Source organism: Bufo gargarizans, chromosome 3, assembly GCF_014858855.1.
Source record: "Bufo gargarizans isolate SCDJY-AF-19 chromosome 3, ASM1485885v1, whole genome shotgun sequence".
NCBI lineage: Eukaryota > Metazoa > Chordata > Amphibia > Anura > Bufonidae > Bufo > Bufo gargarizans.
In genome coordinates, this window is record NC_058082.1 from 384,834,306 (window position 1) to 385,327,688 (window position 493,383).

General features: G+C 44.5%; 1 protein-coding gene across 1 annotated transcript; it reads right to left on the minus strand.

Annotated features, from left to right (window-relative positions):
* Positions 1 to 12,729: 12,729 nt before the first annotated feature.
* Positions 12,730 to 342,916, minus strand: LOC122933028 (kinesin-like protein KIF21B). The gene is made up of 7 exons (XM_044287762.1): positions 342,856 to 342,916; positions 304,230 to 304,410; positions 256,996 to 257,157; positions 169,726 to 169,843; positions 45,315 to 45,485; positions 22,651 to 22,850; positions 12,730 to 13,051 (listed from the first exon to the last, which is right to left on the minus strand). Coding segments are annotated over exons 2-7 (753 nt in total). The 5' UTR covers positions 304,232 to 304,410; positions 342,856 to 342,916; the 3' UTR covers positions 12,730 to 12,951.
* Between the last annotated feature and the right edge of the window lie 150,467 nt (positions 342,917 to 493,383).

Genomic DNA, 493,383 nt, shown 5'->3' on the forward strand with positions numbered 1-493,383 from the left:
ACCTATATTGACTCCCTGATCACCCCCCTGTCATTGATCACCCCCCTGTCATTGATCACCCCCCTGTAAGGCTCCATTCAGACGTCTGTATGATTTTTACGGATCCACGGATACATGGATCGGATCCGCAAAACACATACGGACGTCTGAATGGAGCCTTACAGGGGGGTGATCAATTTCAGGGGGGTGATCACCCATATAGACTCCCTGATCACCCCCCTGTCATTGATCACCCCCCTGTAAGGCTCCATTCAGACATCCGTATGATTTTTACGGATCCACGGATACATGGATCGGATCCGCAAAACCCATATGGACGTCTGAATAGAGCCTTACAGGGGGGTGATCAATGACAGGGGGGTGATCACCCATATAGACTCCCTGATCACCCCCCTGTCATTGATCACCCCCCTGTCATTGATCACCTCTCTGTAAGGCTCCATTCAGACGTCCGTATGATTTTTACGGATCCACGGATACATGGATCGGATCCGCAAAACACATACGGACGTCTGAATGGAGCCTTACAGGGGGGTGATCACCCATATAGACTCCCTGATCACCCCCCTGTCATTGATCACCCCCCTGTCATTGATCACCCCCTGTAAGACTCCATTCAGATGTCCGTATGATTTTTACGGATCCACGGATACATGGATCGGATCCACAAAACACATACGGACGTCTGAATGGAGCCTTACAGGGGGGTGATCAATTTCAGGGGGGTGATCACCCATATAGACTCCCTGATCACCTCCCTGTCATTGATCACCTCCCTGTCATTGATCACCCCCCTGTCATTGATCACCCCCCTGTAAGGCTCAATTCAGACGTCCGTATGATTTTTACGGATCCACGGATACATGGATCGGATCCGCAAAACACATACGGACGTCTGAATGGAGCCTTACAGGGGGGTGATCAATTTCAGGGGGGTGATCACCCATATAGACTCCCTGATCACCCCCCTGTCATTGATCACCCCCTGTAAGGCTCCATTCAGACATTATTTTGGCCCAAGTTAGCGAAAAAATTATTTTTTTTCTTACAAAGTCTCATATTCCACTAACTTGTGTCAAAAAATAAAATCTTACATGAACTCACCATACCCCTCACGGAATCCAAATGCGTAAAAATTTTTAGACATTTATATTCCAGACTTCTTCTCACGCTTTAGGGCCCCTAAAATGCCAGGGCAGTATAAATACCCCACATGTGACCCCATTTCGGAAAGAAGACACCTCAAGGTATATTGAGTCCATGAAAGATTTACATTTTTCATTTATCTCACCCAGCATGGGTATATACCCATGCTGGGTGAGATAAATATTTTGGTCAAATGCCAACTTTGTATAAAAAAATTGGAAATGTTGTCTTTTGCCAAGATACTTCTCTCACCCAGCATGGGTATATGTAAAATGACACCTCAAAACACATTCCCCAACTTCTCCTGAGTACGGCGATATCAGATGTGTGACACTTTTTTGCAGCCTAGGTGGGCAAAGGGGCACACATTCCAAAGAGCACCTTTCGGATTTCACCGGTCATTTTTTACAGATTTTGATTTCAAACTACTTCTCACGCATCTGGGCCCTTAAAATGCCAGGGCAGTATAACTACCCCACAAGTGACCCCATTTTGGAAAGAAGACACCCCAAGGTATTTCGTGATGGGCATAGTGAGTTCATGGAAGTTTTTATTTTTTGTCACAAGTTAGTGGAATATGAGACTTTGTAGGAAAAAATAAATAAATAAATCATCATTTTCCGCTAACTTGGGACAAAAAATAAATAGTTCTATGAACTCACTATGCCCATCAGCAAATACCTTAGGGTGTCTGCTTTCTGAAATGGGGTCATTTGTGGGGTGTTTGTACTGTCTGGGCATTGTAGAACCTCAGGAAACCTGACAGGTGCTCAATAAATTTAGCGAAAAATTAATATATGGATGTCGTTTTTTTTTTTGTGCAAAATTTTACAACTGAAAGTGAAAAATGTCATTTTTTTGCACAAAAATCATTAAATTTCGATTAAGAACAAAACAAGTAAAAATTTCAGCAGCAATGAAATACCACCAAATGAAAGCTCTATTAGTGAGAAGAAAAGGAGGTAAAATTCATTTGGGTGGTAAGTTGCATGACCGAGCAATAAACAGTGAAAGTAGTGTTGTGCAGAAGTGTAAAAAGTGGCCTGGTCATTAAGGGGGTTTCAGCTAGGGGGGTTGAAGTGGTTAAAGAGGTTTTCTTTTATGTTATAATTGGTTTATTTGTATCACACAATTGCTTCTGTATATAATGTATTTTCTCTTTTTTTTCAATATACACTTTGTTGGTGTGCTTTCTTTGCTGACCGTCCCCTAGAACTTACATAGGAATATTCTCATTGCTCAATATTATCATCTCATTTATTATTAATATTTTGGAAAATCATATTTCTTACGCACGCATAAGCAGAATGTTTCAAAATCTTTGTTAATTTATTGTAAAGGAAAAACTCAAATACTGCATTGACATAAGTATTCAGACCTTTTACTCAGTACTTAGTTGAAGCACCTTGGCCAGCAATTACAGCCTCCGGTCTTCTTGGATATTATGTCAAAAGGTTTACACATCTGGATTTAGGGATTTCATCTGAATATTCTCTTAAGCTATATTAGGTTTTATGGGGACCACAGGAGGACAGCCATTTTCAGGTCTGTCCCTAAGCTACTCTTTTGTTATTTTGGCTATGTGATTAGGGTCAGTGTTTTTTTTAAAAGGTCTAGAGCACCCTGGATCAGATTTTCGTTAACAATATCTCTGTACTTTGGTCAAAGTTGAGGGAAAGTTGAATGGAGCAGTCTCCCTGTCCCAACTGCTAAAACACCCCTACAGTATGATGCCACCACCATGCTTCACAGGGACGGTATTGTGAAGGTGACAAATAGTGCCAGGTTTCCTCCAGACATGACACTTAGAATTGAGGCCAACAATGACAATCTTCATTTCATCAGACCAGAAACTCTTGTTTCTCACAGTCTGAGAGTCCTTTAGGTGTTTGTCTTTTTCTGCCCACTCTGCCAAAGCCTAGATTGGTGGCATGCTGCAGTGATGGTTGACCATCTGGAAGTTTTTCCTATCTGCACATAGGATCTTTGGAGCTCAGCCAGAGTGACCATTGGGTTCTTGTCATCTCTCCTATGAAGGCCCTTTTCCTCTGATTGTTTAGTTTTGGGGGTCAGACAGCTATAGGAAGTCCTGGTTCTTCCATTTAAGAATTATGGAGGCCCCTGTGCTCTTCTGAACTTTCACTGGTGCAGAAAGTGTTTATACCCTTCCCCAGGTCTCCACACAGTCTGTCTTTGAGCTTAATAGGCAGTGCATTTCTCCTCATGGCTTGTTTTTCTTTTTTTTTTCTTTGATATGCATTGTCAGCTGTGAGACCTTATATAGACAGGGGTGTAATTTTCTAAATGATGTCCAATCACCTGAATTTAACACAAGTGGACTCCAATCAAGGTGTAGAAACATGTTAAAGATAATAAAGAGGAATAGAAGATCCCCAGTGCGAAATTTCAGGTGTTATAGTCAAGGGTCTTAAATCTGAATACTTATGTAAGTTTTTCCTTAATAAATTAGCAAATATTTCTAAAATTCTATTGTCACTTTCTCATTAAGAAGGTCTGAGTGCAGATTATTGGGGAGAAACTTGATTTATTTTTTATTTTTTTAACACAAGGCTGCAACATAAAATGTGTGAAGACTTTCCAAAGGCAGTATAGGTACATTAAGTCAGATTTAAGGCTGAGACCCCAAGTGAAACAATCAATAGTTAATATACAAAAGGCCATTTGTATGAGACGCTATTGCCCCAATTCCCACCTCTAGCAGTGGCGGATTACAATTGGGGCGTTTGGGTCAGTTGCCCCGGGCCCGGCATCGCTGGGGGGCCCAACGCCAACCTAAACGCCCACAAACTACATCGGGGCACGGGAGTGCATAGTTCCCTGCCCCGCCGCTGTCCAGCGATCACCGCCATAGGCTTCAAGCCTAGTAGGCCTGAAGCCTATGCCGTAGTAAAATCCCGCCACAGTCGGGTGTGATGACGTTATCGCGCCACGCCTGTGCCCAGACACAGCACACTGACGTGTGTGCGGAGCGCGCCTGTACCATCGACAAGTGAGCGCCAACTGGGACACAGGTAAATATTAGGGTACTTTCACACAGTACATAGAGTTCATAGAGTTCCATCACAGGGGCTCTATACGGTAAAAAAGAACTGATCAGGCATATCCACATGCATTCTGAATGGAGAGTAATCCGTTCAGGATGCATTAGGATGTCTTCAGTTCAGTCATTTTGACTGATCAGGCAAAAGAGAAAACCGCAGCATGCTACGGTTTTATCTCCGGCGAAAAAACTGAAGACTTGCCTGAATGCCGGATCCGGCATTTTTTCCCATAGGAATGTATTAGTGCCGGATCGGGCATTTAAAATACCGGAATGCTGGATCTGTCCTTCAGGTCTGTGCATGCGCAGACCGAAAAAATGGTGAAAAAGTAAATGCTGGATCCGTTTTGCCAGATGACACCGGAAAGACGGATCCGGCATTATAATGCATTTTTTTGACTGATCAGGCATTTTTAAGACTGATCATGATCCTGATCAGTTTTACTAATGCCATCAGTTGGCATACATTTTGCCGAATCCGGCAGGTGTGAAAGTAGCCTTATCTTTTTCTTTTGTGTGTGCCAACTTTGGGGGCACAGGAGAATATCACTGAAGGGAAAGTGGGGGGCAAACTACTACGTGGAGGCAAATTACTATCATGGGGGGAATTAATACTGTGGGTGCAGTGTGGAGAAATTAATACTGTGGGGGAAAATTACTTAATGGATGGCAGTGTCTGGGAAAATTATCTAATGGGGACAGTGTGGGGGGTTATTACTTGATGGGGCAATGTGGGGGTCAATTACTTAATGAAGGGCAGTGTGGGGGCAAATTACTTTATGGATGGCAGTGTGGAGGCAACTTACTATATACAGTAATTGGCAGTGTCGGGGCAAATTACTTAATGAAGGGCAGTGTGGGGGCAAATTAATGGATGGCAGTGTGGGGGCAAATTAATGGATAGCAGTGTGGGGGCAAATTATTTAATGGATGGCAGTGTCAGGGCAAATTATCTAATGGGGGCAGTATGTGGGGTTGATACTTGATGGTGGCAGTGTGTGAGGTAAATTACTACATGGGAGGCAGTGTGGGAGAAATTACTGTATGGGGGCAGTGCGGGGGAAATTACTATGTGGGGGCAGTGTGAGGGAAATTACTATATGGGGCAGTGTGGGGTAAATTATTATGTGGGGGCAGTGTGAGGGAAATTACTATATGTGGCACTGTGGGGGAAATTACTATATGGGGCAGTGTGGGGGGGAATTACTATATGGGGAAAGTGTGGGGGAAATTACTATATGGGGCAGTGTGGGGGAAATTACTATATGGGGACAGTGTGGGGGAAAATACTATATGGGGCAGTGTGGGGGAAATTACTATATGGGGCAGTGTGGGGGAAATTACTATATGGGGCAGTGTGTGGGAAATTACTATATGGGGGCAGTGTGGGGGAAATTACTATATGGAGCAGTGTGGGGGCGTTTATATTAGGGGACATTATTTTTCAGGGACACTATACAGGCATTATTATTACACTATACAGGAGCACAATATAGGGTATTATTATTACTGGGGGAACTCTAGGGGACATTATAATTGCTGTAGACATTATAGGGACATTTGGGGTAATTTATCAAACTGGTGTAAAGTAGAACTGGGTTAGTTACCCATTGCAACAGATTTCACCTTTCATTTTTGACAGCCCCTTTGGAAAATGAAAGGTGGAATCTGATTGATTTCTATGGGCACCTAAGCCAGTTGTACTTTACACCAGTTTGATAAATGACCCTAATTATGAGAAATCTAATGTGTAAATCTACGTAACAAACTCTACAGAAACGAGATGCGGCTGAAATAATTTGTCATGGTGTTCTGGGTCAATCGAAAGAGAAGCTCTACATGACAGGAGATGTCACTGGATGTAACAGGTATGTGATGTTGTATTCCCTTATATGTAGAGCTGGCTCACTACTGTGACCTGTGTCTCATCTTCTCCTCCAAGTCTTCTTTTATCATAATCATATGTATTTTAAATTTGGCAACTAAAATTAAAATTTGTCACCTGCAGTTCTATGTAACAGCCCACATCACAGTGCTAACTTTCTGTGTACAGATAATGTAGTAGATGTTACATGCAGTCCTATGTAACACCCCACATAACACAATAGTTCACTGTGTTATGTGGGGTGTTACATAGGACTGCAGGTAACATCTATCAAATCTGTACTCAGAGAGTTATGAAATGGTGGGGGTCCGACTCCTGGCACCCCGCCAATCAGCTGTTTGAGGAGACCGTGATGTTCCAGTGAGCGCCGCAGCCTCTTTGCTCCTTACCAAACACAGCGCTGTCCATTTGATAGCACCGTGCTTGTTATTGCAGCTCAGCCCCAATCATTAACATGGGACAGAGCTGCACCAAGACCATGTGAACTATGTCATATGGCCTAGGAAGAGACATACAGAAAAAATAGTTGGGTAGACAGCCCCGGACCTATCATGCGCTTAATCTGCCCCTGACCTCTAGAGGGACTATGTACCTTTTCTATACCTTTCAATGTGATTAGTTTTATGCTTCATGCATGACATTCTCTGAAAGTTTTTGAAACTGTGGAGAGATTTTTGTTTAAGACATTATTTTTAAATTTATATCCTGTATATATTCTCCTATCCTATGCTATAGTTTGGGGGGTTCAACCATTATATTATAAGTTACAGTTTTTGCAACTCACCATGTATACAAGTTATGTGGTTTGTATGTTATATGAGATTTTATTGGATAAATTACAATATATTGTTAAAATATAAAGCCCTTGATTCATCACGATAAGTGTGTGCTATACTGGTCTCGATAGCCCCTGGGTTGCTGGAGGAGACATTTACCTTACTATTCAGACTATAGGACACCATTTTTAGCAAGAAGAAATCTTGAAAAAATGTCCCTGAGATCATGGGGATAGTTCGCAGTCAGTGTGGTCCAGCAGTGCCAGACCCCCTGACAGGGTTCTTAAATGATCCAGCAGAGTGCTCATACAGTCAGTGTGGTCCAGCAGTGCCAAACCCCCTGACTGCTTTCTTAAATGATCCTGCACAGTGCTCATACAGCGCTCTGCTGGATCGATGAGAGAGGTGTGTGTCTGCCCACTTCTCTGTTTTCCTGTGTGAGATCAGTACAGGCCGGATTGGAGGCTGAACTATGGTTCAGCACATGTAGCAAAGAAGAGGACTGTCAGAATATAAAAAAATATACATCAGGCTGAAGGTCTCTAAGCTGCAGTTACTAAGATGAAAGCTCCAAACTGCAGCTTAAAGGGAACCTGTCATGTGGATATTTGATTATAATCTAACCAATTATATACAATCATTAACTACTAAAAAGTACCTTAGATGTATTCACTTACTAAAATGCTTCAAATAACTTCTTTATTAACTTCAACTTTTCTTCATATATAACACTGCTGCCTCCGTACAAAACACGTGTTGAAAAGATATCACAAAATGGCAGTATGCATAAGATGGTGGGTGGTTCAGTTCAATCTTGTCATTCAACATAAAATGGTGGATATATTTCTCTTTTGAGTATTTGTACTGTCACTTTAAGTTATTTAAGCACCTTATGATCTCTCTGAGAGGTATATCTAAGATATGACCGATAGTTCTACTCATCTGTATACAATTTGTTGGATTGCTATTTGAATGCTATTTGTAGTTTGCAATTGGCGGAACTGGAATAGTCAATATGGTTGAAAAAAGGAATACATCCATCAAGTTCAACCAAGGGATAGGTGGGAATGCAAATCCCAGAAGGAAGTGAGATTCAGATTTCTACACGTTTTCATAAGCATTAATGTTTTTTTACTTTTAAGAATTCGTCTAAACCCTTTTTGATACTATCCACTGTTCCTACTGTGACCACATCCTGAGGAAGTCTATTCCATAGATTGACAGTTCTCAAAGTAAAGAAGCTTTGACGCTTCTGGAGACTGAACTTTTTCTTCTTCAGTCGGGGCAGTGCCCCCTTGTCTTTTGAGCACATTTTACATGGAACAGCTTTTCAACGTATTTTTTGTATGGCCCATTTATATACTTGTATATGTTAATCATGTCCCCCCCTTTGCGGTTGAGACAGAACGATGACCCCAGTCAATGTCTGGGAAGTTAAATTCTTCCATTATGACCACTGTACCAGCCTGTGCCACTCGCTCTATTTGGTTATACAGTTGCGTTTCCAAATCCTCTGTGATGTTAGAGGCTCTATAGATTACACCAAGTATTATTTTTTCAGTGTTTATATCCCCTTTAGCTTCCACCCATAAGGTTTCCACATCCTCACGCACAATTGCCTCTTTCACACTTGTCTTCAGTTCACTCCTCACGTACAGGCACACACCACCACCTTTTCTATTGACCTGGTCTTTCCTAAATAGTCTAAAACCCTCAATATTTACAGCCCACTCATGCGAAGAGTCCAACCATGTCTCAGCCACACCAACTACATCTATTTGTTCTTCTAGTACCATAGCCTCCAGCTCCCCCATTTTGCTAGCTAGACTTCTGGCATTTTTGAAAATACATTTTAAATTACTATTACCTGTAAAGTGATTATCTGGGATTTTTGTTATCACCTTGGTTAATTTTTGTATGTAACAGCAGTTCTATTTTTCATAAATGTATAGTTATGCCCAGTCTTCTCCCTATTTTCCTCACTAACCCCAGCCCCCACTAAATCCCCACTGTCCCCTTCTATAACCCACTCGCTATCTACACTATCTACCTCCTTATTAGTATGACACCTCCCCCTAAGATCCTAGTTTAAAAGCTCCTCCAGCCGTCTAACCATTTTTCCCCCAGGCCAGTTGCACCCTCCCCATTGAGGTGCAGCCCGTCCCTACTGTAGGGCCTGTAACTGACCACAAAGTCGGCCCAGTTCTCCGTGAACCCAAACCCTTCCTTGCTGCACCAGCTTCTGAGCCACTTATTTAACTCCCTAAGCTCCCGTTGTCTCTCTAGTGATGCTCGTGGCACTGGTAGTATTTCTGAAAACACTACCTTGGAGGTCTTGGACTTGAGCTTCTCACCTAATTCCCTAAAATCATTTTTAAGGACCTTCCATCTCCCACTGACTTTGTCATTGGTGCCAATGTGTATCATGACCTCCGGATCTTCCCCAGCCCAACCCAGCAATCTGTCAATCTGATCCGCAATATGCCGAACCCGAGCACCCGGCATACAACACACTGTTCGGCATTCACGTTCTCAGTGATAGATGACCCTGTCTGTCCATCTAATAATATTAGCTCTAATCACACTTTTAACAATAGGAACACATCCTAACTGTATTAAATACCTATTTTGGCCTCTTTGCTTCCATAAAAACACAGCTCTCAGTGAAGTGACTGTCTCTTCAGCTCCTGTCTGTGGTGAATAGGGAAATTCCCAGACAGGCTGTGTATGAGGCTGACTGTGATTGGTGAAAACTCTAGCTGTGTGAGAAGCTGGGTGTGATTGGTCTAGACTTCTGCCCAGAAACAACAGATTAACACTATGCTTTCTTAAAGGCATATTATCTTTTTCTGCTTCTGTGAACACAAAATATAACAGTTATATGAAATTCAAAACATGATGTCACAGTAAATAACTCTGCTTTTGTCTTTAACAGAAGTCTGGGGACCGAGGAGACCAGTTTCTCAAGTTTAGAAATAGGAATGCTCTCCCATTCTTGTCTAATACAGGCCTCTAACTGTTCAATCGTCTTGGGCCTTCTTTGTTGCACCTTCCTCTTTATGATGCGCCAAATGTTCTCTATAGGTGAAAGATCTGGACTGCAGACTGGCCATTTCAGTACCCGAATCCTTCTCCTACGCAGCCATGATGTTGTGATTGATGCAGAATGTGGTCTGGCATTATCTTGTTGAAAAATGCAGGGTCTTCCCTGAAAGAGATGACGTCTGGATGGGAGCATATGTTGTTCTAGAATCTGAATATATTTTTCTGCATTTATGGTGCCTTTCCAGACATGCAAGCTGCCCATGCCACACGCACTCATGCAACCCCATACCATCAGAGATGCAGGCTTCTGAACTGAGTGTTGATAACAACATGGGTTGTCCTTGTCCTCTTTGGTCCGGATGACATGGCGTCCCAGATTTCCAAAAGATCTTCGAATCGTGACTCGTTTGACCACAGTCCATTTTGCCACACTCCATTTTAAATGATCCCTGGCCCAGTGAAAACGCCTGAGCTTGTGGATCTTGCTTAGAAATAGCTTCTTCTTTGCACTGTAGAGTATCAGCTGGCAACGGCGGATGGCACAGTGGATTGTGTTCACTGACAATGGTTTCTGGAAGTATTCCTGAGCCCATTCTGTGATTTCCTTTACAGTAGCATTCCTGTTTGTGGTGCAGTGTCGTTTAAGGGCCCGGAGATCACGGGCATCCAGTATGGTTTTACGGCCTTGACCCTTACGCACAGAGATTGTTCCAGATTCTCTGAATCTTCGGATGATGCTATGCACAGTTGATGATGATAGATGCAAAGTCTTAGCAATTTTTCGCTGGATAACACCTTTCTGATATTGCTCCACTATCTTTCTGTGCAACATTGTAGGAATTGGTGATCCTCTACCCATCTTGGCTTCTGAGAGACACTGCCACTCTGAGAAGCTCTTTTTATACCCAATCATGTTGCCAATTGACCTAATTAGTGTAAATTGGTCTTCCAGCTCTCCGTTATGCTCAAATTTACTTTTTCCAGCCTCTTATTGCTACTTGTCCCAACTTTTTGGGGATTTGTTGACACCGTGAAAATTTGAATCAACGTATTTTTCCTTTAAAATGATAAATTTACTCGGATTAAATGTTTGATCTGTCATCTACGTTCTATTACAAATAAAATATTGACATTTGCCATCTCCACATCATTGCATTCAGTTTTTATTCACATTTTGTTTAGTGTCCCAACTTTTTTGGAATCCGGTTTGTAGAATTTTTCAATTCAGTTACATTCAGACCTCTTGAAGCATGATCTGCTGGGTTATGCTTTGTGCCAATGTGATGCCAATGTTCCGGATTTGTTATTTACTAAATTTTCTCAACTCTGTTGGCGATAAAGATATGGAATCTCAGAGCTTTATTGTTTATGTATCCTAGGACAACTTGTGAGTCTGTCCAAAAATATTCTTCATCCATTTTCAATTCCAATTCTTCTCTCAGAAACTTGCTTACTGATGCTGAAACTACGGCTGCTGTCAGTTCAAGACTTGGTATTGTCTGAATACTGGTAGGTGCAACTCTGGCCTTCCCCATAACCAGGGCACAGTGTATATTTTCTTCTCCTATTACTATGATGTAGGAGTAATGACCATAACTACTGGCATCTGAAAAATGATGAAGTTCTATTTTCTTGTACTTTTCAAAATCATGAGGTACAAAACATCTGGGTATCAGAACTTCTCTCAAGTTTTGCAAGTCTCTTATCCAACTCTCCCACCTTCTCCTCAAATTTTCAGGTATGGGCTCATCCCATCCCAATTTCTGTCTGCATAATTCTTGAAGTATTTATTTTGCTCTGAGGATTACTGGGGCCAAGAATCCCAATGGATCAAATATAGAAGCCACTGAGGAAAGAATGGCTTGTCTAGTTGCAACTTTCTCTTCAATAGATACTTCAAAGAAGAACTTGTTATTCTCTACATTCCATCTCAATCCAAGTACTTTCTGAACTGGAAGATGATCATAATTGAGATTGACATTCTTCATTGTTGCTGCACATTCAGAGTCACTGATGGATTCCAGTACCTCTCTGTTGTTAGAGATGAATTTGTGAAGGCGCCTGTTTCCTCTTGCACATAACTCTTGGCTTTCTTTTACTAGTTTGATTGCAGATTCTGTGGACTCTAGACTTATGAGGCCACTATCTACATAAAAGTTTTTCTTCAGAAAATTTGCTGCTGATAGGAAATCCTTTTCATTCTGATTAGCTAGGTACTTCATACCATAATTGGAGATGATGCTACTCCAAATAAGTGTACTTTCATTCTGTATTCTGCTGGCTCTGTATCTGTATGCCCATCCTTCCACCATAGAAACCTCAGGAAGTCTCTATCTTCATTCTTCACATGAAAATGGTGGAACATCTTTTCATCGTCACACATGACCGCTACGGCATACTCCCTAATTCTACAGAGTACTTCAGGCAGAGTTTGTAAGATCTGGTCCTTTTAGTAGATGATCATTCAACACAACACCATTGTACTTTGCTGAGCAATCAAATACTACTCTAATCTTATCTGGTTACTTTATGTCTTCATATTTAATAAAGAAAGTTCCCAACTAGGAAAACTTTAATGACAGCATGGTCCAAGAAACTTGACATACATGATGTGATTATTTCAACCCAATATTTGGTTTGGGATGCTCATTAATCTATTTTTATCTTTATTTTCCTTTTCAACAGTTATTTCAAGCAAAAATGGTTTATGCAAAGATTATTGTACAACAGTGAGCGTAAGACACACGAAACAGAAAACTCAACTATAAAGGTCTTTATTAGTTCTGTTTTAGCCAGGACTAGTCTGATCAGAAAATAGCCTCTTCCACTCACCATCTTCGCTTCAATGTCCACTCAATATTTAAAATTTACATAATAAATAATTATAAAATTAGTTGTAAACATAATGAGAAAACTCATCAATTAATATTCTTTTTAATTATGAGTACCCCACAGATGGGATAAAAGGGGGCAGGAACTTAATTGGTAATAGAGGGTTAGTTGGAAGACAGATGAGTAAGTGACAGATGGTGGACATATTAGGGAAGGCTTGTTGCTCGGCCCTTGATTGCTAAAACACGTCGTGGGAGACACGGAGTAAGACCAGGAACATAAACCCAAAGCTTGACACGGCAGTCACTAAAAGAGAAAGGGAAAATATAAACAGCGAATATACCAAACTTTAGATGTAACTTTAGAATAAAAAAACACTGTTAGGCTATATTCAGATGAACAATGTAAACCGCTTCTGTGTTCTGGGAACTAAAAATGGATGCTTTCGCATGCTGTTAATATTTCTCCTGGACCCCTTCACTTAAATGCGCAAGCCTTACTAGAAAATCAGACCAGTGTAGTACAAGCTAGAATTTTCTCTAAATTGGTCTGTTAACTATAAGGTCAGTGTTTAGTTGGTGTGCTGTTTTACACTTGGATGGCACATGAACATGAACATTACATACAGAATGGAAATACTAAAAATCCTTGCAGAACTGGTAGAAAATCAGTGGAAAGAAATATACTAGTAATAAAGACAGGGCTTGGCTACTTTATAACTCCCATACACTTCAATTAAGAGGGCCATGTACATGCTTAGTGTCACGAGTTAGAGATCCAGCGATAGACCTCTGCGTCGTCAAGCAATAAACAAACGGAAATCAGGTACAGACACACCAGAGTTTTTTTGCACAAACAAAAACCAGGGAAGGCAGCACAGACAAAACATGAACTCTGTGTACCGTCAGCACAGTGGGAGAAAAACCCCACCGCGCCACTGTATAGTAATACTCCAGAGGGGTATGACTAAGGAACTCCTGGTATTCACTACGGCTATAGCTGGTAGGATTAGGCTTTGCAGCAGGAAGTTGCCAGGGTCCACTTCAGAGCATGAACTAGACAGTGACAGCAGGAACGACCGGACAACAGGTACCGGCGGTACATAGGCAAACATAACATAGACAGGCACATATAAACAAGACAACTAATACAAGCAGGAGTATATCGCAAGGAACCAGGAGTGGCAGTGAGCGGAGAAGGACTTCCTCCACCAGTAATAAACTGCATGGCCTTGCCCATGGCAAAGAAAGCTGCAGCAAGGGCTTGCTGAACAGAAAAACCCCTAACGCAGAGACAGAACCCTTCTTATGGAGGAACGAATATGAAATAGGGGAAGACCGGTACGAAACAAGACAGACAAGACAAATCAGGGCAGAGGAATAAAGAAAAAATAGGAAAAAAGGTATCTGGAGACAATGGAGGTCCTCTTAGCTCTTCTCTATTATTCACCAAACCGACACAGTCACTGGATCCACGGCATGGTCACTGACGCGTTTCGGGTATGTACCCTTAGTCGTAGCACCAAGCTACGTGTGACCCCACATTATAAAGGATTAGGAATGCACCTCGTCAGAAAATCCTGGGAGGAGCATCCAATCTCATAGGCTGCCACAACAGAGGCACACCTCTTGATTAGGTTCATCGATTACACATGCAATTCGAAACACACTGTGAGGATATACCTGGGTCAATTTAACCCCACAATCGCCAGATTGTATGCTTTGCAATGGTAAAACCGCACAGTGTGAATACTTACTAATAAAAATTAATAATATAAACAACCAAAATAACGGTCTTACAACCTGAAATGTGATACAATCAAATAAGATTTGGCAAATAGTATAGAAATTTCATAGTAAATCTATATGATAGAAATGAAGCAAGCTTGTGTGTTTGCATTTTGTTGCAGAGATACATTGGTCTTAAAGTGTTCATTGCAGACTAGCATATCCTGTGTTGCAAAGCTAATATATGTGTAAAGGCCGATTTATTGGCCTGCATTTGTGGGAGGGGTGTAGCTGCCTTTATACCCGGCATACACCCCTCCCTCAATGAACGTCTCGTCTTGTTTCCACCTACCACACATGCAGGCAGGTGTCGGCAGCGTTCCTGGGCTCACGAGTCTGCGGTCAAAGATGAGTATGCTGCCTCATCCAGCAGCCATGTCCACGTAGTCCGGCCAGCGGTGTTTCGGCTCCCCAAGGTGAGGGGGAGCACCACCGCACCAGAACGATCGGCAAGGGAGCTACGTGCGGCTCCCCACGCGGCCATTCATCGTAGGGTTTCAGGGGACAGCATGTTCCCAACTTCGGCGCAGCCGTAAAGTCCTGCACGGGCCGCCGTGCAGTTAGATAGGAAGGTAGAGAGCCTGAGCTGGAGCAGGCTCGGTGGTCTATTAGTCAGGTCTGCCTGCTCCAGCTCAGTGCACAGGTCAGAACCCTGCTTGCTGGTGAAGATTAACCTCTTAGTGACCAAGTGTTTTTTCACCAATGTACTTGTATGGGGTCTTGTTTTTTGCAGGACAAGTTATAGTTTTTAATGCACCATTTTAAGTACATGTACTGATTGATTAAGCAAGCTGTTTTAGCTAAACCCTCCGTTGTTTAAGTCAGTAAAAGGCGTATTAATGGTCACTAAGGAGTTAAAATAAAATATTTAGTATATATAAGGGGGGGGGGTTCATATGTGGTTTAGGCAATATTGTTAAGCACCCCTTTTGTAGTTTCTCAGCAGGCTTCTCTTTAAGTTGCAGCACTTTGTGTCATATAAAAAAAAAAGGCTGAGGCTGTTTGTGTAGGTTAATCAGGATTTATTCTCAGTTTGGTACTATATTATAGTACTGCTACACAGCATGGTCTTACGCCGTATGATTCTTTGCACTAGGCTCAGTCGTACATGCAGCGCGTTTGTTCCACTCAGTTTACCGTAGTTACTTTTGGTTTCCGCATTACTATTGTTTCGTTTTAATTCCTGTTTACGCTTGTACACTGGTGTTTCATAATTTGATGTTTCTTTTCTAGGTCCGTGCTCTCCTTTTCTCGAGTATCGCCAGAGTTTTTCTTAAAAAAAGGAAAAAAAATAAAAATAAATAGAAGAAAAAAATAAATAAAAAATCATTGATTTGTCAGCCCCGCATGGGTCCCATGTAGCTAGTCTCGACTCCCTCATCCCATCGGAGGAGGTTAGCATGAAGTATTCCTCCATTGACCAAGCCATAGCTATCATCACTTAGGTCCTGGAGCAGCGTTGTCTAAGGCGGATATATCCGACGCCTTTAAGCTTCTCCCGATCATGCCGGCCCTCTGGCAGTGGCATGGCATTAAGTGGAGAGACCAGTATTACTTCTCTTCGAAGCTCATGTTTGGCTCTAAAAGCAGCCCGTGGTTATTCGATCAGTTGGCACAGGCCCTCCACTGGGTGTTAGAGAACAAGGTACAGTGTGAGCGTGTCATCCATTATTTAGACGACTTCTTGCTGATAGAGAGGCCAGGAGTTGCCCCAGTAGGTCTCAAGAAGCTTCTGAATTGTTTCTCTCGGTTAGACGTCCCAGTGTCCCCTAAGAAGGTTGAGGGTCCGTCCACTGTCATCACTTTCCTGGGCATTGTTTTAGACTCGCAAAACATGCTAGCGAAGTTACCCACAGATAAACTGGTCAGGATCAGGGAAGTGATACACAGGTCCACGGTTACTACTGTGACCACTAAGGCGAGTTCCAATCACCGTTGGGCATGCTGACCTTCGCCATGCGTATAATCCCACAAGGCCGGTCCTTCATTTCTCGTCTGTTGACACTCCTCCCCTCAGCACCTTGTCAGCACAGCCCGGTGCACTTAGACAGTCTGGCTCTAGCGGATCTTCACATGTGGGATCACTTTCTCCACCAGTGGAATGGAATTTCCCTTTTTCATTCCCGCAATATGTAGTAGTTCTCCTGTAATTTTTTTTCTGTCGCAGCTGCAAGTTCAGGGTTTGCAGCCATTTTTGGCACCCATTGGTTGGCAGGCGAGTGGCCAGTTGGAGTCAGACGAATCCCGGGTTTCTTGCAGACCTCAGCACTATTTGAGTTGTATCCCATGGTCGCGGCCGCCCGTGTTTGGGGTAGCAATTGGTCTAATTGCTCAGTTTTGTTTGTAACAGATAACGTCTAGTACAACTTTCATTAATGCATCATTTCTATTTCAGTTGTGCGCACTTGCCTGGTACACAAAACATGGCAGCGGATGCCTTGTCACGAGCTAATACCTCCCTTTTCTTTCAGATCATGCCAGAAGCGGACATCACAGGTGCCATGATTCCTCCGCACGAGTCACTAGTCCTGGTCTAACCGAACACTTAGCTACTGCGCACATGTCGCTTGCTAAATCTCTCTCACCTAATACGGCCAGAGCTTACCACACAGGGTGGAACACATTTTGTAGGTTCCAGGAGCGGTTCCCTCAGGGCCAGTCCAGCTTTATAGAATATGTTCTTGCTTTCATAGGGTTTTGTCACTCCGAGTCGAAGTTATCCCATAATACGGTTAGGTCCTACCTAGCAGGGGTTCAGCACTTTCTGGCTGTGAGCTACCCGGATCGGGGTTCCTTATTCTCTGTCCACGCTGTTAAGGCCGCTTTGAGGGGTCTGGGTAAATGTAGCGTGAAAGGACAGGCTATTTCAGGTCAGGTTTTCCGTGATCTCTCTGACGCCTTAGACAAGGGTCCTTATGGTTTCCTCCTTAGCCTAGTGCTCAAAGCTGCTATTTATTTAGCCTTTTATGTGTTTTGAGACCTGGTGAGTTCACGAGCTCCTCCAACAGCAGTAAGTTCGTAGCGATTAGCCAACTGGTTCCGAGTGTTGAGAGTTTCTCTTTTCTGTTGCCAGCGTCGAAACGTCACAGGTGGGTCCTCCGGCTCAGGTGTCATTCTTCCCCACAGAACACCGTTGGTGCCCCGTCCGTGTACTCAATCAGTTACTGGCAGCATTAGATGGCCTTGGGCCGAGTAGTCCATTATTGCCTTTTGGCCAATCGCCTCTCACAACCCACCAATTTGTGTCCCATATACGCCCTCTGTTGGCCAGCTTAGGTGTGGATCCAGCTTCGGTGTCGGGTCATTCATTCCGCATCGGGGCTGCATCCGCAGCTTCAAAAAATCAGGTGCCGACGCACGTCATCCAAAAGTTAGGTCGCTGGCGGTCATCGTGTTTTAGCAGGTATATTCCTCATCCTAAGGTCGAAATGTCGCTTGCTTTTCAGAATCTGGTTCTGTAATTTTGTGTTGTAATAAAGGAAAATCCTGCCTTTTAAGTTTGCTGTTTTTGCCCTCTATTCAGGCGTCCCTACATCGCCGCGGTTACGGCATAATTCTAGCCGCTTTAGAGTTGAGGGGGCCGCAGATGGGGTCAGTTCCTTCTCGCCATCATTAACCCCGACCACAACTATATATAAAAGGTATGAAAGAGAAACTAAATGAGTATGTATAAATACTGTCTCTCTGGCACAACTTTCATCTGAACAAATTGGTATTAAATTTAATAATGATGAATACTGTTGCGCATGACCAAACCGCACCGTGCAATCCCTCTCCTAAGCAGAATTCGGCTGGTACGCACAAACCCATCCCGCATTATACATTTCACACCTTATCTCTCGGGAAGGGAGAGGATTTTTGTGCGCATGAGTCGGACCCTCGTATTGAACTGCTGGCAAATACCTGTATCCTCTTTATATGCATAATCCATAGTTCAATTGTAAATATACATCAGTTCTTTTCGCAAATTGAGGCCTGCCGGAATCCTGGACCCAAGTCTAAAGATCCAGTAGGCCTCACGGAGAAGAATCTTTTTACGGTGGTCACCTCCCCTTTTGGGTGCCAAAACTTTTTCTATGGCAAAAGCTTGGAAGAACGTCACTCTACGGGCATGTTTTTGGATGAAGTGCCTCGCTATATTTGAGATGTTGAGACTATTAGGGTTGCCAATATAGTTCAAATGTTCGAGGATCCGACTCTTAAATTTACGGGCTGTGCTGCCTATGTACATCAGATCACAATCAGTGCATCTGATGGCATAGACTACACCCTCCGTATTACAGTTGATATAACTGCGGATAGGAAATTTGTCAGTATGTGTTACATTGTCAAATGTCTGAGTAGGTACAACGTAATTGCATGTCTTGCAGCGGTTGGCTCCACACTTAGTGAAGCCCTGGTAGCATAACCACCTGGATTTGACATCTTGTCTAATGCTACTGGCAGTATAAAGAGACGGTGATAATGAGCAGGACAGAGTAGCTGCTCTTCTAGAGACAATTCTGCAACCAGATTTCAATGCTTGATATAAGATGTTGTCCTCAAACAATATTGGTAAACATTTTTTAATAGATGAACTGATTGCATTGAATTCTCTACTATAAGACAGGGATAAGGTAGGAATACTGTCCTGCTCACCATCCACGCTGACTCCTACACCGCCAGGAGAGGCCCTCCTAATCCTCTTATGCTTGGACTTGCCAAATAGCATTTCCTCTCTATCTTTGAGTGAAGCAATTGTTCTCCCCCTCTTAATCATCCAGGTTGGATAATTTCTTTCTTTTAGTCTTTGAGCTACCTTATCAAACTCATCATCTAATTTATCCCCATCACTACAGTTTCTTGCTGCACGCATAAATTCCCCCACGGGGATTGCTCTAATGGTATGCATTGGATGGTGGCTTTTTGCATTTAGAATTGAGTTACCGGACACTTCTTTTCTGTATGTGATGGTGTGCACTATTTCCCCCGGACATCCGTGGAGCGTCAAATCCAGAAAACTAGTATGGGACTCATGTGCGGAACAAATGAATCGCAAGTTGTAATCATTATTGTTTAGGTATGCCTGGAGGTCCGGGACGGCAGACACATCGCCCGCCCACACCATAAGTATGTCGTCGATGTATCTTCCGTACCAGACTATACCAGGCCCAAACGGGTTGCTCAGACCGTAAATGTACCTCTCTTCCCAATATGACATGGTCAGATTGGCCAAAGACGGTGAGAACTTGGCCCCCATTGAGACTCCGCGGATCTGCAGGTAGTGCACACCATCAAACACAAAGTAATTGTGGGTCAGCAAAAATTTGGTGACTTCACAAATAAAATCAATATAACCCGAGCTAATAGGGAATAGAGGGATAGAGAGAGACCACATCTGCTGTGATCCACCTATAATTGTCAGTCCACACAAATTTGTACATGGCTCGCAATACATCTGAAGTATCCTTCAAGAACCCTGGAGTGCGCCTGACCAGTGGCAGGAGAATGTTATCCAGCACAGCCCGTAAATTTAAGAGTCGGATCCTCGAACATTTGAACTATATTGGCAACCCTAATATTCTCAACATCTCAAATATAGCGAGGCACTTCATCCAAAAACATGCCCGTAGAGTGACGTTTTTCCAAGCTTTTGCCATAGAAAAAGTTTTGGCACCCAAAAGGGGAGGTGACCACCGTAAAAAGATTCTTCTCCGTGAGGCCTACTGGATCTTTAGACTTGGGTCCAGGATTCCGGCAGGCCTCAATTTGCGAAAAGAACTGATGTATATTTACAATTGAACTATGGATTATGCATATAAAGAGGATACAGGTATTTGCCAGCAGTTCAATACGAGGGTCCGACTCATGCGCACAAAAATCCTCTCCCTTCCCGAGAGATAAGGTGTGAAATGTATAATGCGGGATGGGTTTGTGCGTACCAGCCGAATTCTGCTTAGGAGAGGGATTGCACGGTGCGGTTTGGTCATGCGCAACAGTATTCATCATTATTAAATTTAATACCAATTTGTTCAGATGAAAGTTGTGCCAGAGAGACAGTATTTATACATACTCATTTAGTTTCTCTTTCATACCTTTTATATATAGATATATTAGCCTTGCAACACAGGATATGCTAGTCTGCAATGAACACTTTAAGACCAATGTATCTCTGCAACAAAATGCAAACACACAAGCTTGCTTCATTTCTATCATATAGATTTACTATGAAATTTCTATACTATTTGCCGAATCTTATTTGATTGCATCACATTTCAGGTTGTAAGACCGTTATTTTGGTTGTTTATATTATTAATTTTTATTAGTAAGTATTCACACTGTGCGGTTTTACCATTGCAAAGCACACAATCTGGCGATTGTGGGGTTAATTTGACCCAGGTATATCCTCACAGTGTGTTTCGAATTGCATGTATAATCGATGAACCTAATCAAGAGGTGTGCCTCTGTTGTGGCAGCCTATGAGATTGGATGCTCCTCCCAGGATTTTCTGACGAGGTGCATTCCTAATCCTTTATAATGTGGGGTCACACATAGCATGGTGCTACGACTAAGGGTTCATACCCGAAACGTGTCAGTGACCATGCCGTGGATCCAGTGACTGTGTCGGTTTTGTGAATTAATGGAGAAGAGCTAAGAGGACCTCCATTGTCTCCAGATACCTTTTTTCCTATTTTTGTTTGCTGCCTGCTACGGGAACACTCCCCCAGGGCCTCTGGAGCCGGGTTTGTGCACCACGCCGGGAAGGTGAGCTGGATACAAAGTTTTCTCTATTTATTCAGAGGAATAAAGACATAATAATACACACAGGGGAACTCAAACATAACTGGCAACCCTGATAACAGAAACAAAAGAGAAAGGACGACAATGAGCAAGAAGGCGAACTCACAGAACATAGACAGACACGGATTCCATGGGTTAGCAGCATGGGAGACAAAGTACAAACCGAGAGAAGGACAAGACAAACACATACTAGAGGAGCTGACCCACATCTAAGGGCCGTTTCACACGAGCGGATGCCGTGCGTGGCATCCGCTCCGTGAAAGAGTGCCAAGACCCGCTGCAGACTGCAGAGGCACGGAGCAGTAACATGACTGTTAATGCTCTGTGCCTGTCTGTGATCTCTTTCCTACAAAATCACAGTTGTCACTGTGATTTCGTAGGAAAGAGATCACAGACAGGCACGGAGCATTAACAGTCATGTTACTGCTCCGTGCCTCTGCAGTCTGCAGCGGGTCTTGGCACTCTTTCACGGAGCGGATGCCACGCACGGCATCCGCTCGTGTGAAACGGCCCTAAGGGAAACTCAATATACAGATTCTGTCAGTGCAGCAGAGAGGCCACACCCATGGAGCAGACAGAGAGGATTAACTCCTAATAAGCACACAGGGGAGTTAACCCACAAAGAACCACAAACAACACACAGGAACAGAACTGCAGAGAGAGCAAAGACAGAAGGTCACAGCCAGAAGTAACGGTTGTGACACTTAGCTAACTCTCTTATATGAGGGAAAGTCAGAAATGATCTGTGAGGGGGGTACCTGACAACCCCAATCCAAGTGGAAATAGAGAAACAAATTAGATACAGATGGATAGAATAAAGATAATATATTTCAGAAAATCAAATAAAAATACTATAAAGCAATAAGGGTACTTTCACACTTGCGTTTTTCTTTTCCGGCATAGAGTTCCGTCACAGGGGCTCTATACTGGAAAAGAACTGATCAGTTTATCCCCATGCATTCTGAATGGAGAGCAATCCGTTCAGTTTGCATCAGGATGTCTTCAGTTCAGTCGTTTTGACTTATCAGGCAAAAGAGAAAACCGCAGCATGCTACGGCTTTCTCTCTGGCAAAAAAAACGGAAGACTTGCCTGAATGCCGGATCCAGCATTTTTTCCCATAGGAATGTATTAGCGCCGTACAAGACGCATGACAAGCGGAGAGACGGAGCCGTCCTTGCAATGAATTTGTGAGACGGATCCGCATCCGTATCACACTGAACTGATCACGGAACTGCCCGCCGGATCACACTCCCGCAAGTGTGAAAGTAGCCTTACTATTTAAAATAATTTGAAAATGTATTAATACTGTTCATTAATTTAAATATGTTCCTTCTCACCTGGATGCCGTGAATACATGACGGCTATTGTTACACATTGCACTGATAGGACTGTCATGACCTTTAACTTCTCCAATAGTTGTGAAATTCTCCATGTTCCAAACTTTGAGAATTCCACCTCGGCAACCACTAAGCATCACAGGGCGTCCTGTTACAAAACCCAAAGCACAGACCCAATCTCTATGTGCATTAGGAACTTGCTGTATGTGAAAAAAACAAAAAAAAACATAATTATCATACAGGTTAGATCATGTGCCATTTTATAGAGCAAGTTGTTACGGATGCGACAATATCAAACATGTCTACTTTTTTCTTGTTTGTTTCAGTTTTACATAATAAAGCATTTTTGAAAACAAATTATGTTTTTGTGTCTCCATTTTCTGAAAGCCAGATTTTGTTGGTTGATTTTGCTGATTGTCTTGTGTATGGGCTCATTTTTTTGCTGGAAGAGTTGAAGTTTGTATTGGTACCATTTTTGGGAACATATGATTTTTTGATCACTCAATAATACACTTTATGGGGCAAGATGACAAAGTAATTGGTTGTTTTGGCATAGTTTCATTTTATTTTTTGACATCATGATCATGTGACATTTTTAGAGAGCAGGTTGTTATACCTAATGTGTATTTTTTTTATTTCCATTTTACACAATAAAAGCATTTATGAAAAAAAATCATGTTTTAGTGTCTGCATTTTTATTTATTGTCTTCATATTTTTGTAAGGCCTCATGCACACGACCGTTGTGTGCATCCGTGGCCGTTGTGCCGTTTTCCGTTTTTTTTCGCGGACCCATTGACTTTCAATGGGTCCGTGGAAAAATCGGAAAATGCACCGTTTTGCAGCCGAGGCCGTGATCCGTGTATCCTGTCCGTCAAAAAAATATGACCTGTCCTATTTTTTTGACGGACAACGGTTCACGGACCCATTCAAGTCAATGGGTCCGTGAAAGAACACTGATGCACACAAGATTGGCATCCGTGTCCGTGATCCATGGCCGTAGGTTGCTTTCATACAGACGGATCCGAAGATCCGTCTGCATAAAAGCTTTTTCTGATCTAAGTTTTCACTCCGTGAAAACTCATTTCCGACAGTATATTCTAACACAGAAGCGTTCCCATGGTGATGGGGACGCTTCTAGTTAGAATACACTGCAAACTTTGTACAAGACTGCCCCCTGCTGCCTGGCAGCACCCGATCTCTTACAGGGGGATATGATAGCACAATTAACCCCTTCAGGTGCGGCACCTAAAGGGGTTAATTGTACTATCATATTCCCCTGTAAGAGATCAGGGCTGCCAGGCAGCAGGGGGCAGACCCCCCCCCCTCCCCAGTTTGAATATCGTTGGTGGCACAGTGTGCCCCCACCATCGCCCCCCCTCCCTCCCTCTATTGTATTAAATCGTTGGTGGCACAGTGTGCCAACCACCATCGGCCCCCCTCCCTCCCTCTATTGTATTAAAACGTTGGTGGCACAGTGTGCCAACCACCATCGGCCCCCCTCCCTCCCTCCCTCTATTGTATTAAATCGTTGGTGGCACAGTGTGCCAACCACCATCGGCTCCCTCCCTCTATTGTATTAAATCGTTGGTGGCACAGTGTGCCAACCACCATCGGCCCCCCTCCCTCCCTCTATTGTATTAAAACGTTGGTGGCACAGTGTGCCAACCACCATCGGCCCCCCTCCCTCCCTCCCTCTATTGTATTAAATCGTTGGTGGCACAGTGTGCCAACCACCATCGGCTCCCTCCCTCTATTGTATTAAATCGTTGGTGGCACGGTGTGCCAACCACCATCGGCCCCCCTCCCTCTATTGTATTAAATCGTTGGTGGCACAGTGTGCCAACCACCATCGGCCCCCCTCCCTCCCTCTATTGTATTAAATCGTTGGTGGCACAGTGTGCCAACCACCATCGCCCCCCCCCTCCCTCTATAGCAGTAACATTGGTGGCAGTGTGCGGTCTCAACAGTAGAAGATTCATACTTACCTGCTTCTTGCTGCTGCGATGTCTGTGTCCGGCTTGAGCTCCTCCTACTGGTAAGTGACAGTTCTTTAGCAATGCGCCGCACAGACCTTTCACTTACCAGTAGGAGGAGCTCCCGGCCGGACACAGACGTCGCAGCAGCAAGAAGCAGGTAAGTATGAATCTTCTACTGTTGAGACCGCGCACTGCCACCAATGTTACTGCTATAGAGGGAGGGAGGGGGGGCGATGGTGGTTGGCACACTGTGCCACCAACGATTTAATACAATAGAGGGAGGGAGGGGGGCCGATGGTGGTTGGCACACTGTGCCACCAACGATTTAATACAATAGAGGGAGGGGGGCCGATGGTGGTTGGCACACTGTGCCACCAACGATTTAATACAATAGAGGGAGGGAGGGGGCCGATGGTGGTTGGCACCCTGTGCCACCAACGATTTGATACAATAGAGGGAGGGAGGGGGGCCGATGGTGGTTGGCACACTGTGCCACCAACAATTTAATACAATAGAGGGAGGGAGGGGGGGCGATGGTGGGGGCACACTGTGCCACCAACGATATTCAAACTGGGGAGGGGGGGGGGGGCTGCCCCCTGCTGCCTGGCAGCCCTGATCTCTTACAGGGGGATATGATAGTACAATTAACCCCTTTAGGTGCCGCACCTAAAGGGGTTAATTGTGCTATCATATCCCCCAGTAAGAGATCGGGTGCTGCCAGGCAGCAGGGGGCAGTCTTGTACAAAGTTTGTAGTGTATTCTAACCTGAAGCGTCCCCATCACCATGGGAACGCCTCTGTGTTAGAATATACTGTCGGATTTGAGGTTCACGAAGTAGCTCATATCCGACAGTATATTCTAACATAGAGGCGTTCCCATGGTGATGGGGACGCTTCAAGTTAAAATATACCATCGGATTGGAGAAAACTCCAATCCGATGGTATAAAAGAACTCCAGACTTTACATTGAAAGTCAATGGGGACGGATCCGTTTGAAATGGCACCATATTGTGTCAACATCAAACGGATCCGTCCCCATTGACTTGCATTGTAATTCAGGACGGATCCGTTTGGCTCCGCACGGCCAGGCGGACACCAAAACGACTTTTTTTTTCATGTCCGTGGATCCTCCAAAAATCAAGAAAGACCCACGGACGAAAAAACGGTCACGGATCACGGACCCACGGACCCCGTTTTTGCGGGCCGTGAAAAAAAACTGTCGTGTGCATGAAGTCTAAAATGTTTGGGCGATTGTCTTGTAGGGGCTAATTTTTTCCGCAATGAGGTGATGGTTTGGTACTATTTTGGGTTATATATGGCTTTTTGATCGCTTGGCATTACACTTTTTGTGATGTAAGGTGACAAAAAAAAGGCTTTTTTGGCACTTTTTTAAAAAATTTTATGGCTTTTATCTGACAGGTTAGGTTATGTGATATTTTTATAAAGCGGGTCGTTGCGGACGTGTCTTTTTTTTTTCTATTTTATTACAGCTTTATATGTGTATGTTAAGGGAAAGGGGAGTTTTATTTTTTTTTACTTGAAACTTTATTTTGTTATTCTTAAACTTTTTTTCACTTTTTTTGTCCCACTCTGGGACTTCAACTTTTGGGGGTCTGATCCCCTCTGCAATGCATTGCAATACATCTATATTGTAATACATTGCCTGTCAGTGTATTACTAGTGTAAGTTGGGGGCTGCATTTCCTAGACCTCAGTAGAAGGCAAGCCCCGATGCTTGTGTAAGGCATCGGGCTGCCTTCTCACCTATCGAGTCCCTGTCTCCGCAGCGCGGGGACCTGATGGAGACCTCTTAGACACCACAAACACTTTCTATGCCGTGGTCAGCGGTGACATAGTAGGGATTAATTTACCAGCATCGTTTTAAAAAAAAATGCCGGCAGATACAACAGGGGCCCAGCTGTCAGTGACTGCTGGGCCCCTGCACTGATCGGGCACGCACCGCTCTGTTGCCCGTCAGATCAGCATGACGCACTAGTGCGTCAAATAGCATGAAGTCACTTCCAACTGTGACGTACTAGTACATGATATATCGGGATGGGGTTAAAAACGAAACCACTTAATATATACAAAACTGATTTTTAGAAAGTTTGTTAACCCTTTAGGTGTTTCACAGGAATTAAAACAACATGGAGGTGACATTTAATAATTACATTTTTTTTCATATTTTTTTCCATTTCAATAAAAAAAAAATCTGTAACAGAGCAATGGTTAACAGCAAAACAAACCTCAATATTTATTACCCTAATTCTGCAGTTTACAGAAGCACCCCACCTGTATGGGCACACTGCAGGGCTCAAAAGCGAAGGAGTGTCATATGGTTTTTGAAGGGCAGATTTTGCTAGTTTTTGGGTGCCATGTCACATTGAAGAGATCCTGAGGTACACCACAGTGGAAACACCCAAAAGTGACACCATTTTCAAAAGTACACCCCACCAGGAATTTAATAATAGTTGCCCACTAGATTTTCATACCTGCACGATTTGTTAACCTCTAATATAACCTCTGCTACGGTAGGCAAAACAATTTGTTTCCAATAACGTGTGATGATCAATTTAGCGCTGAGCAGAATGTGTCCCACTAGGTTCCTGTGTTCCAGTGGAATATTATGGATACCCAAAAACAAGAGGGCCAGTTCAGGGCAAGGGTCCACAACCCGGGAGGTGAACCCAGTGATCAGGTCAAAAACACTGCGCCAGAATTGAGAGATTACAGGGCATGTCCATAAGATATGGAGTAAAGAACCTCTGGCCCCGCATTCCCTCCAACAGTTGGGGGAAGAGGAAGGGTAGATTCTGCTCAGTCTCTGTGGAGTGAAGTACCAATGCAGGAGGGTCTTCAGCCCTGCTTCATAGTGGGAGACACATTTGAAATTGGAGACTAGAAATCTGATAGCTTGAACCCACTGCTCATCTAGAAAAGTTTTCCCCAGTTCTGTTTCCCATTTCCTGATGGGCAATGTTTTTGCAAAAGTTGCTTTTTCCCCCAAAACGTCATACACATATCGCGTAGTATGTTTTTTTTTTTAAAAAGGAATGGGTACTGGAACAGTCTCCACATATCTGAGTTAATTGAGGGTGGACTTTGTTGAATCTTAGCAATGAAATGTCTGATTCTAAGAAAATTGTAAAATTCTGTATGCAGCAATGCAAACAAGCAATGGAGAGAATCAAAGGGGAGGAGACTGTCATCTAACATAATCTGGGAGATCAAGGTGATCCCTCTCTCACGCCAGACCATCAAATTAATGTCAGGAATGGTTAGCTCCAGTTTTCCTAAAGTGGCTTGTGTATGAAGGGTGGCTACCGTATCCTTCTGCATCTTGCGGATAGAAGACCACAGGCTACTAACTAGTCTTATCGTCAGTAAGTCTCCACGTGGCTGGGATGGGTTCCACAACAGATGGATCAGGTAGTCCTTCAATGAGGCGCGTTTCATAGTGTGTTGCTCAATCTGGATCCAGACCTTCGTGTCATCTGGAGTCCACCATTCCCGGGCAAAAGAGAGTGCTATTGCTTGAAAATAATCCCTAATGTCTGGAAGGCCTAATCCGCCAACTTGCTTTTTCTTGGATAATATTGTACGTGCTACTCTAGGTTTGGTCAGACCCCAAATGTATTTACCCAGGGTGGTCTGTGCTTTTTTTTAAAAAGTCATAGGGACTGGGGTTTGGAGGGCTCAAAAAATGTATATGAACTTGGGTAGGGTCATCATTTGGAATGACGCCACTCTACCCACCCAGGATAAAGCTTTCATAGAGAAGCTGTTAAGGTCTCTCTGCATAGTATCTAGAAGGGGGAGGTAGTTTCTACTATAAAGCAAGGAGCAAGGAGAGGTAATCTTGACACCTAAATAAGGGATCTCCAAAGTTTGCCAGTCTAAGTCATGGGAGGATTTCAATGAGGCAATTTCAGCTAGTGGGATATTGATAGGTAAAGCTTGAGATTTGGCACTATTTATTTTATAGTAAGAAAGAGACCCATATTGTGAAATAATAGAAAGGGCGGCATCCAGCGAATTACCGGGATTGGTTAACGTAAGTATAATATCATCCGCATAGAGTGTGATCTTATGGGATCTACTCCCTACTTCCATTCCAGTTATTGAAGGCGAGTTTCTTATGGACTGTGCCAGGGGTTCCAACGCCAGGATAAACAATAGGGGAGATAAGGGGCAGCCCTGCCTGGATCCATTGGTGATGGCAAAAGGATCCGACACCACACCATTAACCCATACCCTCGCGGATGGAGAGGAATATAAGCTATGGATAGTCTGCAATATCTGCCCCGAAAAGCCCATCTGGCGGAGAGCAGAGAACGTGTAATCCCAATGCAGGCGGTCGAATGCTTTTTCCGCATCTAGTGTGATCGCAATAATTGGGAGGTTACGTAATTCGGCATAATTAAACAAGTCAACAATCCGTCTAGTATTATCAGACGCTAGCCGGACGGTCACAAACCCTGTTTGGTCGGGATGGATCAGGGAGTGGAGGAGTGGGGCTAATCTGTTGGCAATAAGTTTGACAAAGATTTTTATGTCGGAGTTAAGCAGCGAGATAGGGCGGAAATTCTGAGACACATCAGGGGCTTAGCCAGGTTTCGTGATGGTGACTATGAGAGCTTCCAACATATCCGGGGGAAAAAGATGACCATCCTGTACTAACTGAAACATATCAAGCATGTAAGGAGCAATAATACCCTGGAAGTGTCGGAAATACTCATTAGAGAGTCCATCAGGACCTGGGGACTTACCCATCTGGAGAGATCCGATAACCTTACTAATTTCAACAAGCGAGAATGGAGCTGTAGCGGATTGTATTTAGCCTGGCCTGTTTGGATCATGTAGGACGACATTCAGTTGATTGTATGGCTATGTATTGTAAACTGTAATGTTTACTGTGTTTGATGCATTGCTTTTCTGTGCCTCCTCCCCTCCCCCTTTTTTTTTCCTGTCCCATTCCAGGGTGTGGTCTCAGGGACACTGGGAGACCAGTAATCTAGCTGTTCTGTCCCTCCTCCATCTCCCATCAGCCCTTGCTATTGTCTGTCCCCACCCTTCCTTGTACCATGGTCATCTATGTGCCCCATTGTATGTAAATAAGGCTGTTGGGGGGTTTAAAGTGTGTGCCATGTCCAAATAAAGTTAGTTCTGCTCCTGATGCTGTGTGTCGTCCAGTCATTGGGATTGCTGTTGGGATATTGTTGGATTGTTTTGCCTGCTGGAATTACTACTCTATGGATTTATGATACTTGTTCCTGAGCCTCACTGGGATCTTAGGTGGAGATTGGCTGTGGAATATCAGCTCTCCGCTACAGGAGCGTTAAGGGATTGCAGTTGTGACTGAGAGAGAGCAGGGAGAGACGCTTGAGTGAGGAAGCTCTCCACCGAGGTAGAGTAATCACCAGGGAGAGGGACAGTCTCCTTCAAGTTGTAAAGCGACTGATAATACAATTTAAATTGGTTGGCGATTTCCCGGGGATCCGTCAGTTTTGCTTTATTCCCGGAGTGGGGGGATGGGGGATTTTAGATTTTGACTGCTGGGATTTTAGTTGTTGAGCTAAGAGTCTGCCAGCTTTGTTGCTCTGAGAATAGTATTTAGAACGAAGCCGTAGGAGGGACTTGTGATAGTTTTAGAGGAGTAAGCTGCTAAGCTTGTTTCGTGCTTCCCTAAGCTTGGTGGAGCATTGATAGGTTGGAGCTGACTTATTGGTTTCTTCCAATCTAGCAATGTCTTCCAATGTCTGAGTAATGTCATGTTCTCTGAGCCTCCTCACAACAGAGTTCAGTTTGATTAGGGAGCCTCGCATACACGCTTTGTGGGCCTGCCACAAGATAAATTTATCAGAAACTGAACCATTGTTGAACTGGAAGTTTTCAGTCAACTGTGCAGAAAGCTCAGATACATGCTTTGGGTTGTTAAAAAGAAATGTATTATTCCTCCAGATAGGGGGCCTAGTGGACTGAAACTGCTCCTCTAAGACAATAGTAATAGGGGCATGGTCGGACCATTTAATTAGGCCAATGTCAGTGGAAAGAGTATGGAGTAAAGCTGCGTGATCCACCATGAACTTGTCAATTCGTGAGTAGGACAGATGTATCGGGGAGAAAAAGGTGTAATCTCTCTCAAGGCTGTGCTGTGCTCTCCACACATCTGTGAGGCCCTCAGAGTGCAGGAAGGCAGCAACTCCCGCATCCGAGCGCCTGGCAGATGATGAGGAGTCAATTGTAGGGCGTAGAACAGAATATAAGTCCCCGCATACAACCACTTTCCCTTGTTTAAGCTTGTTTACATTGCGCATAAGTTTGTGTAGGAAAGCTAACTGGCGTGAGTTAGGGGCGTATAGGTTCACCAGCGTGTATACAATGCTGTTGATAGAGCAGACTAGAATGATATATCGACCTTGTGGGTCAATTTTGGATGTAATATGGGTATAGGCGACAGTGTTTTTAACCGCAATCAGGGTACCTCTCTTTTTCTTGTCACAATGCGACTGCAGGATAACAGGAAATAAACAGTGGCGCACTCTGTCGGCATCTGCTGGCAGTAGATGGGTCTCCTGACATACATAAAACATCAATATTAGCTGTCAGTGCTTCGTTCCACATATAAGACCTCTTCTGAGGGCAGTTCAGGCTCTTAACATTAAGGGACATGATCTTAAGGCCCATAATGTCAAGAGGGAACCACTGTATGCAACCCTGGAATCAAATGAAGAAGCACAATGTCAGGGTCTGATATCGATGAGACAGAGATAGCAGGCACTTATGGTTCTACAATAGGGAAGAGAGGGAGGAGAGAGGGAGGGAGGGAAGAATAACAAACAAATAAGACTTAAATATCTGTCTACAATTCAGTAGGTATTAAACACGACGGGAATAACCGTCTAGGTGAAGACAGGGCGAAAGTCCAATGCTAGATTGGAATAAACCAAAACAGGTAATAGTGACAGAGGGACCTGCACCTAAGCAGAAACTTCGCTAAGTCAGTGCTCGAATATAGAACATGGGAAATCCCAATGCGGTAGACAGGGCTATTGAGCTCCGCAGCAAAAGTCCCTGCACGCTAGCCATCACTAAGGGATCAATCCTCCGGCACAAGCGGGGTATCAGGAACAGCGGTGGTTGGATCCACACCCACTTTGCTGGAAGACAAAGGGATCTGCCAGAGTTGAAGTAACTGCTCCCCTTCCTCCAGGGGCTTAATGGCGTGCGTTTGTCCATTTTTCCAGACAAGGATCTTTAGAGGATAGCCCCATTTGTACGGGAAGTCATTATGCCTAAGGGCAGTTGTAATAGGCTGTAATGCTCTGCGCCGTCGGAGGGTGACCATGGAGAGGTCTGTGAAGAGTTTAACCTTCTGGTATGGAGCAGGTAGCGCAGTCTTATTCCTCGCTGCAGCCATAATTGCCTCCTTGGTGTGAAAAAAATGTATGCGTGCTAAAGTGTCACGCGGAATATTAGGGCCCAAGTGTGGGGGTTTGGGAAGCCTGTGAGCTCTATCGATGATCATATCAGGCGATCTGGAGATCCCAGTTTTATTGGTACTATTTTTGGGTACATATGATTTTTTGATCATTCATTATAACACTTTTGTAACGGGGTGCCGAAGGCGCACTCGGTCTCCCATCAGCCGCAGACTTGCTGCTTAGCTTCGGGAGCGAGGATCTGTGTTTGACCTCGTTCCCAGGGCAGCTTTGCTAGCTGGGAGTCTCCCTGCTCCTAGGTCTGCCTTGAGCGCCGAGCTGATCACTCGGTGCTCGACTGGTCGGTCATGTGACGCTGGCCACGTCACATGATCCTCACTCCCCACTATAAATGCAGGCAGGCTGCCGGCCACAGGTTGCCTGTTAATTTAGGTTCCTGGAAGTTGTTGGATACCTGTGTACTTACCTGATCCTGTTCCCTGACGATCCTTTGCCTGCTCCTCCTGTACTGCGCATCCTTCCTGGTATATTGACCTCAGCTTCCACCTGACTATTCTTTGCGGACTCCTTTGGTACTTCTCGACTCTCCTGGTATTTATGACCCCGGCTTCTCCTGACCTTTCTTTCTTATCCCTCTGTGCTGTGTTGTCCTCTTTGGTTTTGACCCGGTCCATTCACTATCTGTTATTTGTCTTGTCTGTCCTTCCTGCACGTTAGTTAGAGACTGCCGTCCAGTTGTCCCCTGTCATCAGGACTCGTGAGGCAAGTAGGCAGGGCCAGGGGTGAGGGTGGAGCGCAGTGGTCACTATCCTCCCCCCTGTGTGTGTGTGTACGTGACCGTTAAATTTATTTCACTTTAACACAACAATAACATTTTTGAAACCAAAAAAAGTATGTTTTAGTGTCTCCATGTTCTGAAAGCTATATATTTTTTTTTCTTATGTAGGGGCTAATTTTTTGTGGAATGAGGTGACTGTTTTATTGGTCCCATTTTTTTTATGGTGTTTATCAGACTGGGTCGATCATGTGATATATTTATAGATCCGACCGTCACGGACGCAGCAATACCAAATATGTCTATTTTATTTACTTTTTTCTATTTTTAACATGTGAATTTTATTTTTTTTACTTTTTATTATTTTATTTTACACTTTACGTCCCCCATAAGGTCATACAAGACCTCTGGGGGACATTTAACCTAAATATATACTTTTTTTTTTCACTGTTGATTTCTCCTGTAACTGGGGCTGGCATAGTAGCCCCAGTTACAGGGGAAATACACCACCCACAGAGGCTGTACAGCGGTATATAGCGCTGTACAGCCTCAGTGCAGGGCTGATCGAGGTCTGTGAAAGACCCGACAGCTCCTGCACTCACCCGGCTCCGGCAGTCACATGACCGCCGGGCCGGAACAGGAAGGGAACAGGAAGCGCATAGCGCTTCCTGCACTGTATACACAGCGCTCGGTGAGCAGGCAAACCCGATCTGCGCCTGCACGATTAGCATGCAGCTGCAGTTTCTGAATGGACGTTCAGGAAAGTCCATTCAGAAATATAGAACCACCTCCCGGATGTTTTTAGGCTATGGGCGGGCGGGAGGTGGTTAAGCAATAAGCTAAATGTGGAGCACTCACTGCCCAGTGGTTGTGATGTGTATTGCAGCTTTTTAGAGTTTAGTTACAGTCTCACGATATGATGTTGTTTTGCTGTCAGGACAAAATTCGCACCACTTCCAGTTTGGAGATCAGGTAAGAGAGGACGCATCTGTATGCACACAGCTGAGGAAACTAGAGGGGTTTTCCAGGATTTTTCTATTGACTGCTTATCCTTAGGATAGGCCAATAATACCCAATATATATAAATATCTACATTAAATAGTAGATGGAGCTGTGTAGTTCTGATGCAGAGTGTTGGGATTTGCTATGGTAGACAGGCTTGCGGACGCAGTACAGAGGCCATGACAATGTCTTTAACTTAAATAGTGCGGTGTTTTATTCACATAGACATAAAGTGACAAAATAACAATTTCAAGAAAAAACCGTCACCTTGAGTCTGGTGTTTGTTCACACCAGGTTGCAGCACATAGGTCCTTGAAGGAAGCAGTAGTCCAAGTGATTTTGTCCACAATGTAGCAGGCCTAGTCCAGGCCCAAACACTCAAGCTCCAGCACCCAGAATGCCAGCACTCCACTAGCAGATGGAGGATAATCCACACAGATGAACGTGCTGGCTGGGTTTTTATATCCCAGCCAAAACCCGGCCTGGAACTGCGGGGAACAGCCACCCACCCTGCCCTTTGGCTGCTCCCAATAAGAAACGGCCCGGATTGGCTTTAAAGCCATTCTGACAGCTGAGGTGTCAGACTGCACTACAGAACTGACACTTCAGAAAAAAAATCCGGTTCTTACCTCACTGAGGCCAGGAACCTTGGTGACACGTATCTTCTGTCAATGACTGCTCCTTGTTCCTTCTTGCATACCTCCCCCCCTTTGTTTAACCCTGAGGGGGTGAACACTTGCCAGACAGTGTACGCGGGACAGGGCATCCGCGTTTCCCTGTAACCTGCCTGCCATGTGTTCCACAGAAAACTTAAAATTTTGCAAAGATAAGAACCACCTGGTGACCCGAGCGTTCCTCTGTTTGGCCTGGCTCATCAGAAGGGAGTGGTCGGTCACCAGACAGAACCTTCTCCCCAAAAGGTAGTAGCGGAGAGACTCGAGTGCCCACTTGATGGCCAGGCACTCCACTACACTGTACCTCGTCTCGGCTTGGGTAAGCTTCCGGATGAGGAAGACAACGGGATGCTCCTCCCTGTCAATATCTTGAGATAATACAGCACCGAGACCTACCTCGGAGGTATCTGTCTGCACTATAAACTCCCTTTTGAAGTCGGGCGTCACCAAACCGGGGACCCACACAGGCCGACTTCAAAGCGGAGAAACCCTTTTCTGCCTGCTCATTCCAGTGGACAGTCACTGACTTGCGTCCCTTCAAAAGGCCTGTCAATGGTGCGGCGACTGTAGCAAAATTGGGGACAAACCTCATATAGTACTCCACCATGTCCAGGAACGACTTTACTTGCTGAGTAGTGACAGGTCGGGGCCAATTCCTAATTGCCTCAATTTTGTTCACCTGAGGTTTGATCATTCCGCGCCCAATGACATACCCCAGGTACTTGGTCTCTTCTAACCCCATTGAGCACTTTTTGGGGTTAGCGGTTAAGCCAGCCTTCCTAAGGGAGTCCACGACAGCCTATACTTTAGGTAAGTGACTTTCCCAGTCGGTGCTATGGACAACGATATCGACCAGGTATGCCGAAGCGTATCGACGATGTGGATGGAGTACAATATCCATTAACCTTTGAAACGGGAGCGCCATGTAGACCAAAGGGTAATACCTTGTACTGATACAGCCCCTCTGGCGTGACGAAAGCCATTTTTTCTTTGGCAGCCTCCATCAAGGGTACCTGCCAGTAACCTTTGGTGAGGTCCAACACAGAAAAATACCCGGCTTGGCCCAACTTTTCAATAAGCTCATCCACTCGGGGTATGGGATACGCGTCAAACTTGGACACCTCATTAAGTTTGCGGAAGTCATTACAGAACCGCAATGTCCGGCTTGGGTATTAATACTATCGGACTGGCCCACTCACTTTTTGACTCCTCAATGACACCCAGCTGGAGCATTAGCTGCACTTCCTCCGTGATGGCTTGTCGCCGAGCCTCGAGTACCCGGTATGGTTTTAACCGGACTTTCGCCTGAGGCTCAGTGACAATGTCATGCCAGATTATGGACGTGTGTCCAGGGAGGTCTGAGAACACATCCATATTCGGACTAATGAACTCCCTGGCTTTCTGAGCCTGTTTAGGGAAGAGGCTGTCAGCAATTTTCACTGTGACAGCCGCTTTCCCTGCTTCAGACTGAGGGGCAGAAACCGCTTCCCCTAGGAACCCTAGTCGTAGGCTGTCTTCCGTACAGGTTTCCCTTTTCTTCCACAGCTTGAGCAGATTCACATGGTACACCTGCTGCGGCTTTCGCCTCCCTGGCTGGTGTACTTTGTAATCTACCGGTCCAATTTCTTCTAGTACCTCGTAGGGCCCCTGCCACCTAGCTAGGAACTTACTATCTACAGTCAGTACCAGAACCAATTCCCGATCACCCGGGTTAAAGTTTCAGACCCGAGCCTGCTGATTATAACCCCACTCTGGGCTCGCTGCGCTGCCTCCATATGCTCCCTAACCAGAGGTAACACTGTTTCCATCAGTCCCTACATCTGGGTGACATACTCCTCTACACTTTTGTGCGGTGTGGTTTGTTGTTCTCACACCTCTTTGGCGACGTCCAATAAACCATGAGGGTGTCTGCCGTATAGCAGCCCGAAGGGTGAGAGCCCGGTAGAGGCCTGGGGCACTTCTCGCACTACAAACATGACATAGGGCAGAAGAAGGTCCTAGTCCCTTCCATTCTTAGACACCACTCTTTTCAACAAGTTTTTTTACGTCTGGTTAAACCTCTCTACCAAGCCATCCGTTTGTGGATGATACACGGATGTCTGTAACTGTTTTATGTGGAGCAACTTACAGAGTTCCCTCATGACATTGGACATAAATGGGGTCCCTTAGTCAGTTAGAACCTCCTTAGGCAGATTCACACTAGAAAACATTTCCACTAACTCCTTAGCTATGAGTTTGGCTGACGTATGACGCAGTGGCACTGCCTCCGGGTACCACGTGGCATAGTCGAGGATGACCAGGATGTGCTGGTGCCCTCTAGCTGACTTCGGTACTGGACCTATGAGATCCATAGCGATCCGCTCGAAGGGAACCTCAATAATCGCGAGAGGGACCAGAGGACTACGGAAATGTGGCTGGGGGCTGGTTATCTGGCAGGTTGGGCAAGACTTGCAAAACTCTTCTACCTCTCTGAACACACTGGGCCAGTAGAACCGCTGTAAAATACGGTCCTGCTTTTCTGCTGGCCCAGGTGTCCCCCCCAAGAACATGTTGGTGGGCTAATTCCAACACGCGCTTGCGATATGCCTTGGGCACCACCAGCTGTTCAATATGCTCACCCTGTAGTTTATTTACCCGGTACAGCATCTCCTGTTGAACCACAAAATGGGGGAACATGGATTCAGCCCCCGGTTGTTTCAGCTCACCCTCAACTACTACCACATCTTCCCAGGCTCGAGATAGAGTCGGATCCTGCTGTTGTGCTGTACCAAAATTATCCCCAGAGACATTGAGGTCTGCCAGCTCAGGACCCGGCGGCAAATCCTCTACGTCTCCCACCATCACACTTAACGGGGTTGTCTCCCCCTCTTTCACTGAAGTGGCAGTCACCCCTACTGCTGATACTTCTGACTCAGGTTCCCAAGGTTCTGGCCTCCCTCCTGAGTCACGTCACTCTGTTATGGTTACATCTGTCTCCCGGGTATCGGTAACTTTCGCTCCAAATTATCAATTCATATGGTAACTTTGTGGCGATGGCCACCTCATGCATCCACCTGCCAGCCACCATTGACAGAGACCAGGGCGTCGGGATACTCATTTAAGTCCCCATGTATGCAGACAACGCCGACTCTTCGGCCAGTATACTTAGCCGGCCGCACCAGGGCAGCTCTTACCAGGGACACCAGGCTCCCTGAATCCAGCAGTGCCTCCGCCAGAGTGCCCCCCCACTTCCACCTGGCATAGGTGGCTGTTGTCCATAGTCTCAGAAGTTCCTGTGGCACACAAACCTCTGGCATATAATGAGTGGCGGTAGCTATAGTTGGTGTCCATGGGTTCCCCCCATGGGGACAGTCGGCACTTATGTGTCCAGGATCCTGACAACTCCAGCAGACCACCAGGTTTGGGTCTGCAGGGGGTACATCCTGGGCGGGTCTAGCTGGCACCGGCCGCCGGGTCTGGGGTGGAGTTTTCCGGGATTTGACTGGCCCCCTCCCAAAAGAACCCCCCGGTAGATTTCTGGTGGACTTGTAGCGCTCCACCAGGTTGACCATCTCCAGGGCATTATTCGGAGACACCTGGCCGATCCAGTGCTGGAGAGGGTACGGCAAAGCCCTCCAAAACACATCCACCAACAGCCCATCCAACATAGCAGTGGGAGTCAACATGTCAGGCTGCATCCATTTTTGCAAACGGTGCAGCAGATCATAATATTGTGGTCTGGCGGGTTCAGCTGGGTTCAATTCCCACTGATGTACCCTCTGGGCCCGGACCAACACATTCACCCCGAGTCTCACCAGGATCTCACCTTTTACTGTTGGGTAGTCGGCCGCCTGATCATCGGGGAGATCAAACAATACTTGCTGGGGACCAGACGCTAGGAACTGAGCAACGACCTCAGCCCACTGGTCTTGGTAACTTTTCCCTCACTGCCACTTTTTCGAAGACCGCCAGATAGGTCTCGACGTCATCCGAGGGGGTCATCTTCAGAATTCGAAACTGTCACCTTGAGTCTGGTGTTAGTCCTTGAAGGAAGCAGTAGTCCATGTGCTTTTGTCCACAAACAATGTAGCAGGCCTAGTCCAGGCCCAAACACTCAAGCTCCAACACCCAGAATGCCAGCACTCCACTAGCAGATGGAGGATAATCCACACAGCTGAACGTGCTGGCTGGGTTTTTATATCCCAGCCAAAACCCGGCCTGGAACCGTGGGGAACAGCCACCCACCCTGCTCTTTGGCTGCTCCCAATAAGAACAGGCCCAGATTGGCTTTAAAGCCATTTTGACAGCTGAAGTGTCAGACTGCACTACAGAACTGACACTTCAGGAAAAAATCAGGTTCTTACCTCACCGAGGCCAGGAACCTCGGTGACACGTATCTTCCGTCAATGACGGCTCCTTGTTCCTTCTTACAAGAGTTACAGTGTGGAAGCGACAGCAGAACAGCTGATCAGTAGGATGACTGATGTTGGACCCCCACCAATTAGATAGTGATGGCCTATACTGAAGATATAAAAAAAATTAAAAATAGAAATGTCAGATTTCTGGAAAACTCGGTATGCAGTTATTTCTCAGGCTATTTTGGGGTAGTGAACCTCTTGGTGAGAGATCATTGACTCCTGGATATGCCTCTACAATGCACTTGAAGACATTTTTGCCAATTGACAGAGTTTTTTTACAAATTGCACCTGTCTCTGCCCCAACAATTTCCAAGTGCTCTGCAGAAGAAAATTTCGTATCACAGCGCTCCACTGTTTGCAGTGGTGTCCAGAAACCTATACTGCTACATCGTTTTTAGCGATGAATCAAGGTTCTATTTGGGATCCAAAAACCGTTGAGTTCAAGTATGGAGGCCTCATTGTGAGCACTTCAATCCTGGCTTTTTGTGGAGTGACACACTGCCTCAACTGCTGGTGTGATGATTTGGGGAGCCATCACATATGAAGGTCACTCAGGGCAGTACTGCCGATACTGCAGTCTGGGGCCCAGAGCAGCTGGGAAGCTCCGGCCAGCCAGTTCAGGTCTCTGACATCTGCACCCTCTTTCATTTTCACTTCACTGCAGTAAATATTAATGAAGCTATATGGCTCGATACGGGTTGATAAAGGAGTCCCAGCACATAGATGTATCCTAAGAAAACTAATTAACAAGCCTCTGTTAGAATTTGAATCCAAAACTTTCTGTATGGCAGGCAGAAGATTTTCCACTACAATATAGACTTGTCATGTTGAAACGATAGGAATTTCTGAAGGCCCAGACTGAACATCTGCCATACATGGCAAATGTCTGGTAGGCCGTGTATTCTCACGCTTAAGTGGGCCAGAAAATCACGGGTAATCCTTTAAATTATGTTATTGATAATGTGTGGATTGTCAGGAAGCACATTTGCATGGCTCTTGCTGCTGTTTCCAGCAGCCTCCTCGCTTTAGCTCTCACTCCAGCTCCTGCAGTATCTATTTGCCACTCGACCACCAAGGCTGCACATGACTACCTCAATAAGGATGGAGCTCCAGCTTCTTCTCTCCTGACACTGGCCAGTAGTGCTGTGCAGGCAGACAGGCAGGAGTACCTAACAGGCCATTAGCTTACCTGTGCCGCCAGAACCCTGGGAATCAGAGCCCGCTCAACCCACTGCACAACCTTCTGTTACCCAGATCTGACCACTGGTCCCACTAGCAGGACCAAGTGTCTCCCTGTCCACGGCTTCAGTGAGCACACCCCACTACAGTAATTTACTACATATCACCACAATGCAATTGACTAATATATCTTTCTGTATGGAATTACTAGAATTAGTTACACCAAACATGTCTCCTCTTTCTATCTGTATTGATGGAAGGGCTCATAGTTGCCAGCACCCACCTGGACCGCCTCCCCCTTACGCCACTGAGGGGTTGTCTAGTTTCCAATATTGATAACCTATCATTAGGATAGATCATCAATATCAGATCAGTGCGTGTTTGACTCCTAGCATCCCCACCAATCAGCTGTTTGAAGAGACCGCAGCATTCTCTTCACTGTTTACCTGTACGCCATGCACAATGGAGTGGTGAGCAATGTAATTACAGCTCCTCCTTCTCATCCTTGAATGGGAGAGAATGTAAATGAATTGCTCCTTCCCATTCAAGTGAATGGAACGGAGGAGCTATAATTACAATGCTCACTACTGCAATGTTGACGGCAAGCATAGAAACATAGAAACATAGAATGTGTCGGCAGATAAGAACCATTTGGCCCATCTAGTCTGCCCAATATATCTGAATCCTATGAATAGTCCCTGGCCCTATCTTATATGAAGGCCTTATGCCTATCCCATGCATGCTTAAACTCCTTCACTGTATTTGCAGCTACCACTTCTGCAGGAAGGCTATTCCATGCTTCCACTACTCTCTCAGTAAAGTAATACTTCCTGATATTACTTTTAAACCTTTGCCCCTCTAATTTAAAGGGGCAGGTAAACATAGGGGTAAACATAGGGGAGTGATAATGAGCATTACCAAATAAAGCAACATTTTCTCCATTGTATGTCACCATTGAGGGGGCTGGTGTCAGGATAGGAGTGCAGTAGCACTGGATAGAAAGCGCTTCCTATCCAGTGCTACTGCACTCCTATCCTAACGCCCCCATCCTGGACATTCATTTAAATAAGCGGCACAAGTCTGAAGGCCAATGTGTGGCCGAAACGTCACATTGTACACAGCCGCATAGCCAATTAACCTCGTCAGGACCGCCGCACGCAGGATTGCGTCCTGGCGGCGGCCCTGTTGTTCCTCCTGGACGCGCTGATGCGTCTTCTCGCGAGACGCGAGATTTCGAGCAGAGCCGGCCCGCACATGCGCAGTGCAGGCCTGGAATCGTTACATCAGAAGTTCGTAACCAGCCAATGATCATCGCTGGCAGGTTGGTGACTTTTAAAAAATCAAATCAGAAGCCATTTAATACCTTATATATTAAATGGCTTCTGAGCTCCTCTGCTGGTCCTTTTTCATCGGTTGGTCCCAGCAGAGGAGCACACATCACTGTGAGTACACCAAACACTACACTTAGCCCTAGATCACCCCCATCACCCCCAATTAACCCCTTGATCACCCCTGTCAATCATTAGTGAAAGGAAAAAAAGTGATCAGTGTAAACTGTCACTTTTTTTCCACTAGTATTGACGGTTAGGTTTTAGGTTAGTTTAGGCCCCTTTATTAGGTAGTTAGCGTCGGTTAGCACCCAGCCCACCGCACCGCAGTCACTGATTCGCTGATTAGCGTATCGCTAATCAGCATTGGTACTTTTAAAGTATCTGTAAGTGATCAGAACTGATCACAGTCAAATCTATAATAGTATTAGTGTCACCTTAGTTCGCCGTCCACCCAAAACGCAGTGTTTGCCCGATCAGGCTTGATTGGTCGCCCACACGTGCGTTCACCCACGCCCGCCCTGCCGCAGTGACAATTTTTTGAAAAAAATTTAGCACTGCACAATCACTTCACAAGCGCTGTCGTGATAAAAAAAAATCAGTTTTGATATTTATCATCAATCGCAGTGGCTTCCTGTACTTCGCTAGCCTCCCATTTGCAAGACAGGCTTGCTTTTTTGTCTTGGGTAGTCTCAGGGAATACCCCCTAAATTTAGTTGACCAAATGGCAAGTAAGGGGTATTCTTCTGAAGAGGCCTACAGGCTTCTGACCCAGTCGGATGAGGAATGGGAACCCTCATCTGACGAATCCAGCGGGTCAGAATACGAACCTGTAGAAAGCAGTATCAGTCTGACCCAAAGTTCGGACGATGAGGTCCCTAATACCAGCAGGTGTACCCGGCCCTGTGTTGCTAGACCACAGGTTGCGCAGGATCCGCTTCAGGGGCAGCAGAGTGGGGCTGGCGCTGTCGGATTACGTGGTGAGGCATACACCAGCAGCGCAGCCCATCCTGGACCTAGTACCAGCACTGCCGTAGAATGTGGTGAAGTGGCGAGCACCAGAAGGGCAGTTGAAGCTGGTACAGTGGCACGTGCATTAGTTCCCCTGCCGCAGCTACCGCCCAGACAGGCCCATAGAGCCCTTAGAGTCCCTGAGGTGCTGGCAAACCCTGATTGGCAGCCCCCAACTTCAGCCGCACCAGTAGTTCTCCCTTTCACCGCCCAGTCTGGAGTTTGGGTTGAGACAGCTCAGATCAGATCGGCACTGGGGTTTTTTGAGCTGTTCTTGACTGCGGAGCTCTTTGACTTAGTCGTGGCAAAAACAAACTGGTATGCCACACAATTTAGAGCCGCCAACCCGGGAAGCTTTTATGCCCAGTCTTTCCGGTGGAAACCCGTCCAAGTTTCCGAATTTAAAACTTTTCTGGGCCTTCTCCTCAACATGGGCCTGACAAAATAGCATGAATTGCGGTCATATTGGTCCACGAACCCAATTCATCACATGCCCATGTTCTCTGCTGCCATGTCCAGGACACGATTTGAGACCATCCTGCGTTTCCTGCACTTTAGTGACAACATCACCTCTCATCCCAGAGGCCACCCAGCTTTTGACCGGCTCCACAAGATTTGGCTCCTCATAGACCACTTTAACACCAAATTTGTATACCCCTGAGCAAAACATCTGCATATCCAAGTCCCTAATACATTTTACCAGGCGCCTTGGCTTCAAACAATACATTCCAAGCAAGCACGCCCAGTATGGGGTCAAATTGTATAAGCTCTGTGAAACGGCCACAGGCTATACGCACAAATTTCGAGGCTATGAGGGTAAAGATCAGACCCTGGAGCCGGTCTGTTGCCCTGACTACCTGGGGAGCAGTGGAAAGACAGTCTGAGACTTGGTGTCACCCTTATTTGGCAAGGGGTACCATCTTTATGTGGACAATTTTTACACAAGTGTGCCCCTCTTCAGGCATTTGTTTTTAGAACAGATTGGCTGCTGTGGAACCGCGTGACCTAGTCGCCGGGGCTTCCCCCAACGGCTCGTTACCACCTCTCTTGCAAGGGGGGAGAGGACTGCCTTGTGTAACGAATAACTGCTCGCGGTGAAATGAAGAGACAAGCGTGACATTCACATGCTCTCCTCCATTCACGCAGACACGACAATCGAAATTGAACGAGCAACTGGAGTAATTGAAAAGCTCCTCTGTGTCCACAACTATAAGTCGCTCATGGGAGGGGTGGACTTCAATTACCAGATTTTGGCTCCTTATTTACTTTCCCGCAGGACCAGACGCTGGTATAAGAAGGTGTTTGTATATCTAATTCAATTGGCACTGTACAATAGTTTTGTTCTCTACAGTAAGGCTGGGAGAACAAGATCCTTCCTCAAATTTCAGGAAGAGATCATCGAGAACCTCCTGTATCCAGGAGGTTCCATGGCCCCAACCACCAGTGTAGTGAGCTGTCTACACAAGCGACATTTCCCCAATGTCGTTGCTGGTACCTCAAACCAAGCGCCACCCCGAAAAAAATGCTGTGTCTGTAGCAGGAGTGGAATAAGGCGTGACACCCGCTATTTCTGTCCTGACTGCCCTGACCACCCTGCCCTATGCTTAGGGGATATACCACACACAGGTACACTATTAGTATAGGGATTGCGTCACACAGGAAAGGCACACAGGGCCCTTAGGGCCCTTTCACTCACAGCTGCTGCAAACCTCTCCTTTCACCTGGGACAAAGTGCATAATGTACTTCGCCACATCTCTGGGCGCTTTGCGCTTTGCACATTTTCCCATGGGGAAGGAGAGGTTTGTCCTATAAAGTAAAAAAATAAATAAAATAATCACAGGTAAGCAAAAAAGTTAATGTGCCAAAAGTTCAATAAAGTATTTTAAAGTTCATTTTCTGTTTCAAATGTTATCTAAAGTTAATGTTAATAAATTTATAGCGTTGTGGCCTTTTTTTTTTACCTTCTAGTTGGAACAACTGATCGACCAGCTGCAGCACTGATGTGCATTCTGACAGAAGCATTGCGCTGCTATCAGATTACACAAAAGTCGGTGTGTGCAGATTTCTCCTCTGCAGTAAAAAAGATACGTTTGCCGATGCTTATGAGCTGAGGGGTGGTGTTCATATGCTTTTGCAAACACTTTGTATATAAAAAATATAAATAAAAAAATTCCGGCAATGATTTATTCATCCACATCGACATAATGTCCTGGCAGACGATTTTCCCCTCTTTTTATATTTTGCACATTTTTTGGCAGAGATTTTTTCATCCACATTGATCGATGCGAATGAAGAAATCTGTGCCGTTCATTTTTTCTTTCAGCCCGGAGGCTGAACGGAAAAAAAAAATCTCATTACCCGTATGCTCAATATAAGGAGAATAGCAGAAACTCCTAATGCTGGCCATACATGTAATGATTGCGGAGACCCTCAAATGCCAGTGCAGTACAAACACCCCACAAATGACCCCGTGAAAGATTGAACTTTTTGGCCCAAGTTAGCGGAAAGGGAGACTTTGTGAGAAAAAACAAACAAAAATCAATTTCCGCTAACTTGTGCCCAAAAAAAATCTTCTATCAACTCGCCATGCCGCTCACGGAATACCTTGGGGTGTCTTCTTTCCAAAATGGGGTCACATGTGGGGTATTTATACTGCCCTGGCAAAAAAATAGGAAATGTACTATTGTCCATTTTTATTGACTGACAGCCCCTATACAGTTGAAGGTGGCTGTTTTTAATGGCTGTTTCTCAGAGAAAAAATTGCTATTATAAGGAACCCATTTGGGCATTTTTTTACATGTCGTGTAAATGTAGCCTAAAACTGATGTGCTGGTTTGTAGTGCAGCATATACTAGAATTTTAGTTGATTCAAAAACATACCTGTATGAGCTCATGGCGTAGAATATCCCATTTCTTAACACCATTGTCTCTGGAACCACTGCATAACATGTTATCCTGCACCGCTAAGCACTCAATGCCATCATAATGGGGAGGTTCCAGGTTATAGGTAGGCGATATGCTACCTCCCCACCCAGATGGTAAGACAAACATCTGAAAAAAATGTATCATCAAAGCCAATTAGAACAGGAAGAATTGAAGATGCATATAAGTAATCTTGGAATGATCAACCCTATTAAACTAAGCATACTGCCTGGTAGGGTTGATCATGCTGAGTGAACCAATACCTTTTTTGTTCTCTATGTCAAATAGCTGCAGAGAGATTTGTGTTTTAGTTATATGCAAATGAGCATGTTGGAGCATCTGGGCCAGGGCTGAATCCTTGGATCACTGCTTTTGCAATACCCCTATGGTCTGCACACTCCCCCATCCCCTGATTGACAGTGCTAGACATCAGCATGCTGAGGGAAGAGCTGTGTCCTATGCTGTGTCATATCATATACATTACTTACTGTAGCCTTACCATGTTGGGAATGGAGGTTTTCTATACTTAGAAAGCTAATACTGTACATGTTATTGGTTGATTCACAGGCACAATACAGTGCCTCGAAAATGTATTCATACCCCTTGAACTTTTCCACATTTTTTTAATTTACACCCACAAACTTAAATGTATTTTTATTCATATTCAAGTGATAGACCAACAGAAAGCAGCAATTATGAGTAAATAAAGCGAAAATAAAATGATACATGGTTTTCAAAAAATACAAATCTGAAAAGTGTGGTGTGGGTTTGTATTCAGCTTTCTGTACTCTGATATCCCTAAATGAAATGGTAAATATAGTCCACCTGTGTGTTATTTATCCTGAGTATAACTACAGCTGTTCTGTGAAGGCCTCAGATGTTTGCTAGAGAACATTAGTTGAAAAGCAGGGCACTGAACATCTCACAGAGCACTGTTCAATCCATCATCCAAAAATGGAAAGAGTATGGCACATGTGCAAACCTACCAAAACTGACAGCCCAGGCAAACAGAGCACTAATTAGAGAGGAAGCCAAGAGGCCCATGGTCACTCTGGAGGAGCTGCAGAGATCCACAGATCAGGTGGGAGAACCTGTCCACAGGACAACTATCAGTCATGTACAAACCGGATTCCCAAAAAAATGGGACACTAAACAAATTGTGAATAAAAACTGAATGCAATGATGTGGAGATGGCAAATGTCAATATTTTATTTGTAATAGAACGTAGATGACAGATCAAACGTTTAATCCGAGTAAATGTATCATTTTAAAGGAAAAATACATTGATTCAAATTTTCATGGTGTCAACAAATCCCCAAAAAGTTGGGACAAGTAGCAATAAGAGGCTGGAAAAAGTAAACTTCAGCATAACGAAGAGCTGGAAGACCAATTAACACTAATTAGGTCAATTGGCAACATGATTGGGTATAAAAAGAGCTTCTCAGAGTGGCAGTGTCTCTCAGAAGCCAAGATGGGTAGAGGATCACCAATTCCCACCATGTTGCGCAGAAAGATAGTGGAGCAATATCAGAAAGGTGTTACCCAGCGAAAAATTGCAAAGACTTTGCATCTATCATCATCAACTGTGCATAACATCATCCGAAGATTCTGAGAATCTGGAACAATCTCTCTGCGTAAGGGTCAAGGCCATAAAACCATACTGGATGCCCGTGATCTCCGGGCCCTTAAACGACAATGCGCCACAAACAGGAATGCTACTGTAAAGGAAATCACAGAATGGGCTCAGGAATACTTCCAGAAACCATTGTCAGTGAACATAATCCACTGTGCCATCCGCCGTTGCCAGCTAAAATTCTACAGTGCAAAGAAGAAGCCATTTCTAAGCAAGATCCACAAGCTCAGGCGTTTTCACTGGGCCAGGGATCATTTAAAATGGAGTGTGGCAAAATGGAAGACTCTTCTGTGGTCAGACGAGTCACGATTCAAAGTTCTTTTTGGAAATCTGGGACGCCATGTCATCCGGACCAAAGAGGACAAGGACAACCCAAGTTGTTATCAACGCTCAGTTCAGAAGCCTGCATCTCTGATGGTATGGGGTTGCATGAGTGCGTGTGGCATGGGCAGCTTGCATGTCTGGAAAGGCACCATCAATGCAGAAAAATATATTCAGGTTCTAGAACAACATATGCTCCCATCCAGACGTCATCTCTTTCAAGGAAGACTCAGCATTTTTCAACAAGATAATGCCAGACCACATTCTGCATCAATCACAACATCATGGCTGCGTAGGAGAAGGATCCAGGCACTGAAATGGCCAGTCTGCAGTCCAGATCTTTCACCTATAGAGAACATTTGGTGCATCATAAAGAGGAAGGTGCAACAAAGAAGGCCCAAGACAATTGAACAGTTAGAGGCCTGTATTAGACAAGAATGGGAGAGCATTCCTACTTCTAAACTTGAGAAACTTGTCTCCTCGGTCCCCAGACGTCTGTTGAGTGTTGTAAGAAAAAGGGGAGATGCCACACAGTGGTGAAAATGGCCCTGTCCCAACTTTTTGGGGATTTGTTGACACCATGAAATTCTGATTCAACATATTTTTCCCTTAAAATTGTACATTTTCTCAGTTTAAACTTTTGTCCCGTGATTTATGTTCTATTCTGAATAAAATATTAGAAGTTGGCACCTCCATATAATTGCATTCAGTTTTTATTTCCGATTTGTATAGTGTCCCAACTTTTTTGGGAAAGCAAGCCATAAGAAGTCCCATTTGTAGTATGTAGGGGACACAACAAACATGTGGAAGGTGTTCTGGTCAGACCAAAGTGGAACTTTTTGAACTTAAATGCAAAACACTATGTGAGGCGGAAAACTGTGTACATAACCCTAAACACACCATTCTGACCATGAAAAATGGGGTTGGCAGCATCATGCTGTGGGGATGCCTTTCTTCAGGAGGGACATGAAAGCTGGTCAGTTGATGGGAAGATGGATGGAGATAAATACAGAGAAATCTTGGAGGAAAACCTGTGAGAGGCTGTAAGACTTGAGACTGGGGTGGTGGTTCATCTTCCAGCAGGACAATGACCCTAAACATACAGCCAGAGCCACAATGGAATGGTTTAGATCAAAGCATATTCATGTGTTAGACTGGTTCAGTGAAAGTTCAGACCTAAATCCCATTGAGAATCTGTGGCAAGACTTGAAAATTGCTATTAACAGACACTCCCCATCCAATCTGACTGAACTTGAGCTATTTTGAAAAGAAGAATGTAAAAAACCCCCGTGCCATATTTGTGAGAGTGAAATATAATCTCAGTTAAATCCATCAGTTTCATTTAGGGTTGAAAAAAAAAAACTCTTTGGGGGGAGCAATAAAGTACCCTTTTGCCCTGTGCTGCATTTCTGGTAGTTAAAGAAATAAAGTTAAATCCATCTGGTTCATTGTGTATGAGAAAAAATTTTTTTTGGGGCAATAAAGTACCTTTGCTGCCTGCACTGCAATAAGTTTAAAAAACTCATCAGTTCCATTATTGGGTGACATTAAACCATTTTGACCATCAAAAAACCCCCGCTCTGCATTGTTCACAAGGAACTTAATTTAGTGAAAACGTCTGTTACTTCGGTGGGTTACCGCAAAAAATTAGGATAGCGTCAAACTAGGGACGTGGCCCTGGTCGTGGTGCTGCTAGTGTTGGTGGAGCTCCTGTTGCAGAGAGAGGATGTGGTCGATCTGTGCCAGCTACACGCCCAAGTGAAACACCTTCCTCAGGTGCGAGTAGGTGACAGAAACTTCAGCGTTTTTTGGTAGGGCCGAATGCAGCTCTATGAATGGTGAGGCCAGAACAAGTACAGGCGATGGTAGATTGGGTGGCTGGCAGTGCCTCCAGTTCATTCACATTGTTTCCCACCCAGTCCCCTGCTGAAAGATCAGAGTTGGCACCTGCAGCCCATGGCCATCAGTCTTTCACCTCACCCCCTTGCAAATCAGCCAAGCAGTCTGAGCCCCAAGTAAGTCAAGCAGCAGTCTCTTCTGCTTTTTAATGACTCTGCTGGCAGGGTTTCTCAGGGCCATCCACATAGCCTTGCCCCAGAAGTAGAAGAGATTGAGTGCACCGATGCCCAACCACTTATGTTTCAGAATGACTACATGTGAGGACCACCGCAGCACGTCTCGGATGATGACGAAAAACAGGTGCCAACCGCTGCGGCTTTCTGCAGTCTGCTGACCGACCAGGAGGGCAGGGGTGAAGACTGGGTGGAAGATGATGTAGGGGAGGATGAGGTCCTCAACCCAACATGGAATCAAGGTCATGTGAGTGACCTGTGTAGTTCGGAGGAAGACGCGGTGGTCGCACAGAGCCACCAGCACAGCAAAAGAGGGAGCAGGGAGCAAAAGCGGAGTGGCCATCCCCTAGACAGTACGCCTGCTACTATCCACCGCACCAAGGGACCGAGCACACCAAAGCCAGCTCCAAGGAGTTCCCTGGCGTGGCAGTTCTTCAGATAATGTGCTGATGACAAGACATGTGAGTGGTGTGCACACTGTGCAATCAGAGCCTGAAGCGAGGCATAAATGTTCTAAACTTGAGCACAACCTGCATGACCAGGCATCTAAGTGCAAAGCACGAGTTGCAGTAGAGTAGATACCTCAAAAAACAGACTCTTGCTGCAGTCTCGGCCTCTTCATCCCCCTCTAGACTGACAGTGGCACCTGCCACTCCGCAAACAGAGGATATGCCAGCAACGCCACCACTTCGGTCATCAAGCATCTCCACAATGTCCCATGGAAGCGTTCAGCTGTCTATCTCCCAAACACTGGAGCGAAAGAGGAAGTACCCCCCTACCCACCCGCGATCCCTGGCCGAAATGCCAGCATTTTCAAATTCCTGGCCTTTGAAATGCTGTCATTCCATCTGGTGTATCCACTGGACTCTGGGGTCTAGTGGAGGGTGGACCATAGGCGCAAACATAACCAGAGTTTGTTTCAAACTAATATTTTTTTTATTTTTTTGTTATCGTGACAACGTGTTTCGGGGTTCTGTGGACCCCTTTTTCAAGTCTAAAAAACATGTACATACAATCATACAAATTATATAAATAGGGATAATAGTAATAATAATATGGCCGTCAAGCTTAGATTTGGATGTAGATATAAATAGATGAATGGATACATATATACGTGAATACCATGATGTCATAAAAAAAATATATAATATGATAATAAAAAATAATAGTAATAAAAATATAAACAACTATCAATTGTAAAATATGAAAATAAAAATGTAACTATATAAATATATATCTATATAAGAGAGGTGCTAGTTGGTTTCTGTATTATATCTGGTGGACATGGACAGTTTTAAGAATCTGATTGTGGTGGCTGTCCCACAGTTAGATTGTGCCCAGCCGCCACTACTTTTCCAGGCGAACCATCCCTTCCCTGCACAACCAAGTGGGGGAAAAAATCAGATGTGCACTGTGCAACGCCATCTGTGGCAAGGTCCACATAGCTATGGATATGTCGACCAGTAAGCACGGTCAGGGAAGTTATATCTCTCTAACACCACACTGCGTAAATGCAGTGGCGGCTGGGCCTGAGGTCGGATAGCAGTTTGGCGTCCTTCCGTGAGCCTCAAGTCCGGCCTGGTGGTGTGCGATAATGGGCGAAATCTCGTAGCAGCTCTGGGCCTAGCTGGTTTGACGCACATCCCTTGCCTGGTGCATGTGCTGAATTTTGTGATGCAGAAATTCCAGAAAAATTACCCCAATATGTCAGAGCTGCTGCAGAAAGTGCGGGCCGTCTGTGCGCGCTTTCGGCATTCTCACCCTGCTGCTGCTCGCCTGTTTGCGCTGCAGCGTAACTTCGGCATTCCCGCTCACCGCCTCATATGCGACGTGCCCACAAGGTGGAACTCCACCTTGCACATGCTGGCCAGACTGTGCGAGCAGCAGCAGACAATAGTGGAGTTTCAGCTGCAGAACGCACAGGTGAGTCGCTCTGTGGAACAGCACCACTTCACCATCAATAGGTGGGCCTCCATGCGAGACCTGTGTGCCTTGTTGCGCTGTTTCGAGTACTCCATCCACATGGCCAGTGCTGATGACGCCGTTCTCAGCGTTACTATCCCACTTCTATGTCTGCTTGAAAAAATGCTTTAGGCGATGATGGAAGAGGATTTGGCACAGGAGGAGAAAGAAGAGGGAACATTTACAAGGGTTTCAGGCCAGTCATTTACAAGTGGGTGGGTTCCTGCACCAACATACGCCAGGTACACAATTGTCCAGCCAGGGCACAGTTCTGGAGGATGATGAGGTGGAGGATGAGAAGGAGGAGATAGAGGAGGAGGAACCATGTTCACAGCAGGCTGGCACCCAAACCAGCTCATGGGCATCACTGGTGCATAGGTGGGGGGATACAGAGGACACCTGCCTCTGGGCAGCCTGGCACACATGAGCGATTACAGGGTCAGCTCACCTGCAGGCCCACAACTCATGCTGCCTACACATACTGACTGATGGGTCTGCCCCCTTCAACTTCTGGGTCTCCAAATTGGGCACATGGCCTGAGCTTGCCCTTTACGCCTTGGAGGTGCTGGCCTGCCCTGCAGCCAGTGTATTGTCTTAACGTTTGTTTAGCACGGCAGGAGAGGGTTATCACAGACAAGCGCAGCCGCCTGTCCACAGCCAATGTGGTCGAGCTTGCATTCATTAAAATGAACCAGGCAGGGATCCTACAGGACTTGTCCGGACCTTGTGCAGAATAGAGATGTATACCGGCCTCACCCAGCCATTGTTGTACTCCAGCGCACTTTCTATTTGTTTTATTTTTTATATTTCCCAATGTTTTGGGGTCTACCTAAATATAAACAAAAAAATAAATAATAAAATAAAAAACAAAAACAAAACCCAGTGTTGGCTACCTCCTCCTCCACCGCCACTTCCACCTACACCGCCACATCCACCGCCTCCTCAACCACCTACTCCATATGGACATCACCCTTCTAGATCAAGATTTTTTTTTTTTTTTTTACATATTTTATGTTATTTTAAGTCATTTCCCTATCCACATTTGTTTTCAGAGCACTTGCCATGCTCTCAACCACATGTTGCTGCCTTTTGCAGCCCTCTAGCCCTTTCCATATCTTTTTTAGAGCCATTTTAGTGCTCCAAAGTTCGGGTCCAAATTGACTTCAATGGGGTTTGGGTTCGGGGTCAACCCCTCGAACCCGAACTTCCAGGTGTCTGCTCAACTCTAATTATAAATAACCCATACATATTACTGGTGTCTTTATAATCATACAGGGAGTGCAGAATTATTAGGCAAGTTGTATTTTTGAGGATTAATTTTATTATTGAACAACAACCATGTTCTCAATGAACCCCAAAAACTCATTAATATCAAAGCTGAATATTTTTGGAAGTAGTTTTTAGTTTGTTTTTAATTTTAGCTATGTTAGGGGGATATCTGTGTGTGCAGGTGACTATTACTGTACATAATTATTAGGCAACTTAACAAAAAACAAATATATACCCATTTCAATTATTTATTTTTACCAGTGAAACCAATATAACATCTCAACATTCACAAATATACATTTCTGACATTCAAAAACAAAACAAAAACAAATCAGTGACCAATATAGCCACCTTTCTTTGCAAGGACACTCAAAAGCCTGCCATCCATGGATTCTGTCAGTGTTTTGATCTGTTCACCATCAACATTGCGTGCAGCAGCAACCACAGCCTCCCAGACACTGTTCAGAGAGGTGTACTGTTTTCCCTCCTTGTAAATCTCACATTTGATGATGGACCACAGGTTCTCAATGGGGTTCAGATCAGGTGAACAAGGAGGCCATGTCATTAGATTTTCTTCTTTTATACTCTTTCTTGCCAGCCACGCTGTGGAGTACTTGGACGCGTGTGATGGAGCATTGTCCTGCATGAAAATCATGTTTTTCTTACCTTGCAGACTTCTTCCTGTACCACTGCTTGAAGAAGGTGTCTTCCAGAAACTGGCAGTAGGACTGGGAGTTGAGCTTGACTCCATCCTCAACCCAAAAAGGCCCCACAAGCTCATCTTTGATGATACCAGCCCAAACCAGTACTCCACCTCCACCTTGCTGGCGTCTGAGTCGGACTGGAGCTCTCTGCCCTTTACCAATCCAGCCATCTGGCCCATCAAGACTCACTCTCATTTCATCAGTCCATAAAACCTTAGAAAAATCAGTCTTGAGATATTTATTGGCCCAGTCTTGACTTTTTAGCTTGTGTGTCGTCTTTCAGCCTTTCTTACCTTGGCCATGTCTCTGAGTATTGCACACCTTGTGCTTTTGGGCACTCCAGTGATGTTGCAGCTCTGAAATATGGCCAAACTGGTGGCAAGTGGCATCTTGGCAGCTGCACGCTTGACTTTTCTCAGTTCATGGGCAGTTATTTTCCGCCTTGGTTTTTCCACACTCTTCTTGCGACCCTGTTGACTATTTTGAATGAAACGCTTGATTGTTCGATGATCACGCTTCAGAAGCTTTGCAATTTTAAGAGTGCTGCATCCCTCTGCAAGATATCTCACTATTTTTGACTTTTCTGAGCCTGTCAAGTCCTTCTTTTGACCCATTTTGCCAAAGGAAAGGAAGTTGCCTAATAATTATGCACACCTGATATAGGGTGTTGATGTCATTAGACCACACCCCTTCTCATTACAGAGATGCACATCACCTAATATGCTTAATTGGTAGTAGGCTTTCGAGCCTATACAGCTTGGAGTAAGACAACATGCATAAAGAGGATGATGTGGTCAAAATACTCATTTGCCTAATAATTCTGCACATAGTGTATATTGTGATTATGAGTAAACCAGCAATATGTATTAGCTTTCTAAGCATATAAAACCTTTGACGTGAACAAGGGACTCATCCACTGAAATAAATTAAGAAGTATATACTGGACAAATTTGTAATCAAACTGATCAATAAGTGTCCTAAAATTATACCAGTGATCAAAGATGGGTGATCTTTTGGTGGACATTGCGCATTATCTCTATAATATAAACATTTTAATGCAGCCTCAAATTGTGCCCTGATTAAAGCTGTACGGAACATTGTTGTGTGATATAGGTTGTTTGCACCAATAGTTCCAAAGTCTTGGCTTCTTGACTAATTCCATATATCATACAATGACCTAAATGTTTGTCATTTCTGATCTATCGCCAGTGATCTCTTTCTGGGGTCTAGCATAAAAGGAGTTGAGATTTAGCACAAAAAAAACTGCTAAGTGCTCAAACTGGTCCTGGCAACTACTAAATCAATTAAACAATCAGCTTAAAAATCTAATTTACAGAGTCCAGTAGGGTCAATGACATATCTGGGCTCCCAGAGAATTCAGGGATTTGGGGAACATACGTCTCAGCTATGTATGTCTCAGTTATGCATATTATCTCAGTTATGCATGTGGGGTCATCAGGAGCAGCTGCGGTGTCAATCCTGGGACACCTTTTGTGGCTTGTTTAGAGTCACTAGTGGACGACAAGAAGGACAATAGGAATGGTGGGTCATCCTTGCTAGTGGACTGATGTGTCGGAAGTGACAATAGCAGAGGCCTCTTCCTTTGTATACTTTCTCTTGGACATTTAGTGCCAAGTACTAAAATTGTGTAGAAATAAGGCTTTGGAGAGTGTTGCCCTGCCTCTGTTGGAACTGCTGTGTGTTCCCCTTGTCTCCCCTCCTCGGTTGGCCAAGGAACTACGGATTCTGCCGTCAGCATTGTCAGATGGAAATTTTGGGAGCAATTTTTCAACAAGGATCTTCTGGTATTGCACTGTTTTGCTCGTCCTCTCCACCAGAGGAATGAGAGATGAGAAGTTCTCTATGTAGTGGAGGTCGAGAAGGGTGAACAACCAGTAATCCGTGTTGTCTAAAATGCGTATAACGCGTGGGTCGCTGGTAAGGCAGTCTAACATGAATTCAGCCATGTGTGCCAGAGTACCAACAGGCAAGACTTCGCTGTCGTCATCAGGAGGATAACTTTCAATCTCATCCTCCTCTTCATCGTCTGTGTAATATCTTCCCCCATTTCCACCTCTTCCACATGCAAATGGTTGTCCTTAATTGTGAGCAGCGAGCTTTTGAGTAGACACAGAAGTGGAATGGTAACGTTGATAATAGTGTTATCACAGCTCACCATCTGTGTTGATTCCTCAAAGTTTCTTAAAACCTCACAGAGGTCAGACATCCATGCCCACTCCTCGCTAGCTTACTGGAAAGGAGACAACCATGTTGCAGCTGGTATTCCACTACTGCCCTCTGCTGCTCACAAAGCCTGTCCAACATGTGGAATGTTTTGAGAATGACACAAATATTAGTTTTCACAAAGTTTGCTGCTAAACTGCTTTTAGATCTTTGTTTCAGTTGTTTCTGTGATGTAGTGAAATATAATTACACGCACTTCATATGTTTCAAAGGCTTTTATTGACAATTGCATGACATTTATGCAAAGAGTCAGTATTTGCAGTGTTGGCCCTTCTTTTTCAGGACCTCTGCAATTCGACTGGGCATGCTCTCAATCAACTTCTGGGCCAATTCCTTACTGATAGCAACCCATTCTTTCATAATCATTTCTTGGAGTTTGTCAGAATTAGTGGGTTTTTGTTTGTCTACCCGCCTCTTGAGGATTGACCACAAGTTCTCAATGGGATTAAGTTCTGGGGAGTTTCCAGGCCATGTACCCAAAATGTCAACGTTTTGGTCTCCGAGCCACTTAGTTATCACTTTTTCCTTATGGCACGGTGCTCCATCGTGCAGGAAAATGCATTGTTCTTCACCAAACTGTTGTTGGATTGTTGGAAGAAGTTGCTGTTGGAGGGTGATTTGGTACCATTCTTTATTCATGGCTGTGTTTTTGGGCAAAATTGTGAGTGAGCCCACTCCCTTGGATGAGAAGCAACCCCACACATGAATGGTCTCAGGATGCTTTACTGTTGGCATGACACAGGACTGATGGTGGGGCTCACCTTTTCTTCTCTGGACAAGCCTTTTTCCAGATGCCCCAAACAATCGGAAAGAGGCTTCATCGGAGAATATGACTTTGCCCCAGTCCTCAGCAGTCCATTCACCAAACTTTCTGCACAAGATCAATCTGCCTCTGATGTTTTTTGGGGAGAGAAGTGACTTCTTTGCTGCCCTTCTTGACACCAGGCCATCTTCCAAAAGTCTTCGCCTCACTGTGCATGCAGATGCGCTCAAACCAGTCTGCTGCCATTCCTGAGCAAGCTCTGCACTGGTGGCCCTCCGATCCCGTAGCTGAATCCTCTTTAGGAGGTGATCCTGGCTTTTGCTGGACTTTCTTGGATACCCTGAAGCCTTCTTAACAAGAATTGAACCTTTTTCCTTGAAGTTCTTAATGATCCTATAAATTGTTGATTGAGGTGCAATCTTAGTAGCCACAATATCCTTGCCTGTGAAGCCATTTTTATGCAATGCAAAGATGGCTGCACGCGTTTCTTTGCAGGTCACCATGGTTAACAATGGAAGAACAGTGATTTCAAGCATCACCCTCCTTTTAACATGTCAAGTCTGCCATTTTAACCCAATCAGCCTGACATAATGATCTAAAGCCTTGTGCTCGTCAACATTCTCACCTGAGTTAACAAGACGATTACTAAATGATCTGAGCAGGTCCTTTAATGACAGCAATGATTAAGTTAATTTTCATGGCAAAGAAGGACTATGCAATTCATCTGATCACTCTTCATAACATTCTGGAGTATATGCAAATTTCTATTATAAAAACTTAAGCAGCAACTTTTCCAATTTCCAATATTTATGTAATTCTCAAAACTTTTGGCCACGACTGTACTATTCTTTTGTCGTCCACGCTTTCCTCAAAAAAGCGCCATACTGCGGAACATCTACTCCCTGGCAAGGGAGATTTCCGCAAGGGGTTGCTCTGTTGAACAGTTGCAGGTCTGTGTGGTGTGGCCCGCCTTCTCCCTTTTGCCACCCCACTGCCTATTCCAGCTTGTTGCGGTTCTGCAGATCCCCCCCCCTCTGTACTGCTGTACTGCTTTCCACCTTCCCAGGTTGGGTCAGTGACCTCATCGTTCAACACCTTTTCCACTTCCTCACTCTGCTCATCCTCCTGATTTGTTGACCTAAGTGATTGACAACTATGTCTCATCCTCTAAATCAACCTCTTTAGACAGTAATTGCGGTTGAATCATTGGCAACTGTGTCTCATCATCATCCACCTCATTAAACACTAATTGTCGTTCCCCACCGTCATGTTCTTGTGACTGTGGATGTTCAAGAGATTAGGAATCAGACCACAAGAGCTCATATCTAGAGTTGAGCGGACACCTGGATGTTCGTGTTCAAGAAGTTCGGCCGAACCCGAACCCCATTTAAGTCAATGGGGACCCGAACTTTTCGGCACTAAAAAGGCTGTAAAACAGCCCAGGAAAGGGCTAGAGGGCTGCAAAAGGCAGCAACATGTAGGTAAATCCTCAGCAAACAAATGTGGATAGGGAAATGAATAAAAATAAAAATTAAATAAATAAAAATTAACCAAAATCAATTGGAGAGAGGTCCCATAGCAGAGAATCTGGCTTCACGTCACCCACCACTGGAACAGTCCATTCTCAGATATTTAGGCCCCGGCACCCAAGCAGAGGAGAGAGGTCCCGTAACAGAGAATCTGTCTTCATGTCAGCAGAGAATCAGTCTGCATGTCATAGCAGAGAATCAGGCTTCACGTCAGCCACCACTGCAACAGTTTATTTTCATAAATTTAGGCCCAGCACCCAGGCAGAGGAGAGAGGTTCCGTAACACAGAATCTGGCTTCATGTCAGCAGAGAATCAGTCTTCATATCATAGCAGAGAATCAGGCTTCACGTCACCCACCACTGCAACAGTCCATTTTCATAAATTTAGGCCCAACACCCAGACAGAGGAGAGAGGTCCCGTAACAGACAATCTGGCTTCATGTCAGCAGAGAATCAGTCTTCATATCATAGCAGAGAATCAGGCTTCACGTCAGCCACCAATGCAACAGTCCATTGTCAGATATTTAGGCCCAGCACCCAGACAGAGGAGAGAGGTCCCGTAACAGACAATCTGGCTTCATGTCAGCAGAGAATCAGTCTTCATATCATAGCAGAGAATCAGGCTTCACGTCAGCCACCAATGCAACAGTCCATTGTCAGATATTTAGGCCCAGCACCCAGGCAGAGGAAAGAGGTCCCGTAACAGACAATCTGGCTTCATGTCAGCAGAGAATCAGTCTTCATATCATAGCAGAGAATCAGGCTTCACGTCAGCCACCAATGCAACAGTCCATTGTCAGATATTTAGGCCCAGCACCCAGGCAGAGGAGAGAGGTCCCGTAACAGAGGATCTGGCTTCATGTCAGCAGAGAATTAGTCTTCATATCATAGCAGAGAATCAGGCTTCACGTCACCCACCACTGCAACAGTCCATTTTCATAAATTTAGGCCCAGCACCCAGGCAGAGGAGAGAGGTCCTGTAACAGACAATCTGTCTTCATGTCAGCAGAGAATCGGTCTGCATGTCATAGCAGAGAATCAGGCTTCACGTCAGCCACCACTGCAACAGTCCATTTTCATAAATTTAGGCCCAGCACCCAGGCAGAGGAGAGAGGTTCCGTAACACAGAATCTGGCTTCATGTCAGCAGAGAATCAGTCTTCATATCATAGCAGAGAATCAGGCTTCACGTCACCCACCACTGCAACAGTCCATTTTCATAAATTTAGGCCCAACACCCAGGCAGAGGAGAGAGGTCCCGTAACAGACAATCTGGCTTCATGTCAGCAGAGAATCAGTCTTCATATCATAGCAGAGAATCAGGCTTCACGTCAGCCACCAATGCAACAGTCCATTGTCAGATATTTAGGCCCAGCACCCAGGCAGAGGAGAGAGGTCCCGTAACAGACAATCTGGCTTCATGTCAGCAGATAATCAGTCTTCATATCATAGCAGAGAATCAGGCTTCACGTCACCCACCACTGCAACATTCCATTTTCATAAATTTAGGCCCAGCACCCAGGCAGAGGAGAGAGGTCCCGTAACAAACAATCTGGCTTCATGTCAGCAGAGAATCAGTCTTCATATCATAGCAGAGAATCAGGCTTCACGTCACCCACCACTGCAACAGTCCATTTTCATAAATTTAGGCCCAGCACCCAGGCAGAGGAGAGAGGTCCCGTAACAGAGGATCTGGCTTCATGTCAGCAGAGAATTAGTCTGCATGTCATAGCAGAGAATCAGGCTTCACGTCAGCTACCAGTGCAACAGTCCATTGGCATATATTTAGGCCCAGCACCCAGGCAGAGGAGAGAGGTCCCGTAACAGAGGATCTGGCTTCATGTCTGCAGAGAATTAGTCTGCATGTCATAGCAGAAAATCAGGCTTCACGTCAGCCACCACTGCAACAATCCATTGTCAGATATTTAGGCCCAGCACCCAGGAAGAGGAGAGAGGTCCCGTAACAGAGAATCTGGCTTCATGTCAGCAGAGAATTAGTCTGCATGTCATAGCAGAGAATCAGGCTTCACGTCACCCAACATTGGAAAGGTCCATTGGCATATATTTAGGCCCCGGCACCCAGACAGAGGAGAGGTTCATTCAACTTTGGGTAGCCTCACAAAATAATGGTAAAATGAAAATAAAAATAGGATTGAATGAGGAAGTGCCCTGGAGTACAATAATATATGGTTAAGGGGAGGTAGTTAATGTCTAATCTGGACAAGGGACGGACAGGTCCTGTGGGATCCATGCCTGGTTCATTTTTATGAACGTCAGCTTGTCCACACTGGCTGTAGACAGGCGGCTGCGTTTGTCTGTAATGACGCCCCCTGCCGTGCTGAATACACGTTCAGACAAAACGCTGGCCGCCGGGCAGGCCAGCACCTCCAAGGCATAAAAGGCTAGCTCTGGCCACGTGGACAATTTAGAGACCCAGAAGTTGAATGGGGCCGAACCATCAGTCAGTACGTGGAGGGGTGTGCACACGTACTGTTCCACCATGTTAGTGAAATGTTGCCTCCTGCTAACACGTTGCGTATCAGGTGGTGGTGCAGTTAGCTGTGGCGTGTTGACAAAACTTTTCCACATCTCTGCCATGCTAACCCTGCCCTCAGAGGAGCTGGCAGTGACACAGCTTCCTTGGCGACCTCTTGCTCCTCCTCTGCCTTGGCCTTGGGCTTCCACTTGTTCCCCTGTGACATTTGGGAATGCTCTAAGTAGCGCGTCTACCAACGTGCGCTTGTACTCGTGCATCTTCCTATCTTGCTCCAGTGCAGGAAGTAAGGTGGGCACATTGTCTTTGTAGGGTGGATCCAGCAGGGTGGCAACCCAGTAGTCCGCACACGTTAAAATGTGGGCAACTCTGCTGTCATTGCGCAGGCACTGCAGCATGTAGTCGCTCATGTGTGCCAGGCTGCCCAGGGGTAAGGACAAGCTGTCCTCTGTAGGAGGCCTATCGTCATCGTCCTGCCTTTCCCCCCAGCCACGCACCAGTGATGGGCCCAAGCTGCGTTGGGTGCCACCCCGCTGTGACCATGCTTCATCCTCATCCTCCTCCACGTCCTCCTCGTCCTCCAGTAGTGGGCCCTGGCTGGCCACATTTGTACCTGGCCTCTGCTGTTGCAAAAAACCTCCCTCTGAGTCACTTCGAAGAGACTGGCCTGAAAGTGCTAAAAATGACCTCCTCCTCCTGGGCCACCTCCTCTTCCATCATCGCCCTAAGTGTTTTCTCAAGGAGACATAGAAGTGGTATTGTAACGCTGATAACGGCGTCATCGCCACTGGCCATGTTGGTGGAGTAATCGAAACAGCGCAACAGGGCACACAGGTCTCGCATGGAGGCCCAGTCATTGGTGGTGAAGTGGTGCTGTTCCGCAGTGCGACTGACCCGTGCGTGCTGCAGCTGAAACTATGGCCTGCTGCTGCTCGCACAGTCTGTCCAGCATGTGCAAGGTGGAGTTCCACCTGGTGGGCACGTCGCATATGAGGCGGTGAGCGGGAAGGCTGAAGTTACGCTGTAGCGCAGACAGGCGAGCAGCGGCAGGATGTGAACGCCGGAAGCGCGAACAGACGGCCCGCACTTTATGCAGCAGGTCTGACATGTCGGGGTAGTTGTGAATGAACTTCTGCACCACCAAATTCAGCACATGCGCCAGGCAAGGGATGTGCGTCAAACCGGCTTGTCCCAGAGCTGCAACGAGATTTCGCCCATTATCGCACACCACCAGGCTAGGCTTTAGGCTCACCGGCAGCAACCACTCGTCGGTCTGTTGTTCTATACCCCGCCACAACTCCCGTGCGGTGTGGGGCCTGTCCCCCAAACATATGAGTTTCAGAATGGCCTGCTGACGTTTACCCCGGGCTGTGCTGAAGTTGGTGGTGAAGGTGTGTGGCTGACTGGATGAGCAGGTGGAAGAAGAGGAGGAGGAAGCCGAGAAGGAAGAGGTGGCAACAGGAGGCAAAGAATGTTGCCCTGCGATCCTTGGCGGCGGAAGGACGTGCGCCAAACAGCTCTCCGCCTGGGGCCCAGCTGCCACTACATTTACCCAGTGTGCAGTTAGGGAGATATAGCGTCCCTGGCCGTGCTTACTGGTCCACGTATCTGTGGTTAGGTGGACCTTGCTACAGGTGGCGTTGCGCAGTGCACACTTGATTTTATCGGATACTTGGTTGTGCAGGGAAGGCACGGCTCTCTTGGAGAAGTAGTGGCGGCTGGGAACAACATACTGTGGGACAGCAAGCGACATGAGCTGTTTGAAGCTGTCTGTGTCCACCAGCCTAAATGACAATGACAGCATTTCATAGGCCAGTAGTTTAGAAATGCTGGCATTCAAGGCCAGGGATCGAGGGTGGCTAGGTGGGAATTTATGCTTTCTCTCAAATGTTTGTGAGATGGAGAGCTGAACGCTGCCGTGTGACATGGTTGAGCCGCTTGGTGACGGAGGTGGTGGTGTTGTTGGTGGTACATCCCCTGTTTGCTGTGCGGCAGGTGCCAACGTTCCTCCAGAAGCGGAGGAAGAGGCCGAGGCGGCAGCAGCAGAAGAGGCCGAGGCGGCAGCAGCAGAAGAGGTAGCAGGGGGAGCCTGAGCGACTTCCTTGTTTTTAAGGTGTTTACTCCACTGCAGTTCATGCTTTGCATGCAGGTGCCTGGTCATGCAGGTTGTGCTAAGGTTCAGAACGTTAATGCCTCGCTTCAGGCTCTGATGGCACAGTGTGCAAACCACTCGGGTCTTGTCGTCAGCACATTGTTTGAAGAAGTGCCATGCCAGGCAACTCCTTGAAGCTGCCTTTGGGGTGCTCGGTCCAAGATGGCGGCGGTCAGTAGCAGGCGGATTCTCTTGGCGGCGGGTGTTCTGCTTTTGCCCACTGCTCCCTCTTTTGCTACGCTGTTGGTTCGGTCTCACCACTGCCTCTTCCTCCGAACTGTGAAAGTCAGTGGCACGACCTTAATTCCATGTGGGGTCTAAGACCTCATTGTCCCCTGCATCGTCTTCCACCCAGTCTTGATCCCTGACCTCCTGTTCAGTCTGCACACTGCAGAAAGACGCAGCAGTTGGCACCTGTGTTTCGTCATCATCAGAGACTTGCTGAGGTGGTATTCCCATGTCCTCATCATCAGGAAACATAAGTGGTTGTGCGTCAGTGCATTCTATCTCTTCCACCGCTGGGGAAGGGCTAGGTGGATGCCCTTGGGAAACCCTGCCAGCAGAGTCTTCAAACAGCATGAGAGACTGCTGCATAACTTGAGGCTCAGACAGTTTCCCTGATATGCATGGGGGTGATGTGACAGACTGATGGGGTTGGTTTTCAGGCGCCATCTGTGCGCTTTCTGCAGAAGACTGGGTGGGAGATAATGTGAACGTGCTGGATCCACTGTCGGCCACCCAATTGACTAATGCCTGTATCTGCTCAGGCCTTACCATCCTTAGAACGGCATTGGGCCCCACCATATATCGCTGTAAATTCTGGCAGCTACTGGGACCTGAGGTAGTTGGTACACTAGGACGTGTGGATGTGGCAGAACGTCCACGTCCTCTCCCAGCACCAGAGGGTCCACTAACACCACCACGACCATGTCCACGTCCGCGTCCCTTACTAGATGTTTTCCTCATTGTTATCGTTCACCACAACAACAAAAATATTATTTGGTCCAATGTATTGTATTCAAATTCAGCTGAATATAAATTTGAGGCCTAGTATTTAGGCGCTGGGTGACAGGTATGGGTTTAATGACAGAATTAGACTTGGAAATGCACAGTAACGTGTGTGTGAAGTTATTCTGAATGATCCTATCAGCACCTTGATTCTGATATACCCTTTTAGGGATGTATTTAAAGTAGGCCTGATACAGCAGAAACCACTAAATTAGGAAATTGCTAAATTGGGAATTGTATTTCAACCCAGAACAAAAAATGTGCTTTGACGGACACTAAATAACTTGCCCAGCCACAACAGTACAGCAGTAACGACAGATTTAGCTGGATATAAATTTGAGGCCTAGTATTTAGGCGCTGGGTGACAGGTATAGATTTACTGACAGAATTCGACTTGGAAATGCACAGTAGCGTGTGTGTGAAGTTATTCTGAATGACCCTATGTGCACCTTGAATATTTTATACCCCTTTTAGGGATGTATTTAAAGTAGGCCTGATACAGCAGAAACCACTAAATTAGGAAATTGCTAAATTGGGAATTGTATTTCAACCCAGAACAAAAAATGTGCTTTGACGGACACTAAATAACTTGCCCAGCCACAACAGTACAGCAGTAACGACAGATTTAGCTGGATATAAATTTGAGGCCTAGTATTTAGGCGCTGGGTGACAGGTATAGATTTACTGACAGAATTAGACTTGGAAATGCACAGTAGCGTGTGTGTGAAGTTATTCTGAATGACCCTATGTGCACCTTGAATATTTTATACCCCTTTTAGGGATGTATTTAAAGTAGGCCTGATACAGCAGAAACCACTAAATTAGGAAATTGCTAAATTGGGAATTGTATTTCAACCCAGAACAAAAAAAGTGCTTTGACGGACACTAAATAACTTGCCCAGCCACAACAGTACAGCAGTAACGACAGATTTAGCTGGATATAAATTTGAGGCCTAGTATTTAGGCGCTGGGTGACAGGTATAGATTTACTGACAGAATTAGACTTGGAAATGCACAGTAGCGTGTGTGTGAAGTTATTCTGAATGACCCTATGTGCACCTTGAATATTATATACCCTTTTAGGGATAGATTTCAAATAGCTCTGATACAGCAGAAACCACTAAATTAGGAAATTGCTAAATTGGGAATTGTATTTCAACCCAGAATAAAAAATGTGCTTTGACGGACACTAAATAACTTGCCCAGCCACAACAGTACAGCAGTAACGACAGATTTAGCTGGATATAAACTTGAGGCCTAGTATTTAAGCGCTGGGTGACAGGTATACGTTTACTGACAGAATTAGACTGGGATATGGCCAAAAAATAACCACACTATTGCTGGTTAAATGCACTTGGTGTGACAGCTTGACCAACCACACTACTGAGGGTTAAATGCACTTGGTGACAGGCGCAGCTTGCCCCTGATGTAGTATATGGCCAAAAAATAAACAGACTATTGCTGGTTAAATGCACTTGGTGTGACAGCTTGACCAACCACACTACTGAGGGTTAAATGCACTTGGTGACAGGCGCAGCTTGCCCCTGATGTAGTATATAGCCAAAAAATAAACAGACTATAGCTGGTTAAATGCACTTGGTGTGACAGCTTCACCCTGATGTAGGCTTTAGCCAAAAAACAACCACACCATTGAGGGTTAAATGCACTTGGTGACAGGCGCAGCTTGCCCCTGATGTAGTATATGGCCAGAAAATAAACAGACTATTGCTGGTTAAATGCACTTGGTGTGACAGCTTCACCCTGATGTAGGCTTTAGCCAAAAAACAACCACACCATTGAGGGTTAAATGCACTTGGTCGCAGCAAGGGCTGGCGCACCACAAGACACAAAATGGCGGCCGATCACCCCAGAAAAAAGTGACTGACAAACGGTCTGGGCAGCCTAAAAACAGTGAGCAATTGAGTATCAGCAGCTCAATGATCCACAGCTGCAGATCGATCACTGGATGGAGTATTTTGGAGGAGTTAATCAGCCTAACCTCGCCCTACTGTCGCAGCTGCAACCTCTCCCTACGCTAATCAGAGCAGAGTGACGGGCGGCGCTATGTGACTCCAGCTTAAATAGAGGCTGGGTCACATGGTGCTCTGGCCAATCACAGCCATGCCAATAGTAGGTATGGCTGTGACGGCCTCTTGGGGCAAGTAGTATGACGCTTGTTGATTGGCTGCTTTGCAGCCTTTCAAAAAGCGCCAAGAAAGCGACGAACACCGAACCCGGACTTTTACGAAAATGTCCGGGTTCGGGTCCGTGTCACGGACACCCCAAAATTCGGTACGAACCCGAACTATACAGTTCGGGTTCGCTCATCCCTACTCATATCCCTCTTGTTGTGGTAATGTTATTAGGATGTGCATTTAATATATTGTGTATTGTCATCATGTCTCTCAGTGTAAACCATTGGAGTGGATATCTTCCCGTGTATGTCCTGTCACATCTGCTGGGCGCAGGGATCTCCGACAGCGAATGGTCCATGTGCTAAGCACTGAGCTGTAAGGAGGGGAGGCTGATGTGTTCAGCAGAGCAGTGGTTTGTTGGCTGATGTATGGACTTGGCTTGGCGTGGATGCATTTGTTAAGAGAACAATATAACAAAAGGAACGTGCGTTTGTTGTCTCTAGTGCGCTTGATCAGCCGCTGGAGATAATGACGTTGTACTGTAAATAAACATGCATGAGAATCATAGAAACTTTATCTGGCATTGATCACTGAGCAAGGATGGATAAAGTTCACTCCAGTGGTAATGGTAGATTATTATATACATGTGTTTGTTGGCTAGGTTATTCTAAAAGATAGTGTGTCTTGTCTTTTTATGAAATCACTTCCTGCTCCCTTGTTTTGGGACAGCCCCTTTTACACCTTTTGTAAGTAAATAAAAGTAAACAGACTGAGCAGGGCGGGGCAGATGCTCAGTAGAACTTAACATGAGAACACCTTTGGCTGACTGCGGTTGAGATTTTTAGCTTTCCTTACACAAAGATATTGGGGAGCAGATTACAACTATTTATATTTCTACTTCACTCTTTAACTGTGCTTGGCGAGAGGGCCAAATCAAGTAATGGCAATGAAAAGAGGTCCTCGGAATATACAAATGTGGGATCACTACTGAGACTGGACTTGGTGGAAGACAGGGTGGTGCTTAACCGAATGGAAGCATTATCTGCTGCAATCCTTTGGTTTGGGTAAAAGTTTTAGTAGCATTTACAAACTATGGTACAAAAATGTGAATTTCCGCTTTTTGAAGCAGCTCTGACTTTCTGAGCACCTGTCATGTTTCCTGAGGTTCTACAATGCCCAGACAGTGGAAAAACCCCACAAATGACCCCATTTCAGAAAGTAGACACCCTAAGGTATTTGCTGATGGGCATAGTGAGTTCATAGAACTTTTTATTTTTTGTCACAAGTTAGCGGAAAATGATGATTTTTTTTTCCTTACAAAGTCTCATATTCCACTAACTTGTGACAAAAAATAAAAACTTCCATGAACTCACTATGCCCATCATGAAATACCTTGGGGTGTCTTCTTTCCAAAATGGGGTCACTTGTGGGGTAGTTATACTGCCCTGGCATTTTAGGGGCCCAAATGCGTGTGAAGTAGTTTGAAATCAAAATCTGTAAAAAATGGCAGGTGAAATCCAAAAGGTGCTCTTTGGAATGTGGGCCCCTTTGCCCACCTAGGGGGCAAAAAAGTGTCACACATGTGGTATCACCGTACTCAGGAGAAGTTGGGGAATGTGTTTTGGGGTGTCATTTACATATACCCATGCTGGGTGAGATAAATATCTTGGTCAAGTGCCAACTTTGGATTAAAAAAATGGGAAAAGTTGTCTTTTGCCGAGATATTTCTCTCACCCAGCATGGGTATATGTAAAATGACACCACAAAACACATTCCCCAACTTCTCCTGAGTACGGCGATACCACGTGTGACAATTTTTTGCCGCCTAGGTGGGCAAAGGGGCCCACATTCTAAAGAGCACCTTTCGGATTTCACAGGGCATTTTTTACAAATTTTGATTGCAAACTACTTCTCACGCATTTGGGCCCCTAAAATGCCAGGGCAGTATAACTACCCCACAAGTGACCCCATTTTGGAAAGAAGACACCCCAAGGTATTCCGTGAGGGGCATGCCGAGTTCCTCAAATTTTTTATTTTTTGTCACAAGTTAGTGGAATATGAGACTTTGTAATAAAAAAAATGAATAAAAAAATCATCATTTTCCGCTAACTTGTGACAAAAAATTTAAAATTCTAGGAACTTGCCATGCCCCTCACGGAATACCTTGGGGTGTCTTCTTTCCAAAATGGGGTAACTTGTCGGGTAGTTAAACTGCCCTGGCATTTTAGGGGCCCATATGCGTGAGAAGTAGTTTGAAATCAAAATCTGTAAAAAATGCCCTGTGAAATCCGAAAGGTGCTCTTTGGAATGTGGGCCCATTTGCCCACCTAGGCTGCAAAAAAGTGTCACACATGTGGTATCGCCGTTCTCAGGAGAAGTTGTGGAATGTGTTTTGGGGTGTCATTTTACATATACCCATGCTGGGTGAGAGAAATATCTTGGCAAATACAACTTTTTCCATTTTTTTTCTACAAAGGTGGCATTTGACCAAGATATTTATCTCACCCAGCATGGGTATATGTAAAATGACACCCCAAAACACATTCCCCAACTTCTCCTGAGTACGGCGATACCACATGTGTGAAACTTTTTTTCAGCCTAGATGCGCAAAGGTGCCCAAATTCCTTTTAGGAGGGCATTTTTAGACATTTGGATCCCAGACTTCTTCTCACGCTTTAGGGCCCCTAAAAAGCCAGGGCAGTATAAATACCCCACATGTGACCTCATTTTGGAAAGAAGACACCCCAAGGTATTCAATGAGGGGCCTGGCGAGTTCAAATAATTTTTTTATTTTTGGCATAAGTTAGCGGAAATTTTTTATTTTTATTTTTTTCTCACAAAGTCTCACTTTCCGCTAACTTGGGACAAAAATTTCAATCTTTCATGGACTCAATATGCCCCTCATCGAATACCTTGGGGTGTCTTCTTTCCAAAATGGGGTCATTTGTGGGGTGTTTGTACTGCCCTGGCATTTGACGGTCTCCGCAATCATTACATGTATGGCCAGCATTAGGAGTTTCTGCTATTCTCCTTATATTGAGCATACAGGTAATGAGATTTTTGTTTTTCGTTCAGCCTCTGGGCTGAAAGAAAAAAATGAATGGCACAGATTTCTTCATTCACATCGATCAATGTGGATGAAAAAATCTCTGCCCAAAAAAAAAAAGGAGGGGAAAGGCATCTGCCCGGACACAGGAGCTCCGCCCAACATCCATAGCTCGTATGCCCTGGCAAACCAGATTTCTCCATTCACATCAATCGATGTGGATGAATAAATCATTGCCGGAATATTTTTTTTTATATATATACAAAGTGTATGTAATATGCTTTATATGAACACCGCCACCTCCTCAGCTCATATGCCTCGGCAAACGTATCTTTTACTGCAGAGGAGTCTCTGCAGCACCGCATACACCGACTTTTGTGTAATCTGACAGCAGCGCAATGCTTCTGTCAAAATGCAAATCAGTGCTGCAGCTAGTCGATCGGTTGGTCCACCTGGAAGGTAAAAAAAAAAAAAAAACAGGCCGATACGCAATAAATTTTATTAACTTTATAATAACCTTTAAACAGAACACATAAACTTTATTTAACTTTTGGAACTGAACGTTAACTTTTTTGCTTACTGTTGTTTTTTTTTTTTGCTTGTTTTTTTTTTACCTTTATAGGACAAACCTCTCCTTCCCCGCAAAGCGCAAATCGCCCAAAGATGTGGCGAAGTCCATTATGCACTTTGTCCCAGGTGAAAGGAGAGGTTTGCAGCAGCTCTGTGTGTGAATGGGCCCTAATAGCCCTGTGTGCCTGTCCTGGTGAGATGTGATCCCTATGCTAGGTGTACCTGTGTGTGATACTTCCGGAAACACTCCCCTAAGCATAGGGCAGGGTGGTCAGGGAAGTCAGGACAGAAATAGCAGGTGTCACGCCTTATTCCACTCCTGCTACAGACACGACATCTTTTTTCGGGGTGACTGTTGGTTTGAGGTACCAGCAACGACATTGGGGAAATGTCGCTCGTGTCGACGGCTAACTACACTGGTGGATGGGGCCGCGGATGATGATCTCTTCCTGAAATTTGAGGAAGGATCGTGTTCTCCCAGCCTTACTGTAGAGAACAAAACTATTATACAGAGCCAATTGAATTAAATATACAGACACATTTTTATACCAGCGTCTGGTGCGTCGTGAAACTAAATACGGAGCCAACATCTGGTCCCTGGACATTGAAGTCCGTCCCATGTGAAGGTTATAGTCGTGGACTGAGAGGGGCTTTTCAATGACACTGGTTGCTCGCTCAATTTGGATTATCGTGTCTGCGTGAATGGAGGAGAGCATGTAAATGTCACGCTTGTCTCTCCATTTCACCGCGAGCAGTTCTTGGTTACATAAGTCAGCCCTCTGCCCCCTTGCAAGACGGGTGGTAACGAGCCGTTGGGGGAAGCCCGCACGACTAGTTCGCGCGGTGCCACAGCAGCCAATCTGTTCTAGAAACAAATGCCTGAAGAGGGCCACACTTGTGTAGAAATTGTCCACATAAAGATGGTACCCCTTGCCAAATAAGGGTGACACCAAGTCCCAGACTGTCTTCCCACTGCTCACCAGGTAGTCAGGGCAACCGACCGGCTCCAGGGTCTGATCTTTTCCCTCATAGATCCGAAATTTGTGGGTATAGACTGTGGCCCTTTCACAGAGCTTATACAATTTGACCCCATACCAGGCGCGCTTGCTTGGGATGTATTGTTTGAAGCCAAGGCGCCCGGTAAAATGTATTAGGGACTCGTCTACGCAGATGTTTTGCTCAGGGGTATACAAATCTGCAAATTTCTGGTTAAAGTGGTCTATGAGGGGCTGAATTTTGTGGAGCCGGTCAAAAGCTGGGTGGCCTCTGGGACGGGAGGTGGTGTTGTCGCTAAAGTGCAGGAAACGCAGGATGGTCTCAAATCGTGTCTTGGACATAGCAGCAGAGAACATGGGCATGTGATGAATTGGGTTTGTGGACCAATATGACCGCAATTCATGCTTTTTGGTTAGACCCATGTTGAGGAGAAGGCCCAGAAAAATTTTAATTTCGGAAACTTGGACTGGTTTCCACCGGAAAGGCTGGGCATAAAAGCTTCCCGGGTTGGCGGTTATAAATTGTGTGGCATACCGATTTGTTTCTGCCACAACTAAGTCCAAGAAGCTCCGCAGTCAAGAACAGCTCAAAAAAAATCACAGGGCCGAACTGATCTGAGCTGTCTCAACCCGAACTCCAGACTGGGCGGTGAAAGGGGGAACTACAGGTGCGGCTGAAGTTGGGGACTGCCAATCAGGGTTTGCCAGCACCTCAGTGTAATGACCGGCAACACGCACAGGGAGGAAAACAGGGAAAGCCCTGCCCAAGGGAGAGGGAAAGGTGGTGACCCCTAACTCACCTTGCAGCTGGCACCTGCCTGCCCTGACGTCCCTAGACGGGTTCCTCACCCGTGCGGCGATCACGTGCCTAAACCCTGGCTTTCCCTGAAATGAGCCCTAGATAATGAACGGGCCGGTGGGATCGCTAGTCCTCACCACTGCACTAAGAGGGAAACACCAGGGAGAGGACAGACAAACACAGACAAACACAAACACCCAGGTGGACGGCAACAATTGTCCACAAAGGTCCAACAGGGATCCGGAGGGTAGCGTTCTAAGGCAACACTCAGAGAACGCAGCAACACAGCTCCAGTGGGTCAGAATAGATGTTCAGGCAGGAAGCTCTATATCTGGCAACCAGAGAAGTGTGAGAGGGGAATATAAGGAGGATTGGGAGTGCTGGACAAGGAACAGCTGAGAGAAGGAGCTACGGATCCCTGAGTGAGCCAAAAGGGTTTGTAAAGCAAACCCAGAAAGCTACAATAAGGAAACTTCCCTATCTGACATAGAGCGTGCAGCCAACCGCTGCGACCTCCTGACCCCGGGTACAACGGAGTCAGGCGTGGCTCTTGACACCCTCGTGACACTCAGGGATTCTAGGGGCTTTACGGGCCTGTCTGTGCAGTGGCTGCAACGGGGTAACTACTGCACGTGCCACTGTACCAGCTTCAACTGCCCTTCTGGTGCTCGCCACTTCACCATGTTGTACGGCAGTGGTGGTACTAGGTCCAGGATGGGCTGCGCTGCTGGTGTATGCCTCACCACGTAATCCGACAGCGCCAGCCCCTCTCTGCTGCCCTTGAAGCGGATCCTGCGCAACCTGTAGTCTAGCGACACGGGGCCGGGTACGCCTGGTGCTATCAGGGACCTCAACCTTCTCGTCCGAACTTTGAGTCAGACTGCCACTGCTTTTTACAGGTTCATATTCTGACCCGCTAGATTCATCAGATGAGGGTTCCCATTCCTCATCCGACTGGGTCAGAAGCCTGTAGGCCTCTTCAGAAGAATACCCCCTGTTTGACATTTGGGCTACTAAATTTAGGGGTATTCCCTGAGACTATCCAAGAAAAAAAGCAAGTCTGTCTTACAAATGGGAGGCTAGCAAAGTACCGGAGGCCGCTGCGGTTGATAAAAAAATTTCAAAACTGATTTTTTTTTTATCGCCGCAGCGCTTGTAAAGTGATTGTGCAGTGATAAAAAAAATAAAAAAAATTTGTCACTGCGGCGGGCCGGGCGTGGGTGAACGCACGTGTGGGCGACCGATCAGGCCTGATCGGGCAAACACTGCGTTTTGGGTGGAGGGCGAGCTAAGGTGACACTAATACTATTATAGATCTGACTGTGATCAGTTTTGATCACTTAGGCCCCTTTCACACGGGTGAGTTTTCCGTGCGGGTGCGATCCGTGCGGCGAACGTATGGCACCCGCACTAAATCCTGACCCATTCATTTCTATGGGGCTGTGCACATGAGCGATGTTTTTAACGCATCACTTGTGCGTTCAGTTGAAATCGCAGCATGCTCTATATTTTCAGATTTTGACGTGACGCAGGCCTCATAGAAGTGAATGGGGTGTGTGAAAATCGGATGGCATCCGCAAGCAAGCACGGATGCCGTGCGATTTGCACGCATGGTTGCTAGGAGACCATCGAGATGGAGACCCGATCATTATTATTTTCCCTTATAACATGGTTATAAGGGAAAATAATAGCATTCTAAATACAGAATGCATAGTAAACCAGCGCTAGAGGGGTTAAAAAAAAGAAAAAATAATTTAACTCACCTTAGTCCACTTGCTCGCGAAGCTGGCATCTCCTTGTGTCTCCGCTGCTGATGAACAGGACCTGGGGTGAGCTACTCCCTTAAATAGAGCTTAAGGACCTTTGATGACGTCACTCCGATCATCACATGATCTTTTACCATGGTGAATCACCATGGTAAAAGATCATGTGACGTACCATGTGATGACCGGAGTGATGTCATCGAAGGTCCTTAACCTGTATTTAATGGAGCAGCTCACCCCAGGTCCTGTTCATCAGCAGCGGAGACAGAAGGAGATGCCGGGCTTCGCGAGCAAGTGGACTAAGGTGAGTTAAAAAAATTTTTTTTTTTTTTAACCCCTCTAGTGCTGGTTTACTATGCATTCTGTATTCAGAATGCTATTATTTTCCCTTATAACCATGTTATAAGGGAAAATAATACAATCTTCAGAACATCAATCCCAAGCCCGAACTTCTATGAAGAAGTTCGGGTTTGGGCACCAAACATGCGCGATTTTTCTCACGCGAGTGCAACGCATGACAATGTTTTGCACTTGCGCAGAAAAAATCGCGCATTTTCCCGCAACGCACCCGGCTCTTATCCGGGCAAAAAAACTCACGCCCGTGTGAAAGAGGCCTTACAGATACTATAAAAGTACAAAATCTGATTAGCGATACGCTAATCAACGAATAAGTGACTGCGGTGTGGTGGGCTGGGCGCTAAACGATCGCTAAACTACCTAACAGTCAATACCAGTGAAAAAATAAAAGTGACAGTTTACACTGATCACTTTTTTCCCTTTCACTAGTGATTGACAGTGGCAATTAATTGGGGTGCAGGGGGGTGATCTGGGGCTATGTGTGGTGTTTGGTGCTACTCACTGTGATGCCTGCTCCTCTGCTGGAACCAACCAACCAAAAGGACCAGCAGAGGAGCAGGGAAGCCATTTAACACATTATATTTACACTGGCCACCAATTAATTTAATACTGGGGAGGGAGGAAGGGGGGGCCGCACTGGCACCTGAGGGGTTAATTGTGCTGATCGCTGCCCCCTGTAAGAGATCGGGTGCTGCCAGGCAGCAGTAGGCAGTCATGTACACAGTTCTTAGTATATTCTAACTTGAAGCTGTGTTAGAATATACTGTCGGATCTGAGTTTTTACGATGTGAAAACTCAGATCTAAAAAAGCTGTTATGCAGACGGATCCGTTCTGAACGGAAGCAAGCGTTTGCATTATAGTTGCGGATCCGTTTGTTCAGATACCAGACGGATCCGCACCGAACGCAAGTGTGAAAGTAGCCTTAAAAGGACTTTTGGGTCTCTGAAAAGTTTTTTGTATACAAATCTTCCGATTACACTTCCTGCACTGTCTGTCCCTTCCTATGCACAGCTCTCCCTAACACTAAGCAATTTAGCGCAGGTTGCGCTACAAACATACAGCCAGGTCCATAAATATTGGGACATCGACACAATTCTAAAATGTTTGGCTCTATACACCACCACAATGGATTTGAAATAAAACGAACAAGATGTGCTTTAACTGAAGACTGTCAGCTTAAGGCTACATGCACACGACCATGGTGTGTTTTGCGGATCCGCAAAACACGAATAGCATCCGTGCGCGTTCTGCAATTTGCAGAACGGCACGGACAGCTTTTAATATAACTGCCTATTCTTGTCAGCAAAGCGCAGACAAAAATAGGACATGTTGTTATATTTTTTTTTCGGGGCCACGGAACCGGAGTGCTGTCGCATCTTTTGCGGCCCCATTGAAGTAAATGGGTCCACATCCAAGCCGCCAAAACTGCGGCTCGGATGCGGACCAAAACAATGGCCGTGTGCATGAGGCCTTAATTTGAGGGTATTTACATCCAAATCAGGTGAACAGTGTAGGAATTACAACAGTTTGCATATGTGCTTCCCACTTGTTAAGAGACCAAAAGTAATGGGACAGAATAATAATCATAAATCAAACTTTCACTTTTTAATACTTGGTCGCAAATCCTTTGCAGTCAATTGCACTCTGAAGTCTGGAACACATAGACATCACCAGATGCTGGGTTTCATCCCTGGTGATGCTATGCCAGACCTCTACTGCAACTGTCTTCAGTTCCTGCTTGTTATTGGGGCATTTTCCCTTCAGTTTTGTCTTCAGCAAGTGAAATGCATGCTTAATCTGATTCAGGTCAGGTGATTGATTGACTTGGCCATTGCATAACATTTCACTTCTTTCACTTAAAAAACTCTTTGGTTGCTTTTGCAGTATGCTTTGGGTCAATGTCCATCTGCACTGTGAAGAGCGTCCAATGAGTTCTGAAGCATTTGGCTGAATATGAGCAGATAATATTGCCCGAAACACTTCAGAATTCATCCTGCTGCTTTTGTCAGCAGTCACATAATCAATAAATACAAGAGAACCAGTTCCATTGGCAGCCATACATGCCCACGCCATGGCACTACCACCACCATGTGTCACTGATGAGGTGGTATGCTTAGGATCATGAGCAGTTTCTTTCCTTCTCCATACTCTTCTCTTCCGATCGCTCAGGTACAAGTCGATCTTGGTCTCATCTGTCCATAGGATGCTGTCCCAGAACTGTGAAGGCTTTTTTAGATGTCGTTTGGCAAACTCTAATCTGGCCTTCCTGTTTTTGAGGCTCACCAATGGTTTACATCTTGTGGTGAAAAGTCTGTATTCACTCTGGTGAAGTCTTCTCTTGATTGTTGACTTTGACACACATACACCTACCTCCTGGAGAGTGTTCTTGATCTGGCCAACTGTTGTGAAGGGTGTTTTCTTCACCAGGGAAAGAATTCTTCGGTCATCCACCACAGATGTTTTCCATGGTCTTCCGGGTCTTTTGCTGTTGCTTTAAGAATATTCCAAACAGTTGTTTTGGCCACGCCTAATGTTTTTGCTATCTCTCTGATGGGTTTGTTTTGTTTTTTCAGCCTAATGATGGCTTGCTTCACTGATAGTGACAGCTCTTTGGATCTCATCTTGAGAGCTGACAGTAACAGATTCCAAATGCAAATAGCACACTTGAAATGAACTCTGGACCTTTTATCTGCTCATTGTAATTGGGATAATGAGGGAATAACACACAGCTGGCCATGGAACAGCTGAGAAGCCAATTGTCCCATTACTTTTGGTCCCTTAACAAGTGGGAGGCACATATGCAAACTGTTGTAATTCCTACACCTGATTGGGATGTATATACCCTCAAATTAAAGCTGACAGTCTGCAGTTAAAGCACATCTTGTTCGTTTAATTTCAAATCCATTGTGGTGAGGCAAAAATGTTAGAATTGTGTCGATGTCCCAATATTTATGGACATGACTGTATATTGCTGCTGTCACACACAATAGTCCTTACAAGGACTTTTGGGTCTATGAAACGTTTTTGTAGAAAAATTAAATTCAATTACACTCACTACACTCTCTGTATTTTCCTATGCTCAGCTCTCCCTGACTTAGAATGAGCCGAACATGTGTCATCGGCTGGCCGGAACGGCCAGCCAATTACTGTAATGCCAGTAGCCAACATGGCTACTGGCATTACAGTGAGGGCAGTACTTACCTGCACGTTTATTGGCTGCTTAGCAGCCGCGAAACGTGCAGGGAGGAGACTCGAGCATTGTGCTCGAGCACATGCGGTTCCCCTCATCGGTAGCCCTAAACCTCTCCCATAAATGCAATGTGATGAACTGCTTGCTTAGTTATACACAATAGAAAAAGTGCAGCAGTTTTTTTTCCAGAAATTAAAAAGGCACAATTTATACACTGTAGCAAATTTTAAACATTTTTTTTTTTTTTTAAGATGCAATTGTGCTGTGTTTGCAGCAAAATATATGCTGCTAGTGCTGGATGTGCTGACAATAAAATACTTATGAACAGGGCTGCCATCAGGTCAGTACTGGTGGTACTCCAGTGAAGGCCCTGGACAGCCTCATTAGTATTCAGTGGGTGTCTGAGATGCTGCAAGATCCTGTGCCATACATTTGGCACATGATCACAGCCTGCAGCTCATGTGTGAGTGTGAATCTCTTGCTAAAGTGCTATAGCCAGAGACTTGCACGTGTACTGTGGGTTCTAATCCCAGGCTAGGATCACTTGCAAAATGTATGGCTTGTTATCCTGGAAGTGCTGGCCACACAGGATCATGCAGAATCTTGGATAAGCTGTGTTGACCTAAGCTGGCTGTGTTGTGCCGGGAGCCAGGAGCGAGGGTAAGCCAAGCAGTGGGCAAAAATAGACGAGGAGATCAGAGTAGTGTCCAAAAACATTTAATTCCTCTTAGAGAACAAGTTTACAGAAAGCCTGGGAAAGCTCTACATTCGGGTTCGGGATGTACCTCGTGGAGCAAGAAGAAAGCCAGCGACCCATGCATTTGATCACATGCGCCGGGACCCCATATTTTGATGCTGAAGACGTGGCCCCGATTCGGAGCGAGTGCCCAGTGATGGCCAACGGGTTGTAACCGAGACCTGAAGCCACGAACTGGCTTGAAGTCAGGAACTTCCCGTGCCAAGGTAGCAGCGGGCCATCTAGGGGGGTATCTTGTAGCATTGGCTGCCAATTGACGGAGGACCTAGACCGGGTACCAATCGTTAGCAGTTTTGAAGAACCTGACCTCCGAGGGAGGCCCATGCTGATTGGATTTCGTGGATGGGAGCCAGAGGACAAAATGGTCATGGACCCAGGCCAATTGCTGCACCTGCAATCCCTGACGTTTAGGAGAGGTGCTGGTGAACTCACCTGGCCTAAGGAACCCATAAAACCCGAGGTCCATGGCAGCCTTAATAACCAAACTAGGAGAGTGCCCAAAAGGATGTCCATCCAGCGCGGCCGACAATCTCCTAAACATCTCGCCGGAGACAGGCTGTCTACAGGCGGGAGGGGTGTCCCCGCACCTCTGGACTCCCCTAAGGGCCGCCTTGACTGCCTGCACTGAAAAAATGGAACCTCCATTTGGATTATGAAGCATGGTGCCATGCTGTATCCCGGCTAAGTACAGCTTGATGGTGTTGAATGACAGCCTGAGATCGCGGTGACAGTGGGCTATGAATGCCAGGGTGTAGGAGACATCGTCCACGCCTCCTTGTGGGTGGGACCTGGAAAACACTTCAAAAGCCTTGAAGCAGGCTTGGTAGTTCCTGATGGTATTGGAGGAGAGGGAATGCTGAACCAGGTTCCTGGCGTGGGAAAGGAGGGACTCTAGTCCATCACCAGAGAATGGAAGACCGGAAGAGTGGGGTCCGCTCCTGGCAGCACCTGAAAAAAAAGAGGGAAATTAAATCGAGACAGGGCATCTGCCGCCACATTCACGACCCCTGGAATGGGCAGAACACATGGAAATTATGGGTGAGAGAGAGCCAAACCAGTGTGCGCAGGAGGGACATTATCCTGGAAGATTTTGCCCGCCCTTTTGTGATAATGTCCACCAATGCCTGGTTATCGGTGATGAACATCACCGGTGTATTCGCCCACCGATGACCCCACACCTGAGCCGCCGCCACAATGGGGTAAAGCTCCAGGAGGGAAGACGAGCTCAGACTTTCAGAGACTGACCAGATCTCTACGGGCCATTGGCCAGCCATCCAATGGGACCCCAAAAATAGCGGCATACCCCCGGGATGCTGCAGCTTCCAAGAAAATGGTGGGGTATGACGCTGCCCATGACGGTACAAAAAGAGAGATACCGTTCCAGGAGGAAAGATATAGGGACCACATGGCCAAGTCCGCCCTGGCATGGCTGTCCAAGTGGATGGTTCTGCTCTGGTCAGGAGCCGAAGGCAACAACTGGAGCAGCCTGGAGGTGAATGCCCTGCCCTGGGGCATGATTCTGGAGGCAAAGTTGAATCACCCCAGCAGGGATTGGAGCTCCACCCTGGATAGATAGCCCACGGACATTGCGTGAGAAATTGCCGCACGGCAACTTGCCAGTTTTTCCTCCGGGAGGCTGGCCTCCATCCGAACGGAATCCAGGGTGACTGTCACAACCAGACAGCTGAGAAGCTCTGACAGAAGCCATTCAGAACCTCCTCCTTGAGTTTTCTTTGTTTTTAATTTCAGTTCCTCATCTCGTTAGCCTCTCTCAGCTGTCATGTAGTTGGACTGATTGCATCCCTTTAAATTCCTCCCCATAATGCATTAGTGTGCGGCTTATACAACTTCCTGGAGTGTGTGTGCATGCTGATCCCATTTTCCAGTCTTCTACAAGTAAGTGCTGTACATTTATTTGCGATTTTCTGTTTGCTGACTCCTGACTCCCTCCGTGTCTAGTGTAGGGAGCCGGTGGTCATGTCCCCTTACTATTGTAGGGTGTTCAGGTGGTATATAGTCTAGTAACGATGATATGCGATCATCCACCATTGGGATTTTCGCATAGGCTGAGCAGTCAGGGAGAGTGCCAGGTCTTATGCAGGGGTCTCCCTTTTGTTCCTTAGTTTTGGATCCAGTGAGTCATATATTCATTTTGCATTGTCTTGTTTCCTGTACACCTTCCGTGACAGTGACGCTGAGGAACGTCACCCTATTGGCGGGGCCCTCTGTTTTGGCGTGGGCTATCGGGACCTGCAGGCTAGAAAAAATTTGGAGAAGAGTAGCCAGGTTGCCCGACCTGCCGTGTGGACCCTCGATGATCAAGAAGTCATCGAGATTACCGTAGGTAGTCCACCATGATGGACGAGAATCCAGTGCAGGGCCTTGGCAAATTGGTCGAACAACCATGGGCTACTCTTCGAACCAAACGTGAGCCTGTTTGCGAAATAATAGTGATCGGCCCATCAAAGCCCGTAGTAACCCCATAGATGTGGTTTAACGGGGAGGAGCTTTAAGGCATCCTAGATGTCCACCTTTGCCAACCAGGAACCCCTGCCAGAGTTCACGATGTCCTTAATTGCCTCGTCTCTGGAGGAGTACTGCATGGAGAACTCCTCTGATGGAATAAGTGAGTTGAGGCTGGGAACGGCAGAGGCATGAGGCGCGGACAGTTCGTAGATTAACCATTTTTTATTAGAATTTTTTTTGGACACCAGTCCAATGGGGTTAATGCGCCAGGAAGGGAATGGTATTGACTCGAGCGGGCCGATGATGAAACCCTTGTCGACTTCGCGAAGCCGGTCAGCAAAAACTGCACGAACACCCGGTCGGGGTGGTCTTGCAGAAGGATGCCAAGGAGATCGAGGTCAATGTCGGCTAGTCATAGTTGTTTCGCAGCCCTCTTGGGACAGGCGGGATGAGGGTGAGCCCTGAAACAAAGCGAGCAAATGTGGAGTGCCCTGCAACTGTTGAAGCCGCATCCGTTTGCGTTAAAATTGTTGCAGACCTGGCTCTTCCCCAGGTATACTATGGGCCGGCCCAGTTTGTCAACCCCGGGGGCGCCCAGTTGGAGTGGAAACCTGAGGGGCCAGGCAAAGACCTATCCTGGACGGGATTAACCGAGTTCGGACACCAGTCCGAAGAATGGAAAATCGACTGGCACCCTGAACAAGACGGGGCCCTGAGACCCGCGAAGTGGCGGCAAAACAGCTCCATACCGATATTTGCCCAGTTGGTGATGAACTGGAATTGCACCAGGGCAGCAGCAGCCTTAGCCGAGAAGGAGCGGTGATAGTCATAAAATGACGAGCCACCGTATTTATGCCTCAGGTCAGTGACCAGGTAGTGGTATGAATCTAGTTCCTCCCTCCTTCTCGGCTGGGCTGAGCACACAATGTCCCTGAACAGGCTAAACGCCAAAACAAATTCCGGGATGGTGAGCTTTCTGTTGAGCCTTGCGTCCTTGGCCCTCAGGACGAGGGAGACGTCACCACAGTTGATAACCCGGTTCTCGGGGAGATCGTGTGAAGCGATAAGGATGGATGCCAGGTTCACGTCCTTTCCGGCCAGGATATCCTTTTTAATACCGTCCGGGATGAAATGGGCCGGGGCCACCCGGGGAGTGAAAATGGAAGTACCTATCGCGGCCGTCTTCGGCACAACGGACTCAGCCGGAGGGGGGGACGTCTGGGGGAGGGTCGGGGCCCGTGAATCCAGTACCGACACCCTGGACTGAGCGTCAGCCACCATGCCGACCAGGGAGTCAATGGGTGTGAGCCTGGGCGATCCAGGAGACAGAGGTAGGTGTGAGCCTGGGCGATCCAGGCTACAGAGGTAGGTATGAGCCTGGGCGATCCAGCAGAGCAGGAAGACAACAGCATATAACGTGAAATCACATACATATATCACGTGGCCCTGCCACCACCACGGATCAGAACAGACAATTGCAGTGAACGTTTAGTGAAAAGCTGAATGCGTACGGGGTGCGATAATGACCTAACCTACACCTGGTGAGGCTCCCTGCTCTCTTTGACCTCAGAACTGAAACTAGTGCCCTTCCCGCCTAGCGGGGACCCAGGAGCCCTCGCCCAATGAGTGGGGACAGAGCATGACTTTTTCTTAATCCCACCTGGTAATGTGTGGTACGGTGAGTGTGCGTTTGTGACCGTTTTGGTGTCCCTGCCGAGTTTTAGCGACCCCCTCAATTTTTTTTTTTTTATGGCCGTTTATACACATTGCCATTGTTGCTCGGGGGCTAGACCCCTGCCTACTTCGCATATCGGTTTGTTATACGTGCGTTCCACCCTGGAAAGCACGCCCCTGTACCCCCGGAAGCAGGGAAACAAGGGTAGAATTCCTGGTGGGGGGTGACCATGTGGACGGGTGGACTGGGGGACGGGGCCCCCTGTCCCGAGTAGCAAGTTGAGCGGGAGACCTAGATGTGGGAGCAGGTATCGGTTTGCGTTCCACGATGGAACGCACACTGATCCGACCACCAGAAGCCCGGAACATGGGGGCCCGGACCGAATGCTTCTGTAATGAGGGACCCAGTGGGGACAGAGCTTACCTGCCCTGCAGCCGCTGCCCTGGAGTCGTCTGTCCTGAGTGAGGGATCCGGCGTGCGCTCCACGCTGGAACGCACGCCGAGCATGTGACCATGGGCTCAGGCCTGGCCGGATTCCGGCGTGCGCTCCACGCTGGAACGCACGCCGAGCATGTGACCAGCCTGGCCGGATTCCGGCGTGCGCTCCATCCTGGAACGCACGCCGATCACGTGACCAAAAGCCCAGGCCTGGCCGAGGAGTTCCGGAATGCACACCGGCCTGTGACAGTGCCCAAGCCGGAGGACGGGTGAGACCCTGTGGAGGGGGGTAACCTGCAGGCCGGACCCTACCCGTCCTGCCGCCGCATGAGGGAGGCGGAGCGCTCGGGTCTGGAGTGCATATCGAGCCGGGAGTAGGTGACCGCCACTCAGAGGAGCCCTGTGGAGCAGGGCAAACATCACACACAAATTACCTATCCCGCAGACGGGAATTGGCGGTGTACGGGTGGCGAAAAAACGAAGCAGTTGAAGCAGCTCACGACGTGTAAGGGTGCAGTACCAGAGCAAAGCGACTCCTTATCCAGCGTATGAACAGAAGCGCACTGAGGAGCTGGGGGCCGCAGCTTAAGAAGTTAAGGTGCCCCTCCCACAAATTCAGGCTGACTTTTCAGCCTTCCACGTGTTCGTAGCAGGGCACATTTAATTGTGCCTCTAATAGTTACCAAAAACTATTTAAATGTTTTCACCATTTGTAATTGGCCATTTCAGCACATCAATATATTACTTTCATTCAACACATTCTAGTGCATAAATAGATACTTTGTAGTTTTGATTAACTCATTTTGCCTTTTTTAATTTCAAAAAAAAAAAAGGCTGCACTTTTTCAATTGTGTATAAGTAAGCAAGCAGTTCATCACATTGCACGTGTTCATAGAAGGGCACATTTAATTGTACCTCTATTAGTTACCAAAAACTATTTCAATGTTTTCACCATTTGTAATTGGCCATTTCAGCGCATCAATATATCACTTTCATTCAACACATTCTAGTGCATAAATAGATACTTTGTAGTTTTGATCAACTCATTTTACTGGCAGTTTTACTCTACAGTGTAATATCTGCAGGATCAGCTGTGAGCATTCAAAACCAAATGTAGACACTATGGCTCTATTGCAGCACAAGGTGGCATCACCAGATCTTGTGGGAAAATAGAACTGGCTACCAGTTATCAGAACGTGTCTTCTGCCTTCTCTTGGTCTCCTTTGTGGCAGCCAGAACACATCCATGCAGTACAGTTTCCTTCTCGTCATCATCATCCCTTACTGCATCTTCTGCTTAGACTCCTTCTACTCACCCATCCATAATGAACTGTGGGGCCAAAAAACAACTCTACATGCCTATCAATCCAATGGTGTCCAAGCTTAAATTCCACCTGGCCAGTTCTGGTTGTGTAGTCTTTGCCGTACCACTTAATGGATTCTGCTGTCTTTAGCGAACCAATGACATGCCCTGAGCCTTGCTGGAAGATACCAAGGAGCAATTATTCCTCCAAAAAAAGCCATCCATGCCTCGTGCTGCCAGTTGGTGGAGTACATGGGCCACTCCTTGCAGTTCTTACTGTGCGGAAAGGTACATGCCACCATAGACACCTGGAGCAGCTGTTATGGGTAGGGACAGTACTTATCTTTCACAGACCACCGGGTCAATGTTTTTCGCAGCAGTGGCAAAGCAGCACTGCAGAAACAATGCCAGATCTTATACTGACACCTAAATATTTGTGTCAGTCTGGTTCCCACACCAGGCACTTATCTGCCTCCTCCACATACTCCTCAATGGACATCCTCTCATCCCCAACAGTGACAGGACAGAGCATTGCTTTCGCTCCACCTCACCTCTATCGTATATGTAAAGTGAAGCGTTGTCATGCTATGCTAGAGCTGAAGTGCATCAAGCAGCAAGCATCCCATTGTCTGTCTCCCTACCAACCCAACTGGTCTAGGTGGTCAGCGACAATGGCAGGAACAACGTGGCTGTGCTGCATTTGGGGGGAATAACACAAAATTTGAAAAAGTACTGTGACTTGCAGAAGGTGCTGGTCATATCCAGGAGACTGTATTCACATTTCAGCCATTCATATATGGCAAGGAACTCCCTCCTGGACTTGCAGTGACAAAACAGTCTGCCATTGCACTGGTTGATCTGCAACATTCCAACTCGTGGGAATTCTACCTTGCACATGCTGGAACTGAAAACTGTATGAGCAGCATAAAGCAGTCAATGATTTCATCATGCACAAGACAACCACAACAGGAAACGTGTTGTTTTGAGGTCAGGCGGCTCTTTCGAAATGCATGTCATCCCCCTGATATTGGTGGAAGACCAGCTTCTGTGTCTTGCTAGCAATTGAGTAGCTGTTGGAGACCTACACAGACAAGTCCCATAGAGGAGGAAGAGGATGATGAGAAGATACTGTACCACTAAATGAGTTAGTGGTGGAGCAACACCAAGTTGATGATGATAATAAGTATGACACCTTGCCCATGACCACTAATCATGGCAGTTTCATTACATACTGACAGGTGTATCATTAGCATCAAGCAGTCTGCCATGTTTTTAGACCTTTACTAAGAAAGCAAAATGGGGGAATGTTTTTCTGTTGCTGAAAGGGAGGTCAAATTGTTGTGTTAGCATTACACACTGGTTATACAGCTTGCTGTAACTTTCAGCAAGCATCCACCTGCCACCCACGTGTCTGATCAGGAGGCCCGTCTCCCTCCATCTCTGCTACCACAAGTAGCAGTAGCAGCCAGTTGAGTATCATGAACATGATGAAACACTTTTTTCATGTGCCAGGCTGACTCAAATCAGCCATTGGAGATGTACCACTTGAACAACTACATTCAGTCCTACCCGGACTGTGGCCTTTTGTCCAGCACATATTGTGTTCCATGACCCCATGGACTTGAAACAGTGTCTGGAACTGACCCAGTTTGATCTAGCTGTACTTTCTTATCCAGCCCCGTGTCATCTCAGAGAGGGTTTTTAGCATAGCAGGTAGCGTCTTCACACCCAAATGGATAAAGTTGTCCTCCACAAGTGTACTAAACATCAATTTGTCAAAATGAATGAGGCATTGATCCATTTTTTACATACCTCCAGCTAAGACCGTTGAATTAATCTTCCATTGCTGACGGTGGCTATTTATTTCTGGCCCCATTATGCCATTGCCTCTGTCTACCATCATATACTGTACTGTATGAATGATGCTGCTGCCACCACTGTCGCAACTGCTACCCCCCCACTGTCATTACTATTACCTCTAGCCAGCTACAGCTACTATTAACCTTACACAGCTGCATACTCAGCCACTGCCTTGTCTGTTCCATTCTGTGCTGCTACTATTGCGGCCACATGCTACTATAGCCTTACCCTTTCCACATCCACACTGCACTGCTACTGCTTCCTTTTAAAAGGAAGACTAAAGAAAGAGAAATATAAGAGGAAAAAAGTTCTAGGAGACTTCAGAGTGTCATTTACCAATTTTCAATTGAGCACTATTTATTCAGATAGAATCAATTTGGTCACAAATTGAACTTTTTGAAAGATTCACCAAATTGGACACAAAGGAAATTCACTAATCTCTAACTGGGAATTGTAGTTTCAAAGACTAACCTGACTATACAAATGGTATCTGCATTGAATTTTTTTGAGCTGGAGCTTTATAAATGTACTCTGCTTGGCTCTTGTCACGTACCGGCAGGACAGGTAGTGGATCCTCTGGACCAGAGAGGCGATGGCGCGGGTTGTACTAAAGGACCGGTTCTAAGCAGTTACTGGTCTTCACCAGAGCCCGCCGCAAAGCGGGATGGATTTGCTGCGGCGGTAACTACCGCGTCGTGTCCCCTAGTAACAACTCGACCTCTCTGGCAGCTGATAAGGCGTGGTACACAGGGAGAAGGCAAGAGCGTAGTCGGACGTAGCAGAGGTCAGGGCAGGCGGAAAAGGTTCAAAGGCGAGTAGACGGTAGCAACGGGTTCGGCAACAGGAAAGGCAAACTAACACAGTAGGGAACGCTTTCTCTGAGGCACAAGGCACAAAGATCCGGCAGAAAGCTGTGGGAGGAGAAGGTATAAATGGGCAGTGCACAGGTGCAGCCTAATTAAGTCAGCACTGCCTCTCACAAACCTTAACCCTTAATAACCCCTTTGGACCAGGCACCAATCACTGGTGCACTGGCCCTTTGAATCTAAGAGTCCCGGCGCGCGCCCTAGAGAGCGAGGACGCACGCGCTGAGACGCTGGAGTGCTGCCTGGGGGCCTACGCCGTGAGCGCTCCGAGGCCAGCAGGGGACCCGGAGCGCTCAGCGTAACAGCTCTGGTACTATATTTATGTACCGTGCTTGGTTTTGGTGCTATATTTATGTACAGATCCTGATTCTGGTGCTGTACAGGGAGTGCAGAATTATTAGGCAAATGAGTATTTTGACCACATCATCCTCTTTATGCATGTTGTCTTACTCCAAGCTGTATAGGCTCGAAAGCCTACTACCAATTAAGCATATTAGGTGATGTGCATCTCTGTAATGAGAAGGGGTGTGGTCTAATGACATCAACACCCTATATCAGGTGTGCATAATTATTAGGCAACTTCCTTTCCTTTGGCAAAATGGGTCAAAAGAAGGACTTGACAGGCTCAGAAAAGGCAAAAATAGTGAGATATCTTGCAGAGGGATGCAGCACTCTTAAAATTGCAAAGCTTCTGAAGCGTGATCATCGAACAATCAAGCGTTTCATTCAAAATAGTCAACAGGGTCACAAGAAGCGTGTGGAAAAACCAAGGCGCAAAATAACTGCCCATGAACTGAGAAAAGTCAAGCGTGCAGCTGCCAAGATGCCACTTGCCACCAGTTTGGCCATATTTCAGAGCTGCAACATCACTGGAGTGCCCAAAAGCACAAGGTGTGCAATACTCAGAGACATGGCCAAGGTAAGAAAGGCTGAAAGACGACCACCACTGAACAAGACACACAAGCTGAAACGTCAAGACTGGGCCAAGAAATATCTCAAGACTGATTTTTCTAAGGTTTTATGGACTGATGAAATGAGAGTGAGTCTTGATGGGCCAGATGGATGGGCCCGTGGCTGGATTGGTAAAGGGCAGAGAGCTCCAGTCCGACTCAGACGCCAGCAAGGTGGAGGTGGAGTACTGGTTTGGGCTGGTATCATCAAAGATGAGCTTGTGGGGCCTTTTCGGGTTGAGGATGGAGTCAAGCTCAACTCCCAGTCCTACTGCCAGTTTCTGGAAGACACTTTCTTCAAGCAGTGGTACAGGAAGAAGTCTGCATCCTTCAAGAAAAACATGATTTTCATGCAGGACAATGCTCCATCACACGCGTCCAAGTACTCCACAGCGTGGCTGGCAAGAAAGGGTATAAAAGAAGAAAAACTAATGACATGGCCTCCTTGTTCACCTGATCTGAACCCCATTGAGAACCTGTGGTCCATCATCAAATGTGAGATTTACAAGGAGGGAAAACAGTACACCTCTCTGAACAGTGTCTGGGAGGCTGTGGTTGCTGCTGCAAGCAATGTTGACGGTGAACAGATCAAAACACTGACAGAATCCATGGATGGCAGGCTTTTGAGTGTCCTTGCAAAGAAAGGTAGATATATTGGTCACTGATTTGTTTTTGTTTTGTTTTTGAATGTCACAAATGTATATTTGTGAATGTTGAGATGTTATATTGGTTTCACTGGTAAAAATAAATAATTGAAATGGGTATATATTTGTTTTTTGTTAAGTTGCCTAATAATTATGCAAAGTAATAGTCACCTGCACACACAGATATCCCCCTAAAATAGCTAAAACTAAAAACAAACTAGAAACTACTTCCAAAATTATTCAGCTTTGATATTAATTAGTTTTTTGGGTTCATTGAGAACATGGTTGCTGTTCAATAATAAAATGAATCCTCAAAAATACAACTTGCCTAATAATTCTGCACTCCCTGTATTTATGTAATCAGCTTGGTTTTGATGATGCATTTTTGTTAGGAGCTTGGTTCTGGTGCTGTATTCATGTACCATGTTTGGTTCTAGTGCTGTATATATGTGCTAAGCTTAGTTCTGGTGCTGTATTCATGTACCATGTTTGGTTCTGGCACCGTATCCATGCCACTACTGTATCTTAAATAATAGACCACATCCTATAATTAGAGTTGAGCGGACACCTGGATGTTTGGGTTCGGCAGAACTTAAAAAAAAAAAAAACGAACTTGACCCCGAACCCGAACCCCATTGAAGTCAATGGGGACTCGAACTTTTGGCCACTAAAATTGCTCTAAAATAGCCCTGGAAACAGCTAGAGGACAGCACAATGTGCTTAAAAGCATGGCAAATGCTCTGCAAACAAATGTGGATAGGGAAATGAATAAAAAAAAAACCATAAAAGACCTTAAAAAAAATTTTTTGGAGGAGGTTGAGGCAGTGAATGGGTGGATGTGGCCGTGTAGGCTCACGTGGCGGTCTAGGTGGAAGTGGCAGCAAAGGAGGAATAGGTAGCCAACACAGATGTGTGTTATTTTGCATTTTTACAAAGGGGTATCCCCTAAAATATTGGGACATATAAAAAAAAAAAAAAAAAAGGATTCTACCTCACAGTTTTTTTTTTGCCTTCCTCTGGATCAACTTGAAGGATGACAGGCCGAACTGGATGGACAAATGTATTTTTTCAGCCTTACGTACTACGCTACTATAAAAAAATTGAATAAGTGCAGTTGAATACAAGGATGGATGGTTGAGGCTGTTAGAACTGTCTATTCTGCACAAGGTACAGACAAGTCCTGAGGGATCCAAGCCTGGTTCATTTTAATGAACATGAGCTTGTCCACATTGGATGTGCACAGACGGCTGCATCTGTCTGTAATGACGCCTTCTGCCTTGCTAAATACACGTTCAGAGAGTACACTGGCTGCAGGGCAGGCCAGAACCTCCAAGGCATACAGTGCAAGCTCTGGCCATGTGGACAATTTGGAGACCCAGAAGTTGAATGGGGCAGAACCATCAGTCAGTACGTGTAGGCGTGTGCACAGGTACTGTTCCACCATGTTGTTTAAATGCTACCTCCTGCTAACACGCTCCATAGCAGCAGTTCGGGCTGGTTGTTGCGGCGAGGTGACAAAGCTTTTCCACATGTCGGCCATGCAAACCCTGCCTTCTGAGGTGCTGGCGCTGAAACAGCTGCGTTGGAGACCTCTTCCTCCTCCCCTGCCTTCGCCTTGTACTTCCACTTGTCCCCCAGCGTCAGTCAGGAATGCTCTCAGGAGCGCGTCTACCAGCGTGCGCCTGTAGTCGCGCATCTTCCGATCACGCTCCAGTGAGGGAATTAAGGATAGCACATTTTGTAACGGGGATCCAGCAGGGTGGCCACCCAGTAGTCAGCACACGTTAAAATGTGGGCAACTCTGCTGTCATTGCGCAGGCACTGCAGCATATAGTCGCTCATGTGTGCCAGGCTGCCCAGAGTTAAGAACAAGCTGTCTTCTGTAGGAGGCGTATCGTCTGCGTCCTCCGTATCCCCCCAGCCACGCACCAGTGATGGGCCCAAGCTGCGTTGGATTCTACCCCGCTGTGAACATGCTTCATCCCCATCCTCCTCGTCCTCCAGTAGTGGGCCCTGGCTTGCCAAATTTGTACCTGACCTCTGCTATTGCAAAAATCCTCTTTCTGAGCCAGTTCAAAAAAAAAAAAAAGACTGGCCTGAAAGTGTTAGAGATGACCCCTCTTCCTCCTCGTCCTGGGCCACATCCTCTTCTATCAACACCATAAGTGTTTTCTCAAGGAGACATAGAAGTGGTATTGTAACACTGATAATGGCGTCATCGCCACTGGCCATGTTGGTGGAGTAATCGAAACAGCGCAACAGGGCACACAGGTCTCGCATGGAGGCCCAGTCATTGGTGGTGAAGTGGTGCTGTTCCGCAGTGTGACTCACCCGTGCATGCTGCAGCTGAAACTTCACTATGGCCTGCTGCTGCTCGCACAGTCTCTCCTGCATGTGCAAGGTGGAGTTTATGCAGCAGCTCTGACATGTCGGGGTAGTTGTGAATGAATTTCTGCACCACCAAATTCAGCACATGCGCCAGGCAAGCAACCACTCGTCGGCAGCAACCACTCGTCAGTCTGTTGTTCAAGGCCCGTCCACAGCTCCTGCGCGGTGTGGGGCCTGTCCCAAAAAATACATCAGTTTCAAAACGGCCTGCTGACGTTTACCCCTGGCTATGCTGAAGTTGGTGGTGAAGGTCTGTCGCTGACCGGATGAGGAGGTGGTAGAAGAGGAGGAGGAAGCCGAGTAGGAAGAGGAGGCAACAGCAGGCAAAGAATGATGCTCTGTGATCCTTGGCGGCGGAAGGATTTGAGCCAAACAGCTCTCCGCCTCGTGGCCCAGCTGCCACTACATTTACCTAGTGTGCAGTTAAGGAGATATAGCGTCCCTGGCCGTGCTTACTGGTCCACGTATCTGTGGTTAGGTGGACCTTGCCACTGATGGCGTTGAGCAGTGCACACTTGATTTTATCCGATACTTGGTTGTGCAGGGAGGGCATGGCTCTCCTGGAGAAGTAGTGGCGGCTGGGAACGACATACTGTGGGACAGCAAGCAACATGAGCTGTTTGATGCTGTCTGTCTCCACCAGCCTGAATGACAGCATTTAAAAAGCCAGTAGGTTAGAAATGCTGGCATTCGGGGCCAGGGATAGAAGGTGGCTAGGTGGGAATTTACACTTTCTATCAAAGGTTTGTGAGATGGAGAGCTGAACGCTTCCGTGTGACATGGTGGAGATGCTTGGTGACGGAGGTGGTGTTGTTGGTGGCACATCCTCTGTTTGCTAGGCGGAAGATGCCAACGTTCCTCCAGAGGCGGAGGAAGAGGCCGAGGCAGCAGCAGAAGAGGGAGCAGAAGGGGCCTGAGCCCTTTCTTGGTTTTGAAGGTGCTTACTCCACTGCAGCCCGTGTCCCGCATGTAGATGCCTGGTCATGCAGGTTGTGCTAAGGTTCAGAACGTTAATGCCTTGCTCCAGCCTCTGATGTCACAGCATGCAAACCACTCGGGTCTTGTCGTCAGCACATTGTGTGAAGAAGTGCCATGCCAGGGAACTCCTTGAAGCTGCCTTTGGTGTGCTCGGTCCCTGGTGACGGTGGCCAGTAGCAGGCGAACTGTTTTGGCTCTGCTTTTGCACCCTGCTCACTCTTTTGCTACTCTGTTGGCTCGGTGTCACCACTGCCTCTTCCTCCGAACTCTGAAAGTCAGTGGCACAACCTTCATTCCATGTGGGGTCTAGGACCTCATCGTCCCCTGCATCGTCTTCCACCCAGTCTTTCTCCCTGACCTCCTTTTCGGTCTGCACACTGCAGAAAGACGCAGCAGTTGGCACCTGTGTTTCTTCATCATCAGAGACGTGCTGAGGTGGTATTCCCATGTCCTCATCAGGAAACATAAGTGGTTGTGCTAAGTGGATGCCCTTGGGAAACCCTGCCAGCAGAGTCTTCAAACACTCACAGTGACACTCACTTAAGTCAGGCCGGACAGGAGCGCAGCGGTGGGGGAGGACGCGCATGAAGTGGCTTGGCGGCGAGGGACAGTTGAGGAAATGGTTAATCTGTGTGGGTGGCGGTATCGGGTGGAGGCGTGAGTTGCCGGGGCAGCGGGGGGTGCGGCCAGAGCGGGGAAGGAGGAAGTGGGCGGATCGGAGCGCAGTGTGGCCAGGGGACTGAAACGGACGGCATGATGTCGGCGCCTGTCCTGTCTGTAGAAGAGATGCTGGAGCGGTTGCGGCGTGAGGCGAAGGTGCGGTGGCCTGGCTGGCTGCAGGAGCAGGTTGGTGTTCGGGCTGCCCGGCCGCGGCGGAGCGTTCCACCGGCGCGCCTAAGCCCTGAAATCACACCACGGGCCCGGCGCCGAGTAGGGAGCCCCTCTGTGAACCCTCGGCGGCGGAGAGCGGCCGCTCAGCCTTCCGCGAGTCGCTCTCGCCGCGGGAGGAATCCCGTTACGCGGCGGGGCCCTGAGAGGAGCGGGACGCCCCTTCCCTCGATCCCTGCGGCAGTGCTAGTGGATTCCGGACCGGGAACGGCGGACCGGCCCAGTCCCTCCTTCAGCGGGCGGTCCGCTCGGCTTCTGGATGACGTCCTGGTTCCTCGGGCTGCGCTGGGTGGAGACAGATGCCTGCTTTGTTGTAATGGTACTGTGGGTGGTGGTTTGGTGTTAATTTTGTTCTTTTGTGTTCACAGGTCGGACGGCGGCGGCTTTGGTGTGGATTTTGGGGCACTCTTATGTGCTTTGGGGTGCGATCAGAGCAGATGTGAGGCCGAGTGGGCGACAGTTGGGTTTCAGTCCGTAGTAGGCTACGGTCAGGTGGTTAGGTGTGAGAGGTATGTTGTGGGGCGGGGTGATGAGGGAGGTGCATCATTTTGTGCGGCTGGACCGGCCCCCGGATGTGTTGGTTTTGCATGTGGGGGGGAATGACTTAGGCAAGCGTCCTTTTAGGGAATTGGTTCGTGATGTTAAGTTTGACTTGCTTAGGATCTGGGCTTTGTTTCCGGGGGTGATCTCGGTCTGGTCTGACATTGTTCCGCGGAAGGCTTGGAGGGGTGCGAGGTCAGTGGAGAGTCTTAATAAGGCACGGATCAAGGTGAATAGGGCAGTGGGCCGGTTTATGGCGCGGAATGGCGAGGTTGTGGTGCGGCATGAGGTACTGGAGAAAGGGGAGGGTGCATTTTGGAGGGCTGATGGAGTGCACCTGAATGCGGTGGGGACGGATTTGTGGTCTCTGGGGCTCCAGAGTGGTGTTGAAATAGCGTTACGTATGTGGAGGGACGCGCAGGGTTGAGGTGGTCAAGCTGCGCGTTTTTGGAGGCGGGGGAGGTCCTTGAGGTGGAGGAATATGGTGGTACCTGAGGATGGGAGGGCCCCGCGGGAGGGGCTGGACTCTCATTGAGGAGCTGGTAGGAACTAATTACGCGTCCATCAGTTGCTGCCTCCGAGCTGGGTTCAACGGCTGGGGGTAAGATGGTGACGTAGGTGTTCCAGTGTTATTAAGTTATTGGGGCTTCTAGGACCTCCCTCGTCATTGGTTAACTTATGTTATTTATTTAGTATTTATTCAATAAACGGCTGCTGTGGCCAATTAAAGCCAATCAGTGGTGTGGTATGTTTATTTCTTTGGGTTTGGAGGGAGGGGCTGAGAATAAGGTGTTAGGTAATTTGGTAGGACCGAGCAAATAGCCAATGCCCTCTTCATGCACGTCTAATCCCAGATGTGTAGTATATCAGAGGGTTTTTTCACCCCAGTAAGCCAAAAGTTGTATTTTTGGCCTGAATGTGACACTCACTTATGCATGTCTAATCCTAGATGTGCACTATATGAAACAGATGTTGTTGTTTTTCACCCCAGTAAGCAAAAAGCTGTATTTCTGGCCTAAATGTGACACTTATGTATGCATGTCTAATCCTAAATGTGAACTATATAAAACAGAAGTCTTTTTTTAACCCCAGTATGCCCCAGTATGAGAAAGCCGTATTTGTTGCCAAAATTTCACAGTCACTTATACTGCACATCTGGGATTAGACATGTATATCAGAGGGTTTTTTTCACCCCAGTAATCAAAATGCCATATTTGTGGCTAAATGTGACACTCACGTATGCATGTCTAATCCCAGATGTGCAGTATATCAGAGGGTTTTTTCACCCCAGTAATCAAAAAGCCGTATTTCCGGCCTAAATGTGACACTCACGTATGCATGTCTAATCGCAGATGTGCAGTATATCAGAGGTATTTTATAACCCCAGTAAGCAAAAATCCGTATTTCTGGCCTAAATGTGACACTCACTTATGCAAGCTGCGTTGGATTCTACTCCGCTGTGAACATGCTTCATCCCCATCCTCCTCATCCTCCTCGTCCTCCAGTAGTAGGCCCTGGCTCGCCAAATTTGTACCTGGCCTCTTACTGAGCCACTTCAAAAAAGACTGGCTTGAAAGTGTTAGAGATGACCCCTCTTCCTCCTCCTCGTCCTGGGCCACATCCTCTTCTATCATCGCCATAAGTTTTTTCTCAAGGAGACATAGAAGTGGTATTGTAACGCTGATAATGGCGTCATCGCCACTGGCCATGTTAGTGGAGTAATCGAAACAGAGCAACAGGGCACACAGTTCTCGCATGGAGGCCCAGTCATTGGTGGTCAAGTGGTGTTGTTCCGCAGTGTGACTCACCCGTGCATGCTGCAGCTGAAACTTCACTATGGCCTGCTGCTGCAGTCTCTCCAGCATGTGCAAGGTAGTGTTTATGCAGCAGCTCTGACATGTCGGGATAGTTGTGAATTAGTTTCTGCACCACCAAATTCAGACATGCGTCAGGCAAGTGATGTGCGTCAAACCGGCTAGTCCCAGAGCTGCAACGAGATTTCGCCCATTATCACACACCACCAGGCCGGGCTTGAGGCTCACTGGCAGCAACCACTCGTCGGTCTGTTGTTCAAGGCCCGTCCACAGCTCCTGCGCGGTGTGGGGCCTGTCCCAAAAATACATCAGTTTCAAAACGGCCTGCTGACGTTTACCCCTGGCTATGCTGAAGTTGGTGGTGAAGGTCTGTCGCTGACCGGATGAGGAGGTGGTAGAAGAGGAGGAGGAAGGCGAGTAGGAAAAGGAGGCAACAGGAGGCAAAGAATGATGCTCTGTGATCCTTGGCGGCGGAAGGATTTGAGCCAAACAGCTCTCCGCCTCGTGGCCCAGCTGCCACTACATTTACCCAGTGTGCAGTTAGGGAGATATAGTGTCCCTGGCCGTGCTTACTGGTCCACGTATCTGTGGTTAGGTGGACCTTGCCACTGATGGCGTTGAGCAGTGCACACTTGATTTTATCCGATACTTGGTTGTGCAGGGAGGGCACGGCTCTCCTGGAAAAGTAGTGGCGGCTGGGAACTACATACTGTGGGACAGCAAGCTGTTTGAAGCTGACTGTCTCCACCAGCCTGAATGACAGCATTTAAAAAGCCAGTAGGTTAGAAATGCTGGCATTCGGGGCCAGGGATCGAAGGTGGCTAGGTGGGAAATTACACTTTCTATCAAAGGTTTGTGAGATGGAGAGCTGAACGCTTCCGTGTGACATGGTGGAGATGCTTGGTGACGGAGGTGGCACATCCTCTGTTTGCTAGGCGGAAGATGCCAATGTTCCTCCAGAGGCGGAGGAAGAGGCCAAGGCAGCAGCAGAAGGGGCCTGAGCCCTTTCTTGGTTTTGAAGGTGCTTACTCCACTGCAGCCTGTGTCCCGCATGTAGATGCCTGGTCATGCAGGTTGTGCTAAGGTTCAGAACGTTAATGCCTTGCTCCAGCCTCTGATGGCACAGCATGAAAACCACTCGGGTCTTGTCGTCAGCACATTGTGTGAAGAAGTGCCATGCCAGGGAACTCCTTGAAGCTGCCTTTGGTGTGCTCGGTCCCTGGTGACGGTGGCCAGTAGCAGGCAAACTGTTTTGGCTCTGCTTTTGCACCCTTCTCCCTCTTTTGCTACACTGTTTGCTCGGTCTCACCACTGCCTCTTCCTCCGAACTCTGAAAGTCAGTGGCACAACCTTCATTCCATGTGGGGTCTAGGACCTCATCGTCCCCTGCATCGTCTTCCACCCAGTCTTTCTCCCTGACCTGCTTTTCGGTCTGCACACTGCAGAAAGACGCAGCAGTTGGCACCTGTGTTTCTTCATCATCAGAGACGTGCTGAGGTGGTATTCCCATGTCCTCATCAGGAAACATAAGTGGTTGTGCGTCAGTGCATTCTATCTCTTCCAACCCTGGGAAAGGCTAAGTGGATGCCCTTCAGAAACCCTGCCAGCAGAGTCTTCAAACAGCATAAGAGACTGCTGCATGACTTGAGGCTCAGACAGGTTCCCCGATATGCACAGGGGTGATGTGACAGACTGATGGGCATGGGTTTCAGGCGCCACATGTGCGCTTTCTGCAGAAGACTGGGTGGGAGATAATGTGAACGTGCTGGATCCACTGTCGGCCACCCAATTGACAAGCGCCTGTACTTGCTCAGGCCTTACCATCCTTAGAACGGCATTAGGCCCAACCAAATATCGCTGTAGTAGGTTCAGAAGGATGTGTAAGACGTGTAACTGTGGCAGAATGGCCACGTCCTCTCCCTGCACCAGAGGCTCCAACAACACCACCACCACGACCATATCCACGTCCCTTATTAGATGTTTGCCTCATGAAAGCGGAATTTATGGCCTAAATTTCACAGTAACTTATAAACGTCTAATCCCAGAAGTACAGTATATCAGAGGATTTTTATACCTCAGTAAGTAAAAAGCCGTATTTCTGGACTAAATGTGAGACTCACTTATGCATGTCTAACCACATATGTGCAGTATATCAGATGGTTTTTATAACCCCTGAAAGCAAAAAGCTGTATTTCTGGCCAAAATGTGACACTCACTTATGCACATCTAAACCCAGATGTGCAGTATATCAGAGGGTTTTTTCACCCCAATAAGCAAAAAGCCGTATTTCTGGGCTAAATGTGACACTCACTTATGCATGTCTAATCCCAAATGTGCAGTATATCATAGGGTTTTTATAACCATAGTAAGGAAAAAGCCGTATTTCTGGCCTAAATGTGACACTCACTTATGCACGTCTAATCCCAGATATGCAGAATTTCAAAGCATTTAAATAACCCCAGTAAGCAAGAAGCTGTATTTCTGGACTAAATGTGACACCCATTTATGCACGTCTAATCCCAGATGTGCAGAATATCGGAGGGTTTTTTCACCCCAGTAAGCAAAATCTGTAATTTCTGGACTAAATGTGACACTCACTTATGCATGTCTAATCCCAGATGTGCAGTATATCAGAGGGGTTTTATAACCCCAGTAAGCAAATAGCCGTATTTCTGGCCTAATGTGACACTCACTTATGCATCTCTAATCCCAGATATGCAGTATATCAGAGGGGTTTTTCACCCCAGTAAGCAAAAATCCGTATTTCTGGACTAAATGTGACACTCACTTATGCATGTCTAACCCCAGATGTGCAGTATATCAGAGAGTTTTTATAACTCCAGTAAGCAAAAAGCCGTATTTCTGGCCTAAATTTGACACTCACTTATCCATGTCTAATCTCAGATGTGCAGTATATCAGAGAGTTTTTATAACCCCAGTAAGCAAAAAGCTGTATTTCTGGACTAAATGTGATACTACTTTATGCATGTCTAATCACAGATATGCAGTATATCAGACGGTTTTTTCACCCCAGTAAGCAAAAAGACGTATTTCTGGCCTAAATGTGAAACTCACTTATGTACGTATAATCCCAGATATGCAGTATATCAGAGGGTTTTTTCACCCCAGCAAGCAAAAAGCTGTATTTCTGGACTAAATATGACACTCACTTATGCATGTCTAATCCTAGATGTGCACTATTTGAAACAGATAAAAAAAAAAATTCACCCCAGTATGCCCCATTATCAGAAAGCCGTATTTGTGGCCTAAATTTCACAGTCAATAATGCATGTCTAATCCCAGATGTGCAGTATATCAGAGTGTTTTTTCACCCCACTAAGGAAAAAGCTGTATTTCTGGCCTAAATGTGACACTCACTTATGCATGTCTAATCCTAGATGTGCACTATATGAAACAGATGGGGGATTTTACATCCCAGTAAGCAAAAAGCTGCATTCCTGGCCTAAATGTGACACTCACGTATGCATGTCTAATCCTAGATTTATACTATATGAAACCAAAGTCTATTTTTCACCCCAGTATGCCCCAGTATGAGAAAGCCGTATTTGTGGCCTAAATTTCACAGTCACTTATGCATGTCTAATCCCAGATGTGCAGTATATCAGAGGGTTTTTTCACCCCAATAAGAAAAAAAGCTATATTTCTGGCCTAAATGTGACACTCACGTATACATTTTTTAATTCAAGATGTGCACTATATGAAACAGAAGTCTTTTTTTACCCAAGTATGCCCCAGTATGAGAAAGACGTATTTGTGGCCTAAATTTCACGGTCACTTATGCCTGTCTAATCCCAGAAGTGCAGTATATCAGAGTTTTTTTTCACCCCAGTAAGCAAAAAGCTGTATTTCTGGCCAAAATGTGACACTCACTTATACACGTATAATCCCAGATATGCACTATATAAAAAAGATGGGGGGTTTTTTCACCCCAGTAAGCAAAAAGTTGTATTTCTGGCCTAAATGTGACATTCACGTATGCATTTTTTAATTCTAGATGTGCACTATATGAAACAGAAGTCTTTTTTCACCCCAGAATGCCCCAGTATGAGAAAGCCGTATTTGTGGCCAAAATGTCACAGTCACTTATGCATGTCTAATCCCAGATATGCAGTATATCAGTGGGTTTTTTCACCTCAGTAAGCAAAAAGACATATTTCTGGCCTAAATGTGAAACTCACTTATGCACGTCTAATCCCAAATGTGCAGTATATCAGAGGGTTTTATCACCCCAGCAAGCAAAAAGCTGTATTTCTGGACGAAATGTGACACTCACTTATGCATGTCAAATCCCAAATGTGCAGTATATCAGAGGGTTTTTATAACCCCAGTAAGCAAAAAGCTGTATTTCTGGACTAAATGTGACACTCACTTATGCATGTCTAATCCCAAATGTGCAGTATATCAGAGGGTTTTTATAACCCCAGTAAGCAAAAAGCTGTATTTCTGGACTAAATGTGAAACTCACTTATGCACGTCTAATCCCAAATGTGCAGTATATCAGAGGGTTTTTATAACCCCAGTAAGCAAAAAGCTGCATTTCTGGCCTAAATGTGACACTCACTTATGCATGTCTAATCCTAGATGTGCACTATATGAAACAGATAAAAAAATAAAATCACCCCAGTATGCCCCATTATCAGAAAGCCGTATTTTGTGGCCTAAATTTCACAGTCAATAATGCATGTCTAATCCCAAATTTGCAGTATATCAAAGTGTTTTTTCACCCCACTAAGCAAAAAGCTGTATTTCTGGCCTAAATGTGACACTCAAGAATGCATGTCTAATCCTAGATGTACACTATATGAAACCGAAAACTATTTTTCACCCCAGTATGCCCCAGTATGAGAAAGCCGTATTTGTGGCCTAAATTTCACAGTCTCTTATGCACGTCTAATCCCAGATGTGCAGTATATCAGAGGGTTTTTTCACCCCAGTAAGCAAAAAGCTGTATTTCTGGCATAATGTGACACTCACTTGTACATGTATAATCCCAGATATGCACTATATGAAATAGATGTTTTTTTTTTAACCCCAATTAGCAAAAAGCTGTATTTCGGGCCTAAATGTGACACTCACGTATGCATGTCTGATCCCAGATGTGCAGTATATAAGAGGGTTTTTTCACCCCAGTAAGCAAAAAGCCGTATTTCTGGCCTAAATGTGACACTCACGTATGCATGTCTAATCCGAGATGTGCAGTATATAAGAGGGTTTTTTCACCCCAGTAATCAAAAGCCGTATTTCTGGCATAAATGTGACACTCACGTATGCATGTCTAATCCGAGATGTGCAGTATATAAGAGGGTTTTTTCACCCCAGTAATCAAAAGCCGTATTTCTGGCCTAAATGTGACACTCACTTATGCATGTCTAATCCCAGATATGCAGTATATCAGAGGTTTTTTTCATTCCAATAAGCAAAAAGCCGTATTTCTGGCCTAAATGTGACACTCACTTATGCATGTCTAATCCCAGATGTGCAGTATATCAGAGGGTTTTTTCACCCCAGTAAGCAAAAAGCTGTATTTCTGGCCTGAATGTGACACTCACTTATGCATGCCTAATCCCAGATATGCACTATGTGAAACAGATGTTGTTGTTTTTTCACCCCAGTAAGCAAAAAGCTGTATTTTTGGCGTAAATGTGACACTCACGTATGCATTCTTTAATTCTAGATGAGCACTATATGAAACAGAAGTCTTTTTTTCAACCCAGTATGCCCCAGTATGAGAAAAACGTATTTATGGCCTAAATTTCACAGTCACTTATGCATATCTAATCCAAGATGTGCAGTATATCAGAGGGTTTTTTACCCCAGTAAGCAAAAAGCTGTATTTCTGGCCTAAATGTGACACTCACGTATGCATTTTTTAATCCTAGATGTGCACTATATGAAACAGAAGTCGTTTTTTTACCCAAGTATGCCCCAGTATGAGAAAGCCGTATTTGTGGCATAAATTTCACGGTCACTTATGCCTGTCTAATCCCAGATGTGCAGTATATCAGAGGGTTTTTTCACCCTAGTAAGCAAAAAGCCGTATTTGTGGCCTAAATGTGACACTCACTTATGCATGTCTAATCCCAGATGTGCAGTATATCAGAGGGTTTTTTCACCCCAGTAAGCAAAAAGCCGTATTTCCGGCCTAAATGTGACAATCACTTATGCATGTCTAATCGCAGGTGTGCAGTATATCAGAGGGGTTTTATAACCACCGGAAAGCAAAAGTCTGTATTTCTGGCCTAAATGTGACACTCACTTATGCATGTCTAACCCTAAATATGCATTATATCAGAGGGTGTTTTCACCCCAGTAAGCAAAAAGCTGTATTTCTGGCCTAAATGTGACACTCACTTATGCATGTCTAATCCTAGATGTGCACTATGTGAAACAGATCTTGTTTTTTTTCACCCCAGTAAGCAAACAGCTGTATTTCTGGCCAAAATGTGACACTCACTTATACACTTATTATCCCAGATATGCACTATATGAAACAGATTTTTTTTCACCTCAGTAAGCAAAAAGCTGTATTTCAGGCCTAAATGTGACACTCACGTATGCATGACTGATCCCAGATGTGCAGTATATAAGAGGGTTTTTTCACCCCAGTAAGCAAAAAGCCGTATTTCTGGCCTAAATGTGACACTCGCGAATGCATGTCTAATCCCATATGTGCAGTATATAACAGGGTTTTTTCACCCAAGTAATCAAAAGCCGTATTTCTGGCCTAAATGTGACACTCACTTATGCATGTCTAATCCCAGATGTGCAGTATATCAGAGTGTTTTTTCATTCCAATAAGCAAAAAGCCGTATTTCCGGCCTAAATGTGACACTCACTTATGCATGTCTAACCCCAGATGTGCAGTATATCAGAGAGTTTTTATAACCCCAGTAAGCAAAAAGCCGTATTTCTGGCCAAAATGTGACACTCAATTATCCATGTATAATCCCAGATGTGCAGTATATCAGAGGGTTTTTTCACCCCAGTAAGCAAAATACCGTATTTCCGGCCTAAATGTGACACTCACTTATGCATGTCTAATCGCAGGTGTGCAGTATATCAGAGTGGTTTTATAACCCCAGTAAGCAAAAGTCTGTATTTCTGGCCTAAATGTGACACTTACTTATGCATGTCTAACCCTAAATGTGCAGTATATCAGAGGGTGTTTTCACCCCAGTAAGCAAAAAGCTGTATTTCTGGCCTAAATGTCACACTCACTTATGCATGTCTAATCCTAGATGTGCACTATATTAAACAGATGTTGTTGTTTTTTCACCCCAGTAAGTAAAAAGCTGTATTTCTGGCCTAAATGTGACACTCACGTATGCATGTCTGATCCCAGATGTGCAGTATGTAAGAGGGTTTTTTCACCCCCGTAAGCAAAAAGCTGTATTTCTAGCCTAAATGTGACACTCACGTATGCATGTCTAATCCCAGATATGCCGTATATAAAAGGGTTTTTTCACCCCAGTAATCAAAAGCCGTATTTCTGGCCTAAATGTGACACTCACTTATGCATGTCTAATCCCAGATGTGCAGTATATCAGAGGTTTTTTTCACCCCAGTAAGCAAAAAGCTGTATTTCTGGCCTGAATGTGACACTCACTTATGCATGCCTAATCCAAGATGTGCACTATATGAAAAAGATGTTTTTTTTTTTCCCTAGTAAGCAAAAAGCTGTATTTCTGGCCAAAATGTGACACTCACTTATACACGTATAATCCCAGATATGCACTATATAAAAAAGATGGGGTTTTTTTTCACCCCAGTAAGCAAAAAGTTGTATTTCTGGCCTAAATGTGACATTCACGTATGCATTTTTTAATTCTAGATGTGCACTATATGAAACAGAAGTCTTTTTTTCACCCCAGTATGCCCCAGTACGAGAAAGGCGTATTTGTGGCCTAAATTTCACAGTCACTTATGCATGTCTAATCCCAGATGTGCAGTATATAAGAGTTTTTTTTCACCCCAGTAAGAAAAAAAGCAGTATTTCTGGCCTAAATGTGACACTCACGTATGCATATCTAATCCCAGATGTGCAGTATATCAGAGGGTTTTTTACCCCAGTAAGCAAAAAGCTGTATTTCTGGCCAAAATGTGACACTCACGTATGCACTTTTTAATCCTAGATGTGCACTATATGAAACAGAAGTCTTTTTTTTACCCAAGTATGCCCCAGTATGAGAAAGCCGTATTTGTGGCCTAAATTTCACGGTCACTTATGCCTGTCTAATCCCAGATGTGCATTATATCAGAGGGTTTTTTCACCCTAGTAAGCAAATAGCCGTATTTCTGGCCTAAATGTGACACTCACTTATGCATGTCTAATCCCAGATGTGCAGTATATCAAAGGGTTTTTTCACCACAGTAAGTAAAAAGCCGTATTTCTGGCCAAAATGTGACACTCAATTATCCATGTATAATCCCAGATGTGCAGTATATCAGAGGGTTTTTTCACCCAAGTAAGCAAAAAGCCATATTTCTGGACAAAATGTGACATTCACTTATGCATGTCTAATCCCAGATATGCAGTATATCAGAGGGTTTTTTCACCCCATTAAGCAAAAAGCCGTATTTCTGGACTAATTGTGACACTCACTTATGCATGTCTAATCCCAGATGTGCAGTATATCAGAGGTTTTTTATAACCACAGTAAGCAAAAAGCTGTATTTCTGGCCTAAATGTGACACTCACTTATGCATGTCTAATCGCAGGTGTGCAGTATATCAGAGGGGTTTTATAACCACCGGAAAGCAAAAGTCTGTATTTCTGGCCTAAATGTGATACTTACTTATGCATGACTAACCCTAAATGTGCATTATATCAGAGGGTGTTTTTTACCCCAGTAAGCAAAAAGCTGTATTTCTGGATTAAATGTGACACTCACGTATGCATGACTGATCCAAGATGTGCAGTATATAAGAGGGTTTTTTCACCCCAGTAAGCAAAAAGCTGTATTTCTGGCCAAAATGTGACAATCACGCATGCATGTCTAATTCCAGATGTACAGTATATCAGAGGGTTTTTTCAAACCAGTAAGCAAAAAGCTATATTTCTGGCCTAAATGTGACACTCACTTATGCATGTCTAATCCTAGATGTGCACTATATGAAACAGATATTTTTTTTTTTAACACCAGTATGCCCCAGTATGAGAGTCAAATTTGTGGCCTAAATTTCACAGTCAATTATGCATGTCTAATCCTAGATGTGCAGTATTCAGAGGGTTTTTTCAACTCAGTAAGAAAAAAGCTGTATTTCTGGCCTAAATGTGACACTCACTTATGCATGTCTAATCCTAGATGTGCACTATATGAAACAGATATTTTTTTTTTTCCACACCAGTATGCCCCAGTATGAGAAAGCCATATTTGTGCCCTACATTTCACAGTCAATTATGCATGTCTAATCCTAGAAGTGCAGTATATCAGAGGGTTTTTTCACCTCAGTAAGCAAAAAGCTCTATTCCTGGCCTAAATGTGACACTCACGTATGCATGTCTAATCCTAGATGTGCACTATATGAAACAGATTTTTTTTTTTCACACCAGTATGCCCCAGTATGAGAAAGCCATATTTGTGGCCTAAATTTCACAGTCACTTATGCATGTCTAATCCCAGATGCACAGTATATCAGAGGTTTTTTTCACCCCAGTAAGCAAAAAGCCATATTTCTGGACAAAATGTGACATTCACTTATGCACGTATAATACCAGATATGCAGTATATCAGAGGGTTTTTTCACCCCTGTAAGCAAAAAGTCGTATTTCTGGACTGAATGTGACCCTCACTTATGCATGTCTAATCCCAGATGTACAGTATATCAGAGGGTTTTTTCACACCAGTAAGCAAAAAAGCTGTATTTCTGGCCTAAATGTGACACTCACGTATGCATGTCTAATTCTAGATGTACACTATATGAAACCGATGTCTATTTTTCACCCCAGTATGCCCCAGTATGAGAAAGCGGCAATTGTGGCCTAAATTTCACAGTCGCTTTTGCATGTCGAATCCCAGATGTGCAGTATATCAGAGGGTTTTTTCACCCCAGTAAGCAAAAAGCTTTATTTCTGGCCTAAATGTGACACTCACTTAGGCATGTCTAATCGCAAGTGTGCAGTATATCAGAGGGGTTTTATAACCCCAGTAAACAAAAGTCTGTATTTCTGGCCAAAATGTGACAATCACTTATAAACGTATAATCCCAGAAATGCACTATATGAAACAGATGTTGTTTTTTTCACCCCAGTAAGCAAAAAACTGTATTTCTGGCCTAAATGTGACACTCACGTATGCATGTCTGATCCCAGATGTGCAGTATATAAGAGGGTTTTTTCACCCCAGTAAGCAAAAAGCCGTATTTCTGGCCTAAATGTGAAACTCACTTATGCATGTCTAACCCCAGATGTGCATTATATCAGAGAGTTTTTATAACCCCAGTAAGCAAAAAGCGGTATTTCTGGCCAAAATGTGACACTCAATTATTCATGTATAATCCCAGATGTGCAGTATATCAGAGGGTTTTTTCTCCCAAGTAAGCAAAAAGCCATATTTCTGGACAAAATGTGACATTCACTTATGCATGGCTAATCCCAGATATGCAGTATATCAGAGGGTTTTTTAACCCCATTAAGCAAAAAGCCATATTTCTGGACTAAATGTGACACTCACTTATGCATGTCTAATCCCAGATGTGCAGTATATCAGAGGGTTTTTATAACCACAATAAGCAAAAAGCCGTATTTCTGGCCTAAATGTGACACTCACTTTTGCATGTCTAATCCCAGATGTGCAGTATATCAGAGGGTTTTTTCACACCAGTAATCAAAAAGCAGTATTTCTGGCCTAAATGTGACACTAGTTTATGCATGTCCAATCCTAGATGTGCACTATATGAAACAGATATTATTATTTTTTTACCCCAGTATGCCCCAGTATGAGAGTCAAAATTGTGGCCTAAATTTCACAGTCAATTATGCATGTCTAATCCTAGATGTGAAGTATTCAGAGGGTTTTTTCAACTCATTAAAAAAAAGCTGTTTTTCTGGCCTAAATGTGACACTCACTTATGCATGTCTAATCCTAGATGTGCACTATATGAAACAGATGGGGGATTTTTACATCCTAGTAACCAAAAAGCTGTATTCCTGGCCTAAATGTGACAATCACGTATGCATGTCTAATCCTAGATGTGCACTATATGAAACAGAATTTTTTTTTTTCACCCCAGTATTCCCCAGTATGAGAAAGCCATATTTGTGGCCTAAATTTCACAGTCAATTATACATGTCTAATCCTAGAAGTGCAGTATATCAGAGGGTTTTTTCACTTCAGTAAGCAAAAAGCTCTATTTCTGGCCTAAATGTGACACTCACGTATTCATGTCTAATCCTAGATGTGCACTATATGAAACAGATATTTTTTTTTCACACCAGTATGCCCCAGTATGAGAAAGCCGTATTTGTAGCCTAAATTTCACAGTCACTTATGCATGTCTAATCCCAGATGTACAGTATATCAGAGGGTTTTTTCACCCCAGTAAGCAAAAAGCCATATTTCTGGACAAAATGTGACATTCACTTATGCACGTATAATACCAGATATGCAGTATATCAGAGGGTTTTTTCACCCCAGTAAGCAAAAAGTCGTATTTCTGGACTAAATGTGACACTCACTTATGCATGTCTAATCCTAGATGTACAGTATATTAGAGGGTTTTTTCACACCTTTAAGCAAAAAGCTGTATTTCTGGCCTAAATGTGACACTCACTTATGCATGTCTAATACTAGATGTGCACTATATGAAACAGATGGGGTTTTTTTACATCCCAGTAAGCAAAAAGCTGTATTTCTGGCATAAATGTGACACTCACGTATGCATGTCTAATCCTAGATGTACACTATATGAAATCGATGTCTATTTTTCACCCCAGTATGCCCCAGTATGAGAAAGCTGCATTTGTGGCCTAAATTTCACAGTCGCTTATGCATGTCGAATCCCAGATGTGCAGTATATCAGAGGGTTTTTTCACCTCAGTAAGCAAAAAGCTCTATTTCTGGCCTAAATGTCACACTCACGTATGCATGTCTAATCCTAGATGTGCACTATATGAAACAGATATTTCTTTTTTTCACACCAGTATGCCCCAGTATGAGAAAGCCGTATTTGTAGCCTAAATTTCACAGTCACTTATGCATGTCTAATTCCAGATGTACAGTATATCAGAGAGTTTTTTCACCTCAGTAAGCAAAAAGCTGTATTTCTGGCCAAAATGTGACAATCACGCATGCATGTCTAATCCCAGATGTACAGTATATCAGAGGGTTTTTTCACCCCAGTAAGCAAAAAGTCGTATTTCTGGACTAAATGTGACACTCACTTATGCATGTCTAATCCTAGATGTACAGTAAATTAGAGGGTTTTTTCACACCTTTAAGCAAAAAGCTGTATTTCTGGCCTAAATGTGACACTCAATTATGCATGTCTAATACTAGATTTGCACTATATGAAACAGATGGGGGATTTTTACATCCCAGTAAGCAAAAAGCTGTAATTCTGGCATAAATGTGACACTCACGTATGCATGTCTAATCCTACATGTACACTATATGAAATCGATGTCTATTTTTCGCCCCAGTATGAGAAAGCCGCATTTGTGGCCTAAATTTCACAGTCGCTTATGCATGTCGAATCCCAGATGTGCAGTATATCAGAGGGTTTTTTCACCTCAGTAAGCAAAAAGCTGTATTTCTGGCCAAAATGTGACAATCACGTATGCATGTCTAATCCCAGATGTACAGTATATCAGAGGGTTTTTTCAAACCAGTAAGCAAAAAGCTATATTTCTGGCCTAAATGTGACACTCACTTATGCATGTCTAATCCTAGATGTGCACTATATGAAACAGATATTTTTTTTTTTTTAACACCAGTATGCCCCAGTATGAGAAAGTCAAATTTGTGGCCTAAATTTCACAGTCAATTATGCATGTCTAATCCTAGATGTGCAGTATTCAGAGGGTTTTTTCAACTCAGTAAGAAAAAAGCTGTATTTCTGGCCTAAATGTGACACTCACTTATGCATGTCTAATCCTAGATGTGCACTATATGAAACAGATATTTTTTTTTTTCACACCAGTATGCCCCAGTATGAGAAAGCCATATTTGTGGCTTAAATTCCACAGTCAATTATGCATGTCTAATCCTAGAAGTGCAGTATATCAGAGGGTTTTTTCACCTCAGTAAGCAAAAAGCTCTATTCCTGGCCTAAATGTGACACTCACCTATGCATGTCTAATCCTAGATGTGCACTATATGAAACAGATTTTTTTTTTTTCACACCAGTATGCCCCAGTATGAGAAAGCCATATTTGTGGCCTAAATTTCACAGTCACTTATGCATGTCTAATCCCAGATGTACAGTATATCAGAGGTTTTTTTCACCCCAGTAAGCAAAAAGCCATATTTCTGGACAAAATGTGACATTCACAAATGCACGTATAATACCAGATATGCAGTATATCAGAGGGTTTTTTCACCCCAGTAAGCAAAAAGTCGTATTTCTGGACTGAATGTGACACTCACTTATGCATGACTGATCCCAGATGTGCAGTATATAAGCGGGTTTTTTCACCCCAGTAAGCAAAAAGCTGTATTTCTGGCCAAAATGTGACAATCACGTATGCATGTCTGATCCCAGATGTACAGTATATCAGAGGGTTTTTTCAAACCAGTAAGCAAAAAGCTATATTTCTGGCCTAAATGTGACACTCACTTATGCATGTCTAATCCTAGATGTGCACTATATGAAACAGATTTTTTTTTTTCACACCAGTATGCCCCAGTATGAGAGAGCCATATTTGTGGCCTAAATTTCACAGTCAATTATGCATGTCTAATCCTAGAAGTGCAGTATATCAGAGGGTTTTTTCACCTCAGTAAGCAAAAAGCTCTATTCCTGGCCTAAATGTGACACTCACGTATGCATGTCTAATCCTAGATGTGCACTATATGAAACAGATCTTTTTTTTTTTCACACCAGTATGCCCCAGTATGAGAAAGCCATATTTGTGGCCTAAATTTCACAGTCACTTATGCATGTCTAATCCCAGATGTACAGTATATCAGAGGTTTTTTTCACCCCAGTAAGCAAAAAGCCATATTTCTGGACAAAATGTGACATTCACTTATGCACGTATAATACCAGATATGCAGTATATCAGAGGGTTTTTTCACCCCAGTAAGCAAAAAGTCGTATTTCTGGACTGAATGTGACACTCACTTAAGCATGTCTAATCCTAGATGTACAGTATATTAAAAGGTTTTTTCACACCTTTAAGCAAAAAGCTGTATTTCTGGCCTAAATGTGACACTCACTTATGCATGTCTAATACTAGATGTGCACTATATGAAACAGATGGGGGATTTTTACATCCCAGTAAGCAAAAAGCTGTATTTCTGGCATAAATGTGACACTCACGTATGCATGTCTAATTCTAGATGTACACTATATGAAACCGATGTCTATTTTTCACCCCAGTATGCCCCAGTATGAGAAAGCCGCAATTGTGCCCTAAATTTCACAGTCGCTTATGCATGTCGAATCCCAGATGTGCAGTATATCAGAGGGTTTTTTCACCCCAGTAAGCAAAAAGCTTTATTTCTGGCCTAAATGTGACACTCACTTAGGCATGTCTAATCGCAGGTGTGCAGTATATCAGAGGGGTTTTATAACCCCAGTAAACAAAAGTCTGTATTTCTAGCCAAAATGTGACAATCACTTATAAACGTATAATCCCAGAAATGCACTATATGAAACAGATGTTGTTTTTTTCACCCCAGTAAGCAAAAAGCTGTATTTCTGGCCTAAATGTGACACTCACGTATGCATGTCTGATCCCAGATGTGCAGTATATAAGAGGGTTTTTTCACCCCAGTAAGCAAAAAGCCGTATTTCTGGCCTAAATGTGAAACTCACTTATGCATGTCTAACCCCAGATGTGCATTATATCAGAGAGTTTTTATAACCCCAGTAAGCAAAAAGCGGTATTTCTGGCCAAAATGTGACACTCAATTATTCATGTATAATCCCAGATGTGCAGTATATCAGAGGGTTTTTTCTCCCAAGTAAGCAAAAAGCCATATTTCTGGACAAAATGTGACATTCACTTATGCATGGCTAATCCCAGATATGCAGTATATCAGAGGGTTTTTTAACCCCATTAAGCAAAAAGCCATATTTCTGGACTAAATGTGACACTCACTTATGCATGTCTAATCCCAGATGTGCAGTATATCAGAGGGTTTTTATAACCACAATAAGCAAAAAGCCGTATTTCTGGCCTAAATGTGACACTCACTTTTGCATGTCTAATCCCAGATGTGCAGTATATCAGAGGGTTTTTTCACACCAGTAATCAAAAAGCAGTATTTCTGGCCTAAATGTGACACTAGTTTATGCATGTCCAATCCTAGATGTGCACTATATGAAACAGATATTTTTTTTTTTTTACCCCAGTATGCCCCAGTATGAGAAAGTCAAATTTGTGGCCTAAATTTCACAGTCAATTATGCATGTCTAATCCTAGATGTGAAGTATTCAGAGGGTTTTTTCAACTCAGTAAAAAAAAAAGCTGTTTTTCTGGCCTAAATGTGACACTCACTTATGCATGTCTAATCCTAGATGTGCACTATATGAAACAGATGGGGGATTTTTACATCCTAGTAACCAAAAAGCTGTATTCCTGGCCTAAATGTGACAATCACGTATGCATGTCTAATCCTAGATGTGCACTATATGAAACAGAATTTTTTTTTTTCACCCCAGTATTCCCCAGTATGAGAAAGCCATATTTGTGGCCTAAATTTCACAGTCAATTATACATGTCTAATCCTAGAAGTGCAGTATATCAGAGGGTTTTTTCACCTCAGTAAGCAAAAAGCTCTATTTCTGGCCTAAATGTGACACTCACGTATGCATGTCTAATCCTAGATGTGCACTATATGAAACAGATATTTTTTTTTTCACACCAGTATGCCCCAGTATGATAAAGCCGTATTTGTAGCCTAAATTTCACAGTCACTTATGCATGTCTAATCCCAGATGTACAGTATATCAGAGGGTTTTTTCACCCCAGTAAGCAAAAAGCCATATTTCTGGACAAAATGTGACATTCACTTATGCACGTATAATACCAGATATGCAGTATATCAGAGGGTTTTTTCACCCCAGTAAGCAAAAAGTCGTATTTCTGGACTAAATGTGACACTCACTTAAGCATGTCTAATCCTAGATGTACAGTATATTAAAAGGTTTTTTCACACCTTTAAGCAAAAAGCTGTATTTCTGGCCTAAATGTGACACTCACTTATGCATGTCTAATACTAGATGTGCACTATATGAAACAGATGGGGGATTTTTACATCCCAGTAAGCAAAAAGCTGTATTTCTGGCATAAATGTGACACTCACGTATGCATGTCTAATCCTAGATGTACACTATATGAAATCGATGTCTATTTTTCACCCCAGTATGCCCCAGTATGAGAAAGCCGCATTTGTGGCCTAAATTTCACAGTCGCTTATGCATGTCGAATCCCAGATGTGCAGTATATCAGATGGTTTTTTCACCATAGTAAGCAAAAAGCTTTATTTCTGGCCTAAATGTGACACTCACTATACATGTATAATCCCAGATATGCACTCTATGAAATAGATATTTTTTTTTCACCCCAATAAGCAAAAAGCTGTATTTCTGGCCTAAATGTGACACTCACGTATGCATGTCTAACCCTAAATGTGCAGTATATCAGAGGGTGTTTTCACCCCAGTAAGCAAAAAGCTGTATTTCTGGCCTAAATGTGACACTCACGTATGCATGTCTGATCCCAGATGTGCAGTGTATAAGAGGGTTTTTTCACCCCAGTAAGCAAAAAGCCGTATTTCTCGCCTAAATGTGACACTCACGTATGCATGTCTAATCCCAGATTTGCAGTATATAAGAGGGTTTTTCGACCCAAGTAAGCAAAAAGCCGTATTTCTGGCCTAAATGTGACACTCACGTATGCATGTCTAATCCCAGATGTACAGTATATAAAAGGGTTTTTTCACCCCAGTAATCAAAAGCCGTATTTCAGGCCTAAATGTGACACTCACTTATGCATGTCTAATCCCAGATGTGCAGTATATCAGAGTGTTTTTTCATTCCAATAAGCAAAAAGCGGTATTTCCGGCCTAAACGTTACACTCACTTATGCATGCCTAATCCAAGATGTGCACTATATGAAACAGATGTTGTTTTTTTTCACCCCAGTAAGCAAAAAGCCGTATTTCTAGCCAAAATGTGACACTCACTTATGCATGTCTGAACCCAGATGTGCAGTATATAAGAGGGTTTTTTCACCCCAGTAAGCAAAAAGCCGTATTTCTGGCCTAAATGTGACACTCACGTATGCATGTCTAATCCCAGATGTGCAGTATATAAGAGGGTTTTTTCACCCCAGTAAGCAAAAAGCCGTATTTCTGGCCTAAATGTGACACTCACGTATGCATGTCTAATCCCAGATGTACAGTATATAAGAGGGTTTTTTTCACCCCAGTAATCAAAAGCCGTATTTCTGGCCTATATGTGACACTCACTTATGCATGTCTAATCCCAGAAGTGCAGTATATCAGAGTGTTTTTTCATTCCAATAAGCAAAAAGCCGTATTTCCGGCCTAAATGTGACACTTACTTATGCATGTCTAATCCCAGATGTGCAGTATATCAGAGGGTTTTTTCACCCCAGTAAGCAAAAAGCTGTATTTCTGGCCTGAATGTGACACTCACTTATGCATGCCTAATCTAAGATGTGCACTATATGAAACAGATGTAGTTGTTTTTCACCCCAGTAAGCAAAAAGCTGTATTTCTAGCCAAAATGTGACACTCACTCATACACGTATAATCCCAGATATGCACTATATGAAACAGATGTTGTTTTATTTCACCCCAGTAATCAAAAAGCTGTATTTCTGGCCAACATGTGACACTCAATTATGCATGTCTGATCCCAGATGTGCAGTATATAAGAGGGTTTTTTCACCCCAGTAAGCAAAAAGCCGTATTTCTGGCCTAAAAGTGACACTCACGTATGCATGTCTAATCCCAGATGTGCAGTATATCAGAGTGTTTTTTCATTCCAATAAGCAAAAAGCCGTATTTCCGGCCTAAATGTGACACTCACTTATGCATGTCTAATCCCAGATGTGCAGTATATCAGAGGGTTTTTTCACCCCATTATCAAAAAGCTGTATTTCTGGCCTGAATGTGACACTCACTAATGCATGCCTAATCCAAGATGTGCACTATATGAAACAGATGTTATTGTTTTTCACCCCAGTAAGCAAAAAGTTTTATTTCTGGCCTAAATGTGACATTTACGTATGCATTTTTTAATTCTAGATGTGCACTATATGAAACAGAAGTCTTTTTTTCACCCCAGTATGCCCCAGTATGAGAAAGCCGTATTTGTGGCCTAAATTTCACAGTCACTTATGCATGTCTAATCCCAGATGTGCAGTATATCAGAGGGTTTTTTCACCCCAGTAAGAAAAAAAGCTGTATTTCTGGCCTAAATGTGACACTCATGTATGCATATCTAATCCCAGATGTGCAGTATATCAGAGGGTTTTTTACCCCAGTAAGCAAAAAGCTGTATTTCTGGCCAAAATGCGACACTCACGTATGAATTTTTTAATCCTAGATGTGCACTATATGAAACCGAAGTCTTTTTTTCACCCCAGTATGCCCCAGTATGAGAAAGCCGTATTTGTGGCCTAAATTTCACGGTCACTTATGCCTGTCTAATCCCAGATGTGCAGTATATCAGAGGGTTTTTTCACCCTAGTAAGCAAAAAGCCGTATTTGTGGCCTAAATGTGACACTCACTTATGCATGTCTAATCCCAGATGTGCAGTATATCTGAGCGTTTTTTCACCCCAGTAAGCAAAAAGCCATATATTTGGCATAAATTTTACAGTTACTTATGCATGTCTAATCTCAGATGTGCAGTATATCAGAGGGTTTTTTCACCCCAGTAAGCAAAAAGCTGTATTTCTGGCCTAAATGTTACACTCACTTATGCATGTCTAATCCTAGATGTGCACTATATGAAACAGATGGGGGATTTTTACATCCCAGTAAGCAAAAAGCTGTATTTCTGGCCTAAATGTGAAACTCACGTATGCATGTCTGATCCTAAATGTGCACTATATGAAACAGAAGTCTTTTTTTCACCCCAGAATGCCCCAGTATGAGAAAGCCGTATTTGTGGCCAAAATTTCACAGTCACTTATGCATGTCTAATCCCAGATGTGCAGTATATCAGAGGGTTTTTTCACCCCAGTAAGCAAAAATCTGTATTTCTGGCATGAATGTGACACTCACTTATGCATGTCTAATCTCAGATGTGCAGTATATCAGAAGGTTTTTTCACCCCAGTAAGCAAAAAGCCGAATTTCTGGCCAAAATGTAACACTCATTTGTGCATGTCTAACCCCAAATGTGCAGTATATTTGAGGGTTTTTATAACCCCAGTAAGCAAAAAGCCGTATTTCTGGCCTAAATGTGACACTCACTTATGCATGTCTAATCATAAATGTGCACTATATCAAACAGATGGGGGATTTTTACATCCCAGTAAGCAAAAAGCTGTCTTCATGGCATAAATGTGACACTCACGTATGCATGTCTAATCCTAGATGTGCACAATATGAAACAGAGGTCTATTTTTAACCCCAGTATGCCCCAGTATGAGAAACCGGTATTTGTGGCCTAGATTTCATAGTTAATTATGCATGTCTAATCCCAGATGTGCAGTATATCAGAGGGTTTTTTCACCCCAGTAAGCAAAAAGCTGTATTTCTGGCCAAAATGTGACACTCACTTATACATGTGTAATCCTAGATATGCAATATATGAAATAGATATGTTTTTTTCACCCCAATAAGCAAAAAGCCTTATTTCTGGCCTAAATGTGACACTCACGTATGCATGTCTGATCCTAAATGTGCACTATATGAAACAGAAGTCTTTTTTTCACCCCAGAATGCCCCAGTATGAGAAAACTGTATTTCACAGTCACTTATGCATGTCTAATACAAGATGTGCAGTATATCAGAGGGTTTTTTCACCCCAGTAAGCAAAAAGCTGTATTTCTGGCCAAAATGTGACACTCACTTATACATGTGTAATCCTAGATATGCAATATATGAAATAGATATGTTTTTTTCACCCTAATAAGCAAAAAGCCTTATTTCTGGCCTAAATGTGACACTCAAGTATGCATGTCTGATCCTAAATGTGCACTATATGAAACAGAAGTCTTTTTTTCACCCCAGAATGCCCCAGTATGAGAAAACTGTATTTCACAGTCACTTATGCATGTCTAATCCAAGATGTGCAGTATATCAGAGGGTTTTTTCACCCCAGTAAGCAAAAAGCTGTATTTCTGTACTAAATGTTATACTTACTCATGGATGTCTCATCCCAGATGTGCAGTTTATCAGTGGGTTTTTTCACCCCAGTAAGCAAAAAGCCGTATTTCTGGCTCAAATGTGACAATCACTTATGCATGTCTAACCCCAGATGTGCAGTATATCAGAGGGTTTTTTCAACCCAGTAAGCAAAAATCCGTATTTCTGGCCTTAATGTGACACTCACTTATGCATGTCTAATCCTAGATGTGCACTATATGTAATAGATGGGGGATTTTCACATCCCATTAAGCAAAAAGCTGTATTCATGGCCTAAATGTGACACTCACGTATGCATGTCTAATCCTAGATGTGCACTATATGAAACAGATATTTTTTTTTTCACACCAGTATGCCCCAGTATGAGAAAGCCTTATTTGTGGCCTAGATTTCACAGTCAATTATGCATGTCTAATCCTAGATGTGCAGTATATCAGAGTTTTTCTTTTACCTTAGTAAGCAAAAAGCTGTATTTTTGGCCTAAATGTGACACTCACTTATGCATGTCTAATCCTAGATGTGCACTATATGAAACAGATCGGGGACTTTTACATCCCAATAAGCAAAAAGCTGTATTCCTGGCCTAAATGTCACACTACCGTATGCATGTCTAATCCTAGATGTACACTATATGAAACAAAAGTCTATTTTTCACCCCAGTATGCCCCAGTATGAGAAAGCCGCATTTGTGGCCTAAATTTCACAGTCACTTATGCATGTCGAATCCCAGATGTGCAGTATATGAAATAGATGGGTTTTTTTACGCCAATAAGCAAAAAGCTGTATTTCTGGCCTAAATGTGACACTCACGTATGCATGTCTAATCCCAGATGTGCAGTTTATAAGAGGGTTTTTTCACCCCAGTAATCAAAAGCCATATTTCCGGCCTAAATGTGACACTCACTTATGCATGTCTAATCCCAGATGTGCAGTATATCAGAGGGTTTTTTCACCCCAGTAAGCAAAAAGCTGTATTTCTGGCCTGAATGTGACACTCCCTTATGCATGCCTAATCCAAGATGTGCACTATATGAAACAGATGTTGTTTTTTTTCACCCCAGTAAGCAAAAAGTTGCATTTCTGGCCTAAATGTGACACTCACGTATGCATTTTTTAATTCTAGATGTGCACTATATGAAACAGAAGTCTTTTTTTCACCCCAGTATGTCCCAGTATGAGAAAGCCGTATTTGTGGCCTAAATTTCACAGTCACTTATGCATGTCTAATCCCAGATATGCAGTATATCAGAGGGTTTTTCACCCCAGTAAGAAAAAAAGCAGTATTTCTGGCCTAAATGTGACACTCACGTATGCATATCTAATCCCAGATGTGCAGCATATTAGAGGTTTTTTTTTACCCCAGTAAGCAAAAAGCTGTATTTCTGGCCAAAATTTGACACTCACGTATGCATTTTTTTATCCTAGATGTGCACTATATGAAACAGAAGTCTTTTTTTTACCCAAGTATTCCCAGTATGAGAAAGCCGTATTTGTGGCCTAAATTTCACGGTCACTTATGCCTGTCTAATCCCAGATGTGCAGTATATCAGAGGGTTTTTTCACCCTAATAAGCAAAAAGCCGCATTTGTGGCCTAAATGTGACACTCACTTATGCATGTCTAACCCTAGATGTGCAGTATATCAGAGGGTGTTTTCACCCAACCTACAAAAATCTGTATTTCTGGCCTAAATGTGACACTCACTTATGCATGTCTAATCCAAGATGTGCACTATATGAAACAGATGTTGTTGTTTTTCACCCAAGTAAGCAAAAAGCTGTATTTCTGGCCAAAATGTGACACTCACTTATACATGTATAATCCTAGATATGCAATATATGAAATAGATGTTTTTTTTCCACCCCAATAAGCAAAAAGCTGTATTTCTGGCCTAAATGTGACACTCACGTATGCATGTCTGATCCTAAATGTGCACTATATGAAACAGAAGTCTTTTTTTCACCCCAGAATGCCCCAGTATGAGAAAGCCGTATTTCACATTCACTTATGCATGTCTAATCCTAGATGTGCAGTATATCAGAGGGTTTTTTTCACCCCAGCAAGCAAAAAGCTCTATTTCTGTACTAAATGTGACACTTACTTATGGACGTCTCATCCCAGATGTGCAGTATATCAGAGGGTTTTTTCACCGCAGTAAGCAAAAAAACGTATTTCTGGTCTAAATGTTACAATCACTTATGCATGTCTAACCCCAGATGTGCAGTATATCAGAGGGTTTTTATAACCCGAGTAAGGAAAAAGCCATATTTCTGGCCTAAATGTGACACTCACTTATGCATGTCTAATCCCAGATGTGCAGTATATCAGAGGGTTTTTTCAACCCAGTAAGCAAAAATCTGTATTTTTGGCCTAAATGTGACACTCACTTATGCATGTCTAATCCTAGATGTGCACTATATGTAATAGATGGGGAATTTTCACATCCCAGTAAGCAAAAAGCTGTATTCATGGCCTAAATGTAACACTCACGTATGCATGTCTAATCCTAGAATTGCACAATATGAAACAGAAGCCTATTTTTCACACCAGTATGCCCCAGTATGAGAAAGCCTTATTTGTGGCCTAGGTTTCACAGTCAATTATGCATGTCTAATCCCAGATGTACAGTATATCAGAGGTTCTTTTTTTACCTCAATAAGCAAAAGCTGTATTTCTGGCCTAAATTTGACACTTACTTATGCATGTCTAATCCTAGATGTGCACTATATGAAACAGATCGGGGACTTTTACATCCCAATAAGCAAAAAGCTGTATTCCTGGCCTAAATGTCACACTACAGTATGCATGTCTAATCCTAGATGTACACTATATGAAACAAAAGTCTAATTTTCACCCCAGTATGCCCCAGTATGAGAAAGCCGTATTTGTGGCCTAAATTTCACAGTCACTTATGCATGTCAAATCCCAGATGTGCAGTATATGAAATAGATGTTTTTTTTTCACCCTAATAAGCAAAAAGCTGTATTTCTGGCCTAAATGTGACACTCACGTATGCATGTCTGATCCCAGATGTGTAGTATATAAGAGGGTTTTTTCACCCCAGTAAGCAAAAAGCTGTATTTCTGGCCTAAATGTGACACTCACGTATGCATGTCTAATCCCAGATGTGCAGTATATAAGAGGGTTATTTCACCCCAGTAATCAAAAGCCGTATTTCCGGCCTAAATGTGACACTCACTTATGCATGTCTAATCCCAAATGTGCAGTATATCAGAGGGTTTTTTCACCCCAGTAAGCAAAAAGTTGTATTTCTGGCCTAAATGTGAAACTCACGTATGCATTTTTTAATTCTAAATGTGCAGTATATGAAACAGAAGTCTTTTTTTCACCCCAGTATGCCCCAGTATGAGAAAGTTGTATTTGTGGCCTACATTTCACAGTCACTTATGCATGTCTAATCCCAGATGTGCAGTATATCAGAGGTTTTTTTCACCCCAGTAAGAAAAAAAAGCAGTATTTCTGGCCTAAATGTGACACTCACGTATGCATATCTAATTTCAGATTTGCAGTATATCAGAGGGTTTTTTACCCCAGTAAGCAAAAAGCTGTATTTGTGGTCAAAATGTGACACTCACGTATGCTTTTTTTTATGCCTAGATGTGCACTATATAATACAGAAGTCTTTTTTATTACCCAAGTATGCCCCAGTATGAGAAAGCCGTATTTGTGGCCTAAATGTGAAACTCACTTATGCATGTCTAATCGCAGGTGTGCAGTATATCAGAGGGGTTTTATAACCCCAGTAACCAAAAAGCCGTATTTCTGGCCTAAATGTGACACTCACTTATGCACGTCTAATACCAGATGTGTACTATTTGAAGCAGATGGTTTTTTTTTTCACCTTAGTAAGCAAAAAGCTGTATTTCTGGCCTAAATGTGACACTCACTTATGCTTGTCTAATCCTAGATGTGCACTATATGAAACAGATGGGGGATTTTTACATCCCAGTAAGTAAAAAGCTGTATTTCTGGCCTAAATGTGACACTCACGTGTGTATGTCTGATCCTAAATGTGCACTATATGAAACAGAAGTCTTTTTTTCACCACAGAATGCCCCAGTATGAGAAAGCCGTATCTGTGGCCAAAATTTCACAGTCACTTATGCATGTCTAATCTCAGATGTGCAGTATATCAGAGGGTTTTTTCACCCCAGTAAGCAAAAATACGTATTTCTGGCCTAATTGTGACACTCACTTATGCACGTCTAATCCCAGATATGCAGTATATCAGAGGGTTTTTATAACCCCAGTAAGCAAATATATGCATTTTTGGCCTAAATGTGACACTCACTTATGCATGTCTAACCCTAGAGGTGCAGTATATCAGAGGGTGTTTTCACCCAATTAACAAAAAGCTGCATTTCTGGCCTAAATGTGACACTCACTTATGCATGTGAATCCAAGCTGTGCACTAAATGAAACAGATGTTGTATTTTTTCACCCCAGTAAGCAAAAAGCTGTATTTCTGGCTAAAATGTGACACTCACTTATACACTTATAATCGCAGATATGCACTATATGAAACAGATGTTGTTTTTTTTTACCCCAGTAAGTAAAAAGTTGTATTTCTGGCCTAAATGTGACACTCACGAATGTATTTTTTAATCCTAGATTTGCACTATATGAAACAGAAGTCTTTTTTTCACCCCAGTATGCCCCAGTGTGAGAGAGCTGCATTTGTGGCCTAAATTTTACAGTCACCACAGTAAGCAAAAAGCCATATTTCTGGCATAAAATTCACAGTAACTTATGCATGTCTAATCCCAGATGTGCAGTATATCAGAGGGTTTTTTCACCCCAGTAAGCAAAAAGCTGTATTTCTGGCCAAATTGTGACACTCATTTATGCATGGCTAATCCTAGATGTGCACTATATGAAACAGATGGGGGATTTTTACATCCCAGTAAGTAAAAAGCCGTATTTCTGGCCTAAATGTGACACTCACGTATGCATGTCTAATCCTAGATGTACACTATATGAAACCGATGTCTATTTTTCACCCCAATATGACACAGTATGAGAAAGCCGTTTTTGTGGCCTAAATTTCACAGTCGCTTATGCATGTCGAATCCCAGATGTGCAGTATATCAGAGGGTTTTTTCACCCCAGTAAGCAAAAAGCTGTATTTCTGGCCTAAATGTGACATTCACTTATGCTTTTCTAATCCTAGATGTGCACTATATGAAACAGATGGGGGATTTTTGCATTCCAGTAAGTAAAAAGCTGTATTTCTGGCCTAAATGTGACACTCACGTATGCATGTCTGATCCTAAATGTGCACTATATGAAACAGAAGTCTTTTTTTCACCACAGAATGCCCCAGTATGAGAAAACCGTATTGGTGGCCAAAATTTCACAGTCACTTAGGCATGTCTAATCCCAGATGTGCTGTATATCAGAGGGTTTTTTCACCCCAGTAAGCAAAAATATGTATTTCTGGTCTAAATGTGACACTCACTTATGCACGTCTAGTCCCAGATATGCAGTATATCAGAGGGTTTTTTCACCCCAGCAAGCAAAAATCTGTATTTCTGGACTAAATGTGACACTCACTTATGCATGTCAAATCCCAAATGTACAGTATATCAGAGGGTTTTTATAACCCCAGTAAGCAAAAAGCTGTATTTCTGGCCTAAATGTGACACTCACTTATGCATGTCTAATCCTAGATGTGCACTATATTAAACAGATAAAAAAAAGAATTTACCCCAGTATGCCCCAGTATCAGAAAGCCGTATTTGTGGCCAAAATTTCCCAGTCACTTATGCATGTCTAATCCCAGATGTGCAGTATATCAGAGGGTTTTTTCACCCCAGTAAGCAAAAAGACGTATTTCTGGCCTAAATGTGACACTCACTTATGCACGTCTAATCCCAGATATGCAGTTTATCAGAGGGTTTTTTCACCCCAGCAAGCAAAAAGCTGTATTTCTGGATGAAATGTGACACTCATTTATGCATGTCAAATCCCAAATGTGTAGTATATCAAAAAGTTTTTATAACCCCAGTGAGCAAAAAGCTGTATTTCTGGCCTAAATGTGACACTGTTTTATGCATGTCTAATCTTAGATGTGCACTATATGAAACAGATGGAAAAAAAAATCACCCCAGTATGTCCCAGTATCAGAAAGCCGTATTTGTGGCCTAAATTTCACAGTCAATTATGCATGTCTAATCCCAGACAGATGGTTTTTCACCCCAGTAAGCAAAAAGCTGTATTTCTGGCCAAAATGTGACACTCACTTATGCTTGTCTAATCCTATATGTGCACTATATGAAACAGATGGGGGATTTTTACATCCCAATAAGCAAAAAGTTGCATTTCTGGCCTAAATGTGACACTCACGTATGCATTTTTTAATTCTAGATGTGCACTATATGAAATAGAAGTCTTTTTTTCACCCCATTATGCCCCAGTATGAGAATGCCGTATTTGTGGCCTAAATTTCACAGTCAATTATGCATGTCTAATCCCTGATGTGCAGTATAACAGAGGTTTTTTTTACCTTAGTAAGCAAAAAGCTGTATTTCTGGCCTAAATGTGACACTCACTTATGCTTGTCTAATCCTAGATGTGCACTATATGAAACAGATGGGGGATTTTTACATCCCAGTAAGCAAAAAGTTGCATTTCTGGCCTAAATGTGACACTCACGTATGAATTTTTTAATTCTAGATGTGCACTATATGAAACAGAAGTCTTTTTTTCACCCCATTATGCCCCAGTAAGAGAAAGCCGTATTTGTGGCCTAAATTTCACAGTCAATTATGCATGTCTAATCCCTGATGCGCAGTATAACAGAGGTTTTTTTTTACCCCAGTAAGCAAAAAGCCGTATTTCTGGCCAAAATGTGACACTCACTTATGCATGTCTAATTCCAGATGTGCAGTATATCAGAGGGTTTTTATAACCCTAGTAACCAAAAAGCCGTATTTCTGGCCTAAATGTGACACTCACTTATGCACGTCTAATACCAGATGTGCACTATATGAAGCAGATGGGTTTTTTTTTCACCTTAGTAAGCAAAAAGCTGTATTTCTGGCGTAAATGTGACACTCACTTATGCTTGTCTAATCCTAGATGTGCACTATATGAAACAGATGGGGGATTTTTACATCACAGTAAGTAAAAAGCTGTATTTCTGGCCTAAATGTGACACTCACGTATGCATGTCTGATCCTAAATGTGCACTATACGAAACAGAAGTCTTTTTTTCACCACAGAATGCCTCAGTATGAGAAAGCCGTATTTGTGGCCTAAATTTCACACTCACTTATACATGTCTAACCCTAGATGTGCAGTATATCAGAGGGTGTTTTCACCCAATTAACAAAAAGCTGTATTTCTGGCCTAAATGTGCACTCACTTATGCATGTCTAATCCAAGATGTGCACTATATCAAACAGATGTTGTTGTTTTTTACCCCAGTAAGCAAAAAGCTGTATTTCTGGCTAAAATGTGACACTCACTTATACACTTATAATCCCAGATATGCACTATATGAAACAGATGTTGTTTTTTTTCACCCCAGTAAATAAAAAGTTGTATTTCTGGCCTAAATGTGACACTCACGAATGTATTTTTTAATCCTAGATTTGCACTATATGAAACAGAAGTCTTTTTTTCACCCAAGTATGCCCCAGTATGAGAAAGCCGTATTTGTGGCCTAAATTTCACGGTCACTTATGCCTGTCTAATCCCAGATGTGCAGTATATCAGAGGGTTTTTTCACCCCAGTAAGCAAAAAGCTGTATTTCTGGCCTAAATGTGACACTCACTTATGCATGTCTAATCCTAGATGTGCACTATATGAAACAGATGGGGGATTTTTACATCCCAGTAGGTAAAAAGCTGTATTTCTGGCCTAAATGTGACACTCACGTATGCATGTCTAATCCTAGATGTACACTATATGAAACCGATGTCTATTTTTCACCCCAGTATGACACAGTATGAGAAAGCCGCATTTGTGGCCTAAATTTCAGTCGCTTATGCATGTCGAATCCCAGATGTGCAGTATATCAGAGGGTTTTTTCACCCCAGTAAGCAAAAAGCTGTATTTCTGGCCTAAATGTGACACTCACTTATGCTTGTCTAATCCTAGATGTGCACTATATGAAACAGATGGGGGATTTTTACATCCCAGTAAGTAAAAAGCTGTATTTCTGGCCTAAATGTGACACTCACATATGCATGTCGGATCCTGAATGTGCACTATAGGAAACAGAAGTCTTTTTTTCACCACAGAATGCCCCAGTATGAGAAAGCCGTATTTGTGGCCAAAATTTCACAGTCACTTATGCATGTCTAATCCTAAATGTGCAGTATATCGGAGGGTTTTTTCACCCCAGTAAGCAAAAATACGTATTTCTGGCCTAAATGTGACACTCACTTATGCACTTCTAATCCCAGATATGCAGTATATCAGAGGGTTTTTTCACCCCAGCAAGCAAAAAGCTGTATTTCTGGACTAAATGTGACACTCACTTATGCATGTCAAATCCCAAATGTACAGTATATCAGAGGGTTTTTATAACCCCAGTAAGCAAAAAGCTGTATTTCTGGCCTTAATTTGACACTCACTTATGCATGTCTAATCCTAGATGTGCACTATATTAAACAGATAAAAAAAAGAATTTACCCCTGTATGCCCAAGTATCAGAAAGCCGTATTTGTGGCCAAAATTTCCCAGTCACTTATGCATGTCTAATCCCAGATGTGCAGTATATCGGAGGGTTTTTTCACCCCAGTAAGCAAAAAGACGTATTTCTGGCCTAAATGTGACACTCACTTATGCTTGTCTAATCCTAGATGTGCACTATATGAAACAGATGGGGGATTTTTACATCCCAGTAAGCAAAAAGTTGCATTTCTGGCCTAAATGTGACACTCACGTATGAATTTTTTAATTCTAGATGTGCACTATATGAAACAGAAGTCTTTTTTTCACCCCATTATGCCCCAGTAAGAGAAAGCCGTATTTGTGGCCTAAATTTCACAGTCAATTATGCATGTCTAATCCCTGATGCGCAGTATAACAGAGGTTTTTTTTTACCCCAGTAAGCAAAAAGCCGTATTTCTGGCCAAAATGTGACACTCACTTATGCATGTCTAATTCCAGATGTGCAGTATATCAGAGGGTTTTTATAACCCTAGTAACCAAAAAGCCGTATTTCTGGCCTAAATGTGACACTCACTTATGCACGTCTAATACCAGATGTGCACTATATGAAGCAGATGGGTTTTTTTTTCACCTTAGTAAGCAAAAAGCTGTATTTCTGGCGTAAATGTGACACTCACTTATGCTTGTCTAATCCTAGATGTGCACTATATGAAACAGATGGGGGATTTTTACATCACAGTAAGTAAAAAGCTGTATTTCTGGCCTAAATGTGACACTCACGTATGCATGTCTGATCCTAAATGTGCACTATACGAAACAGAAGTCTTTTTTTCACCACAGAATGCCTCAGTATGAGAAAGCCGTATTTGTGGCCTAAATTTCACACTCACTTATACATGTCTAACCCTAGATGTGCAGTATATCAGAGGGTGTTTTCACCCAATTAACAAAAAGCTGTATTTCTGGCCTAAATGTGCACTCACTTATGCATGTCTAATCCAAGATGTGCACTATATCAAACAGATGTTGTTGTTTTTTACCCCAGTAAGCAAAAAGCTGTATTTCTGGCTAAAATGTGACACTCACTTATACACTTATAATCCCAGATATGCACTATATGAAACAGATGTTGTTTTTTTTCACCCCAGTAAATAAAAAGTTGTATTTCTGGCCTAAATGTGACACTCACGAATGTATTTTTTAATCCTAGATTTGCACTATATGAAACAGAAGTCTTTTTTTCACCCAAGTATGCCCCAGTATGAGAAAGCCGTATTTGTGGCCTAAATTTCACGGTCACTTATGCCTGTCTAATCCCAGATGTGCAGTATATCAGAAGGTTTTTTCACCCCAGTAAGCAAAAAGCTGTATTTCTGGCCTAAATGTGACACTCACTTATGCATGTCTAATCCTAGATGTGCACTATATGAAACAGATGGGGGATTTTTACATCCCAGTAGGTAAAAAGCTGTATTTCTGGCCTAAATGTGACACTCACGTATGCATGTCTAATCCTAGATGTACACTATATGAAACCGATGTCTATTTTTCACCCCAGTATGACACAGTATGAGAAAGCCGCATTTGTGGCCTAAATTTCAGTCGCTTATGCATGTCGAATCCCAGATGTGCAGTATATCAGAGGGTTTTTTCACCCCAGTAAGCAAAAAGCTGTATTTCTGGCCTAAATGTGACACTCACTTATGCTTGTCTAATCCTAGATGTGCACTATATGAAACAGATGGGGGATTTTTACATCCCAGTAAGTAAAAAGCTGTATTTCTGGCCTAAATGTGACACTCACATATGCATGTCGGATCCTGAATGTGCACTATAGGAAACAGAAGTCTTTTTTTCACCACAGAATGCCCCAGTATGAGAAAGCCGTATTTGTGGCCAAAATTTCACAGTCACTTATGCATGTCTAATCCTAAATGTGCAGTATATCGGAGGGTTTTTTCACCCCAGTAAGCAAAAATACGTATTTCTGGCCTAAATGTGACACTCACTTATGCACTTCTAATCCCAGATATGCAGTATATCAGAGGGTTTTTTCACCCCAGCAAGCAAAAAGCTGTATTTCTGGACTAAATGTGACACTCACTTATGCATGTCAAATCCCAAATGTACAGTATATCAGAGGGTTTTTATAACCCCAGTAAGCAAAAAGCTGTATTTCTGGCCTTAATTTGACACTCACTTATGCATGTCTAATCCTAGATGTGCACTATATTAAACAGATAAAAAAAAGAATTTACCCCTGTATGCCCAAGTATCAGAAAGCCGTATTTGTGGCCAAAATTTCCCAGTCACTTATGCATGTCTAATCCCAGATGTGCAGTATATCGGAGGGTTTTTTCACCCCAGTAAGCAAAAAGACGTATTTCTGGCCTAAATGTGACACTCACTTATGCACGTCTAATCCCAGATATGCAGTTTATCAGAGGGTTTTTTCACCCCAGCAAGCAAAAAGCTGTATTTCTGGATGAAATGTGACACTCACTTATGCATGTCAAATCCCAAATGTGTAGTATATCAAAGGGTTTTTATAACCCCAGTGAGCAAAAAGCTGTATTTCTGGCCTAAATGTGACACTCACTTATGCATGTCTAATCCTAGATGTGCACTATATGAAACAGATGGAAAAAAAAATCACCCCAGTATGCCCCAGTATCAGAAAGCCGTATTTGTGGCCTAAATTTCACAGTCAATTATGCATGTCTAATCCCAGACGTGCAGTATAACAGATGGTTTTTCACCCCTGTAAGCAAAAAGCTGTATTTCTGGCCAAAATGTGACACTCACTTATGCTTGTCTAATACTAGATGTGCACTATATGAAACAGATGGGGGATTTTTACATCCCAGTAAGCAAAAAGTTGCATTTCTGGCCTAAATGTTACACTCACGTATGCATTTTTTAATTCTAGATGTGCACTATATGAAACAGAAGTCTTTTTTTCACCCCATTATGCCCCAGTATGAGAAAGCCGTATTTGTGGCCTAAATTTCACAGTCAATTATGCATGTCTAATCCCTGATGTGCAGTATAACAGAGGTTCTTTTTACCCCAGTAAGCAATAAGCTGTATTTCTGGCCTAAATGTGACACTCACTTATGCTTGTCTCATCCTAGATGTGCACTATATGAAACAGATATTATTTTTTTCACCCCAGTATGCCCCAGTATGAGAAAGCTGTATTTGTGGCCAAACTTTCAAAGTCACTTATGCACATCTAATCCCAGATATGCAGTAAATCAGAGGTTTTTTTCACACCTGTAAGCCAAAAGCCGTATTTCTGGCATAAATGTGACACTCAGTTATGCATGTCTAATCCTAGATGTGTGCACTATATGAAACAGATGTTTTCTTTTTACACCCAGTAAGCAAAAAGCTGTATTTCTGGCCTAAATGTGACACTCACTTATGCAAGTCTCATCCCAGATGTGCAGTATATCAGAGGGTTTGTTCACCTCAGTAAGCAAAAAGCTGTATTTCTGGCCTAAATGTGACACTCACATATGCATGTCTAATCCTAGATGTGAACTATATGAAACAGATGGGGGACTTTTACATCCCAGTAAGCAAAAAGCTGTATTTCTGGCCTAAATGTGACACTCACTTATGCAAGTCTCATCCCAGATGTGCAGTATATCAGAGGGTTTTTTCACCCCAATAAGCAAAAAGCTGTATTTCTGGCCTAAATATGACACTCACGTATGCATGTCTGATCCTAAATGTGCACTATATGAAACAGAAGTCTTTTTTTCACCCCAGAATGCCCCAGTATTAAAAAGCCGTATTTGTGGCCTAAATTTCACAGTCACTTATGCATGTCTAATCCCAGATGTGCAGTATATCAGAAGGTTTTTTCACCCCAGTAATCAAAAGCCGTATTTCTGGCCAAAATGTGACACTCGCTTATGCACGTCTAATTCCAGATGTACAGTATATCAGAGGGTTTTTTCATTCCAATAAGTAAAAAGCCGTATTTCTGGCCTAAATGTGACACTCAGTTATGCACATCTAATCCCAGATGTGCAGTATATCAGAGGGTTTTTTACCCCAGTAAACAAAAAACTGTATTTCTGGCCAAAATGTGACACTCACGTATGCATGTCTAATCCTAGATGTGCACTATATGAAACAGAAGTCTTTTTTTTACCCAAGTATGCCCCAGTATGAGAAAGCCGTATTTGTGGCCTAAATTTCACGGTCACTTATGCCTGTCTAATCCCAGATGTGCAGTGTATTAGATCGTTTTTTCACCCCAGTAAGCAAATTGCCGTATTTGTGGCCTAAATGTGACACTCACTTATGCATGTCTAATCCCAGATGTGCAGTATATCAGAGCGTTTCTTCACCCCAGTAAGCAAAAAGCCGTATTTCTGGCCTAAATGTGACACTTACTTATGCATGTCTAATTTCAGATGTGCAGTATATCAGAGGGTTTTTATAACCCTAGTAACCAAAAAGCCGTATTTCTGGCCTAAATGTGACACTCACTTATGCACGTCTAATACCAGATGTGCACTATATGAAGCAGATGTTTTTTTTTTCACCTTAGTAAGCAAAAAGCTGTATTTATGGCCTAAATGTGACTTCAGATATCCTCTGCTGGTGCACTATCGTTGCATAAAATGGCTGGCGATTATGTATTGTGCACTGCACCACCCACAAAACACATTTGCTGTAGATCGCTGAATAAAAAAACAGTTCTTCATAAGATTTCTCCCTTATCTCTCTCACAGTAGCTGCAGCCTATCCCTACACTAATCTGAGCAGAGTGACGAGCGTCGCTACGTGACTTCAGCTTAAACTGAGGCTGGGTCACATGCTGCAGTTGGCCAATCACAGCCATGCCAATAGTATGCTTGGCTGTGATGGCCTTTTAAGGCAAGTAGTATGACGCTTGTTGATTGGCTGCTGTGCAGCCTTTCAAAAAGCACCAAGAAAGCGCCGAACACCGAACCCGAACTTTTACATAAATGTTCGGGTTCGGGTTCAGGTGCCGAAAAACCTAAAGTTCGGTACGAACCCGAACTTTACAGTTTGGGTTCACTCAACTCTACCTATAATGTAAGACAGGTCCCTCAAAAAGGCTACCATCTTCTGCGCGAGCATGACCTACCAAGGATTCTCCCAGGCCATTTTTCCCATTTCCCAAAATGTCTGAAATAATGAATGTTTAAGGGAATCTGTCACCAGGTGCCGTTAGCCGGAACTTACCTGTACCTTTCTCCCATGATGACTCCTCAGCAGAGGACGCTGAGGTCAGTGATGCTAAGATGGCCGCTGTAGCGCCTGAGCCTAATATAAAGGATATCTTTTGAGCGGTGGCGCAATGCAATCTTGCACTGGCTGCACTCACTACTAATGTGGGAAGCCTCAAGGAGGACATTGGGCTACTCAAGCAGGATATGCGGCAAGTTAAAGAGCACATAGGCGAAATGGAGGGTGGCTTAAGTGACCTGGAAGACCAGATGCCGCTGGTTAAACGTGACATGCAGCGGGTGATTCATAATGTTAGCATGCTTATCTCCTAAACTGATGATATGGAGACAGGCTGTGCCGGAATAATGTACTCATGACAGGTGTACCTTAAGGTGCTGATACTGTTGCGTTTGTAGAACAATGGCTGATGAAGAAGATAGGCAAAGACAAGTTGTCACCACTCTTTGCTGTGGAGCACGCGCACCGGGTTCCGTTTCTCTCTCCACCACCTTGGGCGCCGTTGTGTGCTCTGCTGCTTAAAGTTCTTCATTTTCGAGACCGTAATGCCATATTGAGAGGCGCTAGAGACTGCGCTGACCTTACAATCAATGGAAACTGGATCTCTCTATTCCCTGACTTTTTTGCGGAAGTCCAGAAGAAGCGAGTACGTTTTCTTGATGTCAAACTCCGGCTACGACAACTACAGCTACAGTATTTCATGATATACCCCACTAGACTGCGGGTGGTGGCGAAGGATACATCGCACATATTTGAGAGTTTTGCTTCCGCTCCCATTTTGGTACAAGCTAATGTCTCTTTACCTTTTATTGTTGAGGTGGATGCTTCTGAGGTGGGTGTGGGTGCAGTCTTGTCTCAGGGTCCCTCTCCTGCCAAATGGCGACCGTGTGCCTTTTTCATAAGGAAACTATCATCTGCAGAGAGAAATTACGATGTGGAAGATAGGGAGTTGTTGGCCATCAAATTAGCTTTTGAGGAATGGCACCATTGGTTAGAGGGAGCCAGACACCCTATTACCGTGTTTACCGACCATAAGAATCTAGCCTACTTGGTGCCTGAACCCGAAACAGGCCAGATGGTCTTTGTTCTTTTCTAGGTTCAATTTTGTGGTTACGTTCCGCCCTGGGGTTAAAAATGTGAAGGCGGATGTCCTGTCATGTTGTTTTCCGGGAGGGGGGAACTTTGAAGACCCGGGTCCTATTTTGGCTGAAGGGGTGGTCATCTCTGCTCTTTATCCTGAATTGGAGGCAGAGATTCAGGCAGCCCAGGCAGAGGCTTCTGATCTTTGTCCTCCTGGGAGGTTGTTTGTGCCTCTCGCTTTACAACACAAGGTTTTTAAGGAGCACCACGATACTGTCCTTGCTGGGCACTCGGGAGTAGAGCCACAGTGGATCTCATTGCTCGGAGATTCTGGTGGCCTGGTGTTTCATAAGACGGTTGAGGGTTTTGTGGCAGCCTGCGAGACCTGCGCTCGTGCCAAGGTCCCTCATTCACGGCCATCGGGTTCTCTCCTCCCATTACCTATTCCTTCCAGTCCTTGGACGCCTCTGTCCATGGACTTCATTACGGACCTGCTTCATTCCTCGGGGAAGACTGTGATTCTGGTGGTAGTGGACCGTTTTAGCAAAATGGCACATTTCATTCCCTTTCCTGGCTTACCCAATACTAAGACGTTGGTGCAAGCGTTTGTTGATCATATTGTTAAATTGCATGGCATCCCTTCAGACATCGTTTCTGATAGGGGCACGCAATTTGTTTCCAGATTCTGAAAGGCCTTCTGTTCTCACTTGGGGGTTCTGTTGTCATTCTCTTCTGCTTTTCACCCGCAGTCGAATGGTCAGACCGAACGTGTCAATCAGAATCTGGAGACATATCTGCGCTGTTTTGTGGTGGAGAATCAGGAGGATTGGTATTCTTTTTTGTCCCTTGCTGAATTTGCTTTAAATAACCGTCGCCAGGAGTCCTCTGATAAGTCACCATTTTTTGGTGCATATGGGTTTCATCCGCAGTTTGGGACATTCTCTGGAGAGGGGTCGAGAGATTTTCCTCGCCTTTGTCATTTATTTAGCAAAAGGCCCAGGGTAATCTGAAGAGGATGAGTGAGAGATATAAGCATGTAGCGGATAAGAGATGTGTGCCTGGTCCGGACCTGAATGTGGGTGATCTGGTGTGGTTGTCTACAAAGAATATCAAACTAAAGGTTCCCTCCTGGAAGTTGGGTCCTAAGTTTATTGGGCCTTATAAGATCTTGTCCGTCATCAATCCCGTTTCCTTCCGTCTTGATCTTCCTCAGACTTGGAAGATCCGTAATGTTTTTCACAAGTCCCTATTAGAACCTCAAGTCCAACCCACTGTACCCTCCTCTTTGCCTCCTCCTCCGATTATTGTTGATGGTAATCTTGAATTTCAGGTCCCTAGGATTGTGGGTTCTCGCATTATCCACGGTTCTCTTCAGTACCTCATTCATTGGGAGGGTTATGGTCCTGAGGAAAGGATGTGGGTCCGAGTAGCGGACATTAAAGCCTCATCAGGGCTTTCCATAGGTCTCATCCTGAGAAGGTGGGCTCTGAGTGTACAGAGTCCACCCATAGAGGGAGGGGTACTGCCACCACCAGTTCTGTGAGAATCTCTGGCAGACGTTCTTCTCTACCTCTTGTATGATGTTCTTTGTTTTGGTTTCACTTTCTCATCTCCTTTCCTTTTGCCAGGTGTCACTTATTTAGACATAATCGTCTGCCTTTATATTCCCTCTCATACTGCCTCACTTTGCGGTTTACACTACTTCCTGGATGGAGTGTTCACTGCTGGAGGCTGCGTCTGCTGTTTGCTCAGATAAGTCCTTTACTTTATTGTGTTTGCTTGCTGGCTTGATTCTAGGTGACCCTGACTCCCTCCGTATTAAGTGCAGGGAGCCGGTGGTCGTGTCCCCTCACTATTATAGGGTTTTCAGGTGTCACACAGGCTTAGGTTTGTGGGCATGCAATCGTCTACCATCGAGACCCTTGTATATGCATAGCAGTCAGGGAGAGCTCTTAGGGTTTTATATCTCCTTAGTTTGGGATCAAGCCAGTCGCTCATTTATTTATAAGTTCCAGCTATCTGCAAATCTCATCCATGACAGTCTCGGAACTACTTGATCTATCTCCTGTCTGGAACAATCCTACTTTGGCTGAACTTTACAGTCTACAAGGATTTTCTGTCTGGGAGCAAAAGAGGTTGTGGAAAGTGGGGCAGCCTTACTCTCAAGGTCTCATGAAACAATTTGCCCAACTCTGTTCTGAGTTTGGTTTAGAGTATACTCAATTTTATAAATATCTCCAGTTGTGGCATGCTTTAAGCTCACAATTTAAAGGGTCCTCTGTGCGATTTGTCTCTCACCAAATACTAACAAAACTGGTAGAACTGGGCTCTGCAAGGGGTGCTATCTCTGGCACTTATAAAGAGCTCCTAGGTGAATATTTAAAAAAATTCCCACTTACGTTTAAAGCGAAATGGGAAGAGGATGTAGGTCCTATCACTGATACCCAATGGGTAGACATACTTGCACTGATTCCAATGCTGTCCCTCAGTGAAGCTGCTAGATTATCCCAACTTTTTATGATACATAGAGTCTATAGATCCCCAATCTTTCTATGGAAGGTGGCATATAGATTAGATTATTCTTGTCCGAGATGTGGGGGTGGGGGGGGGGGGGGACTGGCTGGTATATTCCATATGCTGTGGAAGTGCAAGGCCTTACAGAGATAAATAAAATGTATAGTGCCAGATATGCGCTGGATCCCAAAATGTGTCTCCTTGGGATTTTTGAACCAGATAATTTGCAATCATTTATCACAGTTGGAATCAATAGACTTTTGTATCAGGCACGTAAAACTCTAGTGTGGCCGCTTCCCCCGAGCATCTCTGAATTTACTGCAAGGATAAATGTGGTTATCAGGCTAGAAAGGGGGATATATATGAAGCGTAACTGTCTTTCTAAGTGAAAATATCTGGGGCCCTTGGATAGACAAATAGGGAGTTTGTAGCCCATGGTTGTCACTTTATAGTGGGCTCAGGGTTATTATGAGGTGACTCTATGACTCTAGTGGGGATACTTAAAGGTTGTTTGGGGGTATCTATCTGGGTTTTTACCTGTCATTATCTCCAGTAAATGGTATATTAGTCTGCCACTGCCTATACCTTTCCATACTCTGTAGTGTATGTCTCATGGTTGGGACTGTGTCCCTAGATAAATGACAAATGTCTACATTTTATAACAAATGTCTCAACTGAGAGGGTTCCCCACCCATGTGTTGGGGTTTGTATACAAAGAAATATTTGGATGTTAGTCGCTTTGAGTTTTGTAAACAATATCATTATATTGTACTGGATGGAGCAATTGACACAAAAACTTGTGACATGTCATGGTTTATTTTTCATAACTCAATAAAATATTATCTGATTTAAAAAAAAGAATACAGGCCCCAAAAATGATGCATTCACTGTACAGAAAAAAATCAAGTGATTATGTGGCTGGAGGTATATTAGATGGTCAATGGATATACATTTTACTGCAGGGCAGTGGAATAAAGGCCCCAAAAATTATTAATTCACCGGACAGAAAACATCAAGTGATTATTTAGCTGAGGTATATTAGACAGTTAATGGATATAAATTTTACTGCAGTCCAGTGGACTACAGGCCCCAAAAATGATTTATTCACTGTACAGAAAAGAACAATTGATAATGTGTCTGGAGGTACATTAGGCAGTCACCGTATAACAATTTTACTGTTGGCCAGTTAGATTACAGGCCCAAAAAATTATTCATTCACCGGACAGAAAACATCAAGTGATTATGTGGCTGGAGGTATATTAGACGGTCACTGTATATCGATTTTAATGCAAACCAGTGGAGTATAGGCCCCAAAAATTATTCATTTACTGTACAGAAAAGAACAAGTCATTATGTGGCTGGAGGTATATTAAAACGGTAGTGAAGATATGTGGGCTGCCATCTTTTTTCACAAGTCCGGCAAGGCACAGATAAGCCCTTACCTGTGTCGTGAGCCGGTCTAAAAACAAGTGCAGTCACCGGGAGCAGGCAGTTCCGAGAACAGCCTGATGAAGGCCCCCGGTGGCTGTTCACGGAACTGCCTGCTCCCGCTGACTGCACTTGTTTTCAGACCGACTCGCACACAGGCACAGGTTAAAGCTTACCTGTGCCTCGCCGGACTTGTGAAAAAAGATGGCAGCCCACCTATGTTCGCGGGTGAACAATGCGAACTGGCCATCACTGTTAGACGGTCATTGAATATAAATTTTACTGCAAGCCATTGGAGTACAGGACCCAAACATTAGGTATTCACCGTACAGAAAACATCAAGTGATTATGTGGCTGGAAGTATATTAGACGGTCATTGGATATCGATTTTACTGCAGGCCATTACAAATACATGTTTTTTAAAGAACTAAAAATATAAAATTTGATTAAAAACAAGTCTAACAAAATTCCCCCTCTTGAATAAACCCCAAATGATAATTGGTGAAATTCGATAACACGTGGTCATCACAGGTGTTGAATTAGGCATTCACCATACAGAAAAGATCAAGTGATTATGTGGCTGGAGGTATAATAGACAGTCAATGGATATCAATTTTACTGCAGGCCAGTGGACTACAGGCCCCCAAAATTATTCATTCACTGGACAGAAAACATCAAGTGATTATGTCTGTGATGGTTCTCATTTATTCAGGTCATGGTATATCTGTAAAGAATAAATCAAGGCAACTGGATGTACTATAGATTTCTTGAAAACGTTTCACTCGTTCTTCCAACGAGCTTTCTCAATTCTGAGTGACTGCACAAAAATTCTCTGGGAATAAATATGTAACTGAATCAACATCTGGTAATTATACCCAGCAAGGGCTTTATCACCTACTGACTCCAATTAGGATAATGGAATCAACACCTTTGACCCCATGCTGGGTATAATGACCTCTGACCCCATGCTGGGTATAATTACCAGATGTTGATTCAGTTACATATTTATTCCCAGAGAATTCTTGTGCAGCCACTCAAAATTGAGAAAGCTTGTTGGAAGAACGAGTTAAAAACTTTTCAAGGAATCTACAGTGTGTCCAGTTGCCTTGATTTATTCTTTACAGATACAGTACAGACCAAAAGTTTGGACACACCTTCTCATTCAAAGAGTTTTCTTTATTTTCATGACTATGAAAATTGTAGATTCACACTGAAGGCATCAAAACTATGAATTAACACATGTGGAATTATATATGTAACAAAAAAAGTGTGAAACAACTGAAAATATGTCATATTATAGGTTCTTCAAAGTAGCCACCTTTTGCTTTGATTACTGCTTTGCACACTCTTGGCATTCTCTTGATGAGCTTCAAGAGGTAGTCACCTGAAATGGTTTTCACTTCACAGATGTGCCCTGTCAGGTTTAATAAGTGGGATTTCTTGCCTTATAAATGGGGTTGGGACCATCAGTTGTGTTGTGGAGAAGCCAGGTGGATACACAGCTGATAGTCCTACAGAATAGACTGTTAGAATTTGTATTATGGAAAGAAAAAAGCAGCTAAATAAAGAAAAACCAGTGGCCATCATTACTTTAAGAAATGAAGGTCAGTCAGTCCGAAAAATTGGGAAAACTTTGTCCCCAAGTGCAAGTCACAAAACCATCAAGCTCTACATAGAAACTGGCTCACATGCGCACCCAGGAAAGGGGAGGATAAGTTCATCCGAGTCACCAGCCTAACTTTTTTGTTATGTATATAATTCCACATGTGTTAATTCATAGTTTTAATGCCTTCAGTGTGAATCTACAATTTTCATAGTCATGAAAATAAAGAAAACTCTTTGAGAAGGTGTGTCCAAACTTTTGGTCTGTAGTATATATCAAGTGATTATGTGGATGAAGGTATATTAGACGGTCATTGGATATCAATTTTACTGCAGGCGTGGTGTACAGGCCTCAAATATTAGGCATTTACCGGACAGAAAAGATCAAGTGATTATGTGGCTGGAGGTATATTAGAAGGTCCATGGATATCAATTTTACTGCAGGCCAGTGGACTACAGGCCCAAAAATTATTCATACACCGGACAGAAAACATAGAACGTAGAAACATAGAATGTGTCGGTAGAGAAGAACCATTTGGCCCATCTAGTCTACCCAATATACTGAATATTATGAATAGCCCTGGCCCTATCTTAAATGAAGGATGGCCTTATGCCTATCCCATGCATGCTTAAACTCCTTCACTGTATTTGCAGCTACCACTTCTGCAGAAAGGCTAGTCCATGCATCCACTACTCTCTCAGTAAAGTAATACGTCCTGATATTACTTTTAAACCTTTGCAACATCTAATTTAAAACTATGTCCTCTTGTAGCAGTTTTTCTTCTTTTAAATATTCTTTTCTCTTTTACCTTGTTGATTCCCTTTATTTATTTAAAAGTTTCTATCATATCATCTGTGTCTCATCTTTCTTCCAAGCTATACATGTTAAGGTCCTTTAACCTTTCCTGGTAAGTTTTATCCTGCAATCCATGTACTAGTTTAGTAGGTCTTCCCTGAACTCTCTCCAAAGTATCCTTCTGGAGATATGGTCTCCAGTACTGCGCACAATACTCCGAATGAGGTCTCACTAGTGCTCTGTAGAGCGGCATGAGCTCCTCCCTCTTTCTACTATTAATGCCTCTCCCTATACACACAAGCATTTTGCTAGTATTTCCTACTGCTCTATGACATTGTCTGCCTACCTTTAAGTCTTCTAAAATAATGACCCCTAAATCCCTTTCCTGAGATAAGGAGGTTAGGAAAATAGCACTGATTTTATATATTGCTCTTGGGATTTCACGCCCCAGGTGCACTTTCTTGCACTTATCAACATTAAATTTTAGTTGCCAGATTTTTGATCATTCCTCTAGTTTTCCTAAATCCTTTTGCATTTAGTGTATCCCTCCAGAAACATCAACCCTGTTACAAATTTTTGTGTCATACGCAAAAAGACACACCTTACCATCGAGCTTCGCTGATAAAGATATTAACTCTTTAAGGACAGGGCTCATTTTCACATTAAAGACCAGGCCATTTTTTGCTAATCTGACCAGTGTCACTTTATGTGTCAATAACTTTAAAAAGCTTTTACTTATCCAGGCCATTCTGAGACAGTTTTTTTGTCACATGTTGTACTTCATGACACTGGTAAAATGGAGTAAAAAAAACTTTTTTATTTATAAAAAAATATATAAATTACCCAAAATTTTGAAAAATTTGCTAATTTCCAAGTTTAAATTTCTCTACTTCTATAATACATAGCAATACCTCCAAAAATAGTTATTAATTTACATTCCATTTAAGGAATGTCATTTTATTTTTTGGGAACGTTACAAGGCTTTGAAGTTTAAAAGCAAATCTTAAAATTTTTCAGAAATTTTCAAAACCCACTTTTTAGGGACCAGTTGAGGTCTGAAGTCACTTTGTAAATGCTTACATAAAAGAAAATACACCCCTCAAGGTATTATAAACTGATTTTAAAAACTTTTTTAACCCTTTAGGTGTTCCACAAGAGTTATTGGCAAATGGAGATGAAAGGTGCATCAAGGGAGCTTCAAATGGGACATGGTGTAAAAAAAAAAAGCAGTCCAGCAAAAACCATATGGCGCTCCTTTCTTTCTGTGCCCTGCCATTTGGCCATACACAGCATTTTACGACCACATATGGGGTGTTTCTGAAAACTACAGAATGAGGGCAATAAATATAGAGTTTTGTTTGACTGCTAACCCTTGCTTTGTTAACTGAAAAAATTGATTAAAATGGAAAATTTGGCAAAAAATAGCTGTTTTGGCACAATTTTTTTGGGGGGGGGGGGACTGTGTTCATTTGAGGGGTTAGGTCATGTGTTATTTTTATAGAGCAGATTCGTAGGGACGCTGCAATACCTAATATGTCAACTTTTTAAAATTTATTTTGGTTTTACACTAAGAAAGACTGCAATTTATTGATAAGCCTTTTATGTGGGGCAGTATAAAAAGCCTTACTAAAGTCTAGATATGCGAGGTCTACTGCACCTCCGCCATCTATTATTTTAGTCACCCAATCAAAAAAATCTATGCTGTTTTTCATCTTTCAATCCATGGGATTTTAGATGTTCCACAAACCTCTCCTTAAGTATGGTTTCAAATAATTTCCCCACTATGTCAGGCTTACTGGCCTATAGTTGCCCAATTCCTCCCTACTACCTTTCTTGTGAATGGGCACAACATTTGCTAATTTTCAATTGCAATAGATTGACCCTTTTATATTATTTTATGTTCGTCTGTCTGTACACCCCCCCTTCCCCTTTTTCCTGTTCCATTGTTTCCCAAGATCAGAGTGGCATCTCAGGGACACTGCCAAACCTGTTTAAACTAACTGCCGTGTCCCCCCTCAACCTCCCATCAGCCCTTGCTATTGTCTGACCCCACCTTTTCTCGTGTTATAGTAATCTATTTACTCTATTGTATGCAAATGAGGCTGTCGGGGGTTTGAAACCATGTGTGCCATGCCTAGTTAAGTCAGTTTACTCCCAAAACTGTGTGTCGTCCAGTTACCAGGGAAATTGTCTCTTGGACATTGACCTGCTTCTTCAGCTACAAGGGGATTTAAGTGTAGATATTGATGGTATGTCTTGGAGCTCTGCAACAATTTTTCTTAGTCCCGACAGGTGTCAGTAAAGGTGCTAAGCATCTGTTTTAAGGTGCCATTAAATCTTTCACACAAGCCATTCGTCTGGGGGTGGTAAGGTGAACTACCGATGGATTTGATGCCGCACAGTTTCCACAGCTGTTGAGTGACTTCTGCAGTGAACGAAGTGCCCTGATCCGAGACTATCTGTCTGGGAAAACCCATTCCAAAGAAGACTCCGCCACCGCCTCAGCCTGAATATTAGTCAGAGCCACAGCTTCTGGATACCGTGTTGTATAATCCACCATAGTTAAAATATACAGTACCTTTTGCCTGACGGGCTGGGTTTGGCAAACGGTCCTATAATATCTACAGCTACCCGTCCGAACGGTTCTTCGATGATGGGTAGGGGTTGCAACTTAGCTTTGCGGCGATCCCCACTTTTACCTACTCGTTGGCATGTAGCTCATGTTTGACAGTACTGCCTAACATCTTTAGAGATGCCCGGCCAAAAAAAAGCATGGGTAAGCCTGTACCTGGTGTGGCTGACCCCTAAGTGTCCTGCCAGGGGGATATCATCGCGATCTGTAATAACTCCCTCCTGTACTTCTGTGGGACTACTAGCTGTCGGGTGGAGATAGGTGGGGATCCTGCTGTGACCCTTTCAGAGTCCTGGTACAATAACCCCTGCTGCCAAAATATCTCTCTCCGTCTATTCCTATCTGGGCCTGGTTAACTTTATCCCTATAAACCTGCAACATAGGGTCACTAAGGGATTCCTGCCAAAATGCTGCGGGGGTTTCCCAGGGGATAGGGTGAACGTTTTGGGGAAGGGTTCTTACCTGGACCTCAGAGTGTGCCGGGTTGTTCAGAGAGTGGGCCTGTGACCTGGTAGTAACGGGATAGGTCTCGTAGGTACCATGGGAAGGTACAAAAGTGGGCCAAGATTATTTCCCAGCAAAACATCAGTGGGTAGGTCTTTGATCAAACCAACATTAACCATTCCTGCCCCCACACCCCAATGTAGATGTACCCTGGCTGTAGGTAATTTGTGGATGGTCCCTCCCACCACCCGTACAGCTAGAGAACCCCCCAGTGCGGTTGTTCTCTGGAAGCGGATTTTGTCGTACCAGGGTGAGGGTGGCACTGGAATCGTGCAGCCCCTGGGTCTCCTTGCCGTAGAGGATAACCGTCTGCCTGTGATGCTGTCGATTATCAGTCTCTGCCTGTATTGGGTCTGCCTCATGTAGAGCACCCCAGTGTTCCTCCGGATCCTCTGCTCTGATCTTAAGCGGGACTGCCTCTGTATGGTAGTAGTGGGCAGGAGGTGGACCTCGACGGATCCATGCAGCCTGGTTTCAGTTATGGGTACAGTCCCTATGATAATGCCCAAACTTTTTGCAGGCATGGCATTGTATGGTGCTGCGATTAGGGTATCTGTTTGCTGGGATACTAGGCAGGAGCCCTGTGCATTGTGGTGCTGGTGGCCCAGGGTGTATTGGTCTGGGATTGGGTCTGAAGCTTACCCTGTATTGTCTGCGGGCATCCTGGTAGTCATCTGCCTGTCCAGCTGCGTCGGATAGAGTGGTAGGTCTACGGTCCCTTACCCACTCCTGCACTTCTGGATTTAGTCCATTGAAAAATTGTTCCAGTAGAACCAGCTGGGTAATTTCCTCTGCTGAAAAAGCTTGGCTTGCCTGTAGCCAGGCTAGGGCTGCCCTATGCATGTGGCACGCCCACTCTTTGTATGAGTCTTTTTCCTGTTTTTTAGTGTCCCTTAATCGTCTCCTGTATGCTTCTGGGGTGATGACATATCTTGCCAAAATTACCTCTTTCAAATGGCAAGAGAGCTAACAAGTGAGGATCCGTACCCAGTTTGCTGGGAGTACGTGGTGTAGCCTGCACTGCCATTCAAAGTCTTGCAGGAAGCCGTCGATCTCATCCTCGGCTTCCACAAATTTTTTAAACACATCATGCAGTACCTTGACTTTGCGTTCTGGAACCGCAGTACTAGTTAGCGGTCTTTCCAATGCCCGCTGCTCTGTTATCCGGAGTTGGTTCTCTCTCTCTTCCCTTGCAGTGATCAAGCCATAACCTGGTTAATGGTTGCTTTTACCAGCTCTATGGAGGGATTCTCTCCCTAAAATGGTAGACTGCATTTCACCTCTCTGTCGAACTCTGACTCTGGTTTCTGTAGCCATACTGCGTGCCCAATCTCCCTCAGTCAGTTTAGCAATTTGTTTTATTGCTGGCTATCTGCCTTTTCGCTTCAAGTAATTCCTTCAGTGTTGTCCGTTTTAATCCAGCATAGTTTGTCTCCATTCACAGTTCCATTTGTATAACCAAACTGAAATGACCTGTTATCTGCACAACTTGCTGCTGTTTTTTTCTGCTGCAAGGCTTGTATCCCGCTGCTTGCCACCAATTGTTGCGGAGCTCCAAGACATACCATCAATATCTCCACTTAAATCCCCTTGCAGCTGAAGAAGAAAATCGATGTCCAAGAGAATGTCCACCAGGTAATTTCCCCAGTAACTGGACGACACACAGTTTTGGGAGTAAACTGACTTAACTAGGCATGGCACACATGGTTTCAAACCCCCAACAGCCTCATTTACATACAATAGCGTAAATAGATTACTATAACACAAGGAAAGGTGGGGTCAGACAATAGAAAGGGCTGATGGGAGGTTGAGGGGTGACACGGCTAAATAAATCTGTTAATGGTTATGCTAGTACACCGCTAAGCCCTTGTGACTTATTTGTATTAATTTTAAACAGCTGACTTAGAACCTCTTCGTCTTGAAAGACACATGCATCAAAAGATTCATTAGTCTTCCTCCCTAACTGAGGTCTTTTTCCTTCATTTTCTTTGTAAAAACTGAACAGAAGTATCCATTGAGGGATTTTTGTTTTTAATTTGATAATTCCTTGTTTCATTTTTTTTTTTCAATCATGTATCTGAAGAATTTCTTATCACCTTCTTTCACTGACTGGGCTAATTTCTCTTCTGCCTGTGCTTTAGAAGCTCTTATAACTTGCTTGGCCTCTCTCTGCCTAATCTTATCAATTTCCCTGTCATCCGTGTTTTTTTTTTTTTTTTTTTTTATAATTACTAAATGCTATATTTTTGTTTTGAATGATTTTGGCCACTTCTGCTGAGTACTTTTACTGACAAGCCTAATGCCTTCAATAGAGCCACTTTTAAGTAGTCCCATTTCTCCTGGACTCCATTGAAACTGTTCCAATCTGATAGGGACTCATATACCACTAATCTAATTTTAGAAAAGTCAGTTTTTCTAAAATCTAAAACTTTTGATTTTGTGTGGTGTGAATATAGTAAACCACACTGACTGGTGATCACTAGATCCGAAGCTTTCCCCTACAGTAATATCAGATACCAAATTCCCATTTGTGAATACTAAATCTAAAATGGCCCCCTCCCGGGTTGGCTCCTCAACTACTTGCTGTAGAGATAATCCCAGTATGGAATTTAGAATATCTGTACTCCTGCTAGAACTATCTATTTTGGTTTTCCAGTTTTACTCAGGAAGAATAGTCTCCCATAATGATAACTTCCCCTTTCAATGTCATTTTAGCTATTTCCTCAACTAGTAGATCATCAAATTCTTTGACTTTACTAGGTGGTCTATATATCACAAGTTACCTTATGATTATCAAGCAGCAACGTAACCCAAACTGACTCTAAATTGGTATTGCTAACTTGTATTAGATTAGATTTTATGCTATCTTTCACATACAGGGCCACACCTCCCCCTTTCTTGCGTTCTCTGTCTTTCCTATATAGAGAACCCTGGTATACTTATATCACAGTCATTACTCTCATTGAACCATGTCTCAGTAACAGCCACTAAATCTATATTCTTAGATGCCATTATAGACTCAAGTTCATTGATCTTATTCCCTAAACTGCGAGCATTTGTAGACATGACTCTGAGCTTGTCATTTCTTAATCTATGTGCTACTGGCATCTTTGGTCATTGTTCCAGGGGCAGTCAGACTGCTGGATTATCACTCTTTTGCCCCCCTTTCCTAGTTTAAATGCTCCTTTCAAATACTTTGAACTGTTCACTGAGGACAATCGTTCCTTTGAGAGAAAGATGCAACCCATCTTTCTTGTACAGTTCTTTTCCATTCCAACTAGAGCTAACATGAGATACAAAGCCAAACCCTTGGTTCAGACACCATTCACCAAGCCATACATTGAATTCCTTAATGCCTGTCATGCTGAAGGTTATGCACAGGCGAAACTGCAGAGAATGAAACAGTTGATGCAAACTCCCGTATATCTTTACCAAGTGTGTGAAAAGCTTCCTTCACCTTTGAAACCTCATTGCAAGCCATCAAGTGCTTATGTGGCTGGAGGTATATTAGACGGTCAATGGATATCAATTTTACTGCAGACCAGTGGACTACAGGCCCCAAAAATTATTCATTCACGTGGGGGCATGGTCTGACTGCAGAGCATGGTGGCTGCGTGTTAGAGTGCTCCGTCCTCACAGGCTGGTGCTATAGCTTTTTTCTCCTGCTCACCTTCCCTCAAAATAGGCAAAGATAAAGCTAAAGATCAGAGGGACTATGGGAGACAGGATCGCAGAAGCTCCAACATGGAGAAATTTCTTAATAAATCTGTGGCCACGCCGGGAGCTTGCACGCGCAAGATGTTGCCTGAAGGGAGGAGGGAATGCTCCGTTGATTCTGAGGCTGACAGCTTCTCTGACTCCACAGTTGCTACTGCTCTAGGAGAGTGCCCACAGGTATCAAGAAGATTTCTGAAGCAAGCGCTCTCGCAAGCAATAATGCCAGTAATGAGGAAGCTAGCAAAGATAAAAAATGACATCAAGCAACTGGGTCACAGAGTAGAGACCTTGGAAGAAAACCAAACAGCCATCATATCGTTTAACGCTGCTATGGACAAGAGAAGCTCCTCGCAAGCAGACTCCCTTAATATAGTGTTTACTTTAATCGATGATCAAGAAAATCGCAGCAGGAGGAAAAATTTCCAAATACGCGGAGTTCCCGAAACAACAGCCCATGAACAACTGCCAGATGTGGTCACAGCCATTTTTACCAACTTACTGGGGGCAAAAGAGCTGCAAGGGTGGTGGTGGAGAGGGCGTATAGATCGCTGAGACCGGTCCCAAAGAAGAATGAGCCTTCTATGGACATAGTCTGCGGCCAGCTTAGTTACCTGGAAACAGCAGCACTTCTAAAGGCAGCTAGAGAAAAGGCGGACCTTCAATTTGAAGGAGAAAAGATCCTCTTATTTCAAGACTTAGCAGCTTCAACTCTATATAAAAGGAGTCTAATGCGCCCTGTCATGGATCACCTGAAAGCCAACCAAGTGCCCTTTAGGTGGTAATTTCCATTTGGACTTACATTCACCAGTAATGGGAAAAGGTGCACTATAAGGCTGCCGTCTGTCTGACCTACCATCCGCGTGGTCTCTCCTGCAAATACCTCCGATGGACATCTCGTCTTGGCTACCTGTATCTGTGCAGCAGGATAAACTGCCATCTCTACCAACTACTGGCTTATGGTCGACGACTGGAAAGAGAAAAGGGTCCAGTCCTAAGAAACCTGCTTCCTGATCTGCAGTATAATAAAGAAATGTCACCTCAACTCATGGAGTGGTAAAGTACACCACAATAGCACTATTACTTCTGTAACTGTTTAGAGAGACTCTCCCTTGGTTTTTCTCCCATCTTTTCCTTCTGAGGGAGAGAAGTTACTAACTTGGATGGACGCTTTACCTGTGAGAGTTTAGGCAACCTTTTTAGCTTAATATTATTATTCAGCAGACAACTTGCAGGTTAAGATGTTTACTGTTAATATAGTTTCATATGTTTAAAATGAGCAGTTGCTTTCTATAATTAAGTTCACAGTCATCATCACGGGCCCAGTGAAATTTGCGCCAATAGGTGGACTGGTGCGGCTCATACTACTGCTATTGTTAGTGTCTCTCTCGGATATGGGCAGCATCAGACCAATGAGCAAGTTTGAATGTTTTACATTTATACTCATTTTTTGTTCATATTTCTTCTTTTTTCTTTCCCTTCCTTTTTTTCCCAGTCTTGCCTCCCACACTCACTGTCTATGGCTATTCTCTGGGCTGCTCTCTTTGGCTCCTAACATGTAGATGATCCAGGTGGCTCAGATTAATTGCATCACGTATAACGTAAAAGGCATGAACACACCTCAAAAAAGGTCCCCACTGTTTCGCTTTTTGCTCAGATAAAAATCCGATATATGTATTCTGCAGGAAACCCACTTCAAGGTTGGACGCATACCTGCCCTAACTCTAACACACTTTAAAATGTGGTTCCATAGCCCATATACCAGCGCGTCAAGAGGGGTGAGTCTGGCAATTTCAAAAAATATACCTTTTACGCATATACTCACACAATCAGATCCAGAAGGACGTTTTATTTTTGTCAAAAGGAAAATAGGAATAGACACTGTGGCAAGTCTTTATGCGCCCAACCGAGGCCAACAGCATTGGCTCAAACACACGTTAGCCTCACCAGTTTGCAGAGGGTGTAAGAATTGTAGGTGGGGATATTAATGTGGCTCTGTCACCTCAGAGCAATACTTCCACTGGAACCTCTGTACATTCACAGGCTTCTTTGGGGTGGATACATAGATCTCTCAAAGATGTATGCTTAATTGATGCTTGGCATCTCATTTACCCCGCTTCCAAGGTTTATACCTTCTTCTCTAATGTGCACAATACATTTCACAGGCTGGACCACATCTGCATATCAGAAAGGCACATTGACTTAGTAAAATCTGCCACTATAGAACCAACTACTATTTCTGATCACGCACCAATTAACGTGTCACTATGTTTTAGGAATATGACAGTTAGAATTTGGTCCTGGCGTCTAGGGCTACAGACTTGCAGGCGATACAGCAGAAACGTACTCTCTTTTTCAAAGAAAACGCTCCTGCAGACACTTCAACAATAACAGTATGGCAGACACACAAGGCAGTGGTCAGAGGAGAATTGATATCCCTAGGCTGCAAGATCAAGAAAGAGAGGCAAAAGCAACAGTATTCTCTGATCTCACAAATAAGCACAATAGAAACATAAAAGGTCAAGAGCCGTACATGCACAACAGTACCTTGCCCAGTTAAGGAGACAATTGAGGGATCTGCTTAATATGCAATCAGCTAAAACATACTAATATGCCAAATTTAAATTCTAGGCTTACTGAGATAAGGGCACTAAACTTATGTCTCGCCTTATAAAGCAACGTCAAAATACCACTTACATTCACGCAATTAGACAAGCACAAGGGAACAAAGTAACAAGAATTTCTGACATAGTTTAACACAACCAGTCACAGAAGAAGTGGCTACGATAATAAAGTCAATGCCGCTTGGTAAAAACCCAGGCCCTGATGGCCTCCCAATAGGATACTATAGGAAATTCCTTTCCACACTCCTTCCCCATAATCCTAACTGGTGTAGATCCCTGATGGATGGAGCCAGTCTACATCCCCAGACACTTGAAGCAATGGTCAGGATACTACCTAAGGAAGGGTAGGACCCGGAACAATGTGGGAGTTATAGACCCATTTCACTTCTAAATGTTCATGTAAAAATTTGTCAAGACAAATTAAGTCAGACACTACCTAAACCAGTGGTGGGCACCCGCACCCTGCATAAAGTCTATGGTCTACCAATATGTCTTAGACTTCTCCTTCCATTTATCAGCGCAAGTGTAAAGTACATGGGAGATATACTATACTGGTATTCAGGGTAAATTGAAATGTTGGCACTTTGCGATAAATAAGTGGGTTTTGGTATACAGTTTAGGCACTTGGTCTCTAAAAGGTTCGCCCTCACTGACCTAAACTAATTACTCCCGAACAAGCAGGATTTTTCCCAGGCAGAGAGGGGAATCACAACTTATGCAGAATTCTTAATACCATATCCTATGCTAAAAAATTGAGGCAACCTTGAGTGTGGACACTGAGAAGGCCTTTGATAGAGTCAGTTGGGATTTCATGCAAAAGGCCCTGTTGAAATGTGGATCCCGGTCAACTTTGTAAGAGCGATAATGTCGCTATACAACTCTCCCAGCGCAAAGGTCAGGGTGAATGGTACGTTGTCCTCAGCATTTCCCATAAAAAACGGGACGAGTCAGGGTTGCCCCTTGTCCCCCACTCTTTTCGTTTTAGTCATGGAGATGCTTTTACAAGCTATCAGAGAACACCCTCAAATACAGGGACTTATCTTACTTAACCCACTAACTGACTATTATACAGCTGCTAATCCTTATCACAAGTCCTCTGGAGGCCTTCCCCACACTGATAAAACTATTTGAGACTTTTGGGGCCATCTCTAATTTTAAAATCAATCATACCAAGTCAGAGGTACTCAATGTGTCAGCCTCACACACAGTGGTGACTGAGTTGAAAGCTTCTACCCCTTTCAAATGGCAACCATCATATCTCACTTATCTGGGTATCAAAATCCCGTCTGATTTAACCAAAGGTTTTTTATATAAACTTCCCACTGCTGTTAAAAGAGATCCAAAACTATCTAAAATCCTTAACTATCCCTTAAGTATCGTGGATGGGCCGTAAGACTCTAATCAAAACCTTTATTATGCCTAAACTGCTTTATGCTTTACAAATGCTCCCAATACACATGCCCAAATACTTCTTCAAGAAGATTAGGACCCTGTTAGCAAACTTCCTTTGGAAACACAAAAAAGCACGGCTAGCTTATAATAGACTAATATTTTGGAAGGAACATGGCGGCTTTGGCTTACCTGATCCTTTAACTTACTACAGAGCAATACATCTTAAAAGATGGTTACACTTAAATGTCAGGCATAATCAGATATTAGGCACTGAATTAGAAACTCTATCTATGCCCCCGTAAGAACTGGCGGGTCTGTAGGGTCTGGTAACTTTAGCCTCATCTTCCATAGATAGAGAGGACACTGAAAGTGATAAAAGATCTTACAGGAGATCAAGATATTTTGAGCTCTCCTTCTCAGCTTTTACCAGCGCAACTGATCCCATTCCTCACATGCACCTCCCTTAAACAACCTCCTTCAATTTGGCACAAATTCAAGGGCCAAATGTTAGCCACTTTTCTAGCATATCTGATAAACATAGATGGAAAACCACAACCTAAAACCTTAACATCTATAACAAATAATTTCCTAGAAAAAGAAGTGATTTTACTGACCTGCAAGAAACTAACACAGAATAACACGGAATTTGGTGAGCACACCTGGTTTGAGAAATTACTCATTCAAGAGAAGCTCACTCGTAAACTGATTTCTGTTATAAACAACTCATTGAAAGCTAGTCAGAGCAAAGGTACTCCAGCATACCTTGCAAAATGGTCAAATGAACTAGGTAGACCCTTCTCTGAAATAGAACAGCTACGCGTACACACATGCTCACATGGCCACTCCAGATGCGTGAGAATTCAGGAACATTCTTATAAATTGATGACCTACTGGTACAAAACTCCTAAGCAAATGTATCTGATAGGTCTACAGGCTTCGGATAAATGTTGGAGATGTGGCGATGGTAAAGGCACTCTGAGACACATCTTTTGGTCATCTCCAAGGATAATTGGCTATTGGGAAACGGTACTGAGTGAAGTTAACAAAATTACCAAAGCGCACACCTTAGATGGCTCTACTTTGGCTACCTAATGATTCTTGGAGGTCACCCAAAAACGATCTAGCTACACACCAAATACAGGCTGCCAGGCTGTTGGTCCCGTTAAAATGGCTTATTAACCCCTTCACGACTGCAATACGTTTATATACGTGATATTTGCACATGCCCCGTGCAGCTATCATGCATTTAAACATCAAGCCAGCTCTTTAATCCAAGCGTTGCAGAGCGCTTGGATTAAAGCTTCTAGCCCTGCACTGCTGCTGTCACGGACAGCATACAGTTCAGTAATGCTGGCAAGGGACCAATCAGAGTGGCCCCTTGCCGGCAATCGATCCGATTGGTTACTCTGTGCAGACTAACCAATTGGGTCACGGCAGTGAAAAAAATGCCGGTTTCAGGCTCTGATCTGCGCGAGATTTGTTTCATATGATCTTTATTGTCTTCCAAAAGAAATTAAGACCTTGTTATGTTATAATGTATGCTGTAATATTGACTTCATAACTATGTCACTCAATAAAGAGAAATTTGAAAGAAAAGATCAAGTGATTATGTGGCTGGAGGTTTATAAGACGGTCAATGGATATCGATTTTATTGCAGGCTAGTGGACTACAGGCCCCAAAAATTATTCATTCACCAGACAGAAAACATAAAGTGATTATGTGGCTAGAGGTATATTAGACGGTCATTGTAAATCAATTTTAATGCAGGCCAGTGGAGTACAGGCCCCAAACATTATTCATTCACCATTCAGAAAACATCAAGTGATTATGTGGCTGGAGGTATATTAGACAGTCATGGATATCAATTTTACTGCAGGCTAGTGGACTACAGGCCCCAAATATTAGGCATTCACCATACAGGAAACATCAAGTGATTATGTGGCTGGAGGTATATTAGACGGTCACTGGATAAAAAATTTACTTCTGGCCAATGGAGTAACAGGCCCCAAAAATTATTCATTCAACATACAGAAAAGAACAAGTGATTATGTGGCTGTGCAGACTAACCAATTGGATCGCGGCAGTGAAAAAAATGCCGGTTTCAGGCTCTGATCTGCGCTCTAGTGTCTCTGTGCCCCCCGATATTGTGCCTCCAACACCCCCCTTGCCCCTGATGCAGTGCAATTCCCCCGCCCTATCCATATTCATGTAGTCTGCCCGGGCTGCCCCTGATGAGGTCCACCCCCTCCATTCTCCCCGCCCCTCCTGCCCCAGCCTCCCTCAATGTTGGCGGCCGTACCCCTCCTTTCCAGCAGTGCCCCCGGTCCCCCTGCTGTATGTGATGGTGACGACTCCATTCCTGAGCCGCCGCCATCAGCAGCAAGTGTCAGCTCTATGCTGACACTCTGCTGTAACCCCATAGATGCCAAGGTTGCGGCATCCATGGGGTTAATAGAGGGAGCTCAGATGGAGTAGCCCCCCACTGGGAATTCATTCAGCATTGCGACTTCCTCATCTTCCTGCTCCTCGACGGCTTGATCAATGACACGACGCAATGCACATTCCAGAAAGAAGGTGCAAGGTACGATGTCACTGATGGCGCCCTGGCTGCAACTGGCCAGTTTGGTGACATTATCAAATGGCCGCAGAAGTCTGCATGTGTCCCGCATGAGCAGCCACTGGCGCCGTGAAAAGAAAACAAGCTTACCAAAACCTGTCCTGCCGCAGAGTTCGTACAGGTAGTCATTAACTGCACGTTTTTGCTGGTGCAGCCTATCAAGCATATACAAGGTGGAGTTCCAGCGTGTCGGGCAGTCACAAATCAGACGTCTGACAGGCAAGTGGTGTCGCCGCTAAACGTCAGCAAGGCGAGCCATTGCCGTGTAAGATCTTTTGAAATGGCCAGAGATTTTCCTGGCCTGCCGCAAGACATCCTGGACCCCGGAGTATTTGGCAAGGAATCGCTGCACAACTAAGTTCAGAACATGTGCCATGCATGTGTATCATTTTGACCTGTTTCAGCACACTCAGCAGATTGGCACCATTGTCGCACACCACTTTACCAACTGTCAAATTGAGTGGGTTTAGCCACTGATCGGCCTGTGAACGCAAAGCTTTTAGGAGTGCAGGACTGGTGTGGCTCTTGGCTTCCAGGCACAACAGCCGCAGCACAGCATGGCAACGTCTGACCTGGCACGTCGAATAGGTTCTGGGGAGCTGGGGGGGGCACAGTGGAAGAGGCGGTAGAAGTGTAAAAAGAGGAGTCAGCCGAGGAGGAGATGGAGGATGGAGTAGGAGGAGAAGAAGAGGCAGGCCTGCATGCAATCCGTGGCGGTAACACCAAATCCACACGGGTGCCACGGGTTGCATGCTTGACAACCTTGAGAAGGTTCACCCAGTGGGCAGTAAAAGGTATGTACGTTCCCTGCCCGTGTTTGCTAGACCACGTGTCTGTGGTGAAATATATCTTGGCACCGACAATGTGTGCCAAAGATTCATTCACTTGCTGTACATGGCCATATAGCTCTGGGATGTTCATCTGGGAGAAATATTTCCTTCCATGGCAATGTGCCAATGGCCACAAATTTTCTGGCCTCCGAGTCCATCAGTTTATATGGCAGTAGTTGGCGGGCTAGCATTTCCGACAAGCCGGCGGTCAGCTGTTGGGCAAGAGGGTTATCCGGCGTCATCAACTTTTTACCTTCGAATATTTGGGCCACAGAAGCGTGCCTTTTGACAGATGAACCTGCACCTGCCCGAACCCTGCCAACCCTGCGCAATCGCCTGCCTCTTCCTCTGTCTGTCATGTTCAAAATAACCCTGTGACAAAGTCCCTATAGAAGAGCAGTATTTGTGGAAACATGTATATCGCAGGCCTAATCAATATTTTGTGGAAACCGGTTCTATATACCTGTTCCCACAAAATACTGATAGAGGGGATTGATATCCCCTCTATCAGTATTTTGTGGGAACAGGTATATAGAACCCAATATTGAGTATTTGCTGGAAGCTGGTATATCAAACCCCTTAATCAATATTTGGTGAAAGCTGGTGTATCGCAGGCCTCCATCTATATTTGGTGGAAGCCGGTGTATCACATACCTCAATCAATATTTTGTGGAAGCCAGTGTGTGACACCCCTCAATCAGTATTTTGTGTAAACAGGTATATCGCACCCCTTAATCATTTTTTTTTTTAGAGCAACAGGTATATCACACCAGTTGCAATTAGTTATTCAAATAGCGTTTGTCCCTCTATATGGCTGTGGTATCTCACCAGAACCACACACAACTGCTGCACAATACAAATGCACTAAAATATACTTTCTATGTTAGAAGGTAAATTATAGATACAAACCCGATTCCAATAAAGTTGGGACACTAAACAAATTGTGAATAAAAACTGAATGCAATGATGTGGAGATGGCAAATGTCAATAATACAACGTAGATGACAGATCAAACGTTTAATCCGAGTAAATGTATCATTTTAAAGGAAAAATACGTTGATTCAAATTTTCATGGTGTCAAAAAGTTGGGACAAGTAGCAATCAGAGGCTGGAAAAAGTAAATATGAGCATAACGAAGAGCTGGAAGACCAAATAACACTAATTAGGTCAATTGGCAAGATGATTGGGTATAAAAAGAGCTTCTCAGAGTGGCAGTGTCTCTCAGAAGCCAAGATGGGTAGAGGATCACCAATTCCCACAATGTTGCGCAGAAAGATAGTGGAGCAATATCAGTAAGGTGTTACCCAGCGAAAAATTGCAAAGACTTTGCATCTATCATCATCAACTGTGCATAACATCATCCGAAGATTCAGAGAATCTGGAACAATCTCTGTGCGTAAGGGTCAAGGCGTAAAACCATACTGGATGCCCGTGATCTCCGGGCCCTTAAACGACACTGCACCACAAACGGGAATGCTACTGTAAAGGAAATCACAGAATGGGCTCAGGAATACTTCCAGAAACCATTGTCAGTGAACACAATCCACCGTGCCATCCGCCGTTGCCAGCTGAAACTCTACAGTGCAAAGAAGAAGCCATTTCTAAGCAAGATCCACAAGCTCAGGCGTTTTCACTGGGCCAGGGATCATTTAAAATGGAATGTGGCAAAATGGAAGACCGTTCTGTGGTCAGACGAGTCACGATTCGAAGTTCTTTTTGGAAATCTGGGAGGCCATGTCATCCGGACCAAAGAGGACAAGGACAACCCAAGTTGTTATCAACGCTCAGTTCATAAGCCTGCATCTCTGATAGTATGGGGTTGCATGAGTGCGTGTGGCATGGGCAGCTTGCATGTCTGGAAAGGCACCATCAATGCAGAAAAATATATTCAGGTTCTAGAGCAACATGTTCCCATCCAGACGCCATCTCTTTCAGGGAAGACCCTGCATTTTTCAACAAGATAATGCCAGACCACATTCTGCATCAATCACAACATCATGGCTGCGTAGGAGAAGGAACCGGGTACTGAAATGGCCAGTCTGCAGTCCAGATCTTTTACCTATAGAGAACATTTGGCGCATCATAAAGAGGAAGGTGCAACAAAGAAGGCCCAAGATGATTGAACAGTTAGAGGCCTGTATTAGACAAGAATGGGAGAGCATTCCTATTTCTAAACTTGAGAAACTGGTCTCCTCGGTCCCCAGACATCTGTTGAGTGTTGTAAGAAGAAGGGGAGATGCCACACAGTTTTGAAAATGGCCTTGTCCCAACTTTTTGGGGATTTGTTGACACCATGAAATTCTGATTCAACATATTTTTCCCTTAAAATGGTACATTTTCTCAGTTTAAACTTTTGTTCCGTGATTTATGTTCTATTCTGAATAAAATATTAGAAGTTGCCAACCCCACATGATTGCATTTAGTTTTTATTCACGATTTGTATAGTGTCCCAACTTTTTTGGAATCCGGTTTGTACATCATATATTGGGGGGGGGGAACCGGTATATCACACCAGTTGCAATTACTTACTCCAAAAGCGTTTGTCCCTCTATCTAGCTGCTGTATCTCAGCAGCACCGCACACAATTGCTGCACAATGCAAATGCACTATAGTATACTTTCTATGTTAGAATGTATATTATAGGTATATCACACCCCTCTATCAGTTTTTTTTTGGGGGGCAACAGGTATATCACACCTGTTACAATTACTTATTCCAATAGCGTTTTTCCCTCTATCTAGCTGCGGTATCTCAGCAGAACCGCACAAGACTGCTGCACAATACAAATGCACTATAATATACTTTCTATGTTAGAAAGTATATTATAAGTATATCACGCCCCTCTGTATGTCACACCTATCGATAGAACACCTATACAAGTCCTTAAAATGACTTTTTTGGTCCTAATAACTCGTGTTTGGTGTCCCTAACAGTCTGTCCCTACTTCACACAGCAGCCTCTCCCTACACTGGCAAAAAACTGAATGTAAAATGGCTTTATTTATAAGGTAGAAGGTAGAAGGTGTGTCCATGTGCTGAAACATCTCAATTGGCTGGCCTGTCCCACCTGATAGATGTGTCAAAGTTCTGAAGAAAACAGAAGTATTGAGCAGCTCTCACCTGCCAGGGATTCCACTGGTATAGCACGGAACAGCTCCTTCACCCGAATCAGGAGAAATACGGAAGTATAGAGGAAAAGAGATTTTGTCCAGCTTGTACTTGTGGTAATCCAAGGCTTCTTTATTGAAAATTCAGTATAAAATCCAGGTACAGAAAGCAGAGTCTACATGTTTCGGGCACAATGCAATCTTAGCCCTTAGTCATGAGTAAAGAAGCCTTGGATTACCACAAGTACAAGCTGGACAAAATCTCTTTTCCTCTATGTGTCAAAGTTCTGCACAATGCATGTGAATACAGAATACATCGCCTGTTCGGCGAACCGTGAATGAGCAAACTTTGTCGTAAAACGATCGCCGGGTGACCCACAAGGCCATTTTACTCCCTAAGGCATTGTGCCTGCAGTAAGGGCTCATGCACACAAACCTATTTTCTTTCCGTGTCTGTTAGTTTTTTGTTTGCGGACTGTATGCGGAACCATTCATTTCAATGGGTCCCTCCGTGTGCATTCCGTTTCCATATTTCTGTTCCGCCAAAAAATAGAACTTGTCCTATTATTGTCCGCATTACGGAAAAGGATAGGACTGTTCTATTAGGGGCCAGCTATTCCGTTCCGCAAAATACGGAATGCACCCGGGTGTCATCTGTATTTTTTGTGAATCGCAACATACATACGGTAATGTGTATGAGTTCTAAGAGTGAAGTTCCTGATACACAGCATAATTAGGTAGGTAATCATCCAAGCATCCAGCTGGTGCAAATCATAGATCAGAGGTAAGTCCACTAGCCTTCAATTCACACAGTCAAATAAAAACTCAATAGGCTTAATTTATCACAACTGTCAGGAAACTAACAGGAAAAGTCTTAGTTGTCCATAGCAACGAATAAGAGCTCACCTTTTATTTCTTAGTATTCTAAAAAAATGAAGGGTGAGCTCTGATTGGTTGCTATGGGTAAATAAGACAGTTTTCCTGTTAGAAAATATTGATAAATGAGGCCCAGTGTCTATGGGGCAACATAGAGGGATATTTAAAATTAGCAAGTGTCATATTGTTACTCACCACTACCCGACCTGGGATACAAGGGTAAATGGATCTCCTTAAGGCCTCTTGCACACCACCGTAACCACCGTATGGCTTTTTCAGTGGTTTGCGGTCCATTTTAAACTGATCCATTTTTCAGTTTTTTTGTTTCAGTAGTGTTTCCGTTCCACTTCCATTTTGCTATTCCGTTTTTCTGTTTGGTTTGCGTTTTGTTTCCGTTTTTTTTTGCAGATCTCAAATGGAAACGGAAGCATGGCATATACGGTATACAGTAATTACATAGAAACATTTCAAAGAAAAATGTATTATTAGATATACCAAGGGATAATTAGTGAACCATTTGGAAAATTTGTTTATGACCCTACATCAATGTATGATAATAATAAATACGATACATATCGGATGGGGCACAGATGGCCCCTAGTAGCTATGAAAGAGAAAAATAACAACGGACGAACAGGAGTCTCACTGGCCAAGGAGCAAGGAGAGGGGAAACATATACAGTTAAACCAGTACTACACCTACCTGCCACAGACACGCTGACTGGAACCCGTGCACAAGTACTGATGTCCACACAAACATTAAGGACATAGCACACACACACATATCACACAGGTATCCAGGACATCCATAGCTGCAATAAATATAGAAAGCATAAAAACATCTTCTTAAAATCATAACATATATTTTATGACCCCAAGGGTGGCCCTCACTGGATAGATGGCATATAAAGACCAGGAGGATGACTCCAGCATAAAGCATGGCTGGAGTACCCCCCAGCTACAGGCATCCAGCAGAAGCTAAATAGCCCAAGTAGCCACACCCACACACACATACTAGGAAAGGAGTTAACCCTTCCAACACCAGACAAGGTAAGTCTCACTTAAAAGGGGAAGTGTACACACAACTAAATCCCGTGCACAACAAACATAGAAAGTGAACACATTCAAACACACGTTGCAAGATGCAACCGCATGCCTTGACAGTGAGCCACCTAGCAACCAGCTCAGGCTGCTACACTGCCAACAACAGCATGTTGCCAGTGGCAACCACACATGAGAAAACATACTAACTGCCCTCACCTGCGGGCAGACCGCTGACAACTGCATGCGATACAAAGAGTCACGACCAAGCATAGTCGTGACAGCAGCTGGCGGTTCATCAGGGGGTGATAAGGCAGAAAAGATATACAGAAAAATTATAGGGAGGAACAAACTAATAGATAGAGAAAGATATTGGAACAATACTTCACTCACAGGACAAGTAGTGGGAAGGGAATATGCCCAAATGTAGATAACCCAGCCAGCAGATGTCAACCTGAAAATAAAACACCAAGAATGACCATACTTGCTGGTAGGGGAAAACACAACGTATGTCCGATGGATAAGGAGATGATGCGGCTAGTGAGTGGACAACAGCGCTCAGAATTTAAGCGCTAGGAAACACGTGGAACTTCCGCACACCGAGAAAGTTACTTCCGGCAAGATGGAACGCGAGGATGGAGTGCAGCACGTGACTTCTGGCAAATGGAATGCACGTGTGGAATGCACACACCCCAAGCCATTAATACAAAGTGCAAAGGCAAATAAAAAGTGCTGGAGGCGCATATACGAAAGCATTGAAGACAAATATGCAGAATTCACTAGCAACTAAGTTTTAGAGGGAGATAGCAAATAATCTTAAGTATAAACAAGGATAAAAGAAAGGGGTTAACTCAAAGGATAATGAGAAACCCAAAATAACAGTATCCAAGATACGATGACAGATGTATGTCACCGAAGGAAGGTGCTTCTCGCACCAAAAGGTCCAGATAAGGGCACTACATGATATCAGAGGCGGAGCAACATTATCAAAGAGACAAGAAGGCATCAGGATAGTCGACATATCAGATAAAGCAAGTAAAAGTCAATCTTTCATTTAAGTCCCCGGGCGACTGGGAGAGAAAGCAATAAATCCATTCAGTCTCCCTCTTGAGAATCTTTCAATCCCAGTCGCCCTTCCTAGGGGGCAAAGGGACAGCCTCAAGTGCAGAAAACCTAATAGATTGGAGGTCACCATTATGGTATTCATTAACGTGATTGGCAACAGGTGTATTATTAAGTTTGATAATATCATTAATGTGTTCGCAAACCCGACGTCTGAATTCCCAATATGCTTTACCAATGTAATCCCTGGGGCATGTACATTGGCAGATGTAGATAACACCCTTCATTTTGCAGTTAATTAAATCCCTAATTGAGTAAGTACAACTGGTGACTGAGCAAGTTACGTTTTTTTTTAGTGCAAATAAAGCTACAAGCCTTACAAGTTCAACGTTTCAAGAACCCCAAAGGTTTTCTATCAAGCTAGATGGCCTCTCTTTTTGGTCCGGTGTAATGGCTATGCACAAGCGATCTTGTAAGCTCCTACCCTTACAATAGGTAATCCGTGGGAAGGGAGAAACAGCCTTCGAGAGGTCTGGATCCATAGGTAAGATGGGCCAATAGGTCTTAAAATGTTTCTTATTTCTCTATTAGCTACATCAAATGTGGAAATCAGACAGATCAAATTGCCTTCTTTATTAACTCTCATTCTAGGCACTAGGAGGTCATTACTGTTTCTTTGTTCCGCTAGCTGAAAGGGATCCCTTCGAATAGGTCGCGGGTATCCCCTCTGAAGTAGTGTATTGTGTAATTTTCTGGATTCTAGATGAAAATGTTCTTTTTTGGAGCAATTCCTGCGCATACGTAAGTATTGTTGCTTATGGATTCCTATTTTAACTCCAGGGGGGTGATAACTGCTCCAATGGAGGATGTTATTGGTGGCGGTGGGTTTGAAAAACACACCACATTTCTTAACCTCCACATCCAGAAACGTGATACATTCAGTCTGAATTTCAGATTTAGGCCGACATTATTATCATTGATGGTTTCAATTAATCTTATTATATCATCAATATAATGGCTCCAGAATAGAATATTATTACTCCACCAGATTTGATGGTCTGGGAACACATGTTTATCTTCCCACCAGCCAGGAGGAGATTAGCATAAGTGGGGGCACATGAGCTCCCCATAGCTGTCTCCCTGAGCTGGTGGTAGAAAGATCCATTAAAAATAAAAATAAATTATGAGTGATCAGTATTCAAGAAGACACTGGATAAACTGATTATGATTGCGAAACTGAATGCCTCTAAACTTAAGGTAATATGAAGTTGCAGCTAAACCTTTATCATGGGGTATTAAAGTGTATAGAGATTCCATGTCGATACTCGCTAGAAAGCAGATGGAATCAACTGAGATGGTTTAAATCTTACGCAAAAAATCCATTGTGTCTCTCGTTAAAGATGGTAGGGATGACACAAAATCTCTCAGAACTTTATCAAGATAAATCCCACAATGGTGATCTAGGGAATCAACTCCAGAGACGATGGGGCGACCCTTAAGGGGGTGTAGTCCTTTATGAACTTTAGGGAGACCATAAAAGGTTGCAAGTGTCCTGTGAGCTAAGTATCGTTCCCATATCTTCTCTATCCATTAGTTTGTTCTTCTCTACAATTTTTCTATATTTCTTTTCTGCCTTATGTTGGGGTCTTTTTCCATTCTTATATCATTTTGTATTTTTTTCTCTTTCATACCTACTAGGGGCCATCTGTGCCCCATCCGATATGTATCGTATTTATTATTATTATACATTGATGTAGGGTCAAAATAGGGTAAGGATCAGGTTTAGGTACGAGGACAGTGAACCTCTACCATCAGGGGGTGTCCCTGGGCATAGGACCATTTAGGGTGTTACAGGGATAGTTTCCCCTTATCCCCCTCTCCTGATTCTTATACAATTTTTTATCTTCCTATGTTTGCTTCTTTTTTCATTTTGGTGGGAGTCTCCCCTGATATTTCTTATCACTGGGGCAATATTTGCTCATTTACCCATCTATGATTTATAATAAAGGTAGCTTTTAATTACCACACTTTCTCTGAGATACTTAAACATAGAAAAATTGGGCTGGGCAGAAAATTTTCAACAGGTGGTTCCGCAAAAACGGAACAGATAGGGAAGACATACGGATGCATTCCATATCCGTTCAGTTTTTTTTTACAGCCCCATTGGCTTAAATGGAACGTGATTTGCAAGCAAAAATAGGACTTGTTCTATCTTTGAACGGAACTGAAATACGGAAACGGAATGCATACGGAGCTATTGAAATGAACGGTTCCGTATACGGAATGCTAAAAAAAACAGGAAAATAAATGTTTTCGTCTGCAAGAGGCCTTACAGCGAAAAACAGTGATGATCTTGCGAAAGTCCACTCCTCAATACTCAATTATCTGCAATGCCCTCCAGGTAGGTTTAAAAAAAAATATTAAAAGACACCACAATTGCAGGACTAGATGATAAAAGAGTCCTGTGATTGTGGTCTGAAATTGGCATGTTTTTTTTTTTTTTTTTAAACCTGCCTGGAAAACATCACGGATACTTTAAATATTGAGGAGTGCACTTACTCATGCTCATCACTGGTCTTTGCCGTAAGGGAGACCAATTTACTCTAGTATCCCAGTGACAGACCAGATTGTTTCCCATCTCCTAATCTGACACTGCGCGTGCCGTCTCCTCAGACAGATGATCGGTGGGGGTGGCAGTTGTCGGATTCCTGAAGATAGGTAATCAATATTAAAATCCTGGACAACCCCTTTAATCTGTGGTTATTTAAAACTGATGCTTCTCTTATAGTTCTATAAGTTTTCCACCACTGTTGTCCACTCCTATATCCCTTTCCCATTTCTTATCACTTTTAAAACTAGTCATATTTCCCAATCCTTTTGTCATTTTCTGCAACATTTGTGAAAGTGTTACAACTTTTCCTATATGCTCATAACAATACTCAATACATTTGTGGTCTTTTATAAAACACAAAGATTTATCCTTGGTGCGTGTAATATCTGTGTACTGAAATTTTATCATAGCTTCTGCACCTCCTAGTGGTTGCAAATCTGGTAGTGTTAATTTAGATTTTGATTTGATTTGATTCAACTTTATTGTCATTACACATGTATAATACAGGGTAACGAAATACAGTTTGCATCCAGACAGAAGTGCAAAGAGTAGCAAGTGCAATAAAAAACAAGTTATATACAAATAAGGATAGTGTAGAAAGTAGGAATAGTTATGTACAGATTATGTACAGATAAGGGTACTTTCACACTAGCGTTTTTCTTTTCCGGCATAGAGTTCCGTCACAGGGGCTCTATACCGGAAAAGAACTGATCAGTTTTATCCCCATGCATTCTGAATGGAGAGTAATCCGTTCAGTTTGCATCAGGATGTCTTCAGTTCAGTCGTTTTGACTGATCAGGCAAAAGAAAAAACCGTAGCATGCTACGGTTTTCTCTCCGGCGAAAAAAACTGAAGACATGCCTGAACGCCAGATCCGGCATTTTTTCCCATAGGAATGTATTAGCGCCGGATCCGGCATTCACAATACCGGAATGCCGGATCCGTCGTTCCGGCATGCGCATGCGCAGATCGGTAAAAATGAGAAAAATTTACAAGACTGATCCGTCGGTCCGCATGACAAGCGGAGAGACGGATCCGTCCTTGCAATGCATTTGTGAGACGGATCCGCATCCGGATCCGTCTCACAAATGCTTTCAGTCAGCAGCAGATCGGCGGATCCGGCGGCCAGTTCCGACGACGGAACTGCCCGCCGGATCACACTGCCGCAAGTGTGAAAGTAGCCTAAATGAAGTATACAGGTGTTTATACTGCTATATAGAGAGCAAATATACAGATGTACTATGGACAAATATACAGATGTACTCATGTATACATATATACAGATATGCAAAAGTGCTGATGTATACATATATACAGATGAACTGTTTGTATATTGCTATACAGACGGCACATATACAGATGTACTATGAACAAATTTACAGATGTATAGTAAACAGATCTGCAGAATGCTATGAATATAGCTCCAGAAGTGGAAGAGTAGGGCTATGAACAGATTATAATAGTGAACAGTGTAAAGGTACTTTCACACTAGCATTTTTCTTTTCCGGCACTGAGTTCCGTCATAGGGGCTCAATACTGGAAAAAAAACTGATCAGTATTATCCCCATGCATTCTGAATGGATAGAAATCCGTTCAGGATGTATTAGGATGTCATCAGTTCAGTCATTGAAAGGCGTTTTGGACGGAGGAAATACCGCAGCATCTCATTCCAAAATTTCGGATCAGTTGCCGGAATGCCGGATCCAGCATTAATTTACATTGAAATGTATTAGTTTCGGATCTGGCAATAAAAATACCGCAATGCCATATCCGTGGGCGTGGGCGCAGACCGGTAAAAATGTGAAAAAGAATAGAAACTGATCCGTTTCTCTGTATGACAAACGGAGATATTGATCCATTTTTGCAATGCATTTGTGAGACGGATCCGCATCCGGATCCGTCTACAAATGCTGTCCGTTTGCATGCAGATCCGGTGACGGAACTGCTTGCCGGATCACTCTGCCGCAAGTGTGAAAGTAGCCTAAGTGTGCATACTATAAGTGTATGTACTATAACAGAGACTTATGCTATGACAATGTCCCAAATATAGCAGTAACCAATGTGAACATACCGTGAATGTTGAGAATGAATGACAGTCATGATCATGGTCATTGGGAAGAATGGAGGGGAGGAGGAGTGTAGAGGTTTTTTTTTTTGCCTACCAGGGGGAAAAGGAGCAAAGGGAAGGACTCCAACATTGCGGTTCTTATCAAGACCATATAATAGTGGGACAACAGAATCAATATCTTGATGAGTCTCTCCAACATCTGAACTGATGTGGAATACAATACCTGCTAATTGAAGGAGCCCAACACAGGCACATGTGACTAAATATGTATATGAATGGCTTGAAATGGTGCTATTATGCACATCCCTTTACCTGACTCCATCCCCTTGTATCTATAAATTAAAGTGATTATCTCAAGGCGTATATGTGAGCTGGCTTTATTCCGGCACCTATCTTTAAAGCACTTTTCGTATGCGACCTGGCTTTATGCCAGTATTTATCTAGTTGCATCCTATCTGTATAGACCAATAATTCGATTACACCTCCTGATGAACCCCTAGCACGGTATAGGTGGGAAACGCGTTGAGGTAACCAAAGTGATTGTGAGGCAACCAAAGTGGTTGTCCACCACTAGGTAGCGAGGTGGCCAAGGTGGATGTCTACCACCTGGTAGCCAAGGTGTTTGACTATCGAGTCAACCCGGACCAACTATATGTTTAGTATCTGTCTATACTTTATGTATTGTGTCTGTATTGTCTTTTTTTCACTCCATCCAGCTGATTTTTAGATCCATTGACGTATTAATTATCCTTACCTTAACCTGGGGTAATCTAGTGCCACCCCCTCTCTGTACCCCTATAGGGAATTGGAAGGGGTAGCAGTCTAGGTACGTGGACAGGGGGCCTCTACCATCAAGAGTCCTCCCTGGGCTGAGGCTATAGGATAGGGGTATTTATAGGGATAATTATTCCCTTACCCCAGACTATTCACTATCAGATACTGGATGTGAGTATCAGTTGCGTCTAAGTCTTTATATATATTTGTTGTTATGTATAATGGACCCTAGTAGGATCCTTTTAAGGTATATCAATAAAATTGTTACTTTTAGGGGTTAATTTCATATGCTGGACTTGTCTACAATGTTATAAAACCTAGAAAGCGAAGAAGGGGTATAGTATAACCGATGTAGGATTCTAAACGGGATTAGTCTAAGATTCGCAGAGATAGTTATTTTCCTAATATTTTTGTATATAGATGCCCAATTAAGTGTCTTATTATTCCCTATATCTTGAAACCATTTTATTTCACTTTGGAACTTATTAGTCCTACCCATTTCTATTCTCAGTTTACTATAAATCTGTGAGATAGACACCCTATTCTGATTCACATTATAGCACCAATCCATAAACTCATGTGATTTAACTAAAAAGCCAGCTTTGTCTCTAGTGCTATCAAAAGCGTGTTTAATCTGATAATATTTATATTTTAACAAAAAACTAACCTCTGTGCCACCAAATATATCCTCTATACTCCTAATATTTCCCCCATATTCTAGATGTGAAATTCTAGTAATTCCATACTTTTCCTAAAACATAACGTTATTAATCTTAATAAATTCACTTAGATTAAAATTATACCATAAAGGCGTGTATTTGAGTGCACCAGATAACTGGTTTCTAATATACTAAATACATCTCGCTGACTTCCCCTATAATCTCTGATCAGCTGGGGGAATATATTGTCTAATCCATTTAAGTACCATTGGATCTGGCCCCAAACAAAGGGTAGAGATAGTCCCTCGTTCTCCACAGCTAGCCAGAAATATTGCTGCTTTATACTTCTGCCCCAAATTAATTTATTAAAAAATGTCTCTAATGTTTTAAAAGAGGAGGCCTTAATGCAAATTGGACAGGGGGAAACTTGATATAAAATCTGTGGGAGTAATACCATTTTAATTAAGGCAATCCTATTTGCCTGGCCCAATGTCAATTTTTCCCACACTCGGATTTTATTTTTAACTCTATCTATCAGTGGGTTGATGTTCAATTTGGTATAATCCACCAAAGAGGGACCAATCCTGACACCCAGATAATCCAATGAATCTGTTAGGGATAGACACTTAACCTCAGAAACTTTAGTTGGGGGCAACTTGTTTAAAGGAAGCAGAGCCGATTTCAACCAGTTCATTTCATAGCCTGAAAGTGTGCCAAATTTGTTAATGATTGCCATAACATGGGGAAGGGCATGATATCCGTCTTTTAAATATATAAGGACATTAGACAAATTTTGTCTTGCCCTCCAAACCCTCGTATCTGGTCATCTTGTCTAACTCTGCATGCGAGAGGCTATAAAAAGATAGAAAACAAAAGGGGCAACCCTGTCCAGTCCATTGAATAAAAATGGAACCAAAATTCATTTTATCCATTACCTCCAATAGGAAGTTCCACTCTACCCTGTCAAAGGCCTTAGCAACGTCAAATGACAGGATGGAGCGGACCGCTTACCCTTCTCCCAAATAAATATTCATCATCACTCTTCGAATACTGGTCTGGGCTGAACGCTTCAGGATGAATCTCGTTTGGTCAGGATAGATTAGCTTAGTAATTACCTCCTTGAGCCTGTTAGCTAATACTTTTGCACATATTTTGTAATTTGTATTAAGTAGGGAAATGGGTCTATAAGATCCCATTTCCATTTCATCCTTTCCCTTTTTCAGGACCAAGGTGATGGTGGCCTCTAACATTGAGGGGGGTAAACATCCCTCACTCCAAGAATGTCACCGCCAGACATCTGAGAAGCTCTGACAGACGTTCTTCAGAACCTCCTGCTTGAGGTTCTTTTGTTTTGCTTTCGTTTTGTCATCTCGTTAGCCTCTCTAAGCTGTCATGTAGTTGCACTGATTGCATCCCTTTAAATCCCTTCCCATACTGCATCACTTTGCAGTTTATACAACTTCCTGGAGTGTGTACATGCTGGATGCTACAATTGATCCTTCTACAGATAAGTCTGTTCATTGATTTGTGTTTTTCTGTTTGCTTGATCCTAGGTGACCCTGACTCCCTCCTTATTAAGTGTAGGGAGCTGGTGGTCGTGTCCCCTCACTATTATAGGGTGTTAAGGTGTCATACAGTCGAGGCACGAGGGCATGCAATTTTCTATCATAGAGATCTTTGCATGGGCTGAGAAGACAGGGAGAGTAAAGGGCTTAAATAGGGGTCACCCTTTTTGTGGTGAAACCAACCTCGCCACTGGGTTTTGGAGAGGCCTGTTTAAACGCCTCTTGCCTCAGGATTATGGCCCATACTAACTTTTAAACCCCTGAACCTATTCCAGGGAATTTCGGATAGGTTTGTCCCCAAGTTATACTGTTTAAATTGATGTAAGTTATATGTATGGACAATGTAACCTCACAAAGTTGTAACAATTTATAATAAGTGTAACTTGTCAGCTTGGGAGGAATATGCTGGGTGTGTTTCTATTATCCCATTGTGCCATTGTCCCATTGTGTGTTTAAATGGTGAAGTTTGTCCTGTTGTTTTCACATGTGTATTGGCAGAATACTGAGATAATTGGATTATCTTTGTCCTGAGAGATAATTGGATTGCCCTCGGTTGTCTCCGGGACAGAAAGGAGGAAACCATGATGCATTGTGGGGATGTGTTGTATCTGTCCTGTATTTGCAACAACTGTAATAAAAACCAGGCTGGGTGTGCCAGCACGTCAGACCACTGCTTGACCCTCAATACGGAGCCTTGTCTCGTTATTGGGGGGATTCCTTGTATGCTGTTAGAGACTGATTGCCAGGAGTGTAAGCTGATTGTATGCTTTTCCTGTTCGTCTGCTAGCAGCTATTCACGAGGTTCCAGTTTGGAGTGCTATTTTGTATCCAGTTTGGGAGTTTGGTGTTCTGCAGTAGCTGTGCCTGTCTCTCAGAAAGGGGCATATCGCCTAAATGGATTTTAACCCCTTGCTGAAACGGTCCGTTACAATTGGTGGCAAGCCGCGGGATCGTTCCTACAGCCAGAAGGACAGCTACAGGAGACACCATTTCTTTGGATTTTACAACTTAAGGACAACACATGTCTCAGTACAGCGACCCTAAAAGCACCAGGATGGAACCAGCAGTGGAGTACAGATACTCTGTTTGACCGTATGATGTGGTTGCGGCTGAACTTCTTCGGACCCAATCCAGCTAAAAAATCTGTGAAGTTCGTGAGGAGTCTAGTGTTCAAGACCCTACTATACCAGGCAGAAGGTGACGGTCAGCTGCCACGTTGGGTGGACCTCCATCGGAAGTTACAGTTGCGGGTCAGAGGGAGCCCAGTCTCCATTCCCCAGCAGCAGTGTGAATTGCAGGGAATTGGGAGCCCAGTCTCCATTCCCCAGCAGCAGTGTGAAGTGCAGGGAGAGGAGAGCAGCGTCCTCCCTCCCCAGCGGCAGGCTGAGTTACAGGGGGCAGAGGTAGTTGTTCCTGCCCCCCAGCAGCAGAGTGATATGCCGGGAAGACAGTGTGAAATGTATGGAGGGGAGATCAGCATCCTCCCTCCCCAGCGGCAGGCTGAGTTACAGGGGTCAGAGGTAGTTGTTCCTGCCCCCCAGCAGCAGAGTGATATGCCGGGAAGGCAGTGTGAAATGCAGGGAGAGGAGAGCAACATCCTCCCTCCCCAGCGGCAGGCTGAGTTACAGGGGGCAGAGGTAGTTGTTCCTGCCCCCCAGCAGCAGCATGATTATTTTGGGACTTGGGAGCCCAGTCTCCATTCCCCAGCGGCCGTGTGATGTACAGGGAATTGGGAGCCCATTCTCCATTCCCCAGCGGCAGGTGGAGTTACAGGGGGCAGAGACAGTCGGTCCTGTCCCCCAGCGGCAGAGTGTCCTACAGGGAATAGAGAGCCCAGTCTCCTTTCCCCAGCAGCAGGACACTGTATTAGGAGCGGAGGCGGTCGGTCGCCCTCCCCAGCGGCTGGAAGTATGTATGGGAGAGGAGCTCGTTACCCCCTCTCCCCAGCAGCAGCTTAACGCACCAGGGGGAGACAGTAAGCCCCACAACAGTGCAGATGGGACCGTGGTATCTGCACTTACAGCACAGGGGGTAGGGACAGTCAGTCCTGTCCCCCAGCAACAGGGCTGTTTAGCCAAAGGGGAGACAGTCGGTTTCCCCCTCCAACAACCAGACTCCAACCAGGCTTCTTCCGTGGTAACGCTGGCACCAGGGCAGAGTACCGCTGATACCTGCCCACAAAGCAACCTCCACTCCAAGCCAGGGAGCAACACAGAGACCGGGAGTACCAGCTACCAATATAATCTTGGTGGATTCACTGGAACGAGACAGGCTACTAAAGTCAACAGGTCCAGTATTGGGTTGTGGGTGGGCTGCCAGACTAACTCAGGTACCGACCGGCGTGAGGTCAGGTATCTGGTTAGTCTTCCCTGGGGGGGGGGGGAGATGTGTGGTGAAACCAACCTCGCCACTGGGTTTTGGAGAGGCCTGTTTAAACGCCTCTTGCCTCAGGATTATGGCCCATACTAACTTTTAAACCCCTGAACCTATTCCAGGGAATTTCGGATAGGTTTGTCCCCAAGTTATACTGTTTAAATTGATGTAAGTTATATGTATGGACAATGTAACCTCACAAAGTTGTAACAATTTATAATAAGTGTAACTTGTCAGCTTGGGAGGAATATGCTGGGTGTGTTTCTATTATCCCATTGTGCCATTGTCCCATTGTGTGTTTAAATGGTGATGTCTGTCCTGTTGTCTCCACATGTGTATTGGCGATCTCCCTTTGTCCTGAGAGATAATTGGATTGCCCTCGGTTGTCTCCGGGACAGAGAGGAGGAAACCATGATGCGTTGTGGGGTGTGCCAGCACGTCAGACCACTGCTTGACCCTCAACACTGAGCCTTGTCTCGTTATTGGGGGGATTCCTTGTATGCTGTTAGAGACTGATTGCCAGGAGTGTAAGCTGAAGGAGCTGGAAGAGTTTATTGGCAGGATGAGAGGAGTCCCTAAGAATGATGCGTGCCCGACGAAGACATCTATTCTTGTGAACATCCTCAATAGCAGGAAGTGGAGTCCCTGTGATGCGTTGGGCAGTTTTCACCACCTGCTGCAGTGCCTTGCAGTCAGCAACAGAGCAATTCCCCTACCAGGCTGTAACAAAGTTGGTCAGGATGCTCTCTATCGCACAGCGATAGAAGTTACCCAGTATGTCAGCAGACAGGTGGTTTTTCTTCAGTGTCCTAAAAAAAAAGAGGCACTGATGTGCCTTCTTCACCAGGCTGGAGATGTTGGTTGACCAGGACAGATTCTCAGAGATGTAGGTCGCCAGGAACTTAAAGCTGGAAACCCGTTCAACAGCTGTGCCATTTATGTGGATCATGAGTGTCTCTCTTCTCCTTCCTGAAGTCCACAATGAGCTCTTTTGTTTTGCTGGTATTCAGGAGCAGGTTATTGTCAGCAGACCACACAGCTAGGTGCTTTACCTTTTCCCTATAGTCAGACTCATTGTTGTCAGTGATAAGACCAATCACCCTGGTGTCATCTGCAAACTTAATGATGGAATTGGATCCATACCTAGGACTGAAGTCATAGGTGAAAAGGGAGTAGAGGAGCAGGCTCTTGTACTTGAGGCCCATGAAGAAGGAGCACATGGACTTTGCTTCCTTCCCCTCTGAAAACTCCAGTCCAGCTATATATAGGTAATATTCTACCCTGTACAAATAAATGTGAAATAAAAAATATATCCTTGTTTTCCCAAAGTTTTTAGTCTGGGATGGATAGGAAACTCTTTTATGTTTGCGTGATAGCATAAAGGAGTGAAATAAAAAGCATCAAATACTCCTAAACAACTTCCTTATGTTTACCGACGCTTTCTGCAGTATACTAATTATGGCGCACGTTTTCAATTTAGAGAACCCCCAAATAGCCCGACTCCAGAAATATTGCAAAACCTCTGTCTTACTTGCGTATACACCATTGAAGTATAACATCACTGAAAGAACCCCCCACTTCCTCTGCGAGCCAAAGGCATTGTTCTTTAACATGGACTCTCTTCCTTCCCCAAATTATGTTTTCAGTAGCTTCTTCAATCCATATTGGGCATGCCGTCAATGTATAGAGTAGTTGAGGAAGCAGAATCATTTTAATAATAGCAATGCTATCTGATTTGGTTAGAGGGAGCTTCTGCCAAGCATTAACCATATCCTTAACCTCTTTTTTTTTATCACTGGAGTTATATTTAAACGAGTTCTCGGGGAATTAAGAAAATGAAAATACTTAAATATTACTTTATTATAAATATATTCTCACACACCTTTCATTATTTATAATGGCTTATTTTGTCTGAGGAGCAATCATAAGGAAAAACAAAATGGCCGCCGTCCCATCAGTTCACAAAAACCTGTCCTGATCACACATGAGGACAAGTTACTTTACAACACTGAGGTAAAGAGCTGACTCATCCTCCTCTCTACTTGTCAGGGATTATGATCCTGAATATAGATGATAAGAACTTTAGCTGACTCTCTGGGGAATTTAGTTCATGAGGAGACAGGAGTACAGAGAGGACAGACAGGACAGATTGTGGCAATGTATGCTGTGGTAATGGAGACTGTAAACAAATGCTGCTGCTCATTAGCCACATCTCACCCCCCTCTCATGTCTCCTCATCATCTTCATTCCCACAGAGATTTACCTGTATTCAGGATCATGATTCCTGACAAGCAGAGCAGAGAGAAGTATGAGGCAGCACTATGGCTCATTGTGGTGAAGTAACTTGTCCTCCTGTGTGATTAGGACAGGTTTTGTGTGTACTGATAGGACGGCGGTCATTTTATTTCTTCTAATGATTAGTCCCTAGACAAAACAAGCCATTCTAAGTAATGAAATGTATTTGTGAATACATTTATTATAAAATAATATTTAAGTATTTTTAAAAATTTTATTCCTGGAGAACCCCTTTAAATTGATGTATTTATTTACATTTGCAGAGATTTGTATCCCCATATATTCAAAGTGGTCTGTGCAATCTAATATCTGCATACCCACTGGGCAATCTGATGCGTTAATGGTAGAAATAGACATTTCCCCCAGTTTATTTCAAATCTGCAAATAGAGCCAAAATCATAAGAAAGACCAGTACATTATCGGCATAAAAACATAGTTTGTCCCCATCTCCTTCAATACCAAATCCACATATCGCACTATCATCCCTAATCTTGCTACCCTTTGGCTCCTAGAAAATCGCGAACAGCAGCAGAGAAAAGGGACACCACTGCCTTGTGCCTCAGTGTAGATTGAATGTCTCCGACCACTCCCCATTAATATTTATTCTGGCCATTGGAGCACTATATAAAAAATGTATCCAGTTAATTAAATTATCACCTATGTTAATTTTTTTAATTATCTTACAGAGGAAGTTCCACTCCAACCTGTCAACAGCCTTAGATGCATTCAATGATAGGATGGAGCAATCATCCCCCTCTCCTCACCGGATATTAACAAGGACCCTATGAATATTTGTCTTGGCATTTCTTTTGGGAATAAACTAACATTGATCAGGATGTAGTAAAGTTGCAATAGCTTTGTTTCTTTACAATGGTGGCCTCACAACTTGTTTCTACCCTGCCTAAGAGCAACACTGGTATGAAACACATACAGGTGTAGCCAGAATGATCTGTATAAGCAGAATGGTACATAATTTGAAAATGGGGTGCCACAGAACTATACTAAAATAGGGTAGTGCCTGGTGCACACAAATGGTTCTTACTAAATCTGCAAATGCAGGTGAAATGCTGTAACTCATTTCTGCATTTTAAATCATTTATAATAAAAATAAAGCAAGACAGATTTTATAACTGAACTTTGTGGAATCATATGCTGGATTTCTTTTACTGTTACACAAACTGTATTGTATATAACTATTAATGTATATAAAAAAAAACAATTACCTTCACATAATGATCTTTGGATCCAGTAATAACTAAATCCTGTTTATTTGCTGTGCTACTGACTGTTAAGCACATGATTGGTGCCATGTGCCCGGCTAGTTTCCCCATGAGCTGCAACCTACAGGAATGTGAGAAGGAAAATCAATAAATTAGTTTCTTAATATAGTACAGTACAGTTTCTTGAAGGGCATCTGTCAGCAGATTTGTACCTATAAAACTGCTAACCTGTTACATGTGCACTTGGCAGCTGAAGGCATATGTGTCTGCATTGCTGAGAAAAATTATGCTTTATTATATACAAATGAGCCTCTAGCAGCATCGGGGCATTGCCATTACACTTAGAGGCTCTGCTCTCTCTGCAAATGCCAAAACCTCTCCATATTGATTGACAGGGCCAGGCAGTGTAAATATCATCAAACCTGGTCCTGTCAATTAAAGTGGAGGGGATGCAGCAGTTGCAGAGAGAGCAGAGCCTCTAGGTGTAAAGGCAACGCCCCAGCTGTTTTGGCGGAGAAGATGGCTAAAAGGTTGGAGGAGTGTTTAAAGTAGGGGCAGGGGGAGGGTAATTACATTATAAATCTCTCAGATGCCCTTGACGAAGCTTTTCGAAGCGAAACCCGGGTCGGGGGTATGCAATTTTATACTGCTTGTATAATATTCACTTTTGTGAGTATAATAAATACTGTTATTCCGTTTATGTGATGGTATTTCACTATTGTGGCTATCCTTTGGTCTATGACAGAGGCGAATGAGTGGAGACTGCTGCTTTCTGTGGCCTTTTGCTTCCCAAAATTCCACGGATTTTTGGGAGGAGTAGGGAGGTGTTTTTCCTGCCTTCTGGAGCAGCGTGCTCCAACGAAAAAGGAGAGGGGGAGGGGTTTACCTTTATGTAAAGTCTTGTCTAAAGCCCACACTCTGGAAAGCTATAAGTGAGGGACATGAACATGTGGAGTCCCTGTAGGTAGAAATACATACGTCAATTGATAAGTATTTGATCGTTACCCACTTTACATTATATTATATATTATTATGCACTAATATTGTATTAATATATATATTTTGTTTGTAACTGGGTTTTGTCTTCAATTCAACACAGATCACAAGCTTGTTTTAGCTTGGTATTTATGATAATAGATTAGAATCTCCTTTATTACAGATTCTAATTTATTCACATAAATAATATAGACTGTCAATCGGAGACAGCATAAATATTCTGACACCCCCAAATCCTTACTTAGCCCTCTTACCCAGTTAAACCAGTACTCTCTGGTCTGCACTGATGAGGGTCAATCACCCTAAAACAGCTGTCTGCAGATGAGGTGCTGGCTTATTTAATATCGGAGTCATGTCTCAAGGGTCTAACATTGACTTACAGGATAGCTGCCTTACATCTGGTGGCATTAGAGACAGAGCTTGTTAAGAGCTCATTTGCATCCATTTCTTCCCAGAATTCCAGAGAAGCATGCATAGCCTATAAGTGTCATGGCTGAGGATGGGGAAAACCCTCAGCCGTGCGATGCTCAGAAATGTCCAGTCGATGTCCAGAATTAGGGAGCAGATCACCTCCTATTGCGTCCCTAACGCTGACCCTGTCTCCTGTCCGTATGAGCCGACCCTGGTGGTAGGAGGGCTCATACTCTGGAACCTAATAGTCCCTGCAAGCCCTCAGGATGGCCCTGAACTAAGGAGCAGGGTAAGACAACCTACTCCTCCTAGGCACGGAGGAGCAGGGGTCTCACTGGCCAAGCAGCATGAAAGAAGGGAAACATGAACAGAACTATGAACATGACAGGTGAACCCAAACAGTTCCACACAAACCTGCCACAGCCTTGCTGACAGGAACCCGTGCTAAGAAAACGCTGTCCGCACAAACGTAGACAAACAGCACACACACACATAAAAACACACAGGAACCAGTACGTCCATAGCTGCAATAAAAACCAAAGGTAACAGACATAAACTAAACATCAGGGGTTAGGATTTTATGACTGGAAGGGTGGCCCTTACTGGAAGATGGTATTCACAGGAGGCTGCTCCAGCTAAGCATGGCTGAAGCAACCCACTGAGGCATGCCAAACACAGAGGCTTTCTAGGCCTAAGTGGCCACACCCACACAGACACACCCAGTGTCTCACACACACAGAATGGGAGTTAACCCTTCCATCACCAGGGAAGGGAAAACACCACTAAAAGGGGAAGTGCACACAATAACATAAAACCTAGTGCACACATACACACACACCTAACAAAGAGGTAGCTAGGTGTAACCGTATGAAGATGCCGCAAGCTGCCTAGCACCAGCTCAGGCTGCTATCTGTGACAATCTCCAACCACTTGTTGCCCGCGGCAACCACATGTGAGGCAACACACACAGCCCTCACCTGTGGTTGAACAACCAAAAACAAACCGCAGGCAACAGCATGCGGTTAAGGAGTCACGACTCACGACCATAACCATGGCCGTGACAATAAGTCTCCTAAAGCCAACTAAGGCACTCTCTGCCCAAGAAGACAGTACCCCCCAAAAATACGTTAGTACATAAAATGAGAATGCTTGGACTGGGAGAAAATGTGTGTATGTGGATAGGTAACTGGCTCAGTGATAGAAAAATGAAGGGGGTTATTAATGGTACACCCTCAGATTGGGTCACTAGTGGAGTACCACAGGGGTCAGTATTGGGCCCTATTCTCTTCAATATATTTATTAATGATCTTGTAGAAGGCTTGCAAAATTAAATATCAACTTTTACAGATGACACTAAACTGTGTAAAGTAATTAACATGGACAGTACACTGCTACAGATGGATCTGGATAGATTGGAGGCTTGGGCAGAGAATAAGCAGATGACAAATGTAAGGTTATGCACATACTTGTTAAATTGGTAAGTTGATCACTATATGAGCAGTTTTCTGCTCCATTTACCAATAATGTATAATAAAGGTATTGTTTTTATGAGCACGCTATACTCTTCTAGATACGCTTAATACTAAAGACGTGTTGACTATCGATTATATCATACTTATCTTCCTTTCTGAAATGTCAGGTGACAATAAATATAGAATCATGTCATCTGCATATACTCCTATATGGACTTCTCTGTCTCCCATGGTCACCCCGGTTATATTGTTGCTGCACCTCACCTTAATTGCCAGCGACTCAACTGCCAGTGCAAAGAAGAGTGGTGACAGAGGGTAGCACTGTCTCGTACCTCTATGAAGAGGAAAGCTTTCAGATGGCCTTCCATTTATCAATAGCCTACTGACCGGGCTGCTGTATAGTAATCCATTTGAGAAATTGTGGCCCAAACCAAAACGTTTTCAGGCAGCTAATCAGATAGGCCCATTCTGTACACCTTTGTGTAATGTAATGAAGGCCCCCCCCCCCCCAGAGCGTATAGCCTGGGGGACACATGGTGGCAGGGACAATGAGCTTTATTTTGAGGCAATAAAATGGCTTTTAGGTGAATTAAGGTTGTGGTGGTATTTCTCTCCCCCCTCTCTCCCCCTTGTTTTGTCTTATTTTAATTCTAGGTTTTTCTGACAGGAATCTGGTTTTGGCTGGTTCCCCTAGTGATCTGCCTAGTAACGAGACGCTCTGATCAGCTGTCAGGATTGGCCAGCTGTTTTCTAAAGCGGGAAATGCTGAACAGCTGATTGGCAGCTGTCAATTTGAGCGGGAATCCAGGTGAATAAAGGTGACAGCGCACAGATATCCAGCTGTCAGTTCCAGTGGAGCACCCTTCAAGGAGCAGCGCCCCACCCACCCTCCCTCCCATTTTTAATGTTGTGTTGTAAGTTTGGGGGTGATCGGTCACCCAGCTCGTGATGGGTGGACTTAATGGTCCATAAGTTTATGAGATTTAAGTATTTATTCAATTATTTATATTTTATGGTTGGATTATTTATTGATATTTATTAATTCAGTATTTTGGTTGATTGGTATGATAACTTGGTAAAACCCCAAATAAAGCAACACGGCCTATTTATTCCACACTGATTTGTTTCTTGTTTTAATTATATATATTAATTAAGTTTATATGGTTTCAAGAAATGTGTCCTCTGCCACCCATGACTTTTACTGAATTGATGCATCTGGCTTCCCTACAAGAAATGCGAACAAAGCCGGATGACCTTGAATTAATGTACAAATCTCCTTCTTTTATAACTAGTAATAGGGATTTTCATCCCCTCCATCCCTCCAATGTTGGATCAAACATTTGAATATGACTTCAGTGGAACAAAAGGCATTGCAGGAATTGAGAGACAGAGATGACATTGGTTATAAAAAAAATGCGGATAAGGGAGGAACGGTTGTTGTTTTGGACAGTGTGGTGTATAAATCACAGGTTCAGATTATGTCAAATAACACTTCTGTATATGCCGCGCTGAGGGGCAGCCCTCTCCTCCCTTTCCAAGAGGAATTGGTCAGTATTTTGATAGTATATTGGGAATAGATTTGGGCATTTTCAATAAAAAAAGATATCTATGCAGCCCATCCAGTAATCTCCGTCTTTCACGTCCTGCCGAAGATTCACAAGGGTACATTTCCTCCCCCATTGAGACCCATAGTGCCAGGCATTGGGTCGTTTTCGGAAAAGCTTTTGGAGTGGGTTGACTCACTTTTGCAACAGCTGATTCCAGGTCTGTGTTACAGGCATTTTCCCAGTTTCAATGGGGTGATGGATCACTGCTGATGTGGTGTCACTGTACACGAATATCCACCATGATCTGGCACTGAAAGCATTATCCTGGTTCCTTGACATATATAGTGATTATACCAAGGAATTGCAGGAATTTAAGGGTATAGTTGTCGACTTCCTCCTCCGGCATAACTTTTTTATGTCAAATAATGATTTTTATTTACAGGTGTCGGAAGTGTCAATGGGGGCTAAGTTATCTCCCTCCATAGCCAATATATTTATGGCCTGGTGGGAGAAGAGCTTTCTCCTCATCGACACTCACCATTTTTGTGGTTGTGTGGAGTGGTATGGTCATTACATCGATGACCTGCTAATTGTATGGTCTGGTGATGTGGCGGCCATACCGCTGTTCACGAACTACTTAAATTCATGGGTGGACTCTATTTCTTTTGATGTCCACCATGATCCGGATTCTATAAAGTTTTTGGATTTGTGCCTGAGGAGAGATGTGGATCCGTCAATGGTCCATACACTTACATATAGGAAAGACACGGCAGGAAATACGATTCTTCATGTGTCTTCATGTCATCCACATGAAGACACATGAAGAATCGTATTTCCTGCCGCATACTGTCGTGTGCATGTTATTCACAACATCCCTAAGGGTGAACTCATTAGGGCAAAAAGAAATTGCATGGATGAGGAATCCTTTAACACTGGAGCTAATAACATCTTAAAAAGACTTTCATGTAGGACGCATTCCAGGAAAGTGATGTTAAACCATTATAAACTGGTCTCTAATATAGACAGGAATATGCTGATCTTTCCTGAAAGACTAGCCTCACGTGAAAGGAATAACCAAGGTTCCACCAAAAATAGTGCTACTACTTTTGTGACACAATATAGTGAGCAATTCAGTGAAATTTGCAAAATTATAAAAAAAAAAAATCTACCTCTTCTTAGTTATGATAATCAGTGGGCAGATATTGTAGAGGGTGGTATTAGATGCGCAGCATGGAAGGCTCCCACTCTTGGCAAATTACTAAGTCCAAGTATGTTTTGGGATTCTGTTATCCCCAAACCCACATGGATCAGCAGCAAAGGAAGCTTTAAGTGTGGTCATGACAGATGCATTTGTTGTGACCACATGCTGGTCACTGATCGATTCAAATCCACTGCTAATGGCAAAGAGTTCATGAGTAAATCTTACCTTAACTGCAACACAAAAAAATGGCATTTATCTGATTACTTGTATGGATTTCTTTTTGCAATATGTGGGATGTATTTCCGATCAGATAAAAGCCAGGATACGCAAACACATCTCTGATGTGCCCCATCATGAGAGCTGCAATGTGTCGGCGGAGAGTCTGCATTTTGCGGTTTGTCATGATGGGGACACTTCTAAATTGAAGGCGCAGGGCATTGAAAGAGTAGGGATTCCTGTCAGAGGAGGGGACCACTGAATTAAATTGTTAAATAGGGAGGCATACTTGATGTTCCAGCTAGGCACTCGTCACCCGCAGGGATTAAATAAAAGACACAATCTTATTTTGCAGTATTAGGTTATGTGCTATATATCTTCTATGGTATTATTTATGTGCCAGCCTTGAGCAACTATTTGTTCTAGTAATATAAATCTAGTGTATTTTATCTATTGTTTACATTTTCATTTTGTTACACTTTTAAATATTACATGTTGTCTTGCTTGCACTGTGGTTGCCTGGGTTACGTGAGTTCCTGATTGCATAGTCAGGTGTGGGTTGGGGCATATATTGTGCAATCCTTTGAGTTTTTTTATGTCATGATGAAAGACCCATATTGAGAGTGGTCTGAAACGCGTCACAAAATTATCTGTGTTTTGGAAGTTTTAAACCGCTGAAATAAAGTTTTTAACCTTGCTTTGCAAAGCTGGACTTTTTCAAGCTTTTTGGAGGCCCATTCTATTGAATCGAATGCCTTGGCAGTGTCTAGTGAAGTCAGGGCCCAATCCTCATTTAAGGAGAACCCCACCTGATATTCTCGGTGGTGGATTTCCCTGGCATAAATCCTGTCTGGTCTGGATATACCAATGATAGGATTACCCATATTTAGACGAGTGGCCAGAATTCTTGTGAATATTTTTTACATTTAGTAGATTTTGTAGTGCTATGGGTCTATATGAGCCACAGTCTCCCCAGTTTGAATATCATTGGTGGCCAGTGCGCCCCCCCCCTCCCTCCCTCCCTCTATTGTAATAATAGGTTGGTGGCATTAACAACATTGGTGGCCAGTGTGCGGCCTCCCATCTCCCCCCCCCCCCCGATCATTGGTGGCAGCAGAGTTCCGATCGGAGTCCCAGTTTAATCGCTGGGGCTCCGATCGGTAACCATGGCAACCAGGACGCTACAGCAGTCCTGGTTGCCATGGTTACTTAGCAATAGTACAATAGTAGAAGATTCATACTTACCTGCTGGCTGCTGCGATGTTTGTGTCCGGCCGGGAGCTCCATCTACTGGTAAGTGACAGCAATGCGCCGCACAGACCTGTCACTTACCAGTAGGAGGAGCTCCCGGCCGGACACAGACATCGCAGGTAGGTATGAATCTTTTACTATTGTACTATTGCTAAGTAACCATGGCAACTGGGGGGGGGGGAGATGGGAGGCCGCACACTGGCCACCAATGTTGTTAATGCTATAGAGGGAGGGGGGCCAATGGGGGGCGCACACTGTGCCACCAACAAATTATTACAATAGAGGGAGGAAGGGGGGGCCGATGGGGGGCACACACTGTGCCACCAACTAATTATAACAATAGAGGGAGGAAGAGGGGGGGGGCCGGGGGACGCACACTGTGCCACCAACGAATTATTACAATAGAGGGAGAAAGGGGGGGCGATGGGGGGCGCACACTGTGCCACCAACCTATTATTACAATAGAGGGAGGGAGGGGGGGGGCCGCACTGGCCACCAATGATATTCAAACTGGGAGGGGGGGGTCTGCCCCCTGCTGCCTGGCAGCCCTGATCTCTTACAGGGGGATATGATAGTACAATTAACCCCTTCAGGTGCGGCACCTGAGGGGTTAATTGTGCTGATCACGGCCCCCTGTAAGAGATCGGGTGCTGCCAGGCAGCAGGGGGTAGTCTTGTACACAGTTTGTAGTATATTCTAACTAGAAGCGTCCCCATCACCATGGGAACGCCTCTGTGTTAGAATATACTGTCGGAAAATAGTTTTCACGATCTAACTCATATCTGACAGTATATTCTAACATAGAGGCGTTCCCATGGTGATGGGGACGCTTCAAGTTAAAATATACCATCGGATTGGAGAAAACGCCGATCAGATGGTATAAAAGGGACGTCAATGGGGACGGATCCGTTTGAAATGGCACCATATTGTGTCAACGTCAAACGGATCCGTCCCCATTGACTTGCATTGTAATTCAGGACGGATCCGTTTGGCTCCGCACGGCCAGGCGGACACCAAAACAACTTTTTTTTCATGTCCGTGGACCCTCCAAAAATCAAGGAAGACCCACGGACGAAAAAACGGTCACGGTTCACGGACCTACGGACCCCGTTTTTGCGGACCGTGAAAAAATACTGTCGTGTGCATGAGCCCTTATCCTTAAGTGTCACTAAATATTGTCTTCCTGCTTGGAGCCATGCGTTTCTGTTAGTGTCTGTCGAGTGATTAATATATTGCTGTTCCAGTGTAGTACACCGGGATTCCAGCTCCAACTCTTTTTATAAAGGATATGCTGGAGTGTAAGGACCCTCGAAGAAATGCCTTTAAGGTGTACCACACCAATGCTAGGTTAGGTGTGTATTTCAAGAAGCTGTCATAGCTGGTAAGGGATTCCATCTGCTGATCCCAAGAGGTTGCATGGATGTATATTCATCCTGTACATTATTGAATGCGTGCCCCGCATCAGAGTGCACAGTATCGGTGAGTGGTCCAATATCCTTCTGGGTAGGTATGTTGTCGCATGTAGATTTAACATCACTAACTCGTTACCTAACATATAGTCTATTCGGGTTAGGGAGTTATGTCCGCCGATGTGGCAGGAGTATACCTTGTCTGTGGGGTATTTAGCTCTCCAGAGGTCCACCCATCTAAATTTAATCAGAAACCTATTAAGGGTCCATTCACACGTCCTGTTTTTTTTCATCCTGAAAAACGGTCCGTTTTTTGCGGATCCGTTGTTCCTGAAAATGTTTCCGTATGTCATCCGTTTTTTGCGGATCCGCAAAAAACGGAAACATGTATACATTTCAATAATCAAATAAAGTTGTTTGGATTTCTTTGAAAAAAAAATAAAAAAAAAAAATAAAAAAAAAAAAAAAAAAATTTGTTATGTGTTTCCAGGAACGGAATCCGCAAAAAACGGATGACATACGGAAGTCGTGAGAGGGGTCTAATGTTTAAATCTCCCATGCAGATTACTCTAGCTTGTGGATAAGTGGCTGCGAATGTAGCAGCCAAGTGTACAACCTGCATAGAGCCTGGGGGTGGGTTATAGATCCCTATTATTGTATTTTGTACATTGTCAATTAGAGAATGGACAAAGTCATATCTGCCTTCTGAATCAATGACCAAGTCTTTTACCTCCCAGAGCAATTGTTTGTGTACGAACAGGCATACTCCTCGTGAAGAAGAGGTGAGATATAAGTGCCCGGCTCATTGAACCCAAGGTTTCTTTAATACACGAGAGGTGTTAGTGGTAAGATGCCTTTCTTGAAGACACAAAATCTGTGGATTAGAGTGTCTGATAAAAGCAAACACCATAGATCTCTTTTGTGGTTTCCCCAAACACCTAACATTCCATGATAGTATTTTTAGCTCAGCAATGGATTCAGAGGCAGGTATATGTGATCAGAAGTGAAGGCAAATGCAGTGGATGAATTAGCACAGAACATTGCTACATGAGTAACTGTAAGTAACAAATAGAATATAATTATTGTAAATCCTGAAAAACTAGAATTGCAAAAAATCTGTGTTCCCTAACGTTATGTTGTCTGAGTGTTAGGTCTGTAATAATTTCTTATTTCAGACTGTAGGCCAGTAAATCCGGGATGCCCCCATCTATGATGTCAGTTGGCAGAGGCATGCGGGCTATAGCCACAGAACTAATGTATCCATTTTACTTAATTGCATGTACAGTACAGACCAAAAATTTGGACACACCTTCTCATTCAAAGAGTTTTCTTTATTTTCATGACTATGAAAATTGTAGATTCCCACTGCTGAAAGCATCAACACTATGAATTAACACATGTGGAATTATATACATAACAAAAAAGTGTGAAACAACTGAAAAGATGTCATATTCTAGGTTCTTCAAAGTAGCGACCTTTTGCTTTGATTACTGCATCAAAAGATTCATTAGTCGTCCTCCCTAACTGAGGTCCTTTTCCTTCATTTTCTTTTGTAAAAACTGAATAGAAGTATTCATTGAGGCAGTCAGCTAGTTCTTTATCTTTTTCCATATACCTTCCTTTTTTTGTTTTTAATTTGGTAATTTCGTGTTTTAGTTTCCTTCCTTCATTTATGTATCTGAAGAATGTCTTATCGCCTTTTTTCACTGACTGAGCTAATTTCTCTTCTGCCTGTGCTTTAGAAGCTCTTATAACTTGCTTGGCCTCATTCTGCCTAATCTTATAAATTTGCCTGTCATCCTCTTTTTTTTTTTTGTTATAATTACTAAATGCTATCCTTTTGTATTGAATGATTTTGGCCACTTCTGCTGAGTACCACAGTGGTCTATTCCTTTTTTTGCTTTTACTGGCAAGCCTAAATGCAATTATCTGTTGCCTTCAATAGTGCCACTTTTAAGTAGTCCCATTTCTCCTGGACTCCATTGAAACTGTTTCAATTTGATAGGGACTAGTATACCACTAATCTAATTTTAGAAAAGTCAGTTTTTCTAAAATCTAAAACTTTTGTTTGGTCACTGTACTTATAGTAAACCACACTGACTGGTGATCACTAGATCCCAAGCTTTCCCTTACAGTAATATCAGATACCAAATTCCCATCTGTGAATACTAAATCTAAAATGGCCTCATTCCAGGTCGGTTCCTCAACTACTTGCTGTAGACATAATCCCAGTAGGGAATTTAGAATATCTGTACTCCTGGCAGAACTAGCTATTTTGGTTTTCCAGTTTGCATCAGGAAGAATAAAGTCTCCCATAATGATAACTTCCCCTTTCAATGTAATTTTAGCTATTTCCTCAACTAGTAGATCATCTAATTCTTTGACTTGGCTAGGTGGTCTATATATCACACCTACACGAGTTACCTTATGATTATCAAGCTGCAACGTAACCCAAACTGACTCTAAATTGGTCTCGCTAACTTGTATTAAATTCGATTTTATGCTATCTTTCACATACATGGCCACCCCTCCCCCTTTCTTGCCTTCTCCGTCTTTCCTATATAGAGAGAACCCTGTTGTTATATCCCAGTTATTACTCCCATTTAACCATGTCTCAGTAACAACAGCCACTAAATCTATATTCTCAGATGCCATTATAGACTCAAGTTCATTGATCTTATTCCCTAAACTGCGAGCATTTGTAGACAAGACTCTGACATTGTTACTGGGGCAGTCGGACTGCTGGATTATCACTCTTTTGCCCCCCTTGTATGCACAACAGTGATTTGATTCTAAAATTGGGCAGTTTGATCCTGCTTTCTTGAGTTGTTTATACAACAGGCTTTATCTCGGCTTCTGAGTGATCAGTGATATTGCTGCATGTGCTGCTGCAGGAGTCTGGTTCTGTCTAGGCTTCTTCCCCCTTCCCCAGTGCTGTGGAGGTATCTGCAAGATGGCCAACTGGCGGGAAACTTTAGCTGGTAATATCTACGGCCGAATCCCCTTCCCTCCACCTTGGGTATAGCGCCTTTGGTCAACTGCTCTCGTCCCCTTATGCCTCATCAGGATCTGGGCTTCAGAGCTCACTGCAGGTCCATCACTTAAACCCACATGTGGCACCCTCGCTCTGATTCCCAAAGCGGCTCTGAACGTGGCTCCCGGCGTGCGTCCTCTGCACACTCTGCCCAGTATATTCATACGGCGCTTGTTGCTATATGTTGCAGGGCTAAGTCAGGGTGTCTGTCTTGCTCAAATGGTCATGGATCTGGATTCAGGATTTGTCCAGGTCTGTGGTCACAACTGCAGAGCTCCTCTCACTTGCATCCGGCCATCTTGGCTGCTGGCCAAGTCTATTATTTTTTACTCATTTCTTTGATTTAGTGATCTTTATCTTGTGGATTTAGCAGCTGAAAACATTTGTTTTCCACTGCGGAATCAGTGGCAGATTAATAGAAGATTTTAGCCGTGTGAACACAGTATAAGGGCTATATGTGTCACGGCTGTGTCTTGGTCTCTGTGTTGTTCGCCGTGACACGTTAGCCGTGCATGTTGGTTGCACCTGTGTGTGTGCTTTGCTCCTTTCTCCTGGTTACTTTTCTGTCTGGTGCGTGTGGGGTTAAGTTCCTGGCTGGGCGTGGTCACTTCCCTTCCTTTCCCTATTCTATCTGTGGTGTGGTATGTACGGGTTGGTGTTGTATGTCTAGTTGCTGTTCCATGTCTGGTCTGTCTATTGTGTCTGTATAATACTGCATGGATGCTAGACATGTCTCCTGTCTGTGCCTTCGGTGAGAGGGCTCCTGGGTTCCCAGGAGGGGGAACAACTAGTCAGTGAGCTGCTCTGCCTGGGGCCTCAATGCACCCTGTCAGCATTGGAGTCCAGACAGTTACTGGTGTGCTGGATTCTGTGTTTGTTGTTTGTACTGAGTCCTGTTTGGTGATCAGGTTCCAGTACATATGCATGGATTCCAGTTTGCTGCTCACTGTCATTTATTTTTGTTTCTAGGACTGAGGGAGATTCTGGATCATCCTTTTGGTGGAGGAACCGGTTGTCTCCAGTCCTGACACTATTACCATGGTTCTACAGGGTGTGTTAGGCCCTAAGTTATGGTGTGTGAACTTTCCTACCATCGAGGCCTGTTCATACTTATAGTTACTCAGGACCAGCATTAGGGTAGCTCTAGGAGGTGACCAGCCCCCTCTACCCTGTGTTCAGGCCTAGTTTCCCATCAGTGTTCGGTGTGGAGTTCTTCAATATGGCCAAGAAGGAGAGTGATAGAGTGCTGAATCAGATAACATGGCCTCCATAATCATCCGACCTTAGTCCAGTTGAGGTGGGGTGGAATGAGTTGGACTAGAGGAAAGAAAAGCAGCCAAGTGCTCAGCACCTCTGGCAACAGCTTCAAGACTGCCCTTCACACTGCGCTGTCACACCTGGAGTAGAGAGACAGCTATGTGCGGATGATGTTCATTGATTACAGCTCGGCCTTTAACACCATCCCTCCCAACAAGTTGGCAACGAAACTGAGCAACTTGGGTCTCAGCTCACACCTGTGCAACTGGATACTGGATTTTCTTACAAAAAGACCAAAAATCGTACGCATGGGCAAGCACTTTTCTTTATCCTTAACACTAAACACTGGGGTACCGCAAGGGTGTGTGTTGAGCCCTCTCTTTTACTCCCTCTTCACAAAAGACTGTAAACCTATTCACAATACCAATACCATTATAAAATGTGCAGATGACACGACCGTGATAGGCCTAATCTCCAACAATGATGAAACAGCCTATAGGAAAGAGGTTGAGAACCTATAGAGATTAAGAGGAGTAAGAACAACAACCTCATACTCAATACCAAGAAAACAAAAGAGCTAATTCTGGATTTTAGGAAGAAGAAACAAAATGGACATCATACCATTAGCATTAATGGTGGAAAGGTGGAGATAGTTCAAAGTTTCAGATTCTTGGAAGTTCATATTAGTCAGGACCTGTCATGGATAGAAAACACAACAGAAATTACCAAAAAAGGCCTTCAGAGGCTTTATTTTTTGAGGAGTCTGAGGAAAGCACAACTCCCAAAACAGTTGCTAGTCAATTTTTACAGGTGCACCATAGAATCTGTTATCACATACTGCATTACAGTGTGGTACTCCGGCTGCTCTTGTGAGGACAAGAAGACCCTCAAGCGCATCATCAGAATGTCTGGCAGAATCACTGGTACTCAGTTACCATCAATGGATGACATCTTAACTGCTCGCTGCAGCAACAGGGCAAAAATTATCTGCAGGGATCCAACTCTTCCCAGCCACAGCCTTTTCATTCCCCTCCCCTCTGGTAGGCGTCTTAGAGCCCTACACGCCCGCACCACTAGGCTGAAGAACAGCTTTTACCACAAATGACTGTAGACCTATTCACAATACCAATACCATTATAAAATTTGCAGATGACACGACCATGATAGGCCTAATCTCCAACAATGATGAAACAGCCTATAGGAAAGAGGTTGAGAACCTAGAGAGATGGAGTAAGAACAACAACCTCATACTCAATACCAAGAAAACAAAGGAGCTAATTCTGGATTTTAGGAAGAAGAAACGAAATGGACATCATGCCATTAGCATTAATGGTGGAAAAGTGGAGATAGTTCAAAGTTTCAGATTCTTGGAAGCTCATATTAGTGAGGACCTGTCATGGATAAAAAACACAACAGAAATTACCAAAAAAGACCTTCAGAGGATTTATTTTCTGAGGAGTCTGAAGAAAGCACAACTCCCAAAACAACTGCTAGTCAATTTTTACAGGTGCACCATAGAATCTGTTATCACATACTGCATTACAGTGTGGTACTCCGACTGCTCTTGTGAGGACAAGAAGACCCTCAAGCGCATCATTAGAATGTCTGGCAGAATCACTGGTACTCAGTTACCATCAATGGATGACATCTTAACTGCTCGCTGCAACAGGGCAAAAATTATCTGCGGGGATCCAACTCACCCCAGCCACAGCCTTTTCATTCCCCTACCCTCTGGTAGGCGTCTTAGAGCCCTACATGCCTGCACCACTAGGCTGAAGAACAGCTTTTACCACAAATGACTGTAGACCTATTCACAATACCAATACCATTATAAAATTTGCAGATGACATGACCGTGATAGGCCTAATCTCCAACAATGATGAAACAGCCTATAGGAAAGAGGTTGAGAACCTAGAGAGATGGAGTAAGAACAACAACGTCATACTCAATACCAAGAAAACAAAGGAGCTAATTCTGGATTTTAGGAAGAAGACACTAAATGGACATCATTCCATTAGCATTAAAGGTGGAGATAGTTCAAAGTTTCAGATTCTTGGGAGTTCATATTAGTCAGGACCTGTCATGGATAAAAAACACAACAGAAATTACCCAAAAAGGCCTTCAGAGGCTTTATTTTCTGAGGAGTCTGAAGAAAGCACAACTCCCAAAACAGCTGCTAGTCAATTTTTACAGGTGCACCATAGAATCTGTTATCACATACTGCATTACAGTGTGGTACTCCGGCTGCTCTTCTGAGGACAAGAAGACCCTCAAGCACATCATCAGAATGGCTGGCAGAAACACTGGTACTCAGTTACCATCAATGGATGACATCTTCACTGCTCGCTGCAGCAACAGGGCAAAAATTATCTGCAGGGATCCAACTCACCCCTGCCACAGCCTTTTCATTCCCCTACCCTCTGGTAGGCGTCTTAGAGCCCTACATGCCCGCACCACTAGGCTGAAGAACAGCTTTTACTCCAAAACAATCAGTCTCCTAAATGCTCGGAGATTATTGCACCTTCCTAGGATAGAAACTACCACAGACTGAAAGTGACAGCTGCATTCATGAACCCATAATGAACTCTTGTCTGCAATGGTGTCTGAATCAGTGTGTATATATAGTCATAAGCACTTCCTCCGTTCACCTTTTCTGCGTCGCACAAAGATCTCAAATTTGGACTCATTAGACCAAAGCACAGATTTCCACTGGTCTAATGTCCATTCCATTCATGTGTTCTTTAGCCCAAACAAGTCTTTTCTGCTTGTTGCCTGTCCTTAGCAGTGATTTCCTAGCAGATATTCTACCATGAAGGCCTGATTCACACAGTCTCCTCTTAACAGTTGTTCTAGAGATTTGTCTTCTGCTAGAACTCTGTGTGGCATTGACCTGGTCTCTAATCTGAGCTGCTGTTAACCTGCGATTTCTGAGGCTGGTGACTCGGATAAACTTATCCTCTGCAGCAGAGGTGACTCTTGGTCTTCCTTTCCTGGGGTGGTCCGCATGTGAGCCAGTTTCTTTGTAGCACTTGGTGGTTTTTGTGACTGCACTTGGGGACACTTTCAAAGTTTTCCCAATTTTTTGGACTGACTGACCTTCATTTCTTAAAGTAATGATGGCCACTCATTTTTCTTTACTTAGCTGCTATTTTCTTGCCATAATACAAATTCTAACATTCTATTCAGTAGGACTATCAGCTGTGTATCCACCTGCCTTCTCCACAACGCAACTGATGGTCCCAACCCCATTTATAAGGCAAGAAATCCCACTTATTAAACCTGACAGGGCACACCTGTGAAGTGAAAACCATTTCAGGTGACTGACTACCTCTTGAAGCTCATGAAGAGAATGCCAAGAGTGTGCAAAGCAGTAATCAAAGCAAAAGGTGGCGACTTTAAAGAACCTAGAAAATTACATATTTTCAGTTGTATCATACTTTTTTGATACAGTGGGATGCGAAAGTTTGGGCAACCTTGTTAATCGTCATGATTTTCCTGTATAAATCTTTGGTTGTTACGATAAAAAATGTCAGTTAAATATATCATATAGGAGACACACACAGTGATATTGGAGAAGTGAAATGAAGTTTATTGGATTTACAGAAAGTGTGCTATAATTGTTTAAGCAAAATTAGGTAGGTGCATAAATTTGGGCACCACAAAAAAGAAATTAAATCAATATTTAGTAGATCCTCATTTTGCAGAAATTACAGCCTCTAAACGCTTCCTGTAGGTTCCAATGAGAGTCTGGATTCTGGTTGAAGGTATTTTGGACCATTCCTCTTTACAAAACATCTTTAGTTAATTCAGGTTTGATGGCTTCCGAGCATGGACAGCTCTCTTTAAGTCACACCACAGATTTTCAATTATATTCAGGTCTGGGGACTGAGATGGCCATTCCAGAATGTTGTACTTGTTCCTCTGCATAAATGCCTTAGTGGATTTTGAGCAGTGTTTAGGGTCGTTGTCTTGTTGAAAGATCCAGCCCCGGCGCAGCTTCAGCTTTGTCACTGATTCCCGGACATTGGTCTCCAGAATCTGCTGATACTGAGTGGAATCCATGCGTCCCTCAACTTTGACAAGATTCCCAGTCCCTGCACTGGCCACACAGCCCCACAGCATGATGGAACAACCACCATATTTTACTGTAGGTAGCAGGTGTTTTTCTTGGATTGCTGTGTTCATTTTCCTCAATGCATAACGCCCCTTGTTATGGCCAAATAACTCAATTTTAGCTTCATCAGTCCACAGCACCTTATTCCAAAATAAAGCTGGCTTGTCCAAATGTGCTTTAGCCCACCTCAAGCGGCACTTTTTGTGCTGTGGGCGGAGAAAAGGCTTCCTCTGCATCACTCTCGCATACAGCATCTCCTTGTGTAAAGTGCGCCGAATGGTTGAACGATGCACAGTGACTCCATCTGCAGCAAGATGATGCTGTAGGTCTTTGGTGCTGGTCTGTGGGTTGACTCTGACTGTTCTCACCATTCTTCGCTTCTGTCTATCTGAGATTTTTCTTGGTCTGCCACTTCGAGCCTTAATTTGAACAGAGCCTGTGGTCTTCCATTTCCTCAATATGTTCCTAATTGTGGAAACAGAAAATTTTTAAAAGTTTCAGACCACTATCTGGCGCTGCAGGCATAAAAATCAGTCCTTGAGATGAGTAAGATTCTTTTTATTAGAGTCAACACATTTCAAGGGCGAAATGCCCCCTTCGTCAGGACAATATACAGAATAAAGATTCACTTGTATTGGGGATATTTAAAACGCTGTTTTGGCGGGTTAAACGGGGAGGTTCAGAGTTGGAGTGAGCGTGTTTAGTAAAATGAGGCTAATTGCTAGTATCCTTTAGCAATCAGTAACAAATGATGTTCGGTGTCTGACACTTCTGTGGTGTGCAGACTGGGTAGCGCAGAGTCAAGCGCTCCATGACATGATTAAATACATTTCATAAATAGTGAGTTTCATAGTGTACATGATGATACATTTAATGATACATTGTTTAATTTGAATCAGACATTTCATAGTGCTAATAGTAATATGTTAGGTGTTGCGGCGCTGCTATTCACTGCGAGACCGCAGCGGACATTATTCCTTCACATAGAGCTGTGTGCGTCTCTGGCTCCCCGCTTTCACTATGCAGCGGTTCGCCTGTCTGTTATTCTTGCAGGGTCTGCCGATTCTCCTGCGTGCTGCAATACTCAGCGCTGCCCGATCTCTCAGGCCGGGATCCTTACAAACCACAGGTCGGTCTGGTATAGCGCTGCTGTTTTATATCTACTTTATTCTAAATAATGATTTGTGCGCTAATTGTTAGGAGGTTCTGGATTATTACTCCTAGAGGAGGTGGCATGATTTTAATATATATAATAATATATATATATGTGTATGACAAAATAGGGTATCTTCATTTTTAGATTGGGCCAGGCTATGATATACAGTTGTCGTCATATACCGGCCACTTATATAGGTAATTGAGGAGTAGGGTTAATACTGATAAAATTCTTATGGCCAACTTTTTGGTCTTATTAAAAACATAAATAAATTAAAATATGTTATAATTTATAAAACATATATATATATATGAGACGGAATAGGGAGCATCTATTGATGTTACACTAATAACTAGTGTTATAGTTATATGGCTATCATTATATTATTGTAATTAAAATTAAAATTGATTAGACACTTATTTCTGGTGTGGACCTGATAGATATACTCCAATAAGGCAGGGTTGTATGGCGAGATTTTTCTTGAGATACACATATATCAAAATGTTCCAACCAACGATATATACATTATAATATAGAATCCAATATGTAAATTGATAAGATAATAGCTAATAGGAGAAAGAGTATTAATAATAGTGATAATGAAGGATACATAGTGATTATCAGTAGTTTATAGATGGCTAGGTAGGTATATAAATGTGTTGTATAGGTGTTATAATATATATAAAGAGAGAAGGGCGTCTCTGTATTTTGTTATCATAGGATGGTCTCACTGATTTCGTTTAGGCCTCGTGGGCTCAGCGTATCTAATTGGTACATCCAGTATACTTCCCTTTTTTGTAATCTTTCAAAACGGTTAAAGGGATTTTCCGGTATGAAATCGATTGGAGTAATTTTGATCTCATGTTTCTCTTTTTCCGGTGTGGATGCACAGTGTCTGGACACCCCGTGTTTCAGATACTGTTTACGGATATTGTATCTATGTTGGTTCACCAGTGAAGGGCTTGGGTAGTGCGGCCGACATATTGTAGGCCGCATCTGCATTCAATGAGATAAATAACGTAAGTGGAATGGCAGGTAAGGTGATGTTTTATTGGGAATGATGTGCCATTATAGTTGGAGGTAAAGGAAGTTTGTTTGTGTGTGATGATTTTACAACACAAACAATTCTTTGCTCCGTACCTATAGCTCCCTTTTTCTTTCCCTTTCCTCAGGCTCTGTTCACTTTCCCCTATCGTTTGGGTGTGTTGTTTCGGTCTGCTTGGGGCTAATATATTCTTTATGGTGGGTGCTCTTCTATAGGTGATTTTTGGTATGGTAGGTAGGTGTTTTGCTATATACGGATCTTGCAGGAGGATATGCCAGTGATTTCTCAAGATTTTTTGTATCTGTCTATTCGATGTATTATATTGTGTGATAAACCAGACTATTTCTATAGGGTCCTGCTGTTTAGTGGTAATTGATAGGCATTCCTCTTGTGACTGTAAGCTGCTCTTTTTTATGGCGTCTTTCACCAGTTTTTTGGGGTAACCTTTATCACGAAACCTATTTTCAAGTATTTTGGTCTGGATTTTGAAGTCCTAATTTTTTGTACAGTTACGTCTGATCCTTTTGCATTGGCTGTAAGGTATATTTTGAAGCCACTTTCTGTGATGAAAACTTGAGTAGTGGATATAGCTATTGGTATCTACTGTTTTAAAGTACGTTTTTGTGCTTAAGTGGTTATTATGACGTGAAATAATGATATCTAAAAATTCTATTTCCACTTTATTGAAGTTTGAGTGAAGGAGATTCCCCAGTCAGTATTATTGAGGGAACTGCAGAAGATTTGCGCAGTGTCTTCCTTGCCATCCCAGATGATGAACAAGTCATCAATATACCTTTTATAATATACAATCTGTTTATGACAGTCTGGGTGGTTAATGATGAATTTGTCTTCAAACTCCCCCATAAATAGATTTGCAAACGCCGGCGCTACTCGCGTCCCCATAGCGGTCCCTTTGCGCTGATGGTACACCGTACTGTTATATATGAAGTAGTTGTTCTGGAGGATAAAACGTAGGCTCTCCAGGAGAAATTCTATTTGGGGCGATGTTAGTGTATCATCCTTTTGTAATGTTGTTTTTACGCATTCCATTCCTATGTCATGCTCGATGTTGGAATAGAGAGCTGTCACATCCATTGTAAGTAAGCCATATGTATCTTTCCACTCTATTTGTTTAAGTTCTCGGATAAGTTGGCTTGAATCATGGAGATAGCTTGGTAATTTCTTTACATATGGCTGTAAATGTATATCAATAAACTGTGATAGATTACTAGTGGCACATTTTGTATTGGATACAATGGGTCTGCCGGGTGGATTTTTTATATTTTTATGTATTTTGGGTAAGTGGTAAAAATACGGGGTGCATGGTGTTTTTGGAGACAGAAAATTAAGTTCTTTTTTATTCATGTACCCTTTCTCGTATGCATTTTTAACAAGGGAATTTGAAAATATTTTGTGCTTCTTTTTCATAATCATCATAATTCTGTATGACCAGCCCCCCTCCCTTATCTGCAGGCCGAATGATCAGTTCTTCATTCTTTTTTAATGTGTCCAGAGCTCTGCGTTCCTGGTATGGTAAATTTCCCTTGGGTGTATGGATTTTTTCGGTTTTTGTTCCATTGGCCAGTTTTTTCAGATCCGTAGATACAAGATCAAAAAAGGTTGGGATACAGTGTCCCTGACTATGTAGTGGAAAGAAATTAGATTTGGGTCGAACTTCTATATGTTTATAGTTATCTATTTCCATTTGTTGAATTTCTCCATTGTTTCCTATGGTCTCCTTATCTTTGTCACTAGCAGATTTCTCTCTTATTTTATGGGGAGGTGGTTTGTTCTTTTCTATATCAAAATGCCTCTTGATCGTTAGATTGCGCCTGAATTTCTGGATGTCAATGAATAGACCCAGAGAATCGACCCGATTTTGGGGGCAAAAAGACAATCCTTTTTGTAAAACATCATTTCTATGTGCTGTTAGCAAATGTGTAGATAGATTGAATATTTTTACCGTAGATGTGTCCCTAGCAGGAGTGGGAGGCTCATGTTTCTTTAGACCACTCTTCCTTTTTTGGCGTTGTCCTCCTCTCTTTCCTCGTGTTCTAATTTTATTTTTATTTTTGGGAAGTACTGAGTGTTCTGTATGTTTGGTTTTAGAGGAGGGTGGGAGGAATATGTCTTTTCCCCTAAAAAAGAGACACTGTGTTAGACTGTCTAGCATGGTTTAGAAAAGGTACATGCGCATTGGAGCCTGGTGCTGTATTGTCTACGACTGAGATATGTTCCTCAATTTCAATCAATGGATAGTTGTGAGTACCGGAGGTAGGGGATAGGTGTACAGTATAATCCAGAAGATTACGTATGTCACATGGGTCCTGTGAGGGGGACCCTGTGTGGGATGGGTTATGGGGATCTAGAAGGATTCCAAGGGGGGGGGGATCCTATATTGATATTTGTGGATATAGGCATGGGTAGGGTGTTCTGGATATTTTGTGGTATCTCATGATGGGATGTATCTCTTTTGGATTTGTATTCAAAGTGCTTAGATTTTAGGGCTCTAAATTTTTCTAAGAAATCATCTGTCTCAGTGGATTTAGTGTTTGCTATACTGTTAGGGATGGTGTTTTGGGTATTGATGGAGTCCTTGGTTTTGTTACTATCCTTCTGGCACAGTTTGGGGACAGTTATGGGTTCGTCCGTCTTAATCTTGTTGGTGTAAGTGTTTTGATTGGACTGTTGGTGGAGATCTGCAGTCCTATGATGTGCAATGCTTCTATGTTTCATGTCCGTGTTCGTTTTCCTCATATATGTCTGATTGGTAAACGATCTACTTTTAGGGTTCCCTTCATATCTTCTAGTGTTATTACTCTGGTCCTTTCTCTTTCCCGGATTTTTATATGGGTCTAAAGGTGCTGGTTCCTGTGTCTGGATATTGGATTTATTCCTATTCGCTGGGTCGCGATAGTTATGCTGTTCTTTATCTAGTCTATCTCTAATTAGTTTATGAGATTTTTTTGCTATTATATCCTGCTCATTTTCATATATTCTATTAGTTACACTAAGATTGATAGTAGAGAAATCAGGATGTGTTCTAAATTGTTGTAAATCTCTTATATTTGCCTCTATTTCTTTTGTGTGTATGTCAGTTAATATTTTCCTTTTGTTAAGAACCGTTTTAATAAGGCCCGCGGAGCATTGGTCAAGATAATTATTCTATTCGTATGTGAAATCTGGATCATCTGGAAATGTTGGCTTTATGTACAATCTTAAAGCTCTAGGGGCCAAATTCTCTTTTAAATACATATCTAAAGACATTACATCAAGGTAGTGAAACAGTTCGCTCTTTAGGTTGCTTTCTAATGATTTAAACAAGTCCAGCATCCTATCAGATTCTTCTTTCGAATACTTTGTTATATTTTTTCGCTTGTGGCCCCAAGGGCAAGAGTACCTTTCTCATTGCGAGCGGTAAACTGCGATATTATGAGTTTCCGTTGCTGGATTCTCTGTGGAAAATATTCCATGGTGTGTTGGTAGTAGTCCGTCAAGACGTTCCTCTTTCAGGGCAGCTGTTTGGACGTACGTCCTCCGGTCTTAGTGTACAATACTCAATCCGGATTGATCATAAACAAGAGAAAAGACAAAAAACACAGCGCCTCATGTATGGTAACGTCTTACAGATAATATAAATTTACGGTGCGTAATTCGCTTACTGGATTTTGTTGTGAGGAGTCACAACAGCTAGAAGTGCCTTGGCTGGTATATTTCCCCACCAGCATTAGGGGATGCCGTGCTGCTGCCTGGGTCTCTTCCCGTCCAAAAGGTTCCAGGAAAGTAAATATGCAGAAAATTTTAAAACGTTTCAGACCACAATCTGGCGCTGCAGGCATAAAAATCAGTGTTTGAGATGAGTAAGATTCTTTTTATTAGAGTCAACGCGTTTCAAGGGCGAAATGCCCCCTTCGTCAGGACAATATACAGAATAAAGATTCACTTGTATTGGGGATATTTAAAACGCTGTTTTGGCGGGTTAAACAGGGGGAGGTTCAGAGTTGGAGTGGGCGTGTTTAGTAAAATGAGGCTAATTGCTAGTATCCTTTAGCAATCAGTGACAAATGATGTTCGGTGTTTGACACTTCTGTGGTGTGCAGACTGGGTAGCGCAGAGTCAAGCGCTCCATGACATGATTAAATACATTGTTTCATAAATAGTGAGTTTCATAGTGTACATGATGATACATTTGATGATACATTGTTTAATTTGAATCAGACATTTCATAGTGCTAATAGTAATATGTTAGGTGTTGCGGCGCTGCTATTCACTGCGAGACCGCAGCAGACATTATGTACACTATGTATGCACCTGCCTAATTTTGTTTAAACAATTATAGCACACTTTCTGTAAATCAAATAAACTTCATTTCACTTCTCAAATTTCACTGTGCGTGTCTCCTATATGATATATTTAACTGACATTTTGTATCGTAACAACCAACGATTTATACAGGAAAATCATGACGATTAACCAAGTTTTGATGCCTTCAGTGTGTATCTACAATTTTCATAGTCATGAAAATAAAGAAAACTCTTTGAATGATAAGGTGTGTCCAAACTTTTGGTCTGTACTGTATGCTGTGAACCGTGAATAGTAGTGCAATGTTTTGTTTTTTCTTTCTAGTGTAATGCTTTAGTTTAAATGTCAGTTCTTGTTCCTCTGTCCATGGCATCTAGGATTGCTCCAAACAACATTTCATTGTATTGTACATTGTATTACATTGTATTGTTCAGTGACAATAAAGGCATCTTATCTTAAGAGTATTGGAAAACTATTTCTCATGAAGCAATTGAGAGAAAGCCCCAATTGTGCAAAGCTGTTTACAAAGTAAAAGGGGGCTACTTTGAAGAATCTAAAATATAAAACATATTCTGATTTGTTTAAAAATTTTGTTTAGTACTTAAAGGTAATGTGACATCAGGAAATTACTTATTCTTTAAATCATGTTTTTATGTTTAACATATTATTATTATTTTTTGGGTGATATTACTTTTAATTTTCCATATCAATATCTATAATTAACCACCTAACCCCTTCAAGAAACAGCCAGTTTGGACCAAATGCCAGAGCCCCATTTTTCAAATCTGACATGAGTCAGTTTATCTTGTATTAAAGGGGTTGTCCCACCAAAAATATTTTACACTTTTTAAACTAGCATCTGGATGTGAATACTTGTCTAATTGCATGTAATTAAATTTTTTAGCATAGCCAGTGAGTTATTCAATAAAATGAATCTGTATAGCGCCACCTGAAGTTTGTTTTTTTCTTATTTCTTTGACCTGCTCACTGAGATGTTTGCACATGCTCAGTTTAATCCTTCAAATGCCTTCTGAGCTGTGATAAGGTGAGCTGAGAATCGCACCCTTAGCTGCAGCAGAAAAGACACTCCCCTTGAGCTGTCAGCCTGATATAAATGTAGCAGAGCTCTGGATCCAGATGAGGAGATCTCTGGATCCAGATAAGGTGCAGGACAGGTTCTGGCTTTGTTAGAAAGAAATTGTCATGTACTTTATGCCTGATTTTCATTTATCACATTAGTTATGGGATAACCCCTTTAATTTTGCTTTTACTTATTCAAGCCACTCTGAGAATGTTTTCTCATGACACATCATACTTCATGTTAGTGGTAAATTTGAGTTGATGTGTTTATGCATAAAAAAAATCCCAAATTTGCTGAAAATTTTGAAAAGTTAGCTATTTTCAAAATTCTAATTTTTCTGCTTTTAAAACGGCTAGTGATACTTCCTAAAATAGTTATTACTATTTTTTAAGTAATCTTTATTATTATTAACATTATACAAACATTTTAAACATTGTTTCATCTTAAAATTACAAATATATATATATATATATATATATATATATATATATATATATATATGTATAAAACCCTCCCCCCTCCCTATTTATTATTTGCTGTGTAGGAGGAAAAAAAATAAAATAATCTCCTCTATCCTATCTCCCCATGTCCTCCCGCTCCCACCCACCAACCCGGGGTCTCGCCTCCCATATGAGGCATATGGCCCAGAAGATCTGGAATAGAAAAAAAAGGGCTTACATTAGCCATCGCTTCCATATTTTCGCAAATCTCTTTTTCTTTTGAATATTTGTCAAGTGGAATTCTTCTCTAATAAGTACATTTTTAGTGCGCCTCTCCCATTCCTTAATCGAAGGTGTGGCCTTGCCTCCCCAGTATCCCATAATACATTTCCTCGCCTGAAATAGGAGTTTTGATGCAATTTCTTGATGTTGGGGGGGGGGGGGATCTGTTTTTTCCATCACGCCCAATACACAAATCTCAAATTAATTAGGTATTGAAAACTGGTGATATTGCTCTATTTTATCCTTGACCTGTCCCCAAAATTCCTGAATCTTTTTACACGTCCAGAGTATATGGACATCATCCACCCCTATTTCCCCACATTTTAGATATTTGAATACTTTAGGTTTATAATATTTCATACGTTTCTTGGGGGAATAGTATAGGCGATTTAGTATGTTGAATTTGGTTTTCCTATGTGAAAAGTTCTTTGAAACCTTATTTTTTTGCTAAATTGCTGATACCCAAAACTCGTCTTGCTGGGGATTTATAGCCTCTCTCCATTTGTGCATTAAACTAGAAGTTGCCCTTCCCTTAGTCTTTTGATGTAGCAAACATTCATAAATTTTAGACATTAACTTCTTTCCTGCCAATAATCTATAAATACTAAGCAGTGGCTGCGAGAGGGTCTCTATTTCCTTATTCTTCCCTACCAGACTATGTAATGCACATTTTTTGCTGTAGATAGAAAAAGCCCACTTCTAGATGGCCCATTTTATACTCCTGTTTAAGGTCTTCATATGCTAATATATCACCTTGCTTCCATATCTGACCTAGTTTATAGACTCCATGTTTCCACCACACCGACTGCTCCATTAGCATCAACTCGATAAGATGGGTGTTACCCCAAAGTATGGTGTTCGCATGAAGTCCCTCCTGGTTCTAGAGTTTTCTTGCCTGTCTCCATACCATATCCATAAGCTCAAAGAGTGGTATCCTATTACTACTCTTTTTTCCCAGAATTCCAGCTTCAATTAGTTGAAGTATATTACATCTCTCTAGTGATTTGTTTATTCTGGCAACCATAGTCTTATATCTTTGCGTATTACTCCACATTATGATATTTTTAATTTGGCCGGAGATAAAATAGAGCTCCACATCTGGAACAGATAGTCCACCCTCCTTCTCTTGACTGCACAACATTTTAGCTTTTATCCTCGGTTTTTTTTCCTCGCCAGATCAGGTCCATTAATGTACTAGTTATTTTAAATATTTTTGTTTGGGATTATTATCGGTGAGTTCCTGTCACAACCAGACAGCTGAGAAGCTCTGACAAAGGTCTTTCAGAACCTCCTCCTTGAGTTTCTGTGTTGTGGTATTCAGTTCCTCCTCTCGTTAGCCTCTCTCAGCTGTCATGTGTTGGACTAATTGCTTCCCTTTAAATTCCTCCCCAGAATGCTTTTCTGGGCGGCTTATACTTCTTCCTGGAGTGTGTGTGCATGCTGACCTTGTTCTCCTGTCTGCTACAAAGCTAAGTGTTGTACCGTTATCTGTTATTTACTGTTTGCTGGATCCCAGGTGACCCTGACTCCCTCCTTATCTTGTGTAGGGAGCCGGTGGTCGTGTCCCCTCACTATTGTAGGGTGCTCAGGGCTTTATAGTCAAGGTTCGTGGATATGCAAACCTCCACCATTAGGAGCTTTGCATAGGCTGAGCAACCAGGGAAAGTGCCAGGTCTTCTGCAGGGGTCTCCCTTGGTTCCTTAGCTTTTGGATCCAGCGAGTCATTTATACATGTTGCTTTGCCTTGTTTCCTGTACACCGTCCGTGACATTATAAGCCGCCATAACCGTCTCAGGCATGGATCCGGTTTCACTTTTGGCTGAACGCTTCCAGGGTCTTTCATTGGAGGTAGCTGATCTCCGTAAGACTTTTTCTCAGCTTCAAGTGACCGGTTCAGCTTGCGTTCATGGAGTTTGTTCTGAGCCTAAGATCTCGCTCCCGGATACGTTCTCCGGGGGTAGTGAGAATTTTGTGCGTTTTAGAGAGGCTTGCAAACTCCATTTTCGCCTTCTTCCCCACTCCTCTGGTGATGAGGAACAGGAGGGTGGGGATCATTATATCGCTGCTCAGAGGTAACGCTCAGTCCTGGGCCTTTTCGCTGCCGGAGGGGGCATGGCCTCTCCGTTCAGTGGATGAATTCTTTTTAGCCCTGGGTCAGATATATGATGATCCGGATCGTATTGCTCTGGCTGAGTCTAAACTACGTCTATTATGCCAGGGTAAACAATCCGCAGAAATATACTGCTCAGAATTTCGGAGATGGGCAGTTGATACTGGTTGGAATGATGCTGCACTCCAAAGTCAATTTTGCCATGGTCTTTCAGAGGGATTGAAAGATGCATTTGCCTTTCATGAGAGGCCTATTTCTTTGGACTCTGCTATGTCTCAGGCCGTTCGTATTGACAGGCGTCTTAGAGAGAGAGGAGAGATGTCCCCTTCCTGTCATACTCAGTCCCAGGACAGTGCAGCGGTCCCATTCTGTGCGCAGGGGTCTCAGTCGCCGTCAGCCCCTTCTGAGCAGGAGCCCATGCAGCTGGAGTTGATTGCTTCTGACAATAGAAGATTCAGCTCGCATGGGAGGGTTTGTTTTTGTTGTGGAGGTATTAATCATTTGGCAAATATTTGTCCCTCTAGGAGATTCAGGCAGTTTTCTGGGAGTAATAAAGAAACAAACAGGAAAAAAATCTTTTAAAAATGTTCCGTCTGTTACTATTGGCAGGGTTGAGGCGGAAATTGAAGGTTTTCCATTTGCTTGTAGTTCCCGTTTTGTCCTGCCGGCTAGGGTGGCGCTAGAGAGCAAGAACATTTTTTGTGAGATTTTTGTGGATAGTGGAGCAGCGGTCAATCTCATTGATAATCAATTTGCGATAACGCATGGTTTCCAGGTGCGCACTTTGGGAAAGGATATTCCTGTTTTTGCTATCGATTCCGCTCCACTTTCTCAAAAATCATTTAAGGGCATAGTTCACAATATCCGTTTAATTGTGAGTGATGCTCATGTTGAGGATGTGTCATGTTTCGTCCTTAGCGGTTTACCTACCCCTCTGGTGTTGGGGCTGCCCTGGCTCACTAAGCATAACCCCACCATTGATTGGCAAGCGAGGCAAATAAATGGTTGGAGTGACTTTTGCAGAGAGAATTGCCTCATGACATCTGTTTCTGAGGTTGCTACTAAGACTGTACCATCTTTTCTCTCTGAGTTTTCGGATGTCTTCTCTGAGAGTGGAGTTCAGGATTTGCCCCCGCACAGGGAGTACGATTGCCCTATTAATCTCATCCCAGATGCCAAGCTGCCTAAATCTCGTTTATACAATCTTTCCCAACCTGAAAGGATCGCTATGCGTGCTTATATCTCTGAGAGTCTGAGAAAAGGACACATACGACCCTCGAAGTCACCTGTTGCCGCTGGTTTTTTCTTTGTTAAGAAAAAAGATGGTTCTTTAAGACCTTGTCTGGATTTCAGGGAGCTGAACAATATCACAATTCGTGACCCTTATCCGCTTCCTCTGATCCCGGACCTGTTTAATCAGGTTGTTGGGGCTAAAGTATTTTCCAAATTAGATCTAAGAGGGGCATACAACCTGGTCAGGGTCAGAGAAGGGGACGAATGGAAGACGGCCTTCAATACCCCTGAGGGCCATTTTGAAAATTTGGTTATGCCTTTTGGTTTGATGAATGCCCCAGCCGTTTTTCAGCATTTTGTGAACAGCTTTTTTTATCATTTGATGGGAAAATTTGTATTGGTGTATTTGGATGACATTTAGATTTTTTCTCCCGATTTCAAAACTCATAAGGAACATTTACGTCAGGTCTTGCTCATCCTGCGGGAGAATAAATTATATGTGAAACTGGAAAAATGTGTGTTTGCGGTTCCAGAAATTCAATTTCCGGGGTTTCTTCTCTCCGCTTCTGGTTTTCGCATGGACCCCGAGAAGGTCCGCGCTGTGCTTGAGTGGGAGCTTCCTGAGAATCAGAAGGCGCTGATGCGTTTTTTGGGCTTTGCCAATTATTACAGGAAGTTCATTTTGAATTATTCTTCTATTGTTAAACCACTCACTGATATGACCAGAAAGGGGGTAGATTTTTCTTCTTGGTCAGTAGAGGCGCGTAAGGCTTTTTCTGATATCAAGGAGAGTTTTGCTTCCGCTCCCATCTTGGTGCAACCTGATGTTTCTTTACCCTTCATAGTTGAGGTTGATGCTTCTGAGGTGGGTGTGGGGGCGGTCTTGTCTCAGGGTTCCTCTCCTGCCAATTGGCGACCGTGTGCCTTTTTCTCAAGAAAACTCTCCTCCGCAGAGAGAAATTACGATGTGGGAGATAGGGAATTGTTGGCCATCAAGTTGGCTTTTGAGGAATGGCGCCATTGGCTAGAGGGAGCCAGACACCCTATTACCGTATTTACTGACCATAAAAATCTGGCCTACTTGGAGTCAGCCAAGCGTCTGAACCCGAGACAGGCCAGATGGTCTTTGTTCTTTTCTAGGTTTAATTTTGTTGTCGCGTTCCGCCCTGGAGTTAAGAATGTGAAGGCAGATGCCCTGTCACGTTGTTTTCCGGGAGGCGGGAATTTTGAAGACCCGGGTCCCATTTTGGCTGAAGGTGTGGTGGTCTCTGCTCTTTTTCCTGAATTGGAGGCAGAGGTGCAGGCAGCCCAGTCAGAGGCTCCTGATCTTTGTCCTCCTGGGAGGTTGTTTGTGCCTCTCGCTTTAAGACACAAGATTTTTAAAGAACACCACGATACGGTCCTTGCTGGGCACCCGGGGGTAAGAGCCACACTGGATCTCATCGCTCGGATATTCTGGTGGCCTGCGCTTCGTAAGTCGGTTGAGGGTTTTGTGGCAGCCTGCGAGACTTGCGCTCGTGCCAAAGTCCCTCATTCACGGCCATCAGGTCCTCTCCTTCCCTTACCCATTCCTTCCCGTCCTTGGACACATCTGTCCATGGACTTCATAACGGACCTGCCTCGTTCCTCGGGGAAGACTGTGATTCTGGTGGTGGTGGACTGTTTTAGCAAAATGGTGCATTTCATCCATTTTCCTGGTTTGCCCAATGCTAAGACGCTGGCGCAGGCATTTATTGATCACATTGTCAAATTGCACAGTATTCCTTCAGACATAGTCTCTGATAGGGGCATGCAGTTTGTTTCCAGATTCTGGAAGGCTTTCTGTTCTCGCTTGGGGGTTCGGTTGTCATTCTCTTCTGCTTTCCACCCGCAGTCGAATGGCCACACAGAGCGCGTCAATCAGAATCTGGAGACATATCTGCGCTGTTTTGTGGCGGAGAATCAAGAGGATTGGTGTTCTTTTTTGTCCCTTGCTGAGTTTGCTTTAAATAACCGTCGTCAGGAGTCCTCTGATAAGTCACCATTTTTTGGTCAATATGGGTTTCATCCGCAGTTTGGGACTTTCTCGGGAGAGGGGTCTTCTGGTTTACCTGATGAGGACAGATTCTCCTCGTCTTTGTCATCTATTTGGCAAAAGATTCAGGATAATCTAAAGAGCATGAGTGAGAGATATAAGCGTGTGGCAGATAAGAGACGTGTGCTTGGTCCGGACCTGAATGTTGGTGATCTGGTGTGGTTGTCTACCAAGAATATCAAATTGAAGGTTCCCTCCTGGAAGTTGGGTCCTAGGTTTATTGGGCCTTACAAAATCCTGTCTGTCATCAATCCTGTTGCATACCATCTTGATCTTCCTCAGACTTGGAAGATCCATAATGTTTTTCATAAGTCCTTATTGAAACCTTATGTTCAACCCATTGCACCCTCGCCTTTGCCTCCTCCTCCGATTATGGTTGATGGGAATCTTGAATTTCAGGTCTCTAGGATTGTGGATTCTCGTCTTGTCCGCGGTTCTCTTCAGTACCTTGTTCATTGGGAGGGGTATGGTCCTGAGGAGAGGATGTGGGTCCCAGTGACGGACATTAAGGCCTCTCGTCTCATCAGGGCTTTCCATAGGTCCCATCCTGAGAAGCTGGGTTCTGAGTGTCCGGAGTCCACTCGTAGAGGGAGGGGTACTGTCACAACCAGACAGCTGAGAAGCTCTGACAAAGGTCTTTCAGAACCTCCTCCTTGAGTTTCTGTGTTGTGGTATTCAGTTCCTCCTCTCGTTAGCCTCTCTCAGCTGTCATGTGTTGGACTAATTGCTTCCCTTTAAATTCCTCCCCAGAATGCTTTTCTGGGCGGCTTATACTTCTTCCTGGAGTGTGTGTGCATGCTGACCTTGTTCTCCTGTCTGCTACAAAGCTAAGTGTTGTACCGTTATCTGTTATTTACTGTTTGCTGGATCCCAGGTGACCCTGACTCCCTCCGTATCTTGTGTAGGGAGCCGGTGGTCGTGTCCCCTCACTATTGTAGGGTGCTCAGGGCTTTATAGTCAAGGTTCGTGGATATGCAAACCTCCACCATTAGGAGCTTTGCATAGGCTGAGCAACCAGGGAAAGTGCCAGGTCTTCTGCAGGGGTCTCCCTTGGTTCCTTAGCTTTTGGTTTCAGCGAGTCATTTATACATGTTGCTTTGCCTTGTTTCCTGTACACCGTCCGTGACAGTTCCATAGGACGTAGTTAAGGGATGGTAACAGGCACATTTTGACCAAGGAAATACGGCCTGCCATCGAGACGTACAGTCTTTTCTATACCTCTATCTTTTTTTTCATTTCTTTTATCTTTGGGGGTCACATTCAGCTGGATATAATCCTTGGGATTCAGGGTTATTTGAATACCTAAGTATTTAACTGGATTATTATACTTCATAATTTGTAGTGGACCTGGAATAAAATCGTTTAAGGGATCAATCGGGATACATGCTGACTTAGACCAATTTATTCTAAGCCCAGAATATTCTCCATATTGTTCAAAGACCTCAAAGATCCTCATCAAGGATCTATGTGAGCCAACAAACAGCATAATGTCGTCCGCATATAAAGATATTTGTTCCTCGTGTTCGCCAAACTTGAAACCCTCAATTGCTGTGTCTTGCCTGATCCTTTCCGCCAATGGCTCCATGGCTATAGCAAAAAGCAGGGGGGAGAGAGGGCAACCCGGTCTAACCCCCCCTGCGAATGTGAATATTATCAGAATATTCCCCATTCAGTATCACTTTTGCAGAAATTTCCGTATATAACAATTTTTTCCCAGGATATAAATTTGTCTCCAAACTCTATCCTTTTCAATGTTGCCATCAAAAAGGGCCATTCTATAGTGTCAAACGCTTTTGATGCATCAATTGTAACAATCAATCGTTGGCCACAGTTTTCAGGCTCAAACTGGGTGTTCACATAATAACGCATGACATTATCTGTTGTGGTCTTGCCCGACATGAAGCCTGTCTGATCCTCATGTATCAAACCCGACACCACATTCTAATTGCTAACATCTTTGCCAGTATCTTATTATCTGTATTCATTAACGAAATGGGGTGGTAAGAGTCCGGGAGGGTTGGGTCTTTCCCCGGTTTTAAAATTCATGTAATTAATGCCTCTCTCAATGAGTCTGGCAGCTTCCCTTTCCTCCGCGAATCATTCTACATGATCAGCAGTTTTGGAGTCAGCACTTCTCTATATTGCGCGTAGACCTCAAATGGAATGCCATCTGTTCCTGGAGATTTATTTTTCGTAATCTCAGATAGTACTTTGTCCACTTCCAGGGTGTTCAAAAGGGTCTCTAGTTTCTCACTTGGCTCTGCTGTTAACGTAGAGATAGTTACTGACTCCAGAAACTGCCGAATCTGCCCTGGATCCCTATTTATCTTTGTATTATATATATCTCTAAAGTATTCTTGAAGCAGTTCTCTTTTCGCATCATGTTCAATAATTTTATTTCCTAAATTATCCGCTAAACAATGTATGTAATATAAAACTCCCGCTCATGTAGGCCTTTGCAGCCTCCCATACTATATTAACTGCTGCTGAATCATCATTCATCTCAAAGAATTCCGTATCTCCCTTAAACCTTATCATGTATCCCCATTATATTTATCCACCCTATATTTATGTGCATTTTTTTTATTTTTTTTATGTTTTTATATTTATAATAATTGGATTATGGTCCGAGATCCCACGTTTGCCATATATAACCCCTTCAATTCCCAATACACCTGCATTGTTTGTGAAAACTAAATCTATCCGTGGTAAACTCTTATGTGTCTTTGAGAAACATGAATATTTTTTTTAAATGTAATACCCTCCAGATATCTATTCAACCCATTTCTTCCGTGATGTTTTTTAATTTAGAACCCATGCATACATTTTGAGTCTTACCCAACCTACATCTATCTATTTTATTATCCATAATATTATTAAAATCCCCCATAACTAATAGAGGTTTTTCGCCTACCTTCAGCACAAAGTCATAGATTTTTAGGAGGATTTCAGTTTTAAAGGGTGGTGGTATATATACATTAGCTATAATCCACGATCTTCCTTCCAGTAAGCAATCAATTAAAACATATCGGCCCTCCTGATCTTGAACTACTTCCCTTATTTTAATATCAATATCCCGATGTATCAAAACACTCACACCTCTTGCATATGATGAGTACACTGAATGAAAGGAGTGCTGTATCTACACAGCCCCTGTATCGTTTCACTAGTCAAATGCGTCTCTTGAAGGCAAATTATAGCGGGCAAAAATCTGTGTATTGCATCAAAACCGCCACCCTCTTTGCTCCCCTACTCAACCCCCTAATATTCCAAGAAATTATTCTCATAAAGGCCTGTCCGTTCTTCTAGCCCAGCTGGGTACCCCAGGGACGAGGGGGAGGAGAGAAGACAGGGAAAGAGGAGAGAAAAAAAAAAAACTCAGCCCTACTCAGCAAATACTCTTCCCCATTCCCTCCTAAATGAGCCAGGCTAGTTACTCTTCTGGTTCTCTCTCTTGGCATTACCCCCTCCTTGCCAACCTCCTGCCCTTTTGCCCCTCAACTCCTTATATTTTCTTTTATCCAACTTTGGACCGCATCTACTTTATCAAAAACCCAGTTTTTATTTTCCCACTCAATCCTAAAATTCGCTGGAAACATCAGCGAATATTTGACATTATTAGATCGCAGGATTTTTTTCACCTCAATAAAACTGCTTCTTTCCTGCATCGTTTCTTTTGCATAGTCTGAGAAAATCATTACTGTTGCATCCAAATATTGTAATTTCCCTTTTGCCCTAGACCTACGCAAGATCTCCTTATCCCTGATCGATAACAGACTAAACAGTATAGGTCTCGATCTCGATCCAGATACCGGTAGCTTGGATGGTATCCTATATGCACATTCCACAAAATTTTTATAATCTGAGATGTCCTGGCCCAACTGCTCCCTGAGCCATACTTGCAGAAAGGCACATAAATCTTGCCCCCCCCCCCCCCACACTCTCAGGGATAGCAAGACACCTCAGATTTGACCTTCTAGTCCTATTTTCCAACTCCAGTACTTAATTTTTTAATAACCTGTTTTCTTGCTTCAAAAATGTTTTCTCCTTCACCACCGTCTGCAGCAGGTCCTCAGAATCAGATGCCCTTTTCTCAACTTCTATCAATCTTTCTTTATATTTTTGGACATCCGCTCTGAGGAGCCCCACAGATTCCCTAATATTTACAGCCTGGAGAGAGAGATCGTGGATTGCCATATTACATTTTTTTATTTCTTGGAATATAATTTGCAGGCTTGGAGCCTGCACCTCTTTTGTTGTGGAAATTTCTTCCATCACTCGTCCCTGCTTAATGACACTCTCCACAGACTGGAAACTTGCCTACTGTGTTTTTCGACCCAAAACTTCCCTCCATAACAGGTTCTCCCTCTTGTACACATCCGCTTTCTTCTTTTTTGGTGGGCTAATCTGTCCTCGTATATATTGGTCAGGAGTAACTGTTTAGGATTTTCAGATTTTTTTAGTCATTGGGGAAATTGAAGTATTGAGCTCCACCTGTGCCCTGCCCATTTTTCACACTCCCTGTCTAGCCATCTCAGTATTTCCCCTCCACCTACCCCTTACCCACCTCCCCTACTCGCCTTACCTATCAACCACAGTATCAATACTAAATCAATAGCAAAGAAGCAACAGCTCACTGATCCAATATATACCAGTTTGTCATCAGTTTTCTGTTGCATACATATTTCCTTACTGCTTCATACAGTCCTGATCTAACACTTTACATTCTCCCTCCTAAACGTGCACCTGCAGTAAGTTACATAAGGTTATAAAGCAGGAGAAGGGAAAAAAACGGAAAAGGGAGACAAAAAAATAAAAAAAATATAAATTATTAGCGGTAACAATCTCCTGACTAATGCTCGTTTGTTAAAGAATTAGTACATATCAATCATTACAGCCTGTAATTGCACAGTTCCATTGGCAAGCACTTCATTCCAGTTTGTGTCACAAAAGACGATAATGGATCACGATTAGTAGGCGTTATTTTTCAGTTAGTTCATACTCTCTATGAAAGTTTATTATTCAGTTAGTAGATTTAGTAAAACTTCTCATTATTATAGTTCCATTTCCAATCTGCTTTCCGATTCAGGATACCAGGTAGCGGGCTCTAGCGCTATTTTCTCTCTTTTTTCCCCAACTTTACACTTTATTTTCTCCAATAATGGTCGGCCAGTTCTATGCCTGTTTTTTTGAACATTCAGTTCAATAGCTCTTCTTTGGAGCCCTCTCAGACCCGCCCCAACCGCCTGTTCAAAGAGCAATATTATGCCACCTTTGTATTATCACGGTTAAGATCCTTGTTCCTTCAATATTTACATGGGCCCTTCAGGGGTAGGGGTGCCACCTAGGTTCCATGCATATACTTCTGAAACCAGCACACATGGCATCCCTTTCATTCCCTAAAGGCCTGTGTCTTTTTACAGCTGTTATCTCAGTTTAAATGTAACAGTGTTCCATGGAGCATAGATACATATCACCTCTTCCTCAGGAGGGGTGGGGTGGGGTAGAGGCACCAGCAGTCGCACAGCCCGGTCCTCAGAACTTTCTATTCAGTTCGCCACCTCTCCACTGATTACATGAAGCAGCCTCTCCTCTTGCCTCGGCTCCAAGATCCGGACCTTACACCATCAGCGCGCCCAGTGGCAGTCCAGTGGCACGGCCGCACCTCGATTTCCTCAGGGCATCAGCAGGAGGTCGGAGCTGGCAGCTCTTTATGGCATAGTCTCGGCGTCCCTGCTCATAAGGGCGATCGTCTGGGCAGGAGCTCGGCAGCCAGGAGGGAGGTGCGTTCGTCACCTACGTACGCCCGCCCTTATGCCGCTCTCTCCCCTTAGTTATTACTTTACATTCCCCATATGTCTACTTTATGTTTGCATCAATTTGTAAATGTAATTTTATTTTATAGGAAGTTAGAAGTTTAGAAGCAAATTTTAAACCAACTTTTTTAAGAACCAGTTCAGTTCTGAAGTCACTTTGTGGAGCTTACAGAGTAGAAACCCCCCATAAATGAACTCCTTTCAGAAACTACACCCCTCAAGTTATTGAAAACTAATTTTACAAACGTTGGTATACCTGTAGGTGTTCCACAAGAATTAAAGCAAAATGTATGGGGGAATTTTTTTTTTTTTTGTGTACATTACCAGCCAAAACAAAACTCTATATTTATTAGCCTGATTCAGCAGTTTACAGAAACACCCCATATGTGGCCGTATGGACAAACGGCAGGGCTCAGAAGGAAAGTAGTGTCATATGCTGGAATGGTTTTCAGGAGTCATGTCACATTTGAAGAGACCCTAAGGTACCCTCAGAAAGAAAAACCCCCAAAAAGTGACGCCATTTTGGAAACTACACTCCTCAAGAAATAAATCTAGTGGTGAAGTGAATGCTTTGACCCAACAAGCATTTCATAAAACTTAGGAACACGTGGCTGTGAAAATGAAAAATTTACTTTTGTTTTCAATATAATGTTGCTTTAGCCCCAATTTTTTTTTTTCACAAAAAGGAACAGGAGAAACTGCATCACACAATTTGTTATGCATTTTTTCCCAAATAAGGCAACACCATATATGTGGTTGTAAAAATTTGGGGGCATATCAGCATTCAGACGGGAAGGAGCGGCATCAGGATTTTCTAATATGTAACTTGCTGAACTTGTTTTGACATTTTTATTTTTTCACCAATTTAGGCTACTTTCACACTTGCGGCAGAGTGATCCGGCAAGCAGTTCCGTCACTGGAACTGCCTGCCAGATCCGGTAAAACATATGCCAGCTGATTGAATTTGTAAGACTGATCAGGATCCTGATCAGTTTTAAAAATGCCTCATCAGTAGAGATGCCCCGAACTATTCGCCGGCGAACATCGCTTGTTCGTGTTCGCCGCGGCGGGTGAACATATCCGATGTTCGGTCCGCCCCCTATACGTCATCATTGAGCAAACTTTGACCCTGTACCTCACAGTCAGCAGACACATTCCAGCCAATCAGCATACACTCCATTCCAGACCCTCCCAACTGCAAAAAAAAAAGCAAGGACGGCAGCCCTCTTAGATTCAGTCTGAAGCTGCAGTGTTAGTTAGAGCAGGGAGAGTGCTGCTGCTGCTGAATTAATAGGAAAATAGTTAGCTAGGCCAGTGTTCTGTGTCCACTCCAGTCCTCAAAGACTCATCTGCTGTAAGGACAGCGTCCTGACAGCACCCCCAAAAGCCCTTTTTAGGGCTGGTACATCAGTCTGCTTTTATTTCAGTGTATATATATATATATATATATATATATATATTGCAGTTGCCTACCCGTGAGAGGCCACAGGCCCACAGACTGTACTGTGTGCACACCACTCATATAGGGTGGCACAGTACCTTGCAGATAAAAAAGTCATTACATTCTTCCTCTGTAATATAGTTGCAGTTGCCTGCCAGTGAGTGTCAGGCCCACAGACTGTACTGTACCCACTGCCCACCACTCATAGGGTGGCACAGCACCTTACAGATAAAAAAATTCATTTAATTTTTCCTCTGTAATATAATTGCAGTTGCCTGCCAGTGAGTGTCAGGCCCACAGACTGCACTGTGCCCACTGCCCACCACTCATATATGGTGGCACAGCACCTTGCTGTTAAAAAAGTAATTAAAATTTTCCTCTGTAATATAATTGCAGTTGCCTGCAAGTGAGTGTCAGGCCCAAAGACTAATGTGTGCACACCACTCATATAGGGTGGCACAGCACCTTGCTGTTAACAAATACATTACATTTTTCCTCTGTAATATAATTGCAGTTGCCTGCCAGTGAGTGTCAGGCCCACAGACTGTACTGTGCCCACTGCCCACCACTCATATAGGGTGGCACAGCACCTTGCTGTTAAAAAATTAATTTCATTTTTCCTCTATAATAAACTTGCAGTTGCCTGCCAGTGAGTGTCAGGCCCACAGACTGTACTGTGCCCACTGCCCACCACTGATATAGGTTGGCACAGCACCTTGCTGTTAAAAAATTCATTTAATTTTTCCTCTGTAATATAATTGTAGTTGCCTGCCAGTGAGTGTCAGTCCCACAGACTGTACTGTGCCCACTGCCCACCACTCATATAGGGTGGCACAGCACCTTGCTGTTAAAAAAAATAATTTAATTTTTACTCTGTAATATACTTGCAGTTGCCTGCCAGGGAGTGTCAAGCCCACAGACTGTACTGTGTGCACACCACTCATATAGGGTGGCACAGCACCTTGCTGTTAAAAAATCATTACATTTTTCCTCTGTAATATAATTGCAGTTGCCTGCCAGTGAGTGTATAATGCCCAATGTTCAAAGGCCACGTACTCTGAACTCGAAAAATTCGGAGGACATAGTTGACTGGCTTACACAGGACACCCAATCTTCTACAGCTTCCGCTCGGAACCTTGAGGCACCATCCTCCTCCAGCTCAGCTTCGGACACCTTTCAAGTTACCAGTCACGAGTTGGAGGTCCCAGGAGAGACCACCGCGTCGTCAAGCAATAAACAAATGGAAATCAGGTACAGACACACAAGAGTTTATTGCACAAACAGAAACCAGGGAAGGCAGCAGAGACAAAACATGAGCTCTATGTACCGTCAGCACAGTGGGAGCAAATCCCCACTGCGCCACTGTCTAGTAATACTCCTGAGGGGCGTGACTAAGCAACTCCTGGTATTCACTAGGGCCCCGGATGGTAGGGTTAGGCTTTGCAGCAGGAAGTTGCCAGGGTCCCATCTGGAGCGTGAGCTAGACAGTGACAGCAGGAACGAATGGACAACAGGTACCAGAAGGTACCGACGGCACATAGGCATACATAACATAGACAGGCAAATACAAACAGGGCAACTAATAACAGAAGCATGAGTTCATAGCAAGGAAACAGGAGTGACAATGAGCAGAGAAGGACTTGCTCCACCAGTAGTAAACTGCATGGCCTTACCCATGGCACTCTGCTGCAAAGAAAGGTGCAGCAAGGGCTTGCTGAACAGAGATATAATTACACACAAGGTAACAAACAAAACTGGCAGAACAGATACAGAAACACAGGAAAAAGGACATCAATGAACAAGTAGGGAAACCCACAGAGCACAGACAGACACAGATCCCATGGGTCAGCAGCATGGGAGAGTGGGTACAAACAAGGAGCAGGACAAGACAACACAAACCAGGAGAGCTGACCCAGAACTGATAAAACCTCAGCCTTATATACAGGTTCCATGGGTGAAGCAGAGAGGCCACACCCATGGAGCAGACAGAGAGGATTAACTCCTAATAAGAACACAGGGGAGTTAACCCATACAGAACCACAAATAACACAGAAACGAAACTTCAGCGAGGAGCGGCGAACGAGCAAGGACGGAAGGTCACAGACAGAGATAGTGGCTGTGACACTCCCACCCCTCAAAGCCTCCCCCCTCTCCTCCCAAACAGAAAGGGGAAGAAGTGGGGCAACAACCCAAACAGAACCAGGCAAAGGGACAGAAATCAAAGGGGTGACGAGGTACAAGGGCAGGAACACACACGGCCACCGCAACCAGCCCAACCCCTGACAACCAGCCTACACGGAGGATCCGCAGCCAGTACGCCAGGGGAAGATAGCCAGCCAACACGGCATACACATGAAGTGAACCGCACCAAGAAGTTACCTCCCCCTCCACTTTCCCTCCGGAGAATGACATGTCTGCCAAAAACGGATTGGCCAGACATGCAGACACCCCCTTCCGGAGGATTGGGACCAGGAACAGGAACCAGACTGGAATACAAAGAAAATCGGAATCAAAGGGGTACAGAGGTACACAAGCAGAACACATAAGACGACCGCAGCCAGCACGCAGCCCCTAGCAACAGCCTACACGAAAAACGCAACAGGAGTGGCAATGAGCAGAGAAAGACTAGCTCCACCAGTGGAATACTGCGTGGCCTTGCCCACAGCACTCTGCACACTAAGGGGAATGCTGCCAGCCTACACAGCCACAAAAGTCACAGTGAACTGCAGTGTGCTAACACCTCCCCCTCCACTCTCCCTCCGGAGAATGGCATGTCTGCCAAGAACTGATTGGTCAAACATGCTGACAGCCCCTTCGGGAGGACCGGAAGCAGATACCTGCGCCGATAAAAGAAAACACGGCCGTAGGCAGAACTGCAATCTAAAAAGGCTACACCGGACGTCACCCCTGGTAACCGGCATACACGGAGAACACCACAGCCAGTAAACCAAGGCAACCAAATCCGATACCTAAAGGCACCATAAAGAGGGAAATACAGAATGCACACACACCACAGATATGCAGAAAACAGAACAAAAAAAACTCTGTGAAAGTTCACTTGTTCATTCTGTCACGAGTTGGAGGTCCCAGGAGAGACCACCGCGTCGTCAAGCAATAAACAAACGGAAATCAGGTACAGACACACAAGAGTTTATTGCACAAACAAAAACCAGGGAAGGCAGCACAGACAAAACATGAGATCTATGTACCGTCAGCACAGTGGGAGCAAATCCCCACTGCGCCACTGTCTAGTAATACTCCTGAGGGGCGTGACTAAGCAACTCCTGCTATTCACTAGGGCCCCGGATGATAGGGTTAGGCTTTGCAGCAGGAAGTTGCCAGGGTCCACGCTAGAGCGTGAGCTAGACAGTGACAGCAGGAACGAATGGACAACAGGTACCAGAAGGTACCGATGGCACATAGGCATACATAACATAGACAGGCAAATACAAACAGGGCAACTAATAACAGAAGCAGGAGTTCATAGCAAGGAAACAGGAGTGACAATGAGCAGAGAAGGACTTGCTTCACTAGTAGTAAACTGCATGGCCTTACCCATGGCACTCTGCTGCAAAGAAAGGTGCAGCAAGGGCTTGCTGAACAGAGATATGAATACACACAAGGTAACACAAAACTGGCAGAACAGATACAGAAACACAGGAAAGAGGACATCAATGAACAAGTAGGGAAACCCACAGAGCACAGACAGACACAGATCCCATGGGTCAGCCAGCAGCATGGGAGAGTGGGTACAAACAAGGAACAGGACAAGACAACACAAACCAGGAGAGCAGACCCAGAACTGAGGAAACCTCAGCCTTATATACAGGTTCCATGGGTGCAGCAGAGAGGCCACACCCATGGAGCAGACAGAGAGGATTTGTGGCGAAACCAACCTCGCCACTGGGTTTTGGAGAGGCCTGTTTACCAACAGGCAGGTGGAGACGGGACCGAGGGCTCTCCACCGGGATGCTGGGCAGCTGGCCCAGACCCTCAGCAGCAGCCGGATTTGCCAGGTGTGGACGCAGGTGGTCCTTACTCGCAAATGTCGAGGGACCTCACAGACTGGTCCTGGGAGGACCCACAGATGGCAGGTGGAGATGGGACCGAGGTCTCTCTACCGGCCCTACAAGGATGCTGGGCCGTCTGCCCAGATCTCCAACGGCAGTGCATATCACAGGGAGAGGAGACAACCGGTCTCTCTCCCCAGCGGCAACCAGAGTTCCAGGCGGAGGATATGCTGGGTCCCTCTGCCCTACAGCAACCAGAGTCCTGGGGAGGAGAGGCAACCGGCCTCACCTTCCAACAGCAGCCAGAGATACCGGGAAAAGGGGAACACAAACCCCTCTACACGGGCGCAGATGAGACCGCGGGTTCGGTGCCAGTCCTACAGGGATGCTGGACGGTTGGTCCAGATCTCCAGCCATCTCCGCAGGGATACCAGGAGGAGGAGGTAAGCAAGCCCTCCCCTTCCCAGCTACTTCCCAACCGAGTTCTGGGGGCAGGGGATGAGCCTGCGATACCCACTGTTCTCTCCAACCGAGTTCTGGGGGCAGGGGATGAGCCTGCAATACCCACTGATCCCTTCCCAGCAGAAGAGCTGGCATCAGGGCAGAGAGCCGCTAGCCTCTGCTCCACCGACCCCCTTGTTACAGGACTGGCTTGTACCCCCTCACCCCAGCAGAAGAGCTGGCATCAGGGCAGAGCGCAGTCGGCCTCTGCCCTCCCAAATCCTCTTGTCCAGAGGCTGACTCCCTACCGGCTACCCCAGCAGAAGAGCTGGCATCTGGGCAGAGCGCAGTTGGCCTCTGCCCTCCCTATCCTCTTGTCCAGAGGCTGACTCCCCACAGGCTACCCCAGCGGAAGAGCTGGCATCTGGGCAGAGCGCAGTTGGCCTCTGCCCTCCCCTATCCTCTTGTCCAGAGGCTGACTCCCCACAGGCATCCCAGCGGAAGAGCTGGCATCTGGGCAGAGCGCAGTCGGCCTTTGCCCACCAAGTACCTCCAGCTCCAAGCTGGAGAACCACAAGGAAGCAAGGAGTAGCAGATGCCCACTCAACAGCTGGGGACATACGGAACAGAGCCAGGCCCCAAGATTCAACAGGTCCAGTATTGGGTTGTGGTTGGACTGCCAGACTAACTCAGGTATCTGGTTAGTCTTCCCTGGGAGGGGGAGATGTGTGGCAAAACCAACCTCGCCACTGGGTTTTGGAGAGGCCTGTTTACCAGCCTCTTGCCTCAGGATTATGGCCCATACTAACTTTTAAACCCCTGAACCTATTCAAGTGAATTTTTGATAGGTTTGTCCCCAAGTTATACTGGTTAAATTGATGTAAGTTATATGTATGGACAATGTAAACTCACAAAGTTGTAGTGTAGTGTAGAGATAGTTGAGTGGATAAACAGAGGGGAGGAATATGCTGGGTGTGTATCTATTGTCCCATTGTTCTATTGTCCCATTGTGCCATTGTCCCATTGTGTGTTTAAATGGTGATGTCTGTCCTGTTGTCTCCACATGTGTATTGGCGATTTCCCTTTGTCCTGAGAGATAATTGGATTGCTCCTCGGTTGTCTCCAGGGCAGAGAGGAGGAAACCATGATGCATTGTGGGGATGTGTTGTGTCTGTATCCTGAATTGCTACATATCTGTCCTGTATCGCAGTCTCCCTTCTGGTCCCCTAGGGGCGTGAACGATTGGTTGCTGTACTTACATTATATGTGTTGTAATATATTGATTGGTTGTATTTCAAAACCCTGTGGGCAGTACTATGTTTGTGGTTTGAGAATAAAAGAGGCTTTACGTGAAGTACAGTCAGTTCCTGTTTTAACCCTCAAAGTGAAGTGTCGTCTCATTCTTGGGGGAGGATTTATGGTATGCTGTTCCAGTTTGACTGCTAGGAGCGTAAACCTATTCGTATGGTTTCCTATTCCACTGTCTACAGCATTCATATGTTTGAAGAGGATTTATCTGCTTCTTTGGTTCGGTGACGGTGGTGTCTGCCAGAGTGCTTGGAGACCTCAGGAAACACTAGGAGCATCCAGCAACGGAGGTACTCAGTCGGGGTGCCAGGTGTTCCGTTACAGGATTAACTACTAATAGGAACACAGGGGAGTTAACCCATAGAGAACCACAAATAACACAGAAACGAAACTTCAGCGAGGAGCGCCGAACGAGCAAGGACAGAAGGTCACAGCCAGAGACATTACCAATCGCCCGCCCGCCACCACCACCAACACTAGCACTACAGCCAATTCACCTAATCTGTCAGATGAGTTACAGTGGAGGAAATAATTATTTGACCCCTCACTGATTTTGTAAGTTTGTCCAATGACAAAGAAATGAAAAGTCTCAGAACAGTATCATTTCAATGGTAGGTTTATTGTAACAGTGGCAGATAGCACATCAAAAGGAAAATCGAAAAAATAACTTTAAATAAAAGATAGCAACTGATTTGCATTTCATTGAGTGAAATAAGTATTTGAACCCTCTAACAAAAAAAGACTTAATACTTGGTGGAAAAACCCTTGTTTGCAAGCACAGAGGTCAAACGTTTCTTGTAATTGATGACCAAGTTTGCGCACATTTTAGGAGGAATGTTGGTCCACTCCTCTTTGCAGATCATCTCTAAATCCCTAAGGTTTCGAGGCTGTCTCTGTGCAACTCTGAGCTTGAGCTCCCTCCATAGGTTTTCGATTGGATTAAGGTCCGGAGACTGACTAGGCCACTCCATGACCTTAATGTGCTTCTTCTTGAGCCACTCCTTTGTTGCCTTTGCTGTATGTTTTGGGTCATTGTCGTGCTGGAACACCCATCCACGACCCATTTTCAGTTTCCTGGCAGAGGGAAGGAGGTTGTCGCTCAGGATTTCACGATACATGGCTCCGTCCATTTTCCCGTTTATGCGAATAAGTTGTCCTGTGCCCTTAGCAGAAAAACACCCCCAAAGCAAAATGTTTCCACCCCCATGCTTGACGGTGGGGACGGTGTTTTGGGGGTCATAGGCAGCATTTTTCTTCCTCCAAACACAGCGAGTTGAGTTAATGCCAAAGAGCTCTATTTTGGTCTCATCAGACCACAGCACCTTCTCCCAGTCACTCTCTGAATCATTCAGGTGTTCATTGGCAAACTTCAGACGGGCCTGCGCATGTGCCTTCCTGAGCAGGGGGACCTTGCGAGCCCTGCAGGATTTTAATCCATTGCGGTGTAATGTGTTTCCAATGGTTTTCTTGGTGACTGTGGTCCCTGCTAATTTGAGGTCATTAACTAACTCCTCCCGTGTAGTTCTAGGATGCTTTTTCACCTTTCTCAGAACCATTGACACCCCACGAGGTGAGATCTTGCGTGGAGCCCCAGAGCGAGGTCGATTGATGGTCATTTTGCGCTCCTTCCATTTTCGAACAATCGCACCAACAGTTGTCACCTTCTCTCCCAGCTTCTTGCTAATGGTTTTGTAGCCCATTCCAGCCTTGTGCAGGTCTACAATTTTGTCTCTGACATCCTTGGACAGCTCTTTGGTCTTTCCCATGTTGGAGAGTTTGGAGTCTGCTTGATTGATTGATTCTGTGGACAGGTGTCTTTTATACAGGTGACTAGTTAAGACAGGTGTCCTTAATGAGGGTGACTAATTGAGTAGAAGTGTCTAACCACTCTGTGGGAGCCAGAACTCTTAATGGTTGGTAGGGGTTCAAATACTTATTTCACTCAATGAAATGCAAATCAGTTGCTATCTTTTATTTAAAGTTATTTTTTCGATTTTCCTTTTGATGTGCTATCTGCCACTGTTACAATAAACCTACCATTGAAATGATACTGTTCTGAGACTTTTCATTTCTTTGTCATTGGACAAACTTACAAAATCAGTGAGGGGTCAAATAATTATTTCCTCCACTGTATTTACACATCAGTTGGAAGAAATGAGTGATGCATAACCATTATTGCCAGAGGATGTAGATAACACGGATATGTCTCAGTCAGGCAGTATTACACACATGGACGTACAGTGTGATGATGATGATGTTGTACCCGCTGCTGCTTCCTTTACTGAGTTGTCAGATACAAGTGAAGCGGTTGACGATGACGATGTGTCTGTGGATGTCACGTGGGTGCCCACTTAAAGAGAAGAAGAACAGGGGGAAAGTTCAGATGGGGAGACAGAGAGAAGGAGGAGACGAGTTGGAAGAAGGGGGAGGTCGTCGCAAAGAGCTAGTGGCACACTCAGACAGCATGTATCGGCACCCGGGGTCAGCCAGACAGCACACCCATCAACGCATGCTGTTGCCACCACCAGAATGCCGTCATTGCAACCTGTGCCAAAAGAAACTGAGTCGTGGGAAGTCCAACACCCACCTCGGTACAACTGCTTTGCAAAGGCACATGATCTCACATCACAAACGCCTATGGGATCAACATATATTAATGAGTACAAGCAGCACACAAACTCAAAGCCACCATCCTCCTCCTGGTCCAGCATCTTCAGCCACGTCACCCACTTCTGTCCTCCTTGCCCCCTCTCAACCACCCGCCACTCCGCCTCTCCCCTTCTGCAGTTCCTGCTCATCTGCCCACAGTCAGGTGTCTGTCAAGGAAATGTTTGAGCGTAAGTGTCACCACTAGACATCTGAGAAGCTCTGACAGATGCCTTTCAGAACCTCCTCCTTGAGGTTCCTTTGTTTTGCTTTCATTTTCTCATCTCGTTAGCCTCTCTCAGCTGTCATGTAGTTGCACTGATTGCATCCCTTTAAATCCCTCCCCATAGTGCATCAGTTTGCGGTTTATATTACTTCCTGGAGTGTGTGCATGCTGATCCTACTTCTGAGTCTTCTACAAGATAAGTTTTGTTCATTAATTTGTGTTTTTCTGTTTGCTGGATCCCAGGTGACCCTGACTCCCTCCGTATCTAGTGTAGGGAGCCAGTGGTCATGTCCCCTCACTATTATAGGGTGTTCAGGTGTCATCTCCATACATACCATTGGGATTTTTGCATAGGCTGAGCAGTAAGGGAGAGAGCCAGGTCTGATGCAGGGCTCTCCCTTTTTGTTCCTTAGTTTTGAATCCAGTAAGTCGTATATTCATTTTGTGTTTTCTTGTTTCCTGTACACCTTCCGTGACAGTAAGAAGCCAATGTCACAGAGTCATCCCCTTGCTCGGCGTCTGACAGCTGGCTTGTCGGAACTCTTAGCCCGCCAGCTTTTACCATACAAGCTGGTGGAGTCTGAGGCCTTCATAAAATTTGTAGGTATTGGGACACCGCAGTGGAAGGTACCCAACCAAATTTCTTTTCACAAAAGGCAATCCCCAACATGTACTCTATTGTAGAAAAGGAAGTCATGGCATGTCTGGCACACAGTGTTGTGGCAAGGGTCCATTTGACCACTGATACCTGGTCTGCAAAGCACGGTCAGGGCAGGTTTATCACGTACACTGCGCATTGGGTAAACCCGCTGACGGTTGCCAAGCATGGAATGCGTGGTTCTGCAGAGGAGTTGGTGACACCACCACGACTTGCACGCAGGCCTGCTGCCACCTCCTCTACTCCTCCTACCCCATCCTTTTTGCTAACCTCCTCGGCTGAGTCCTCTTCTGCTGCTGCGTCTTGCTCCATATCAACTGCACCCCCCCAGCTCCCCAGGGGCTATTCCACATCCTGTATTTGACAGTGTCACGCCGTCTTGGGGTTGACTTGCCTGAAAGCAGAGAGTCACACCGGACCAGCACTCCTGCCTGCACTCAACGCACAGGTGGATCAGTGGCTGACCCAGCACCAACTGGAGATCGGCAAAGTGGTGTGTGACAATGGAAGCAATTTGTTGGCGGCATTGAATTTGGGCAAGTTGACACATTTGCCTCAGAGAACGACTCAACCGACAGGTAGTAGACTACCTCGCCTTAACTGCAGATATCGACACTCTGAGGAGCGATGAACCCCTTGACTACTGGGTGTGCGTGAGCTGTGGCCTGAACTATACCAATATTGCCATAGAACTTCTGGCCTTCCCCGCTTCAAGTGTCCTGTCAGAAAGGACCTTCAGCGCAGCAGGAGGTATTGTCACTGAGAAGAGAAGTCGCCTAGGTCAAAAAAATCTAGATTACCTCACCTTTATTAAGATGAATGAGGCATGGATCCCGAAGGGACTGACAGTGGGGGATGCATTTGACTAAAAAAGGCCTGATGAGATGCCTCGGGCTAAAAATGGTCCACACGCTGCTGTATTTAATCTCTGCATCCCGGATGACTTGCCACCAACTAGGGTTCAAGCCGCAATGTTTTAGTGCACTTTCTGCCTGAAATCAGCAGTGGCTGCAACAATACCTAATTTTTCTGGCCTCTGGTGCTGCACTGTGGCTGCAAAAACAAAACAAAAAAAATGGCACATACATGTGTCTATTCCCCTTCGTGATCTTTACCCTGTTGTGGTGAAAGGGCTTGCATATCACAATGAAGCGAATACCTCTATGAGTGTGTTGGCAATATTGGCACACCCCAGATGATAAGGTCGTTGCTTCATTGTGAACAGACCAAAAACGATCGGCTGGATAAATTTTCATAGAAAAAACATTAATTTTCTTTGTGATCATCTAAGGCAGTGATGGTGAACCTTTTAGAGACCGAGTGCCAATCTTTAACCAAAAACCCACTTATTTATCGCAAAGTGCCAACACGGCAATTTACCCTGAATTCTACAGTCCAATATAGTACATCTTCTATGTACTTTATAATTTTGCTATAATAACCTGCCTACATTTAGTGCGCGGCTTGCGCTGTACATAGTGCGCCCTGCGCTGATGAATGGCGGGTAAAGTCTAAGGCATATTGGCATGCCTTAGACTTTTTCCAGGGTGCCGGTGCTCACAGACAGGGCTCTGAGTGCCGCCTCTGGAACCAGTGCCATAGGTTAGCCACCACTGATCTAAGATGATCATTAAAGCCTACTAGGCCAACAATGGGCCCACACTGCAGAATCATTGTTTTCTGGGTCACTTAACTGTCACTGAACTACCTCAGCACGACCATAGGCTTTGAAAAACTGCCATCGCCTGCAATCTCCCGAATGTGCGCACGAGTACAGTCATCACTACATCAAGATTGACGCATAGAGGAAAAAAATGTATGTCATGAGTGTGTCAACTATTGACGACAACTCTTTGCGGTTGTTTGCGGTGCGTTAAATGGGGAGTTTGGTCTGTCAGAGTTTGGTCTGTCACTGTGAAGCTGGCATAATCCTTACACTACCTGATCGATACAATATCATACCTGATCGTATACACACTGGATGTTTTAAAGCACGTTATTCCAAACAATTTAGAAATGTTAGGTGATTTATGCCCTTTATGGATTAAAACCCGACTCTGCGTCAACTATGTAATTTTCCATGGGAGTTTTGCCATGGATCCCCCTCCGGCATGCCACAGTCCAGGTGTTAATGCCCTTGAAACAACTTTTCCATCACTATTGTGGCCAGAAAGAGTCCCTGTGGGTTTTAAAATTCGCCTGCCTATTGAAGTCTATGGCGGTTCGCCCGCTCGCGAACATTTGTGTAAATTCGCGTTTGCCATTCGCGAACGGAAAATTTTATGTTCGCGACATCTCTACTCATCAGTTAGAAAAATGCATTGAAATGCCGAATCCGTCTTTCCGGTGTCCTCCGGCAAAACGGATCTGGCATTCCGGTATTTTGAATGCTGTCTCCGGCACTAATACATTCCTATGGAAAAAAATGCCGGATCCGGCATTCAGACAATTCTTCAGTTTTTTGGGCTGAAGATAAAACCGTAGCATGCTGCGGTTTTATCTTTTGCCTGATCAGTCAAAATGACTGAATGGAAGGCACCCTGATGCATCCTGAATGGATTGCTCTCCTTTCAGAATGCATGGGGATATACCTGATCAGTTCTTTTCCGACATTGAGCCCTTTTGATGGAACTCAGTGCCGGAAAAGAAAAACGCTAGTGTGAAAGTACCCATAGATGTGTGAGGGATTGCTTTTTGAGGGTCAGGCTTTAGCTTTGATTGGTAACATTTTGTTCATTTTGGGGTACATATACTGTATATATATATTTTTTATAATTGCATTTTTATTGAAATACAACAAAACAATTCTGTTTCAACTATTTGCACAATTGTACAAGGTAAAGTGAGCAAAGCAATATACATGACATAATCGGGAAGATACACATATGCGAACACTTCACATTTTATGTGCAATGTAAATTACACAAGAACCCATAAAGGTTACATGAGAAATCTGCGCCTTGTGGCATTTATTTCTTAGATAAGTATAGATATTTAAGAAACCAGAAAGACAAATGAAAAGTAAATGAAAGAAAAAAGGAAATAAATCAGTGGTATCCTAACCTATGAGGGACTCTCATGAGGAAGTAGCTACAACAATCTGATCTTGCCTGGGGTTTTTATGGTCTATCTAAACTGGAACCTATTTGAATAATCCATGGTAACAGAACAAAGAAAGATGTAGACGATACAGACAATGACACAACAGGGGAAGAGGAGGAGGGAGGGGGGGGGGGTATTCCATTCCTTCGGACTCTTCTCAGGGTTGCCTATTAGCCCAGTAGTCATCCCAACCATCCCAAATAGCATGAAATAGATCTATTTTGTCTTGGAACATAGCGGTCGTATATTCCAGGGTCCAGATATCTGATACCCTAGCTTATAGATCAGAGACCTTTTTGGGGGTCAGGGCATTTCCAGTAGCGGGAAATAAGGCAGCGGGCAGTACTTGTATTAACAGTTTAAGTGAGTGTTTCCTTATATGCGTTGGGGTGACATTGAGTAAGAAGAATATGGGGTCAGATGGTATACTGCAGGCAAAAATGTCACTCAGGAAAGTGCTGACTCTGGTCCAGAATGGACATATGAGAGGGCAGTCCGAGAAGATGTGATGTAATCTACCCCCATGTGTCTCCAACAGACCTTCACAACTGCCGGGTTCAGTCTATGGAGGAGATCAGGAGTATGATACCAATACATCAAAATCTTATACTGGTTCTCTTGGCATGGAACTGACAGTGAGGATCTCACTGCTCTCCTCCATATAAGGTACCACAGTGCATCTGGTAGAACTCTCCACAAGTATTCCTCCCATCTGACTATGTAAGACTACTTTCGCACTCGTTTTGGGCAGATCCATCATGGAACTGCAAAAACTGATCTGTCACTATAATACAACTGCATGCATCAGTTATGAATGGATCCGTTTGGATTATCTGTAACATAGTCAAGGCGGATCCGTTATGAACTCCAATGAAAGTCAATGGGTGACGGATCCGTTTTCTATTGTGCCAGATTGTGTCATAGAAAATGGATCCGTCCCTATTGACTTACATTGTGTGCCAGGACGGATCCGTTTGGCTCAGTTTCGTCAACCGGACAGCAAAACGCAGCAGGCAGCGTTTTGGTGTCCGCCACCAAGGCAGAATGGGGACTGATCGGAGGCAAACTGATGCATTCTGGGCTGATCCTTTTCCAAAGCATTAGCGCAAAACTAATCCATTTTCGACAGCTTGCGAGAGCCCTGAACGACTCTCACAAACGGAAAGCCAAAACGCGAGTGTGAAAGTAGACTAACAGTGTCTCTGAATCTGTTCTGGGAAGGGAGCAAGATTGCGTATAGCTCAGATATCAGACCTTTCATGTGTACTTCTCTTCTACAAAGGCATTCAAATGCCGTCGGGAGCGAGACATTGAGCCCCGAGAAGTTAAATTGGACAAAATGTCTAATTTAAATGTAGAAATAATTTGTCGATGAGGGAAGATCATATTTGTTCTGAATATCTGAGAAGGGTCTGAAGGTCCCTAGTGAACGGGTCTACAATGTGCGCATAGCAGAAGATGCCGCGTTGAAACCAGGGCCTCGTCACTGAAGTGTGAGACTCGCTGGGAGTAGAGTGTGGTATAAAAAGGAGGTCATAGAAGAATGGCGGGAGACTAGAGGAAACCTACTATACTACAGGTCCACCAGACGGATTTAGTGGAGGCCATGGGTCCCAGAAGATCTCTCTCAGACCACCCTGAGACTTACTAGACAAAAGTACAGACCTAGGGATCCTATGGTGTCTCTCAGCCCATATAAATCGGAGGAACTGGGACTGAACAGACCTCAAATCTTTGAGGGGGACCGGAATGGGTAAAGACTCAAAGAGGTACATGATCTTGGGTATGATATTTAGTAATTTTTACCGCCGCAATACGGCCTAGAAAGGATAATGGAAGTGTGTGCCATTTGGTAAGGAGATCTCCAATTTCTTTATATATACATGGGAAATTAGTCCTGTAGAGGTCTATGTAACGGGGGTAAGATCCACAACCAAATATCGCAAGGAGCCCTCCTTCCATCGGAAAGAAAAGTTTGCCCGAAGGAAGCCAAAAGTCGCCGGAGGTATATGGAGGGGGGAGGGGGGGGGGCGGGCTTCAGTTTTATAGGTGTTGTAATTATACCCTGACAAACTCCTGTAAAATGGAGTGAAGGTTTGGGAGGGAGACATGGAGTTTAGTGAGGGTAATGAGGACATAATCCGCATATAGTGACAGCTTAAATTCTTTATCCCTGACCATAATTCCCCTGATATCTGGGCAAGCACAAATTTTAGCCCCAAGGGGTTCAATACACATTGCAAATAGTAAAGGGGATAGGGGACATCCCTGCCTTGTCCCATTGGCCAGGCCAAGTGTATTGGTCAAGACACAGCATGTGGGAACTTGATTGTCACTGTAGGGAAGGAGTATACGTCTCAAATGGCCTGAACAAAGGGGCCAGAGAGACCTATGCTTTCAAGGACGCAAACAAAAATGGCCAGCTTAATCGGTTAAATGCTTTTTCAGCGTCTAAACTAAGAAGCAATGCCTTTTCCACCGAGTGGCCAACCACCTCCATCAAGTCGATGTTTAGTCTCATGTTGTCACCACCCTGTCGACATGGGACACAGCCTACATGGTCTTTACGGATCAAGGAGGAGAGAAAGGCGTTTAAGCGGGAGTCTAGTATTTTACTATAAATCTTGAGGTCCGAATTAAGTAGTGCAATGGGCCTATAGTTTTGGCAATCGAGATGGTCCTCTCCGTGATTTGGGATCAACGTAAGATATGAGTGGGACATGGAGGTAGGTACCGCATTACCTGTCGGGAATCGATTAAAGCGATTTGCCATATGGGAAATCAGTTCAATCTTAAAGATCTTATAGTATTTATAGGAGAAGCGTTGGGGCCTGGGGACTTGCCCTCTGGTAGTTGGTCAATAACTTCCTCTATCTCTTCCACAGTCACAGGTCTATTAAGGGCAGTGGTATGAGTAGTCGGGAGGGTAGGGAGATTACACAAGGCCAAATATGATTGCAACAGGCGCTCTGTGGTCTCTTAATTTGTGGGGAGGTCACTGGGCAGGTTATAGAGGGAGACATAAGTCGAGAATTGCTCCGCAACTTCCATGAAGTCATAGTGAACTGTCCCATCTGCTCCCTTAATTGCACAGGGGCCAGATTTTTGGGGTGATTCCTAAGTTGTCTAGTCAACAGTGTGCAGAGCTTATTCCTCCATACATAGTACCGTTGTCGGGTGTATTATATAAGTTTATCAACCCTGCCCTGAGCTATCCTATGTAGTATCCACTATATGCTTTAGCGTGCGGCGGGTAGAATAGGCAGACATGAGACCGTACTGTGGCTATCGAGTCCTATTTTAACCTTGTGCCCATCAAGAAAGTGCATCCCCCACTGACCCTTCATAAAGTTCAAAATAAGATTTTAAGTGGCTGTGCAGTTCGTCTCGCAAAGGTGGTCTCTTAAAGAGGGTGTTATTGAGATGCCAATGACATTGGCGAATGTAACCAGACCCAAGGTCCATTTCAATAATTACTGGGGCATGGTTGGACAAGGTGATTTGACCCATATAAGCCCCCTTTAACACCCGGAGAGTGGAAATGGTTCCAAAAAAGAAATAAATTAGGGTGTGGGTGCCATGCGGGGTTGAATAAAAAGAGAAGGACCTATCAGTGGGGTGGTTAAATCGCCAGAGGTCATACAGGGAGTATCACCGGATTAATTTGCGAAAGTCCCTGGCTAGGCGCTGTTCTGCTTAGTGTAAGGACCTGCTCGGTAGAGCACAGAGTCCGTAGGGGTTTTGATTGAGGAAAAAAAAGTTATATGTAGTTAAAAAGGAATATGCAGTGTCGAAGGTCAACTGACCAAGGCTACTTGTGGAGCAAAAACTGATTAACCATAGAAGTAAAAAACAAGGCAACATTATATAAATAACTGGCTAATTAGCAAAAAGTTATGACAGCTAGGAGCATAATTGGGCGGGATGTCCACAACCATAGGAAGCTACTGTTTAAGTGGGTAACCCAGGGGAAAAAATGAAGGCCGTCACTCTCCACTTAGAGTAAGGGGATCAATCTGGCGATCTATGTCCCGGAGATGGCGGGGTACGTGTGGACGGGGATGGACCCGCATTCAGACCCGCTCTTCTCTTCCTTGTTGGCTGAGACCAAACACGGGGTGGTTGTGGCACAGGAGGTTCCATCTCCGAGTCCGTCAGTGCAAGTCCCAGCGTCTCGCAGAAAGGGTGTAGGTCTGAGAGGGAACGAAGGGTTGCTGTCTTCCCCTGCTGGCATGCCGACAAAGCAAATGGAAATCCCCAGCGGTATGGTATTTGACGGTCTCGTAGCATTGAGAGGCGAGGCTGTAGATGTCTCTTTTTTTGCAGGGTAATCCAGGAGAGGTCTGGGAAGAGCTGCACTGGGGCCCATATCAAATTCTAAGTTGCGCAGAGTCCTGGGCTTTGCCATAATAGTCTCTTTGAGAGTGTAGTCATGGACACAGCAAATTATGTCACTGGGACGAGTGGATGCTTTCTTTTGATTAAGTGCCCTATGGGCCCTGTCCTGCTTGATCTTGTGCGAGGGTGGCTTCCCTAAGATAATATTAAATATAGACTCCAGGGTGACAAAAAGGTCTTCATAGCCCGTTGCCTCCCTGAGACCCCGGACTCTAGTGTTCTTCCTGCAGCCCCTGTTATCTAGATCTTCCAAGTGCCGACCCACTTCTTTAAGAGCCGCTAAATGAGCTGCTACAGACTCGTGACGAGTGGATACGTACTTTCTGGTATCATCATGCGCATTTTCTAATGAGTCCACTCGATCAACAATATGCATGAATATCAATGCAAACAGTAGCAATCTCTGCCCTACAAGCTCCCTTAAATTCAGATATAAGCATCCAAAAGTCCTCTTTCGTAGGGAATTTGCTGAGGTAATTTGCCCAAGGTTGTGGGGGCTCAACCTTGGGCAAAGGAGCAGCACGAGGAGACAGAGCAGCCAGTGGAGGAGGGCTTGGTGAGCTGGCCCAGGCATCTGTGGGGGGTGGGAAGCTGCTGCATACATTAACCAGGGCAGGTGGGGTGCCCTCAGGAGGGGCAGACCAGGGGTCCCTAGAAAAATCCAAAGGTGGACTCTTGCAAGGTGAGAACTGATACAGTACCTGCATGCTCCGATCCCTGTGGAGAGCAGTCCTCTAAGGCCGCCATGCAAACTCCTGCCCTCCTGGATGTGGTAGGTAGAAAGTCTCACGCTGTAGGAGAGAGTTCCTGTCCAGGCCTCGGGGGTGCCGTATACCCAGATGGTGAGGCCGCTTCAGTGGGGGAGAGTGGCATGTCCCTCTGCTCTATGGAATTGTAATGACCGGCAACACGCACAGGGAGGAAAACAGGGAAAGCCCTGCCCAAGGGAGAGGGAAAGGTGGTGACCCCTAACTCACCTTTCAGCTGGCACCTGCCTGCCCTGACGTCCCTAGACGGGTTCCTCACCCGTGCGGCGATCACGTGCCTAAACCCTGGCTTTCCCTGAAATGAGCCCTAGATAATGAACGGGCCGGTGGGATCGCTAGTCCGCACCACTGCACTAAGAGGGAAACACCAGGGAGAGGACAGACAAACACAGACAAACACAAACACCCAGGTGGACGGCAACAATTGTCCACAAAGGTCCAACAGGGATCCGGAGGGTAGCGTTCTAAGGCAACACTCAGAGAACGCAGCAACACAGCTCCAGTGGGTCAGAATAGATGTCCAGGCAGGAAGCTCTATATCTGGCAACCAGAGAAGTGTGAGAGGGGAATATAAGGAGGATTGGGAGTGCTGGACAAGGAACAGCTGAGAGAAGGAGCTACGGATCCCTGAGTGAGCCAAAAGGGTTTGTAAAGCAAACCCAGAAAGCTACAATAAGGAAACTTCCCTATCTGACATAGAGCGTGCAGCCAACCGCTGCGACCTCCTGACCCCGGGTACAACGGAGTCAGGCGTGGCTCTTGACACCCTCGTGACAGGAATCTTCCCGCGCGAGCGCTTTGTCTGGGTGGTGGATGGGAGCAATGGCGCGAGGCTCTGTGTAGAGTGTTTCGCCTCACAGGGAGCGCCGTCCGGGGTGCCCGCTTCCAGGACTCCTCCAGTGTCCTGGGCGGCGAGGGGGATATGGGGATAGGACCTTGGGGCACAGTTCTTTCCCTATCAGATCGAGATTGAAAGTGTCGCTGGCCAGAATGCAGCGGTGCAGGCAGGAGCTGGGCACTCACGCGGTCATGTTAGTTGACGTCCGGACACACCCCACTACATTTATCTTTTTGATCACTTTTTATACAATTTTTTGTGGAGGTGAGGTAGGCAAAAATGGCAATTCTGTCACAGTTTTTTATTTTTTATGGAGTTTTTCATGCAGTAAATATGATATGATAATTTTATTCTGTGTGTTGATACGGCTATTGCAATATCAAATTTATATACAGTACAGACCAAAAGTTTGGTACACGTTCTCATTCAAAGAGTTTTCTTTATTTTCATGATTACTGCTTTGCACACTCTTGGCATTCTCTTGAAGAGCTTCAAGAGGTAGTCGCCTGAAATGGTCTTCCAACAGTTTTGAAGGAGTTCCCAAAGATGCTTAGCACTTGTTGGCCCTTTTGCCTTCACTCTGCGGTCCAGCTCACCCCAAACCATCTCGATTGGGTTCAGGTCCGGTGACTGCGGAGGCCAGGTCATCTGGCGCAGCACCCCATCACTCTCCTTCATGGTCAAATAGCCCTTACACAGCCTGGAGGTGTGTTTGGGGTCATTGTCCTGTTGAAAAATAAATAATGGTCCAACTAAACGCAAACCGGATGGAATAGCAGGCCGCTGCAAGATGCTGTGGTAGCCATGCTGGTTCAGTATGCCTTCAATTTTGAATAAATCCCCAACAGTGTCACCAGCAAAGCACCCCCACACCATCACACTTCCTCCTCCATGCTTCACGGTGGGAACCAGACATATAGAGTCCATCCGTTCACCTTTTCTGCGTCGCACAAAGACACGGTGGTTGGAACCAAAGATCTCAAATTTGGACTCATCAGACCAAAGCACAGATTTCAACTGGTCTAATGTCCATTCCTTGTGTTCTTTAACCCAAACAAGTCTCTTCTGCTTGTTGCCTGTGGTTTCCTAGCAGATATTCTACCATGAAGGCCTGATTCACACAGTCTTCTCTTAATAGTTGTTCTAGAGATGTGTCTGCTGCTAGAACTCTGTGTGGCATTGACCTGGTCTCTAATCTGAGCTGCTGTTAACTTGCGATTTCTGAGGCTGGTGACTCGGATGAACTTATCCTCTGCAGCAGAGGTGACTCTTGGTCTTCCATTCCCGGGGCGGTCCGCATGTGAGCCAGTTTCTTTGTAGTGCTTGATGGTTTTTGTGACTGCACTTGGAGACACTTTTAAAGTTTTTCCAATTTTTAGGACTGACTGACCTTCATTTCTTAAAGTAATGATGGACACTAGTTTTTCTTTACTTAGCTGCTTTTTTCTTGCCATAATACAAATTCTAACAGTCTATTCAGTAGGACTATCAGCTGTGTATCCACCTGACTTCTCCACAACACAACTGATGGTCCCAACCCCATTTATAAGGCAAGAAATCATACTTATTAAACCTGACAGGGCACACCTGCGAAGTGAAAACCATTTCAGGTGACTACCTCTTGAAGCTCATGAAGAGAATGCCAAGAGTGTGCAAAGCAGTAATCAAAGCAAAAAGTTGGCTACTTTGAAGAACCTAGAATATGACATATTTTCAGTTGTTTCACACATTTTTGTTATGTATATAATTCCACATGTGTTAATTCATAGTTTAGAATCTACAAATTTCATAGTCATGACAAAAAAATGAAAACTCTTTGAATGAGAAGGTGTGTCCAAACTTTTACTGTAGATTTTTATATAAATTAGATTTTGCATCGTTATATACTAAAGTTCAAAACATTTTTTTTTTACCAATGAGGCTGTGTGAGGGCTTATTTTTTTGCGGGACAAGCTGTAGATTTTATTGGTATTATTTTGGGGGCATTTTTTAACCCCTTAATGCCCAGCGCCGTACATGTACGGTGCAAGGTCTGCGGGGCTCTGGGGAATGATTTGGGGTGGGGAGTCGCAGCACCATACCTGCTCTTACTGGCAGCCATTCCGGGTAAGGGCAGCATGGTGCTGCACCACCTCACTGCAGCTCCAAGAGATGCGATTGGCTCATCAATGAGACCAGTACATCGCAGTGCAGGAAGCTGTCAGAGGCATCGGGGAGGGTCGGGAGCAGGTCAGGGGGAGGTGGCAGGTGCTGAACAAGTCAGCACTGGTCACCTCCTTGGTCAGAACGGGGACACCAGTGTTTTGGGTCCTCTGCCAACGCTGCTATTGGCTGGAACAACGCTCTAGCCAATGGCAACGCTATAGCTGCACAAGAAGAGGCAGAACTTCTCTGCATGCAGCAATTCTAGCTAGTGACTGCATGCAGAGAGGTTCTGTGCTTCTCTGTGGTGCTTGTTGGCTTGCTGGGACTTGGGATGCGCACCACAGCGATTTAACTCCTTTCCTGCTGAAAAGAAGAACAAAGAAGAACAGATTTTTTTTTCATTTGCAGCTGTTCCAGATCCCTAAACCACCCTCCGTGAAAAAAGAGCTGCAGTTAGTGGTAGTAAGTTATATATGTTGGTAAGGCTAAAGTTCAGCCTGCATTTGTGGGAGGGGCTTGAGCCTTTATAAACCCCTCTTCCCTCACCTTAGTAGGCGTTCTGGTTCATGGATTTTCACTTGCGATTGATACGTGTGTCTCCTTGTCTCTACGGCCGCCTCGCTCAGAGTTCATCTCTTCCAGTGGTAAGTATGAGGCACTATCGCGGGGCATAGGACAGCGGCAGTCCGGCTCCTTCCTACCACTTCATTCAGTGGGTGCGTTCCAGCGTGGAACGCACACACTTCCGGGTTCTCGTCACCGCCCGTCTTCCTGACTTTCCGGTGGTTCGGCGGCGGGGAGCGCACCTCGGAGCCAGCGCGGCTCTTTCCGTACTGGGAAGGGGGGTCATGGGTGGGGGACATGGCTGGCGGCTCACCCCTTCTTCCGAGGACAGCACACAGAGGCGTGCGTTCCAGGGTGGAACGTACGCGCTTCCTGGTGCCGGTCTCCGACCGCTCTCCATGCTTCCGGCGGCGGGCGGCTCGGTGGTGAGGAACACACCTCTGCGACTTCTCCATCCTGGGGAGGGGGGGTTCATGGGGGGAGGCTGGTTGCCCGATTTTCCGCTCCTTCTGCCTAGAAGACTGCGCATGGAGGCGTGCATTCCAGGGTGGAACGCATTCGCCTTCCGGCGCTGGCAGTGAGGTCACTCACCCCCTGGCCGGCCTCCCTGGCTGCAGTGTCGGCTTGCGTTCCACGTGGAGCGCAGGCTCACAGGCAGCTAGGCCTGATAGGGGAAAGGGGGTAGAAGAGGTTAGGATCTCCCGATTGCTGCACGGTCCTGGCCCCGCTAGGGATGGGCCCTGAGTCTACCAGTCCGACCATCCCTTAAAAAAAAAATATAATAATAATAATAATTTTCTAAACCCGCTATATTGGTAAAAGAAGGAAGGAAAAAAAAAACAAAAAACACCCCAATATGAGTCACGCCCAGGGTTGTCTGGCCTTTTCGCCCAGGCCACCGTTGTCTTCATGTCACTGGGCTTATTTTGTCTCCAGGGCACATTCGGGTGTCTGGTCACGGTTTTTGGTTTCGCCACATTATCTTCCCTGGTTCGCCCAGGGCACGGTACACTCCTGGTACGCCCGGGTCTTCATGTTTCTTCTCTAACACACGGGTTTCAAGCACCTGTCCTTTGACTTATCCGAGTCTTTCTAAGGGGCCATCCTTCGGCTGCTCCCCTGGTCGTTCTTTGCTTTCCATGGCTTCAAGGTTTTCCATGTCTTACCACCGCCCTTCGCGGGCCTGCTACGCGCAGCCTCTATCTCATGGCTACGCGCCTTCTCTTCTGCCAACTGCCTGGTATGCTCAGACGGCTCTCTTCGGTCAAGTATCTGGTCCGATGCGCTCGGATGGTTACTTGGCCTAGGGGTGCGCCCCATCCTGGCCAGTTCGCCTGGTTCCAACAGGTTTGAGGTCACCCGTTTCCTCTGCACTTTCCAATTTTTTTTCGTCTGTTACTTTATTTTCAGGAGTTTGTTCCTATTTCTCCGTTCCTATCGGTCCTTTTCAGGTTAGTTCGCACTGACTCCGCCGGGGTCCCGGTCAGATCATGATAACGATTTTAATTGTGCCTTCATCTGTCCGGCTAGGTCAGGTTCTACTGAGCCATCCTACAAATTCTATTCCGGTACATGTTTATCTATTATGCACCAATCCGAATACCATTCCGCCATCACCCTCTCGTTTTTTTTTCTCTTTATTTGTCATGCCTTTTATTTTCTAGCTGCTCTGCCATGTCTCGTGCCTCGGATATGGAGGACGGCCTGTCCGTCTCCATCATGTCAAGCCAGGCGTGTCCATCATCCCTTCGGAGCTGGACCATTCCAAAGCTGTTGGCTGAGCTGAACCGAAGAGGCATTCCGCACCCGGCCACCGCAAGGAAGGCAGAGCTGTACAAACTGCTCATGACCAGCCCCAGCACTTCGGCGGTGCAGCAGGAGGCGTCATCCATCCAGTTGTCTCTGGTGCAGCTACAGTCGACCCTAAATTCTTTGGTCGACTTGGTAGCAGACATTTGGGCGAGGGTTTCAGAGCTGGAATCCCGGCCACCCATGGCATCCCCGGCTCCCGTCCCGCTGATGGCTCCATCTACATAGGGTTGGCTGGCTACAGGTACGCCAAGGCCCATTCCCCAGGTGTCCCCCTCTCACTTCATTCCCGACAACCTCAAAAGAGACATTCTGGCAGGGAAGGATGTCAATCTGGTGTCAATCCTCATTGCCGCTCAAGATGTACCCGAGAATAGGGTCATCAACTGTGGCGATGTGTCGGTGTCCGGGCCAAGGACTCACGGCTCAACCGCAAGTTGACCATCTTGGAGTTTGTCTTGGCTTTCAGCCTCTTCAGAGACATCATCTGCACCGCACAGCCAGAGAGGAGAGAGAAGCTGGACAGCTACTTGTACCTGGTCACTGATCTGGGGCACAAGTATGGTAGGTCGGCCTTCTACGATTACCACCGTTCCTTTCCGGCTAAGGCGGCGGCAGCGTTGGCACAATTCCAGTATGTCACCAGCTGGTCTTTGATTGACACGGAGCTCTTCTGCCGTCACTTCGCTGGCCTCAGGGCACCCAACTGTGCGACGAGTCAATCTTCCACTCTTCTGAATCGTGCCCTAATAACGCCCACCTGTCTCAGGACAGGGCCCTCCCGGGAACCTCCGGGTCTTTTCCATCTAACCCCTCCACTGACAAACTGGGCAGACCCATTGTCTACTTGGGGAAAAGCCAGGTATTGTAATTTCAACTCAGGGGGGTGCTCTTATGCCAGCTGCAGATCGCTCCACGTCTGCTCCCTGTGCTTCAGGGCCCACCCACGGTCCGCCTGCCCCAAAAAGTCTGCTCCTTCAGGATCACCACGATCAGGATTTTGTGGCGTTCCTGTTGGCGGGCTTCTGCCAGGGGTTCCACACAGGGCTCATCACGCTGCCACAAGTTCCCTGGGAAGGCAGGAATCTGCTGTCTGCCACCCTGGACCCTCCAGCAACTAGCGAGTTGCTCCAGTCGGAGGTAGCTAAAGGGTTTTTTCATAGGCCTGTTCCCGCGCATCCTGTTTTCTTCTTGGCGAATAAACTCCATCGGCTTAGTGGCGAAGAAAAACACCAATAAAAAAAGGTTGATTTATGATCTGTCCGCCCCTCATGTTTCCGGAATCCCTAGCCTTAATTCCCTGATTCCCTCGGAGGAATTTGCCATGCGTTACTCCTCGGTGGACGATGCAATTCAGGCCATCCTATTGCATGGTAGGGGCGCTTGGTTGGCAAAGGTGGACATCGCCGATGCGTTTAAGCTCCTTCCCATGCAAAACCTCAGTTGTGGCAGTTCTACGGCATCGAGTGGGCCGGGCAGTATTTTTTCGCTAACAGGCTCACGTTTGGATCCAAGAGTAGCCCCTGGTTATTCGACCAGCTGGTCAAGGCGCTACATTGGATCTTGGTCCATCATGGGGGCCTCCGGTCAGTCATCCACTACCTTGATGACTTTCTAGTCGTCGAGGATCCGCAGGGCGGGTCCGGCATTCTCACCGTCCTCCTGGAGATGTTCGCCAGTTTGGCTGTTCCGGTCGCGGAGTCAAAGACTGAGGGTCCCGCCACGAGGGTCTCGTTCCTGTGCATCGTCCTGGATTCGGTTCTATTGCAGGCCAGCCTCCCGGAAGAGAAACTCGCTCAGTTTCGGGAGGTCATTTCCCATGCAGCTTCCACGGGGTGCCTCACTAGAGTCGAGTTGCAATCTCTTCTAGGGCGGCTCAATTTTGCCTCTAGGATTATGCCCCAGGGGAGGACTTTCGTGTCGAGGCTGCTCCAGCTTCTTCCCTCGGCACCCGAGCAGGACAGTGTCATCCGGTTGGATGGCCAAGCCATGGCGGACCTGGCCATGTGGGAGTTGTTCCTGTCCGGACTGAACGGCGTCTCCTTTTTTGTGTCGCCTTGGTCTCCCTCCTGCCCGACCATTTTTTCTGACACTGCTGCATCTTGCGGCTACACGGCCATTTGGGGTCCCCGTTGGCTAGCGGACCGTTGGCCCACTGCTATCCTAGAGGAGGCTGAGTCCATCCGCACCTCCTCCCTGTTGGAGTTGTACTCCATCGTTGCAGCGGCCCAGGCATGGGGTCACCTCTGGGCTAACTTGCCGGTGATGTTTGTGACAGACAACAAGGCCTTGGTTGACATCTTAGCCAAGGGCAGGGCCAAGTCCCCCAAAATCATGGCACTATTACGCCAGCGGTTTGGCTGGCCCTGTCACACAACTTCCATGTGCATTGTAGCCACATTCCGGGTGAGCAAAATGTGGCAGCTGACGCGCTAATTTTGCACTCTTTTTTCAGGTCATGCCGGAGGCCGAGCCGCTCAGATATCCCACCCCGGCTTTCAGTTCCCCGACAATGGACTAGGCATCCTCGTCTCTTCGGCAAGAGACCTGGCGCAGCAGTCCCTCGCCCCCAATACGGCCAGGAACTATCTTTCAGGCCTGAGAACTTTCCAGGAGTTTTCGTGTCTGCACCCGCAGGCTGGCCTGGCAGACATTCCTTACATCATGGCCTTCATTGCCCATTGTCACCACCAGTTACACCTCTCCTACAACACCATTAAGTTATACCTGGCGGGCGTCCAACACCACACTATGCTCTGCAACCCAGGGGGCGGGTCCATTTTTTCGGTGCACGCAATCAAGGCCACCTTGCGAGGGGTCCAGAAGGGTAGGTCCAATCCCCCGTCCCGCAGACAGGGCGTCACTGGGGAGATGCACCAGAGATTGTCTTCAGCCCTGGATGGTGCTCCTTTTGGGACCTTCTCCAGCTTGGTTTTTAAAGCTGCCATGTATTTGGCCTTTTACGGCTTCCTTAGGCCAGGCGAGTTCACTTGCAGTACGGCAGGATGGTGCAGTCTGCACAGAGAACAGCTGGTGAGGGATCTAGACCATTACACGCTGAAGTTAATTTCCACCAAGACTAGTCAAACAGGCCCCCCAGTGGAGGTTCAGTTTTTCCCGACTGGTAATAAATGGTGCCCGATACAGGTGTTTGGCCAGCTCATGCTCGCCCTCCAGGATGCTCCACCTCACAGCCCTCTACTACCACATCTCAATGGCGCTCTCACCGCGGCGCAGTTCATCAGCCACATCCGCAATGTTGCTGCTGGCTTGGGGTTTGACCCTGGCGCTATATCCGGCCATTCCTTCCGCATTGGAGCGGCTTCCGCGGCTTCCCGGCAGGGGGTCCCCACCCATGTCATCCGAAAGATGGGAAGGTGGCGTTCGTCTTGCTTCACCAGATACATACCTAACCCACAGGTGGAGATTTTGCAGGCGTTTCGGTCATTGGTGTTATAAGGTAATAAAGTCTTGCACCTTAACTATGTTGATGTCATTTTTGCCCCCTTTTAGGCTGCTCTCGTACCCCGGCTCCAGGCACACACTAGCCGGTTTAGGTTCCAGGCAGGCGCGCTGCCCAAGTTCGTATTTAGCCATGACCACAAGTTGGTAAGGCTGAAGTTCAGCCTGCATTTGTGGGAGGGGCTTGAGCCTTTATAAACCCCTCTTCCCTCACCTGAGTAGGCGTTCCGGTTCATGGACCCACCCACCCATTCCCTTCATTTCAAGGGTCCTCCTTAGGGTAGCCCCCTTTTAGGCTGCTCTCGTACCCAGCTCCAGGCACACACCAGCCGGTTTAGGTTCCAGGCAGGCGCGCTGCCCAAGTTCGTATTTAGCCATGACCACATATATATATATATATATATATATATATTTCAGTTAGTGTGAGTTTAGGTTTTTGCAGGAACACACCATCTACGTGCGTGCATTTTGCAGAGCACTGTAGTGAATTTTTATACTACACGATCTCTGTTACAGAGCACCGATCAGTAGAGTGCTCAGTAGCATCTGCACCTTTTTGAGTATATATTTTTATTTATATTTTCGTGTGAAAAAAGACCTGCAATTAGTGGTAGTTAGTTAGATATACTGTATATATATAAATTTCAGTTAGTGTGAGTTTAGATTTTTGCACGAACGCACCATCTGCGTACATGCATTTTGCAACCACTTAGCATCAATCAGTAGTGTCCATTACTGATTGTGTATGCTCAGCTGCAATGCAAGTTTTTTTTTGTTGCAGAAAATACTTTTTTTATGCATCAAAGACTTTTTTTTAAACTTTTCTTCAAAATTGTATTTAAAATGTATTACATGCCCCTTCACGTGTGAAAACACTACATACACACCCCACACTAAATTTAAATGGCCCGTCCATCCCAACGACTATACTCAGGTAAAGAGGCATACGCCATGCTTGCCTCCGATACTAAGTCTGCCAGTGAGGGAGTAGAGGATTTCCTCTATTCCTCTACCCCATCATCATCATCCGCTGATGAAAGACCCTCTAGAAGGTGCCCCAGGGTAGCAGAGGTGGCAGCCCACCAGAGTGAACCCTTATGGACCCCACCCCCTAACAATTATTAGCCCCAAATTCCAGAGTTTGTGGTAAACTCTGGAATCCAAATTGACTGCACGGGCTTTTCTCAGAAGATTTTATAAATTTGATGGTGACCCAAACAAATTTATATGCCCAGCAATTTATTTCCCAGAACCCTACTTCACTATATGCTAGACCCATAGGTTGGACCCCAGTAAGTGAAGCAGAGGTGATGACATTTTGGGGACTCATGCTGCATATGGGAGCAGACCATGACCCGGAATCGATTTGATTAAATTCAGAAATTCCTGCACTACAATGACAATGCACAGTACCCACCCCAAAGCAATCCAACATTTGAACGTCTGTTCAAAGTTAGGCCTGTCATTGACCACTATAGCACCAAGTTTGCTGAGGTGTACAACCCCGATAAAAATGTATGTGTAGATGAGTCCCTATTACTGTTCAAAGGGAGGATTAGTAGTACCTGCCTAGCAAATGGGCAAGGTATGGCATAAAAATATACGAACTTTTTGAGAGTAGCTCTGGGTACACCCACAAATTCTGCGTCTATGAAGGGAAAGATTTCCGGATAGAACCCCCGGAATGCCACCCCATCCTAGGAGTTAGTGGGATGATTGTGTGGGAGTTACTGCACCCAATGCTGGATAAGGGTTACCACCTCTATGTGGATAACTATTATACCAGCATACCCTATTCAGGTCCCTAACTGCCAGAGGTACTGTGGCTTGCGGCACAGTGCACGAAAATCAGAGAGGCCTCCCTAGATCCCTGGTAGGGCAACCACTGAGAATGGGTGAAAGTAGGGCTCTCCTCCATGAAAACATGCTGGTGGTTAAATACAAGGACAAGAGAGAGGTCCTTGTACTGGCCAACATTCACACTAACGCCAACTTCCCTGCCCCTGTACATGGTACCACAACCACTACGCCCAAACCAGTTTGCATCCTGGACTACAACAGGCACATGGGAGGGGTGGATCTTGCAGATCAACTTATGAAGCCCTACAGTGTCACAAGAAAAACTAAAGTGTGGTACAAAAATCTAGCTGTACACATTGAACAGATGGTAATGTGCAATGCGTATGTGCTATTTCATTTTGCAGGCCACAGAGAAACTTTTCTTCAGTTCCAAGAGGTGGTAATCAAGGCCCTAATTTTTCAAACCCAGGCCGGGGAGAGTCCTAATACTTCAGGAAGATACGGTGCCCGTGTTGTACCAGGGCAACATTTTCCAGGTCAAGTCCTTCCAATTATCATTCAAAAGAGCGTTTTTACAGGGAGGAACAAGCTACATTTAGCCAACTAAGAGAGGCCATAGGCCTAAATAACTGGAACAAAGTCCTCAAAAATAAAAATACAGCCGCAAAATGGGATATATTTAAAAACATCCTAAAATCTCATTGTGAGAGGTATATACCGTATGGAAATTAAAGGTTAAGGAACAAAAAAAAAACAATGTGGATAAATAGAACTGTAAAGAAAGCAATAAATGACAAAAAGAAAGCATATGAATCACTAAAACAGGAGGGTAGCACGGAAGCACTGAAAAACTATAAGGAAAAAAATAGAACATGTAAAAAACAAATAAAGCAGCCAAACTAGAGAACGAGAGATTAATTGCCAAAGAGAGTAAAGCTAACCCTAAAATGTTCTTCAATTATATAAATGTTAAAAAGTATAAATCTGAAGGTGTCGGCCTTTTAAAGAGTAATAAGAGGGGAGTCGCAGAGAGCAACGAGGAGAAAGCAAAGCTGTTAAATATTTTTTTCTCCAATGTATTTACTGAGGAAAATAAACTGTCAGATGACATGCAGAATGCAAAAATAAATTCCCCATTAAAAGTGTCCTGTCTGACCCAGGAAGAAGCACATCAGCGACTTAAAAAGATTAAATGTCACCGCCAGACATCTGAGAAGCTCTGACAGACGTTCTTCAGAACCTCCTGCTTGAGGTTATTTTGTTTTGCTTTCGTTTTGTCATCTCGTTTCCCTCTCTCAGCTGTCATCTAGTTGCACTGATTGCATCCCTTTAAATCCCTTCCCATACTGCATCACTTTGCGGTTTATACAACTTCCTGGAGTGTGTGCATGCTGGATGCTACAACTGATGCTTCTACAGATAAGTCTGTTCATTTATTTGTGTTTTCCTGTTTGCTTGATCCTAGGTGACCCTGACTCCCTCCTTATTAAGTGTAGGGAGCCGGTGGTCATGTCCCCTCCCTATTACAGGGTGTTCAGGTGTCATACAGTCGAGGAACGAGGGTATGCAATTATCTACCATAGAGATTTTTGCATAGGCTGAGCAGTAAGGGAGAGACCTAGGGCTGTTACAGGGCTTACCCTTTGGTTCCTTAGTTTTGGATCAAGTCAGTCGGATCTTCATTTGTGTCTTCTAGTTTTCTGTAACATCTTCCGGGACATTATAAACCGCCAAAACCGTCTCAAGCATGGATCCTGTTTCACTTTTGACTGAACACATGCAGGGTCTCTCATTGGAGGTAGCAGATCTCCGCAAAACTGTATCTCAGTTTCAGGTGACCGGTTCAGCTTGCGTTCATGGAGTTTGTTCTGAGCCTAAGATCTCGCTCCCGGATATGTTCTCCGGGGGTAGTGAGAATTTTGTTAGTTTTAGAGAGGCTTGCAAACTCCATTTTCACCTACTTCCCATTCCTCTGGTGATGAGGCACGGCCCCTCCGTTCAGTGGATGAATTTTTTTTAGCCCTGGGTCAGATATATTATGATCCGGATCGTATTGCTCTGGCTGAGTTTAGACTACGTCTTTTATGCCAGGGTAAACAGTTCGCAGAGATATACTGTTCAGAATTTCAGAGATGGGCAGCTGATACTGGTTGGAATGATGCTGCACTCCGAAGTCAATTTTGCCATGGTCTTTCAGAGGGATTGCCTTCTTGGACTCTGCCATGTCTCGGGCCGTTCGTATTGACAGGCATCTTAGAGAGAGAGGAGAGATCACTCCTTCCTGTCATACTCAGTCCAAGGACAGTGCGGCGGTCTCTTTTAGTGTGTAGGGGTCTCAGTCTCTCTCAATCCCCTCTGAGCAGGAGCCTATGCTGCTGGGTTTGCTTGCCTCTGACAATAGAAGATTCAGCTCTCAGAGGAGGGTTTGTTTCTGTTGTGGAGGTATAAATCATTTGGAAAATGTTTGTCCCCCTAGGAGATTCAGGCAGTAATAAAGAAACAAAAAGAAAAAAATCCTCTAAAAACGTTCCATCTGTTACAATTGGCAAGGTTGATGCGGAAATTGAAGGTTTTCCGTTTGCTTGTAGTTCCCGTTTTGTCCTACCTGCCAGGGTGGCGCTAGAGAGCAATAACATTTTATTGTGAGATTTTTGTAGATAGTGGAGCAGCTGTCAATCTCATTGAAAATCAATTTGCTATAACACACGGCTTCCAGGTATGCACTTTGGGAAAGGATATACCTGTTTTTGCTATTGATTCCGCTCGCCTTTCTCAGAAATCGTTAAAGGGCATAGTTCACAATAGCCGTTTGATTGTGCGTGATACTCATGTTGAGGATGTGTCATGGTTCGTCCTAAGCAGGTTGCCTACTCCTCTAGTGTTGGGGCTACCCTGGCTCACTAAACATAACCCCACCATTGATTGGCAAACAAGGCCATTCTCTCTGCAAATGACTTTTGCAGAGAGAATGGCCTCACAACATCTGTTTCAGAGGTTTCTACTAAGACTGTACCATCTTTTCTCTCTGAATTTTCGGATGTGTTTTTTGAGAGTGGTGTTCAGGAGCTGCCCCCTCACAGAGAGTACGATTGCCCTATTAATCTCATCCCAGGTGCCAAGCTGCCTAAATCTCGTTTATACAATCTCTCCCAACCTGAAAGGGTCGCTATGCGTGCTTATATCTCTGAGAGCCTGAGAAAGGGACACATCCGACCCTCAAAGTCACCTGTTGCCGCTGTTTTTTTCTTTGTTGAGAAAAAAGATGGTTCTTTAAGACCATGTCTGGATTTCAGGGAGCTTAACAGTATCACAATTCGTGACCCTTATCCGCTTCCTCTGATCCCGGACCTGTTTAACCAGATTGTTGGGGCTAAAGTTTTTTCCAAGTTGGATCTAAGAGGTGCATACAACCTGGTCAGGGTCAGAGAAGGAGACGAATGGAAGACGGCCTTCAATACCCCTGAGGGCCATTTTGAGAATTTGGTTATGCCTTTTGGTTTGATGAATGCTCCAGCCGTCTTTCAGCATTTTGTGAACAGCATTTTTTATCATTTAATGGGGAAATTTGTACTAGTGTATCTAGATGACATTTTGATTTTTTCTCCTGATTTCAAAACTCATAAGGGCCACCTACATCAGGTCTTGCTCATCCTGCGGGAGAATAAATTGTTTGCGGTTTCAGAAATTCAATTTCTGGGGTTTCTTCTCTCCACTTCTGGTTTTCGCATGGACCCCGAGAAGGTCCGCGCTGTGCTTGAGTGGGAGCTTCCTGAGAATAAGAAGGCGCTGGTGCGTTTTTGGGGTTTTGCCAATTATTACAGGAAGTTTATTTTGAATTATTCCTCTATTGTTAAACCACTCACTGATATGACTAGAAAGGGGGTAGATTTTTCCTCCTGGTCGGTAGAGGCGCGTAAGGCCTTTTCTAGTATCAAGGAGAGTTTTGCTTCCGCTCCCATCTTGGTACAACCTGATATCTCCCTGCCCTTCATAGTTGAGGTGGACGCTTCTGAGGTGGGTGTGGGTGCGGTCTTGTCTCAGGGTCCCTCTCCTGCCAAATGGCGACCATGTGCCTTTTTCTCGAAGAAACTCTCCTCCGCAGAGAGAAATTACGATGTGGAGATAGGGAGTTGTTGGCCATCAAGTTAGCTTTTGAGGAATGGCGCCATTGGCTAGAGGGAGCCAGACACCCTATTACCATGTTTACCGACCATAAGAATCTGGCCTACTTGGAGTCAGCGAAGCGTCTGAACCCGAGACAGGCCAGATGGTCTTTGTTCTTTTCAAGGTTTAATTTGTTGTCACGTTTCGCCCTGGGATTAAGAATGTGAAGGCAGATGCCCTGTCACGTTGTATTCCGGGAGGTGGGAATTTTGAAGCCCCGGGTCCCATTTTGGCTGAAGGTGTGGTGGTCTCTGCTCTTTATCCTGAATTGGAGGCAGAGGTTCAGGCAGCCCAGGCAGAGGCTCCTGATCTATGTCCTCCTGGGAGGTTATTTGTGCCTCTCGCTTTAAGACACAAGGTTTTTAAGGAGCACCACGATACTGTCCTTGCTGGGTACTTGGGGGGTAGAGCCACAGTGGATCTCATCGCTCTGAGATTCTGGTGGCCGGCGACTTGTAAGTCGGTTGAGGGTTTTGTGGCAGCCTGCGAGACCTGCGCTCGTGCCAAAGTCCCTCATTCACGGCCATCAGGCCCTCTCCTCCCGTTACCCATTCCTTCCCGTCCTTGTCCATGGACTTCATTACGGATGCCTCCTTCCTCGGGGAAGACTGTGATTCTGGTGGTGGTGGACCGTTTTAGCAAAATGGCACATTTCATTCCTTTTCCTGGGTTGCCCAATGCTAAGACGCTGGAGCAGGCATTTATTGATCACATTGTCATATTGCATGGTATTCTTTCAGACATAGTCTGTGATAGGGGCACGCAGTTTGTTTCCAGATTCTGGAAGGCTTTCTGTTCTTGCTTGGGGGTTCGGTTGTCATTCTCTTCTGCTTTCCACCCACAGTCAAATGGCCAGACGGAGCGCGTCAATAAGAATCTGGAGACATATCTGCGCTGTTTTGTGGTGGAGAATCAGGAGGATTGGTGTTCTTTTCTCTCCCTTGCTGAGTTTCCTTTAAATAACCGTTGTCAGGAGTCCTCTGATAAGTCACAATTTTTTGGTGCATATGGGTTTCATCCCCAGTTTGGGACATTCTCTGGAGAGGGGTCTTCTGGTTTACCTGATGAGGAGAGATTATCCTTGTCTTTGTCATCTATTTGGCAAAAGATTCAGGATAATCTAAAGAGCATGAGTGAGAGATATAAGCGTGTGGCGGATAAGAGATGTGTGCCTGGTCCGGACCTGAATGTTGGTGATCTGGTGTGGTTGTCTACTAAGAATATCAAATTGAAGGTTCCCTCCTGGAAGTTGGGTCCTAAGTTTATTGGGCCTTACAAAATCTTGTCCGTCATCAATCCTGTTGCCTACCCTCTTGATCTTCCTCAGACTTGGAAGATCCATAATGTTTTTCATAAGTCCCTATTAAAACCTTATGTCCAACCCATTGTACCCTCCTATTTGCCTCCTCCTCCAATTGTGTTTGATGGTAATCTTGAATTTCAGGTCTCTAGGATTGTGGATTCTCGTGTTGTCCGCGGTTTTCTCCAGTACCTCGTTCATTGGGAGGGTTATGGTCCTGAGGAGAGGATGTGGGTCCCAGTGACGGACATTAAGGCCACTCGTCTCATCAGGGCTTTCCATAGGTCCCATCCTGAGAAGGTGGGCTCTGAGTGTCCGGAGTCCACTCGTAGAAGGAGGGGTACTGTCACCGCCAGACATCTGAGAAGCTCTGAAAGACGTTCTTCAGAACCTCCTGCTTGAGGTTCTTTTGTTTTGCTTTAGTTTTGTCATCTTGTTTCCCTCTCTCAGCTGTCATCTAGTTGCACTGATTGCATCCCTTTAAATACCCTCCCATACTGCATCACTTTGCGGTTTATACAACTTCCTGGAGTGTGTGCATGCTGGATGCTACAACTGATGCTTCTACAGATAAGTCTGTTCATTTATTTGTGTTTTCCTGTTTGCTTGATCCTAGGTGACCCTGACTCCCTCCGTATTAAGTGTAGGCAGCCGGTGGTCGGGTCCCCTCACTATTATAGGGTGTTCAGGTGTCATACAGTCGAGGAACGAGGGTATGCAATTATCTACCATAGAGATTTTTGCATAGGCTAAGCAGTAAGGGAGAGAACTAGGGCTGTTACAGGGCTTACCCTTTGGTTCCTTAGTTTTGGATCAAGTCGGATCTTCATTTGTGTCTTCTAGTTTTCTGTAACACCTTCCGTGAGATTAAAATAGACAAATTGCCAGGACCGGATGGCATACACCCCCATAACCTAAGGGAATTAAGTAATGTCATAGCCAGAACCTTATTTCTGATATTTGAGGACTCTATACTGACAGGGAATGTTCCACAGGATTGGCGCATGGGAAATGTGGTGCCAATATTCTAAAAGGGTCTAAAAACAGAGCCTGGAAACTATAGGCCGGTAAGTTTAACATCTGTTGTGGGTAAACTGCTTGAAGGTTTTCTGAGAGATGCTATCTTAGAGCATCTCAACGGAAATAAGCAAATAACGCCATATAATTTACCATATATATAAAATGAGAATGCTCGGACTGGGAGAAAACGTCTGTATGTGGGTAAGTAACTGGCTCAATGATAGAAAACAGAGGGTGGTTATTAACGGTACACACTCAGATTGGGTCAGTGGGTTACCTCAGGGGTCAGTATTGGGCCCTATTCTCTTCAATATATTTATTAATTATCTTGTAAAAGGCTTGCATTGAAAAGTATCAATTTTCGCAGATGACACTAAACTGTGTAAAGTATTTTACACTGAAGAGGACAGTATACTACTACAGAGGGATCTGGATAGATTGGAGGCTTGGGCAGATAAGTGGCAGATGAAGTTTAACACTGACAAATGTAAAGTTATGCACATTGGAAGGAATAATGCAAGTCACCCGTACATACTAAATGATAAAACACTCGGGAACACTGACATGGAAAAGGATCTAGGAATTTTAATAAATAGCAAACTAAGCTGCAAAAACCAGTGTCAGGGAGCTGCTGCCAAGGCCAATAAGATAATGGGTTGCATCAGAAGGGGCATAGATGCCCGTGATAAGAACATAGTTCTACCACTTAACAAATCGCTAGTCAGAAAAATTATCTGCCTGAATAGACGTATAGAGGAAAATAATAAATAGTTTATTAAATCATATAATAAAATGGGAAACTGAATATCACATCTGTGACTATCAGGCTTCCAGACTCAGGTGAAGTGGTGTAGGAGTGGAATTAGATCCACACCACAACCTGAAAGTCTGGACTAGATCCCTATCCAGCTAGCACGTGGGTGCTAATATATGCTGGCAAGGGAGACGGGACACGGTTCATATAATTAGACCAGGCGCAGGTGCATTATATGTGGATCTATCTGGCTGGGCGATGTGGGGTAGCTAGCGAATGAAATTAAATCCCATTAAGGGTAAAGCATCCACAGGGTGCCAATATATATGGACGCTCACTCAGCCTGCCTAAACCATTTGGGTGTACAGTTGGGATCACAGAACATATGTATGCAACCAAGTCAGCTATGGCGCTGCTTGGCACACAAAAACACCCTACCTAAAGAGCCGTGTCCAATCGCAAGATCACCGGCTCAACGCGTTTCGCTAAAGCAATCTGAGCCACAATTCATCAGGAGCGAGAATCTCTATTTAACTTATTTGCCTGTAAAGCAGAACAGCCTCACACTTTTGCGTGTCAAGGCATTCGGCGCTGTGATGGCCGTACGCGGCCGCTTGAACGCCAAAAAGATATTAAGTCAACCCCGCCTACAGTGGGGGTGTGTGTTAGCACTCAGCCAATCAGAGAGAGGCGCGTCATCTGATGTTCACCCCCGATCCTCCCAGTGCTCTCGTCATAACACACGCCTCCAGAATCGCACAGTAAGTGCTTGTTTAACCACTTCAGCCCCGCTAGGTGAAACCCCCTTCATGACCAGGCCACTTTTTACACTTCGGCACTACACTCCTTTCACCGTTTATCGCTCGGTCATGCAACTTACCACCCAAATGAATTTTACCTCCTTTTCTTCTCACTAATGGAGCTTTCATTTGGTGGTATTTTATTGCTGCTGACATTTTTACTTTTTTTGTTATTAATCAAAATGTAACGATTTTTTTGCAAAAAAATGACATTTTTCACTTTCAGCTGTGAAATTTTGCAAAAAAAAACCACATCCATATATAAATTTTTCGCTAAATTTATAGTTCTACATGTCTTTGATAAAAAAAAAATGTTTGGGCAAAAAAAAAATGGTTTGGGTAAAAGTTATAGCATTTACAAACTATGGTACAAAAATGTGAATTTCCGCTTTTTGAAACGGCTCTGACTTTCTGAGCACCTGTCATGTTTCCTGAGGTTCTACAATGCCCAAACAGTATAACTACCCCACAAATGACCCCATTTCGGAAAGTAGACACCCTAAGGTATTCGCTGATGGGCATAGTGAGTTCATAGAACTTTTTATTTTTTGTCACAAGTTAGCGGAAAATGATGATGATTTTTATTTTTTATTTTTTTCTTACAAAGTCTCATATTCCACTAACTTGCGACAAAAAATAAAAAATTCTAGGAACTCACCATGCCCCTCACAGAATACCTTGGGGTGTCTTCTTTCCAAAATGGGGTCACTTGTGGGGTAGTTATACTGCCCTGGCAATTTAGGGGCCCAAATGTGTGAGAAGTACCTTGCAATCAAAATGTGTAAAAAATGACCGGTGAAATCCAAAAGGTGCACTTTGGAATATGCGCCCCTTTGCCCACCTTGGCAGCAAAAAAGTGTGACACATCTGGTATCGCCGTACTCAGGAGAAGTTGGGGAATGTGTTTTGGGGTGTCATTTTACATATACCCATGCTGGGTGAGAAAAATATCTTGGTCAAATGCCAACTTTGTATAAAGAAATGGGAAAAGTTGTCTTTTGCCAAGATATTTCTCTCACCCAGCATGGGTATATGTAAAATGACACCCCAAAACACATTCCCCAACTTCTCCTGAGTACGGCGATACCAGATGTGTCACACTTTTTTGCAGCCAAGGTGGGCAAAGGGGCGCATATTCCAAAGTGCACCTTTCAGATTTTGCAGGCCATTTTTTACACATTTTGATTGCAAAGTTCTTCTCACACATTTGGGCCCCTAAATTGCCAGGGCAGTATAACTACGCCACAAGTGACCCCATTTTGGAAAGAAGACACCCCAAGGTATTCCGTGAGGGGCATGGCGAGTTCCTAGAATTTTTTATTTTTTGTCACATGTTAGCGGAAAATGATGATTTTTTTTTCTTCTCTTTTTTCCTTACAAAGTCTCATATTTCACTAACTTGCGACAAAAAATAAAAAATTCTAGGAACTCGCCATGCCCCTCACGGAATACCTTGGGGTGTCTTCTTTCCAAAATGGGGTCACTTGTGGGGTAGTTATACTGCCCTGGCAATTTAGGGGCCCATATGTGTGAGAAGTACTTTGCAATCAAAATCTGTAAAAAATGACCGGTGAAATCCGAAAGGTGCACTTTGGAATATGTGCCCCTTTGCCCACCTTGGCATCAAAAAAGTGTCACACATCTGGTATCGCCGTACTCAGGAGAAGTTGGGGAATGTGTTTTGGGGTGTCATTTTACATATACCCATGCTGGGTGAGAGAAATATCTTGGCAAAGGACAACTTTTCCCATTTTTTTATACAAAGTTGGCATTTGACCAAGATATTTTTCTCACCCAGCATGGGTATATGTAAAATGACACCCCAAAACACATTCCCCAACTTCTCCTGAGTACGGCGATACCACATGTGTGACACTTTTTTGCAGCCTAGATGCGCAAAGGGGCCCAAATTCCTTTTAGGAGGGCATTTTTAGACATTTGGATCCCAGACTTCTTCTCATGCTTTAGGGCCCCTAAAAAGCCAGGGCAGTATAAATACCCCACATGTGACCCCACTTTGGAAAGAAGACACCCCAAGGTATTCAATGAGGGGCATGGCGAGTTCCTCGAATTTTTTTTTTTTTTGCATAAGTTAGCGGATATTGATTTTTTTTGTTTATTTATCACAAAGTCTAACTTTCCGCTAACTTAGGACAAAAATTTCAATCTTTCATGGACTCAATATGCCCCTCACGGAATACCTTGGGGTGTCTTCTTTCCGAAATGGGGTCACATGTGGGGTATTTATACTGCCCTGGCTTTTTAGGGGCCCTAAAGCGTGAGAAGAAGTCTGGAATATAAATGTCTAAAAATGTTTACGCATTTGGATTCCGTGAGGGGTATGGTGCGTCCATGTGAGATTTTATTTTTTGACACAAGTTAGTGGAATATGAGACTTTGTAAGAAAAAACAAAAACAAAAACAAACAAAAAATTTCCGCTAACTTGGGCCAAAAAAAATGGCTGAATTGGAGCCTTACCAGGGGGGGGAGTGATCAATGACAGGGGGGTGATCAATGACAGGGGGGTGATCACCCATATAGACTCCCTGATCACCCCCCTGTCATTGATCACCCCCCCTGTAAGGCTCCATTCAGACATCCGCATGATTTTTTACGGATCCATGGATACATGGATCGGATCCACAAAATGCATGCGGACGTCTGAATGGAGCCTTACAGGGGGGTTATCAATGACAGGGGGTGATCAGGGTAATCAGGGTGATCACCCCCCTGTCACTGACCACCCCCCCTGTAAGGCTCCATTCAGACATCCGCATGATTTTTTACGGATCCATGGATACATGGATCGGATCCACAAAATGCATGCGGACGTCTGAATGGAGCCTTACAGGGGGGTTATCAATGACAGGGGGTGATCAGGGTAATCAGGGTGATCACCCCCCTGTCACTGATCACCCCCCCTGTAAGGCTCCATTCAGACATCCGCATGATTTTTTACGGATCCATGGATACATGGATCGGATCCACAGAACGCATGCGGACGTCTGAATGGAGCCTTACAGGGGGGTTATCAATGACAGGGGGTGATCAGGGTAATCAGGGTGATCACCCCCCTGTCACTGATCACCCCCCCTGTAAGGCTCCATTCAGACATCCGCATGATTTTTTACGGATCCATGGATACATGGATCGGATCCACAAAACGCATGCGGACGTCTGAATGGAGCCTTACAGGGGGGTTATCAATGACAGGGGGTGATCAGGGTAATCACCCCCCTGTCACTGACCACCCCCCCTGTAAGGCTCCATTCAGACATCCGCATGATTTTTTACGGATCCATGGATACATGGATCGGATCCACAAAATGCATGCGGACGTCTGAATGGAGCCTTACAGGGGGGTTATCAATGACAGGGGGTGATCAGGGTAATCAGGGTGATCACCCCCCTGTCACTGATCACCCCCCCTGTAAGGCTCCATTCAGACATCCGCATGATTTTTTACGGATCCATGGATACATGGATCGGATCCACAAAATGCATGCGGACGTCTGAATGGAGCCTTACAGGGGGGTTATCAATGACAGGGGGTGATCAGGGTAATCAGGGTGATCACCCCCCTGTCACTGATCACCCCCCCTGTAAGGCTCCATTCAGACATCCGCATGATTTTTTACGGATCCATGGATACATGGATCGGATCCACAGAACGCATGCGGACGTCTGAATGGAGCCTTACAGGGGGGTTATCAATGACAGGGGGTGATCAGGGTAATCAGGGTGATCACCCCCCTGTCACTGATCACCCCCCCTGTAAGGCTCCATTCAGACATCCGCATGATTTTTTACGGATCCATGGATACATGGATCGGATCCACAAAATGCATGCGGACGTCTGAATGGAGCCTTACAGGGGGGTTATCAATGACAGGGGGGTGATCAGGGAGTGTATATGGGTGATCACCCGCCTGTCATTGATCACCCCCTGTAAGGCTCCATTCAGACGTCCGCATGTGTTTTGCGGATCCGATCCATGTATCCATGGATCCGTAAAAATCATGCGGACGTCTGAATGGTGCCTTACACGGGGGTGATCAATGACGGGGGTGATCAATGACAGGGGGTGATCAGGGAGTGTATATGGGTGATCACCCGCCTGTCATTGATCACCCCCCTGTAAGGCTCCATTCAGACGTCCGCATGATTTTTACGGATCCATGGATACATGGATCGGATCCGTAAAAATCATGCGGACGTCTGAACGGAGCCTGACAGGGGGGTGATCAATGACAGGGCGGTGATCAATGACAGGGGGGTGATCAGGGAGTTTATATGGGGTGATCATGGGTGATCAGGGGTTTATAAGGGGTTAATAAGTGACGGGGGGGGGTGGGGGGGGTGTAGTGTAGTGTAGTGTGGTGTTTGGTGCGACTGTACTGACCTACCTGAGTCCTCTGGTGGTCGATCCTAACAAAAGGGACCACCAGAGGACCAGGTAGGAGGTATATTAGACGCTGTTATGAAAACAGCGTCTAATATACCTGTTAGGGGTTAAAAAATTCGGATCTCCAGCCTGCCAGCGAGCGATCGCCGCTGGCAGGCTGGAGATCCACTCGCTTACCTTCCGTTCCTGTGAGCGCGCGCGCCTGTGTGCGCGCGTTCACAGGAAATCCCGGCCCTCGCGAGATGACGCGTATATGCGTCGTCGTGCGCAGGGCTGCCACCTCCGGACCGCACATCTGCGTTAGGCGGTCCGGAGGTGGTTAAAGGGGGAATCGAAAATCGCGGCTTATAATATGCCACCTAAACGCCTTGCTCTGATATCGGCATAACAAGGGATCCTAGGTTGGTGACATGACGGTATATATGCATCCATCCGTTTTATTATATGATTTAATAAACTATTTATTATTTTCCTCTATATGTCTATTCAGGCAGATAATTTTTATATAATCAGTGGACGTAAAACCTTTTTTCAACGTTTCTGATAATTTAAAATCGCTAGTCAGACCACACATGGAGTACTGTGTACAGTTCTGGGCTCCTGTAAACAAGGCAGACATAGCAGAGTTGGAGACGGTCCAGAGGAGGGCAACTAAAGTAATAACTGGAATGGGGCAACTACAGTACCCTGAAAGATTATCAAAATTAGGGTTATTCACTTTAGAAAAAAGATGACTGAGGGGAGAACTAATTAATATGTATAAATATATCAGGGGTCAGTACAGAGATCTATCTCGTCATCTATTTATCCCCAGGTCTGTGACTGTCAGGGGACATCCTCTGCGTCTAGAAGAACGAAGGTTTGTACACAAACATAGAAGAGGATTCTTTACGGTAAGAGCAGTGAGACTATGGAACTTTCTGCCTGAGGAGGTGGTGATGGTGAATACAATAAAGGAATTCAAGAGGGGCCTGGATGTATTTCTGGAGCGTAATAATATTACAGGCTATAGCTACTAGAGAGGGGTCATTGATCCAGGGAGTTATTCTGATTGCCTGATTGGAGTCGGGAAGGATTTTTTTTTATTCCCCTAAAGTGGGGAAAATTGGCTTCTACATCACAGTTTTTTGTTATTTTTTTGCCTTCCTCTGGATCAACTTGCAGGTTAACAGGCCGAACTGGATGGACAAATGTCTTTTTTTGGCCATATGTACTATGTTACTATGTTACTATGTTAAGTCCCCTGGACAGCAAGGAAGTGAAGGACCCAAAAAAGATGCAGGGTGTGTTCCAAAAGGGGGATAAGGAAAGACACCATTTACCACTGTAAAACCTGCCCTGAAAAACCTGCCCTGAAAAACCTGGCCTGTGCATGCAGGATTGTTTCAGAATCTACCACACATTCATGGAATATTAATTGAATTTCATCCTTTATGCTCCCTGTAATATTTCCACTTTAAGGCCCCATGCACACGGCCGTGTTTCACAGGCCGTGTGCGGGCCGTGGAACCGCGGCCTGGATCCCTCCTGAGTGCAGGAGCGCACGGTTGCTATGACGCCGTGCGCTCCCTGCTGCCGCCGCAATACAGTAATACACTGGTTTGATTTATACCAGTGTATTACTGTACTGTGCCGGCAGCAGGGAGCGCACGGCGTCATAGCAACCAGTGACGCCGTGCGCTCCTGCTCTCAGGAGGGATCCAGGCCGCGGTTCCACGGCCCGCACACGGCTGTGAAACACGGCCGTGTGCATGGGGCCTAAATCTCTTATTTGGTCCACCTCGCTTGCATATCCACTTTCCTACAACTACTACATATTTTTTTCTGTGAGACAACTGTGCCCTTTCCACCACTTAAAATGTTCACACGGAGGTGCACTTCTTAGGGTATTTTTTTTTTTCTGGGGACATCAGGATTTTTTTAAATGCGACATGGCAGGTAAAATTCTTGTCTGTTTATTCAGGCCTGCAAAAACCATACTTTGCACATTGCCTCTAGAGCCCTGCTGTGCGCCCATACGGCAGACTACAAGCACATATGGGATGTTTGCAAAAAGAAAAGAAAATGGGGAACATATACTGGGGTGTATATGTTCATAAATTGGGGTCTGCTAGTAATTTTTCATTTTTACAAATATGTGCTTTGAAATCCTCTCTCTAGTATTTCTGCCTTCTGTGAGACACCTGTTTGTTGAAAAGTACCCTTTCTACCACTTAAAATGTTTGTACGGGGGTGCTCTTTCCAAAATTGGGTCACTTCTTGGTGTTTTTCATTTCTGGGGACCTCAGGAAATTTATTTAATGCGACATGGCACCTAAAACCCATGTCTGCCAATTCAGGCCTGCAAAAACAATTTTTTGCCAATTCAGGCCTGCAAAAATTCATGTCTGTTTATACAGGCCTGCAAAAACCATACTTTGCACATTGCCTCTAGAGCCCTGCTGTGCGCCTATACGGCAGACTACAAATTCATGTCTGTTTATTCAAGCCTGCAAAAACCATACTTTTCACATTGCCTCTAGAGCCCCACAAATCATTGTGTAAAACTTACATAAATAATAAAAAAAATATACATATTAGGTTTTGTCGCGTTCGTTTCGACCAGCTCTATAAAAATATCACATGACCTAACCCCTCAGATGAACACTGTAAAAAAAATAAAAAATTAAAAATGTGCCTTACATCACAAAAAGTGTAATAGCAAGCAATCAAAAAGTCGTATGCACCCCAAAATAGTGCCAATCAAACCGTCATCTCATCCCGCAAAAAATGAGACCCTAACTAAAAAAATCGCCCAAAAACTGAAAAAACTATGGCTCTCAAAATATGGCGACACTAAAACATGATTTTTTTTGTTTCAAACATTATATTATTGTGTAAAACTTACATAAATAAAAAAAGTATATATATTAGGGATCTCTGCATCCGTATTGACTGGCTCTATAAAAATATCACATGACCTAACCCCTCAGATGAACACCATAAAAAATGTGAAATAAAAACTGTGCTAAATAAACCATTTTTTGTCACCTTACATCACAAAAAGTGCAATAGCAAGCGATCAGAAAGTCACACGCACCCCAAAATAGTGCCAATAAAACCTTCATCTCATCCCGCAAAAAGTATACCCTACCCAAGGTAATCGCCCAAAAACTGAAAAAATTATGGCTGTCAAATTATGAAAACACTAAAATATGATTTTTTTGGCTTCAAAAAAGAAATCATTGTGTAAAACTTACATAAATAAATAAAAAGTATACATATTAGGTATCGCCGCATCCGTGATAACCTGTTCTATAAAAATATCACATGATCTAACCTGTTAGATGAATGTTGTAAATAACAAAAAATAAAAACTGTGCCAAAACAGCTATTTCTTATTATCTGGACTCAACATAAGTGTAATATAGAGCAACCAAAATTCATATGTACCCTAAACTAGTACCAACAATACTGCCACCCTATCCCACAGTTTCTAAAATGGGGCCACTTTTTTGAAGTTTCTACTCTAGGGGTTCATCTAGGGGGCTTCAAATGGGACATGGTGTAAAAAAAACTGTCCACACAAAATCTGCCTTCCAAAAACCGCATGGCATTCCTTTCCTTATGCGCCCTGCCGTGTGCCCGTATAGCTATTTACAACCAGATATGTGGTGTTTCTGTAAACTACAGAAACAGGGCCATAAATATTGAGTTTTGTTTGGCTGTTAACCCTTGCTTTGTTACTGGGAAAAATTGATAAAAATGGAAAATTTGCCAAAAAATTTAAATTCTGAAATTTCATCTCCATTTGCCAATAACTCTTGTGGAACACCTAAAGGGTTAACAACATTTGTAAAATCAGTTTTGAATACCTTGATGGGTGTAGTTTCTTAGATGGGGTCACTTTTATGGAGTTTCTACTCTAGGGTTGCATCAAGGGGGCTTCAAATGGGACATGGTGTAAAAAAAAACAGTCCAGCAAAATCTGCCTTCTAAAAACCGTATGGCATTTTTTCCTTCTGCCCGTACAGTAGTTTACGACCACATATGGGGTGTTTCTGTAAACTACAGAATCAGGGCCATAAATATTAAGTTTGGTTTGGCTGTGACCCCTTGCTTTGTAACTGGAAAAAAATTATTAAAATGGAAAATCTGCCCAAAAAGTGAAATTTTGAAATTGTATCTCTATTTTCCATTAATTCTTGTGGAACACCTAAAGGGTTAACGATGTTTGAAAAATTAGTTTTGAATACCTCGAGGGGTGTAGTTTATAGAATGGGGTAATTTTTGGGTGGTTTCTATCATGTAAGCCTTGCAAAGTGACTTTAGACCTGAACTGGTCCCTAAAAATGTTTTTTTTTTAATTTCTGAAAAATTTCAACATTTGCTTCTAAACTTCTAAGCCTTGTACCATCCACAAAAAATAAAATATCATTCCCAAAATGATCCAAACATGAAGTAGACATATGGAGAATTTAAAGTAATAACTATTTTTGGAGGTATTACTATGTATTATAGAAGTAGAGAAATTGAAACTTGGAAATTTGCAATAATTCTCAAATTTTTGGTAAATTTGGTATTTTTTTATAAATATATTAAAACTTCATTTTACCAGTGTCATGAAGTACAATATGTGACAAAAAAACAATCTCAGAATGGCCTCGATAAGTCAAAAGCGTTTTTCAGCACTTAAAGTGACACTGGTCAGATTTGCAAAAAAATGGCCTTAAGGTGAAATATGGCCAAGTCCTTAAAGGGACACTGACAGGCCCAATAACCATAATTAGCTGTACATATGCATGCACAGGTCTTCTAATGTGCATTAAAAACATATAAGTATAACCCCTGTCCACATTATGAATACATTAAACTTACGTTTTATAACCTGAAGTAATAGCTTTTCTTTCTGCCCAAAGGGCGGGGTTTTCGCTACACTTGCGCCCAGCCAGCCTCAGCCCAACCGCCGTTTTGAAGCGCCGCCCAGCTCATCAATATTCACTTCGCTGGGCGGCTTCTGCTGTCCCCGACCTTCCGAGATCTGGCGCATGCCCAAAAGAAAGCTATGGGTATGGGACTCGCTTTCAGCTTCTGCGCATGCGCCCGGCACCCATAGCTTTCTATTGGGCATGTGCCGGATCTCGGAAGGTCGGGGACAGCAGAAGCCGCCCAGCGAAGTGAATATTGATGAGCTGGGCGGCGCTTCAAAACGGCTGTTGGGCTGAGGCTGGCTGGGCGCAAGTGGAGCTGAAACCCCGCCCCTTGGGCAGAAAGAAAAGCGATTACTTCAGGTTATAAAATGTGAGTTTACTGTATTCATAGTGTGGACAGGGGTTATACTGTCAGTGTCCCTTTAAGGAGGTAATGCGACATGGCAGCTAAAATCCATGTCAGTTTTTGCACTTTGCCTCTAGAGGCCTGATGTGCGCCAATACAGCAGGGTACAAGCACATATAGGGTGTTTGCAAAAAGGGGAGAAAATGGGGAACATATACTGGGGTGCATTTTCTCCTTTAACCCCTTGTGAAAGTGAAAAGTTGGGGTCTGCTTGTAATTTTTCATTTTTACAAATGTGTGCTTTGAAATCCTCTCTCTAGTATTTCTGCCTTCTGTGAGACACCTGTTTGATGAAAAGTACCCTTTCTACCACTTAAAATGTTCATACAGGGCTGCTCTTTCCTGAAATGGGGTCACTTCTTGGGGTTTTTAATTTCTGGGTGGGGACCCTAGGACATGTATTTAATGCGACATGGCAGCTAAAATCCATGTCAGTTTTTGCACTTTGCGTGTAGAGGCCTGATGTGTGCCAATACAGCAGGCTACAAGCACATATAGGGTGTTTGCAAAAAGGGGAGAAAATGGGGAACATATACTGGGGTGAATTTTTTCCTTTAACCCCTTGTAACAGTTAGAAATTGGGGTCTGCTAGTAATTTTTCATGTTTACAAATGTGTGCTTTAAAATGCTTTCTCTAGTATTTCTGCCTACTGTGAGTCACCTGTTTGCTGAAAAGTACCCTTTCCACGACTTCTAATGTTCCTACGGAGGTGCTCTTTCCGAAATGGGGTCACTTCTTGGGGTTTTTCTTTTCTGGGGACCTCAGGAAATGTATTTAATGTGACATGGCACCTAAAATACATGTCTGCTAATTCAGGCCTGCAAAAACAATTTTTTGCACTTTGCATCTAGAGACCTACTGTAAGCCAATACAACAGGGTACAAGCACACATATGGGATATTTGCAAAATGGGGAGAAAGTGGGGAACATATACTGGGGTGAATTTTCTCCTTTAACCCCTAATACTATTGCAATGCACTGTACATATGGCAAGCCTGGATGCCTTTGTACAGCATCAAGTTGCCAAGTTAACCATTGAGTCACTGCCATTGCAGCACAGTGGCCCGGTGGGGAGAGAGGGAGACTATGAAGGAAATTGCTTAAAATATTTTTATTGTTAATTCATTTTTGAATGTGGTGATACCTAATATGATTTTTTTTTTATTGCTTATATATTTTTATATGGAAAGGGGGCGATTTAAACTTTTAATATTTTTTTTTAACTTTTTTCAAATAACTTTTAGCCCCCTTAGGGGCTTTTGATCCTTTGCCCCATTCACCCTAATAGAGATCTATTAGGGTGAATAGGATTCTACTGCTCTACCTGCTTAGCTCGTGCACAGATTAGCAGGCAGCTTACCATGATAGGCCTGGGAAGCTTTGGCAAGGCCCAGGCTGTCATGGTAACTGGTCGGAGCTCCGCAATTTTAGAGTTACTGGTTTCAGCGTGATCAGCATTTCCTGTCATTGCGGCTGGGTGGTGCTGTATTATACAGCAGGCACCCCCTGGGTATGGAGTGGCCTCAGCGCAGAAGCCTGCTCCATACAATTGCCAGTGCATTATGAGTTAAACAAAAAACATAAAATCCTGCTGTTTTCGCACTTAAGGCACTAAACCTCTTGGTCTGTCCTGTTCTAAAATTTTGATACTGATGACCTATCCAGAGTATTGGTTATCCGTATTTGATCAGTGGTGGTTGGGGGGAGTTCTTGCAGCCAATCAGCTGTTTTAGAAGGAATCCTTTCTCTTTTGAGTGCCAAAGCTTTCTCCATGCTTACTTAGCACAGCGCCATGCATAGCAGCCATGCTTGATATTGTGCCCAGTCTCAATTAAGTGAATGGGGCTGAGCACGATAGGTCGTCACTATCAAAATCTCGGAAAACCTCTTTAAGGTAAAAACTGTCTCAATACTGAAGGAGTTAAGACTGTTTTTTTTTCAACCTATGCAACTAAATGGCTCACTCCATGTGTCATGTCAACTGTTTGGATATATCTCTATATAAAGCTGAGTGTATGTGTGTATATCTGCTAAATGAATCTGCACCGTCGCATTTACAATCACAACATTTGGCACACAGGTACATCAGGTGTCCGGGAAGTTTTTAGACCGGGTCACAGCTCTCTAGATTGTACCGTTCCTGAGATATTGCCAAAAATGCATTAGGCAATAGAAGCTTGGTCACATAACCATTATGAGCCAATAGAAGCGTGCAGGCCCTTAGTCTCCACAAACACACAGTTTTACACCGGGTTTCCATAACAACCCAGCCATTTTTCTTCACTGCTGTAGGTCATCTTTAAAGGGGCAGGCACTCTTAACGTAACGGAGTGCTGTGGAGGTCACAGTTAAGGGGGCAGGTCTTAAAAACCCTGCCACCAGGTCCCACTAAGCCATGCTCCGACCCGGTTAGGCCACGCCTCCCCACTCCGCAGCCGACGAGGATTGAAAAAATTGAGATAAAAATCTACTTCTGTCAGCTGCAGGGGTGGGAGGGAGGGTGACTTCCCCCCTGCACTCATACTCACACAGCACAGAGCTGTTCAAAAAAATACATCCCTGTGTACAGGGAGTCTGAAAGCCGGACTGTCCAGCTTAAAACTGGACTTCTGCCACCCTAGGGGCAGGCTGCTGTGGAGGTCACAGTTAAGGGGACGGTCCGCTATGGAGGTCAGTGTTAAGTGTCAGATTGCTGTAGAGGCCACTATTAAGGGGACAGGGTGTTATGGAAATCACTGTTAAAGGAGATGGGGTACTGTGGAGGTCACTAATAAAGGGGAGGCCTCTGTGGAGGTCACTGTTAAAGGGGGGCTGCTGTGGAGGTCACTGTTAAGGGGGAGGGATGCTGGAGAGGTCAATGTTAAAGGGGCGTGCTGCTGTGGAGGTCACTTTTAAAGGAGGCAGGATGCTGTGGAGGTCACTGTTAAAGGGGCTGGCGCTGTGGAGGTCTCTGATAAGGGGGAAGAACGGTGGCGGTCACAGTTAAGGGTATGGTCCGCTATGGAGGTCAGTGTTAAGGGGCAGGGTGCTCTAGAGGTCACTGTTAAGGGGGCGAGGTGTTGTGGAGGTCGCATTTTAAGGGAACGGAGCTCTGTGGAGATCACGGTTATTGTGGAAATCACTGTTAACGAGAAAGAGTACTGTGGAGGTCACTAATAAAGAAGCGGCTGCTGTGGAGGTTACTGTTAAAGGGGCAGGGTACTGTAGATGTCACTTTTATAGCACACACAAACATTAAATGAAATAGATTAAATATACCCGTGTCCTTCTGCTAGTTTAAATAATACATTTAAAATGTGAATTGTGCAAAACAGTTCTAAAACTTTCTCATGGCAGTGTTTTGATCAGTTATTTTCATCAGTAATACAGAGTTAATAATACTTTTTCAAAAGTAAAATTTTATAATCAAATGCACTATAATACAATATAAATGTACAACGCAAAACTTACCTTCCCAGGTCCCACACTTTAACTGCATTACCGGCTGCTACATAGAGAGTTGTCCCATCAAGATTCAGAGCAATCTGATTAATCGGAAGCTCGGCTGGACTTGTAACAGGACGTAGACTCAAACCTGAACATGGATCTCCAGAGACAACTTGACCCGAAGACCTGTTGAATGGAATAAAGCCATTATTTTTTATTATAATTGCTTTCAAATTTTTATTGCGATTTTATAGGGATTAAAGTAGCAGGGAAAGTGTACAGAAAATTAAGGGGAATGAAGTATCAACATGAACCAGCAAATAGCCATGAGAAACAAAATATATAGCAAAGAAAAAAAAGGACTAAATACAAACCGGATTCCAAAAAAGTTGGGACATTATACCAATCGTGAATAAAAACTGAATGCAATGATGTGGAGGTGCCAACTTCTAATATTTTATTCAGAAAAGAACATAAATCACGGAACAAAAGTTTAAACTGAGAAAATGTACCCTTTTAAGGGAAAAATATGTTGAATCACAATTTCATGGTGTCAACAAATCCCCAAAAAGTTGGGACAAGTCCATTTTCACCACTGTGTGGCATCTCCACTTCTTCTTACAACACTCAACAGACGTCTGGGGACCGAGGAGACCAGTTTCTCAAGTTTAGAAATAGGAATGCTCTCCCATTCTTGTCTAATACAGGCCTCTAACTGTTCAATCGTCTTGGGCCTTCTTTGTTGCACTTTCCTCTTTATGATGCGCCAAATGTTCTCTATAGGTGAAAGATCTGGACTGCAGACTGGCCATTTCAGTACCCGGATCCTTCTCCTACGCAGCCATGATGTTGTGATTGATGCAGAATGTGGGCTGGCATTATCTTGTTGAAAAATGCAGGGTCTTCCCTGAAAGAGATGACGTCTGGATGGGAGCATATGTTGTTCTAGAACCTGAATATATTTTTCTGCATTGATGGTGCCTTTCCAGACATGCAAGCTGCCCATGCCACACGCACTCATGCAACCCCATACCATCAGAGATGCAGGCTTCTGAACTGAGCGTTGATAAAAACTTGTCCTCTTTGGTCCGGATGACATGGCGTCCCAGATTTCCAAAAAGAACTTGTGTGAGAATCGTGACTTTTCTGACCACAGAACAGTCTTCCATTGTGCCACACTCCATTTTAAATGATCCCTGGCCCAGTGAAAACGCCTGAGCTTGTGGATCTTGCTTAGAAATGGCTTCTTCTTTGCACTGTAGAGTTTCAGCTGGCAACAGCGGATGGCACAGTGGATTGTGTTCACTGACAATGGTTTCTGGAAGTATCCTGCGCCCATTCTGTGATTTCCTTTACAGTAGCATTCCTGTTTGTGGTGCAGTGTCGTTTAAGGGCCCCGGGATCACGGGCATCCAGTATGGTTTTACGGCCTTGACCCTTACGCACAGAGATTGTTCCAGATTCTCAAAATCTTCGGATGATGTTATGCACAGTTGATGATGATAGATGCAAAGTCTTGGTGATCCTCTACCCATCTTGGCTTCTCAGAGACACTGCCACTCTGAGAAGCTCTTTTTATACCCAATCATGTGGCCAATTGACCTAATTAATGTTAATTGGTCTTCCAGCTCTTCGTTATGCTCAAATTTACTTTTTCCAGCCTCTTATTGATACTTGTCCCAACTTTTTGGGGGATTTGTTGACACCGTGAAAATTTGAATCAACGTATTTTTCCTTTAAAATGATACATTTACTCGGATTAAACGTTTGATCTGTCATCTACGTTCTATTACAAATAAAATATTGACATTTGCCATCTCCACATCATTGCATTCAGTTTTTATTCACAATTAGTTTAGTGTCCCAACTTTTTGGGAATCCGGTTTGTACACCAAGCATCTGGTAATAATAAGCATTTACTTTGAGAGCATTTCTTATAGACCTCAGCCAGGTGCTCCTAATGAGCCAGTCCAAACTAATGAGTGGAGTCAGTGGAGTGGGACCTCGGCCTTCTTTTCCCCAAATCCAACAATACAGGCCTTAATATCAGCAGGCTCGGACTGGTCCACATGGGGTACAGGTGGACCAGTGAGCAAGGTGGGCCCCTAGTCTTTCACCCCCTGCACAAGTGGCACATAACACAGTAGAATTACTGCACTACATACATACATATATTCAATGTACAGCACCTCAACTAGCCTATGTTCATATAACAAACTTGATAGATTATTAAAGAAACTCCCCAGTTTATTATTATAGACACGATCAGAGCTGAGAGGACTTCTAGGTATACAGGTCCTTCTCAAAAAATTAGCATATTGATAAAGTTCATTATTTTCTGTAATGTACTGATAAAGATTAGACTTTCATATATTTTAGATTCATTACACACCAACTGAAGTAGTTCAAGCCTTTTATTGTTTTAATATTGATGATTTTGGCATACAGCTCATGAAAACCCAAAATTCCTATCTCAAAAAATTAGCATATCATGAAAAGGTTCTCTAAACGAGCTATTAACCTAATCATCTGAATCAACTTATTAACTCTAAACACCTGCAAAAGATTACTGAGGCTTTTAAAAACTCCCAGCCTGGTTCATTACTCAAAACCGCAATCATGGGTAAGACTGCCGACCTGACTGCTGTCCAGAAGGCCATCATTGACACCCTCAAGCAAGAGGGTAAGACACAGAAAGAAATTTCTGAACGAATAGGCTGTTCCCAGAGTGCTGAATCAAGGCCCCTCAGTGGGAAGTCTGTGGGAAGGAAAAAGTGTGGCAGAAAACGCTGCACAAAGAGAAGAGGTGACCGGACCCTGAGGAAGATTGTGGAGAAGGACCGATTCCAGACCTTGGGGGACCTGCGGAAGCAGTGGACTGAGTCTGGAGTAGAAACATCCAGAGCCCCCGTGTACAGGCGTGTGCAGGAAATGGGCTACAGGTGCCGCATTCCCCAGAAACAGCGGCAGAAGCGCCTGACCTGGGCTACAGAGAAGCAGCACTGGACTGTTGCTCAGTGGTCCAAAGTACTTTTTTCGGATGAAAGCAAATTTTGCATGTCATTCGGAAATCAAGGTGCCAGAGTCTGGAGGAAGACTGGGGAGAGGGAAATGCCAAAATGCCTGAAGTCCAGTGTCAAGTACCCACAGTCAGTGATGGTCTGGGGTGCCATGTCAGCTGCTGGTGTTGGTCCACTGTGTTTTATCAAGGGCAGGGTCAATGCAGCTAGCTATCAGGAGATTTTGGAGCACTTCATGCTTCCATCTGCTGAAAAGCTTTATGGAGATGAAGATTTCGTTTTTCAGCACGACCTGGCACCTGCTCACAGTGCCAAAACCACTGGTAAATGGTTTACTGACCATGGTATTACTGTGCTCAATTGGCCTGCCAACTCTCCTGACCTGAACCCCATAGAGAATCTGTTGGATATTGGGAACAGAAAGTTGAGAGACTCAAGACCCAACACTCTGGATGAGCTTAAGGCCGCTATCGAAGCATCCTGGACCTCCATAACACCTCAGCAGTGCCACAGGCTGATTGCCTCCATGCCACGCCGCATTGAAGCAGTCATTTCTGCAAAAGGATTCCCAACCAAGTATTGAGTGCATAACTGAACATAATTATTTGAAGGTTGACTTTTTTTGTATTAAAAACACTTTTCTTTTATTGGTCGGATGAAATATGCTAATTTTTTGAGATAGGAAATTTGGGTTTTCATGAGCTGTATGCCAAAATCATCAATATTAAAACAATAAAAGGCTTGAACTACTTCAGTTGGTGTGTAATGAATCTAAAATATATGAAAGTCTAATGTTTATCAGTACATTATAGAAAATAATGAACTTTATCACAATATGCTATTTTTTTTAGAAGGACCTGTAGAGGAAAGCCAGCCAGTATCATCTTTTCCCCAGGGCCTACCTTCTCAAAGTTTCTGCAGGGACCCCCATATTCAATCATCTGGCAGCATCTTGCTGCTGTATGAGCAGATAATATTTGTATGTATCCGTACGGTGGGCCCCCAAAATACATTTTACTGGTGGACTCTTGGCACCCCAGTCCGACACTCTTAGGTTGTCTTACATAGATAAAGTTACAAACCTAGGAAAAATGTAGACTCCATCAATAAGCTTCCCACTTGGTCTGTCACATCCCCCTCTCCCCCTTGTTTCAGTTTAGTAGCTGAAACACATCTGGTGACACAACAATGAACTTGGGATAAAGCATCTATATTTCCCATTTGGGCCCTTGGCATATGTGTTACAGTAAATTTGTACTCTTGCAAGGCTAAGAGCCATCTTGTAACCCTTCTATTTCTTTGATGAATTTGATGAATGTTTTCTCCTCCCTCAATATCTTACTATCTATATAAGAATTTGTGAGAAAAGTACAATAAGGAAAATATATCTAGAAATAATCGAAAGCCTTCTTTAAAAAATAGACACCAAAAAATCGAAAGTTGGAAAAATCAGAAGTCTTCGATAAATATAAACTTTAAAAAATCGGAAGTCCTAAAAATCGGACGTATCGAATTTTACAAAATCGGAAGTACCGAATCCCGAAGTTTGGTCCAGGTTTTGACGACAGCTCTGTGGAGTATATAAGGTGGACACAGACAGGTGTAGCGTAACCACTGAAGAAGGGATAGTTACAATTTCCGAAACGCGTCTGTAAAACGCCATACACCTGTCGAAATTTGTTTAGTCGCATGGCCATGCAGACAGGACTATAATATTCGGAAAATCGAATTCTAAATCTTCGAATCGAATATAGGAAAGACGTCATCACCGGACTAAACAGGAAGCCACATAAGTGTAATCCCGCGAGAACAACTGAATGCGGCCATTGAGGAGAGCAGCGTGAGACGCCGGAGTCTCCCCGACATGTCATATAACAGTTATATTTTGTGTTCACAGAAGCATAAAAAGATAATATGCCTTTAAGATTCATTTTGTAATGTAAGGTAAGCTCAGTGACACAGCAGAAACAACAGAAAGTATAGTGTTAATCTGTTGTTGCTGGGCAGAAGTCTAGACCAATCATAGCCAGCTTCTCACACAGCAATAGTTGTCACCAATCACAGCCAGCCTCACACACAGCCTGTCTGGGAATTCCCCCAGCTCCTGCTGCTAGAATCATTACTCACCAGAGAGAGGAGTTAAACCAGGGGCGTAGCTATAGGGAGTGCAGAGGTAGCAGTCGCTACCGGGCCCAGGAGGCTGAGGGGGCCCAAAGACCCTTGTGCTGTATAAGAAGACACTGGTATAATAGAAGATGGGCTGGCTTTGTTATAGACTTTGCACTGGGGCCCAGAATCTTCAAGTTACACCTCTGGCTGTAGGGAAGGGGTTTGGTCAAGAATTTGGCATGGGGGTGTGCCTTTTCAGTCACAAAAGCACAGAGGGAACGGGGGCCCAGCTGAACCCTTGCACCAGGGCCCATCAGCCTTTAGCTGCACCCCTGAGTTGAACAGACACACAGTTCCAGTCAGAGTCCAGTTTTATGGGAACAATAGGCCAAAATAGGTATTTAAAACAGTTATATAATGTTCCTATTGCTAGTATTGTGTTTAGAACTGTATACTGAACTATATATATATATATATATATATATATATATATATATATAGATAGATATGTTTACTTACAGTTCCACCAAATACAAGTTCAATTGCAAATGCAATTGCAAATACAAATTGAAGCATACAAACCAGATTCCATACAAATTGCATACAAACTGCGAACTGCTCATACCAGATCATAAGCAATTGCATACTGCAAACTGCAAACCAAGTTGAGAAAGCAGAACTATTAGTTAGACCTCAGATATACCTCTCATCGAGATCATAAAGTGCTTAAATAACTTAAAGGGAGAGTACAGATACTCAAAAGAGAAATATATCCACCATTTTATGTTGAATGACAAGATTGAACAGTTGAACCACCATCTTAATCATACCACCATTTTGTGATATCTTTTCAACACGTGTTATGTACATGGACTATCTGCAAATTGAGTGGAATCCGTGGAGTAGGTCATCGCCCTTCTTTTTCCCAACTCCAGCAATCCAGGCCCTACTACCAGGTTGTCTGATGCCTCATTCACACGTCAGTGTTTTGGTTAGTGATTTCCATCAGTGATTGTAAGCAAAACCAGGATTGGAGCCTCCACAGACGTAAGGCATAATGGAAAGTTCTGCACCTGTTCTGTGTTTAGAGTAGCACCTGGTTTTGGCTCAAAAATCATGGATGGAAATCCAAAAAAGTGTTTTTTCACTGTCAGTGATTTGGCTTCAGTGGTCCGTGTCCGATTTAGCTTCAGTTGTGTTTCCTTGTGTCTTCTTTTTTTTTTGTCTGACAGGGGAAAAAAAGGAAGGTTAATGAAAAGTGTAATTTTATCGCACCAAAGCCTTGTAGAAAAAAAAGGACACAGACGCGGACACGGATGACATAACAGTTGTGCATCCATTTTTTTTACGGACCCATTGACTTGAATGGGTCCGTCATCCCTTTTCCACTGACAAGAATAGGACAGGTTATATTTTTTTGACAGACTGGAATCACGGATCACGAACGCGGAGAAAAAACTGAGGACTATCAGTTTTTTTTCACAGCTCTATAGAAATAAATGGGACCTCCGCTAAACTGTGAAAAATGACAGAACGGACACGGATGCACACAACGGTCGTGTGCATGAGGCCTAAAACAATGACGTGTGAATGAGGCATTACACAGATGAGGTTAATGTGGTTACACAGATGAGGTTACACAGATGAGGAAAAATGTGGACTACATCAACAATCTTTCCACTTGATCTGCCTCCGGCAGTATGCATGGGGGCTTCTATTCAAATAATTTCATTACATTTAAATAATTTTTCTGGATCAACAGCATGCCAGGGACAATTATTGTACAGAAGGGGAAGATAATGTAGTGACCTGAAGAGCAATACAACTGGGAATAGAATGTGGAAAGAGTTGGGGTATAAAAAAAACACATAAACCTCAGAATGCCAGAAACCTCATTAACAAGACTGGACAATTATAAATGATAATGTTACAGGAGGAATATGATAAACTGGGAATAACTAAAACAATTCAGACTGGGGTATATAGGGCCCACCAAGAAAATTGATTCTGGTGCTCACCTTCCTTTTATACAAAATAATTCACACAAAAAATACTGTATATATACACAAATAGCACACATATACAGATTGAAGCCAACTTTTGAGGCAGGATATTAAGAGGTCTCTGAAAAGGCACACATAGGTTGCTTGATGCATGAGCAAAATATTTTAGCCTCATGCCCTGCCCATTTATATAGGATATGCCTGCAATCTATTGCATTTGAACCAAAAATATTATATGCATATGTGCATTGGAACCCCTATATCCCACCCTAAAATGAATACAGACCCCTTAAACTAGTATAGACCGCCAAACCCTTAAGGGATCATTTAAGATGCTAAAATACGCCTATATTATTGCACCTCCAATTTAGGGGATTATTAAGACCAGCATCTAAAATGCCACTCTGAATAAATGTGCCCCTTAAAGTGTACCTGAGTTTTCAAAAAAAAAGTTTGCATAATGGCTGTGCTTCTTTATACAATCATAGCTGTGAACAGACATGTGTTGTTGTTTTTCTTTTTTTTTTTTTTGCTTCCGTCAGCCATATTACTCCCTGTTACAGCTAGAATAATTTTATTCAGAAGCAGGGGTTGTATCTCTTCTGTGATTTCTGCAAACAATGTACTGACATCTAGAGTTGAGCGGACACCTGGATGTTCGGGTTCGAGAAGTTCGGCCGAACTTCCCGGAAATGTTCGGGTTCGGGATCCGAACCCGATCCGAACTTTGTCCCGAACCCGAACCCCATTGAAGTCAATGGGGACCCGAACTTTTCGGCACTAAAAAGGCTGTAAAACAGCACAGGAAAGGGCTAGAGGGCTGCAAAAGGCAGCAACATGTAGGTAAATCCCCTGCAAACAAATGTGAATAGGGAAATGAATTAAAATTAAAATAAAATAAATAAAAATTAACCAATATCAATTGGAGAGAGGTCCCATAGCAGAGAATCTGGCTCCACGTCACCCACCACTGGAACAGCCCATTCTCAGATATTTAGGCCCCGGCACCCAGGCAGAGGAGAGAGGTCCCGTAACAGAGAATCTGGCTTCATGTCAGCAGAGAATCAGTCTGCATGTCATAGCAGAGAATCAGGCTTCACGTCAGCCACCACTGCAACAGTCCATTGGCATATATTTAGGCCCAGCACACAGGCAGAGGAGAGAGGTCCCGTAACAGAGAATCTGGCTTCATGTCAGCAGAGAATCAGTCTGCATGTCATAGCAGAGAATCAGGCTTCACGTCAGCCACCACTGCAACAGTCCATTGTCATATATTTAGGCCCAGCACCCAGGCAGAGGAGAGAGGTCCCGTAACAGAGAATCTGGCTTCATGTCAGCAGAGAATCAGTCTGCATGTCATAGCAGAGAATCAGGCTTAACGTCACCCAACATTGGAACAGTCCATTGGCATATATTTAGGCCCAGGCAGAGGAGAGAGGTCCCGTAACAGAGAATCTGTCTTCATGTCAGCAGAGAATCAGTCTGCATGTCATAGCAGAGAATCAGGCTTCACGTCACCCAACATTGGAACAATCCATTGGCATATATTTAGGCCCAGGCACCCAGGCAGAGGAGAGAGGTCCCGTAACAGAGTATCTGTCTTCATGTCAGCATAGAATCAGTCTTCATGTCATAGCAGAGAATCAGGCTTCACGTCACCCAACATTGGAACAGTCCATTGTCATATATTTAGGCCCTGGCACCCAGACAGAGGAGAGGTTCATTCAACTTTGGGTTGCCCCGCAATATAATGGTAAAATGAAAATAAAAATAGGATTGAATGAGGAAGTGCCCTGGAGTACAATAATATATGGTTAAGGGGAGGTAGTTAATGTCTAATCTGCACAAGGGATGGACAGGTCCTGTGGGATCCATGCCTGGTTCATTTTTATGAACGTCAGCTTGTCCACATTGGCTGTAGACAGGCGGCTGCGTTTGTCTGTAATGACGCCCCCTGCCGTGCTGAATACACGTTCAGACAAAACGCTGGCCGCCGGGCAGGCCAGCACCTCCAAGGCATAAAAGGATAGCTCTGGCCACGTGGACAATTTAGAGACCCAGAAGTTGAATGGGGCTGAACCATCAGTCAGTACGTGGAGGGGTGTGCACACGTACTGTTCCACGATGTTAGTGAAATGTTGCCTCCTGCTAACACGTTGCGTATCAGGTGGTGGTGCAGTTAGCTGTGGCGTTTTGACAAAACTTTTCCACATCTCTGCCATGCTAACCCTGCCCTCAGAGGAGCTGGCCGTGACACAGCTGCCTTGGCGACCTATTGCTCCTCCTCTGTCTTGGCCTTGGGCTTCCACTTGTTCCCCTGTGACATTTGGGAATGCTCTCAGTAGCGCGTCTACCAACGTGCGCTTGTACTCGCGCATCTTCCTATCACGCTCCAGTGCAGGAAGTAAGGTGGGCACATTGTCTTTGTACAGTGGATCCAGCAGGGTTGCAACCCATTAGTCCGCACACGTTAAAATGTGGGCAACTCTGCTGTTGTTGCGCAGGCACTGCAGCATGCAGTCGCTCATGTGTGCCAGGCTGCCCAGGGGTAAGGACAAGCTGTCCTCAGTGGGAGGCGTATCGTCATCGTCCTGCCATTCCCCCCAGCCACGCACCAGTGATGGGCCCGAGCTGCGTTGGGTGCCACCTCGCTGTGACCATGCTTCATCCTCATCCTCCTCCACCTCCTCCTCATCCTCCTCGTCCTCCAGTAGTGGGCCCTGGCTGGCCACATTTGTACCTGGCCTCTGCTGTTGCAAAAAACCTCCCTCTGAGTCACTTCGAAGAGACTGGCCTAAAAGTGCTAAAAATGACCCCTCTTCCTCCTCCTCCTGGGTCACCTCCTCTTCCATCATCGCCCTAAGTGTTTTCTCAAGGAGACATAGAAGTGGTATTGTAACGCTGATAACGGCGTCATCGCCACTGGCCATGTTGGTGGAGTACTCGAAACAGCGCAACAGGGCACACAGGTCTCGCATGGAGGCCCAGTCATTGGTGGTGAAGTGGTGCTGTTCCGCAGTGCGACTGACCCGTGCGTGCTGCAGCTGAAACTCCACTATGGCCTGCTGCTGCTCGCACAGTCTGTCCAGCATGTGCAAGGTTGAGTTCCACCTGGTGGGCACGTCGCATATGAGGCGGTGAGCGGGAAGGCCGAAGTTACGCTGTAGCACAGACAGGCGAGCAGCGGCAGGATGTGAACGCCGGAAGCACGAACAGACATTTTATGCAGCAGCTCTGACATGTCGGGGTAGTTGTGAATGAACTTCTGCACCACCAAATTCAGCACATGCGCCAGGCAAGGGATGTGCGTCAAACCGGCTAGTCCCAGAGCTGCAACGAGATTTCGCCCATTATCGCACACCACCAGGCCGGGCTTGAGGCTCACTGGCAGCAACCACTCGTCGGTCTGTTGTTCTATACCACGCCACAACTCCTGTGCGGTGTGGGGCCTGTCCCCCAAACATATGAGTTTCAGAATGGCCTGCTGACGTTTACCCCGGGCTGTGCTGAAGTTGGTGGTGAAGGTGTGTGGCTGACTGGATGAGCAGGTGGAAGAAGAGGAGGAGGAAGCTGAGTAGGAGGAGGTGGCAACAGGAGGCAAAGAATGGGATAGATTTAGGGATAGATTTAAAATAGCTCTGATACAGCAGAAACCACTAAATTAGGAAATTGCTAAATTGGGAATTGTATTTCAACCCAGAACAAAAACTGTGCTTTGACGGACACTAAATAACTTGACCAGCCACAGCAGTACAGCAGTAACGACAGATTTAGCTGGATATAAATTTGAGGCCTAGTATTTAGGCCCTGGGTGACAGGTATAGGTTTACTGACAGAATTAGACTTGGAAATGCATAGCAGCGTTTGTGTGAAGTTATTCAGAATGACCCTATGTGCACCTTGAATCTCATATACCCTATTAGGGATAGATTTAAAATAGCTCTGATACAGCAGAAACCACTAAATTAGGAAATTGCTGAATTGGGAATTGTATTTCAACCCAGAACAAAAAATGTGCTTTGACGGACACTAAATAACTTGACCAGCCACAACAGTACAGCAGTAATGACAGATTTAGCTGGATATAAATTTGAGGCCTAGTATTTAGGCGCTGGGTGACAGGTATAGGTTTACTGACAGAATTCGACTTGGAAATGCATAGTAGCGTGTGTGTGAAGTTATTCAGAATGACCCTATGTGCACCTTGGATCTTATATACCCTTTTAGGGATAGATTTAAAATAGCTCTCATACAGCAGAAACCACTAAATTAGGAAATTGCTAAATTGGGAATTGTATTTCAACCCAGAACAAAAAATGTCCTTTGACAGACACTGAATAACTTGACCAGCCACAACAGTAGAGCAGTAACGACAGATTTAGCGGGATATAAATTTGAGGACTAGTATTTAGGCGCTGGGTGACAGGTATAGGTTTACTGACAGAATTCGACTTGGAAATGCATAGTAGCGTGTGTGTGAAGTTATTCAGAATGACCCTATGTGCACCTTGAATCTTATATACCCTTTTAGGGATAGATTTAAAATAGCTCTGGTACAGCAGAAACCTCTAAATTAGGAAATTGCTAAATTGGGAATTGTATTTCAACCCAGAACAAAAAATGTGCTTTGACAGACAGTAAATCGCTTGACCAGCCACAACAGTACAGCAGTAACGACAGATTTAGCTGGATATAAATTTGAGGCCTAGTATTTAGGCGCTGGGTGACAGGTATAGGTTTACTGACAGAATTCGACTTGGAAATGCATAGTAGCGTGTGTGTGAAGTTATTCAGAATGACCCTATGTGCACCTTGGATCTTATATACCCTTTTAGGGATAGATTTAAAATAGCTCTCATACAGCAGAAACCACTAAATTAGGAAATTGCTAAATTGGGAATTGTATTTCAACCCAGAACAAAAAATGTGCTTTGACGGACACTGAATAACTTGACCAGCCACAACAGTAGAGCAGTAACGACAGATTTAGCTGGATATAAATTTGAGGCCTAGTATTTAGGCGCTGGGTGACAGGTATAGGTTTACTGACAGAATTCGACTTGGAAATGCATAGTAGCGTGTGTGTGAAGTTATTCAGAATGACCCTATGTGCACCTTGGATCTTATATACCCTTTTAGGGATAGATTTAAAATAGCTCTGATTCAGCAGAAACCACTAAATTAGGAAATTGCTAAATTGGGAAAACCAGACACTAAATAACTTGACCAGCCACAACAGTACAGCAGTAACGACAGATTTAGCTGGATATAATTTTGAGGCCTAGTATTTAGGCTCTGGGTGACAGGTATAGGTTTACTGACAGAATTAGACTGGGATATGGCCAAAAAATAACCAAACTATTGATGGTTAAATGCACTTGGTGTGACAGCTTGACCAACCACACTATTGAGGGTTAAATGTACTTTGTGACAGGCTCAGCTTGCCCCTGATGTAGTATATGGCCAAAAAATAACCAGACTATTGCTGGTTAAATGCACTTTGTGTGACAGCTTGACCCTGATGTAGGATTTAGCCAAAAAACAACCACACCATTGAGGGTTAAATGCACTTGGTGACAGACTCAGCTTGCCCCTGATGTAGTATATGGCCAAAAAATAAACATACTATTGCTGGTTAAATGCACTTGGTGTGACAGCTTCACCCTGATTTAGGATTTAGCCAAAAAACAACCACACCATTGAGGGTTAAATGCACTTGGTGACAGGCTCAGCTTGCCCCTGATGTAGTATATGGCTAAAAAATAAACAGACTATTACTGGTTAAATGCACTTGGTGTGACAGCTTCACCCTGATGTAGGATTTAGCCAAAAAACAACCACACCATTGAGGGTTAAATGCACTTGGTGGCAGCTTGTGCTGGCACACCACAAGACACAAAATGGCCGCCGATCACCCCAGAAAAAAGTGACTGAAAAACGCTCTGGGCAGCCTAAAAACAGTGAGCAAATGAATAGCAGCAGTTCAATCATCCACAGCTGCAGATCGATCTCTGAATGAAGTCCTTTGGAGGAGTTAATCACTGCCTAATCTCGCCCTAACGTGGCAGCTGCAACCTCTCCCTATGCTGATCAGAGCAGAGTGACGTGCGGCGCTACGTGACTCCAGCTTAAATAGAGGCTGGGTCACATGGTGCTCTGGCCAATCACAGCCATGCCAATAGTAGGCATGGCTGTGACGGACTCTTGGGGCAAGTAGTATGACGCTTGTTGATTGGCTGCTTTGCAGCCTTTCAAAAAGCGCCAAGAAAGCGACGAACACCGAACCCGAACCCGGACTTTTACGAAAATGTCCGGGTTCGGGTCCGTGTCACGGACACCCCAAAATTCGGTACGAACCCGAACTATACAGTTCGGGTTCGCTCATCCCTACTGACATTCTTTCCCTCACTTCCATCGTTTTTTTAAACTCCAGAGCTCACAGAACAGATAAGGATGGGGAAATAACACTTACAGAAAGAAATGACACTCCTATGATTTTCAAAAGCTGTGTAGCTCTGACATTTTTCCTGTGGGCAGTCTTCTGATACTCTGTTATTATTGATTGATCTTGCCTCACAGTAGGCAGTGGACTGTTAACTAGGTGAAAGTGAGACTCCTAGTGGCCATGACTTTATAGCTTTTATTCAGGTGGATGCACTCATATTTTTAAGTTACGTGATTTAGAAATTTGTTCGTTCCCGTTACTAATGTAAAAAATGAAAATCAGAGGTCATATAGTACATAATAAATCACTTTTTAACAAAGTTAGAACCAGCCCTGTACCTCACATGGATCCAGAGATCTCCCCATTCATTGCTCTGCTAGATTTATGTCAAGCTGAAAGCTCAAAGGAAGTGTCTTTACTGCTGTAGCTAAGGGTGTGTGTCCATGCTCTCCCTATCACAACTCAGGAGGCAGTTGAAGGATGAAACTGAGCATGTGTGGCCTCCTCAGTGAGTAGGAATAAGAAATAAGAAAAAACAAACAGGTGGCTCTATACAGATACGTTGTATTGAATAACACAGTGACTATACAAAATATTTAATTATATGCAATAAAAAGTATTCAGATCCCCTTTGTGGGACAACCCCTTTAAATGAAGTTAAATTGTGTAAAAAGTGACCAAACACCTAAACATAGACCCCAGACCACCATATAGGCACTGAACCCCATTTTTTTTCACAAACTTCTGATGCTGAGTTTTGTGGTAAGGTTGAAGGCCATATTTATGCAGGAGTTGCTGACCAGTAAAACAGTGTTCTGTCCTACTTTGGACCTGTCCCATCACACATCCAATCAGAAAGTTAGCTTGCACTAGAGGAGGTCTTTGAGCCCAGCAGGGTAACATGGCAAAATTCTTACTTTCCTTCAAAAAGTACTTATAAAGATTAGATTGTAGTCAAGAGTCTCAAAAGATACGGGGCCCAAGCCCCAATGAATATGGCCTAACTCTCTAAGGCATCCAACTCCCCCCCATATCCCCCCCACCCCCCAAACACTAGCACTGAAGACTTTTTACTGTACTTGCTATACAGCAGCACACACCTCTCACATCCAGTGCCTCCCAGGTGATGTCTCCTCTAATGTAGATCTTCTCTGTCATCATCTTCTCCATTCAGTCCGGACAACTTCTCTAAGCCGCCTCGTCTCTGCAGAGTGTGGCACACAGACATCTTAGCTTCCTCACTTTTCTGTACCCCCAAATACTATCTTGAAGAAAAATGAGTGCCATACAGAAAATCTTCCCCATAATAATAGTGCTCCTAATAGTCCCACCAGTAGTAATTTCCTTCTAGAATGTCCTCATTAGTAATAATGCACCCTACAGAGCCCCAAAAAGTGACAGTGCTCCTCAAGAGTGCCTCCATTAGTAGAAAAACCCTCCAGTATTGTTTCCTAACCCTATTATTCCCACAGTGGTTATTTATATTGCCCCCTACTGTTATAATGCCTCTACAGTGCCCCCAGTATTTATATCGCTCCCTACTGTTATAATGCCTCTACAGTGCCCCCAGTATTTATATCGCTCCCTACTGTTATAATGCCTCAACAGTGTCCCCAGTATTTATATTGCCCCCTAGTGTTATAATGCTCACCCTGAAGTGCTCCCAGTATTTATATTTCTCCCTACTGTTATAATGCTCACCCTATAGCTCTCCCAGTATTTATACTGTGCCCCTGTAGTTATATTCCTCCCTTTAGTGTCCTCAGAAATTATAATTCCTCAACCCCTCCACCATACAGTCCAATGTAAATAATATTATTTCACTCCCTCTGCCACAGAGTCCCATGTAAATACCATCACACCATCTCTCCAGCCCCCTTCAATATACAGTCCCATGTAAATAACATCCCTCTCTATCTAAAGCCTCCTCGAAAATACAGTCCCATGTAAATAACATCACACCATCTCTCCTGCCCCCTCCAATGTACAGTCCCATGTAAATAACATCATCCCCTCAAATTTGAATCCCATGTAAATAACATCACTCTCTCCCCCAGACACCTTCAACATACAGTCCCATATAAATAAAATCGCCCCCTCCCCAGCCACCTCGAACATGCAGTACCATGTAAATAACATTACCCCTAAACACTCATTCCCATGTGAATAATATCATTCCCTCCCACAATCACCTTCAACATATAGTACCATGTAAATAACATCACCCTGCCTCAGCCACCTCCAACATGCATTCCCATGTAAATAACTTCTCTCCCTTCAGCCCTAACATATAGTCCCAGTTAAATAACTACAACTCACAACATTTCTCTGCCTCTCACACTGAGTACTCTACCCCTTTACTTACCTCTCCTCATGTAGCAAACCTCCCCACAGCTTCTTCCCAGGAATTCTCTTCACTGCTGAGGCTTCATCTCTTGCACTGGTCACATGATGACATCATTGCAGGTCCTTTTCAGCTACTGTATTTAGAACTGATCACATAGACTGTGATGTCATCACAAGTCCGTCAGCTCTTGAAGTGCATAAAATTCAATTGTATTGCCGCCCTGAGGACGGCCATACAGTTGTATCTAGCTGGCAGGCAGGACATTCGGGGCCTGGGACAAAACATCAGGGGCCCAGGCCTGAATGTTTTAACCTAGCAACGCTCCTGATTGTAGTGTACCTTTAGCTCAAGCACCATGGACCCCTGTGGTGTATGAGTCGCTTTCAGAGAATTCTGGATTACAATTTTGGATAATAATATGTATTTTTATATTTGTGTATTTGTTCCATCAGGTACCCTCATTACTGCTGAAATGAAAGTAAGAATTATAGAATCATATGTGGAGATACAGTATTTGGTCTCTTATTTCATTTGAGCAATTAAATGGACAAAGACATTGGAGTGAAAAAGGAAAGGCAAAAGAGTGAAAAAAGGAGTATGATTTTAAAAAAAGCAAAAGCTGCCAAAACATTCAGGAACTGACTACTGCTGTTATCATTTAGCTTTTTTGCTCACTAAGAAACACCCAGAGCAATATACAGAATTATTTGGATACAATGCACACAAGCCGCAGGACAACCTGGTGGGACACAAACATGTTTTTAACCTTCCAGCAGCTAAAGAATGTTATACTTGATTGACTATTTTCTAGCAGCTAAGAAAGTTACCCTGCAGCAGATAGACCACACAGGGCTAACTATAATTTACATTTGAGCAAAAAGTGTCCAGTCGAAAATTATTCATACCCTTCTCAATAATCAATAGAAAAGCCTTTATTGGCAAATCAAACGCTTCCTATAATTGCAGACCAGCTTGTTGCATGTCTCCACAGGTATTTTTGCCCATTCATCTTTAGCAATGAGCTCCAAATCTTTCAGGTTGGAGGGTCTTCTTGCCATCATCCTGATCTTTAGCTCCCTTCACAGATTCTCAATTGGATTCAAGTCTGGACTCTGGCTGGGCCACTCCGAAACGTTAATGTTGTTGTCTGCTAACCATTTCTTCACCACTTTTGCTGTGTGTCTTGGGTCGTTGTCATGCTAAAATGTCCACTGGTGCCCAAGGCCAATTTTCTCTGCAGACTGCCTGATGTTGTTGTTGAGAATCCTCATGTATTGCTCTTTTTTCATGGTGCTGTTTACTGTGATTAGGTTCCCTGGTCCATTGGCTGAAAAACACCCCCAAAGCATTAGGTTCCCAGCACCATGTTTGACAGTGGGGATAGTGTTCTTTTGGTTGAAGGCTTCTCCTTTTTTACGCCAAATGAAGTAAACATCATTGTGACCAAACAATTAAATTTTTGCTTCATCTGAACATAACACAGAAGACCAGAAGTCTTCTTCTTTGTCTAGATGAGCTTTTGTGTGCCTTATCTGGAGAAGTGGCGTCCTCCTTTGTCTGCATCCGTGGAACACAGCAGTATTCAGTGTCCGTTGGATTTTCTGCCTTGAGACATTGCCACCAGCAGAGCCCAGATTCACCAGGATGGCCTTGGTCGTGATCTTTGGATTCTTTTTCACCTCTCTAACTATCCTCCTGGCCAGCACATTGTTCACTTTTGACTTCTGACCATGTCCTCTGAGATTTTCCACAGTGCGGAACATCTTGTATTTTTTTATAATACTTTGCACTGTAGCCACTGGAACTTGAAAACATTTAGAAATGGTCTTGTAGCCCTGTCCTGACTTGTGAGCAGCAACAATGCGCAGCCGCAGGTCCTCACAAACCAACTGCAGAGAGCTGCTGTTTTTCACCTGTTGAGTTGACTAAAACCGCTGTTCCCAATTAATCAGGGTAATTAGGATGCTTTAGAACAGCTTGGACTATTTGGAATGGTATAGAACTTTTGATTTCCCCACAGACTGTGTGTCACGAGGGTATCGAGAACCACGCCTGACTCCGTTATACACGGGGTCAGGAAGTCGCAGCGGTTGGCTGCACGCTCTATTTAAGATAGGGCTGTTTTCCTTATGGTAGCTTTCTGGGTTTGCTTTGCAAACCCTTTTGGCTCACTCAGGGATCCGTAGCTCCTTCTCCTCAGCTGTTCCTTGTCCAGCACTCCCAAACCTCTTTATATTCCTCTCTCACACTTCTCTGGTTGCCAGAGATAGAGCTTCCTGCCTGGACATCTATTCTGACCCACTGGAGCTGTGTTGCTGCGTTCTCTGATTGTTGTTTCAGAACGCTACCCTCCAGATCCCTGTTGAACCTTTGTGGACTGCTGTGGTCGCCCACCTGGGTGTATGTGTTTGTCTGTATTTGTCTGTCCTCTCCCTGGTGTTTCCCTCTTAGTGCAGTGGTGCGGACTAGCGATCCCACCGGCCCGTTCACTATCTAGGGCTCATTTCAGGGAAAGCCAGGGTTTAGGCACGTGATCGCCGCACGGGTGAGGAACCCGTCTAGGGACGTCAGGGCAGTCAGGTGCCAGCCGCAAGGTGAGTTAGGGGTCACCACCTTTCCCTCTCCCTTGGGCAGGGCTTTCCCTGTTTTCCTCCCTGTGCGTGACGTCGGTCATTACATTATCTCTGGCCCTTATTTTGTGTAGGTAAAAAAATAAAATAAAAAATAAAATATATATTTTTTTTTTACCTACTTAGAATCCAGTATGGATCAAATTGCTGCTCTGTCCAAACAATTTCATGGCCTGTCTTTGGAGGTGGCAGGATTGAAGGCGTCGGTCCTCCAGCAACAGCAGCAATTACAACTGACCGCAAGCCCAGCGGTTGCTACTGGTAACCAGGTTGTTGCGGAACCCAAGGTCCCTCTCCCTGACAGATTTTCTGGGGGAAGGGACAAGTTTTTGACATTCCGTGAGGCCTGTAAGTTATATTTTAAACTGCGCCCTTACTCCTCTGGTAATGAAGATCAGCGGGTGGGGGTTGTTATTTCCCTGCTGCAGGGGGACCCGCAGTCCTGGGCGTTCTCTTTACCTACTGATTCCCAGGCTCTTCGGTCAGTGGATGAGTTTTTTGGGGCCTTGGGTCTCATATATGATGACCCTGACCGAGTCGCACTGGCTGAATCAAGATTACGGAGACTCTTACAAGGAGAGCGGCCGGTAGAGGAGTATTGCTCTGAATTCCGTAGGTGGGCTACGGATACCCAATGGAACGGGTTATCCGAAAGGGTTAAGGATGCGCTTGCATTATATGAGACCCCCTTTTCCCTTGATGCGGTTATGTCCCTTTCTATCCGTATAGAGAGACGCCTTAGGGACAGGTTGAAAGAACCGGAGAAATTGGTAACCCCTCCCAAGCAGCAGTTAGTCTGTACGGACTTAGACGAGCCTATGCAGCTAGGAGGAACTACTCGTCAGGTCCACCCTCCTGAGGTTCGCCGTAGGCGTGGGGTTTGTTTTTTCTGTGAGGAGAGGGGCCATTTCAATAATGTCTGTCCTTCTTTCCTCAGAAACAAAAGACCGTCGGAAAAACTACTAACCCCAGGCTGTGTGGAGGATGTCAGCCGGGGGGTATACGTTTCCTCCATACGTACATCGCAATTTGTGTTGCCAGCAGTTATTATTTTTGGAGATAAGACGGAGACTATTTCTTTCTTTCTAGACAGTGGAGCAGGGGTAAATTTGATAGATGCCCATTTTGCCCGCACTTTGGGTTTGTCTCTCTGTACGTTACAGAGACCCATTCCCATATTCGCTATTGATTCTGCTCCCCTGTCTCAGAGAAACCTCACCCACATTGTTCATAATCTACACCTTCGGGTAGGGGACCACCATAACGAGATGCTTTCAGGTTATGTTCTGGAGGGGCTTCCCACTCCGGTAGTGCTGGGTCTTCCCTGGTTGGTAGCGCACAATCCAGTAGTGGATTGGCAGGCCAGGGAGATATTGGAGTGGAGTGAGCAGTGCAGAGAAAATTGCTTAAATAGCAATTGCTTAGTCGCCTCCATAACTACCCTACCTACATTAATTTCAGATTTTGAGGATGTTTTTTCTGAAAAGGGTTGTCAGAAGTTACCACCTCATCGTCCTTATGATTGCCCGGTTAACCTTATTCCCGGGGCAAAATTACCCAAGACCAGGTTATATAATCTTTCGGGTCCAGAGAGACAAGCCATGAAAGATTATATCTCCGAGAGCTTGGCTAAGGGACACATCAGACCCTCTTCTTCACCCGTGGCTGCAGGGTTTTTCTTCGTTAAAAAGAAAGATGGGGGCCTGCGTCCTTGCTTAGATTTTCGCGAATTAAATCGGATGACCATCCGAGACCCATACCCTCTTCCTCTCATTCCTGACCTGTTTAACCAGATTGCGGGTGCTAGGTGGTTCTCCAAACTTGATCTTAGGGGGGCCTACAATCAGATTCGTATTAAGGAGGGGGATGAGTGGAAGACAGCGTTTAACACCCCTGAGGGGCATTATGAAAATCTAGTTATGCCTTTCGGTCTGACCAATGCTCCTGCCGTCTTTCAACATTTCGTTAATGACATTTTTAGTCATCTAATCGGCAGGTTTGTGGTAATATGCCTAGATGATATTTTAATTTATTTGTCTGATCTGAAAACACATGAGGTGCATGTCAGACAAGTACTGCAGGTCCTACGGACGAATTAATTATATGCTAAGATTGAAAAATGTGTCTTCGCCGTTCAGGAGATACAATTCCTCGGTTATTTTTTATCTGCTTCTGGTTTCCGTATGGATCCTAGGAAGGTCCAGGCAATTTTAGATTGGGATCTTCCTGAAAACCTCAAAGGACTACAACGGTTCTTGGGCTTCGCGAATTTCTATAGGAAATTCATTAAAAATTATTCACTTATTGTAAAACCGATTACTGACATGACTAGGAAGGGGACTGATTTTTCTAAATGGTCTGACGCCGCTAAAGTTGCTTTTTCCTCTCTAAAGGAGAGGTTTACCTCAGCACCTGTACTAGTCCAACCTGATGTCTCTCATCCTTTTATTGTTGAAGTCGATGCGTCAGAGGTGGGAGTGGGGGCGGTGCTGTCTCAGGGTCCGTCTCCTGGCAAATGGCGTCCTTGTGCTTTCTTTTCTAAAAAACTATCTGCAGCAGAAAAGAACTATGATATTGGCAATAGGGAACTATTAGCTATTAAACTTGCGTTTGAGGAGTGGCGTCACTTCTTAGAGGGGGCAGTCCACCCCGTCACTGTGATTATGGACCACAAAAATTTCCTTTACCTCGAATCAGCTAAGCGTCTCACCCCTAGACAGGCTAGGTGGTCGCTATTTTTTACCAGGTTTAACTTTGTGATTACCTATCGTCCTGGGGCAAAGAACACCAAGGCTGATGCACTATCTCGTTGTTTCCCTGGAGGGGGTAATGTGAGTGATCCGGTGCCCATTCTACAAAGAGGTGTGGTTGTCTCTGCGGTACACTATGTTTTGGAGGGGAAGGTGTTAGAGGCCCAGGGGGATGCCCCGGTCTCTTGCCCCTCAGAGAAATTGTTTGTACCGTTGAACCTACATTTAAAGGAACATCATAATTCGGCACTTGCTGGGCACCCGGGTAGTAAAGCAAATTTGGAGCTATTGTCTCGTCGTTTTTGGTGGCCAAGGTTGCGTCAGGATGTATTGGATTTTGTGTCTTCTTGTTCTACCTGTGCGCGCGCAAAAGTTTCACATACACGTCCTGCAGGTTCTCTATTACCACTCGTCATTCCCAATAGACCGTGGACACATCTGTCAATGGATTTTATCACTGACTTACCTTTGTCTGCGGGTAAAACTGTTATTTTGGTAGTAGTGGACAGGTTTAGCAAAATGGTACACTTCATTGCGTTACCCGCACTACCTAATGCTAAGACTCTTGCTCAGGTATTCGTCAGTGAAATCGTGAAGCTTCACGGGGTCCCCTCCGATGTTGTTTCGGATCGGGGTACCCAGTTTATTTCTAAATTTTGGAAAGCTTTTTGTTCCCGTTTGGGGGTACACTTGTCCTTTTCCTCAGCTTTCCATCCTCAGTCGAATGGACAGACTGAGCGTACCAACCAAAACCTTGAGACATATCTAAGATGTTTTGTGTCTGAAAACCAAGAGTTGTGGTCATCATATTTACCGTTAGCTGAGTTTACCATAAATAATCGTCGTCAGAAATCCACTGGCAAGTCACCATTTCTTGGTGCATATGGTTTTCATCCCCAATTCTGTACTTTCAAAGAGGGGGGGGTCTTCTGGGGTTCCCGAAGAGGAACGTTTTTCGTCATCTCTTTCATCGGTATGGCAGAAGGTGCAAACTAACTTGAAAAATATGGGAGGTAAATACAAATGCATGGCTGATAAGAGACGGTCGGCAGGTCCGGACCTAGGAGTGAATGACTATGTGTGGTTGTCTACTAGGAATATTAAATTGAAGGTTTCCTCTTGGAAACTGGGTCCTAGGTTTATTGGCCCTTACAAAATTGTAGCCATCATCAACCCCGTGGCTTTTCGCCTGGAGTTACCTCAGACTTTTAAAATTCATAATGTTTTTCATAAGTCGTTACTCAAAAAATATGTTCCACCTCTAGAACCATCACCGCTGCCACCCCCTCCTGTTGTCGTGGATGGTAATCTAGAATTTCAGATATCCAAAATTGTTAATTCTCGTCGGGTCCGCCGCTCTCTTCAATATCTGGTGCATTGGAGAGGTTACGGTCCCGAGGAAAGAATGTGGGTTCCTGCGTCTGAGGTAAACGCCGACAGGTTAGTTCGGGTTTTTCATGCCTCTCATCCTGAGAGACCTGGTCCTGAGTGTCCGGAGGCCCCTCATAGAGAGGGGGGTACTGTCACGAGGGTATCGAGAACCACGCCTGACTCCGTTATACACGGGGTCAGGAAGTCGCAGCGGTTGGCTGCACGCTCTATTTAAGATAGGGCTGTTTTCCTTATGGTAGCTTTCTGGGTTTGCTTTGCAAACCCTTTTGGCTCACTCAGGGATCCGTAGCTCCTTCTCCTCAGCTGTTCCTTGTCCAGCACTCCCAAACCTCCTTATATTCCTCTCACACACTTCTCTGGTTGCCAGAGATAGAGCTTCCTGCCTGGACATCTATTCTGACCCACTGGAGCTGTGTTGCTGCGTTCTCTGATTGTTGTTTCAGAACGCTACCCTCCAGATCCCTGTTGAACCTTTGTGGACTGCTGTGGTCGCCCACCTGGCTGTATGTGTTTGTCTGTATTTGTCTGTCCTCTCCCTGGTGTTTCCCTCTTAGTGCAGTGGTGCGGACTAGCGATCCCACCGGCCCGTTCACTATCTAGGGCTCATTTCAGGGAAAGCCAGGGTTTAGGCACGTGATCGCTGCACGGGTGAGGAACCCGTCTAGGGACGTCAGGGCAGTCAGGTGCCAGCCGCAAGGTGAGTTAGGGGTCACCACCTTTCCCTCTCCCTTGGGTAGGGCTTTCCCTGTTTTCCTCCCTGTGCGTGACGTCGGTCATTACATTGTGGCAGTTTGTGAAGGGTGTATGGTAAGGTCAGGCAGCACTGCGCGTTAGTCGGTGGGTGCTCGTCTTAACATAGTAACATAGTACATAAGGCTGAAAAAAGACATTTGTCCATCCAGTTCGGCCTGTCATCCTGCAGGTCTTGCGGATGTAATCCCGAAGTCTGCACAACGAAGAAAAACCGGCACTCCAATTTTCTTTGCTCAAAAGGATTTATTGGTCACTCTAGTTTGTGAAGGGTATGAATAATTTTGGACTGAACACTTTCTGCTCAAATGTGAATAAAAGCTGAGAAATTGTTTTTTTCCACAATAATGCCTCTTGTACATCGTCTTATTATCTTTTGGAGACACCATTGTCATTTCCCGTCCAAAAATGGCTTGCTGGTTGAATAAAAGTAACTTTAACCTGTTCCGGACACATGACGTACCGGTATGGCATGTTGTCCCGGTACTTAAGGACACATGACGTACCGGTACGTCATGCGTAGTTCCGATCACCGCCGCCCCGGCCGGGCGGTGATCAGAACTGGGTGCCTGCTCAAATCATTTTTTCTCTGCAGTTTGTGCTGGAGGTGTGGCTGCCTCTTTAGTCGTGCACTCCTGACCAGCTTGTTTGTCCCACAGGTTGATTTTAATTAGTGTTAGTATATAGCCTGGCCCACTCCCCATCACTCACTGAAGCCACATGGCACCAGGAGAGAGATAGTGTGTGGACTCTCATTGCAGTCCTTGGTGACCATGTGGCGCCGGGGGTGGTGTGGAGTGGGCCCGGCGTGCATGCTGGTGACTGCTTTCCCTGGATATAGTGGAGGCCATTTTGGCACCGAAAATGACGGAAATTCAGGCGGATCCAGCATGTAAGTGGAACCTGCACTTTCTGAATTGTATGATAGCTGCTATGGCACATAACAGATATATTTAGTGTTAGGAACCCGTCTAACTAGAGATTGCCTTGACGGTCGGCAGACGGGCTCAAATAATTTTGTACAAAACGATTTGCCAAATATCTCTAACTTATTAGTTCAGCATTTGATATTATGATGCAATTTTGTACTTTATTTGGTTTGCAGTGAGCTGTTGCATTCCTTGTCTTGTTTAACAGTCTTGCTCAAATCATTGAGCAGGCACCCTGGGAAAATGCGCCGGGGGGTCCTGTGACCCCCCCGTGTCGACGATCGCAGCAAACCACAGGTCAATTCAGACCTGCGGTTTGCTGCGTTTTCGGGTTATTCGGGTCTCTGGGGACCCGATAACCTGGAACAGGATGGTGATCGGTGCTGTGATAATACACCACCAATCACCATCCTGCAATCCTGAGAGGTGATGGAGACATCACCTCTCAGGATCGGCTCTCATTGGTTGGCTGGGCTATTCAAATTACAGCAGCGCTCCTCTCTCCTTCAGAGCTGGAGGGATCATCAGCCAGCACCCCCATCTGTGCCCCAGCACCCCTATCTGTGCCCCAGCACCACCAATGTATTTAGGGAAAGGTTAGGTTAGGCAGGGATATTCAGGGAAAGTTAGTGGGAGTGCCCCCCCCCAACAACCTTTTTGGGGCACAAGCAGTTTTTTTTTTCTGCTTACGTTGACTTGGCCGGCACTATTCTTAGCGTCCGGCCACTGTTAGTGCATCGCACACCCCACCGCTGATCAACTTCGGACAGGTGATCAGCGAATTAGAATTTTTATTTATTTCACATTTTTTGTCCTTTTTTTTTGTTTGTTCTGTTTAGGTGCCCCCATACACACGCACACCAAATAAAGTTTAACACACACGCACACACACACTCCCCTATGGCCCGCCGGATGTTCTCGGCCGAGGAGGCATATGCTCAGCTTGCCTCCGAGTCTGAGAGCCCCAGTGAGGACGAGGATGACCCCACTTTCCTTTTGTCATCAGCTAGCGATGACGAGGAGTCCCCAAGGCAGCGGGGACGCCGCCAGGCGGAGCAAGGGGACCACCATGCTAGGGACCCTGTGGCCCACACTAGTATGAGCAGCTTTGGGGCTCATACTAATTTTTCTGGCCCAGCAGTTAAGTCCACCTAAGCCCCCTGCCGGTGAACTTGTCTGGTGTACCCCAGAGCATTTTGACCCCCCGATTCCTGATTTTGTAGACCAACCATGAATCCAGATTTCCACAGTGGGCTTCACTGAATATGACTATTTGAGTCTTTTTTTTCAGTGACCACTTTGTAAATCTGATGGTGGAGCAAACAAACCTGTACCTGTTGCTCCACCATAACCTCCACCCGGGCTCCTTTTTGGCTAGGGCCGGTGGCTGGACTCCGGTCAGTGCAGCCAAGATGAGGACATTTTGGGGCCTCGTGCTGCACGTCCTCTACCAGACCCCACTTTACAGTACGGCCCTGACATGCTCCCAGTTTGAGGCCATTATGCAGATAATGCAGCATGTCCCCCCAAGGTGGTCCTGCCTATGACCACCTGTACAAAATCAGGCTGGTCATCGATCCCTTTGGGGCCAAATTTGGGCAGGCCTATGTACCTGGAAAGGGAGGTCACGGTTGATGAGTCTCTCATTGCTTTCAAGGGGAGACTCCTTTTCTGCCAGTATGTTCCTTCTAAGTGGGCAAGGTATGGCGTGAAGCTGTACATACTTTGTGAGAGTACCTCAGGGTACACTTACAAGTTTCTTGTGTACAAGGGGCGAGAATCCCATATTGAATCTCCAGAATTTCTCCCCACTCTGGGTGTTAGCGGGAAACCCTATGCACCCACTGCTAGATAAAAGTTACCACCTGTACGTGGATAACTTTTATACTAGTATCCCCTTGTTCCAGTCCCTTTGCCGCCAGATGCACGTCCTCTTGTGGGACCATGCAGAAAAATCAACGCGGCCTCTCCACCCACACCCTCCAGGTACCTATCCCCAGGGGTGAGACCCGTGCCCTTACCAGTGGAAACCTGTTGCTGGTCAGATATAAGGACAAGAGGGATGTCCTTGTACTGTCCACAATTCACGGTAACGGCATCCCCCCTGTCCATGTCCAACGGTCCTCAAGCCCGAATGTATCGTTAACTACAATCGGTATATGGGAAGAGTTGATCTCTCTGATGGTGTGGGTTGCCTTGTACAACCCTTTTGTGCTGTCCTGGAGCGCTGGCAACACAGGGAAATTCCTTCAGTTCTATGAGGCAGGACTGAGCAGGCCGGAGTACCTCGGGAACTGGAGGCACCCGGATCGTCCCTGGCCAATACTTTTCAGGTGCGGTCCCCCCCCCCCCCCCCATACTGGAAAGAAGGGACGGACCCCAAAAAGGTGCAGAGTGTGTCACAGGAGGGGAATACAGAAGGACACCACTACTCAGTGTAACATGTGCCCCGATCATCCGGGCCTCTGCATTATTGGTTGCGTCAGGAAGTACCACACTTCCATGGAGTACAAAATTTATATTCCCCTTCCTCAATTTATCCACTGACAATCGGATAAAATACTATGGTTCTCAGACTTGAGACACTAAAACAAAAATTTTTAAAAAAAATTGTAATATCAAGCGATCAAAAAGTCATATGCCCCCCAAAATAGTGCCAATAAAACCTGCCTCTCATACTGCAAAAAAATGAGCCCCTAACTAAGATAATCGGCAAAAAATAAAAATAAAAAAATGACCCAGAGTATGGAGATACTAAAATGTTTTTTTTTTTGTTTATAAAAAGATAATATAGTGTAAAAGTAGACATATTAGGTATCACAGTGTCCGTAAGAACCTGCTTTATAAAAATACCCCATGACCTAACCCCTTGGATAAACATGGTAAAAAAAAAAATGGTCCCAAAACTGCAATTTTTGGGCAAATTTTACATTTTAATCCGTTTTTTTTCCAGTAACAAAGCAAGTGTCAGCAGCCAAACAAAACTTAATATTTATTACTTTGATTCTGCAGTTTACAGAAACATCCATATGTGGTCGTAAAATGCTGTATGACCAAACGGCAGGGCGCAGAAGGAAAGGAACGCCGTATGGTTTCTGGAAGGCAGGTTTTGACCATGTCCCATTTGAAGCCCTCCTGATGCACCCCTAGAGTAGAAACTCCATAAAAGCACCTCACTCTAAGAAACTACACCCCTCAAGATATTCAAAACTGATTTTACAAACTTTATTAACCCTTTAGGTGTTCCTCAACAGTTTATGTCAAATGGAGATGAAATTTCAGAATTTCTATTTTTAGTAACCTTGCCTCACAAAAGTTTAATATAGATAAACCAAAAATCATATGTACCCTAAAAATAGTCCCAACAAAACTTCCATTTCATTCCACCTTATCCCGTAGTTTCCAAAATGGGGTCACTTTTATGGAGTTTCTACTCTAGGGGTTCATCAGGGGGGCTTCAAATGGGACATGGTGTAAATAAACCAGTCCAGCAAAAACTGCCTTCCAAAAACCACACGGCGCACCTTTCCCTCTACGCCCTACTGTGTGCCCACACAGTAGTTTACGGCCACATATGGGGTGTTTCTGCAAACTTCAGAATCGGGGCAATAAATATAGCATTTTATTTGGCTGTTAACCCTTGCTTTGTTACTGGAAAAAATTGATTAAAATTGAAAATTTGGCAAAAAATTTAAATTCTCAAATTTCATTTCCATTTGCCAATAACTCTTGTGCAACACCTAAAGGGTTAACAAAATTAGTAAAATCAGTTTTGAATACCTTGAGGGGTGTAGTTTCTTAGATGAGGTCACTTTTATGGAGTTTTTACTATAGGGGTGCATCAGGGGGGCTTCAAATAGGACATAGTGTAAATAAACCAGTCCAGCAAAATCTGCCTTCCAAAAACCACACGGCGCACCTTTCCCTCTATGCCCTACTGTGTGCTCGTACAGTAGTTTACAGCAACCTATGGGGTGCTTCTGCAAACTGCACAATCGGGGCAAAAAATATAGCACTTTGGTTGGCTGTTAACCCTTGCTTTGTTACTGGAAAAAATTGATTAAAATTGAAAATTTGCCAAAAAATCTAAATTCTGAAATGTTATCTCCATTTGCCATTAACTCTTGTGGAACACCTAAAGGGTTAACCACATTTGTAAAATCAGTTTTAAATACCTTGAGGGATGTAGTTTCTAGAATGGGGTCATTTTTGGGTGGTTTCTATTATATAAGCCTAACAAAGTGACTTCAGACCTGAACTGGTCCCTAAAAATTGGGTTTTTGAAAATTTCTGAAATATTTCAAGATTTTCTTCTAAATGTCTAAGCCTTGTAACGTCCCCAAAAACTAAAATTTCATTCCCAAAACAATCCAAACATGAAGTAGACCATATGGGGAATATAAAGTAATAACTATTTTTGTAGGTATTACTATGTATTATAGAAGTAGAGAAATTGAAACATGAAAATTTGCTAATTCTTCCAAAATTTGGGTAAGTTTGGTATTTTTTAATAAATTAAAATGATCTTTTTTTTAACTTTATTTTGCCAGTGTCATGAAGTACAATATGTGACAAAAAAACAATCTCAGAATGGCCTGGATAAGTCAAAGTGTTTTAAAGTAATCACCACATAAAGTGACACTGGTCAGATTTGAAAAAAATGGCCTGGTCCCTAAGGGGTTAAGTCACAATTTGCCAGGAGTATGAATAATTATGGGTAGCACTGTAGCTGTTTGGAGAAATTTCTTGCAGTGGTCCTATACATAGACCGAAGTCCCACTTTGTAGCTGTTTACCCTTTCATGACCAAAGTTCATTGATGCCCCAGTGTCCAGGTCAAAATTTACAAGTCTGACATGCGTCACTTTATGTGGTAATAGCTTTGGAACGCTTTTACTTATCCAAGCCATTCTGAGATTGTTTTCTTGTGATACATTGTACTTCATGAAAGTCATAAATTTGAGTCAATATATTTCACCTTTATTTAAGAAAAAAATCACAAATTTACCAAAAATTTAGAAAAATTAGCCATTTTCAAAATGTCAATTTCTCAATGCTTATAAAACAGAAAGTGATACCTTATAAAAAACAGATGTAGCAACGCTACTGCTCCCATCACAATCGCAAAAGCGAAGAACGATAACACAAGTAAAAATGCAATTTTGTCACGGCCACGGTTATGGCCGTGACTCCTTGGGAGCCGCATACAGTTGCCCGCGGTTTGGTTAGTTGTTTCAACCGCAGCTTGAGGCATGTTGTTGTTTGCCTCAAGTGCGGTTGCCACGGACAACAGTGATGTGTGCGGTTCCCTTGGAGTTGTGTGCGTGTGTATGCACGTTTGTATGTCTGGTGTGTCTGACATCTTACTTTCTCTGTGGCTGCCCGTGGCAATGTTTGGTATGTTGTACATGGGGTGGCAGTGTCCCGGCCTTCGGGCTGTCTCCCAGGACGGCTGCCACCCATGTCGTTGCCTGCGGCAACAGCCACAGGGTGATCTTAGTTTGGTCACTTCCCCTTTATGTGTGTTTCCCTTCTGTGGTGCTGGAAGGGTTAACTTCCTTCCCAGTGTGTGTGTGATGTCACTGGGTGTGTCTGACTGTGGGGTGTGGCTTCTTGGCCTATATAGCCTTGGTGTTTGGCATGGCTCAGTAGGTTGCTTCAGTCATGCTTGGCTGGAGCAGCCTCCTGTGCATATTACCTGCCAGTGAGAGCCACCCCTGTGGTCATAAAGATATTGTCCTTATGAATGTCACTTTATGTTTTATGTGATGTCTATGTTATGTTTTGTTGGGACCCACCTATGTGTTTTGGTGCAGCTTACGGTTCTGGATTCCTGTTTGCGCAGGGATCCAGTCAGCAAGGCTGTGGCAGGTTGGTGGAACTATTAGTTCGCCTGCCATACCCGTAAGGCTGTATGAGTTCCCCTTTTCCCAACAGCTTGGCCATGGAGACTCCTGCTCCTCCGTGCCTAGGAGGAGTAGGTCGTCTTACCCAGCTCCTAGCATAGGGATCTGCGGAGGGTAAGTCAGGGCTCCGAGGTTCCTGCGCATGGGTCCTCCTACCTTAAAGGTTGGCCCATGCAGGTAGGAGTTAGGGTCAGGTTAGGGATGCTTGAGGAGGTGACCTGCTCCCTATCCTGGTCTCCTGGCCGGGTTTCCCCCATCCACAGCCGTGACAAATTTATCTCTATAACCAGCAGATGGTACATAGAACATTCTAAGATTTTAACATACCTATAGACATTTTACAATGATTACACTAACACTTTAACTATTTTTAAATTTATCATTAAATTATTTATTCAGTTTTATAATTTTTATTTATCCTATTTATAATTATTTTATTATAAAGTTTTTTTTATTTAAACACCTATTTATAACATAACACAAATAAACACACAGGCTATATGCCAAAAGCCAGGTATAATGCAAGCCAGCACCTATTCATAAAACAGGTGACTGGGATACCTTACAACGGCAGCTTACTACACTATAAGACATTTAAAACCATCTCTCATCTAACTGAAAGTCAATAAATCTCAAAGTTGCCTGAGAGCTCTTGGATAGCTTGGGGGACCATGCACCTAAATCTTTATCATTAGGGTGACAAAAGTATAATTTTTTTTTTTTTTTATTGCTAGCTAATTCTTCTCTAACTGCTTAGGAAAGCTGTATAAAAATTTACGGCTTTCTAATTGTTCTAATATATATTTAATAACCCATCTATGCTGTTTTGTTATGTATAAATATGCATATTAGCCTATTTTCCATCATGAACAGTGCCACCTATTGGATACATAGTTTTATATCCTACAGTCTCCAGACTATTTTCAATTTCCTCATGGACAGCGCCATCTATTGGATACATAGTCTTATGTCCTACAGTCTGCAGACTATTATCATTTTCCTCATGGACAATGCCATCTATTGGATACATAGTCTTATGTCCTATATAGATGGGAAGTTCGGATCTTTCACATGAATCGGTTCATTCAAATGAAGCGATTCATGAATCGAATCTTCGGTTCATTAGTTGAGCTGACAAGAAGCAAGTGAACCGAAGCTTAGGTTGCGCAATGCGCATGTGCGGATGATTCGATTCACTTGCTGACTCGGCTCTTGGTCTGAGTCAGGAAGTTTATTCTTGAAAATCCTGTGTGTAAGGGTCCATTCACGCGTCCGTGGTGTGTTGCGAACGCGCAAATTGCGCGTCCGCAACACTCCCGGCCAGCACCTGCTATAGAAATGCCTATTATTGTCCGCAGTTGCGGACAAGAATAGGACATGTTCTATCTTTTGCGGAGCTGTGGACCGGAAGTTCGGGACGGACGTGTGAATGGACCCTAAATGTGTAATTTTCTACCCCACTGTGGGGAAAAAAACAAGCATCAAGGGGGGGTGAATTTAACACTGGGGTAAATAATATAATTAAAATGGAGGGTTAAATGTGTAAATGTATTTTTAAAAAATACATCTCTCTCAATAGTTATATAGCTACTGAATGAGACAGAAGGGATGCCTTTAACATATATATCTCCTTGAGAAGCCAATTTGACCCTAAAGGGTTAATTGAATCTGTAATCTAAACTCTGTCCTATCACTTCTCTTATCTCTCTGTTGACTGCCCTTCTGTCCCTTAACCTTATCACTGCTGCAGCCTGGTCATTAGCCTCAGTGTAAGGCTACTTTCACACTTGCGCTTGATCGGATCCGTTCTGAACGGATCCGATCATATTAATGCAGACGGAGGCTCCGTTCAGTACGGATCCATTTGCATTAATAACTAAAAAAAAATTCTAAGTGCGCAAGTAGCCTGAGCGGATCCGTTCAGACTTTCAATGTAAAGTCAATGGGGGACGGATCCGCTTGAAGATTGAGCCATATGGTGTCATCTTCAAGTGGATCTGTTCCCATTGACTTACATTGTAAGTCTGGACGGATCCGCACGCCTCCGCACGGCCAGGCTGCAAGCAGCGTTCAGCTGTCCGAACGACGCCAGACTGATGCAATCTGAGCGGATCCGCATCCATTCAGACTGCATCAGGGCTGGACGGAAGCGTTCAGCAGAACGCTAGTGTGAAAGTAGCCTTACCATGGCTGCCAGGACTTTAGCGTCTTGGCAGCCATGGTAACCATTCAGAAAAAAGCTAAACGTCGGATCCGGCAATGCGCCGAAACGACGTTTAGCTTAAGGCCGGATCCGGATCAATGCCTTTCAATGGGCATTAATTCCGGATCCGGCCTTGTGGCAAGTCTTCAGGATTTTTGGCCGGAGCAAAAAGCGCAGCATGCTGCGGTATTTTCTCCGGCCAAAAAACTTTCCGTTCCGGAACTGAAGACATCCTGATGCATCCTAAATGGATTTCACTCCATTCAGAATGCATTAGGATAAAACTGATCAGGATTTTTCCGGCACAGAGCCCCGACGACGGAACTCTATGCCGGAAGAAAAGAACGCAGGTGTGAAAGAGCCCTAAGTCGGATCTTTAGATTCTGTAGACTCATTCGATTCTTAGACCCCCTGTACAGTGTGTGACTCAGAGCTGCTTGCCTGAGCTCTGATTGGTTGCAGGCCGGGGTGGGCGGGGAGCGGATGGGCTAGCTTCCACTCTAGGATCAGATTACACTCCTCCCTGCTGCGGCGTCTCTCTGCTCTGCTACCTGACTGCCTGGTTTATCAGCTAAAACACTGTTTGCAAAATCTTGGCCATATTTATGCAAATGAGCTTACTTGACAAAACATTATAGAAAGGCAATTTGAATTTACTGTATTCGGACAATTAGAAAACAGAACATTTTTATGCAGCCCTCTTGAGCAGTGAAAGAGGAGTTAGCTAGCGTAAAAAAATAAAATAAAATTACAATTGTTTTCACCCTAATGGTAACGACTGGTGCACAGGACCCCTAGAAATCCAAAATAAGCTAATATTGAGACTTACTAGCTTTTTCCTTTTGGATTGAGAGCTAGTTTAATATGTCTCAGGCTTCTTGGCCTTTTGGCTAAGATCAAGTGTAGTATTGAGAGGTGCTTGGGGTACCCGGCTGCTCGGCCTGGGGGGATCGTCCAGGTTCATAGCCTGGACTTCACCCCCCTGCTGCTATCGGGCGGTCGGCCTAGTCCCCAAGCAACGGGAAGCGATCACCGCACACCTCTTTGGAGGGATGGAGGAAATTTTGCCGAGATGGCGAACCTTCAAGGAGTTCCGGTGGAGGAAGCTGGATCAGCTATTCTAGATTTTGAGAAAGTCCCGTATACAGTGCGATTTTTCGTTTTGGATGGATTTCGTGAGAGAAAGGGATTCCAGTACATTATTAAGGAGTTATTGTTGGACCTGGTGAAGATCCGAAAACAGGATGTTTTGGCCATAATGGATTACCCAAAAAGAGGTATTTACGATGTTGTATTTCTGAACCAGGAGGTCTGTGACTTTTTTGTGGAGAAGATACGCTCTTTAAGAGATGCAAGATGGGAAGGGGTGAGGATAATACCTCATTTTCCTTGCCAAGAAAAATTTTAATTGTGACGATGTACTCACCGTTGGTAGATGGTGAAGACGTTTGCACCTTTCTTAAGAGTTACTGTGAATATGTTGTACCCAAAGGGAAAATTTATAACGAGTTTGGTTTTTGGACTAGCAAATGAACTGCCCCGTTTTTCCGCCAGCAAGATTCAAGATAGGGAAGATAAATGGTGACATTTTTTCAAAGGTATGCCTGTTTATTGCCGCCAGTGTCACAAGTACGGGCATGAAGAGGGCAGCTGCCCCAAGGATGGTTGTGGAATTTGTGGTTCTAATTTACATTTGCCAAAGGAGTGTTCAGGGAGGTTAAGATGTAATTTGTGTAAAAGCTCAGATCACAAGTTTATGGATTGTCCTAAGAGGAGTAGTGGAAAAATAAAGAAAAAGGATGAATCAATGGTTTTGCAACATTTATCGAGCGAAGTTATAGATGCTTTTTTTGGGGGGGCTTCAGATAAGCCTACAGAGAAGTCTGGGGAGTCTGAAGAGCCCTCGGATCTAGAAGTAGTGGAGGAAGTGGAAGATGTAGTAGAAAAGAAGGAAATAACAGTTGTTGGGGAGAAGATAGTAACTAAGAACACGGAAGAAAAATTATGGAAAAAGGCGGATTTGGAAGTTAAGTTAGGACTGGTGTTGTCAGCCTCAGAGGATGAAAAGAAAAGCGAGGAAGGGAAATGGCAAGCCGTATTAAAAAAGCGCTACCCAGGGAATAATTTACAAAAGGCACGTCATCTTGTTGCTGAATTGTACGAAGAAAATCCAAAGGGGTTTATGGAGTCTTTCCAGCCAGGTGACTGGTTGGTAGAAGTATTAGGAGAAAAAATAGATATGTCAATGGAAGAGTTAAATTCGATATATGATGCTCTTTTGATATGTATGTTAAAGATAGGAAAGATTTTTTTTTGTTGATCGGCTTAAATCTAAGTAACATATATACAATAAGTAATTTTGTTTTGAATTATGTTTATGTATATTTTGTTGTAAATAATTTTTGTTGAAAAAAAAAAAAAAATGTAGAACTCCACAATGATGATTTGATGGTAAGTCGAATTATGTTTTTGTAAAAATTTTTTAATATTTAAGACTTAAGATCTGAGTGAAAAAAAATAAAAATAAAATCTGTTCTAATCAGTCCGGTCGAATCTGGCTCCTGGACTGTAAACTCCACCCATACAGGGCATACCCGAAGGTTGCAGTATGGATTGGAGGAGAGCAGTGAACCACATAGCATCTCTAGAGTGTATGGCTTGGGTTTCAAGGTACCCTTGCAAGGTGATGAAAGGCTCTGCTGGATTGAAGCCTGAGGGCTGAGTTGTTTGAAAGCCTGAAGTGCAGTAGTGACCCAGGGGTGCCGGAACTCACTGGGGGTGGGATCCCTTTGAGTGATGGCACATTTGCACGCACTTCCCTTTCTCACATTTTAGCACACCACTCTTCTTGGCTCGGCTTCGGCCTTGACAAGAGACATTTTTATATTTCTGGCTGAATGTCCGGGCCTTAATGGCACTCATTCACTTATTTATTTATTTTTATGTTCACTGTGTGCACTTTTACACATTTGTGTGTTTTCAGGGTTACGGGTGAGGTCTGGGGAGGGTGTGTGGCCCTATTGATTTCTCAACCCCCTGCCAAAACCCCTTGGGCTCTCCCTCCGGGGAGAGTCCAGACCTTTGTAGAGCTCCTGGGTGGCAGCCTAGGCGAAAGCCGGGAGCATAGATGGGCGTACCCTCGGCTTCGGCTGAGGGTTGCCACTTGTCTCAGTCCCTTGCAAGAGCTTAACGGCCCCGGAGGGATTGGGAATGGTTTGTGGGGGGCTGTTCTCTTCGGGGAGGGCCTGCGATAGACCGCGACCTGAGCACGATTTTTGTGTGGCACGCTGCACGATTTTTTTGCACGGGTGTAGAAAGCACGCTCTTCGGGCTTCGAAAAAAAAAAAATGTCTCTGGCTGCCACTGTGAGGTATGCTGTCTCACCGATAGGACATTGGCTTACACTTATGGCATATAGCCTTTAGTTAAAAAAAAGATCTGTTTTATGTTGTCTATTGTCATTTTGGTAATAAGAAGTTATAAATGGTGAGAAGGGAACTATCTAATAAGTGGTTATTAATATTAGGTAAATACAAAGAAAATTATTTGTTTGTCCTTTGTGTTTGTTTGTCTGTTATTTATATACAATTATGGGCACGTCAGTGTCAGTATTGTAACCAACAGAAATGTATTTTACTCCAGTTGTGACTAATAGGGATGAGCGAACCCGAACTGTTCGTACCGAATTTTGGGGTGTCCGTGACACGGACCCGAACCCGAACATTTTCGTGAAAGTCCGGGTTCGGTGTTCGTCGCTTTCTTGACGCTTTTTGAAAGGCTGCAAAGCAGCTAATCAACAAGCGTCATACTACTTGCCCCAAGAGGCCATCACAGCCATGCCTACTATTGGCAGGGCTGTGATTGGCCAGTGCAGCATGTGACCCAGCCTCTATTTAAGCTGGAGTCACGTAGCGCCGCACGTAACTCTGCTCTGAACAGTGTAGGGAGAGGTTGCAGCTGCGACTGTTAGGGCGAGATTAGGCAGTGATTAACTCCTCCAAAACACTTAAGTCAGTCATCGATCTACAGCTGTGGATCATTGAACTGCTGCTATTCAATTGCTGTTTCTAGGCTGCCCAGAGCATTTTTCATTCATTTTTTTCTGGGGTGATCGGCGGCCATTTTGCGTCTTGTGGTGCGCCAGCACAAGCTGCCACCAAGTACATTTAACCATCAATAGTGTGGTTATTTTTTTGGCTATATCCTACATCAGGTGCAAGCTGTCACCAAGTGCATTTAACCATCAATAGTGTGGTTATTTTTTGGCTATATCCTACATCAGGTGCAAGCTGTCACCAAGTGCATTTAACTATCAATAGTGTGGTTATTTTTTGGCTGTATCCTACATCAGGGGCAAGCTGTCACCAAGTGCATTTAACCATCAATAGTGTGGTTATTTCTGGGCTATATCCTACATCAGGGGCAAGCTGTCACCAAGTGCATTTAACCATCAATAGTGTGGTTATTTTTTGGCTATATCCTACATCAGGGGCAAGCTGTCACCAAGTGCACTTAAACATCAATAGTGTGGTTATTTTTTGGCTATATCCTACATCAGGGCAAAGCTGTCACTAAGTGCATTTAACCATCAATAGTGTGGTTATTTTTGGGCTATATCCTACATCAGGGGCTTGGCTGTGCATGCTATATTATTGAGGGGTGAAATACAATTGCCAAAATAGCAGTACCCTAAATCTGGTGTTTCAGCTGTGGCCAGCCAATTGTAATACTGTCTGCTGTCTGGCAAAGGATATATTTTTGTTCAGGGTTGAAATACAATTCCCAACTTAGCAATTTCCTAAATTAGTGGTTTCTGCTGTATCAGGGCTACTTTAAATCTATTCATTAAAAGGGTATATCAGATTCAAGGTGCAGATAGGGTCATTCTCAATAACTTCACACACACGCTACTGTGCAATTCCAAGTCTAATTCTGTCTGTAAACGTATACCTGTCACCCAGCGCCTAAATAATAGGCCTCAAATTTATATTCATCTAAATCTGTGGTTATTGCTGTGGCTGGTCAAGTTATTTAGTGTCCGTCAAAGCACAGTTTTTGTTCTGGGTTGAAATACAATTCCCAATTTAGCAATTCTCTAAATTAGTGGTTTCTGCTGTATCAGGCCTACTTTAAATCTATCCCTAAAAGGGTATATTAGATTCAAGGTGCAGATAGGGTCATTCTCAATAACTTCAGATACGTGGACCAGTAAGCACGGCCAGGGACGCTATATCTCCCTAACTGCACACTGGGTAAATGTAGTGGCGGATGAGCCCCAGGCGGAGAGCTGTTTGGCGCATGTCCTTCCGCTGCCAAGGATCGCAGGGCAACATTCTTTGCCAACTGTTGCCTCCTCCTCCTACTCGGCTTCCTCCTCTTCTTCCACCTGCTCATCCAGTCAGCCACACACCTTCATTACCAACTTCAGCACAGCCCGGGGTAAACGTCAGCAGGCCATTCTGAAACTCATATGTTTGGGGGACAGGCCCCACACCGCACAGGAGTTGTGGCGGGGTATAGAACAACAGACCGACGAGTGGTTGCTGCCGGTGAGCCTCAAGCCCGGCCTGGTGGTGTGCGATAATGGGCGAAATCTCGTTGCAGCTCTGGGACTAGCCAGTTTGACGCACATCCCTTCCTTGGCGCATGTGCTGAATTTGGTGGTGCAGAAGTTCATTCACAACTACCCCGACATGTCAGAGCTGCTGCATAAAGTGTGGGCCGTCTGTTCGTGCTTCCGGCGTTCACATCCTGCCGCTGCTCGCCTGACTGCGCTACAGCGTAACTTCGGCCTTCCCGCTCACCGCCTCATATGCGACGTGCCCACCAGGTGGAACTCCACCTTGCACATGCTGGACAGACTGTGCGAGCAGCAGCAGGCCATAGTGGAGTTTCAGCCGCAGCACGCACGGGTCAGTCGCACTGCGGAACAGCACAACTTCACCACCAATGACTGGGCCTCCATGCCTCCAAGTGTGCCCTGTTGCGCTGTTTCGAGTACTCCACCAACATGGCCAGTGTCGATGACGCTGTTATCAGCGTTACAATACCACTTCTATGTCTCCTTGAGAAAACACTTAGGGCGATGATGGAAGAGGAGGTGGCCCAGGAGGAGGAGGAGGAGGAGGAGGAGGAGGAGGAGGAAGAGGGGTCATTTTTAGCACTTTCAGGCCAGTCTCTTCGAAGTGACTCAGAGGGAGGTTTTTTGCAACAGCAGAGGCCAGGTGCAAATGTGGCCAGCCAGGGCCCACTACTGGAGGATGAGGAGGACGAGGATGAGTAGGAGGTGGAGGAGGATGAAGCATGGTCACAGCGGGGTGGCACCCAACGCAGCTCGGGCCCATCACTGGAGCGTGGCTGGGGGGAAACGCAGGACGATGACGATACGCCTCCCACAGAGGACAGCTTGTCCTTACCTCTGGGCAGCCTGGCACACATGAGCCACTACATGCTGCAGTGCCTGCGCAACGACAGCAGAGTTGCCCACATTTTAACCTGTGCGGACTACTGGGTTGCCACCCTGCTGGATCCACTGTACAAAGACAATGTGCCCACCTTACTTCCTGCACTGGAGCGTGATAGGAAGATGCGCGAGTACAAGCACACGTTGGTAGACGCGCTACTGAGAGCATTCCCAAATGTCACAGGGGAACAAGTGGAAGCCCAAGGCCAAGGCAGAGGAGGAGCAAGAGGTCGCCAAGGCAGCTGTGTCACGGCCAGCTCCTCTGAGGGCAGGGTTAGCATGGCAGAGATGTGGAAAAGTTTTGTCAACACGCCACAGCTAACTGCACCACCACCTGATACGCAACGTGTTAGCAGGAGGCAACATTTCACTAACATGGTGGAACAGTACGTGTGCACACCCATCCACGTACTGACTGATGGTTCGGCCCCATTCAACTTCTGGGTCTCTAAATTGTCCACGTGGCCAGAGCTAGCTTTTTGTCTGAACGTGTATTAAGCACAGCAGGGGGCGTCATTACAGACAAACGCAGCCGCCTGTCTACAGCCAATGTGGACAAGCTGACGTTCATAAAAATGAACCAGGCATGGATCCCACAGGACCTGTCCATCCCTTGTGCAGATTAGACATTAACTACCTCCGCTTAACCATATATTATTGTACTCCAGGGCACTTCCTCATTCAATCCTATTTTTATTTTCATTTTACCATTATATTGCGGGGCAACCCAAAGTTGAATGAACCTCTCCTCTGTCTGGGTGCCAGGGCCTAAATATATGACAATGGACTGTTCCAATGTTGGGTGACGTGAAGCCTGATTCTCTGCTATGACATGAAGACTGATTCTCTGCTGACATGAAGCCAGATTCTCTGTTACGGGAGCTCTCTCCCCTGCCTGGGTGCCAGGGCCTAAATATCTGACAATGGACTGTTCCAGTGTTGGGTGACGTAAAGCATGATTCTCTGCTATGACATGAAGACTGATTCTCTGCTGACATGAAGCCAGATTCTCTGTTATGGGACCTCTCTCCTCTGCCTGGGTGCCTGGGCCTAAATATCTGACAATGGACTGTTCCAGTGTTGGGTGACGTAAAGCATGATTCTCTGCTATGACATGAAGACTGATTCTCTGCTGACATGAAGCCAGATTCTCTGTTAAGGGACCTCTCTCCTCTGCCTGGGTGCCTGGGCCTAAATATCTGACAATAGACTGTTCCAGTGTTGGGTGACGTGAAGCATGATTCTCTGCTATGACATGAAGACTGATTCTCTGCTGACATGAAGCCTGATTCTCTGCTATGGGACCTCTCTCCAATTGATATTGGTTAATTTTTATTTATTTTATTTTTATTTTTATTCATTTTCCTATCCACATTTGTTTGCAGGGGATTTACCTACATGTTGCTGCCTTTTGCAGCCCTCTAGCCCTTTCCTGGGCTGTTTTACAGCCTTTTTACTGCCGAAAAGTTCGGGTCCCCATTGACTTCAATGGGGTTCGGGTTCGGGACAAAGTTCGGGTTGGCTTCGGATCCCGAACCCAAACATTTCCGGGAAGTTCGGCCGAACTTCTCAAGCCCGAACATCCAGGTGTTCGCTCAACTCTAATAGTGATACCAAATTTATATACTTTAATGTTTTACTACTCTTTCATCATAAAATCCATTTTGTGCTGAACAAATTTGTCTTTTTTTGCCAATGTAGGCTTTCATACTCTCGTTTCGCGGAACTGAAGACATCCTGATGCAAACTAGACAGATTTCTTTCCATTCAGATTACATTGGGATATGCCTGAACAGTTATTTTCCAGCATAGAGCCTCGTGACTCTATGACACCAGAGTCCATATGACACCAGAGTCCATATGACAGGCCAAAACGCGGGGATGCATGTCCGCGTGACATAGGCCAAAATGCATCCCCGCGTTTTGGCCTATGTCACATGGACTCTGGTGTCACGCGTATGCATCCTCTCATTTTGGCCTATGTCACATGGACTCTGGTGTCACGCAGACATGCATCCCTGCGTTTTGGCCTATGTCACATGGATTCTGGTGTCACGCAGACATGCATCCCCGCGTTTTGGCCTATGTTTCATGGACTCTGGTGTCACGTGGACATGCAGCCCCGCGTTTTGGCCTGTCATATGGACTCTGGTGTCACGCAGACATGCATCCCCGCATTTTGGCCTATGTTACATGGACTCTGGTGTCACGCAGACATGCATCCCCTCATTTTGGCCTATGTCACATGGACTCTGGTGTCACGTGGACATGCATCCCCGCATTTTGGCCTATGTTACATGGACTCTGGTGTCACGCAGACATGCATCCCCGCGTTTTGGCCTATGTCACATGGACTCTGGTGTCACGCAGACATGCATACCCTCATTTAGGCCTATGTCACATGGACTCTGGTGTTACGTGGACATGCATCCCCGCGTTTTGGCCTATGTCATGGACTCTGGTGTCACGCGGACATGCATCCCCTCGTTTTGGCCTATGTCACATGGACTCTGATGTCACACGGACATGCATCCCCTCGTTTTGGCCTATATCACATGGACTCTGGTGTCACGTGGAAATGCATCCCCTCGTTTTGGCCTATGTCACATGGACTCTGGTGTCACGCAGACATGCATCCCCTAGTTTTGGCCTATGTCAGATGGACTCTAGTTTCACGCGGACATGCATCCCTGTGTTTTGGCCTATGTCACATAGACTCTGGTGTCACGAGGCTCTATGCTGGAAAATAACTGATCAGGCATATCCCAATGTATTCTGAATGGAAAGAAATCTGTCCAGTTTGCATCAGGATGTCTTCAGTTCCACAAAACGAGAGTATGAAAGCCTACATTGGCAAAAAACAATACAAATGTTGTGGAATTTAGTTTATGGCGATTCAAAATATAAATTTGTTCAGCACAAAATGGATTTTATGATGAAAGAGTAGTAAAACATTAAAGTATATAAATTTGGTATCACGATGTATCGACACACAGAATAATAAAAAAAAAATCATAAAACACAGAATTGCCATAGTCACCAGCTGTGACTAAACATTCTCCATCTACTGTATTGTTCTCAAAGGAAAAAATATATAAAATAACAAAGGGCGTAGTGCATCCCCTTTCTTCCATCACAGCTTGAGAATAATAGATGGACAATGTTGGGGGTTGATGTTAGTCACAACTGGAGTGAGATACATTTCTGCTGGCTACGATACTGACACGGACATGCCCTTAATTGTGTATAAATAACAAACAAATAGTTTTCTTTGTCTTTACCTTATATAATCACTTATTACATAGTTCTTTTCCTACCATTTATAACTTCTTATTACCAAAATTACAATATTAACCACCTCAGCTCCTCTAGCTTAAACACCCTTAATGACAGACCACTTTTTTCAATTCTGCACTACACTACACTTTCACCGTTTATTGCTCGGTCATACAACTTACCACCCAAATGAAATGTACCTCCTTTTCTTCTCACTAATAGAGGTTTCATTTGGTGGTATTTGATTGCTGCTGACATTTTTACTTTTTTTGTTATTAATCAAAATTTACCATTTTTTTTAATTTTTTGCAAAAAAAATGAAATTTTTCACTTTCAATTGTAAATTTTTTCAAATAAAACTACATTTCTATATAAATATTTATCTAAGTTTATTGTTCTACATGTTTTTGAAAAAAAAAAGATGTTTGGGTAAAAAAAAATGGGTTGGGTAAAAGTTATAGCGTTTACAAACTATATGGTACAAAAATGTGAATTTCCGCATTTTGAAGCAGCTCTGACTTTATGAGCACCTGTCATGTTTCCTGAGGTTCTACAATGCCCAGACAGTAGAAAAACCCCACAAATGACCCCATTTTGGAAAGTAGACACCCTAAAGTATTCATTCGCTCATGGGCATAGTGAGTTCATAGAACTTTTTATTTTTTGTCACAAGTTGGTGGAATATGAGACTTTGTAAGAAAAAAAAAATCATCATTTTCCATTAACTTGTGACAAAAATAAATAAAAAATTCTAGGAACTCGCTTTGCCCCTCACGGAATACCTTGGGGTGTCTCTTTCCAAAATGGGGTCACTTGTGTGGTAGTTATACTGCCCTGGCATTTTAGGGGCCCTAATGCGTGAGAAGTAGTTTGAAATCAAAATGTTTACAAAATGCCCTGTGAAATCCTAAAGGTGCTCTTTGGAATTTGTGCCTCTTTGCCCACCTAGGCTGCAAAAAAGTGTCACAAATGTGGTATCACCGTACTCAGGAGAAGTTGGGCAATGTGTTTTGGGGTGTCTTTTTACATATACCCATTCTGGGTGAGAGAAATATCTCTCTAAAAGACAACTTTTCCCATTTTTTTTATACAAAGTTGGCATTTGACAGAGATATTTATCTCACCCAGCATGGGTATATGTAAAAAGACACCAACTTCTCCTAAGTACGGCGATACCACATGTCTGACACTTTTTTGCAGCCTAGGGGAGCAAAGGGGCACAAATTTCTTTTAGGAGGGCTTTTTTAGACATTTGGATTCCAGACTTCTTCTCACGCTTTAGGGCCCCTAAAATGCCAGGGCAGTATAAATACCCCACATGTGACCCCATTTTGGAAAGAAGACACCCCAAGGTATTCAATGAGGGGCATGGCGAGTTCATAGAATTTTTTTTTTGGGGCACAAGTTAGCGGAAATATATTTATTTATTTTTTTCTCACAAAGTCTCCCTTTCCGCTAACTTGGGACAAAAATGTCAATCTGAATGGAGCCTTACAGTGGGGTGATCAATGACAGGGGGTGATCAGGGAGTGTATATGGGTGATCACCCGCCTGTCATTGATTCCCCCCCTGTAAGGCTCCATTCAGACGTCCGTATGTGTTTTGCGGATCCTATCCATGTATCCGTGGATCCGTAAAAATCATACGGACGTCTTAATGGAGCCTTACAGGGGGGTGATCAATGACGGAGGTGATCAGGGAGTCTATATTGGTGATCACTCCTCTGTCATTGATCACCCCCCTGTAAGGCTCCATTCAGACGTCCGCATGTGTTTTGCGGATCCGATCCATGTATCAGTGGATCCGTAAAAATCATATGGATGTCTGAATAGAGCCTTACAGGGGGGTGATCAATGACAGGGGGGTGATCAATGACAGGGAAGTGATCAGGAAGTCTATATGCGTGATCACCCCCTTGTCATTGATCACCCCACTGTAAGGCTCCATTCAGACGTCCGTATGCGTTTTGCGGATCCGATCCATGTATCCGTGGATCCGTAAAAATCATACGGACCTCTGAATGGAGCCTTACAGGGGGGTGATCAATGACAGGGGGGTGATCAGGGAGTCTATATGGGCTGATCAGTGGTTTATAAAGGGTTAATAAGTGACAGGGGGGGTGTAGTGTAGTGTAGTGGTGTTTGGTGCTACTTTAGTGAGCTGCCTGAGTCCTCTGGTGGTCGATCCTAACAAAAGGGACCACCAGAGGACCAGGTAGGAGGTATATTAGACGCTGTTATCAAAACAGCGTCTAATATACCTGTTAGGGGTTAAAAAATTCGGATCTCCAGCCTGCCAGCGAGCGATCGCCGCTGGCAGGCTGGAGATCCACTTGCTTACCTTCCGTTCCTGTGAGAGCGTGCACGCGTTCACAGGAAATCTCGGCTCACACGAGATGACGCCTATTGGCGTTAGCGTAGCCTGGGCGAGCCGCCGCAATGACGCCTTTGGGCGTTAGCGCAGCGGCAAGTGGTTAAATATATGTTAGAACAATTAGAAAGCCGTCAATTTTTATACAGCCTTCCTAAGCAGTAAGAGAAGAATTAGCTAGCAATAAAAACAAAAAATTAAAAATAAAAAATAAATTATAATTTTGTCACCCTAATGATAAAGATTTAGGTGCTTTGTCCCCCAAGCTATCCAAGAGCTCTCAGGCAACATTGAGATTTACTGACTCTCAGTTAGATGACAGATGGTTTTAAATGTCTCATAGTGCACCAGGCTGCCATTGTAAGGTATCCCAGTTATCTGTTTGATGAATAGGTGCTGGCTTGCATTATACCCAGCTTTTGGCATGTAGCCTGTGTGTTTATTTGTTCCGTGAGTTATAAATAATGTTTTAAAATAAATAAAAGTATATAATAAAAAATAATATATAACTATAAAAAAATCCTTTAAGATATAATTTGATGTGTTAAAACAAAGTAGATGTAATTTAGTTAAAACAGTTACTGTGGCTTTACTTAAGATTTGTTAATGCTGCTATCTACTGGCTTTGTTATGAATTGCAGGTTAGTATCGTGATTTGTTTTTTCATTATGCAAAAAAAACGGGATTGCTAATGTTGCTACATCTGTACTTATTACTTAATATTCCCCATATGTATACTTTATGTTGGCATCATTTTGGAAATGTCATTTTATTTTTTAGGACCTTACAAGGCTTAGAAGTTTAGAAGCAATTCTTAAAAATTTTACGAAAATTTCAAAAACCCACTTTTTAAGGACCAGTTCAGGTCTGAAGTCCCTTTGTGGGGCTTACATAGGGGATATCCCCCATAAATGACCCTATTGTAGAAACTACACCCCTCAAGTTGCTCAAAACTGATGTTACAAACTTTTTTTTTCAAAACATCAGACTCAAGGTACCCTCATAAGTTGGCACCCAGCTTCACTGGTCCTTTTGAGGTATTGAAACAGTTGAATCTAGCATCCTGCTTCTTTACATATCCCTAATTCCTTACATGTCTCCATCCTCAAGCCAGTTGTGTTAAATTGTTTTCCCAAAGGTTCTGTTCCTACTTCTGCCCCTGTCAGCACTGAAGAAGTATTCAAAGTCAAGAATATTTTGCACAAGAAAATCAGAGGAAAACCTTCTTGGTGGACTATAAGGTCTATGGTCCAGAAAAAAGATCCTGGGAGACGACAGACAAAATTAATGAAAAATTCCTGCAGCAATCTGGACCAAAGAAGTAAGGGAAGGGGGTGTTTGTGTTACAGCACTGGTAGCAAGCTGTCACTGCCCAGCTTACCCTTCCTGGTGGCCCAGACCCGCATGTAGGGTATTGAGCCACCTGTTTCTGAAGAACAGGGTCTGTCCCTACATGCAGTCTGTAGCCTGATTTCCAGCATGGCCTCTCCTCCTCTGCCAGCAGGCTCTTAAAGGCCCAGCATGCACATTCATCTTATCCAGTCAAAAGTTGGCAACCTTGGGGTATTTAAGGCATCTTACCCTGAGGGAAGCTAACTGAGCAATAGTTTCTTAAGTTTGCTAGTTGTTGCTAAGGCTTTTTGTATTCATTTGTCTGCCCGTGTACCAACCTCTGCCTGTTAAATGGACTCTAACCCCCCCCCCCCCCCACTGACTGACCTTCATATTGGTCCTTTGCTGGCTGCTCTGACATTGGACCATTAAGCTCGTAATCTGCCTACCCTGACCTCAGCCTGTCCTTGATTATGGTTCTGCTTTACCCCTTGGTTCCCCACACCAGTGTCTCTGACCCCATGGGTCAGCTGTTAACTAGACAAAGACTACACTAGAAAGTCTCTGTACTAACCTTGAGCTGCCTGTCCTGACATCGGACTGTTTATCTGATCACACCAACTCTGTGGATTTGTTCTTGCCCTGTCCCCAACTAAGTTTTTTCCTTGTCCCCTTGGTGCTCTGCACAGGTGTCTCTTGACCCCCGTGAGTTAGCAGTTACTTGAACAGAGACCACGCTAAGAGGTAGCAGCCTGGTTAGTCCCTTGCAGCAAAGTCCAGATCACTGTACAGGTTAAAGGGTGAATACTAGGGAAATGCTGGGATAATGCCTTTAGTATTAGCCCAAAGTCAAATCTGGAGGTTAACACAGTGCTTCCACACCCACTTCTGTAAAACTTTGATTATCATATTTGTCAGCAGGTAAGACTGCTCTCCCTAATATGAAGCAATTTATCAAGTATAAAAATATAAAGTATATAAAACTATGGAATACAAGCCTTAGCAACACTTAGCATAAGGAAGAGGAGATATGTTTTATGCTTGCAAAGGGAGGTGTCATTATGATTTAGAAAAATACTATTGGGTCATCAATCAAGGTATGATTCAATACTTCTTAGAATTGAAAGTTATGTGAGAATCTATTGCTTTGCTAAAATTTGTTTCATGTCCACCTGCCCTCTAGGTTGCCATAAATTACAATACAGTAGACTGTTTTTCAAGAGTTTGCAGGAATAAAGCCATTACTGATATGCTGGGATGAAGATGTTTGCATTATTAAGGTATTAAGTAAGGCATTTTTTTTTTCAAGTAAATTACACTTTGATATGACTCACATCAATATCCTCACACAGCGAGCAGAGTCACGGATGTCCCAAACACGTACACAGGAGGCAGATGCAGTGAGTATCAATCCCGAGTTAGAACAATGTTTCACTGATACCACATTGTGAGGATGGCCACGGAGTGAAGCAATCTCTTGACCAGTGACCAGGTTCCATAGCTTGCAAGTACGATCTAAGAAAACATAGATACAAGAAATTACAAATTATGTTTTACTTATAATACAAAATTATAGAACTATTCTGATTGATTACAATATAGGCAGATCCTTTTTGCCTCCAAAAGATTTATCTGTGTTTCTGAATTTGCACTGTACAGTATATGGCATCAATTTGTAGGATGGAACCTATCCTGTTTTGAGTATGCAGGAGTCTTCATTAAAACTAACAGAAAAATGTACTCAACAACCCATAGAGATGCTGTTGAGAATAAAAAGTTAAACTGACATCATATTAAACAATACTGCTTGATAGAATAAAGGGGGTCATTTATCAAACTAGTGTAAAGTAGAACTGGCTTAGTTGCCCATAGCAACCAATCAGATTCCATCTTTCATTTTGGACAGCTCCTTTGGAAAATGAAAGGAGGAATATAGTTGCTATGGGCAACTATGTACTCACGCTCGGCTATTTGTAAAACGGCCACACTTGATTAATTTCAGGAGGGTTTGGGTACTTCTGGCAGTCTCACAGAGGTTAATGGAGTGGTGGCTGCTTGTGCGGTGCAATGTCCATTCATATCTATGGGACTTTTGAAAATAGCCAAGAGGAACTCCCATAGACATTAATGGAGAGCACAACTTGCATGCCTGGTGCCTGTGTCTGAAATTGGTGGCATATCCTAGTGATATGCCACCAATGTCTTAGATGATAAAACCCTTTTAAGTAGAGTTGAGCGAATCAAAGTCAAATGAACTGACTTTAAATCAGAATTTCAGAAAAAATTTGATTAACTATGAAGCCGAATTTCCTCAAATCAATTTTCCCTGAAATGGCGGTAACAACAAAAAAAGTACATACTCACCTTATCCATTTGCATGCGAAGAGGCCATCACAGCCATCTTAATTTAAGATACCGCACAGAATCTTTTGTGCGGTGACGTATGACGTCACCACCCCAGCCAGCGTGATGATGTCATTACAAGATTATGCGCAATGTCTTCAATCAAGATGGCCACAACGGTCTCTACGGAATCAAATGGATAACGTTCCCTGTCATTGTGCCCGCTACATACAAATAAATGCTTCATCACAAAGCAAATTTATTTGTAAAATTTGGTGAAGTAGCCAAATAAAATTTTCCATAACTTTGCTCATCTCTACTTTAAAGGACAAGTGCATTTCCACCCCTCTCTGTATTCCAGCTCTCCTTTTTTTTATTCAGTTATTCTCTATGAGGGCTTGTTTTTGCAGGACAAGTTGTACTTTGTAATGGCTTGATTTAATATTGCATGTGATGTAGTGGGAAGCTGGAAAAAAAATAAGAAATAGGCTTGAATTGGTTCCATTTTTTATTGTGTTCCACATACAAAAATGACATGCTCAATTAAAGGAGCTGTCTGGGATCAGGGCTGAACCCAGACCTACCCATAATTTCACCCTGGCAGCCCCCCTGACTTGAGCATCGGAGTAGTTCACGCTCTGATGCTCTCCCTTGCCCTGTGCAGGATTGCTCCGATGCTCGTCAGGGGGGCTGCCTGAGTGAAATACTGGTTTAGTTTACCGGTAAATCCTTTTCCAGGAGTCCGACATGACAGCACCCATGGAGGTTGTCCTATTGGTCTCTGTAGGGACAGGAAGCGAGAGAGATTAAAAGGTCCCCTCCCCTCCCACTCTCCAGTGTTTTTCCAAATTACTACACCGGATAGGATCCAACACCTTTATTAATACAATGTTATATTCACACTGCTTACAAAGGTTGGAACCAGCATAACAGGGAGGGTAATACAGGGTGCTGTCATGTCGGACTCCTGGACAGCACCCATGGAGAACTAACAACTGAATCTCCTGGGGGGGGGGGGACTACTGCCTGAAGGACTTTCCGCCCAAAGGCCAAGTCCTGTCCGGCCAATACATCAAGCCTGTAATGCTTAGCAAAAGTCAGGAAGTTAGACCAGGTTGCAGCCTTGCAAATCTAGTCAATTGTAGCGTCGGCCCTTTCGGCCCAGGAAGTTGCCATCGCTCTCGTGGAATGTGCCTTCAGATTTAAGGGGCAGGTCATTTCCTGCAGTCTGTATGCTTCTCTGATGGTGTCCTTAATCCACCGTGCCAGCGTCTGTTTTGATGCTTTCAAGCCTCTATTCTTCCCACCGAACTGGATGAACAGATTACTTGATCTCCTCCAGGAACTGGTTCTGTCCAGATAGGCTAGGATTGTTCTTCTAACGTCCAGCCTCTGGAATCTTTCCTCCTGTATATTTTTGGGAAAGGAACAAAATGAAGGGAGTGTTAGCTCCTGTTCTCTATGGAAAGTGGAGACCACCTTGGGAAGAAAGGCTGGATCCGGCCTCAAGATTATGCGGTCATCCAGAATCCTTAGATAAGGTTGTTTAATTTATAAGGCCTGGATTTCCCCTATCCTGCGGGCCGTGGTTATAGCCAGAAGAAACACCGCTTTTAGAGACAGAAATTTTTCAGATATCTGCCCATTCGGCTCAAAAGGAGGATCGCATAACCCTTCTAAAACTATGTTTAGACTCCAGGGGGGGACCGACTGTCTCAAGGTGGGTCTCAACCTAGAAGCTGCTCTTAGAAAGCTTTTAATCCACCTATGATCTGCAAGGGGAGTATCGAGACAACAGCTGAGAGCCGAAATCTGTACTTTGAGTGTGCTGGGTTTCAGACCTGCATCAAACCCCTCCTGAAGGAACTCTAAAATACAACCCACCGTGGGGGATCTGGAATCTGTATGGTTCTGTGACAACCAGGATGAGAACTTCTTCCAAATTTTGTTGTATATTGCTCTTGTGACAGGTTTGCGGCAGCTCTGTAAAGTTGAAATTACCTTGTCCGAGAGCCCTTTATTCCTTAAGGTCTGCCTCTCAGGATCCAAGCTGTAAGGTTCAGTTTGTCCAGGTTGGGGTGAAATAGAGGACCTTGCGATAGAAGATCCTGTCTTTTTGGAAGGGATATTGGATCCCTGATGGACATGGTCTTTAGAACAGAAAACCAGGCTCTCTTGGGCCAAGCTGGGGCTATCAAAATCAGCGTGGATGAGCACCCTCTCAGTTTCTTCAGGATCTGCGGTATAAGGAGAAGTGGGGGAAAGGCGTAGGCTAGGCTCATGTCCCAAGGTTGGGAAAGAGCATCCACCGCCAGTGGTCCTCCTCTCGGGTCTAGAGAGAAGAAATAGTCCAGCTGAGTATTTCTGCTGGATGCGAATAAATCCACTTGAGGTCTCCCCCACTGCTGGCAAATCAACTGGAATACCTCCTGGTTCAATTTCCATTCCCCTGGCCTGACTAACTGTCGGCTGAGAAAGTCCGCTGTGTGATTGAGAGATCCCTTCAGGTGTGTGGCTGAGATGGATAAGATCTTTTCCTCTGACCAGCTGAAGATGAGATCCGCTAGCTCCTGGAGATGAGGATTCTTCGTCCCACCTTGTCTCTTTATGTAGCAAACAGTTGTTACGTTGTCTGATAGAACTCGGACATGATGACCTATGAGGAGATGTTCTGCCGCCCTCAGGGACTCCCAGACCGCTTTTAACTCCCGGTAGTTTGAGGATCGTAGGGCGTCTGTGTTGGACCAACTGCCCTGAAAGAACTGATCCTCTACGTGAGCCCCCCAACCCTGGCTGCTTGCGTCCGTGGTTAACGTTCTGAGCGGTAACGTGTTCCAGGAAACCCCCCGGGACAGGTTTTCTGCTATCAACCACCAGGAGAGGGAGTTTACTGCCCTGTCTGAAAGAGATATCCTGGCGTTCAGAGATCTGTGGTCCTTGTCCCAAGAAGTGAGGCCCTCCGCCTGGAGAGTTCTTGAATGGAACTGGGCCCAAGGAACTGTTGTGATGCATGAGGTCATCAGACCTAGGACCTGCATGGCTTCCTGTAGAGTCCGTTTTTTCTTTAGTTTGAAGGCTCTTCTTCTTTCCCTTATACTGACCTGCTTGTCCTGGGGAAGAAGGGAATATTGGGTCACGGAGTTTAGGAGGGTTCCTAGGAACTTCTTTTGTGTTGCTGGATGTAGGTCTGATTTTTCCAGGTTTATTTTCCATCCCAGACGTGTGAGTAAAGATAGAGTCCTTCCTTTGTGAAGCTCTAACTACTCCTCTGAGTCTGCCACAAGCAGAAAATCGTCTAGGTAGGGAATTATAGTTACCTGTCTCTGCCTTAGATAGGCAACTATCTCCGCCACTACCTTTGTAAAGATGCGTGGGGCTGATGAGATTCTAAACGGGAGACATTGGAACTGGAAATGCATAATCCTGCCGTCTTTCTTGATTGCGAACCTCAAGTATTGATGGCATTGAGGGTGAATGGGGACGTGGTAATAGGCGTCTTTTAGATCCAGGGTGCATAGGAACGCCCCTGGGCTTATCAACGGAATTGCAGATTTTATTGATTCCATCTTGAAATGGTGATGTGTTATCCATCTGTTTAGGAATTTTAGGTTGATGATGGTTCTCTTGGAGCCATCCGGTTTGGTTATGAAGAAGAGTTTTGAATAGTGACCCTTGAATTCTTCTGAAGGAGGGACTTGTACTATTGCGCCTAAACTCAGAAGTTTTTGGATGTCTGCCAGAAGTTGATTCTGCAGGGAGGTCGACTGAAAAATTGTGGTCTGGAAAAGATGAGGAGGGGGAAGGCGAAACTCTATCTTGAACCCTTTCTGGATGGATTCGAGGATGTATTGGTTCTTGGTTATCCTGGTCCATTCTTCCCAAAAAAACTGGAGTCTGCCCCCTACTGGTCTGGCGTCATTGTTTCTCAGGCTTAGAGTTGGGATTAAAGAGGAAAACCCGACCTTTTCCCCCTTTGGGGTAGCTCCACCTTCCCGTCTTCCCTTTACCTCTGGGAGTGCCCTGGAAGCTGCTGGTCGTCTTACGAAAGGGCAAAGGTTTCTTGCCTTTTTCCTCCGGAAAACCCTTCTTTCTGTCCGCTGTTTTCTCCAGGATCTCGTCCAGTACCGGACCAAAGAGGTGAGAACCTTTAAGGGGTAAGGCGCATAATTTATTCTTGGAGGCTATATCCCCTGACCAGGATTTTAGCCACAGGGCTCTCCTCGCCGTATTGGTTAGGGAGTCTGTTTTTGCTGCAAACCTTATGGACTCTGCCGAGGCGTCTGCTACAAAGGATGCGGCCATCTTAAAGAGAGGCAGTGATGCCAGAATTTCTTCCTTAGGGGTGTCCCGCTTAAGATGTTCCTCCAGCTGGTTCACCCATAAACACAGGGATCTGGCCACGGAGGTAGTAGCAATATTGGTATTTATGCTATTGGCCGAAACTTCCCATGCTCTTTTGAGCAAACCGTCGATCTTCCGATCCATTGGCTCCTTTAGCTGAGTCTTCAAAGGGGAGAGTGGTTCTCTTTACCACCTTTGCCACTTGAATATCAACTTTAGGAACTATATCCCACAGTTTTGTATCCTCCGAGTTGAACAATAGTCTGTTCTTAAATTCCCGTGGAATATACAATTTTCTATCGGCATCTGCCCACTCGTCTATGACTAGGTCCTTTAAGGTCTCGTTTACCGGGAACAACTTTTTCTTCTTAGCTTTTAAGCCGCCAAACATCTCGTCCTGTATCGAGCGAGTCTGTTCTTCCTCCTCTATATCCATTGTCTGCCTTACAGGAGGGGATCTAGATCTTCTTGCGAGAAGAGATATCTTTTCTGGTCGTTGGCCATATAAGACGAACCTTGATCGTCATCCCCCTTTGAGGCTTCCCCTTCTGACAGATATAAGCCTTCTTCTTCAGAATCTGACTCCCTAAGTACACGGGGTCTCTTGGGGGGAGGGGAGACGGCACAGGGTTTCTGTGCTATACTGGAGCTGGCCGCTTGGATCTCCTCTTTCACAATCACTCTCAGATCAGCCAAAAGGGAGGATTGTTCGTCTCTGAGAATCTTTGCCAGGCAGTCACTACACAGGGCTTTTATATATGCGTCCGCCAGTCTTTTTGAGCATAGAGCACATCTTCTGGGTTTCTTTCTAGGTTCTCCCAGCGATTTAACCGTGGTGTCTTTCTCTCCCTGGCATGGAAGAGAGAGAGAGACCATAAGCCCGCTGCAAAGAAAGAGAGAGGAACCGGAATACAAGCCGCACTTAACTTACATGACACGGGGTAGGGATGTCTGCGCTAGTGTCCTGCATAGCTGACATCTGGACCTCCATACTACGCCTGGACATCAAACTGACACACAATTTATGTCCTACCTGGTCCACCCGTTGCCGCGCGGCTCCGCCTCCTTAATTCCAGGTGGGTGGGACTCATTCAAACGAAGAGTCGACCCCCCCTTGCGTGCATTGCGCCTGGCTCAGCGTCTCCCTGGGCGCCGCCATTTTTCTTCCGCCCATGTGACCCGCACTTCCGGTCACATGGCCTGCACGTCGAACGGGAGGAGCGCCGAGCGCAGGAGCCACAGCCGATCCCAGAGCTCCCGAACCCGGAAGAAGCGGCCTCGGCTCCCTGATACCGCAGCCAACCACAGAGCTCCAGCGATGCGGGAAGGAACAGGTATCGGGGGAAGCTAGGGGACCCCTACCCAGAGAGGTGCTAGCCTAGGGCCCTCCAGAGCCTGAAGAGGAGAGGGAGACCCCACCGACCAGGCTCGGCCCAAAAATAGATTCCCAGGGCAGGGAAAGATTCTCTCTGCTCCGATCCCTGTAGGGACAGGAAGAACACTGGAGAGTGGGAGGGGAGGGGACCTTTTAATCTCTCTCGCTTCCTGTCCCTACAGAGACCAATAGGACAACCTCCATGGGTGCTGTCATGGAGGGACGTCCTGGAAAATGGGGATATGTCCGGGTTCAGCTCTGAACCCGGACAACCCCATTAATTATTTGGGTAAGCGAGATTACAGTGACACTGCCAGATGCTGCATTCCTGGTAAATACCTGCTCAGTTGCCATGGTTGAAATTGGGCACAGCATCTGAGGGGTTAAAAGTCAGTGATCGGACTTGATCGAACTGGTCTCTAATACAGACTCATCCATCAGGAGTCTCAGCAGCAGCAGCAGGCAGGCACTCAGCAGCTATGGTCTTTAAAGACCCAAGATTTGCCATAAAATACACAGCAGATGTCAGATAAACTGCTGCCCAAACTCTGCTCAGGCCAAGCTGTTTTCTCAAAGGTTGAGCAGAACTCAGGCAAAACAGTTATGGGGTTATTCAATAGGAAATTTTCTGATGACATATTCCCTTTAAATAATCTTCTGCTCATGGCTTTATACCAGAACACACAGGACACCTTCAGAGGTCTTGTTGGTGCACAGCATTTCTCAGTACAAGGGGGAAAGTACTCTACCAAGCAAAGTCATCTACTTAACCACTTCCAGACCAGACATGTGACATGTGTCACTTTATGTAGTAATAACTTTGGAATGATTTTACTTATCCAAACCATTTTGAGAATGTTTTTTCGCGTTAATGGTAAATTTGTGTCAATATGTTTTACCTTTATTTATTAAAAAATCAAAAATGTTTAGAACATTTGGAAAATTTACTATTTTGTAAATTTGAATTTCTCAGTTTTTAGGACATATAATGATACCTCATAAAATAGTTATTAACATTCACCATTTGTCAGCTTTATGTTGGCATCATTTTGGTAACATCATTATTATTATTATTATTATTATTATTATTTTTATGACATTAGAAGGTTTAGAACTTTAAAAGCAATTTTGGAAATTTTCAAGAAAATTTCCAAAATCAACTTTTTTGTAGACTAATTCAGTTATGAAGTCACTTTGAGGAGAAGACATAATAGAAACCACTCATAAATCACCCAATTTCAGAAACTACACACCTAAAACTATTAAAAACAGATTTTCAAAATTTTGTGAAATGGAGGCAAAGTTTCAAAATTTCCTTTTTTTTTGCAGATTTTCCATTTGAATCTATTTTTTCCACTAACACATCAAAGGATAACAACAAAATAAACCTTAATATTTATTACCCACATTCTGCAGTTTACATAAATATTCCACCTATAGTTGTAAACTGCTGTATGGGCACACGGCAACACTCAGAAGCCAAGGAGCACAATATTTTTGGAGGGCAGGTTTTGCTGGAATGTTTTTTTGGCACCATGTTGCATTTGAAGAGACCCTGAGGTGCCCCTGCAGTGGAAACCCTCAAAAAGTGACCACATTTTGGAAACTACACCACCCAAGGAATTTATAAGGGGTGTCCAACAGACCTTTCATAGAATTTAAAAAACTTGGCTGTGAAAATAAAAAAATACATTTTGTTTTTTTACAAGAAAATGGTACTTTGGGTCCTAACTTTGGATGCTTTCAGGCCCAAACAAGAAACTATCACCCCACAATTTTCTACCAATTTGTGGTCGTAAACTGCTGTTTGAGGATACTCCTGGGCTCAGAAGGGAAGGGATGGCATTTGGATTTTATAACATGGGATTTGCTGACATGGTAGGGGGCCATAACTTTTTAATATGTTTTCTGGCTTTGTTTACTGTGTGAGGGTTTATTTTTTGTGGGACAAGCTGTAGTTTTATTTGGCACAATTTTGGGGTACATTTGGCTGTCTGATCACTCTTTATCTCATTTTAAATTTTTATGAGGTTCACCGTATGGTATATATGATATGATAACTTTATGCTGCAGATTAATACGATTATGGCGATCCCAAATTTAAATATATATTTTTTCATGTTTCACTACTTTTGCATAATAAAATCCCTTTTTCATAAAAAATCTGTTATATTTTGCGTCACCATGTTCATCATTTTTTTCTGCCAACATAGATTTCTGAGGGCTTGTCTTTTGCAGGACAGACTATACTTTTATATCAGTACAATTTTTGGGTACATAAGATTTTTTGATGACTTGATATTATGTCTTTTGTGGACAAATAAAACCTTATTTATTTATTTCGTTAAGGCGTTTACTTGATGGGTTAGATCATATGATATTTTTAAAGAGTCAGTAATTACGGATGCGGCGATACAAAATATGGCAAATTTTTTATTTTATTTTCAAGTTTTACACAATAAGATAATTTTGGGAAGAAAACAATCATGTTTTTATGATTCTTTGAGCCTTTTTTTATGTTTATGGCTATGGTCTTGAATGATGGCTTGCTTTCGGTGGGATAAGGTGATGTTTTCATTGGTACCATTTCGAGGTACATAAGACTTTTTGGTTGTTTGATATTATGTTTTTTTTTGGGAGGCAAGGTGACAAAAAATATGCTGTTTTGGCATACTTTTAATTTATTTTTTACGGCGTTCACCTGATGGGGTAGACCATGTGATATTTTTATAGAGCTGGTTGTTACGGACGCGGTAAAACCAAATATGTCAATTTTTTACGTTTTAATCATGTTGTTTTGTTGCCAGTTTCTTAGAGCCATTTATATATATATATATATATATATATATATATATATTTATTTTATTTTATATGACTATAGTCTTGTTTTGAGTGAGGGCTAGTTTTAATCTTATGATTTTTGGAAGGTGATGTGACTAAAAATTGCTGTTTTGGCATATTTAAAATTTCTTTACACTGTTCACCTGATGGGATAGATGATGTGAAATGTTTATAGAGCTGGTCATTACGGATGCAGCGATACCAAATATGTCAATTTTTTCTATTTTCAAATTTTTTTAAATGACATAATTAAGTTTTATTTTTTATTTCTATAAAATGCTTTTTTATTTTACACAGCAGACCACTTCCTTAGCTCCTTCAGCGCTGTGTATTCAGTGATCTAGAAGGCAGGGACACAGCGGACCGGTCCCTGCCTTCTCTATGGGGAAGCGTGCAGCTGCAATATCTGACTGGACATTCTAAAATGTCCATTCAGAGATTAATCCCAAACCCCAGGATGTTTATAGTCCATGAGCAGTCGGGAAGTGGTTAAATAGAATATGTATTTATTCCACTATAAAATACAGTATATCCTGTTCACTCCATGTCTAAGAAGCACAGGAAATTTGTTATACACCCGTCTCTCTGGAATATGTGTTTATTCTACTACAAACTACACATATATCCTGTTCATTCTAGCGTTGGGCGATATCAAAAATATTCAGAAGATAATGATATTAAGAAATTTATCGCGGTAACGATATATATCGCGATAAATACCCGTTTAAAAGAAAAAAACACAATACTGTATGGGGACAGCCATAAGGAGACGTTAGACTGTATGGGGGCAGCTACAAGGAGACATTATACTGTATAGGGGGCCACAAGGAGACGTTATACTGTATGGGGGTAGCTACAAGGAGACGTTATACTGTATGGGGGCAGCTACAAGGAGACGTTATACAGTATGGGGCAGCCAGCAGGAGACATTATACTGTATGGGTGGCCACAAGGGGACGTTATACTGTATGAGGCCACAAGGAGACATATGAGGGCAGCCACAAGGAGACATTATACTTTATGGGGACAATGGGGGCCACAAGGAGTCATTGGCTCGGGGCAGCGGCCAGGCAGCCACAACTTGGAGACATTAATTGTCACAATGTATGGCAGTGTTTGCCGGGGCAGCAGCCACAAGGAGACATTACAGTATCAGGGGCAGCAGCCACAAGGAGAAATTTCAGTATGGGGGCAGCAGCGCATGGGGGAAAATGTCCGATACCAATGGAATCTCTTCCAATTACTTTTTAACCCCTTAAGGACTCAGCCCTATTTCACCTTAAGGACTTGGTCATTTTTTGCAAATCTGACCAGTGTCACTTTAAGTGCTCATAACTTTAAAACGCTTTGACTTATCCAGGCCATTCTGAGATTGTTTTTTCGTCACATATTGTACTTCATGACACTGGTAAAATGAAGTAAAAAAAATATTTTTTTTGCATCAAAAAATACCTAATTTACCAAACATTTTGAAAAATTTGCAAATTTCAAAGTTTCAGTTTCTCTACTTCTGTAATACATAGTAATACCCCCAAAAATTGTGATGACTTTACATTCCCCATATGTCTACTTCATGTTTTAATTATTTTGGGAATATTTTATTTTTTGGGGATGTTACAAGGTTTAGAACTTTAGAAGCAAATACTAAAATTTGTCAGAAATTTACAAAAAACAATTTTTAGGGACCACTACAGTCTGAAGTCACTTTGCGAGGCTTACATAATAGAAACCACCCAAAAATGACCCCATTCCATAAACTACACCCCTCAAGGTATTCAAAACTGATTTTACAAACTTTGTTAACCCTTTAGGTGTTGCACAAGAGTTATTGGCAAATGGGGCTGAAATTTTAGAATTTCATTTTTTTGCCTAATTTTTCAATTTTAACCCATTTTTTCCACTAACAAAGCAAAGGTTAACAGCCAAACAAGACTGTATCTTTATTGCCCTGACTCTGCTGTTTACAGAAACACCCCATATGTGGCCGTAAACTACTGTACGGCCACACAGCGGGGCGTAGAGTGAAAGGTGCGCCGTTTGGTTTTTGGAAGGCAGATTTTGCTGGACTGGTTTATTTACACCATGTCCCATTTGAAGCCCCCTGATGCACCCCTAGAGTAGAAACTCCCTAAAAGTGACCCCATCTAAGAAACTACACCCCTAAAGGTATTTAAAACTGATTTTACTAACTTTGTCCACCCTTTAGATGTTGCACAAGATTTAATGGAAAATAGAGATACAATTCCAAAATTTCACTTTTTTGGCAGATGTTCCATTTAATATTTTTTTTTTCAAGTAACAAAGCAAGGGCTAACAGTCAAACAAAACTCAATATTTATGGCCCTGATTCTGTAGTATACAGAAACACCTCATATGTGGTTGTAAACCGCTGTACGGGCACACGGCAGGGCGCAGAAGGAAAGGAATGCCATACGGTTTTTGGAAGGCAGATTTTGCTGGACAGTTTTTTTTTTACACCATGTCCCATTTGAAGCCCCCCTGATGCACCCCTAGAGTAGAAACTCCCAAAAAGTGACCCCATTTTATAAACTACGGGATAAGGTGGCAGTTTTGCTGGTACTAGTTTAGGGTACATATGATTTTTGGTTGCTCTATATTACACTTTTTGTGCGGCAAGGTAACATGAAATAGCTTTTTTGGCACAGTTTTTTTTTTTTTTTGTTATTTACAACATTCATCTGAAAGGTTAGATCATGTGGTAATTTTATAGAGCAGGTTGTCACGGATGCGGCGATACCTAATATGTATACATTTTTTTTTATTTATGTAAGTTTTACACAATGATTTCATTTTTAAAACAAAAAAAGTTTTAGTGTCTCCATAGCCTAAGAGCCATAGTTTTTTCAGTTTATGGGCGATTATCTTAAGTAGGGTCTCATTTTTTGCGGGATGAGATGACGGTTTGATTGGCACTATTTTGGCATACATGCGACTTTTTTGATCACTTTTATTACCTTTTTTGGGAAGTAAGGTGGGCAAAATTTCAATTTTCTCATAGTTTTTATTTTTTTATTTTTATGGCGTTCACCGTACGGGGAAAGTAACATGACCATTTTATAGATCAGGTCGTTACGAACGTGGCGATACCAAACATGTTTAGGGAATTTTATTTTTTTCATTTTTAATTAATGATAAATGTGTTTTTTGATTTTCACTTTTTTTTCACTTTTTCTTACTTTTTTTTTCCCCAGACCCACTTGGGTCTTGAAGATCCAGTGGGTCTGATGTCTGTATAATACAGTACAGTACAATATATATTGTACTGTACTATATTTTACTTACACTTTGTCTGAACAGATCTATGCCTTTAGCATAGATCTGTTCAGCACCATGGACAGCAGAACGCCTGAGAAGGTGTCCTGTTGCCATGGGAACCTTCCCCCGCTGCAAAGTTGTGGCCACAACTTCGCAGACGGAGAATGGTAAGGACTGGGGCTCCCTCCCTCTGTCACCCCATCCTGTCGGGGGGCTGCAAAGGCACAGCAGCCCCCGATGGGAGAGGGAGGGAGCCGCATCTTACTGTTAACTCTATCCATACAGCGGTCCGTACGGACCGCTGTATGGAAAGGGTTAAACGGCTGACATCCATTCACAGATGTCAGCCGTTTATACCAGGGTGTCAGCAATGTGCTGACACCCTGGTATACCCACTAGAAGCCAACGATTATTCGGCGGGAGGCGGGCGGGGGATCGCGGTTTGCTGCTATCGCCGATACAGGGGGGTTATATGACCCCCCCCAAGCGTTGTGACAGGATGCCGGCTGAATGATTTCAGCCAGCATCCTGTGCGGATTAACCCCTGGGGCGCCACAATCTCACTTTAAACTCATGATTTACTGGTACGTCATGGGTCCTTAACGACTCGGGATCCATGCTGTACCGGTACGTCATGGGTCCCTAAGGGGTTAATTTAGTATGTGTTGCACAATTGACAACGCAGTCCAGTGAACATCTTGCATGATGTATGCAGTCCTGAAACAGGAGTTCAAGGGTGCATATCTTTGTTCAAGATGTGAGCAAATTACCTGTTTGGAATCGCAAATCGAGTCTCTAAATGGGCAAGTTGCAACACTGAGAGGCATTGACAATTTGGAAAAGAGTTTGCTTCTCACCGAGCAAGCACTCTTTGGGGTAGATGAGGGGGAGGGTGACAGAGGGGAGGCTGAGGAAAGTGAGATAGCTAGCTGGGTAACAGTTAGAAAGCGGGGTAGAGGGAAGAGTGCCAGGGAGGCTAGCCCTGATCTGACACACTCCAACAAGTTTGCACGTTTGGCAGATTACGGGGATGTCAGTCCAGGGATGGCACTGACGCAGCGGGACACTTCCTCTGCCAGTCAGGGGAATGTCAGCTCCGGTAAGCAGGGGACCAGGAGAGCAGGGCAGGCCAGACAGGTGCTGGTAGTGGGAGACTCAATTATTAGGGGAACAGATAGGGAAATCTGTCACAAAGACTGTGATCGCCGAACAGTGTGCCGTCTTCCTGGCGCTAGAGTTCGACACATCACAGATCGGGTTGACAGATTACTGGGAGGGTCTGGAGAAGATCCAGCGGTCATGGTCCATATCGGAACCAATGGCAAAGTTAGGGGTAGGTGGAGAGTCCATAAAAATGATTTCAGGGATTTAGGTCAAAAGCTTAGGGCAAGGACCTCAAAGGTAGTTTTTTCCGAAATACTACCTGTACCACGGGCCACAGAAGAAAGGCAGCGGGAGATTAGGGAGATTAACAAGTGGCTCAAGAACTGGTGTAGGAAGGAGGGGTTTGGGTTCCTGGAGAACTGGGCTGACTTCTGTCGGCTACAGGCTCTATCGTAGGGACGGGCTGCACCTCAATGGGGAAGGGGCAGCTGTGTTGGGGAAGAAGATGGCTAGAAGGTTGGAGGAGTGTTTAAACTAGGGACTGGGGGAGGGTAATTATGTTATAGGATGGGAAGATAGTGCAGATAGAGACCGGGGGCAAGGTAGTGGGACTGGGGGAGGAATGGAAGGAGGGACTAGAACAGTTCAGAAGGAAAGGTGTAGGGTAAAAAAATATACATACAGGGAGTGCAGAATTATTAGGCAAGTTGTATTTTTGAGGATTAATTTTATTATTGAACAACAACCATGTTCTCAATTAACCCAAAAAACTCATTAATATCAAAGATGAATATTTTTGGAAGTAGTTTTTAGTTTGTTTTTAGTTTTAGCTATTTTAGGGGGATATCTGTGTGTGCAGGTGACTATTACTGTGCATAATTATTATGCAACTTAACAAAAAACTAATATATACCCATTTCAATTATTTATTTTTACCAGTGAAACCAATATAACATCTCAACATTCACAAATATACATTTCTGACATTCAAAAACAAAACAAAAACAAATCAGTGACCAATATAGCCACCTTTCTTTGCAAGGACACTCAAAAGCCTGCCATCCATGGATTCTGTCAGTGTTTTTTTTATCTGTTCACCATCAACATTGTGTGCAGCAGCAACCACAGCCTCCCAGACACTGTTCAGAGAGGTGTACTGTTTTCCCTCCTTGTAAATCTCACATTTGATGATGGACCACAGGTTCTCAATGGGGTTCAGATCAGGTGAACAAGGAGGCCATGTCATTTGATTTTCTTCTTTTATACCCTTTCTTGCCAGCCACGCTGTGGAGTACTTGGATGCACGTGATGGAGCATTGTCCTGCATGAAAATCATATTTTTCTTGAAGGATGCAGACTTCTTCCTGTACCACTGCTTGAAGAAGGTGTCTTCCAGAAACTGGCAGTAGGACTGGGAGTTGAGCTTGACTCCATCCTCAACCCGAAAAGGCCCCACAAGCTCATCTTTGATGATACCAGCCCAAACCAGTACTCCACCTCCACCTTGCTGGCGTCTGAGTCGGACTGGAGCTCTCTGCCCTTTACCAATCCAGCCACGGGCCCATCCATCTGGCCCATCAAGACTCACTCTCATTTCATCAGTCCATAAAACCTTTGAAAAATCAGTCTTGAGATTTTTCTTGGCCCAGTCTTGACGTTTCAGCTTGTGTGTCTTGTTCAGTGGTGGTCGTCTTTCAGCCTTTCTTACCTTGGCCATGTCTCTGAGTATTGCACACCTTGTGCTTTTGGGAACTCCAGTGATGTTGTAGCTCTGAAATATGGCCAAACTGGTGGCAAGTGGCATCTTGGCAGCTGCACACTTGACTTTTCTCAGTTCATGGGCAGTTATTTTGCACTTTGGTTTTTCCACACGCTTCTTGCGACCCTGTTGACTATTTTGAATGAAACGCTTGATTGTTCGATGATCACGCTTCAGAAGCTTTGCAATTTTAAGAGTGCTGCATCCCTCTGCAAGATATCTCACTATTTTTGCCTTTTCTGAGCCTGTCAAGTCCTTCTTTTGACCCATTTTGCCAAAGGAAAGGAAGTTGCCTAATAATTATGCACACCTGATATAGGGTGTTGATGTCATTAGACCACACCCCTTCTCATTACAGAGATGCACATCACCTAATATGCTTAATTGGTAGTAGGCTTTCGAGCCTATACAGCTTGGAGTAAGACAGCATGCATAAAGAGGATGATGTGGTCAAAATACTCATTTGCCTAATAATTCTGCACTCCCTGTAAACCTCTCAAATGTATGTATACTAATGCCAGAAGCCTGATAAAACTGGTGAACTGGAATTAGTGATGTGTGAGGAGGACTATGACATAGTGGGAATAACTGAGACATGGCTGGATGATAGCTATGACTGGGCAGTTAATGCACAGGGTTACAGTCTGTTTAGAAAGGATCGTCAAAATCGGAGAGGGGGAGGGGTTTGCCTTCATGTAAAGTCCGGTCTAAAGCTCACACTCCGTGAAGATATAAGTGAGGGGCATCAACATGTGGAGTCACTGTGGGTAGAGATACATGGAGCTAAAAACAATAATAAATTACTAATAAGAGTTTACTATAAACCACCTAATATACCAGAGTCCACACAAAATCTACTACTAAATGAAATTGACAAGGCGGTAAATCATAATGAGGAGGTTATTATGGGGGACTTCAACTACCCAGATATAGACTGGGAAACTGAAACTTGTATATCTCATAAAGGAAACAGGTTCTTGGCAATAAGCAAAGACAATTACCTCTCCCAACTGGTTCAGGACCCGACTAGAGGGACGGCCATACTGGACTTAGTATTAACCAATAGGCCTGACAGAACAACAGACGTGCAGGTTGGGGGACACCTGGGAAATAGTGACTACAAAGTAATAACCTTCCAATTATCATTCAAAAGAGCGTTTCTACAGGGAGGAACAAAAATACCAAACTTCAAAAAAGCTAAATTTAGCCAACTAAGAGAGGCCATAGGCCTAACTAAATGGGATAAAGTCCTCACAAATAAAAATACAGCCACAAAATGGGATATCTTTAAAAGCATCCAAAAATCTCATTGTGAGAGGTACATACCGTATGGGAATAAAAGGTTAAGGAACAAAAAGAAACCAATGTGGATAAACAGAACTGTAAAGAAAGCAATAAATGACAAAAAGAAAGCATATAAAACACTAAAACAGGAGGGTAGCACTGAAGCACTGAAAAACTATAAGGAAAAAAATAGAACATGTAAAAAACTAATAAAAGCGTCCAAACTAGAGACCGAGAGATTAATTGCCAGAGAGTAAAACTAACCCTAAAATATTCTTCAATTATATAAATGTTAAAAAGTATAAATCTGAAGGTGTCGGCCCTTTAAAGGGATTCTGTCACCAGTTTTTGACCCCCACATTCAAAAATATGGTTATGTGCATGGTGCCCTTGTGATTCCTAATGTGGTCTTATAAGCTAAATCTGTAGGCTCATTTAGTGTAAAAAACGTTTTATCTAACCTGTCATTCATCAGATTAAGGTGCCCAGGAGGACTCTCATGTCTCCAAGATGCCGCCCGCCGCCGCCGTTCGTGCCCAGCTCCTCCTTTGCTTTCATCAGCGATGTGCCCAGCTCCTCCTTTGCTTTCATCAGCGATGTGCCCAGCTCCTCCTTTGCAGTCCTGCTCCAACGGTCTTCAATCTGCCCAAGGGGCGGCGTTTCACCTCTCTTGCGGCCAGCCAGCCTCCCCAACTGCCGAATTCAGTTTGCTGGGCGGCTTCTGCGGTCCCCGCTCTGAAGCGCTGCGTTGAACAGTGCCCTGCGCATGCGCCGGATCTTGTGAAGTCGTGGACAGTAAGCACCGCCCAGCGAAGTGAATATTGATGAGCTGGGCAGCGCTTACTGTACCGGACTTCACAAGATCCGGCGCATGCGCCGGGCACTGTTAAGCGCAGCGCTTCAGAGCGGGGACCGCAGAAGCCACCCAGCAAACTGACTATTCATGAGCTGGGCGGCGCTTCAAAGCGGCAGTTGGGGGAGGCTGGCTGGGCGCAAGAGAGGTGAAACGCCGCCCCTTGGGCAGATTGAAGACCGTTGGAGCAGGACTGCAAAGGAGGAGCTGGGCACATCGCTGATGAAAGCAAAGGAGGAGCTGGCACATCGCTGATGAAAGCAAAGGAGGAGCTGGGCATGAACGGCGGCGGGCGGCATCTTGGAGACATGAGCGTCCTCCTGGGCACCTTAATCTGATGAATGACAGGTTAGATAAAACGTTTTTTACACTAAATGAGCCTACAGTATTAGCTTATAAGACCACATTAGGAATCACAAGGGCACCATGCACATAACCATATTTTTGAATGTGGGGGTCAAAAACTGGTGACAGAATCCCTTTAAAGAGTAATGAGGGGGGAGTCGCAGAGAGCGACGAGGAGAAAGCAAAGCTGTTAAATATTTTTTTCTCCAATGTATTCACTGAGGAAAATAAACTGTCAGATGATATGCTGAATGTTGAAATAAATTCCCCATTAAAAGTGTCCTCTCTGACCCAGGAAGAAGTACAACAGCGACTTAAAAAGATTAAAATAGACAAATCGCCAGGACCGGATGGCATACACCCCCGTATCCTAAGGGAATTAAGTAATGTCATAGCCAGACCCTTATTTCTGATATTTGCAGATTCTATATTGAGAGGGAATGTCCCACATGATTGGCACATGGCAAATGTGGTGCCAATATTCAAAAAGGGTCCAAAAACAGAGCCTGGAAACTATAGGCCGGTAAGTTTAACATCTGTTGTGGGTAAACTGTTTGAAGGTTTTCTGAGAGATGCTATGTTAGAGTATCTTAACGGAAATAAGCAAATAACGCCATATCAGCATGGCTTTGCGAGGGATCGGTAATGTCAAACTAATTTAATCAGTTTCTATGAGGAGGTAAGTTCTAGACTTGACAGCGGCGAATCAATGGATGTCGTGTATCTGGACTTCTCCAAAGCATTTGACACTGTACCACATAAGAGGTTAGTATATAAAATGAGAATGCTCGGACTGGGAGAAAACATCTGTAAGTGGGTAAGTAACTGGCTCAATGATAGAAAACAGAGGGTAGTTATTAACGGTACATACTCAGATTGGGTCACTGTCACTAGTGGAGTACCTCAGGGGTCAGTATTGGGCCCTATTCTCTTCAATATATTTATTAATGATCTTGTAGAAGGCTTGCATAGTAAAATATCAATTTTCGCAGATGACACTAAACTGTGTAAAGTAATTAACACTGAAGAGGACAGTATACAGCTACAGAGCGATCTGGATAGATTGGAGGCTTGGGCAGATAAGTGGCAGATGAGGTTTAACACTGACAAATGTAAAGTTATGCACATGGGAAGGAATAATGCAAGTCATCCATACATACTAAATGGTAAAACACTCGGTAACACTGACATGGAAAAGGATCTAGGAATTTTAATAAACAGCAAACTAAGCTGCAAAAAACAGTGTCAGGCAGCTGCTGCCAAGGCCAATAAGATAATGGGTTGCATCAAAAGGGGCATAGATGCCCGTGATAAGAACATAGTACTACCACTTTACAAATCATTAGTCAGACCACACATGGAGTACTGTGTACAGTTCTGTGCTCCAGTGAACAAAGCAGACATAGCAGAGCTGGAGAGAGTCCAGAGGAGGGCAACTAAAGTAATAACTAGAATAGGGCAACTACAGTACCCTGAAAGATTATCAAAATTAGGGATATTCACTATAGCTACTAGAGAGGGGTCATTGATCCAGGGAGTTATTCTGATAAAGATGGAAGATCACATGATACTGGGAGGAAGTAGAGGGAGTGATTGACCTAATTGGCAGATAATAGGGAGATATAATTAGGTAGATTTTATGGAATTTGAACAGAGACAGATTTGAGGGAATGAGGGACTAGTTACCCAGTTATGTGTTGAATACAGATGCTGGTTGGTAGCATAAACAGACAGCTTTTTTTAACCCCTTAGGGACCCATGACGTATCGGAACGGCATGGTTCCCGAGTCCTTATAGACCCATGACGTACTGGTACGTCATGTGTTGTTCCAATCACCGCTGCCCGGCGATTGGTGATCAGAACAAGGTGCCTGCTCAAATCATTGAGCAGGCACCTCGGCTTAATGAGCGGGGGGGTCCTGTGACCCTCACCCGTGTCGGCAATGGCCTGCAAACTGCAGGTCAATTCATTGCGGCTTTTACCTGGTGCGGTGGTGGTGCCATCGGGTCCCCATGCGGCTGTAGGGGGGACCCGATGGCATGGAAGGCAGCGCAATGCCTTCCTGAGGCATCTGCACTTCCTTCTGGTGAAGAGCCTGTGAGATCCAGCCCCCTGGATCTCACAGGCCGGAAGCTGTATGAGTAATACACACTGTATTATTTATACAGCCAATGCATTCCAATACAAAAGTATGGAAGTAGAGGGAGTGATTGCCCAAATTGGCAGATAATAGAGAGATATAATTAGGTAGATTTTATGAAATTTGAACAGAGACAGCTCTGAGGGAATGAGGGACTAGTCACCTAGTTATGTGTTGAATACAGATGCTGGTTGGTAGCTAGTTTTGCAACACAAAACCCCATGCTAGAAATTATGTGGCAATGCATTGTAAAGGATTAGACCCCCAAAAGTTCAAGTCCCAAAGTGGGACAAAAAAAAAATTGAAAAAAATAAAGTTTTCCACCCAAAAAATTTAAAGTTTTATGTAAAAATAAACAAAAACGTAATTTTCCCCAAATAAAGTTAAAAAATTGGGTAAAAAATAGGGAAAAAAAGTATACATATTAGGTATCGCCGCATCCATATCGACCGGCTTTATAAAAATATCACATGACCTAACCCCTCAGATAAACACCGTAAAAAATAAAAACTGTGCTAAATAAACAATTTTTTTGTCACCTTACATCACAAAATGTACAACAGCAAGTGATCAAAAAGGCGCTTGCCCACCAAAATAGTACCAATCTAACTGTCACCTCATCCTGCAAAAAATTAGCCCCTACCTGAGACAATCGCCCAAAAAATTAAAAACTACGTCTCAGAATATGGAGACACTAAAACATAATTTTTTTGTTTTAAAAAAAGCTGTTATTGTGTAAAATTTACATAAATAAATAAAAGTACACATATTTGGTATCGCCGCGTTCGTATCAACTGGCTCTATAAAAATATCACATGACCTAACCCGACAAGTGATCAAAAAGTCATATGCACCCCAAAATATTGTCAATCAAACCAACCATCTCAACACGCAAAATATGAGACTCTACCTAAGATAATCGCCTAAAAACTGAAAAAACTATGGCTCTCAGACTATGGAAACACTAAAACATGATTTTTTTTGCTTCAAAAATGAAATCATTGTGTAAAACTTATATAAATACAAAAAAAGTATACATATTAGGTATTGCCGCATCCGTGACAACCTGGTCTCTAAAAATATCACATGATCTAACCTGTCAGATAAATGTTGTAAATAACAAAAAATAAAAACGGTGCCAAAATAGCTATTTCTTGTTATCTTGCCTCACAAAAAGTGTAATATAGAGCAACCAAAAATCATATGTACCCTAAACTAGTACCAACAAAACTGCCACCCTATCCTGTAGTTTGTAAAATGGGGCCACTTTTTGGAGTTTCTACTCTAGGGGTGCATCAGGGGGGCTTCAAATGGGACATGGTGTAAAAAAAAACAGTCCAGCAAAATCTGCCTTCCAAAAACCGTATGGCATTCCTTTCCTTCCGCACCCTGCCGTGTGCCCGTACAGCTGTTTCCGACCACATATGTACCACATATGTTTCTGTAAACAACAGAATCAGGGCCATAAATATTGAGTTTTGTTTGGCTGTTAACCCTTGCTTTGTAAAAGTAAAAAAGAATATTAAAATTGAAAATCTGCCAAAAAAGTGAAATTTTGAAATTGTATCCCTATTTTCCATAAATTCTTGTGGAACCCCTAAAGGGTTAACAACGTTTGTAAATCAGTTTTGAATACCTTGAGGGGTGTACTTTATAGAATGGGGTCATTTGGTGGTTTATGTAAGCCTCACAAAGTGACTTCAGACCTGAACTGGTCCCTAAAAATTGGCTTTTTGAAAACTTCAAATAAATTTTAAGATTTGCTTCAAAACTTCTAAGCCTTGTAACATCCCCAAAAAATGTAATATTATTCCCAAAATGATCCAAACATGAAGTAAACATATGGGGGATGTAAATTAATAACTATTTTTGGAGGTATTACTATGTATTATAGAAGTAGAGAAATTGAAACTTGGAAATTTGCAATGTTTTACAAAACATAAAATTCGCAAACGGGCGAACCGCCATTGACTTCAATGGGCAGGCCAATTTTAAAACCCACAGGGACTCTTTCTGACCACAATAGAGATGGAAAAGTTGTTTCAAGGGGACTAACACCTGGACTGTGGCATGCCGGAGGGGGATCCATGGCAAAACTCCCATGGAAAATTACATAGTTGATGCAGAGTTAGGTGTTTTATGCCCTTTATGGATTAAAACCCAACAATCCAATATTTTTTTTAACAACGTGGTTTAAAACATCCAGTGTGTGTATACGATCAGGTATGATGTTGTATCGATCAGGTAGTGTAAGGGTTATGCCCGCTTCACAGACATTGACAGACCAAACTCCCCTTTTAATGCACCACAAACAACTGCAAACAGTCCATTTGCCCCCCCCCCCCCCCGAAAGGTGAATTGAATTGATTTTTCGAATGGGGAGATGGTTAAAAAAAACACTGGCTCCCTCCCCTTTGTTTGAATCCACGGTCACTGCGTCTGCGCCGTGCAATTTACTCTCACACCTGATATGAGTGTTATTTTCTGTAGTTCTCTTCTCATCAGTTTTCCCTGTTATGTCCCCTATCAGGACGTGTATTGAATGGATTTTAGACAACCGCAAACAGTTGTCAAAAGTTGACAAACTCTTTGCAGAAATGTGATTTATCTGTGTGCGTCCTTCTTGTTACTTCCAATTTGGGGCACTGCGCGTGCTCCGTGCAATGTACTCTGCCACGTGGTATGAGTGGTGTGTTAACTAGTACTATTCTCATCAGTTTAATCTCTGTTACGTCCTCTATCCGGGGACTTGTGTTGAATTGATTTCAGGAACCGGGAGATGGAAAAAGCAGCTTGGTCGGTCCTCTTACTCCCAAGTTGGGGCACTGTGCATGCACAGAGCAATGTGCTGTGACACCCTATATGAGTGGTGTCTTGACTAGTACTATTCCTATCAGTTTAATCCCTGTTACGTCTCATATCAGGGATTGCCTTTTGTGAAAAAAAATTTAGGCCGAATACCTTCGACTGCCTTCACAGTGACAGACCAAACTCTGATACACCAAACAGAATAGATTTTGGGAACTAGGAGATGGAGAAAGCAGCTAGGTCGGTCCTCTTACTCCCAAGTTGGGGCACTGCGCGTGCACGGAGTAATGTGCTGTGACACCCTATATGAGTGGTGTCTTAACTAGTACTATTCCTCACAGTTTAATCCCTGTTACGTCCCCTATCCAACTTGTGTTGAATTGATTAACCATTGTCGAACCATTACGACATCCTGAAATAATTTAGTTCTGAGCTCTGTACTTGCTTTGTATTGGAATTGATGGGGATTTTTTAAATTGTCTGCATTATTTCTAATAAACTATTAAGAGACTTGATTATGATTTTTTTATTTCATGTATTAAAAACCCATACAACTTAAAAAAAAAAAAAGAAGAGAAAATGAATGTTTTTTCTATGAAAAATTATCCAGCCGATCGCTTTTGGTCTGATCATAATAAAGCAACGGCCTTATCATCTGGGGTGTGGCAACATTGCCAACACACTCATAGAGGTGATGATCGCTTCATTGTGATACGCAAGCCCCTTCAGCACAACAAGGTAACGATCACGAAGGGGAATTGACACTTGTATGTGCCTTTTTTTTTTTTTTTTTTTTTTTTTTTTTTGGATCCACAGTGCAGCACCAGAAGACAAAAAAATTAGGCATGTACACATGCCTGAAAAATAATGGTATTGACCATTTTGAGTCCAAGGCATGTCATCAGGACTTTTGTTAGTCAAACGTATCCCCCACTGTCAGTCCCTTCGGGATCCATGCCTCATTCATCTTAAGGCTACTTTCACACTAGCGTTCGATCGGATCCGTTCTGAACGGATCCGATCGTAATAATGCAGACGGAGGCTCCGTTCAGAACGGATCCGTCTGCATTATATTAGCAAAAAAAAGCTAAGTGTGAAAATAGCCTCGGACGGATACGTCCAGACTTTCAATGTAAAGTCAATGGGGGACGGATCCGCTTGAAGATTGAGCCATATTGTGGCATCTTCAAACGGATCCGTCCCCATTGACTTACATTGTAAATCTGGACGGATCCGCCCGCCTCCGCACGGCCAGGCGGACACCCGAACGCTGCCAGCAGCGTTCAGCTGTCCGCCTGTCCGTGCGGAGGCGAGCGGAGCGGAGGCTGAACGCCGCCAGACTGATGCAGTCTGAGCGGATTCGCTCCATTCAGACTGCATCAGGGCTGGACGGCTGCGTTCGGGTCCGCTCGTGAGCCCCTTCAAACGGAGCTCACGAGCGGACACCCGAACGCTAGTGTGAAAGCAGCCTAATACATTCTACACTTAATGAAATCAACACTTTTTTTACCAAAGCGACTTCTCTTGTCAGTGACAATGCCTCCTGCTGCACTGAAGGTCCTTTCTGACAGGACACTTGAAGCGGGGCAGGCCAGAAGTTCTATCGCAAACTGGGATAGCTCAGGCTACAGGTCAAGCCTGCACACCCAGTAGTCAAGGGGTTCATCGCTCCTCAGAGTGTCGATATCTGCAGTTAAGGCGAAGTAGTCTGCTACCTGTCGGTCGAGTCATTCTCTAAGGCTGGATCCCTATTTCCGCCACTTTCTGCTTATACCGGGGGTCTAGTAGCGTGGCCACCCAGTACAGGTCGATCTCCTTCATCCTTTTTATACGAGGGTCCCTCAACAGACACAGGGGCGGACTGGGCCGGGGGGCAGGGGGGCAATTGCCCCCCGGGCCTCCCTGGCTTGCTGTCCCGGCCGGCCGTCCGGGCCGGAATAAACAGCCACTTTATGTCAGGGACGCTTTACGGCTGCCAGGGACGAGACGGGGAGCAGGGGAGCAGGGGAGCAGTGCGCCGGAGCGGCGCAGGCAGCGCGATGACGTCATCGGCGTGATGACGTCATCGCGCCACCTGCGCCGGTCCTGCGGCCTAACTGCCGTAAAGTGATTGCATCTCTGTGCTGGCTGGAGGCGGGAGTCCAGAGAAGCAGGGAGGTAAGTATGTCTGACTGACTTTTTTTTTTTTTTCTTTATTTCTGTCCCTATCTGGCTACTACTGGGCTGGCACTTTATGAGGGGGGTGGGGGGCAGGGGGCACAATCTGGCTAGTGGTGGCTACTCCTGGCACATTATAGGAGTAGCCACCACTAGCCAGATTGTGCCCCCTGCCCCCCACCCCCCTCATAAAGTGCCAGCCCAGTAGTCTACTGGGCTGGCACTTTATGAGGGGGGTGGGGGGCAGGGGGGCACGGGGGCACAATCTGGCTAGTGGTGGCTACTCCTGGCACATTATAGGCCCCCCCACCTAATCTGGCTACTACTGGGCTGGCACTTTATGAGGGGGGTGGGGGGCATGGGGGCACAATCTGGCTAGTGGTGGCTACTCCTGGCACATTATAGGCCCCCCCCCCTAATCTGGCTACTACTGGGCTGGCACTTTATGAGGGGGGTGGGGGGCATGGGGGCACAATCTGGCTAGTGGTGGCTACTCCTGGCACATTATAGGCCCCCCCCCCCAATCTGGCTACTACTGGGCTGGTACTTTATGAGGGGGGTGGGGGGGCAGGGGGGCACAATCTGGTTAGTGGCTACTCCTGGCACATTATAGGGGGGCCCTATGTGGCTACTGGCAGATTATAGGGGGGCTAATGGCTACTGGCACATTATAGGGGGGGCTATGGCTACTTGCACATTATATGGGGGGCTATGGCTACTGGCAGATTATAGGGGGGGCTATGGCTACTGGCAGATTATAGGGGGGGCTATGGCTACTGGCAGATTATAGGGGGGCTATGGCTACTGGCAGATTATAGGGGGGCTATGGCTACTGGCAGATTATAGGGGACCTATGGCTACTGGCACATTATGGGGGGGCATATGGCTACTGGCACATTATAGGGGGGCCCTATGTGGCTACTGGCACATTATGGGGGGCCTATGGCTACTGGCAGATTATAGGGGGGGGGGCTATGGCTACTTGCACATTATATGGGGGGCTATGGCTACTGGCACATTATATGGGAGGCCTATGGCTACTGGCAGATTATAGGGGGGCCTATGGCTACTGGCAGATTATAGGGGGTCTATGGCTACTGGCAGATTATAGGGGGGCTATGGCTACTGGCAGATTATAGGGGACCTATGGCTACTGGCACATTATGGGGGGGCATATGGCTACTGGCACATTATAGGGGGGCCCTATGTGGCTACTGGCACATTATGGGGGGCCTATGGCTACTGGCAGATTATAGGGGGGGGCTATGGCTACTTGCACATTATATGGGGGGCCTATGGCTACTGGCAGATTATAGGGGGGCTATGGCTACTGGCAGATTATAGGGGGGCCTATGGCTACTGGCACATTATGGGGGACCTATGGCTACTGGCACATTATGGGGGACCTATGGCTACTGGCAGATTACAGGGGGGGCTATGGCTACTGGCAGATTATAGGGGGGGCTATGGCTATTGGCAGATTATAGGGGGGCTATGGCTACTGGCAGATTATAGGGGGCCTATGGGCTACTGGCAGATTATAGGAGGCCTTTGGGCTACTGGCACAATATAGTGGGGCCTATGGGCTACTGGCACAATATAGGGGGGCCTATGGCTACTGGCAGATTATAGGGGGGCTAATGGCTACTGGCAGATTATAGGGGGGGCTATGGCTACTTGCACATTATATGGGGGGCTATGGCTACTGGCACATTATATGGGAGGCCTATGGCTACTGGCAGATTATAGGGGGGCCTATGGCTACTGGCAGATTATAGGGGGGCTATGGCTACTGGCAGATTATAGGGGGGGCTATGGCTACTGGCAGATTATAGGGGGGGCTATGGCTACTGGCAGATTATAGGGGGGGCTATGGCTACTGGCAGATTATAGGGGGGCCTATGGCTACTGGCAGATTATAGGGGGGCTATGGCTACTGGCAGATTATAGGGGGGCTAATGGCTACTGGCAGATTATAGGGGGGGGCTATGGCTACTTGCACATTATATGGGGGGCTATGGCTACTGGCACATTATATGGGAGGCCTATGGCTACTGGCAGATTATAGGGGGGCCTATGGCTACTGGCAGATTATAGGGGGGCTATGGCTACTGGCAGATTATAGGGGGGGCTATGGCTACTGGCAGATTATAGGGGGGGCTATGGCTACTGGCAGATTATAGGGGGGGCTATGGCTACTGGCAGATTATAGGGGGGGCTATGGCTACTGGCAGATTATAGGGGGGGCTATGGCTACTGGCAGATTATAGGGGGGGCTATGGCTACTGGCAGATTATAGGGGGGCTATGGCTACTGGCAGATTATAGGGGACCTATGGCTACTGGCACATTATGGGGGGCGGGCATATGGCTACAGGCACATTATAGGGGGGCCCTATGTGGCTACTGGCACATTATAGGGGGGCCCTATGTGGCTACTGGCACATTATAGGGGGGCCCTATGTGGCTACTGGCACATTATAGGGGGGCCCTATGTGGCTACTGGCACATTATAGGGGGGCCCTATCTGGCTACTGGCACATTATAGGGGGCACTATGGGGACATTAGCTCAACTGGGGATATTACAAGGGGGTATTTTGTGCACTGTCTATTATAAGGAGAATTATTTCTACTGGGGGGGTGGGGCATTATGGTGGGCTTTATTACTCCCCCATGGTATGACCCCCTAGTAGCAGCCCCAGCCTCTCCCTGCTCTGTGACCCCTCTGCCCCTTCTCCAAATCCTTATTATGAAATCTTTCTCATTAGGATAAAACACAACATCAGCTCCGCCGAGCCCCCGGCCAAAGCGTGGAAGTGGCGTCCGAGATCCCCAAGGGTCAAGTAACTGTAAGTTTTCAAATGAAATATGTTTATGTTATACAGTCATCAAGTGTCATGGGGGGGACACAGAGCAGCGCCCAGCGGGGAGGAGAGAATACACGGATGCACTGTATCAGCCAGAAAATGACACTTTCGGCATTATACCAAAAATGCAATTTTCGGCTGATGTGTTTCGGCGGCCGATATATCGGAGCATGCCTAGTTTATTTTGTTTTACGGTGTTCTAATTTACATGGCTGACGAAAGTGGGGGGGGGGGGGGGGCTCAGTGGGCCTCTGGGTGTTACTCGCCCCCTGGGCCAAAAGTTGCCAGTCAGCCCCTGAACAGACATGACAGCATGAAAGACCCCATTTGCCCAAGGATGCCGAGCTACTCATTTCCCGTTCCTCGTCCTCACTGATGTCATTGACGGTCTGTTCTTCCCCCCAGCCACGTACAACACCACGGGTCCCAGATAGGTGACAACAACGAGCACCCTGGGATGCCTGCTGTGGTTGGTCTTCCTCCTCCTCAAAGTCACATTCCTCCTCTGACTCCTCTTCCTCATACTCCTCTTGCAGCGTTGCCGCAGGTCCGGCAAGCGATGATGACAAGGCTGTTTCTGGTGGTAATGGTGACCACAACTTTTCCTCTTTCTCTTCACGCTCATCTACAGCCTGATCCAACACTCTTCGCAGGGCACGCTCCAGGAAGAAAACAAATGGGATGAGGTCGCTGATGGTGCCTTCGGTGCGACTGACTAGGTTTGTCACCTCCTCAAAAGAATGCATGAGCCTACAGGCATTGCGCATGAGCGTCCAGTAATGTGGCAAAAAAATTCCGAACTCCGCAGAGGCTGTCCTAGCACCCCAGTCATACAAATACTCGTTGATGGCTTTTTCTTGTTGGAGCAGGCGGTCGAACATTAGGAGTTTTGAATTCCAACATGTCGGGCTGTCGCAAATCAAGCTCCTCACTGGCATGTTGTTTCGCCGCTGAATGTCTGAAAAGTGCGCCATGGCCGTATAGGAACGCCTGAAATGACCACATGCCTTCCAGGCCTGCTTGAGGACGTCCTGTAAGCCTGGGTACTTAGACACAAAGCGTTGTACGATGAGATTCAACACATGTGCCATGCACGGCACATGTGACAACTTGCCCAAATTTAATTCCGCCAACAAATTGCTTCCATTGTCACACACCGCTTTGCCGATCTCCAGTTGGTGCGGGGTCAGCCACTGATCCACCTGTGCGTTCAGGGCGGACAGGAGTGCTGGTCCAGTGTGGCTCTCTGCTTTCAGACAAGTCAACCCCAAGACAGCGTGACACTGTCCTATCCGGGATGTGGAATAGCCCCTGGGGAGCTGGGGGGGTTCAGTTGACGTGCAGCCAGACGCCGCAGCAGAAAAGGACTCAGAGGAGGTGGTTCTCGAAGAGAATGGAGTAGGAGGAGTAGAGGAGGTGGCAGTAGGCCTGCCTGCAAGTCGTGGCGGTGTCACCAACTCCGCTGCAGAGCCACGCATTTCATGCTTGTCAGCCGTCAGCATGTTGACCCAATGCACAGTGCATGTGATACACCTGCCCTGACCGTACTTTGCAGACCAGGTATCAGTGGTCAGATGGACCCTTGCCCCAACACTGATGCCATGCCTTCCTTTTCAATAACAGAGTAGAGGTTTGGGATTGCCTTTTTTTAAATAAAACTTTGTCCGGGTACCTTCCACTGTGGTGTCCCAATAGCAACAGATTTTTTGAAGGCCTCAGACTCCACCAGCTGGTATGGTAAAAGGCGGGCTAAGAGTTCCGTCAAGCCAGCTGTCTGACGCCGGGCAAGGGGGTGACTCTGTGACATTGGCTTCTTACGCTCAAACATTTCCTTGACAGACACCTGACTGTGGGCAGATGAGATGGAACTGCTGAAGGTGAAAGGTGGAGTGGCGGGTGGTTGAGAGGGGGCAAGGAGGACAGCAGTGGTTGACGTGGCTGAAGATGCTGGACAAGGAGGAGCATGGTGGCTTTGAGTTTGTGTGCTGCTTGTACTCATGTGTTGATCCCATTGGCGTTTGTGATGTGAGATCATGTGCCTTCGCAAGGCAGTTGTACCGAGGTGGGTGTTGGACTTCCTATGACTCAGTTTCTTTTGGAACAGGTTGGCATTGCTGTTATCAGAGGCAGACACACAAAAAAAAATGCCACACTGCTGAGCTTTGCAATGACGGCATTCTGGTGGTGGCAACAGCATGCGTTGATTGGCATGCTGTCTGGCTGACCCTGGGTGCCGATACATGCTGTCTGACTGTGCCATTAGCTCCTTTCGATGACCTCACCCTGCTTCCAACTCGTCTCCTCCTTCTCTCTGTCTCCCCTTCTGAACTTTCCCCCTCTTCTTCTTCTCTTCGAGCAGGCACCCACGTGGCATCCATGGACACATCGTCATCATCAACCACTTCACTTGTATCTGACACCTCAGCAAAGGAAGCAGCAGTGGGTACAACATCCTCATCATCATCATCACGCTGTACATGCATGTGTGTAATCCTGCCTGACTGAGACATATCCCTGTTATCTACATCCTCTGGCAATAATGGTTGCGTATCACTAATTTCATCCAACTGATGTGTAAATAACTCCTCTGACAGATCAAGTGAAGCGGCTGTGGTGGCTGTGGTGGTAGAGGTGGTGGTGGCGGCGGGCGGGAGAGTGGTAACTTGAGAGCAGATGACCGAAGCTGAGCTGACAGAGGATGGTGCGTCAAGGTTCTTAGCGGAAGCTGTTGAAGATTGGGTGTCCTGTGTAAGCTAGTCAACTATGTCCTCAGAATTTTTCGGGTTCAGGGTACGTGGCCTCTGAACACTGGGCATTATTCCAGGGCCAGTGGAAATCACAGCACCACGACCAGGACGGCCCCTGCGGGGTGGCCTGCCTCTGCCTGTAATTATTTTTTTGATAAGTGGTACTATGCGTGCAAGGTACTGTGTCACCCTATATAAGTGGTGGGCAGTGGGCACTGTACAGTCTGTGTGGGCCTGATACACACTGGCTTGCAACTGCAATTATATCACAGAGAAAATTGACTTTAGTTTTATCTGCAAGGTATTGTGACACCTTGTAACGGTATGAGTGGTAGCCTGGCCAGTGGCCACAGTACAGTCTGTGGGCTAGACACTCACTGGCTTGCAACTGCGATTATATTTATTACAGAGAAGAAAATAAATTGACTTTAGTTTTATCTGCAAGGTATTGTGACACCCTGTATGAATGGTGTGCACAAAGTACAGTCTGTGAGCTTGCAGCCTCTCACTGTCTGGCAACTGCGATTTATATTTTTTTAAAATAATAAATTGACCTTTTTTATCTGCAAGGTACTGTGACACCCTATATGAGTGGTTTGCACACAGTACAGTCTACGGGCCTGCAGCCTCTCACACACGGGCAGGCATCTGCAATATATATATATATATATATATATATATATAAAGCAGACTGATGTACCAGCCTTAAAAAGGGCTTTTTGGGGTGCTTTCAGGACGTTGTCCTTACAGCAGATGAGGCTGTGGACACAGAAAACTGCCCTAGCTATCGATTTCCCTATTAAATCAGCAGCAGCTACACTGTCCCTCCTCTCACTAAGAATGCCGCTTTCAAATGAATCTAAAATGGATGATGTCCAGGAGGTGGGAGTGTCTGGGAGGGAGGGTCTGCTGCTGATTGGCTGGAATGTGTCTGCTGACTGTGAGGTACAGGGTCAAAGTTTGCACAATGATGATGTATAGGGGGCGGACCCAACATCGCATATGTTCGCCCGCCACGGCGAACGCGAACAAGCCATGTTCGCCATGGCCGTTGCTCAGCAGTGCTCTTATTGCAGCCTGCAGTGGGTCTGCAATCCGGAAGGTGTGGTGTGGCATGGAGTCTTCCGTGGGGTTTCTCTCCTTGCCTCCAGACCGCAAAAAAAAGTAGTGCATGCAAGTTGAATAAGTTTAGATCCGCACGTGTATATGAGCCCTATGTCTCCCTGAACGCTCCCTCTCCAATACTCTTCTAATTAGTTGTTTTTAGCAACTCTGTCGCTAACGCATGACTGTTTGCCACGTCTCTCCCTATGCTCAGCTCACAGGACAATAATAATAATAATTCTGCAGAGAGACGACTATGTCATACCTTGTCCAAAAATAGACAGACGCTCGCGGTGCATTGTTCCATGACAAGCACGTTGTAAGAGTAAGCTTTATGCTAGGATGTAAAAGAAATATGCAATCAGGTGTGTAAATTGCATCAGGCCAAGGTCCATGGGGGAGCACCAAGGAATCAAGTCACTTGCCCCAACATGGACATCTGTCCCGCACACAATCCCTCATCAGCTCCGCAGACGCCAATCCAGGGACCGTAAACCATCCTTGCCATATTGCCATGAATTTAGCAGGGCACCACCTTTTCAGGTAGATCCCTCTTTCAAATCTTAGAACACTGTTCAGACGATGCACAAACTCTTGCCTAGTAGGCGGGTTTCTCTGTGTCCAATGTTTCAACACTCTGGCCTAGAAAAACAATCTTTGACTAGACAGGAATAGTTTATCATCTATACCCGGTGAATTTAAGAGACCTAATATACAGACCCTGGGGTCCTTTGGTATTTGTATCTGGGTTATTTTAGAAATGATCCCCAGTACTCCCCCCCCCCCCCCCCCAGTAGGACCCAAGTTCAGGGCACTCCCAGAACATATGTAGCAAGAAAGCGTCTGTCCCCTCACACCGGGGACAGTATGAGTCAGTCCGTAGACCTATGTTTTATAGAAATGCAGGGGTTTTATACACTCTGTGTAATAAGTATATCTGGGATAATCTTTGAGGCTCACTAAGCGTGAGGCTAGGGGTTAAGGACAGTGTCCAATTGTTCCTGGGAGATGCCACCAACGTCCTGTTCCCACTTATCTTTCACTGGCAATGGGCTCGATCAATTACATTTAGTAAATATATGTCTATATATCAAGGACATAAGACTCACCACACAGCAGTTGTTGCAGTATAGGAGGGGATGTTGTGATCTGCAAACCATCCTTAAACTGTGCATTATATGCGTGTCTCAATTGAAGGCAGGGGCGTTGCTAGGGTCTGAAAACATCCGGGGCACAAGCCCATTGTATCATGCCCCTGTGAAGCCACGCCCCCACCACATGAAGCCATGCCCCCATCGCCTGGGCGTGCCTTCACAGTAGTTATTAACCCCTTTCAGCAGTCCCCCCTTCAAAGTAGTTATTAACCCCTTTCAGCATTTCCCCTTCACAGTAGTTATTAAACCCTTTCAGCAGCCCCCCTTCAGTAAATGGAGGACTGCTGAAAGGGGTTAATAACTACTGTGAAGGGCCTAGCTGTCTGGGCAACCCCACAGATCATCCCCCCAACCCCTATGTACTTTAACCCCTTTCAGCAATCCCGCCTTCATAGTAGTTATTTACCCCTTTCAGCAGCCCCCCCTTCAGTGAATGGTGGACTGCTGAAAGGGGTTAATAACTACTGTGAAGGGCCTAGCCGCCTGGGCAACCCCACAGATCATCCCCTCAGTAATCCGTATCCTGCAGTAACTTAACTTTAAATGAGCACTCAGGCGCAGGCTCGTGACTTACACACTCACAACCCCAAATGTTTTGACCTAACGACGCCCCTGATTGAAGGTATTGGTAAAATACAGTTTTAGGAATAATAAACTCCACCTGGAGCTGTGTGAATGATTTCATACCCTCTCCTGTATGTATCTGATGAAGAAAAAGAATGCCCCTTTCTTCCCAAGGGGAAAAGCCTTCTAGTGTAAACATTTCTGATAATTGTGGATTCTGCCATAACGGAGTATTGCCATGTATTCCCTCGGGGCCAATCATTTCTTTAAACCTAGACCAAACGTTCGTTATTAGAAAAATGGTGGGGTAGCTCCCAGAGTAAAAGTGTGGTCTCCCCAGCTTTGCCATAGTGATGGGTACCTTTTGCTACATAATAAAGGAGACGATCCTGTCCGAGGGTACTAGCTTTGTATGCTGTCCCCACACCTTAAGGTGTTGTAATTGTGCTGCAATGAAATAAAGCCAAGGGCTTGGAAGAGAAAGGCCTCCATCCTCCTTGCCCCTTTGCAGGGTTTCCAGGCGGATTCTGGTTTGTTTTTTTTTTCACACCAAGGAGCAGAAAATACCCTGAATCTTGTAGAATATCTGCTGGGGAATCCATAAGGGGGAGTTGTGCAATACATAAAGCAGAGGCATGAGTATCTTTTTAATTAAGTTACAACGGCCGACCACCGAGAGAGGTAATTTACACCTGGTATTGACTTTTCCTATAAATTTAACAATTAGGTAATCAATATAGGTGTGATCACAACGCCCAGATATTTAAAGCTGCGGGTTATCTGCGGTTGGAGTTGGGTCAAAGCCATCTGAGACAGAAGAGGATCAAGTGGAAGGATTACAGATTTGTCCTAATTGATAGTCAGCTCTGACCGCTTCCCAAATTCAATAATATCATGCATAATGGGGTGAATGGAGTGTTCCAAATTTCCCACATATAGGAGCATGTCATCGGCGTACAGGGACACTCTTTCCTCACTCGAGCCCAGGGGGAACCCTTCCCATGCAGGAGAAGAATATACAAGGCAGGCCAGGGGTTCAATGGAAATTGCAAATAGAGGGGATAAAGGACAGCCCTGTCTCGTTCCCCTGTGCAATGCAAATTGTGCAGAAAGTTCCCCATTCGTCCTAATCCTTGCCACTGGTGAACTTTATAGTAGCTTAACCCAGGACATAAATCCCTGGCTAAACCCCACGGTCTCCATAACCGCCCCCCAAGTATTCCTACCCCACGCTGTCAAAAGCTTTGGAAGCATTCAAAGATATTATTGCCTGGCATCCCCCAGTGTCAACAGGCCTTTGCAAATAATAAAAAAATGAGTCTACGAAGGTTAATGGAGGTACTCTTGCCAGGCATAAAGCCGGATTGGTCTTCAAGTAGGAGGGAAGTAATAACCTTGCTAAGCCGATTGGCGAGTACCTTTGCTAGTATTTTTACACCACCGCTTCCCGCATAGATGCCGGCAATGTCCCCAATCTCAAAGTATCATTAAAAGGTATCTAGTAAATGAAGAAGGGTGATCTCTTGGTATTTTTTTTAAAAATTCTGACGGAAGGCCATGCGAGCCCGGGGACCTCTCATTGGGGAACAAACTAAAATCCTTCCCAAGTTCCTCCAATTCTAAGGGCTTGTCCAGCTGACAACTTAGGGACAGATATATCAGCAGGATAGGATTTTATATCACTACCTCCCATCAATAATTTGGAAGTACAGTTGCAAGAAAAAGTATGTGAACCCTTTGGAATGATATGGATTTCTGCATAAATTGGTCATAAAATGTGATCTGATCTTCATTTAAGTCACAACAATAGACAATCACAGTGTGCTTTAACTAATAACACACAAATAACTAAATGTTACCATGTTTTTTATTGAACACACCATGTAAACATTCACAGTGCAGGTGGAAAAAGTATGTGCACCCTTGGATTTAATAACTGGTTGAACCTCCTTTGGCAGCAATAACTTCAACCAAACGTTTTCTGTAGTTGCAGATCAGACGTGCACAATGGTCAGGAGTAATTCTTGACCAATCGTCTTTACAGAACTGTTTTAGTTCAGCAATATTCTTGGGATGTCTGGTGTGAATCGCTTTCTTGAGGTCATGCCACAGCATCTCAATTGGGTTGAGGTCAGGACTCTGATTGGGCCACTCCAGAAGGCATATTTTCTTCTGTTTAAGCCATTCTGTTGTTGATTTACTTCTATGCTTTGGGTCGTTGTCCTGTTGCAACACCCATCTTCTGTTGAGCTTCAGCTGGTGGACAGATGGCCTTAAGTTCTCCTGCAAAATGTCTTGATAAACTTGGGAATTCATTTTTCCTTCGATGATAGTAATCCGTCCAGGCCCAGACGCAGCAAAGCAGCCACAAACCATAATGCCCCCAAACCATAATACTTCACAGTTTGGATGAGGTTTTGATTTTGGTGTGCTGTGCCCCTTTTTCTCCACACATTCGTGTTGTGTGTTTCTTCCAAACAATCTCAACTTTGGTTTCATCTGTCCACAAAATATTTTGACAGTACTGCTGTGGAACATCCAGATGCTCTTGTGCAAACTGTAAACATGCAGCAATGTTTTTTTTTGGTCAGAATGTTAGCATATGCCAGAAACTTTTGTAAGTCTTTAGCTGACACTCTAGGATTCTTCTTCACCTCATTGAGCAGTCTGCGCTGTGCTCTTGCAGTCATCTTTACAGGACGGCCACTCCTAGGGAGAGTAGCAGCAGTGCTGAACTTTCTCCATTTATGGATAATTTGTCTTACCATGGACTGATGAACAGCAAGGCTTTTGGAGATACTTTTATAACCCTTTCCAGCATTAAGCAAGTCAACAATTCTTAATTGTAGGTCTTCTGAGAGCTCTTTTGTGCAAGGCATCATTCACATCAGGCAATGCTTCTTGTAAAAAGAAAACCCAGAACTGGTGTATGTTTTTTATAGGGCAGCTGTAACCAACACCTCCAATCTCATCTCATTGACTGGCTTCCAGTTGGCTGACACCTCACTCCAATTAGCTCTTGGAGATGTCATTAGTCTAGGGGTTCACATACTTTTTCCACCTGCACTGTGAATGTTTACATGGTGTGTTCAATAAAAACATGGTCCTCAGTGAGCAATAAACTCCATTCCATGGGATCAGTGGGTCTTATTGTTGCAAGCTGCTCATTTAGATCCAGGACATGCTCATTCTGGGCTTCAAAGTCAAGGAGGTCTTATCAGTGATTAACAGCTACCTCTATATAAACAGAGGGAAGGCTGTCAGGTACTGACAGGACCACCTCCTTGACTTCAAAGCCTAGAATGAGCAGGAATTTAATTGAATCAAATATAAGTTAGGGCTTATGCATACAACCATAGCCTGTTTTGCTGTCCGCAAATTGAAGATCCGTAAAACACAGATACCGGCCACGAGTATTCTACATTTTGTGGAACGGAATGTGCTGCCCTCTATGGAACGGGTTTATCCTTGTCTGTAAAGCAGACAAGAATAAGACATGTTCAATTTTTTTGTGGGTGCAACAGAATGGACATATGGATGCAGACAGCACACAGAGTGCTGTCCACATCTTTTGCGGCCCCAATGAAGTTAATGGGCCCACATCCAAACCACACAAAATGCAGATTGGATGAGGAAAAAAAAAGTTTGTGTGCATGATCCCTTATACTGAATATATTCCCTCAAAACTATATCAATCTGCTCAGCTCCTCCTGCTCTATAACATGTCTGCAGCTCAAACACCTTGTTCAACGTGATAGGTTCCCTTTAAGTAAAAACAAGATGTGTACAAATCCTAATTTACAACAAAGCTATTTACACAGAGCTCTAGTAGCAGCCTCTGGATTTTCTTACTGATAAGAATGTGGCTTAAAGGGGTTGTCACAGTTATATTTTTTTTGTTCTTTGTATGTTTCTAACTAGGCAAATGTAAGAGCTTTACTTCCTCCATCTGCAGTGACTGCTTTCTCAGATTTCACTGAGGGTCACATGACCTGTGATGTCAGCTTCTCTCCCTGCTCTGATGATGTTTCATGCACAAGCCTGAGAGAGCAGATGTGTGTCTGTACACAAGACGTCACTGTGCTGACCACGCCCCTCTGCACTGCCACCTGCCCTATGTCTCTCTTTCACTGAATACTCCAGGAAAAATTAACCCCTTCAGCAGCACACTCTCAGGGCTGGAGGCTTGCCTGTATAGGATCTTCCCTCCTCATCCTGCAGACACAGAACTGGCAGACTGGAGGAGTTCTGCAGAGCATTGCACAAGAACAGAGAACAGGTCAGGGGAATATCCTGTGTGTATCATCAGTGTCATTGTACAGCTGGGACTTGTAGACCTACACATACAACATGCTGCTGAGTATCCCAGCAGTCAGACATGTCACTAAGGACAGCATGTATATTCACTACCTTTGCAGAGTAGGGGGAGGAGCACAAATATTCATGAAGAAAACCTCAGAGATTGTTCTTGCAGGTAAACAAAGGGCCAGAAGAGAACCAGGAAAATGAGGAAATAGAATTTTATATATTTATAGCACTATATTTTTTTCCCAAAATTAACAGACTGACCTAAACAAAGTACAATTGTATAGCCAATACGAACAGAACAGCCGGGTTAATGATTATAACATGCTATGTTCATTCAACTGGAGAGGGGAGTCACTACTCAGATTAGAAGTGTAGCTCAGACTTTGAAGCGTGGACAGAAACAGGAGAACCTAGAAAAAACCCACACATTTAACAAAGAACATACAAGCTGTATGGAGATTAGAGTCAAACGTTGGTTGCATTGGATCCAAGAACTAAGCAATCATGCTTAAAAATAACTATGTACAGTATTGCTGAAAATCCATTCCATTTGGTGATATTTAAAGTCTTATATAATTATTTTGCTCACCTTTTGATCCAGTAAATAATAGTTCTTCAGTAGCATCTACGCAGAGGACAGGCTTTGTATGCCCTTCCGCTATAGCTACACATTGGAGTGGGGCTGTCCTGGAACCTTTTTGATTGCCTACAGTAGAAATCACCCCCCTGAATGGTAGAAAATATAAAGTATTATTAAAGCTGCAGGCTGAAGAAAAACGGTTCACTGTATGCTAAGCAACTTGTTTCAGGAAGAATGTGTGAAATTAATCAAGGCGGTAATATGGTCAATCACAATACATTAGTAAGTGCTATGTATTTACTTTGTTTATATGAAAATTGCCATTTGAAGCAGTGAGGCAACCCTTTTAAACCCCTTAAGGACTTAGCCCTACTTCACCTTAAGGACTTGGCCATTTTTTGCAAATCTGACCAGTGTCACTTTAAGTGCTGATAACTTTAAAACTCTTTGACTTATCCAGGCCATTCTGAGATAGTTTTTTTCGTCACATATTGTACTTCATGATACTGGTAAAATGAAGTTAAAAAAGAAATAATTTTTATTTATAAAAAAATACAAAATTTCCAAGTTTCAATTTCTCTACTTCTATAATACATAGTAATACCTCCAAAAATAGTTATTACGTTACATTCCCCATATGTCTACTTTATGTTTAGATCATTTTGGGAATGATATTTAATTTTTTAGGGATGTTATAAGGCTTAGAAGTTTAGAAGCAAATCTTGAAATTTTTCTGAAATTTTCAAAAACCCAATTTTTAACCCCTTAAGGACCGAGGACGTACCGGTACGCCCTATTTCCCGAGTCCTTGAGGACGTACCGGTACGTCCTGACTTAAAATCTGCATTCCGGCGCCACAGGGGTTAATCGGAACGGGACGCCGGCTGAAATCATTCAGCCGGCATCCCGTAACAACGCAGGGGGGGGTCAAATAGGGGGGGGTCATTTGACCCCCCCGTGTCGGCGATCGCAGCAAACCGCAGGTCAATTCAGACCTGCGGTTTGCTGCGCTTTTTGCAGTTTCTGATCCCCGCGGTCCCTGACCGCGGGGATCAGAAACTTCTGAGTGCCTAAAATCAATATTGCGCACCCCCCCCTGCACCCCTGTATGATTTGATGGCGGCGGGTGGTGCAGGGGGGGTGTCGCAGGCAGTGGGGGCGTTGCGGGAGGCGGGCGGTGCGGCAGGCGGGATCGCGATCCCCCGCCCGCCTCCCATTGCATAATCGTTGGTTTCTAGTGGGTATACCAGGGTGCCAGCACATTGCTGGCACCCTGGTATAAACGGCTGACATCGTTGATGCGATGTCAGCCGTTTAACCCTTTCCATACAGCGGTCCGTATGGACCGCTGTATGGAAAAGGTTAACAGCGCAAGGAGCTCCCTCCCTCTCCGATCGGGGGGCTGCTGTGCCTTTGCAGCCCCCCGATGGGAGAGGGAGAGAGCCCCCAGAAGCCCCGTCCTCACCCTTCCCCGTCTGCGAAGTTCTGATCATAACTGAGCAGACGGGGAAGGTTCCCATGACAACAGGACGCCTGCTCAGGCGTCCTGCTGTCCATGGTGCTGAACAGATCTGTGCTGAAAGCATAGATCTGTTCAGTGTAAGTAAAATACAGTGCAGAACCCTATATAGGTTCTGTACTGTATTATACAGACATCAGACCCACTGGATCTTCAAGAACCAAGTGGGTCTGGGTCAAAAAATAAAAAGAATAAGTGAAAAAAGTTAAGAGAAAAAAAAAAAACATTTATCACTGAATAAAAATTAAAAAAATAAAATAAACTACACATATTAGGTATCGCCGCGTCCGTAACGACCTGATCTATAAAACGGCCATGTTACTTTCCCCGCACAGTGAACGCCATAAAAATAAAAAAATAAAAACTATGAGAAAATTTAAATTTTGCCCACCTTACTTCCCAAAAAAGGTAATAAAAGTGATCAAAAAAGTCGCATGTACGCCAAAATAGTACCAATCAAACCGTCATCTCATCCCGCAAAAAATGAGACCCTACTCAAGATAATCGCCCAAAAACTGAAAAAACTATGGCTCTTAGACTATGGAAACACTAAAACATCATTTTTTTTGTTTCAAAAATAAAATCATTGTGTAAAACCTACATAAATAAAAATAAAGTATACATATTAGGTATTGCCGCGTCCGTATCGACCGGCTCTATATAAATATCACATGACCTAACACCTCAGGTGACCACCGTAAAAAAAAAAAAAAAAAAAACGGTGTAAAAAAAGCTATTTTTTGCAATCTTACGTCACAAAAAGTGTAATAGCAAGCGATCAAAAAGTCATATGCACCCCAAAATAGTGCCAATCAAACAGTCATCTCATCCCGCAAAAAATTAGACCCTACTCAAGATAATCGCCCAAAAACTGAAAAAACTATGGCTCTCAGACTATGGAGACACTAAACAATTTTTTGGTTTTAAAAATGAAGTTATTGTATAAAACTTACATAAATAAAATAAAAAATTGTATACATATTAGGTATCGCTGCGTCCGTGACAACCTGCTCTATAAAATTACCACATGATCTAACCTGTCAGATGAATGTTGTAAATAACAAAAAAAAAAACGTGCCAAAAAAGCTATTTCTTGTTACCTTGCCGCACAAAAAGTGTAATATAGAGCAACCAAAAATCATATCTACCCTGAACTAGTACCAACAATACTGCCATCCTATCCCGTACTTTCTAAAATGGGGTCACTTTTTTGGAGTTTCTACTCTAGGGGTGCATCAGGGGGGCTTCAAATGGGACATGGTGTCAAAAAACCAGTCCAGCAAAATCTGCCTTCCAAAAACCATGTGGCATTCCTTTCCTTCTGCGCCCTGCCGTTTGCCCGTACAGCGGTCTACAACCACATATGAGGTGTTTCTGTAAACTACAGAATCAGGGCCATAAATAATGAGTTTTGTTTGGCTGTTAACCCTTGCTTTGTAACTGGAAAAAAAATATTAAAATGGAAAATCTGCCAAAAAAGTGAAATTTTGAAATTGTATCTCTATTTTCCATTAAATCTTGTGCAACACCTAAAGGGTTAACAAAGTTTGTAAAATCAGTTTTGAATACCTTGAGGGGTGTAGTTTCTTAGATGGGGTCACTTTTATGGAGTTTCTACTCTAGGGGTGCATCAGGGGGGCTTCAAATGGGACATGGTGTCAAAAAACCAGTCCAGCAAAATCTGCCTTCCAAAAACCATGTGGCATTCCTTTCCTTCTGCACCCTGCCGTGTGCCCGTACAGCAGTTTACGACCACATATGAGGTGTTTCTGTAAACTACAGAATCAGGGCCATAAATAATGAGTTTTGTTTGGCTGTTAACCCTTGCTTTGTAACTGGAAAAAAAATATTAAAATGGAAAATCTGCCAAAAAAGTGAAATTTTGAAATTGTATCTCTATTTTCCATTAAATCTTGTGCAACACCTAAAGGGTTAACAAAGTTTGTAACATCAGTTTTGAATAACTTGAGGGGTGTAGTTTCTTAGATGGGGTCACTTTTATGGAGTTTCTACTCTAGGGGTGCATCAGGGGGCTTCAAATGGGACATGGTGTCAAAAAAACTGTCCAGCAAAATCTGGCTTCCAAAAACCATATGGCGCACCTTTCACTCTACGCCCCGCTGTGTGGCCGTACAGTAGTTTACGGCCACATATGGGGTGTTTCTGTAAACGGCAGAGTCAGGGCAATAAAGATACAGTCTTGTTTGGCTGTTAACCCTTGCTTTGTTAGTGGAAAAAATGGGTTAAAATGGAAAATTAGGCAAAAAAATGAAATTCTCAAATTTCATCCCCATTTGCCAATAACTCTTGTGCAACACCTAAAGGGTTAACGGAGTTTGTAAAATCAGTTTTGAATACCTTGAGGGGTGTAGTTTATAGAATGGGGTCATTTTTGGGCGGTTTCTATTATGTAAGCCTCGCAAAGTGACTTCAGAGCTGTAGTGGTCCCTAAAAATTGTTTTTTTGTAAATTTCTGAAAAATTTCAAGATTTGCTTCTAAACTTCTAAACCTTGTAACATCCCCAAAAAATAAAAAATCATTCCCAAAATAATTCAAACATGAAGTAGACATATGGGGAATGTTAAGTCATCACAATTTTTGGGGGTATTACTATGTATTACAGAAGTAGAGAAACTGAAACTTTGAAATTTGCAAATTTTTCCAAATTTTTGGTAAATTAGGTATTTTATTATGCAAAAAAATTATTTTTTTTGACTTTATTTTACCAGTGTCATGAAGTACAATATGTGACGAAAAAACAATCTCAGAATGGCCTGTATAAGTAAAAGCGTTTTAAAGTTATCAGCACTTAAAGTGACACTGGTCAGATTTGCAAAAAATGGCCTGGTCCTTAAGGTGAAAATGAGCCCGATCCTTAAGGGGTTAAGGACCAGTTCAGGTCTGAAGTCACTTTGTGAGGCTTACATAATAGAAACCCATTCTATAAACTACACCACTCAAGGTATTCAAAACTGATTTTACAAACTTTGTTAACCCTTTAGGTGTTCCACAAGAATGGAGATACAATTTCAAAATTTCACTTTTTTGGCAGATTTTCCATTTTAATATTTTTTTTTCCAGTTACAAAGCAAGGGTTAACAGCCAAACCAAACTCAATAGTTATGGCCCTGATTCTGTAGTGTACAGAAACACCCCATATGTGGTCGTAAACTACTGTATGGGCACACGGCAGGGCGCAGAAGGAAAGGAATGCAATACGGTTTTTGAAAGGCAGATTTTGCTGGACTGTTTTTTTTTACACCATGTCCCATTTGAAGCCCCCCTGATGCAACCCTAGAGTAGAAACTCCATAAAAGTGACCCAATCTAAAAAACTACACCCCTCAAGGCATTCAAAACAAATTTTACAAACGTCGTTAACCCTTTAGGTGTTCCACAAGAGTTATTGGCAAATGTGTAATGACCGGCGTCACACACAGGGAGGAAAACAGGGAAAGCCCTGCCCAAGGGAGAGGGAAAGGTGGTGACCCCTAACTCACCTTGCGGCTGGCACCTGACTGCCCTGACGTCCCTAGACGGGTTCCTCACCCGTGCGGCGATCACGTGCCTAAACCCTGGCTTTCCCTGAAATGAGCCCTAGATAGTGAACGGGCCGGTGGGATCGCTAGTCCGCACCACTGCACTAAGAGGGAAACACCAGGGAGAGGACAGACAAATACAAACAAACACAAACACCCAGGTGGGCGACCACAGCAGTCCACAAAGGTCCAACAGGGATCCGGAGGGTAGCGTTCTGAAACAACCATCCGAGAACGCAGCAACACAGCTCCAGTGGGTCAGAATAGATGTCCAGGCAGGAAGCTCTATCTCTGGCAACCAGAGAAGTGTGAGAGAGGAATATAAGGAGGTTTGGGAGTGCTGGACAAGGAACAGCTGAGGAGAAGGAGCTACGGATCCCTGAGTGAGCCAAAAGGGTTTGCAAAGCAAACCCAGAAAGCTACCATGAGGAAAACAGCCCTATCTTAAATAGAGCGTGCAGCCAACCGCTGCGACTTCCTGACCCCGGGTATAACGGAGTCAGGCGTGGTTCTCGATACCCTCGTGACAAAATGGAAATGGAATTTCAGAATTTAAATTTTTGGGCAAATTTGCCATTTTAATCCATTTTTCCCAGTAACAAAGCAAGGGTTAACAGCCAAACAAAACTCAATATTTATGGCCCTGATTCTGTAGTTTACAGAAACACCCCATATGTGGTCGTAAACAGCTGTACGGGCACACGGCAGGGCGCAGAAGGAAAGGAATGCCATACCGTTTTTGGAAGGCAGATTTTGCTGGACAGTTTTTTTGACACCATGTCCCATTTGAAGCCCTCCTGATGCACCCCTGGAGTACAAACTCCCAAAAAGTGGCCCCATTTTAGAAACTACGGGATAGGGTTGCAGTATTGATGGTACTAGTTTAGGGTACATATGATTTTTGGTTGCTCTGTATTACACTTTTTGTGAGGCAAGATAACAAGAAATAGCTGTTTTGTCACAGTTTTTATTTTTTTGTTATTTACAACATTCATCTGACAGGTTAGATCATGTGATATTTTTATAGACCAGGTTGTCACAGATGTGGCGATACCTAATATGTATACTTTTTATTTATTTATGTAAGTTTTACACAATGATTTCATTTTTGAAGCAAAATAAGTCATGTTTTAGTGTTTCCATAGTCTGAGAGTCATAATTTTTTTCAGTTTTTAAGTGATTACCTTGGGTAGGGTATGATTTTTGCGGGATGAGATGACAGTTTGATTGCCACTATGTTGGGGTGCATATGACTTTTTGATCACTTGCTATTAAATTTTTTGTGATGCAAGGTGACAAAAAATGGTTTATTTAGCACAGTTTTATTTTTTATTTTTTACGGTGTTCATCTGAGGGGTTAGGTCATGTGATATTTTTATAGGGCCAGTTGATATGAAAGAAGCTATACCAAATATGTATACTTTTATTTTTTATTTATGTAAGTTTTACACAATAATATCATTTTTGAAACAAAAAAATAATCAAGTTTTAGTGTCTCCATATTCTGAGAGCCATAGTTTTTTTATTTTTTGGCCGATTGTCTCAGGTAGGGGCTAATTTTTTCCGTGATTAGGTTACGGTTAGATTGGTTCTATTTTGGTGGGCAAAGCCTTTTTGATCGCTTGCTGTTGTACTTTTTGTGATGTAAGGTGACAAAAAAATGGTTTATTTAGCACAGTTTTTATTTTTTACGGTGTTCATCTGAAGGGTTAGGTCATGTAATATTTTTATAGAGCCGGTCGATACGGACACGTCGATACCTAATATGTATACTCCCCCCCCCCCCCCTATTTTTGACCTTTTTTTTTTTTTTTACTTTATTTGGGGAAATGACATATTTGTTTATTTTTACTTGAAACTTTTAATTTTGGGGGGAAAACTTTATTTTTTCAACCTTTTTTTCACTTTTTTTGTCCCACTTTGGGACTTGAACTTTAGGGGGTCTAATCCTTTACAATGCATTCCAATACTTCTGTTGGAATGCATTGGATGTATGAGTAATACTGTGTGTATTACTCATGCAGCTTCCGGCCTGTGAGATCCAGGGGGCTGGATCACACAGGCTCGTCTTGCCATCAGGTCCCCCCTACAGCCCCATGGGGACCCGATGGCACCACCGCCGCACCAGCTAAAAGACGCAAACCGCAGGTCTGAATTGACCTGCGGTTTGCAGTGATCGCCGACACGAGGGGTCACGGGACCCCCCCTGCGCATTCAGCAATGAATTTAGCAGGCACCGGGTTCCGATCACCGCCCCCGGATGGCAGTGATCCGAAATACACATGACGTACCGGTACGTCATGGGTCCTTAACCACTTCAACCCCGCTAGCTGAAACCCCCTTAATGACCAGGCCACTTTTTACACTTCTGCACTACACTACTTTCACCGTTTATCGCTTGGTCATGCAACTTACCACCCAAATGAATTTTACCTCCTTTTCTTCTCACTAATAGAGCTTTCATTCGGTGGTATTTTATTGCTGCTGACATTTTTACTTTTTTTGTTATTAATTAAAGTGTAACGATTTTTTTGCAAAAAAATGTCATTTTTCACTTTCAGCTGCCCCTTTCATGCCCCTCACGGAATACCTTGGGGTGTCTTCTTTCCAAAATGGGGGTCACTTGTGGCGTAGTTATACTGCCCTGGCAATTTAGGGGCCCAAATGTGTGAGAAGTACTTTGCAATCAAAATGTGTAAAAAATGGCCTGCGAAATCCGAAAGGTGCACTTTGGAATATGTGCCCCTTTGCCCACCTTGGCTGCAAAAAAGTGTCACACATCTGGTATCGCTGTACTCAGGAGAAGTTGGGGAATGTGTTTTGGGGTGTCATTTTACATATAACCATGCTGGGTGAGAGAAATATCTTGGCAAAGACAACTTTTCCCATTTTTTTATACAAAGTAGGCATTTGACCAAGATATTTATCTCACCCAGCATGGGTATATGTAAAATGACACCCCAAAACACATTCCCCAGCTTCTCCTGAGTACGGCGATACCAGATGTGTGACACTTTTGCACATCTAGGCTGTAAAAGTGCCCAAATTACTTTTAGGTGGGCATTTTTAGACATTTGGATCCCAGACTTCTTCTCACACTTTAGGGCCCCTAAAAAGCCAGGGCAGTATAAATACCCCACATGTGACCCCACTTTGGAAAGAAGAAACCCCAAGGTATTCAATGAGGGGCATGGCGAGTTCATAGAAATGTATTTTTTTGGCATAAGTTAGCGGAAATTGATTATTTTTTTGTTTTTTCTCACAAAGTCTCACTTTCTGCTAACTTAGGACAAAAATTTAAATCTTTCATGGACTCAATATGCCCCTCAGCGAATACTTTGGGGTGTCTTCTTTCCAAAATGGAGTCAGTTGTGGGGTGTTTGAACTGCCCTGGCATTTGAGGGTCTCCGCAATCATTACATGTATGGCCAGCATTAGGAGTTTCTGCTATTCTCCTCGTATTGAGCATACAGGTAATGAGATTTTTTTTTTTCCATTCAGCCTCTGGGCTGAAAGAAAAAAATGAACGGCACAGATTTCTTCATTCGCATCGATCAATGTAGATGAAAAAATCTCTGCCCAAAAAAAAAAAAGTGGGGAAAGGCATCTGCCAGGACATAGTAGCTCCGCCCAACATCCATACCCACTTAGCTCGTATGCCCTGGCAAATCAATGTGGATGAATAAATCATTGCCGGGATTTTTTATTTATTTTTTACATACAAAGTGTTTGCCAAAGCATAGGAACGCCGTCTCCTCCTCAGCTCGTATGCCTCGACAAACGTATCTGTTACTGCAGAGTAGAAATTTCGTCTTGCAGCGCCACATACACCGACTTCTGTGTAATCTGACAGCAGCACAATGCTTCTGTCAGAATGCAGAAGTCGATCGGTTGGTCCACCTGGAAGGTAAAAAAAGAAAAAAAAAAAAGAAAAAACCAGGCCGCAACGCAATAATTTTATTAACTTTGGAACAGAACATATAAACTTAAACTTTTTGAACTAAACATTAACCTTTTTGCTTACTGGTGTTTTTTTTGTTGTTTTTTTACCTTTATAGAACAAACCTCTCCTTCCCCATGGGTCAATGTGCAAAGCGCAAATCGCTCAAAGATGTGGCGAAGTGCGTTATGCACTTTGTCCCAGGTGAAAGGAGACGTTTGCAGCAGCTGTGTGAGTGAATGGGCCCTGTGTGCCTGTCCCGGTGAGATAATCCCTATGCTAGGTGTACCTGTGTGTGGTACTTCCGGAAACACTCCCCTAAGCATAGGGCAGGGTGGTCAGGACAGTCAGGACAGAAATAGCGGGTGTTATGCCTTATTCCACTCCTGCTACAGACACAACATTTTTTTCGGGAAGGCGGTCGGTTTGAGGTACCAGGAACGACACTGGGGAAATGTCGCTCGTGTAGACGGCTAACTACACTGGTGGATGGGGCCACGGAACCTCCTTGGTACAGGAGGTTCGCGATGATCTCTTCCTGAAATTTGAGGAAGGATCCAGTTCTCCCAGCCTTACTGTAGAGAACAAAACTATTATACAGAGCCAATTGAATTAAATATACAGACACCTTCTTATACCAGCGTCTGGTTCTGCGGGAAACTAAATACGGAGACAACATTTGGTCATTGAAGTCCACCCCTCCCATGTGAAGGTTATAGTCGTGGACTGAGAGGGGCTTTTCAATGACACGGGTTGCTCGCTCAATTTGTATTGTCGTGTCTGCGTGAATGGAGGAGAGCATGTAAACGTCACGCTTGTCTCTCCATTTCACCGCGAGCAGTTCTTCGTTACACAGTGCGGCCCTCTGCCCCCTTGCAAGACGGGTGCTAACGAGCCTCCAAGAGACATGCTTAGTTAAAGAATCCTTAAGGTGGTTGGAGAAGAGATGGATAGTGGAAGGGTACCATTCGGTATACACTACTTATTCCAGAGGGATCTCAATTTTGGTACATGATAAGATTAAATTTGAGTGTGTTGCATACGAGGCGGACGACTGTGGTAGGTACCTCTTCTTACAATGTAATATACAAGAGGTTAAAATGGTCATCGCAAACATATATATATTCCACCACCATATAAGCCAGATGTGTTGTATGAGTTGCATAGATTCATGTTGAATAGACAAGAATGCATAATGAATGCGATAGGAGATTATAATGCTGTAATGGATCCCACTCAGGGATAGAATGTCTAGCAGAGGGGGAAGAATACAAAATGTAGATTTGATTAAATTGGCCTTGGAGTTTAACTGGACTGATGTTTGGCGCTATCTGAACCCGGAAGAAACCTTAATGGGAAATAAAAACTTTATGCTCCAAAATAGGATTAAGATAAAGTATTTGCCTATGGCCTTATCCGATCATATTGCTGTGGTAATGGAATTGGACTTGAACAGAAAGCAAAATTTGCCAATGTTTAACTTTAATCCTCATTGATCATCGTTAATCCCAGATAAAGAAAGTATATTGGTGGAGTAGAAAAAAATTTTTCAGGAGAATAACAACTCTGCTAATAAATTGATAGTCTGGGATACTGCCAAGGCATATCTAAGAGGATCACTGTTTAAAAAGGTGAATTATTGGAAGAAAATGAATAAAGAAAAAGGGAATTTACTGGAAAAAAATGTGAAGAAGCAAAATTAGTATGTATAATGAACCCCAGTTGAAATAATAAGAAGAAATGGGAAGAGGAACATGAAAAGTTAAAAATATGTTAGAGAGAAGTAGGAAAGAATTGTTCATCCAAGGGTTTCAGCTAGCCTCAGAGGGAGAACAGGTTGGGCAAATTTTAGCAGGTATAGTAAAAAATCAGAGAGGGAAATCATGGATAGGGGCGATTAAAGATAATAGGGATGTAATAGTTCACCTGAAGGATTTAAAAATGTTTTTGTGGATTACTTTCAGGAACTTTATAAGTCCAGGGTACAATATACAAAAAAAGATCTGGACTAATATCTAGATCAGATCAGGTCCTGAGAGAGATATCTAAGGCCCAAAAAAATACCTGGAAAAATAAATATCTATTTTAGAAATAGAAGAGGTTTAGGGTATGGTGAAACCTGCAAAAACACCAGAGTGTGATGGACTCCCTTTCAAAATATATAAGACCTTTGAGCAGGTGTTAATACCAGAATTAAGAGCGACACTGTGTGAGGCCCCAAAAATAGTCGATTTACCAGACTCAATGAAATAAGCATCTATTACATTGATTCCAAAAAAGGGTAAAGAACAACTAGATTCCAGTTCATGTAGACCAATATCTTTGTTAAATATGGATGTTAAAATTCTGGCAAAGGTTTTGGCAGGTAGGCTTTCTAAGGTGATTAAAGGTATAATTCATGAAGATCAGACAGGTTTTATACCCGGGAGAACGATATATTCAAATATAAGAAGGCTGTACCTCAATATTGAAGCTAATAAAACAGAAAGCGGTGAGAAAGCTATACTCTCACTGGATGCCCAAAAGGCAATAGGTATCTATGGGAAGTTTTAAAAAAGGGTTGGTATAGGGGAGGGATTCATAAGATGGATTCAACTTATATACTCCAATCCGAGGTCTAGGGTGATGGTGGATGAGAGCTTGTCCCTGCCTTTTGCCCTTTACAGGGGCACCAGGCAGGGATGCCCTCTCTCCCCATTACTATTTGCTATCACAATAGAACCCTTGGCATGTATAATAAGAAATGGTAGGGAGTTTAAAGGTTTCCAATATGGGGAAGGAAATGAAAAATGATCAATGTATGCTGATGATATTTTATTATTTATGCATAACACTGGAGATGAGTTCAATAGAGTAATAGATATAATAGATACGTTGTTTTTTTCCAGTTTAAACATTAATTGGGGGAAATCCCATGATGTTATTATGGAAGGGGCAACTACAGAATGGCTCAAGGGTGCATGTGCTTGAGAAACACGAGAGTTTTAAATATTTAGGTATACAAATCTCTAGAAATATTTTTCTCCCAAAAATAATGTATGTTTTACAAAATTCCCCAATGAGGTTGCCAAAGAAAATTTTTAGGTTATTAGACAGCTTAATGGGGGATTTTATTTGGAAAGGTGCCATTCCTAGGTTAAAGAGAGAAGTGCTTCAGCTCCCAGTAAGAGAGGGTGGATTAGCAGTTCCTAATAGTTTTTTTTATTATTTAAGATAAAGGGAAGTGTAAAAGGTTTAGTGGTAAAGGAGGAAGAATTAATGAAAATGGGGTGGAGAGAGGAAATTATTCACTTTTTTGGAGTTTTGGAGTCAGGAACACTGGGGGAAAATACCACAGAAAATAGAATATTGAATTCAATGGAATATAGATGGGTGGAAGTTAAAAAAAAAATATTAGATATTAAAGGTTATTTGCAGTATACACCTATTTGGAAAAATATTAATTTAAAGGAATTACAAATGATTAGGTCTTATATAGACTGGGATAAAAAGGAGATGAAATATCTAGGTCAAGTATTTGAGGAAGATAAACTAAAGGATCTTGGCACCTTGGTAAGGGAGTTTGGGATCCACCAAAAGGATATATATAAATATTTTCAGCTCAAAAATGCTATGAGGACATCAGCAAATTTAGATAAATATAGAAAGGAACAATCAGGTAGAATAGATAAATTTACTAATGGAGGAGAAAAAAGAGGAACAACGGCAAAAAGATATGGGATTTTGATGGAAGAAAAAAAAAAACGGATTACAATACTTTCCAGAGGAAAATGGGAAAAAGAGCTTCCGTCTTTTACGGAAGAAAAATGGAATGATGCTCTTAGAAGTTATACTATGGTGTCGGAAAGGGCCTCACATAAGATCTCTCAGTTCTCTATAGTTCATAAGCTACACCGATCTCCTTGGGCATTAAAGAGAATGGGTGTGAGAACTTCTGATAAGTGCCCAAAATGTAGGGAAGAGAAGGCAGATCTTAAACATTGTTTTTGGAGATGCCTTAAACTTTTTAGGTATTGGAAAGAAATTGCAGAGATTGTATTAGTATTTCTGGGTGTTCAAGTTTTTAAAGACCCTGTAGTTTGTATATTAGGGGCTACAGAACATCTTAAACTAAATAAAGAGATATGATTGGTTTTAGGTAAAGTACTATTTCAAGCTAGACTTCTCATACTTCGGAAATGGGTAAATAGAGATCCCCCTACAGTGAGACAGTGGCAAATTTGATTAAATTGGAGCGGGTGTCCGAGAGATATAAAGGTAGAGAGCATAAAAAATTGAGAAAATATGGAAAAAATTGTTGAACTAGGCCTAGATATGTGTGTTTTTTTTCTCTTTTTTTCCAAAGGGTGGGGGGTGGGTATTTGGGGTAAAATGTTATTATATTACTGATTTATGTAATCATGCAGCTTGATATACGTGGGGGAGACCACGATGGAATTGAGAGAGAGAATTAATAAACATAAAAGTACAATAACAAAGGGTGCATTAGATAAACCGGTTGCAAAACATTTCATTGAACATAATCATTCTATAAATCAATTAAGATTTCATGCTATTGACAGTGCAGGATATTTGAGACGGGGTGGTGACAGAAAGAGAATCCTGAGAAGAACGGAACTAAAATGGTTTCACACCCTTAGGTCCCTTCAACCATTTGGCCTTAATATAGAATTTAACGTCACTTTCATTGATTGAGATGGGTGGTTAGTATGTCCTCTTGGTATTGGGACATTTAGTTTTAATAATGTTATATGTAAAATAGTCCTCAATGATCCATCCCCTACTCCTTGGGGTAGCCAGATGTCTTTAACCACTTCAACCCCGCTAGCTGAAACCCCCTTCATGACCAGGCCACTTTTTACACTTCTGCACTACACTACTTTCACCGTTTATCACTCGGTCATGCAACTTACCACCCAAATGAATTTTACCTCCTTTTCTTCTCACTAATAGAGCTTTCATTTGGTGGTATTTTATTGTTGCTGACATTTTTACTTTTTTTGTTATTAATCAAAATGTAACCATTTTTTTGCAAAAAAAATGAAATTTTTCACTTTCAGCTGTAAAATTTTGCAAAAAAAAACGACATCCATATATATAATTTTTGCCAAATTTATTGTTCTACATGTCTTTGATAAAAAAAAAATGTTTGGGCAAAAAAAAAAAATGGTTTGGGTAAAAGTTATAGCGTTTACACACTATGGTACAAAAATGTGAATTTCCGCTTTTTGAAGCAGCTCTGACTTTCTGAGCACCTGTCATGATTCCTGAGGTTCTACAATGCCCAAACAGTAGAAAAACCCCACAAATGACCCCATTTCGGAAAGTAGACACCCTAAGATATTCGCTGATGGGCATAGTGAGTGAGTTCACTTTTTATTTTGTGTCACAAGTTAGCGGAAAATGATGATTTTTTTATTTTATTTTTTTCCTTACAAAGTCTCATATTCCACTAACTTGCGAAAAATTAAAAATTCTAGGAACTCGCCATGCTCCTCACGGAATACCTTGGGTGTCTTCTTTCCAAAATGGGGTCACTTGTGGGGTAGTTATACTGCCCTGGCAATTTAGGGGCCCATATGTGTGAGAAGTACTTTGCAATCAAAATCTGTAAAAAATGACTGGTGAAATCCGAAAGGTGCACTTTGGAATGTGGGTCCCTTTGCCCACCTAGACTGCAAAAAAGTGTCACATATCTGGTATCAGCGTACTCAGGAGAAGTTGGGGAATGTGTTTTGGGGTGTCATTTTACATATAACCATGCTGGGTGAGAGAAATATCTTGGCAAAAGACAACTTTTCCAATTTTTTTATACAAAGTTGGCATTTGACCAAGATATTTTTCTCACCCAGCATGGGTCTATGTAAAATGACACCCAAACACACATTCCACAACTTCTCCTGAGTACGGCGATACCAGATGTGTGACACTTTTTTGCAGCCAAGGTGGGCAAAGGGGCACATATTCCAAAGAGCACCTTTCGGATTTTGCAGGCCATTTTTTACACATTTTGATTGCAAAGTACTTCTCACACATTTGGGCCCCTAAATTGCCAGGGCAGTATAACTACCCCACAAGTGACCCCATTTTGGAAAGAAGACACCCCAAGGTATTCCGTGAGGGGCATGGCGAGTTCCTAGAATTTTGAATTTTTTGTCACAAGTTAGCGGAAAATGATGATTTTTTATTTTTTATTTTTTCCTTACAATGTCTCATATTCCACTAACTTGCGACAAAAAATAAAAAAAATTCTAGGAAAAAAAAGGAGGGGAAAGGCATCTGCCAGGACATAGGAGCTCCGCCCAACATCCATACCCACTTAGCTTGTATGCCCTGGCAAACCAGATTTCTCCATTCACATCAATCGAAGAAAAAACCAGGCCACAACGCAATCATTTTATTAACTTTGGAACAGAATACATAAACTTTAACTTTTTGAACTAAACATTAACCTTTTTGCTTACTGGTGTTTTTATTTTTTAATTTTTTTTTTATTACCTTTATAGAACAAACCTCTCCTTCCCCATGGGACAATGTGCAAAGCGCAAATCGCCCAAAGATGTGGCGAAGTGCGTTATGCACTTTGTCCCAGGTGAAAGGAGACGTTTGCAGCAGCTGTGTGAGTGAATGGGCCCTAATAGCCCTGTGTGCCTGTCCTGGTGAGATGATCCCTATGCTAATAGTGTACCTGTGAGTGGTACTTCCGGAAACACTCTCCAAAGCATAGGGCAGGGTGGTCAGGACAGTCAGGACAGAAATAGCGGGTGTCACGCCTTATTCCCAGCCTTACTGTAGAGAACAAAACTATTATACAGAGCCAATTGAATTAAATATACAGACACCTTCTTATACCAGCGTCTGGTTCTGCAGGACACTAAATACGTAGCCAACATCTGGTCATTGAAGTCCACCCCTCCCATGTGAAGGTTATAGTCGTGGACTGAGAGGGGATTTTCAATGACACGGGTTGCTCGCTCAATTTGGATTGTCGTGTCTGCGTGAATGGAGGAGAGCATGTAAACATCACACTTGTCTCTCCATTTCCCCGCGAGCAGTTCTTCGTTACACAGTGTGGCCCTCTGCCCCCTTGCAAGACGGGTGGTAACGAGCCGTTGGGGGAAGCCCGTGTGACTAGTTCGCGCGGTGCCACAGGCGCCAATCCGTTCTAGAAACAAATGCCTAAAGAGGGCCACACTTGTGTAAAAATTGTCCACATAAAGATGGTACCCCTTGCCGAATAAGGGTGACACCAAGTCCCAAACTGTCTTCCCACTGCTCCCCAGGTAGTCAGGGCAACCGACCGGCTCCAGGGTCTGATCTTTTCCCTCATAGATCCGAAATTTGTGGGTATAGCCTGTGGCCCTTTCACAGAGCTTATACAATTTGACCCCATACCGGGCGCACTTGCTTGGGATGTATTGTTTGAAGCCAAGGCGCCCGGTAAAATGTATCAGGGACTCGTCTACGCAGATGTTTTGCTCAGGGGTATACAAATCTGCAAATTTCAGGTTGAAATGGTCTATGAGGGGCCGAATTTTGTGGAGCCGGTCAAAAGCAGGGTGGCCTCTGGGACTGGAGGTGCTGTTATCACTAAAGTGCAGGAAACGCAGGATGGTCTCAAATCGTGTCCTGGACATAGCAGCAGAGAACATGGGCATGTGATGAATTGGGTTTGTGGGCCAATATGACCGCAATTCATGCTTTTTAGTTAGACCCATGTTGAGGAGGAGGCCCAGAAAAGTTTTAATTTCGGAAACTTGGACTGGTTTCCACCGGAAAGACTAGGCATAAGAGCTTCCCGGGTTGGCGGATATAAATTGTGTGGCATACCGATTTGTTTCGGCCACGACTAAGTCCAAGAGCTCCGCAGTCAAGAACAGCTCAAAAAATCCCAGGGCCGAACCGATCTGAGCTGTCTCAACCCGAACTCCAGACTGGGCAGTGAAAGGGAAAACTACAGGTGCGGCTGAAGTTGGGGACTGCCAATCAGGGTTTTCCAGCACCTCAGGGATTCTAGGGGCTCTACGGGCACGTCTTTGCGGTGGCTGCGACGGGGTCACTACTGCACGTGCCACCGTACCAGCTTCAACCGCCCTTCTGGTGCTCGCTACTTCACCATGTTCTACGGCAGTGCTGGTACTAGGTCCAGGAAGGGCTGCGCTGCTGGTGTATGTCTCACCACGTAATCCGACAGCACCAGCCCCACTCTGCTGCTCTTGAAGCGGATCCTGCGCAACCTGCGGTCTAGCGACACGGGGCCGGGTACGCCTGGTGCTATCAGGGACCTCAGCCTCCTCGTCCGAACTTTGGGTCAGAGAGCCACTGCTTTCTACAGGTTTGTATTCTGACCCGCTAGATTCGTCAGATGAGGGTTCCCATTCCGCATCCGACTGGGTCAGAAGCCTGTAGGCCTCTTCAGAAGAATACCCCCTGTTAGACATTTGGGCAACTAAATTTAGGGGTATTCCCTGAGACTACCCAAGAAAAAAATGCAAGCCTGTCTTACAAATGGGAGGCTAGCGAAGTACCGGAGGCCGCTGCGGTTGATAAAAAATATCAAAACAGATTTTTTTTATCGCCGCAGTGCGTGTAAAGTGAATGTGCAGTGATCAAAAAAAATATATTTTTTTGTCACTGCGGTGGGGCGGGCGTGGGCGAACGCACGTGTGGGCGACCGATCAGGCCCGATCGGGCAAACACTGCGTTTTGGTTGGAGGGCGAACTAAAGTGACACTAATACAATTATAGATCTGACCGTGATCAGTTTTGATCACTTTCAGATACTATAAAAGTACAAATGCTGATTAGCGATACGCTAATCAGCGAATAACGGACTGCGGTGGGCCGGGCGCTAACTGATCGCTAAACTACCTAACCTATACTAACGGTCAATACCATAAAAAAAAAAAAAAGTGACAGTTTGCACTGATCACTTTTTACCTTTTCACTAGTGATTGACAGGGGCAAGAACGGGTGATCAAAGGGTTAATTGGGTGCTGGGAGGTGATCTGGGGGCTAAGTGTGGTGTTGGTGGGTACTCACAGTGATGTGTGCTCCTCTGCTGGAACCAACCGACCAAAAGAAGGAGCAGAGGAGCACAGCAGCCATATAACCACATCATATTTACCAATATGATGGGTTATCTGGCTGCTGATTCGTTTTTTTGAAAATCATCAACCTGCCAGCCAATGATCGTGGCTGGCTGGTTGATGACGAACTTGTTCTTAGAATTTTGCCGGCCCGCGATGCGCATGCGGGGGCCGGCTTTCCCGGAAATCTCGCGTCTCGCGAGAGGACGCACCAGCGCGTCCACCCAGAAGAGCACGACCGCCGAGAAGACGCAATCCTGCGTACGGCGGTCGTGAGCAGGTTAAATTAACTGATGTGTCATAATTCCACGAATAGGGGGTTTATATAATGTATCTGTGTCGTGGATAGAAATAATGTATTGTATACATCATATGTCATTTAATCATGTACCTTTTTTCCTATAACAATCGGAGGTGTTCCATGTGATATGTAGATGAATGTATTATAGGCTATATGGCTAGGTTAAACATGCGATTTTTTTGCCTATGATAATCGGAGCTGTCCCATGCGATCATTGGATAGACTGATCTGAATGAGTTTGTCTTATTGAAGTTATAGGCATGATTCTTTTTGAATTGAGGATGCGTCCCGGTTACCATGGCACTGATGATCTTGCACTGCAATGACGCCGTACGTGAGTGTCCGCATGTTGCGATCATCTGACGCACAAGGGCGCATCTTGATGACGTCAGCGGACATTGCACGTGATTGCGTGCATCAGATGGATATGGAGACAGTCGATTGGCTGCACGAACGAGCGCCGTCAGTTGCCGTGGACACGGAGATACACCCTATCAAGTAAGTGCAGCTGTGCGCAGTTGCGCACTTCACATGGGACAACGCCGACATAGCCAACACCGCCATACTATGCTTATGACCAGGTGGAAGGTAATAACCCATTACATGGCCAAAAGTGATTGGTAAATGAACATTGGTGATTGAGAGGGGGTGTGTTTTCATGTGGGGTATATATATGTGTAATAATGTGGAGGTCATTAGGCTTGACAAAGGCTGAGTTTCAGCCGAAACGTTGCTGTATTTGTCTTGAGGTCGCAATAAAAATTGGCTGATGTGAGATGCTGCCGGCGCCATTCCTTTTTTTTTTCATTCATCATATGGCCTGTTGGATCAAGGGTCAAGGGTGAGGCTGTTGCATCGTATTATTACATCGACCAAGGACCGTGTAGTGCTTCTTCTACTCACATTTTATTACCGTTTTTAAGGGGCATTATTGCCATGTCTATTTCCTCATCCGAAAAATCTTGATTAATAAATTCCACATCAGATGAGGATAACGTCAGAATAGGTAAAGTCGCAAAAAGAGATGTGATGTCAGCGACAGGAAGCTCAGTGGATGGAGAGTATAGCTTTTTATAAAAAGCGTGAAATTGTTGGTAGATTTTAACAAGATTAGAAGTTACCTGTCCCCTTGCATTTTTTATTTGATATGCGGTATTAAGACGTAAAACTTTGCCTGGGACCATCTCAGGGCCTTCTCAGTGCGTTGCAGAAGGGTTGCATCAAGCTGAAGCTTTGTGTCTCTAATAGCTTTAATAAGATACAGGGAGCGTTGCCTCTGATTAGCTAGTTCTAAACAGAACAGTTTAAACTCCAAGTCTGACTGAAACCCTAGAACGTTCCTTCTTCAATTTGGATGCTTCAGTTATGATGACCCCCCCCCCCCATATAACTGCTTTATGAGCAGCCCAGTTAACTGCACGGGAGCTATTAGGGGGTACATTAATACTGAAATATTTTCTAAGCTCTGCAGATACATGGTTGGTTATATAGGGATATGTGAGAAGGGATACATTCAGTCTCCAGGTAAAGGGTCACCTAGAGGGAGATTCTAATGTGAAATTCTGTCAATACCAAGTCATGATCTGACCAGGGGCAGCGACCATGTCTGGCAACCAGTCACCGGATTTGTACGTTTTCCTGTCCCTTATGCTTCTCAGCTGTGTCATGTGACCAGCAATCAGACTTTCCAAATAACACAGCATTTTATGTGTGCACAGGAAGTCAGTTTCTCTATGTATTCCTATGGGAGCCTCAATGTCAGTCTCATGGGAATGACTAGAGAAGTAACTGACTTCCTGTGCTGTGTCAGTTAGAAATCAGAGTATTGTGATACATGACACCGCTCAGCGCCAGAAAGGAGGTTATAACTCACAAATACAGCCATTGGTAAGAAGATTTCCTTCACTGTAGTTTACATCATGCACTTTTCTAACAGGTCTGAGAATAAAACTTTTTGTGGGAGTTCTACTTTAACCCAAGATCAGTATTGCTAAGGAACAGACAAAAAAATACATCTACACCAAAATTTCAGATTTGATGTTAAAATGCAAATACACATTCATAACTGTAAGGATATATTCACATGTGGCAGCTTCAAATATCTGCCACTGTTCCATTTACATGTTTATGGAAGCAATTTCTGTACATGTCGCACATATACAATGTTCCTTCCCAGCCTTTGTAGCTTGTAAACAGGGCAGTTAGGAACTAAGGCATTTTTCTCTCTAAGGTGAGCAACTGCATAAAATAAATATTAACCTACAGCACTCTAATAATTACCTATAAAACAGCCAGGTATACAGAGCTCTTTTCCAAAAAGTTTTGAAAAAATGGCAGACAGCAGGTATAAAAACCAACAAAAACTTTAGTCACCTTTTAAATATACAGATGCCCTTTTGATCATACTAGGCCTTCAGCAGCTATGTGATGTTAATCAATTATGTGAGCAGTCACATGTCATTCAAGCACATTTCACAGCTGATGCTAGTATTGGTCTTAAAGGGGTTCTCCAAGATATAATCAGTTGGAGTCTGACACCTGGGACCCCTGCCGATCAGCACTTCCAGAAGGCACTGCTCCTCTCAGTAGTGCAATGTCTTTTTCTCACCTCACCATGCACAGTGCAATACATTGTACAGCAGCTGTGCTTGGCATTGCAGCTCATCCCCATTCACTTCAATCCGGCTAAGCTGCGCCTAGGCCATTTGACCAATGAACGTGACAGCATATGGCATATGCAAAGCTGCAAGAAGGCCATTCCACATCTGAAAGCGCTGGTGCTTTCTCAAACAGCTAATCAACAGGAGTCCCAAATGTCATCAGGATAGGTAATCAGTTCAAATATTCTTGAAAACCTCTTTAACAGTCACATGAACAAAGAACTGCACATCATCTCTGCAGGTCCAGCCATGATCAAAGCAGCAGTGTGAGCGCAGTGGGACATTCACAAGGTAAGGCCTCATGCACACGACTGTTTTTGTGGTCCGCATCCGAGCCGCATTTTTTGCGGCCCGGGTGCCGACACATTCACTTGATTGGGGCGCAAAAGATGCGGACTGAACAACGATTGCACCGTTCCGTGGCCCTGCAAAAAAAAAAAATAGCATGACCTATTCTTGTCCGTTTTGTGGACAAGAATAGGCATTTCTACAATGAGCCGCCTGTTCCGTTCCGCAAATTGCGGCTTCCATTTTTTGCGGATCTGCGGTCGTGTGCATGAGGCCTAAGGGTTTTGTTTTTTCATACCGCCACCTGCCATATGTCAATGTTTTAAAAAGTAATAATGGTCTAGGGCAGTAAAAGGGTTATTTCACTATTCCTGGTTAAGGGCAGTGATAAGATCAATGTCAGAATTCCTGAGGATCTAGGGAAGTAAAAAAGTTAACGTCAGTATCCCTGATGGTCTACAGCAGTAAAAGGTTTAATGTCCGTATCTTTGATTGATTGGTTTAAGGCAGTGAAAGATTTAATGTCAGTATACCTGGTGGTCTAGTGTAGTATATTAGTTCATGTATGAAGGCTGTACACTGATGATTCAGCATCTTGTTTCCTCCCAACACTCTTCATAGAGATAAGTGCAGGAAGTGGTTACTAAAGACAGCACTAATGCCACTGTACGGTTGCAGTTTTCTCTATGATCGGATGAAAACACCTCTCTGCTTCAATGCCAAACAGAGTCCTAAATCTCAAATGAAATCCTTTGAAGAAGGAAAATATTTTTGGAAAATAACAGCATTTACTGAATATCATTTGCAGATATCCAAGGTATTTCTTAAATGTAGTCTGTCATGTAAATCTCACTGATATAACTACCAGCATTGACCTTCACCAAAATGGCACCCAAGCAGGCTTTCCTGCTTCTTCCTTCTCTGCTATCTGCTCCTCCCTAACCTCCCAAGGCTTCCCGCTACATCGTCGTGATGGCCATTGCTGGTAGTTATATTAGTGAGATTTACATGACAGACTCCTTTTAATGATCACCAGGCTCCTAGGAAGATCCAGTCAATGTTCAGATGGAACAAACCAAACAAATCTTAGGCTACTTTCACACTCTTGTTTTGGGAGGATCCGTCATGGATCTGCAAAAACAGATCCGTTACAATAATACAACTGCATGCATCCATCATGAACGGATCCGTTTGTCTTATCTGATCCGTCATGAACTCCATTGAAAGTCAATGGGAGACCGATCCGTTTTGTATTGTGCCAGATTTTGTCGGAGAAAATGGATCCATCCCCATTGACTTACATTGTGTGCCAGGACGGATGCGTTTGGCTCAGTTTCATCAAGCGGACAGCAAAATGCTGCAGGCATCGTTTTGGTGTTCGCCTTCAGAGCAGAATGGAGGCTAAACAGAGGCAAACTAATGCATTCTGAGCGGATCCTTTTCCATTCAGAATGCATTAGGGCAAAACTGATCCGTTTTGGACCGCTTCTGAGAGCCCATGACGGATCTCACAAACTAAAAGCCAAAATACCAGTGTCAAAGAGCAGCCTTGCAAAATTCAATTAGGACAAAACTCCAGGATGCATTCTAGTGACGCAATCTACAAATACATACTGCTATTCACATCTTTACAACACAGACATCCACAACTCCACTTGCCTCCTTGTTCCTGACTCATTGCCCTGTAGAAGGTCTTACGACCAAAACGTCCAATTGTAATTAGTATTTGTAGCAATCATATTTCACGTTTGTCTGCATTTACTGTGACTATATGCATCATAATATAAAAATACAGCTTAAAATAAACTGATGAGTGTTGCGGTACTAGCTATATGATAGTGTGAACATTCACCTACCAGGGGCATCACACCTCTTAACGGAGTGCTGGTGTCAACCCTATATTTATTTTCCATACCATGCTTCCTCCTGGGCTTGCAGGTGTGAACTATAATGTAACCATAAACTCTTAGCGACCAAACTGATGCTGCAGTCAATAATGACCGGATATCTGAATGGTTAGAGGTGCATTCCCTTTGTCCTTTGATTGGTACCCCCACCTATGACAGGGAGTAATAGAATGCTAGTATACTAGGGGTGTTCAATTAATTATCTACCTGAATGTGAAAACTAAATATTCTGAGAAAATTGAATTTACTACTTTTCATTGTAATCCCCCTTGACTTCAACGCACTAATTCCACTTCACCTCCTGTGATCGTATTCCCTCAGGAACCCTCTTACCGCCTCTCTCACATAATGCATTCATTGTTAAAGGGGTTGTCTGACTTCGGTAAGTGGCATTTATCATGTAGAGAAAGTTAATACAAGCCACTTACTAATATATTGTTATTATCCATTTTGCCTTCTTTGCTGGCTAGATTCATTTTTCCATCACATTACACACTGCTCGTTTACATGGTTACATGCCACCCTGCAATCCATCAGTGGTGGTCGGGCTTACACAATATAGGAAATAGCACTAGCCTACTGTATGTGTGCTCCCATGGTCCCCCTGGCCACCAGAGAGATGGACTCTTTCTCCTATAGTGTGCAAGCATGACCACCACTGATGGATTGCAGAGTGGTCTGTAACCATGCAAACAAGCAGAGTATAATGTGATGAAAAAATTAATCCAGCCAGCAAAAGAGGCAATATGGGTACTAACAATACATTAGTAAGTCCCTTGTATTAACTTTCTCTACATGATAAATGACACTTAGTGAAGTGAGACAACCCCTTAAAGAATAGGTCTAACGTAATTGTTGTCTTGTGTGACATGAAATCAAACGCCTTCTGTAGCCGAGAAAAACTATTACCATGATCTTTCCATCTGACTGCTGCACATAAAATTTATGTGCAGTGGTAACCCCTTGTGCTTCCATTGCATGGACTTTTGTTTGATCTCAGGATTAGAGTTGAGCGGACACCTGGATGTTCGGGTTCGAGAAGTTCGGCCGAACTTCCCGGAAATGTTCGAGTTCGGGATCCGAACCCGATCCGAACTTCGTCCTGAACCTGAACCCCTTTAAAGTCAATGGGGACTCAAACTTTTTGGCACTAAAAAGGCTGTAAAACAGCCCAGGAAAGAGCTAGAAGGCTGCAAAAGGCAGCAACATGTAGGTAAATCCCCTGCAAACAAATGTGGATAGGGAAATGAATAAAAATAAAAATAAAATAAATAAAAATTAACCAATATCAATTGGAGTGAGGTCCCATAGCAGAGAATCAGGCTTCACGTCAGCCACCACTGCAACAGTCCATTGTCATATATTTAGGCCCAGCACCCAGGCAGAGGAGAGAAGTCCCGTAACAGAGAATCTGGCTTCATGTCAGCAGAGAATCAGTCTGCATGTCATAGCAGAGAATCAGGCTTCACGTCACCCAACATTGGAACAGTCCATTGGAATATATTTAGGCCCAGGCACCCAGGCAGAGGAGATGTTCATTCAACTTTGGGTTGCCCCGCAATATAATGGTAAAATGAAAATAAAAAGAGGATTGAATGAGGAAGTGCCCTGGAGTACAATAATATATGGTTAAGGGGAGGTAGTTAATGTCTAATGTGCACAAGGGATGGACAGGTCCTGTGGGATCCATGCCTGGTTCATTTTTATGAACGTCAGCTTGTCCACATTGGCTGTAGACAGGCGGCTGCGCTTGTCTGTAATGACGCCTCCTGCTGTGCTGAATACACGTTCAGACAAAACTCTGGCCACCGGGCAGGCCAGCACCTCCAAGGCGTAAAAGGCTAGCTCTGGCCACGTGGACAATTTAGAGACCCAGAAGTTGAATGGGGCCGAACCATCAGTCAGTACGTGGAGGGGTGTACACACGTACTGTTCCACCATGTTAGTGAAATGTTGCCTCCTGCTAACACGTTGCGTATCAGGTGGTGGTTCAGTTAGCTGTGGCGTGTTGACAAAACTTTTCCACATCTCTGCCATGCTAACCCTGCCCTCAGGGGAGCTGGCCATGACACAGCTGCCTTGGCGACCTCTTGCTCCTCCTCTGCCTTGCCCTTGGGCTTCCACTTGTTCCCCTGTGACATTTGGGAATGCTCTCAGTAGCGCGTCTACCAACGTGCGCTTGTACTCGCGCATCTTCCTATCACGCTCCAGTGAAGGAAGTAAGGTGGGTATATTGTCTTTGTAGCGTGGATTCAGCAGGGTGGCAAACCAGTAGTCCGCACACGTTAAAATGTGGGCAACTCTGCTGTCATTGCGCAGACACTGCAGCATGTAGTCGCTCATGTGTGCCAGGCTGCCCAGAGGTAAGGACAAGCTGTCCTCTGCGGGAGGCGTATCGTCATCGTCCTGCCTTTCCCCCCAGCCACGCACCAGTGATGGGCTGCGTTGGGTGCCACCCCGCTGTGACCATGCTTCATCCTCATCCTCCTCCACCTCCCCCTCATCCTCCTCGTCCTCCAGTAGTGGGCCCTGGCTGGCCACATTTGTACCTGGCCTCTGCTGTTGCAAAAACCCTCCCTCTGAGTCACTTCGAAGAGACTGGCCTGAAAGTGCTAAAAATGACCCCTCTTCCTCCTCCTCCTCCTGGGCCACCTCCTCTACCATCATCGCCTTAAGTGTTTTCTCAAGGAGACATAGAAGTGGTATTGTAACACTGATAACGGCGTCATCGCCACTGGCCATGTTGGTGGAGTACTCGAAACAGAGCAACAGGGCACACAGGTCTCGCATGGAGGCCCAGTCATTGGTGGTGAAGTGGTGCTATTCCGTAGTGCGACTGACCCGTGCGTGCTGCGGGTGAAACTCCACTATGGCCTGCTGCTGCTCGCACAGTCTGTCCAGCATGTGCAAGGTGGAGTTCCACCTGGTGGGCACGTCGCATATAAGGCGGTGAGCGGGAACGCCGAAGTTACGCTGTAGCGCAGACAGGTATGCAGCAGCTCTGACATGTTGGGGTAGTTGTGAATGAACTTCTGCACCACCAAATTCAGCACATGCACCAAGCAAGGGATGTGCGTCAAACCGGCTAGTCCCAGAGCTGCAACGAGATTTCGCCCATTATCGCACACCACCAGGCCGGGCTTGAGGCTCACCGGCAGCAACCACTCGTCGGTCTGTTGTTCTATACCCCGCCACAACTCCTGTGCGGTGTGGGGCCTGTCCCCCAAACATTTGAGTTTCAGAATGGCCTGCTGACGTTTACCCCGGGCTGTGCTGAAGTTGGTGGTGAAGGTGTGTGGCTGACTGGATGAGCAGGTGGAAGAAGAGGAGGAGGAAGCCGAGTAGGAGGAGGTGGCAACAGGAGGCAAAGAAAGTTGCCCTGCGATCCTTGGCGGCGGAAGGACGTGCGCCAAACAGCTCTCTGCCTGGGGCCCAGCTGCCACTACATTTACCCAGTGTGCAGTTAGGGAGATATAGCGTTTAGAAATGCTGGCATTCAGGGCCAGGGATCGAGGGTAGCTAGGTGGGAATTTACACTTTCTCTCAACTGTTTGTGAGATGGAGAGCTGAACACTGCCATGTGACATGGTTGAGATGCTTGGTGACGGAGGTGGTGGTGTTGGTGGTACATCCCCTGTTTGCTGGGCGGCAGGTGCCAACGATCCTCCAGAGGCGGCAGCGGCAGAAGAGGCCGAGGCGGCAGCAGCAGAAGAGGCCGAGGCGGCGGCAGCAGCAGGAGAGGTAGCAGGGGGAGCCTGAGTGACTTCCTTGTTTTTAAGGTGTTTACTCCACTGCAGTTCATGCTTTGCATGCAGGTGCCTGGTCATGCAGATTGTGCTAAGGTTCAGAACGTTAATGCCTCGCTTCAGGCTCTGATGGCACAGCGTGAAAACCACTCGGGTCTTGTCGTCAGCACATTGTTTGAAGAAGTGCCATGCCAGGGAACTCCTTGAAGCTGCCTTTGGGGTGCTCGGTCCCAGATGGCGGCGGTCAGTAGCAGGCGGAGTCTCTTGGCGGCGGGTGTTCTGCTTTTGCCCACTGCTCCCTCTTTTGCTACGCTGTTGGCTCGGTCTCACCACTGCCTCTTCCTCTGAACTGTGAAAGTCAGTGGCACGACCTTCATTCCATGTGGGGTCTAGGACCTCATCGTCCCCTGCATTGCCTTCCACCCAGTCTTGATCCCTGACCTCCTGTTCAGTCTGCACACTGCAGAAAGACGCAGCAGTTGGCACCTGTGTTTCGTCATCATCAGAGACATGCTGAGGTGGTATTCCCATGTCCTCATCATCAGGAAACATACGTGGTTGTGCGTCAGTGCATTCTATGTCTTCCACCGCTGGGGAAGGGCTAGGTGGATGCCCTTGGGAAACCCTGCCAGCGGAGTCTTCAAACAGCATAAGAGACTGCTGCATAACTTGAGGCTCAGACAGTTTCCCTGGTATGCATGGGGGTGATGTGACAGACTGATGGGGTTGGTTTTCAGGCGCCATCTGTGCGCTTTCTGCAGAAGACTGGGTGGGAGATAATGTGAATGTGCTGGATCCACTGTTCGCCACCCAATTGACTAATGCCTGTATCTGCTCAGGCCTTACCATCCTTAGAACGGCATTGAGCCCCACCAAATATCGCTGTAAATTATGGCGGCTACTGGAACCTGAGGTAGTTGGTACACTAGGACGTGTGGATGTGGCAGAACGGCCACGTCCTCTCCCAGCACCAGAGGGTCCACTAACACCACCACGACCATGTCCGCGTCCGCATCCTTTACTAGATGTTTTCCTCATTTTTATCGTTCATCACAACAACAAAAATATTATTTGACCCAATGTATTGAATTCAAATTCGGGCCTTTTTTTAAAGACAACTAACACTATCTGACTATCTATTTAGGTACCGTATTACACTAATACAGGCACAGCAGTAACGACAGATTTAGCTGACTATAAATTTGAGGCCTATTATTTAGGAGTTGGGTGACAAGTATAGGTTTACTGACAGAATTAGACTTAGAAATGCACAGTAGCGTGTGTCTGAAGTTATTCAGACTGACCCTATCTTCACCTTGAATCTAATATACCCTTTTAGGGATAAATTTAAAGTAGGCCTGATACAGCAGAAACCACTAAATTAAGAAATTGCTAAATTGGGAATTGTATTTTAACCCAGAACAAAAAATGTGCTTTGACGGACACTAAATAACTTGACCAGCCACAGCAGTAACGACAGATTTAGCTGGATATAAATTTGAGGCCTATTATTTAGGCGCTGGGTGACAGGTATACGTTTATTGACAGAATTAGACTGGGATATGGCCAAAAAATAACCACACTATTGATTGTTAAATGCACTTGGTGTGACAGCTTGACCAACCACACTATTGAGGGTTAAATGCACTTGGTGACAGGCTCAGCTTGCCCCTGATGTAGTATATGGCCAAAAAATAACCAGACTATTGATGGTTAAATGCACTTGGTGTGACAGCTTGACCCTGATGTAGGATTTAGCCAAAAAAACAACCACACCATTGAGGGTTAAATGCACTTGGTGACAGGCTCAGCTTGCCCCTGATGTAGTATATGGCCCAAAAATAACTACACTATTGCTGGTTAAATGCACTTGGTGTGACAGCTTGACCCTGATGTAGGATTTAGCCAAAAAACAACCACACCATTGAGGGTTAAATGCACTTGGTGACAGGCTCAGCTTGTCCCTGATGTAGTATATGGCCCAAAAATAACCACACTATTGCTGGTTAAATGCACTTGGTGTGACAGCTTGACCCTGATGTAGGATTTAGCCAAAAAACAACCACACCATTGAGGGTTAAATGCACTTGGTGGCAGCTTTTGCTGGCGCACCACAAGACACAAAACGGCTGCCGATCACCCCAGTAAAAAGTGACTGAAAAACGCTCTGGGCAGCCTAAAAACAGTGAGCAATTCAATAGCAGCAGTTAAATCATCCACAGCTGCAGATTGATCTCTGAATGAAGTCTTTTGGAGGAGTTAATCACTGCCTAATCTCGCCCTAACGTCGCGGCTGCAACCTCTCCCTATGCTGATCAGAGCAGAGTGACGTGCGGCGCTACGTGACTCCAGCTTAAATAGAGGCTGGGTCACATGGTGCTCTGGCCAATCACAGCCATGCCAATAGCAGGCATGGCTGTGACGGCCTCTTGGGGCAAGTAGTATGATGCTTGTTGATTGGCTGCTTTGCAGCCTTTCAAAAAGTGCCAAGAAAGCGACGAACACCAAACCCAGACTTTTACGAAAATGTCCGGGTTCGGGTCCGTGTCACGGACACCCCAAAATTCGGTATGAACCCGAACTATACAGTTCGGGTTCGCTCATCCCTACTCAGGATCATGGTGGTGGACCCATGTTTCATCAACCGTAACAATGCGAGAATAGAAAATCTCCTGGATTTTCTCTAAGCATGTCTAATTTCTCTTGGCTAAATTGGTGAGAAGTTTTTTGCTCAGGCTTCAAAATGTGTGTTCCAACAGGAACTGACATTATCAAAACATCATGAATGATACTGGAAATGCCCAATTCGAGAGCTATAACACTGACCTTGACCCGACGATCTTACAAAATCATGGCATCCACTTTACAGCACATTTCATCAAAAGTTGCTTCCTTAGGTGAACGGGGATCATCTTCAATTGATTCCATACCCCATGTAAACTGCTTGGTCCAAAACTTGGTAGTAGGAAGGTGCATCATCTCCATATATAGCAATTAGAGATGAGCGAACCGAAAGTGACGAAGTGGAATTCGATCTGAATTTCAGAAAAAAGTCGATAAAATGGCTGCTGCATGTGTGAGGACATGGAGCAGGGAACTCTGGGTACGCAGGAGCACCCATAATGCCATGCATGCAGCCAATCAGCAGCCAGCCAGCCCTGTGATGTCGCAGCTCTATAAATAGACTTAGCCATCTTGGATTCTGCCATTTTCCAGTGTACTTAGTTCAGGGAGAGACATCAGCAGGCTTTAGGGATAGTGCTAGGAAAGACTTCATTGTGCTAAAAAATATGTTTTACAAGTTCAGGGAAAGATAATTCAAGGTCTAGGGAAAGGATAGGAAGGAATCATTCCACAGCAATTATGTAGAACAGGGTTCAGTAGGAGAGGTTACAGCCTGGGTAATAGGAACAATCCTATTACACCTTGCTGCACTGACTGCGGATCCAAATTGCCATTATACAGCTCTGTAATTCCAGAAAAAAACGGCTTATTAGACGTTCTGTGGGTAAGTGCGAAAATTACAGCCCTTTTTGGCATGTATTAGTGGCCCAAATTTTTTTTTTATTTGCCGTTCAGCAGTGCAGTTATATGTTCTAAAGCCATTTTTGTTGTGTATTAGTGGCAAAAGAGTAATATATTTGCTGTTCAGCAGTGCAGTTATATGTTCAAAAGCTCTTTTTGTCGTGTATAAGTTGCAAAAGATTTTTTTTTGCCGTTCAGCAGTGCAGTCATATATTCTAAAGCCCATTTTGCGTGTATTAGTGGCACAAAAAAGTACTTGCCGTTGTGTGGTGAAGTGAGAAAATTACAGCCCTTTTTGGCGTGTGTTAGTGGGAAAAAGGGCTTATTAGCCGTATTGCAGTGAAGTGAGAAAATTACAGACTTTTTTTGGGGTGTTTTAATTTCCTTTCTATTTAAATATCTGATCTAACAGTATGTCAGACAGAAAAGGGCCTGGCCCTGCACAGGGGAGTGGCAGAGGCTTAAATGTTCCTGGCGCAGGCACAGGTCGCAGAAGAGTAAGGGGGTGTGGCAGCAGAAGGCACCAGCAATACTGGTGGATTACTGACCAAATGCTAACCGAGTGAAGGCGGATGCTCAACAGACAGGATCCGTTTTTTGGGGGTTATTATTCTGACGGATCAGAGGAAGGGCAAAATAATCAGTGATGTCAACACAAACGTACTGCTGACACCCTCTCCACTCTGTCAGGGGGCTCTACTTGTATAAGCGTTTAATAGAACAGGTTCTGTAGACATCTATTTGGAATCAGCTAACGACGGTGTAAAAGGAGTGTGCTCCTTCTTGACGCTAACATCGACCTGTAAGGCTGAATTCATACTTGAGTTATTTGGTCAGTTTTGGTCCCATGACTGCCCAAATAAGTAAAGTGTGCAGTGATTCTAAGAGCCACACATATCATCTGAATGTCATACTGACTCATAGTATTATTTCACTACCACAGCAGACTCCCTATGCATGTTACTGCAAGGCACAGTGTTCTACACCACTATAAAGTCTCTCTGCAGCCATTCACCACAAATAAATTTGGATTGAAGCAAGTTTTTTCAAATAATTTGGCGACCCAGCCGAATCAAATTTTTGGGAAATTAATTCATCTCTAATAGCATCATCCTTTCATGGATTTCTTTAGGCTTCTTTTCTTCCTTAGTAAAGAATTTAATCATAAAACAAAGCTTCTAATCCCTCACTTTCTTTGTAGATCCGCACTGCACTGCACTTGCCACCCTGTCACTTCCAGTGCTTTCATCAGACTGAACAGCTACTGTGTGGTTTTCATTTCCAGACATGTCTCAATCTGCACAGACAAGTTCAGCTGTCTAACATTGACAGAACATGCTGGGGTAGATAACTTATTGAACACCCCTCGTAAACAGAAGTATTGCTGTCAATAGTACGAACAAATGATCTCAGGTTTAAGTTCCATAAGGGCAATAATAAAAACAGCAAAAATGAGATTAATAAAGCTTTAAAAAGTATTTAAAAAAATAAAAAATTTAAAAACCCTTAGCCCATTTTTCATATAAAAAACTAAAAACTATAAATATAAGCTTAATTGCTTATATGGTAACAGATAATGAGACAAATTTATATTTAAGCTGTAGCAATACACATGTACAAAGGACAATCTATAACTTATTTTATTGTTTGATTTATGAATACAGGTAAAACTCGAAAAATGTGAATATCGTGCAAGTAATGCAAGTTAAAAGGAATTGCATTAATGCAGCTTAAAATTAGAATTTTGTGAAAAGGTTCAATATTCTAGGCTCAAGGTGTCACACTTTAGTCAGCTAATTAATCCATATCCCCTGAGCAAAGGGTACCTCAAAATTGTGACTTTGGGGTATTATAAGCTATAAGCCATAATCATCCAAATGATAACAAATAAAGGCTTGAAATATCTCGCTGCACATGTAATGAGTCTATCTCATATATTAGTTTCACCTTTTAAGTTGCATTGCTGAAATAAATGAACTTTGCATGATATTCTAATTTTTTGAGTTTCACCTGTATACAGTAGTTTGTAGTACCTGGATGCATCGGAGAAAGAACAGTCACTTTCATCAGACCTATAAAGAAAACACAGTTTTAAAAATAGTGGGACAATGTTATAAAAAAAAATCTAATGAAGGGGACATAAATTGAGGGGAACACAATTTCTTACTTATCCAATGCATTCATAGTAGAATGACTGCTTGTTAGGCGTGAAAAGACATTCTTGTCATTACGTAGACGCATTGGAGGAGATGAGGGTGGTATTAGATGAGAATCTGGAATTCTAAGAAGAAATTTAATTGATATCAGTGGAGAAAATATTGCGTGCTCTACATAAATAGTTACTGGGATAGCATTTAACTGGAATCTGTCACCAGCTACCAAAATGTGTACATTTTGTTGATCCGAGACTCTATTCCCGAGTTTTGACACCTTTACCTTAATATGCTAAATAGGCCTTTGGTGCAATAAAGGAGGTCACCATTGCTCTTGTTGTACACAAACTACACTCCTTTCTGTGGCCAGTCCCTCCCTTGGTGCTTTGCCACTGCCTGGCCCTGTCAATCAAAGCAGCCAGGGATGGGCTGGACACAGAAAGGAGTGGATCTCATGTTCTACAACAACAGCAATGGTGACATCCTCATTGCACCAAATCGCTAATTAGCTAATTAATTATCATAAATCGTGAACAGACACTGATAAACCAAAAGCTGTTCTTACACAATATGGGAAACAGCATTTTAATCGGCTGAGCAACAGCTACTGGTATGTGTTTATATGAACAGTTGGATAGGGAGGTCATTGGTGACAAATTCCCTTTAAAGGGCTTTTCTGGGACTTAGTTATTTATGACCTATTCAACTTCCAGCATCCCACCTATCAGCTGTTTTCTCAAGCTCTGGAGCCAGAACCAGACACTGAAACTACACTGTCCTGTCCACTGTGTAGTGGCAATGCCTGGCTTTGGTGTCAGAGCTTGTGCGACAATGATTGAACAGAGATGTTATGGTCATCAATAAGAAAGTCCCGGAAAGCACTATTTAATTCATTACAAAATAGAACAGAACAGATTTTTCAAAGATAGAAGGTGATTTTTCTGAGACAGCTGGTGAAAATCATAAACATTTAACTATGTCAAAACTTATAATAATTCAAATAAGGTTTGACACAATAATTTGGTAGTATTTCATTGAGGTTACAAATGGGTGTATCTCAGCAGTGGGATATCCATAAACGTTAACGGTTTGAGGGGGTCAGAAAGTGCATCCATAATTAGAGAGAAATAGTGTTTGAGGACAGCAGAAAATTTTAAGGGGTTTCCTCACTTAAGCAAATGGTATTTATCATGTACATAAAGCTAATACAAGGCATTTACTAATGTATGTGATTGTCCATATTGCATCCTTTGCTGGCAAAATTCCTTTTTCCATCACATCATACACTGCTCATATCCATGGTTACAACCACTGTGCACTACAGCAGCGGTGGTGCTTATACACTGTAGGAAAAACCATTTGCCTCTCTGATGGCTGGGACCATGGGAGCGTGCATAGACACATATAGACAGCAGTTCCCGTGCCAGACACGCTGTATCTGTGCCCTTTAAGCCAGGTTTGTTAAAGGGGGTTGTCCCACTTCAGCAAACACATCATGTAGACAAAGTTATTAGGAACACCATACTAATACGGTGTTGGACCCCCTTTTGCCTTCAGAATTGCCTTAATTCTACGTGGCATTGATTCAACAAGGTGCATTCTTTAGAAATATTGGCCCATATTGATAGGATAGCATCTTGTAGTTGATGATTTGAGGGATGCACATCCAGGGCACGAAGCTCCCGTTCCACCACATCCCAAAGATGCTCTATTGGGTTGAGATCTGGTGACTTGTGGGGGCCATTTTAGTACAGTGAACTCATTGTCATGTTCAAGAAACCAATTTGAAATGATTCGAGCTTTGTGACATGGTGCATTATCCTGCTGGAAGTAGCCATCAGAGGATGGGTACATGGTGGTCATGAAGGGATGGACATGGTCAGAAACAATGCTCAGGTAGCCCATGGCATTTAAACGATGGCCAATTGGCACTAAGGGGCCTAAAGTGTTCCCAGAAAACATCCCCCACACCATTACACCAGCACCACCAGCCTGCACAGTGGTAACAAGGCATAATGGATACATGTTCTCATTCTGTTTACGCCAAATTTGAATGTCTCAACAGAAATCGAGACTCGTCAGACCAGGCAACATTTTTCCAGTCTTCAACAGTCCAATTTTGGTGAGCTCATGCAAATTGTAGCCTCTTTTTCCTATTTGTAGTGGAGATGAGTAGGGATGAGCGAACTCGAACTGTATAGTTCGGGTTCGTACCGAATTTTGGGGTGTCCGTGACACGGACCCGAACCCGGACATTTTCGTAAAAGTCCGGGTTCGGGTTCGGTGTTCGTCGCTTTCTTGGCGCTTTTGTGACGCTTTCTTGGCGCTTTTTGAAAGGCTGCAAAGCAGCCAATCAACAAGCGTCATACTACTTGCCCCAAGAGGCCATCACAGCCATGCCTACTATTGGCATGGCTGTGATTGGCCAGAGCACCATGTGACCCAGCCTCTATTTAAGCTGGAGTCACATAGCGCCGCCCGTCACTCTGCTCTGATTAGCGTAGGGAGAGGTTGCGGCTGCGACAGTAGGGCGAGATTAGGCAGATTAACTCCTCCAAAGGACTTGATTAACTGATCGATCTGCAGCTGTGGATCATTGAGCTGCTGATCCTCAATTGCTCACTGTTTTTAGGCTGCACAGACCGTTTGTCAGTCTCATTTTTCTGGGGTGATCGGCGGCCATTTTGTGTCTTGTGGTGCGCCAGCACAAGCTGCGACCAAGTGCATTTAACCCTCAATGGTGTGGTTGTTTTTTGGCTAAAGCCTACATCAGGGTGAAGCTGTCACACCAAGTGCATTTAACCAGCAATAGTCTGTTCATTTTTTGGCCATATACAAAATCAGGGGCAAGCTGCGCCTGTCACCAAGTGCATTTAACCCTCAATGGTGTGGTTGTTTTTTGGCTAAAGCCTACATCAGGGTGAAGCTGTCACACCAAGTGCATTTAACCAGCAATAGTCTGTTCATTTTTTGGCCATATACAAAATCAGGGGCAAGCTGCGCCTGTCACCAAGTGCATTTAACCCTCAATGGTGTGGTTGTTTTTTGGCTAAAGCCTACATCAGGGTGAAGCTGTCACACCAAGTGCATTTAACCAGCAATAGTCTGTTCATTTTTTGGCCATATACAAAATCAGGGGCAAGCTGCGCCTGTCACCAAGTGCATTTAACCCTCAATGGTGTGGTTGTTTTTTGGCTAAAGCCTACATCAGGGTGAAGCTGTCACACCAAGTGCATTTAACCAGCAATAGTCTGTTCATTTTTTGGCCATATCCCAGTCTAATTCTGTCACTAAATCCATACCGGTCACCCAGCGCCTAAATACTAGGCCTCAAATTTATATCCAGCTAAATCTGTCCCTAGTGCTGTAGCTGGGCGAGTTATTTAGTGTCCGTTCAAGCACATTTCTTGTTCTGGGTTGAAATACAATTCTCAATTTAGCAATTTCATAATTTAGTGGTTCCTGCTATATCAGAGCTCTTTGAAATCTATCCCAAAAAGGGTATATAATATTGAAGGTGCACATAGGGTCATTCAGAGTAACTTCACACACACCCGCTACTGTGTATTTCCAAGTCTAATTCTGTCACTAAATCCATACCGGTGACCCAGCGCCTAAATACTAGGCCTCAAATTTAATTCCCTCTAAATCTCTCGTTACCCACCGCTGTACTGTTGTTGCTGGGCAAGATATTTAGTGTCCGTCAAAGCACATTTTTTGTTCTGGGTTGAAGTACAATTCCCAATTTAGCAATTTCATAATTTAGTGGTTTCTGCTATATCAGAGCTATTTGAAATCTATCCCAAAAAGGGTATATAATATTGAAGGTGCACATAGGGTCATTCAGAATAACTTCACACACACCCGCTACTGTGTATTTCCAAGTCTAATTCTGTCACTAAACCCATACCTGTCACCCAGCGCCTAAATACTAGGCCTCAAATTTAAATCCCTCTAAATCTCTCGTTACCGTTGTCCTGTTGTAGCTGGGAAAGTTATTTAGTGCCCGTCAAAGCACATTTTTTGTTCTGGGTTGAAGTACAATTCCCAATTTAGCAATTTCATAATTTAGTGGTTCCTGCTATATCAGAGCTATTTGAAATCTATCCCAAAAAGGGTATATAATATTGAAGGTGCACATAGGGTCATTCAGAATAACTTCACACACACCCGCTACTGTGTATTTCCAAGTCTAATTCTGTCACTAAATCCATACCGGTGACCCAGCGCCTAAATACTAGGCCTCAAATTTAATTCCCTCTAAATCTCTCGTTACCCACCGCTGTACTGTTGTTGCTGGGCAAGATATTTAGTGTCCGTCAAAGCACATTTTTTGTTCTGGGTTGAAGTACAATTCCCAATTTAGCAATTTCATAATTTAGTGGTTTCTGCTATATCAGAGCTATTTGAAATCTATCCCTAAAAGGGTATATAATATTGAAGGTGCACATAGGGTCATTCAGAATAACTTCACACACACCCGCTACTGTGTATTTCCAAGTCTAATTCTGTCACTAAATCCATACCGGTGACCCAGCGCCTAAATACTAGGCCTCAAATTTAATTCCCTCTAAATCTCTCGTTACCCACCGGTGTACTGTTGTTGCTGGGCAAGATATTTAGTGTCCGTCAAAGCACATTTTTTGTTCTGGGTTGAAGTACAATTCCCAATTTAGCAATTTCATAATTTAGTGGTTTCTGCTATATCAGAGCTATTTGAAATCTATCCCTAAAAGGGTATATAATATTGAAGGTGCACATAGGGTCATTCAGAATAACTTCACACACACGCTTCTGTGCATTTCCAAGTCTAATTCTGTCACTAAATCCATACCGGTGACCCAGCGCCTAAATACTAGGCCTCAAATTTAAATCCCTCTAAATCTCTCGTTACCCACCACTGTACTGTTGTTGCTGGGCAAGATATTTAGTGTCCGTCAAAGCACATTTTTTGTTCTGGGTTGAAGTACAATTCCCAATTTAGCAATTTCATAATTTAGTGGTTTCTGCTATATCAGAGCTATTTGAAATCTATCCCTAAAAGGGTATATAATATTGAAGGTGCACATAGGGTCATTCAGAATAACTTCACACACACGCTTCTGTGCATTTCCAAGTCTAATTCTGTCACTAAATCCATACCGGTGACCCAGCGCCTAAATACTAGGCCTCAAATTTAAATCCCTCTAAATCTCTCGTTACCCACCGCTGTACTGTTGTTGCTGGGCAAGATATTTAGTGTCCGTCAAAGCACATTTTTTGTTCTGGGTTGAAGTACAATTCCCAATTTAGCAATTTCATAATTTAGTGGTTTCTGCTATATCAGAGCTATTTGAAATCTATCCCTAAAAGGGTATATAATATTGAAGGTGCACATAGGGTCATTCAGAATAACTTCACACACACGCTTCTGTGCATTTCCAAGTCTAATTCTGTCACTAAATCCATACCGGTGACCCAGCGCCTAAATACTAGGCCTCAAATTTAATTCCCTCTAAATCTCTCGTTACCCACCGCTGTACTGTTGTTGCTGGGCAAGATATTTAGTGTCCGTCAAAGCACATTTTTTGTTCTGGGTTGAAGTACAATTCCCAATTTAGCAATTTCATAATTTAGTGGTTTCTGCTATATCAGAGCTATTTGAAATCTATCCCTAAAAGGGTATATAATATTGAAGGTGCACATAGGGTCATTCAGAATAACTTCACACACACCCGCTACTGTGTATTTCCAAGTCTAATTCTGTCACTAAATCCATACCGGTGACCCAGCGCCTAAATACTAGGCCTCAAATTTAATTCCCTCTAAATCTCTCGTTACCCACCGGTGTACTGTTGTTGCTGGGCAAGATATTTAGTGTCCGTCAAAGCACATTTTTTGTTCTGGGTTGAAGTACAATTCCCAATTTAGCAATTTCATAATTTAGTGGTTTCTGCTATATCAGAGCTATTTGAAATCTATCCCTAAAAGGGTATATAATATTGAAGGTGCACATAGGGTCATTCAGAATAACTTCACACACACGCTTCTGTGCATTTCCAAGTCTAATTCTGTCACTAAATCCATACCGGTGACCCAGCGCCTAAATACTAGGCCTCAAATTTAAATCCCTCTAAATCTCTCGTTACCCACCACTGTACTGTTGTTGCTGGGCAAGATATTTAGTGTCCGTCAAAGCACATTTTTTGTTCTGGGTTGAAGTACAATTCCCAATTTAGCAATTTCATAATTTAGTGGTTTCTGCTATATCAGAGCTATTTGAAATCTATCCCTAAAAGGGTATATAATATTGAAGGTGCACATAGGGTCATTCAGAATAACTTCACACACACGCTTCTGTGCATTTCCAAGTCTAATTCTGTCACTAAATCCATACCGGTGACCCAGCGCCTAAATACTAGGCCTCAAATTTAAATCCCTCTAAATCTCTCGTTACCCACCGCTGTACTGTTGTTGCTGGGCAAGATATTTAGTGTCCGTCAAAGCACATTTTTTGTTCTGGGTTGAAGTACAATTCCCAATTTAGCAATTTCATAATTTAGTGGTTTCTGCTATATCAGAGCTATTTGAAATCTATCCCTAAAAGGGTATATAATATTGAAGGTGCACATAGGGTCATTCAGAATAACTTCACACACACGCTTCTGTGCATTTCCAAGTCTAATTCTGTCACTAAATCCATACCGGTGACCCAGCGCCTAAATACTAGGCCTCAAATTTAAATCCCTCTAAATCTCTCGTTACCCACCGCTGTACTGTTGTTGCTGGGCAAGATATTTAGTGTCCGTCAAAGCACATTTTTTGTTCTGGGTTGAAGTACAATTCCCAATTTAGCAATTTCATAATTTAGTGGTTTCTGCTATATCAGAGCTATTTGAAATCTATCCCTAAAAGGGTATATAATATTGAAGGTGCACATAGGGTCATTCAGAATAACTTCACACACACGCTTCTGTGCATTTCCAAGTCTAATTCTGTCACTAAATCCATACCGGTGACCCAGCGCCTAAATACTAGGCCTCAAATTTAATCCCTCTAAATCTCTCGTTACCCACCGCTGTACTGTTGTTGCTGGGCAAGATATTTAGTGTCCGTCAAAGCACATTTTTTGTTCTGGGTTGAAGTACAATTCCCAATTTAGCAATTTCATAATTTAGTGGTTTCTGCTATATCAGAGCTATTTGAAATCTATCCCTAAAAGGGTATATAATATTGAAGGTGCACATAGGGTCATTCAGAATAACTTCACACACACGCTTCTGTGCATTTCCAAGTCTAATTCTGTCACTAAATCCATACCGGTCACCCAGCGCCTAAATACTAGGCCTCAAATTTATATCCCGCTGAATTTGAATACAATACATTGGGCCAAATAATATATTTGTTGTTGTGGTGAACCATAACAATGAGAAAAACATCTAGTAAGGGACGCGGACGTGGACATGGTCGTGGTGGTGTTAGTGGACCCTCTGGTGCTGGGAGAGGACGTGGCCGTTCTGCCACATCCACACGTCCTAGTGTACCAACTACCTCAGGTCCCAGTAGCCGCCAGAATTTACAGCGATATATGGTGGGGCCCAATGCCGTTCTAAGGATGGTAAGGCCTGAGCAGGTACAGGCATTAGTCAATTGGGTGGCCGACAGTGGATCCAGCACGTTCACATTATCTCCCACCCAGTCTTCTGCAGAAAGCGCACAGATGGCGCCTGAAAACCAACCCCATCAGTCTGTCACATCACCCCCATGCATACCAGGGAAACTGTCTCAGCCTCAAGTTATGCAGCAGTCTCTTATGCTGTTTGAAGACTCCGCTGGCAGGGTTTCCCAAGGGCATCCACCTAGCCCTTCCCCAGCGGTGAAAGACATAGAATGCACTGACGCACAACCACTTATGTTTCCTGATGATGAGGACATGGGAATACCACCTCAGCATGTCTCTGATGATGACGAAACACAGGTGCCAACTGCTGCGTCTTTCTGCAGTGTGCAGACTGAACAGGAGGTCAGGGATCAAGACTGGGTGGAAGACGATGCAGGGGACGATGAGGTCCTAGACCCCACATGGAATGAAGGTCGTGCCACTGACTTTCACAGTTCGGAGGAAGAGGCAGTGGTGAGACCGAGCCAACAGCGTAGCAAAAGAGGGAGCAGTGGGCAAAAGCAGAACACCCGCCGCCAAGAGACTCCGCCTGCTACTGACCGCCGCCATCTGGGACCGAGCACCCCAAAGGCAGCTTCAAGGAGTTCCCTGGCATGGCACTTCTTCAAACAATGTGCTGACGACAAGACCCGAGTGGTTTGCACGCTGTGCCATCAGAGCCTGAAGCGAGGCATTAACGTTCTGAACCTGAGCACAACCTGCATGACCAGGCACCTGCATGCAAAGCATGAACTGCAGTGGAGTAAACACCTTAAAACCAAGGAAGTCACTCAGGCTCCCCCTGCTACCTCTTCTGCTGCTGCCGCCTCGGCCTATTCTGCTGCTGCCGCCTCGGCCTCTTCCTCCGCCTCTGGAGGAACGTTGGCACCTGCCGCCCAGCAAACAGGGGATGTACCACCAACACCACCACCACCACCTCCGTCACCAAGCGTCTCAACCATGTCACACGCCAGCGTTCAGCTCTCCATCTCACAAACATTTGATAGAAAGCGTAAATTCCCACCTAGCCACCCTCGATCCCTGGCCCTGAATGCCAGCATTTCTAAACTACTGGCCTATGAAATGCTGTCATTTAGGCTGGTGGACACAGACAGCTTCAAACAGCTCATGTCGCTTGCTGTCCCACAGTATGTTGTTCCCAGCCGGCACTACTTCTCCAAGAGAGCCGTGCCTTCCCTGCACAACCAAGTATCCGATAAAATCAAGTGTGCACTGCGCAACGCCATCTGTAGCAAGGTCCACCTAACCACAGATACGTGGACCAGTAAGCACGGCCAGGGACGCTATATCTCCCTAACTGCACACTGGGTAAATGTAGTGGCAGCTGGGCCCCAGGCGGAGAGCTGTTTGGCGCACGTCCTGCCGCCGCCAAGGATCGCAGGGCAACATTCTTTGCCTCCTGTTGCCACCTCCTCCTTCTCGGCTTCCTCCTCCTCTTCTTCCACCTGCTCATCCAGTCAGCCACACACCTTCACCACCAACTTCAGCACAGCCCGGGGTAAACGTCAGCAGGCCATTCTGAAACTCATATGTTTGGGGGACAGGCCCCACACCGCACAGGAGTTGTGGCGGGGTATTGAACAACAGACCGACGAGTGGTTGCTGCCGGTGAGCCTCAAGCCCGGCCTGGTGGTGTGTGATAATGGGCGAAATCTCGTTGCAGCTCTGGGACTAGCCAATTTGACGCACATCCCTTGCTTGGCGCATGTGCTGAATTTGGTGGTGCAGAAGTTCATTCACAACTACCCCGACATGTCAGAGCTGCTGCATAAAGTGCGGGCCGTCTGTTCGCGCTTCCGGCGTTCACATCCTGCCGCTGCTCGCCTGTCTGCGCTACAGCGTAACTTCGGCCTTCCCGCTCACCGCCTCATATGCGACGTGCCCACCAGGTGGAACTCCACCTTGCACATGCTGGACAGACTGTGCGAGCAGCAGCAGGCCATAGTGGAGTTTCAGCTGCAGCACGCACGGGTCAGTCGCACTACAGAACAGCACCACTTCACCACCAATGACTGGGCCTCCATGCGAGACCTGTGTGCCCTGTTGCGCTGTTTCGAGTACTCCACCAACATGGCCAGTGGCGATGACACCGTTATCAGCGTTACAATACCACTTCTATGTCTCCTTGAGAAAACACTTAGGGCGATGATGGAACAGGAGGTGGCCCAGGAGGAGGAGGAGGAGGATGAGGAAGAGGGGTCATTTTTAGCACTTTCAGGCCAGTCTCTTCGAAGTGACTCAGAGGGAGGTTTTTTGCAACAGCAGAGGCCAGGTACAAATGTGGCCAGCCAGGGCCCACTACTGGAGGACGAGGAGGACGAGGATGAGGAGGAGGTGGAGGAGGATGAGGATGAAGCATGGTCACAGCGGGGTGGCACCCAACGCAGCTCGGGTCCATCACTGGTGCGTGGCTGGGGGGAAAGGCAGGACGATGACGATACGCCTCCCACAGAGGACAGCTTGTCCTTACCCCTGGGCAGCCTGGCACACATGAGCGACTACATGCTGCAGTGCCTGCGCAACGACAGCAGAGTTGCCCACATTTTAACCTGTGCGGACTACTGGGTTGCCACCCTGCTGGATCCACGCTACAAAGACAATGTGCCCACCTTACTTCCTGCACTGGAGCGTGATAGGAAGATGCGCGAGTACAAGCGCACGTTGGTAGACGCGCTACTGAGAGCATTCCCAAATGTCACAGGGGAACAAGTGGAAGCCCAAGGCCAAGGCAGAGGAGGAGCAAGAGGTCGCCAAGGCAGCTGTGTCACGGCCAGCTCCTCTGAGGGCAGGGTTAGCATGGCAGAGATGTGGAAAACTTTTGTCAACACGCCACAGCTAACTGCACCACCACCTGATACGCAACGTGTTAGCAGGAGGCAACATTTCACTAACATGGTGGAACAGTACGTGTGCACACCCCTCCACGTACTGACTGATGGTTCGGCCCCATTCAACTTCTGGGTCTCTAAATTGTCCACGTGGCCAGAGCTAGCCTTTTATGCCTTGGAGGTGCTGGCCTGCCCGGCAGCCAGCGTTTTGTCTGAACGTGTATTCAGCACGGCAGGGGGCGTCATTACAGACAAACGCAGCCGCCTGTCTACAGCCAATGTGGACAAGCTGACGTTCATAAAAATGAACCAGGCATGGATCCCACAGGACCTGTCCGTCCCTTGTCCAGATTAGACATTAACTACCTCCCCATAACCATATATTATTGGACTCCAGGGCACTTCCTCATTCAATCCTATTTTTATTTTCATTTTACCATTATATTGCGATGCTACCCAAAGTTGAATGAACCTCTCCTCTGCCTGTGTGCTAGGCCTAAATATATGCCAATGGACTGTTGCAGTGGTGGCTGACATGAAGCCTGATTCTCTGCTATGACATGCAGACTAATTCTCTGCTGACATGAAGCCAGATTGTCTGTTACGGGACCTCTCTCCTCTGCCTGGGTGCTGGGCCTAAATTTATGACCATGGACTGTTGCAGTGGTGGCTGACGTGAAGCCTGATTCTCTGCTATGACATGCAGACTGATTCTCTGCTGACATGAAGCCAGATCGTCTGTTACGGGACCTCTCTGCTCTGCCTGTGTGCTAGGCCTAAATATATGCCAATGGACTGTTGCAGTGGTGGGTGACGTGAAGCCTCATTCTCTGCTATGACATGCAGACTGATTCTCTGCTGTCATGAAGCCAGATTGTCTGTTACGGGACCTCTCTGCTCTGCCTGTGTGCTAGGCCTAAATATATGCCAATGGACTGTTGCAGTGGTGGGTGACGTGAAGCCTCATTCTCTGCTATGACATGCAGACTGATTCTCTGCTGACATGAAGCCAGATTGTCTGTTACGGGACCTCTCTGCTCTGCCTGTGTGCTAGGCCTAAATATATGCCAATGGACTGTTGCAGTGGTGGGTGACGTGAAGCCTCATTCTCTGCTATGACATGCAGACTGATTCTCTGCTGTCATGAAGCCAGATTGTCTGTTACGGGACCTCTCTGCTCTGCCTGTGTGCTAGGCCTAAATATATGCCAATGGACTGTTGCAGTGGTGGGTGACGTGAAGCCTCATTCTCTGCTATGACATGCAGACTGATTCTCTGCTGACATGAAGCCAGATTGTCTGTTACGGGACCTCTCTGCTCTGCCTGTGTGCTAGGCCTAAATATATGCCAATGGACTGTTGCAGTGGTGGGTGACGTGAAGCCTCATTCTCTGCTATGACATGCAGACTGATTCTCTGCTGTCATGAAGCCAGATTGTCTGTTACGGGACCTCTCTGCTCTGCCTGTGTGCTAGGCCTAAATATATGCCAATGGACTGTTGCAGTGGTGGGTGACGTGAAGCCTCATTCTCTGCTATGACATGCAGACTGATTCTCTGCTGACATGAAGCCAGATTGTCTGTTACGGGACCTCTCTGCTCTGCCTGTGTGCTAGGCCTAAATATATGCCAATGGACTGTTGCAGTGGTGGGTGACGTGAAGCCTCATTCTCTGCTATGACATGCAGACTGATTCTCTGCTGACATGAAGCCAGATCCTCTGTTACGGGAGCTCTCTCCTCTGCCTGGGTGCTGGGCCTAAATTTATGACAATTGACTGTTGCAGTGGTGGGTGACGTGAAGCCTGATTCTCTGCTATGATATGAAGACTGATTCTCTGCTGACATGAAGCCAGATTGTCTGTTACGGGACCTTTCTCCTCTGCCTGGGTTCTGGGCCTAAATTTATGAAAATTGACTCTTACAGTGGTGGGTGACGTGAAGCCTGATTCTAGGCTATGATATGAAGACTGATTCTCTGCTGACATGAAGCCAGATTGTCTGTTACGGGACCTTTCTCCTCTGCCTGGGTTCTGGGCCTAAATTTATGAAAATTGACTCTTACAGTGGTGGGTGACGTGAAGCCTGATTCTCTGCTATGATATGAAGACTGATTCTCTGCTGACATGAAGCCAGATTCTCTGTTACGGGACCTCTCTCCTCTGCCTGGGTGCTGGGCCTAAATTTATGACAATGGACTGTTGCAGTGGTGGCTGACGTGAAGCCTGATTCTCTGCTATGACATGCAGACTGATTCTCTGCTGTCATGAAGCCAGATTGTCTGTTACGGGACCTCTCTGCTCTGCCTGTGTGCTAGGCCTAAATATATGCCAATGGACTGTTGCAGTGGTGGCTGACGTGAAGCCTCATTCTCTGCTATGACATGCAGACTAATTCTCTGCTGACATGAAGCCAGATTGTCTGTTACGGGACCTCTCTCCTCTGCCTGGGTGCTGGGCCTAAATTTATGACAATGGACTGTTGCAGTGGTGGCTGACGTGAAGCCTGATTCTCTGCTATGACATGCAGACTAATTCTCTGCTGACATGAAGCCAGATTGTCTGTTACGGGACCTCTCTCCTCTGCCTGGGTGCTGGGCCTAAATATATGCCAATGGACTGTTGCAGTGGTGGCTGACGTGAAGCCTCATTCTCTGCTATGACATGCAGACTAATTCTCTGCTGTCATGAAGCCAGATTGTCTGTTACGGGACCTCTCTGCTCTGCCTGTGTGCTAGGCCTAAATATATGCCAATGGACTGTTGCAGTGGTGGGTGACGTGAAGCCTGATTCTCTGCTATGACATGCAGACTGATTCTCTGCTGACATGAAGCCAGATTGTCTGTTACGGGACCTCTCTGCTCTGCCTGTGTGCTAGGCCTAAATATATGCCAATGGACTGTTGCAGTGGTGGGTGACGTGAAGCCTCATTCTCTGCTATGACATGCAGACTGATTCTCTGCTGACATGAAGCCAGATTCTCTGTTACGGGACCTCTCTCCTCTGCCTGTGTGTGTGCTGGGCCTAAATATATGCCAATGGACTGTTGCAGTGGTGGCTGACGTGAAGCCTCATTCTCTGCTATGACATGCAGACTAATTCTCTGCTGACATGAAGACAGATTCTCTGTTACGGGACCTCCCTCCTCTGCCTGGGTGCTGGGCCTAAATATATGCCAATGGACTGTTGCAGTGGTGGCTGACGTGAAGCCTCATTCTCTGCTATGACATGCAGACTGATTCTCTGCTGACATGAAGCCAGATTCTCTGTTACGGGACCTCTCTCCTCTGCCTGTGTGTGTGCTGGGCCTAAATATATGCCAATGGACTGTTGCAGTGGTGGCTGACGTGAAGCCTCATTCTCTGCTATGACATGCAGACTGATTCTCTGCTGACATGAAGCCAGATTCTCTGTTACGGGACCTCTCTCCTCTGCCTGTGTGTGTGCTGGGCCTAAATATATGCCAATGGACTGTTGCAGTGGTGGCTGACGTGAAGCCTCATTCTCTGCTATGACATGCAGACTAATTCTCTGCTGACATGAAGACAGATTCTCTGTTACGGGACCTCCCTCCTCTGCCTGGGTGCTGGGCCTAAATATATGCCAATGGACTGTTGCAGTGGTGGCTGACGTGAAGCCTCATTCTCTGCTATGACATGCAGACTAATTCTCTGCTGACATGAAGACAGATTCTCTGTTACGGGACCTCTCTCCTCTGCCTGGGTGCCGGGGCCTAAATATCTGAGAATGGACTGTTCCAGTGGTGGGTGACGGGAAGCCAGATTCTCTGCTATGGAACCTCTCTCCAATTGATTTTGGTTAATTTTTATTTATTTAATTTTTATTTTAATTCATTTCCCTATCCACATTTGTTTGCAGGGGATTTACCTACATGTTGCTGCCTTTTGCAGCCCTCTAGCTCTTTCCTGGGCTGTTTTACAGCCTTTTTAGTGCCGAAAAGTTCGGGTCCCCATTGACTTCAATGGGGTTCGGGTTCGGGACGAAGTTCGGATCGGGTTCGGATCCCGAACCCGAACATTTCCGGGATGTTCGGCCGAACTTCTCGAACCCGAACATCCAGGTGTTCGCTCAACTCTAGAGATGAGTGGTACTCGGTGGGGTCTTCTGCTGTTGTAGCCCATCCACCTCAAGGTTGTGCGTGTTGTGGCTTCACAAATGCTTTGCTGCATACCTCGGTTGTAACGAGTGGTTATTTCAGTCAACATTGCTCTTCTATCAGCTTGAATCAGTCGGCCCATTCTACTCTGACCTCTAGCATCAACAAGGCATTTTCGCCCACAGGACTGCCGCATACTGGATGTTTTTTCCCTTTTCACACCATTCTTTGTAAACCCTAGAAATGGTTGTGCGTGAAAATCCCAGTAACTGAACAGATTGTGAAATACTCAGACTGGCCCGTCTGGCACCAACAACCATGCCACTCTCAAAATTGCTTAAATCACCTTTCTTTCCCATTCTGACATTCAGTTTGGAGTTCAGGAGATTTTCTTGACCAGGACCACAACCCTAAATGCATTGAAGCAACTGCCATGTGATTGGATGACTAGATAATTGCATTAATGAGAAATAGAACAGGTGTTCCTAATAATTCTTTAGGTGAGTGTATGTATTGTTATTGTCTATATTGCCTCCTTTGCTAGCATTATACACTGATCTTATCCAGGGGTTACGGGCACAGCCGTAATTCAGATGCGGTGGCTGTGCTTACACACTATAGGAAAAAGTGTTGGGCTCTCTGGTTGCCAGGACCACAGGTTCGTGCATGCACAGCACAGCAGCTCCTATCCCAGCCATGTAGTGGCTGTAAGCCCTGGAAATAGAAAATTAATCAAGCCAACAAAGGAGGCAATATGGACAATCACAATACATTTGTATTAACTTTGTCTACATTATAAATGCAATTTGTGAAGTGAGACAACCCCTTTAACCCCTTAAAGACTCAGCCCCATTTCACCTTAAGGACTTGGCCATTTTTTGCAAATCTGACCAGTGTCACTTTAAGTGCTGATAACTTTAAAACGCTTTGACTTTTATACAGGCCATTCTGAGAATGTTTTTTCATCACATATTGTACTTCATGACACTGGTAAAGTGATGCAAAAAAAAAATCTTTTTTATTTATAAAAAAATACAAAATTTACCAAAGATTTATAAAAAAATGGCACATTTCAAAGTTTCAATTACTCTACTTCTATAATACATAGTATTATAATAAATAGTTATTACTTTACATTCCCCATATGTCTACTTCATGTGTGGATCATTTTGGGAATGATATTTTATTTTTTGGGGATGTTACAAGGCTTAGGCTACTTTCACACTAGCGTTCGGCTAGCGTTCGATCGGATCCGTTCTGAACGGATCCGATCATAATAATGCAGACGGAGGCTCCGTTCAGTACGGATCCGTCTGCATTATTTTAGCAAAAAAAAGCTAAGTGTGAAAATAGCCTAGTACGGATCCGTCCAGACTTTCAATGTAAAGTCAATGGGGGACGGATCCGCTTGAAGATTGAGCCACATTGTGGCATCTTCAAACGGATCCGTCCCCATTGACTTACATTGAAAGTCTGGACGGATCCGCACGGATCCGCACGCCTCCGAACGGCCAGGCGGACACCCGAACGCTGCAAGCAGCGTTCAGCTGTCCGCCTGTCCGTGCGGAGGCGAGCGGAGCGGAGGCTGAACGCCACCAGACTGATGCAGTCTGAGCGGATCCGCCTCCATTCAGACTGCATCAGGGCTGGACGGCTGCGTTCGGGTCCGCTCGTGAGCTCCTTCAAACGGAGCTCACGAACGGAAACCCGAACGCTAGTGTGAAAGTAGCCTTAGAAAATTAGAAGCAAATCTTGACATTTTTCAGAAATTTTCAAAAACCCAATTTTTAGGGACCAGTTCAGGTCTGAAGTCACTTTGCAAGGCTTACATAATAGAAACCACCCAAAAATGACCATTCTATAAACTAGACCCCTCAAGGTATTCAAAACTGATTTTACAAACTTTGTTAACCCTTTAGGTGTGCCACAAGAATTAATGGAAAATAGAGATACAATTTCAAAATTTCACTTTTTTGGCAGATTTTAAATTTTAATAATTTTTTTACAGATACAAAGCAAGGGTTAACAGCTGAACCAAACTCAATAGTTATGGCCCTGATTCTGTATTTTACAGAAACACCCCATATGTGGTCGTAAACTGCTGTACGGGCACACGGCAGGGCGTAGAAGGAAAGTAATGCCATACGGTTTTTGGAAGGCAGGTTTTGCTGGACAGTTTTTTTTTTACACCATTTTTACACCATTTTTACACCATGTCCCATTTGAAGGCCCCTGATGCAACCCTAGAGTAGAAACTCCATAAAAGTGACCCCATCTAAGAAACTCCACTCCTCAAGGTATTAAAAACAGATTTTACAAATGTTGTTAACCCTTTAGGTGTTCCACAAGAGTTATTGGCAAATAGAGATTAAATTTCAGAATTAAAATTTTTGGGCAAATTTTCCATTTTAATCCATTTTTCCCAGTAATAAAGCAAGGGTTAACAGCCAAACCAAACTCAATATTTATGGCCCTGATTCTGTAGTTTACAGAAACACCCCATATGTGGCAGGGCGCAGAAGAAAGGAATGCCATACGGTATTTGGAAGGCAGGTTTTGCTGGACTGTTTTTTTTTTTTTCCACCATGTCCCATTTAAAGCCCCCCGATGCACCTCTAGAGTAGAAACTCCAAAAAAGTGACCCCATTTTAGAAACTACAGGATAGGGTGGCAGTATTGTTGGTACTAGTTTAGTTTTTGATTTTTGGTTGCTCTATATTACACTTTTTGTGAGGCAAGATAACAAGAAATAGCTGTTTTGGCACCGTTTTTATTTATTTTTTGTTATTTACAACATTCATCTGACAGGTTAGATCATGTGATATTTTTATAGACCAGGTTTTCATGGATGCGGCGATACCTAATATGTATACTTTTTTTTTTTTTATGAAAGTTTTACACAATGATTTCTTTTTTAAACAAAGAAAAATCATGTTTTAGTGTTTCCATAGTCTGAGAGACATAATTTTTCAGTATTTGGGTGATTACCTTGGGTAGGGTATGATTTTTGCGGGATGAGAAGATGGTTTAATTGGCACTATTATGTGCGTATGACTTTTTGATCGCTTGCTATTACACTTTTTGTGATGTGAGTTGACCAAAAATTGTTTATTTAGCACTGTTCTATTTTAATTTTTTTACGGTGTTCATCTGAGGGGTTAGGTCATGTGAGATTTTTATAGAGCCGGTCGATACGGATGCTGCGAAACCTATTATGTATACTTTTATATATATATATATATATATATATATATGTATATATATATATATATATAAAAGTTTTACACAATAATATCATTTTTGAAACAAAAAAAAAAATCATGTTTTAGTGTCTCCATATTCTGAAAGCCATAGTTTTTACAGTTTTTGGGCGATTATCTTAGGTAGGGTCTCATTTTTTGCGGGATGAGATGACGGTTTGATTGGCACTATTTTGGGGGTGCATATGACTTTTTGATCGCTTGCTATTACACTTTTTGTGATGTAAGGTGACAAAAAAAGGTTTATTTAGCACAGTTTTTTTTTTTTTTTTTTTTTTTTTTACAGTGTTCATCTGAGGGGTTAGGTCATTTGATATTTTTATAGACCCGGTCTATACGGACGCGGCGATACCTAATATGTATACTTTTTTTTCATTTATGTAAGTTTTACACAATACCAGCTCTTTTAAAACATAGAAAATGATGTTTTAGTGTCTCCATATTCTGAGCCATAGTTTTTCTATTTTTTGGGCGATTGTCTCAGGTAGGGGCTCTTTTTTTCCAGGATGAGTTGACGGTTAGATTGATACTATTTTGGTGGGCAAACACCTTTTTGATCGCTTGCTGTTATACTTTTTGTGATGCAAGTTAACATCTAATATGTCAATTAATATGTTTTTTTCCCCTATTTTTTACCAATTTTTTTTTTTACTTTATTTGGGGAAAATGACGTTTTTGTTTATTTTTACTTGAAACTTTTAAATTTCGGGGGGGGGGGGGGAGGAAACTTTCTTTTTTCAACTTTTTTCACTTTCTTTTTTCAACTTTTTTCACTTTCTTTTTTCAACTTTTTTCACTTTCTTTTTTCAACTTTTTTCACTTTCTTTTTTGTCCCACTTCAACTTTTGGGGGTCTAATCCCTTTTACAATGCATTCCAATACTTCTGTATTGGAATGCATTGGCTGTATGAGTAATACAGTGTGTATTACTCATACAGCTTCCGGCCTGTGAGATCCACGGGGCTGGATCTCACAGGCTCGTCACCGGAAGGCAGCGCAGATGCCTAAGGAAGGCATTGCGCTCCCTTCCATGCCATCGGGTCCTCCCCACAGCCGCATGGGTATCCGGATAAGGTAAAACCGCAAACTGCAGGTCGGAATTGACCTGCGGTTTGCATCACATGACCCCCCCCCCCTCCGGCGTTGTGACAGGGTGCCCGCTGAATGATTTCAGCGGACATCCTGCACCGATTAACCCCCGCCGCGCCGCAATGTAATTTTAAACTTAGGATGTACCGGTACGCCCTGGGTCCTTAAGGAATCAGCAAAAATGGTGTACCGGTATGTCCTTAGTCCTTAAGAGGTTTAACTTCAAAAGTAAAAAAAAAGTTGATATGTTCTTTACATAACAGCATCCACTGACGTGGTCTCCAAATTCTGGTCAACATGCACCAGGAGGAGAAAATGAAATTTAGGCTGCCTCTATTGCCATACACTACATTGTCAAATTCACACAATTCAAGGGTGGAAAAGATTCATATCTCCTTGGACTTATATATCCAGTAGTATGGAGTTATTAATGCTAGACATCCAATAGAGTAAAATGGAGTAAAAGGCCCCAGCTGTAAGCATTACCTTACAGAGTGCTAAAAGTGCTTATACTTCTGGCTAGTCATGAATAGAGTTGAGCGGACACCTGGATGTTCGGGTTCGAGAAGTTCAGCCGAACTTCCCGGAAATGTTTGGGTTCGTCCCGAACCCCATTGAAGTCAATGGGGACCCGAAATTTTCGGCACTAAAAAGGCTGTAAAAGGCAGCAACATGTAGGTAAATCCCCTGCAAACAAATGTGGATAGGGAAATGAATAAAAATAAAATAAATAAAAATTAACCAATATCAATTGGAGAGAGGTCCCATAGCAGAGAATCTGGCTTCACGTCAACCACCACTGGAACAGTCCATTCTCAGATATTTAGGCCCCGGCACCGAGGCAGAGGAGAGAGGTCCCGTAACAGAGATTCAGGCTTCATGTCAGCAGAGAATTAGTCTGCATGTCATAGCAGAGAATCAGGCTTCACGTCACCCACCACTGTAACAGTCCATTGTCATAAATTTAGGCCCTGGCACCCAGGCAGAGGAGAGAGGTCCCATAACACAGAATCTGGCTTCATGTCAGCAGATAATCAGTCTTCATATCATAGCAGAGAATCAGGCTTCACGTCACCCACCACTGTAACAGTCCATTGTCATAAATTTAGGCCCCGGCACCCAGGCAGAGGAGAGAGGTCCCATAACACAGAATCTGTCCTCATGTCAGCAGAGAATCAGTCTGCATGTCATAGCAGAGAATCAGGCTTCACGTCAGCCACCACTGCAACAGTCCATTGTCATATATTTAGGCCCAGCACCCAGGCAGAGGAGAGAGGTCCCATAACACAGTATCTGGCTTCATGTCAGCAGAGAATCAGTCTTCATATCTTAGCAGAGAATCAGGCTTCATGTCACCCACCACTGTAACAGTCCATTGTCATAAATTTAGGCCCCGGCACCTAGGCAGAGGAGAGAGGTCCCATAACACAGAATCTGGCTTCATGTCAGCAGAGAATCAGTCTGCATGTCATAGCAGAGAATCAGGCTTCACGTCAGCCACCACTGCAACAGTCCATTGTAAGATATTTAGGACCAGCACCCAGGCAGAGGAGAGAGGTCCCATAACACAGAATCTGGCTTCATGTCAGCAGAGAATCAGTCTTCATGTCATAGCATAGAATCAGGCTTCACGTCCCCCACCACTGTAACAGTCCAATATCATAAATTTAGGCCCCGGCACCAAGGCAGAGGAGAGAGGTCCCATAACACAGAATCTGGCTTCATGTCAGCAGATAATCAGTCTTCATATCATAGCAGAGAATCAGGCTTCACGTCACCCACCACTGTAACAGTCCATTGTCATAAATTTAGGCCCTGGCACCCAGTCAGAGGAGAGAGGTCCCATAACACAGAATCTGGCTTCATGTCAGCAGAGAATCAGTCTTCATATCATAGCAGAGAATCAGGCTTCACGTCACCCACCACTGTAACAGTCCATTGTCATAAATTTAGGCCCTGGCACCCAGTCAGAGGAGAGAGGTCCCATAACACAGAATCTCGCTTCATGTCAGCAGAGAATCAGTCTTCATATCAAAGCAGAGAATCAGGCTTCACGTAGCCACCACTGCAACTGTCCATTGTCATATATTTAGGCCCAGCACACAGGCAGAGGAGAGAGGTCCAGTAACAGAGAATCTGTCTTCATGTCAGCAGAGAATTAGTCTGCATGTCATAGCAAAGAATCAGGCTTCACGTCAGCCACCACTGCAACAGTCCATTGGCATATATTTAGGCCCAGCACACAGGCAGAGGAGAGAGGTCCCGTAACACAGAATCTGTCTTCATGTCAGCAGAGAATTAGTCTGCATGTCATAGCAGAGAATCAGGCTTCACGTCAGCCACCACTGCAACAGTCCATTGGCATATATTTAGGCCCAGCACACAGGCAGAGGAGAGAGGTCCCATAACAGAGGATCTGGCTTCATGTCAGCAGAGAATCAGTCTGCATGTCATAGCAGAGAATCAGGCTTCACGTCAGCCACCACTGCAACAGTCCATTGTCATATATTTAGGCCCAGCACACAGGCAGAGGAGAGAGGTCCCGTAACAGAGAATCTGTCTTCATGTCAGCAGAGAATTAGTCTGCATGTCATAGCAGAGAATCAGGCTTCATGTCAGCCACCACTGCAACAGTCCATTGTCATATATTTAGGCCCAGCACACAGGCAGAGGAGAGAGGTCCCGTAACAGAGGATCTTGCTTCATGTCAGCAGAGAATTAGTCTGCATGTCAAAGCAGAGAATCAGGCTTCACGTCAGCCACCACTGCAACAGTCCATTGGCATATATTTAGGCCCAGCACTCAGGCAGAGGAGAGAGGTCCCGTAACAGAGAATCTGTCTTCATGTCAGCAGAGATTCAGTCTGCATGTCATAGCAGAGAATCAGGCTTCACGTCACCCAACATTGGAACAGTCCATTGGCATATATTTAGGCCCCGGCACCCAGACAGAGGAGAGGTTCATTCAACTTTGGGTAGCCTCGCAATATAATGGTACAATGAAAATAAAAATAGGATTGAATGAGGAAGTGCCCTGGAGTACAATAATATATGGTTAAGGGGAGGTAGTTAATGTCTAATCTGCACAAGGGATGGACAGGTCCTGTGGGATCAATGCCTGGTTCATTTTTATGAACGTCAGCTTGTCCACATTGGCTGTAGACAGGCGGCTGCGTTTGTCTGTAATGACGCCCCCTGCCGTGCTGAATACACGTTCAGACAAAACGCTGGCCGCCGGGCAGGCCAGCACCTCCAAGGCATAAAAGGCTAGCTCTGGCCACGTGGAAAATTTAGATACCCAGAAGTTGAATGGGGCCGAACCATCAGTCAGTAGCATGTAGTCGCTCATGTGTGCCAGGCTGCCTAGGGGTAAGGACAAGCTGTCCTCTGTGGGAGGCGTATCGTCATCGTCCTGCCTTTCCCCCCTGCCACGCACCAGTGATGGGCCCGAGCTGCGTTGGGTGCCACACCGCTGTGACCATGCTTCATCCTCATCCTCCTCCACCTCCTCCTCATCCTCGTCCCCCTCGTCCTCCAGTAGTGGGCCCTGTCTGGCCACACTTGTACCTGGCCTCTGCTGTTGCAAAAAACCTCCCTCTGAGTCACTTCGAAGAGACTGGCCTGAAAGTGCTAAAAATGACCCCTCTTCCTCCTCCTCCTCCTGGGCCACCTACTCTTCCATCATCGCCCTAAGTGTTTTCTCAAGGAGACATAGAAGTGGTATTGTAACGCTGATAACGGCGTCATCGCCACTGACCATGTTGGTGGAGTACTCGAAACAGCGCAACAGGGCACACAGGTCTCGCATGGAGGCCCAGTCATTGGTGGTGAAGTGGTGCTGTTCCGCAGTGCGATTGACCCGTGCGTGCTGCGGGGGAAACTCCACTATGGCCTGCTGCTGCTCGCACAGTCTGTCCAGCATGTGCAAGGTGGAGTTCCACCTGGTGGGCACGTCGCATATGAGGCGGTGAGCGGGAAGGCCGAAGTTACGCTGTAGCGCAGACAGGCGAGCACCGGCAGGATGTGAACGCCGGAAGCGCGAACAGACGGCCCACACTTTATGCAGCAGCTCTGACATGTCGGGGTAGTTGTGAATGAACTTCTGCACCACCAAATTCAGCAAATGCGCCAGGCAAGGGATGTGCGCCAAACCGGCTAGTCCCAGAGCTGCAACGAGATTTCGCCCATTATCGCAGGCCGGGCTTGAGGCTCACCGGCAGCAACCACTCGTCGGTCTGTTGTTCTATACCACGCCACAACTCCTGTGCGGTGTGGGGCCTGTCCCCCAAACATATGAGTTTCAGAATGGCCTGCTGACGTTTACCCCGGGCTGTGCTGAAGTTGGTGGTGAAGGTGTGTGGCTGACTGGATGAGCAGGTGGAAGAAGAGGAGGAGGAAGCCAAGAAGGAGGAGGTGGCAACAGGAGGCAAAGAATGTTGCCCTGCGATTCTTGGCGGCAGAAGGACGTGCGCCAAACAGCTCTCCGCCTGGGGCCCAGCTGCCACTACATTTACCCAGTGTGCAGTTAGGGAGATATAGCGTCCCTGGCCGTGCTTACTGGTCCACGTATCTGTGGTTAGGTGGACCTTGCTACAGATGGCGTTGCACAGTGCACACTTGATTTTATCGGATACTTGGTTGTGCAGGGAAGGCACGGCTCTCTTGGAGAAGTAGTGGCGGCTGGGAACAACATACTGTGGGACAGCAAGCGACATGAGCTGTTTGAAGCTGTCTGTGTCCACCAGCCTAAATGACAGCATTTCATAGGCCAGTAGTTTAGAAATGCTGGCATTCAGGGCCAGGGATCGAGGGTGGCTAGGTGGGAATTTACGCTTTCTCTCAAATGTTTGTGAGATGGAGAGCTGAACGCTGCCGTGTGACATGGTTGAGATGCTTGGTGACGGAGGTGGTGGTGGTGTTGGTGGTACATCCCCTGTTTGCTGGGCGGCAGGTGCCAACGTTCCTCCAGAGGCGGAGGAAGAGGCCGAGGCGGCAGCAGCAGAAGAGGCCGAGGCGGCAGCAGCAGAAGAGGTAGCAGGGGGAGCCTGAGTGACTTCCTTGTTTTTAAGGTGTTTACTCCACTGCAGTTCATGCCTTGCATGCAGGTGCCTGGTCATGCAGGTTGTGCTAAGGTTCAGAACGTTAATGCCTCGCTTCAGGCTCTGATTGCACAGCGTGCAAACCACTCATGTCTTGTCGTCAGCACATTGTTTGAAGAAGTGCCATGCCAGGGAACTCCTTGAAGCTGCCTTTGGGGTGCTCGTCCCAGATGGCGGCGGTCAGTAGCAGGCGGAGTCTCTTGGCGGCGGGTGTTCTGCTTTTGCCCACTGCTCCCTCTTTTGCTATGCTGTTGGCTCGGTCTCACCACTGCCTCTTCCTCTGAACTGTGAAAGTCTTTGGCACGACCTTCATTCCATGTGAGGTCTAGGACCTCATCGTCCCCTGCATCGTCTTCCACCCAGTCTTGATCCCTGACCTCCTGTTCAGTCTGCACACTGCAGAAAGACGCAGCAGTTGGCACCTGTGTTTCGTCATCATCAGAGACATGCTGAGGTGGTATTCCCATGTCCTCATCATCAGGAAACATAAGTGGTTGTGCGTCAGTGCATTCTATGTCTTCCACCGCTGGGGAAGGACTAGGTGGATGCCCTTCCAGCAGAGTCTTCAAACAGCATAAGAGAGTGCTGCATAACTTGAGGCTCAGACAGTTTCCCTGATATGCATGGGGGTGATGTGACAGACTGATGGGGTTGGTTTTCAGGCGCCATCTGTGCGCTTTCTGCAGAAGACTGGGTGGGAGATAATGTGAACGTGCTGGATCCACTGTCGGCCACCCAATTGACTAATGCCTGTACCTGCTCAAGCCTTACCATCATTAGAACGGCATTGGGCCCCACTATATATCGCTGTAAATTCTGGCGGCTACTGGGACCTGAGGTAGTTGGTACACTAGGACGTGTGGATGTGGCAGAACGGCCACGTCCTCTCCCAGCACCAGATGGTCCAGTAACACCACCACGACCATGTCCACGTCCGCGTCCTTTACTAGATGTTTTCCTATTTGTTATCGTTCACCACAACAACAAAAATATTATTTGGCCCAATGTATGGAATTCAAATTCAGGCCTTTTTTTACAGACACCTAACACTATCTGGCTATCTATTTAGGTACCGTATTACACTAATACAGGCACAGCAGTAACCACCGATTTAGCTGACTATGAATTTGAGGCCTAGTATTTAGGCGCTGGGTGACAGGTATACATTTTACGGACAGAATTAGATTGGGATATGCACAGTAGCGTGTGTGTGAAATTATTGAGAATGACCCTATCAGCACCTTGATTCTGATATACCCTTTTAGGGATGTATTTAAAGTAGGCCTGATACAGCAGAAACCACTAAATTAGGAAATTGCTAAATTGGGAATTGTATTTCAACCCAGAACAAAAAATGTGCTTTGACGGACACTAAATAACTTGCCCAGCCACAACAGTACAGCAGTAACGACAGATTTAGCAGGATATAAATTTGAGGCCTATTATTTAGGCGCTGGGTGACAGGTATACGTTTTACGGACAGAATTAGACTTGGAAATGCACAGTAGCGTGTGTGTGAAGTTATTCAGAATGACCCTATGTGCACCTTGAATCTGATATACCCTTTTAGGGATAAATTTAAAGTAGGCCTGATACAGCAGAAACCACTAAATTAGGAAATTGTATATCAACCCAGAACAAAAAATGTGCTTTGACGGACACTAAATAACTTGACCAGCCACAACAGTACAGCAGTAACAACAGATTTAGCTGGATATAAATTTGAGGCCTGGTATTTAGGCGCTGGGTGACAGGTATACGTTTACTGACAGAATTAGACTGGGATATGGCCAAAAAATAACCACACTATTGCTGGTTAAATGCACTTGGTGACAGGCACAGCTTACCCCTGATGCAGTATATGGCCAAAAAATAAACAGACTATTGCTGGTTAAATGCACTTGGTGTGACAGCTTCACCCTGATGTAGGATTTAGCCAAAAAACAACCACACCATTGAGGGTTAAATGCACTTGGTGACAGGCGCAGCTTGCCCCTGATGTAGTATATGGCCAAAAAATAACCAGACTATTTTTGGTTAAATGCACTTGGTGTGACAGCTTCACACTGATGTAGGAATTAGCCAAAAAACAACCACACCATTAAGGGTTAAATGCACTTGGTCGCAGCTTGAGCTGGCACACCACAAGACACAAAATGGGCGCCGATCACCCCAGAAAATTGACTGACAAACGGTCTGGGAAGCCTAAAAACAGTGAGCAATTGAGTATCAGCAGCTCAATGATCCACAGCTGCAGATCGATCAATTAATCAAGTCCTTTGGAGGAGTTAATCTGCCTAATCTCGCCCTACTGTCGCAGCCGCAACCTCTCCCTATGCTGATCAGAGCAGAGTGACGGGCGGCGCTATGTGACTCCAGCTTAAATAGAGGCTGGGTCACATGGTGCTCTGGCCAATCACAGCCATGCCAATAGTAGGCATGGCTGTAATGGCCTCTTGGGGCAAGTAGTATGACGCTTGTTGATTGGCTGCTTTGCAGCCTTTCAAAAAGCGCCAAGAAAGCGACGAACACCGAACCCGGACTATTACGAAAATGTCCGGGTTCGGGTCCGTGTCACGGACACCCCAAAATTTGGTATGAACCTGAACTATACAGTTCGGGTTCGCTCATCCCTAGTCATGAATAATTATATAAAGTTGCAATAAAAAGTATGTCAACCCTTTGGAATGATATGGATTTCTTCACAAATTAGTCATAAAATGTGATCTGATCTTCATCTAAGTCACAACAATAGACAATCACAGTCTGCTTAAAGGGCCACTGACACTGCCCAATGAGCATATTTAGGTATATATATATATATATATATATATTTATCACAGTACAGGTCTTCTAAAGTGTATTAAAATCATCTAAGCGTTCCCCCCTGTCCACCTTATAAATACAGTAAACTGAAGTTTTACAACCTGGTTGATGCGTCTTCAATCTGCCCAAGGGGTGGCGTTTCATCTCCATCAGTTCTAAGCAGACATGTCATTCTCCGGAGGAAGAGTGGAGGGGGAGGTACTGCATGGTGCGGTTCACTTGACGTGTTGGCTGGCTGGCTATCTTCCCCTGGTGTACTGGCTGCGGACCTTCCGTGCAGGCTGGTTTTCAGGGGCTTGTGGAAATGTTCGGGATCCGAACTTCGCCCCGAACCCGAACCCCATTGAAGTCAATGGGGAACCGAACTTTTCGGCACTAAAAAGGCTGTAAAATAGCCCAGGAAAGGGCTAGAGGGCTGCAAAAGGCAGCAAAATGTAGGTACATCCCCTGCAAACAAACGTTGATAGGGAAATTTATTAAAATAAAAATAAAATAAAATAAAAAAATAAATTAAAATTAACCAATATCAATTGGAGAGAGGTCTAATGCCAGAGAATCAGGCTTCATTTCATAGCAGAGAATCAGGCTTCACGTCACCCACCACTGGAACAGGCCACTGTCAGATATTTAGGCCCCGGCACCCAGACAGAGGAGAGAGGTCCCATAGCAGAGAATCAGGCTTCATGTCATAGCAGAGAATCAGGCTTCATGTCATAGCAGAGAATCAGGCTTCATGTCATAGCAGAGAATCAGGCTTCATGTCATAGCAGAGAATCAGGCTTCATGTTATAGCAGAGAATCAGGCTTCATGTTATAGCAGAGAATCAGGCTTCATGTCATAGCAGAGAATAAGGCTTCACATCACCCACCACTGGAACAGGCCATTATCAGATATTTAGGCCCGGCACCCAGATAGAGGAGAGAGGTCCCATTGCAGAGAATCAGGCTTCATAGCATAGCAGAGAATCAGGCTTCCACGTCACCCACCACTGGAACAGGCCATTGTCAGATATTTAGGCCTCGGCATCCAGACAGAGGAGAGAGGTCCCATAGCAGAGATTCAGGCTTCATGTCATAGCAGAGAATCAGGCTTCACGTCACCCAACACTGGAACAGGCCACTGTCAGATATTTAGGCTCCGACACCCAGACAGAGGAGAGAGGTCCCATTGCAGAGAATCAGGCTTCATGTCATAGCAGATAATCAGGCTTCACATCACCCACCACTGGAACAGGCCACTGTCAGAAATTTTTGGGCACCGGCACCCAGACAGAGGAGAGAGGTCCCATAGCAGAGAATCAGGCTTCATGTCATAGCAGAGAATCAGGCTTCAAGTCATAGCAGAGAATCAGGCTTCAAGTCATAGCAGAGAATCAGGCTTCATGTCATAGCAGAGAATCAGGCTTCATGTCATAGCAGAGAATCAGGCTTCACGTCACCCAACACTGGAACAGGCAATTGTCAGATATTTAGGCCCTGGCACCCAGACAGAGGAGAGAGGTCCCATAGCAGAGAATCAGGCTTCATGTCATAGCAGAGAATCAGGCTTCATGTCACCCAACACTGGAACAGGCCACTATTTTTAGGCCCCGGCACCCAGACAGACTAGAGGCTCAGTCAACTTTGGGTTGCCCCGCAATATAATGGTAAAATAAAAATAAAAAGAGGATTGAATGAGGAAGTGCCCTGGAGTACAATAATATATGGTTAAGGGAAGGTAGTTATAAATGTCTAATCTGCACAAGGGATGGACAGGGCCTGTGGGATCCATGCCTGGTTCGTTTTTATGAACGTCAGCCTGTCCACATTGGCTGTAGACAGGCGGCTGCATTTGTTTGTAATGACGCCCCCTGCCGTGCTGAATACACGTTCAGACAAAACGCTGACCGCCGGGCAGGCGAGCACCTCCAAGGCATAAAAGGCTAGCTCTGGCCACGTGGACAATTTGGAGACCCAGAAGTTGAATGGGGCCGAACCATCAGTCAGTACGTGGAGGGGTGTGCACACGTACTATTCCACCATGTTAGTGAAATGTTGCCTCCTGCTAACACGTTCCGTATCAGGTGGTGGTGCAGTTAGCTGTGGCGTGTTGACAAAACTTTTCCACATCTCTGCCATGCTAACCCTGCCCTCAGAGGAGCTGGCCGTGACACAGCTGCGTTGGCAACCTCTTTCTCCTCCTCTGCCTTTGCCTTGGGCTTCCACTTGTTCCCCTGTGACATTTGGGAATGCTCTCAGTAGCTCCAGTGCAGGAAGTAAGGTGGGCACATTGTCTGTGTACCGGGGATCCAGCAGGGTGGCAACCCAGTAGTCCGTACACGTTAAAATGTGGGCAACTCTGCTGTCGTTGTGCAGGCACTGCAGCATGTAGTTGCTCATGTGTGCCAGGCTGCCCAGAGGTAAGGACAAGCTGTCCTCTGTGGGAGGCGTATCGTCATCGTCCTGTGTTTCCCCCCAGCCACGCACCAGTGATGGGCCTGAGTTGCTTTGGGTGCCTCCCCGCTGTGAACATGCTTCATCCTCATCCTCCTCCACCTCCTCCTCATCCTCGACCTCCTCGTCCTCCAGCAGTGGGCCCTGGCTGTCCATATTTGTACCTGGCCTCTGCTGTTGCAAAAAACCTCCTTCTGAGTCACTTTGAAGAGACTGGCCTGAAAGTGCTAAAAATGACCCCTCTTCCTCCTCCTCCTCCTGGGCCACCTCCTCTTCCATCATCGCCCTAAGTGTTTTCTCAAGGAGACATAGAAGTGGTATTCTAACGCTGATAACGGTGTCATCGCCACTGGCCATGTTGGTGGAGTACTCGAAACAGCGCAACAGGGCACACAGGTCTCGCATGGAGGCCCAGTCATTGGTGGTGAAGTGGTGCCGCTCCGCATTTCGACTGACCCGTGCGTGCTGCAGCTGAAACTCCACTATGGCCTGCTGCTGCTCGCACAGTCTGTCCAGCATGTGCAAGGTGCAGTTCCACCTGGTGGGCACGTTGCATATGCGGTGGTGAGCGAGAAGGCCGAAGTTACACTGTAGCGCAGACAAGCGAGCAGCGGCAGGATGTGAATGCCAGAAGCGCGAACAGACGGCCCGCACTTTATGCAGCAGCTCTGACATGTCAGGGTAGTTGTGAATGAACTTCTGCACCACCAAATTCGGCACATGTGCCAAGCAAGGGATTTGCGTCAAATCGGCTAGTCCCAGAGCTGCAACGAGATTTCGCCCATTATCGCACACCACCAGGCCAGGCTTGAGGCTCACCGGCAGCAACCACTCGTGGGTCTGTTGTTCTATACCCCGCCACAACTCCTGTGCGGTGTGGGGCCTGTCCCCCAAACATATGAGTTTCAGAATGGCCTGCTGACGTTTACCACGGGCTGTGCTGAAGTTGGTGGTGAAGGTGTGTGGCTGACTGGATGAGCAGGTGGAAGAAGAGGAGGAGGAAGCCCAGTAGGAGGAGGAGGCAACAGAAGGCAAAGAATGTTGCCATGCAATCCTTGACGGCGGAAGGACGTGCACCAAAAAGCTCTCCGCCTGGGGCCCAGCCGCCACTACATTTACCCAGTGTGCAGTTAGGGAGATATAGTGTCCCTGGCCGTGCTTACTGGTCCACGTATCTATGGTTAGGTGGACCTTGCTACAGATGGCGTTGCGCAGTGCACACTTGATTTTATCGGATACTTGGTTGTGCAGGGAAGGCACGGCTCTCTTGGAGAAGTAGTGGCGGCTGGGAACAACATACGTGGGACGGCAAGCGACATGAGCTGTTTGGAGCTGTCTGTGTCCACCAGCCTAAATGACAGCATTTCATAGGCCAGTAGTCGCGAAATGCTGGCATTCAGGGCCAGGGATCGAGGGTGGCTAGGTGGGAATTTATGCTTTCTCTCAAATGTTTGTGAGATGGAGAGCTGAACGCTGCCGTGTGACATGGTTGAGATGCTTGGTGACGGAGGTGGTGGTGTTGGTGGTACATCCTCTGTTTGCTGGGCGGCAGGTGCAAACATTCCTCCAGAGTCGGAGGAAGAGGCCGAGGTGGCAGCAGCAGAAGAGGCCGAGGCGGCAGCAGCAGAAGAGGTAGCAGGGGGAGCCTGAGTGAGTTCCGTGTTTTTAAGGTGTTTACTCAACTGCAGTTCATGCTTTGCATGCAGGTGCCTGGTCATGCAGGTTGTGCTAAGGTTCAGAACGTTAATGCCTCGCTTCAGGCTCTGATGGCACAGCGTGCAAACCACTCAGGTCTTGTTGTCAGCACATTGTTTGAAGAACTTCCACGCCAGGGGACTCCTTGAAGCTGCCTTTGGGGTGCTCGGTCCCAGATGGTGGTGGCCAGTAGCAGACGGACTCTCTTGGCGGCGGGTGTTCTGCTTTTGCCCACTGCTCCCTCTTTTGCTACGCTGTTGGCTCGGTCTCACCACTGCCTCTTCCTCCAAACTGTGAAAGTCAGTGGCACAACCTTCATTCCATGTGGGGTCTAGGACCTCATCGTCCCCTGCATCGTCTTCCACTCAGTCTACCTCCCTGATGTCCTGTTCAGTCTGCACACTGCAGAAAGACGCAGCAGTTGGCACCTGTGTTTCGTCATCATCAGAGACGTGCTGAGGTGGTATTCCCATGTCCTCATCATCAGGAAACATAAGTGGTTGTGCGTCAGTGCATTCTATGTCTTCCACCGCTGGGGAAGGGCTAGGTGGATGCCCTTGGGAAACCCTGCAAGCAGTCTTCAAACAGCATAAGAGACTGCTGCATAACTTGAGGCTCAGACAGTTTAACTGATATGCATGGGGGTGATGTGACAGACTGATGGGCTTGTTTTTCTGGCGCCATCTGTGCGCTTTCTGCAGAAGACTGGGTGGGAGATAATGTGAACGTGCTGGATCCACTGTCGGCCACCCATTTGACTAATGCCTGTACCTGCTCAGGCCTTACCATCCTTATAACGGCATTGGGCCCCACCAAATATCGCTGTAAATTATGGCGGCTACTGGGACCTGAGGTAGTTGGTACACTAGGATGTGTGGCTGTGGCAGAATGGCCACGTCCTCTCCCAGCACCAGAGCGTCCACTAACACCACCACGACCATGTCCGCGTCCCTTACTAGATGTTTTCCTCATTGTTACCGTTCACCACAATAAGAAAAATATTATTTGGCCCAATGTATTGAATTCAAATTCAGGCCTTTTTTTACAGACACCTAACACTATCTGGCTATCTATTTAGGTACCGTATTACACTAACAAAGGCACAGCAGTAACGACAGATTTAGCTGAATATAAATTTGAGGCCTATTATTTAGGCGCTGGGTGACAGGTATACGTTTACACACAGAATTAGACTTGGAATTGCACAGTAGCGTGTGTGTGAAGTTATTGAGAATGACGCTATCTGCACCTTGAATCTAATATACCCTTTTAGGGATAGATTTAAAGTAGGCCTGATACAGCAGAAACCACTAATTTAGAGAATTGCTAAATTGGGAATTGTATTTCAACCTAGAACAAAAACTGTGCTTTGACGGACACTAAATAACTTGAGCAGCCACAGCAATAACCACTGATTTAGATGAATATAAATTTGAGGCCTATTATTTAGGCGCTGGGTGACAGGTATACATTTACAAACCGAATTAGACTTGGAATTGCACAGTAGCATGTGTGTGAAGTTATTGAGAATGGCCCTATATGCACCTTGAATCTAATATACCCTTTTAGGGATAGATTTAAAGTAGTCCTGATACAGCAGAAACCACTAATTTAGAGAATTGCTAAATTGGGAATTGTATTTCAACCCAGAACAAAAACTGTGCTTTGACGGACACTAAATAACTTGACCAGCCACAGCAATAACCACTGATTTAGATGAACATAAATTTGAGGCCTATTATTTAGGCGCTGGGTGACAGGTATAGGTTTACAGACAGAATTAGACTTGGAATTGCACAGTAGCGTGTGTGTGAAGTTATTGAGAATGACCCCATCTGCACCTTGAATCTTATATACCCTTTTAATGAATAGATTTAAAGTAACCCTGATACAGCAGAAACCACTAATTTAGGAAATTGCTAAATTGGGAATTGTATTTCAACCCTGAACAAAAATATATCCTTTGCCAGATAGCAGACAGTATTACAATTGGCTGGCCACAGCTGAAACACCAGATTTAGGGTACTGCTATTTTGGCAATTGTATTTCACCCCTCAATAAAATAGCAAGCACAGCCAAGCCCCTGATGTAGGATATAGCCAAAAAATAACCACACTATTGATGGTTAAATGCACTTGGTGAAAGCTTGCCCCTGATGTAGGATATAGCCAAAAAATAACAACACTATTGATGGTTAAATGTACTTGGTGGCAGCTTGTGCTGGTGCACCACAAGACACAAAATGGCCGCCGATCACCCCAGAAAAAAGTGGCTGAAAAACGCTCTGGGCAGCCTAAAAACAGTGAGCAATTTAATAGCAGCAGTTCAATGATACACAGCTGTAGATCGATCACTATATTAAGTCTTTTGGAGGAGTTAATCACTGCCTAATCTCACCCTAACGTCGCAGCTGCAACCTCTCCCTACACTGATCAGAGCAGAGTGACGTGCGGCGCTACGTGACTCCAGCTTAAATAGAGGCTGGGTCACATGCTGCACTGGCCAATCACAGCCATGCCAATAGTAGGCATGGCTGTGACGGCCTCTTGGGGCAAGTAGTATGACGCTTGTTGATTGGCTGCTTTGCAGCCTTTCAAAAAGCGCCAAGAAAACGACGAACACCGAACCCGAACCCAGACTTTTACGAAAATGTTCGGGTCCGTGTCACGGACACCCCAAAATTCGGTACGAACCCGAACTATACAGTTCGGGTTCGCTCATCCCTATACAGTTCCTATGTGTATGTGTTAAAGAAAAATGCTGAGTTATTTACTGTAACATCATGTTTTAGATGTCATATAACTGTTATATTTTGTGTTCACAAAAGCAGAAAAAGATAATATGCCTTTAAGATTCATTTTATAGTGTAAGGTAGGCTCAGTGACACAGCAAAACCAACAGAAAGCATAGTGTTAATCTGTTGTTGCTGGGCAGAAGTCTAGACCAATCACAGCCAGCTTCTCACACAGCAAGAGTTTTCACCAATCACAGCTAGCCTCACAGACAGCCTGTCTGGGAATTCCCCCAGCTCCTGCTGATAGAATCATTATTCACCAGAGACAGGGGCTGGAGAGACATTCACTCCACTGAGAGCTGAGTTCTATGGGAACAAGAGGCCATAATCGGTAGTTAAAACAGTAATATAGTGTTCATATTGTTAGTATTGTGTTTAGAGCTGTGTACTGAACCAAGAATAAATAAATCAGGGAGCATTGTTGTAAATCAAGCAAATGCTGGGGTGCCAGCGGCTGAAGGGCTCTCAAAGAGATCATAAATTGCTTAAATAACATAAAGTGAGAGTACAGATACTCAAGATAGAAATATGTCAACCATTTTATGTTGAATGACAAGATTGAACAGTTGAACCACCATCTTATGCATACCGCCATTTTGTGATATTTTTTCAACACGTGTTTTGTACATGGACTATCTGCTGCAGAGGCAGCAGTATTATATATGAAGAAAAGTTGAAGTTAATAAAGAAGTTATTTGAAGCAGTGTGCTCTTTAAACCTACTGTTTCCATAGAACGGCGCAAGAGAAGTTACAGAGTAATAGACAGTCTGGTTAGACTAAAAGTCTGAGATACCACAATTCTTCTAATGCCACAGCGCAAAATGCACTTCATAGTGCTGCGCCTGTGTCACACACACACAGGTCGTGGAGTAGTGACCACTGAACTCCACCCTCACCCCTGTCCCTGCCTAAACATCTGGTCGACAAACCCTTAGCTAGGATAGTGCAGGGAAGACAAACAACACATGAACAGGAATGTCAAACAAGCCGCGTCAAAACTAAGAGAGCAGATAAGATACCGGAAGAAGCAAGCAGAGAATCGTCAGGACAAGCCGAAGTCAAACCAGGAGAGCGCGCCAAGACCAGAGGATGAGACGGACGGGAAATCGGAAGCCAAGCAGGAACGAACTAACCAGGTGAATATCATACAGGAAGGACCTCAATAACAGGCAACCTGTGGCCAGCAGATTGCCTGTTTAAATAGAGCATTAGTGGTGTCATGTGACGTGGCCAGCGTCACATGACTCCTGAGTTCCAATGCAGCCCATTCAGCCAAGCGCTGAGTGATCAGCTCGGCACTCAGCCCCAGCGTGTTTCCCACGGGCGACGCCGAGTGCGCTGATGACGCGAGCAGGCCGCGGCCGTCCTCGCTTCCCAGAACAGCTCAACATGACAGCCTGCTACAGTGGAACTATTACCTTCAGAGGGTGAAGTGATAGCGCTTCTCAACTTGCACAGTAAAGAGTGCATTAAAGCAGCGGAGTGCCAGCAAATACCGCCACGCAGCAACTATTCCCTGAGTGAGCAAGCAAAGACACCTCAGTGGAACTACCATAGAGGCCATAGAATGTGCGCAGTAGTCAAACTGCAGTCGACTTTTAAAGTGTCAGAACAGCAAAGGCAAAGAGCTAGAGTGCCCACACCGCTATCCACAGAGAGACCATGTACTGCAGCCAGCTACAGTGCTGCCCATAATTATTCATACCCCTGGCTAATTTTGACTTAAAGTTAATTTTATTCAACCAGCAAGTAATTTTTTGATGGGAAATTACATAGCTGTCTCCCAAAAGATAATAGGACGATGTACAAGAGGCATTATTGTGGAAAAAAAAAACATTTCTCAGCTTTTATTTACATTTGAGCAAAAAGTGTGCAGTCCAAAATTATTCATACCCTTCTCAATAATCAATAGCAAAGCCTTTATTGGCTATTGTGGCAATCAAACGCTTCCTTTAATTGCAGACCAGCTTTTTGCATGTCTCCACAGGTATTTTTGCCCATTCATCTTTAGCAATGAGCTCCAAATCTTTCAGGTTGGAGGGTCTTCTTGCCATCACCCTGATCTTTAGCTCCCTCCACAGATTCTCAATTGGATTCAAGTCTGGACTCTGGCTGGGCCACTCCAAAACATTAATGTTGTTGTCTGCTAACCATTTCTTCACCACTTTTCCTGTGTGTTTTGGGTCATTGTCATGCTGAAATGTCCACTGGTGCCCATGGCCAAGTTTCTCTGCAGACTGCCTGATGTTGTCATTGAGAATCCTTATGTATTGCTCTTTTTTCATGGTGCCGTTTACTGTGATAAGGTTCCCTGGTCCATTGGCTGAAAAACACCCCCAAAGCATTAGGTTCCCACCACCATGTTTGACAGTGGGGATGGTGTTCTTTGGGTTGAAGGCTTCTCCTTTTTTACGTCAAATGAAGGAAACATCATTGTGACCAAACAATTAAATTTTTGTTTCATATGACCATAACACAGAAGACCAGAAGTCTTCTTCTTTGTCCAGATGAGCTTTTGCAAAGGCCAAGCAAGCTTTTGTGTGCCTTATCTGGAGAAGTGGCGTCCTCCTTGGTCTGTATTGTGCAGTGTCCGTTGGATTGTCCGCCTTGAGACATTGCCACCAGCAGAGCCCAGATTCACCAGGATGGCCTTGGTGGTGATCCTTGGATTCTTTTTCACCTCTCTAACTATCCTCCTGGCCAGCACAAGTGTTACTTTTGGCTTCTGACCGCATCCTCTGAGATTTTCCACTGTGTGGAACAGCTTGTATTTTTTGCAGAAATGTAAATATAAACTGAGAAAGATTTTTTTCCACAAAAATACCTCTTGTACATCGTCCTATTATATTTTGGGAGACACCTATGTCATTTCCCATGAAAAAATTACTTGCTGGTTGAATAAAATTAACTTTAAGTGCAAATTTGCCAGGGGTATGAATAATTATGGGCAGCACTGTAGTTTCCCGCCACTATGCCCTAGGTCTGCAGCAGCTTATCCAAGCCAGAGCATCGCAAATCAGTACAAAGAATCACAAGTCAGCACAGAACATCACAAGCAGCATATCCAAGCCAGCGCATCGCAATTCTGCATAGAGCATCGCAAATCAGCGCAGAGCATCGCCTCATATCATGAAAAGACACGTCTCCCTTAAGATTGACATTTGTTCCTGTTCTTTAGAATAAGGTCAGAGCTTTCCTTTTATTACTTATCATTGCATATAGGCTTTGGCATAAAGATACACTTTTGTGTTCAGATAAAGAACAAAGGACAGTTTGTATTACATGGACTATATTGCATTTAAAGTGAAAGTCATTTAATGCCTGCATTTATCGCTGTTGTATTTAAAGTGATTTATTTCTGCATTTGTCAGTATTGCATATAAAGTAAAATGTCTGAACCTAGTATTACCATGCCACTGTTAGAGGATGTAAAGATAGAGTAGAAGTTGAAGAGCAAAGGAACCTGTCTGAGGTAGAAGAGTCTGATATAGCATTAGTCTTGCCTCAAAACAATATAGCCCAAGCAGATGAACTAAGACCTTCATCACTTGCCAGAAAACTGACCCCAAAGATACTGGAAATTTTGGAGCAAGAAACAGCACTGAAAGGAAAAAGGTTTGCCAGAATGTATGATAAATGGAAATTAAAGAGATTTGTAAAAAGCTAAAGCAAGAAAGTATAAAAGAGAACTTGAGTGATATGGTAGAGACGGTAAAAGAATGTGAATCGGAGCTTATGGCAGCATATGTCAATCTGCGGGCATTTACGACAACTTCCCAGGATATTGTAAGGAACATGGACACATGTACTGCGGTCACTAAAGATTTGGTAAAGCTCATGAGAGAACTATCATCTGCAGAAAACTATGATGACGTTAAAGCAAGAAGTAGAATGAATGAGCTTTTTATGAGAGACTATGCTAGGTCCTTAGAGGGAACTACAATCTCAAATGTGACTTCCTTCGCTTGCAGAAGTGCCACCCACATATCAGAGTCCTCAAATACTTCAGCCAAAAGAAAGAAATTAGCTGAACAACTTGCTGTTAAGAAAGCAGAAATTTAGATTGAAGCTGCCATCAAGGTGCAGCATCAAATGATGGCTGAAAAGCAAGCTGAAAAGGATGCACAATGCCATCAGATGGAAGCTGAAATGGATGCACAACGCCATCAGATAGAAGCTGAAATGAAGGCACAACACCATCAAATAAAAGCTGAAATGGAGGCACAGCGCCATCAAATGGAAGCTGAATTGAAAAGTCTGGAAAGGCAGAAAGAAGTTAAGATCATTGTCACGAGTTGAAGGTCCCAGGAGAGACCTCCGTGTCATCAAGCAATAAACAAACAGCAATACGGTACAGACACACAAGAGTTTATTGTACAAACAGAATCCAAGGAGGGAAACACAGGGAAATAGAGAGCTCTATGTACCATCCGCACAGTGGGAGGAAACCCCCCACTGCGCCACTGTCTAGTAATACTCCAGAGGGGCGTGATTAAGAAACTCCTGGTATTCACTAGGGCCCCAGATGGTAGGGTTAGGCTTTGCCGCAGGGAGTTGCCAGGGTCCACTCTGGAGTGTGAACTAGACAGTGACTACAGGAGCAAACGGACAACAGGTATCAGAAGATACCGACGGTACATAGGCAAACATAACATACAGGCAAATACAAGCAGGCAACTAAAAACACAAGCAGGAGTTCATAGCAAGGAAACAGGAGGGACAATGAGCAGAGAAGGACTTGCTCCACCAATAGTAAACTGCATGGCCTTGCCCATGGCACTCTGCTGCAAAGAAAGGTGCAGCAAGGGCTTGCTGAACAGAGACATATGAATACAAACTACAGTCATGTGAAAAAATTAGGACACCCTTTGAAAGCATGTGGTTTTTTGTAACATTTTTAATAAAAGGTTATTTCATCTCCGTTTCAACAATACAGAGAGATTAAAGTAATCCGACTAAACAAAGAAAACTGAAGAAAAGTCTTTTCAAGATCTTCTGTAAATGTCATTCTACAAAAATGCCTATTCTAACTGAGGAAAAAGATAGGACACCCTTGCCCCTAATAGCGAGTGTTACCTCCTTTGGCTGAAATAACTGCAGTGAGACGGTTCTTGTAGCCATCTACCAGTCTTCGACATCGGTCTGAGGAAATTTTACCCCACTCCTCAATGCAGAACTTTTTCAGCTGTGAGATGTTTGAGGGGTTTCTTGCACGTACAGCCCTTTTCAAGTCACCCCACAGCATGTCAATGGGATTCAAATCTGGACTTTGACTTGGCCATTCCAGGACTCTCCATTTCTTCTTTTTCAGCCAATCTTTGGTTGATTTACTAGTATGTTTTGGGTCATTGTCATGTTGCATGGTCCAGTTCCGCTTCAGCTTTAATTTTCTAACTGATGGTCTCACATGTTCTTCAAGCACCTTCTGATACACAGTAGAATTCATCGTGGATTCTATGATGGTGAGCTGACCAGGTCCTGCTGCAGCAAAGCAGCCCCAAACCATGACACTTCCACCTCCATGCTTCACAGTTGGTATGAGGTTCTTTTCTTGGAATGCTGTGTTTAGTTTACGCCAAACATGTCCTCTGCTGTTGTGTCCAAATAATTCAATTTTGGACTCATCTGTCCAAAGAACATTATTCCAGAAGTCCTGGTCTTTGTCAACTTTATCTCTGGCAAATGTCAGTCTGGCCTCGATGTTTCTCTTGGAAAGCAAAGGTTTCCTCCTTGCACACCTCCCATGCAAGTTAAACTTGTACAGTCTCTTTCTGATTGTAGAGGCATGTACTTCTACATCAACAGTAGCCAGAGCCTGCTGTAGTTCTCGAGATGACACTTTAGGGTTTTTGGAGACCTCTTTTAGCATCTTGCGGTCTGCTCTTGGGGTGAACTTGCTGGGGCGACCAGTCCTGGGCATGTTGGCAGTTGTTTTGAAAGCCCTCCACTTGTAGACTATCTTCCGGACAGTGGAATGGCTGATTTCAAAATCTTTTGAGATCTTTTTAAATCCCTTCCCAGACTCATAGGCTGCTACAATCTTTTTTTCTGAAGTCCTCTGACAGCTCTTTTGCTCTCACCATGGTGCTCACTCTCACTTCAACAGTCAGGAGCACACCAAACTAAATGTCTGAGGTTTAAATAGGGCAAGCCTCATTCAACATGCAGAGTAACGATCTACTAATTATGTGCACCTGGTGTGATATACCTGTGTGAGATCTGAGCCAATTTAAGAGGGAATACATGTGAGGGTGTCCTATCTTTTTCCTCAGTTAGAATAGGCATTTTTGTAGAATGACATTTACAGAAGATCTTGAAAAGACTTTTCTTCAGTTTTCTTTGTTTAGTTGGATTACTTTAATCTCTCTGTATTGTTGAAACGGAGATGAAATAACCTTTTATTAAAAATGTTACAAAAAACCACATGCTTTCAAAGGGTGTCCTAATTTTTTCACATGACTGTAGGTGACTAAAACATAACTGGCAGAACAGATAACAAAACACAGGAAAGAGAATGGAAATGAACAAGTAGGAAACCCACAGAGCGCAGACAGACATACACAGATCCCATGGGTCAGCAGCATGGGAGGGTGAGTACAAACTAGGAGCAGGACAAAACAACACACACCAGGAGAGCAGACCCAGAACTGAGGAAACCTCAGCCTTAGGCCTCTTTCACACTACCGTTTTTTTTTTCCGTTTTGAGGTCCGTTTTTTGCGTTCCGTATACGGTCCGTATACGGAACCATTCATTTCAATGGTTCCGCAAAAAAAAACGGAATGTGTTCCGTATGCATTCCGTTTCCGTATTTCCGTTTTTCCGTTCCGTTGAAAGATAGAACATGTCCTATATTTGGCCGCAAATCACGGTCCGTGGCTCCATTCAAGTCAATGGGTCCGCAAAAAAAACGGAACACATACGGAAATGCATCCGTATGTCTTCCGTTTCCGTTCCGTTTTTTCTGAACCATCTATTGAAAATGTTATGCCCAGCCCAATTTTTTCTATGTAATTACTGTATACTGTATATGCCATACGGAAAAACGGAACGGAACAACGGAACGGAAACGGAACCACAACGGAAGCAAAAAAACGGAACAACAGATCCGTGAAAAACGGACCGCAAAACACTGAAATGGACATACTGTAGTGTGAAAGAGGCCTTAAATACAGGTTCCATGGGTGCAGCAGAGAGGCCACACCTATGGAGCAGACAGAGAGGATTAACTCCTAATGGGCACATGGGATTTAACCCATAAAGAACCACAAATAACACCCAGGAACGGAGCTGCAGCGAGAGCATAGACAGAAGGTCACAGCCAGAAGTAACGACTGTTACACTCCCACCCCTCAAAGCCCCCCCTTCTCCTCCCCAAACAGAAAAGGGGAGGAAGTGGAGCAACAAACCAAACAGAACCAAGCAAGGGGACAGAAATAAAAGGGGTGACGAGTAGGGATGAGCGAACCCGAACTGTATAGTTCGAGTTCGTACCGAATTTTGGGGTGTCCGTGACACGGACCCGAACCCGAACATTTTCGTAAAAGTCCGGGTTCGGTGTTCGTCGCTTTCTTGGCGCTTATTGAAAGGCTGCAAAGCAGCCAATCAACAAGCGTCATACTACTTGCCCCAAAAGGCCGTCACAGCCATGCCTACTATTGGCATGGCTGTGATTGGCCAGTGCAACATGTGACCCAGCCTCTATTCAAGCTGGAGTCACGTAGCGCCGCACGTCACCCTGCTCTGATCAGTGTAGGGAGACAATGCAGCTGCTGCTGTTGGGGCGATTTTAGGCAGGGATTTACTCAGCAAAAACACTTAATGAAGTGATCGATCTACAGCTGTGAATAGTTCAACTTCTGCTATTTAATTGCTCACTGCTTTTAGGCTGCCCAGAGCGTTTTTCTGTCACTATTTTCTGGGGTGATCGGCGGCCATTTTGTGTCTTGTGGTGCGCCAGCACAAGATGCCACCAAATACATTTAACCGTCAATAGTGTTTTTTTTTTTTTTTTATGCTATATCCTACATCAGGTGCTTGGCTGTGCTTGCTATTTTATTGAGGGGTGAAATACAATTCCAATTTCAAAAATAGCAGTACCCTAAATCTGATGTTTCAGCTGTGGCTAGCCAATTGTAATACTGTCCGCTGTCTGGCAAAGGATATATTTTTGTTCTGGGTTGAAATACAATTCCCAACTTAGCAATTCCCTAAATCAGTGGTTTCTGCTGTATCAGGCCAAGTTTAAATCTATCCATAAAAGGGTATATTACATTGAAGGTGCTGATAGGGTCATCCTCAATAACTTTACACGCTACAGTGCATTTCCAAGTCTAATTCTGTCCGTAAACGTATACCTGTCATCCAGCGCCTAAATAATAGGCCTACAATTTATATTCAGCTAAATCTGTCGTTACTGCTGTGCCTGTATTAGTGTAATACGGTACCTAAATAGATAGTCAGATAGTGTTAGGTGCCTGTAAAAAAAGGCCTGAATTTGAATTCAATACATTGGGCCAAATAATTTATTTTCTTATTGTGGTGAACGGTAACAATGAGGAAAACATCTAGTAAGGGACGCGGACATGGTCGTGGTGGTGTTAGTGGACCCTCTGGTGCTGGGAGAGGACGTGGCCGTTCTGCCACAGCCACAAGTCCTAGTGAACCAACTACCTCAGGTCTCAGTAGCCGCCAGAATTTACAGCGATATTTGCTGGGGCCCAATGCCGTTCTAAGGATGGTAAGGCCTGAGCAGTGGATCCAGCACGTTCACATTACCTCCCACCCAGTCTTCTGCAGAAAGCGCACAGATGGCGCCTGAAAACCAAGCCCATCAGTCTGTCACATCACCCCCATGTATACCAGGGAAACTGTCTGAGCCTCAATTTATGCAGCAGTCTCTTATGCTGTTTGAAGACTCCGATGGCAGGGTTTCCCAAGGGCATCCACCTAGCCCTTCCCCAGCGGTTGAAGACTTAGACTGCACTGACGTACAACCACTTATGCTTCCTGATGATGAGGAGATGGGAATACCACCTCAGCACGTCTCTGATGATGACGAAACACAGGTGCCAGCTGCTGCGTCTTTCTGCAGTGTGCAGACTGAACAGGAGGTCACGGATCAAGACTGGGTGGAAGACGATGCAGGGGACGATGAGGTCCTAGACCCCACATGGAATGAAGGTCGTGCCACTGAGACCGAGCCAACAGCATAGCAAAAGAGGGAGCAGTGGGCAAAAGCAGAACACCCGCCGCCAAGAGACTCCGCCTGGTACTGACCGCCGCCAACTGAGACCGAGCACCCCAAAGGCAGCTTCAAGGAGTTCCCTGGCATGGCACTTCTTCAAACAATGTGCTGACGACAAGACCCGAGTGGTTTGCACGCTGTGCCATCAGAGCCCGAAGCGAGGCATTAACGTTCTGAACCTTAGCACAACCTGCATGACCAGGCACCTGCATGCAAAGCATGTGAACTGCAGTGGAGTAAACACCTTAAAAACAAGGAAGTCTCTCAGGCACACCCCTGCCGCTTCTCCTGCTGCTGCCGCCTCGGCCTCTTCTGCTGCTGCCGCCTCGGCCTCTTCCTCCGCCTCTGGAGGAACGTTGGCACCTGCCGCCCAGCAAACAGGGGATGTACCACCAACACCACCACCTCCGTCACCAAGCATCTCAAACATGTCACACGGCAGCGTTCAGCTCTCCATCTCACAAACATTTGAGAGAAAGCGTAAATTCCCACCTAGCCACCCTCGATCCCTGGCCCTGAATGCCAGCATTTCTAAACTACTGGCCTATGAAATGCTGTCATTTAGGCTGGTGGACAAAGACAGCTTCAAAAAGCTCATGTCGCTTGCTGTCCCACAGTATGTTGTTCCCAGCCGGCACTACTTCTCCAAGAGAGCCGTGCCTTTCCTGCACAACCAAGTATCCAATAAAATCAAGTGTGCACTGCGCAACGCCATCTGTCGCAAGGTCCACCTAACCACAGATACGTGGACCAGTAAGCACGGCCAGGGACGCTACATCTCCCTAACTGCACACTGGGTAAATGTAGTGGCGGCTGGGCCCCAGGCGGAGAGCTGTTTGGCGCACGTCCTTCCGCCGCCAAGGATCGCAGGGCAACATTCTTTGCCTCCTGTTGCCTCCTCCTCCTACTCGGCTTCCTCCTCCTCTTCTTCCACCTGCTCATCCAGTCAGCCACACACCTTCACCACCAACTTCAGCACAGCCCGGGGTAAACGTCATCAGGCCATTCTGAAACTCATATGTTTGGGGGACAGGCCCCACACCGCACAGGAGTTGTGGCGGGGTATAGAACAACAGACCGACGAGTGGTTGCTGCCGGTGAGCCTCAAGCCCGGCCAGATGGTGTGCGATAATGGGCGAAATCTCGTTGCAGCTCTGGGACTAGCCGGTTTGACGCACATCCCTTGCCTGGCGCATGTGCTGAATTTGGTGGTGCAGAAGTTCATTCACAACTACCCCGACATGTCAGAGCTGCTGCATAAAGTGCGGGCCGTCTGTTCGCGCTTCCGGCGTTCACATCCTGCCGCTGCTCGCCTGTCTGCGCTACAGCGTAACTTCGGCCTTCCCGCTCACCGCCTCATATGCGACGTGCCCACCAGGTGGAACTCCACCTTGCACATGCTGGACAGACTGTGCGAGCAGCAGCAGGCCATAGTGGAGTTTCAGCTGCAGCACGCACGGGTCAGTCGCACTGAGGAACGGCACCACGAATGACTGTGCCTCCATGCGAGACCTGTGTGTCCTGTTGCGCTGTTTCGAGTACTCCACCAACATGGCCAGTTGCGATGACACCGTTATCAGCGTTAGAATACCACTTCTATGTCTCCTTGAGAAAACACTTAGGGCGATGATGGAAGAGGAGGTGGCCCAGGAGGAGGAGGAGGAGGAAGAGGGGACATTTTTAGCACTTTCAGGCCAGTCTCTTCGAAGTGACTCAGAGGGAGTTTTTTTTGCAACAGCAGAGGCCAGGTACAAATGTGGCCAGCCAGGGCCCACTACTGGAGGACGAGGATGAGGAGGAGGTGGAGGAGGATGAGGATGAAGCATGGTCACAGTGGGGAGGCACCCAACGCAGCTCGGGCCCATCACTGGTGCATGGCTGGGGGGAATCGCAGGACGATGACGATACGCCTCCCACAGAGGACAGCTTGTCCTTGCCTCTGGGCAGCCTGGCACACATGAGCGACTACATGCTGCAGTGCCTGCGCAAGGACAGCAGAGTTGCCCACATTTTAACGTGTGTGTGGACTACTGGGTTGCCACCCTGCTGGATCCCCGGTACAAAGACAATGTGCCCACCTTACTTCCAGCACTGGAGCGTGATAAGAAGATGCGCGAGTACAAGCGCACGTTGGTAGACGCGCTACTGAGAGCATTCCCAAATGTCACAGGGGAACAAGTGGAAGCCCAAGGCCAAGGCAGAGGAGGAGCAAGAGGTCGCCAAGGCAGCTGTGTCACGGCCAGCTCCTCTGAGGGCAGGGTTAGCATGGCAGAGATGTGGAAAAGTTTTGTCAAAACGCCACAGCTAACTGCACCACCACCTGATACGCAACGTGTTAGCAGGAGGCAACATTTCACTAACATGGTGGAACAGTACATGTGCACACCCCTCCACGTACTGACTGATGGTTCGGCCCCATTCAACTTCTGGGTCTCTAAATTGTCCACGTGCCCAGAGCTAGCCTTTTATGCCTTGGAGGTGCTGGCGTGCCTGGCGGCCAGCGTTTTGTCTGAACGTGTATTCAGCACGGCAGGGGGCGTCATTACAGACAAACGCAGCCGCCTGTCTACAGCCAATGTGGACAAGCTGACGTTCATAAAAATGAACCAGGCATGGATCCCACAGGACCTGTCCATCCCTTGTGCAGATTAGACATTAACTACCTCCCCTTAACCATATATTATTGTACTCCAGGGCACTTCCTCATTCAATCCTATTTTTATTTTCATTTTACCATTATATTGCGGGGCAACCCAAAGTTGAATGAACCTCTCCTCTCTCTGGGTGCCGGGCCTAAATACATGACAATGGACTGTTCCAATGTTGGGTGACGTGAAGCCTGATTCTCTGCTATGACATGAAGACTGATTCTCTGCTATGGGACCTCTCTCCTCTGCCTGGGTGCCTGGGTCTAAATATCTGACAATGGACTGTTCCAGTGTTGGGTGACGTAAAGCATGATTCTCTGCTATAACATGAAGACTGATTCTCTGCCGACATGAAGCCAGATTCTCTGCTATGGGACCTCTCTCCTCTGTCTGGGTGCCGGGGCCTAAATTATATGACAATGGACTGTTCCAATGTTGGGTGACGTGAAGCCTGATTCCATGCTATGACATGAAGACTGATTCTCTGCTGACATGAAGCCAGATTCTCTGTTATGGGACCTCTCTCCTCTGCCTGGGTTCCTGGGCCTAAATATCTGACAATGGACTGTTCCAGTGTTGGGTGACGTAAAGCATGATTCTCTGCTATGACATGAAGACTTATTCTCTGCTGACATGAAGCCAGATTCTCTGTTACGGGACCTCTCTCCTCTGTCCTGGGTTCCTGGGCCTAAATATCTGACAATTGACTGTTCCAGTGTTGGGTGATGTAAAGCATGATTCTCTGCTATGACATGAAGACTGATTCTCTGCTGACATGAAGCCAGAGTCTCTGTTATGGGACCTCTCTCCTCTGCCTTGGTGCCGAACCCTGAATATATGACAATGGACTGTTACAGTGGTGGGTGACGTGAAGCTAGATTCTCTGCTATGGGACCTCTCTCCAATTGATATTGGTTAATTTTTATTTATTTTATTTTTATTTTTATTCATTTCCCTATCCATGTTTCTGCCTTTTGCAGCCCTCTAGCCCTTTCCTGGGCTGTTTTACAGCCTTTTTAGTGACTTCAATGGGGTTCGGGACGAAGTTCGGGTCGGGTTCGGATCCCGAAACCGAACATTTCCGGGAAGTTCGGCCAAACTTCTCGAACCCGAACATCCAGGTGTTCGCTCAACTCTAGAACTGTATTAAAGTTATTAACAGGTTTAGCTCTATACACATATAAGCTATATTAGCAACCTAGGACAGGTCTTAGCTGACCAGCTACAGTATGATTAAAGGGATTCTGTCACCTCCCCTAACCCAAAAAACGATTTTAAAGCAGCCATGAAGCACAGCTTACCTTGATTAGGCTGTGCTCTTTTATCTTGTAATCCGTCCAGCAGTTTCTGCAAAAAACGACTTTTATTGATATGCAAATGAGTCCTGAATGTGCCCAGAGGGGCGCTTTGTTCCTCTTAGAGAGCCCAGTACCGCCCCTCTTACAGTGCCCAGCCCGCCTTCCTTGCACTGTCTAACTGCCCCCAGCCTGCCACAGCCTCTCCTCCCTCTCCTCCCCCTCCCTCACGCCGAACGAACTCTCGCACAGGCGCAGTACCCACTGAGGGCTGCGCCTGTGCGATCAGCAGGAGACTGAGGGCAGGAGCTTCATCCTCGTCACTGGGCATGCGCCGAACCCAGTGACGTCCGATGCTCGCTCTTCCCTCAGTCAGCAGGGAATTCAGGAGGACATGTGCAGTCTCTGGCCAGTTACATGATTACTTGATTCTCACAGCATTAGTAACCACCAAGAGCTTATCATATACCTAGCCAGCGGCAGAGAGGAGGGCCTGGGCGGCTGCCCTGAGCATTGGTCCATCAGGAAACTTCCTTGTAGGGTCTATGGCCAGTCCGTCCCTGCGTTTATTGCATGGTATATGTATTCTATCTCTGACGGCTGCAGATCAGTGCTGTATTCCCCTTTAAAGTCTGCAGAAACCTGTAATTTACTTGTTTAGTGATAGTCCTAACTGGAAAAGCTACACTTGTTGTAGCTGGCCAGCTAATACCTGTCCTAAGTTGCTAGTATAGCTTATATGTGTATACCACAGCTAAACCTGCCAACAGCCTTAATATAGTTCCTATGTTTCTGTGCTAAAGACAAAAGCAGAGTTTTTTTTACTACGACATTATATTTTGGATATCATATAACTGTTATATTTTGTGTTCACAGAAGCAGAAAAAGATAATATTTTACAATTCAAGGTAAGCTCAGTGACACCGCAGAAATAACAGAAAGTGTTAATTTGTTGTTGCTGGGCAGAAGTCTACACCAATCACAGCCAGCTTCTCACACTGCAAGAGTTTCCACCAATCATAGCCAGCCTCGCACACAGCCTGTCTGGGAATTCCCCTAGCAGGAGCTGCTAGAATCATTATTCACCAGAGAGGAGCTGAGAAGACATTTACTCCACTGGGAGCTGTGTTTTTATGGAAACAAGAGGTCAAAATAGGTATTTAGAACAGTTATATAATATAATGTTCATATTGTTAGTATTGAGATTATAACTGTATACTGAACTAGCTATATATGTGTTTACTTACAGTTCCACAAAATCAAATACAATTACAAATATAATTGCAAATACAAATTGCAAACTACAAATTACAAGCATACAATCCAGATTCCATACAAATTGCATACAAACTGCGAACTGCTCATATCAGATCATAAGCAATTGTATACTGCAAACTGCAAACCAAGTTGAGCAAGCAGATCTATTAGTTAGACCTTAGATATACCTCTCAGAGAGATCATAAAGTGCTTAAATAACTTAAAGTGAGAGTACAGATACTCAATAGAGAAATATAGCCATCATTTTATGTTGAATGACAAGATTGAACAGTTGAACCACCATCTTAATCATAACTGCCATTTTGTAATATCTTTTCAACACGTGTTATGTATATGGACTATCTGCTGCGGAGGTGGCAGTGTTATATGAAGAAAAGTTGAAGTTAATAAAGAAGTTATTTGAAACATTTGGTGTTCTCTTTAAACCTACTGTTTCCATAGAAAAGCGCTAGAGGAATTACAGAGTAATAGAAAGTCTGGTTAGATTAAAAGTCAGAGATGCCACAATTCTTCTAATGCCACAGCACAAAAGGCAATTCATAGTGCTGCGCCTGCCATACTTGTACCTATTTGTATCATTAGATGTTTTTATGTTCCACTTCTATTTTCCTTCTTTCCTTCTTTGATCATGTGCATATTTAACATCATAAGGAAGAGGCCTATTTTTGACTTCAGAATGCTGGTTTTTAGGAGCACTGCTATCAGAGTGCTCTCTGTACTCCTCCAACGTAGGATGCAACACTTGCAGCAGAATGCTACAGTGCCATGATATGTGAAGCCTGATTTCCAGTTAGTCTTTCAACATTTAGGAAGAAAAGACGAGTTCTCTTAGGGGTAACTACGGCCCCAGCCGAAATGAACTTACAGGGCATCCCTGCCTCATCTCCACTTCATACTGCCATGGTCTGTCGGGGTAATCTGTGTCATATTCATCATCACCCTCCTGCTCCTCTCCTGTCACTTGGGCAGATAAACCACCTAGTTGTGTATAAAATTTCTGGGTGTTTATGTCCTCCTCCTACTCTGCCATTTCATCCTCCTCAGGGCTCAAGTGGCCTTGAAATGGAAGTGCCAAGTCTTCTGTCCCTTCTCCAATCAGATTTATCAGCATCTCCTCCAGGACATGAAGGAGTGGAATGACATCATTCATCCCGTTGTTTTGCCAACCGACAAATAAAGTGGACTCCTCAAAGGGCCTGAGCAAATGGCATGTGTCATGCATGAGCTGCCACTGGCTAACATGGAAGTTACCCCGGGGAGTAGACCTGTCCATCTGCTATATTAAGAAATTGTTGATGCCTTCCTCTGCTGATACAGACAGATTAACATATGGAGCATGGAGTTCCAACAGGTGGAAACAACACATATCAGGCAATGTTGCGGAAGAGCATTTTGCCTTTGCAGCTCAAAGAGGGTGTGCTTTGCATGGGAAGAGTGGCTGAAGTGCATGCACAGTTTTCTGGACATTTTTAACAGCTCTTCCATTTCAGTGGAAGACTTGAGGAATCAGGTGACAACGAGATTGAGGATGTGCGCCATGCAGGGCCAGCCCACCCTGAAGCAGCACACACAAAATGATCTTCCTGTTATCACTAACTATGGTTCCTATGTCCAGTTGACAAGGAGACAGCATGTGTTCAATTTCTTTATTGATGACACAGAGCAGTGTGGCTCTGTCCACCAAGGCTGACAAGGTGCAGAATCACGTGACAAGGCTTAGCTTTGGATAGATGATATTCTAGTGGACCACTATAAACTGTGCCTAGAGGTGAGAGTGAGGACAAGGGGGAGGGTGAGGAGGCAGAAAAGGAAAAGCCTGCAATTCAACATGAAGGCAGCGATGCCATCACATGACCAAGCTGCTGGTTTGCCTGGCCTAAAAACAACATTTACCCAGTGAACTGTGCGCAACATATATTGTCCTTGACCATAGTTACAACTGCATATGTCAACGCTGGCGTGAACTCTACCAGACACCGAGAGGCCCAAAGACTGTCCCAACTTCTGCTCAACGTACATCTGCAGGGCTTCTACAGCTTTTTTGGAAAAGTAATGTTGGCTTGGGACTCTCCACCATAGAGTCCACTATATGGAAAGGGAGGGACTGTAGTACCAGCAACTTGGCCAAGTGCAGGTTCAGCTTCTGCGCCGTTGGATGAGTGCTCCCATACTGTTGTAACATACATAGTAACATAGTACATAAGGCCGAAAAAAGACATCTGTCCATCCAGATCGGCCTGTTATCCTGCAAGTTGATCCAGAATAAGGCAAAAAACAAACAAAAAAACTGTGAGGTAGAAGCCAATTTTCCACACTTTAGGGGAATAAAAAATTCCTTCCCGACTCCAATCAGGCAATCAGAATAACTCCCTGGACCAACGACCCCTCTCTAGTAGCTATAGCCTGTAATATTATTACGCTCCAGAAATACATCCAGGCCCCTCTTGAATTCCTTTATTGTACTCACCATCACCACCTCCTCAGGCAATAGAAAGAAAATCCACGGCACTTCCAAGGCGTAAAATAAAGACGACTTTTATTCACCAGACAGCGACGTTTCGATCCACCGCTGAGTGCATATTTATACAACTTCACATTATTAATTAATCAAGTTCCAATTCATCTTAATTAATAGAGTATACACGTAACAGCGTGAAAATACATCAGAGAACAAGTGTATATATATTCTAAATCAATATTATACATCACATATAGTGCTTATATATTCCATATACATTTCACAAAAAAGGAAAATATAAAAAATATGTGAGAAATCCATGCCTGGTCATCATAATTCGTAACTACATACATCTGACCATGACTTTATTATAATATATGTGCAGGTGTACCTGTTAAAAACAATCCAATACAGGAAGGTCCTGAACGTGGAGAGCGATCCGCATGGAGTTCAGCGTGCCTATGTTTCATCTGCGCATGTCATAGGACCTTCAAGAACTATCGCGTCATGTGATCAGAGTTCCGATCACATTATCGCTATTGCTGTATTGTTTATCTCCGCCCCTTGGTAATCCAACGTCATGCGTTCCAAGATGGAGAGCAGAACGTCAATATGTGTCGGGTATTTATTTCATATAAGATATGAAATAATAAAAATTATGATTTCATATTTTTATGAAAAATAAAAAAATAAAAATGGAAAATTTAATTGGCGGACATATAAACGCCACTTCTTTTATTGATGAGATCTAAAGTTAATTTGTGCAGCTAATGAAACAGGGTGCAATTAATTATACAAAATATAATTTATTATAAATACAAGCAGTACAAATGGCATACAAATGAATACAAAGATAATATCAAAATCGACCATAAGATGGTGCTCCACCGTTTACAGGCTGACTTAAGTACAATACAATACTACTTTTCCCTTTTATCAAATTATTACAGATTAATATACTGGTAATCAAAATATTATAATGCAACAACAACAAAAAAACAATAGAAATGAATCTGTGGAAAATCCCTTATGCTCAATCAGAGAATATGGCAGTAAGAGACACCTTATAAATACGCCCGTTGACCTAACTACGGATAATAAAATCCGATCAGAGATTCCACTCTGATAGCAATATTACAGAAATTGTAATGATGTGCACGTTCATTAAAATTTCCCATAAAATTATTGTTTTAACACTATTGACCCACTAATAATGGGGTCTCAACTATATGCCAATTGGAGCGATTTATAATTACTGCAAATAAAATAGATTATACATTACCCCTTGCTTTGGGATAAAGAGCTTTTAGAAGGGACCCAGCTTTCCAAGATTCAGATCTATCCCGTCTTGTGGTACGTTCCTGATGTGTGAAGTAATGCTGATGAATGAATTCCCAAGTGTTCTCTCTGAAGAAGTTCCAAGTGATGTTTGGCTCAAGTCCTCTTTGCCTCCAGTGATTTTTCAAGTGATCTCCCAATTCTCTCCCCAAAACTGGATTAGATGTCCTCATCCTTATCTATGCCCATCCCCTCTTGGATTAGGGATTTCCAATTAGATAAGGTGGGTGTTACGTATGGTAATCATGGGGATGATGTCATTTAATTGGCATTCTTTCTGCCCATCTACCACTTGATGGCACTGTTGTATCATATAGCAATTTTAAGATATTTTAGGAATTAACACATATATATGGTTTTATTACACCACTTAAACTTTCACCTTGTCCACCCTAAATCAATTAGGAGGGATTCTTTCTGACACTTTAGAATCACTTTCCCAGACATCGTGGATCCATTTTGACAGTTAACAGACCATCTTATTTATGGTCAGATAAGAGAACCATAAACTTTTAGCTTTTGTCCTGGTCTGTATACACCTCATTGTCACAGCTATTGAGTAATGATGTTTGAAATAACATCAGCTCCTCTGAATAGACCCTTTTTAAGAAAAAAACAACAACTTACTATATCCCCTCAGTGAGATACAATACAAAAAGATACATTAATAATGTTTGGTTATAATACATCAATATTGCATAGTATATATGAATCATTAACAAGTTCAACCGCTAAATAAATGCACACAGGAATATATATATATATATATATATATATATATATATATATACAAATAGATATCTATTCCACACCAGATGTGTTTTATGGACGTCTCTTATCAGATCATGGTTTAGCCATGAAACACCCATTGTTCCTCAGACTGATATGTTTAGAGAAACCAGTGTTTTTAAGCAATAACCTCTCTTGACCCCGGTAGTTGAGACAGTTTATGTGAGACCCATTACATTCTCTTAAGATACCACATCTGTTGGCAATAACTTTTAAAACAATATACATTGTATGCCAGTGACCATCATGATCTTCTCTGGCTTATTCCAACAGAGAGTTTGGCCTCTTAAAGGGAACCTGTCACCGGGATTTGGGGTATAGAGCTGAGGACATGGGCTGCTAGATGGCCGCTAGCACATCCGCAATATCCAGTCCCCATAGCTCTGTGTGCTTTTATTGTGTAAAAAAAACGATTTGATACATATGCAAATTAACCTGAGATGAGTCCTGTACGTGAGATTAGTCAGGGACAGGACTCGTCTCAGGTTAATTTGCATATGTATCAAATCAGGTTTTTTACACAATAAAAGCACACAGAGCTATGGGGACTGGGTATTGCGGATGTGGTAGCGGCCATCTAGCAACCCATGTCCTCAGCTCTATACCCCAAATCCCGGTGACAGGTTCCCTTTAAAGGTAGTGTGAATCTCCATTTTGGTTCTAATATTGTCAGACCTTAATGTGCAGATATAAATATGCCCGACATATGTGTCATGGAAATATCGGACTGCATTCCAAAAATCAAGTGGAGCGCAAGCTTCTCCATGGAAACAGGCGCTCGCATACAGGGGCCGGCCCACTCCAGCGCATAACAACCGAGCACAGGACAAGGATCGCAACACATAGTAGGGATGGCAAAGTAGGGTGCACCTAGGTTATGGCACCTGACCTGGGAGAGGTGGAAAGTACAAGTATACTAGTCTCAAGTATCTAAAGTCTCAACTAGAACTGCCACATTGGGGACATTATATGTTAGCTCCACTGAATGCACAGAACCATTCAACGTATTAAGGCAATATCCGATTCGTCCCTCTATAGATGGCAACTACCCCAAGTCTTACGAGGAGTCATGTCTGTGAGTCCTGTGTATGTTCCACAGATCAGAATGCCATCACTGTCAGCGAACCACCATCCCTGGGGGTCAATATGATCAGATAATAGCTACATCCTCTAGATTACGGGGAGAAGGACCCTATCCTAATGTGATATAGTTAATACACCAATCCCAGTCGATAACCTATACGGTCGGGCACCACACATCATCACCACCTCCTCAGGCAGAGAGTTAACATAGTCTCACTGCTCTTACCGTAAAGAATCCTTTTCTATGTTTGTGTACAAACCTTCTTTCCTCCAGACGCAGAGGATGTCCCTTCGTCACAGTCCTGGGTATAAATAGATGATGGGATAGATCTCTGTACTGTCCCCTGATATATTTATACATATTAATCAGATCTCCCCTCAGTCGTTTTTTTTTCTAAATTGAATAACCCTAATTTTGATAATCTTTCAGGGTACTGTAGTTGCCACATTCCAGTTATTACTTTAGTTGCCCTCCTCTGGACCTTCTCCAGCTCTGCTATGTTGTCTTTTTGCAAACTCCTCGGTGATCAATTGTTTCCTTATGCTGATGTTCTCGAGCCCTGACTGCTAGAGAGAGAGTGCGAGCTGAAGGAAGTGCGGTCATTGCATCAGGCTGTAATACTAAACGAGTGGCACGGTTTTCCCACACCACTTTATGAGGACACTTCATTTGTTGACACAGAGCCATCGTGCCGACATTAGCACCCTGGTCATGCCTCACCTTGTTCCCACACATTCTGCAAATAGCCACGCTAAAGTACCCCAGAGACTTGGTGAAAAATTCCCGCATTGGCGAGAATGGCATTTTCTCTCCACCATTGCATGATGCATCCCTGCCTCTGCTTTTATGAACCCATGCAGTGCTAGTGTGTTCCTCACAGGTAGTCTTTCGAGTAGCAGACGATGTACCCCTCCCGCGTTTGTCTGCAGATCTCCCACTGCTTCCACTCTGCTGTCTCATGGGCATGCTTCAACCCTGCTGTCCCATGGGCACACTGGGACCCTCGCCCCCGAAGATGGCAATGTCCCCTTTTCACCCGACTCCCATGTGCGATCGGCTACATCATCATCTACATCTGTCTAGTTGTCACTTGTGTCACCCTCACATGTCTTTTGCACATGTCCCTGACCTCTCGCAACATGTGCTCTCACCAGTAGTTGCACATCTAGAGGAGTCTGCAACTGACCTCTCCTCCAAGTCTGTGCTGGCCTGTAACTGCTGACTGTCCTCACAAAGCTCATCCTTGCTGTAAAGTAAGAAGTTGCTGGTTTGTGTGCGGATGCACACAGTAGGGTATTTGTTTGGCGCACAAAAGGACGACCTCAGTCAGTGGACTTTGGTGAAATAGCTGTTTTTATTGTTCAGTAGACAACGCGTTTCGGAGTTTATAACTCCTTTATCAAGTCTTATCGGGCGTCAGCAAAGAGACTGGCCCGATGGCTGGAGCGTCTGGTTGAGCTGGAAGCGCCTTGCTGTAAAGTGGAGCAGAGCCAGTATCCATCATTACTTGGCTAGCAGAAGGAGCAGCAAAAGCAAGAGGCAGGTTCAGGACAGGTGAGGGCACAGGGAAAGTTTCTGGGCCATGCCAAGTAAGCATGGTGTCAGAGGAACCCACAGATTCATGCCTGTGTGTATCTTTTGTCACTTGAGATGATGTTGAATAGCAAGTCAACCAGTATAGCTGGATTACAGGTCAAAACACGACCGCTGGATGGCAGTAGCAGCTCTGATCTGTTGCTGCGGCTGCTACCAACCCCCCTTCTTCTGCTGCTTCTTGTGCCAGCTACAGCAACATTTTTCCATTGCCCTTTCCATTGGAGGGCCCAGGCAAGTGTCTTCTGGCCATAGTGTACAGTAAGGGCTGTTTCACACGAACGAGTCCATTGAAGGAATCACACTCTGTGTGTGAGTGTGATCCTCTGCTCTGGACTTGCAGGAGCGCACAGCATTATCATGATTTATAATGCTATTTGCCTCCGCTTGACCTTATTTCTATAGAATCATACTGACAGCTTTAAGTCACTATGATTCTGTGGAAAAAAGGCCATGCAGACCCACATAGCATTATAAATCATGATATTGCTGTGCGCTCCTGCAAGTCCAGAGCAGAGGATCACACTCACACACGGAGCGTGATTCCAGCAATGGACTCACTCGTGTGAAACAGCCCTAACTGTATCAGTGATGGATTAACTAAAAATGTGGCAGAAGTTGAAGATAAACATGGCGATACATTAGACCACTCTTTAATACTGAAGCACAGTAATTCTATGAATATTGTAACATTAACTGGGAAATGTGGCAGCAGTTCAATAGGATGCACATGGCAATATATTAGACCCCCTTTAATACCGAGGCACAGTAATTGTATGTATAAACTAATACATTAACTGGGAATGTGGCAGCAGTTCAACAAGATACACATGGCAATATATTAGACCGCCCTTTAAAACGGAGGCACAGTAATTCTATGCATAAAATAACAGATTAACTGGGAATGTGGCAGCAGTTCAACAAGATGCACATGGTGATATATTAGACCACCCTTTAATACTGAGGCACAGTAATTCTATGTGTAAAGTAACACATTAACTGGGAATGTGGCAGCAGTTCAACAAGATGCACATGGTGATATATTAGACTGCCGTTTAATACTGAGGCACAGTAATTCCATGTATAAAGTAACAGATTAACTGGGAATGTGGCAGCAGTTCAACACAAGATACACACAGCAATATATTCAATATATTATTTCAGTTTCAGAGTGTTTGGCACCTCCTTAGAAGAACCCATGGCTGCTGATTTTAGGATAAGGTAGAGGAGCCTGTGTATTTTTAAAGCTTTGAAATTTGTATAACCTGGACTTGCCTAATGATGATTGTGAACATGCCTTAACAAGGTGTAAAACATCAGTCAAATCTGGTCTCCATTCTTTTGTGACTTTTTTCACTCTAAAACGTATGTCCTGTTTTCGTGTAACTTTAACTTTTATTACATGCAAATGAGCCTCTAGGAGCATGGGGGCGCTGCACCTGATCCTAGGCTCCGTTCCCCCACCTCATTTCCACGCCCTGTCTTGATTGACAGGGCCAGGCCAGCGTTAGTTCTCCTGCTGGCCCCATCTGCCGTGTAAATCTCGCGCCTGCGCCGTCCCGTTCAGTATTCAGCGCAGGCGTAGTGAGAAAACCGTCAGCTTTCCAGACGCTGGATATCCTTCTGTGGTATGTCATTCCAAGCTCTTTCAACTTGGACCTGTAGTTCAGCCAAGGTGGTTATTGGTTTCTCTGCAGACAACTATCACCCGATCTAATCCAAGACATTCTGGATGGGGAGAGATCTGGCAATTCAGCTGGCCAGGAGAGCTGCTGGATACCCCGAAGAACACATTGTGAGAGTGGGAAGGGTGTGGGAAGGCATTATCTTGTTTGAACACCATGTCTCCTAACTGAGTCAAAGAAGGCAGTAGTATTGGTTCCATTATATCCTGGACATGCTGAAGGCTGGCCAATGTTCCCTCCATGAATACAGGATGGGAAAAGGCATGGTAGCTAATGTAATCTTGCACCATGACAACTGGTGTTGGTCTTGTTTCTTTCCGCACTATGCATGAGTGCAGTAGGTGCTTGCAGGTTGTCTAGCACGCAGACCATGCTGATGTAAATGGTTTCAAATGGTCATGACACTGGGGTGCTTCTCACCTCCCTTAAATGTGCCTGGAGTTGTGTGGCCTTCATCATCTGGTTCCACAGGGCATTGTTCACAATGAAGCGGTCATCAGTCCACTTCTATGTCGTTCTGTGACTCTTCCATGTCTTTCTGTGTCTCTCTGTATCTCTGTTGCAAGCTGCTGATGACACTCTAAGCTCAGTGGCCACTTCCGTCTGAGAACATCCTGCTTGAAGTCTCGCAATGGCGAGGTACCATTGATCAATTGTTACGTGTCGTCTTGGTCTCATGATGTCAAAATGTGAACAGCATGATGAGGAGGACTATTTAAATACCAATTCTAATTGAACCAGGAAATGTATTGAGCGATTCATGGATCAAACACCCGTTGTGAATTGTGCCGTTGAGCTCTTTGATAGAGTACAACAAATTGTGCAAAAAGTACTGAAACATTGAACAGTTTGACATGTGCGTTCAAAAGTTCACCTGTAAAGGTTAAAGTGCATTTTCGGTTTATCCTGAAATTTCAACCACAAGCAAAATAAAATATCCCAAACTTTTGAGTAGTGTAAATAAATAAAAATATTTAAAAAATGATATAATATATAAAGATGAGTGTATGTGTATGTCCACAAAATCACAAAATTTGGCACACATGTACATCAGGTGTCCGGGAAGGTTTTAGACCAGGTCTCAGCTCTTTAGGACGTACCGTTCCTGAGATATTCCCCAAAAATGCATAATAGAAGCTTGGTTACATGACCCTAATCAGCCAATAGAAGCTCACAGGTCCTCCAATCTCTACATACACATTTTTTTCTCCAGGTTTCCATAACAACCCAGCCATTTATCTTCACTGCTGTAAGAGAGCTTTAGGGAAATCTGTCATCAGGATAATCGCTATTGAAGTAAAGCCAAGACCTAATAGCACTTAATATCTTATCCTCTGAAAATCCAGTTTTTATCTCTGAAAATCCTGTTTATTTGGTAGGCAAATGAACCAGTAAGGTGCCCAGAGGGGCATCATTCTTGCAGGAAGGAGCCCAGACAAGCCCCCTGTCTAAATGTGTCCACCTGTCACACCGGTGACAGGTTTGAGAAGGTCTGAAAGATTATCTGCTCATTAGTGATCTGACAGCCTCTTTTGGTTTCACTTTGTCTGTGCTGCTTGCATGTCCACACCTCCTGTTCAGGTGTGGATTATGTGACCTTTACCTCCCCCTATTTAGTTTGACTTCACCCATCACTCCTTGCTCTGGATAGCTTCATTTGGTGTTGGAAGAGCTGGAGTGTGGTTCTAGTTGAAGTCCTGATCATCCATCATCCATCAGCCTTAGAAGTTGTGTTCCGCTTGTTGTGTTTTATATTCCTCCCCCCCTCTGTTGTTCACTAGGCCTCAGTGAGACGCTGGTTCCTTCACCAGGGAAGGAGCGGGTTGTCTCTGCCCTGTCATTAAGTCTAGGGCATCCGAGGGCCACCAGGGTTTTCTAGGTTCCTGTGTATGGGCATCTCTACCATCGAGAGGTGCCCATACGGATAGGAGTTAGGGCCAGGAGCAGGGTTTCATAGGCCTACTGTCTTTTCCCTTCCATCTTCCACCGTCTTTTGGTGTTCTCCCCTACTACATCCGTGACATTATCCAGAGCCCATACCACCATTTTTTGTTCTGATCTGTGCAGTTATGGATGCTATGACTGCACTGGTCGAACAGCTGCAGATTCTGACTTTGGAGGTAGCAGACCTCCGTGCAATGGTTTTGCAGCTTCAGAGCCCACAGGTTGCTGGTTCCGGTGGTGGGTTACAGGCCTCCCTTGAACCAAAGGTAGCTCTCCCGGACAGGTGTCAACGTGTGGGTATGATTATTTAATTGCTTAAAGAGGACACCCAATCTTGGGCTTTTTCTCTGCCGACCGGATCACCGTCCCTCCGGTCGGTAGATTCATTCTTTAGAGCCTTGGGTATTATCTATGATGACCTGGATCGGATCTCTCAAGCTGAGACCAAGTTACAGGGTTTGCGGCAAGGAAAACGTTCTGCGGAGACGTTTTGCTCTGAATTTAGGAGATGGGCTACGGATACAGAGTGAAACGATTCTGCTCTCCGTAGCCAATTCTGCTAGGGTCTCTCTGAGAGACTGCAGGGCGCATTGGCTTTTCATGAAAATCCTGAGTCATTGGAAGCAGCTATGTCCCTTGCTGTACGTCTTGATAGACGCCTGAGGGAGAGATCTAGGGGTTCTCACCTTCAGAACGTACTGTCCAATAAGGGTACTGCTTCCTTTGACACTTATGGTGGAGAGACACGGGTGGTCATGCCTTGTGATAAGCCTATGCAGTTAGGAGGAGCTACTCCTGGAACTACTGGCAAAAGCTTGAGTCATGTGAAAAGAGTCTGCTTTTGTTGTGGCAAGAAGGGACATTTTGTGAATATTTGTCCGTACTTCCCCGTAATCCCCAAATTACTATTGGTAGTGTGGGTGGGCCTTGAACTGCAGCAGCAGAACTCTGTCATATATTTTCTTTTCTTTTTACTTTTGTTTGTTTACCATTTTTACTTTAATTTTTTTTTTTTTACTTTCTCGATTTGCTTATCATTCCCAAGTAAATCATTATTTCTATCTCTACAATTACGTGTTTGTAAAGCTGAGAGAAACAAATACTTTGAAAATATACAGTCGCTATCATGTATGCTGATGTAAATACCTGATACACTTACTGTACGTTTATTTATTGAATTATCTCCTCTTTTTGCTACAGTCTGATGAAGGCACGGATGTGCCGAAACGTCACCATTTACTTTGCCGTAGCAACATTCATTGCTTGCTAAATAAACAAAAAAAAAAATTGCACTTCGCATAAAACGTGACTGGAGTCTTTGAATTTATTAGTGAAAGGGGTGGGAACCCTACTCCAGTAGAAAAATCCACCGTGCTACAAGGGCTCTGCTTATAATTGATAAATCCCTAACCTGGTGAAGCACCGTGGCAGAAACATGACAAGCGACACGCTTTCATACCAAGATGACGAAATCAGCTCCATCCTATCAAAGGTCACCCTAACAAGTGATTTTTTACAAACACCAAGCTCCGAGTTCAAGGCTAGAGACTTGGAGAGAGAATCTAGAAAACTCCTGAGCTTTGAACTGCATAGCGTAACCATGGCCGAATACCTCAAAGTTAAACGCATACCACGTGGCCTGAGGATACGGACAAGACCGACCTTCTTTAAGGACAATCGGGACTACTGTTCCAAATTTGAACAAATATTGAACAAATGTTCTTTTGACATAATGACTTTAACTCTATCCTTTCTACAACAAGCCATCCTAGACACAAAAGAATTGATCAAAAGTACGGAGGAACAACTCCAAGCAATATTATCACAAGAGGACTATGACAAACTTTTGGAAAAACTAAGATCACACCTGGCAACCCAAAGGAAAGAGATCGAGGACACAAAAAGGAATAAATTCCGAAGAGATACCGAAGACTACCGTCTCAGTAGAGTCTATCGATGGCCCGATACACCTTCCACAAATACCAGATGGAGATCTTCTTCAACGGACTCCTCCAACTCAGGATCCAACCGAGACCCAAGCTACCGATCTAGACAAATGGATGCCCGACCTCCTAGAACTCAAAGAAGACCCAACAGAGGAACGTATCCACAAGGACAACAACCGACTACAATAACCACGAGATCTCAGGTAAGGACACAGTCATTGGTAGTTAACATATCCTCCCAATCACTTAGCCCAGCAGACATGACACTGTTAGAAAAAGGTCTATCCTTCTGTCCTTCCCATACATTAAACACCTTCCAACTAGAATTAGACCTTCATAGATTTTTCAGGCGTATCAGATTGACAACCCATTTCAGTACCATCAAAGAGAAACCCACTCCTCAAAGCCCCACAACTCTCATCTCAGTAAAAGACCTATCATTACGAAATAAAAGTACATACATGCCTCCAAAAACCCAACCACCGGTAGAAACTTTTATATCATTGGTTCAAAAGGACATGTCTTCATTCAGAAAAAGTATAGAAAAACAAGAACTGAAATTCACAAGTAACCTCACTCAGATTGACAAACAGGCAATAAAAAATCTATCAACACAAAAAAACTTGATCTTTAAACCAGCCGATAAAGGCGGCGCCCTAGTCATAATGGACAAAGACCATTATATAGCGGAAAAGTACGAGACAGCTTAACGACGAGAACATTTACGAGAAACTCACTCATAAACCAACTGCAGATATAGCCCGCAAAATCAAGGACACTCTTACCCTACACATTGACAAGGGCACCATAGACCAAGAAACAGCCAATTTCCTGATCAATAGACATCCAATTACCCCAGTTTTCTATACCTTACCCAAAATCCATAAGAACCTGCTTAACCCACCTGGACGCCCGATTGTAGCCTCAACCGATTCCATCCTCTCACCGTTGTCCATCTTTCTTGAAAAGATACTGACCCCAGAAATCAAAAAAACTACATCTTTCCTACTTGACACCTCTGCTTTCTTAGACACTCTTAAAAATCTTGGTCCAATACAACAAGACACCATTTTAGTGACCTGGGACGTATGTAGCTTATATACCTCAATCCAACATCATAAAGGCCTGACAGCAGTAGACAAACTTCTCAAAAAAACTGACAAACATTCCAATGTAATCTCTCTATGCAACGATCTACTTTCCATAGTACTACACCATAATTTCTTTCTATTCCAAGATCAATTTTACCTACAGAAACAAGGGACCGCAATGGGATCCAATGTAGCACCCCTATATGCCAACAGCTACATGGCAGATCTGGAAGAGACTCACATATACCCAGACAATACCTTCGCCAGACATGTACAACTCTGGCGAAGGTATATCGATGACATCTTTTGTATTTGGAAAGGGACAACTGAAACACTATTAAATTTTCATGAATTTCTGAATCACATCACACCAGAACTCCAGTTTACCATTCATTTTGACCCTACATCAATCAATTTCCTTGACACACTAGTATCCAAAAATCCAGACGGGAGTCTCATAACTGATTTATACAGAAAACCAACTGACAGAAATAACCTATTACACTTCTCAAGTTTTCATCCTACTAATACAAAAAGATCACTCCCCATGTCACAATTCCAAAGAATCAACAGGATAGTACAGACGGAACCCATCCAGACTAAGAGAATCGAGGAAATGCAAGAACGCTTCAGGGAGAGAGGTTATCCCGCACACTTAATCAGACCACCGACACACCCCCGCAATACCAACCAAACACTGGGCAAACGTATACCATTCGTTCACACGTATCATCCAAACGTTAGGAAAATGGAGAACTGCCTTAGAGCACACTGGCATCTCCTGGCCAGAGCATATCCAGACATTGAAGAATTCAAGAATCCAATTCTGATGTGCAATAAACGTCCAAAGAATCTACGGGACATATTAGTCCGAGCAGACATTGGCTCTGCTACCAAGATATCCCGCCAGACATTCCTCAGAACCCCCAAAAAAGGTACATTTCCCTGTCATCACTGCATACAATGCTCACATGTACAAAAAGGCAGTAGTATATCACACCAATACACAGGAAAACTATTCCAAATTAATGATTTTTTCACATGTGATTCTGACTTTGTCGTTTACACTCTCAAATGCCCTTGCGGACTCATTTATGTCAGCGAAACCACCCAAACTATCCGGAACCGAATATGTCAGCATAAATCTACCATACGCAAACCAAATCTGTTACTCCCTGTCCCATACCATTTTAATCAGGCCTCGCACTCGATCTCCCAACTCAAATACCAAATCATAGAGCATGTCCCAGCACCAAGGAGGGGTGGCGATAGAATAAAGCTACTAAAACAAAGAGAGGCCTTCTGGATTCACAAATTGGAAAGCATGGAACCGAGGGGTCTCAATAGGGAGTATGAGATACAAACCCTATTATAAGATACATACATATATTAACCAATCTCGTTTTTCTTTACAGGCCCATTGACTCTTCAGGACTACTCTAGTGCCGCAGAATGTATCCTTTTATGTGGTTCGTCATTTCTTGTCTCTATATGTACTCATACCATGTCACCAGTCACGCAGTCTTGGCATATCATGTCATTATGTTATATGTTTAATGTTACGTATCACTAACTCACATTCATATTCAAGTTCCACCATAGCATCGTGTCTTCCCATACACAACCCCTAATACTTTACACGTATCCCTAGACACTTTACCCTACCCCCACTATGGACACCAATGCATCATCCCTTCATATAGAATACACTTTACTGCCCTCACTATGCTTATATTCCATACCTATAATTCAATAGACCATACTCTGGTATTCACTACTATAGATAGCCGGTTCTCAGTTTCCTACTCACCATACAAACCCAACCCTAAAAGTATACTCACAGGACTAACATACAAAATACAGAGTCACGGACACCCCCTATAATATCCCATTCTCCCAATTTACCCGCACAGGACCTTATCCAACCTTAGCCAATAACATTTTTCCAACTCTTCCCATTCCTCTATGGTATTAAATAGTCCCTGCACTGAGCCTTTCCACACTGAATCTTATTCCTGACATTCCCCATAGAGTTCTGGCCATTGATGCATATTATCTACCAAAATCGATTTCACTCTATTATACCTCATGGATCACATAATAATCAATCCGATTCTCCCCAATATAACACACTTCTATATATAGGGCTTTGTTCTATGTATTCTATTCATCGCAATGAATCTGCGGGACCTCCCTGCGCTCCACCCAGACACTTCCTGTCGGTGGAACGCATGGAGGCTTTAGCTTGCGTTCCACGTGACGCACTTCCGGTCCGGGAGTTGCGGAAATTAGCGGGAAGGCGTGCGGGTATTTAAATCCCCACACATATGATCCCAGACATGGCGCCTCCTCTCTTCAGCGGTATATCCGCACGTTTCCCTGTTACTGCGTCCACACCTACGTCTGCACCTGAGATCTTCTGCACCACAAGCGGCACTGGGTAAGTCTCTCCTGAGTATCTGGACCACCATTTACTGTATTCATCTGCTGGCACATAGTGATAGATAGAATCCACCAACAACCCCTGTTTGATTATCTGTATCCTCTATTCCGCAATAGACTGATGAGAACACTGTCACCTGTGGTCTTAATAGTAATTTCCATTGTGATTTCCGTATTTACTTAATATACCCTAGATACGACTGTTCTTCTATAGGAGGATGGCTGCCAATGACTTGCCAATGGTCCTTGCCAATATTGACCTGGTTTATGGCCTTGAACTGCAGCAGCAGAACTCTGTCATATATTTTCTTTTCTTTTTACTTTTGTTTGTTTACCATTTTTACTTTAATTATTTTTTTTTTACTTTCTCGATTTGCTTATCATTCCCAAGTAAATCATTATTTCTATCTCTACAATTACGTGTTTGTAAAACTGAGAGAAACAAATACTTTGAAAATATACAGTCGCTATCATGTATGCTGATGTAAATACCTGATACACTTACTGTACGTTTATTTATTGAATTATCTCCTCTTTTTGCTACAGTCTGATGAAGGCACGGATGTGCCGAAACGTCACCATTTACTTTGCCGTAGCAACATTCATTGCTTGCTAAATAAACAAAAAATTGCACTTCGCATAAAACGTGACTGGAGTCTTTGAATTTATTAGTGTGGGTGGGCAGTAAGAAAACCTACTTTTGTCTTTTACTGGTAGTACCCATTTTCTCCTGTCAGCTTAGGTGGCGCTAGAGTCCAAAACTGTGAAAATCGAAGCATTTATCGACAGTGGGGCAGGAGTTAACTTGATTGATGGACAGTTTGTACGCATTCACGGGTTGACTACTAATGCATTAGAGAATAGTATTTCTGTCTTGGCAATTGACTCAGCACCTCTCGCCCAAAAATGCCTGTCGCAGGTAGTGAATTACATTCATTTAAGAGTGGGTGATTTGCATCAGGAATCTATCTCCTGTTATGTGTTGGAGGGTCTGCCTGCTCTGTTGGTGTTGGGCTTACCATGGTTAAGCAAACATAACCCTAACATCGATTGGCAAGCGAGACAGATTCTCGATTGGAGTGATTTTTGCACGGGCAACTGTCTTAATGTATCGTTCTCTATGGTTACCACTAAAGCTGTACCCTCGTTCATTTCTGAATTTTCTGATGTGTTTTCTGAGAGTGGTAATCAGGAGTTGACTCCGCACCGGGAGTATGACTGTCCCGTCAATCTTATTCCCGGAGCTAAATTGGTTGGTTGTATAATCTTTCGGAACCCGAAAGAAAGGCTATGCGAGAGTATATCACTGAGAGTTTGGCAAAGGGACATATTAGACCATCCAAGTCCCCAGTGGCTGCTGGATTTTTCTTTGTAAAGAAAAAGGATGGCACCCTCAGACCATGTCTGGGCTTCCGTGAGCTCAATCGTATTACCGTCCGTGATCCTTACCCCCTTCCTTTGATTCCGGATTTGTTTAGTCAGATTGTTGGTGCCAAGGTGTTCTCTAAATTGGATCTGAGGGGGGCATATAATCTGGTAAGGATCACGGAGGGGGATGAGTGGAAGACCGCATTTAATACCCCTGAAGGTCATTTTGAAAACCTGGTCATGCCCTTTGGGTTAACCAATGCTCCTGCGGTTATTCAACACTTTGTAAATTACATCTTTCATCATCTGGTGGGGAGGTTTGTCGTTGTATACCTTGATGACATACTAATTTATTCGCCTAATATGGAGACTCATCAGGATCATGTGAAACAGGTGTTACAGATCCTAAGATCCTAAGTTGTATGCTAAGATGGAAAAGTGTGTATTTGCTGTACAGGAAGTGCAATTTCTGAGTTACCTGCTCTCATCCTCAGGTTTTCGTATGGATCCCGAGAAGGTCCATGCCATGTTGGACTGGGATCGACCCGAAAATCTGAAAGCGCTTATGCGGTTTTTGGGGTTTACCAACTACTACCGTAAATTTATCTTGAACTATTCATCGGTGGTTAAACCTTTAACAGACATAACTAGGAAGGGTGCTGATATTTCTATCTGGTCTGATGCGGCATTACAGGCCTTTTCTGCTGTGAAAGAATGTTTTGCTTCGGCCCCTATTCTGGTGTAACCGGACGTGTCTCAGCCATTTATTGTTGAGGTAGACGCGTCAGAGGTTGGAGTAGGAGCAATATTGTCGCAGGGTCCTTCACCCAGTAAATGGCGCGCATGTGCATTTTTCTCTAAAAAACTATCGACTGCTGAAAGGAATTATGATGTGGTGAATAGGGAATTGCTGGCTATTAAGTTGGCGTTTGAGAAATGGCGGCATTGGTTGGAAGCAGCAATTCATCCTATTATGGTAATTACTGATCACAAGAATCTGGCCTACTTGGAGTCGGCTAAGCGACTGAACCCAAGGAAGGCCAGATGGTCATTGTTTTTCACCAGATTTAACTTCATCATCACTTACCGCCCTGGGGTTAAGAACGTCAAGGCGGATGCTTTGTCACGTAGCTTTCCTGGGGGGGGGGGTGAGTCTAATGACTCTAGTCCCATTTTATCTGAAGGGGTAGTTATTTCCGCTCTTTATCCTGATCTTGAGGCCAGGGTGTTGGAGGCACAGGAGGATGCTCCGGACTCTTGTCCTCAGGGGAAATTGTTTGTTCCCCCCTGAATTACGTCACAATGTGTTTGAGGAACATCACTGTACGGTGCTTTCTGGGCACCCTGGGAGCAAATCAACTATCGATCTCATCTCTCGCAGTCTCATCTCTCGCAGATTCTGGTGGCCGGGGTTGCGTAAGTGTATTGAGGACTATGTGTCAGCTTGTGGTACCTGTGCACGTGCTAAGGTGGCACATACTCGGCCTTCTGGATCTCTGCTTCCATTGCCCATTTGTCCATGGATTTTATCACGGATTTACTGAAATCTTCAGGAAAGACCGTGATTCTGGTGGTTGTCGATCGTTTTAGTAAAATGGCACACTTTATTGCATTACCTAGTCTACCTAATGCTAAAACTCTTGCGCAAGTGTTTGTCAATAACATCGTGAAACTACATGGCATTCCCTCTGATGTGGTGTCTGATAGAGGGACTCAGTTTGTTTCAAAATTCTAGAGAGCGTTCTGTTTTCGCCTGGGTGTACAATTGTCCTTCTTCGGCTTTTAATCCTCATTTGAACATACAGACAGAGCGCACTAATCAGAATCTGGAGACTTACTTGAGATGTTTTGTTTCAGAGAATCAGGAAGAGTGGTCTTCATTAGTCGTCGTTAGCTGAGTTTGCTATAAATAATCGTAGACTTGAATCCACTGATAAGTCGCCGTTTTTTGGGGCATATGGGTTCCATCCACAGTTTGGTACATTTTCTGGTGCTCATAATTCCGGCATTCCCGAGGAGGAACGATTTTCCTCTTCTTTGTCTTTTATTTGGTGGAAAATCCAAAATTACCTGGAAAAGATGGGCAACAAGAATAAGCGTGCGGCTGACAGGAGATATATGAGTGGTTCGGACCTGAGAGTGGGTGATTCTGTGTGGATGTCGCCAAGAAACATTTAACTTAAGGTACCTTCTTGGAAGTTGGGACCAAGATTAGATCACTGCCCATATAACACTGCCATTGTTAACCCTGTAGCCTTCCGTATTGAACTTCCTCAGGCATTGAAAATCCATAACGTATTTCATAAATCGTTGTTAAAGAAATGTGTTGAACCTGTTGAGTCGTCCTCCTTGCCTCCCGCTCCTGTCATGGTGGACGGCAATTTGGAATTTCCGATCAGCAGGATTGTGGACTCCCAAGTTCTCCGGAGGTCCCTCCAGTATCTCGTTCATTGAAGAGGGTACGGACCAGAGGAGAGGATGTGGGTGCCAGCGACCGATGTTAATGCTAGTCATCTGGTGAGAGCATTCCACAGAGCTCATCCTGATAAGGTCGGTCCTGGGTGCCCGGAGGTCACCCGTAGAAGAAGGTGGTACTGTCACACCGGTGACAGGTTTGAGAAGGTCTGAAAGATTATCTGCTCATTAGTGATCTGACAGCCTCTTTTGGTTTCACTTTGTCTGTGTTGCTTGTATGTCCACACCTCCTGTTCAGGTGTGGATCATGTGACCATACCTCCCCCTATTTAGTTTGACTTCACCCATCACTCCTTGCTCTGGATAGCTTCATTTGGTGTTGGAAGAGCTGGAGTGTGGTTCTAGTTGAAGTCCTGATCATCCATCATCCTTAGAAGTTAAGTGTTCCACTTGTTGTGTTTTGTATTCCTCTCTCCCCTCTGTTGTTCATTAGGCCTCAGTGAGACACTGGTTCCTTCATCAGGGAAGGAGCGGGTTGTCTATGCCCTGTCATTAAGTCTAGGGCATCCGAGGGCCACCAGGGCTTTCTAGGTTCCTGTGTATGGGCATCTCTACCATCGAGAGGCGCTCATATGGATAGGAGTTAGGGCCAGGAGCAGGGTTTTATAGGTGGTGACCCTTTTCCTTCCCTAGCGTTGAGGCCTAGATTCTTTTCCCTTCCATCTTGTTGTCTTTTGGTGTTCTCCCCTACAACATCCGTGACACCACCCTCAAAAGACTTAAACCCCCTCCCCTAGGTCCCACTAAGCCACGCCCCTGATCTGGTTAGACCATGACCCCTCCCACTCCTGAGCCCATGGGGATTGAAAAAATAAATGTAAAAATCAACTTCTATCATCTGCAGAGGTGGGAGGGAGGGTGACTTTCTCCCTGCACCTTACACTCAGCACAGTGCTGCTTTCTTAGAGTGAGTTTTTCAAAAGGATACGACGCCGATCTGGTTAGGCCATGCCCCCTCCCACTTAGCCAAATGAGATTGAAAAAATGAAGTTAAAAATCAACGTCTAAGTCCTGCTAAGCCACACCCCTGATCTGGCTAGGCCATGCCCCATTCTGAGCCGACGGGGATTAAACAAATGAAGGTAAAAATCAACTTCAGTCAGCTGCAGGGGTGGGAGGGAGGGTGACTTTCTCCCTGTAGCTTACACTCAGATAATACAGTGCTGCTGTCTTAGAGTGAGCTGTTCAAAAGGACACGCCCCTGAACTGGTTAGGCCATGCCCCCTCCCACTCCTCAGCCGACTGAGATTAAAAAAAAAGTAAAAAATCTACTTCTAAGTCCAGCTAAGCCACACCCCTGATCTGGATAGGCCACGCCCCTCCACTCCTCAGCTGACAAGGATTGAAAAAATGAAGGTAAAAATCTACTTCTGTGTGGAAAATGAAGATGCAGCACACTTTCTTGATAGGGTGCAAAATCAGACCAATGTGAACCAGCACCACGGTCCAATTCAATACGATGAAAGCAGCCAGCAGCACACCATGGAGTTCAAGAAACACGTGTGGTTTATTCACCCAGTGTCGGAGAGGTCGTAACTTAGGTGATAGGTTGGTGAAGTCTGATGTGGGCAGCGGCAGGACCAGTGTGAGGGCAGTATGTGGCTCCACGCGGACTGGCTGCTACCCATGTCATCATTGTGTAAATTGTTGCCTTATGTTGAGGGGGGATTCATTCCAAAATCCAGCGACAAATAATACGATCAAAATCACGCAGTATTTGACGTGTGACTCGTCCTACGTGATCTAGCTACTATCATGCCCCTGTGGGAAGTGGTATGTTGGGGAGACCACGTGGGACGTTAAGACACGGTTAAATCAACATCGATACTCCATCAGAAAAGAAAAAATGGATCTGCCAGTCTCCAAGCATTATAAGGGGGCAGGGCACTCGCAAAAAGAACTCAGGTTCCGCATACTAGAGCAGATACAAATGGACAGGCGAGGTGGAGATAGGAAGTCTCTCCTCAAAAGGCGAGAGCTATTTTGGATATTTACTTTGAAGACCTTGAAGCCTAATGGCCTAAATAATGACTTTAGGGTGGATTAGTGGTGTCTCTCCCCGTGCACCGCGTTGTTCGTAGTCCCTATGTTGGGTATGGTTAACATGTGTATAAAACAACCAAGCCTTAATTGTTTTTAACTTTTTCTTTTTCTGTATCATTTATATATTTGGCTATCAATCACAATCATGACTGACATTCTGCATAAAGACAAGAGCACTTTGCGTCTTACCAGCTACCCCCTTTTTTTTTATAACAAATAACCTGTATGATGGCCCGGTCTGAATACTACTGTACATGTGGTGCTTGGTATATGGCAGTTGTAGGTTCACCCACACATTGAACACTTTTGATACTTGAAGAAGGTGGTTTTCCCTTTTAACAAAGGGTTACACCAGGGTTTGTGTTAACCATACAGTGCACTTGGTGGATCGGTTTGGTGCCTTATGGGGGACGGTGACGGTTCGCCACGGTGACCTGTGGCGACGCCGCCTGTTGCCTGATCACGGTGATGACCTTACTGTTGACCCGGTCGTTCCTAGCTGTGGGACACCATCCCTTCCCGCAATGTGCACTCGTTGAATGGGTCTGTAGATAGACATGAGGGTTGACAGGATGCCTGACTCTAAGTTCCCATGTATGTAGTGTCCGCAGATCATTGGTGAACTTGGTTATGCATGCAATCCTGACCCACAGTCATCCATTCAGTCCATTTATGATTTTGTTTACCTGGTTTTGTTTGGATCATGTGACAATGATCACATGATTCTAAAGTGGGAGGCCTCCACTGCACAGACATGCGTACATTTGAGCATTGCCGGAGCGAGCCATCTTAGATGTGGGCTCTATTGAGTTTCTCTGTGCCTGAAAGACCGCGATGTTTAGTGCTCTCGCTCATGCACAGAAGCCGGATGGGGGTGCCACTAAGACCGCGGTGCTCGGTGTGTGCAATTTGTCAGCTGATTGTGTGAGTCTTTTAATATACACTATGTAATGGACGCACCTGTATCTTGTAATGATCAGTTATATTTTTTCATGTATTTTCACAACATATTATGTATCTGACTATATAGCACTGTAAATGTATTTTATTTATGTACAGTCGTGGCCAAAAGTTTTGAGAATTACATAAATATTGGAAATGGGAAAAGTTGCTGCTTAAGTTTTTATAATAGCAATTTGCATATACTCCAGAATGTTATGAAGAGTGATTAGATGAATTGCATAGTCCTTGCATTAGATGAATTGCAAAAAACTTTCCACTGCATTTCATTACTGTCATTTAAGGACCTGCTGAGATCATTTCAGTAATCGTCTTGTTAACTCAGGTGAGAATGTTGACGAGCACAAGGTTGGAGATCATTATGTCAGGCTGATTGGGTTAAAATGGCAGACTTGACCTGTTAAAAGGAGGGTGATGCTTGAAATCATTGTTCTTCCATTGTTAACCATGGTGACCTGCAAAGAAACGCGTGCAGCCATTATTGCATTCCATAAAAATGGCTTCACAGGCAAGGATATTGTGGCTACTAGGATTGCACCTCAATCAACAATTTATAGGATCATCAAGAACTTCAAGGAAAGAGGTTCAATTCTTGTTAAGAAGAAAGTCCAGCAAGCGGCTGGATCGTCTCCTAAAGAGGATTCAGCTGTGGGATCGGAGTGCCACCAGTGCAGAGCTTGCTGAGGAATGGCAGCAGGCAGGTGTGAGCGCATCTGCATGCACAGTGAGGGGAAGACTTTTGGAAGATGGCCTGGTGTCAAGAAGGGCAGCAAAGAAGCCACTTCTCTCCCCAAAAAACATCAGGGACAGATTAATCTTCTGCAGAAAATATGGTGAATGGACTGCTGAGGACTGGGGCAAAGTCATATTCTCCGATGAAGCCTCTTTCCGATTGTTTGGGGCATCAGGAAAAATGCTTGTCCGGAGAAGAAAAGGTGAGCGCTACCATCAGTCCTGTGTCATGCCAACAGTAAAGCATCCTGAGACCATTCATGTGTGGGGTTGTTTCTCATCCAAGGTAGTGCGCTCACTCACAATTTTGCCCAAAAACACAGGCATGAATAAAAAATGGTACCAAAACACCCTCCAACAGCAACTTCTTCCAACAATCCAACAACAGTTTGGTGAAAAACAATGCATTTTTCAGCACGATGGAGCAACGTGCCATAAGGCAAAAGTGATAACTAAGTGGCTCGGGGACCAAAACGTTGACATTTTGGGTCCATGGCCTGGAAACTCCCCAGATCTTAATCCCATTGAGAACTTGTGGTCAATCCTCAAGAGGCGGGTGGACAAACAAAAACCTACTAATTCTGACAAACTACAAGAAGTGATTATGAAAGAATGGGTTGCTATCAGTCAGGAATTGGTCCAGAAGTTGATTGAGAGCATGCCCAGTTGATTTTCAGAGGTCCTGAAAAAGAAGGGGCAACACTGCAAATACTGACTCTTTGCATAAATGTCATGTAATTGTTCGATAAAAGCCTTTGAAACGTATGAAGTGCGTGTAATTATATTTTACTACATCACAGAAACAACTGAAACAAAGATCTAAAAGCAGTTTAGCAGCAAACTTTGTGAAAAATATTATTTGTGTCATTCTCAAAACTTTTGGCCACGACTGTACTTTGCACATTGATATTGAGATCTTCTGTATGTTCCAAATGCTATTATTATGAATTTTGTACTTGATTGATTTTATTGTATTATGAATTGACACACCTATATACACTTTGGTTGTAACACATGTGCACATAGCTTGAGAAAGACAGCTTGAAACGTCGCTGCAATATGACACTGGGTGAATAAACCACACAGGTAAAGCTGCTATATGACACTGGCTGAATGAACTGGACGTGTATCTTTGAACTCCATGGTGTGCTGCTGGCTTCTTTCATCGTATATACAGTCCCGATCAAAAGTTTAAGACCACTTGAAAAATGGCCCAAAAAAATCATATTTTTCAGTTTATTCGTTGTGTTCATTAAATTGAATGCTCCAAAAAAAAATTTTTTCACTTCCATTTCCAATTTTTGGGCATTTTTCAAATGGTCTAAAACTTTTAATCAGGACTGTATATATGTATATATGTGTGTGTGTGTATATATATATATATATATATATATATATATATCGTACTGACCAAAAGTTTGGACACACCTTCTCATTCAAAGAGTTTTCTTTATTTTCATGACTATGAAAATTGTAGATTCACTCTGAAGGCATCAAAACTATGAATTAACACATGTGGAATTATATACATAACAAAAAAGTGTGAAACAACTGAAAATATGTCATATTCTAGGTTCTTCAAAGTAGCCACCTTTTTCTTTGATTACTGCATTGCACACTCTTGGCATTCTCTTGATGAGCTTCAAGAGGTAGTCACCTGAAATGGTTTTCACTTCACAGGTGTGCCCTGTCAGGTTTAATAAATGGGATTTCTTGCCTTAGAAATGGGGTTGGGACCATCAGTTGCGTTGTGGAGAAGTCAGGTGGATACACAGCTGATAGTCCTACTGAATAGACGCAACTAATGTGTGGGGGTGCTTTGCTGGTGACACTGTTGGGGATTTATTCAAAATTGAAGGCATACTGAACCAGCATGGCTACCACAGCATCTTGCAGCGGCATGCTATTCCATCCGGTTTGCGTTTAGTTGGACCATCATTTATTTTTCATCAGGACAATGACCCCAAACACACCTCCAGGCTGTGTAAGGGCCATTTGACCATGAAGGAGAGTGATGGGGTGCTGCGCCAGATGACCTGGCCTCCACAGTCACCGGACCTGAACCCAATCGAGATGGTTTGGGGTGAGCTGGACCGCAGAGTGAAGGCAAAAGGGCCAACAAGTGCTAAGCATCTCTGGGAACTCCTTCAAGACTGTTGGAAGACCATTTCAGGTGACTACCTCTTGAAGCTCATCAAGAGAATGCCAAGAGTGTGCAAAGCAGTAATCAAAGCAAAAGGTGGCTACTTTGAAGAACCTAGAATATGACATATTCTCAGTTGTTTCACACTTTTTTGTTATGTATATAATTCCGCATGTGTTAATTCATAGTTTTGATGCCTTCAGAGTGAATCTACAATTTTCATAGTCATGAAAATAAAGAAAACTCTTTGAATGAGAAGGTGTGTCCAAACTTTTGGTCTGTACTGTATATATATATATATATATTAATTTTTTTTAGAGAAGGGGGAAAAATGCATCCATTGGCCAACTTTTCTCAACTATAATACCTGACCCCAGGGGTATCAAGGAGAATGGTAAAGCAAGACTGGTAAGGCTTCCAAATGTTGCAAACTGCAAAGAGTAGAGTGAGAACATGTGGCACCTAAATTAATGTGCAAATTGGGTTTGAGTTCCAACAATTTTTTTAGAGTACTGAACAGGGGTCAGAATGATACATTGCTTAGGCAATAAGCCAACATACAGGAGGACTAGCATTGTTCTGGCATTAAAGGGAATGTCTTATCAGAAAAAAAGATTTTTATGTTAAAGAGGACATGTTACCTCTCCAGCCATGTCTGTTTTACTAACTACTTGCATTCCCCTTGAAATAATAATTCTGAGGCATTTATTCTATATGATGTGCCATTCTGTTATTATTCCTGCTAGAAGTTCTGAATGAATCCTAAAAGGTTTCAGAGGATAGGTCATCAGTATTTAAGCCTTGGAAAACCCACTGGTGCTTTGCAGCGCTGGGTTCTAGGTCTGAATCTGACCAAGGACATCATCTGCATGGAGTTTGTATGTTCTCCCCGTGATTGGAGTGTGGGAGGAAACCGAAGTACCCGGAGGAAACCCACGCAAAGACATACTAATAGGCAGGGCCATCTTTAACGCGGGGCAAAATGGCCAGCTGCCTCTTGAGCCCCGCTGGCCATTGGTGACGTGGGGGGCGGCGGCAGGGCACAGGGAGATGAGCGCTTCCATTGTGGAAGCACTCATCTCCATAGTCATCTGTATCGCCATCCTCAGGACAGCGATACAGATGGAAGTGCTGCGGTGGGAAAGGAGAGGAGTCTCCCTTTCCCGTTCTTCTGATATGCTGCAGACACTAGGCCTGCAGCCTATCAGAGGGTGGTGCAGTCGGTGCGATGATGTCATTGCGCCGCCTGAACCTTACAGCGCAGGATACAGGCCAGAAGAGGCCTGTACCTGTATATGGTACTACTACTGGCACATGATTGGGGGGCATCTATGGGGGCACCTGTTACCGGCACATGATTGGGGGGCATCTCTGAGGGTACATGGTACTGGTACATGATTGGGGGGCATCTATGGGGATACATGTTACTGGCACATGATTAGAGGCATCTATGGGGCACTTGTTATTGGCACATGATTGGGGGGCATCTATGGGGCACTTCTTACTGGCACATTATTGGGTGGCAATATGGAGGTACTTGTTACTGGCACATGATTGGTGGGCATCTATGGGGGTACTTGTTACTGGCACATAATTGGGGGGCATCTATGGAGGCACTTGTTACTGTCAGATTATTGGGGACATCTATGGGGGCACATATTACTGGCACATTATTGGGGGGCTTTGTGGGGCATCTATGGGGGCACTTCTTACTGGCACATTATTGGGAGCATCTACTGAGGCCACAAAGAAGGGGTATTTTTTATGGGGGGCTCTGTATAGGGGTATTTTATACTGGGGCACGTTATGGTGGGTACTATGGGGAAGAGGAGAGAGGAGTACTATGGGCTCATCTATGGGGGGCACTAAGAAGGGGTATTTTATACTTGAAAAATATGGGGGCACTGAGGGCATCTACTGGGGCACTATATATGGGGAATTTTATACTGGTACATTATGGGAGCACTAGGAAGAAGGGGGAAGGAGCACTATGGGGCATTTACTGGGGACACTATTTTATACTGGTACATTATGGGGGCACTATGGGGACATTAGCTCAACTGGGTATTTTGTACACTGGCACATTATAATAGAGAATTATTAATACTGGGGGCATTATGATGGGCTTTATTACTACTGGGGGTCTATGGGGAACATGATTACTAGTATGGGCACTATGGAAGCATTATTACTTCTGGGGCACAGTAAGGACATGTTGGGGGCACTGTAGGAGCACTATTACTACCATGTGTGCTTTAGCAGAGAATTATTCCTATTGGTGGGACTTTTGGGAGCACTATTACTGTGGGGGCATCTTGGCACAGTATCAGCTTACCACAATTAATTTTGGGGGATGTTATGCTTACACTATTAGTGTCAGGTAAACTATTTGCTGGGCGCAGTTATTTTAGGGTACTGTGGGCCAATAATTATTGAAGGGCATGTGCAAAATAATCTTCAAAGGAGAGAAACAAAAGCGAGCGGCACTCACCAATTTGTAGAAAAGGTATTCTTTAATCCAGAGCAGGAGGGGGGTGCATAGAGTGCAAACAGAGCATCAAGCGACAGCCGTTTCGCGCGTATGTGCACTTCTTCTGGCTTTTCACCATTGAAAGGGGTCACAGCACCTATAAGTGTGCACAGGAAGCCGCATCATCGCAGTAATTACTTACTTAGTCAACACCAGAGGTTCAACAACGAAAGTGCATGTGCAAATACATCACCAATAAAAACAATATAAGTACGTAAAATACAATTAATACAAGAATGCTTCATTACAAAAATACATTCATGTCTATTTATTCATTTAATCCCAGACATGAGTGTATTTTTGTAATAAAGCATTCTTGTATTAATTGTATTTTACGTACTTATATTAATTTTATTGGTGATGTATTTGCACAAGCACTTTACACCAGTGAAGGGGTCCCACCCTCGATTAACAATCCCTGTCGTTCGTTGTTGAACCTCAGGTGTTGACTAAGTAAGTAATTACTGCGATGATGCGGCTTCCTGTGCACACTTATAGGTGCTGTGACCCCTTTCAATGGTGGAAAGCCAGAAGAAGTGCACATACGCGCAAAACGGCTGTCGCTTGATGCTGTGTTTGCACTCTATGCACCCCCCTCCTGCTCTGGATTAAAGAATACCTTTTCTACAAATTGGTGAGTGCCGCTCGCTTTTGTTTCTCTCCTTTGAAGAATATTTTGCACATGCACTGCTGCTACAGGCTGAGCACCACCGCAAGGCATCACTCCTCGGTAATTATTCCATATAGCACATAGGTTGGTGTAGTGCCACTGATATACCTTTACTACAGTTTTACAATTATTGAAGGGCACTATCTGCATGGTACTACTATTATCAGGGGGTTTATCTGTTTCTGCAGTATAGTATTGGTGAGTAGGGATGAGCAAACTCGAACTGTATAGTTCGGGTTCGTACCGAATTTTGGGGTGTCCGTGACACGGACCCGGACATTTTCGTAAAAGTCCGGATTCGGGTTCGGTGTTCGTCGCTTTCTTGGCGCTTTTGTGACGCTTTATTGGCGCTTTTTGAAAGGCTGCAAAGCAGCCAATCAACAAGCGTCATACTACTTGCCCCAAGAGGCCATCACAGCCATGCCTACTATTGGCATGGCTGTGATTGGCCAGAGCACCATGTGACCCAGCCTCTATTTAAGCTGGAGTCACATAGCGCCGCCCGTCACTCTGCTCTGATTAGCGTAGGGAGAGGTTGCGGCTGCGACAGTAGGGCGAGATTAGGCAGATTAACTCCTCCAAAGGACTTGATTATTGATCGATCTGCAGCTGTGGGTAATTGAGCTGCTGATACTCAATTGCTCTCTGTTTTTAGGCTGCCCAGACCGTTTGTCAGTCACTTTTTTCTGGGGTGATCGGCGGCCATTTTGTGTCTTGTGGTGCGCCAGCACAAGCTGCGACCAAGTGCATTTAACCCTCAATGGTGTGGTTGTTTTTTGGCTAAAGCCTACATCAGGGTGAAGCTGTCACACCGAGTGCATTTAACCAGCAATAGTCTTTTTATTTTTTCGCCATATACTACATCAGGGGCAAGCTGCGCCCGTCACCAAGTGCATTTAACCCTCAGCAGTGTGGTTGTTTTTTGGCTAAAGCCTACATCAGGGTGAAGCTGTCACACCAAGTGCATTTGACCAGCAATAGTCTGTTTATTTTTTGGCCATATACTACATCAGGGGCAAGCTGCGCCCGTCACCAAGTGCATTTAACCCTCAGTAGTGTGGTTGGTCAAGCTGTCACACCAAGTGCATTTAACCAGCAATAGTCTGTTCATTTTTTGGCCATATACTACATCAGGGGCAAGCTGCGCCTGTCACCAAGTGCATTTAACCCTCAGTAGTGTGGTTGGTCAAGCTGTCACACCAAGTGCATTTAACCAGCAATAGTGTGGTTATTTTTGGGCCATATCCCAGTCTAATTCTGTCAGTAAATCTATACCTGTCACCCAGCGCCTAAATACTAGGCCTCAAATTTATATCCCGCTAAATCTGTCGTTACCGCTGTACTGTTCTGGCTGGGCAAGTTATTTAGTGTCCGTCAAAGCACATTTTTTGTTCTGGGTTGAAATACAATTCCCAATTTAGCAATTTCCTAATTTAGTGTTTTCTGCTGTATCAGAGCTATTTTAAATCTATCCCTAAAAGGGTATATAATATTCAAGGTGCACATAGGGTCATTCAGAATAACTTCACACACACGCTACTGTGCATTTCCAAGTCTAATTCCGTCAGTAAATCTATACCTGTCACCAGGCGCCTAAATACTAGGCCTCAAATTTATATCCCGCTAAATCTGCCGTTACTGCTGTACTGTTCTGGTTGGGCAAGTTATTTAGTGTCCGTCAAAGCACATTTTTTGTTCTGGGTTGAAATACAATTCCCAATTTAGCAATTTCCTAATTTAGTGGTTTCTGCTGTATCAGGCCTACTTTAAATCCATCCCTAAAAGGGTATATAGTATTCAAGGTGCACATAGGGTCATTCTGAATAACTTCACACACACGCTACTGTGCATTTCCAAGTCTAATTCTGTCAGTAAATCTATACCTGTCACCCAGCGCCTAAATACTAGGCCTCAAATTTATATTCAGCTGAATTTGAATACAATACATTGGGCCAAATAATATTTTTGTTGTTGTGGTGAACGATAACAATGAGGAAAACATCTAGTAAGGGACGCGGACGTGGACATGGTCGTGGTGGTGTTAGTGGACCCTCTGGTGCTGGGAGAGGACGTGGCCGTTCTGCCACATCCACACGTCCTAGTGTACCAACTACCTCAGGTCCCAGTAGCCGCCAGAATTTACAGCAATATATGGTGGGGCCCAATGCCGTTCTAAGGATGGTAAGGCCTGAGCAGGTACAGGCATTAGTCAATTGGGTGGCCGACAGTGGATCCAGCACGATCACATTATCTCCCACCCAGTCTTCTGCAGAAAGCGCACAGATGGCGCCTGAAAACCAACCCCATCAGTCTGTCACATCACCCCCATGCATATCAGGGAAACTGTCTGAGCCTCAAGTTATGCAGCAGTCTCTTATGCTGTTTGAAGACTCTGCTGGCAGAGTTTCCCAAGGGCATCCACCTAGCCCTTCCCCAGCGGTGGAAGACATAGACTGCACTGACGCACAACCACTTATGTTTCCTGATGATGAGGACATGGGAATACCACCTCAGCATGTCTCTGATGATGACGAAACACAGGTGCCAACTGCTGCGTCTTTCTGCAGTGTGCAGACTGAACAGGAGGTCAGGGATCAAGACTGGGTGGAAGACGATGCAGGGGACGATGAGGTCCTAGACCCCACATGGAATGAAGGTCGTGCCACTGACTTTCACAGTTTGGAGGAAGAGGCAGTGGTGAGACCGAGCCAACAGCATAGCAAAAGAGGGAGCAGTGGGCAAAAGCAGAACACCCGCCGCCAAGAGACTCCGCCTGCTACTGACCGCCGCCATCTTGGACCGAGCACCCCAAAGGCAGCTTCAAGGAGTTCCCTGGCATGGCACTTCTTCAAACAATGTGCTGACAAGACCCGAGTGGTTTGCACGCTGTGCCATCAGAGCCTGAAGCGAGGCATTAACGTTCTGAACCTTAGCACAACCTGCATGACCAGGCACCTGCATGCAAAGCATGAACTGCAGTGGAGTAAACACCTTAAAAACAAGGAATTCGCTCAGGCTCCCCCTGCTACCTCTTCTGCTGCTGCCGCCTCGGCCTCTTCTGCTGCTGCCGCCTTGACCTCTTTCTCCGCCTCTGGAGGAACGTTGGCACCTGCCGCCCAGCAAACAGGGGATGTACCACCAACACCACCACCTCCGTCACCAAGCATCTCAACCATGTCACACGGCAGCGTTCAGCTCTCCATCTCACAAACATTTGAGAGAAAGCGTAAATTCCCACCTAGCCACCCTCGATCCCTGGCCCTGAATGCCAGCATTTCTAAACTACTGGCCTATGAAATGCTGTCATTTAGGCTGGTGGACACAGACAGCTTCAAACAGCTCATGTCGCTTGCTGTCCCACAGTATGTTGTTCCCAGCCGCCACTACTTCTCCAAGAGAGCCGTGCCTTCCCTGCACAACCAAGTATCCGATAAAATCAAGTGTGCACTGCGCAACGCCATCTGTAGCAAGGTCCACCTAACCACAGATACGTGGACCAGTAAGCACGGCTAGGGACGCTATATCTCCCTAACTGCACACTGGGTAAATGTAGTGGCAGCTGGGCCCCAGGCGGAGAGCTATTTGGCGCACGTCCTTCCACCGCCAAGGATCGCAGGGCAACATTCTTTGCCTCCTGTTGCCACCTCCTCCTTCTCGGCTTCCTCCTCCTCTTCTTCCACCTGCTCATCCAGTCAGCCACACACCTTCACCACCAACTTCAGCACAGCCCGGGGTAAACGTCAGCAGGCCATTCTGAAACTCATATGTTTGGGGGACAGGCTCCACACCGCACAGGAGTTGTGGCGGGGTATAGAACAACAGACCGACGAGTGGTTGCTGCCGGTGAGCCTCAAGCCCGGCCTGGTGGTGTGCGATAATGGGCGAAATCTCGTTGCAGCTCTGGGACTAGCCGGTTTGACGCACATCCCTTGCCTAGCGCATGTGCTGAATTTGGTGGTGCAGAAGTTCATTCACAACTACCCCAACATGTCAGAGCTGCTGCATAAAGTGAGGGCCGTCTGTTCACGCTTCCGGCGTTCACATCCTGCCGCTGCTCGCCTGTCTGCGCTACAGCGTAACTTCGGCCTTCCCGCTCACCGCCTCATATGCGACGTGCCCACCAGATGGAACTCCATCTTGCACATGCTGGACAGACTGTGGGAGCAGCAGCAGGCCATAGTGGAGTTTCAGCTGCAGCACGCACGGGTCAGTCGCACTGCGGAACAGCACCACTTCACCACCAATGACTGGGCCTCCATGCGAGACCTGTGTGCCCTGTTGCGCTGTTTAGAGTACTCCACCAACATGGCCAGTGGCGATGACGCCGTTATCAGCGTTACAATACCACTTCTATGTCTCCTTGAGAAAACACTTAGGGCGATGATGGAAGAGGAGGTAGCCCAGGAGGAGGAGGAGGAGGAGGGAGAGGGGTCATTTTTAGCACTTTCAGGCCAGTCTCTTCGAAGTGACTCAGAGGGAGGTTTTTTGCAACAGCAGAGGCCAGGTACAAATGTGGCCAGCCAGGGCCCACTACTGGAGGACGAGGAGGACAAGGATGAGGAGGAGGTGGAGGAGGATGAGGATGAAGCATGGTCACAGCGGTGTGGCACCCAACGCAGCTCGGGGCCATCACTGGTGCGTGGCTGGGGGGAAAGGCAGGACGATGACGATACGCCTCCCACAGAGGACAGCTTGTCCTTACCCCTGGGCAGCCTGGCACACATGAGCGACTACATGCTGCAGTGCCTGCGCAACGACAGCAGAGTTGCCCACATTTTAACGTGTGTGTGGACTACTGGGTTGCCACCCTGCTGGATCCACGCTACAAAGACAATGTGCCCACCTTACTTCCTGCACTGGAGCGTGATAGAAAGATGCGCGAGTACAAGCGCACGTTGGTAGACGCGCTACTTAGAGCATTCCCAAATGTCACAGGGGAACTAGTGGAAGCCCAAGGCCAAGGCAGAGGAGGGGCAAGAGGTCGCCAAGGCAGTGTGTCACGGCCAGCTCCTCTGAGGGCAGGGTTAGCATGGCAGAGATGTGGAAAAGTTTTGTCAACACGCCACAGCTAACTGCACCACCACCTGATACGCAACGTGTTAGCAGGAGGCAACATTTCACTAACATGGTGGAACAGTACGTGTGCACATCCCTCCACGTACTGACTGATGGTTCGGCCCCATTCAACTTCTGGGTCTCTAAATTGTCCACGTGGCCAGAGCTAGCCTTTTATGCCTTGGAGGTGCTGGCCTGCCCGGCGGTCAGCGTTTTGTCTGAACGTGTATTCAGCACGGCAGGGGGCATCATTACAGACAAACGCAGCCGCCTGTCTACAGCCAATGTGGACAAGCTGACGTTCATAAAAATGAACCAGGCATGGATCCCACAGGACCTGTCCGTCCCTTGTCCAGATTAGACATTAACTACCTCCCCTTAACCATATATTATTGTACTCCAGGGCACTTCCTCATTCAATCCTATTTTTATTTTCATTTTACCATTATATTGCGAGGCTACCCAAAGTTGAATGAACCTCTCCTCTGTCTGGGTGCCGGGGCCTAAATATATGCCAATGGACTGTTCCAATGTTGGGTGACGTGAAGCCTGATTCTCTGCTATGACATGCAGACTAATTCTCTGCTGACATGAAGCCAGATCCTCTGTTACGGGACCTCTCTCCTCTGCCTGGGTGCGGGGCCTAAATATCTGACAATGGACTGTTGCAGTGGTGGCTGACGTGAAGCCTGATTTTCTGCTATGACATGCAGACTGATTCTTTGCTGACATGAAACCAGATTCTGTGTTATGGGACCTCTCTCCTCTGACTGGGTGCCAGGGCCTAATTTTATGAAAATGGACTGTTACAGTGATGGGTGACGTGAAGCCTGATTCTCTGCTATGACATGCAGACTGATTCTCTGCTGACTTGAAGCCAGATTCTCTTTTACGGGACCTCTCTCCTCTGCCTGGGTCCTGGGCCTAAATTGATGAAAATGGACTGTTCCAGTGGTGGGTGACGTGAAGCCTGATTCTCTGCTATGACATGAAGACTGATTCTCTGCTGAAATGAAGCCAGATTGTCTGTTACGGGACCTCTCTCTCATATGCCTGGGTGCTGGGCCTAAATATCTGACAATGGACTGTTGCATTGGTGGCTGACGTGAAGCCTGATTCTCTGCTATGATATGAAGACTGATTCTCTGCTGACATGAAGCCAGATTGTCTGTTACGGGACCTCTCTCCTCTGCCTGGGTGCTGGGCCTAAATTGATGAAAATGGACTGTTACAGTGGTGGGTGACGTGAAGCCTGATTCTCTGCTATGACATGCAGACTGATTCTCTGCTGACATGAAGACAGATTCTCTGTTACGGGACCTCTCTCCTCTGCTTGGGTGCCGGGGCCTAAATATCTGAGAATGGACTGTTCCAGTGGTGGGTGACGTGAAGCGAGATTCTCTGCTATGGGACCTCTCTCCAATTGATTTTGGTTAATTTTTATTTATTTAATTTTTATTTTAATTCATTTCCCTATCCACATTTGTTTGCAGGGGATTTACCTACATGTTGCTACTTTTTGCAGCCCTCTAGCCCTTTCCTGGGCTGTTTTACAGCCTTTTTAGTGCTGAAAAGTTCGGGTCCCCATTGACTTCAATGGGGTTCGGGACGAAGTTCGGATCGGGTTCGGATCCCGAACCCGAACATTTTCGGGAAGTTCGGCCGAACTTCTCGAACCCGAACATCCAGGTGTCCGCTCAACTCTATTGGTGAGCACAGCGGCACAGTATTGGGGGTGGTAGGATGATTTGTCTAGAAGATGAAAGGATGATGGAAAAGTAGTAGACTAAGATTTTGTTTGTCAGACTGCAGACACGAGAAATGGCTGAAAAATGGTGGTCTGGTCTAAAGGTCTGAAAGGAGAAAATGAGGAAAGAGAACATCTACATCAAAGAGACATTACTGGATGTAAGAGGTATGTGGCACTGTATTACCCTGTATGTAGGGGTGGATGGAGGGGTTAGTAGTACAGTACTATCTGCACATTGTAAAAATAAAATAAAAAAGTACTGCATAAGACGCACCTAGGTTTTAGAGGGAAACAATAAGAAAAACATATTTTTCATTACACCTCAGGTCAGATGAGCAATCAGTCCCCCTATGTTAACCCCTTCCCGACTGCAATCCATCTATATACGTGATATTTGCACATGCCCTGTGCAGCTACCACGTGTATAGACTATAACTATTTTCCAGAGTCTGGTGGAATGTGAGGAGTTTAGAAGAATATATTCGACATGGTTTCATTCCTAGGGGCCTTAGGGTGCAGAAGTTTCCAGCCTGAAGGTTACTCCAGAATTCAGGAGCACTTGGGAACAAGGTCTATCCCAATGCTCTAAAATTCTCATGGGAATGCTTATTGAACACGACAAGGATGTGTTGCGTCAAACAAAGCAGAGATTGGGAATTCAAGAGAAGTCCCAGTGAATTGGAGACAAAGTTGGTGTTACACGACAAATCAAAAGTTGATAATTTTTACATTAAATTAAGGGAGACATTGGACAAATATGACAAAGAAATTATGATGGGTAAAAAATAAAAATTTCAATGTGATAAAACTGATTTTGAAAATAAGCAGGCCTTTAAGTGGAAACACGCAGGGAACATGTGGAATCAGGGTAGAAGTAAGGTCATGAATCCATCAACAAGAAATGCTGGGGGTAACTCTTATCTCAGTGATCAGAGCCTGAGTGAGGGTGATTTTTTATCAGAGGGCAGCGACGACGGAGGTCAAGGAGGGGACTACGCAAATCCAAGAAAAAGAGGACCTCAACATCGCATGAACAACAATTACCCACTCTTCCAGAAGAGACGACTACAACAATATTAAACGGTATGGACGCTAATACCCTTCAAGTTATCAACTTGTCCAGCTATAACTTGACCTCCCATGAGAAATCACTATTGGCAAAGGGACTTTCCTTTTCTTCAATGTGGATCTTAGACAAATTTGAATTTGTTAAAGACACGTATTTGTTTTGCAGACAACTGTTTCAAGCTCCTATATAGTCAACCATCAATATTACAGAATTTGGCTGACGATGAACGTGGTTTATTTATGGATCTCATGGATCTCCTGCGGGAAAGTGAATCAGATACAGGTAGGAGGTGTTTCTCTTTGAATAAACCCTCCTCTCTGACTCCCTCCTTGAACCTATTTCCCAATATTCAGCTTTTCTTCCAAGCAGTAGTTCATGAAATACGTAAACTTAAACCTGACTCTATATATGATAGAAATTTGAATAAGCTGGAATCTGATACCATACGCAAACTACAAGCAAACACCACCTTTGTGATCAAAGAAGCAGATAAGGGTGGCAAAGTGGTCCTTTGGGATATGGATTTGTACAGGTCCTTCTAAAAAAATTTGCATATTGTGATAAAGTTCATTATTTTCTGTAATGTACTGATAAACATTAGACTTTCATATATTTTAGATTCATTACACACCAACTGAAGTAGTTCAAGCCTTTTATTGTTTTAATATTGATGATTTGGGCATACAGCTCATGAAAACCCCAAATTCCTATCTAAAAAAATTAGCATATCATGAAAAGGTTCTCTAAACGAGCTATTAACCTAATCATCTGAATCAACTAATTAACTCTAAACACCTGCAAAAGATTCCTGAGGCTTTTAAAAACTCCCAGCCTGGTTCATTACTCAAAACCGCAATCATGGGTAAGACTGCCGACCTGACTGCTGTCCAGAAGGCCATCATTGACACCCTCAAGTAAGAGGGTAAGACACAGAAAGAAATTTCTGAATGAATAGGCTGTTCCCAGAGTGCTGTATCAAGGCACCTCAGTGGGAAGTCTGCGGGAAGGAAAAAGTGTGGCAGAAAACGCTGCACAACGAGAAGAAGTGACCGGACCCTGAGGAAGATTGTGGAGAAGGACTGATTCCAGACCTTGGGGGACCTGCGGAAGCAGTGGACTGAGTCTGGAGTAGAAACATCCAGAGCCACCGTGTACAGGCGTGTGCAGGAAATGGGCTACAGGTGCCGCATTCCCCAGGTCAAGCCACTTTTGAACCAGAAACAGCGGCAGTAGCGCCTGACCTGGGCTACAGAGAAGCAGCACTGGACTGTTGCTCAGTGGTCCAAAGTACTTTTTTCGGATGAAAGCAAATTTTGCATGTCATTCGGAAATCAAGGTGCCAGAGTCTGGAGGAAGACTGGGGAGAGGGAAATGCCAAAATGCCTGTAGTCCAGTGTCAAGTACCCACAGTCAGTGATGGTCTGGGTGTCATGGTCTTACCTTCTTGCTATTCTCCTTCGTTTGACATGTGCTGGCGGCCATCTTGGTTTCTGGGTTTCTTGTAGCCTCCCACCCTGCGGCTTCTCCTTCCCACTGGGAGGAGCTGGATGCCTAGCTCATATATATAGGAGGTCTGTGGCTTCAGTTCCTTGCTTGGTCCTCCTGTGTTCACATGCTTCTAAGACTGCTGCTGCTTCTGGTTCCTGATCCTGGCTTCGTCTGACTACCCTGCTGGTTCCTGATCCAGGCTTTGTCTGACTACCCTGCTGGTTCCTGATCCAGGCTTCGTCTGACTACCCTTCTGGTTCCTGACCTCTGGCTTCGCAAGACCCTGCTTCGGTTTAGCCATCCGTTTGGACTTTTGCCTTACAGCTTGATTTTCAATAAAGCCTTCTTATTTCCACTTATCTCTTGTTGTACGTCTGGTTCATGGTTCCATGACATTAGGACCAAGCCATGAATTCTGACGGTACAGGGCCATCCTCGCTACCTACGCTGGTTGCCAGACTTGATCAGCAGGATCACCTGTTGGGTCGGTTCGCCGTGGCATTGCAAACCCTGCTTGAACGCACGGCTCATTTAGCTTCCGTTGCCGATGGGTCGGTTGTCGCTCCTGGGCCCGCTCCTACTGCCGCTCCGGTTGTTGCGCCAGAGTCTACCCCGACACCTGTTGCTGCGCCTGCGGTGTTTCGGGGTATGACCGGTTCTGCCCCCCTTCCACAGCGCTTTGGGGGAGAGCCAACTCAGTGCCGAGGTTTCCTTAACCAGGTGGGCATTTATTTCGAGTTGCTGCCACATGCCTTTCCTACTGAGAGATCAAAGGTGGGCTTCTTGATCTCGCTGCTCTCGGACAAGGCCTTGGCCTGGGCCAGCCCTTTATGGGAGAACAACAATCCGGTGGTTGCTGAGTTTTCCGGTTTTGTTGATTCTCTTCGGAAGGTATTCGATGTGCCGGCTCGTGCTGCCTCTGCTGCGAAGCTCCTTATGTCCATCAGACAGGGTTCACGATCCGTAGCTGAATACGCCATTGAGTTTCGTACCCTGGCAGCAGAGGTGGGCTGGAATAATGAGGCTCTGGTCGCTGCTTTCTCTCATGGTCTCTCGGATGCCTTGAAGGATGAGGTTGCAGCTAAGGACCTACCAGTGGAGCTCGAGTCTCTTATTTCTTTCCTGATTTTGATTGACACCAGACTCAGGGAGAGACCTTCCTTTAAGGAGAACCTGCGGAGGTCTTCTAACAGATTGGCGCCTACGTTTGCTGTCCCACCCGTGCCTCCCTCTCCTCCCACGCCTCCTGGGGATGACTTGTCTGGGGGTGAACCCATGCAGCTGGGGTTTGCTCGCCTGTCCGAGGGGGAGAGGGCACTCCGGAGACGCGAGGGCCGATGCATGTACTGTGGTCTCGGTGGGCATTTTCGGTTGGCATGCCCGAAACGTCCGGAAAAAGGCTCGCACCTGAGATCCTGTCAGGGGCAGATCTTGGGTGGAGTCTCCTCGTCCCCGGTTTCCCGTGTTGACAAACCACTGATTACTGTTGTCCTCTCCTGGGTCGGGGGCTCGGTGACGACCCAGGCGTTGGTGGACTCTGGTGCTGGTGGTTTGTTCATTGATAGTGTGTTCGCTGCCGCCAATTCCATTCCTCTGCAGCCTCAAGGTTCCCCACTGTCTCTTGAGGCGATAGACGGCAGACCCCTTCTGCCGCCACACGTGACTCATGAGACCCTTCCAGTGGGGATGGCCATTGGTGCCGTTCACAGAGAGTCGGTCTGTCTCTAGGTTATTTCGTCTCCACACTACTCGGTGGTCTTGGGGTACCCCTGGCTCCAGAAGCATAATCCGACTTTCGATTGGAGATCGGCCGAGATCCTCTCGTGGTCACCGCAGTGTGGGGCTAGTTGCATCCATTAGTCTGTCAAGTTGCTGTGTACTTCCTCGGACTCTCTGTTGCCTCCTGAATACCTACCTCCGCACCGCCCATACGATTGTGCCATAGAGTTACAATCTGGTGCCGTTCCTCCTCGTGGCAAAGTCTATCCACTGTCGGTAGCGGAGAATGAGGCCATGGAGGAGTACGTGAGGGAGGCGCTTTCACGCGGACACATTCGCAAATCCTCGTCCCCGGCAGGGGCTGGATTTTTCTTTGTGAAAAAGAAGGGCGGTGAGTTGAGGCCTTGCATCGATTACAGGGGTCTCAATCGCATCACGATCAAGAACGCTTACCCGATACCCTTGATTTCCGAGCTGTTCGATCGCCTCAAAGGGGCCACGGTCTTTACCAAGCTCGACCTGAGGGCGGCATAAAACCTGGTAAGGATCAAGGCGGGCGATGAGTGGAAGACCGCGTTTAACACCAGGACCGGTCATTATGAATCCTTGGTAATGCCCTTTGGGTTGTGCAATGCGCCCGCAGTCTTCCAGGAATTCATCAACGATGTTTTCCGTGACCTGTTGCAGCAGTGTGTGGTGGTCTATTTGGATGACATCTTGGTATATTCTGAATCCATGGAGGCCCACATTCTGGATGTCAGACGAGTGTTGCAACGGTTACGAGAGAACAAGCTGTTCGGTAAGCTTGAGAAATGCGAATTTCACCGATCCCAGGTAACCTTCTTAGGTTACATCATTTCCGCTGAGGGGTTCTCCATGGATCCTGACAAGGTTTCGGCTGTCTTACAGTGGCCCCAGCCCAGTGGTCTTCGTGCCCTGCAGCGCTTTTTGGGCTTCGCCAATTATTATCGGAAGTTCATCAGGGACTTTTCCATGCTAGCCAAGCCTCTCACGGATCTGACCAGGAAGGGCAGTAATCCCCAGGTCTGGCCGCTCGAGGCCATCCGAGCTTTTGAGGCTCTAAAGTCCGCCTTTGTGTCGGCTCCGATTCTGTCGCATCCCAACCCTGGGTTGCCTTTTGTCCTCGAGGTGGACGCGTCTGAGACGGGAGTAGGCGCCCTTCTGTCTCAGCGTAGAACACCAGAGGGTCCTCTGCTTCCTTGTGGGTTTTACTCCCGGAAACTGTCTTCCGCGGAGTGCAACTATCAGATTGGTGACAGGGAGTTATTGGCCATCATGCAGGCCCTTAAAGAATGGAGGCACTTGCTCGAGGGCTTGGTGGTTCCGGTTCTCATCCTGACGGACCACAAGAATCTGACCTACCTCTCTGAGGCCAAGAGATTGACACCACGTCAGGCCAGATGGGCTCTGTTCTTGTCACGTTTTAATTACGTGGTCTCCTACCTACCCGGTTCCAAGAACATCAGAGCGGATGCCTTATCACGGCAGTACTCCGAGCTGTCCGGGGAGGAGTCGATTCCGACTTCGGTCATACCTCCGAATCAGATCCTGGCCGCCATTCGCACCAGCCTGACCTCTCACCTGGGTGAGCAGATTTTGGCGGCTCAATCTGGTGTTCCCTCTGGGAGACCCAACGGCAGATGTTTTGTGCCTGAGGAGTTGCGCACTCGGTTGTTGCGAACCTACCATAACTCCAAGGCCGCGGGGCATCCTGGAAAGAATCAGCTGTCCTGGGCTGTTTCACGTCTGTTCTGGTGGCCTTCTCTACGTTCCGACATCGCCGCATATGTAGCGGCATGCTCCGTTTGTGCCCAGAGTAAGTCCCCTCGGCACCGTCTGTTGGGCCTTTTGCAACCCATAGCCACCGGGGAGCGTCCATGGTCACACCTGGGGATGGATTTCATTGTGGACCTCCCTGCATCCCGAGGCCATACGGTCATTCTCATGATTGTGGATCGGTTTTCCAAAATGTGCCACTGTGTTCCTCTCAAGAAGTTACCCTCTGCACAAGAGTTGGCCACGATTTTTGCCAGGGAGGTCTTCCGGTTGCAGGGTTTGCCCAAGGAGATTGTGTCGGATCGGGGGAGTCAGTTTGTGTCCAGGTTCTGGCGCTCCTTTTGCTCCCAGTTGGGGATTCATCTCTCTTTCTCCTCGGCCTACCACCATCAGTCCAATGGGGCCGCAGAACGATCCAATCAGGCCTTGGAGCAATTCCTTCGTTGCTATGTCTCCGATCACCAAGACAATTGGGTTGACCTCCTGCCTTGGGCTGAGTTTGCCAGGAACACGGCGGTGAACTCTTCCTCTGGGACGTCTCCCTTCATGGCCAATTATGGGTTCCAACCTGCCGTGTTACCGGAGGTATTCTCTCCCCAGGATATTCCGGCTGTGGAGGATCACCTTTCCGTCCTACGTGCTTCTTGGGTACAGATCCAGAGGTCCCTTGACGTCTCTGCGCAGCGCCAGAGACTCCAGGCTGATCGCAGACGAGCGCCCGCTCCTTCCTACCAGGTCGGAGACCGCGTATGGTTGTCCACCCGCAACCTCAACCTTCGAGTGCCCACTCCCAAGCTGGCGCCTCGCTTTGTTGGTCCCTTCCGAGTGCTTCGCAGGGTAAACCCGGTAGCCTCCTGGCATGCGGATCTCCAACGTGTTTCATGTCTCCCTGTTGAAGCCACTGGTGTGTAATCGTTTCACTTCCTCGGTTCCTCGGCCTCGTCCGGTCCAAGTGGGCAATCGTGAGGAGTATGAGGTGAGCAATATCCTGGACTCACGCCTGGTCCGCGGTCGGGTGCAGTTTTTGGTCCATTGGCGTGGTTATGGTCCAGAGGAGCGTTCCTGGGTTCCGTCCGCAGATGTCCATGCTCCTGCCTTGCTCCGAGCCTTCCACGCACGCTTCCCTCAGAAACCGTTCTTTACTCCGCGGAGGAGGGGCCCTTGAGGGGGAGGTACTGTCATGGTCTTACCTTCTTGCTGTTCTCCTTCGTTTGACATGTGCTGGCGGCCATCTTGGTTTCTGGGTTTCTTGTAGCCTCCCACCCTGCGGCTTCTCCTTCCCACTGGGAGGAGCTGGATGCCTAGCTCATATATATAGGAGGTCTGTGGCTTCAGTTCCTTGCTTGGTCCTCCTGTGTTCACATGCTTCTAAGACTGCTGCTGCTTCTGGTTCCTGATCCTGGCTTCGTCTGACTACCCTGCTGGTTCCTGATCCAGGCTTCGTCTGACTACCCTGCTGGTTCCTGATCCAGGCTTCGTCTGACTACCCTTCTGGTTCCTGACCTCTGGCTTCGCAAGACCCTGCTTCGGTTTAGCCATCCATTTGGACTTTTGCCTTACAGCTTGATTTTCAATAAAGCCTTCTTATTTCCACTTATCTCTTGTTGTACGTCTGGTTCATGGTTCCATGACACTGGGGTGCCATGTCAGCTGCTGGTGTTGGTCCACTGTGTTTTATCAAGGGCAGGGTCAATGCAGCTAGCTATCAGGAGATTTTGGAGCACTTCATGCTTCCATCTGCTGAAAAGCTTTATGGAGATGAAGATTTCATTTTTCAGCACGACCTGGCACCTGCTCACAGTGCCAAAACCACTGGTAAATGGTTTACTGACCATGGTATTACTGTGCTCAATTGGCCTGCCAACTCTCTTGACCTGAACCCCATAGAGAATCTGTGGGATATTGGGAAGAGAAAGTTGAGAGACACAAGACCCAACACTCTGGATGAGCTTAAGGCCGCTATCGAAGCATCCTGGGCCTCCATAACACCTCAGCAGTGCCACAGGCTGATTGCCTCCATGCCACGCCGCATTGAAGCAGTAATTTCTTGAAAAGGATTCCTGACCAAGTATTGAGTGCATAACTGAACATAATTATTTGAAGGTTGACTTTTTTTGTATTAAAAACACTTTTATTTATTGGTCGGATGAAATATGCAAATTTTTAGATAGGAAATTTGGGTTTTCATGATCTGTATGCCAAAATCATCAATATTAAAACAATAAAAGGCTTGAACTACTTCAGTTGGTGTGTAATGAATCTAAAATATATGAAAGTCTAATGTTTATCAGTACATTACAGAAAATAATGAACTTTATCACAATATGCTAATTTTTTTAGAAGGACCTGTATATACAGGAAGCAAATCGTCAGCTTAAGAACCAGACTTTTTATACACCTTTGCCCTCTGATCCAACCATGGTCTTTAAGAAGAAATTGGACCAGTTATTGGGGCAAAGTCATATTCTCCGATGAAGCCTCTTTCCGATTGTTTGGGGCATCAGGAAAAAGGCTTGTCCGGAGAAGAAAAGGTGAGCGCTACCATCAGTCCTGTGTCATGCCAACAGTAAAGCACATCCTGAGACCATTCATGTGTGGGGTTGCTTCTCATCCAAGGTAGTGGGCTCACTCACAATTCTTCCCAAAAACACAGGCATGAATAAAAAATGGTACCAAAACACCCTCCAACAGCAACTTCTTCCAACAATCCAACAACAGTTAGGTGAAGAACAATGCATTTTCCAGCACGATGGAGCACCGTGCCATAAGGCAAAAGTGATAACTAAGTGGCTCGGGGACCAAAACGTTGACATTTTGGGTCCATGGCCTGGAAACTCCCCAGATCTTAATATCATTGAGAACTTGAGTTCAATCCTCAAGAGGCGGGTAGACAAACAAAAACCCACTAATCCTGACAAACTACAAGAAGTGATTATGAAAGAATGGGTTGCTATCAGTCAGGAATTGGTCCAGAAGTTGATTGAAAGCATGCCCATTCGATTTTCAGAGGTCCTGAAAAAGAAGGGGCAACACTGCAAATACTGACTCTTTGCATAAATGCCATGTAATTGTTCGATAGAAGCCTTTGAAACGTATGAAGTGCGTGTAATTATATTTCACTACATAACAGAAACAACTGAAACAAAGATCTAAAAGCAGTTTAGCAGCAAACTTTGTGAAAAATATTATTTGTGTCATTCTCAAAACTTTTGGCCACGACTGTACTTTGCACATTGATATTGAGATCTTCTGTATGTTCCAAATGCTATTATTATGAATTTTGTACTTGATTGATTTTATTGTATTATGAATTGACACACCTATATACACTCTGGTTGTAACACATGTGCACCAAGCTTGAGAAAGACCGCAACAAGCGGTTGAAACGTCGCTGAAAATAAAGAGTTTTCTTTATTTTCATGACTATGAAAATTGTAGATTCACACTGAAGGCATCAAAACTATGAATTAACAAATGTGGAATTATATACATAACAAAAAAGTGTGAAAGAATTGAAAATATGTCATATTCTAATCTAGGTTCTTCAAAGAAGCCACCTTTTGCTTTGATTACAGCTTTGCACACTCTTGGCATTTTCCCACGGTTTAATAAGTGAGATTTCTTGCCTTATAAATGGGCTTGGGACCATCAGTTGCGTTGTGGATAAGTCAGGTGGATACACAGCTGATAGTCCTACTGAATAGACTGTTAGCTGCTTTTTTCTTGCCATAATACAAATTCTAAGTAAAGAAAAACGAGTGGCCATCGTTACTTTAAGAAATGAAGGTCAGTGAGTCCGAAAAATTGGGAAAACTTTGAAAGTGTCCCCAAGTGCAGTCACAAAAACCATCAAGCGCTACAAAGAAACTGGCTCACATGCGGACCGCCCCAGGAAAGGAAGACCAAGAGTCACCTCTGCTGCGGAGGATAAGTTCATCCAAGTCACCAGCCTCAGAAATCGCAGGTTAACAGCAGCTCAGATTAGAGACCAGGTCAATGCCACACAGAGTTCTAGCAGCAGACACATCTCTAGAACAACTGTTAAGAGGAGACTGTGTGATTTAGGCCTTCATGGTAGAATATCTGCTAGAAAACCACTGCTAAGGACAGGCAACAAGCATAAGAGACTTATTTAGGCTAAAGAACACAAGGAATGGACATTAGACTAGTGGAAATCTGTGCTTTGGTCTGATGAGTCCAAATTTGAGATCTTTGGTTCCAACCACTGTGTCTTTGTGCGACGCAAAAAAGGTGAACGGATGGACTCTACATGCCTGGTTCCCACCGTGAAGCATGGAGGAGGAGGTGTGATGGTGTGGGGGTGCTTTGCTGGTGACACTGTTGGGGATTTATTCAAAATTGAAGGCATACTGAACCAGCATGGCTACCACAGCATCTTGCGTTTAGTTGGACCATCATTTATTTTTCAACAGGACAATGACCCCAAACACACCTCCAGGCTGTGTAAGGGCTATTTGACCATGAAGGAGAGTGATGGGGTGCTGCACCAGATGACCTGGCCTCCACAGTCACCGGACCTGAACCCAATCGAGATGGTTTGGGGTGAGCTGGACCGCAGAGTGAAGGCAAGAGGGCCAACAAGTGCTAAGCATCTCTGGGAACTCCTTCAAGACTGTTGGAAGACCATTTCAGGTGACTACCTCTTGAAGCTCATCAAGAGAATGCCAAGAGCGTGCAAAGCAGTAATCAAAGCAAAAGGTGGCTACATTCGGTTTTTCTGGCAGGGTTCCAGGGAGACCTGTGTCCAATTTATCGATACATTAAATGAGACTAATCTGAACATCCGTTTAACATATACTATTTCAACTATTTCAGAGGATGCAGTTGATTTCCTGGACCTCAAAGTACGGAGGGAGGAAGAACGGATTGTCACCTCCCTTTTCCGAAAAAGCACCGCCACTAACAGTTTGCTACACTACGGGAGCTTTCATCCGGCACACATGAAAAATTGAATACCTAAAGGTCAATTTTTAAGATTACGTCGTAACTGTTTGCATTTGACCGATTTTAGGGCTGCCTCAGCAGATCTGACATCACGTTTTAAGGACAGGGGTTACCCGAAGAAGATCATATCCCGTGCCTTCGAGGATGCTAAGAGCTCTGATCGAACCAAGTTGTTCACTCCAAGACTCAAAATCAGGGATGGCAAAATTCATCTTATCACCCGTTACAATAATCAGTGGGCAGCACTCTATAAGATTTTGGAGAACCACTGGTTCCTGCTCATGTCCGATTAAAGGCTGTTGCCCTATGTGCATAATAAACCGAAGATTATTGCACGCAAGGCACCTTCTCTCAAAGACCAACTCGTACGGAGTCATTTTCAGTGCCCTACGCGAGGGCTGGGGAGAGGGGTCAAACTAAAGGGCACGCACCCGTGTGGCCAATGTAATGTTTGCCCTTTCATGTTGGGTAAGGATAACTTCACAAATGATAAGCAATGTATACGTCTTAATCACTATGTAAATTGCCGCACTAGGAACATCGTATACGGCATAATTTGTCCATGCAGGAAAATATATGTGGGGCAAACCACACAGGAATTGCGGAAACGGATTCAGCAACACATGTCCAACATCACTCTGGCTGCCCGGGCTAGGGCTGAAAAGGAGAAACCTCTCACTTCCGTGGCTACACACTTTCTAGATTATCACTGTGGTGTTGAAAGCTGTATCCCGATGGATTTATAATTTAGATAGTTTGTCTCCGCAGGGTCTTAACGAGGAACTTTTATTCACAGGTTTCTATGTTGGGTAATACTTTATTCACACATATTTTCTTTTCATCCTTTTTCCTTAGATTTTCACATTGTTCACGTTTTGTCTACACAAGATCGCTGATTCTTTACTTCGGTCGTCGTTGGAATCTATATAACTTTTCTACTTCACCCACCTGGAACAGCTCAGCGTTAAATAGAAAGTATTTCCCTTGATTGTCATCCAAGATTCCTTTATATGGATACATAGTGAAAGACTCTTTGCTGAATTTCTTATGCATATATACATAGTACTTGCTTTGAATTATATTATCCTGATTCAATATTAGCAATATTGTATTGTATGTAGAATTCTCCCCTTCCCCTCTTCCCATCCTTCCCCACTCCAGGCCGGTGTGGGTGCTCTGTGGGCAATGTGACAAAGCTTTTTCTTCTCCCTTTTTTTCTCCCTCCATATTTTAAGCTAATCCTCTATATATAATACAATAATATATAAAAATATAAAAAAATACAAATATAAAAAATAACACAAAATCGTAAAATAAATAATTTATAAAAATATGCAAAATAGGCAATAGAGAAAAATACTAGAACACTAAAAAATAAATAAATAATAATATATGAAAAATAAAAAATAATAAGAAATAGGTAATGGAGTAAGAAATAATTTATAAATAATCAAACTAATAATAATGTACAAGGTATAGAATTCAATGAAAAACTAAATTTTAGGAACAAAAAGTAAAATAATTAGTATATAAAAAATCTAAATTATTTTTTAAAAACACAAAATGGTTAATAAAATATAAAGAATAATATAAAGAATAAAAAATATATAAAAAAATTAAAATACAAAATAATAGTAAATTGTACAGCACAATATAAAATAAAAAATAAAGAATACAAAATATAAAAAATAAAAGAGAAAAATAAATATTTAAACATGAACTATAGATGATAATAAGAGTGTAATATGAAGGGAGATGCACAATAAGCGATAAAGAATCCAAAAGAATGTAGCACAGGGTGAGATAGAATAGTAGGATGAGAAGAGATAGAGAGATAAAACGATATTGTCACAACCAAAATCTATTTAATCTTATTAAATAATGACTTTAAATAAATATTGGTACAGTTCACTTTTTTTTTGTGATTATGTAGTTAATTTAATGCACACATGTTCAGTGATCTATGCAATGTTGTTCTGTACATGTTTATCAATTATGGCCATTGATATTTCGCAGTCCACTGTTGCATACTAGTTTACTGGATTGGATTTTTTACTATTTGTGCAATTATATATTTATTTTTGGATATATTTTTTGTTTATACTTTATTTTAATATATTTTTTTATTATCAATTTTTGCATGTTCAAATCTCTCCTCTCTTTTTCCCCCTCCCCTTTTTCCTTTCTTCTCCTTTGTGGACTATATTGTTTAATGTTGTTTAAGAACATGTCGGATTGGGTATTTCTATTTAGTGCCATGTCCAAATGCATTTACTTTCTTTCTATTTCCCCTTTCTTTCCACTTTTTTGGTTTGTTTCGCTTTGTCTAGTTGTCCACAGGTCCCCACTCTTTTCCCTCTCCCCTCCTCCCCTCTCCCTTTGCGTTCGCTCACTGCGCTTTAACTTTACTACACAATATCCGACATTTGGCACGCATGTGTGCGCCTTGTGAGCATGCGTGTACTGCCGCTTCTGCCATATGGAACGCAGGACGCGCCGGCTCGGCGGCGCACACCTGCGTTTATCTTTTCCGGATGCCGTCTGCCTCGGTAATCTTTGGGCAGTTACGAAAAGTACCTATTGAAAGCCCTATACCTCCTTACTTTTCCCTCCCACTGATTTGAGTGTGGGGTTACCGCCCCTAAGCACCACTTTTGCCGCCAGTGACACAGGTGAAATCGATTATTATTTGTTACTATTGTGTATATATATATATATGAGCTTATGTGCAATCTAGGAACAGGCACCCCTGAGGAAGCCAGCAGAGCCTGGCGATACGTGTTGGGCTTGTTTCCTGACCACCACGCATACTCCCACTATGCTATCCTAAATGATAAGTATTGTACTTCTCCATTATTTTATTGTTGATGGATTTTATGAACTTTAATCAGTCATATATATTTGAATATGTGGGAGTATGTTCATGCTTCTGTGGTGAGTTAGGGGGGCATGTGCACGTGATTGGTCCACATGGCCCGGATTAATTGTATACAATGTTTTTAACCCATTTTTTGTCGTGCTTGTTGCTATAAATAAATTTGATACTGTTTTAGATGTGCGGCTCTTATCTCGGTATTCTTTTTTCTTTTTTTAACTACATTGTCTATTATATACCGTGTGCCGGGACTCTTGTCTTAAATTTGATGGGCCACCGTCTTCTGAATTACACACCATGTGTATAGACATCATGGTAGTTCTTTAATCCAAGCGCTGCAAAGCACTTGGATTAAAGCTTCTGCCCTGCCCTGCTGCTGTCACAGACAGCACACAGTTTAGTAATGCCAATCAGATGGCAGCAGTGTTAAAATTCCGGTTTCAGGCTCTAATCTGCACTCTGCAGATCAGATCCTGAAATCAGGTAATGTGTAATGAAGCCCCCCGATCTGTGCCCCCTTCCTGTGCGCCTCCAACCCCCCCACCTCTCCTGTAAGCCTCCGATGCAATCCCCGCCCCCCCATCCATGTATTGTACCCCTGATGCGATCCCCCCATGCATGCATCCGACCTCCAAATGTGCCACCTCCTGCTGGCCATGCCCCCGCTTTACAGTGCTGCCCATATCTGTGCCTCCTGCCCCCGATACGGTTCTCCTGCTTTATTTGATGTCGGCGGCTCCATTCCTAAGCCGCCAACATCAGCAGCGAGTGCCAGCTGTATGCTGACACTCTGCTGTAACCCCTTAGGCTACTTTCACATTTGCGTTCGGGGCTCCGCTTGTGAGTTCCGTTTAAAGGCTCTCACAAGCGGCCCCGAACGGATTCGTCCAGCCCTAAGCATTCTGAGTGGATAAGGATCCGCTCAGAATGCATCATTCTGGCAGCGTTTGGGCTCCGCTCCGCTCAGCAGGTGGACACCTGAACGCTGCTTGCAGCGTTCAGGTGTCCGCCTGGCTGTGCGGAGGCAAACTGATCCGTCCAGACTTACAATGGAAGTCAACGGGGACGGATCAGTTTGAATTTGACACTATATGGCTCAATTTTCAAACAGATCCTTCCCCCATTGACTTTCAATGTAAAGTCAAAACGGATCCGTTTGCATTGCCAGGGAAAAAAAAAAAATTTTTTTTTTTTTTTGTTCATGGTAATGCAAACGGATCTGTTCTGAATGGATCTAAGCGTTTGCATTATAGGAGCAGATCCGTCTGTGCAGATACCAGACGGATCTGCTCTTAACGCAAGTGTGAAAGTAGTCTTAGATGCCGTGGTAGCGGCATCCATCGGGTTAATAGAGGGAGGAGGCTCCCTTTCTCAACCATCGGGGCTGCCGCGCTGTGATGGCGGAGCCCGATGGTTGCCATGGCAACCGGACGCTTTGCAAAAGAGCCCGGTGTTCCCATCCTACAGGACATTTGATAGTATTGTACTTTGCAATGCAAAAGCATTTCAAAGTATAGTACAACTATTAGCCCCACTGGATCTTCAAAAAAAATGTGAAAATAATAAAAGTAAAAATAAATAAATAAATAAAAATGTAATTTAAAAAATAAAATTGCCTTTTCCTATAAAAAAAATAAAAATACACATATTAGGTATCACCGCGTCTGTAACAACAGTCTTTATAAATATATCACATGATCGACCTCGTCCGATAAACACCATAAAAAATAAAAACTGTGCCAAAAAGCAATTTTTTTCACCTTACATCACAAAAAGTGCAACACCATGCGATCAAAAAGGCATATGCCCCCAAAAATAGTACCAATCAAACCATCACCTCATCCCGCAAAAATTATACCCTATTTAAGACAATCGCCCAAAAAATAAAAAAGCTATGGCTCTCAAACTATGGGGACACTAAAACATAATTTTTGGGGTTTAAAAACTGCTATTATTGTGTAAAACTTAAATAAATAAGAAAAAGCAGACATCTGCTCTATAAAACACGACCTAACCCCTCAGATGAACGCTGTAAAAATAAATAAAAACTATTCCAAAACAGCAACATTTTGGGTCATAAAGTGCAATAAAGTGTAATAATGAATGATCAAAAAATCCTATGTACCCCAAAATGGTACCAATAAAAACCTCAATTCTTTCTGCAAAAAACGAGCCTCTGTACAAGACGATCGGCAAAAAAAATAAAAAAAATATGGCGTTCAGATCATGGACACACAAAAACATAATTTCTTTTTCAAAAATGCTTTATTATTTAACCGCTTGCTGCACACATAACACCGATAGGTGTCCGGGCGGCAGCGCTCTCACGGCTCAGTGACTATTGGCGTAATCTCGAGAGACGCGAGATATCCTGTGAACGCGCGCTCACAGGAGCGCGCGTTCACAGGATCGCGCAGTTCACAAGTTGATCTGCAGCATGCCAGCGCTAATCATTCGCTGGTAGACTGTAGATGTTAAAAAAATCGCATCAGAAAGGTATATTAGACGCTGTTTTGTTAACAGCGTCTGATATAACTGCTACCTGGTCCTCTGGTGGTCCCTTTTGCTTGGATCGACCACCAGAGGACACAGGCAGCTCTGTAAGTAGCACCAAGCACCACACTACACTACACACACCCCCGTCACTTATTAACCCCTTATTAACCCCTGATCACCCCATATAGACTCCCTGATCACCCCCCTGTCATTGATCACCCCCCTGTAAGGCTCCATTCCGACGTCCGTATGTGTTTTGTGTATTGACGGATCCTCAAAACACGGACACCGGCAATGTGCTTTCCGCATTTTGCGGATCCACACATTGCCAGAACTATATAGAAAATGCCTTTTCTTGTCCACAATTTCGGACAAGAATAGGACGTGTTCTATTTTTTTGCGGAACGGAAGTGCAGATCCACAATTCCGGATCCGAGCGGGACAAAGTCTGTCCCCATAGAAATGAATGGGTCCGCAATTCGGAATGCGGAACAGATTCGGAATTGCGGACGTGTGAATGGGGCCTAAGGGTCCCTTATCACCGCCAGTTAGTTATCTACTTGTTAGGTAGTTAGCGCCCAGCCCACCGCACCGCAGTCACTGATTAGTCGCTGATTAGTGTCATCGCTGTCGCTAATCAGCACTAGCACTATATAGTATCTGTAAGTGATCAAGACTGATCGCAATCAGATCTATATGAGTACATTAGGGTCACCTTAGGCTCTACAAAAAACGCAGTGTTCGCCCGATCAGGCCTGATCTTGTGCGCACACTTGCGTTCAGTCCGCCCCACCGCAGTGACAGGTTTTTTTTTTCTGATCAATGCAAAAACACAGTAAAATAGCTGCAGCGCTATAAAGATCACTTTTGAGCTTTTTGGATCTTTATTAGCTATTGCAGCTTTACTTTGCAAGCACTCTAATGTCCTTTCCCCGCTTTTTTATTTTTTTGCACATTTTTTGGCAGAGATTTTTTCATCCACATCGATCGATGCAAATGAAGAAATCTGTGCCGTTCATTTTTTCTTTCAGCCCAGAGGCTAAACGGAAAAAAAAAATCTCATTATCCGTATGCTCAATATAAGGCCTCATGCACACGACCGTGCCTTTTTTTGCGGTCCGCAAACTGCGGATCCGCAAAAAACGGAAGGTGCCCGTGTTGCCTTCCGCAATTTGCGGAACGGGCGCCGGCAATATAAATGTCTATTCTTGTCCGCAAAGCATGGACAAGAATAGGACATGTTATATTTTTAACGGAGCAACGGATGCGGACAGCACACGGAGTGTTGCTGTCCGCATCTTTTGCGGCCCCATTGAAAAGAATTGGTCCGCATCCGAGCCGCCAAAACGGCTGCTCAGATGCGGACCCAAACAACGGTCGTGTGCATGAGGCCTAAGGAGAATAGCAGAAACTCCTAATGCTGGCCATACATGTAATGATTGCAGAGACCCTCAAATGCCAGGGCAGTACAAACACCCCACAAATGACCCCATTTTTGAAAGAAGACACCCCAAGGTATTCGCTGAGGGGCATATTGAGTCCATGAAAGATTGAACTTTTTGTCACAAGTTAGCGGAAAGGGAGACTTTGTGAGAATTTTTTTTAATCAAATTCCGCTAACTTGTGCCCCAAAAAAAAATCTTCTATGAACTCGTTATGGCCTTGACGGCCTACCTCGGGGTGTCTTCTTTCCAAAATGGGATCACATGTGAAGTATTTATACTGCCCTGGCATTTTAGGGGCCCTAAAGCGTGAGAAGTAGTTTGAAATCCAAATGCGCAAAAATGCCCTGTGAAATCCTAAAGGTACTCACTGGAATTTGGGCCCCTTTGTGCACCTAGGCTGCAAAAAAGTGTCACACATGTGGTATCGGTATCAAAGTCTGGAATCCAAATGCCTAAAAATGCCCTCCTAAAAGCTACTCGTTGGACTTTCGGCCCCTTTGCGCATCTTGGCTGCAAAAAAAAAGTGTCACTCGTGTGGTATCGCCGTACTCAGGAGAAGTAGGGCAATGTGTTTTGGGGTGTATTTTTACATATACCCATGCTGGGTGAGAGAAATATCTCAGTAAATTGACAACTTTGCATAAAAAAATTGAAAAAGTTGTAATTTACAGAGCTATTTCTCTCACCCTGCATGGGTAAATGTAAAAACACACCCGAAAACATATTGCCCTACTTCTCTTGAGTACGGTGATACCACATGTGTGACACTTTTTTGCAGCCTAGGTGCGCAAAGGGGTCCAAATTCCAATGAGTACTTTTAGGATTTCACAGGGCATTTTTACGCATTTGTATTCCAAACTACTTCTCACGCTTTAGGGCCCCTAAAATGCCAGGGCGGTATAAATACCCCACAAGTGACCCCATTTTAGAAAGAAGACAACCCAAGGTATTCCGTGAGGGGTAAGGTGAGTTCATGTAAAAAAAATTTTTTTGTCACAAGTTTGTGGAATATGAGACTTTGTAAGAAAAAAAAAATCAATTTCCGCTAACTTGTGCCCCAAAAAAAAATGTTCTAGGAACTCGCCATGCCCCTCACAGAATACGTTGCAGTGTCTTCTTTCCAAAATGGGGTCACTTGTGGGGTATTTATACTGCCCTGGCATTTTAGGGGCCCTAAAGCGTGAGAAGTAGTTTGGAATCCAAATGCGTAAAAATGCCCTGTGAAATCCTAAAGGTACTCATTGGAATTTGGGCCCCTTTGTGCACCTAGGCTGCAAAAAAGTGTCACACATGTGGTATCTCCATACTCAGGAGAAGTAGGGCAATGTGTTTTGGGGTGTATTTTTACATATACCCATACTGTGTGTGAGAAATATCTCTGTAAATTACAACTTTTTAAATATTTATATACAAAGTTGTCAATTTACAGAGATATTTCTCTCACCCAGCATCGGTATATGTAAAAATACAACCCAAAACACATTGCCCTACTTCTTATGAGTACGGCGATACCACATGTGTTACACTTTTTTGTAGCCTAGGTGCATAAAGGGGCCGAAAGTCCAACAAGTACCTTTAGGCTTTACAGGGTTGCTCACAATTTAGCCCCGCCCAAAATGCCAGAACAGTAAACACACCCAACAAATGACCCCATTTCGGAAAGTATATAGCCCAAGGTATTCACTGAGGGGCATAGTGAGTCCGTTGGATATTTTTTATTTTTTTTTGCCAGAAGTGGAAACTTTATTATTAATTTTTTTCACAAGTTAGCGGAAAATGACACTTTCTGAGGAAATAATAATACATGAACTCACCATGCCCCTCCGCGAATACTTTGGGGTGTCTTATTTCTAAAATTAAGTCATTTGGGGGGAATTTAGACTATCCTGGAATTCTAGCACCTCAAGAAACATGACAGGTGCTCAGAAAGTCAGAGCTGCTTCAAAATGCGGAAATTCAAATTTTTTGTAAACGCTATAACTTTTGTAAACGCTATAACTTTTGCGCAAACCAATAAATATACACTTATTGGATTTTTTTTAATCAAAGACATGTAGCACAATAAGTTCTGACACAAACATGTATAGAAATGTAATTATATTTGAACAATTTTACCAGAATAAGCTAAAAATATACTTTTTTTTTGATAATTGCGGTCTATTTTGATTAATATCAGAAAAACTAAAAATCTCAACAGCAATCAAATACTACCAAAAGAAAGCTGTATTTGTGAGAAGAAAAGGAGGTAAAAACAAAGAAAGTGAACATATTTGATATCACTGCGTCCGTAACAACCTGCTCTATAAAAATAGCACATGATCTACCCTGTCAAATGAATCTTGTAAAATAGAAAAAATAACAAAACGGTGCCAAAACAGCCATTTTTGGGTTACCTTGCCTCTCAAAAAACGTAATATAGAGCAATTAAAAATCATATGTACCACAAAATAGTACCAATAAATCTGGCACCTTATCCCCCAGTTTCCAAAATAGGGTCACTTTTGGGGAGTTTCTACTTTAGGGGTGCATCAGGGGGGCTTTAAATGGGACATGGCATCTAAAAACCAGTCAAGCAAAATCTGCCTTCCAAAAACCATGCGGCGCTCCTGTACGTCGCCCATTCCCAAATAAAAAAATAGCATTTTTTCACTTTGCTGCTAATTTAGCTCAAATTACTGCTAACATGCTGCAAGCTATCAAGAAAAAGCGCCCCAATATCAATGCAGGAAACTCTCCAAAAAATAACACCCCAATTGTGTACGTCGCCCATTCCCAGGGCACTTTATGGCGCCCAGAAGTAAAGGCATACCTTTCAGCTTTAAAGTGCCATTTTTTCCATAGGCCATCAGATAGCAGAATGTTGTGTTTGCAGTGGCCCTATGCAGCCAAAACATAAAAAAATCACCCAAAAAGGACACTACTGGGTAAAATAGACATCTTAAAGTATTCAACGAGGGGTATATTGTAAAAATGCCATTTTCCATTTTGTTCCACTTTTTGTTGGAAGATGGAACAAAAAATAAAAAAAATTGAATTTTTTCACTTTGCTGCTAATTTAGCCCAAATTACTGCAAATATGCTGCAAGCTATCAAGAAAAAGCACCCCAATATCAATGCAGGAAAGTTTCCTGCAAAAAATGACACCCCAATTGTGTACGTCGCCTATTCCCAGGGCACTTTATGGCGCCCAGAAGTAAAGCATACCTTTCAGCTTTAAAGTGAAATTTTTTCTATAGGCCATTAGATAGCAACATGTTGTCTTTGCAGTGGCCCTATGCAGCCAAAACATTAAAAATCACCTAAAAAAGACACTACTGGGTAATATAGACAATACAAAGTATTCAACAAGAGGTTTATTGTAAAATAACATTTTCCATTTCTTACACCTTTTGCTGGAACATGTAACAAAACTGCATTTTTTCACTATGCTGCTGATTTAGCAAACTACAAAAAATAAATAAATACTAGTATAAGTACTTTATGTACCAAAAATACCAAAAGAGAACAGCAATATTATATATATTTTTCTTCATCAAGAAAATTTAAAAGCGTGCCCGTGTATGATACACTTTACAGTTTCCAATACACAGGGCTGGCCGAGAGGTGCAGTCAGGGCAAAAGTATCTTGTGTCTCGTCTGATGCCTCTTTTTGAGCAGACACAGCACCTCCTTAGTGGATGTCTTTGGTTTTGTGTTGGGGGTATAGCTGCAATAAAGTGCCTTTCAACTAATCTCCTTATTTCTTCTGCTTCCAGTGGTAGGGTGGGGCCTCTAATGGGGTACACTAATTTCTCAATAACTATTTCTTGATAGCAAAGAAATATTTGTGTTCCCCCAGACTTTTTGTACAGCACATAGGAGTTGTACATTGCCATCTGTAGCAAATAGAAACTTTTTATACTATACATAGGACTTGCACATTACCTCGTATGGTTTAAGTACCTGATCAGACAGGTCAGTGCCCCCCATGTACTTATTGTATTCTATTATGCAAGTCGTTTTTTGTGTATCGGTGGTTGACCCCCTTTCTCTTACTGGCACTGTGGCTTCTGTGTGAATTGTACTTAGCATAAGTACATCTTTTCTGTCCTTGTAGCAAAGTGCCAGCAGGTTGCCACTACGAAGGGTATCAGATTGTCCTCTTTGTAGTTTTTTTGCCAGCAGGGATTGTGGAAAACCTCTGCAATTTCTCCTGAATGCGCCACATGCTCCCATATTTGCTTCTTGCAGGCTCTGGAAAAGGGGAATACTTGTGTAATAATTGTCTATAAATAATTTGTATCCCTTTTGTAACAGTGGACCCATTAGTTCCCAGACAACTTTTGCATTTGTTCCTAAACCAGCTGGGCATCCTTGGGGGTTTAATTCGCTGTCCCTCCCTTGGTACACTCGAAATGCAGAAGTGTAACCTGTTGTGCTTTCACACAACTTGTAAAGTTTGATGCCATATCTGGCCTGCTTGGATGGAAGGAATTGCTTGAAATGTAACCTTCCTTTAAATTTTACAAGTGACTCATCAACTGAGACATTTTCAGAGGGGGTATAAACCGATAAACATTTTTCTGACAGATAATCTAGAAGCGGCCTAATTTTATATAACTGGTCGTAATCCTGAGAAGAATTTGAACGGCACTGACTGTTGTCATTGAAATGGAAGAACTTGAGGAGTATTTCATATCGCTGTCTGGACATAACAGTTGCAAAACTTGGGGTGATATGGATGGGACTTGCCTCCCAATAAGACTGTATGTCACTCTGTCACTTTTTGTCACTTTTTTTCCATACCTGCCTAATCAAGTTAGTAAAAAATAAAATAAAAATTATATATATATATATATATATATATATATATAAAAAATTAGGGCAGCACTCTCAGTGTAGGAATAAATTGTGTGCCTTACCAATTTTCTGCTGTATAAAAAATATAAAAAATCAGCGTCACATCCAGATAAAGTGAAAAAAGTGGCGTCCTTTATTCACCCCAGTAGCGATATTTCCGTTCTCTTATTGGTACTAAGCAGATTATATAAGAGAACTGAAACATCACTAAAGGACGCCACTTTTTTCAATTTACCTGGATGTGACACTGCTTTTTTTATATACTGTATAGATATCAAAAGGAAAATTCAAGGCAGCACAAAATTGCAACCAAAGTATGGATTGCCCGCAATAAGACGCAACCCACCGTCTTGAAATACAAAGAAGAAAAGACTACAGCACTTCCAATCGGTGAAAAAAATGTGAGGTCCTTTATTTACCCATGCAACGTTTCAGTCCGCTTTCTGGGACTTGAGAACGGTCTCAGAAAGCGGACTGAAACGTCGCAGTTACGCTTCAGTTACGCTTCAATCGCCTGAATTGGCTAATGAAGAGGGAGAATTAGCTAATTTGATATGAAGAGGGAGGATTTCTTCATTCCAAAACACACACCCCCACAGGAAGAGGTGGTGAGGATGATCCTACCCTACCACTCACAATATCGACAGGTGGAGAAGATCATCAAGAAATATTGGTATCTCCTTCGTGATGATAAGATTATAGGGTCCTCCCTCACTAAAGACCCTAGGATTACTTATACAAGAGCTATGAATCTAGCAGCTAAAGTAGCACCTACTTTGAAAATAGATAGGAAGGGTCTATCTAAAGGCCATAACTGGCTGACGACTGGCGGCTTCCATAGATGTAAACGGTGTGGTAACTGCAAGGTTACTAATTTTGCAAGAAAAACTACTAGCATCACCTCCACTCAGAATGCGTTCAGGCTAGACATCAATGAGTGTCTGACCTGTGACTCAACTGATGCTATCTATCTATTGCAATGTGGATGCCGAAAAGAATATATAGGGAGGACAAGTGGACACTAAAGAAGAGGGTGGCAGAGCACATAGCTAACATTAAGAAGGGATATATGCTACACTCTCTTTCTAGGCATTTCAAAGATATACATAACTGTGATCCTTCCTCCCTGACATTCCTAGCAATGGAGAGGGTAAAGAAACCTTGGAGAGGTGGTAATCATATAGCCTCTATGTCCAGACAGGAGTCCTGTCGCATCTTCGAATTTGTGTCCCTAATCCCCAGAGGCCTTAATGCTGAATGGGAATTATTTGGATTTCTTTAGGGATGGGGGTGAGCCGGGTGGTGATGCAGGTCCAGAGTCTGGCTGTCTATCAGCACTCTGCTCCTCCCTCCTTGTCCGTCCGGCTCTCCTCCCTATGACATTTTGAATAAACTCTGAAAAAATTCTAATAAAACTCTGAAGGGGCCCAAGAAATACTATCTGGATGTGTAGTCTAGAATTATGATGAGATAGTACCCCGCTATTTGATGCCAGGACTTTCCAGATGTAGTGTATGACATTGCCGCGGGAGACACATGGAGGACGCATCGAAGACGCACTCTATCGTAGGTGCGTCTTCCATGCGTTTCTTGGTGATTTCTATATTCGGATGTATTTTTTATGCAGAGGATGCTGCAATTTTTATGATAAGTTTTTATGTATTGGATACTAAAGATTTATAGGATATAATCAGTATATGACCATCTGACTTAAGTATTGGAGGTGGACCAAATGTGGTCCTTATAGAGATAAAATTGCCTCATAAGATGTTCTGTATAGAATTGTGATGAGTTAGTACTTCCTGTTTTTTGCCAGGACTCTTTAGATGCAATATGTGGCATGATCGTGAAGGACACATCGAAAACGCAGTGAAAACGCACCTGATTGTATATGCGGTTTTGATGCGGTTTTGATGCGTTTTTTGGGTATTCTAATATATTTATGTATTTTATTCATATATGTTGTCTATATATAAGGATGTGCTTGCTATATATTCTATGTAGAATATAATTTGTTATTATAGGATCATACTCATGGACTGGAGGATGATTAATGTGGTTCTTATAGAGATAAAAAATGGCAATAGGATCCAGACCAGATTTCTCTAGATCAGTTCCACCCACAATCTGCTTTTGGGGAGGTATAAAAGGCTGTGAAGTGCTCACTGTCACCACCACTGAGGAAGGGGTGTATACCCTGAAACGCGTCTGGGTCTGCTGGGACAGTGAGCCATCTCCCCAATAACCAGGATCTATCGAAGGAGGGTACAGTCGGATGGACTTTCTCATATGAACTATCGCCATCGTCTCGAATTAGAGGCAGGATCGTGAGAAGGGTCCGATACACTATAGCTGCCAAGCCGAGGAGTCACGTGAAACATCACGTTTGAAACTCCATACCACGTGGGACGCCGCGTATAGTAAGATTGGCAGAATTTTCGATTGCACATGGTAAGAGATACCCCTCCCGACTTTCATTATATCGATCATCTGAATAAGCTATTGTGTGTATATATAATCGAATCGCGATAATCGGCAAATGCGATATGGCCGACCCGAAAATGCAGCGATTATATATAAAGGGGCCCCACGCACATAACTGCCTTTGCGTGTAAAGTATTTTACTAGTGTGTGTGTGACACAATCTCTCTCCTATTGATAACAGGTCCGGCCTCTGTACTCACTGTCACGATGAATGCACTGCACTGCAGCAAACGGCAGCGAGCTGGCCGGCCGGCGTGTGACTGACGTCACTTGGTAACGCTCCTGCTTCCTGAAGTGGGAGGAGCGTTACTAAGTGACGTTAGTCATGCACCGGCCAGCTCGCTGCCGCTCAGTGCATTGCATTCATAGTGACAGTGAGTACAGAGGCCGGACCTGTTATCAATAGGAGAGAGATTGTTTCACACACACACTAGTAAAATACTTTACACGCAAAGCCAATTATGTGCGCAGTTTAGGACACATGAGGGGACACATAGGGCCATGAGGGGGACCAGCATAAGATGCTATATGTCTTATGCTGGCCCCCCTCATGGCCCTATGTGTCATAGCACACATGCCCCATAACAGCGTCCACCACAGGTCCCCCATAACAGCATCCTCCACAGATCCTCCATAACAGCGTCCTCCACAGATCCCCCATAACAGCGTCCTCCACAGATCCCCCATAACAGCGTCCTCCACAGATCCCCCATAACAGCGTCCTCCACAGATCCCCCATAACAGCGTCCTCCACAGATCCCCATAACAGCGTCCTCCACAGATCCCCCATAACAGCGTCCTCCACAGATCCCCCATAACAGCGTGCTCCACAGATCCCCAATAACAGCGTCCTCCACAGATCCCCCATAACAGCGTCCTCCACAGATCCCTCATAACAGCGCCCTCCACAGATCCCCCATAACAGCGTCCTCCACAGAAACCCCCATAACAGCGTCCTCCACAGATCCCCCATAACAGCGTCCTCCACAGATCCCCCATAACACTGTCCTCCACAGATCCCCCATAACAGCGTCCTCCACAGATCCCCCATAACAGCGTCCTCCACAGATCCCCCATATAACAGTGTCCTCCACAGATCCCCCATAACAGCGTCCTTCACAGATCCCCCATAACAGCGTCCTTCACAGATCCCCCATAACAGCGTCCTCCACAGATCCCCCACAACACAGCGCCCTCCACAGATTCCCCACAACACAGCGCCCTCCACAGATCCCCCACAACACAGCGCCCTCCACAGATCCCCCACAACACAGCGCCCTCCACAGATCCCCCACAACACAGCGCCCTCCACAGATCCCCCACAACACAGCGCCCTCCACAGATCCCCCACAACACAGCGCCCTCCACAGATCCCCCACAACACAGCGCCCTCCACAGATCCCCCACAACACAGCGCCATCCACAGATCCCCCACAACACAGCGCCATCCACAGATCCCCCATAACAGCGTCCTCCACAGATCCCCCATAACAGCGTCCTCCACAGATCCCCCATAACGGCGACCTCCACAGATCCCCCATAACAGCGTCCTCCACAGATCCCCATAACAGCGTCCTCCACAGATCCCCCATAACAGCGTCCTCCACAGATCCTCCATAACAGCGTCCTCCACAGATCCCCATAACAGCGTCCTCCACAGATCCCCCATAACAGCGTCCTCCACAGATCCCCCATAACAGCGTCCTCCACAGATCCCCCATAACAGCGTCCTCCACAGATCCCCCATAACAGCGTCCTCCACAGATCCCCATAACAGCGTCCTCCACAGATCCCCCATAACAGCGTCCTCCACAGATCCCTCATAACAGCGCCCTCCACAGATCCCCCATAACAGCGTCCTCCACAGAAACCCCCATAACAGCGTCCTCCACAGATCCCCCATATAACAGCGTCCTCCACAGATCCCCCATAACACTGTCCTCCACAGATCCCCCATAACAGCGTCCTCCACAGATCCCCCATAACAGCGTCCTCCACAGATCCCCCATATAACAGTGTCCTCCACAGATCCCCCATAACAGCGTCCTTCACAGATCCCCCATAACAGCGTCCTTCACAGATCCCCCATAACAGCGTCCTCCACAGATCCCCCACAACACAGCGCCCTCCACAGATTCCCCACAACACAGCGCCCTCCACAGATCCCCCACAACACAGCGCCCTCCACAGATCCCCCACAACACAGCGCCCTCCACAGATCATATGGGAAAATCCAAGCAAATAGACCTCTAGCACAATTCCCTTAAAATATCGCATTGCATACCGTTATCGCAATTTTTAGGGCCCTAATCGCAATCGCACAAAATTCCCATATCGTGCAGCCCTAATATATATATATATATATATATATATATGTGTATATATATATAAAATATAAATACAGTATATATATATATATATATATATATATATATATATATACCCTTATAGAAATATCTTTCCATTTCTTTTTTTTTTTTCTTACTACCTGACTAATCTGGTTGGGGCAAATGATAGAATGATAAATAATATGGAGATAATAATCTATCTATATATCTACAGTATATCCTATGTATAAAGATATATATAGAGAAGTGTCACACTGTGGCTTCTTCAGTCCTCCTTCACTGGATCGCTGTGAAGTGAAGGAGGAAGGAGGAGGAGGGGGGCTGAAATAAGGACAGGAGCGCTGTGTCATGTAAACATTTGACCACCACGATTGGACAGGCCAGAAGTTCTATCGCAAACTGGGATAGATCAGATCACAGGTCAAGCATGCACACCCAGTAGTCACGGGGTTCATCGCTCCTCAGAGTGTCGATATTTGCAGTTAAGGCGAGGTAGTCTGCTACCTGTCGGTCGAGTCGTTCTCTAAGGCTGGATCCCAAAGGGCTGTGGCGATGTGTAGGACTGAAAAAGCTCTGCATGTCCTCCATGAACAACACATCTGTAAAGCGTCCTGTCCTTGCTGCCGTGGTCGTGGTAGGAGGAGGATTACTTTCACCTCTTCCCCAGTTAGATTCCCGTTGTGCTGTGACATCCCCCTTACAAGCTGTGTAAAGCATATTTTTTAGTTTAGTTTTGAACTGCTGCATCCTTTCTGACTTTCGGTAATTTGGTAACATTTCCGCCACTTTCTGCTTATACCAGGGGTCTAGTACAGCCGCTCAGTACAGGTCATTCTCCTTCATCTTTTTTATACGAGGGTCCCTCAACAGACATGACAGCATGAAAGACCCCATTTGCACAAGGTTGGATGCCGAGCTACTCATTTCCCGTTCCTCGTCCTCACTGATGTCATTGATGGTCTGTTCTCCCCCCCCCCCCCCAGCCATGTACAACACCACGGGTCCCAGATAGGTGACAACAATGAGCACCCTGGGATGCCTGTGGTTGGTCTTCCTCCTCCTCAAAGCCACATTCCTCCTCTGACTCCTCTTCCTCATACTCCTCTTGCAGCGTTGCCACAGGTCCGGCAAGCGATGATGACAAGGCTGTTTCTGGTGGTGATGGTGACCACAACTCTTCCTCTTCACGCTCATCTACAGCCTGATGCAGCACTCTTCGCAGGGCATGCTCCAGGAAGAAAACAAATGGGATGAGGTCGCTGATGGTGCCTTCGGTGCGACTGACTAGGTTTTTTACCTCCTCAAAAGGACGCATGAGCCTACAGGCATTGCGCATGAGTGTCCAGTAACGTGGCAAAAAAATTCCCAGCTCCGCAGAGGCTGTCCTAGCACCCCGGTCATACAAATACTCGTTGACGGCTTTTTCTTGTTGGAGCAGGCGGTCGAACATTAGGAGTGTTAAATTCCAACGTGTCGGGCTGTCGCAAATCAAGCGCCTCACTGGCATGTTGTTTCGGCACTGAATGTCTGAAAAGTACGCCATGGAATGGCCACACACCTTCCTGGCCCGCTTGAGGACGTCCTGTAAGCCTGGGTACTTAGACACAAAGCATTGTACGATGAGATTCAACACATGTGCCATGCACTGCACATGTGACAACTTGCCCAAATTCAATGCCGCCAACAAATTGCTTCCATTGTCACACACCACTTTGCCGATCTCCAGTTGGTGCAGGGTCAGCCACTGATCCACCTGTGCGTTCAGGGCGGACAGGAGTGCTGGTCCGGTGTGGCTCTCTGCTTTCAGGCAAGTCAAACCCAAGACAGCGTGACACTGTCCTATCCAGGATGTGGAATAGCCCCGGGGGAGCTGGGGGGATTCAGTTGATGTGCAGCTAGACGCCGCTGGAGAAGAGGACTCAGCTGAGGAGGTTATCGGTGTCACCAACTCCGCTGCAGAGCCACGCATTCCATGCTTGGTAGCCGTCAGCAGATTGACCCAATGCGCAGTGTACGTGATATACCTGCCCTGACCGTGCTTTGCAGACCAGGTATCAGTGGTCAGATGGACCCTTGCCCCAACACTCTATGCCAGAGATGCCATGACTTCCTTTTCAATCACTGAGTAGAGGTTTGGGATTGCCTTTTTTGAAAAAAAAAATTGCCCGGGTACCTTCCACTGTGGTGTCCCAATAGCGACAAATTTTTTAAAGGCTTCAGACTCCATCAGCTGGTATGGTAAAATTTGGCAGGCTAAGAGTTCCGTCAAGCCAGCTGTCAGACGCCGGGCAAGGGGGTGACTCTGTGACATTGGCTTCTTACGCTCAAACATTTCCTTTACAGACACCTGACTGTGGGCAGATGAGATGGAACTGCTGAAGGTTAGAGGCAGAGTGGCGGGTGGTTGAAAGGGGGCAAGGAGGACAGCAGTGATTGACGTGGCTGAAAATGCTGGACCAGGAAGAGGATGGTGGTTTTGAGTTTGTGTGCTGCTTGTACTCATGTGTTGATCCCATTGGCGTTTGTGATGTGAGATCATGTGCCTTCCCAAAGCAGTGGTACCGAGGTGGGTGTTGAACTTCCCACGACTCAGTTTCTTTTGGCACAGGTTGCAAATGGCTGAGCTTTGCAATGATGTCATTCTGGTGGTGGCAACAGCATGCGTTGATTGGCGTGCTGTCTGGCTGACCCCGGGTGCCAATACTTGCTGTCTGACTGTGCCACTAGCTCCTTGCGACGACTTCCCCATGCTTCCAACTCGTCTCCTCCTTCTCTCTGTCTCCCCTTCAGAACTTTCCCCCTCTTCTTCTTCTCTTCGAGCAGGCACCCACGTAGCATCCACGGACACATCGTCATCATCAACCGCTTCACTTGTATCTGACACCTCAGCAAAGGAAGCAGCAGCAGGTATAACATCATCATCACACTGTACGCCCATGTGTCTAATGCTGCCTGACTGAGACATATCCCTGTCATCTACAGCCTCTGGCAATAATGGTTGTGCATCACTAATTTCATCCAACTGATGTGTAAATAACTCCTCTAAGGGATCAAGTGAAGCAGCTGTGGTGGCAGTGGTGGTGGTGGTGGCAGGCGGGAGAGTGGTAACTTGAGAGCAGGTGACCAAAGCTGAGCTGGAGGAGGATGGTGCGTCAAGGTTCTTAGCGGAAGCTGTTGAAGATTGGGCGTCCTGTGTAAGGGCTCTTTCACACTTGCGTTGTCCAGACCCGGCGTGTACTCCACTTGCCGGAGGTACACGCCGGATCCGGAAAAACGCGAGTGTACTGAAAGCATTTGAAGACGGATCTTCAAAATGCTTTCAGTGTTACTATGGCAGCCAGGACGCTATTAAAGTCCTGGTTGCCATAGTAGGAGCGGGGAGCGGAGGAGCGGTATACTTACCGTCCGTGCGGCTCCCGGGGCGCTCCAGAATGACGTCAGAGCGCCCCATGCGCATGGATGACGTGCCATGCGGTCACGTGATCCATGCGCTTGGGGCGCCCTGACGTCACTCTGGAGCGCCCCGGGAGCCGCACGGACGGTAAGTATGCTGCTCCCCACTACACTTTACCATGGCTGCCAGGACTTTAGTGTCCCAGCAGCCATGGTAACCATTGAGAAAAAGCTAAACGTCGTATCCGGCAATGCGCCAAAATGATGTTTAGCTTAAGGCCGGATCCGGATCAATGCCTTTCAATGGGCATTAATTCCGGATCCGGCCTTGCGGCAAGTCTTCAGGATTTTTGGCCGGAGCAAAAAACTGAAGACATCCTAATGCATCCTGAACGGATTTCACTCCATTCAGAATGCATTAGGATAATCCTGATCAGGATTCTTCCGGCATAGAGCCCCGACGACGGAACTCTATGCCGGAAGACAAGAACGCGAGTGTGAAAGAGCCCTAAGCCAGTCAACAATTTCTCCGAAGGGTAAGTGGCCTCTGAACACTGGGCATTATTCCAGGTCCAGTGGAAATCACAGCACCACGACCATGACGGCCCCTGCGGGGTGGCTTGCCTCTGCCTGTCATTTTTTTTTTAGATCAGTGGTACTATGCAAGCAAGGTACTGTGCCACCCTATATAAGTGGTGGGCAGTGAGCACAGTACAGTCTGTGTGGGCCTGATACACACTGGCTTGCAAATGCGATTATATCACAGATAACTAATATAAATTGATATTTTTTTATCTGCAAGGTATTGTCTTGACACCCTGTATGGATGGTGTGCACACAGTACTGTCTGTAGGCCACACAATCACTCACTGGCTTGCAAATGCGATTATATCACAGATAAATAATATAAATAGTTTTTTTTTAATCTGCAAGGTATTGTCTGTGACACCCTGTATGGATGGTGTGCACACAGTACTGTCTGTGGGCCAGACAGTCACTCACTGGCTTGTAACTGCAATTATATCACAGATAAATAATATAAATTGATTTTTTTTTTATCTGCAAGGTATTGTCTGTGACACCCTGTATGAATGGTGTGCACACAGTACTGTCTGTGGGCCACACAGTCACTCACAGACTTGCAAATGCGATTATATCACAGAGAAATAATATAAATTGAATTATTTTTATCGGCAAGGTATTGTCTGTGACACCCTGTATGGATGGTGTGCACACAGTACTGTCTGTGGGCCACACAGTCACTCACTGGCTTTCAAATGCAATGATATCACAGAAAAAAAATTAAAAAGGATTTTTTTATCTGCATGGTATTGTCTGTGGCACCCTGTATGGATGGTGTGCACACAGTACTCTCTGTGGGCCAGACAGTCACTCACTGTCTTGCAAATGCGATTATATCACAGAGAAATAATATAAATTGAATTATTTTTATCGGCAAGGTATTGTCTTTGACACCCTGTATGAATGATGTGCACACAGTACTCTCTGTGGGCCACACAGTCACTCACTGGCTTGCAAATGTGATTATATCAAAGAAAAAATAATATGAATTAAGTTATTTTTATCTGCAAGGTATTGTCTGTGACACCCTGTATGAATGGTGTGCACACAGTACTGTCTGTGACTGAGCCTGCAGCCTCTCACACACGGGCAGGCAACTGCAATGTGTATATATATATATATATATAAAATAAAAGCAGACTGATGTACCAGCCCTATAAACGGCTTTTTGAGGTGCTGTCAGGACGCTGTCCTTACAGCAGATGAGTCTGTGGACACAGAACACTGCCCTAGCTAACGCTTCCCCTATTGAATCAGCAGAAGCTACACTCTCCCTCCTCTCACTAAGAATGCAGCTTCCGAATGAATCTAAAATGGATGCTGTCCAGGAGGTGGGAGGGTCTGGGAGTGAGGGTCTGCTGCTGATTGGCTGGAATGTGTCTGCTGACTGTGAGGTACAGGGTCAAAGTTTGCTCAATGATTATGTATAGGGGGCGGACCGAACGTCACATATGTTCGCCCGCCACGTCGAACACGAACAAGCTATGTTCGCCGGCGAATAGTTCGGAACATCACTACTGAGAAGTTACTATTGAAGGCTAGTTAATATGCATTAGGTGCAAAGTATGGGTGAGGGAAGGCTTCCCATGTACATATTTTCTGAAAGGATGCTTCTGTACTGAATAATGTAGACAACAATGACAATCCAGTATATAAAAGTTATGGTGATGTAATATCTGGGCTTACCTTGAATAAACACTCTCTAAGCCTGGGGCTATATACTGTAAATACTTTTGACACAATATTTTCCAATTCTACAACTGCAATCCAAAGAAATATGTTGGGTTGCATTTGAAAGTTTTAAAGACAAACGTATGTATCTAAGAAAACAGGAAAGGTTTGCTCCTAAAAGTATAATATGTAGCCCCAGACTACACATTATAAGCAAATATACAGAATTTCTGTTGGATTCTGTACAAAATCGTAGAGAAATAAAATTGGGGCATTTTACATCAGGTGCCATATCTACATAGAGCACCCAACAGTTTATTGTATAGAACCATATGAGGTT

Coding starts and splice junctions, on each gene's coding strand:
- LOC122933028 (XM_044287762.1), bottom strand. Junction 22,851..45,314: donor TACGCCATGAGCTCATACAG/GTATGTTTTTGA, acceptor TTTCACATACAG/CAAGTTCCTAATGCACATAG. Junction 13,052..22,650: donor CATGTATTCACGGCATCCAG/GTGAGAAGGAAC, acceptor TTTCTCTTTTAG/TGACTGCCGTGTCAAGCTTT.